This window comes from Synchiropus splendidus, chromosome 13 (genome assembly GCF_027744825.2).
Source record: "Synchiropus splendidus isolate RoL2022-P1 chromosome 13, RoL_Sspl_1.0, whole genome shotgun sequence".
Classification (NCBI taxonomy): Eukaryota; Metazoa; Chordata; class Actinopteri; order Syngnathiformes; family Callionymidae; genus Synchiropus; species Synchiropus splendidus.
In genome coordinates, this window is record NC_071346.1 from 1,414,980 (window position 1) to 1,902,566 (window position 487,587).

The following is a 487,587-nucleotide window of genomic DNA, read 5'->3' on the forward strand; positions in this document are numbered from 1 at the left end:
ATGTGGATTTTATATTTCTGTTCTGGACCTTGTGTGACTTGTGTGACGGTCTTGAAACCAAAGGAACCTGGGCTCCAGCGAGACGTGACTAAACAGCACGAGCGTCGCCTCTTGGCTTGACAGTGTCGACCTCCTTCGCCTCCTGAGACGAGTGTGTGTGATGGAAACCTTTACTGAGACAGGAATGTTTGATGAGCGTATTCTGCACTGCAGTTATATCCATTTACTTCTGCATGATTGTTTTCAGCCCAGTGAAGGCTGGACTTCCTGGTTTACTGGCGTGTTCCCAGTAAACAAGATGCTGCGAGGGGTGGACGTCTGTGCTGGGAGAGTGAGTGCGATCCGGTTGAGTGAGTGCAAGGTGTGTGTTTGGGGTGTGACCTCGCTGACTCAGGCGACAGCTATGTTCCTCTTCAGGGCAAATGAGTCACAACCTTTCCTCCGTTGGTTGCCTTTATTTATCCAACTCATTTTCCTCCTCAGCTCATTAGGTGACTCACTGCTCTCAGTTTAGACCACAGATTCATGCTGTTGGTGGAGCTGGAGGTCAGAATATGACCCTCTGCTGCTCCCTCAACAGGCTTCCGGTCCTGCAGGTCCAGATTTTGCTGCTATCAGGATTTGAGTGAGAATAATTTGAGCGAAGGATTGTGGGGTCAGTAGGTGTGTGTGGAGCACCAGGTCCTTGATAAGACTGTGCTGGTGCCTTGGTAGATGTATGTTCCATGTCTTCAGACTTTGGGCCTTCTGGACCCAGTTGTGGACCCTGATCAGGAGGACGGCTATTGGTCTCCAGAGAAGAAGATTCTTTACCATCTTTTGTATGTTTGGTAGGGAAGGCTTCCTCTAGACTCTCTGGTTTCCTCCCACTGCTGACACATACAGTGGGCCCATTGTATTGAGCCCTCCACAGTGGAGTCAAACCCAAGGCCTGCGCCCCAAATTTGGTTCATTTTACATGAAAAGGCCACCAAAACAACCCACGAATGAATGGCCTAAATGAAAGCAGGGAGAAAATCTGCCTCTGAACTGAGGCCGAGGTTTTGAGTTTAGACTCTCATTTCTTGTTATGATAGACTGAATGAATGAGAATTGTCCTCCCTGCGACTTGTGTTTTAAATTTGCTGCTCTGGATGATGGAGTTTGACACCTGGAAATGAAGGAGGAATCAAAGAGGTTATTTTGGATTATTCTCATGCAATGAACTCCTTAAACATGTCCCTAGAATGACTTGGTTTTAATTCAGCACCATTTGCTGGTCAGCCATGTTGCTCTGACAAACCATCACACCAGAAGAGAACAGAAAAGGGGACAATAATTGTTATCTAGAACGATACAGTTCCAGAAAAGTTCCCTCAAAATGCCCTGCAAACAGCCGTGTTGCTGCGTCCCCTCTGTCAGCTGAGGGGCAGTCGGATCGCAGCAGGAGAACAGTCGCGTACAGACAGTCGTGTTGTTTACAGCCGCCGCTCATTTGGAGCAGGATGTATATTTCAGCGTGCCGCGATCCGCGGCGGCAGCTGCCAAACCAGCCACTTGTTGAGCGTATCACAATGCTGCAGTGAGAAACACAGGAAGCAGCAAACAAAGAGCCGCATGGAGCGGACCTGCTGGTCTGTGGGCGGGAGGTCAGGCTGCGGGTGATCGATGGCTCCGTGGCTTCTCCTCGTCTGTAATGAGCGGCGGGAGGGAGTCGGCGCAGGGCGGGGCCGAGCCGCGGCCCGAGAGAGGAGGAGCAACCACACCTCCAGAGCACAATTAAGATCCAGTTATTGGTGAATGGCTTGTTTTGGTGAGTTTTGTATGAAGAAACATGACCTCGCTCGGACCACGGCGACCTACACCACCATGCCTCACTGTTACATCACATCTCAAAACAACACATTGTTTTGGCGGCAACTGAACGCGAGTTATTTCTTTAAAGCAGAACTGAAGGCTCAGCTCAGTAGGTCCGAGCTCTCTACTGACACCTGCAGGCGCCTCTTATCAGCCATGACTAGCACTGACGCCCACTCTCCAACAGAAGGTGAGGAGATGAGATGGCCGGAGCCACTGTGTCATCTTCATGACAGCAACAGCGGCGTGTTCCAGGAGGTAAACAGGAAGTCATCAGAGAGCAGAGCCCGGAGCGCAGGAGGGAACGCAGCCAGGGGGAGAGGCATTAAAGAGAGAGGGACGGCGCTCCGCTTGCCCTCGGGCCGACCCTTGACTGAAGCCTTTCCTCGTGGTGAGCCGCCGGCCAGACCAGGATTCGGCTCATTAAGACGCCCCCTGCCCATCGAAAGACCCCAGAGCATTGTGGGGTGTTCGTGTGCTACAGTTCTGCAGGCACCCTCTGACAAAGGACTTCATCGCTGGTCTGTCAATGAATGAGTGGGATCCTGGTTACACTTTTCCTGCCTCCACCTCACATCTCTTTCTTCTTCTGGGCCTCAGCTGCGACCTTCTTCCTCCATTGTTGAAGGTTTAACTTGGGTTGTTCTTGAAGCGCTGCTCGCTCCATGAACAGGAGGGTCAGAGTTTCACCCGCCACTTGTGCATCATGTATTGCCCCCAAATGTATGATCTATAGAGCAGGCGTTCTTAACCTTTTTGATCTTGGAGCCCACCTTTCCCAGAACAATTGTGTCTGTACTAAAGGAAAAAAACTTGATGCAAACTGTTGAGAACATTGTAAAAACTGAATAAAATCCCGAATAAAATAAATATAATAAAACCATGTCTAAATATCATAAAATAAAAATAATCCATTTTATTGAAACTCCAAAGAAGATATGAGTGAAGAGTAAATAAAAGCATCACCATTTCAAAACTGCTTCAACTGGTGCTTTCATGAACAGTGTTTCCTCTCGGGGCACCATCACTTTCTTTATCGTTGTGTCTTTCCAAGAACTTCTCCATAGTTGGTCATATTCATCATATTCATATTCATATTCATTCTTAATCACCATTCGTGTGACAGTGTCTCCCAGTGTTGTTTGTCTAGGTCACAGTTTTTCGCCAATCAGCATTCTGTTCAGTTTATTTATTGATTTATTTATTTAATAAACAAGCCAGTTTGCAGTACCAGGATCTTAGATATTCTGTACCAGCATATAGATAGAGTGACATCTGTTTGTTCAGTCACCTGCTGAAAAAAAAAAGGTTGTTATGGCATCAGTACTTGTATTGGTACTCGGTATCTGAAAGAACTCAGTTGTCAGTCCTTGGTCTGCGGAAGGTGGTCCCTAACTAAATGTATTCAAATATTGTGTTTTCATCAGAGATCATAAATGTGTTTGCAAGTCCTCATCTGTTGTCAATGTTTTCACCGCGCTGAGGCGTCTGGAGGCCGCAGTCAACAGTCCATTTTTCATTCCTGGTGAGGAGTTTGGTTACAGCGCCGCGGCACTGAACACAGTGTCGGTCGTGATCAAACGATTATCACCACAGATTGCTCAACAGTCTCACGTCAGCCCCGCCTGGTGTCGGGTCTCCGTCTGCAGCCTGACTCTGGCACAGACCCGCACTCAGCCAGCGGCTGCTCCCTCCACCCACAAGAAGATGAGAAGATAATTGTGTGTTTGAAATATGAATCTCGCCGCTGATGCGACGAGCAGACGGCAGACTTCTGCTCCGACAGGTCCGGCGTTCAGGAACCAGAGAGCCGTGCTCACACGACACTTCTGACTTCAACACTAGCTGCCTGTTGTTCACCTGTTTGATGCTGGCCTTCGCTCCCCTGGTGGACCAAGAGGTGACTTCACTGGGCTTAAACCTCTTCAGCCAGCATCAATGACTGGTCAGATGGAATCGATTGTTCTCAGATTAAGCAGAAGAAAGATCTGCTAAATGTATTTACTGTGAATAGAGAGGAATAAAAACACTGTCGGATAAAGTTAAGTAAAGTGAAAATTTGTGTTTTCAACATAATACAGCAATTGTTTTTTTTAGTTTATTTTAAATAAAAATATAAATGTTAACAGTAACCAAAGCTTTTTGTCAGTTGGACGACAGGGTGGAAAATGAATGAATGAATTTGTTGTATTAATTTCCTGTCAAATCAAGTCTCATTTCACATTTGATACGGTGTTTTACAGCAGCCAACAGAACTCACCTGGATGTGAACCTGAACCCCACCCTGAACCCTCATGACCTCTTTCAACCCCGTGAGACTTGGTACGTTACAGCCGTGACACACACACAAGTGTTAGTCTTCCTATCTTAGTGAGGACCGTCATTGACATACATTGATATAACCCTTTCCCCAGCCTCTCCCCCTGAACCTAACTATCTAAAACAAATGGCGAAACTGAACCAAACTAAAACCCAATGATCATGACCCAGATGTTTTGTAGTTTTAAAGTGAGGACCTGCCAAAATCTGCTCACTCTGTTGGTTACAAACTCATACAGGTTCTCACAAAGATACAAGTACAAGAACACACACACACACCCTGTGGGGACATTGTGAGGTTTCTCTTTGCCATTTGCCTTTACCAAAACCGTCCAAAACACATGACTCACCTGAACCAGGACGCTGAACCAAACTATAATCACCCAGCTATTTTGAAGACTTCATCCACAAATAGAGGTTTGGACCGGTGCGTCACTACAACACGACTTAACCTTTCAGCCGCCGGTCCGAGAGAGCATGCACACACACACACACACACACACACACAGCAAGCCTGTGCCCAGACAGGTACTGTGTTCTACACTCACTGTCTCTTGGCATCTTCACCAATAACACTGACTCCAGGTGCTACACACACACACACACACACACGTTTCACACACACTTGGATTTCTATCCTTGTTGGGACCTTGTGGGGACCTCTCATGACCCTTTCCCCAGCCTCACCTATGGCTCACCAGAACCAGGACTCGGAGCCAAACTCGAATCCAGTTAGAATCACCCAGTTATTTTGAAGTTTTCATCCTCAAATTGAGGCTTTGACTCATGGAGTCCATCCAAATGCCCCCCACAAAGTCGTACGGTCCTCAGAAGGATAGTGTTTTGTCAAGAATTGGCCCTCACACAGTAGGGTAAACCAGCCTACACATGCGTGCACTCACACACAATACAGATAGAGCAGGAGAAAAAACCTGGTATCACGTTACAAATGATTACACCAGAATCAGAACGCCTCAGGATGGAAGTGTGTGTGTGTGTGTGTGTGTGTGTGTGTGCATGTGTTGCCATACTTGTGAGTGCCAAGTTTTGACAAGCCACCTTCTTGTGAGGTCATTTTGGCCGGTCCTCACAAGGTTTAGAGGGTTAGAACCTCAGTAAAAGTAATTCATTACAATTGGGTTCCAACTTGGTTCAGAGTCCTGGTTGAGGTGAGCCATGTCCTTTAGATGGTTTGGTTTAAGGGGAGAGGCTGGGGAAAGGGTGATGGCCATGAGAGGTCCTCACTAAGGTAGAAATACAAACATGAGCGTGTGTGTGTGTGTGTGCCGTGTGGATGGATGGCAACTGTGACGGGATTTCCTCAGCAGACGTCTCCCTCTGCCAAACAAAACTCCCGCGCCCCCCGGTGCGAAGGTTTCGGGGCGACGTCACTGACAGCTGGGCCGCAGGGGGCAGCGAGGCCACTTCAGAACTAATCTCTGGGCTTGCAGGCGACGAAACATCTGGTTATCAGAAACCTTTGACTTTTCTCGGCTGAGTTTTTGTGACCTGGTGAGGTCACCTCCTGAGCTCAGGCCGCTGTTTTCCCCGCTGACTTGAGAGGAGAGGACAATAGCTGTTTCATCAGAGGACTCCATTAGATGATCAATTGATGGTCCACTGCAAGGCATGAGAGGAGGAGGCCAGGGCTCTGTGCAGCGGAGGCTTGATCTGGACCGACATTTTCCCTCTGTGCTTTATCCCTTTCTGATGTGCATTTACAGCCCATTTTTATCTCCAGATTTATAGGGATTTATGATTGTTTTTTCGCATAAAAATGAGTCCTAAGTCAAGTTTTTCCACAACAAAATGCTATGCTATGGAAATAAAAAGGGTAAATATAAATATACAAACAAAATATAGCTGATGTGACAAAATAGTAAATAATATAGATTTTTTTTTAACAATATAGATCATTTTTTCTAATCTTTTCGCGTCAAGAGAAACTCCTCAGATGCTTAAAAATACAGCAACAAGTCTTTTATTTTGAACCTTCCATCTGGGTGAGATGAACATCCCAAGTGGGGCACAGCATTATCCTGCACCATCGTCTTCTGGAATGACTTCTCACATTCATGAATGACGTTTTCCTTCGGCGTATTTTCTCGCCTCAAGTCTGATTTATTTCCTTGAACTTAGATCCATTAGCCTCTGGCTCAGAAGAGGCTGCAGTGTTTTGAAACGTGAGTTTGATTCCCTGTAACAAGCATGTTTATCGTGCCGTGAGCTTTCATCCCTGCGCGCCTCGTGTGTGCAGTATTTTGGGATATTGGCAGAGGGAGTGCATAAAGTGTAATTATTTTCCAGCTAAAATAAGCCGCGCGGCTGCTCTGCTGTGAAGTGTGTTGGCTCCTCGCGCTGTATTTTTAGCCCGGAGAGGCAGGATATTGTGTTTCATTAACGTCCCAGACCCTTTTCTAGTCCCTGCTTCCAGACTTTCCCCGTCTCTTTCCCCCGCTCACGCACTCCCAGGGGCACGGCGCTGGTCCTGGTGTGGTTTCCTGCATGTGTTATGACGTGAGGCGGCGAGAAAGGCTTCTTTGTGTCTCTGCCTTTTCCATCACTGACTTGTATTTTCCCTGCGCCCCTAAGCCGACACTTCGCTGTCGTCATTCCTCAGCGGTCGCAGACTGGAGGGGAGGCGGGTCTTCGCTGCGGTGGGCTGCTCATAACAGGCGATTACAGGCCCGATGTCTGACTTGACAAACACGAGCTGTCGGCCAAAGCTCACCGCCGCTTTCACAGTCTGTCTTTTAAGAAACGATAACAACTGCCTCATTACAATCCCTTGTGTCATGCTTGAAGTTTGGGTGTCTGGTCTTCGTCGCTGGTAGTATTGACCAGTTATTAACTCTTATTAATGTCACCATTAGCACAGGAATGTGATCAGCTGCCCCGGTCCATAAACCGTAGAGTCATTCTGGACCTTCAGACACAGCACCAACATCAATACACAGCAGAGACTGAGAAAAACACTGCAGGACAAGTGAAACAGTAGGAAACTGAGTTCACTTGTTGGTCGATCACTGCTCTGAGAGGTTCGGCCCCGTAGTGTCTACGATTGAGTTTAGTTTTGCAATGTAGTTTGATGATCCCACACCACTGACATATTTTAGTTTTTTTTTTTACGCACATTTTATTTGAATATTAATTTGGATTTTAGATTATCATATCATCTAATAACAAACTGGCTTTTTAAAGGATTGTTTTCGTCATGATTGAACCAGATCCAATAGCCCTGTCATGATCCGCTTTTATTTTGTTCCCTTGACTCCTGTTTCTGTCTCTCCTTCCTTCCTGTTTGTGTGGCACACGGCTGGAGCCAATCATCCCAATTACCTGCGTATAAGAACAGCTGAACTCCAGCAACGCGTCCCAGATCGTCTCCTTGATTCCAGTGGTAAAGTGGCTCTCCTCGCTCGCTCGTTCTCTCGCTGCCCTCTGGTCTGATCATTTTTCACTACTCTCTTTGAAACCCTGGTGCCCGAGTTTGTGTTTTATTCCTTCCTCTGTTTCCACGTGTTTCCTGGTTTGTTGTGGGATTCACTATTTCTGTTCATTCAGATTTAAGTTTGTTTGACTCTCCCAGTTCGGTGACGCTTTCTGTTTGCACTCTTATTCGTACCTGTGGACTTCTCCCGGTTTGACGCTCTAATTTTGGACAATTTAGACTTCACTTTGTTTCTCACGGTTCGGTGGCTCTTTCTGTTCTGGTTTTATTGTTTAATGATTAAATATTGCCTCCTGTAAGTTTTCTCATCACTGCACTTGGGTCCCACTCCGTGTCTTGAATTCATAAGAAGCACATTATTTTCCATACTTGGTGTCGTTTTCAGACGTGTTAAACTCTCCTATACAGCACGACATCACGCTGTGTTGATGCTTAGGTTGCCTTTCATCATCTGCAGGAACCAGACGGCTCGTGTGTGGATCCTCAGCAAGAAGATGTTGGGATCTTTGGACTGAAACACCATCAAAGAAAATGATCTATTATTCAGTTGAACTACAAACTGACGGGTTGGTTCTCATTGGTGGACAGGCTCATGTGTGTAGTCTCCAGCACTTTCATCTCAAAAACACCGTGATAAATCCCTAAATCCCTGTCAGTGGTTTCCTCCAGTGACGCCTACTCTCTGTCTCCCTCTGCCGGAGCCTCGCGTCACTCCACTCAGACTCCGAAGTCTCGGTTGAGCTCGTCCACAGAGAAGCCGAGTCCCTGTCTCAAGGCAGAAAAGAGTGGCACAGTCTGGAGCTGAGCTGGTCGCGTGAGTGTTTAAGGTGAAGATGGATGTGATGTCGGGGAGACCTTCGTCCACATCAGCTCTGAGGAAGAGTGACTGACAGGGTCATGGTTCGGGACCTCACAGCCGGAACCCTGCCAGCAGTAATAACTGCATAACAACACTGAGCCACAGGATATGATCCTGATCGCTGAGGCTGTCAGTCACTCGGATGGACGGAAGTCGACCCCAACTCATCACAGTTGACCCAAATTAGATTTTCCCACTAGAATTCTCCAAGTTTCCTGCCAAGAGAAATCAAAGTCTTCTGGAGCCGCGATGGCTTCCTGTTTACTTGCAGCAAAACTCTGAAGTCACAGCTCTTGAACACCAAAACCCAGGCTCAAATAATGCTAAACTGTTGGCTGTCGCGGGTCACTCACTTGACTGACTCGCTGTACCGGACCCCCTGGACTGGACTCTGAATCCTGCTGTCCTACTGCAGCCATCACAAGGTCCAGCTCCTGTGTCATGGCTGTCGTTCCGTCTGTTTAGTTTTCTGCTCTTGGCTCACTCTCTAATCCACAGCTGTTTGGTTTCTGCTGCTGGTTCAAGTTTTAAAAATCCCCCACCAAATTTACATTTGTCGTGGATGCGTTTCTTTTTATAATAATCCAAAAGAGAAAAATGAAACCCATGTCTAGTTAAAGGCGTTTGAAATGAGTCATGTGATGCTTGTGTCACATTCAGAATCATTCGGATTTCATCCATTCCCTGATGCTGCTCTGAGCCCAGGTCGCAGAGGCAGCAGCCACAGCGAAGAGGCGCAGACCTCCCTCTCTCCAAAACTTCCCCAGCTCCTCCCACTTTTTTTACTGATGTGTGTATACAGATGTGTTGTTTTGAATGAAACGCTTATGTCTTTTTCTCCATGAAAACGAACCATATTTATGAGGCACCCAGCAGGAGCGTCGTCCTCCACATGTTACGGCTCAGATAAATCCCACCTCCCACACGGAGAGCCGTGGATTCCCCGCAGCCCTTTCATCAACGCCACACTGTTCGGATGACGCACCGCCACACAATAACCAGCGGGTGAGTGTCGAGCAACTCATGGTCACTCACAGTGGTGTGGGCGGATCTGAGTCCGCTTGTGGCCGCCTTGTTATATCCGTCCATTTGTTTCAGCGCTTCTGTGCAACATTGACCCGGAGGTGACGCAGGGGAGGCCCACCAAGCCAGCTCTGACCGGACCGCCATTTCCAGGACCTTCACCCAACAGACTTCAAACACATCTTCACGTCTCGCGAGACACCGCACTCGCGGCATGGAAGCGCTGTGATTGATGGGATGTCTGTGTAGAGGAGGAAACGGAAGATAAGTTCCACAGTCCTTTACTAAACTAACTTTTGTATTCTTTAATCTTCTTTAATAGCTTTTTAAGTTTAAGCTCCTCCCCCTGCTCCGCAGCGCATCCTGTATACCAGCAAAATAGCTTAACAGGGATCAATATTCATGTGATTCTGTGGTTCTAAGATGAACCAAACTCTAGACATTTAGCTTGTGGTAAGGCACAAGGCCCATTATGAAAATATGTGGGTTTTTTTAATGAATCAGGGACAGCTGAGTAAAACAGCTGCCCAGGAGACTTCTGCATCTGAAAGTGTTACCGTGGCAACAGCGAGTTCAGCTCTGTTAACCATGATTTGACTCAGATGTTTCTTCTTATAAAGTTATTTTTGTACAATTAGATGTTCACAGCTTGTTTTTTACAGAGTAAATTCTGAATCAGTCGTTGACGTGGCGTGTCTGGAGGAGAATGGGCTGGGGGTGGGGTTATGGGTTGTGGGCGGGGCTTGGCTGGAAATTGGAAATATCATGCTGAGCTTTGTGTCTTATTCTGTTGAGATCGAGAAATGTTTCGTGTGAAACCACGTGCTCTTTAAATATGCATTTTGCTTGACTCGCATCAGAGTCTTCAGTTTGATGTGAACGACGGCTCGGAGAGGCAGGGAAGGCTTCAGGCCCAGAACCCAAAACCAAGCAGCAGGATGGAGAACGAGCTGCTCATGTTCATCTGGACCACAACACTTTGTCTCCACAAGCTCCCTGTGAAGCTCCTCTGTGACTCGTGCTGCGCCTCTGTCATCACCTTTCTCTCCACATGTTCACTCCACCACTCGCTCCCTCTTTCCTTCCCTGTGAGCCCAAAGAAAACAGTCTGATTTGGATGAAATATTCCCAACAACTTTAATGTGATCTGAGAGAACACTTGAGAGTCTGCAGAAGGCTGCGCGGTGAGCTGGTGCAGCAGGTAAAGACAAGCACAACAGTCTGAAAGCAGCAGGGACGAAACAGCAACACGTAAACAATCGCCACACCAACTGGGCGCGGTGATCTTGAGCGAGTGGCGAGTGGCGAGTGGAGGCCGGCGGCGGCGGTGGCGCAGGTGCTTCATCTGTATGAGGAGTCTGTTCCCCTGCGCGACCCATTTCATCATGGCGGCACATGAACATGAACAAACGTGTCTGGCACACAGATTCTCCGTGGAAGCTTTAATTCCCCTCTGTGTTGTTGTTGATGTTGTTGTTGTTCCCTTCCTCTGCTGCCACGAACTTGATCTCGGCGTTGGCCGTCCGCGAAGCCATGCTGCTGTCGCGGACCTTGTGCTTGAAGAGGAAAGGGAAGGTCTTCCTGAAGGACTTCTGGAAACTGGCTCCCATGAAGCCGTAAACGACGGGGTTGACGGAGGAGTTGGCGTAGGACATGCAGTTGGCCCAGGTCTTGATCTTGTAGGTGGCGTAGTTGGGCCGGAAGTCGGGGTAGAAGGACTGAAACAGGGCGAAGATCTGAATGGGACCCCAGCAGAGGGCGAAGAGCAGGACGATGACCACCACCATCCTGGAGACTTTTCTCCTGATGCTGATGGTTCGCTCGGAGAGGAGGTTCACCTGGAGGGCAGAGGGACCGGTGAAACACTGGCTCCTTCTGGATGCAGAGACCACACAGTCCAGTGAGAAGGTAAACGCTATTGAAAATATACTTGAATTTTGCACCAACTCCCGTCCCTTCTCATTAAAATCTTCAGAATCTTTCGCTCCACATTCGACCCATTAGCGCTGGGACTGGCAGAGTCTGACAGAAATGCGAGGTGAAATTCACAGCTGAAGACTGCCAAAATGATTGACAGCTTCAGGGTGCAACATGAATAAAATAATAGAGCGGAGGCTGAGATACATCTCCCCTCCCCCCACCATATTTCACAGAGCCACTCCACCAATAAGCTGTTTAAAATGCAGGATGCGGGGTCAGTAAATAGTCCCGGGAGAGGTGGAAGGTCGCGGCTCTGACCTGGTAGTTGTGGTCCACAGGCTCCACAGTGGGCTGACCCACTCGCTTGACCATGAGAGTGTAGCAGAAGGTGATGGTGAGCACCGGCAGCAGGTACGCGGCGATGAACTGGTAGAGGATGAAGGCTCGCTCCTGCGTCTTGGACGGGAACCTCTCCACGCAGTACTGCCGCGGGCCGTACCAGTAGCCCTCCTCGATGCGCTGGTACATCAGGATGGGGCTGGAGAGGATGAAGGAGCCTGAGGAGGTCCACAACGGAGAGGCTTTGATTTGGTCACAGGATGGAGGTGAAGAACACACCCACCGATCCAGATGCAGACGCTGACCATCATAGCCACTTTGGGGGTGCGATGCCGAAGCGACTTCAGAGGGTAGACCGTGACGTAGCAGCGATCCCCGCTCATGGCCGTCAGCGTGATGCACGTGGCTTGCACCGTCACCTGCAAGAAAAATATCTTCTCTATCATCCATTACCATGCATCATCCACTCACCCATCCACCCATCCATTCACTCATCCATCCATCCATCCATCCACTCATCCATCCATCCATCCATCCATCATTCACTCACCCATGCACCTGTCCATCCATCCATCCATCCATCCATCATCCACTCATCCATCCATCCATCCATCCATCCATCATTCACTCACCCATGCACCTGTCCATCCATCCATCCATCCATCATTCACTCATCCATCCATCCATCCATCCACTCATCCATCCATCCATCCATCATTCACTCACCCATCCACCTGTCCATCCATCCATCCATCCATCCATCATTCCCTCATCCATCCATCCATCCATCATTCCCTCATCCATCCATCCATCATGACATGTGGAGGCAGACCAGTAGTGGTGCTCCTCTCTCTTGTGTCAGCGATGACAGAGTACAGTGGCTGGATGGCAGAGTTCAGGTAAATCATCCTTTAATCCTCTCCGCTGCTCTTTTCCTCGCCTTTCACTCGATCCAACACATTATTATTCCCTTTCAGAATCTGGAATATATTCGGCCTCCTCTTGGCATCAATAGTCTGCTTCTACACCCTCAGAAGGACCGAAATATTTGACAGACGAAAACACACTTTCTCATCTGAAACTTTAGTTGGGCTAAACCTTGACAGATGCTGATGACTCCACCAGCTACCGCCAGCGTCTCAGACGTGCTGTGATGGTGACGCCTCTACAACTCTGAGCACTCATTAAAATTATTTTTAGTTGCTAATAATTAATAATGACGGCTGCAGTGCTGCACATACGACCGTCCCATGTCACCAGAGTCGCGTTCGTGGCACTGCCTCCTCTGAGCAAAGCTTTCATGATGAAATGACAAAAGAAGAAACTACAATAGAGAATAAATTATTGCTGAAGGTCATGTTTCATGTCAGTGTTTGGTCGAGTTGCCGCTGATTCCCTGTGGTCCGCTGTGACCCCAGTTCAGCTACGGAAAGTAAAGCAGATTTTTCATCCGGCAAATTATATTGTTCTGGTTATTAAAATAAAAAAAACACATCTGATGACCTTTTCACACCGTGAATGTTACACAGTATGACGTTTACCAACTATTGCCTCATTATCTTCTATTTACTGAATATATATATTATACTTTCTTTTTATACTCGGTAGCAATATAAACCCATCATTTCGTTAAAATATTTTTGAAAACAAAAGCAAAAATCCCAAAATATATTTTCAATGCATTCAAAGAAGCAAATACCTTGGTACAACTGTTTAGCATATAGAAAACAGAAGATCAAATGAAGTTTGAATTTCCACATGCTTGTCATTGACCTCAGTAGGACCACAACAGTATAGGCCTGCGTGTGGTGCTAGGCCTCCACTCTGCCCAGGTCTGCTCTACACTGAGTCTCAGATGGAAGAGACACAGATCTGTTCCCTCACCTGAGGGTCACACACCTGCTGTTGTATCCTACAGCCGCCTGACATGGGAAACCGAGTTGGTTTGAGATGGTCTGGTGCCCTCTAGTGGACTGGTGCTCAGTGGCTCATGGAATCCTACACATCTGGCGGAGACAATACTCTCCACACTGGAATCCTGGTTTCTATTCTGATATTCCTTTGGTGTTCCAGGTCAGCTCCTCCACCTCCACCTGTCTGGAGCGTCCTTCATCTCCTCCTCAGCACATCCCTCAGACAACAATAACTTCTGAAGCCCACTTGCTTCAGTTTTCTCTTCCTTATCATAATTTATTTCCCATTTAACGCTCCAGCAGCTTTAACTTTTTCAAATGCTAATGTGGCTCCGCGCCAAAGGTCCACCTGGAAATGAGCGATTGTGCCGCTTCACTTCGTGGTTTTGGGTCGAGCGGAATCATTAATGACCTCATCGGTTTGTCCGACAAATGGACGCAGAGAAGCTGCTGCCATTCTCTAGCATCTTTTCCAGTCCAGGTGCATCATGGAGCTTGAAAAGGAAAGCAGCTGGAGAAGAGAGATCCCGCTCCTCCAGGAGTGGATTATCGGGAGGGCTTCTCTCCGACTGACTGCTGATGGAAATGTAGCTGCTGTGTGCACGTCTCACTCCTGGAGAGATGAAAGAGACCAACGGTCTGAGTCATACCTGCTGTAGAAAGGCCACAAATTTGCACATGAAGTTGCCGAAGATCCATCCAGGCAGCGGGTAGAGGGTGGCGGTGAAGGGGACGCAGCAAACAAGGAAGATGATGTCCGTGGCGGCGAGGTTCGCTGCGAAACAGGGAATAAAATCCACCTTAATGCCACGTACTGGTGCAGCAGGCGCAAGCCTCCTGTTGCTGTTCAAGTGTTCACAGTGCTGGTCGGCCCTTCCTTTCCTCAACCACCACGTCAGTCAAACCTCGGTCAAACAATGAGTGGACGTCCAGATGTATCCCAGAAGAAAGCAGAGAATAGAAAGTCACACCGCAGGTATCTGATGAGGAGATGCTGGAAAATTGCTCAAGCTCTTACATGAGTCCAAACGTGTGAGGAGATGAAGAGACGCACGCAAGCGCGCTCATTGTTTCATCTGACCTCTTGATGAATGTGTCCCTCAGCACTTGTCTCCGCGTCTCATCCTATCACAGGACAGTCTCTGAGGAAACACTTGCAGAGGTCGGGCAGATGGCGCTGCGCTAATCTCATGTTCTCGAATATTAAACTGTCGTCACATCAGATTCTTGTCACATCCAGAGAGCAGACGCAACTGTGTTGTCTTCTCTGAACTGGCGGAGAGAGACAGCCAGTGTCCTTCCTGATGATAACATGGATCACGTCAACAAGCAGACGCTGATCGCATCTTCTCTATTAATAACAGGTCGCACCGCTGCGCCACCGAACCTCTGTGTGAGTTGCATACGGGAGGAGGAGGAACGACCGGGGCTCTCCAGGAGGGAAAAATCCAGTCGACTGAAGAGCTCTTGTTCATCGTGCACCCATTCAAATGGGCCAGTAGGCTCCTGCTGTGCCTCGTGATCACCCCATACAGCGGAGCTCGAGAGTATGGTTCAGGTTGGAGCGATGACAGGACACTGGATGGGTCGCTCAGGTGAGGCATGGCAGCCTGCTCCAGCAACGAGGAGGCACAGCAGCCTCCTGGCTGAGTGTAAGATGCAGTCAAATCTCCTGTATTATGTCATGTAAATTAATGTGATATAATATAATATAATAGAATATAATAGAATATAATATAATATATAGATATATATAGAATGAGATGTGCCAGTGTCGCAGTGTCATGACTCTACAGTAGCTGTGGCCATGGACTCCACGCACGCGAGCTACGCTGTGGGGTCCATAGATGGAGGGACATGGATCCCAGGGTGAGGAACTGGAGGCCAGCCTATGTCCTTCTAATGGCTACATATAATAAACACACTATTTTTATAAACAAACGCACGTGTCGTCCAGCCTGACTGTGGTGGCTCACATCATCTTGTTATCAATTCAAGAACGCAGACATGGAACATCCGACTTGTCCTGCTCTTCCAACTCGAACTGACCCGAGGTTTCAGGGCTGTCTTTGCTTGACAGGACCCTAAGGGGTGCCAGCCAGGGTCTGGTGCCACCAGTGTAAAATGGAGGGCCACAACTCTGAATTTGATGTGTCGAAATTGGACGTCACGAGAGACGATTCTGGATTATCGATGAACAAGTCTAGCCGAGCTACTTTTAGCTCCAAGCTTCAGTTGAGTTGTGCCATCAGAAAACAACCTTCCTCCTGCCTCTCCTGCTGTGAATGAAAGTGTGCCAAGCCTTCTAATAACCCCTCTCCCTTTGAACCATCATCCATGGAAGGCTGGGAGCTGCATCCATATTGATGAGACACACTTGGTGTTTCTCCAGCGGGACTCCATGAAGCCCTTCTTCTGGATCTCTGAGCGATAACACGGAAACGTTTGCTCACCGATGTAGAAGTTGGTGGCCGTCCTCATCTGCCTGTGTTTGGAGATGACGTAGATGACCAGAGAGTTGCCCACCAGTCCCACCAGCATGATGAGGAAGAAGAAGAGGGGCACCAGCCAGGCGTCGGTGAGGAAGGGGTGCTGCTCGCCCGGGTCCTCTTCCTCGTCCTGACTGTCCTGGGAGACGTTGAGCTCTGAGCTGTTCATCCAGAGCTGCTGCTGAGTGGAGTTCTCCAGGGAGAACATCATCGATGGAGAGGTTTCAGTCTCTGAGCACTTCAGGGAGAGAGTCCACGAGCTGTCACCAAGTCGGTGGAAAGTCTTGAGGAGGAGCAGCGCTGACGCACAACGGCGGGTAGAAAACATCCATCGGACTCCGCCGTGGCATCTACTGAGTTTAACCCCGCTGTGCTGTCCTGAAGCAGCGAGCGTGAACCCTCCGCCGCTGCTGTCCGCGCAGAGAATCAGGCGTCTTTCACGCTCCGTGCCACCGTGGAAGTTATCTCATTCCACCTGGAGTTCACCGAGGACGGAGGCTCGGGAGGTGTGAGCGGAGCCGAGGAGAAGCTGGAGCCTTAAGAGCAGGAGAGCGGACCTGCAGCGGGGAGAGGAGCTGCGCGCACACTCGCTCACACACGCGCAGAGGACGGGTGCACGTGGGGTCTGCATGATTCTCCTGGCATCAGCAGCACTTTTACCATGAGTCAAATATTCTGCAATGCATTTATATATTCACCTTTATTTCTCCTCTTTATGTTCCAACTGAAGTTCCATCATTCCGTAAAGTAATGACTAACCTTCTGATCATCTGATGTTCTCACCCTTGGTTTGATGGATTCCTCTCACTCATGAGATGCTCTTGCTCCTTCATACTGGAATTTTCTCCTGTCCCTCACGCGGCTTTGGTATCAACTTGTTGAGTTCCACTCAGCTGCTTCTCAGAGAGGCCGCTCGGAATCAGTCTCGCATGGATGGCGACATTGTCAAGGGCAGCAAAGGAGAGCGCGACCGCCGCGGCAGGAGCCGGCGTGGACGTGTTCTAGGACGACGCTGTACTCGATTCATGAGTGGAGACAAGATTTTATCAGACGCACAAAACACGTTTTGTCAGAGGCAATTCAAGGAAAAGTTAGACTGTGTTGCGTCTCTTTCACGTATTGACCAGTCGGGTGTGCAGCCTGGTCCAGCAGCAGCCCCTCCCACACCCAGTCACACGCACCAGACCCTGGATTCTGACAAGCCACCCCACCACTGACCCACTTCCTGCCTCGCCCTCTGGGCCCTGGCAACTGACCTCGTCCTCCACACTGAGGTTAGTGTGTATGACGATGAACTGAGGCTACTCTGAGAGGGAGACAAGGCAGGATGGTGTAGAAAACTGATGAACCGATCTCAGGCTTTAGAATCTTCCACTAAAGGTCTTGACCTCTAGAGTTTGAGATTCACAGCCTGAGGTCTGATCAAGCTTGGATCAAATAATACGGCACCTTTACAGCCCAACTGTGGAGTTGATTCAAATGCACAGCACCGTTGGAAACACGATCCTTTCTCCTTATGTAATTGGCCGTGATGTTTTGCTGTTGACCAAAAGAGTCCGCGCAAGTGTGCGACACGCAGCGTTACATAACAAGCCGTCCACGAGCCTCCTCACCGACTCGACAGGTGCGGCGGTGCCATGAGTGTGAACGCACAAAAGACACTCCTGTGGGGACAAACAAAGGCAGCCGTGGTGAAGCGGCGACGTTCTGAGAGGGTCAGGAGAGGAGAGCTGCGGTGCTGCAAAGCACTTGATGTGTCCACCTCAGAGTCAGTTCACAGCTGCTGCATCAACTGTGCAAAGTGTTTGGATGAGCAGATCATCACACATTTGAAAGATAATAGCTTCACTTTCTTTAGCCATTTTTATCCTTTATCCTTGAATTTTCTTTAAATTAGCTACACATTTTCTTTTTTTTGTTGATGAGATTTTTTGGAAAACGAAACTCCTCTGTATAATGATATTTCCCTTAGAATTTGAATGTGAATGTTTTAAACGTATATTTGGAAGGATTTGGCTTCTTAAATATTTGAGTTTTTCTCACATTTTGACGTTAAATGCATCATTTACTATTCTATTCGAATGATCTCATAATTCCAAACAGCATGTTATACTGCATTTCAATGTGTGGACGTCGGAGGGGCTGCTGAGTGTTTGAGGCCTGATGCTCCAGCAGCAGAACTCAGGGAGACAGCAGCTGGTGCAGAAGCACAGAGAAAGCAGACAGAAATGGACCGGTGACTTTTGGTCCACGGTGATGATCGATTTGGAAACCCTCCGGCAGACACAATAAATGATTGAAGAGCAGCACCGACCCGCTCGTGCGCTCTCAGCTTCAGCAACAGACTGCAGTGGATTCAGGAGGAATTCACTCTGGAATCTTTCAAACAAGGTAACAACTATAGTTCTGCAAGCTGGGCCACTGTGGGTCACAGCTTGCAGTTAGCTTCAGACTCAGAAGGAGCTCACAGGTCTTGGTGGTGATGTTCAGCCCCTATTGACATGAAAAATGGCTGCTAATGTTCCTGCGATTCTTCTGAAAAAAACCCAACAACAACACAAAGTCTACAGGAGCTGCCAGAGGATGCAGCGTGAGGGGAATTCAGAGATGCTCATTAGATAAACAGTCTCGCGTCGGCCCCTTTGTGTCGACCTTTGACACCAATACCATAGCGCTGCTGTGCAGATCACTGTGCTCATCTACTGTTCTTCCTGCGTGAAGGACGAAGAGCCAGTCACTGAGGCAGATGTTTTACAGCAGCCTGCTGGAGGCTTGTCGGTGGGGAATAAAGGTTGTCAGGATCTGTCTGTCCTTTCTGCTCTTTCTGTGACAAATGGTGCCCAATGTAGGATGAAAGTGTAGAAATGGATTCACAGTACAGAGAGAGAAGAGATTCACAACATATATATCTATATATTCCCTGAACACGTCAATACCATTTCACATCTGTGTTTTTGGACTGTGGGAGGAAACCAGAGTGCCCAAAGGAAACCTGTGTGAGGATATTCACAAACTCCACAAAGAAGGAAGGCGGTAGCGGTGCAGGTGCAGATGAAAACGGCGTTCATTAAAGGAAAACTTCTCCTCTCAGGGAGACGCGGATCAATACTATCAGACTGTGGCGCTGCTGTGCCACAGCACCGAGCTGCAGATGAGTGGGGTGTGAAAAGTGCTTTGACTTGGCTCTCAGCGCTTGAAAGGTTTTAAATTGCAGGCGCAAAGGTCTGCCGGTTGCGATGTCACCTCATGCTCCTCGCCAAAGGTGCAGCTCGCAGTGACAAGGATCAGCATGGACCCCAGTGCACCCTTCCTCTGACAGCAGGAAGGGAAAATAATGCAGTGGCTGCTAACAAACCCTCACTTATTGAGGTTAATCCAAAGTTATTTTGCTGCAGCGCTTGAATATGACGTCATCCTTGACATGCTGTCAACATTCCACCAAATAACACTAAGCATGCGCACGTGTTAAAAGAGCGTGATTGAACTGGAAGACCTGGAAGTTCACCACTGACAGACGTTCGACGTGCCATTACTGAGGAATGAAGTGGACCCGGCGGGTGTGGGGATGTAGGACTCTGTGGCAGGTGCCTCAACAGACACAGAAACTACGTGTGCCTTCGTCTTCCAGTGGTGCACTCCAGACAACAGGGAACCTTTGTCAGTGCAGGAGATCCTGCTCCACTGACCCCACTGATGCAGCAGACACGTGGCAGCTAGGATGAGAACAACAACAACAAACATGGAGGAATCCTCCCTGAACCAAAGCAAACAAAAGCTTCTGTTTGCTTTGGTTCAGGGATGTTTTTCACGACACAATGTCCAGGGTTTCCACCACTCTGAATGGACTTAAAATTGAAATTATTATACAAATATATTCAAGACATTAAAGGAGCTTTAGTTTAAATAAGGTGGTATAAAAACTTGAACTTATGATTTATTGTGTAGCGCAATATTGTCAGACTGAAGTCTGTTGCCCGCGGAACTCAACTTGCGGCCAGACATGAGGAGAGATGGAGCCTGTGAGGACATCTTGGATTGGAGGCAGACTTACTTCTTGTGATTAAAACTAGCATTTTTGCTGTCACCAATTCAGTGAGTGACGAAACACTCCCCTCTGTTCCTCTATCACTACTGATCAGTAGTAAATCACCAGTATGTGTTTCTTTCCCTCTTCAACCATCACTGACTGAGCAAATACTCAATTGTTTCTCTTCAAATCTACGAAGCTGAATATTTCCACCTGCACACAGACATACAAAGAAAGTTCTTTGATCACCTGAAGAAACCTTTCGTCCTGCTGGTGAAAAGCTTTTACTGCGGCATGTTTTCCTGGAATTAGCCGCTCAACATTGAGCACCAATGTACTTTTGCAAAGGCAATTTATTTGTCAGGCGGAGCGTTGTTGTTCTGCAGCGGGGAGGCATCCAGAGCAAGAATTACTGAACCTCAGACATCACCATGACACAACCCACGGTACAGAACAGCAGCATGGAGGCGAGCGCACACGTCATGGCTTCAGTCATGTGAGCGGCGCGGACATGAGACTGGTGCAACCTGGGGGAAAGGTCAGAGGGCAGAGAGGAACAAATGAATAGCTCCTTTTCTTATGACTCAGCAGATGAAAAGTGACCGCTGGAACAGCAGGAGTGGAGGTTGGCGCATGGAGCAGCAGACGTTTAGGAGTTAAGCCCTGGGAGCTGAAGGGTCCAGCTCCAGAGCGTCCAGCTGTGATGGAAGGAGGAAGCAGTCTGAGAGGCTGCAGGTGGCTCTCAGTCCTGTCCCTGGTCCTGCGTTTCCCTCACAGCTTTTCTTCTCCAGCGCTGGTTTAGGTTGGCCTCTAGCTTATCAACAGAACTGTTGCACTCCATACTGACTCAGGAGTAAAAAGAGTCCAAGTATCTGGTACCACTCACCAGAGTGATGCAGAGAGATGATGGAGGCGAAGAAGAAAGTGCAGCAAGGTGGATAAATGAGTGTATCAGAGGAAGTTGTGGGGACGGTCGGAGACAATGTTAGGGAAGCGAGATGGCTGTGACGGGTGGTGCACAGAGAGGACAAAGTGCTTTGTGTTTCCTTGTCGTGGTTCTGGTTTTGAGAAAAGCTTGAAATGTAGCCATGAGCGCTGCTCTGGTATCACCTCTACGCTGTGAGCACAGCAGTACTGACTTGAAAACCATGAAAGCTCCAGAGACCTCTGTATATGCTGGCTGATTTCGTATTCACCAAGGTCGTATGATATATTTATCAGTAAACATGCTTCATCTGCTGCATCCCCAACACATGACATTCGTAAAAAAAAAAATAAAAAAAAACCTCATGTCAGAAATGTTTCTTCCCATGAAAACATGCGGCAGAGCATGGCGGTGAATGTGGCGCCTTCCATAACACACACACACACTTGCTGTTTGACCTCTGAGCCCTGTTTTTCTGCAGTAAAGTGGCGACTGATGGAGCAGCGCGGAGGGTACACGTGTTTGTGACTGCATGGTACAATGCACAAAAACAAAGACCTTGGAGCGAAATGTGACAGGAAAGAGTCTCAGTCAATTAGATCAATAAAGAGCCACGTCAACAGATGAATGCATTAATGCTAAACTAAAGCCTCGATGGCGACTTCTTTTTTCTTCATTTTTTACCCTTTCTTCTGGCGTCATTCTTATAATTTTATAACTTTAAGAACAACTCAACTCACACACTTTGTGAGGGACTCACCTGCCTGAAGCGATTCCCTTGATCTTCCTCTCAGGCGGTGGCCTCTCAGACAAGGGGAAACTTTGAATTATTAAATCTCAATACAAGCCGCATGGATGGCAACAAGCTGAATGTTAATCCACAGCAAGATCAATTTTTCATCTCAAGTGCCTGCCAGAAACCGGAGGGTTGGAGAAGAGTTTCAGGGAAAATGAACCACTTTAATCGGTGGTTCTCGTGCGGTGAGTGTAATTACTAACATGATCCAGATGCAGAATCCTCTCTCATTTGCTTTTTGGTGTTGCTGAATATTAAATACATGGTTACGGAAAAGTGTCTTGCATTCAAACGTTTGTTAGTGCTCTGTTTGTTAACAGAATAACTCCAGAATACGTGAGTACAGTTTAATAAATAAAATGATATATATACTTTCAGCTTCAAGTAAAGAACTATTGGTGGCAAATCTCCTGCAGTAAGTATCTTCATTCGTTTGCTCCCATGACTTTGCCTTTAATCGTGTTTTGACAATATTGATCGCAGCTGCTGGATCCTTCATTTCCCTGGCAGAATCTCAGGGTGCAGCGGTGTTGTTGAGATGAAGGAGCTGATGAGCCGAAAGCGTGCTCCATCTCCTGATGCTGTGAAGTCAGTGACATTTTAGATTTATTTCCGCCTTTAACTGCAGCAGAAAGTAGAACTGATATCGTGCGCTTCTCAATTGCGTCTCTTACTGCAGTGCCAGAGAGGGATGTGCGCAGGATCCCCGAGGCAGGCGATGGCAATCTAAATAAGAACGGCTGGGGCAAAGATAAGCGAAGGGATAAGTGGAGAATGGCAGGCCGATATGGAAAATAGCAAGTGCCATGGGAAATCAGAGTAATGTCAGAGATATGACTACTGGAAATATGCGGTCAAACCTCTGTAGTTATTATGGAACTTGTTTGAGTGACATCCTTTAAGGTTATTTTTGAGGTATTTAAGGGGTTGGCTTGCAGAAAATGATTCCTGTATTCTGTTCAGTCCTCACCCCAACAAATGTGGTTCCAGAAAAGTCTAATATTTCATTGATCTGTCTCTGTTATCAAAAAAAGCAAGTGCACACAGTCACCTAAAACAAGGCCACTGTGTCTCTGAAGTTCTCCTGTGACCAGTGAGCAAAAGTTCAATCTTCCTCCGGCGCCATCAAGGGAACTGAGCTCGAGACATGGTAATGTATCACCTCAAGTGTGAGCCAGTGAGTATGGCTGGATAAGAACTGACCCAGATGTCACCAAGGAAGGTGGCGCTGGGGGCGTTTGATAGCGGTGTGCCTCTGTCCGCTCTTTCTTCAGCATGGAGTCTCGGAAGGGAAACTACAAGATGATGATGGTGAATTTATTTGTGTCCCATAATTTAAAGGTTATTGTTTATCATTATGGCTCCACAAATAGGCGGGATTTGGATAGTCCCACAATGTTTTATTAGAAATGGATACAGCTAATCAAATCCAGTTATTACCCAAAGCAAACAACGCCATGTGTTGTCGGTTTTAATGTCTGGAGGTTCGAGTACATGATGCTGGTGAGTCGTGATGTGTGCACATGGGCGACAGTGGCCTCTGGTGGCCACTCTGGACACTGGACAGCACTCACTGCAGAGGAGAGCGCAGCCGTTTAGGTCGCGTTCCATTTCTATTACTATAAAGACTACTATGTGCCTGTTTTTGTAAATCTTTCATAGAATTTTTGGCAAATGCTTTTGTAAAGTTTTCAATAGATTAATAATAATGATCTAGAAAAAAACTGATGTTTATAAATCATCCTGACATAAAAGACTTGAGCATAAACATGAAAACAGAGAGAGTTGGAACGCAGCCTCTGGACGGTCGGTCACATGCTAGTCAAAGCTGGATCAGCTGACTCTCCGCTGCTTCTCCTTTTGATGCTGTTCCGGGCTTCCGCCTCGTCCCACCGACCGTCCCTGCACCATTCATAGTATTATTGCTCTTATTCACCTCCTCTGGCCCCGAGTTAGACACCTTGGCGTCCAGTACCTGCGGTGCAGCCGGAGACCACCGAATCGATGCTGCTGGAGTGGATGATGAACGGACACGCCATCCTGTACACGGGGGTCACTTTGGCCTTCTGGAGCACCATATTAATCGTCGGTAGGACTGAATTAAATGTTGAATATTCCGCAGTCTTTACTGCGGATTTGGTTGTTTATTCTTATGACCCCCTCGAAACCGTTGTATCGAATGCCGTGGCAGCTCATGACGTTAACTTAGATGCTACATGTCGTTTGCTACAACCCTTTCTTGCTTTTAAATTGTAATGTTACACTTCCTAGTGTAAGCTCTTAACGTGCAATTTCGCTACTAACTACACCATTTTTCCAATTCTTCTAATGTATCCTTCAGACGAGTCCTCCGTTTGCTGTGCTGTTAGCATACTGCTAGCACTAATGTCGCTCAATGACTTCGTTTACATGAGAAACTGCCAATAAATCCCCGACTCACAACTCTATTCTATTTAGCAACAGGCAACTTCATTTAACGAGACTTTGTTTTTCTGTCCGTTTTTTGCCACAGCTTCTAATGATGAATTTCGTAAAGGCCAAGCTAACGCTAGCAAGTTAGCCGCTAGCGTGTTTCGTTTTGAAGCTGTCAAAATGACAAAATGCTCATTATAAACAGAAATGAAACCTCAGGTCTCCGAGCTTTTACTCGCAAGCGCTTGCCGCCTGTAAATGAATACAAAGCTGTGTATCAGTTACGGTTCGCATTTAAACCACTACAATCATCAGGCGTCTCATTGAAACGTTACTTTTCATTACGATATAAAAGTCACCGGGTTTTGTGTTTTTTTTTTCTCGCGCCACATGGTGAATACTGCATGATGAAGTGAAAGATAATATTGCTACTCGAACAGAATGAACCTAGAACAAGTCTTCTCTGCTGTCAAACAGTGAAGACTCAGGCTTGGAACAGGAACCACAGCAAGTCTCATATGACTGTGACTTATGGCACTGAAGCTGGAACCAACAAAATTAAGTGCATCTTAGTCTGACGGCTGAAATAAGGAACTAGTTATTTCCATGGGAAGCACCATTTTACACGCTGGACGAGCCCCACTTCCATCTGTCAACGTTCAAACCAGTCTGATGATTCAATTCATATTTTTGTTTTTCCAGGTATTTGCTACACCATATTTGACCTGGGCTTCCGGTTTGACGTGGGATGGTGAGCACTTTTTCTGTCCACTTCAGTGATTCTGTCCTGCAATAAAAGCAAAACAATATCTTGCTCTCGGCTATAAAATTTTAGTGTCTGGTTCAGTTGGACCTCAGAGGCAAGTATTTCTTGACCTTGTCTCTGGGTTAGACTATAGCAGAGCTGTGGATTTTGGCAGAAACATTTCATTTTGTTCGCTGATGGTTACCAAATTGAGTTGATCTGATAGCTGACAGGAAGCTGCTGAGCCATAAAAATGGATTCAGTTTAAAAAAAGTAAAGGAGGAGTACATGTAAAAACATTCCAACAGTAGCAGAAGATAAAAAAAACTGCATGACTGGATGAAGGTTCTTGGTAGAACAGGACTGGAAGCTTTTCCACTGTACTCAGTCTGTTTGTTTATGGCATTCCACTAAAGCAAATAAACTGTGTGAGCGACTCAAGCACCAATGTCCTTCTTGCTCTTGTTTTTGCCATCAGGTTCCTCACAGAAACGTCTCCCTACATGTGGGCCAACCTGGGCATCGGCCTGGCCATCTCTTTGTCTGTGGTGGGAGCCGCCTGGTGAGTTGATCCATCATGTTGTGCTTTCTTTTTAATCACTCTCATTCTAACACCGTTAAAACGTATGTCTGAAAAGAGGCAAGTAAAGCCGTCCTTACTTGGAAGGGGACTGCCGCTGCAAGGCAAACATTGGGAACAGGATGGATTAACTTTTGTTTGGCTGATCACAGAGCTTGTTGAAGCCGCTTACTCTGTGAGTGATGATGGGCCTGTAGATGGCTGCAGTCAGTTTGGGGTCATGAAGTGCTGATGGTTTCGGTTTCTGCTACAGACTCCGGCCTTTGCTCCTCTGTAAGTTGTGCGTTTCTTTCCAGGGGCATCTACATCACCGGCTCCAGCATCATTGGTGGGGGTGTGAAGGCCCCTCGAATTAAGACGAAGAATCTGGTTAGGTGAGGACACAGCTCTGGTTCTCAATGACAAGCCTGAGCCAGTTTTGGTTGGCGTGCAGCTGTGCGTTGTGTTATTTCATGAGTGAAATCACAGAAACTTGTGACTTTTCAGCATCATCTTCTGCGAAGCTGTCGCCATCTATGGAATCATCATGGCTATTGTCATCAGCAACATGGCCGAGGTGACCTAGAAACGTGCAAGTGAGCGTGTGCAGAAGAAAGCACTGTCCTTATAATGGTCTCTTTCTGTTGCTAGTCCTTCAGCGGAACGACCCCGGAGACTATTGGGGTGCGGAACTATCAAGCTGGTAAGAAAACAGTTCTGTTGAAACTTTAGTGGGTTTTGCGTTTTAACTTAAGCTTCTACTTGCGTTATTCATTTTGTAATTTTTGTTTGTATGAAGACTCGGCCTGAACTGTTCCTCTCCTCTCCTCTTCTCAGGGTACTCCATGTTTGGAGCAGGACTCACCGTCGGCTTCTCCAATCTCTTCTGCGGCATCTGCGTGGGCATCGTGGGCAGCGGTGCGGCCCTGGCCGACGCCCAGAACCCCAGCTTGTTTGTTAAGATCCTCATCGTGGAAATCTTTGCGAGCGCCATCGGCCTGTTCGGCGTGATCGTGGCCATTCTGCAGGTAATGAACACAAGCCTCTTATGCATGCATGCCTGTTGTTATCCAATGCTTGCTAACGTGTGTGTCTTTCTTCACAGACGTCGAAGGTAAAGATGGGCGATTAAAGCTGCTTCTCTAAATGAAATGACACCGCTGGAAAAACAGATGAATTATTGTGTAAATACATGGTAAATTATTTAAATGTCTGTACGCTGGGTCTGGTTCAGTCGTTCGCACAAGTGTGGCTCTGAACTGCACCTCTGTTCTCAGCACTGTGCCGACGACGAGAGTATTTCAAAACCCTGTGTGTGTGCTGGACATGTGGTCTTTTTTCTCTCTGTGAAGCATGCGTGTGATCATGTGTCACGTCTGTCCCTTTTTTGTTACTCTTCTCTGATGTGTTTGTGATTCTCGAACCCACAAGAGCCCAAATACACTACTTAGCAGATAAGTTTAAAGAGTTTAAATTGGAACTTCACTCATACATTTGTCATCATTTAACAGGTTTGTGCTCAATCTTTTGAAATTTGACTGTTTACATGACATAATCAATGTGATATTCTGTGTATAAAATATCAGTTCTACTTTGTTTTTTGTTTGTGTTCATGTTAAAATATTTTTTAATCACTTAAACATTCCCTAAAATTATTTGTATTTGGGCCTTCGAAGTTGAACTTCTGATTTAATGCAGCCGTCATTTGTCTCATTCTGTTGGAACAGAAACACATTTTCAAATCTCTAGGAATATCGTACTCGCCAGAATACTGTTTCTGTTCACCTCCATTCTGGCTATTCTGTGTGAAGTCAAGGAAACTGGTTTATGTGTGTCGGGTGGACCAGAAGTCGACCAACTATAGTGGTTAAAGTTATCACATTTTCAGTGACTGTAGTTGGTGCCGTGTGTGTTGACGTAGTGGTGGTCAGAACAAATGGATTCTCTGGCTTCATGTGTGTGATGTAAAAAGAATAAAATCATCATCAAACACATTTCAACTGCAATTGTTTTTGCTCGGTTTGCTTCTGTTTTCTATCCACTACCCCCGCCTCTAGGACTTCTCCATTATGACCACCAGATGGCGCAAAGAAACAACTCATTTTCTGGTTCTACTTTCATATCAGCGCAACATTTTTCAGATTAACAGCTTTTTTCTTAAATAAAACGAGCAAACATGTTTTCTAAAAACCGCTTAAGACACAAACCTAATGGACACACAATAAAAATGCGCATACAAAAAGGAGTGTATTCGTTATAATTCTTATTAGTCGTTGGAGCAAGTGAACGAATCATGGAAATGGACGCGTAACTCCCGCTCATCCATTCACCTTCGAGGTCGAAGGTCATAGGTTCTTTGCCGCGCCTCTCCCAGATGATCACCTGCCTGGAAACAATACACGTCAGTTACAATAAGGCTGTATATGCAGTAGGTTTGATCTAAAGCTAAAAAAAAGGCAGATTACATTCCCCACTGGACTTAAGTGAAATATTCAGAATGGTGATTTATTATTCAGTGACGTCGCTAGAAGGAAGAGAGTGAAAGCGAGAGAAAGGGAAGGAGAGGTGGGTCTCCCCGGCTTCCGTAGGCAGCAGGACTGGAGGGACCTGCTCTCTCCGCCACAGCATCCTTTCTTTCCGCTCTCCTCTTCTCCAAAACACGTCGGGATGAGGAGAAAACCTCAACATATCTCTCTTCTGCTGGCTCTCCCTCCGCTACAGCATCATGGCGAGGAGCGTTAGCCGCATATCCGGCGTTAGCTAAACAATTAGAAATACATATTCGATGCAAATGAAACAGAATAGCCTGGAACCTGGAGGATTTCCGAGCAACGCTTTCTGGACTAATATCCCGGATATGTTTGCACTTTTTTCCTGCACATTTCGACGCGAATTAAAGCCGGGACTCCAGAGAAGATGCTAGATGAAGCTTGTCAACATCAAGGTAGGGGCTTGTTTCACTCACGAAAACGCGCTTTTGTTTTGTGTAGAAATAGCCTTTAAACGTGTCTTTGTAGCGGCATTTGAAAGTACTTTGCGTTGTTACTGGCTTAGAAGTGAGGCGGACTCCTGCTGTCCATCTTTTGTTGTGATTCCTGGAGCAGCAGCAGCAGCATCTGTCCCCGCGCCATGCTAGGAGGCTGGCTGCTCCTGCACTACAACATCGCTCCACTTCTCCTCCATGACGCTGGAAGCTGGAGACGTTCCCTCCACTGTTTGACTATTGTGTGTAATGGTGCTGGAGGATGGACGTTGAGGAGAACGAGGCAGTAGAGGGGGAGGAGGAGCCGGCGTCCTCATCGTGACGCTTAACCTGAGCAGGCAGATCCATAGAAGCTCTGCCCTCAGATCGTAATCCAACCTGACATCCCGCTCGTTTGTGACACACAATCTCTTCAGTGCTGCTTCTGAGGAAGGGTCTGGAGCTGCATGACCTCCTCCAAGTTGTCCAGAATTATAGTCACACCACCTCGCTTCTTGGCTTCGATCAGTGTCCTTGCTTAGTGAGAGGTGAGCAAACACATTCTGTGCTTTAACTGATCTGTTCATCTCATACAGAAACAAATCTTCCCTCCGAGTCACGCGCCAAGCCCGAGGCTCTGGGGCCAAATCCAGCCCGCTGAGTCATTTCATTGGGCCTGACAGAAAAGAGAAAACCCAAAAAGTTCAGGGATGGACATTATAGAGGTTTACAGTGACCTAAAAACAAAGGAACAATGCAGAAGGAGGAGAATTCCATGAAAGGTGGTGGATATTTGTGCATCGAGGAGACTATTGTAGGACAGAATATACAAAAATATGTTTGCTGAAGTCTGCACCGCCCTGTAGTGTCATAGTCGAGACCAAGTTGAGACAAAGAGCCAGGAGGGCAAGGCCAAGTTTGTTAGTCACGATGGTGGTAAATAGGTTGTCGTGCTTCTGATGACTACTTCCTCGAGACGTGCTTCGTCGTGGGTCACAAGCCAGCTATTTTGCACAGAGCGCCGCCAGCTGAGGAGAAAAAGAGGACATCGCCTGAGGCGCAGAGGTGCGAGGCTGCACAGCAGGGGGCGAAACGGACTCATGCCACCCGGGACAGAACCCGCAGTGTGAAAAGCCCCATAGACTCATTTATTTCCGACTGCAAAAGACAGTAGTCATTTTTGTAAGTAAACCAAAGAAATCCTTTCAGTGGAACAAACTAAGTCGCTAAGTCGTGGGCAGGTGTTGGCGGCAATGGTCGTATAGTACTATGGTTTCTGAGTGCGTGTTAAACATGGCTGTCAAGTGGGATATATTTCAGAGAGAAAAGAAGCTCTTCCTAGTGGAAAATCCAGGGGAAAACAGAATCAATGAGCTCCGCACATTTGGGATTGATGACTCTTCTTCGAGTCAATTCAATCCTGTGCCGGTAATCCAGTTGTGTTTCAGCCTCTAATCTCAGTAGCAGGGTTCACTCATGTGCAGTGGTATCGGCGGAGCATCAGCTGTAAAAACACGTGTAATCGCTGAATGGAGCTCTCGGCTATCAGATAGTCAAAAGGTGCTTATTCCATCGAGCTTTTAAATTTCTGCGCTGACCTCTGTAGACGGTTCTGAGCCGAAAGGTCAGAGTCCTGAAAATAACTCATGAAAATCTGATTCATCTTTGTGATGGGTGATATTATCTCTTCCCCGCGGCTGTTTCCTGATGTAATGGCGACGACTCGGCCTGATGCTGAGGGCTTCTATAAACTGAATGAATTAAAATAGTTTTAATCCACTTATTTTCAAGATTCTGGTTCAGGCAGGTGGCGTCAAGCAAGTGCAGACTATCAGGTGATGGGCCGCTCGAGTTACAGCACTTCTGTAGTTAAATTAGATGCATGCTACATTTTACATTTTCAATGATATCCACTGGATTATTAAGAACCCATTCTGCTTCTGAAGCTTCCAGTGAAGGAGATGAATCCGCCCTTTGTCTACGCCTTTATGAACTGATGAGGGAAACGGATGACGCGTTCCACTCATGATGGCCTTGCCACCCACCTCTCACTTGATGTTTTCAATCCAGCGCCTCAGTCATAATTCATCTTCTTGGCTCCATGATTTTACTTAAGTTTCAAAGTAAGACTCTGAAGAGATTAGCGGGAGGAGCTCTGGCGGAGGGGGGTTGTGAGTCCTTAAATAATCCGTTTGCGTTGATACAGGTTTGCGGTATCTCACGTTAGTGAGCTGGCTCTGTAATTTTGCTGGATATTCGGGGTGAAAAAAGGTGATTTACAGCCGAGCTCAGAATGATGTCGTGTGTGTCCCAGCTTGGCAGCAACTAAACACTGTGATGACACCATAGCTGGACAAGGTGTAGCTCAGTTTGAAACATCGTGTCTCGGAGAGTCTGCCCTCTGCAGTGACTTTGGCCGTCGCGCCTCATGTTTGTCTCGTCCCCCCCAAAACAACCAGCAGTCAGCTCATTTGGTTCCAGCGTGTTTGCTCAGCTGCATGTTGACTACCAGGCTGCACTAAATGCCCCTGCTGATATGAACTTCAGCACTCTTGAGGGTGGCAAACATGTTTACATTGTCTCTCGTCGTCACGAGATGTTGTCGTCATGGGAACCGCTCGACCTGCTACCTGCGTGTCTGTTCTCCCGCTGCTGCCCACTGAGGGACTAATAAAGGATATCTGATCCCATCAGGTCATCGCTTTCATTCCGGCTTTATCAGCCAAACGATTTTCACCACCTGCCTGTTAATACAGTCCAGCTTCTCTGTAAGACTTTTTGGGCCGACCCTGTAGCACCCTGTAGTCCAACTAGCCATCGATTGCTCGGCCAGAAAAAGACGTCCGCTCTCAGAAAGTGTCTTTAAAACCTTGCACAAAGTCCTGGACCGTCTCCGTCTACCCAGAATCCTCCTCCATGGGAAGTGCTTAATTCATTTCTGTGCTCTGATGCCAAATGAGCAGCTGGATGAGAGCGGGAGGGCCACGAATCACACAAAGTCATGTCTTTCCTTTCCCTTCGCATCTGTGGGTCGGAACCGCAGACAGTGAATTTGCATAAGTGTGTCATGAGGAGGGAGGGGAGGAGGGTTTCACGGTTAGGCAAGGCACTGTTGCGCCTGCCAAGGACGGTGTTTTCGCCAGCCTTTCTCTGACTGTGCGTCTGTTGGCAAATTCAATTGAAAAGTTGCTGATAGGGGGTTCTGGAGAGTTGCATCACCAGGACAAGTTGTTGCTGCAGCTAGGGTCTGGGTCTGAATCATTTTTCGCGTGGTTGATTCCATCAATAAGAACCATTAGGTTAAAAGATGATCCTGGTGTCAAGGAGTCTCAAGCCCAACGTGCAGTCCAGTCCCTCAAACCCCCAAATGGTGTGGTTAGGTCACCATTGTTCGAGCTGCTCGAGACGATGGCTGAAGGCTTGCTGGAGCTCAAATGCTCCACTGCGTTGGTGTCCCCAGGACGCTGCAACTAGCCATCTTATTGGGGGCCAACAACCTATCAAGACTGAGCTTTGGATGTCGGCTGTAGTGTGTTGTCAATTCCAACTGTGCCTTGATCTGACTGAGGAGCAGAGAGGTAATGTGATGTCTTCTTCCTTCAACCGTCCAGACCCCTTCAGATCACAGACAGCTGAGAGGCAATTTAATATCCGCATGGGCAGATCTGAGTGGAAGCGGGTTGAGCACGGCAGAGTTTTGTTGTGACTCCACTGTTCTCCGGCTTCTCTGCCTCGCCACTCACTTCTTTTTCATCTTTGCTCTTTTCCCTGTTCAGTTCTGTTTTTAGATTTTTGCCTTTGTAGCTGCACTAAAGCACGACTTCAGATGTGCTGGCATAGATTGGAAACTGAACCCATGAACATAATGGGATTTGAATAAGAAATTCAAGTGTGAATTTATTTTTGGTTTTGGTTTTCCCACCAGCTCTGAGTCTTGTCATTAGTTATATTTAATAACAAAGCTGTGTCTGTCGGGGCTGCTGTGTGGGTGGAGGTGTGGTTGTAGATCTGAAGAGCTGCTGAAGGTAAAGAAGAGTATGTTTCAGCTGTAAAAGTATTGAAATCAAAATATTAACCGGCATCTCTAAGTGTATATGTTTGATCGTCCAAAGTGGCGCGGTATGTGGTGCTGTTTGATTCAAATATGAGTTGTCTCAACACTGTGATTCCGCTTGGCTGATGGGCTAGTAGTTTTTGTGGCAGGGTCTCTGAGGATCTGCCTCAGTTGGATTAGTAGAGATCAGATCAAAACATCATCAAAACATGCTGGGAGGAAAGTAAATAGCAATGAAAACAGAATAGTAGGGATAATCATGACAATTGTTTTGGCCATAATGTTGCATTAAATATGTAAAAAAAACACAGGGGAATCGATGACAATAGATGGAGGAGGCAGACCTGCTCCGATGAATCCCTGACTCTTTGAAAAAGTTCTTTAAATAGCTGTTAATAGTTTAACCCGGTGAAGTCAGTTCAGGGTTTCTTAATGTAGCCGTCAGTGCAGTGAAGCTATGAAAACCATGGTTTACATGTGTTTAAAATGAATAGTTGTTAAAATGTCACTGACCCAGGTTACAGATTCTGATCTAACGGACCCTTCCTGTTCAAGTGAAATGGAGGACCGGTACGGCCTGTGTACACAAAGGTCCATTCTTCATTTTATCATGCGTACTTTAGCTGAAAGCATTCTTTGAGAGGTCCACGACAGCCTTTCCAAAATAAGATTTAATTTTTGATTCGCTAGATGGTGGTATATTGGCTGCTCCAAGTCCTGGCGCAATTCCAACACTTACTGTCCCACAGAGATCAAGAGTTGCATTCAAGCATGGCTCGTAAAAGTACCTCCAAATCCACCTGAAGTTACTTCAGTCTTCGCTGTCCCACAAATCCTGCTTCCTCCCAACCAAATACACCACTGTACTGACATCCAGCCTTCCATTTTTCTGTCTTCAAAGCTCACATTTAAAATGAAAAGTGCTGATATCCAGTATGAAGAGAAAATGGAAGTTTTCGTGATGTAACTTTAGAATTTCAGCACGAACGGCCCCTCTACTGTACAAGCCTGCTGATCTATAATTCAACTGTACCACTGTGCTCTGGATCCTTTCCGGGAGTCGCCCTCAGCATGATGAGCTGAAGCCCAGAGAAAGCTCCGAGGCTCCATACGATCAAGTGTAGCATGGCTAATGTATTTTTGATAAGACTCACTGGCCTGGCTGTCGGTTATAACTCGAGGGGCCCACAGCTCAAGAGGCAAGCGGGTGGAGAGGAGATGAGGAGAGGTGTTGTGATCTCCATCCAACTTTAATCTGCAGACTTCAATTTGACTAGTCACTTCATACTAACCGTATTATAATGTGTTTTTATTTCAGTCCCATCCTTCCATTGACGTACAGTATATACTGTGTGTCAGGCCATGGGCAACATTATGTCATGTATGAAAACGAGTAGAGAGAAGAACACTTCTTAAGCTCTAGCTCTTTTTTTTCGCAGACAGCAGCGGCTTCTCCGATTCGTCCTGTTTTACTGTTCTGTCAGTGAACCTGCTGTAGTCTTTGCTTTTTTGAGCCACTTTTGTTTCATCCATTGTCCCAGTCCGTTAATTCATTAATGGGTGTTTAAATGCCCATTTCATTGGTGCGTACCGTAGCTCTGTTTTTCATGAGCCAGACTGTCAATGACGTGAGATGATGTTACAGATTATCTTTCAGTGGTGGGGGTCAAAAACTATGAACAAAACCACCAAAAATAGAATGGTAGCCTGAAGGCTAATCTGCTAACATCTGCTAGAAACCCACAAATGCTTGAAAATATGAGTGTGTTTCTAGTGTGTGGCTGATGAAGCATCGCTGCAGGGAAACGTTGACCTTCTGCTGTCTTTCCTTTCAGCCAGATTTGTAAGTCTATCAAGGCTGCTGTCTGGCTTTTGATTTGTTTGATTTGCTCATGAATTATTTACATTGATATATTGTGCAGTCCATTATTGTTTTCTCTGCAATGACTGATACTTCTTCCTCATAATGCCCCAACAGTTGAAGCATCTAATCTTTCTCTTGATTCCATCGCCCAACATTGATTCCACCAAGAAGCGTTTTGTTGTATTGTGTTGTTGTGTTGTATTGCTAGTAGCTGGTGTGACTGGGGAGGATGTGCAACCCCTGATGGGAGGTTCCCCAAAACTACAGAGAAGTGTGTGGGATGAACGGTACAAATGATATGAATGTGGACTCACTCTCAGACAAATATTGAACTGTGAATAAATACCGAAGCGCTCACTGTGTTGTGAGGCAGTTGGAATCCAAACTGCATTTGAATCAAGAGTTTCCACAATGCGCTGTGGTTCGCTGGCACCACGTGCAGGCAAGGGATGGACAAGGGGGCTCTTCCAATGTTAACAGTTCAGTCTGACGTTTTAGCTTCTCAAATTGTGTCACAAACGTCTGCAGTAGCCACCACATCTAAGCATTTCATTTTCATTTGCTTCTGTGTATTGAGTATTGTGTGATCGTTTCCTGGCACTGGAGTCGTCATTTTCATAACATGATTAGAGACTTGTCCCTTGTTTTGGAACCATTTTTTCTTGTGTGTCGTGGTGTTGACAAAGGGATTTAGTTTGTACCATGACATTAGTTTGAGGCCATACCACACTGCCAAAGGGTCAGGTGTGTGTAGGGTAGGGTATCTTCTTGCTACCGATGGTGTTGCACTACAAAACCAATGGACAAGTTCCATATAGTGAGACAGAGAAAGATCCTGAAGTAGCTACGCAAAGAAATCCTCGCCCCAAAAAAAGCTGGTTTGTCCTTAAATTGAGTGGCATAACCAACACAAAACTACAGTCAAGTAGCAATACAAGCTGTCAGTAGAGCATTTGGAAGGTTTTCACTCACACAATAGTCTGTGTTTCAGACAGACGACAGACCCCACGCCCCATTTCCAGCTGACCTTGGTGAAACTTTTGCCCACAAGCTCTTGTCAAAGCATCATTTATTCCCTTCCACAATACACGACCATTGTGTCATATTTGTCCAGCACTCAGCCTCCGCAGAATAGTCAACAATGGTCAACTTTGACACTACCTTGCTTGCTTTTTCTGAGATGCTGTCTTTAACGTCCCTAAATTAACGTATAAATTAAATCAACGTGAATAAATGAAGGAAATTGAATTAGCCAACAATCATTCCAAGCTTTGATTATAAATAATTCAGAGTTCCAAAAACACCTAAAGGTGTTGAGAGACAAAGCAATTTCTATCGGCTTTAAAATCCCTCGTGCAAAAACAAGACATTCTGTCGAGGCGGGGATTTCCACCCTCCCTCATCCTTGTTAATATGCATTCTGCTGTTTGTGTTTGTGTTGCTGCCTATGTGATGGATGTGAAGCCTGGCTGCATCCTTGAATATTGGACGAGCTGCTTGGTTAGAATAAGAGGTGTAGTGTAACCGCACCAGAAAAAGCAATTTACTGATAATAACAGTCAAATCGGAGGTAAAGAATTTTGTTCGAACGGAGGAGCCAAACATCTCTCTGTGCAGCACTTCTGATTGAAACTATTGAGGGCTTGTTTGTGCTGCTCTAGAAATGGAACCACTCATGCAATTTTGAGGAAATTAAAATGTTAATAGAAGCAGATAAGTACTTGGCTTTGTGACACTGTTTGTATTTTATGTAACAAGGCGGGTGAGTTATTATTCTCTAAGGACCACGCTGTATCTGGGTGCAGTGTGGAAGATGTGATATAAAGAGAGTTGAGCATAAACTTGTTTCAAAGAGAGACGGATTAAATTGCATGCAGTGTTATGCACTTACATTTTATGAGAATGTTCGTGCATTTAAAACACTTTTCATGAACCAAGACCAGGCCAAAATATTTTATTTCTGAAGTGTTAAAGTAAGAAGAGAAATAAGTGGAGGTAACTCTGATTCTATGAGGTTTATTGGTTTATCCCTTATGAGGCGTCGCCTCTGCCCTGAAAGATCTTTTATATACTCTCCGACCAACATTACTAAAGACTGTATCTGCAGGTAGCTAGATAGCTTGGTACGTCTTATCCAACCAAAAATATACAACTGTTTATCAGTATATTGTATAGCAGTGACACTGCAATCTGTTTTCATTGTTTTCGGGAATTCTGGGAAAGACAGAGAAACTATGGAAGGCGAAGGAAGTAAGATCATTTATCACCATAAAATATTCATCGATACAACACTTGAAACAATACATCACCCTGAACAATGTCCTCTTTAGTAGCTGTTTATTACTTAACAAAGGGTAAATACATAATTTCTCAGATTAAAAGCCTGTAATTGTATCCGAACAGATTATTTATTCATATCATGGTGTAGAGAAGGATAAATCATTCTGTGGAGGAAAGGAAGGGCCTCAGTAATGAGTCTATTGTGTTGCTGTTTTCCTGCTTTAACTTGTGGCCTTGTGAGGTGTCAGGTGATGTTTAGATGTGTTGGCAAACATGGAGCTCATGTCGGCCCCTACAGCAAATGTTTGGCCTTCACTTGGTCAATTATGTAAACTAAGAAATGACCAGGCTGCTCGGCCATCTGTCTGTCAATTAAAGTTTTAACAAACAGCTGCTTCAGGCTCCCTGCTGCACGTGGAGTTTTGTCCATTTAATTAGGAATGAAGGAAGAACATGAATGTGTCCGACTCATCGTATTCTGCTGACATGGTCTGGATAAAGCCTAAATAAACACTGAGAGAGATTGTCCCGTCCTTTCTGTTTTCCTACATGTATTTTAGCTGTTGAACTAGGTGCCTTTTTGGTCATTTAAATATCATTCACTGCAATGAGTTCAGTTGGACAGTAGGTGGCAGTAGCATTAAGGAACCCACTCGCACGCCACAGTCGGCCCCAAGAAGAGGTCGGTTCTCCAGAGTGAGCAAACCTGTGACAGATCCGAGTGGATCACTGTTTGTGTGCCTGGAATTGCCGGCAGTCGCAGTTGTTGCGGCTACTTTGTACAGTTTCCCGGTCATTGCTTCCTGAAGGGGCTGCTCTGGTTTATATTCTATGAATTCAACACTAAATTAGCCCTGAGCTGTGCATTAGCCTCGGGGCCATGAATCTGATTTCCTCTGTTTTACTCCAGCGGCTGCTGCCCTGGTGCCAGGCAGGCGGAGAGCATCCCCCGACCCCTGCGTTATAACTCCTGTCGACACATGCCATGAAACATCAGTCTCAGTTGGAAATGGATTTCACTTGTGAGTGAGTCTGACTCATAGTTTCGCTGAATCAAACTCAACCTATTCAGTCACAGTCCCAAACATCTACGTCAGACTGTGACAACAGGTTTTCCAGGCCAGCTTCACTCACAAGGTTCGTCTTCCTGGGGACAGAAATGTTTCATGCTTTTCATTTGAAGTAATGACAACGTAAAACAATGTCAATGAAGTAGCTTTGCAGTGCCACTCACTGCACAAACAGAGCAAAGTTGAAAGGTCATCCCTACATCTCACTCAACCATCAAAGTCCTTGCTTCCTTGTAGTTTTTTTTACCTTTGTAATCACACATGGTTTGTAGTGGCTGTTATTAATGGCCTTCATAGCAGGCTTCTAAACTAAGTTATATCCCCAGTGGCAGTTTGGGAGAAGTCGATACATGTAAATCCTGAGTTTGCATCCTTCCCGACGGCCATAAAACCAACTGTAGCAAGAAGCCAAAATTAAAAAGAGCTTTTTTTCTATTTTACATTTCCTTTCACTCTTGTGGGTTCTGCAATCATAGTGCTTCTCCTCCCCTGAGACACAGCTCTGAACTCTCCAGCTGACACGTCATGCCGTCTGCGGCCTGCGGCACTGCCACATGGTGCCTTCCCATCCTGCTTCTCCTTCTGAGATAGCGGACTTGTTTATGACCCAGGACGGTGTCCCTGGTCCTGTACGGACTCGCTCCGCCACATTGTGCCCGTGGAGGTGCAGAGTGAACATCTCCTGCATGAGGCTTCTACTATGAGACTCAAAGCCTCATCTGTATGTTTGCATCATTCCTTCTGTGCTGAGTGGATGGTCATGTTTGGTACTGAGGTGTGTACATTTGGGATGGGCTCTTCTCTGAAACAAGCAGGCCAGAGGAACATTTAAGTGAGGATCAGCATCTCTAAAGACTTCCACTAAGATGATTTGGCTGTGGTTTAATAGCAAAGCTTCTCTTTTAAGCCTTCATATATCACCTGAAGTGCGTTCCCGACAGCTTTACTGAGGTCAGATATTGACAGAAAACTCTGTCTGGCAGCTTGAAAGTCGAGGCAGAAAATAGCACGACTGCCTGCTTGTGTAGAGAAACCCATCCTGTACTCATGTTGTATCAAGATGTCTCGAGCGGAGGCATCAGTCACGATCCAGAGTCCAATGATGGCCTGTCATGAGATAAGGCCGGCACAACTCTGAACGTTGCTCACCGCAGAGAAGGACCGAAGCATTTCAACTATAGTCAGGAGCTGCAGCCATCAGATCAGTTACTGGGACACAAGCTCATATTTGCTCGGTGTCTCTCCTCTGTTGCTGCTCGGATGATTTGTAGGATAGCTGCAGCTCACCTAAGTAAGGCTGCAGGATGTGGACTCTGCTGTCCAGTGTTCGCTGGCCTTGTTACTGGTTTCCAACTCCATTGATTGCATAAGTCATAAAGTTACAGTACGCCAGCGGGAGCGTTCTAAGTGGCTCTTCCCTCCCTTTGTCGTGCTGCGTATTCCCACCAGCACTTTGCCCCACAATAAAATGTTTTTTTAAAACCACTTGCCTGGAAAATTGTCTCGACGTGTCAATTCAAGTCTTGTTGTTTGTTTGTGTCTGTCCGTGTTCCTGTCGTGCGCTCTGTTCTTTTCTTCTCTTCAAGACTCACTCACTCAAACACCTCCAAGCAGATAAGTGCTCGGCTCACGCTGCGGATGCAGCAGATGTTTGTGAGAATTGTCATAAAAGAAGAGGATCATGTGGAAAACATAAAACCAGACAGAGGTTTGCAAACTACACAGGGCTTAAGTTAAAAGGTCTCAAACAACGAGATGTCTCTCTGAAGTCGTGCCTGGATTTGGGTGGTTATGGCACTCTGCTTTCATACAAGCTGTGAGAAATTTGCTGTGAGCCAACACAATTCTTAAATGTTGGAAATTGTTTTATTGATTTGATTGTATGTAGTCTTGTTATTTTGGCATCCTCTGCCTCAGTACTTTTCCAGGTGCTGCTGGCTCATCTGTAGCACTAGCTCAGTCTTCTCTCATGTAACTCAACAGGAATGATGAGATTCCTTTCATTCAATCTTTGTGATATAACTGGTACTGAAAAGCAAAACTAGAAACTGTGTGTCAGTGAAACTCCGTATCTGGTGTAAAGGTTACATTTACTACAATTAATTGGTTTCATATGTGACTGACGTTTCAATTTAGCTGTTGTCGAGTGGTTAAAGGGATTGTTGAAGTGATGTTGGATCATGGAGGGAAAACTTTGCCTTTGTTCTGGAGTTGGCCTGAGTGAGTGAGCACGTCAACCTGCTGAGAGAAATGTGATTTGAGAGTCATGACTTTACACATCTTGGATGCTGAAAGAAGTTCCTAAATCATGGTTTGTTTGTTTGTTAAAGCACGTTAGCTGATGGAAAAACAGGTTCAAATGTGATAAATGTGGAAGACTGAACCAGCCTAACTTAACATCTTGTCTGTCACATGAATAAGTCAGGGTTAGAAATGCTGGCTAGGAAAGGACGCTTCGTCACGTCTTCATTATACTTCAGTCTTTATATAGACCTCAGTAACAGTGGTGGCACCTCTTATGTCGGTGTGTAGCACAATCCACACCCAGTTGTTCATGTTTTGTCTTCTGCAACACACATTCAGGGAGATGCGACGTAAAGCCAGATGACCGTGACACTATTATCAGCCTTGTAGACTGCATTGTTATTACTGTATTTCCCTGAATGATCATCATTTGATGAATTGAGATCATGTGATCTCTTGGTCTTCCACGCGGCCATTTGTTGACTGAGCCGAGTATTTTTTGTCATTAGTTTCACAAGTGTAATGTAAGAAAATGAAAGCCTGAACATCGCTGTGCAAGAGCTCGTGTTGCCTCCAAAACTCCTCCTAAAGTATTAAATTGAACAGGACGTGTTCAGCACTTGATTCAGTCTCATGTTTATGCTGCGAGTACTTTGATCTAAGGGGAACGCTGTTCTCTGAAAGCGCCCTCAATAATCAATAAGTTGATGCATTACCACGATTTATGTTCATTTAATATTTATCTGACTTTACACTTACATTTTTCTCTCTTTCCTGCAGGTGCCTGAAACTAGTTTGGATCAAGATTCTGCAGGCGGCATGATGAGGTCTGGTAGCGCGCTGCTCTGAAGAATGGTTGCCATGATTACCTGGGACGTCGTGTGTGCTCAGCCCTGGACTACTTTCTAACACGTGGATGCGGCTCGTGCAACCGGCAGCATCTGACCAGGATGATTTGACCTTTGACATGTACATAGTCTCGGAAAGGGCCAGTAAGCAACTGGCAGCTCCAGCTCCGTCGGCTTCATACGTCTCCTCATCCACGTCTGTGTGATTCCTGCAGGAGTCCTCCACAGCCGTGAAGCACATGTTGATATCAGTAGATATTACTCTCAAGGGATCCGGGATGCGTGCATGCCTGTAGCCGTGCCGCGCCAGCTTTATCGTGGCTGGCCATCGCTGGCCGGTCATCATCTTCGGCCATGACCCGGCTGATGCTGGGCCGGACTCTGGAGCGTGTCTGTAAAGGCGTCCTGCTGCTCTGCTTGCTCCACTTCCTCATCATGATGATCCTGTACTTTGACGTCTACACGCAGCGCTTCGACCTTTTCAGCCGATTCAACAACGTACGGAATGGATCGAGGAATAATGTCAGCGGTGTGGCCGGAAGCGGACATCACTTGTACTACTACAACCTGTCCAGGCCGAATGCCACGTTATCCAGCTACCTGGCTGTGGGAGGGAAGCTGGTGCTGAGCGTGCAAACCGAGAGCAACCCCACGTCTTCGCCTAAACCGCTGCCACCCTGCCCTGAGATCCCGCCTGGTCTGGGTGAGTACGCCCTGATTCACCCCATGTTTGATGCGGCATGCTGCTTTAAATACTCTATACTTCCACCCATGACCCCCCTCATCACCTGATCCGTTAGCCGTATGTTGATCTACGAGAGTGCCATGGACTGAGTTAGCTGAAGTGCTTGATCTAAGCTACAGACTGGTTCTTATTTGGGCAACAAATTCCGCTCCAGTCTTGTTCTAATTACTGTGAGAGCGAGTATAGCATTATTTTTGCTTTTCCAGATCAGCCTACAACATAAAATAGATTTACTGTCTTGGATTTACTCTCTGATATTTTACCACAGCAGACCAGCAGTGGAGCTTTTAGCAGAGACTCAGACAGATCCCAAAAACATTCTGGATAATGAGGTTAATGTGACTTTTCTGCTCAGCTCTTAGTCGGAGGCTTTTCATGTCCAACGCTGCTCCTCAGTTGTAGGTTTCCTCTGAGCACTTTGGTTTCCTTTATAAACATCCAAGTTGCGTGAGATTGTTTGTGTCTGCAGCGACGATGGCATAGCTGAATGAATAATAAATTAAAACTATGGAGGACAGCTAAGAGTATGGCGTTACACAATACTGGCCACATTGGCTTTGTGAAATGTGAATGCTATCCACCTGTTTCCTTGACTGTTAACTGGACTCTGTCTGTCACATGTCTGCTGGTAGTAGTTTCCAAATTCAGGTGTTTTCCCCGACACAAGCGACGGCTGAGAAGCCTTGAGTCGGCAACGTTAAAGCCCTCTCTGCAAAGTTGCCTTGGTAAACAATGAAGGGAAACAGAGCTCCCTCAAGGTGCCGCGTCTTAAAAGCGGGCCGTACCCAGGACACCTGGGCACCCTTCTAGCTGAGAGACTTCCAGAATCGCTGCTGAACAAGCCATTAAAAAGTGACGAGATCCTCTGACGTCATCCTCGTTGCATAGCATATGCTGCTAGTGTTTTGGAAAGTGGGTGTAGCTATTGGGCATTACTGCCCCCCACAGTCACATATTTGTGTTAAAATAACTCACAATACGACAGCACTGAGCAACGCCATTTCATCTTGCGATATTGTTGAGCTCATGACGCCCTGTTTCTATCCAGCGATTGACCTTGTCAGGAATAAATCTCAGGGCAGTTGACAAACAGTGGAATTGAATGAAGTCCTGAGAGTTAAGTTTTATGTTAACTCAAACAATGAAAAACACTTATTTGAGATTTATAAAAAGTCTTGTGTCAAACTGAACTTGATATAAGATTGTTTTAAACCCAATTCCACTCCCCTTGACTGCAAATGACACACAATTACACAATGTCAACAGCGCTTTCTCTATTTCGCGGTTATTTCCATATGAATGTGTGGAGATGATGAGCTCCGTATGGCGTCTTGAAAGAGTGGCTTGCAGATAAAGCCGTCAGGTAGATTGGTCTGAAGCTGAGGCTCGCTGATTCCTTTATTTGGCCTGGAATTGGCTGTCACTGACTTTGGATTTGGCATTCATACCAGGCACAGGTGTACTCTTGTAGCTTATCACCCCCTCCTCTCCGTGATGGAGTGGCTGCCTGGGCCTCTAATGAGCAGGAAGGCAAAGAAAAAGTCAGCCAGTCTGCTTTTCAGTCACAGGTGCAGAGACACTGAGAATCTATATGATGGCTGCAATGAAGTGACTGACAGAGAGACGGGGAGCGCAGCAGGTGGAGAGGTGAAAGTGGGGCTGGGGGGTGAAAAGAGAGTGGGGCCTTTAATCGAGGATAAGGAGAGGCAAACAAACACTTTCTTGGCGGTCCGAGAACACCAGCTGACAGGTGCTGCCTGTGTGAGAGCAGCTAGCCTCCGCAATTTACATCCTGTCCACATGAGTCTGTGCGAGCCTGAGTATGCAAATGAGCTTTTCATCATAAACGCAGCCTCGACAAGCTCTGCGGGACGAAATTAACGACTGCTTCCTTAAAGTGAAATGAATTCAGTTGAAGCTGTGGTGGAAGAATCTTTCCCCAAGTTAGTTCACGGCGTTTTGGCGTGCCTGAGCATTTAGCTTTCATTTCTGTCGGGTAAAGATCATGTGCTGTGGGTGACTGCTTGTTCCCCACGTCTCATGAACAGCGTTTTATTTCCATATTGCAGTGTCTGTTAGAAGCAGCGGGACCACCTGGGAGTGTGTTCGCCATCTTCTCGTGTGCATCATTATGGTCTCTCTTAAGAGACACTTTGGAATTCCTACTACATTTTACCAACACCATCCAAACACTGCTGTAAAATCTCTTGAAATGACTCGAAGTCACGGAGCAGTTTGTTTGCCTTAATTGTGCAACACATTGTGAGAGTCGTCACTTTCCTTGGCCGGCAACATTCTGCCAGCCAGCTCTCTGACACAGGCATGTGACTAGCACGACAACAAGCATGTTGTTTCTCCTCTGATATGTAACTGTTGGCTACCTTTGTGCTGTTATTTAAATACATTCACTTTTCACACAACATCAACAATGATTTCCATCTGTATTTTTCTCTGTCTAATGGGCTCTTATGATTGAAGTTCCTTCTAAAACCAGCGACTTACGTAAGCGCTAGCATGCAGCGCCAGTGTGCCCTGAGTGATTACCTTACTGATTATCTAAGGAAGTAACTTATCAAGGAAAAACAGTCTATTATCCTCCGTCCTTTCAATCAAGCCAATAAACAAGGTTGTTCAGGATCACATTGGTATGCACTCCGGCGCCACCGGAATGCTGACGCCGCCACATCGGGCTATGCAAAGGGCTCTTGACAATATAATAGCGGCCATAACTTTATTAAAATGCCCTGCTTTCCTTCCTCGCCAGCGTTCGCGCCCTGAATGATCTTCTACTGCACGTCTTAATTCCACATGGAGCTGATTTAATTTGATCATTCTTTTCAAGGCAACAGGCTTGGATGGTGTTTCTGTCCCTCCCTGTAGCCACAGCAGCACAGTGAAATATGAACTTATCTCCCAAAGGTGAACCAAAATGTTCTGGCTCCCCCTCCCCCCGGTGTCGCTGCACGAATGCTGTCGCATCATCCCTCATCATGTCTTTGACAGAGAGCAAAATTAGACCGCCACGAGCAAACTGTCGTAATCTGAGAAGGTTCGGACTCAACCGGAGGGAGCAGACAAGGACACGGAGGGACGACTGAGAGGTCACGCGTTCAGCTCTTTCTATCCACAGTAAACCAGAGCGCAGAGTAAAAACTGGCTCGCTTATATTGGAGTAACAAAACGCACAGCAGTTTTACAGAGTCCTGAAACACGCAGTTGGGGCGTTCAGGCCTTATTAACATTTCATAGAAGGAGAGTTTTATGTGGTCATTTTCAACAGCACTGTTTATGTTTCAGAGCTTATTGTCCTGCTGTAAAATCAAATGTGAACTCACCATCACATCTGCCTGTAAAGTGGTCTGTGAAGCAATTCATGAATTCTGGGAGAACGTTCAGGGAGTGGGAATATGGGGTGTCTGTGGTTTCAAAAATGGGAGGGGCCTAATTCCCCTGGCGTGCCGTCTTGATTCTTTTCTACCTTTACTGGGTAACCGTCCCCCTAGTTACTTCTTTCCTCTTCATCTCCTCGTCGGTCAGCTGCCTGTTCTTTATCCCTCTCAAACCATCTATCCTCCTTTTGTCTCCACATCCCTCTCAGTCACTCCCCATCTCTTACTCTTCGGTCTCCTGAGTCTCTAAACATATGTCATGGCAGTGACTCCACTGTCCTGCAAAGCTTCTCTTTCACTCTTGCTTCTGGTCTGAGGTCACGGTCTTCTCCACCCTCCATGCATTCTCCTCTTCACCTGCCTTCAGCTGTGTCCGTCACTCTGGAAGCCTGATCGTGAATCTGCTCCCTTCCTCTCGTTGACTCACACGTGTATACTGTCTCACTGAGACTGGCCTTCATTCCTCCTCTCTCCAGAGAAAGCAGTCGTTAGCAGAGCTAGTATTGGACATATTTTTCGTTGTAATTTTTGCTGCTTTCAGCCTTAGCTATGATTGAGTTTGAGCCCTTTCTTTATGGAGTTCCCTGGACACTCTCTCACTTTCCTCCCACTGTCCAAAACATGCAGGAGTGAACTGAGTGGAAATTGTCTCTAAGTGTGAGTGTGTGTCCGGTGATGGACTGGCAACGTTTCCCTGAGTGTCTGGGGTAGGATCCCACCCCTTTGACCTTGTGAAGGGAGAGAAGCTGCGGCCAAATATGAATGTATGTGGTTCAGTTCTTCCTATTACAGTGTGGCTGGCCTTAAGTGCTGGTGATGGGCAACATTCTTGACAGCGTAATTGTGTGTCCCTGTGTGTTTGACTGTCATCTCAACACAGTAATAAGATGCTTCCCCTCATCTCGGGTTTAGTGTGACTATTAGGGTGCTTGCGCTCTAACAAGCCGGCTCCCCACATGATAAATGACAAAACACGCAGTCGTCGGCCGCTGAGCCGTCTCTGCCTTTGATCTCATTGTTTTTCACTCTCGCTTGAGTGGATAAAGAAAACGCTGTGATGAGATGCAGAAGCGATTTAGACAGAAATCAGAGATGGAGCTGAAAAAGGTGAACGGCGTTTCCATGATGAATACCTGGCTCAGCTTTGACGTGTGCACAGCGGTGGAGCGGCTTCAGTCCTGGGGATCTGCCAGGCTTGTGATGTTCTTCAGCAGTCACTCACTGCTCATGTCTGAGGCCGGTCTAGACCCACAAATTGCATGAGTTTGGGTCCTGGGTCTGATATCCATCTGACCTGCAGCAGATAATGCGAGTGGTCAGAGTGAGTTCATGAAGTTTTGTAGATGCCTGAGCAGATTACTGATCAGCCAGGAGCATCCTGTCGCCTAAGAAGAAGTGAGTTTCAATAGAAAGGAATCTTATTAAGATAATCTTATTAAAAGTTCATTCTTATACCACCGCATTAGAGATAAGACGCCAACACGGTAAGTATAATTTGGTTAAAAGTCATCCTCAAAGGAAGCAGAATGGGGATTGAAATGCTTGTGTTGGGTTTTATTTGGGGTTGCTGTTAGCATTCGGCTCGTGGAGTGAATGTCTGTTTCAATTTCCTCCACGTAATTGTACACCTGAAGGCAAGAATTTAACAAAAACAAACTGCTTTGGCTCATTTGGCTCACTGTCTTCCTCCTGGAAACGAGAGATAATGTTGTTTGGGAAGACTTGTCTTTCTGGCAGCTTTGTGTGGAAGGTAACAGGGCGTCTTTTTCTGGTCGTGACCGAGAGGATTCTGTAAATATTAATACTGTAGCGAGGAACAAGCGATTGACACTTTCTGAACTTACATGAACACTTTACTTCTACTCAAATATTAAGATAAAAGCCGTGCACTTTTATTGCGGTGAGATACCACATGGACTTCAAACAGAATCTGTGGCGAATACGAGCTCAAGAAGTGGAGTCTGCTCAGGAGAAACAAGAGCAAGCTGAGGGGAAATGGTGCTCGCTAAATGCTGCTTATATTCCTTTATATGATCCTGCATAGTCATCAGATTCTGCCCAAACCACAGCACTAATGTTCCCTTGTAGCAGCCATCTTCTTTATGGACGTGGTTGGACATGGACCCGACCGTCACCTTGATGGTAATATCATTAACTCTGATGGTCGGATGTGCGGCGTGTAAATGGTGACTGAATGAACATGGAACTGGATTTGCTCATCCAGAAAATCTCTCCCGGTGGAGCCGAGGCTGACTCTGCGTCACTGAGCTCACGAAGAGGAAACATCGATATCCTCGATGCAGGTTGTTTACGTAACCATGGGAGCAAAGACACAGCTGACCGGGAGAGGAATGAGTTCAGAAAGGCAGACGTTATGTTCCAGTGTTCAAAGGTGCTGTGGAGTCAAGATCTTCTTGTGTTTCACGACATGAAACTGGATTTACTGACAGCGTGAATAGAAACTGTGAGGAAGCACCGGGCCAGGCCCAAGACTTGGCGATTGTCATGTCTTTCAGTTCACCCATGATTGTTTCCTGGGATAGCTGGAGGAACTTGCAGAAGTAAGAATGGATGAAAAAAATATACCAAAAAATGTAGACACCATAATTTCTAGACTACAAACCAGCGACACAGTTGGTTTGTACACCACGAATGCTCTGAAATATGATTGTAAAATCCAGTTCTTTTAAATATCTTTGTTCCCCTGATTCTGTTTTGTTGTAGCTCAGTCTACTACACAGAAAAGCGTCCTCATCCCAGGTCATTTGGGAACAAGATGAGGCAGGCTGTGATGTGCTATAGCCAACAACTGGTGCAAAATCTTACAAAGAAATTTGTTTCCCTTTGTCCTTATGTAACTCAAACTTGTAATGTTTCTGTGAGAAACTGTCAAACGGTTTATATTCCTGGTTCAAGTCTGATTTCGCTGTCTGCTCCATGATGATACAAGCTAGCAAGCAGACGTATCGTGTGTTAATTAGTCTTTACTGTGAGGTTCAAGCGCTTTCTGCTGCTGTTGACTTCATTTTTCATTAATTAGGATGGAAATATAATTAGGACTTATTCCTGTGAACGCGTGGGAAGGAAAAAAGCCTGCGTCTATCGAACGTCGGGCTTTAATGACGCTAGTTTGTCCACAACAAGCTCATACATAAGCTCCTTGTCAAAGATTCTCTTTAATCTCTTGAGCTCTCTGGACTGATAAACCGCATTCTTCCAAAATATCACTTCCCTTCTTTTGGTGATTTAATGTGGATGGAGGAGAGACTTGAAAGACTGTGGGGAAGAAGAAGTTTGTCAAAGAGAATTGTAAAGTTCTCTGTTGGATGAAGAAGTTTGAGATGCTTCTGTGACACATGAGGAGAGAAACAGATGGGATCAGTGAAAAGAAAAACAAACAAATGCTGAGGTGTCATTGTTTGATAGAAGAAGAAAAGATCATTTCTCCACTCTGGCTTGAGAATGTTCTTTCATTCAATCAATTCACTGTGAAAATGTTCTCCTATGTGTGTGAATGAAAGGGAGCCAAGTGGACAGGTGAACAGTACATTGCATTGGTAGGAAGATGTTGAGGTTGGAACTGTCAGGCAGAAGGTGGAGAGGAAGGCCAAAGAGGAGATGGATGGAGGTGGTGAAGGAGGACATGAGGTTTGAGAGGAGAGGAAGCAGAGGACAGGGTGAGATGGAGGAAGATGATCTGCTGTGGCCATCCCTGAAGGGAGAAGCCCAAAGAGAACGAAAAGATGTACGAGTTCATGCTTGTTAAGGCGCACTGACTGAAGGGTGATATTTTTAGCCAGAGGATCGTTTTCCCAACATCACGGCGGCAGGCTCTGATCTCCGAGATCCCCATCATAAATACCCACACAACCCTTTATTCACGGCGCACTGTTGCACCGTAACTAGTAATAATCCCTTTAACTAATCCACATCAAATCTCTGACAATGATAATCCATTCGGTACGATGGTCGACGCCAGCTATTCTTCCGTACACACCGCTAACGGCTGTGGCTTTTGTGATTAAATTGTGACGGTGTTTTGTGGGTCTCCCTGACAGATTAACCATTCACATGTTAATGGTCGTCCCTCGTACACAATGTGCTCATGTCCACATGATGTGGTGTTATTAATGGGAGGTGGGAGGGCTGAAACACGCTACACTAGTTAGCTTGAAGAACCTCTCACCCAAAATTCGGTTAATAGCGGAAAAAGTGTTTGGGTCCGTAGTAAGAATCTAACACCAAAGCAGATTGCTGAAATGCTGGTTAGTTGCTGTGTTCTGGACTTTTGACGCTTTAGATTTGCTCTTCCCGCTTTAAACGCAGCCTGTCAGCATGAAAGAGAGGAAGGAATGAGGGCGAAGGAGAAGGTGTGAGGAAGGAGGAGAGATGTGTGATCAGCCCTGGTGAGGATTCAGGTGAATTGAGTGAATATAAAGAAACTCTCTTTATCAATTAAAACAAGTGACCCCTCAGCTTATTCCTGTGCCGGATCTTTTAAAAGGATCTTTTCATTCCAAAGAGGATGTAGGTTCTTCACAGGCACCCTGCTGCATTGCCTCTGGCATATTAAACTCTTCCTCAATCATCCCTCCCCTCCTCTTTCTTCCTCTTCACACGATGCTTGGCCCGTTAAATCACCCCCCTCCTCATTTTCCTCCAGACCACTGCTATTTCTCAGCACCACCTCTTTTATATTTAATCTGTTCATCATCATCTGTGCAGTGGTTTGACACCAATCTTTGTTTCACTGCTCGATTTTGGGCTGTGTTTTTCATTCGTCCTGTCGCTGCCTCTGCCGCCACTGAGCCATGTCTCAGGGACGGGTTTTCAGAGAGATGATAATTACACACACAACTCTTACATGCCGTCAAGAAATGCTTCCGTTTTTCAAATTTTGGATTATTCTACTTTCGTTTATTTTGTTTGCCAATTGAAGCGTTTCAACAGAGACTTTCGAGTTTCCTCTTCTTGGCAACGATAGCCTCTTCCGAGACTCCTCCTCACACATTCCTTGATGAAGCTTGGCCCAGTGAAATCCTCCAACCGTCTTCAGACTCAGCTCTTTGTTCTTGGTGTATTAATGAACGTCAGTCTTGCATTTTGTCACCCAAACTGTATTGTGACAGATGCTGGACAGTGACTCAGACAGTGAGAGACCATCAATACAGAAATGTGATTTGATCTGTTGCGAGTGAAGGACTATGTCGTCCAAACCAAAATACAAACGCCGCTTCCTTGACCTTGAAAACCAGGAAGTCCTCCTCATCAAAGACCAGTCTTCACCGCGAACGAGGCTGCCAGACTTACGACATTTTTGAAGTGAACCTCAAAAACCTTTTATCTCTGCACTGAAAGTCTTGGATACCTGAAGCTGGCTGTGTTATATGAAATAATAATTTCAATGTACCAAGTAGGAAGTCGATGCAGAAGCCTTCCGCCCAAAACAATTAGAATTTTGGCAGCTGAGGAGCCATTTCCTGCCCTGATAATAAACGATTATGTGCTGATGATAAAAGTGACAAATGGTAAGATGCCTGCAGTTAATGACACGTTTTAATTCCTCATTTAAATTGATGTGGCGCCGTAAAAAGTAGTTGCTGTATGTTACCATCCGCTGTACTTGTACAGACTTTTGTTTCGCTTTATTCTGGGCCTGCCAAACATATCTAGATAGATTGTCAGTGTCAGTTGTACCTGGACTTATTTGTCAGTTTTAGTGTTGAGCTCCTCCACGTTTGATTACCATGGTGATGAATTAGATGATGAGCTCACAAAAGTGACAGTGATTCATCAAAGCTGCTTTTTTTCACGACGCTCACCTGCAGAAAACCATCTGGGACTCATAGTATCGCTCTCTTTCTGCAGCATGGTACAGCAGTGTTTGGCACTGCAGCCTTGCAGCAAGACAGATGTAGTTTTTCTACCTTCTTCTGGGCACTCTGGTTTCCTCCCATTGTCCCAAAACATACTGGGGTGAATTGATGACTTTGTCAGTCATGTGTCCAGCTGAAGACGTAGTGTTGGCACCTGAATTGCCACACAAAACTTTTTCATGAACTATTAACAGCTTTATAAAAACAGTCCCCTGTTATTCATCCTGACCATGTGGCACCGATTATCTGTTTAAATAATCTCCCCGCATTTGCATTTACATTAGATACCGCTCCTATAAGACGGCGGAGAAATGACTGGAGCTAATTAATACAGGGCGGTGCGCACTGATCCCCCACATCCCATCACATCTAATCTCCCGCTGGAGGAAATGAAAACTGCCAGACGATCCTTTACGACACGCAAATCTTGCCATCATGACATAATGTGGTTAACGCTCATTCCTCCTACACGCCACTGATACCAGTGAGTTTCGCGTTCCTGATTGGAGAACGTAGCACTGGCTTGTGTCTCCTCACAGGTTTGTTGCGGACGTGTTCGCTGCATGTTTGAGGAGCAGCTTTTGGTTTTTTGATTCTTCGTTTTGTTGCTCTTCCCAACGAAATCCCTGGTTATGTTTCCAGAGGTGCGTTCAGAGCTGCTTTCGTCTGCCCCCGTCACATCTCAGGATCATTTGGAATGTGATGACTGGGTTTTCTGGGCCTGCACAAAGGGGAGGAGACTCTTGGGAAGGCCCACGACTCATTGGGGAGAGCTCTCTGCTTGGTTGGCCTGAGTCTGCAGCCTGACCCCCTGGAGAGCTGAAGTGAGATGAGAAGAAAGAATATTTGGCCCATTTTCTTGGATTGCTGTCGACTTCTGAGAGGAGAAAGCTGATGGATGGATCAGTTTGATTCCAGTTTGGAAAGAATCTAGAAAAGATGTCCTGACTTGCTCCAACAGAGCATGACACATGTTTTGTCTGCAGTATAATGAGGGATAGGTGTGACTAGAGACTGGATGATAAGGTGGATTCAGGTGGAGGACTTGCTCCAGAAACTCCTGACGGGAAGGGCCCCAAGAAGAAGATGCAGTGTAGCATATCCTTTAAAGAAATATGATTTTTCTGAGTCAAGAACAGCTGACTAAGTGTTAATTAACTTCCCATGAGACAGCGATACGCACTCAGGAACGTCTTATGCTGCAGATCTTCAATGCCAAAGGTTAGCGTTTGCCCTTTCAAGTTGCTATGTCTTGTGGCTGTGTCACCAGCTTTCACGTCAGCTGTCAGAGGGGAAAAACACCACCCCGACTGTCTGCTAAACCTCTTAGGCCTTCTGTCCCCCTGCTGGCAAAACTCATTTTCCCTCCTGCTGCGCCTCATGTCTTGTTTTTGTTAAGTCTTCATATTCCCCACGGACCATCGTGTGTGACGAGCGCCGACATTGTTTAATCTGAAATTAGCTGCTAACGTGCTTGACAGCTGGAGGTGAATGTTGTCATTTTCAATGTTCAGCAGCAGGAGCTGGTGAGTGACGGGGGGTGGGGCGATGAGAGGTGATGAAGCCTAAAGTTCTGTGTTGAAAATAGCTTCCCTCAGCCTCGGATGGCCGAGGAAAGATGATTTGATTTGAGCTGACCCTCCAGACCTCGAGTAGATGCTGGAAGTGTTTTCACTCCCGGCATATTTCCTGTGGGCTAAATGCCAAATATCTATTGGCTTGTCCAGACGCCGTACAGTAGCCTGTACACTAACAAAACTTGTTTAAAGTACCGTCGTGAAACGACGTCAGGCAGAAGAGCACAGGTTAAAAGGTTTTCTGATTACGTTTGGGTTGGAAATGTCGTGATTCTACCATAATCAACTGGGTGATGCATCTTCATGTGTCTAAAAACATTTCGAGTCAGATCCGTTTTTGTTGGTGGTGTGTCACTCCCGAACCATCCCTGGACAGTTGAGCCTCAGTACTTCAAATCCCCAACCTTCTTTATCTCTACATCCTGTAACTTCACCTGTCCACTTGGCTCCCTCTCATTCACACACATGGATTCCATCTTATCTGCTGGATTCACAACACATTTTTTTTGGATGTGTCCAATGCTGAAGGGGGTGACGGACGATAATCAATATTGACCGGAGATTTTCCACAATAATTATTCGCCCTAGTACAGATATACTGTAAATGTGCCTAGCTGTTTGGAGTTTGTTGGGGACAGAATCCTGGTGGTGTTGAGCACCAGACTTGCTCTAAGCTGCTGATCCTCTGAGTTACTACAGCCTCTATAGATGTTTACCATCCTGGCTTGGCAACATTCGCTGGAATGGTCTTCACCTCCATCGAGGTCTCTCTCTCAGCCCGCAGTCATGGGCGGATGTTGTTCAGCTTGTGCCTGAGGTGAAGCAGCTCTCGTCGTGATTACATGTTGTATAAATGGATGCACTCTGTGTCAGTTAAAGTGAAAATACTTGTAAGGGATCTGTCAGCAGCTTCCAGGCTCGCCTCGAGCGGGATCACAAGCTGATTCTTTGAAACTCCTTCGACTTGTGGGTGAGTACGAGTTCGTAGGTCAAAGGTACAAGGGTCAGTGTGAATACACTTAATAATCTGGACGCCGCAGTGCTAGCACAGCAGCAGCGTCCGATCGTGGAAACCTAGACGTTCTGCTCCAAAAAGCAAACGTGGATGCTAGCTAAGTGACAGAAGACAGCGAGTGAATGAATTATTAAAATAGAGGAAGCTGTCAAAGTCAGACTCTTTTGTTTTTCTTTCCCTACTTTTAAGTTTGTTTTCCTGTAACATGCAGCAGAAATAAAGCCCCACAAGGGCTTGTGAATGTTTGCACTTTCATTTCTGTGGCAAACACTGTGAAACAATATTTTGGGTAAACATCGTTCCTCACCGTTATTTTCAACCGAATCCAAAGTGTGGAAGACACGAGTGGAGCTGCTGTGCTGAGCCTCTCAGCGGGGTTTTGTCAGACGCAGTTAATCTCATCTTCACTTCACCAGTCATGGGGATATTGCACCTAAAGGCTTCTACCAATCTGATGTTTATGTTTATCCTGAGTTTACCTTCAGCCTGGGCTGCTGAAGCTGCTTCAGTGTGAGGGGAATTGAGTCAGACGTTTCACACCGAGACAGGTTTTTGGCTTTAGATTCCTGTGATATTTACATTCTGAGCTCTGTATTTCTTGACAGCGTCTGAACAGATGGCCAGATCGCCAAGTATATACAGTATCCCTGAAATGTAATATGAAAATTTGCAAACCGTTTCAATACTAATTCTCTGCACTTCCGGTGACTAAGGGCTCCAGTCCAATCCCGGCTTTATGGAAACTGGTCAGTGGGCCGGTCCATATTGTGGCTAATGCTGATAAACAGCCATGAACTCAGAGAGAACGCTGCTTCCAACAACCCGGGGTGAAGCAGCAAACGTCCTGGTGAAAGTGATGAAAGTTTCCTCCAGCTGGACGGAGGTCTGTTTGCTGAGCTCGCGACTGTGCTAGCAAGCTGTTTTGGACCAACACAGCTGTCCAGATTGTGCTCTTGGGTCTGTCGTGATCCATGCTAACCTGGTGTGGGCTAGTGAGAGTGGAACAATGACACGTCCAGTCAAGCTCCTGGACTCAGAGGTCGGCGATGCACACCTCACCAGAGCCATGGATGAATTGAGCGAGAGGAAGGTGATGCCAGGTGCGAGGCTGGAGGATGAAGGAGGGTCATCCAGGAACGCGCTGGACCGACGGAAGACACTTTGGCTTTGGCATCATCTGCAGCGGGGAGGAGTGTGGAGGCCCAGCATCAGTCGCTGCAGATCAACCCTGGAGTTGTCTCAGGGATTTTATTCATTTACATATCTGATCGTTGTCAAGCAAGTTGATCTTGAGCGGAGGCTGTCTCACAAAAAGACCTTTTCCAAAGTGAATTGCTCTATGTTTCAACTCATTTTATGACTCAGTTTACTTTCACCATGGATGCGTGCTTTAGATAACGCTGTGTAGCATATGAACAATAAAATAGACCTTCAGTATCAAAAACAGTCGCCGAGGCATCTCCCACACTGAAAGGTTGAGCTTGTGTGGACGAGGCTGAAGTAATGATGCATCAGCCCACTGCGGCCCCGCAGAACACCCAGACTGCCAATAAAATATTCATAGCTTGACTCTCTGTCTCCTCAATAAGCAGTCTGTCACTTTCAAGTGTGATGTTTGTTGATCCATAACATTTCAGCTGTGCTTCTTGGCTTGCATGTAAAAAACTGTGCTGTGGAAAAGTTTGTTTTCGGGCAGCAAGCAACCCAAACGTTGCTCTGTGATTTAACACCCTGGAATGAGGGGCAATCATAAATTGAACTGGAGGAAAGACAAAGAACGTTGGTGAAGTTTACGGTTTATGAGCTGCATTGGTGAAGGCGGCCATATTTTCTTGACGCCGTTCATTGTTTTTACGGGCAGGTCTGCTTTGTTCCCAGTGTGGGCAGGAAGCAGAAGCTTAAGTGGTGATTTGTCACCTCGTCCTACGTCGTCCTGCTGCTCTATATCTCTGGTGCCGTTTTGGCAGATTTAGTTTCTCACATTGTTCCATCACCATCGCTGGCGCGCGGTCAGCTGCAGTGCTTCATTTTATTTCTTTTCGCATCCAGAGATTTTGAAAATCGGAGCCCCAACCAGGGCTGGGAGAGCTTTTTCATGTTCTTTGCCAAAGAAAGAAGAGCCAATCCAATTTTTGTGCCTGGACTCGAGCAGCCACCGGCTTTATTGATGTCACTTCTTGATCTATGATATGTTCAAGAGGGCAGTGTAAATCCATTTGTAGTTGTAGCTGTCGATTAAAGTGACCAGAAACCCATTGGTTTTATTCTTTTCATTTTTGTCATGGAGGCAGCGGCCTGGGTAAAGAGGTGCAGACTGGCCACTGCTACCTCCCACTCCTATTGGAATAACAAGTGAGATGTCTCCTGGGTCTGCCCCAGGGCCTCCTCTCATGGCGTGGACATCTCACTCAGAAGGTGTTTTTTGAAGGGACCACTCTTGACAGAGAACTCCTTCCTTGTACATGTGATGTTCCCTTGGGAACATTATATCTGTATCTGATGCACCGATAATGTCAGGCTCCACAAGCCTCCGCCTGTGGAAGGACCTCAACTCTAACCTCAGGATCTACAGGAGCTGATCCTCGTCCTAGCCTTCACATCACCTCTGAACCTTCATTTGAGAACAAGGTTGCGTCATGCAGCAACGATAGCATAGGTCACTGAACCGATGACCCTCTTCACCATTGCTGTACAGAAAGGTTACGAACACCAACAACTGTTAACGTCGAAACACAACTCCAGTCATTTCACGTTAGACATGACGTCAGCAGTTTGTGTTGTTGGCTTCCTTCCAGTTACAAAATGACAACACTTCTATTCACTGCGTCGTCATGTTTCTCCTGTATGTGAGGGGAGGAGGCGGAATTCAAAGACACCTTACAGAATCATAAGTGAAGGGCTGAAGAACGCTGCTTTTCAAATCCATCATAACTGAATTGCCTGCTATCAAATTTGGTTTTGTGAAACGCTACTTTCCATGCTGATGAAATAAGATGCAGTATATTATCATGGCACCTGAATTTAGGTCAGGGCTTTGAACTGGAGATATCTTTCCCTCCCACTGTCTTTCTCTCACACTCTCTTTTATATTCACACAAACCTGCATAAGCTTTCACATGTATCGGGTCCAAGTCACGGGGGATTCGACTCCCCCGACTCTTGGCTGAACCGCTGCCAGTGGAATCTTGAGCTAGCGTTGATCCACAGTCAGAATTAAACGCTTTCTTTCTTTTGAATACTTGCCTCGACCTCATTCATGTTGCATAAGTCACGTACATATTTCATGCCTGCGGGGGAGCGGTGGGGAAGTTTCATATTCCAGCTCTCCTGGTGTGAGAAGGCGTCTGGACATGCGAGCAGTTTTGTGCTTAACAAGCTGTTTTGGTCTTCGTTAGACAGGCACGGTGGCATGGGGAGATTTTGTGATGTTGCTGTGGTATTTATTTATATTTATATTTATTCTCCACCAATCCAGAGCCAAAATGTGCTGGCATCACTGTCTTTGCTGTCACTTTTGACAGCTGCTGCGCGAGTCAGCTGGCTGTTGAACCCGGTCACAGAGGCCTCCCAGGGACGAGGCATTCATAATGTGGACACCCTGGCTTCTAAAGGGAGTTGAGACTCAGTCTTCTAAAGCTTGCAGGTGTGACTGGTCAAACACAGGTCGGGTTATCTTTGCACCTTTATTCTGAGCAACCGTTCTGATTGGCGGTTTGGTCTCCGATGACATTGCTAGTTACAGCAAAAGTGCTGACTCATTCCAGTGGTCATAGTGTCCACCATACGGCAGTTATCGTCCAGTTCATGGCCGTTTTCTGGGTTTTAAGGAGCCTCTGATGCTCTGCTTTTGACTCTCTACACTGGGATTTCCACTCGGGGTGCACCGGCTGATTTTTTTGGCGATACCTATTGCCGTCCCAAATGGCAGATACTGATTTTAGCTGATTTTTTTATTATCCTCAACTATGCCACACACAAAAGACACTTTTTTCCGATTACTTACTAATTAACAATTAACAATAATAATACTGAACACTGCACAGAAAACGTTGCAACTTTTAAAGCAAACAATAAAAGTGCTTAATATAAAAGTTGTTGTTCCCTTTTCAATGAACAATGAACAGACCAAACCCACCAATGTGAACTTCTCTTGTCACATTATTGCCTGATAACCTGACAGACCTCTCCTCTTGTCATCCACTACATGTCCAGGGAATGAGTACCGACCTGATAGTGCTCCTCCGGTCTTCAACAACAGAACCCGGCTGCTTGTCCAAAGCCATCAACTCCATTAGCATTGGTTTTGCCTGTGCTTAGCTCCGGTTAGCATTCATCCGTTTGCCCTATGGCATATGCAAACACAGAATCATGACTGTTTTCTTCTCTCTTTTCCCGCATGGGTCCTGACAGCCATTACCCTGTCAGGCCAGTGTTGGGGGTCGGGGTCAATCCTCCGTCATGGACTGATCTGTATCAGGTGTAACATCTCCACCTGTGGCTGACGAGAGTGACAGGTGACTTGGAAAGTTCCCCAGTTCATCACAGAACACCTTTAGGCCGATGAGCTTGTCATTGTAGCAGACGGCCTCTTTGTTGGGATTTTCTCCTCTGTTTTTCGACACCCCCACCTCTACACTGCACAAGAATCCTGGGGTGAACCCAGATTATGTTTAAGCGCTGCAGTTTCAGCAGAGAAGAACGTGGTTAAAGTTCTCTTTTGGGCGTAAGGCTGCTTAAATAGGAAGGTTTGCGTGTGCACGACTCGTGTGTTTGGTAAGTGGCTCATAAATGCATGTAATTGGAAGACCTTTGATAATTACTCAGTTGTTGATGGAGTACGGTTGTTTATCTGGTCCACGACGGCTTCAAAAAAACACCAATTGTTCCAATTAAGGTCTAATTTGAACAGTGAATTGTGCTGTGTCCCATTTCTGACAGTAATCGCTGAGAGAAACAGATGCTGCTGGAAGCTGCGTCTCCCCGCAGTGCCTTATTCCGGCGGAACAAACTTCCCAATTGTTCCCAGAAATGCAGTGTTCTGCAGAACAAAGCTGGAGCACTTAGAAGATAAACTTTAACCATAGCGCCGCTCGCTCTGTTTTGGTTTTTTTGCATTGCATACGTGGAAACAAATGTGCTGGAATCTGAGCCGGTTTAGTTCGGGCTCTATTGTCAGCCGCCATCCGAGGTGCGTTCCATTCCATTGTGAGAAACAATGGTTTGCTCTCATTACATTTGCCGCCTGTGTAGTGACGCTAAAACGTTGTTGAGCTCAGAACTTGTGACACGCCATCTGTGTGGCGGTCGACCCGTCTCTCCCAAGTGAGGCGGATCCCGGATCAGCCTTGGAGCGCTTGGATTGGGTCAGAGCCATCTGTGTTCCTCAGTCAGACGCTGAACATGGTGTGGTGCTGACGGTCAGCATCACCCAGCATTCATGGTTTCATTTGATCCGAGCTGTGCGTCTGTCAGACTGGTTGTTTGGCTTCCGCTCGCTAGAACCAACATAATGGCTGCTGCAGCCACAGAGAGAACACGGAGGCGTTGTTGCTCCATTTTAAAAAGTTAAGTGACAATAACGTGTTTTCACATGTAAATAGATGCATCAAACTGCAGTTTTTAAAATAGATTTTTGGATAATAAATGGCTGTTGTGACTGTCTTCTCTACTCTACTCCTCTTTTGTGATTCCCACATCTGTCCTCATGACGGTCCAGACCCTGGTGTGGACGGGGCTCTCTCAGTTGTGTTTGGATCGCAGCTGACTACACCTGCAGGATGTTTTGACGAGTGGTGTGAACAAGTTTGGTCGCAGGTCTTCCTGGAAACTGTCTCATGGCTGGGTGATTGAAGCCTCCATCCGTGGAGACGCCGCTCTTTATGCCGCCTCTTCACTTTCTCCAGCATCATCGTTCGAAATGTCATCCTCCAACCCTCGAGCTGACTTTCCTTTTATTCTTCATTCAGTCGATAGAAGTGAATGTGGTGGGAAGTTCCGTCGTGCCAGTCAGAGAGCAAAGTCATGCTGAGCAGCACTGGGTGTGAGGAGGGAGTGGAGAGCACAGAACAGGCTCGCTCCAAAATAAGAGGTGATGTCACTCACCGATACACATGCCATACCTTTTCTACTTCTAAATCACCTCCGTCAAACACAAGGTCCGGGGGCCAAATCTGGCCCTCTAGTTGCAATGTAAAGTACAATAACTTCCCACTCAGTCATCTCTTCTGCAGGCAGAACAAATGTAATTCATAACACAAACACAAAATTGAAACATAAAGGAAACAGAAATATAATATTCACTGTGAAATTAAATGACACTATAAACCAATAAACTGAATTCTTATGCTCTTATCAAACTCTTATAAGGAATACAATTAAGCAAATATTGTAATTATTATAATGTATTGTATTATAATGACCTGTAAAAATCCTCCCCAGAAACCTATATTTAAAACAGATCACATTGTTTCTGTCACTCTTTTGAACAACTTTCATCTCCATGACATCACGAGAGCAGGAGGTGCTGTTGTCTGTCTGAACTGAATTGGCTGCAAGTTTTACTGTTGTTGTTGCACACTGATCCAGATTCTGATGGAGTCTGTTTGATCCATTTTCAAGTCCCCCCCAAACATGCCGCTCCGAGCTGGCAGCTGAACGGACAGAGGGACCCAGTAAACATAAGACAGTGACGAGACTCGACGGAACAGAACGGAACAGGCTGGCGACCAGCACCGAGATGACAAACTTCTCAGAGTCTGATGCGAACAAACTGCACAGCAAAACTTCCTGACAAGAGACAGTTTCTGGCTTCAGAGCCGTGATGCACTTTCATCGATTAGTAACTACTCACACTTATTTGTGTGTTAAATATGGAGACCTTGATCTGGTCAGTGACTGTGTTGTAACGTTGGCCCTGCCTTCCTCCACCTTCACCTACCTGCCCCCCTCATGTCCCGGTCAGCTCAACAGAGAAGCTGGTTGGTTGCTCTCCTCCCTTCATCCGCTAATGTTCTCATCCAACGTGTCCAGTGTCTTCGGGGTGAACAGTATCCATCTTGTTTTCTTCTGGGACTTTACTTTTTTTGGGAACTGAGCTCAGCTCTGAAGAGAGTGATGTTAGATCGCCTCACCCCTTCTTCTGTCTACAGAGCCGAACGACTCAAGTGTCTTATCTGTCAACCTTAATTAACTCATTAATAACTAAGTAAGGTGTTTTGTTGACGGCAGTGCTCATCAATCCTGACTGTAACGGTTCCTATATGTGAAACAGAACAGTTGATCTGGAGTGGAAGCGTCTGTGCAGAGGTGTCCGGTGTGTGCTGACACAAACACTCTCGCTTGACAGTGATGCCCGTTTTCGGCTTCCTTCTGTAGCTGACTTTCAATTACGCTCCATTGAATATGCGGATGCTTGGTTTTAAAGTTTGACTTTTCACTCTGCTTTTCTGGAGCACAGGCTCAGTCTCACCGCTCGCTTGCGCCCAACACTCACAGTGGCCCACATACACGACGAGGCGCGTTGCTGGAGAGCGCGTCTTACAGAGTCGCTTTTATAGGCCAGGAATGTCAGGTGACACATCGGTGCATCACTTTTTTATATTGTCTAAAGTTTTGCTGTGAGGTTTACAGTGAGCTAAAAGTCACATGAGGTCACGAGCGTAGCGCACAGTGATGCAATTTGTAAACAAGTTCTGGAAATCAGAGCTGAATTCCAAGACTGGTCGATCAATAATTCAAGTAACTGTTCGTAGCCGTCTTGAAGTCCCAACAGCGTAACCCAGAATTATGGGAAGTTTTAGGAACAGTATGAATTATTCAGTGTGTAGGGAGAGAGAGGGAGGAAGGACTGGCTCTCAGATAAACACAACTTCCTGCTGCTCCTCTTCACGTTGTTTTCTGGGTTGACAAAAGAGGCCAGCAGCCCCCAGGATTCTTCTCTCACGAGGAGCAGCGCTGGGAGCGACCGCTCGGCTCCACTTTTCAAGCACAATAATCCAGACTTTTTGGTGTTGAAAATGGGGAAAGTGTGTGGACGAGGTGTGTCGGTTTCCACTGGAGAACAGAGACCAGCCTGCGCGATCAGATTAGCTTGAGAAATGCTGATCATCTCTTCCTCTCAGTCTGGCTCCCTCTTTTCATGGCCAGAGATGAAAGGCCAAGTTGAGCAGCGAGGAAGAGGCCAGCCGCTGATGGAGACGATACAAAACAAGGCTTCTGTCCGTGCCTCCTCCTCCTCCTGCCCCTCGTGCAGCTCTCAGCTTCTCCCTCCGTTCGCTCTCTATCTTTAATCAGCTATCTGTTTCTTCTCCTTTCACCTTTTCCTCTGTCCTCCTCCCAACAATGCTCCTCTGTTCCTCTAGCCTTTCAGTGGAAATGGGATTCGTCGGCGTCTCTTTGGTGACAGACAGATTTGTGTTGCCGTGGTTCCAACTGAGCAGAAAAGCAAGACTGCGGTTACATCACTTCATTGCGCAGAGATGCTTGTGTGTGTGTGCTTGTATAGCTCGACCTGCGGGGACTAATTCTCAGAAACACACCTACTTGTGAGGCCATGTTCCTTGGCGGGGCCCTTTTGCTGGTGCCCACAAGGTTAAGCCTCAATTTTAGGATGAAAAATAACTGGGTCTTTATAATTGAGATTTAGTTTGGTTGAGGTCCTGGTTATGTTTAGTTAATTGTTTTGGATTGTTAGGTTTAGGAGGAGAGGCTGGAGAAAACACGGACGTCAGTGAGATTCCTCACAAAAATTCAAACGTGTCTGTATTTTTATATATTTCAAGAAAAACAACATTTAAAACTGAGAGTAAAACTAACATATTTATTGTGAAAGAAATTCACTGTTCTGTACAAAGAAAAAAAAAGTTAGATTAAAAAGGAGTTAAAACTTTCAATTTATATGACATTTCTGAAGCCAAAAATATTCTTGGCGTTTACCAGCTACTTAGCATGCTAGCTGTGAGTGTGGAACACACAGGTGAGGAGAACATCTGTGTGGAACATTGAGCCAGAAAACAGGAGAGAGTGTGTTTCACTCTCCAGAGCTGCTTCTGTGCATCATGAGCTCGACCGTTGGCAGGAGGACACGCTGACAGCGAGATGTAAACGAGACACTCGCAGGACACGCCCCACCGTAAGAGTGAAGGGAGTTCTGTCCTCTCATCACTCCAACTTGAATTAGTTTTACTTTTTGTTTCATTTCCAAACAAAAGCCAGGAGATATTTGTCTTGAGATAAAACAAACCAGTGACCCCAACAGGAAAATTAGGAAAACTTGTTGATCGACATTTTTTGAGGTTTAAATGTGACCGCTAGTGTCACCGAGGCTAAGGCTGCCATGGTGTGCGTTTGCAAGAGTGCAACTCTGAATACAACTGTCATTGAAATATGCATATATTTGAGCTCCTGCCTGTGTGTTGCATATTTTGTCTCAGAAACACGTTTTCTGTTCATGTGCCAACTAGCACATCAGCGTTAGCCAGCTGGACGCGGGCAGTGCGACCTGTTGTGGCACACATGCGCTCGTGTTGGCGCTCGCCTCTTTTCATCTGCCAGAGCCACTTTCCATATCCTATAACTCCCAAAGCTGCCAAAGAAACACACTTCTTATGGGCCCATTTGAATAATTAACTCTCCCTCCAGGGGCCGCCGTCCCCGGGCTGTTTGGCTTCGGATTACTCCACAATAATGGGATGACAATAATCTGGGATTTATGTCCCCGTGCACTGCGTTTCTGCACCGTCAATGAGCGTGTTATTTTCCAGTGTGTTACTGTGGACATGCACAGTCTTCTTTTAAAGGCAGCTAATGGTGTTTTGTGGTGACTTATCCTACTGTCCCGCAGAAGCCAACTGTGCCCTTCCTTACTACTTCACTAGAGAAGCTGGCCTTCGATCACTTTGGATAACAGCTTTCATTCTTACTACTGTAATGTCGAAATGTCTACCTCGTGAGACGAATAAAGGTTTGGCTTATCTCACTGTGCAGGATTGGAGCTTTAAAACAGTTGATTCTATCAAGCCATCTATAAAAGTGCTCAGTGGTTCAAAGAGGAACTAAAAGGGTCAGTCTTTTAACTTTAAACTAGACGACTAAATGATGGTGCTGACGTGTGCAGTGCTGCTGTGAACTCGCAACGAAACAGGACATTTTTCTGAACAAGATGGCAACCGTCATTGTTTATCTCCGACAAGGTCATGTCTTCAGTGGATTTGCTTTGTCTTTGCCTGTGTTCAAAATAACTTGAGAAGTCATGGATGGATTTGGATGCCATTTTCAGGAACTTTGTGAAATGGGACAAGGAACTCATGGTATAATTTTGGATGAATTCTGGATCCAGAATTTTTTTACTTAATGAACTGTGTGTATGTGACTCAGCAAACTGTTACGTGTTCTTTTAAGACTATAGCGGCTTCAATAATCGTGTTTGAGGTTTGGGGAAGGAATGAATGTTTTGAGCGTGACTGTTTTGGAAAATGAGAGAATCTCTTGGAAAAAACTGGAATGAAGAGTTAAGTAAAAGAAGTGTGGAAAAATGTCTCTTCTGAGTTAGGTTAAATACTGATGAACACAATATCAATTTGTTAAATATAACGCTAAATTGTGGGCGTTGTCGGCGGAATACTACACTATATGAGCGTAAAAAGACCAGGTGGTCTAAGTTTTGTTTACTTTAGTTTTGTTACAATAATATTTAAGTTCAATTTCAGGGATGGATGCAAATTGATTAAATAAAATTTTGAATACATCTGTGAAGGATAGATGCTGTTGAAGGAAGAAGTCAATTGCTTTTATTTTTTTGAAAATGTGTGAATTTTGTGTTTTAAATTCATCTAAAATATATTCAGCAAATCAGTTTTTTCAAAGAACTTGAAGATAAATTCAAAATAAAGAAGCAAGATATTTGTGCCTTTATGTACATGAATATACTGTGTTGTGTGTTGTGTTGTGTTATGCATTAATTTTACTGCGCCCATTTTAGCCACTTCTTGTTGGACAATACTCCCAATATCCAACTAGGTCTCGCTTTCTGTTTTGAGGAAAGTTGGGGTTGTTAAGTCTCTTTTGTGGCCAGGCACGATCGATGCCGCTCTTCTCTCCTCTTTGGCGCCAGTCAGTGGAAAATTTGGGAAAAAGATGATGCACCTTTCATTTAAATCGATAAAACATGGCGTATAACTCCTCTTGGCAGCTAAAGTGCGAGCGTTTTGCCCAACAGCTGTTGCCACAGTGGGAGAGAAACTTCATTTTCCTGCTCATTTTCACACTTGTTGGTGTTCAACATTGGAATTCTGCAGAGCAGGCGGAGTAGCCACGGTAAAGCAGAGAGACGGTAATCACATACAAGCACCGCCTGGAGCGCTCCTCTAAGAAACAACATATTTCAAGTTGCTGTGCTACACAATGTCTTTAAGTTGTGCGCAGACCAGAAGTGAGGGCATGAATATTAAATAAGAGCAACAGCTAAAAGCTGCTTGTCCTAGCATACCTCGTGTTTATAGGATGCCTCTTTCATTTTTAATAAAGCAACATCACACGATTCAAAGTGAAAAGGGTTCTATTGCCTTGAGGGGAGCTGTGGTAGAAGTTTCTTGGAATCATTACCACTTGAATGTGAGTATGTTCTTATTAGCACCGTGAGCTTTCATGTCTTTCATGGCAGTGATAGAAGAAGAAGACGACCCTGGTCTGCTGCGTGATGCTCTGCACTCACACTTGAACCCGGTTCCTTTGCCTCTCTCTTCTTTTCATCTCTCTAATCCCATCCTTCTTCTCCTCTGCCAGAATTGTTTGGTGCTCCCTCCCTCCATCTGTTTTACGCCCCCAAGTTCCAATAAAGCTCCGAACACTGCGGTGAACATGCTGCGCACATGGGTTTGTGCCTCGTTCTTTGGCTAATGATGCAAAACCTTCCTATTACGCTGATCAGCGTTTTCTGCACTGGGGTTGTCTGAGTCCAACGGTTCTGATTGGAGGGAAGAGTCCAGTCACTTCTTTGATGCGCCGGGATTTGATCATAACTAGGGCTTCTGGCGTTTTGGCTGCACGGGCAAGTGGTGGGGAGCTCCCGGAGGAGACCTCTCCAGGAGTGCTGACAAGGTCTGAACCTATCGCCCGCTCTCGGTTTTAAATGATTCAATGGGAGTGTTTGGAGGTCGGCTTCTTCTCTATCGCGCCGGCGGCGCGCAGTTGAGTGATGCAATTTCAGCCGGTGTTGCTCTGCCACGTAATATCCTGTCTGGAACATTCCCTTGCTTTTTGTTCTGCTCATCTTGGGCCTCCCAGCATCCTCTTGCTGTTTGGTCCTGCGTGCGACGGCATCACTGTTAACCCTTCGGAGGCTGATGGCTTGTCCTTTTCTTCTCCGTGACACACTGCTGCACTCCCCCGCGCACACACACAAACGCGCCTGTGTGGAGGTCTCGCGTGTCTGGAGCTTCTTGGAAGGTGATAATCCTCTGATCCAGTGACACACACACAGACTGAGTGCCACACTTGATCATCGGGTGTAAATCCGTTCATTCAAGACTCTCTCGCAGACGCCTCCTCTGGGTGGTGATCTCTTTTTTCAGTGCAGAGGAGCCGCTGTTCTGATCCGACTCGCTCACCTGTCAAGTTTTGGTCACGACTGAAGCCCCTCACCACAGATGAGAGTAGGAACGTAGGTCACCCAGGCGTTCCAAAGTGAGGTCCCTGCATGGCCCCAACCCCTGTGTGAGCAGCTCTGTCTCCATTCATTTTGGCCAAAATAATGCACAAAAGGACATGAAAAAGGCTCACCTTTCTGCAGAATCCCATTTTTTGTTGCCAAAGAAACTTTGTCCATATTTTTAGTATAAAACCTGGTCTTCTGTACAGTAAAGGAACCGCTCATGGCCATCACCCTTTCCCCAGCCTCTCCCCCTAAACCTGAACCATTCAAAATACATAGCTCACCTGAACCAGGACTCTGACACAAAATGTAATTGAATTGTATTGACCCAGTTATTTTGAAATTTTAATGCTCAAATTGAGGCTTAAACCAAATGTGCACCGTCAAAATGTCCCCACAAAGGAGGTGTGTTTCCAAGAAGTATAGCTATACGAGGACCACACACTCTCACATTCTCATTTTTATCCCTGGGACACGCACAAGAAGGTCAGGATGGGACCCTTGATTAAAAACTGACGGACAAGCTGCTGTCTTGTTGTTGAGGCAGGAGCTGTTCAGTCACGTCAAGTGGTGGTGTTACACGCTGACTCTGGTGTCGGAGGTTTAATTAAACCAGATAGGGAGTCCATCATTTCTGATCACCTACCAGGAGATGTTGGCGATGTCATGAGGGACTTCCATTTTCCCTGCCTCTGAGGGAGCAGACATGAGGTGAACCTCGGCCACTGTGACTCTTGCTTCCTGTGACTCATTCACTTGCAGCCATGACCTCATCCTGGCTGTTGCTAATCCCTGAATTAAGTCTTTCATACTTCTCTCTCTCACACCACGACACCAAACGGACTTTATACAGTGACACCTACAGTTCCTGATGACAGGCCTTATCAAGTGGGTTGTCACCTCGAGTTTGTCCTTGAAGCGTTGCACCGAGACCTGACTCCCTGCTGAGTCCATTTTGAATCAACCCCTGGATCTAAACCTGCCCACCCGTCAGTATCTCAGGTTTCTATGATGAAGGCAGGTTGTGTTGTTCTGGGCTTTACACAGTGTGAGTCTTGCTTCGTTCAGAGCTGAGTCAAGCGTTTTAGTCCGAACTGTGCCTCCAAAAATGTGTTCATGAGTGTCGGAACCGATGGTTCGCCCTGTGCGTCCTGGAGTTGCAGTGAGTTCAAACTGTTCTGAGCCTGATTGACCTCCCTGTTTGGTGAACCTTCCCCTCTGAAAGTTGATTTGTGAGTGCGAATTGTCGGCTCGGACGGAGCGGCCAACCTTCCTGCTTGAGTCGCCTCCAGATGAAAAATGCTCTGGGCTGACAAAAGTAGGTGTTTTGGAAAAGATTTAAACGTCCTCCCCTCATGCACGAGTCAGAGCCAAGCGGCAAAGGTGAAGCTCATTACGAGAGTCAGTGAAGTTGTGGAATCTGAGAGCAGCATTTGAATTAAACATGAGCGAGGTTGGGGATGGAAAACGCAGATCGACTTGACTAAAACGAAGCAGGCAGCAGGAAGCCAGAGTTGGAAATGAAACTGAAAACTTTTCTTCAAGTGTGAAGAGGTCTACTGTTCCAAAACACCGGGAAATATGGGCATAAAGTTGGGTGACGTTACAGGGTCTGACTGTCTACACTATCTCCTTCACACCACCGTCCTCACTGCTTCAGAGAAGATCCGTCTGACAGGGAGCAGGAAGTAGATCAGGGCCGTGACGGGTGGGAGGAGATGAGGGGTCTGGAGCCCTGACCCCACCTCCAGACCTCATCTCTCCTACAGTGCCCCCTGCCTGTAGCTCTAGATTGACTCCCTGTTTGACTGAGTCTCAGTTGTGGTTTTAAAGCCTCTGCATCATGATGAAGATTCATGGAATGTACCATTACTTTTCTTTAACCTGTCTCTTCCAAAAGTTAGTATTTAGACATGATTTGCTTCCTTCCTTCAGAAAACAGCCTCACTTTCACCCACCTGCTTGTTGGTCACCAGCCAAACTTAAATGGCTGGAACATTAAGTTAAGTGGAGCAGATGTCGACACGGTTCCTTCCCCATTGTTCCGTATCACTTGATATTATTATATGGACACATGCCTTACTTTCCACTCAGAGATGCTGATTATTAATTACCAGACCTCTAATTTTCTCGTACTTTCATCGCCGAGCCATGTGCACTCGCCATCATTCACTGGATTATTCATTCAAAGCATTTCGATTGGATGGATTTAGAGGAGATTTTGTGGCAGTTTTATAACTATCTGCTGGCTGCAGCGCAGCTTCATGGAGTGATATTGATCTGCTCATCAAACCCTCAGCAGGAAAGCCAGCAGACTTATTAAAATCTCATTTAACGTGATTGAAGTTTGGCAGCCAGTGTGTGGATGTGAGCTTCCCGCTCGAATCAATGAGCCCTTTCTTTCCCCGAGTTTTGTTCATCACAGTGCGGGGACTGGTTTTCTGAAGACTCCAGCGCGTGGAAATTCATATCTGCGACCTGAGAGAGAAGCATTTCGCTTTGTTGTGTCTCCTGGAGTGGCTCAGATGCCAAATCACACGGTGCTTAAATGGTTTTGGAGATGTTTTACGGAGCTTCGTCGCTGCTTCATTCCGGCTCTGCTATGTTTTGCTGCCTTCACAGTGGGGCTGGAAGTGGGACACTTAGGATTAGGAATGGAACAAAAAAAGACATCCCTCTCCAACCTGCAGCCGTCCTCATGTGATCCATCTCTTCATAAGCCCGGCTGGATGCGGGTCCGTTTCGCGGGGCACTGGACTTTAGTTTCTTCTAGATATTTCTATTAAAAACATGCTGAAACCACCATGATCATGTCCACCTTCATGATCTGGTTCCCACTTGTTCCCATGTTTCTATTTTATTTGAGATTTTATCTTTCAAAATGATTCTGAAGGCATGAGGGCACTCATTCAAGCCATGGAAGACGTGCAGCAGAAGCCCTGCCTCTAGCATCTAGCGGAGGAGTCTGGGTGAGTCCAGCCAGGAGGAGGCCCTGTGGGAAGTCCCGGGATTGTCCTTGTAGCGGTTTCTGGGGGGGGGGAATCTGGCTGTCTTCTCTTCAGTTGCTGCCCCCACGACCCACCGTGCGATAAGCAGCATCAATCTGCATCACTGGTTTTCACTAGTTTGTGGATTCATTTATAATACTTTAAAAAGTCAAAGCTTCTTTATGACAGCAGGCTGTAAAAGAGTGGACTTTTGGTCAAGTGGTCAGCGAAAGTGACCCCTCGGGGCCTCTGTGTTGAGCTGTGCTTGTGCGATAACTAGATGCTTTATGAGCATGTAAGCTTGTTAGCATCGATCACGCTTCCGTCCGCCTGTCGATCACGGAAGACCTTTCAGCAAGAAGCTCAATACTAACTGTGTTTTTTGAAGACTTTCCATATGGAACTGTACATTGATAAAAAAAAAAAAAAAACGTATCAGCGGTCACCAAGGAAGTTAAACTGCCAGGTGACTTCTGAAATCGGATCGAATCGACTTAGCCGCTCCTTTTGTAGCGCTTGTTCAGCAGAACGTTTTTAATGCCGTGATGGAGAACCTGAATAAAATGGCTACACTGTAATGTTAAAAAAAAAAGTCTCGCAGGAGCCTCTCATGGAACTTTCCGGTCGTCCTGCTGGAGCACCTCTTACAATCTCTGACAGACAGTCTCTTTATATATTCTTTCTGTAGCATAGCGTGTCAAAATGTTTCAATTAGCTTCAGCTCTGGGCCTCCCGAGTGGGTCTGTTTTTTTCTGAGTCAGAGTTCAGCCCGAGTCATGCTCTTCTCTTTGAATGTTTCTGGCGTGAATGATGATTTATAGATTTTAAGGGATCTTTGTGAAGCCCGTGCCACAGTGTTTAATCTATTCTCCATCAAAGGAATGATTGATGGATTCATCGTGCTCTGCTGTGTCACTGCGTCAGTCAGCGCCGTGTAATTGGCTCTGGTGTTTACACGCAGAGACTTCAAAGTCTGTCAGTTTTTGCGTAATATATGATTTTCGAAGCGTCTTAGTAAATGTATGCAGAGTATTTCCCGAGGAAGCCTCATATCTGCTCAGATTGCGCAGTTTGATACACGTGGTGGGCTGCTTTGAAGCGTAAAGCTCTCTCCCTCTCTGGTCCACACGTTCTCCTTCCTTCACTCCATCATCTCTTTTCTTCCCTCCACTCATTCATCTTCCATTGCCTCTGTTGATCGCCTCATAAATCTGCTCGCTTCTCTCCACAGTGGGACGTTTGTTGATCGAGTTCGGTTCCCAGATGACGATGGAACGAGTGCAGAAAGAGAATCCAAATGTGACGGAGGGAGGGCGCTACACGCCACCAGACTGCCGGCCCAGATGGAAGGTGTGTGTCTCCTTGATTTACATCCTGTTTAACAAGAAGGTCCCCGTTTGGAGCCCATGGTAAAGCGACCCTCGGCTGTGGGGAGGGGTCGTGATTGAAGTAGTGAGAGGGTGTAGGAGGTTGCCACTGGAAACTGGCAGCAGAAAATGGATAAAGAAACCCGATCTTTCATTTGCACTCACAACTCACCTCCTCCCCTGGCCATTCTGAGCTGTCGACGGAAATTGTTTCAGCCATGAACAAAAAGAAGAGAACAGAAGTAGAAAGCAGCTCATTTTCACCAGTATTATTTATTTTAACTTTGTTGTATAGTTGCAATATGAACAGATTAAAATTTCAATCTCAGTCACACAAAAACTGAGCTGGGAGTTGTACTGAAAAAGTGTAGAGGAAGAGGCTGTTGACACCTCCATGGTGGTGACCTTGTTCCCTCTGCAGTACAGGGCTTATGGGAGTGTGAAGAAGCATCTCCTTCTTGATGTTGTTGTCAGCTTGGAAATGTGCGAGCTCCCAGTGAGTCACCAGCGTCTCCCTTGGATGAGCATTTTCTTTCTGGGATGGGAATCAGTTCACTAGTGATCTCAGCTCAACCGTGACACGCTGGGAAACAGAACCACTTCAAACCAACTCACACAAGAGATACACAAGAGACCCGCTTCCTGCATCCGTTCCGCGTGTGGAGAGCATGCTGCTGGATGGAACAGATGGGTCTCCTGCAAATGTCGCCCTGTGGGCCCAGGTGCATGTCGATGTGATGCTGAATGACAGCAGGATCTCTGTCTGCCGTCCAGGTGGCCATCATCATTCCGTTCCGCCACCGTGAGAACCATCTAAAATACTGGCTCCACTACCTCCACCCCATCCTCAGACGTCAGAAGATCGACTACGGCATCTATATCATCAACCAGGTAGGCATGCTTGCGACGAGCGTCAGAACTAATCAGCAGTTTGAAAAAGTGTGGCTCCCCTGTGGCTCCCACCTGCCTCCTCTGTCTGCGCCCGGCGCTTGGCTCTCTCCATTACACCTAAACACCAGCAGCTGTATCTGTGTCTCTCAGCAACTCTCTTATCTCCAAGATGGAGCGTTTATGAAGAGCTTTTGTCTGGTCTCAGGGGTTCATCCAGAGGTCTGCTTATGTGATATACATTAAAGTTCTTCTCTGTTTCTCTTCTCTTTCACACCGGCTTATTTCCACTCTCCTGTAACAGTGAGGCTGCGCCGTTTTAATTTGATGCGGAGGCAATTATTCACACGGTGACCTACATTCAGTTTGTTCTTCCTTTTAAAATTCAATTTTCTCAAAGGTCTCAATGTTGATTTTCAATACGCTTTGCCATTAAAATGAGAGGATATAATCACATTTCCTCCAGCGCACCCTCCAAGGTCACATCCTGAGAACCTGACTCAAGATTTAGTTCTTATTGTTACATCCAAACTGGAGCTTGATCTGACAGAAGCAGGTCCATATTAGAGCTCAGAACAAAAACTCCTTTAGTTCACGCATGTATTAACTGATGGGCTGATCTTGGACGAGGTTTCATTTCTCTTTCTGCAGCTGTTTTCCTCGACACACACTTGCAACTTCTCTGCGTATCAAAGGCACATTTAAAGCTTAAGAATCAGTTTGTTTGGATGTAACAAAGGAGTTTACCTACTAAATCACTTCTGAAGATTCTTTTTTACTGTGCGGCCATTAGAGCTGCGATGCCGTCTATCAGAATGCTTTGTTGGCGCCTGTGTTTTTCCACATGCCCTCTCAGCTTTACGTCGCAAACAGACCTGAAGTCTGTGTCCTTGCTTTCTCAGAAAGGATTTTTCTATCTAAAATCCCCCAAAATTGATTGTCCGAGTGGTACATTCACTGTCTGCATTGTGGTTGGAGTTTCAGAGACACGTGGCTTTGATGTTTCCTTGGAGTTACAGGTTGAAATCTAGTGGGTTTTCCACACTTACAGAGGTTCCCGTGGCCGACATGCAGCTGGGGGCCACATGCAGCCCTTTACCCTTGTTAATGTGGCCCCCATGAGGTCAGAGCATAACTGAAAAGGTCATCACTGATGTAATTCTTGTGTAATAAATGTGCATAAATATAACTGGAAAAAATACTTTGTAATAAAATGTCATCACATTATTATTAGTTCTGTCACCAAGATGTTGTATTTACGATTCATATTGAGAATAAAAATAATGTATTATCCGCTCACATATTTTAAGCATACGATGTCATTTTTCCTTGTTTTTTAATGTTTTAGGAACAAAACGTAAGTTCATTTTTAGACTCTTTTTCTTTGGCCCTCACCACAACTCATGCCCAGCATGTAGATGAGCTCCAGCGCCCTCTACATGAATGAAGATAAAGGATTGTTTTCTTGCTAATTGGCTTCACTTTTTGCCTTTGGTTGTTCCCACTTTACCTGGTGCAGATCATACATCACCTTCTCTCTAGCAGACGGCAGATAAAGAGACAGAGGAGACTTATGTATCAGATTTGACAGGCAATTAAAGTGAAAGCGTTTTCTTAAGGTGACATCTTCTCTGTTAAGCCGAGCGTCTCATTTTAACAAACAGGGAAAGGTCACAGACAATAGAGGGGCTGCATCTTTCCAGCGATTGTCTCGCCACCGAAAATGTCTTTTTCCCAGCAACAGCAGCGATTTGTAATCTCTAATGATCGTCAACATGTCAGACGCAAAGAGCCGAAACAGTGAACGGCCTGTTTCTCAGCAAAAACAATAATCCAAACAGCAGAAGGAGTCAGCCAATTACAGACACATAACTCTGGAGAGTGAATGTGGCTCAGGGGGGTTGACAAGATGTCTGATCAGCAGAAGTATGGGGGCTGAGGTTAGTGGGGGTCGCAGCTCATTTGGAGGTAAAAACCCAAGTGAAGTTCACTCCACCTGACTCTCGATTCCAGCGAGCAGCCCTGAGAAACACAGCAGGTGCTGACAGGTCGGGACTGTGGAGATGTGAGGAGGAAAACAGGAAGTCAGGACGCTGAGATTGATGGAGTTGGCGAGCAAGTATCATGATGTTGAGGGTTAGTCACACATCCTGCCCGTGCGACCACTGTCCTCCCGCCGCTCTCTGGGGACTGAACCATGGGAATAATGGCTGCGTTCGTGTGTGTGTGTGCTGAGAACCCAATGTTCATGTACGTCTAGATGGTGAAAGCTGAACACCGATGATGACCCAACTTGGTTCCTTGCTAAATAACATAACGGATTTCAAGGTCATTTTAATGTTAACTTTGGTGGCGTTCTGGGTCACCATCTAGATCCACGAATCATTTCAAGATTCAGCCTTCTCTAATTTTACTCTCAAGTTCTGGCTCACTGCTGCCACCTGCTGTCCCATTGAGCTCAATGTGGGCAATGATATTTACAAAAAGATTTTTATGATATTGCTAAAGTAAATGAATAGAAATCATATTAGGTTTAATCCTACATTCATGATGCGACAATGTTTAGTAAGTTAATCAACGGACCACCCGAGATGCAACACAAAGTTGCTCATGACATCATTGTCTCATGTTGTGAACGAAGCACTGTCACTACACAGAATGGCAGGTCAATAGCGTCCAGCATGAGCCGCAGTATTGTTTTTGTTTGAGAGATTTCTGGTCTGATTTCGGTGTGGACTGGTGAAAGATGGTGCGTGGGTGTTGCAGAGGGATCATGCAGAAAGTGAAACTGCAACCTTGCGGTGCTGTGTCCTCCCGTGGACCGAGGCCAGGATCTGTTTGCCGGCCATCCGCTCTACATGTAGGCTGGAGATGAGCCCGGAGAGAAGACACGGTTTGAGAGAAAATTTGAAAAAGCAGGTGGAAGGGTGAAACAGAGGTGAGTCATGAGGCGCCTGTTCCCTTCCAGGCGAATCAGGGGATTGTTGTTGGAAGAGAAGTGGCAGTTGTGAGCTTCAGAATATCCAATTTAGGAGACAGCAATGCGTCAGATGCTGCGTTGTTTGGGTGAAGGCGAGTTAAATGTGCAGGTGCAGGGCTTAATTGAGCTTAAACAAAAGGCATCAAGACACATCTGTTTGTGGGAGATGTGAGTCATTAGAGCTCTCTGAGGAAAACTCGGAGGAGAGGAGTTTTAAAAAACAAAAGCTGAAAATGATGAGGCGAACCGGGCCCCGTCTCTAATCCCTGTGAGTCTGCAGCAACCACTTCTTTGGCTCACATCAGACTCTTCAGGAACTCTGGTGGTTCTCTGATGGTGGCTGAGGAGAGTGTTTCCCTTTATCTTCCTCCCGTGGCAGGAGAGCTACGGTTCCTGCAGTGGCGGACGCTCGCCGGACACTGGAGGATCAAGAGGATTAAACTGATGTTTGTTTCGGTGTCGCGTTGAAGGTCACGTGCAGGCTGACCGCCCAGTTCTGAAGAAAATGAATGCACTGCAGCTCCTTTGTTGTCTTCCGTTTTGGTTCGAAATGTTTTTTATCCAGTTCAGCTTTACTTTGATATGGCGGAAGGTTTTTGAGGTGCTTGGCTGTTTGGTCATCTTCATGAGAGAATGATAACATGAGGTGAGACCCAGAAGATGAGGTTTTGTTCTTTACTGAGCCTGTAGAGATGGACTGACAGAGTTGGGCTCCTGTGTTTCAGGTCATGATAGTCACATTGTTACGTCCTAGAATGCTAATATTTCATGATTTGAATTTGAGGTTTCCATTCATATAAAGTGTGTGGTTATATAGATGACCTCCAAGGGTTTTTTTTAGTCTTTGAATTTGAAAGTGCCGTTCCTCCAGTCCTCTAAACATAGATCAGCAGTTCGGTTTTGGAGCCCAACATGAGAGGTGGGTTTAACTTGGTTTAAGTGCACAGACACAATGTGTCGAACTGCAGATTGACCTTTTACTGATGCATAATTTAACTCCGCCCTGCAGCTGGTGCTACAGTCAAGCGAGCTTTAGCACAGAGTCGATGAGACAGCAAAAACACACCTGCCCGACTCGGTTCTGCTAGTTCTGCTCCCTGTTGTCCCCACTAGAGGGCGCTACAGCCTGAGAGCAAATGTGTGAGACAGGTGAGAACATAACTCCACATTCAAGATGGAGGAGGGGTTTAAACGCGATCGGATCCTGCGACTGAATAAGCTGTACTGTTTCTGAGCGCGACGCGCTTAAGTGGGGGGTTTGAATGAGACTACTGATGGCAGCTAGCTGCAACTCAAGGATGCAATGGTGACAAGCTGAGAGCTCGGCCTCAGTGTGCTTCCTTCCTTCTTTGTCAGGATGAATGTGACTTCAATTGCTGGTGGATGAGCAGATGCTAGGCTTCGTCTTGTGTCCTCCTCTGGTCTGTCAACAACATCGGACCTTCTGTTAAAGCTGGTACAACCCGACATTAATATTGTAGTTTACAAATGATGTTAATGTGGTAAGAAACGAATGAAAGCAAAGTCCCCATCAAAAAAGCTGCTTCAGCTCCAGTGATAAAAACAGTCAGTGAAAGTTGATGCCTGTGAGGTTTGTGGTGGCACTCAAGCGGTTCCATGGTGGTTCTCCTGGATTGGATTTCATTTTGAGATGGTCTGAAACGACAAAGGTTTGAGATGAGATTACTGGGTTTTTGTTTTCATACCGTAAACACCGACTGATGTGAGCTGAGTAACATTCCAACCCTCTTTTCTGTTGTTCTGTTTAAATATGGCGATCTGTGTCTCCGCATGTCGCTCCTCGCTGTGGGCCAGGGCTGCGTCACCTCGACCTGCAAACTTCTCTCCCTCCTCCGCTCTTTTCTCCCTGAAGAAATCCACTTGTGTGTCGCACATTTCGCCTGTTAACGCAGTAGAGTCGCACTCTGGCGTCTTGAATGGTGATTGACTTGTGCTGCTGTGGGCAGCTGGAAGAGCTAATGGCAATATTTTCTTCTTTCTCACTCTGTCTATTTTCCGTTTTTATATTCAAAACTCTCACAGTAGTGGTCCCACCAGGTCTGACGGTCATGTTGATGTCTGCTGCTCTTTAGAATCTTGTGATTGACGAGCTTTAATTTAGTTAATGATGATGTCATCAAGTGCTGCAGGTAGATGGAGTCATACTGGAGGACGTGTTGTTTCTGGTGCTCTGAATACAGCCTGACAGCATATATGTGGTGGCATTCAGTGTGCTAGCTCAGGAAGTCTTCGACTCAGGCTCTGGTCCCTCAACTCGTTGAGGACCCGCAACCTCAACAAGATGATTGTTGGAATCCCTGAATGTTGTTGGCTGTCAGTCTAGACATGAGACAGACAGAAGTCAGACTCATGGACTCAGTTTCAAACTACGATGGTGAACCAAAGTCCACCACACTCTCCACAACTGTTACATGCTGGTGTCAGCTGGAGAGCATGGCGCCATCACGGTCTCGTCATGTTCATGTGTGCAGGTCCAATGCAGCGAGTGAGCCACGTGTCTATCGTGAGATGCAGAATTGTCATCGTGGAGATTGTTTTTAGCGGTGTGCCGTCTACGATAAGTTATTGTCCATCCCTCATGGACAGGTGTTCGTTGCTCACAGTGTTGACCTGGTTTAGCCAGCGCTCGCACAACACAGACCCCGTTGCTTCTGTAATGAGGCAAACGTGTGAGAAGGTGGTCTGGTCTGGGCCCCAGTGGTCCATCAAATCAAGTGGAGGCAGGGAGGCTCTATAGGAAGCTTTAATATAGTGGAGAACAAGTCCGCTTCCTGAGGTCGGCCCTTTTTGAAGAATGTAAATGGTGCTGTTATTGTGGAGGCGACAGAAGCGGCGAGCAGATTCCTGTACCACCCGCAGAAAATCAATATTAATGTGCAGCCGGAGTGTAATAATGGCCGACGCAGTCCTGACACTCATGCTAATGCTGCCGGCGACCCAAACTCAACTGATGGAAATAGAAACAACCTTTCAATCAGGCCGGCGCCGCGCACCTTTAAACAGAGACGGATGAGAACTCTCCGACAGGTTTTTAATATTCTGCCCCTCTCAGCGCTCCGTTTTGTTCCCCTCGCTCTCCTCCTTTGTTTCACTGGCTTCGCTTCCAGGTGCCTATTAGCCAGCAAAGAGCCGCTGATGACGGCTGTAATAATCTCAGCTGTGTTTTGGATTTCTTCAGGGGACAAGAGCCTTCTGCAAATGACAACCAGGTCGGCCATTCAGTTGAGATGAAGAGAAGTACAGTCAGCCGTGATTGCTGTGGAGAAATTCACCTCCTTTCGTGTCATTCACTTTCATAGCAAAATAAAGTGATGAATTCTCCCTTATTTTACACAACATAGCCTCTTTATTAACATCATGAAATTTGAAGGCCTTGTTTGTACATTCATTCTTTTTTCTTTGAAATCATTGTCATTGATCTGCTTTATTTTTGCTGTTGATTTGAATCCAGTTATCAGTAGAAAGGAAGATAAATGCAATGTGATGATACAAGATTTTTTTTCTTTATCATTTTCCATGTGTTCATTCAATTTTAGCTTCAGAAAACCCTTCAAGACATGCACCTCCTGTTAAAGATCTATTTTTCTATGAAATAAATAAATTAATGTTCTTTCTCACTCTTAGTAAAATGAAACTCATTGAAATTCTTGTCATTAATCAGACTCAAAGGTTGTGAGTTAAGGCTGATAGTTTTTTTTATGCATTTTTGTCAACTGCTTGCTCCATATTTCATGACAGATAAATAAATTCCAGAAATGACACAAGCCCAGTGCTCAATAAATAAGTCATCTTTCAAAGGTTACAATGTTCCCCAACAGCAAAAAAAAAGCAATTTTCATAATTCATAACTGCAAAAATATGCCTCTGCAGCACGAGCTGAATAAAAACCTGCTGCTGTAATGTATGTATATATTCCAGAAAGCTATCTGCTGAGTCATGTGTAAGCAAGACGCGTGGAGGTTAAAAGCTCCTCCAACAGATCGTGATGTGTTCAAATCCTCAGGACCCCTTGAACTGCCCACAAGCATGAGCTCAGATTTCAGCACCAAGGACAGCGGCAGGCTCTCAGCAGTCCTGTCTCTGTCAGCCTGCAAATCCATCCTGAAGTGTGGTGTGAAATAATTTCCCAAAAGAACCACTGCTTCTTTGTCACACGGGATTCAAACGCACTTTATCGCTGATTCTCATTGTTTGGTCCAAATGGGTCTGACGCTGCTGCGCGACTGCAGAGGCGTCTCTGGTTTTCCGCACAAAAGAGCAAGTCAATGAGGGAAGAAAGGCTCGGCACTCGATATACTGGACGGGAACTTCTCTGTGAAGGACTGGTTCAATCCATTTGTACTGATGTGTGGAGTTATGCTGCGGAGAAAGGTGAACATAAAGATATACTTCTGAGGAAAATGGTTATCCGGATGGCGTCATTACATTATGACTAGCTGGCTGATGAGCCTGTACTCACTGTGCTCTTCACTCAACGTGCCACTGATCAATTGTAATCTACTCGTGTCCAAGTGAGAGATTAGAATTGGCTTTTTTCCCCACAAACCATATATTTTTTGTTTTTTTGGTGTTTGAGTTCAGCTATTTATTATTTAGTTATTATTATTTGATTCATGTGTTTCTTCTTTCTGCATCTTATTGGCACTTAGTGTGTCATTTTAAATCTGTTTTGTTCATACCACAAATCGATATTTTCAGTGATATGCATCTGGACTATGTTTGCTGAGCGTGGCTCCCTGATGGGGTGGACTTGCTAAAACCAGACCAAACAGCCATTTCAAACACAAACCTTGGAGCCGACTTCTTGTTTTGTTGCGGGGAACAAGTCCTGCAGAGGTCCCTGCTCTGTGGACTCCAGCTCTCCGAGGTGAAAAAAGTTAATTAAATCGTTGCCAGTCGGAGAAAGTGGATCATTAGTCAAACAAATGTTTCCCGTTAGTTCCATTTTGATTTCCCTAATAATGAAGGAGAGATTGCGGAGCGATTAAGGATTCGACAAGAGTCGAGGTTCTTAATGAAATTCGGTGTTTGGCACGTCGGCGCCGAGATACTGCAGCCAATTAAACAGTCGTCAGGCATGAACGCTCGCTTCCTCTGCAACAACGTATCTCTAATTGTTGTTGAAATAAATATCCTGAAAGTTATCCTCAAATAAACACAGTCAAATGTGTTCATCCTTGTCTCTGGCTTTGCTGGCACGAACATGCATTGCCGGGCTTCCGCAGGCTCGGGTCCTGGGTGGAGGGTTAGTGGTTCAATGACTCGAGGTTTGCATCAGGCCATGTGGTTCCATGAGCGCGACTGGTTCTGAGGTGGTGACACCACATATATGAATGAGGAAGTGGCAGACGAGCGCGAGGGTCTTCAGCTTACAGTCTGTTCTGTCCGACACAGACACATCGCTGCTCCTCGACAGTTCGGTATCATGGTCTCCGTTGAAGGTTCCTTCATGCTCCAGAACATCTGTAGGTGGTGATGCATGCAGTCAGGTTTAGAGGCTGGTGGGAAGACGCAGATGAAGATGAAGGTATCTTCAGGAGAAGCCAGTCTGTCAGGGGTGGAGAAGCTTGGAGACAGTGTGAGTCCAGGTGGTTTGGACACGTGGATGATGGAGATGGGGAGCAGAAAGATGACCTCCTCGGTTCATGATGAAGGTGAGACTATGGAAGATTACAGTAGATCCTGAAGGTACTGACCTCACGACTTAAGTGGATGATGGTGATGTGGTCAAAGACTTTGCCTCGTCTTTGCTCCTCTCTGTTCCTTCACTTATTAATCTTCCGCCTTCGTCGACCGACAGAACATGATTCCTGCAAGTCATATTGAATTTCACTGTGAGAATCCGATACTCAGCTCAAACAGCATGGAATGTAATACAGCAAAGAAACATAATCCAGAGCATTCTGGGGAAGGCTGAGGCGGCGATATCGACTGCAGAGTGTTTCTCCACTCTAAATGAAACGTGTGGCTCGACTAAAGAGTCTTCAGAGAAGCGCCTGGGTTTCATTTCTAGGCGCAGGTTCTTCTCATTTCTGTGGGTCAACAGAGAACGATGAGGTTGGGTTTTTGCATATCTGCTCACCTGCCGCCATCTTTCACAGATTCACTCATAAGGTGAATATTTTATTCAACTGGACTCGCATGTAGAGGAAGCGTGGAGTTCAAGGTTCGTGACCTCACCTCGCTGCTGCTTCAGCAGAAGTGTCTTTCAGCAGCTTTCATCAGGTTGTTTTTCTCATGTTTCACTGTACACAGCAAAACATGGAGGTCACCAAGGTTATCCTGCTAATGAGATCTGGGTAACACAAGCAACCAAAACAAGCTGTAGATAGAGTGATACCTACACTGCATAAGCACTCTCACTTCACCAGCTCTTCAGCTTATGGCAGCTCAGCTCTCATTTCCTCCAGCAGGGGGCGGCCTTTGGAGTTATTGCACAGAAGTGGCACCTTGAGTCTCCTCTACATGAAGCCAAAATGAGATGTGTTCGCTTGTGCGTCTTTCTGAGCTTTTGTTGTGGCTTATGTTTTGTTGGGGGAACATGGAGGACAAAGTCCAGTGTGTTGGGGTGCACGGGGGGTGGAACATGCCTGGAACACCTCACTGGAGAGGCTTCCAGGATAGATCTGATGGTGGCCCCTGCTGTTGTGGAGTGGATCTAATGCGAGTCTCTCCCAGATGGCCTAGCTTCCAGACTCTCTGTGTTCAGCCACCTGTATGAGAGGTCTTGTTTTGGTTGTGAATGAGCCAGCTCTCTGGAGAGAACTGGTCCTGGACTTGGAGGAGCTGATCCTCATCATTCACATTCCTTGGCTTTAGTTCAAAGCTCTTCTCAATGCTGCATAAAAACACAGTGTGGAACCTATAAGTAACTCTGAAGAACAAAACCATTTTGACCTTCACTGAGCCAAATAAAGAGCAATTCAACTGGAGTGTTCCAGACCAAGCGTTGCATGAAAACCCTCCTCGCTCCATATGCTCCTCACGGCAGCTTGTTCCGCTCCCTTCCCTCCATACATCACGGCGACAACGAGCCGTCGAGACCAGGACGATTGCTATGAACAACAGAGGAAGGCTTGGAACAGAAAATCACTCCACCTTCTACACAACCTGCTTCGTCCTTTTCCACAATTTCCAGGGGAAAATACTAATTAATTTCCATTCCACATAGCATGAGCATAAGTAGGAGGAGGATTAGATGAAACAGGAAGGTTGGAATTCCCTCATCCCACAGCTATTACTGCCACACTCTCATCTGAAAGCTCTTTGTGGTAAATCTGCACTGAAGGGAAGGATGTCACCGACTCTGTTAACCTGCTCAGCGGGATGTAATAACCATTCCCCGCTCTTTATTTACCCCCCGCGTTTGACCTTTCAGCGTGCTGGAATGGAGGGCAGCTTCTGTTGGGGTTTAATTATAAAATGACCTGCGGTCGCTTCCTCTCTCCGAAGGGCTTTGAATATTATTCAAGGATTTGAGGCCATTGTTGCCTCGGCAGGCAGCTCTTCTGTGGAAAGTTCTGGAACACTTCCAAACATGTCGTGGATGAACGTGAGGCTCAGCATCACACAAGGTATGTTTCAGCAGAAAAGCGTTCAAACAAAAGCACAGTTGCAGACTGGAGCGGTGAATATCATGAAAATAGTCGACTCTCTTTGGGCCAACCAATTAAAACGTGCCCTCAGCAGCTGAATCCTACCTGAACTCCAGCTGCCTTGAGACTGGATGGAAAATAGTGAGAGGCAAACTACAGGCATAAAAACAAAGCAGCTGTCATGGTGCCAATATGTTGCAACATGCTCAAATTATTTAGAACAAATTGGAGGCTTGGATAGAGATGAGTATCTCAGGGTCTTGTTCATGAGTGAGGGAAGGATCAACCATGAGATAGACGGTCAGTCATGAGGACTCTATCAGTTTGTTGAAGTTAAGAAGGAGCTGAGACAAAAGATCTGTCTGTCTGTCCTTCATCATCCATCTGTCCTTCCATTCTTCCATCCATCCATTCATTCATTCCTGCATCCTTCCTCCCATCCATTCATCATCCATCCTTCCATCCACCTATCCATGCCTCCATCATCCATCCATCCGTCCATTAATCCATCCCTCCATCTGATCTTTTTTCTTAGAAACGATTCTCTAAAGTCCGATTTGGCTAATACTTTAGCCGCTGCTCTGTAAATAAGCCTTGGCAGCGCTGTCGCTGTCGTCCTCCACTTATCTCCTGACATATTGGGAGGAACCAGCAGCAGATGGTTGCAAACTAATTTCTCATGGCGTCCTGATCACCATCCAGGATTAGAACCCTCTTGGGACCAGTGCTCCCATTTCCTCCATAGCATAATAACAAGAGCATCTTCCGCCCGTCCGCAGTGTGAAAACTCTCAACTCTACGTGTTTTTCTGGTGAATAATTCAGCGCATCTCTCTGTGAGTTAGTCGCATATCAGCCATTCCAACAAGAGATTTGATCTCTCACTCAAATGACTTTCTTGATAGAAACTTGAGCTGGTTGTCAGTGACTATTTCAGCTTTGTGATAGGCATCTTAAAATTCCTTCACTCCTCAGGAACTTTGGCGTAAGTCTGTGCCGACCTCTGGGGTGCGATGACATTTCATTTTAAACTAACCTTTAGTTAAATGGCCATCAGTAGCTCAGCGAGGGGTTTCTTTGGCGTATCATCCAAAGAGGGTATAATGAGGTGGCAGAGTCCAGACGCTCCTTTCAAAATAGCCGCGTGGCGCCACGGGCGTGGAGGAGCTCCTGACTTTTTAGGAGGTGAAGTGAAAGATGGGCCACCGAGACGATAACAAATGAGATTGTTAGCGTTAAAAGGTTGGGAACCGCTGACAGGGATTGTTATCGTTTCAGTGTGAGCTCTAGTGAGTTTCTCACTAGTAATACCTGAGACCTCTGGAGTCTGCAGGGGTTGCAGCGAGTGTCAACGTTGCTGTGGCAGCTTTGTCTATGCAGTAGCATAGTAACTGTTTTGTTACTCTGCTTTCCTCCCACAGTCCACAGACAACCCTCCCTCTGTTGCATTGAAAGAAAGTCTGTCAAAGTGCTTCTATAAGATGTTATTATCAATGTTATCATGATAATGTTATTATTTCGGGATTTTCCTTTTGAATATAACTTGCTACTGGTACAATAATCCCCTGACTGTTACATTCCTGAGGAAAATTTGGGGCTTCACCGTCTTCCTTTCCAGAAGCCCTACAACATTCCCCTGTCATCCAAACTCTCTGTAGACTGGTATAATGGGAAGAGTGAGCCACGATATCGGACTGTTGTTTGGTTATTGTTTGAAAGGATCCAGCAGGAGGCGTCACATGGCTGGGAGGCATCACATGGCTACTTCCGTGGGGCAAACTTTACTTTCCCGTCCCAGGTTTGCTCCCGAATGACTCACATGGAAGGTGCCTGTCAGCCTAACTGACCTTGAGCTAGTAACTTCTGTCCGTGTGCAGCGTGGGCAGTTGCTCTGCTAAACTGGTGCTGACAGCTCAACTTCCTCCAGCAGCCGTCCAATCAAAACATTAGGTCTTATATCCACGCGACACTCTTCAAGCAAATGGGATGTGAAGAGGTCTCAGGCTCTCAGACTCTCAGGTCTGCTGTGGTCGGACGGTGCTTTACGGTTCAGCGGACGTGTCTGAGATTTAACACTCCACTGGGTTGATTATTTTTCCATGATTGAAGGTGAAGCTCTCTCACAGACCCACTCAGCCCAGTGCTGGATGACTTCCCTCTGCTGTACATCATCTGTGGAGGTGGACTGACACTGTGCGCCAGGCTCAAAACAATAAATATTCCTCACTTCTGAGCCCAGCCTGTTAGCTCCTGCCTGTTCTCCTCACCAGTCCTGAGCAAATAAAGAGCTCAGTTATTCACACCAACAGGTTTGGTGATAGATCTGATACTGAACGTGACCTGAAGGTGTCAGTAGAGAGGACCTCCCCACACTGATTTAATCTTTTTTTTAGGTCAGCGTTTCCTGCCATGTTTATTCTGAACCTTGACTTTATGGAGCAGCTGCGCGCTTCACACTGACTGGCCACACTCGGTGGTCTCCCGGGGCCTCATCCCTGCTGAGCTCATGGCCACCACAGGCAGCCTCATCTCTCGTCGGCCGCAGGAAAGGACGCTCCTGTCCCGTCTGGGCTTGAGAAAGGAGCTCCGCCATTGTTTTCCACTTCAAACGAGGCTGGACTGGAAAACATCTCTGCCAAAGCTACAAGCCACCGGTGCCTTCACACAACCTGCAATCACAAGAGACAGTGTCAGTTATTGGAGTTTTATTTCTCACACAGCCCAAATTCTCAAAGGTTTATGGATGAAACATGTTTTTGGCGCCCTGCGGAGCTCATGGTTTAATGAGCTGCTTAAAAAGGTTTGACTCTGCTTCACAGATTCGAGCTCCCACCGAGACGCGGCACTTTTATGTGCGTCCAGAGGAAATACCTGTTGGCTCGCTTCAGAAAATGGGAGTCCACCTCTGCAGGCTCCCTCTGCTCTCACACTCTGGCTTTGCAGTCCACATTGCGCCGAGCTTTGATCAAGAAAAAACGTTTCCTAATGTTCGGTTGGGCCCTTAACTCTGTGTAAAAGTTAATCCTCCACCGTTCATGCTCCGTATCTCCGTCCACATCTGCAGCCAGGGATGTCCTCCAGCCCAGGTTACACTCCCACCGCTGATATTTATGACTCTTCTGGCCCTTTAGAAGCCGGCAGGTTGGCGTACGGCACATCACTCACTCGCTGGAGGCAGTAAAACTTATCAAGAATAATATGGTGCTTTTAAAGAGCGGCCATGTTGTTGACCTCATCTCCTGCTGGTTATCCATTACACCCGCTGGCTTTAACGTCTGAGTAGATCAAGCTGACTGTCCTCTGAGGATACGTCTTTTCCAAGTCTGATTTACGGGTCTCGCCGGCCGGAGCCGTCTGCCGTCAATGACAAGTGGGTCATGATGAAGATGATGGTCAGGATTGTGGATGGAAGAGGAAGATGGGCCATGAGTTAACAGGCTGTGTCGGTGCACCACCGTTGCTTCTTCCCAAGTCGTGCAACACAAACGCTTCGTGAAACAGTGCCCACCGGGTGGAGCTCCCTACTCTAGAATCTTTGAGTGATTTTAATAAAACCTCTCATCACTGAGCAAAATAGGTAAATAAAAGTATATATATTCAAATAATATATAAATATATTCAATAAAAGAATATCAAAATATAATTAAAAAAAAACATAAGGTAAATGAAGGGTCATTGTGAGGGCAATGCAATATATCTTATTGATTTATGAGGGAATAGAAATGCTGTTTAAATGAGCATAACTCAGATTAAAATATGTTTAAATTGAATTCAACATTTCAATATGATTATTAATAGATGATGGCCACAAAAAAAATAAAGATAGATTTAAAGAAATCAATTAGTAATAAATGATGAAAACAGTGCAATGTCATTTTGTAGTTTTGCTGTGACCTCAAGAGGGCGCTGTGAACATGTGGCCCCTGAGCTTCTGCTCATCATTGGTGGAGGTGATGAAGCCTTGGACTGAGGTGCCAGAGGGGCCACAACATGAACGCCTTCTTTCCTTCCAAGTGTGTCTCACTAACTGAGGCTGAGAGCAGCCGGTTGCCTGAGCAAGGTCCCTCGATGGAGGGTTCTGAAGTGCATGTCAGCTGGCTGTGTGCCGGTCACAAACGCGGTGCTGAGTCATCTGAAGTCCCTCACTCTCTTGTTGAGAGATTGCGCCAGATATCATCAGCGCGTCTTCATGACCTGGCTGAGTTTTACAAGCGTTTATCCCTCTAGTGAGACTGCTCTTTATTACAGCAGCGTGGACGCACTCGCACCCGGGCCGGAGCAATATCTCACCGTGGCGGGGAAATTGAAGAGGGCCTCGGCGTTATTAGGGCGAGGCAGATGGTGTCCCGCTTCGGTCCTGATGGGAAATATATGGACGCGTGAGTCATCCGACGGCAGCCAAAACAAACTCTCCCGCACAGGACTGTGGGAAGAGAATGAAGAGGTTTGTGGTGGGAAACACATTACATGAAAGATGAGGATGGTTTTGGACTGGCACACCTGCCGTGGCAGAGCAAACAAGACGGATGGAGGCTGCTTTTCTGAAGCAACAGAAGCGATAATGGCTGAGGAGGATTCATGCCATCGTTGTCCGTGGGAGGAAGCCTCAGGAGCCTGTTGGCTTCGGCACCGGTGCCTGGTGGCGGCGCTCAAACTGTGTGTCAGGTTCCTGTCTGTGAGCAGGTCTGAAGCTGCGCCATGGTTGGACCTGACCCGATCGCCATGTCCATCCACTAGCCAGCAGATCATCACTCATCACCACTCGTCCTCCTCTTCAGCTTTTGTTTCATCATTGTCATCACCTCTGAAGGTCCATATGGTGGGACGAGCTTGGCGCTCTGCCGTGTGTTTGGACGAGACGACACCGCGACCATCTGGTCTGGTGGCTTTGCTTCGCCCCCTCTGACCTTGCGGACGCTTCTCTTTGTCAATCCTGTCCTCGGTCATGTGGCGTGTCACCACATCGTGTACTTGTATCTTCAGTTTTGGCTGGGTGACACACGCCAGCCCACACCTGCGGGCTGCGCTGACCTTTGCTGTCTGCATGCTGTTATCCTCGCCATGCTTCTCCGTCCGTCTATTCCTGACCCACTTCTCTGCGAGCGTGCGCCCCCGTGTGTCCGAACTCACTCCACTGTTAGTCACTCCTCTGAGACGGCGCAGTCATGGGAGTGACACGGTCAGACTTCAGAGCAACCAAAGACGCAGTGTAGACAACGGAGTTGGAAAGGTCAGCAACTCACTCCTGACTGTCAGAACTAGCGAGAGTTCATGTAGTCTCACTCACACACATGTAGACGCCTCAAGTTAATGTGGTCATAATGTACACTTCAGTCCTCAGAAAAAAAGAATCAGTCATGATGTTGGATATCAGGCAAGACTGGACTGGCTGTTCATTGTTGGGCATTTGGGATGTTTCTGCACACTATTGTTATTATGACCCGCCATCAGTTAGGGACCATCAACAAATTCTAAAGCGTCAAAGTATGAGTGAAATCTTCAATAAGGCCATGGAAAACAAGCATTTTTGGAGAGAGAATTGTGACAAGGTTTTTCACCACACAAGACAAAGGACTGACAGTTTGGGTCATGATCTGGAGAATAGAATCTGACTCCATGATCATTTCTTCACCTGATTTCTAATGTTTCTTCAGCAGCATCTAGGAACTGTGTCCAGACTGCTCCATAGTTCAAGTCAACTGAACTATGGAGTAGCTGTATCTCAGGTCTCTGACCATTGAAGCCCTAAATAAAGCTGGCAGAGCAGCCTGTCAGACACCAGCGGCTTCTACCAGAGACCTGAAACATTGAGTTTCTCATCTCTGCACTGCAGAGTTCACTGTTCTATTGAGACATCAACAAACCATGATGTTGGAGACAAACTCCACTCCTGAGTTTCATCATGAAAGAGTTTCAAGAGAGACTGTAGTGTCCAACACATGGAAGAGAAGGAACATGGATTTATCATGAGAATTATCATGATCTCTGAAAAGGCAACCTCTATCGTGCTTTCGACCATATTGCCCATCCCTAATCTGCGCATGTCAGGCATGTGCCATGTCAGGTCATCATGGAGGTTGGGCTGCTGAAGACAGCGATGCCGGGGCCGTGTCTGAGTGCCGCTCCAGCCCCGCTGCACGATGCCGTGGTGATACGGAGGTGACCCAGCTGCGCTAGCAGTGGTCGTCATAATCTGCCATTCAGGCCGTGGGTAATGAGAATCGATTTCTGCGTCTCTCTCTCTCTCTTCCTTCGTTCTGCCTCTCAGCATGTCAAGTTCAGATCCGGGCGCTCAGACTCAAATGTCGAGCAGCTTCTGCCGTGCTCCTATTGGCCGACACAAGTGACTCACGCCGGCCCGTCGCCGCCACCGCCTGGTGTTCGGTGGCAGGCGGTAATTGAATCCCTGACCGTGGCCCTTCTCTGTGTCCAAGTCTCTCACACACAGGTCCCGCGTGACTCGGCTCACCATGGACGGCTGACACGAGTGTGTGCGGCAGGGCGCGGCGGCCATCAAGCTTTGATGAGTCTCGCTTTCCCAGGTGCTGAGGGACTGAAGGGATCATCATCTTTTATTAGCAAGGCATGGGCGAGTGAGCTTAGCGGCAACTGAGCGAGGCTGCTAGTGAAAACAATAACATCTCTCTTCCTCTCTCTCTCCTGTCGTTTTCCCGGATCCTCCGACCGTGTTCGGAGCCTTTTACTGTTAATTGTTTCTCAGCAGCCACATATGTGCGGCGTTTACTGGCGATCACTGAAACGCCGGGTAATTTAAACCCGCCTGGAAACCATTGACTTTTATGAGCCGGCGAGTGCTCGTACGCTGCCACGACGGCGTTTCATGGTGTTTATCATGAGCTACTAAAGTCCACGCTGCAGAGGAGCTGCCTCCACTGGATCCTCCTGCCAGTGAGATGAGCTCAGCAGCAGCTCCCCCGGTGGTGACCAGGTGATAGGCCGTCTGTCTGGGGTGGACTGATAAGTCCTGTCACACGCTCCTCGCCCGCCACACACTTGCTGGACGTCCATCTGTCCCCATGGCAACAGTCCAGGTACACAGTGAGAGGAATCGCTGCAGGTTTTTGGAGGAACAAGTGGTAATCTGCAAACGCTCCGTATAGATTTGTCTCCCGGAGCTGCGATACGGCTGACGGGGTTAATTAGCTGTCAGAGGGCGTGTAGAGCCGCTGATACTGGACGGATCAGAGGAGCGGCTCGGACTGGACCGGACCGGCCCAGAGGATGGAGCGGAGCGGGAAGTGAAGCGAAGAGGATAGATGTAACAAACTGAAGTAGCTCTGCAGCTAACAGGCTTATTGTTGTGGTAGTCGACTAGTCACCAACTACCTCAGCATACAGGTCGGGGGTGAGACTGAGGACCTGTCCAGGGTGTCCCCTGCCTCCCACCCTGGCAGCTGGGATGGACTCCAATGAAAGGAAGGAGCGGAATGAATTATTTCTGGCTCCTCAGTCCATACGCCTGCACACATTCTGATCCTTCATTTTGTCAAAAACAAACTCGCCTCACTTGTCAGTAAACTGCTGTGTGTGTGTGTGTGTGTGTGTGTGTGTGTGTGTGTGTGTGTGTGTGTGTGTGTGTGTGTGTGTGTGTGTGTGTGTGTGTGTCCTCGTGTGTTTGCACTCTGCATTATGTAGCGCCTGATCAAAAATTAATGGAGCAGAAATGTCCTTGAAAGTTAAAAGAGAAGTGGCGAATTCAGAGCCAAACAAAACCCTGGCTCCATGAAAGACCCCTGTTTTCAAACTCTTCCATTCCTGCTTGCGGTTTTGGGATTAATCACAAATTCACACATGAATAGTTCAGCGCTCTCGGGCCGCTGGAAGGAAACAGTGGTCAAGCACTTTCGCTCTGCAGTTTCGGCCAAGTAGCTAACGGCTGGAGTGGTGGGGGTGGGGGAGGGGGGTGGGGAGCGGGTCCTGCGTCAACAAAATAAAGGAGCAATATTGTAAAAATGAGTGGCAGAGGAGAGCAGCATCCTGACGTGGCTCCCTGCCACATGGACCTGATTTATTCATCAATAAAAACATCCATTGCTGTGCTGAGCCGTGTTGACAAGCTTCCCGCCAATAATGCATCCATTTTGTTGACTCCTTTGAATCCACTCTGGTTGCTCCAGGGGTCTGCTGACGCAGCCAGAGTTTTGCCTTTTAGCTCAGCTCACTCTTCATCATTCCAGACCCACCAGGCCTCAGTGTTATAGATATTTCTCCAGTTCATCTGTGTCCTATGATCTAGGAACGCAAGGCAGGGACGCGTTCACATGGCAGGGGTTTTTCCTGGAGAATGAGTGTCTTTGGGGTTAGAAGCACTTTGGTTTGGTAACACTTGGAGATGAACTGAGGACCATCCTGTCAGTTTTGAGGGCCTCACTTCTAACCTCAGAGGTCCAAAATGAAGCCGGAAGCCTGCGACGTGGGCCAACTGTTGAGCACATTTTCTGACGTTTGATACAAACCTATGGCTATCTAAGAGTTTCAGTAGTTGCAGTGCATCATGGGACATGAAGCCTCTACCAGGTGTTGACATGAATCAGTTTGATTGACAGACGTTGCACACAAAAAGCCAGAAATCCCCCGTTGTTGTTGTCCAGACTCTGCAGTGCTGAAGTCAGACTGTGGTGTAACTTTTGGGAGTGAGATGTCCTTGCTGCTGTTGCGGTCACGCTATGCAAATATCCATTATCTCATTTAGCGTCGATAGTTTCTCGTCTTCTAATGAAGTTGGCGAGCCGTCGTCCAGAATGATGAAAGAAGCCAAGAGTTTCTGAGTGATATCAGGATTGTGTGTGGAGAGATCACAGTGGGACCTGCTGTTAGAACACAAGCAGGCTCTGACGGAACAAAGACTCTCCGCCCGCTGTCACTCCAACAAAACTCAACAAAAATGATGTCGATGGCTGCCTTATTAACCAAAGCAAGAGGTGTGTGAGATGGTTTCTGCACCACTGCTTGGACAAAACCTTCAAAATTTAGTTCAGAGGAGTTCAAGGTGGAGGTGGGACTGCACCAAGGCTCAGCTCTGAGCCCCTTCCTGTTTGCCATGGTGATGGACAGGTTGACAGATGAGGTTAGACAGCCCCTTGGACCATGATGTTTGCAGATGACATTGTGATCTGTGGTGAGAGCAGGGAGCAAGTGGAAGATAAGCTGGAGAGGTGAAGGTTTGCCTCAGAAAGGAGAGGAATGAAGGAATGGAGGTGATCGCTGTGGCCACCCCTGACAGAAAAAGAAGTTTGATGACTGTTTATTAACAGTAAGTAAGCAAGTAATTAGTTTATTAACATTTACTATATGTTCCCAAAACCCCATGTGTTATTATATATAACAATAGTCTCTCACAGTCTGCATGAAAAAAACTTGGAAGTTTTAGGATGAGCATGGCCATTTATGGCGTCTTCTATGAAGCCTTATAATGCATGATGCCTCCCTGCTTCAGGTCAGGTATGTCACGGGGGCAGCAGCCAAAGCAAAGAGGCCCAAACTTCCCTCTTTCCTGAAACCTCATCCAGTTCTTCCTAGGGATGAGACCAACCAACCCCGACCTCTGAGGGACAAGCACCTCAGCTGTTCTCTTTTGACTCTTTGACTTTTGTTTACGCCCCAAAACTTGAGTGTGTATCTGTCTGAGCTGGATTTATCCCAGCCAAGTGACGACTTGAAAACACCTCCAGGACTTGTGGAACCTTCAGCTCTTCTGTGATGTTGAGAGGATCGCACCACGTCCAGACGGACGGACGTTCTGGTCCGGTCTGGTTGTCTCGGTGACTGGATGCTTTATTTGCTGCCTCAGCATTAAACCACTGTGTTATTGTGGCTGGTTTATCAACGCAGTGCCAAGCTGGAGCGCCTGCTGCTGGCTCTCATTATGCCGCGCGTCTTCATCATCCGAACAGGCAGGTTATTATCAAGTTCAATGGCGGATGTTGCTCCATGTCGAGACAAGAACAAGTGTGTCACTTATGGAGTTAATTGAATGTGTTATTAACATCCTGATTCAGCGAAGTGAAGATGTGTCGCTGCTGAAAATGTTTCACACCATCTCTCAAGCGGATGACAGGGGGGCCCATTATCTCCTGAAGTGATCGATCCCTCTGAGGAAAACAGGCCAGCTCACGTGTGCGTGTACTCCTCCTCCCCCCAGCTCGGCGAGGACACCTTCAACCGGGCCAAGCTGCTGAACGTGGGCTACAGGGAGACCATGAAGGACGCCGACTACGACTGCTTCATCTTCAGCGACGTGGACCTGGTGCCCATGGACGACCGGAACCTCTACCACTGCTACGACCAGCCCCGGCACTTCGCCATCGCCATGGACAAGTTTGGCTTCAGGTGAGCTTGCAGGGCGCGCAACGCTGAGTCGGGATTTCGACTGAGAACTCCACAACTATCGAACACACACAATGGTCTTTAACAACAGCTGCTAATGACTCAGCACTCAACTGCCTCATGTAACCACTGCTGAGACACACCTGAACCAGGACTCTGGTTCTCTGGAACACAGTTATTTTGAGGTTTGAACCCTCACATTGAGGCTTCAACGTGTGTGCACCGGCGGAAATGTCCACATGCTTGTGCAGAAATCATGGAAATGTTTTCAGTTTTCTGTGGAGTAGATCAATCAAAATCAGAGGAGTATTTAAAGAGAACGCGACCCTGCACAGTGACCTGGATTTCTTTGGCTACTTTCCGTTTGCAGCCTGGGATTGAGTGGATTATCCCCTTGAAAACATGGACAGTGTTGCGGTGGTGATTTCACCGGCTCAGATAAAGGTTCATTTCCAGAGCCGTGTCTGCGATGTACATGTGAATTCCTCGCCACTGCGAAGCCATGTGTGAAACACTGAACTCCCCTCTACGTCTAATGGCTTTGGTTCTCAAGGTTCAAGCAGCTTTTGAAAGGGAGGAGTAGCGCAGATGGCTGCGCTGACTGCAGCTCAGTGAGGAGCAGCATTAATCATCCTCAGTACGAGGACAGACTCAAGACTCGTAGCACTAACGTGGCAATCACTTCCTGTTTCCTCAACTGATTTGCATTTAAAGCTTCATTTAGTGACTTCAGTTTGAGTTGTTAGGTGGCGAGTGAGAAGCCATTCATCCACTTCAGCGTCCCTTCACAAACACAGTCCCAGTGGTCTCATGAGGCCCATCCTACCTGTGACACCACACGAACCAAAGCTCTTATGATGAAGGTGGCTGCCGCGGCGCTCCTTCGCTGCGAGGACGGTGGTTTGACTGTGGGGATTCTTTCTCTCTGCTGCAGGTTGCCGTACGCTGGCTACTTCGGCGGAGTCTCAGGCCTCAGTAAAAAGCAGTTCCTAAAGATCAATGGCTTTCCAAACGAGTACTGGGGCTGGGGAGGGGAGGACGACGACATCTACAACAGGTAACCATGGCGACACACAACAGACTCACACACTGACACTGTCTCCTGCTGGCCTTGACATGTGTCCGCACTGTTCAAATCTAGAGTTGGACCCCAGAATATTGGTGTCAACACTGATAAATATAGATGAAATTCTTGTTTTCTTTGTCGCTATTGCGGCTTGTTTTCCAGCCAGAGCTGATCCCTGAGTAATTTTAACAGAAGTGTATCAATATCTATCTGAAATAAGTGTTAAAATACCTGTTTTTATTTCACAAAAATATGATACATGAAACCTTTGGTTTCAACTGACCAGCACTTGAACTTCACATTCAGCAATTATAGCCAAGTGTTAGGCTTTTACATTGAAACTGAAGAGCAGAAACTTGAAGTGAAAATGTCAGTCGCCCGGTTTGATTCAGTCGCAGACACACACACTCACCTACACACGCTCCTCACCGCCTGCATCCTCTTTGTCTCTATTGTGTCTGTTGTGTTGTTGGGCGCCCCACCGTCGCTCACGCGGCGCAGCTTATCAGTACCTTTCCAGTTTAGCTGCATTATAAAGGAAAAATGGAGCTGTGGAACGTGGCTGTTTCTGTGAATGGGCTCTATCAGTCGGCACAGATTGAGCTTGTTTGTCTGCGTGTCTGGCACGCTGCGATAGAGGTGGGTGAGGATAACAGATGATGCTGAACATCTAACCTTTCACTGTGTGTTAGCATGTTAGCTGCTCTTCTTTGAGTCGCGCTGATGTTGCGGTGGCTGAATATAAAAGCACCAGGATTTATGAAGCGGCTAATAAAGGAAACACCTGTCGGCTGCTCCAGGTTCTGAATCTTGCTTCTGTTCTCTTGAAGGCTCCAGCTGTGTGGAGGAAGTCACTCTCTGTTGTTATTTTAGATCCGGTGGTTGTGAGGGAATCGCTTTTTCTGAACTCCAACAAGGTCGTTCTCAGGATGAGAAACAGCCGCAGAATAAATCGAGCTGGACTTGGAGGTCGACACCCGATCTGCTTCTCCGTCTGTAGTTGTCAGCTGGAAACGTCCTTGGGAATTTATTTGGTGGGAAACATGGCGTGAACACACAAATGGTCCCATCAAGAGCCACTCTGGGTGAAAGTTAGAGGGCCATGCTGCTGGAGTGGGGAGGGAACGTCACACTAAATCAACCGATGAGAAGCTGCTCGTGCTTTAATGGCTAATGGAGAAGACCAGGCATAGCAACTGAATGTTTGGACCTGTGTTCATGTGGTTCTGGGGAGGACAACATGATCATCTGGATCTCTGACAGCTTCATGTTCCCATCATGCTTTTCATTATTAATCTCTGGGGTTTTTTTTTATTCATCCTTAATACTCTTCCTCAGAGCGACCAACTGCTGTGTAATGTTCAGCTAGATTAGGTGCTTTTAGCATGACATGGCTTTCTCTTTCCCCTTGAATCACTTTTCCTTTCACATTTAAGAAGAAATAAAAATAATAAAGTCATGATTAATCCGATCCATGTGTTTGACCAGGCCCATTGAAGCCTCCTCCACCTTCACCTTCACCATCCTCTCGTCACGCCTTCATCACTGTATCCTCTCTCCATGAGCTCTGCCTGACCTCACTGTCTCCAAATCTCACGAGGCTTTGCAGTTTTCTTCCAGTCTTCAGTCTTCCAGCCTCTGCCTGGATGATCATGTGACCTCTCTGAGATTCCTGGCTACTGAAGTCGGAGTGTTTAATTCGAGGACAGTGGGTGTGGATACTGAAGGTTTTCTCTAGCTTAATGATGTCGCTGGGTCACTGATCCTCAGCAGAGGACGAGCATCTGCATCTTCTTAAGGGGTGGTGAGTTCAGCCGCAGCATCCGATTGTGTTCATCAGCCTGTCAGTGTCCTTGAACTCAGCGCTGATCTTTTATCTGCTCAGTCTGTGACAGTTTCACTTCTCCCTCTCTGAAATGGTCCTGCGAGCCGCCAGCCCCAGGGGCCCGGGCCAGGACCCCACAGCCGCAGTGACACATGCCATTTGAGCACAACACAGCCGTGACAGTGTGGGGAAGCGAGGGAGCCAGTGTTGGGACTTCACTGCTTCACTCGTCTGAACACGCAGCATTCGCCCGCAGCAAAGACTGTACCTGCCCCCGGGGCCCCTGTGACAAACCACACATACTCAGAGCTCCGTCCTGTCAGGCTCTCACGCTGCCCTTTCTCTCGCCCGCCCGGGTGGGTCTGAGCAGATCCTGAGCCAGCACCACTGGAAGCTCTGGGAATTGCTTCCTTACAGCGGGTGTGAATACAGGATATTTTCATCTCTCCTTGGAGGAATAGCCTGAACGTGTTGAGTGTCAGAACGCAACATGAATGTGCTCCATAGCTGGACGGAGTGTCAGTCAGCCCCTCAACTCTTAAAGGGCCCTACTCTGCTTTTCCTCCAGCAATCTCACGCTGTTGTAGAGAAGCTTCCAACGCTTCTGTGTATGTTCATTGAAAGTTAACAAAATGGCTGCCTGACTCGAAATACCTTATTAGAGAGCGCAGTAGGGACTACAAAAATGGCCGACAGTCTTTGACTGTGAATCTTGGTGTGCTCCAGTTGTCCTTGGAACTGGGTCATTCCCAGCTCCGCCCCCTGATGATGTCACCCGATGTTTGGCGTGGGGGGGTTTGGAGCAGGTTCAGTGGCGATATGAGTGGTCCAAACATAGAGAAGTCAAGTCAATCTACGCCGCTTGATTTGATATTTGAAAAATACATGCGCAAGAGACGTACGCCGGACGTGAACCAGCAACCTGGTGACACACACGGATGAGCTTTAACCACTATGCTGCCGCTAAGTCAAGTGAGCAGCTGCTCAGGTGAAGCCTCACAGCCTGACGTGTTCATAGCATGTGGCTCTTCTTTTTTCTATCGACCCTGTTTGCTGAAGAATCAGCATCCAGGAGGAAAGGTCTGGTGCTTGCCGGGCACAGAGGGTTCCCTCAGAAACATGCCTGTCTGTAGTCATGGAGATTGTTAGAAGCCGGGAGCGTCTGGACTCTCCCACAGGTGTGGGCAAGCGGTTTCCCCGATCGAAACCCTGCCTCTTGTGTGGCAGGTTTAATGGAAGCCTCCAGCAGAGAGACGGTTGGTGCACGTTTCCACTCTCCTTCCTGCCCTGTCGGGGGGCGGAGCCCAGGTGGCGTGGAGTCAGATGAGCCCCTCGCTGGCGCTGACCTGTGTTGCACATGGCCAGAGGAGTCGGTGGAAGCTCACAGCCACCCACAGACTCACACCACGACATATTTGATCGGATTAATCACCAGCTCTTGTCTCCTGCTCCCACCAGCGCGGCTAATTGCATTAGAGCAATGATGTGGAAGCGCTGCCCGGCCTCGCTCCACTCTGCCCGGCCTCGCTCCACTCTGCCCGGCCTCTGCCCGGCCTCGCTCCACACTGCCCGGCCTCGCTCCACTCTGCCCGGCCTCACTCAACACTGCCAGCCCAAATGAGAGAGGGATAAGTGGGCGGCGATGGAGCCGGGCCGTCCGCTCAAACGCAGGGAGGAACTAGGTGGGAAACACGGGCAGCGCCCCTCAACTCCAACTGTCTGTGTGGTAGTCATGGCACAAGTGGCTTAAGTCATAGATGAAGTCGTCCTGCTCCTTCAGTGCTCCTCAGCCCAGGCACCACGTTCCTCTGAGCAGGAGGAGATGGTGTCTGCAGCAGCAGGTCGCCGTGACAATGAATGAGTCTGCTTTCTGTTGGGAGTCACTCAAATGCATATTCTCACCTTCAATTCACAGTTTTTACCTATTAGGCCCAATTTATTACAAATGTAATATCAATATCAAATTTCAGAGCAGAACCAAGGGAGTGCAAATATTCATAAATCAATTGATACATGAATGATATAAATCAAAATTAAAAATCAATTATTTTTTAAAGAAAACAAAATTGTATAAAAAAATCATACAGAAGAATGAGCAAAAGAATGATTTTTTTTCAATAATTATGACCAAGATTAATGCGATTAAAAACATTTTAATTCAAATTAGAGATAATTAAATAATAAATGTATATGACACAAAACATCACAACTGTATGTGTCACTTATTTAAATGGATGACAAATATTTATTTTAAATACTATTAAAATTGCTTGCAGTAGTTACTGTAGTAACTATGTGAAATGGTATGTCTTTAAAGTCGCACCGATGAAAATATATGGACACCTGTTCTGTTCTTGTATTATTGTAAATTATGAATTATGTCTCATAGTGAATCAATGCAGTACGAGTAGCTCGATATTCAGAAGTGTGCACCAAATATGGTTCAGAACTGCACTGAAAGGGTGTGAAAAGAAAAACTGTGCGATAAAACCGGTGACTAAAATAGATGGGAGCATATCAAGAGAAATGAGTGCAAATAAAAAAAAGTCCTGACACAGAAAGCTGTGGCTCGGGGCGGCGCCGGGCCCGGGTCGGCTCCAGAGTCTTGTGTAACATCATCCTGGCGTCTCATATTCCATCTTCATGGCGAAGGTAAGATGAAGGTGTGGAGGAAACAGCCGCAGCACGACGGAGGAGGCAGCGCTGTGTTGAGAGGCAATGTCAGGCTTGGGTGCGCTCAGAGGCAGAGGCAGCACAAGTCAGGTTTCACTGCAGGTATGAGCCTCACAGATGCTCCGTCTGTGCATTTCAGCAGCTTTTGTGAAGAGCTTCTGTTCTCTAAACTCCATTGTTGTCGCATTAGATATAAATCTGTGTGCAGATTTGCTTTGAGACGCAACATTAGCTCTCATCTCCGCTTTGTTTCCGTCCAGAATGAGCGTAAATCCTGCAGCAGCTGCTGTTCTGCAGCGTCGCAGATGAGATGATGAAGGCAAGCTGTCTTTGTTGGGGTTAATGCTGCTCACTCGGTTCTTCCTCTCTTTTCTTTGGCCGAGCAGCTTTTGTAAACCTCTTTCTCCATCATCACGATACTCTGGCGGAGGAGCGTTTCCTCTCTCACTCCACAGTGGGAGCTCTCCGTCTCCTCTCCGCCTCCGTGTTTGTCCCACTAATGGAAGCTCTGCTCACCTTGCAGGATAACTCTCAACGGGATGAAGGTGTCCAGGCCTGACGTCCGAATTGGTCGCTACAGAATGATCAAGCACGAGAGGGACAAATACAACGAGCCCAACCCTCAGAGGTACTGCATCACTGTCCACGCAGCCGCTCAGCCGGGATCAATGCTGCGGCTTCTTCCCCCTGTTTGCATGGTTCTTCTGTTCTCGGAGACGGTCATTAGTGGGACCTCGGTTAGCGTCAGGAGCTAGCTCTCACAGAAGCAGCATGTCTGAGTTCACCTGCTCTAACAGAGAGACGTGTCTGGGTTCAGGTTTTCTCTGACACGCAGACAGTGACTGTTGTGAGGGGCCATCCAGCCACAGGGGCAGAAGGAAAGGCCTTCAGTCAGAGGTGGGCAGTTAAAGGGCCACATTATAAACTGCGACTGTTGTGAGGGGTCCTCATGCCAAAAGAAAGGCGGCGATGACTACGAAACGTGACGGAAAAATCTTAAGTAACAAGGACCAAATGAACCATAAAAGATCAATGGACACAAGGAAGGAAACAGAAATCATACTAAAATCGAAGATAAATTTATTATTATTAATTTATTTCAAAATATTTTTTGAATTTTCTTTTGACCAATTTTGAAGAAAATACTAAAAGAAGAAGATGAACAAAACGTTAGTCATGAATGTGTTGTATTAAGTGTAGACCCAGTACTGGCTAAAACAGAAACAGGTTATAAAAAATGACAACTTATCAGTTGTATACCATTAGTCTGACCTCAAGAGGGCCGCATATGGCCCCCGGGCCGCACTTTGACCGCGTCTGCCTTTAATCAAACTTCTAATTTTTTGGATATAAAATATGCTGATGCATTATATATTGTTTCATTTTATATAAAGATTCTCTATATAAATCATAAAAACACTTTTTAGACAGTAAGTTTGTAGACCTAATATTTCAGTATAATTATTACTAGCCATTAGGAGGAAAACTGACAGGTAAAATGGGAACATAAAAATAAATGCATAAAAAATGTAGCAGTGGCATCAGTAGCAGTGAATGATTTTGCGGTTAGTGGCAGCAGAGGGCCGCATGAGGCCCCCGGGCCCCGTGTCTGCACGAACTTGACTCCATGATTCGCCACATGAACCCAGCCGGAGTGTCTCTTCAGAGGAACCTCTGTCTGAGAAGGTGCCGTCCACCTCAGACTGGTGGGGTAGACGGAACTGCTGACTCAGCGACTTGCTACTGCTGCGGCGGTTCTGAACAATGCTCTCCTGACCTGCTTTGAGGAGGTTTTGGGCTGCAACTGTGTTGAGATGAAAGAGATCCAGTGCGGAGAGATGAGCTGGACACATTAATCACCAGGAGCGCGGCACCTCACATTAAGCAGCTTAAACCTGGATTATCACTGTTGATTCCTTTCATGCCTGGCTCGTCCAGGCCACGCCGCTCCTCCAAACACACACCCAAAGCTGCGGCGCCACAGTGATCCGGTCCAGTCTGGTCCCACCTTCACGTCACGTCCTGTAGTCAGACTGGATCCATCAGCCTCCTGCCCTCACTGACCACCACCACCTCCAGATCCAGGCTCCGGCGCCGGAGGTCATGTGTCTCTCTTAAATGAATCCAGTTCAGACATTACACCTGACTTCATCAGCCGCGGGTGAATGAATCACTGCTCTAACTGCTCAAAACAGATGTGATGTGGAACTCCAGAAACAGAGAAACGGCAAACCAACGCTCGTGGTTTTAGTGGAATCTGTCTCTGGCAAGAATGCACCGATGATTGAAATGTGGAGCCTCCAAGAACGCAGCGTCCCCGACACCTCATCTCTCACTGCGCGTTTCTACCGTGTGCGTGTGAGAGGGTGCGGCCTCAGCAGCGGCAGTTTCAGATTCGGAGCAGCTCAGACCGTGACACCTGGACGGCAAACACCTCCTGGCAAATTGGATTCTCCGCTGACTCCAGTGTGTCGCACAAGCTCAGCTGGTGCTGCAGTTGGCAATGGACAGGTGACAGCTGTATCTTGTGTGGCTGAAATGGACCTTTGACTGGTGGAGTCAGTGTTTCTATTGGAAGAGTGAGGACTCATGTGCTGATGGCTGATGATCAGAGCACATCTGCTGCCCTTCAGCCGAGAAAATCAAAGCCCAAACAGGAAACGAAAGCAACTTGTGACTGCGATGTTGGTGTTCTCCTTTCGTCATGCTGTCGTTTCCACCACATCTCCACCTCAGTCTGTCTCAGATACTCAGGTGCATTATTTATCTGCTGTGTTTTCCTCTTAACTCCATCAGGTTTTACTTGTGAAAAATACTATTATATTATTATTCTAATACTATTACTTTTACTTTTATTCTATTGGGTTACTACCTCCAGTACTACTCCAGTTGATACTGCAACTGTACAGAAACCTCCTCTGTGAGTATTGTTCCTATGACTGGCAATAGTTCTCACTAATACTGGCCACTACTTTTGCTATTGCTACAACTGTATTGGTTGTTACTATGACAACCACTGCTGCTACTACTACTCTCACTCTGATACCTTTTCTGCTGCTACTACTACAGCACTGCTACTACAGTATTTTATGAATTTGGGTTTAAATAAAAAAACAAAATCATTTTTTAATTTCTTAGACAAATACAATTTATGAAATTGTATTTTCTGTTTGAATTTTATTTTAAGTATTGTTATAGTGGTGGTAAGTAGTAGCCGAAATGTAAATGTAAAAGTAGTCCTGCAACCAGTTTTATTGATGCAGTACTTGTGAACTAAATAACAAAGGGCTATTAGTAGTGCTAGTAGTACAAGTACTACCTGCAGTGGTACTCTGAGTAATAGTAGAGTAGGTATTTGAGGTAACAGTAGTGGGAGTGGTTGTACCAGGAATGGTTGTGTTGAAGCAGTATTTCATCAGAGACCAGATGTTCTTGCTGCGACCAAGTGTGTCCCAGTTACTTCTTCATTTTGAAACAGTTTCCAGAGCACACATCAGTTTCCCTGCGTGTTTCTCAGTCCACAGCCATGTGACCGACTCGTTCACTGCTCTAATTCCCAGCTGCTTCGTTCACGACTTCTCTGCTCTCCAAATTTGTGGCTTGAAGTCCCGAGTGGGAAGGCAGCTGGAGAGTGTACTTTACTCCACGCTGCGGGCCGGATCTGTTGGTGGAGTGGACGCTCAGGTGCGCTGATAAAGCGACCTTCTGTCCCCATGTCTCGGGCGCAGACGCGGGGATGGTGATTTACGAGCGGGTCTGTGGGGAGAGTTTATCTGGAGGACCTGCATAATGTTCACGTTTACCAGAGAGACGTCTCCAGCTTTGATGAATGTCCACCATGCTCTCAGCTGGAGGAAGGTCTGCTCCACCATGCCAATGAGATGTGGTGAGAGCAACAGGCTCATTCATCACCTGCTTCAAAACAGCATTTTAAGTTCCGCTACCACCACTGCCGATACTAATACTGCTATTACTACTTCTACTACTAGCAATACTAGTGGGCATTTGTCATTTAATTCACAAGTACCACTTCAATAATGTGCCACCTTTGGTACTACTACTTTTCTTTCCTCGACATCTGCTGCTAATACTTATAATACTATGAGGGCAGAACAATCTACTACAACCACTTCTACAGCAGCTGCTTCTGAAACTGCTACTGTTACTCCCCACTACTACAAAGATGACTATCAGTACTACAGTGACTTCACCAACAGTGCGTCTGTAGCCGTACTGATACTTGACACTACATTGTGTACTTCCTCAGCTCTAACTCATAGCGTAAGTCAACCATAGCGCTGTCTCGGGGCAGGACTCTGTGAGAAAAGAGCTTCGCCCAGTTGGAGTTCTAGAACTGGAGCTAATGAGTGTGGAGTGAGTGGGCTGGAAACGATGAGCTCCTCCGACCTCCTCTCCATCGACGGGAGGATTAGTGGATGCTTTTTAATCTGCGCTCTGATTTATCCCAAGATTTCATCTCACTTTTCCATATCAGTGTGGTCTGGAAGCCGCCCCCATCTGTCGCCCTACTTCTCTGATGTCTTGGTTCCCTGGTCCTTGAGGAGGAGCTCACCTGTCTGTCTGTCTGTCTGCGCGTCCAAGGAGGCCGCGGCTGTACGCGTCTCTTTGTGTCGGAGAGGAAGGGGTGACGCAGAGGACGAGTGGGGGAACTTGACGGCTCCCATCTGACAGCCCTCTGTAGACCCGATGGTCCGTGTCGGACCCGGTTGTCAGCTCCACTTGTACGTCCCAGTGTATCATCAACAAGACATCTTTTGTTTGGAGTCGCAGCTGCACTGTTTGCACACATCAGCTCTTTCACACACCCGAGGCGTCGCGCGGCGGCCCTCTCTGATCCCGCTGCCAGCTGCTGCTGAGGAAGAGGACGGGGAGGAAGAGTTGCATCACAGGCGGCCCTTTTTTTTCTCGGCTCTGTTCCTTAAAATTGAGAGCAGATTCTGATGTAACTGCTGAATCACAGCCAGCTGGGAAGCTTGCTCCCGTCCAGGCGGATGTGGTGCTCTAGCACCACCTGTTGGTTTGAATGTGTAACATCACGTGCACACAATCGCTCGTCTTGGGTTTCTTCTTCCTTTACAAAGATCTGCAAAATTAATAGTTTCTCTCCACTATTTTCAGACTTTGGTGTATCATGTAAACACCTGTTTCTACACTCTGTAAAATACACTGTAAAATAATGTGATTTATGGTCAGTACTGTTGCAAGTGAGGCTTATTTTAGTAGACAGAAAATCTCTGCCACGCTGTAGAATAATAGTTAGCATGCTAGCCAGAGCGCAGAAATGTAAATGGAAGCAGTAATTTCATTTGAAATTGCTTGCATTATGTTTGTGTTGATGCCAGATATTGTTATGTTATTTGGAGTATCAGCTGTTCGATAGTTCGACTTTGGTTCGTTATGCTAGCAGTGATGCTAGTCGACATATTCACTGACATTTTAGTCTCAACTGTTGAATCGTTCGCACTTGTAATCTTGTTGTAGCATTTAAACGTTTCTTTTCATTTTTAGATTTTAACAGCATTTAGTTCAGCTCGCAGTGATGCTACCCGTATTTTCAATTGACAAACTTTCCGCTGATGTTGGGCAGATAAGTAAACAAAATGAGGAAAACTAGTGAACGTGTTTGATGTGTGGCAGTTACGTTTGCAATTTTAAAATAAACAAATTAATATTCTTTGTATTGATGCTAGCCTTTTTTAGCATTTTTAGCTTAATAAATAAAATTAAGTGTCTTCACATGTTTTCATTACGTTAGTGCTGGTTGGATATGCTAGCAGTGATGCTAACAGTTGGCATTTATCATTCTGTTAGAATTTTTGTTTGTATTTTTCACAAAGGACGGAACTGTCACATCAACGTATGTGTACAGTGTGAAAAAATATTGATACGCTTGAACATTGCGATACTTGAGTTCATGATATTGTAGCGATGTCCACAACATCAGTGGTTAATAAGTGAGTATTGTATATGCTTCTGCGTGCGTGAACAGTTTTGCAGGTCATGTTTATGATCACTGACACAGTCTGTGCTCACAAGTTTGGTTTTTGAATAAGCAGCCATCCATCCCCTCTGTGAGGACTCCCCTAAAATAGCAGCTGTTTAACTTTACAATGTATTGTGGTACTAACAGAATGGTATTGCCGCACCCGTATCGGATAAGTATCGTATTGGCAGATTCCCTAATCAAAATTCTTAACAAAGAAGCAAGCAACCAGCAGGTGAAGTCCACCTATGATGGTGTTTTCTTCTCTTCCTTCCTCCAGATTCAACAAAATACAGAACACAAAGAACACCATGAAGAAGGACGGCATCAGTTCCCTCACCTACAAGCTGGTGCAGGTCAAGAGGTACCCGCTCTACACTAACATCTCAGTGGAGATCGGCAAACCACCACCGCGGCCCTTCAAGGGCTGACCCCACGGTGGATGCTTGCAGAAGTGCGAGGAGGTAAGGTCGCGAAGCTTTGCCAGACTGCTTCCTCTTTTCCTCCTGAAGACTCCAAACCTCTGGAGACACTCCTGTTTCTGCAGTGGATGCTACCTTCCGTCACATATCAGGAGACTCTTGGGGACGCTAGTCTTATCGTATACTTGGGATATCACCGGAGGCTCTTGTGCTCTGGACCACAAACGTCTAGACGAATGTGTACCGTGCCTGCTCCGCCACTCTCCCGGGACCGGAACTCTCTTTTACTGCGCTCTTTTTTTATAGACATGAACACTGCGAAACCTGTGGGTTTTCTGAGGTACGTTGACAGTACAAATATCCAAGTCGCCGCGCGGAGCTTCAATCCCCGGAACAGAGTGAACACACCCGTGATTGGTGACGACAAAAGTGCTCCCCACTGGTCACACAAAAGCTTTTTTATATTTTTGACTCATGATAATCTTTTGCTCGTCCCTGGGACACAGTCGTTCACCCGCCACGTCACTGCGTCTCAGATCTTTTCCACAACAAAGACTTTCTTTCTTTCTGCTGCCAAATTCTCGAGCGCTAACCTTTCAGTGGCCGTGTCAAGCGTCGCTTCAGTTCTCGCATGTTTGTATGGATATTGGAAGGTTGCAATCGATGCTAACTTGCTAGCGACTGTGTGCAACTAGTAAAAATATCATGTCAACGTAGCGCGTATCCTCCAGTTAGCATTTGGCTTCTAAAACACAGCAAACATGTAAAGCTTTATGGTAGCATCAGCACTTTTTATGGGAAAATTTTGAGGTAGTTTGGTGTTTATGGAAGAAAGCAAGACACGTTTTAAGTTGCATTTACACATAGCATTAGCAAACTAGCCTCCATTTTTCTTTCACTGAGCCCAAGTTTGAAATCATTTCAGAAGTTATTTAAGAGTCCAGGGAACCCTTCATTGAATAAAACTTCACTTCATCTGCTTAGCTTAGCCGTTAGCATTGTCCTCAAACTACGTCACACATGTCTTACGATTAGTTCTCACGAACCAATGAAAAATTCAGAGTCGCAGCCCATCTTTCTGAGGCAAGAGGATAATAGTGAAATAGTACTTCCCATATTTTTCGGACTATAAATCGCACCGGTCAAAAAATGCAAGGAGAACGACAGCATACATAGAGTAGCATTTTTGGCGGGAAACAGGTTTGACAAAGAGACCACAGCAGTGCCACCTCTGTCGCCCAGTGTGACTCATCACCAGTACGTTGTCGACTCATTTTCTCCGACGTCCCCGTCCGAGGGAGGGTCCTTGCTTTGGAAAAGACTGAGAAGCTTCTGGAGTCTCACTCCTTATATCAGTCAGTCGTGTTTACGTTGCATCCAGCTGTGGACCGAGTAGCTTTGACGCCGGTGTTTGTGCATGCCATTTGTTTTTAGCACTTTAGCCGAAACTGTTTCACGAGTGATGCGTTGCAAATTATTGGACGTGTGGGTTCGAACATGGCGACGATGATGCGTTCTATATTTTGGGCTCACTATCTTTCCTTCATCAATACTCCTCTATATCAACGGTGTGTCTTATTGAGTGTGACGGTGACGCTGGAGCTCGATCCTGTTAGATCCGACTCCCAGCTCGACGGGAAGCTCGCGGACTCTTTTTCGCTCGACGGAATCTTCTCCGGGTTTTTCAGGCCTGTGGGCGGGTTTTTAATATTTACTGTAACTTGACTTTTCTTTTTGTACATTGAATGTTGGAGATGTATCTTACATAGAATGCATTATGTTATATCCGACCTACTTTTTCTAGATAAACAATAAACATGCTGATCAAGATGGCGTGATGTCACTTCCTGTCTGTCGTCATCACTTTGTTTGGTCCGGACCCTCGACCTGATTCTTCCTGGTGAGATTCTATTTTCATGTCAACAACTAGCTCAGTTAGCCTCAGTGTAACTATTTTTTCTTTGCTTTTTACTCCCATATTCAATGAATCTTTTTTGTATTTGTGTTTCTTTTTTAGAATAATACTAACGGTCTTCCAAAATCCTAATTTACAGAGCAAATTTTCCAATAATTTCATTCATTCATTCATAGAAATATGTATTATTTTTTTCCTTTTTTTCAACCATGAAACTATTTTTTCACAAATGTAATGGCATAAGCTAAAATCATAATGATATTTATTATGATTTTATTTTCCATATAATTGAGTAATGACAAGATTTGGCTTTTGATGATGAAGTTTTAAATAAGTCAGATCTAGTTTATCATCAATTAAAGAAAATAATAGTAAATGTTCCATTATTTTTTAAGTATATATTTTCCTAAATTAAAATGTTATTTTTATTTTGCCCAGTTCACCCTCCCATTCTTTTTCTCCACATATTTACATATTTTTAAAGTAATTTTTATCAAAATGTATGTCTGTATTTGACCTATCTTATTCTTATTTATAATTGCTTTTTTTCACTTTTTTCCTTTAAATTTTTTTATTTTCTTGTACTTCATCAAATATTCCCATTTAATGACATTTTATGAAATAAACTAGGAAGTCATATCAATTTTATTTTTTTAATCAAGATGAAAACAAGGTATGAACCGACCGGGTGTGTCAGGACGTTTGGACCAAATCAGAGTGTCAAAAGCACTTCCCTTTATCCTCAGTCGTCTGACTTGTGCCCTGAACCAACACACTGTCTTTGGTTGTCATCTGAAAGCAGCAAACGTGCCCATGGTTGTGTCCAAAACTAGACGCGTCGCGGCGAGCGAAGGCTTGAGAACAAAGCGCAGACTGAAGCCAGTCAGCCTCTCGTCGTATATAAGCAGAAAGAGCTCACTGTATTGACACCAGCTCTCTGGAGTCTGCCGGACCGGGCGTGCGGTCCGCTGACTCCCGGGCTGCAGGGGAGCCCTGCTCTTCCTCCTCAGGTCTGCTGGATGGACGGCTGCTCCGGGGAGCAGTTCTTGAGGCGCGAGCAGGTGGCCAGACGGTTCCCCTCCCAGTAACCGGCGTCCTGGCCGTCGTGGCACCGGCACCTGGTGCAGGAGTCGACCCAGACCGGCTCGCCGGCGGGAATCACCTGACCTCGGGACGCGTCCACGTAACAGTTGGGGCCTGAGCAGGAGCACAAGTCGCCAGTCACCACACCAGTAACTGTACTCTCTTGAATCCACTGCTACTGCCACGGTCTGACACTCAGTACTGCACCAAGTACTACTGCCGCAGCTGCTACTGTCAATACTAAACCTCCAGATTACCACAACAACATATAGTACTGCCACGATGACTCATTTTGCGAAATTATTCCTGGCTCTGCTGCTACTCTGGATACTTCTACTACAACGAATAACAAGACTAAGACTACTACTTCATGCTTAAAAACATTTTTTTGTATTACATCTTCTAGTATAACTACTATAACTGCTACTGCGACACTGCTCCCACTTATACTACTATCAGTACTTCCCCTACAAGTTCCACTACAAATACTTCTACTGCTACCACGACTATAGCGACTAACTTGACCTACTTTTTCCAGATCTACAGTAAATATAGCGACTACTGTGATGCCAATACAAGTCACCTCCGACAACTGATGCCGATTAGGGAACATAAAGAATACATACATATTCACATGTGTATTAGCAGCATATTAGCAAGTTATTATTCATTATAAAGTACTGAACCGCCAGTGGTCGCAGCTCATACTACCACTATGCTGCTAGTACTTTTCATAATACCACTGCAATCGTATTGCTGCTACTGCAGCCTCCAAAACTACTTCTATTCTACTGCGTCAGAGCATCAGCGAGTGCCACCTGTCAGGCAGGTACTGTTCTTTGGTGTACCACATCATCAGACCCGGGTTACGATGGCGCAGTGGTCTCACCGTCCTGGCACTCCGGGCAGCACTTCCCAGCCTGGTACACGGGGTTGACGCACGGCGGAGGAGCGCAGTCCGCCACCAGGCAGCGGGCGATGCCGTCGTCGTCACACGTGCACTGCTCACACTCCGACGGCTGCGCACACACAGATCACACACTGAGACCAGCTTCACTCCCAGGACATGCCACAGTCTCCTCATGTTATGTGGCGGGCATCCCAGCAGGTGGCGCCATTCACCCCAGCAGACTCGTCACACAGTGAGTGAGGTTTGAGAAGTGCTGAACGAGACGAGCGCGTGTTGAGCCACGCAGGGAAATATTGTCTTTTAAGATTATCATCGCGATTTTTAAAAGCAAAATAGACCACCGCTTTGAAAAAACACACAACTGAAAACACGATTGAAAGTAATCGGCTTCATATTTTAAATTTACCATTTTAAATAAATGGATTTACTAAGGTTTGATCCGACTGAATCTGCATTGTGCGTAACAAAGACGAAGGCGACTTTATTCTTGCTGTTTGGACTTCCAGGATTACTGGTCAAAAGTGGTTAAAAACTGGACCAAATCTGAAACGTAAACTTGACTTTTTGGGACCCAGACTTGCTGAGATGTTTTGGAGAGCTTTAGCATCACAAAGACCAGATTAATGACAGCGATAAAAATACGCTAGTGATGTACACCTAATTACACTGATTCATATGTTGGAGAAAAACAATTATTGTCTATTATTATTACTATTACTTGTCACAACATTTTTGTTCGATCACAATATTTGTCTATTTTTTATTTCTTCATTTCAATTATCCATTATATGTTGTTTGTTGAATCGTTAAATGACGCAGTCGTGAGGCAGTTTTTGTCCAATGTGCCATTGTAGCTTGGGTACATTTTAATGTGTGGTGTTTTGTCTTTAAACGTCTTGATCGTTTCCCCACTGTGGGACGAATCTAATCGGTGAAAACTCGGCTTGGAAGCAGGTGGAAACATGCACATGAGTCGATCGAAGATGTGCTACCTGGAAGCTGTGTCCCAGCTCGTAGACCTCCCCGCGGTACTCGCAGCCGATCTTCTCGCACCTCGGGCAGCAGTCCGTGGGGTAGTGGCTGACATGGATGCACGCCGCCGGGAGGGAGGTGCACTCGGTCCGGGCACAGGCCGAGCCCTCCGCGGTGCACTCGCACTGGGTGCAGTGGTCCGAGTCCAGAAAGTACCACTCACCCACGTAGTAGATGCTGCCGTTGGCCTCACAGGTGCTCTCCTGCTGGCCGGCCACGGAGAAGCAGAGGCCGCCCGGGGCGCAGAGAAGCAGCAGCGGCGGCAGCAGGGTCGCGAAGGCGCCCCTCAGAGCGGACATGCTCGCGGCGGTGAGGTCCCGGAAGGTAAACAAATGAGTCCCGCGCAGAAGAACAGAGACTACATCGTCAGCGAGGCTTCCTCGTCGCAGCAGTCCTGAACTGATCCAGAGAAGGGGCGGAGGCAGTGCTCGCCAGCACTCGGGTTTCCTCCCGCTGTAATGAACTTTCTGACGGACCGCTGCGACTGTGACATCTCGCGAGATTTCCCCATAGCAACTGAAAAGTTTGCCTTGGGAACCGAGGCTGCAGCCTTCCCACACAGGTGAGTTTTTTAAATTAACTAACTTTATTGGTTGTTAATAAAATATTGATGGCGATATTTTACAGTCTATTTTTAACACAAAAACATCTATTTGTTTATGTTATTGAGGCGTCTCGTACAGTACAGCGTTAGCATGCTAGCCTCTCACACTTGCTGGTGCAACTCGGTCTTTTTTAACAGGGTTGAAATGAGTGAAAATACGTGAAATGTCGTACTTTTTTGTTTCTAGAAAATGTGGTTTGCTCTAGTTCCCTAGTTTACGCAAACACAAGCGAGCTAGCTACGTTGAAAACGTCCTTCTCATGCTAACCATGTCACGTTCTTTTTATCGAAAGGATACCCGAATGTTAAAACCTGTTGGGTGTTAATTTAACGTGAGAAAAACATTCAGACATGCACCAGTTACGCCCAACGTTTGCATTTAACTTAGGAGGATAAAGAGCATCAGCTCAGACACGTCACAGCTACTGCTGAGTTGTCGAGTAAATATTCCGTTGACTGGATTCACTCTGCTTCAGACCGTCACAGTTGCGCAACTTTTGCTGACAATAAGAAATAATACAAGTATAATTTACAACAATTAAACGAATAACTGCCAATACTACATTATATAATAATTAATTTTGAACTATATGCCCCATGTATTTTAGATAATAGTAGTAGTTTTAGAATGTTTTCATGGGGCCACGTTTGTATGAGACAAGTGGTCGTGTGGACAGTTGTCATGGTAACAGAAACAAACATGAATGCATGAGCGCATGAATTCAAGCAGAAAACTGGTATTCCGTGTAACATTTCAGTTATATGACTTTGCAATTTGTTTCGCTGATATTTTGTGTGGGTGAGCGACTCAGATCTTGAGGCGTGAACAAGGTGGAACGAGCTCCACCACTGTAATCAGGTGCCTGGTCTAAGCATGGCATCAGCTCCTCAGACAAGACCTACAGTGGTGTCATGTTTCACTCGGTGCTGTCTCTCTGTCACTTCAGCCATCCAATGCAGTCCTCTGATGATAGCGAGTCCACCTGCCCGGGTCCGTCTCTCTGGAGCCTGATTGCTGAACATGCGGCGGAGTCTGAGCTGCCAAAGATCCACGCGGCGCTCGGCTGCTCCCTGGTCGATATGTACACAGAGTTGCATGCAGAGGTGGGAGCATTTGGAAACATCTCTTCCTGTACCTGTGTGTAGCTCCCAGTAATTTATAGTGGTTATTTGGTCTGCGCTTCATAATAATAAGATAGTTGCACATGAAAGAACCACTGCTGAGCTCGTTCATTAGGCATTTTGGAATCATATTAGGTTCATTAGGATTCTCAGACAGCTGGCTGAATTGGTACCGTACTGCTGTCAGAGTACTTGCTCCGCAGACATTAATATTTACTCAAGGCCTGCTAAACGTTGCAGCAGTTTCTGCCATGGAAAATATTTCATCGGTTCTCTTTCAGTCTCGATGTGATGATCTCACTTGAGAAGTATTTCAGACTCTTCTGAGAAGTACACTCTTATTTTGCAAAACAATTGAAAACAAATTAAAGTTTATTCAAGAATCATATATTTACTGAAGAAGAAATAGAAATGTGTGTTCATGACTCATTCTAGAGACATTATACCAGAGAGAAAAATATAACCATTGTTATTCTTTTACCTATAGTGGGTGCTGTGTTGTGTTCCACCACTGTAACCTACATGCTCTGGAAGCTAAGTGAAACAGCTCCTTCCATGTGTTGAGAAGTCTGTCAGCTGTTCCTGTTCTTAACTCCATTAGTCAACACCAGGACTCAGCGATGTGATGCTGATGCTTGTGCAACGTCAGAGAAGACTTTTCAACCTCAGTGTCAGGTTCTGCCTAAAGCTTCAAGACAGAAAGCAATTCCCCGAGGCCTGTGAGCTTTAAGATATTTCCTCTGAGGGAGAGAACACTGCCTGCTTTATTTCACCTCCAGTCTGGCGCTTGCATGCCACTATCATTTCTTCAGTGCGCTCTCCCCCGTGTGCATGTTCTCTTCATCTCTGAAATACCTTCATTCCTCAACATCCCTCACAAGGTGTTGGTTGTCAGCCTTGGCCACATCAGAGGAAATATTAAACCTTGCCTCCTCCGACTGCACACACGCTCTCTTTTATTCTAGATGAAAGCTCTTTGAGTTTAAAGCTCTAATAAGAAAACTGTTCCAAGAGAAACAATCCAATAAAACCCACATTAGTAGCATTGCTTGCAAATGTATGGGGAAGCCTCTACGCTTGTATTTAATAGCCCACTGCCTTGCAGTGGTTCAATATAAATTCACATCTTGTAGGCACGTAAATCATCCCTTTGTTTCCCTCTCACCTCAATGATCTGGGTTGCGAACATTCATCTTTCATGCCAGTCTATTGCCGGAAAAGGTTTAGCTTGCCCCTTAAGTGTCTGCATATGTGACAGACTCCTTCTTCCACAGCCTTCCAACTTTGTGTGGCGTTGATAGGTTGTGTTGTTCTGAAACTGCTGAGATGTGATGAGACAGTTCAGCGAGATATGGATTCCATATCATAGCAAGTAGACAATGATAGATGATAATGTGAGATGCTGGGCTTGCTGTGATCTGATCAACAGCTGGATTATAGTCGCAGTCTCACTCATGTATAAACCAATGGCCATGTGTCAAGTAAGGAGTAGTTCGCTGAAGAGAAGTAGCTGATAGACAATCAACAGGTGTCCCTGACCGACCTACCTGCCAAATATATCCCATGAAATGCATTCCAGTATCCTGAATACTAGCAGACTCCCCTCTGTCTCTCAGCACAGCAGTAAAACAATGCAAGTTTTACATTCACTGTCAATGACGTGAGCATCCGTGATGTCTGCCTGTTGTTTTAGGAGCTTTTGGGAAGTGGGTTGGAGCCAAGCATGGAACAAATGTCATGGTTCTTTGGGAGCTCAGAAGCTTTTTAGCTGCTTCTTCAAAGACGGCAATTCCCTGATTGGTATTAAAACACTCTCCTATCACAATTCATCAAATTTGTGCTGATGAAATGCAGAATTTAATCTTCCTTGGTTAAAAGAAAAGCACAAACTGCCCACCTGCACTGATAAACCCAGCAAAGTAGCAAACAAGGGGCTCCACACTGGGCTGTTGGTCTGCAGCTGAGGCCAGTTGAGTCACGTTTATTCTTGCAATTGCTGAGTTGAAGCTTCCAGGATGCCAGGCGTTTTAGTATGGAACACAAAGAAAGTACGGAACAAAGTATGTCAACGTAAGTCATTTTGATGGTCTCCTGGAGCCCGCATGTAAGTGCACCCGTGCTCATAGTCAAGGTCTGACTGCAGCCGAGACGCCGTGCTACTGGATCCTGCTTCCCTGGAGAGCAATGAGAGACATGCTTCAATTCGACTGCCTCATTGATGTCAAGTTCGTGAGGATGGGATCATCGCTCAGATTGATCCAAATGTGTAGATGGAGTTAAAGAAGGACATTGAGTTGAATATATTTCCCATGGTTGAAAGCTTTACTCATGCAGCTGTTGCTTATTAATCTCTCTTGCTGTCAAGTCTAACTTCAAATTCCAAATGGTGGGACACCATTAAAAGCGGGAGGATTGAAGGTTTAGAACAAGGTTTTGTGCTAATGTTTGCAGGCAGTGATGTGGAGCAACATGTGGAGGGAGAAGCAGAAAGGAAGCAACACGGCATGCACCCCTCTCCCTGACCCCCCTGCGATTAAAGAGCTGGTCCGAGCTGAGGTCCAGATGCTGTTGCAGAACCTTAAAACAAAAGTCAAAGGAGAAGGAAGGTACGTCAAGAAAGACATTCAGACTGACCTCGCTAGAAGAAGAGAGAAGTATTTTCAGTGCCGTCCCTGCTCAGGACACATTCCTCTCTTCTTCTTCTCTTCTCCTCTTTTCATTCCATAGATGCAGTAGTTTGATGAGTGAAGCTGCAGTTCCTAGCCAGTGCTCGGCTGTATGTAAAGACATGATCAGGGACACAGGACTAGTAGAAGTAGGAGCTGGTAAACGGCTAAACTGTGAACCGCTGCATGCACTTGAAGAGTTTTGGCAGTGAACGAGTCAGTCCTGCCCCAGAGGAGAACCATTGGTGTAGAGTACCTCATGGCTTGCTGCGGCCTGTTTAACTGTTAATGAAGTCTGAGCTCATCTACAAGTTAGCGGCTTCTGACCTACAAGACACCTCAGTACATGAAGTCTGCCTTGTGAGCAGAGTGCAGCGGTGCCATGGGAACTCTACTCGCTCTCTCTCACGCCGCAGAGCTTTAACAAAGCCCTCCACAAAACCGCTGCATTGTCCTTCCATGTCAGATACAAATGAGTCGGCAAGACCAGGAACAAAGGCTAGAATCATGGAACAAAAAGACAATTATCCTATGTTCAGAGAGCAGATCCTCGCAACGCCTGCACTAGACTGAACTATCTATACGTCACTATCTTCATTGAAGACTCTTTTTAGTAAATGGCCACTCAAAGTGAGTATTGTGAGCCATATTTTTCAGAGAATTATCTCTTTTTTATTTCCTAACAGGAAAGAAACTGCTTAAAGTACGGCCTTATGTTTTTTCAATTTTCGAATGGCATTGTGACGTTTTTCTTTTTCGGGCTGTGTGTGTCTGGGAGCGTGTTAATGTGTGTTCGGTGCAAGCTCACCCCATCAACATGGCAGTCAGGAATGTTGTTCGCTCTGTGACAGAGCTTTAATTGGCGTTGAATTAGTCCTTTGTCATGTGATTTTCTCTTTCACCATATGTCAATACAAATCTCTTAAGGCATTAAGTTGCTGACTCTACAAATCTTAATGTCAAATTCTGGTCATTTTGAATAGTAAAAAAAAAAGTAAAGAAAAAAAACAGCAATTTGACAATTTATGCCCGAGTTGATACTGAAGATGTTTCTGCATCTCATTAAGTATTTGTTGTTAATAACAAAAGGGCTGAGCCCTAACTCTCACCGAATCCTGTGTTTAAGAAGCCCAGGTCAAGAGGTTAAAAAATAGTTCTCATTCCAGGTTTTTATGTGGAATTGAGTGTGGGTGGGCGTGCACCTTGTAAAACCAAGATTTATCTTGGTCGCTCCCTTCTGTGTGGTCCGAACGCCGCCTCTCTTCTCCCTCCCTCCATGTCATTGTGATTTCTCAAAGATTTAGGGACCAATAAAGTGAATTGGGTTTCCAAAAAGCTTCATTATAAAATGTCAAATACTGCTTTAGTCAACTGGTGTTTGCATTGGATTTCTGCAGCCTCTGGTCATCAAGTGAAATGATTGGGATAATTCTGTTTGTGATCCTCAAGAAATGAATATGAGGTTTTGGCTCGATACAAAACCAGAACTTTACGCTACGTACTGGCCGGCCATGACTGTGGAAGAAGCCCTGAAGATGCTGTCACAGAGAGCAGGTGAGTAACTTAAATATCTGGTCGGACAGAATCTTTTTTTATATTCAAAATACGTGTTTGTGTTTCAAACAGAGCCAACTCTCAGTGTTCAGTCCGGTCCTCGGGTGAAGAGGAAATTGATGCCGTGAAAGAAAAACTGAACGCTACTGATATCGATGAAGTGGTGGAGCACATTCGGTAAGTCTTCACGACCATGACTTGAATATTATTTGTGAGGTGTGAAGTTTGGTAAAGCAAAATTGCATCTGGAACAGAGAGAATCGTTGTGAGCACAAGATGAGTTCAGTGGATTGAAGACATTGCTGGTCGACATATCATACACATTTAGCAGGGGGTTTATCAAAGAGGTAGCAGAAATTCTATATGCTTTTGCAGCTTCAACAACAGTTGAATCCTTTTTATTCCTCGTTGTCTTATGATTATGCAGCCTGTTTGTGTTCTGTTACCTGAAGTTCTCTTTGCCTCTGCTCTTTGTCATGTTGTCTCTGTTCCTCACATTTTTGCCAACAGATGTGTGTATTCATGGGAGAAGCCTTCATTTGGAGGCTTGCTCTTTCTCCGTCCCTGGTTTCCGCTCTCTCCCCTTCCCTCCCTGAGGAGAACAAAAGGCTTCATTGTTAGAAAATGCTCCCAGAGTGGACCAGGGGCAGCAGAGGGTCTTTTTCACTGGAGAGACGAGGCTATACGCTATGCGTTATATAACCAAAGTTGGGGATTCCTTTGTGTGAATGTTTATTCGATTCAGCTGAATTATCAGCAGCCTTCTGCTGCCAATATTCAGTATCTGATTCAGCCGTGTTTGTGGTGCAGAGGGTTTATAGTTCAGACTCTTAAATGAAGCACTTCTCGTAAAAGCCTGAGCCCTGTGCTTGTTGTGAGCGTGAAAGGCATAGTTTCCACAGTGACCCAGATTTCCCCCAAATTGCCTGTTAATGAAAGACAAATGGAGTGCTGATACGTCATGGCTGTCCCGTCCGCCTCTCCTCAGGTCAGCCCTGCGACACCAATGTGAACAATTGCAGAGACAAGTGCAACTCATTCAGGTACGGTCCGACACACACAACAAGAAGGTCTGCTCTGCTCTGCTCGGTGTATTCCCCCCAGATCTGCCTGTGCAGGACCACTTCAGCTCTGGTTTCATTCCCATCCAGTCTGTCTCGCCAAGACGTTGTGAAGTGCTGAGGAGTAAAATACCCCTATAGTCGTCCAGTCTGCTGCACTCAACTGCACACTCACTGCTCACATTCTTGCATCGACTTTGGAGATCTATCATAGCAAAAGAGGCCAGTTGGAGGCCAGATGTTGCACTTTCCCCCAGAAACGGACATGGAATGTCACGTTATCTTCTTTATGGTTTTATGGATTGCTTTTTTTACAAGTGTCTTTAATGCAGGTCTTTTATTTTAATAATCTGCACCAGCTCTAGTTGTTTTTCAGAATGTTCATGCGATGAAGTTGTGGCTTCATATCCTGGAAGCATCTTTATTGCATAGAGGTTTTGCAGACCAATTCCATTGTTGCCATGTTGTCAATACACTTTCCTGTACGAAAGTGCAGTTCTAGAATCACCTTTTCATGAAATGATTGAAACATCACAGTCCCATTTTCTAAACCTGACTGCTCTACTCTGGTGGATCTCTGAGGTCCCAAGCACTCCTTTCATGGACAGCACAGACGGCCACACGTTCCAGGTTCTGGTGTGGTTTCCTGGGCTTTCGTCTTACAGTTAGATCCTATTGCATTGAACAATGCTACCAACGGTTGTAGAAGTTTTTGTCATGAGGTTATTTTTGCCATATCATATTGCTCATGACCTTCCTTTTGTGAACTCGGTTTTTGGGCACAGATGATGGTCTTTCAATTAAATCAACAATGGAGCAGAATTCTGCCAGGCTCTACTCTTTGTTTTAGCTTTGTTTGTTTCCACTGGAAGTCTGACTGTTTGAGGGCCAGGCTCCCTGTCCTGAGGGTATGGAACTGGTTGTTGTATTTGGAAGTATCATTCAGTCTGGTTGCTATCGTGCCTTCCATCGGTGGCAGTGCTGAAGAGGGGGCCTAGAGTGGGCAGCCAGTCAGTCACGCACTTCGAATCAGGTTTTTGGTTTCACCAGCCGGCGCGTGCACAGAGGGAGGGGAGGCCATGATGGTTTTCATTTGCTGTGGATATAAATGTTTGAGGCCGTGTCATGACTGAGCACTGCTGCTCAACCATTTAGTGGTCGCAGACACAAATTCCTTCCCGCCGCTTACTTTGTTATTTATATCTTTCTCTCTCATTCCTTTTTCCAACTTCTTTTGTGAGTTTGGCTCTTGTTTTCATTAGATCCGGTGCTGCAGTGTTCCAAAACAGGATTGTCATGCCATAATATGATGATACTTCTGTGCAGGGAAGTTTCAGAAAACAGTGCAGGAGCTGCGGTGACACTGACCCAACACTGTCAGGTGAGTCTGATGTCTTACGGCAGCGAGTGCTGCCATCTACTGGCTGCACGGCCGACTTACCTGTCCCACCTCCGATTTTCATTTCAGTTTCAATTCGAAGGTCTTCTGTTGTTTGTGTTACTTGTCTTCTCTCAGAGAGCAGCTCCAACAGTGCAAATGACCTCAGTAACATTGTGTTGTGGACACTGTTCATGTTGTGGTTCCAACTGTGCTCTGAAAGGTGACCTTGAACTCCTGAATATTAGACATTGTTTGTTTTCTGTCGTCCCCTGCAGCAATTAGAAAGTAAAACAACGAAGGAAAAAAAACTGCTAAAATCTGCCATTGAGGATAATGTGGACTAGTTTCATTTTTATTTTTCTATATTTGATTCACATGTCCACATATGCGTGTGTTGGTTTGACATATTGCTGTTTCTTGTAGAGTTAAAAAAGCTCAGAGGAGCTTTACAAACAGACCTGGGGCTCCACACTTCTCCTGCACTCTCAACTGATTCCACATTACCATGCGTGATGAAAGATGGACTCGGGTCAGTACTCATGTTGCCGGGATTCACTCTTGATATGCTGGAAGATGTTTGGTGTCAAAACATAATCACTAGCATTGAAGGTGCTTCTGCCTCTTATATTGCTCGCATGGTATACACACATAGCAGAACTTAATGATTGCAACACAATGTTTTGTCTTTGACCATTTCTTCTCCTCAGCCAGCACTCAGAACAGAGGACATCAGCCTTCAGGCCGCATCCGCCTGTTGGGCTCCGTTTGAAGTCCACTCTATCACTGAGACACCGCGCCTCATTAGGTGGTGAGCAAACGGATGGACCTACGCAGCATCAGGAGGAGGTTCTGGACTACAGTAAACAGTCTCCACAGAAGACATGCACTTTCCAGGATCACCGTCCCTCATGTGCTGCCCATGACCAGCATGGACAGGGTTCTGCTCTGGGTCATGTGACAGGCAATCGTCTTCCTCCTTTACACATTTCCACCTGCCCCTGTCCTGAAAATGGATGTTGCCGGTGCATTCACAGCCAGGACTTCAGCGAGAGCCTTGGTTCCCTTGCAGACACTGCATGCCAGAGCAGTGCCAGGGAGACATGCTCACCATCAGAAACTCTGGTGATGGATGTCTGGGGAGGCAAGACTGCTCGAGATGGTGGCTTGTCTTCTGCTGTGACATTTGGAAGTGTCTCACTGCAGGGCAGTGGTGGAGTGTACAGCAGAGCTCACACTCCCCTGGTTATCCAGCAGCTGGGGTCCACTGCCAGCACACAACACCAGTCTGAGCGCAAAAATGTGCTTGTGCTGTTTACCCCAAAACCCCCACTAGGGGGAAGAAGTCAGCCCAAGAGAGTCGTGGTGTCCAACACCTTACAAGAAGGACCTTGCCTTTCTCACAGGCCCTCACTGAAGAATGAATGTTGAGTTGAAGACATCTTATTTGGTCTGACACACGTAAACATGGCTGAAGAAACTGCATTTGAGATTGAGTCTCTGTTTTGTGTTCTTCTGAACTTCTCACTGAGTTATGTAAATTATAATTATGGTCTAGATCATGACCCTGTTACTCCTACCCTAGTATGATTTATAGTTTTTGTAGTCTCAATCCATTTGAGTTTGTATCCTGTTATATAAGCGATGTTAGAATGTATTTAGTTTTGCTTTCATTTTCTGATAACTCTCCACCCATTTTTGTAAACGCATGTCATATGAGCCACATTCTGTTCTGAGACACGTCGGGGTAAGTTTGGCACTATTTCTTCTGGTGAACTTTATTGGTTTTAATCTCTGCTCTCACCGTCTAATCTTACAATATCTAAAGAAAATGTTTGTTTGTATGAATGCTTTCATTCTTAAAACGTTTAAGTCAAAAAGAAAAAGAAACCAGGAAATGGAAAAAGAAAAAAATTGCCTCCACACAAAAAGCAAGTGCTCAGTTAATGTTCCCACTATTGTGACTGTGAAATGTAAATCTATATGTATTTCATAATTTCGCATCATGAGGATGGTTGATTTACAAAGAAGCTTCTTTCATTGTGTCAAAATTTTATTTTCTGGAACAAATATGTTTTAGAGGCAAGAAAGAAAGCTGAACTCCCATTGACTGGAACCCGGAAGAAAGCTGGGTGAACCGTCCAGTAATGAGATTAACCAGTCCTGTCATCGCCATGCCACATATCATGCCACATATACAAACAACTCTTGTTTTTCCTCCAACAGAGCGTGAAGTGTGCACTTCCCAAGTCAGTCTGAGTCCATCTGTGAATCAAGCAAGGTTGAAAGTTTTTTTTTAAAGCCTTTTAATGAAAGAAGATATTTAATATGTCAATTGTGTAAAAGTTATTTTGTTGTGATGGTTTCTAGATGGGAGCGGTATACAACCTGCTGGAGCGCCACAGGCTTGAGACGTTCTACAACAGTTTTGTTCAGATGGGGGTGAAAGATGAGCGTGACTTCCTAGACATTACAGATGAAAATCTGACTACAATCGGTGAGACTGGTGAAGATGCAGGGTGTTATTTTTTTTTTTATCTGTACTTTGCTGTGCAAGAACATCGTTCTTGGTCTGGTGATGAACTATGGTTTTATAAGTTCTAAAGGTGACTGGTTTGAACACAACTTTAGTTTGCTAGATAAAGTACAGCCAGTACCCCCTTTGCGTCAACTTGAAAATGCCTCTGGTTTTGGTCTTGAGGACGTGAATGGTGAATGTTACAGCAAGGCAGGAGCAAGTTAGAAATAATATTTAATAATTAAACAAAAACAGAAAAGTGTGACCGAACCGGGAGAAACTAAGCAAAAGCCGAATGTACAAATGAACCGAGAATAAACTACAAAAGAGAACCGCAAACGCATGGAAACTGGGAGAAACAAAACACTAAACTCAGGCACCAGGGTTTAACAAAGAATAATCCAAAGTTAGCTAGCTCACAGAACAAGAGACCAAACAAGGAGAACGAGGTAAGTAAGCTAGCTAACACACCGAACGAGAAACCGAACAACAGAGAGCCAATTTACCGCAGGGAACAAAATCACAGGAACTAGAGGAGCAAATACAGAGGAACAAAAGGAGTCGAACACAGGAACTACAGGAGAACTCACAGGGAAACAATGGGAGAGGATCACAGAAACTAGGAGTTACCACGGGGAACAAGAGGAGTCCAAATCTCAGGAACTAGAGGACACATCACGGGGAAAACAATGAGAGAGGCGATCTGGCACACGTTGCTGGAGTCCAGGTGTTTTTGTACAGGTGATCAGGGGATAATTGGCTCCAGCCGTGTGCCACACAAACAGGAAGGACGAAGGGCGAAAACAAAACAGGACTCACATGACAAAATAAAAGCGGAGCCATGACACGATGAGCATTTCTAAATCTAACAACATCTATACTGAATATACAGACAGGATTCTTCTCTTTTTTTATTTTTAAGTAAATACAGTAAATACACGCTCCCTGTGGGGTTCCTGAGTATGACTGTCCATTTCGGATTTGGCCTTTGTATCTCAGCTTAAGATATAAAGAACCCATCTTCTCTTCTTATTTGTCTTTTTCCCCCAGCAGTTGGATTGTAACATGAATGAGTTCAGATTGGTGACACAAGAGAGCGTCTGGCACCAGAATTACTTCACTTTAACTACTGATTTTAAGTTAAAGTTTATATTTGCAGGCTTAAGTCAAGTGGAAAAGAACCGTTTTTTGGAAATGAAGAAGGAGATAGAACGACTGAGAGCTCCCCGACGTCCAGTTCAGAATGTCTCTCCAGTGGTGAAATCCTTGGGTTCATTCAGCCTGCGCTATACCTTCCCCAAGTGTCCTGAACCAAAGCCTATCACAGGTGACACACTCACTCAGTTTCGCCTCACTCTGACTCTGTGACCATAATATACTGGTGTTTTTTACATTTGTGTCAAAACATTGTCGCCACACAGTTATGTAATGCTGAGTGCGAAGGAACAGTCCATGAATAATAATGTCTTTTAATGTTTGACACTTTGATCTGCAGATATGGATCCCACACAAAACACACTTGAAGATTTGATGTTAAGAATCTGTCTGCTGGAGGGGGTTGAAAATACCACGGGGGTCTGTCTCTTCACCAGTGATGGGATGCCTCTGTCTGACGACCCGTTCTTTAACACTTGTAGGCAATCATGAATTCATGTTGTAATGACACGATCTATACACTTCCGTCTTCACACTTCTGTAGCTCATGAGCCAACAACAAAGTCGTCTTCAATAATGCAAACCTTGACGACTTCTCTGCAGGGTCTCTGAAAGACAGACATATTGAGAGCGGCTCTTTGATCTACGCAATATTCACACCAAAGTGTAATCTGACTCATGGCGTGCGGATACCAAAACGAAAAACTGCAAGTGGTGAGGATGTGATAAAATGCCACGTCATGCTCAGGGTGGGTTCCTCTTTCTGTCTTTGTTGAGAACTGTGAGGTCTTCGTTCTGCCGATGCAACGTTTCTCCTATTTTCAGGGCCTCTTTGAGCTGTCAGTCGACTTTAAAAGGGACACACTCAAAACTCTGAGAACTCAACTGTCGATTGAAAGTGGAATCCCAGAACATGTTCTTCACGACAAGTAACATTTTCACTGTTGTCCTTGCTCATGTCAACATTTTTCTAACCCACTGGGGCTCTTCACAGAGAAGGCCATGGCCTCGGCGAAACACTGGAAAGTTGTGGCTTTTCTGAAGAATCTACAGTCCGTTTTTATCTGTCTACCTTTCCTCTTGGAGGGTTCCATCAGATGTTCATCAATGATGTTGACCCACTGGTTAAACAGAGCCTACACGGAAAAAGCGTGTTCCTCTCCTCACTCTATGTGATTGTAAGTGATTGAAGTATGTTTTCTGATTTTTACTTTAGATTTAAGAGCTAAAATATATGTATATATTATCATCATCAAGAACAGCTGTATCCCGTCTGCATTAGTAAGTCCAGTTGCCTACCTGATAGTAGAAGCTTTCTTGTGGAGGTCTGACTGAGGTAGTAGTGTAGTTGCCTAAACTCCCCAGTGATGCAGGAGTCTCAGCTGAGAATCATTAAGCAAGTGGCACAAAAAACAGATTCGTGAAGGCAAAGTTTGTTATCATCCAGGTACAAACGGAAGATAGGCCTATGTGTTCGGTTAACCTCACTAACCCAGAATCTGAAGCAAGGCGGCTAATGAAGAAGATAATCTGGCTGTCTAATAAAACCTAATCTTGTCAAGAGAAGTGGTGTCTGTGGAACTGGAACATATTGTTGCTGTCAAATTCATAAATGTGTGTTATATTAAAGATGAAAGCTCAAACCTTCAGTTTTTCAACCAGGTCCATATGGAGAGTTCTGGGATGATGTATATATGTGTCCATTGTAGTTGTGCTGTTACGGATTTGTGTTAGTCTCCAGTCCAACAATAGCGTCAGTAAATCTGAAGGGTGTCTTGAGATAAAATCATATTTGATGCAAAGCTTTTGTTAATAATTACTATAGCTTTGGTCTGCAAGTTGTCTTCACTTGTAAGGGAGCGGTCAGAACTTCGGCCTGGGTTCGTTGGGAGACATTGTCATATGTTTCCTGTTAGTAGGCTTAACCTCATCAGTTCAGATGTCAATATTCTCATTTCAGAGCAAACGTGGGACCAAAGTGAAAAAACTGATTGCTCACATCCGGAAACTGACTGGATGCCACCCACTGGCTCAAAGCTTGCATCAATTTCTCCGCAAAAATGAAAAGATAACAAAAAACCAGAAGGTAAAGAACGAAAGCCTTTCTTGATTAAACATTCCAATTAGTTGAGGTGAACAAAATCTAAACAAAATGTGTCTTTGCCTTGTAGATTGCCATTATCGAGGGCCTGTACACTCTCTTCAGGGAGCTTTTGCCCAAACAGGGAGCTATTGGTGTCAGAGTCATTGAAGACATTGATGTCTTTGAAAACTCTTTGTACTGCTGGGCCTGGCTCTTCGCCGAGGCTGATGTACTGTATCATCATATTCTAGATTCGATCTACAGTACATTGACATTGTGAGGTCTTTATCTTTATTTTACCAACAGAACCAACCAACAGACCATGAGGACTTCGCGCCCATTGCTCTCACGACTGAAGATGGCATTCGTTTCTGTGAACCAGTGAGAGTTCCCGAAGTTCCTGGTGTATTTGAACGTGCTGAAATTGTCTATAATATTAGAGGTAAGATGAAAATAATTGTCTGATTTCCCAAGTGAGAGAGTCTTGAAACTTCTTCAAAATGTACAATTTATGTACACAGCAATATTTTCATCAGTTTAGTCAGGACCCAAGTATGAGTAGAAGATACAGTTTTTTTTCCCAGGATTTCCAAGTAGTGAAAATAAACAAGAAAGCAGAGGGGACAGTTTTGACATTTACTCAATTGGTGACAATAAAGTCGTGACTTTTGAATCATGAGAAGCAAATCTCTCTCCCATCTGCCGCCTCCCTCACTCAGCCTGTCCCTTCATAGGTCCAGCCAGATGTGCCAGAGGTTTCTTTCGGGATTTTTCCATGAATAACACACCAAAACCAATCTGGAGGCGTAGCAGTTCTTATAAAGTATAAGCGTGGCCAGGCACTACACTTGTTTATATGAAGAGGATACCCTGGAAGAATGGAACAGCAGTAATTCTTTTTAATTTTATTTTCCTGTTGACTTCATTTTTTTTATCTTTTAGATGGAAAGCAAATTCCAAACTCCACTGCAACACTCCAAGAAACATCACTGCAGAGAGCCACTGATGTGGAGAAGGTCCTCCTCAGTCTGCCTCCATGCTTCAGAGCATATGACCTGTGGATCCACCCTGATGCGACAGCTGCACACAAGTTTGTGTTTTTGTCATTCGTCTTCTTCTATTCTTATAGCTAATTGATTTCAAAAAGTAAAATAAAAAATGGAAAATATTTGTTTTTATTCCCCCATTGTTGTTGAACGCTGCTTCATCTTCAACAGTATGTCAGTTTGGAATTTTGAGCAATAGATGGTGCCGACAGTTTGACATTCTTTTGATCTTATGAATTACATCTTTTCAAACATGTCCAGCTTTGCAGTGACTCCACCGGGGAGTGTTGGAGCTATGGCAGCAAAACTTGAATTTTTCGATTATCTCAAGATCACTCCACCTTTGTGCTTGAAGAGTCTTGGAACTACTGCCCCTCGTCTGGTCCAGATCACTGCAGGTGGTTATGAGAAACATGTGGACTACTGAATATGGTGATGCTTGTTCTGTTCCTTAAGTGTTGCAGTCAATTGAATAGATTCTGAATTTATACATGGAGAAGTCGTTGCAGTACAGAAAAGTGTTGCATTTTTTTAATGACTGACAGTCAGTTGAAGATGTTGTTTAGCCTGGTCTCACTAATCCAAAGGCAAAGGGCATTGAACTTAGTGGGACTTTCAAGTTAGTTAGAACGCTTTATTCTTTCTTCTTCCCAGACAACTTCGGCGTGTACACTCAGAAAGACAAGGGTAAACCCGACATGGTATCAGTGTACGACTGTCTAGAGGGAAAAACCCACACCTTGGATGTAAACATGCTGGCTGCCAGGTGAGGAACCTAGGTTCACAACACGCTCAGTATGTATTGAACATGTGCAGAGGACAGTTTACTAATTCATGAAGCAGCAACGTTTCCTTTTAGGTGTTGCACAAGCTTCAGAATAATGATAGGCTTTGACGTTAGGCATTGTTGGTGTGCTGGTGCCCAGGTAGCACTTGAACTCCTTCTGCTCTTTTCCTAACTGATCACTGGATCATTATGTATGTAGGGAAATACACCTTCAGTGTATCTTCCACGCGTCCATTTAATCGTGAGAGTGACTTCCTAGAAACCCACATGTTAAATCAAAAAGAATTTATTCCCAGACAGAGGAGTCTAATTACCCTCACAGAGCTCTGGGTCAACAACTACGCCTGACTTAGCCTGAGCTCAAGTGGTGTAGTGAGACAAAGACTTCCCTTTTCATACACTTTCAGTCCATCTTGGCTCATCGATTACTCCTCGGTCCTCATTCCAGGTGGTTTCCACCATTCATAACTCACTCTTCCATCCCACACATTCTTCCACGCATACAGGGCCAAATTGAGGTTACCTTACCCAATATCACAGCGTCTGTTGGATTCAATCTTTCATTAGACAAAGCGTTATAAAGCAGTTCATTCAATAGCACAAGATAACTTCATTCATATATTTATAAGTAAAATATCATTATTCCCAAATGTAGAAGTCAATGTGGACCAGCCAGTGGAGTTGCATCAGTCTGTAGATGACCTGCGCCTGCAGACCCTGTGTCACCTACTGAGTCAGAGAGAGACATGTCGTCCTGCAACCATCTTCTGGTTGCTGAACAGTCAGGAAGACTCGGCCATCTTGGCCTGGTTCTTCACTTTCTGGCTTAGAGGAAACTGCAGAGGTATCGATGGTTCGGCCAAGTCCGTAGGAGGGAAGGATAGCTTTTCAGTGGTCATGGCCAAGTTTAGACTGGGGACACAAGAATATCAGTAACTGCAGTTATTTCACAGCTTAACTCTTTGCTATAATGTTTTAGTACTGGCAACAGTGGAAAGGATCACACGTTCACCATCACCAGGACACCGAAGGAAGCAATTCTGGTAAACGTCTGCTTCATGAAGGAAAACACTTCTTCTGACATTCTTTTTCCTAAAACCTCAGTTTCACGTAGGAATCGCTTGAACAATTTCTCCAATTGTTTGAACCTTTCATCTGGCTAGGTTTTGATTGACACCAGCAGCTCGATGGATCGGAAATGCTATGGAAGCACTGACATCCGAAAAATAGATGTGGTGAAGGAGCTCTTTGACAACTTTGCTTCAAGATCTATGGCTTATGACTTTAGTCACCTCATTGGACTTGTCAAGTTTGATACAGAGGTGAAGGTCATTCACACCTTCACTGAAACACTGGAGACGTTCAAGGTGAAGAAGAGTCTGAAGATGAAATGGCTGTTGACTTCATCTGACCATGTTTGGACTGACGTCTGACTAAATGTTCCTATAGGAGTTCATCCGAACCATCGAGGCGAGTGGGACCACTCATCTGTATGATGCCTTACTAGTGGGTCTGGAGGAGCTGCTCAAAGTTGAGGCGAGATTTCCTGAGTGCAGGCTTCGCATCCTGTGTCTGACGGATGGAAATGATGAAGGGTGAATTCCCATTCTATTGTTTTTGTTGTACATGTTTGAGGTCTGACTGTAGTTAGTGTTAACATTGTAAAATAAGGAAGTACAGTATATTTCTGATTTTTTTTCTTTCACAGCTCAGTGTCTAAACCTGAAGATGTTGCCTCCAGACTTGTGACGTCTGGAATTATTGTGGATTCAGTTCTTCTTGGAGACGTTCATAACAACATGCTACATGGAATCAGCAACGCCACAGGTACTATATTGGTATCTATCTATCTATTGGTATCAGTCTCTGTCTTTGTGAGGATTGGAAGTAGAGGTTGGAATCAAGGGTAAAATAGTCACACAATTTGGAGTGAAAATTAATTAACAAAAGCCAAATATAAGGTCATTTTAATGTATGTTATTTATGTTCAGTTGATGGCAGGTGTTGAATGTCACACAGCTCATAATAATTCAATAATTAAGTCCGACTGATGTCAGGGTTTGACTGTATATGACGCAGTCCTTTACATTCCCAAGGCACAAAGCCTGACAGTAAAAGTTATTCCTGGACTTGCCTTCTTTCAGGTGGATGTTGTTTCAAACCAGGAACAAGCCAAGAAGGTCTGAAGCTCTTTGAGATGGAAACGGTGCTCTCTCTGGAGCAGAGGAAACTGAAGCCAAAGCTCGACTGCGCCTCCATCACACAGGTCAGGACACACAGGTGTTGAACGAAAACGTTCTCAAACATGGTTTGACTCATGGTTATTATTTTAGGCAAAGCTGCTGGGGATGTTTCCGACTCTTGGTTATGACAAAGTTCCTGAGGTGACCTTACCTGGTGAATTAAAGAGCAAAGTGACCTCGACACAGACGTAAGTGACGACAACAATAACATCAAGTGTTTCAGGGTCATGGATTTGTTCTTTGGTTGTTTCATCTGCAGTGCCTTGAAGAAGGTTTTCATGGAGAAAAACAAACGCATTCGTGAAGAACTGAAGAACCTGCATTGTGAGCCTCATCCCTTCTTCAGAATCTTTCCGACTGAGACAGACTTTGGTAAGTTCAGAGTCTAAGGCTGATTTCATTGTTTGTATTTTTGTGAGCAAATATTTCATTTAGCGATTGGATGACCTCAAACAATCAGATTCTTCCTCCATCTGGATCTCTTAGTGCAGACCAGGTCTCTCAGCAAATGTAACTGTCAAAACAGTTTCCAAACTCTGTTGAGGACAGATGTTTCCAAATCTCACGCACCCAGACCCAGAGATGTGTTATAGTATGTCCTACACACGTTCGCAGGCCTTTTTCAATCTATCTATCTATCTGTCTGTCTGTCTGTGTGTCTGTCTGTCTGTCTGTCTGTCTGTCTGTGTCTGTCTGTCTGTCTATCTGTCTATCTATCTTTCGATCGTTCTATTGATCGTTCTATCGTTCTATCTATCGATTGTTCTGTCAACAATATCGTTCTAATCAACAACACTATCTAGCAGACCAGCAGGAGAGCTGACCTTTACCAAAACCCAAATCAAACAATTGTATGTTCTTCAAGTTGAAATAGTTCTGAACTCTTGATGTTCCAGTGGCTTACTGCTGGTACTCTAGGCCTTTTGGGTGTTTCTGAGCTACACTGGGTCAGTAGGGAGTGGAACCTACTTGGGTTGCCCGTCCACATTTGGCTGAACCATTTTTTGTGTTTCAGCTTTTTGGAAGATCCTCATGCAGGGTCCTCCTGACACACCCTATGAGCGAGGAGTCTTTGAGCTCTACTGCCAGTTTGGCGAGGAATACCCAGTGAAGCCTCCTCTTGTGCGCTTCCTCACTCCTGTATCCTGTTTGAGTTGTGCACGATGGACACTTCTGTCAGCTACACACCTGAGCTCCCCTTGTTTTGGAATGTGTGTGTGACGGATGGTGTTTGAGGCTCAGCTTTCTTAACCAGACAGATTTACCACTGCAACATCAACAGTGTGGGAAGAATCTGCCACAACATATTTGACCGCAACTACAACGCCCACATCACCATGAGAGAGATCCTCAACGCTGTCTACGGTCTCCTCATTGCCCCAGAGCCTGAGGATCCTCTGGACAGGTTTGATCTGAGGATCCCTTCTTAGACCAGAGAGATGAAGCAGCAGCCTTCTATCCCTCAGAGCTCCTGATATGGAACAGTGCTGTGGTTATCTTGTGGGTCTTAACAGCTCAGTTTGTCAGTAAATATGAAGGCAATTCCAGTTATGCATGAATTATGAAGAAAAAAAGCTATGGTTGAATTACAAATCATTTGCTTGACCAGAGATGGAGTTCTGGTGGAGGTTACCTGTAGCCTGGAACACTCCACTACAAGCTGTTCTTGAGGCTGTGCTTCTCAATTTATTTAAAGCATGCACATTTCTTTCAAAGAAAATGTGAATTTGTCATCACTGTGAATTGTCAAAAAAGTTATTCAATGATTAATAATTTTAGGTTATTTTTAATTGACTTGAATTATGTCTTTTTCACTAATGTTTGTCTTATTCTATGCTTCTTTTTTCCTCAATCGTTTAAGCATTTTGGCGGAGGAATACCTGACCAACCATGCAAAGTATTTACAAGAAGCAAAGAAACACACGGGGGAAACTGCAAATCTCTCCATGGATGAGATTGAAAAGGTAACACGAGTATAAGAGAGACAACACTGCGCTGCTGAATTACATCACTGAAGAGGAGGGATTTCAGTTACAGAACTGAGAATTCTCCTCTTCCTTGGGTCACATGATGGGCCACTTCCGTGTCACACAGAATCCACCTCTTCCATTCAGTGAATGTCAAAACACGAAAAACTTCTCTATTTATTTCCAAAAACCACCAAAGCTTCTCTCAATCATGTCCACCATTTTTAACAAGATCAAATGAGTGAAATGGCCACATAGTTGAGCTTAGTCACTAAATGCTGCTATATATATATATATATATATATATATATATATATATATATATAGTTATTGTACAGTGTGTGTGTGCGTGTGTGTGTTATAACTCGTATATATATTATAACTATTATTATTATAACTTATAACTAACTCTCAATTTGAATGTTTTTATTTTTTTCAAGAACTGGGCAGTTCCTGCTCCTGAGTTACTCCCCCCTCAGATGATCTGTTCGCTCACAAAGACCATGTTCATCGATCCAGTGAAGACCATATATGGCACCGTGTACGAACGCAAAGCCATCGAGCTGCACCTCAAACAGTGAGTTCCTCTCTACCGATCCATCACTAATGAATGACCTGATTCCAAATCTAGTTTTTTGCTTCTTTGCAGACATGACTACGACCCCTTGGGCGGTCCAAACTCCGCCCTCCAGACCAGTGACTTAACCCCTGACTGGGACATGAAGAGAATGGTGACCAATTTCCGCTCACGCCAGATTAAGTAAATCAGTCTGGAGAAGCCAACGTTCCACACATGTTCAGAAAGTGCTGAGGAGAGGAAGACTTTGATCTAAACCACTGTTCATAATCAGTTAAAATGGTGTCTATGAATGAGCTTGTGAATGCACTGTGGGTGACTGCGATGCACATGCTATCAGTGGAGGTCTGCAGCTATGTTTGAAGCTTTGAACGGTGTCGCTAGCTCAAAAGACAGCCAAGATATGCCTTGGTGTCTGTGTGTGCTGTTTGAGCAGCCCGTGACCTTTCCCCTACTCTGCAGCTCCGTTGCCACGGCTATGCTCCCCTTTCATTTCCCTTTCACGCACAGCAAAACTGCTGATTCGTTGTGCTTCAAAGCAAGTTTCCTACTCCCTGAACAAAAAGCCGTACCTTGTAAAACCATAGCAGCTAGTGAAACAACCGAGCACACTGTGAGAATTCTGGGGCTTTCGTCTCTAACTGAGCCATGTGTTTACAGTCTACGCTTTGGCCAGAATGGCGAGTTGAAAATGAGTAGCTTTGCAGCAATTTTTGCGCAGCAGCTTCTCCACTCCAATGCATTTTCAATAAGCCAAATCCGAGCTTACAGCGCTTCTGCGACTCTAACGCAAATTTTGAAATTGCAACAGTAATTCTGAGCACAAGTTTGACTACAAAACAGGTGATTTTCAATGTTTCTGCACGCCACCGTTTGGCCACAATCGCAGTTTAGAAACGCAAACTTTTTCCTCCCCTGCTCCACTCTAACCAGCTTAAGTGGTCACTCTAACTTTTTGATTTTTGCCAAATCTCTGGTTCTTTGAGGCCTGAGCTAATTATTCAGCTGCCAGGTTTTAGTAAACACTGCTATATTTCACCTTTGCTTTACTGGTAGAAGCGCTAACCCAAGATAGAAGTGCTAACCCAACACAACAGCAGGATGAAGGATGAACTTTGACCTTGAAATGGTAACTGGGTTTTGTTTAGTTTTTGTTGCAGTGATTCGTTTAGAAATCCCTCTTCAGGGCTAGGTTGGTGTTCAGGAACATGTGGATTTTATCATCACATATTGACAATGACAGTCACAATAAAGAGTGATTTGGTGTTTTTTCATCTTTCATTTTTCCTGCCTGTTAAACCTCGGCTCACATTTCAAGTGTCTTTCTTCTTTCATCCATCTTTTTCTTTCACTGTTTGTGTGGTCATTTATCGTCCAAGCACGGATCCGTCCTGGATCTGTCACATGACTCCTCTGTGTGAAAAAGCTCATCTATTTCAGGACAGGACGAGTCTCATGAAATGTAAGCTATTTACATGAAGTGCTCTCTGACCAGCAAATAACAGCATCACCGTTGTTGTGCTGTAGATGCAGGAGAGCTGGCTGAATCAAGTTCAGCTTGACTGTTGAGTGAAACAGCCAATCAGAGCACAGCAGGGAGCAGAGGCCAGAAAAGGCTGCGGATCAGAGCCAACTGCACTCTGCAGAGGGGAGAGGTGCCGAACACAGCACAGCGTCCAGTCCGCCTGTGTGTGTTGCGCCTGTCAGAACACATTTACAGGTATGCAGCTCTGGGTCGGTGTTGCCAGTGTGTGAAGGTGACTAGTCTGGACCGGAGACATGGCCTCGCTTGCTTTGCCTCCCACTGGCTCTGCTCCTGCTCCTCCCACAGTCTGTCTTCTCCACTGCCACCCAGATCCACCAAAACTGTTGAGTATTCACACTCCACTGACCTGACACACTGCAGTCGGTCCACTTACCAGACTCCTCCCCTCCATCGCGGCTTGTCAGTCCAGACCTAACTGAAGCTGTGCTTCTCATACACTGCACTGTGACTTTTTCAGAGGTGAAACTGGACTCTTAGTTTGAGAAGTGGATGAGCAGCAATGCTCTTTTGATGCAAAAGTTAATGCAAATAAGTCCTGCCATTCTCTGCTTCAAATGGATCCTCATTTTATATTTGTCCATAAGGATGGTTCAAGGTGATTATTTCATGATCGCTCGATGGCTGACTAATAACATTTCAGTCTGCATGTGGCAGAATTGACAATAAATCTATCTGACCTGACCTCACCACGACTAAAACCATCTATCTTCTCTTCCGTCCCAACAAGGATGGAACCTTATTCTGTTTGCTGTGTTGCTGCAGTCATTACTCTACTGTGTGCACAAGATAACTTCTAACTAACATGATGGTAAATAAAACATCACCATTTCCATGGTACAATTGAGCTGATTCTGTGTTGTACTTTGTACTTGGACCTGCAGCTCCACCCAATCCACCAGAGAGTCTCACCCAGTCCAGTATGAGAGGCTGGGGTGTCACTCGGCACTGGATCCCAGGCAAGTCACACGGCGGCCCCGTCACAGGTGCCTGGAATAATCCTCACTTTCACTGAGCATTTTGGGGGGAAATAAAGATGCAAAGGTGGTGTTTGTTCCCATGGTCGGTGCGTGGCCTGTCAGAGTTCATCGTGGAGGCCGGGGCACCTGGATGTGGGAGGAGTTGAAGAGATCATCCGGAGCTGGACCGTCACCCCTTCTGTGACTACCGTTTCAGAGTCATCGCTGTGGGCCAGGCTGCTCGGACTGCGGTGTAGAGGACGCCACCTGCTGGTCGGTGAGCATCACTGCTGTATGGATGATTGACAGTTCTGAGCAGCTCCGCCACAGTTCCCCATGATGACCCCAGTGGGGTCGCAGCCAGGCCACTGACCCGCACACTTTGGTCGTCACGTGGGTTTTGAGCTGCTCACTGGCTCTGACTGGCTCACCCATTTGAGATGTTGGTTTTGGTCTGTCTCCACAGGAGATGCCGCTGGAGCGCCAGCACAACGGCCTGGACTTGGAGTACCAGGTGTCATGGAGGGAACCAGTGGAGTGTCAGCCACGTCACTTCTCCACCCTTCCGTGGGTACAACACCAGATCATGCGGTCCAGGCTGTCACCTCCATGGGAGAAGGTCCTCTGCCCACAGTGGTCATCGGACGCTCAGGAAAATGAGGCGCCTTCCCTTTGAAGTCGGGATTGCAGGATTTCATTCGTGAGTTCATTTAACAGACGAACCTCATTTCATGTCGCCACAGTTCGAACGTACTTTGTCCAAATGTAGCTTCCGTAGCGGCTGTGCGTTCTGCGCCTGCGTGGTTGGCCCGTGATTTGTTTTTCTTCCCAGCGAGTTCGAGTCGGCAGGTAAGAGCTCGGTGCATGAGCTGTCGGATTATCTGATCGTATACAAGTGTTTGGATCTCACACCGCATTCGCGTGACTCCATTCGGTTGAGTGTGACCGCACGTCACGTGCGCTTGTCACTGACAGATGCAGCCGCGCTCTCATCTCAACGGTGTTTCACTTTGTCGTGGTTCAATGGACTTGGCACAAGTGTTTGGAATCTTTTGTTTCCCGAGTTTCTGTAGCTCCAGCGCTGTGATATTAGTGGCGCAGCTGCAAAAGTGGCTTTCGGTCTGACTTGTCGAACCTGTTTCCACCTGCATCAGTTCGAGTCGAAACGAAGCCGAGTCACTTTTCCATCCTGGAAATATCTTCAGCCAATGGAGTCTTTTTGATGCTTTCATGTTTACACTGGGGATGCGTCTATTTCTGATCAAAACGTGACGTGACTTTACATGACACTTTTACATTATACTTGACATTATTCATCCGGGGGAAATTGATTTTCGTTACAAAAACTCCATCTCCAGATAAAAGAGGCATAAAGAAGCAAAGTGAATACAAAATGTTACTGAAAAAAAATACAATACCAAATTTGTATTGAACCAAGATTAGTTGGTGTTGTGTTGTTCCATATCACTGAAGCCGCCTGCTGGTTGACTACTGGAATTGAAAGTCTACATTGACCCATTGCTTCTCCTGCAGGGAGAATGTGCGACTTGTCCTTCCTGATGGGGGCGCTGGTGGGCCTGCTGGCGCTCTTCTGCTCCCTGGACGTGTGGTACTTCCTGCGGGCGGCCTTTGTGGTGGCGCGAGCCTGGTTCCAGCCGGTGGTCCGGGACGTCACGGGCGAGCAGGTGCTGAGCGGCCGCGTCACGCCTCATGACATCGACATGTGCCACATGAACAACGCTCGCTACCTGCGAGAGTGCGACTTTGCCCGCTTCTCCCTCTACGTCCGCAACGGCGTCTTCAAGGCCCTGCGAGCCCTGGGAGGCTCCATGGTGGTCAGCGCCACCACCATCCGCTACCGCCGGGCACTCTGCATTGGTGAGAGCTACCAGCTGCGCAGCCGCATCCTCGCCTGGGACCAGAAGGCTTTCTTCCTGGAGCAGAGGTTCGTCTCCAGCAGAGACGGGCTGGTGTGCGCCGTCATGTACTGCAAGCAGAGCGTCATACGCTGCAGCCCGGACAAGATCATGGAGCATCTCTGCAAGAGAAAGGTGCGGCTCTTGGCCACGTGACAACGCGTCCAGTCTTTACTTCATGTTTCATCACGATGCTTCCCCTGCATCACGGAGTTAACCTCGCTTTCACATTAGATTTATTCTTCAATAACACTCTTCTTTGGACAGTTTTTCATAACTCCACTCACATGTCCAAGTTCAGGTCCCAAACATAGATAAATTATATGTTGAAATGGAGTGAAAATAAAAGGGTATTTGCCCGGTGCGTGAAGGTTTGCAGCCGGTTTGGGGATAAGACTGAAAAGGTCCTGTCAGAGAATATATAGGCGTGAAGGGACTCAAAACATCAACAAGCAGAATATATAGAGATATATTCATGCACAGAAGTTGCACTTCATTGGTGGAGGGTTTCTGAACCTTGCTGTCTGACACATAGTGAGGTGACCTTTCCTCTTGTCATGTGATGTAGGTGGAGACCCCCGAGTTCCCGGAGGACCTTCAGCACTGGGTCAACTTCATCTCCAGCAGCAGCCAGGCCCTGCGGGCAGAGAGTGGACTGACGGAGAAAGACAAGTGACGCTGGCGCTGACGGACTGTTTTCAAGGTGACGTCGAGTTAGAAAGAGAAACCTAAGGGCCTTAAACACCGGAGGAGACCTGCACCTCACACTTTTTTCAGCCAGACTCCCACCAACTCATCCCAGATATGTTTTCAGGCCAGTGAAAGCAATAAACCCGAATGAAAGATTCTCAATCATGAGCCTGAACTTCCGTCTTGGAATTGTGACGCAGAAAAACGCCGACTTAAGTCTTTGTGACGTGACTCACCAGCCTCTTTGTAGCTGGTCTGTGTCTTCATGGCCCCGAACCACACGAGACCTCGATCATCCTAGGTTCATCGGAGGGACGCAGAGAAAGACCCCTGAGAGCCAGTGGGTTCCAGTGAGTCTGTTGACTCCAGGAGCTGGAACACCTCTGTCATGGTCTCATTTACGCGACTAAAGCCAAAGTCAGGTGCTGTCACAGGCGTTTCATCGTCTTGTCACTTTGTTTACGAGTTGTTGGTGGAAATAAACATGAAACTGATGCTGTAAAACCTTTTCATTGCCTTTTGGGTGCAAAATAATCAGTAGATTTTATTTTTTTAAGTTATTTTCCACATAATGTTGTCTGAAATTGTGTATTAATCAAAATATTTATTGACGCGTTCCCATTCAAATGGGGAGTTATGTAATCCCCAAATAATTCGAAACGTCAACGCGTCTTAATAAAATTGAAAAATATAAAGATAATTGTTGCGTCACACCGGCGTCACGAACCCGGAAGTCATGTTCACTCTGCCGGTGTCTGGAGCTGCAGCGCGTCCAATGAGAGCTCTCTCTTCAGGCCGGACTGTAAGTTCCACGGGCCGGTACCGTCCGCGGTTATAGCCCTAACTGTCTCGGAATTTCTATGAACGCTTGAGTTGACCGACGGCACGCTCAGTTAACGGCCTAAATTGGCGTGTTTAATGAGGAGACCCGCAGCGGTCGCTAGCTGTAGCTAAGCTAACAGCGTCCCACTGCAGTCAAGGTTGAAGTGATGCCACGATACGACACGATCATTCTCCTGTCCACATCTGTCTCGCGCTCATCTGCCACGCTCTGCTGCACAGTCCTCTTTAATATGGCGCCGCGGATTTATTTACTCTGGCAACGGACGTCATTCAGTCTCAGTGGAAGGTGTTTTTGTATTTTATTTAATCCTGAAAGATTCCCGTGTATTTTGCGATTTTTATCATGACGTTTATGGAAATCATATTTTTTAAAATGATAAAGAAAACTGTCCTTCAACACACAGCTGTGTCATTTATTTAGCGGTTATTTAAATGTAATTGATAAGCTATGGTGACCTTTGACCTAAGACTGCGACTCCCCGCTGTTGCAGAGCGATGTGGCTGCTGGTGCTGGGGGTCCTGCTCCTGCTCTTCTGCAACCTGGACGTGTGGTACTTCCTCCGCGGAGCGCAGGTCTTCCTGGAGGCGCTGCTCCAGCCCCGTGTCCCCGACATCCTGGCGGAGCAGAGCGTGGACGGGGTGGTGCTGCCCCACGACCTGGACTACATGGGCCACATGAACAATTCCAGATACCTGAGGGAATGTGACTTTGCGCGCTTCCATCATTACATGAGGAACGGCTTGTTCCTGACCTCGCGGCGGCTGGGCGCCACGCTGGTGGTCGGGGCCTCCACCATCCGCTACAGACGCTCGCTGGCTTTCCGCGAGGCCTTCGAGATCCGCACCAGGGTGTTGGGCTGGGACGACAAGGCCTTTTACCTGGAGCAGCGCTTCGTGTCCAAGAAGGACGGCTTTGTGTCGGCGGTGATGCTGTGTCGGCAGAACGTGGTGCGCAGCAGCCCGGAGAGCGTCATCGAGGCCGTCTGCAAACAGAAGGTCAGCTCACCTCATGCACACTCGGAAGAGAATGGATTCAGTGGTTCTGACCTGATATGCTATCTTCCCAAACTATGAGTCACAAACCCATGAATCAAATCTGAAAGTCACTGTGTTTTTCAGCGATAAAGTGACATAATTCTTGATGGATGAAATATATACTCTGGTAACTGCAACCGAGAACAGGTGAAGTGGCTGGGAGTCATTGCTCTCACTGGCCGCAGCAGCGGAGGAGTCTGGTTGACTGGATGGCTGCTGTGTGCAGGTGCAGTGTCCAGAGTTCCCGGAGGACCTGAAGCACTGGATCAGCTTCATTTCGGCGAGCAGCCAGGCTCTGAGAGCAGAGAGTGGACTGGAGGAGAAGAACAAGTGAGACCGGCAGTGCAACAGGAAGCCGTGGCCCTCGTGTTCCTGACGCCTCTCTAGCATCCGTTAGCCTTCAGTCCTGCATGTCCAGCCCAGCGTCTCACTGCTGCCGTGCACGTCTCGCCACACTTTCTGCCTGTTGACTCCTTTGTTTTGCCCTTAGAGCCGTGTTTCCCAGCGGCACAGCTAGTGTCTGTGTGAGGGCCAGTTCGGACGGTTGCCGGGCGACTCACTTCAGGGTCACCTGTTGCAGCGGTGTGGAGTAAATCCAGCATGAGTGACAGGTGCTGGGGAAAGTTGCCTCACAGCTGTTGCATGTCTCTCATAACCCTCTGATATCACAGGACTCAGTGGGGAAGGGACCGTCTGCAAATCACCAAACTGTGAACATGAAGTATTTAACTTTCTGTATTATCAACTATCAAATATCAAGCACATGAACCGTGAAAGTATTTTTTTTTTTGTTGTGGTAATTGGCAGACGGTCCCTTCCCCGCAACATGACCAGTCCCCAGGAGAATCGTCCGAGGCCCTGAGCGCAACTGTAGCTTTTGCATGCTGAGATCAAACTTGAGAGGAGGAATCATCCCACGTGAGCTGGGAAACCTTTCCATACTTGATATACACCGATCAGCCGTAACATTATGACCACCCGCTCTTGTATTCCGCCGCTCCCGTTTTGTGACAAAAGTGTGTGGCCGCTGGTCTTCAGCAGTGGAAAGTGGTGCACTGCTGAGGGGTCACGAGGGGCTGGAGCATGTGTCTGTAAACGTGCCGTAACATGGCTGTTATTCAGTCCCGAAGTGGGGAATTCAAATGAGCTGCATTGTGCAAATAAGCAACCAAAACATTCAGGAACGAGAGTCGTTTGGACTCCATTTTAAGTGTGAAACTATTCAATATTACTAGAAATAGTCGAGAAATATTATTATGGTATATGGGAAGCCACTGTAGTGCAAGTTCAAATGATGCAACTTGTAAGTCTGTGTGAAGCAGAAGTTGACCATCAGAAGGCAGCGCCTCTGCCTCCACTGCAGTGCCACTGCTGACCACTAGGGGTCGCACTGTCACGCACGTCAGGCTGGTGCTGCTGTGATGACCAAAGTCATGTACTGATGTGGAGAGGAAGGGATCAGAGTTTACTTGAAGGAGAGATCATGTCCGACACTGTCTAATTTATTTCCGTTTCTTTATCGTCATTTGAATGTATTTAATCTGAGCGTTATTTAACAGCATTTTGAGTAATAAATGTCTGGATCAAACTTGTGTGCATGTGTGTGTGACACACGACTAACTGCATGAGAGAAAACTCACGTGGTTCAAGCCTTTTTTTAGGTCATGAAGTATTTGATAAAACAAACATGACCTTTTTTTTACTCCTTTATGTGACTGCTTTGTTTATAATAATATAATGATAAGGACGGTAATGATTCCATAATTATGATCACATCTTTGACAGTTTATGGTTGGATTTGAAACGTTCCTTTCATTTTCCTGCTGTGGACGAGGTGAGGTATGAAGGACGAAGTCAGGCCCTGCGGTGCCTTTGATGGTTCTTCTATGTAAAGGTGAGCTGTTGGTGTGAGAGACGGAGACGCTGCTGCCCCTGGTGGACCAGCTCCGTCCCGCCGGTTCCCACTGAACCCGCTCACCCCCCACCAGGAGACTGTCTCCGACTGAACCGAGCCCACCATGGCCCAGGGTGGCGTGGTCATCGACCCGGACCAGTTCAAGTGCGTGGTGTGTCTGGACCTGCTGAAGGAGCCGGTCACGGTGCCGTGCGGCCACAACTACTGCTCTGCCTGCATCCAGCGCTGCTGGGAGCAGGAGGCGGGTCTGGGCTTCGTGTCGTGCCCCCAGTGTCGCCAGAGCTTCAGCCCCAGGCCCGTGCTGGCCCGCAACACCCTGCTGGCCAAGGTGGTAGAGAAGCTGCGGGAGGAGGCGCCCGAGCTCCTGAGCCAGAGCCCGGCGCAGGCGGACGACGTGGAGTGCGACGTGTGCATCGGCAGGAAGAACAAAGCTGTCAGCTCGTGCCTGGTGTGTTTGGCCTCCTACTGCGAGCTGCACGTCCTGCCCCACCACCAGGGGGCGGTGTTCGCCAAGCACAAGCTGGTGTGCGCCTCCAGGAACCTGCAGCAGACGCTGTGTCCGCGGCACAGCAAGCTGCTGGAGGTGTACTGCCGCACGGACAAGCTCCTCATCTGCTCCCTCTGTCTGACGGACCAGCACAAAGGGCACGACTCGGTCCTGGTGGAGGCCGAGGTGCAGCAGCAGCAGGTGAGCGGGCGCCGGGTTCGACTGCTGCAGCACAACTTTAAAATGCTCCACTGTGTCCTGCTATGAACGGCGTTTGTTTCAATATTTAGGCGTCCAGTTGTTCACTCTTCAGGTAAGAATTCTTAAAATCTCCCATAATGAGCTCAAGCTTGGACGCAGAATCCTCATTTTCTGTCAGGTTTCTCTCTATAATCTGCCTGGAAATGCTTCAGTTAAGTCAGTCACCCTTCAGATCAGCTCAAGCTCTTCACAAATCCTTGTTGAATCGGAGTTTATACTTTCAACAGCTGATTCCAAGTGTAACTTTTTTTTCTATTTACTGGAGCTGTGGCGTCTCTCTGCAGCAGCACATCGCGGAACTGAAGCTCCAGTCTCAGCTGAAGAACCAGCTCAGAGAGAGACTGGCTCAGCAGCTCAACGACGCCATCTTCACCTTAGCAGTGAGTCCCACGTGGCCGCTGGCCTCCAGGCCGAGCCCGTCTCACCCGAGCTGCTCTTCCCAGCGCTCGGCTCAGGCGGCCGTCAACGGCAGCGACGCCATCTTCAGCGAGATGTCGCACTCGCTGGAGCTGAAGCGGCAGGAGGTGAGGGACCTGATCCGCGGGCAGGAGATGGCGGCGGTCAGCGCCGCCGAGCAGCTGATGGTGCAGATCCAGAAGGACGTCGCTGAGCAGAAGAGGAAGGAGGCCGATCTGGACAACCTGTGCCAGAGCACCGACCACGTCCTCTTCCTGCAGGTGGGACTCTGACTCGGACGTGTCCCGAGTCGCTCCACTCACGTGGCTGTGGTTTGAGCAGAGCTTCGAGTCGCTGCTGTCGCAGGCCGACCCCCCGCTGCCCTCCGTCGCCGTGGACACCGACGTGTGTTTTCGGGCGGTGGTCCGGGAGGTGTCGGGCTACAGGGGGGCGCTGCAGGAGGTGTTGGACCAAAGGTCCGCCACCATCCTGGATAAAGGTAACACAAGAGAAGCCCACGCACCGACGCAGCGGCAACTTCCCGTCTTGTTTTTACAGTGAAGAGGACCAAGATCGTGGTTTCTCCTGAGCCAGAGGTGCAGCTGAGTCGTCTCTTTCTGGGAGACGTCTTTCCTTTCCACAGACAGGAAGCCGCAGGTGAGCTTCCCTCTGGTCCGCGAGACTCTCCGAGGGCCTGAGGTGCAGTCTGAGCTGCGTGTCCTGGTGTTTTCTGGGAACCTTCCTGGTGCTGCTTCGGACCAACGTGGAGTCCAGGTTCTGTCGTTTGTTTCCAGGTTATAATTCCTGAGAGTTTTGCTTTGCAGTCCGATGCCCGGGACTGGACCAAAGACCCACGGGTCCCGTCAACTCCTTCCCGCCCTCCGGGCCTCTGCAGCACGCCTTCAACACCTGGCCCACTTGAGGCGGCTTCAAGAGGCTGTTGCTGTTCGTCTGAGCTCAACTGAGCTTGAGATGTGGAATATTGCTTTGCCAACAACAACGATCTCTGTGAGTGGAACCACCTGGTCAGACTCGCATGTGAGAAGCATCTGCCCTCGGATCTCAGCGCCACGTCTGTCGACTGCTTCCCCTCAGGTTTAGCTGCAGGTGTTGGTGACCAACTCAAGTGTGGCAGAACTGAGAAGATCCCAACACCAGCTCCAACCTGACCTTCCTCCTGTGTCCGGGTCAGCACCAACCTGTTTTAGATACATCATAAAACCACGGTCTATTTAAATGTCTCACACGTCACTCCTATCCCAGTCATGTGACCCTAACGGCACCAAACCAAAACAAAGCACGGGCGCGTGTCCAGACCTGAGAACGAAAATGGTTCTGTTTAAAGTGTAGTTACAGATGTGCGAGCGCTAGATGGCGACATTGACTTGTTGAGCTTCTTGACTCTTTTTTAACAACAGTTTGTGACTTAATATTTATTAGCGTGTGGTGAAACGACTTCCACGCATTAGATGAAATTCAGTTTAATATTTAGTGTTTCACAGCGTGGGCTTCGCTGTGGTGACGTCATCAGCATGAGACGCGTTAGTATCGCAGGCAAGGGATCATGGGATTAACGTCGCCTCTCTGCGGTCCATGTTTTATATTCACCACACGTTAGGTTTGTTTTTGTTATTTTCCAACAGTAAATACAGCTTCAAATAAACACACAGCTGAGTCTCATGTTCCGTTCCTGAAGGTTTCTTTGTTTCATGAAATGTAGCTAAATGGACGCGACTTAGACGTTCAGGCCGGGAGTTGTGGAGGATTGGAATCACTTGAAACACTCAGAAGACGTAGTTTCCTCGATGTTCTTGTCTTGAGATCACGCCACCTTTCTTGGCGTCGCTCTTCCTGTGAACGTTCATGTGGTCAACAGAGGCATCAAAGGACCGCAGTTGTTCAGAAGTTTTTGTAAACGTCACTAAAAAATAACCTGATGAATGCAGACCTTCATGATGCTGTTTTATTCCAAAGGTGCTTTTTAGCTATGTGACGTTCTGAAACAGTACAAATATGACGTAGAACGAGTCCTTTATCTGCTTTGCTGTGAGCAGTCCTCGCCTCTGACCGGTAGATGGCGGTAGCACGCAGCGACTGACGTTCTGCGATCTTTAAAGCACCAAAGAAGAAGTGCAGTCCAGTTTGTTTATTTTTCGGCGGACGGTTCGAGCGATGGCTCAGGGCGGGGTGGTCGTGGACCGGGACCAGTTTAGCTGTTCCATCTGCCTGGAGGTGCTGAAGGACCCGGTGACGATCCCGTGCGGCCACAGCTACTGCTCCGCTTGTGTCCAGAACTACTGGGACCAGGACGAGTATCTGGGCGTCTTCCTGTGCCCCCAGTGTCGCCAGAGCTTCAGCCCCAGGCCCGTGCTGGCCCGCAGCACCCTGCTGGCCAAGGTGGTGGAGAAGCTGCGGGAGAGCGGGCTGCAGGAGGCGCCCGAGCTCCTCAGCCAGAGCCCGGCGGAGGCGGACGACGTGGAGTGCGACGTGTGCATCGGCAGGAAGAACAAAGCTGTCAGCTCGTGCCTGGTGTGTTTGGCCTCCTACTGCGAGCTGCACGTCCTGCCCCACCACCAGGGGGCGGTGTTCGCCAAGCACAAGCTGGTGTGCGCCTCCAGGAACCTGCAGCAGACGCTGTGTCCGCGGCACAGCAAGCTGCTGGAGGTGTACTGCCGCACGGACAAGCTCCTCATCTGCTCCCTCTGTCTGACGGACCAGCACAAAGGGCACGACTCGGTCCTGGTGGAGGCCGAGGTGCAGCAGCAGCAGGTGAGCGGGCGAGCGTCCTGCCGCGGCTCCTGTCGCGCCGTATTGTACTGCCACAGTTTGAGTGATGAAGCAAGTGCTTCTGATTGTGGGGCTCACCGTATTGGTAACAGTATCGTGTTGTTGTCATGGCGACTACACTTTTTATGTTTTGGGGTTTTTTTGCGTCCAGCGTCAGGTGAGTGAGTTGAAGCAGCAGGCCCAGCTGTGGATCCAGCAGAGGGAGAAGGAGGCTCAGGATGTGAACCAGGCCATCTACGCTCTCACGGTGGGTGGCTGTCTGCTGGCGCTCCGCCGAGCCGCGCTGATCCTCCGTGTCACCCACAGTGCTCGTCTCGCGGCGCCTCCGAAGCCAGCGACAGCACCTTCGCCGAGCTGACGCGCACTTTGGAGGTGAAGCGCTTCGAGGTGCGAGAGCTGATCAAAGCGCAGGCCGCTGTGGCGGTCAGTCAAGCCAAGCAGCTGCTGGAGAGGATCCACAAGGAGGTGGCTGAAGTGAAGAAGAAGGAGGCGGAGCTGGACAAGCTGAGCCAGACCGACGACACCGTGCTTTTCCTGCAGGTAGGGACGCGCGGCCGTGTCTCGTCCACACGTTCACACCCTCACTCAATAGTCACACTCTTGAGTAGCACCGCCTTGAGCTCAGCTGGACCTCTGTACTTCAGTCGGATCGCTTGTGCTCCCCTGCTGCGGTTTGATTGTTTAATCTTATCAACCTTTGTGCAATAATTCTCTTGTTCTTCACCATTTCAGTTATGAAGAAACTGTTGAGCTTCTCTGATTGTGTGAACTGCATGTGGTGTGTTTGCTGCAGCGTTATCAGTCCCTGGGCTCTCTTGCTCCTGCCGCCCCCATGCCCCCGTTCACCTTTGACCCCAGCCCCAGCTTCGACCCGGTGGTCCGGGCCGTGTCGGAGTTCAAAGGGCTGCTGGAGGAGATTTCTCAGGACGGCTTCGTGAGCGTCTACGAGAGAGGTACAAGCCGCCGGCGCCACCATGCGGCCCCTCACTGACCGACTCTTGACTCTTCTGCTGCTCTGCAGTGAAAGAGGTGGCCATCGTCACTTCCCAAAATCCTGTCCAGATGAGTGCAGTGCAGCCGGGCCCAAGCGGGTCATCCCCGCAGCCACAGGAAACAGCAGGTGGGGCCCAGAACCCCTGAAGTGTCGGGCCACTCAAAAGAAAACTGGAGACTAATCTCCCTCTTGTTGGTCCCCAGCTGCTCCTCTGGGTTTGGACCAAAGACCTTTCGGCCTCTTCAGTCCATCCCTCTCTCCCGGAGCCTTCAACTTCACAAGTATTTAATCTCTTCCACAGTGTTGTGTTCACAGCATGGCGTGTGTTAGCGAACAACTCAGATGTTCCCCGGTACTTTTATTTTAATTGTCATGCGCTGAAGTGTCCGCTAGGGGGAGACAGAGCACATGAATTGTTCGTCTCGTCCGCGGCTTGTCACGCGCTTTCATTCATGTTGTTGTTTACTTTGATCCCAGCAGGCTCCAAGGTTTCCACGGGGGATCGGCGGAGACACATGCAGCGGCGAGTCCACCCCAGGAGGAAGTGAACGTTGCTTTTATTTATGTTGTATTTATTTTTTCTCTGCATCCAAACTCCAGAGCACCTGAGTTTTATACAGTATTTGGAGTGTGACACGTATTTATTTCGTTGCCTGGGACCTTTACCTCAAGACTTGCATCGCAGCAGTGTTCGACTTGGTTCATGACCTTTGATTTAGATGTTTTAACTCTGTATTTTGTGTTCAAGACACAGTGAGTCGATTGAATATTTTACTGTGAAGTGAAAAAGAGGCAGCAGTTTCGGGACTGAACGTTTTTTTAAACTCCATTTTATTATTATTAGGTTAGAAATCTGGTGTCAGAATAATAAACATGGTCGTTTGGAGTAGGAATCTGCCGTGAAGGTGTTTCTGCGTCAATCTGTCCGTTGGCTAAATAACACAAGCTCATGATGACTACTGGAAGAAAAGACGCACAACGACGACTTCACTCCAGTAACGTGTCGTCACAGCCTGACGTCACACCATCGTGTCATTAACATGAATATTTAATGAGTTTTCTCGGAAAAGCTGCTGCCGCCACAAGATCACAACATCCGGCGTTTGTGTGCGTCACTGTAATTCCTCCGTGTAGAACGCAAGAGTCACGTTAGTTCCGCTTTTGCCGCTGCTATCGAAAAACACAGTAGCTCCGTCATTTTATTTTTCTGTCGCGACTGTAACTGTAAAACAATCACAGAGAATCACGGGGAGACTCGGGGTTGGTGGCGAGCTTGCGATGGTCCGACTCGAGAGTCTGCGCACTGGTGCTGTTGACTTCCGTCACGCGTCACCGGCGACAACTGGTTTTCACATTCGAGCTCGTTGAGTTCACACGAGTCAGCTGATTGGCAGTTTCGGGATGAAACCTGAAACTTGACTGTCGCGTTCGGGAGCTCAAACAAGCTCCGTAAAAACCCCCCACCTGTTTTCGTGTTCAGATGTAGAGATAACAATTATTTTAAAAAAATCATATTTAAAATATTGCACATCTTTTCATGGGCCGCTTGTGTAATTCAGGTCCGTGTTCACCCTCAAAATAAATATTTTATTCACAAGCTGGGCGATTATACGAAATAATAATGCTACAACGCTGCTGGTATTAAAGTGCAGAAATTGGCAAAAGTCAAAATATATCTACAAACGTGGATACATTGATAAAAATGCAGGCAATAAAATTAAAATTGAATTAGAATCTTGTAAAATAAAGTGTGTTTGAAAATGAAGCGTCTGTTCTTGTGAGCGGGAACGCCTTCATCAAACGCACGCGATGACTGGAACAATTGGAGCTTTCACTTTCCCAGCTGCACCTGAAGGCAGCACCAGCACACCTGCAGAAGCCCCGCCCACTCGAGCTACTCTGTTTGGCCGCCGAAATGGCAGCGACAACCATCTCCATCGAGGAGGATCAGTTCTGCTGCTCGGTGTGTCTGGAGGTGCTGCGGGACCCGGTCACCATTCCCTGCGGACACAGCTACTGCCTCGCTTGCATCCAGGACTACTGGAGCCGCGACAGGGCCCGGGAGCAGTACAGCTGCCCGCAGTGCCGCCAGGTGTTCCGGCCCAGGCCGCTGCTGAACAGGAACACGGTGCTGGGGGAGGTGGTGGAGCGGCTGCAGCGGTCCGCACCTGCGGCCGAACCGGAACCGGAGAGCAGAGCCGCCATAGACGCGGAGGGCAGGTGCAGCGCATGCGCCCTGCCGAGAGTCCGATCCTGCGACACCTGCCGGAAGTCCTTCTGCGCGAGCCACCTGAGGGTCCACGAGGAGCGGTTCCGCGGGAAGAACCACAGGACGGCTCCGCACTCGGAGGAGACGCTGTGCCCGCAACACAAGAAGACGCTGAGAGTCTACTGTCGCACCGACCAGCAGGGGGCGTGCTCGCAGTGTGCGAGGCAGCGGCACAAGGGTCACGAGCTGGTGCCGGCGGAGGAGGAGCGGGCGGCGCAGCAGGTGAGAGCAGCCACGCACGCGCCCGCCCGCCCGCTCGATGTCTGAGGTGTGACGCCGCAACGGTTGGACTCTTCCAGAAAAGCCTCCGAGACGCGGCGCTCGAGTCCAGCCAGCGGCTGAAGGAGGCGGAGAAGGAGCTGCGCTACGTCATCAGATACGTCAAGGTGAGGCCCGTGCACGCAACCTCGTCCAATCACAGCGGCTCCCGACGGCGAACAGGAGGCGGAGATCTGACCCCGTCACAGGGTCACGTTCAGCGGTTTGTTTTCGTCACGAAGCGCTGCATTTAAAGCCAAACTAGTTTTCTATTTGGTTTCATCAAGACACTTTTCAAAGGAGCTGCAAAGCCTCTGGGCTCTAACATTGACACACTGCCAACCGCATCCAGTGGCGCCTCCGTTTTCGAACGTCCCGGACTTCGAACAAAAATCTCGAGATTTTTTTGCTTCTGATTTCGAACTAAAATCCAGCACTCGTACGCCCCCGAAAAAACCATAACGTGCTCGGACCGACCATCTGACCCACGATGCGCTTTGTTATTGTGTCTAACGCAGCCTCTGTATGCAGACGTGTCCCGTCAGCTCCATTTACTGGCTGTTTTTTCTTCATATTGAGGTGTAAAACCTTTCCTCTCTCCGCACTGGACCGTGGTCGAGTGTCACAGGGGAGGTGCTGGAGCGCTCACTCCAGGGTTTGATGTCCTGTTGTGGGCTGGAGCTGGGACAGGGAGGAGGCGAGTCTCCATTCATTGTAATGGGAAAAGTCGATTCAGGTTTCGAACAATTGGCTTCTCGAACGGCCGTCTGGAACGGACTGTGGTCGAGAACCGAGGCACCACTGTACTTGGTAGTACGCCAGTACTTGTTGGGCTCAACTGGAGAGAATCTGAAGCTACTCGGTCAACACTTGCACTTCACTTCTCTGCTTCACTGTGTACTCTGGCGTCACTGGTACAGTACTACTGAACCACCTGCGGGACGAGGCGCACCAGGCGACTCGCACTGCACTAGTACAGTGGGGTAAAAAACATCACAAGACCGAGTGTTGGGAACAAGTTTGGTTTATTTGGGTCATGATCCAAAGCACGCGCTACAGTGTATTGAACCGGACACACTGATAAGAGCAAGAAGCCTCTCTGAAGTGCCGCAGGGCTGAAGAAAATGACAGGAACCAGAGTAAAACTGCAAACAAAAGTCGACTGCTCCGCATCAGGACCTTCGTTGACACAAGTAGTGATGGAAGAGTTGTGTTTCGCTACTGTAAAACACGGCGTCTCCCACTGAGAAGCGACGCTGGACGTGTTCTAACTAGATGTCTTCTTGTTGTTGTTGATCGAGAACAGGTGCGAGGTAACCAGGTTTGAATCTGTCCTCAGCGTTGGTTCATTCTCTAACAGCAGTTTGCATGTGCTTTAGTGGGGGTCCGCCTCGCCAACACACCGGAGAAGAGGACTTCGATTTGGTTCTATAAAACAGCGAGCCGGGGAACTGAATCCAAAAGCTAACAGAGCTAACGGCTAACGTGACGTCACACCTCCAAACTTTATTGACACTCGGATACACTGTCGTACGGAGCCCGGGAAGTGACATGCATGACTTTATTACTTAAAATTTTTAATTTAATCATGAATGACATTTTTATTTATGATTTATCTCGACATGAAAAAAACAAGCTTGTCACTTCCAGGTCTTCGTCCAATCAAAGTTAGCTTCAGTGTTTAAAAGTGGGTTAAAAACTAAACGCAAAACCAAATAAATGCGCTGTGTGAGTGAGAAAGAATCATTGCAGACATGAAGCTGAGGCAAAGAATGTGACAGGTTTGTCTGGAAATTACCCAAACTAGAATGATAAAGTTCTTTAGCCTAAATTGTTGATTTAACACGTGATTTAAAATAAGTGAATAATAATATTTAAAAAAAATATATATATATATATATATTTTTATATATATATATAAAAAAAATATATATATTTTTTAAATATATATATATTTTTTTAAAAATATATTTTTAAAAAAAATATTATTATTAAAAATATTGGTTTGATGCAGGTTAAATATTTGGCCTGATACCAATATTTTTGGTATCAGGCCAAACCAAAAATATTATATATATATATATATATATATATATATATATATATATATATATATATATATATATATATATATATAATTTTTTTTTTTTTTTTTTTTAATTTAAATTTTTTTTTTTTAACGGATACATTTTTGTTTCTGCAAGTATCAGGCCAAACCAGTCGAGAAATTCAAAGGGATTTTGACGAAGACGCTGAACTAAGTCTAACACTACTATGAAACATGGAGAAAACAGGGATTTCTACTCAGGCCAAGAGGTCACATGCCTAAACAGTTATTCATCTCTTCTGTTGAAAGACACAGTGGAAAATCTAAGTGGTGAGAGTGTCGGGACTCCGGGTGGATCGTGTTGATATAAGGATGCACTGGCTGTTGATTCCCCCGCCTCTGGTTTACTGTAGACTTGACCAGCAGAGCTGTGGATTTCAAACGCAGTAATACCTCAAACCCTGTGTATACATTGTACTGTGCTGACTAGTCCCTGGACTGGGATCAAGATATAATTGACAGTACTTTGTGGTAGAAAGACGTAAACAGTATTAAAGTGCAGGTTCTAGTTCTAATGTACTTCATTTGAGACCTTTCTTCGTGGTCCTCAGACCTGAAGTATATTTTAGTGCACAGTCAAGTCCAGTGTGTAATATGTACGTGAACAAACCAGCATGAATGAAGTGCGTGTCACTGGAGGCGCTGACGGTGTCACGTGGTCCGCAGCACTCCACGGCAGCGGTGATCGAGGAGAGCGAGCGCATCTTCACCAAACTGATCCGCTCCATCGAGAAGCACAGCACGGAGATGAAGGAGCTGATCCGGGTCCAGGAGCGGGCCGCCCTGGGCCAGGCGGAGGGCCTTCTGGAGGAGGTCCAGAGGGAGCTGGCTGAGCTGAAGAGCAAGGAGGCGGAGCTGCAGAAGCTCATCGCCACCGACGACCACGCCCACTTCCTCCAGGTGCGAGCCTCCCGGACCTTTAGCTCCACAGCCGAGAGTCGCTTTCACAGCCTCCCCTGCTCAGGAAAACTGTCTTGTGAGTGGAATATTGATGTTTTTACACGGAAGGACGAGTGTAGCTAAAGTTGAACTAAAGCTGGCCACGAGTTGAACATCCCGACAGATGATGTGGAAGTGAAACAACGCTCAGCCCAGATTCATCTTTCAGCGTTTTAATGAGAAATGCTTCTTGGTGGCAGCGAGCCAAAGCTCTGAGTTTCCCCTGCAAGACGGTGGAGATGCCCAGCACTGACAAGCTGCAGTACCTGATGTACAAGAGTGTGAAGAAGTCTCTGGCGGAGCTGAGCGACAGCCTGGAGGACACGCTGACCAAGGACTTCGGCAGAATCTCCGACAAAGGTTGGTGTCTGCCGCCACCGTCACCATCTCCCAAGCTGACAGCTTTGTTTTTTTCTTTCCAGTGTTTTCACTGAAGGACAGCAACAGCAGCTCGGACCGCAGCAAAGGTGCGACAGGCTGCTTTCTGACGTCGTCTTTCCAGTAACAAAGAGACTGTTTCAGAGTTTAACATTTGACGCTTGTTGTGCAGCCAAGGACCCGGACGTCGGCAACAATTCTGAACCCAAGACCAGAGAGGATTTCCTCAAATGTGAGTACAGCACTTCATACTCAAAATGTGATATTGATAAAAATTTTATAAAGAGAAAAAAGGTGTTCCAGTTAAAAGTTTTATAGATTCCCGTTCAGTTTGCCGAAGAAGTCCTGAATAAAGGTTGACTTAATTTCCCATCAGGCCTTGCGTTTCGCTGCCTTACTGCATCGCATGCTTGTCCTCAGACGTGTGCGTTTATCAAGTAAATAAACTTCTTTAACATCTTAAATGTTGCTCAGAATCAGTTAAGGTGACTGAACATTTCAAGTCTCAGAAAGTGACGATCTATTTGAGGCTAGTTTTGACATTAGCTTGAATGCTAATGATCGCTAACAGCAAAGTGCACCTTATAATAATCTTTCATGTCTTCTCTTTCCGTTATGAAAATCAATAAGGAAATACTCAGGTCTGTGCTTGAAGCTTCAGGTTTATCCTAGAAATGTGTATGTTTTAATCCGGTCACGATGTGACGTCACAACTAACAGGATCCAATGTTGACAGTTAAGACGTGATTTGAGGCCTGTTTCAAGTCTAAAGTTGACATTCAGGATGATTTAGTTTGATCGCTGACAGAGAACGAAGACTTGAATAAGAAGGTGTCACTGACTGATGCGGATGAATTGAATGAACGGCCACTAATCTCATTGATATTCTGGTGTTTCTTGTGGTGTCAGACGGCCAGGACGTCACCCTGGACGTCAACACAGCCAACCAGTACCTGAGGCTGTCGGAGGACCAGCGGGGGGCGACCACGCGCTCCGAGCCGCAGCCGTATCCGGAGCATCCGGAGCGCTTCGCCAGCTGGGCCCAGGTTCTCTGTCGGGCCGGCATGGCAGGCCGCTGCTACTGGGAGGTGGAGTGGGCGGGGCCCGGCGGCGTCTCCGTCGGCGTGTGCTACCGCAGCATGAGCCGTAGCGGGGGCGACAGCGACAGCAAGCTGGGCCACAACTCCAAATCCTGGAGCCTGGACTGCTCGTACTCAGGCTGCTGGTTCCACCATGACAGCCAGACTCTGGCCATCCCGGCCCGCAGCTCCGCCCGGGTGGGCGTCTACCTGGACCTGAGGGCCGGAGTCCTGGCCTTCTACAACGTGACCGAGTCCATGACTCTGCTGCACCGGGTCAGGACTACCTTCTCTCAGCCCGTCTACCCGGGCTTCTGGGTGGGACTGGGCTCGTCCCTGAAAGTGTGTCCCCTCCCTGTGTGAGCGACAAAGGACAGACAAGAGTGGCGGCCACAGCTTTGGAACTTTAATTGGCAGCATGTGGAGAGCGGCGCTCAGATCTTGTTGAAGGCAGCAACATCCACGCTCTGCACCTGCAGACAGGAGGAGGCGCGTGTGAGTTGACGACGGCTCCACCTTGCGGCGGCCGGACGACCGACTCACCAGGTCCTCGAACTTGACGATCTCCTCTTCCAGGATGTCGGTGCCGACCTTGTCGTCCTCCACCACGCAGTTGATCTGCAGCTTCTTGATGCCGTAGCCGACAGGCAGCAGCTTGGAGGCTCCCCACAGGAGGCCGTCCATCTGCACCGAGCGCACCGCCGCCTCCAGCTGCACCATGTCGGTCTCGTCGTCCCACTGCGCCACAAGCATTTCACCCGCTCTCAAGTGTCCACACCAACTTCAACAACTTCTCCACAGCTCCCAGTTTGGGTGTGACTGTTTTTTGAATTGTTTTTACATTTCCAGTGCAGCTTTTAAACATTGAAATAAAGTGCTTCTGACAAAACCATTGGTGATGACTGACACATGCAGCTCATGACAATTCTACATGTTGAACTCGTGTTAGCTGGGGTGGGTGGAGTGTCTGTCAGGAAAACACAGCGAGTTCCCCACATGACACTCCAGTCAGTCAAGAGTTCTGTTAAGTCTCATGACATGAAAAACAATGATCAAACCATGAAGTTATTTTGAGAATAAATTGAACTGAAAGTGTCAATAGAAAGACTGAACAAACGGAGGTCTGGTGACCTCAGTGGTTCAGCCTGTGTGGAGCGTCAGTCTTTAGAGGCTCAGTCGACTTGAAACCTCACCAGGTTTTGTTGTGGAAGAGGATCCAAACCTTTCACTGTCATGCGTCATGTGACCCGGGGGAGTGGCACTCACCGGCTTGACGTCCAGCAGGATGGAGGACTTGGCGATCAGCGCGGGCTTCTTGGACTTCTTGGCTGCGTAGGCGGCGATTCGCTCCTCCTTCAGCCGCTCCGCCTCCTCGTCGTCTTCCTCGTCGCTGCCGAACAGGTCGAAGTCGTCGTCATCTTCGTCTCCGTTCTGGGCCGGTTTGGCTGGGGCTGGCGCGGCCTGGCGGGCGACAGCAGGTTAGCGAGTCTGTGCGACCCTCCGGACCTCCCCTGGGGCGGTACCTTGGCAGCAGGGACGGCTGCTGGCGCGGGGCTCTTCTCCAACATGGCTACTCGTGACTCCAGCTTCTGCAGCGCTGCCTTCATGTCCCCCACCACTGAGGCACAAACCCACAGGCTGGAGTCGCAGCCTCAACAACAGGCTCCCAGGAGCGGACCAACCTTTGTGCAGCGTCTGGTTCTCCAGCTCCAGGCTCTTCATGCGAGCCACCAGCTCGGCGTCGCCACCGTGTGAGGACGACTGCGGAGCAGAGGAGTCGGTCAGACACGGGGCAGCGGCAGCAGGCGGAGAAGCCAGGCCGACATCACTCAGGGACAGAAGCCATGCACGGCCAACATCAGGAGCGTCAACACCGCTGGGCGGCGATGAAACACCAGCATGCTGGGGCGGATGGCAGCGATGATGCAGACGGCTGCTCTGAGCTCTGAACTCTCCACACTCAGGGAGAGGGAAGCAGTCGAGCCAAAAAGCTGCTCTACCTTGAGTCTCAGGGCGGGAATCCCAGAGGGCTTCTCAGCAGTGAGGCTCTCAATGATACACGGGAGACTGTTGGTGTCTTCTGGCTCAGCTCCTTCCTCGTCTAACTGACCCTGTCACCAGGCTTCTAGCTAGGAGTTTGAAACAGGGCGTCCAAAACCCCACACCTGACCCTACACACCATGTCAACGACTGACAACTAACAACGTGCTTTGTAAAAAACACAGCTGTAAACATCCATTTGCACCAAAATAACTTGATAAACAACAGATAAACAAGTCAAATAACCAACGTTAACAGACATGAACTCAGTAACTGTTGCCACAGTAACACTTTGAAATGCAGGGGACCCTGGGCATCATGTTTTGCAGTTTAGACACCCTCTAGCTAGAAGCCTGCCTGTGACCCAGAGTCACCAACCCTGAGGAGGGCGGCCTCTGACCTTCACGTTTCGACCTTCAGCAGCTCTTGCACAGATCATCGCTGTCATGCGTCCAAACCATGTGAAACCGATTGGCTGACTCAGCATCCAGATCACCACCAGAATTAGGGCGCGGCCGCCGGAGCCGCCGGACGTTCAGACACACTCCAGACCAGGCGGCGGCCATGCAGCCGTCCAGGACTTACGTTTCTGTGCGAGCGCTTATGTTGGCGACCTTTGGCCTGCATGGCGGTTTTCACCTGTGCAGTTAATGTGAGGGAAGGTGGACGAGTGAAGGAGGATGGAGACAGAGAGAAGGTGAGACGCTGAAGGACATCACAGAACGCAACACCAGAGACTCAGCTCAAAAACTGGACGCAAGAATCTCAGAGATCACAGAAGCAGATCAGAGAAATAAGTCCAAACTGCAGCACACTGTTAAGGTTAGTACAAAATATGAAATAAAATTATTAAATTATTTTGTCCCCTAGAATAAGCACAATAATTAAAATAAAATAAAGGTAATGCAAAAAAGAAAATGTATAAAAATAAACATTATTCTTGGAGCAAAAGACGAGTCAAACGGCTCCTGACTCTCTGAAACCCCAGACAGAAGTGAAAACAGAGACAGGAACTTCAGCAAAGTTAATCATTCGGCAGGGAGGAAAAGTTACTTGAGAAAAAGGTGAAAAGGGAAAGTTTTAAAACACCAATTTCATCACAAGACAAATGTCATTCACTTTTCCTCGACCTCCTGGAATCAAAAGCACATATCCCGACTACCATGGACCTGGAGTGTCGGTGAGCGGTACACCAGAGTGTGACACCACACCAGAGACCGTGACAGGCAGGTGGCGCCCGGCACAGGTACTTACTCCGCTGAGCGACTGCTGAATGAGCTGTCTGGACTGGGCAATGTCCTGCATGATGGCACTAAGGTCTGTCTGTGAGAGGGGGAGGAGGGAGGGAGGAAGCAGCAGGGGTGAGAGAGCACATGCCAAACAAGCGAAGGCGACACACATCAGCTATGGAAGCGCTACAATGCTAACCAGAGCTGCACAGCGTAGCTTAGATCGGGAGGGCAAAGCACCACCTAGGTGGCCACTCGTGCCTGTATTTACGTGGCCCTCAGGAGGTCAAAGCAACACTACAAAAGAAATGTATAGATTTAATGCAATTTCAATCAATTTAATGCACATTCACACGCCTATTTTTTCCTGTTTTATATTATTAAAGCCAGAAAATCTAAGTGAAATTAAAGGCTATTTTTGCTGTTCCTCTGTTTTAGCTCAACGCCCTCTTCACAGTGTCTAATGTGGCCCCTAATCCAACTGCCGAACCCCCGGCTAAGACCCTGTCTGGGTGGAGATAAAGCCAACAGTTGAGTCAGAGACATGTAGCTTCCAATTAATTCTGGCCTTTCTCAGCTCATTTCTTTCAGATGAGATGACTTTTAAATTCAGTTTGATCAATGTAAAGCTGTGCAGCTCTAGTTTGGATGGACAGCCGAAGCATGGAGGAGCTAGTAGCAGCTGTTAACAGGCAGCGGAGCGGGGCAGAGATATGGGCTCGACTAGTCAGGTCTGGCAGTGCAGCCTCGGGAGCTTGGTGCAGGTTTGTGTTATGCAACACAGAAGGGAAAAATAAATAAAAACTAATGAGGCTTAACTGCTCTGTGTGAACAGAAGTTAGTGACAGTTAAGCCTGAGCTGATCTTCACATCGTGTTGAAGAACTTTGAAGAACGACAGGATGGAATCCTAAACACACCATGATGCCAACATCAAGTTTGGATGGACAGCAGAAGCACGGAGGAGCTGCAGTAGTAGCATCTGTTAACAGGCAGCGGGGCAGAGATCTGGGCTCGACTAGTAGGGTCTGGCAGAGCAGGGTAAGGGTCAGAGGGATTTTGGCAACAGGCAGGGAAGTGAATCAAAGCCAGCTCTGGACACGGCAGGACACGTGCAGCAAGTCGTCGGTCAGAGCAGACGCCACTGTGAAACCTGCGAGCTGCTGACAAGCGGAGACAGCTGCCATCGGCTTCTAAATCCAGTGACCCGACTGGGCGGCTCGCAGCTGCTGCGGCCGCCTGCTGACGTAACTCTCACTAAACAAACAGGTCAGCGAGCGACAAGAGAGGAGCGCTGACGAGGCAGACCTGCCAACATGGCGCCACAACAGGCTGCTAACGGAGGAGAGCGTCCTGAGAGACAGGCCACCAACCTGGAGAGACCACTTACCTGTTGCTGCTGAGCAGACGGGCCGTTGGCTCCCTCGTAGAAGCGCCTCTCGGCCTCGTCGTAGCGGTTCTTGTCGAACCAGATTCTCTCAGAAGCGAGGCACTGTAGTCCGCTCATGTTTGTGCTGTGGGGAGGAAAACAAAGTTGTAAACAAAGCTACAGATCAAAGGCGAGTGAAGCAACAAAACACTCGAGGACATCGCCACGAACACACAACTACACACAGAGCAGGACGGAGACAACACACTCCCCACCAGCTCTGACAGCAACACACAAGCGCAACACCACGGCGGTCTGAGTAAGGTCTAAGTAACGTGATGCTACAACTGATCTGAGGTTTACGATCCAAACCCACTGGTGGAACAGTCACCTCCGAACACCGTGCAGCGTCAACTCAAACCTCCACCACTTGGAACAAGTCACCTACAGTAGAGTTCATCTGGCATCACAGCTGTGACACCAACCAGACCAAAGTCATGAGTCGACAACAGCTGAAGGAGTGAAGGACCTGCATGACCCGAAATAAAAGACGGGAAAGGGGTGCACCAAACTGCCCACCTGCTGAGTCTGTTTCTTTTTTTTTAACATTTATAGTTTGTTTTCTTATTCAGCAAACAGGACGAGAACTATCTTGAAAGCAAATCTACATACTCCGCAGGTCAGTTATTAAGAAGCAACTTGCTGCAGTCCTGTATTGTCATCAGGTTTTTCATTCCGCCAGAGTGCTTGGCTGCAGAGGCTAAACCAGCGCTCACTTTCACTTTGCTCATGTGAGAGTTAGCAAAGCCTCAGTGCTTGGAGTGGAGTGGCGGAGGCAGAGCAGTCGTGGACTGTGACTGGTACTAGACAGCAGAAGATGGGTCCCACATACAAGAAACTGAGGGTCACGAAAAGCTTTTAAAAAAAAAAAAAAAAAAAAAAAAAAAAATCAGCCATGTTTGGTGGGTTAAACGCCAGTAAAACGACAGTCGTGCCCCACTCGGCATCAAAAACTTGACGCGGCAGTTGCTTCACGTGCTCTGAAGAAACAATGATAAACAATGGTTCTGCTCCAAGGTGAAGCAGTAATTTGTGGGAGCGCTAGCTTGAGCAACTCCCTGCTACGGACCCGACTTGCGGTTCAGCTAGCTTTGCTATGGCAGCGCTGGCTTCGCTCACTTTGCACTGCTCACAGACATCTGAGCCCAGGACCAAACATTCACGTCTCATTCCTCGTGTGAGGAGACATACTTGTCCCACTTGGGCCTGTATTCCGTCTCGGAGCGGCCCCTCTTCCTCGGGACCCTCTCCTTGTCCCCCTTCTCAGTTTCAGAGGAGGAGCGGTTGCGCCCTCTGCTGTACTGGCGGTGAGGGGTGCCGGAGGACTTCACGATGACGGGCTGGCCCTCCTGGTCCAGGTGCTGAGCGGGGTGGCGTTTGGAATGGAAGCCTCTGGTGTTGGGGCTCCTGGGGGACGACGACAGGAGCTTGTTGCCGCTGCCGAAGCCTCTGCGCTGGTAGCTGCCTCCCTTCAGGTTGGGGCTGTGGCCGTACGAGCCGCTGGCCTCCACCGAGGAGCCCAAACACTCCTCTCCTGAGTTCTCCGACTGAGACAGGCGAGCGTGGCGTCGCATCTTTCTGAACTGGGAGTTCTCCCCGCTGATGATGCTCCTCTCTGGAATGGGAACCTCGGCACCTCCTGGCTGAGCGCTTGGGTCCATCTCTGCTTCGGTTTCCACTCACTTCCGTCACAGTAAGAAGAGAGGTGAGCTACAGGTGGAAGCTGCAGCCATTCATCTGTAGCTAGCAGCCAAAGCAATCACTCATGAGGCTGGAGGAAAGTGATCAAGAGATGTCGCCGTGAACACCAATTACACGTGTTTGAAACGACAGGAATTACAGCCTGCTTCCACCAGCCAGTCCCTCCCTTCACCTCATTGATCAATCTCACAGCAAGCCATGGCTCAGCGAGGCAGCAAGTTAGCGGCTCACAATCGGAGTTTTAGTAAAAGACAGCAGCCAATTAAGTTCAGCGCGACGGTTGGAACGGACGAGTAAATGTGCTAAACAAAGAACGTCTCGTGAAACAAGCTGGCATCAGGCATCGCAAGACGATTGTTTGGACTTGGAACGGTGAGGTTGGCGAGCGGCCAGACATTTTAGCATGGAGCCAAATGTTGGGTTTTGACTGCGGGAGCTGTTCCCAGACCACAAACGGTATCTTGAGTTAACAAGTACACCTCTAACCTCCCCCCCAACCCACGGACAGGGTTTCCACCAGGATTTTTTAAACCGTTGCAGACCCCTACCCCCCGGTATCGGTGACAGTATAAACGCTAGTTTTTAATCCTGAGAGGTTTCTGGATTTTTCCGTTAAAAACATGCCACGATCATGTGCACCTCCATGACCCTCCATGTGTTACCCACTTGTCTCGACATTTCCACCTCGTTCTAACCCATTTGATCATGTTAGAGTTCACCTTTAAGAGAGATCATAACTCTGAGCGGAAACCCTGCCATTTCACCAAGCGTGTTGGTTGGTGACGAACAAGTCCAGACCAATCAACCTGTGACATGGTCTTCCAACGCCACTCCTCACTTTCAACAGCGGTGGATCCGATAGACCTCAAAAAACGCACTAGTTTTTCTGTAACTACTGTTTCAAATGGCTGGAATGGTTTTGGAACCAGGAGAATAAAATGTTAAGAGGAGAATAAAAGGTGTGTTTTGCTGTGCCGACTGAAAAGGGGTAGGATTTCTTTCGTTATTTGATGGTTCAGGTTTCGGACAGTCAGTTTTAACATCCTTCCAAAGTACAGTCATCCCTGACTACAGCAGTGATATAAAGAGCATAATCAAAGCAGCGAATACACAAACAAAAACACCTCACAGGTTTCAAAATGAGGCAACAATCGAGAGAAACAGCCAAAGTCCAGCTTTTGCAAGACATTTTGTTCAAGTGCAGTCTCGCTTTCATGCAGATTCTGTCGCCCAATTCACAACAACTAACGTTAAATTAGGTGAATTACAATGACAGCTGGAGTCAAACAGGACGCGGGGCCGCACTCACCTGTGGTGACGGGACCGGGAGCCTGACAGTTGACACACACACACACACGTTAGACAGCAGAGAACTGGTCACAGACTGAGCGTAGCTCGGCGCGCGCACACGCACACAGATGTGAACACAACTGTTGTGTTGACTGGAGCTACACAAGCGAGTGCAGAGAGAGCGACCGGAGCTTCACCGGAGGATCCGACGGTCGTCAACCACAGTTGAGCAACTTCGGGGAGCCGCGAACTTTCAGCTCCGGCGGCCACGTGGCGCTCACTCGCGGCTCTCTCGGTCAAACTTCTACCTTTCTAGAACAACAGCCACCTGCTCGAGCTCCTGGTGAACAAACAAACACCGCGCGCTACTTACTGTTCGGTTTACTTGGCGATACTCGACTTGGGAGCCGTCCCTGCGCGTGCGGTCTCGTCAGTAATCCGACGGGAAGAGAACTCGCGCAGGCGGAGCAGCCATTTTCTCTGCCAACAGAGGGGGAGCAGATGTCATCGCGGGTGGCTTACAAAAGCACTGTTATCTAAACCAAGGTCCATTTACACGGTACACATCAAGAATGACAGTATATAAGGAGAAAACATCCCGGTTAAATTTAGATTCCATCACTTGTGACTTCCGTCACTTGTATCTCTGCACCCCTAGGATAAATGGTACGTTCCAATTGAGGAACGACTCCATATACCATGATGCTTTGCGCGGTGAAGCGGCTGCCTCAGTGGATGTACGACATCCGACAAAATAAATACAATAATATACCGAATAAAAACTACTGGTTATTTAGACCAATTTCGTTTTGGGTTACTTCTAAATTTTAAAAAATAAAATGTAGACGTATTGCTGAAAATGAATTTGTGAGGCGTCCTGTTCTCCGGCCCAGCAGAGTGCGCGCTTGTGCAACATACGATCGCAATAAAAATAAAAATAAAAATAAAAATAAAAATAATTGTTTGTCTCTGTGTACTCTGTGATGGACTGGAGTGCTGTCCAGGGTGTCCGCGCCCCCTTCTGATGGCAAGGCATGGGAGAAAATTTATGATTAAAAATAATGACATGTCACATGTGGACTCTGAAGTGAGCATCACCTCCGATCTCGTCTGCGTATTTGGAGGTAAAACAAGATCTTCTCGTCGTTGAAGATAATGGCCCAGAATCCACTGGATTATCACAGCAACCCTCTGAAGCCGTGAGGTTTGAAGTGTTTCCCAGCTTTAATGAGCACCGGGGGTCAAACGTCAGCCCCTGTTTGCCGTCTGCACGGCTACACTTGATCTCCTCTGAGCATCTGAAGCACAGCGGCGACCGCAGTGGAACAATGTGATAATGGCTTTGCTTCCGATGGTGTCGATCGTGGAGGAGAATTCAAACACTCAGGCTGTTTTCAAAGCTCGACTTGGTTTCCAGCATCTGGGGTTTCACCGGGTTCCGAACATCTCATTAGCAACAGCCTGCTGCCTCACACGGAGATGACATGGGCCTCACTCACCAGCTCTGTTGCTCTTCACCTGGCACCAGGCCGAGGGACCACAACGAAATCCACACATTTCAGCTGCGTTCACCAGAAGTTACCTTCACAGAGGCGCTTCAGCCACGACTGACTCTCCATTCATGAATCATGGTTCACTCCAAGAACCGCGTAAACAGAACCAGATCACACTTAAGTGTGGCATTTTAGATAAGCTTCATCTGCCAGTGATAGATCACGTTGGAAAACAACAATTACCATATAAATATAGAAAAATAAATAGCAAAACATGTTCAAATATTGGAGAGAAAACATGTGAAAAAGGGAGGTTGAATGAATACCCAATACTTAAATTAACCATATATACGTCATCACATAATTGCAATTATTTGCAATTATATTCCTTTTTTATTTCATGTCATTAACATGAATAGCTACAGTCGTTTCCCCAAACAAACTAAGATCTGAACAGAGCTTCAGTGACCTTTCGTAACCTTGACCCTGACCACATGAATGCCGGCGGAGGGCCAGTCACGGGCCCCAGGCCAGGCTTGGCTCTGGTCTGGTGTGGAAACATCATCAGACCTGGGACGTCTGTCTCTGCTGGGAAAGCTAGTCGATCAACACAGTGGTGCAGTGGTTAGCGCTGCAGCCTCAGAGCTCCCGGCTTTCATTTTAAATCCACTGCTGCTCCTCTGATTTCCTCCCAGAGTCACAATTTGACTAGTTCCATGGAGCAAAGGAGAAATATGCGTCAAGACTGCAGGAAGAAGACAGGTCCGTCTCAGGACGTGAATTCTAAAACAGTGCGTCTGCTCTGTGTTTGAACAGGTTTAGTCTCTTCATGTGGATGTGGGTTTGTCCCCGCTGTGGTTGTCACAGCGATGGAGAGATTCGTTCACCTGTGTGCTCGCTCAGAAAGAAGAGAGAGAGCGAGGGGAGAGAGAAGGAGGCTGGCAGAGAGAGAGAGAGAGAGGGAGGGAGAGCAGATGCGCTTCATCTTCTGACTCGTGCAAGTTTTCATCTCACTGGAGGAGAATTGGGATTCATTTATTTGGAGCTGCCAGTGAACATCGTCACAACATCAGGAATATTTTACAAACATTACCTGGATTTGCCGTCACAACATCCAGTGATGGACTTCAAGAAAGCGGAGGCGAAGATGGGAAGGAAGGAGGCACGACGTGAGACGGTCTCCCTCCTCATCTTCTGCCTTTTCCTCTGGCAAACGCCAACGGTGAGTGCCGCTTGGGAGCGCGGGGTCATGATGTGGGAGCAGGGTTTGTCATCCACCACAGAAAGTTGCCGCTGAGGTCCATACACTCAGGAGAGAGCAGTTTCCATGATAACCTATTGTGACATTAGCATGAGGAGAGGAGCTCTGGCATCACCACAGTCACCACCTTCTACCCTTGTCTCACACACACACACACACACACACACACACACACACACGCGCGGGGAGCCAGCGTCCTCATTAAGTGGCTGGCAGTAATTACAAAGACGTGCCACTTGGATTCAGAAGCATCGACGCCTGGTATCCTTCACAGAAACGAGAGAGTCAGAGAGGAGTTCAAGTGAAGCTGAGACAGTTTTTCCAGACAAAATCTCTTGAGGAGGAAACGATCATCACGGTTCATAGTCAACAAAGACTGGACCGTTGAGCTTGGAAAACGCTGGAACAGTGGCGCTGATAAAACCCCCCCAAACCTCTTTAGTTTCGACGGTCTGCACAAGCGAAACAGACATTTGGTCTGCTCATTTGTGACTGTTTATTTATCTGGATAGTTTCTAGCACGATGTTCAGCTGAATTCCTTTGAGAAAACCTGTTCAAGGAGTCAAAAAATGGAGGAACACTGAATCATTCAAATGCTGAAAGTGATACTGCGTGATGGCGTTCCACATGTCACCTGTCGAGGAAGAAAATGAACAGCCATGCAGCAAGTACCAATGTGTGAACGCAGCAGCAGTCTCTCCTCGACACCTCTGCGACCTGATTTTCATCCCCAAAAAGCCTCCCCGTGCATTTTTAGCAACTTTTCCAGGAGAGATTAAATGAACCTCCGAGGTGCTGTTGTTTGATGTTTAATAACATCCCCATGTCTCTTCACGGCGCGTGCCGCTGCAGGCCTCCTGCTTCACCGTTGATAAGTGGCTTGTCTCACTCTTTTCAGACGGACGCCATCCATCCGGACTGTGCCATCATCTCTCAGCACCTGAGGGCCAAGCAGACGTGCAGCCAGCGGAGGAGGAGCGAGAACCAGACCAGCGTCGACGGTGAGCTCGACACGCAGATCACTGTTGCTCGTCCTCACGAGCGGCGGATCGCTGGAGCTAACATCAGGGGGTCAGGCACGTCAATGAACAGTGACATTTGCTGGAACCTCACCAAGGTGGAAATGATACTGCGGTTACACACAGCAGGCAACAGGCAAAACCATGAGCAATTCACACAAGCAACCACTTCTCAACATCAGAAACATTCAGATGCACGGAACTCACGAGAACCAAGGCTAACTAGAAATAATTGTCTCTTACACTCTTACACAGATTTACCCGCATGAAACATACATTCATACATATCAAAAGTTTTATCCCCATTTTTATCCACTAATATTTATCCATAAATCTATCAATAGTTCCACTCATTCATTAGTTTATTCACACATTTATGTATTTATTACACCCTCTTACGTACACATAAGTTCACTATGAACTCACCGATTTACTTGTATTTAATGACTCATTTAATCAAACCTTCGCCACAGTATCAACAGCATTTAGCCCTACTCTCATTTATGTACATATTTAGCCACACACTTATGAAACAATCATGCTCAAAAGTTTATTTATGCAAGTCTTGAGCATGAATATAGTAATGCATCAAAAGTAAGAATCCACATTTATACACACAACTACAAATTTCTTCATATATTTTGGTGTTCTTAAGCTCCAAATTCACTTCTATTACTTCCGGTCACGTATCCGCTACAGTTTGAAAAATGAGCTTAAGCCGGAAAGCAAGGCTTGAAAAAAATAAAACACAAATTACAACAAATCACTGGATGAAATCAACATTGAAGTGTAGATGAGGAATGAATGTGTGAGAGATTTTCTCTTTTGCTGTGGCTGGCAGCTCGTGCCAGCGCTCCATGACGTCACTACCACCTCCTGTCTGGACTTTTTTTTCTTATGAAGTCAAAATGGGCTCGAGTGAAAATGAGGGTTACGGTTTAACATGGTTCTAATTCAGTCATGAAATTCCTCACTAGTGAACAGGCGTGACCGTGTGCTTTGGCAGAATCTGTCGCTGTTTTATTCATTCATCCACCCGACTGCAGATGTTCATAAGTGATCCATGCATTTATACATTTACACACGTAAATGTCCCTTCGCTATATTTGTGACCACATGTAATCATACATATAATCATCAAAGAAAAAAAGAAGAAGAAGAAGAAGATGGAATCAAACTGTTTGCGAGTCCTTGTATAAGCTTGTGTTTATTTATGAGCCCCAATCTCTCCGACACACGATGTTTCTGGCGCGTAGTCATCATGTTCAGTCAGAGATAAAGTTTATAAATCCACCTGCGCCCGATGACAGCGAGACAAAGGCAGAAAAGAAGCTTTCGCCGACACGGCAGCTCGAGACTCCCCTGGGAGCGTGTTAAAACCTGAGCCACGGATCTGTTGGAGGTGGGAGATTCATCTCAGCTGCCGGTTAGTTTTCTGTTTGGAAGCAAGCCACATGCTTCATTTTTATCGTCGCTGTGTTTTTCTCTAATATGAAATCCATTACATGCGAGACGCGTCTTAAACTCTTGTGGCTCTGACTCATTCAGTCGCTGATGAATCTCTGACTGTGAAGTCGTGATTATTGTTCGCCGTGTTTTCTGGCAAATGTGGCGCTGTTTGACAACAGTGGAGGTGAGGAGACGCAGGAAAAGCTGTGTCCGACTCCTGCAACACAACAAAGATGGCGTCGCCCCCGACAGGCAGGTGGTGGACACCAAGCTGTTAATCACAGCTGGGTTCATTTCTGTTTTGGTCACAGGATTTCACGTGAATGCAGAATAGAAGAGCTTTGTTTTGTTTACCACTGATATTCATGGCGGTTTGGACCTGTGTTGGACCGGCCCCAGGAATGCATGCGTTTCATTTTAATGAATAAACAAACCTCACAAACGAACAAAGATGGGGCCAGAGCTAGTAAGTGCTTGTGAGGACGCGGGGAATGTGAGGGAAAAACAGTGTGACCCGAGGGTCCACGATCATCAGAGAGGAAGTGAAAATGGAAAACAGGCAGAAAGAAAATGAACGTCAGAAAGGAAGATCACAGAAAACCCTACATTTGAGAATAGAGGAATTCGAATGCAGTGTTGCCTGCCTTGTAATCACTTTACACCAGGGCCAGCAAGGCCTGCTGCCCGAACATAACCAGAAATCATGAGCATATTTATGACAAAAGTGAACTTCATCTTTGACGTATCTTCTCCAAATATATTCAACAGATATATAGCGTATATAACAATCATGTCGGCTGCACCCAGCCGGTCCTTCTGATCGTGACAGACATGTCTTTCCTTATCATCGGAAAGTCAACGGCTCCGACAGAACGAGCCGCAGGAGGAACAGACACGAGGCACAAACGCAGGCGGTCAGCAACAGAGTCTGGCTGCGCGCGGCAGGAATCGGCATCAATATATCGGGATGTGATTAGTGACCAATGTGAGTCATCGGACTCTGAAGTGGTGAGGAAAGAGTGGAGGCTCTGCAGGTGCTGATGGGGTTCCATTCAAATACACTCAGCATTAACTGGCTACCTGCGACACAGAGAAAGCAGTTGTTAGCTCGTCTGGCTGGACTTCAGGACTCCAGGGCAGGAGGTCCCACATACCTTCTTCAGCTCTTCTGGGGTCCGTGACCTGGCTATACGCCCCGTTTCCAGGGAGCAGTACGGATCCTTTACACCTCGCTGGAGGTGTAGAAACAGGTGCTCATTACTCGGGAGTGAGATGTAGGTGTTAGCTAGCGTTGTTGTTTTCAGAGCTCCTGAGTCTGTGACCAGGAACCAGGGCACATCCAAGACCAGCACAGTTGAGCTGCTCCTTGATGACTGAGCTTCGTTCCCAGCAGAGAAAGTTTCTGATTGTTCTGTCCTCTGGCTCAGCTCTTTCTTCACCATGGCTCCTGCCTCTAGTCTTTAAACTCCTCCACGCCCCTCCGCAGTGGACAACAGAGGACCCTGGTCTGTGAGAGGGGGTGGAGGGAGGGGAGGGAGGGCAAAGCGCCACCTAGGGGCTGCATGGACGTGGATTTACGTGGCCCTCAGGAGGTCAAAGCAACACTATGGTCTTCAGCTTGATGGCATCAGATCCTGACGTGACTGAACTTCAGCTCATGAAGTGATGCGGCGGTGTGGAAGCGGAGCCTTTCTTCAGTCCAGGCTGCTGACTTGTTGGCAGGTTCTGACACCGGTCTGAGCTTGGGACTCCTCACACCTTCACTCTTCACTCTTCATTAGCCTGCCGCTACCTTCCGTCTGCAAGTGCACAGCAGAAGGTCACTGCAGTCATGAGGAGCCCAGGTCCCTTCAGAGTGAGAGGAACTTTCATTTGATCTTAATTACCAGAGATAACGCTTCAGTCCTCAGACGCTGCCGAGATGAATCTGCCACTAATGAGCCGGCTGTCAGTCAGCGCAGCGTCAGAGTCGCTGCTGGCTGAGGACGGAGTGGTGTCACTCCTGGTGAACTGGGACACACAGCCAGACTAATGACTGGATGCTGAGGCTCTTCATTCCTGAGCAACAACTGGGCTGTCGTGAAGCCACAGCAGCAAGTGAAGCCAGGACTCCAGGACGCCCACAGGCGTCAAGAGAGCCAAACCTCACACTTCTCATTCGTATATATATGTACACGTAAAAACTATAGGACTGTCAACAGATAATCATTTTTAATCTCAATAATGGCAGGGATCAGAGCTTAAAGGAACCCAATGCGTCCTGTCCTTGAGGGGAGCACTTCTCCCTGCAGTCCTCAGAGGACGGCGCTCACAGTTGGTGGACACAGATGCCGTAGGTAGCTGGTGTCAAACTGGAGGCCCGGAGGCCAAGTCAGGTCAGTTTAGGATGAAAATAGATCCAGTTCACTTCTCATTGAAAGTGCACCAAAACTCCATCAGCTCCTTCGTCGTGACCTCCAGAGAAGAGTGATCAAGCTCTGCCCTTTGAGAGGCTAAATGTCAGGCATTTGTCTGGAGACTGCCGGGGAATTCAGCGAGACAAGGGGGACGGGAGGCAGCTTTGGAGCAGGTGAGGAGAGACAGTTCATTCTTTATTTCAAAACCTGAAGTGGATTTGTTCCTCGACTCTATGAGCTGGTGCGACTCCTCAGCAGAAGAGCTGGGATCAGTCACCCAGGTGCAACTTCCTCCTGTCGACCTTTGGTCCTGGGCCAGGTCGCTCCTCCGACCATCACGTGAGGAGCTTTGGATCCGAGCCGCCATTAAGCCGGGACTTTCCCTGGAACCATAGAGCAAATTGCCCTCAGACACCACATGGCAAATATTGCGCCGCAGCTCACCAGCTTCACTGAGGAGGACTACGAAGTTTCACTTGTGAAAAGTTCACGTCTGCCAGCATTCTTCTCTTTGATCCATTATTTACTTGAGAGAGGCTGTTACATGCGGAATAATGCGCCTTCACGAGCTGGAGACGAAGACGGCGAGCAGCCAAGCCATTATTGATAACAATATAATGACGCTGTTGGATGTTATCATCGCAGAATATCAATGAGGCGGCGCCCTCTCTGGAATGCATCCAGCGATTGTACATTTAATCAAGCCACATTTGTTCCCACCGCTCCAGAGTCCCCTTCGAGATCAGCCAATATCAGCATATTAATATTGCATGTCTTCATCCCGGGCTTCTCGGAACGTCACTTTTGGGCCAGAGAGACGTGACGCTTGTCGCCGTGCCCTAACTCGGCAACATGTTTTTCATTTTATCTGCTATATATATTTAAAATCAACCTTGAAAAATAAATCAGGAAATAGAAAATGGATTCACGTCATGGAGAAGATGCCGCCCAAGTCAGATCAAAGTTTGAGGAAAGGCAGCGTCACTGTCCTCCCTGAGGCTCTGTCAGTAACATGCTGCTTTTTACCAGCCGACGTCATACACAGCCATGGCCTGTATGTGGCGCTGTGAGGCTCTCGCTATTAACAGAAGAAGAATAACGTATCATGAGCCAGTGACAAGGTTATTCCAGTTACCTGAGAAGAGGGAAGTGGAATATGAGCAGAGGGGGCGCTGATGTTCCTGGAAATACTGGCGTTTTCATGTAGAAAAGCTGCTGGACAAAGTGGAAAGTGAAAGCAAACTTCCTGTTTATGTTAAAGGAAGCCATCTTGGATGTGTACTCAGCTTGGAAACCAAGAATTGACACAACTGGGAGGCACAACTGGAGACCCAGACGGGACGAGACAAACCCTTGAGCACTACAACATTAGTCTGTAGTGCGAATTTGGGAACACTACCACCACCTAGGGGTCAGTAGAGAGGATCTCAGCCAGCTGGGAGGAAGCCCTCCAGAAACATAACAAAGATGGCGCCTGCTGTGTGGAGGTTTAACTCAACAAAGATGGACTTTAATGGCCTCAGTTTTTCTTCAGAACCGGGTCATGGTCCTGGACCCCCGGCTGAGGATTCACCCTTCTCCTTCAACTGATCTTGAATAAAGCCTGGAATATCTGCGCCTTCACCGGAGCGGAGTGGCTGGTAGGAGCGGGTCCGGGTCAGGGAACCGACTTGGCTTTGACAGCCAGCACCAGCTCGGTCCTCCTGAGGCCGGAGACATCAGTCCATCAAATTATGAAGAGAACTGACAGGAAGATTAGCTCTCTGGAAAAACATTTCACTCTAAAGCGCAAGTCAATCAAACCGATGTTTGATGGTACGGTTCCAGGAGCTGGAGGCGCCGAGGAATTGGACTGGTACCGAGAGTGGAGTTCATTATTCTGGCGAGAATCGAAATCTGGGTTACACGCTGGTAGCTGGCTCCATGCCCCCGCAGCAAATGTTCTGGCGTAAAACTACTAACAGTTGCATCACTGAGCTGGTGTCTTCCGCCAGCAGGGGGAGACAGACTTGTCCACGGCTCAGAGAACAGCCACCCGACAGTGTCCTGGGATGACTTGAGCCAGTTTCTGCTGGAAGCTTGAGGCCAAATATGGCATCACATCTTTCAGTATAAGCGATGAGCTTTCAGTCTGAGAAGGAGCGTTTATATTCATGAGGAGCGACGGAGGTGGGAGTGGGAAGCCTTTGCTTCCCTGCGACGCCCGGAGACGGCGGGATGCTCACACGTGACCGGACGTGCCGACCTTTGATCAGGAGGCAGGAACAGCCTTTCATCTGAAAGCGTCGTATTCCGGAAGCAGTTTGTCAAATCCGTCCCCGGTGGACACAACTCACCTCTGCAGGCCCACTAAGGGATGGAGTCACTCCCCAGACAGGCAAAATGAATGGAAGTCTGAAATAAGAAACTGTCCAGACCAAACTGTGGCAGTTTCTCCGTCTCGGGTCGACAGCTTGGCTGACCACGTGGGTTTGGGGCAGCGGTGGGCAAAGACATTTCCTGGCTGCTGAGGCAGTTGTGAGGGGCGGGGCATGTCAGATGGACGTCTTGAACCAAAGTGTTATTTGATTTTAGATCATTTTATTATAAACAGTATTGTCAAATAAATACAGGAAGTGGTGAAAACCTTTGGAACATAACTGTGGGATAACCATGTCAATTTAAGATACAACAACACCAATACAGGTGACAGGCCCCGTGTGGCCCCCGGCAGCACTTTGTCCTGTATGATGAGGGCAACAGGGGGGGATTCATAATCCGGATTATGATGCAGTAAAAGTGACTTTACGGAACAGAATTGTTCCCAGTCAGAAATAATATGGTCTGTACAAGTAACATCTGCTCGACTTACATCCACCCGTACTTATGACCACAGCCAGCAGATGCCTATCTTTTTTATTCAATGTCTGGCAGCGCAGCACGTACCAGGCCGGCATCACGTACGACAGTTACGGCAGCACAGTATCCCAGCATCTCACTCTCTCACAGCCATCTATCACTACAGTAGCACCTATAACCCTTGTGTCTGCTATTTGGAATGGCATTCGACTTAGGTCCAATTTGACTTAGGACCGGTTGGTTGGAACCGATCCCGTTCGTAAGTCAGATGTTACTTGTAATTTCCTGCTCTGAACAGGACGTGCTAACGGAGCTAATCCCAAAGCATTGACCAAGTGTGATGAGCAATGTTGTCAGAGAATGTTGACCTCAGAAGGCCTCCCTGGACGCAGGACTGAGGTGACGGTCACAGTGACAGCAGCTTGAAGAGGTGGTCACGACTTCCTCCCGCAGCCCGTCGCTCCCTGCGCTGGATTTCCCGCGGAGCCGTCGTGGCTGTCATTCCCGGCCTGTGGGGCCTCATTCTCATGTGTTTTGGTCTCACTTCAGCTGCAGGAAATAATGAAGAGAAACCCCCTCGCTCTTCTCCGCTCCGCGAATGTTTTAAAAATGAAAAAATGTTTGCTGACGGCTGAAGGAATCTGTCCCATCATGATACGTCTCGACGGCTCTTTGTTTGGCTTCCTCTCCCGAGGCTTGGTCGTGGGCACAAAAATTCAAATTCGTTCTGACAGGAAGAGAGAAAATGACATGGTGGAGTCCCTTGCAGTGTGAAGCTGGCGTTGGCCTTCACGAGGGGAACTAGTTCTGAAGGAAATTTGGAAAAATTATAATAAAACGTCGAAAACATTAGCATGGAGTTGAGGAAAGACGAGGTTTTGGCTTCGATCTCGACCCTTTTGTGTAAGCAGTCCAGTCTTTGGACGTGTGGTTCTGTCTGATCTATTCAGATGGTGTGAGTTTCTAACATCCAAAAGATGAGGCACCCATGAACCCCCGGCTGATCCGGAGAGCAGCTCGATTGCTCTGACTCACAGGAGGCCCCACAGGTACCAGGTGTCTCCAGCTGAAGAGCCACAGTCTGTTGGCCGAGATGGAGAGTCAGGTCAGGCATGTGACACCAGGCTGGGTCAGAATGATGCAGTGGAGATGTTCAGACGGATTAGATGGGGAGAAGCAGATATCAAGTCCATTTCACCGGATCAAACAGGTGTAATGGAGAGGACTGGACCGGTCCGATTGGCCCACCCAGGCCCGGCGTGAGCGCTCAGAGAGCACCATGATGTTTTGGTCAGGTGGGTTGAGTCGATCCTCTGGATGGAACAGAGATTTTAGTGGAGATAGGTGACTGTCTCGTGGCTGCAGAAGATGCTCTGCTGACTCCAAGTCACGACTCCGTGACTCACAAATTGTCATGATTCCTGGGGGAGTCTGGACAGATGAGCATCGATCCACGAGCCTGTGCAACCGTCCGGAGAAATGAATGTGTTGTGTGGACCCATCATGTTGAACCGGGTTTTTTCATGTCGAGTGCCGAACCATGTCACGCGTGCCGGCGGTAATCCTGGAGGACACACCCCTCAATCTCACACTGCAGTTTGAGATTCGTGCTAATCCCTCTTCTCTCTCCGGCGGCAGGATGCAGGACAGAGTGGGATGAGATCCGATGCTGGACCAGAGCGGACGTGGGACAGGTGGTCAACGTGTCCTGCTCCGAGGTCTTTCAGCACTTCTCAAGCAGCCAAGGTTTGTTCTCTCTCAAACTGACTCATGGGAAGAGAAGCTTCGGCGAATTAAAACCAGAGCCCAAGTTCCAATCTGAATTTGTTCTGAAGGCAGATAAAAACGTAATAATGTAAAAGTCAGGCTGACTGACCAATTATACAATAAATTGAGTGATACAAGCATTTCCATTCCCTTAGGAGAAGAAAAACAGGAATAACATTTAAAAATCACAAAAAAACAAATACTCTGATGTGTCCTTTGGTTGATGAGAAAATAGCCCTCTGAAAATGAAGCTACATAAGTTTAAAGCAGAGGCGGCCTCAGAGCCCCACTGTTCTACTGTGTTGCTGAACACAGCCACATGTTCCAAACACGTCAGGCTGTGAGGCTTCACCTGAGCAGCTGCTCACCTGACTCAGTAGAGCGGTTAAAGCTCATCCCTGTGTGTCACCAGGTTGCTGGTTCACACCCGATGTACGTCTCTTGTGCATGTCTTTTTCAAATTCCTCCATTTTACTGTGATCCTCCTGGAAATATCAAGCGGCGTAGATCGAAATGTGGGCGCCATTGATTTGACTCCTCTATGTTTGGACGTGGCTCCTAGCACCAATAACGTGGCCCCACTCTGTGTGTGTGTGAGCCACGCTGCAGACTGGAGTGTCTCATCTTCACTCCACTGAATTCAACGGACCTCACCACCATCAACAGTGACTCACAGGTGAAACACAGGCCAGACCTTTAGTTGAGGGCAGGACAGAGTCAGACGTGGAACTGGGTCATGTCTGTCGTGTTGATGGTGGATCTGATGACGCTCCAGGTCTGAGGACCACCACTCATATCGCTATTGAGCGTGCGGTGAGGTTTATCGTTTATGTTTCAAAGTTAAATGAAGGTCAAAGTCTTTGACCAATATTTTGCCATTTCGCTGGAATAGCTCTTACTTTTTCCTCTTATTTCCTGTATAAACCATCATCTCAGCAGCAACTTGACCAAAGTCGCAGCCAGTTCGGCTGCTCTTTTGGTGAAGAGCCGCATGACACTGGGGAAGGAGCCGAGGGTTTGCCAGCCTGTCGTTTGGCTCCATGTTTGCATGAAAAAAGTGCTGTATGTGAACGTTTTAATCACGTCCATCACACTTCAGCGCTCAGATATTCCTCTTCTGATCCGCTGCTAAAGAGCGGCTTCTGCTTGAGCGCGTGCGTCAGCAGGCTCGGCTCCACTCTGGACCCTCAGTGTCAGACTGGCTTCAGTGGACCACCTCACTGACCGAAGAGCAGTGCAGTTGCCCTCAGTTATTCCCGTCCTTCTGCTGCGCGCGGCCTTTGTAGCTACAGGGTTTGAGCACCAACCTCTCCCTCATCACTGAGCTCAGAAGGGCATTTACTCTCCTGGAGAAAAACCTTCCCTCAACAACCCGGCAGCGGAGGAAGATGGGGGTCAATCACCCGACAGTTTCAGCTCAGTGGCCCTTTGATTGCACGTGCCAGCGCTTTCCTCATGTCTCGCTTCAGTGATCCAATCATCACCCGATCACCTGAGCGGCCTGGACCCAGAGTGCTGTTCCCCTCCTCCTCCCCCACTTCAGATGAAACCCACCCGCCGCGCTCCTCTCTCAGAGAATCTCCTCTGTGCTGGGATCTTAAACAACAGTGGCCCCTCTGCTGGGGCCGGTGCTGGTCTCACTAACTGGCAGGCGCCAGCAGATGAACCCACAGATGCAGGAGCTTCAGGACTGTGTGGTGACTGCTCAGTTTTGGAAACACAAGGGCGCCACCTCAAGGTCAGGACAAATGTGTTCTGACAGACGGCAGCTTCCCAAAAGGTTGGATGAAAGAGCAGAGCGTTCCAAGCTTACGGTCATGGGTTCCTCCTCTCAAACATGGAGACCCCTGTTCTGTAATAGGTGGTTTACAGAGTCAAACTCAAGGTCAAACCCGGCCCACCAACACATTTTGAATCACATGAATAAGTGTGTTGGAAAGCAAACTGAGAACCTAATACAGGAACAAAGCAGGTGGATCCAGAACAACTAGAGCTTTGCCCGTGGACACGCTCGTGAGTGGAGGCTGTGAAAGTCCCCAACACGTGAAGAAAACCCCATCAAACAGGTGAAAGGAATCTTGATGAAAGATGCCGATGAGTGTTTGACTCTGCCTTCAGACTCAGTTTCAACTGCCTTTTTTCATTATTGAAGTAATGAGGCCTGACTTTATTTTGGTGTGCGAATTGTTGAGTGAAACTTTGGCCCCTTCACGTGACGCAGTTCCGCCTATCTTTCTCCTGATTGTGTAACAAGATCAGCAGGGGCCAAAAACGGTGTTAGATTGTCCAGAGCAGCGCTGGCCGTGCTCCCTGACTCCAGGGACGAAAGACGGATTCAGAGTTGGACGACAAAGCCACACTGGTTTGTACAGAGGAGCGAAGTCTTGCTCCACATCCCAACGGCAGACCATGTGTCTGAAGCCTGCCATCTAGTGGTGAGACGTGGGCAGAGAAGATGGATCGAGTTCAGTCGAATACGATCCGAGTCAGTAGACGGGTGAAGGGTGACGACTGAATTGAATACGATTGTTGAATGGATTTCCCTGGACTCTGGTCACCATCCAGGTCCACAATCGTTTCGGATGGGATTGTTCTCTCTCGGTGGTGTGAGAGAAGTCGACTGCCACCTGTTGTCCCGCCGGGCTCATTGCTATCAATGATATTTCAGGCGATAAAATAATCCTAAATATGGGCGGGAGTGAAGAGCTCGGCGGAGGTCTGCACTCTCTGAGTGCTTCTCTAGTCCCATGACTCGTGGCTGACAGCCAGTGATCTCGGGGCCACTCTGGGGTTCACAAGCTATTCAGGCTGAGTCGTGCGGAGTGGAAACAGTTGGACGGGAAACTGAGGGCAGTTCCTCAGTAAATCAAGAACGATTGTACTGGCACATTAATGTGAAACAAAGTGGATTATGAAACTGGAATGTTTTGCTTCCTTCCTCATCAGGGTTCGTTTACAGGACCTGCACTGCGGACGGCTGGTCGGAGATGAGTCCGCCCTACGAGGAGGCCTGCGTCTTCAGCAGCGACGGGGAGCCCGAATCAGAGGTACAGAGTCAGAAGCGCTGGGGGGTTGGCCTCGGGGGCCCTTCATGTTGAGTTTGAGGAGGGAGACGAGGAGACCTCTCCTGGAGGCTGGGGATCAGAACTGCCGGGCGAGACTTGTCACATGAGGGGGGAACCATTTGGAGCCTCTCAGGGGGCAGAAGTGGAGCCTGGGGCCAGATTCTGCCGCAGAACAGAGAGCTGCTCTGTGCAAGGTGAACATCACGGGTCTGGTTCTTCAAAAGCTCCGCCAGGTGGGGAGCATCTTCCTCCACGGTGGAGGGAAACCAAAGACACTCGAGAGCAGCCACCGCAGGAAGAATAGCTGGGCTAAAAATACAACTTTCAAGAGGCGACAGATGAAGAAACGCATCCATAACGTCGCGCTGTATTCCGAGAGTCGCGGCTCCTCCGCGTCAGAGAGGAGTGAAGCTGTTGTGGTGCGGCGCCACTGATCTGGCTGGTGTTGTGTCGTGCAGACCAGCTACCTCTCCACGCTGCGGCAGGTTTACACCGTGGGCTACGCCACCTCCCTCCTCTCCCTCATCACCGCCATCGTGGTGTTTACAGCCTTCAGGTACGACCTCAGCCGCGCGCCTCTGGTTTCACGGCCTTCAGCTCCGGGTGAGTCTCAGCCTGTTTTGGGAAGGCGACATGGAGCCGAGAGGTTTGGATGAAGAGCAGAGCTGTAGCTTGAAGCCTGCGGAGTTTGAGCCATTTTCTCTGTGTTCCATCTGCGTCTCAGGAAGTTCCGCTGCACCCGAAACTACATCCACGTCAACCTCTTCTCCTCCTTCGTCCTGAGGGCCAGCGCCGTCTTCGTCAAGGACGCGGTGCTGTTTGCCGACGAGACGCTGGACCACTGCTCCATTTCCTCGGTGAGCGTCATCTGCCTGACTCCCTCATCGGCGCCGTGATCGAGTTAGCGCTGCAAATGAAGCAAGAGCCGTGGCAGCTGTCCCTCATTTCTCTGCTGCTCGGGCTAATTGCTCATGACAACACTGAGCTGCTGCAGAACAAATGAGTGGAGCGGCGGGGAAATACACGCAGAAGAGGCATTGATACGGGAAAGTGTGAGAAGCCTGTGACCCTCCGCCCTGGAAAATGAGTGACTGAATACATATGCTGGGAGAGATGAATGTTGACGTATGAATATAAGCCGCAGCTTTGCACTGAAGCTTTAAGCGTCTGACAGGAACGTAGCAGTCAAACTGGGGAAATGTTTGAGCGGCTGGTTGATATCAGAATATATGAAGAAGACGAATTGAAATGACGTGGAGGTTTTGAGGTCCAGCGGTCGGGGGCCTGACCACGGGGACCACAGCTCCGGAGCTCACGGCTCTCTCCTGTCCGCAGGCGGCCTGCAAGTCTGCCGTGGCCTTCTTCCAGTTCAGCATCCTGGCCAACTACTTCTGGCTGCTGGTGGAGGGCATGTACCTGCAGACGCTGCTGGCCCTCACCTTCGTCTCCCAGAGGAAGTACTTCTGGTGGTACATCCTGACTGGCTGGGGTGAGTCCCCACAACACCACACTCTGGCTCACTCAGATCAGCTGCCTTCCAGGCCTGACAAGGACATGCAGGTGGAACGCTCCTGCTGACTCTGTCACAGTGGGGAACCATCTAGCGCCCCCTAGCACCAGGTCTGATCACACCCAGGAATCTCAACCATCTTATGTTGCTATTGCCTTCGACAAACGTCCACCAGGTTTGTATAATAACCTTCAGCAGACGATGATGACGAGAGAAGGAGTAGCTTGGGGCTGTTCCTGTGGTGGTTGATCCTAGAGTTGAGAGAGCTGCAGCGTCTTCTCGCTCACCATGTGTGCGAAGAGCACTGCTGCCACCTGCTGGTCCACTGAGCTCACTGCAATCAAAAACATTTCAAATGATAAAAAGAGAATGGATTCTCTTTTCTGGTTCGATTTAACAGTTGGACCAGCAGGGGGGGTTCATGAGGGTGTCAGGTGAAGTGGGGATGCAGCGTCTTTTAAGGGAGCAAGTTTGAAATCGTCTGTTGCTTATTAAGTGTCCAGCTTGTACCGTACTCAGCTGGAAGTGGAGAACCTCGTGGCTGCGTTGCTTAATCTGACAAAAGTCTTCTTCAGGGACCCCTAGTTTCATCCATGTCCTCCGCAACACGACCACGTCACCTTCTGATCCCCAACTCTCGGAAGCGCCTGCTGCTAAAACCCTTTAGTGCCGTCCTGGGCAAAGTGCGGCCCGGGGGCCACATGCGGCCCCATGCCTGTATTTTCGTGGCCCGTTTGATGTCGGACTAAAACTAATATCGCCACACTTTTCTGCCTTTTATGTTCGTTCTCTTTAGTCACCATCACCACATCAATACTAAACATAGTATGTTCTTGTTTTAAGACTAAAATTTAACTTTTTTCATTTTTTGTGTTTTTCTTGTTCCTCAAAATACATTGAAGTAATACTGAAAATATATTTTGGAATAAATTGACTTTTTATCTTGAAGTCCATAGTGGATTTATATTCAAATTAAGTGGCTATAAAATGAAATATCGGTTTCATGGCATATTTACACTTCTTAATATCTTCCATTACATTTCATCTTATTAGGTTCATTTTCTCTTTGTTACATCAGTATATATTTTGGATATTTTCCATCATGTTTTGTAGTCACAACCGTTGGCCCTTTAAGAAACGCAGCTCTGCTCTAGTCCAACGTGGATCTTGTTTTTGTGGTCCTTCTCCATGAGACCGTCTCAGAGAACAGATCTCGCCGGAGCCTTGTTGTGCGAGCGCTCGGTCACGACGCCGATGCACAACAAATGTAGGTCAGACCGCGCTGTTTAAATTAGAAGCTGCAACTCACAGGAGCGGCAGACGGAACCCAGAGATCAGAGCCGACCAGACGGCTGTCAAACCCAGCGCTGACCTGTTCCTCCTTCTGCCTTCATTTATCTTGATCCCGCTCTGATGCTTGAGCCGCAGACGGGCAGCAGAGCAGAACAAGCCCTTCAGACAAGCGTTGGCTGAGCAGCCATGTTGGAAAACTCATTAGAATTTCTAATATTGTCGACCTCAGCTGCCGCTCACAAACCTTCCCAAACTTCACCAGCCTTATCTGCTTAGTTCCGGTTCCACTCCCTCACGGACGCCTCGCGCGGGGCTCGGGTCTAATTCCGGCTCGCTGATGCAAAGACCACGTGCGCAGCCTCCAGCGAGGCCGACGGCTTTTGTTGCCTGGAACGAGCAAATAAGCAGCTGGGTTCTCGCTGGTGTGGTTCCACCCCTGTGTTCCGCTCCAGTTTACGTGTGTTGACACTCCGCAGGGCTTCCATCCAGCGTGCTGATCCTCTGGGTGCTGACCAGGGTTTTCTACGACGACCGAGGGTGAGCGTCGCAACGTTCTATGGTCTAGACTTCATCCTGTGGTGTGTAGCGTGGCGCCATTCAGCCTTTTTTTGTCACAAAATTGCTCACGTAAGCAAAATAAATAAAATAAAAGTTGAAACAACGAAGGAGCTTGAAACATTGCAGCTAATCAACACCACCATAAAAGTTAAAATGATGCAGAACTTCCAAAAAAATCCCAGTAGAATGACCAGGAATACTTGATAAAACACACTCTGGTCTCAACAAGCTAGCACTCACGCGAGCACAGCACCCTGGAACTGCGGTGCTAACCCGAGCTAACAAAGCGCTTCAGTGGTGAGTTAGCTCCGACTGCTACAAAGGTTCAAGCTAACCCGAGCTAACAGCCATGTTAGCGCTCCACTAGCATGGCGCTACATTAGCGCAGTCACAAGAACATCGCTGATGTGAAACGGCTTTTCACGTGTGTGTGTGTGTTGTGGCAGCTGCTGGGACGACACCGACTCCGTGGGCATCTGGTGGATCATTAAAGGGCCGATCACGGCGTCGCTGCTGGTGAGTGTGGCAGCGCAGGAGCCGCGTGTTTGGGCGGGGCCCATGTTTCCGCGGCTCATGTTCTCCACTCGCGTCCTTCACTGCAGATCAACATCGTGATTTTCGTCAACGTCATCAGGATTCTGGTTCAGAAGCTGAAATCCTCGGCCATAAACGGGAACAACGACAGCGGGCACTTCATGTGAGTCTGACCCTCACGTTGAGAGGACTGAAGTGAGGCTCCACTGGAGCGAACCACTCTGAAGGGAACGTTCATTCTTTCACTGTGTCTGTTTGAAATGAAGGTTATACATTTGTTGTCCATCATGGTCCGTAAATACTGCACATTCGAGAGTTGTTAGGGCCTCACTTTACTATTCCTCTCACTCTCTTCATTTCTAAATAACATTCACCTGTTGTTTTATTTATGCAGTTTCTTTAATAGTTCATTTAAAAAAAACGTTAGATGAAAAAAAGAAATTTTTTTGCCTCTACTCAAACTGTTTTTTAAAATTCAATTCATTTGTAATTTTTTTTCCTCTCTCGTGCTAATTGGGTTATTTTTTATCTTTATTTTTGCTTCTTTTTCATTCATTCATGTATTTTTATTTTTCTCTCCAACTGGGTAGCATTTGTTTATGGATCACACTGGACCTTGGTATTTAATTTTAAATGGCCAGGTTAACCTCTCTGAGACGGAGAACAGAGTCAGACAGGAAAACAAAGACCTTCCCTGTTCATCTCTGTCCAGGGTCATAAAACTTCTGTCCACAGTTGGGAATAGATTTATGAGGCAGAAATGATCTCACCTGAAAATCAGAGGGGATCATCTGGATTAGCATGTGGAGCGCTAATGTGGACGTGGTTCCTCTCCTGCAGCACAACAAACATGGTGGCTGATGCCAACTTTACCACGTCACTGTTGGTGTTGTTGTTGCTGCGCGTCTTCCTTCCTTCTTCCTCCTCCTCCTCATGCACGGCCTTTCCTTCGCTCACATCACCTGTTCCTCTGTGACGGGAAGAGTTTCTGAGGACAGCGCGGCAGAACTTGCTCTCATGCTGCGTGCTGCTAAATGGGAAGTCGGGTGTGTGACTCGGAATGAAAGCTCCGGATCTGAGAGTGAGAGGAGAGGAAGAGTCCCGGGACGCGCTCAGGAGAGAGGAAGAAGCCCGAATGAATCTTGACTTTCTTCTTCTGCTCTCAAACGTAAATGTCGCGAGCGGGTAAAAATAGAGCCGCGCACCAGGAATAGCTGGCGTCAGTCGCACCGCTCCTTGGCTTCAGATGGAATTAGCTGCCAGACGTGGAGCGACGGATGAAAACCGCCGTCGAGATTCAAGTGAAAATACTTATAGACTTTGTTTAGACGTCGCACCTGCAGCTAGCAGTGCGCGACATGCTAACCAGCTACAACTGACTGCTTCAGTTGACGGCTGCATCTGAGTTAGCAGTGTTATTCAGTAACAAACAAACATGGCAACATGTGTTAGCGCATGGGCTACATGAATTCACCACATCCTGCCAGAGCTTCTTGACTTGCTTTGACGAGTCACAGTCATGTGGGGCAGCGGGGAGAGAGCGAGCGGCGGCGGCGAGGCGGGGCTGCAACCTGCGTCCGTCCTTCACCGCGGCTGATAAACTAAATGGCAGCGTGATACGGGGTTCTAATCTGCGAGCGATCGGCGCTGGGTGATCAGGTGACATTTCAGTGCGGGGCTGAAAACAGAGGACTCCTCACCAGCGCTTCTCTTCCCTCAGACGCCTGGCCAAGTCCACGCTCTTCCTCATCCCCTTGTTTGGGATGCACTACACCGTCTTCGCCTTCCTGCCGGAGAACACGGGGGTGGCTGCCCGCCTCTACATCGAGCTGGGCCTGGGCTCCTTCCAGGTGAGTTCACACGCGCCGCACAGGTCACATGACCACAGGCGCCGCCCCCCGCACACTGACGCCACGAAACGGACGCACTTTTCTGAAGTGATTTTGCTTGTTGGTGAGTTTCCGTCCACTTTCCTTCATCACCTGAGCCACAGGGCCTCTGTGGGTCTGCCCCGGGGCCTCCTCCTGAGAAGCGTCCGGACAGGACCTCCGCAGCAGACCTTTGCTCTGCTCCGAGTCTCCCCCAGATGACTGAGCGCCTGACCCGTCTCTAAGTGCTCAGCCAGGACCAAAGCTCTGCACAGTGGGACGCAGATCCACAGGAGACTCCGGAGCTTTGTCTCGTGGCTCTGCTCTGTCTTCTCCACGAGATGCTGCCCAACCCATCCCTCACTCTGGAACAAGACCGAGACACCTGACGGCTGTTCCAGGCTGAGCTGTGGGTCCAGGCAGTGGCAGCCTCGTGTTCACCGGCTGGAAGCCCCAGCTCCTGGAGCTTCTCCCGGGGAGCCCCACCTGCCGTCCTCCCTGTAGACCCTCTGGTTTCCTCCCACACTCAGTCAACACACTGGTGAATTGATGATTCTAGAGTATGGGAGTCCTTCTCCAGTGATGGGCGGGTAACCAGTCCAGCGTGACTCCGCCTCTCACCCCGAAGAGCTGTGACTGACTCAAAATGAATGAACAAAAAAAAGCCAACAAGTTCATCTTTGTGGTGTTGGACTTTGGAAGCAGATAAAAGGTGGACTTCCTGTGTGGAGTCAGCATCAACTGGCTCAGAAGACGAAGCTAAATGCTCCAGTTTCCTCCCACTCGTCACCTCCGCGCCACATGTGCTGCTGTGCGTTGCCTGAGACTCACTGTGACACAAGTATTCACTGCGACTGACACCATCTCACGTGACGGTGGAACGCTTGGACACGCGCCGCTCTAGAGCGCTGTCAGTGGCGGGGTGTAACCGGGCGGCGGGTTTGTGTGTTGCAGGGCTTCGTGGTGGCGCTGCTCTACTGCTTCATGAACGGAGAGGTGAGGCCCGCGTGCACAGGGATAAAGCGGGAGGCGGATGGCGCCGGGGTCCCAGCTGCTTGCTCTGCCCTGCAGGTCCAGGCCGAGCTGCGGCGCTGGTTCTGGAGGTGCCACAGTCAGAACCAGCTCAGCCCCACCAAGAGAAGCATCACGCAGACCACCACGGTCAGAGGCCGGGGGGGTCTCCGCCGGCCCCCCTCCACCGGGCAGCTCTCCTCCGTATGAGCAGCGCCGCTCCTGCAGGGGGCGCCAGAGGTGAACCACCAGGCGACCCTGCCCTCTGTTCAGAAGTGAATGTCCTTGAATGTTTGAATCGTCTGTGAGGCGACGGACGCTCAGGTGCGAGAGGAGCGGAACAAACCAGGCAGCGACTCGCCCTCCAGGGGGCAGGACGTGTCTCCAGCTTCAGAGGGGAGAGAACGGCACGGGAATCATGGGGAGACTTCCAGGCTGCTGTCGCCCGCCTCGCCGAGTCAGCGACACCCGACGCCACACAATAAAGAGTCTCCAGCACAGGGCTCTGCATTTGGGCTCCGAGTCGCACCTTCTTCACAGCAGACCGTAGACGACTGATGTCATGAGAGGATCATGTGACGGTGGGAACCACTCAGGTCCAGAAAAGCTTAACAGTGTCAATGGTGACCGAATTCAGAGGGTGAAAACAAAACAAAAAAACATTACAAGAAATAAACAATGACATACTGCCAGCCAAACGAAGTAAAAAAAAAAACGAGTAAAAATAAATAATAAAAAACCAATACATCTAAAACAAAAAAAGAAAAAAATAGCGCTGTCAATTGATTTAATTTTTTTATTGTGATAAATCGAACTAAAACCTGAGTGAACTCGTGATTACGCGCAAAAATAATCGCACCTTTTGCATCTGACTGAATGTTAATATTAATCCTCCGATGCGCTACAACCACGTGACAAACATATATGACATTAAATTTTCACGTCTAAACTCACAGCAGAGTGGCCGATCACGTCTCCTCGTGCAAACGCGTGTTGAGTCCACACCATTCTGTAGCGGAACCTCCGCAGTTACTGAGCCACGCAGACGCCCGCTAACAGGACGGGTGTATCGCTCATCGTTGGAGCATCAATCCGGATGAGACCCGCGGCCGTGCGCAGCTCCGCCCCCCGGCGGTCAACAAGACCGACGGCGTTTCACGCGTCAAACGCAGCGATCGCGACCGACGGACCCCTCAGCGGCGACAGCGGATTTAAAACCACCGCTGACGATCGCGACACCGTCTCGCTCACCTCTCTGCCGGAGTCTCAACGGCTCGGCTTCCGGGGTTCCAAACTACGGAACGGTCGGAGGGTCATCCGGGGAAGGGGACGGTTATCGCACATCATAAACATGAGCGGACTGATTATAGTTAACACGTTTTTCACTTTGACCGCCCTGAAAAATACATGTTTTGGGAAAAACTTCAGTATTGTTTAAAAAAAAGGTAAAATAAAAAACACACTTAAAGAGCAAATTATTTTATTATTATCTATTATTTTATTTTTATTTATTATTTTTTTATTTATTTTAGTCTTTATCTGATATTTATCTATTTTGATCAAACCAGAAGCCTCAGACCAAAATTTCATTGCCATAATACAGTGATATGTTTTTGTGCAATGTCAATAAAGAAAGTCTAAGTCTAAGTCTAAAGTGAAACAAACAACTCAATTAAATAACTAAATAAGATATAAGATATAAAGTACAATGTGTGTGAAATGTGTTTGACCTATTTGGTTTGCATTTTCCGCACGTTAACTGAACACAGCTGATGACATATACACACTCATATGTAGCCCATGAGGAGAGAACTCTCTCTATGTATAAAGCATAGCTGAACTCAAGCTTCAGGATTTTAATGGTTAGAATGACTAAAGAGGTCAAAGGAAAGACGCTGAATTATGAATGAGAGAACAAATGACTGGTGCAGAAGCCGTTCTGCGACGCAGGAGAGACACTGCACCAGAGTTCGACCCTGAATCGTGACGTGAGGACGGACGGGCGAGAAATGACCGTCCTAACCTTCAGCAGTTACTCTGCTGTGTCTGACCAGGTGTTGGCAGCCGAGGAGGGACACGTGGTGTCTCTGATTTCCTCCCACAAGCTTTCCATACAGCTCTGATTGTTATTATATATTATTGTTATTAAAGAGTGGAAAATTAGAAAATGTGTAACTAAATAATTTGGTTAGTTAAAAATGTCAGGAATGAAATCAGTCATTTCATAAATAAATAGATAATAACTACATAAATAATGGGATAAAAAATGATTCAAACTAATTTATTTAAATACAAAATATATTAAAAATCTATTTAATAAATAGTGTGGATAATAAATAAAAAAGAAAAAAAAAGAACACAAGGAATGTTCAAAATGTGAATTTAAAAAAATCTGAATAGATGATTAAAACATCAGTGATAAAAATGGAAACAATCACGTTAGAAACAAAATCAAAATTGTTTAAAGTAAAAAGAAGAATAACAAAAAGTAATAAAAAGAAGAAGAGCTCCATGGCGTCAGAAGTACAACATTTATTTTGCAGTAGAAGTTACACAATCAGGGACATGAATGTTGGACACCACAACGTCACATGACAAACACGGTCACAGGTAGAACGGCGGCGCAGGAGCTTGGTAGATAATCTGTTTCACACCGACTATATTTCCATGAACAGACACACAAACATGACCACGGAGAGGTCGCGCCCAAAACACTCTTGAGACGGTTTGACATAGCTAGTACGGGAACGTTAGCAGGCAGCGACGGACGAGCAGCCGAGCGACAACAGTACATTCAGAAGACCCATTCACCTCACCAGGCACCAGAGATGGCGGCCAACACGCGACGGCACAGTTCACTTCCAGCGCAGGTAGAGTTAGCGTCAGCCCACAGCTCAGGAAGCCGCTAGTTAGCTTAGCACTCGCTAAAAACAAATATCAGCGTCAGTGAAGTTGGTTTCCTTCCTTTCAATCGTCCTTCATCTGTGTTTTGAAGCTTGTGCTAAACTAAGCTAGCTAGCTCATGTTAGCCGCTAGCTCACACCACATGACATCATGAAGAAAACAACTTTTACACAGCTGAACACTTAAAAATGGCACTGAACTATGCACTTTCAAACAAAGTGTGAGGTTCAAACAAAATAAAATGGTGGATTGCACTTTAATGTCATGAAAAACACGTCACAAAGAGAATGGCTGAAATTGTCCAAAAATATACAAGAATACTGTTTTCAATATGGAGCGACTATAAAACTCTGTTTCCACTTAAAGACAGGATATTCCATCATCCACACAACAGGTCACGTGATGATCCCAGAACAAAAACACAGAGGTAAAGACGTGATTTCAAAGGCATGAAATCCCGATTCTATGTAAACGCCCGCTCTACTCCAGGAGTACATTCCCCCGACTGACCGAAGAAGGGTCTCTGAACACAAACCTAATCCGATACTGAAGGTCACACGACACAGCCGCGTCAGACAATCCAGCAAAGCGTCGCGATATTGATGGAAAACGGATCCCTTTTTACACCGAAAACACCGCTTTTACATTCGTTAAATCCATCCAGATGGCGAGACAGTAGAAAAATAAACATCTGCTGAGCTCATGACCGACTCCTTCCACCTGACTGGTCACGAGGGGAACAGAAAGCAGGCGTCGCGATTGTCGAGAGCTGTCAGGTTAAAGCCAAAAGCAACTTTCACAGCGTAAACTCGGACCATCTGTGACCACTCAGGCACTTCAGGACGCCACAGAAAGCATGGCTCCGTCATCATTTCACCACTGGACAATGAATTTGGCACGTTTTTTTAGGGGGAAGGTGGAGGTCTGAGTCCCAATATGGCAGAAATATGGCACCAAGCTGTATCAAAATGGCACGTGGCAGCGGCGACCTGAGGGCGGCGCCACGCGGCGTCCGCTCAGGTGACCGCGGCACGAGCCTGCTGGCGCCGTCCACACACACACACACGTATGAAAGTCTACAGATGTGGGCTCCAGTTTCAAGAAGTTCTTCACCACGAGTTAAAAACGACGACAAACAGTTTGACATCAAAAGTTAGCTATGTACACGGAGTGTAATACTTGACATACTCTGTACTCACGGCTGGTCGTAGAAAAGACAAACAGGAGTGATGGCGTTTGTACAAGCTGAGGGGTGACGTCATCCCTCTGAGCGCCGCCGCCTGTGACCTCACCACCAGAGAGAAGCGTTGGAATTTCAGGCTCAAGTCGATGCGCGTCTTGGACGGCGAAACACTTTGGTTGTGACTGGTCTGGAGGAGGCGGGCGTGAGGAAGGTGGGCGGGGCCGGCGCTCAGGTGGGCAGGCTGATGTTGGCGTTCTCCGCCAGGGGGCTGGACACGCGGATCTGAGAGCTGCTCTTGCTGAGGATGGACAGCTGCGTCCCTCCGTTCACGCCGCTGCTGGCCAGCGACGGATGCCGCTGCTGCTTCAGGTCCACGGCAAAGTAGCGGTTCACCGTCCAGCTGCGCCACTTCCTCTTGATCTCCGACTGGACCTGCAGGAGGAGCGTGGCTCTGTGAACACCTGCTGCACCTCCAGCGGCCGCGTCCTGCTCACATGTCCAGTTCAGTCTCAAAGAACATTCTTCCTCACACTTTTCCATGACATAAGAGTCGCTATCAGCGGGAAACAGCGACACCAAGTGGTGAACCTCGTGACTGCACATCTTTCTCTTCCGGCTTCTCCCTCCTCCATCTCACCCTGTCCCCTGCTTCCCCTTCTACACACCTCATGTCCTCCTTCACCACCTCCATCAATCTCCTCTTTGAGCCTTCCTCTCCACCTTCTGCCTGGCAGTTCCAACATCTTCATCTACCAATGTACTGGCTCTCTCTCTCTCCTCTGTACACGTCCAAACCATCTCCATCTAGCCTCTCTGACTTGGTCTCCTCAACACCTGAGCACATGTGCTGTCCCTCTGATCCTATCATCATCCTGCTTTCACTCCCAGAGAGAAGCTCAGCATCTTCATCTCTGCTACCTCCAGCTCTGCCTCATAACTGCACATATAACAGTATATTCAGTCCGACTCAATATTCAGTCATAAACACAACACAAACAACCAGAGCAAATATTTGTTTTGAGATTTCACATTCACTTCATCATCTTCATCCTCTCCGTCCTCAGCCTCCTCACCCGCCTCATCATCTTCCCCATAACCTTCCCCCCTCCTCCTCTCATCAGTAATGTTACTTCTCTGATATATTTGGGAGGGAAAAACCAAACAGATTGGATGGAAAATGGCGACATCTTCTGGCACTGAGCGGTACTGCAAGGCCAGCTAATTCATTCAGGAGTCCATCCTGCATCTGTGTCCTCCTTCCCTTCTGTAAATGCTGCAGATGAAGCGAGTGCATCCTGTCAGAAACGTCTTACCTCTCCGTTGAGGAAACAGTACAGCACCGCGACCACAAAGCCCTGAGGAGAGAGCACAGCCTGAGGTTACAGAGAGGTTGGGTTCCTCTCAGGAGCGTCGTGAGTGAGGGTCAGTAAGGCTCAGGACCTCAAAAGACTTTACTAAACATGGCTGACGCGGCAGCTTTCCTGCAACACTTGCCGGCTCAGCATGTATCACAGAAGTCAGGGGTCGGACACGTACCTGGAAGGAGCCGAGGCCCAGCTCGAACACCAGCCGCTCCCTCTTGCTGACTTCCTCTGGGGAGAAGGCAAACACCGTGTAGTGGATTCCAAAGAGAGGGATGAGCAGGAGCGTGGAGCGAGCCAGACGCCTGCGCGCGCACACACACACACACACACACGAGTGAATGCAGGAGCCACTTCACGCTGCCTTGAATCAAACCACTCTGGATGACGAGGAGGACACTGAACACAGGACAGTCTGCGAAAACGTCCGCACTGGACTGTGGTCACCAGTGAAGGACGGACACTGACTGAGGATGAACCAAGACACGGGATGGAAAACACAAAGAGCACGAAAACAAACACAAAAACACACACAGGCACAATGTCAACAGGAGCTAAAGAGTCAGTGTGTGACTCATGGTCCAGTATATGGAATTATTTGTGCACAGATTGGAAAAAACATTGCGACCAGCTCTCACTGGTGTGTGACTAACAATCCTGGACCGCGTGCTGTGTGTGTGTACATGGGTGTGTGTGTGGGTCAGCCTGTGGACGTGTCTCCTCTGAGCGAACGGTGCAACACACAGGTGTATGAGGGACACACACACACATAGACACACTTACAGTGTGATGGTGGATAACTCTGACATCCTGCACGAATGCTGAACAGCCTGTGTGGGCTCACTGAAGCATTTCTGAGCACAGCTGCTACACGGCACAGAGACAACACAGTCACACAACAGAAGACTTCAGGGACAGGGACACACAGGCGCACACCGCTTCACACGCACAGGTCTGAGCGACAGACGGAGCCACTGGAGCCGCGCCTTGTTTTCACACAGCTGACCGCCGTGATTTTCATTTACATCTTTATCATTGAATATTCCTTTGCTGCTGCTGCTGTATTTCAACGTACGCTTCAAGGTCACCGAATAAGATGCAAACTAATCTAAAAAAAATTATTTTATATTTTTTTAACCAGTGTGTTTTTAATCATGTTTGTGCTGTGCGCCATTTTTTCAGAGGCCTCACTGGTGACACCTGATGTTCAAAACTTTGTAGCCAATGAGAAACTTCCGCTTCATGAGTTTCGATTCCACATCTACATCCTGTTGCCTCTAAACTCATTATGAGTGACATGATTACAAATCACTATTCAGACTGGAACTGTTATGCATCCATAACAGTGAGCTGCCTTCAGTTCTCAGGTTGCCAGCGCAGGATACTGGAACCGTCGATATGTGAGCATCGAACAGGATTCCTGAGGCAGTGGCAGCGTTCACACCAAGGGGTCATGTGACTGAGACTCACACTGGGAGCTGAAGACTCACACTTCCGTCCACAGACTCCTCCCCACCACACACCAAGCAGCTCAGCTGGGAAACGAGGACAGACTCACAGGTAAATGCTGGACTCATTCCCGCCAATATCCGGAGACTGGAGCTTCTGGACCAGGATGATGATGATTCCGATGAAGAGGACAAAGTTGACCTAGGGAGACACGCAAAAACACCATAACTCGGCTGAATCCAAGAGTCACACATGAGTCCCAGATTTCTTTTATACCATAATGGAGGCCACGACTGGTCCCTTGATCACCCACCAGAGGGCGGTGTTCTCATTCGTATCCCAGCACCTGAGAGAACAAGAACCAACCAGTGAGGTCATCTCAGAGGTGATGGCTGATAGGAGCTACAGCTTCCACAGTCTGAGTTTCAATTCATCATTTAATGCGATACAAAACATGTAAATCCAAGTCCAGTCAGATGCAGATGTGTTGGGACCTACCCGGTGTCGTAGAAGTGGAGTCTCAGAACGGCCCAGACCGTCACACAAATGGTGGGGGTTCCTGTTCGGACGGCAACACCAGTCCCGTGAAACACTGCAGCCGCCAGGCTCTGACCTCTGACCCCGACACTCACCCCATCCTACGACGGTGTACCAGTAGAAGTAGCGTCTCTCAGGGAAGAAGGTTTCCACCAGCAGGGTGAAGAGGTAGAGGCCTTCGATGAAGAGCCAGAAGTAGTTGGACATGACGCAGTAATGGAAGAAAACCATCACCGCCTTGCACGCCACCTGCAGAGGGGACACTCCGCGTCCATGATGCTGTGGTGGCTGAGCACACGCGGGACCTCAGAGGAGGACGGGTCACACACGGTGGACCGAAAACACAGATGACAAACAAACTAAAGCAAGTGGCGCCGAAGACATGAGTGTTTCTGATGAGGCTTATTTATCCACTGAGCCTCCGAGCTTGTTCTGAATGAGTAATCAGCAGCATTTCTCTTCTCATACCAGGCTTTTCTGGAGTCAATTTACATGCGATTGAAGTTCCTTCAGAGGTGGATATCAAACAGGAACGTGCTGCTGCCAGCCGTCTGCTACCAGGCTCCGTCAGATCCCACCATCCTGGGCGGGAGCAGACACGTTTCTCCACCTAACTGACCCCAGAACATGGTTCTCACAGAGGACCCTCAAACATGGGCGGTGAACCCTCATCTGTACCTCACCAGGTGAAGCCACTGACCGTTTGCACGAAGCAGTGGTCGCTGTCCTCCTGCGCGTACAGCACGCCGTCCTTGATGAAGACGGAGATGGCTCGTAGCATGAACGACACAAACAGGTTCATGTGGATGAAGTTCCTGGTGCAGTGGAGCTTCCTGGAGAAGGAAAGGACCACATGACTCCATGTTACACTGCAGCACTGAACCCTGTCAGAGGATCGACCCCTGACCCCAGGGCTGATCCAGACTCCATGATCATGATCTTCTCCACCTTTATTGAGATCCTCCACTCTAGTGTTTTCCAACCTTTTTTCTCGCCACGCCACCCTTGGTTCATTGAAGAAACCCCAGGCTCACCACCAGAGGAACCTGGGCCAAAGCACTTGTGCTTAAAGTCTTATAGAAAATCCCTATTCATTTGTGAAAAACTGTAGCTACTGACACGCATGTTATTTTGCCAGGCTGTCTGCAGAAACAAATTGCAGAAAATGTATTTCAAATGATGATTTATTTATTTATTAACATAATTTAAATAACTGGATTTTATCACTTCTCTTCTGCATGATGTTATTGTAGTTTGGAGTTTCCAGACAAATCCTTAGCTTCTTTGCCTGAACTTGCTTCATAAAAACAATGATTCTTCCTCTCTTCACATTTTGGAGCACATTTATTTTGTGTTGTGCATTTAGTTTCTCGCCAACCTCTAAACCACACAGCAAACGTTGACAGTCCATGAGCATCAGTAAAGTGTGGAAGTGAGACAGGTCATGTTAGCCGTTAGCTCTGTTAGCTCTGCACTGCAGACAGTCTTTGGCCTGGTCGCGGCTCCCACAAGGATCCCTCCCTGCCTCCCTCCATGGTTCTGTGGTGAAAGTGTGTGGTCCAGTTAGAGGCGCATCAGCTTTAAAAACAGCTGGAAGTTGCGCATGTGAGCAACAGTAGAGTGGAGAGAAAGAATGGCAGCCAATCCATGTGATCATCTCCTCACCTTGGTTGCTCTAACTGTCATGTCACACCTTCTAACTGTCATGATTTCATGGCATCATATCGCCCGCCTCTGTCTCCGGACACATGAGGTGAAACTGGATCATTTTCCCGCACCACACCTGACACTCTCTCACGGCACACCTGACAGTAAGGTTGAAAAACGCTGCTCCACTCCAATGATCGTCGCCCATCTCCCAAAAGCGTCATAGATTTCTGCGTCTGTAAATCTAAACATGCGTTTAAGACTGTCAGAGTTGATCCACACCTTTTAACTGAGTGCAGACCCCAAACTCCAACCTGTGACATCAAATGTCATGCGAAATCTTGCCTAATATATTTAAGATATTTCAATCCAAAAACATCCCGTTTTCCATCCACACTGATTTGTTTCTCCCAGTATAATAAACCCTCAACATTTGTAATCTGCTCATGACGATCCGCGTGCAATGACGTCAAACGGGCAGCAGGTGGCAGCAGCGTTACAGAGCTCCGATAAGAAGTAAGGAAAAGCTCTGCTCACAAAATCACCTTCAAAACATCCGCCAACTGGAGTAGTTATGTTGCGTGTTGTGTTAAATAAAGACGAAATGTCTGGTCACATGACTGGAGGTGCAAGACTGGAAATAGGCTCATGTGAGTGAAACACACCCGAATGGTAACCACTTTGATAAGAACACACAATTCAAGTCCAGTCTTTAAATGGCTGATATGCAAATCAAATTTTTCAAAACGACACAACATGCTCATCCATTGATTCTAGAACACAGATCAGGCAGAGTGAGGCGTGGGACCGTCTCAGATCGAAGCTAATTCTCCCATACTAGCCTTTCACACACAGGTTCAGAAATCCATTTGAGATTTGCATATCAGACTTTAAATAAACAAACACAAACAGACAGTGTTCGACATTTGAGGTTAAATAGGCGTGTTCATCACCACTAGACCAGTCCTTCAACAGTGATGAAGCTAAAGACCTCCTGACTCACCTGAACCTGCAGAGAATGCCCATGGCCGTGGTGAGAGAGACCAGTGAGGTGCTGTAGCCCACCGTGTACAGAGCCTTGACAGAAGCGTAGTAGGTGTCCTGGAGTCAGAGACAGAGCGTTAGTGTCAGAGACCAGCAGGACTTGGGCTGGCGGACGGGTCGTACCGGATTGGTGGCGTTGTCGTAGAACAGGCAGACGTCCACGTAATGAGGGAAGGGCTCCGACCAGCCGTCTTCCGTGCAGTTGCGACTCACTTTCCCCATCTCTGAAAGCAGAATGAGCAGTGATCCAATAGAGCTTGGGTCAGAGCAGTGAGTGAGCGAGTCTCACCGTCCTCAGGGCCCATGAAGTCATGGAAGAGCTCGGGGCAGTTCACCACCACCACTTCGCCCAGGCTGGCCGCCTGCCAGCAGGTGAGGTTGTCCCACATCCACGGACAGGCTGCAGACGGAGGGGTCTTCAGTCAGGACATGTCTCCTTCTAAAGTCTCGCTCTCAACTGACTCGCAGTGACGTGCTTTCAGAAGCAAAAACTAATGAACTCCCACATCAGGCTGACATCACATCCACGATAGGGACGCCCCGCATGATATCAGCGTGATCGGTGGATGCCGATCACAACAACAGATCACGTGTGACACCCGGCGCTCTGATGAAGCCCCGCTGGTTGTGACGTGTCTGCTCCTCCAACCCTTCAGCAGAATGTCTGCTGTGGAGCTTCTTTCAGTCTGTCATGTAAAGTTTGCATCCTGCAGCACATGCACAGGAAAATGCTGTGCAGGGAAGCGAGCACTTGATGGAGAGTTTTCCAGGCTCAGGCTGTTAGCGCAGCTAGCATTTAGCTACACCCGACTGTCAGTCAGTCAGGTGCAGCGTTAGTTAGCCACCGGAGTCTGAAACTTCTGAAAACGTCCGGAGTGGAAACTTTGTTGTCAATGCAGTGCTCTCTGTCTCTGAGTCCCGCTACAAACAGCCAGTATGTAAATATATCACATACACAGCAAAAAGTCCCTAGAGATTCACCAAACTGTGACGTCTCACATGCAAGGTTTTTCTAATTATGTTCCTCCTTGAAGACGAATATAAAAACGTGTCTGAATTAAAGTGATTTAATGGTTCACTTCGTCACGTCATGTTCACAGAAGGTCGCATCATTTTGATGACAAACTCATAGTCAATCCATGTGGTCGGCAGCCAGAATCCCCATCGGAGCTTCCCTAATTCACTGCCACATAGATGAGGCTCCACGTGTGAGTGGCTGCAGTGTCCGGCGCCGCCGCCGTTTCATGGACGGGCGGTTATATCATGTTGCGTCTGCACCCGCGTGCTCCATGTGTGTTTGTTCGCAGACCTTTCTCCATTCTGCAAGGCTCTTTAATCTGTTTTGGTTCTGTCTGGTGAGCCGGACACAAAGCCAATTACCTCTTAAAGGGCAAATCTGAGCCAAATGAGCCGCACTGAGCGACCGGGGTATCCGCCTTAATAAAGCACTCGTCTGCATCACCGGCTGCATCTCACACTGGACACACACTGAACCTCCAGTGGACGTCTGAGCACTCACTACATCCAGTCTGTCCATACTCAGCCAAGACCTTCCACTTTTCCAGAGGGAAAACTACGAATCTTTTCTATGAAACATGAGGCTGTGTATTTTAATGTCAATATATCTGTTGTTCATCCATCGATGATCCGACTTGTCTCATCTGTAGGACGACGGTGAAGGCGTCACTAGCAGCTTATATTCTATTTTCTGTTCCTGCACATCAGAAAATGCTGATGTGCTGTCAGCAGAAACCCAGCACTGGTGTGCTCTCGCAGCAGACAGGGCTCGGTGGATCTGCAGCCTCACGGTGAGGTCGCCGTCCGCCGTCTCCAGGCCTTCAAACCAGCCTCAGATGCAAACGGCGTGTTGAGCGGGACATTTCTCCCCAGCGTGGGATGATCAAATGTTCTGGCACCACAGAAGTCACAGGAGCCTCACTCACTCAGTTCGTCTTCACTGGGGTTGTGCGACGCGATTCTCTCCATGCACTTCTCGTGCTCACGCTTGATGATGCAGTGCTCCGATTCTGACGCCACCTGACAACAGAAAGCAGACTTGTCTCCACCACACTCCAACTAGAGGAACTGCTCTTGTTGATATTTCATCTCCGACTGCCTTAAAAATCAAACATTATTTCATTACTGAGAGGTAAAAAACAGAATGCTGATTCACAATATGAAGGCAGGGTAGAAGCTCGGCTGTTGCCGTGGCAACCTGCACGTCAGCTGAGATGAGTCAAGGCAAGTTCAGTGAATGAAGATAGACCAGAGAACACATTACCACAAGGTTAATCTCACGCTTGACCTTGGACATTAGGTGTCTCCTATAGGTGCGCTGGAACAGCAAAAGAAAAAAAATAATACATATAGAGCCATGCATTTAACGTTAGCAGATACTGTTGACTCATTTCAACTACAAGGAGTAACAAATGTACGACCTGTCAGTCAACTTTAACACACTGGTTTTGCATGACACTCAGGAACTACACCACGATGAAATATCTCATTATTACATCAACAATATTTGATTAAGATGTAATTCAGTGAAGTATCTCACTAATAGTACATTACAGATCAGAATTACCGTATTTTCCGGACTACAGAGCGCACCGGAATATTAGCCGCACCCACCAAATCTAAGAAGGAAAATGGATTTTGTTCATACATAAGCCGCACCGCTCTATAAGCCGCGGGTGCACCGTTGCTGTCTGCGCCACAGAAAATGCATGAGGATCACTTCTGGCGATCCTCTAGTACTAGTTTTGAAAACGGGGTCCAGTGTCGAGACTGACTCATGAAACAATCTTGCCAATGTTCTGAACTCCAGTCATGAACTCCTCACATCTTATTTACATTTAAAGTGTTCAGAAAGCGCTGTTTTCACCCTCCAGTAGATCGTCTCTGTCAGCAGAGCTGCGGACACGCGGGCGAAAACAGCGCAATTTGAGCGCTTTAAAGGTAAATAAAACGCCCGTGATGTCATCGGTTTGATGTGACGAAGCTCAATATTTTTGCCAGCAAAGAGCATGCTCATTAGACTCTAAAAACTCGGGATGCTCCGAGAGACAGGGAGAGCACTCAACTGAAGCAGCGCGGTGTCTTCAACCTCCTGAAAGTTCTCACTCTGGACGGTTGCAAAAGTTTCAGATTCACCGCGAACGCTGCATCTGACACACACAAGACTGCAGCGGATTCGGTCCCGGTTGATTCCGTCTTAAAACGACACCTGAGAAAGGCTGCTCATCTGGCGCGGTGAAATTAATGATTATTTCTCGGGCAATATGCTTCGCGTTCTGAACGTCACGTTCAGACCGGCGAGTGTCGCGAGTGACCGCTGGTTCCTGCAGTTTCACTTTCATGAGCACCAGAAAACTCTCTGTGCTCCGTCAAGTGCTGGTGTTTTAAATATCGTATTGAATTCGTGGCGTTGACGCCCTTTAACGTGCATGTGCTGCAGGATGCAAACTTGACATTCATCAGAACGGCTGCTGTCACATGTGATCGGATTTTGTGACCAGCAATGACAGGCAGTGGTCGGCATTCACAGATCACAACGAGTTCAGCCTTTCATAATCAGTGGCCGATTGATTGGAATATCCCTGTAAAAATCAATATATTAGCCGCATCGTTTTATAAGCCGCAGGGTTCAGACCGCGAGAAAAAAGTAGCGGCTTATAGTCCGGAAATTACGGTAATGCACTAAATAAACACTCAAACTGTATTCCAATCATACGTTCTGGTTTAATAGTAATGTCACTCCATAGCAACTTTTTCTGGGGGCGTTCTTCAGGTTCCGTTGGCTTTACGAAGATTCAGAAGTCCCACATTACTGCCGGTCATGTGACCAGCTGTGTTTGAAACCGGACATTTTAACTTAAAAAAAAACCACGGCCTACATCACGTATCACAGAAATAAATCGTCTGCCGAGTAACTACAGAGAGAAACTGTGGATCTCCCAGCGTTTTAAAGGTTTCCAGCACTTTAAAGGGTTCTTCTTCACGTCTCCTGTGTGTGACAGGCGCTACTGACACCTGCTGTCCGATTGAGCTCATTGCAGTCAGGAGACGAATTATATAAACATAAATATAGGGCAATAACTGTCACAATGTAGGGACGACTGTATTTGGAATAAAAAAATGTCCTGCGAAGTTGGAGTTGGACTTGAGCCACGTCCTGTAGCAACACAGCACGACGGTGGAGACGCCACATACAGCAGCAGACACTCCTTTATTAAACCCCATCGTCACAATGAAAGGACACTTAATACCCACTCTACGGCACAATTCCTGGGCTAAGTCAGGCATCTTATGTGCTTAAATGGCTCACACGAGAGCTTCTCCTCGCCGATCTGAGCTTCCCTGCTCCTTTCATTCTCACAGTGAGATGTTCGGAGTAACACGTCGCAGCCCTCTGAGCCGCGGCTGACTCATCACTCTCTGCCCTCCAATATGAATTCAATTTAGCTCCTGCTGCTACGATAAGATCCACGGGCTGAGGACCTGCCTCGCCGGCCCGAACGCACAAGACTGCAGGAATGACTGGAAACATCATGTGCTTCTCTGGTGAGTCCAGTCCAGATGGACACTTGAGTGGGGCTGAACGAGTGGCAGCATGCAGGTCTCACCTCCTGCATGTCGGCCTGACGGGGCTTTGATAACAAGCTGGCATTGTTAGACAGAGCCGTCTTTAATAGTGGCGGCCAGCAACCATGTTGCTTAGCAGCAGGTCGCCATTCGGGAGGCAGCGACGCTGAAGACAAAGCGTCTCCGAAGCAAGAGATAATTGGAGTCTCCTCAGCAGAACAGAGAAAACGTCCCAGATACGTTTTTTCAGATGTGAAAATGAAACATGAGATCACGTGACAAGGTCAGCTGGGAGTGAACTGAACATACGAGTGATGATGCCAGCGCTCCTGACAACAGGGAACTAAGCTGCTACATCAGGGGTCAAACTGCAGGCCCGGGGGCCAAATTTGAGCCGCTGAGTGCACAGAAAAGGCCGCCCCAGATCCGAAGAGCTATGGACGGGGCTGCAGGCGGAGAGTGAACCACTGAAGGGGCAACACTGAGGGCAAAACTGCGCAACCAGATGAGATGAGGCAAATATACACAGCACTAATCGCAGGGTGGCTCGAGCCTTCGAGTGGGTCGGTCCGGACAAGACACAAACATGGGCCACTCTGAAGACTTCCCACCTTCATTGTGGCCCCACAGCCAGTAAATGATCCACCATCTAAACAAAGTCACGGGGAACTTTGGGCTTCATGGGGCTGAAGCTGAGGAGTGAAGCTGAGGAGTGAAGCTGTCAATAAGTAGGGGTGACCTTTGGCCTTTTCACCCTGCCAGGACCATCCAAACTGTCCCCCACTTCATTCTTCCTATCAACTACACCTGTCGTCCCATGAACCAAGTGACCGTAACCCCATCGATTGGTGGCGGAGTCTGTTCTTCTTGCTGAGCAAAGCCCTCGCAGCGATGACATCACGCCGCTGTAAACCAGAGCAGATCTAATAGATTAAGTCTCAGTGATGTAGAGGAGATTCTGCGGCTCAGTGAGAGCAGATTTAGAAGACTGCAACCACACTGCCACCCGCCCCCCTAAGAATACGGAATCGTACGGGATCGTTTTGGAAGTGGAACCCTGCGCTCGTCCTCCGCTCCACCGTCGCACCCCTCCAGTGGCGTTTAAGCGACTCCTCTCCCGCTCCAAAAACAGATGTCTATCAAGATAAAGCTTCCATTTCCCAGCCGCAGCAGCCGGCTCTTCCCCAGGGCTGTGTTTTTTTTCAGGGCCAGATATGGCAGCCGGTTCTGCAGACGCACCCAGCTCAGATAATAAAACTTCATTTGACGGCGCAAACCTATCTGACACACAATGAGCACATCACAGCAGACGCCTGAGCCACATCGGATCCAGAAGGTCAGCGTGAAGCCTGCACTGTGTTGTCGGACCGACATCCATTTATATATATCTGGGGCCGCATGAAGTGACTTCAGTGGCCTCTGCTGCACTGATGGAGGGAAGATGTTTTCAACTCTTGATTACTGAAATTCTCCAGGTCACATGTCGAACTGCTGCTTCAGGGGCCAAATCCAGCTTTGCTTTATTATAAGAATGAATTTTAAACCATCATTGAGCAAAGGAAGGCACGGGTAGTTTGCTTATTTATTTGATTCCAAGTTTTTTTAAATGCATTTTTCAAGTAAACATATATCTACTAAATGAAAGAAAAATCTTCATGAAAAAAGATGAATAAATATATTTTTTTAAGTATATTGTGTAAACATACACACATTTTATATTTAATTTGCCACATTTTTTTTTTCTCTAAAATTCCTGAAGAAAAAAAAGGTCATTTAGGGCTGATTTATTGGTCTCATAAATTGACTTTAAATACATTTAAAAAACTACACATATTATTGCAGCATTTTTCCGACATTTAAATAATTATTTAATGATATACATAATATTATATATAATATACATAATATACATAATATAATGATATTTTTATTTATATAATTTTAATATATTATTTATTAATATTTATTTTTGCACACATTTTAGGAAAGGGGGAAAACCTCTTTGAAGAACACTAAAATTCTGATCATGTGTATTTTTTTAAACCCTTTTCCTCATCTCCTATTCAACAGAAGCCGTAATGATCCTCTGAGGACATCACGTCCCTCCACCACTGGACTGCAGCAACAGGAGCAGAAGAAAAGCACAATGCTGCCATGGAAAACAGCCGCTGAGCTTCAGAGTGGAACTATAATTCCACCCACACATCCTTCATTCGGCTTTTATTTCAATGAGGCTGCTAATAAAGTGAGTCAGAGCAGATGGAAGTGGAGCCAGCCTGTGCGCTGGTCCAGCATCTGCAGGACGGATGAGCTCATTTCTGAGGACCAGCAGTGTGTCGGAGACTCACCAGGGGCAGCAGAAGCAGCGCAGACAGCAGGAAGCCTCTCATGGTGTCCGGCTCTCCCACCCTGAACCTGCGGTGCGTTTCTTCAGGCTGCTGCTGGGAAGGTTCTGCTCTCTGGCTCAGCAGCTCTGGAACACAAGACAGGGCCTCAAGTCAACACCCGGATGGGACCAAATATGAGGTTCAGAATTAATTTAGTCAAAGAAAGTAGTGTCTGAACTAAGGCTGGGACTTTTGGAGATTCACTTTCACTGGTTATAACAAATGGATCCAGATTAATCACCTAGTCACCAGCTCCAGCTGCACCACATTATACAGCGTGATGTCATCAGCAAAACATCCACAAGGAAGGAGACTGAATGAGATGGAAAGATGAGGATTAAAAATGGCTGGTCACTCCTGATGTTGAGGTCAACAGATTCAACTGAAAGTTCACTTGAAATTCGAGTGAATATATAAACACACGTTTCTATCATGGAAAAACTAAAAAATGAACCGTTAAAAGAAACAGCGAACTGAATCTCTAGCAGGTGAAACACGCAGGAAAGGATGGATGTCAGGAGAAGCGAGGCAGAAGAGCGAGGCAGGAGGAAGAGTGAGGATGAGGAGTGGAGGTGCTGAGATGAAGGGAGGTGATGAGGAGAGTGCAGGCAGGGTGGGAGGGCGAGTGACTGAGCTGATTACATGACCAAACTGTATCGACAGACAAAGTGAGCGAAGAAATCACTCTCTTCTGCTTGTTCCTTCCCTTCTTTTATGTAAAAAAGTAGAGTAAATATACACTGAAAAGTTCATGATCACACCCTCACTGGACCTGCAATTGGAGTATTGTGATTTAGAGTTTTAAGACTTGAAAATCAACTGAATAAAAATGGATTTAAAACAGGATATTTTAAAAAATAATAAAAATACTGCGCTGAATTTTGTGTACCTCTGTTAGGGTTAGGGCAGCTGAGCGCTGTGATCTGTGATCAGATCCTAATGGAAACTGCTGTTTACTCACAATTCACTGGAAACGTTCAAATTGAAATGAATGAATTCAAGTTAATATCTATTGGAGAACAGTTGTTCAGTTGCATCAACAGCCTCATGAGGTCGTACGATAACAAAGAACCGGTGAGTCACCGCAGGACAAATGCAACTTCAGCAGCATTTAGAAGAAAAGTTTGAAGGGAAACTGCAGAATTGCTTCCCGGCGGCGCGACAGTCGAAGAGCGCTAGAGTGTTCCAAAGCTTGTGCCTGTGGTCAGACATTAAAACAATTCCCCCTCCCGACGTCTTACTCATCGACATGGCTTCCTCAAAGCACAAGTGAATCACAGCAACTCAACAGCAGTTTGGTCTGCACACACACGCCTTCATCACCAATTACATCTGAAGCCTCTCTTTGCCAGCCAGAGGCGATACGTGTGGGAGGAAATCAGAGGACGCAGATACAGGATCAATTAGCAGCGTAATCAGCGGCCATGTTTTGGGCCAGTAAATGAGGTTAGACTCCACCAGTCCTGGGTGTTCAGGGTCACATGGCTGCAGTGTTAGGAGCTGCTGCAGGAAACAGCACAAGCACCCAGATGCACAAGCCTCCGACACAAGTCCGCTAACTAGGCGCTAACCGCCAAACTACAAGGGAACAGGTGGTGCTGCCACTTTTCTGACAAAGTCGTAACGCTTGTAATGAAACATCATAAAGACTTTACATCTGTCAAACACACAAAACACCTCTGGCCGTCATGTTTTAAGGTATGCTAATGGTGAGTTAGCCCGAAGTGAAGCTAGCGCTGACGCTAAGCGAAGTCAGCTTGGGGCTGTGTGGCGCTGCTCGCGAAAACTTGAGCGATCATTAGCATGCTTAATGTAAAGTTCTGAGAGTCAACAAGTTAAAGACAGGTGTCAGAAGTCTCACATCCTTGTTAGACAGTACTTTTGTTTCTTGCATCATTCAGTCCTCTGCTACGGCGAGTCAGCGTCAACACAGAAAAAGTGAAAGCCTCCATCAGACTTTACAAACATCTTTGTTGGTGTATTTGATTCTAACTATTCTGGCATCTGAGTGTTGAGACACATCAGTTCCCACCAGCTATTATTAAATCATTGCTCTGAAAGGACCACCGTGTTTCTGAGCTCCATTTTTGCCTTCAAAAATAAATGGTAATTGCAGTTGTCATTAATAATATAGCTATTTCTTCAGGGAGGAACTGAGGAACTTCTCTTCTGTTCAAGCAACTGTGCAACATTATTGGCTATAAAATCACCATTTTTTCTGTTTTTAAAAATGCTCTACACACCAGAGAGCATGAACTTGCTATGCTTTTCCATGTGCTTTTCCATGTGCTACGGGTTAGCGACGTTAAAGAACCATGTTCATGTTGGAGTCACTTACTGTAGATTTCAAAACAAGCCGACACATTTGTTGGTGAGAAAAGCTCTAGTCAGCTGTGAAAACATTTCTAACCCTCTGATGTCAGAGTTCTAGGATTTTAGAAAATTCTGAACACTTGCTGTGGCGACAGGCTCACAGGCTCCTCAGAAAAGAGGGAGAGGAGTGAAACACAAAAGGGGAGGAGAGGAGATGAGACGTGAGGACGATGGAGGAACAAGTGTGAAAGCAGAGAGTGGAGCATAAACTTAAGGGCAGGAATGGGCGACTGAAAGGGAGAGGTAAAGGGACAGAAGACACAAAGTCACCAGTTCAAGGAGAACAACGCTGCTCTGGCCTGGGTTCTCCTGAGCTGAGTTTGGGTTGCTAGCTAGTTTCCTGTCTCCAGAGCAGTGGGCTTCACTGGACCCGTCATGGGGGCAGACCAGGTCTGAAGTCTCTGTTGCAGAAACCTGCACTCTGGCCCAGGAACACCTCGGCATCCTGAGCCTCAGGAGACAGTGATGTCTGGAGTGGCACGCGCTCTCCCGGGAACTACGATTAGCATATGTGTCTCGGCGGGAGCTGCCAATCACTGTCAGGGGCTGAGCACCAGTCGGAGATCGGGCGCCACCCTGGATGATTCATCTCGCAAAGCCGTGTAAAGTTGACCGCAGATCAACAGCGACTCACTCGCACCCAGCTCCGCTCCGCGCGTTGAGAGTCTCGCAGGCCACGGAGCTTCTCCCTCAGCCTCCGTGAAAGTGGAGACCTGGTCGGGAGCGATGAGAGCGGAGTGGAAACAGGCTCTGCTCTCCTCGCGCATGCAGAGAAGGCGCCGCCGTGCACAGGCTCCACTCAGGAGCGCGGTGGGTGACCTTGCTCGGCAGCGGAGGAATCCATCAGCAGCGCTCCTCAGGACGGAGCGAAGCGCCGAATCAAGCCCGTCTTCATGCAGTGACCGCGGAGGAAGAACATGTGGAGGCAACTTACCGACGCGTAATGTGCACGACTGTCCGCACTGGAAGCCATCGCTCGTCACGGTCCCGAAGGTCGCGGTTGATCTTGGTTCATGTCCGGAGATTCCTTCCAAGCAGCGCGGGATTCTGGAGATCTCGCTCCGGGTAGAGACGACAGGTGCCGTGTGTTTTCTGCTGCTGCGGCACGACGCGTCTGCTGCAGCGGCACCGCGCTGTGGGAGGGGAGGGAGGGGGGAGGAGTGTGAGGTGGTGAGAGTGAGGGGGCGCCTTTGGGATTTGAACATCATTTAAGTGGTACAACAATTTAGCCTGGCTAAGACGGTGGGCGAGCGGAGAGACGCCGAGAGAAGATTTAGTGTTTATCCCGCCATGCGTCCGTCCGTCCGTCCATCCATCCGTCCGTCATTGAAGCTATTTTTGAACACATCGATATGAACGTAAATGAAAATGGAAGAACAAGAGTCCAAACCAAGATCTGTTCCCAAACTGGGGTTTGGGACCTCCCAGGGGTCGTGAGACAACAGAAAGAGGACCCGCCAGGTGACTAGGTCAGATGAGCGAAGATGAACAACAGCACCACTTTGCTCGACTTCCCAGGCTAATCAAGCCGCGTGTTTGGTAAGACCCAAGTTTCAGTCTTGACCCATAAAAGACCTGCTGAAATACCAAACCAGCATCAGCGAAATGTGCTCAGTGAAATGTGGATCAGGGACCCAAATGAACTGCTGCACTACAGTTGCACCAACAACACAGTAAAAATAGAGCAGTGGAACTAGACTTCCCTGGGAGGAAGATCCCGCTCTCGCTAACGTCCCTGGAGATGAGTCATCACTCAAACATCTCACATCAGCAGCTAAGGGTTGGAGAACACCACTCCAGTCATTTAAATTCAAGTTATTTACCTCAGAGATGGAGGATAAAGTCGTGGCTCAGGAGACAGAAGGTCCAGATCTTGACCCTCCAGTGAGTCCAACTCTCTCAGGCGAGTTATGATCCCTGAAAGTCTGAGTCACCATCTGCAGCTGACACCAGCATGGGAAGGTAACAGCTCACAGACTCTCCAGGAGGCACCAGGTCCGGTGGGCCGGCGGCGACTGTGACTCACATCACACACAGAATTGTAATGACGGTGTGATGCATGAGACGAGCGATGCATCCATCCAGATGTGCCTCTTCTTTCACTCAGGTTGTGGGGGCAGAAGTGGGCGTAAAGAGGCCCAGAAACCTCCTTCAAGTCAAACGTCCAGAGAGCATCGTTCTACTTAGAGTCTCTAAACGTTGGGTGACGAGTGAGGAGGGCACATCTGGGGCGCTTCGTTCGGCCACAGCTAAGTCCAAGTTCAGTGAGCGAGGCAACTCTGTGGTGTCACAGGGTAGCGACACCAAGACGCCACTTTGAAACAGGGTAACACACCTCCAAAGGTTTGTGGAGGTGTAAGAAGCCAGAGAAGAAGAGACGCCTGAGAACAGCCCAAACATGGGAGTTCAAGAGTGTCAGTTTGTTTTCACTTCCAGGAGAAACCACCCTGCTGCTGCACACTGGGTCAGAGGAGCAGTGAAGCCTTTTGCTATTCATCACTCTTCATCTCAATTGTGCTTCGAGAAGACGCAGCTCTCTTTCCGCTGCAACTGATTTCAGGTTGATCTGGACTGGACCAGTTTCAGCACCACAGACAGCTGCCCGGGGCCAGGAGGCCAGAGCAAACGGACATGACACTAGTTCATAAGCTCAGCGGCTGATCTTGAGACTCGCTGACACCAGAGGCCAAGTGTCACTTATTTAAAGTGCTTAAAAAGAGAGCAGGTACATTGTTTGTCTTCACACGCTCGACTGTCTTCGCCTTTGAGCAGAGCTGGAAGGTTTAGGAGCCAGAATTTCCAGTTTCATCTTTGAGTTTATGCTGCTGCAGAGCCTGAGGTCCCGGACCCGAGGACGACGTCCTTCAGTCGACCTTGAACCAGGAACTCCATTTTATCTGATTTGTACCATCCATCCATCCACCCATTCTTATCTCAGCTTATCTGTTGCCGGGTCGCGGGGCAGCAGCTTCAGAAGGCCACACCAAATGCCCTTCTCCCGGGCAACATCCACCAGCTCAGAGATGGAACCCCTCCACCTGGGTCGACTCCTCGCCCTCCTCCCAGCTGACCGTGCCTGAAACAAGACTTTCATTGTGTTGATTGAAACAACGTTTGTTGACTTTGTGAAACGAAGAAGAGCTGCAGGTGCCTTTGGCTCCAGAGCAACAAGGATGTGGATCAGCACCTTCTCTTCTTGAGATCAAAAAGACGGGGAAGAGGTGGAGAAGAACCACGACGGAGAGCTGAGCCACATGTGCCTGACTCACTTCTCTCACTCTGGCAAAGGAACGTCACATATCCCTCAGTTCCTTTAGAGTTTTTCCATGCCATTCAGTTCTCGGATGCTTGTAATGTGACCAATATATTCCGCGTTTCCATCTCGGCTCCACACCACAGCGAGTCTCTGATTAAGGCTCTTGAACATCACCCGTCACCACCGACAGACCGAATCCCATCAGAGCGACTGTAATTCCTGGGAGACAGTTGGGAGCACAGAGACACGCAGGCGAGTGTGTGGAGTGCAGCACGACACGGACGTGATTGATCACCCTGCCGGGCCCTTCTGATGGGTTAGCAATAAATCAATGAGGCATAAAAAGTATTAAACCATGAACGTCTTGGATGTTCTGGGAGATCAGAGGAAGGAGGGGGAGGGGCCTTCAGATGGCACATGAGTGGCAGCGATTGGAGGACGGCGGGTGACGCGCGTCTCGTTCCTGGAACAGGACTGGCCTGAAGGGAATCGATCAACGGCGACATCGGAGTGATCCTCTGCTCCACCTTTGTTTACGACTTGGAGGGGCGGGTACAGCAACACACGCACGTGAAAAAAAGTGGAGCCATAAACAACTCTGCAACATGAGGTGAGGTTATGCGATGACATCATCACGCATGAGGTCACTAAAACGTTGAGGTTCAGTGGACCATGCGATCACAGGCACAGCATCGATGAGCGTATCTGAAGAAAGAGCACTCCAGTCGTCCCCCGCTCTCGGCTCCGCAGCCCCTGGTTTACTCACCCGCCTCACCCTCAGAGGACGCTGTGGGGGGTCAGGTCCAAGTCCTCGCTCCTCCTTTATTCACTGCCCACAGATCTGACTCCCACTGAGAGATCGAAGAGCCAAGAAACAACTTCTCTGCTTCACAACCAGCTTGGATCTTCAACGCTTCAGATCCTTCACATTTCAGCCAGCGAGTATCCCAAATTTATGAGATGCCTGAAAGTAGATGAGTAATTTAAATTAACAACAACAATAATCATTTTAAAATCAAGTAAAAGAGGTAAAGCAAAAAAAAAAAAAAACATCCAAAAGAACTAAAAACGTGAAAGCATAAAACAATAACTGGTGCTATATAAAATTATATAAAAAAAAACGAATATGTAACAAAAACATAATATAATTAAAAAATTCACAAATGTAATTTAGAGCAAAAGAGATGAAATTGAAATAATAGTAATAATAATAATAATAATAATAATAATGCAAAAGACACCGGGAAACCTTAAGAAGGTCTCAGAATTTTCCGAGACCAAGATAGAAAAAAGGTGACAATACCGAACAGCAACTTTGAACAGATGACAAGACAATAAAAGCTGGAAATTGATGAAAAAACCCACAAAAATTATAGTAATATCAAGTCTAAAAAAAACTTCAAAACTCAAAAGAAGAGGCCGAGGTGTAAGCGGAACAAACGTCTGCTCTTGTGCTACGCTCTGACCAGTGCCGGTGCCGAGCCGTAGTTAATGGCGGGTTGTCAGACGTGGAGAAAAGCAGCTCGACAAAATGTTCTTTAATGGGTGACACACGTCGCGAGAGTGGGAGAGAATGACAAACACTGAAGAGGAAATCTCAGCAGGGGAGAGACTGCAGAAGCTACTGAAGTCAAGCACATCTGCCAAGAACTGAAGTGGAGACACCCACACTCAACAGACATTAGCTCCTGGCTAACATGGAGCGTTCTGAGGAGAGCAGATTCCACTGGACTGGTTGACAGTATTTTAAAGGAAAGTGAAGCCACTTCAATGTGGTTTATTACGCCGACAGTTGCGAAGCTTGCTAGCATTAGCCTGAAGACAGTGGTGCTACCATACCAAACAAATATCAATATAAAAATCAAGCTAGTTTAAATAACTCACATGATTCAGAGCTAATTTTAGCCCCTTGTTTTTGAGTTCAACTCACTTTTTCTTTTTTTCTTAAAGCTAGTTTAGCTCGTCATGCTAGCGGGTACCTGCGCTGATACCACGACAACATTAGTCGAGAGCTTGGGAATTGGGTTACAGATGGTCATAATGTTTCCATCCTCCCTCTGCACCATGATGTCATGGCTCACTGGTCATAATCAGCCCTCCAACTTTGATCAGCAGCCTGGGACATCCATCTTGCAGCAGGAATGCTCTCCAACTCCAAAACACACACGGAACCACGGCGGTTCTGGAAGTACTCAAAAGCTTGTGAAGTGGAACCTGCTCACTTCTTCTCGCAGGAATCGCCGTGCAGCTGACTCACGCTCCGACACACAAGTTATTGTCATTGAGCCGCTAATTGAGAGGTGCGTGAACCCCAGCTGCAGGACCGGGGGGGAGGGACGCAGCTGCAGGGTCCTGGGACTCAGACCTCACAGAGCAGAACTCTTCACACAACACTCGAGGCCAAAGATCACGTCGTCGCTCCCTCATCCTGAACCAGGTCCTGCTGCCAGTGTGACCGACACTCTTTACTTAGGGAGCACATGAATTCAAGGGGACTCTTGAACTTAATGGGGGGAAACATGGGACCACATCACCTATGACCCTCGGTATGCCATGGGTGGTGGGAAGAAATCAGAGTCAGAGAAACCTCAGAATCCTCGGCAGGAATCCTCAAACCTGAAGCATCATACGAGGTTCGTGTAGCGATGAGCCAGAGTTTGTCCTAGATTAAGAGTGAGGCTGAATGTATCTGAGTACAAGTCCAAAACTTTCAGGGGGATACACTCAAGTAAAAGTACAAAGACTTTTCAGGAAAAAAAAAGTAGTAACGTGTCTAGACACCTCTGAATATCAAGAGTCTGAGATGAAAACAGACAAATAAAAAATAAAATAAAAATAAAAAACTAAAAATAATAATAATAAATAAATAAAATATACATACATATAAATAAAACAAGTTGAAAAAAAAATGGAAAAAATAGAACGAAAAATATGTCCAACTGTGTCCTTGCAAGTAAATAAAAAGTAAAAAAAAAAAAACATTTTCAGATGAATAAAAATGGCCTGAGCGAAGGTTAAACACAGAGTAATGACTTTCCTATTTCTGATATCATCTCTCATCACAGGAAGCCTGTGACAGGACCGTAAGCACTGGCACCTTGCAGAGGCGCTTCCACTAGCGATGAACGCAGGTCAACACGTGTTCGGTGGAGAGTGCCACTACTGCTGCGACACCTCTCTCACCCGCAGCCCCATTAAAGTTTAACATCAGGCGAAGGAACCCATGTTGGGCGCACGCTGGGATGTTTCTATTTCAGATGCACACCACACAGGAGAGGAACTCGGCTGCTCACTGGAGGTCACAAGACCAGGAGTGGGTTCCAGCTGGAGCACTCCTTCAGTGCCAGACATGTACTCATCTGACTTCCTTCTCCAGGGCCACTGACCTTTTCCCCCCAAATTTGGTCGAATTTTTTCATCTGACAAGTCAGTTTTTGGGGTGGAGGCAGCAGCCGACGTGACCTCAGGGCTGCACTGTGCCCTCACAGCACATCACACCCAGAGACACTGACCTGAGAGCAGCGAGCGCAGGTACAGGAGTCTCTGAGTTCTTCTTCATCATCATCATCATCATCATCATTCCTGCAGGACTGCTGACGCGGCACTTGAAGGTTTTGTTGTGAAGACACGCTGCTTGTTTCTCTTGGCAGCCACTTCAATGGTGTCGTCTTTTCTGCTTTCATCTGGAAACACGAGGCCAGCGGGATCCGGCAGCTGAAGCCAGGACAGCAGTTGCCGCCTGGTTCTCCAGCCATGGAGCTGGAGGAGTTAAAAATAGTTGCTGATGACAAAGTCAAAATTATGTAGCAGACTGTGGCAATCAAAGAACCGACTGGCCCTCAATCACATCGCCATGGCAACTCGGACAGAAATATCTGCGGCAGCCATGATTGCTGTGACAGGCAGGTGACGCTGGGAGGAAGTTGGAGGCTCAAGTGGAGAAATGTGGAGTTCGGGCCTGAGCTGCGTCGACCTGCTTCAGCAGCCTCGGCCTGCCCTCCAGGTTCGGTCACATGACCTCAGCCTGCGAGACGACGGATGTTGAGATGATCTGAAGTAGCTCTACTGCAACCACTCCACCGTGATCCGGCCAGTCGGGGTCTGTTGTATGGATTACACAAGCCAAATATAGCATGAAGAAACTGTGAAATCATGCACAGACTGGATATTGGAATATGAAACATATTGATGTGGAAATGAAACGAAAAAATACCAAATGATTTCAATATTACAAAAAAATCTGGAAAAAAATCTTACATTTTTATGTAAAAAGATGCAAAAAAACCCAAAATAAAATACACAATGTTAAGTTGTAGAAAAAAATATGAAAATATTGTAAAAAAAAATACAATAACAATAATAAATATAATAATAATTAAAAAATGATGTTAAAAGTGATAAAAGTCATAAAACACATATATTGCACAAATAGTGCTAGAAATATGGAATGTTAAAAGCATCATATGGAGAAAACATATTCTGAAATATTTTTAACAGCAATATAATATAATATAATACTGGAATATAGTGGCATGTGGGGGACATGATGGAGGGGGGTTACAACCATTCACACACCCGGATACTGTGGGAGGAAAGCAAAGTGTCCGGAGGTAACAGCACGATGAGTTGTGGAACAGAGTGGGTCAGTCACACGTGTGAGAGAGAAGGAGGACGAAGCAAAAGGACGACGCGAAATCCTGTCGGCGGCCGAGCTCCTGATCCGTCTTGTCCGAACCATCTGCCGAGGTCCGAAGGCTGCACTGCCGTCAGCACCATGTGACAGCCCTCGAACACACACACACACACGCACGTGCACGCGCGCACGCACACGCACGCACACACACACCTTCGGCTCCTCGTGTTGTCACTCCAGCTGGTGGTTTTGGGAAAAGCCTGTCAGATGCCTTGCTCCCCGGCGCGGAGGCGAGAAGCGAGAAGCGGAGGACGAAGAGATGAATAAAAGATCACACCCTTGCCGTCACACTTCTCTGTTCCCCGAGAAGAAAAAAGAGCCTCAGGCGTACTTAAATACTTAGGAACATACAGTACATAGGAAAATCGGTGCGGCGACCACAGAATGGTCTTTAGTATCGATGGTCCGACACTCGTCACGACTGTGGGTTTACAGCATCATTATGACTTCAGTGTGATTCAGCAGGACCTGGGTCAGGTGTCGAGTACCAAGGTACAACTACACAACTAACCAAGATTTAGTCCAGTTAAACTCACGTTTCTTCACTTCAGCAGTTCTGGGCCTGCCCCGGGGACTCCCCCCAGCCTCAGGCAACTCACTCTGAACCATAGCCTCCATCATCATCCCGTGGTTCTCTGCCACAACAGAGCGCTCAGTTTTGTTTAAGAGGATGGATCTGGCTGTATTTGTGTCCTCACGTCACAGTACTCCTAGACAAAACAGCGGGCATAATGGCAGACATACATTTGACTTCTATTCGGTCTGCTCTGGTGTGGTTCCGTCGCTAAAGTCATTTGGACTTCTGCTGCCTTCCAGTCGATTGAGTCCGGGGGGGAAAAAAGGGACCAAAACAAACATTATTCCTGCCGATGACACACCATTTCCTCACAAGAGCTCAATTTGGAGGCCTGTGCTCCCCTCTGTATAAAAGTCAAAGTCATTGTGAGTTTTCGCTCGCCCCGCGGTCCACGCTCGTCGCCGTAATTAGCCGGGTTAATATCCCGGGCCGCATCTCTAAATTAAATCTCAAACTGCATGACGACGCGGCTGAGTGATGCACCTGGTCCCGGTAATTACGGATGCAGCCGGGGAGCCGCTTTGTAATGAGAGCGGAGAGTCAAGGTCACATTATAGGGCCAGCTCCGCACTCCGTCAGCCGGGTTTTCGGGGAGTCTGGGAGAAGTTGGTGTGATTAGGAAGAGAGCAGCGGTGAGAAACTGCCCTTTAAAGATTTCCAAGTAAGAACAGACGCTGGAGCAGTGGAGAAGGCTTTCATAGAGACTGCACAGGAAACTTGTGTTCTCTGGCTTGGGAATCTCAGAAGAAGATGTGAGGAAGACAGAGCTGAGCCAAAAGACAAGGCTCCCACTCTCACCTGGGGTCATGACCTGTGGATAGTCACCTAAAAGAGTTTTTGATGGGACAGGGGAGGTGACTCTGAGAGGAGACCCCAGGACAGACCCAGGAAACGCTGGAGAAACGGCTTTCATCTGACCACCCCTAGACGGGTGGAACGACATCTCTGTTCGAACCACCTCCAACAGTGCCGTGACATCACGACCCCTCTGCCGTGCTCCCGGATCTCTGCCGACAAGACTCTCTGTGCCAGTATGTGCTTAGAAAGACTGCCGCGTGTGCTAATTGAAGTCAATGACACATGCTGCAGGGGCGGCCGAACAAACCGCATCTCCATGGAAACACATGCTGGAAACAGAGTGCATGGAGGAGAGGTCCACGGGAATAGCTGCATATTCATGGGGGGCAAAAATGCCACCATTCATAGAAGGGAACCTCCTACTGAGCCGAACCCAAGACTCAAACCGGGTTTAAAGCCACGTCTGAGAGTCAAGTCTCACCTGCTCTACGATGGACAGGTCTGTCCAGGACCTCCTACCCTGCATAGCTGGGACAGCAAGGCAACCATGAGCTGGTGGCAACTCCTCCATCTTCATGTTCTAATAGTGAAGGGTGATGCACGAGACCTGAATAAGAATTTCAGACTGATTAAATGTGTGGGGCGAGAAACTCCTGATTGGCCGGGGCTGTGTTAGCCCATAAAACACACCTGGCTGCTGTGAAGAGGATCTGCCGACCCAGGATGGACTCCAGGGGAACCTTCTGGATCGAGCAACTGGAAGAATGAGTCACTGCCTGTAAATCACGGCTGTAACACTAGACACAACTCCAGCCTTCACTCATCCTCAACTCTGCGTCTGAACCTTCAGCTTTGCTCCCCAACTGCGTCAAGGTCACCTTCAGTTTGCCGTCTTTGCACATTCAAACGAGGAAATCTTCCCGCCAGGTCTGGAAACCTGATTTCAAACATCCTCCCTGATCTTCTCAGATGTTGTGGGCAGAGGTTGCAATCGCTGAGTTGCCATGGAAACAGTGGCCAGTGTTTTACCATCCGCCTCATGATGGAAGAAAAGCAGTAACAAACTGGGCCTCCCTCCCTCCTCTATATGTGATTTAAGATGGGGGACATGCGGCGGGGGAGGCACGTGAACAAATACCTGGACGTGAAGACTCCATAAGCCTCTCCAGGTCGACTCTATAGCTTGATAAAGCAGCACGACATCCATCCTCCTCCTTGTCGCCGCCGCCGCCGCTGGCGCCAGCTGAGAGGCTGCAGGGAGTCGCAAAACCCCAGACATGGACAATCGTAAAGAACCAGAGGGGATGAGAGCAGCAAGTACTCTGCAAACACGCATCAGGATTCAGAGGAAAAGAGCTGCAAATGAGAGGTGCGCGAGAGGCCAATGCAGAATAAAACCCTCATCAGGAGTCCATCCGAGATTCAGACCAGAAGAGGAATGATGAGAAAATGCTGTTGTTTTTCTAACAGTGAGACTTGGTGAGGACGAAACTCAGATTCACAAGGTCCCTGAACACACCATGGTAAAGGGGTTTGGGGCCCTGGGGTGAGAGGAGAGCGGAGGGAAGCAGTGACCCGGGAGCCAGGAGCCGAACATCCACCTGCTCTTCATGGTTGACCTCTAGTTTCGCTCCATCTTCCTTCAGTTACTCTCCCCGATTTTCTTCCTGATGACAGAGTCATTGGCACAGGCGGTCATAATGTTATGGCTGATTACATGTCTATATATATCCCCAGTGAACTGAAGGCGTCTTCACTTATTATTCCCCGAAATAACAGCTCAAATTCAAATCACACGTCAGCTTCTCAGCGCGGCTTCTGTGTGATCATAATTCCTTTTTCAAGTCGACTTGAATGCACAGCGGACCGACTCGAGTCATTGAGGATATTTTTAGAAACTATTAAACTGTCATGCTGAGAAAATAAAGCTTGGACTCCGTGACGTATCCGATTTGGTGGTCGTGGCTGCAGAGGAAAGGAGGTTTGGATATTTCAGTATCATCCACAATGACGCGGGACTCCGAGTCTTCTGAAGGCACGAGTGTGTGACTGGTCCAGGGTGTCACCTGCTGGTCACCCTGTGTAGCTGGGGCAGACTCCACCCCTTGCAGCAGGTGTGAGCAGGTGAAGATGGTTCTGGAGATGGATGAGAAGAAGGCGGCTGCAGTAGCACAGGCTCTCTGCTGCTTCTCCTCAGAGCTTCACAGTGCTCCAGGAGGAAGAAGTCCTTCACTAACACGCCCTTCTTCAGCAGCTGCCTCGCACAAGCCCTGACTCTATTTTAGCTGTAAGTGAATCGGCTCTCGTCGGTTCCAGTCACATGACCGTGTGTCAAGCCTGGAGCACAGATCCTTCATCATCTTGAGCTAGATATGTGAACCTAGCAACTGCCTCAACGTGGCGTCCTAGTCCAGCCACGGGCAACATTCAAGAAGCTCATTATACTGGTTTCCTTTCTCCTTACAACAGTGGAATCTGTGGAGGAATATTGTGTCCAATACCTCGGAGAGTGGCAGTACAACACAGCCAGTAGGAGTGTCTCTCACCTGACACCCGCCTCTGCCTAGCATCTCCTACTGCCTCATTTCTATCTTCCCATCACCTTCAGTCAGTTCTGGCCTCCTGCACGTAAAGCAGATGTAAGTGACAGGACACAGGATTGAGACGACACTTGAGCGCGTAGGTGTGACTCGCTGCTTCCTCCCGGAGAATTTAAACACGCATTTCATGTAAATTTATGTCTACACACTCGTCCTGGATAAGGTTCTTGAGCATGAAAGAGAGGCATTTCCATTCAGCACACACACACAACTGTAGCGTCGACACAACACGTTACAGGATAGTAGAGGTGTGTGTGTGTGTGACATGATTCACAATGAGATCATTAACCTTGAGAAACACAAGCGACTGCTGACACACACTCTCGGGGTGGGAGCCGCTACACACATGCTGTCAGAGGAGTCGGAGCTGGAGACGACTATCAACAGCAACATTATGACCACCTGCCCAATGGCTTCCAGCTGAGCTGCCAAATCAGTCATGACTAGGTAAAACAGGGAGACCACCGCTACAACACTAGATAAATGGTTCCAGATTTTACTCACATGCAGTAACTATTTCATTGTAAAGTTTTTGATGTAATATATTTTCAAATGTCTCCTATCCTCAATACAAACCAATAACCCTGAAACAATTTCACAATATATTAGTACAAAAAAGGATATTGTCCTATTAAATCAGCGACCAGGGTCGGTAATTTCAAAATGATTTTACAACTCATTGACTAAAAAGAGGGAAATATGTGATGCCAACACACTGTTGACTGATGGAGCATGTTTATTTCTTTATGATATTAAATCCATTGTAACAGAATATAACTCTTTAACACAAGTAAAGAAGACTGACAGCTAAAGTCACACAACCAAAGCTAGGCAACAGTCGCGGAGTATAAACCTTAAATGCATCACAACGAGTTAGAACATTTGGCCTCTTGAGATGTAATAAAAATATTTTTCTCAAGGTCAAAATATAGAACACATTCTCTGACAATAGCAATATGTTGCTCAGGTAAGGGTTGATAAATGATTTAAGAGCTCAGGTACAAAAGTGATTCCTCCTGGAGGTGAAATGTTCTGCATATTTAAGGTTTTTACCTTTTTAGAACAAACAAAAAACTGTTGCATAAATATATAAATATGTGAAACACAGCTTCAAACTAAAGATGGAGTCGCCTCCGTTTGTCAAAACATGACTGACACTTCGAGTTGAAATGTTTAAAGCACTCAATGTTTCGATACGTGCGCCCCTTTTTTAAAACCCTGTCGGGTAAAATTTGGATTTTTTTTCATGCATAGTAGTGATGAAAGAATTCTGCTGCTCGATTCTGCAAAATAAATAATGTTTCCAGCAGCAGAGAAGGCAACGATGCAGGTGAGTGTCATGTTTTGACCACAAATATGTCGAAGGCTTTTCTCTTCTACAGCAGCACACATCAGTTGGAGGACACGTGAATGCGGGCTACAACGGATGCTCGCAGACGACGCATGTTTTGGTCACTGTGGATACACTAGCTTCACAGTCGCCGAGTCAGCGCCCCCTTGAAATCAACACAATATTTGGGGAACCAACTCAAGAGCTCGTCTGGTGTTCAAAAGTGAAGGCAAACACGAATTCCAGCGCATAGAAAATGAGTTAGATCTTCAGTAAGACATCGTAACTACGACAGCCAGACACAACCAACCTTTAGATGCGTTTAGAACAAACTCATCTCCTGGTGTAACTAGCCACGCTCCTACAGAGCATGAACAAAGACCGGTCCTCCTCAGATTGCCTGCTCACACTCGTTCTGCTGTGATTCAGACGCAGACAGCGAATCTCTGCTCGACTTGCTAAACAAACACCAGGAAAGGACTCACGCTCAAACGGCCCTCCTGCGGTGCGGCGTGACTAATTGTAAATTAAAAGCACATGAAGCGCAGGTTCATAATCAGGGCCGCGGCACCGTTTCACAGTTTAATGACCGGGAGATCTGTGAGCAAGGTGTGAGTCCGGTGAAAACACCCGGGAGGAGAAGACCAACCCCCCCCCTCCATCAGGTTCACCTCACTGATCGGTTCCATCGTAGACCACCGGACAGTCCACCGTCAGGTGGTACTGGACCTTCTTTGAGATGAACCTGTTGGAGCAGAGAAAGAGGTGAAAGTATTGCTTTAACTGAGATCTTCTTTCAGCCTCTCATCCATTTTATTCATGTTCATTTTTCCCCACACAATCTCACTCACACTCTAAATGGACTCACTAAACAGGTGATGACTGAGTGGGCACAGGAGAACGTCACTTGTTGCTATACTGACCTGGAGAAGGAGTTGTCAAAGACGAGCGTGTACTCTCCAGGGTTTCGCACCTTCAACTCCCCCTGGATGGTCTCCTTGTGGGAGTCACAGCGCGTGAGTGGGATCAGCACCTGCAGAGACAGAGAGCCGTCCCAAATCCAATCTCCCGCTGCGCCTGAGAAGGTTCCTACCTTGGCCTGCTCCAGGGGAGTGTCGCTGCTCTCTCTGTAGATCACACTGAAGGAGATGCTCTTGGGCTCAGAGGTGAAGGTCCAGCCCACTGTAGGTCCGGGGTGGCTCACCGTGATGGGGATGGTGCTGTAGCAGCTGGACTTGATGAAAAGTTCTCGAGAGCCGTCGCCAAACTTGGAGATGCCGTCCACGGTGAAGGGAGTCGAGAGCCTGCAGCAGAAGAGGCACAGTCAGAGTCCAGGAACACACAACTGAAAAATGCCACAGAGTATCACTATAAAAAAAACTAAATCAAATAATAATAATAAACTACACAATTACAACAACTTGACTGTACACAAACAATGTGTCCATTGATAGAGTTATTATGGACATGAAAGTTTATTTGCTGGGATCATGTGAGATGGGGGCTGTAGACACTCACGTGAGCTCGCCAGACTTCAGCAGACGGATCTCAGCATCCTGCGTCGGACTGTTGGTGTCCTCTGCGTCTGATGTCAAGTCTCCTGCACTGTTGCTGTTGCTCCTGCGCAACAAAGAAAGCAGAGACTTCGAACCAGTCCAGTCCAGTTGTTATTGTAACCAACGGTGTTTGGCACCACAATATTTTACACAGTGAGGGTAAGGGCCACTACTGTCAAATACTGAAATTGCAATTTTTATGATTGAGTTTCACGCAAGTAAAACATGTTAACTAAGCACACGATTATATTGTGACTTGTCCACAAGGGTTGGGCCCAATTGTGTTCTAAAGTTTTGATTAGAAAAATCACATTATGTAAAAAGAATTATCCATGATTTTCTACCTTGAAGAAAAAGACAAGACGTTTTAAAAAATAATTATTATGATGACTAATATTTTGTATTTTCTTTAGAATTAGGTCAAAACCCTCAATACAAATACTTAAAATAACGTAACTGTTGAGCCCCTGAATCTATTATGGTTAATGTACACTTGCACTTGGGTTCGGGTGTGCGATACTCACAGCGGTGCTGCCCCCTGCTGTCCATGTCCGGGAGTACTCGCAGTGGTAAAAAGCGTGGAGTCGCTGTCATAGACTCCGCTCACCTCCTCCTCCGTGATGATGTCGAAGACTCCGTCCTCCTGCTTTACACCTTCGTCAGCCCCTGAGAGATACAAAGGAATCACAATCCTGTTGCAGGCTGGTCTCTGGGACACTAACTTGGCGGCAGAAACCTAAAAATAACAACACAAAAATTCCAAAAACCATGGTGACAACGCTTGGGTATCCTGGCACACGCGCATCATCGCTGACTAAGAAATGTAAAACAAATCACAAACTCAAAAGTGTCAAAACACAGCTGCAGGAAAAGAGAAATGTAAACACTGAAACATTACTAGTGACTCTAAAGCAGATCTGTCCAATCCACATAAAAACACTGCTAAAAACAACAATAGCACAACAAAACCCTAAGCAAAAAAAAGCCTAAATTGAAACACACGGACACACTCACCTGGAAAACCTGCAGCTGCTCTTCCGAAGTGCAACAAATGGCTGAGGCCCGCTCCCGGCGTGCTGGAGAGAACCTCCTCCTGCGGGTGGCGCTCCACCACCGCGCTGTGCTGGTTGTAGCAGTTGGTGCAGCAGCGCTCCTTGCTGCCTCCCTGCTGCGTGCTGACTGTGTTGCTGCAGCAGTAGTAGCAGAAGGGACGCCCACACAGTCTGAGAACACACACGCGCGCACAGTTCAACGGAGGCTCGTTATTTAGAAAAGTATCCTGAGGAAAGGACTCCTCTCAAACATGGTGTTTACCTGGATCACAGTGGGAACAGAGTGAGGAGTATCTTATACACATACGGAGAGGAACTGATACGCTCAAAGCTTCATCACCATCTTGTCTACTATGGTGAAGGTCAATGATCCTCGACTTGCTGGTAGCTTGTTTAACAAAAAAAAAACAAATTCCATAGTGTGCTGCAACAGCTGAAGCTCTAATAAGATTTGAGTATTCCCTTAGTGGGCTGGAGCCAGTCCCAGCTCCACAGGGTGAGAGACAGAGGGTTACCCTCAAAGTTCTTAGTTGAAGGTTCGGGTCCATCTTGAATTCCTATACAGAGGCAATCAATGTAACAATGTAATCAATGTCCTGCCTGACAAAGAACAGAACTCTGATTTGGCCCCCCAAGACAGCTGGAAACACTTGCTTCACTGAGGAAGCGAGTTAACCTGGATGATGACTTCACATGACAGGGAGGCAGGGGTTGCTCTGGCTGCTGTCAACAACTGAAGAACTGACACTGAAGTGCAACACAAGAGATTTGAAGTGAGTTCAGCTGGTGTTACAGCGCTAAGATGACAAGCACAAGCTTGTGTCAGTCGAATCAAAGATTGTCAACTGATTCACCAGTTTCTGGTGGGGAAACTGCAGTGGATTACGACGCCTGTGTCACAGCTTTGAGCAGAAAACCATTTGATTTCAGGGAATCCAAGTCTAGACTTTTCTCAGTTTAGTTTCACACATTTGATTTCAATCTACATGAAGTGCGTTTAATTCATTGTGTTTGCTTATGGAGGAAAACAGTGCAATAACTCAGGAGGAGTTGGCGCCATTACGACCAGGAGGCGGGCACAGCGGATGAGCCGGTCTCACCTGCAGGTGTACTTGCGCAGCCACCAGCTGAACTGGCTGTGGCAGCCGAGACAGTAGTTGACATCCCGCTCGTTCTCCTCGTCGCGCAGCTTCTGCTGGAACTCCAGAGCGTCAGACTTCTGCCACAGAGCGTCTTTTTCCCTGCAGACGACACAGACTCGACATCAGCCCCAGGACTCCACACCAGCTTGGTCACCATTTTTAAACTGACCTGATCAGTTCCAAAAGTCGTTCCTCCAGGTGGATCTTAATGCGATGAAGGTCCTCAAGCTCCGCAGCCGCCTTCAGGTCCAGATTCTGCTTCTCCTGTGTGAGCCGCTGCAGATTCTCGCTCAGCTCCCGACAGGCCCGCTGCGATGCCTTCAGGGCCTCTTCTGACCTGTGAGGACCAGACGTTGATCACCACACACCACTGTGCCCACAAATCGGCTGGTTATCATCGCCAGGGCCAGGGAAACGGTTGCCTCATGATAGAAAACCCTCATGAAGTGAAACATTAACAAACAGACTCAACTAAACACACAGCATTACAAATGTGTTCCTGAGCAGCTTTAAATCGTTCTGCAAATGTTGTGACTGTGCATACAGTAGCTCACCTTGATGAATTTCTCCTCAGATGGATTATCTCCTCTTCTTTCTGCTGGATGAGACTTTCAGACTGAGCCATCTGGGTGTTTTTCTCCGCAATCTGTTGGCAATATCTCTGCATCTCAGCCTGCGATCAGTACGGCGGAGAAAGACATGATTTCTGACTGTGACCGTGGAATTATGATTACAGAGCGACACAGTGAGCGAAAGCACGCAGAGCCGCTCCAGATGAAAGCGTTTGGCAGTGAAGGCCTCGTCTCTTTACCATGCAGGACTCGACTACCAAACCTATTTATAATGTTTCAGTGATTAACGTCAGCGTCTGCAAACAAACTCTGTGCTCAAGAGGAATGTAACATCATGCATTCATCAGTGACATGAGAGAAAACAACAGAAATCTACACACGAGGAACAACTTCTGAAGTGAAAATCTGGACTGTGAATGCATCAAAAATGATCCCGGCGCAACTTTACAGATGCTAAAAGAGAGAAGCCCGTCTCACACTCGACGTGTGCCGGATCTGTCTCACCTCCAGCTGCTTCAGTTTGCTCTCCTGCTCGGTCACTTTCTGCTGCTCAGTCGACAGCTGTGATCGCACTTTCTCCAACTCCTTGTTCACACACTGAGTTAGAAACAAAATATCACACGCATGACTTGGCGCACACACAAAGATATTCCAGGAGCCATAAACTCAATAGAATGTGGACCAAGATCATTTTAAGTAAGGCCTCAGGCAGCATAAATTCTTGTTCTGTTATAGTATATTAACTGAAAGAATGTACTGTCTGTTTGGGACTTCCTCCAGGAAATGTTGACACCTTTGATACGTTCTGACCTGGAGGTGGCGCTCATGGCTGCTGAGCTGGAGACGCAGCTCCCGGGTCTCCTCGCTGCTCCTCTTCTGCAGCACTTCGGTCTCCTGCTGGGCCTTGTTCAGCTCCAGCTGCAGCTGATCCGCTCTGCTCACAAGCATCTCCTCAAGTTGTGTCTTCTCCTCCTCTAGCTCTTCCATCTGACGTCTCATTGCCTCCACCTCTTGGGGTCCATGATCCTCCAGCTGCTGAAGCTTGGTGGACAGGTCCTCCCATCGCAGACGAGCCTCCTCGTTCTCGGCGGTCAGCATGCACACGTGCACTCCAAGCTCGGCCGTTTCTGTGTTCGCCCGATGCAGAGCCTCCCTGCACTCACTGCTCTCCAAACACAAAGACTCATAACGGAGCTTGAGCTTGTCCAGCTCTTCTCTGGTGGCCGTCACTTCGGCAGCCAGACCCACACGGGCCTGAGCTTCACCGTCTCGCTCCCGAATGAGAGCTTCCTCTCGCTCCCGGGAACGCAGGATCTCATCAACATGCCGCCGGTTCAGCTCCTCCACCTGCGACTTGAGCTGCTCTGACAGAACACGCAGGTCCTCCCGCGAGGACTCGGTCACCTCCTGAAGAGCCTGAACTTTCATCTTCTCTTCAGAACCAGCCAGGAGCTTGGCCCTCAGCTCCACCACCTCATCTCTGAGCCGGTTCACTTCCCTCAAGTTCAGTTCCAGCTGAGCTTCGGCGATCACCAGTCGCATCGGCTCCTCTTCGCTGTGGAGCTTCAGCATCTTCTCGTTGCTCTCTGCGGCTCCCTTCTCGTCGTGCGACTCCCCCGTCCTGCTCTCCAGCTCCTCCACTTGAGCTTGCAGAAGACCACACTTGACTGTCTGGTCGCCGAGCCTTGCTTCTGTTTCCTGGAGCTTGGCCAGCAGCTCGGCTTGGCTTCTCTGGGACACAGCCAGGTTTTTGTCCAACATGGAGGACTTGGCAGTAATTAAGTCCAGCTCTTCCTGAGTTTCTGCCAAGCGTTTCTTCAAGGCCGACTGAACCTCCAGAAGCTGCTGGTTCTCCTGCTCTGTTGCCTTGAACTGAGCCTCTAACGCCTCCTTGAGAACCAGTACCTTCTGACACTTCTCCTCCAGCTGCAGGTTCTCATCCAGAAGTCTCTTCTCGCGGTCTCCAACAGAGAGGTCTGCTGACTCTAGTGTCATCTTCAAATGCTTTTCTGAAGCCTTCACGGCAGCCAGCTGAGCTAACAACACTGTCTTGTTCTCAGTGAGCTCTGAAATACTCCCCTCACATTTCTTCACTGTCAGCAGAAGCTTCATATTTGTCTCACGAAGATCATCTGCCTGGTCGCAGGAGTTGGTCTCATTATCGTTGCGTTTCGATGTTGAACTTTCGCTCTCAACACTCAGCTTCTCCAACTGCTCCTCTAAATGCTTGATCCTCTCCGAACTGGCAGAGAGTTCCCTCTCTCTGTTTTTCAGACTCTTCCTCAACTCAGACACGTGAATCTCCAGCACTTCATTAGGGCTTTCACACGCCAGCTCCATCTCCTCCCGCTCTTCTAGCAGTCGCTTCTTCAGTTCTTCTGCTTGTCTCTCTCGACATTCCAGTGACCCTTGTAGACCTTGAAGCTGAGCCCTCAGGTTTCCCGTCTCCTTCTCCTTTAGAGTCAGTGCTCCCTGAATGCGACCGACGGCGTTCTGGACCTCCTCTAAGCGCTTGAAGGCCTCGTCTCGCTCGTCCTGAGCCGCTGCTCTCACCGATGCCAGCTCTTCAGAGCAGCTCGACAGCTCTTCGTCCTTGAGCTTCAGCTCCTGCGACAGACGCTCAGCTTGTCTGGTCCTGTCATCTGCCTCTCTCTTGGCCTCCAACCTCTCCTCCTCTGCTGTCTTCAGCTTATCCAAAAGCTCCTGGATCTTCCAGGCTGAGTCACAATAGCTCGCCGTTTGCTGACCTTTCTCGTTCAGCGCTTCGTCCAACTTGGACAGAAGCTCCATGTTTCTGCTCTCAGCAGCAGAGAGTCGGTCTCTCAGCTCGTGGCTGTGCGTTTCTCCGCCGCCGCTGGAGGTCGTCTTCTGGGCGGCCAGCAGTTTCTCCTGGAGATCTTTCACCACATCTCTGAGCTCTGACGCCTCTCTTCCTAACTCATCCACCTGGGTCAGGAGCTGCTGCTGCCTGAGTTCTGATTGGTCGAGCTCGATGCGGAGGTTCTCTGCGATGCTGCAGGAGGACGGCTCTGACAGTTCGCCCAACTCGCCCAGCAGACTGGGACAGAAGTCTGAGACTGGGACACACTCCTGGGGCTGCAGACAAGATGGAGACGGCCTTGGTCAGCAGCAGGAATCAGACTCACGCTGTCCAAAACCTCTAAATATTTCATATTAATATTCATGTTTTTTCCTAAATAATTCATACAGCCCTCACAGTCAGAGTGATGTTGTCAGATAACGTCCTCAGGGTTGTTGGCCCGGACAACAATGTCTGCTATTGAGCTTTCTTTCGTTAAATCTTACAGAACTGACTCGACGCCATGTAGCCGAGCTACTGGCAACAGACCAGCTATTTAATGAGTCCTGTGGGGGGTTTCTTTTCCCACAGTGGGCTCACGAATGATGAATCCCTTCGTTATGAACGAGAGTCAACATTTCCGTTTTTAGTATTTTATTTTTAGTTTATTTAAGACACTCATCTCTTGATCAACTCAAGCTATTTATAATCCTCTGTGGGACACAACGTAGCTTAAACCTGGTGTCTCTAACCCGACTTAAGAGGCTGCTGGATGTGGAGCCCAAGAAGGCGCCATCAGCGGCAAAGTTTTGACTCATGCTACTGGACCTTTTGTTGCATCAGTTTCATCCACAGTATATAATTAAACGCACGTAAATAATCAGCATCAGTGCTGTTATTTGTTCGTATTAGAAAGTGTAAACCCACAACACGTGAGGACCCTGAGGACGTTTAAAAAGACCACCAGCTCGCAGGACTGTTAGGTCTGTTTTCTCTTCCAATCTGTAAAAATCACGTGACAATTTCTGCATTGTTTTGATGGTGATTTGCTCCGTTAATACAGGCACTGGCTCTCGGTTGATGAAATTCGAACTGCACTGCACAAAGTGATGAAAAACACACCTGCGTGTGCGAATAATTGCTGACCAGACTGTTGATGCTGGAGCAGCGGCTCGGAGGTTTCCACAGAGAAGCAGAAGAGCCAGCTCCTAAAGTTCGTCTGGAACAGAAACAAAAGCAGATCCACCAGAGAAATGAATGTGCTGAGTTCAAAACGCAAATCACCAACTCCTCAGAGACGCACTTAAAATTGACAAGATGAAAGTGGGAGATTTCGACGAAGGTGCTGACATGTGGAACAGCAATCAGAGCTCACACGCTGTCGGCACCCACATGCTAGCGCCGACGCGGCCAAGGTGCAGGGTGATCAGATAATGAAGTGTTACTTCACTTGTCATGTCCCTGAAGCGGCTTCACATTAGCTGCAGCTAATTCATGCTTCGGTCCAAATGAGATCAGGCGCCTCGCGGAACGCTTGACAAATGATCTGTATTTGTTGAATTACAATACCTCGCAAAAGACGGCCAGTCAGCGTCCAGATCGTAACCTCTGGCAGCGACGTCAAATTGGATCTGGTTGAGCTCGTAAAGATTGTTGATGATGTCGGCGGTGAGGTGCAACTTCAGGAGGGGACTTCGCACGTAGTACCAGTCCCTGGTTTCACAAAGACAGCAACAACAGCATCTCTTCAATTGAATCCACTTAGGCCTGTAAAGGCATCGTGTCGCATGTTTATGTAAGTAAAAATAGTGGGGTGTGGAGCGATGCCAGGGGGCCGCATGAGACCTTGGTACTTTTTTGCTGCACTAAAATAAAGTCACATCATTCCACATCCACTCATGATTTTTTCATTTATTCATTTTTTTTTCAGGCAATTGATGCACTTTAAGTCTTCTCTGTTACAGACAAAAACAATAATAAAGTTATTCTTTGTTGTTAGTTGATCGATATTTCTTTTTTCTTTTCTTTTGTTTAATGTTAACACGGATACAATGTTATGCAGAGGTGTACATATAATAATTTTATAGACAATGATACTATTTACAGAGGCGGTGAAGAGTTGGGGGGGCAACAGAAAACAATTGAGAAGCACTGGTTAATGTAAACACAGGATGAGAACACTATAAACAAAAAGGCCTTTCACTGAATAGCAACCATATACATTAAAAATCAATACGCAAAGATGGTGAATCCATGAGAACATTACACATGCTTAAAGACTTTTTGTTTCTCTTCTCTTTTAGAGGTGAAAAACCATGTGACTGCACGTTCTTATGTTTTCATGTGATCATGATGGATTTATTGATGGAACTTACAACACACAGAATTCAATTTTCATGAGAAGAAAACATTTGTTTGAATGAAATAGAGATAACCAGCATAAATGGTGCATAATAATGTAACTGTGTAACAAATGTACTGCTATATTAATCGAGCATCAACGTAATTAAGAAACTGAAAAGTGAAAAATCCTCGCTCACAGCTGTGCCCTTATTTTTCAAGATGAACTCTGGTAGATAAACAGAAATATCTTGTGACGGAAACCAAACATTGTGAGCACATTGTGTCACACTGCATCGATCAGGTGTGGAGCCACTGTTTCATCACCAAGACTCAAAAACAAATGACCTGATTTTCTCAACTGAAAATGGAACGAGGTCAACATCTGTGTGTGTGATGGTGTTTGAAAGTGGATCTGACCTTGTGACCTTCTCATTGATGAGACACTGCTGCAGCGTGTCGGCCAGACGCTGATGAACCAGCGAGTATCGGATGAAGGCTCGTCCCTTCCCCAGAGAAGTCTTCAACTGCAGGGACAAACAACAAGCATCACTCGACCGCTGTTCTTCAGGGGACAGTGGGCTGCGCTGCTCATTCTACAGTTGTGTTTTCATTTCATCAGAAACTAGAAATATCTCAATCCTGTTGATCACTCATATTTGATCAGCAACTCACACCTGTTGCTCAACTTGCAGCTGAGCAGTCACTGGTTTCTAGCCACCAAAGCCACTTCCCCCCGCCTCTGAGGTCGGGTTAAAAAGGCCATGCCAACCGGCAGGTCTAAAGTGAGGGGTCAGTCAAACTAGTGGTCTACTATCTGGTCAATGTGCCAGAGTTCTGTTTGAAGTGAGATGTGAGAGAAATTGCCACAAATTGTTGCACATACTGCAATTGCGACGTCCTGTATATTAAAAAAAAACAAAACACTTTTTTTGGGAAGTGAAAAGTTTCCAACTTTCACTTCCTGTTGAGGGAATGCGGTGTAACCACAATCCTGTGTAGTCACATCTAAAACACAACTCAGATCAGGGAACCCGTAATAGCCAATAATAAAGCGGTTACCTGCTTGTTTACTATTCACTAGAAGTATTTCAGACATTCCCCCGTCTAAAGTGTGGCCAAACACTGATGGAATATTCAAAACGATCAGGAATCTTTTCTTCTATCCTCTCAGACTGGGAACAAAAAAACCTGATTTGCAACGTTGTTCCCCCGCAGCAAGGTCAGCACTGAGCGCACTCGTCTGTAAGCCCAAACTCTCAATACATTAGCTGAGCAGATGGAGGGATTTAAATAAGACGGCCGTCACACAGATCCACCACGAGGACACCAGCTGGGTTCTCCCTGTGTGTCCAAGACCGACCCAGGAAGTGGGTTACCTCAGATGAATCTCCATTTATTCCGATGAAATTAGTGAAGAAATGCTTCCAGGAGAGGAGTTACAGCATGTAGTTCATTGGAGGAGCTGCCCTCAGACTTTAGCCCAAAGCCACTAGCAACTATCCATAGCGTAGATGCCGGGAAGTTGAACCAAAACCACAACAAACATTGTTACTTCTGCGTCAAAGAGGCAACATTAGCAATCAGGACTAGTAAAGCAAAGCAGAAAACTCTTCTCCTCACCTGCCTTGCTGGGTACTTTGATGGTCCAGGTGTAAACGCGGGGAGTGAATTAGCAGTTCAGAGTCTTACCTGACTGACGGGAGGATTAGTCACATGTTCATACAGACGCAGTGGATTTGTGTCTGTGCTTGTCGCACGCCACGATGTTCAAGGAACAGGGTGTGTCGTGTGTGTGTGTGTGTGTGTGTGTGTGACGGAGGGCAGATTACCTCAGGAATGGACTTTACGAAACGGATGCCATCATTAGCTCCTTTGATCTTAATCAGGCAGTCACAGAAGTAATCCCAGTAGTCTTTCCTCTGGCCGAGGAAAGTCGTCTTCTCCTTCTGGTCGAACTGAAGAAGAGACGGTGAAACGATCTTTCTCTGACCATGAGGACAACGTGAAGACAAAACATGTTCTGTAATGTACTGGAGCCTGATGTGCAGGAGCCAAGTCAGGTAGATGGAAGTTTCCAGGACACAAGCTCAAGCACCCGGCCACAGGGAAACATGGTGCTCTTGTTGGGCACCGACACATGGCGCCAACATTATTACGGTGTAATTATGAGTGAAACATCAGAAGCAAAACCATGATGAAACAATGCTCTGAAAAAAAGAGAGGATTTTGGGGAGAATTTGTAGGGAATTGTGCTTCAAAACAAATGAAGAGGACAAAGACACACATGTATAGTTGCAGGCTGAATCAAGTGATGACGCACTGACAGATTCCAATATATCAGATAAAACAGGCACTGAAACAAAGTTCAGTTCCTTCATTTCATAACTTCAAAAGTAGCTATAAAAACAGCCAGTGCTGAGATTGCCATACGCCCTTTCTCAGGTGGCTTCATCCTCGGCATCAGCTCAGCATGTGAATGTCTGGTAGAGAAAGCAGTGATTCTTAGGTTCACAACCAATCATCAGTGTACAGTACAGGTCGTGGTGAAGAATGTTGGTGGAAGGGATTATCTCGCTCTCATTTGGGAATCTAACACAGCTGAGAAGAAACACTTGATCTGGGTGCAAGGCCACAGTACCTGGAGCAGGTATTCCAGTTTATAGAAGAACTTGTGAAGGCTGGGGCAGTCGTCAGTGATGGGCTCGCCAGACTCGCTGTGTTCTTTGCTCAGCTCCAGCACAGCGTCTACAGGAGTCAGACACTTATTTTGAAAGATGGAGTCTTGTGTTGCAGAGCAGCTTGACCTTTGCTCATTTTTACAATCAAGCCACATGAGGCACCACTCAGCAGAAACATTACAGCTACTCTAGTGATCTACATTCTCCATCTCTACGTTGACTTCTGTGGGGACCTTTCCTTCTTCCACCTGCAGGGTCCAATACTTGCTTCTCTCGCGTCTTACAGGTGCTGACCACTGCAGATCAGGGGAACATCTATGAAGTAGGTCCTCATCTCGGGAACGCCGAGTTTTGCTTTTTATGTTTGGGTTTCAAACACTTCTCAAACGCGATGTGAGTTAGAGTTTGTTATGTAAGCGGCGAGATTACCATGCAGATCTCTTATGATCCTCTGTAGCTGATTATCTCCGACTGATGAAGCCATCCTGGAGCAGACGGAGAAGACAGGGCCAGATCTGAGAAGAACACAACATATATGTTCATCATTAAATAATCCAATTACATCGGTACCGACCGAAATGACGTCATGCCCATTTCGTGTCCGCGTGCATTGACGATGACATCACTGTGGGGGAAAACAGATAACGATGACGCCAAGTTGTCACCTCACGTCATAACTTCAACACAAAAGGCAGAGCAGCACACTTGTTTATTGAGAGTTACCGGGCAGCTATTGACGGATTAACCGGAGAAATTCACCTTCTGAGGATGGTTTTTTTCATGTAAGGCGAAAGCAGGGACAGTTTCGAAGATGTGCTCTACAAACCTCGACGCCACAGCGCATGAACGTTAAATTAAATGACAGTAAGTGGTTATAAATGCGACAGACTGAGTCGGACACGATTTAACAGCTAATTATCAGACATGCACCTGCTCGGACTTGGCCACTTGTCCGCGCAAATAACGCCACAAACCATGTGAGAGCGACAGGAAGCAAGACCACAACATTCACAACGGGATAAAACCATAAAACAAACACGTACTTGATGTTAAAGTCTCCACTCTGCCCGGTTTTAAACGCTATTTGGCAGTAACTTGCTAGCGTCAGAGGTGGGGCCTCTTAGTGATTGACGGCGGATTCAACCAATTGACAACACGACTGCGATGTAGTTTGGTTGAGAAGCAAAGGCAAAATAAACAGAGAAAGTATGCACAAAAATAACACACAGATTTACTGCTAAAACGACCAGAATAGCTGTTTAAAAAAACTGTTAAAAAATATATTATAAATAAAATTATATATATTATAATTATATAATTATATATATAAATCATAAAATAAAATGCCCACATAAATAAATAATAAAAATAATAATTAAAGATATTGTCAAATTATACACATAATGAACATGTACCTGTAATAAACGTATGTAATGTAATTGTTTTATTTGCAATATAGATAACATGATGCAAATTCATCATCATGACATTTAATAATTTATATGATCATTTATTTATTGGTCTGTCAGTCTCCCTCAGTTTATCCCTTTTAAACTCCTCCACTGTAGAATGAGCAAACTCACTGGTCAACAATCGCTCGATCGTGCTCAAACACATGTTGCAAGTTGTTCAACACTCACACTTCCACAAAGATCTGAAACTAAATTTCAGTTCACCTGTGTGGTTGGCTCTGAAAGAACTGGTCTTGTATTCTCCAACATTCTGCACAGGACTCTGGACTGATAACATCGTATCTCAGGTACCTGAACCGATCTTTCTATGGCTTATGTAACCCTATCATCTTCTGCATTTTTAAGTGAATCTAGACATGCATTGTTATGTGCTGTATTAGCGTGTACCACGACCCACGTATCATGGTGTGTACTGCAAACAAGGCAAGTTTTAATGGTCTCACCGTTCAAGTGTTAGGCAGTAATGATTCATGTATTAAGGTATGTAGTGACCCCACCCACAGAATCCTCTCAGCGTTGGATCAAATCTAAGTTGGGGGCCACCTTTGCATATTAGATTAGAGGACCTTTATGAGACATTACTGCAGCAACAGTACAGACATTACACATTAAAGATACGTTGAAAGCACAAACCTCGTAAGTTAAGTTCTGTACACTGGAGACGCGTCACGCGTCATGACCAAAACATAGCGTCACATGAGCTAAGGTGTCACAACATTACCTGTGCATGAAGATGGCTTTGCCTCAGTCATCTTGACTTTCATTTCTTAAGGTGGCATGGCTGATGAAATGGATGTCGGGGCTTCCTTGACCACCACGTATTATGATTACGATTATGATAACACCACTGGAGACATGGGACTGTGCAACAACACGGACGGCCGCCAGGTGTGGGCCAGGTTCACCCCTGTATTCTTCTCCATCGTCATCATCCTGAGTCTGCTCGGCAACAACCTGATCATCTTCATTTTGGCCAAGTATGAGAACCTGCGGTCGCTCACCAACGCTCTCATCCTGAACCTGGCCATGTCAGACCTCCTCTTCACCGCTGGGCTGCCGCTCTGGATCTACTACCACATGTTCACGTGGACTCTCGGCGAAGCCGCCTGCAAATCCGTCCTCTTCCTCTTCAACGTGGGCTACTACAGCGGCGGTCTACTCCTCATCCTCATGACCGTTCACCGCTACTTGAGTGTGATGAAACCTCTGTCTCCTGTGGTGTCGGCCTCCGGAGCTCACAGCCTCCTCGTCTCTCTGGCCATTTGGGTGGTGAGCATGGCAGTTGCATCTCCGTCCCTCATCTCCGCCAAAGTCCTGGAGGAAAACCAATGTGAAAACAAGGACGGCTACTGGAAGCGTTGGGGAATCTACCAGCAGAACCTCCTCTTTGTGCTGAGTGCCCTGGTGTTTGTCTTCTGCTACCCTCAGATCATGTGCCGGCTGCTGAGACCATCCCGCCAGAGGCGCAGCAACAAAACTGTCAAGCTCATTTTCACTCTCTTGCTGGTCTTCTTCGTGGGCTGGGGTCCTTTTAACGTCGTCATATTTCTCATGTCATTTCCCTTCCCACCGAAACTGCGGGAAGGAGAAACTGTGGAGAGCAGGTGTGTGTACAGAGAGGCGCTGGCACATGCCTTTTCCATCAGCAGGATTCTGGCCTACTCACACTGCTGCCTCAACCCCGTCTTTTATGTTCTGGTCGGGGTTAAATTCAGGAACCACTTGAGGAGGGTGGTGAAGAGCTTCGGTGGGAGGGGAAGCTCCGTGCGCAGTCGGCACACCAGACTCACCATCACCTCCCTGTCCAGTGGCGAGGACTTCCCTCTGTAGTCTGGGACTCCAGCAAAGATCTTGTAACTCTGTATAATCTCTCTTCTATTCAGGCTCACAAATCTCGCTTAATAAAATGCAGCCTTATGAATAAACTTGATTCACGACACAACTGGCTGGTGTTCCTGCACAGAGGCAGCTCCAAGAGCTCCACGGCCTCCAGATCTATACAGCCGAGAAAAGCCGCAGCCGAGTCAAACCAGGGCCACGTTGGACCACACGCTCAGACTTCAGGATCCAAACTCATTTGCAAGTCAATCGGAGGTAAAAGATCTCTGCTCCGCCCCTGCGCCAGCGTGACAGAAAACCATCGGCTACATGTGAAATCGCATTTTTACGGTGTTTCCTCTCGCTTCTTAATGACTCCTATTTTTTTAAACCGCAATTAACTGCATTTATGGATCTTCGGGGACGCAGAGTGTAACGCTGTAGCGGCGCCTTATTCCCCCCGGCTCACCATCTGTGTGATAGTTGCTGTGTGACATGACATAAGATGGTTATGTTACTGGCTGTTCGCGCCTGTCAAGCGGCCTCGCTGGCATTATGTTTCCTGACGGATGTGAAGGAGGCCCATTAAACAGCCGCGTTCATTAACTGGTTTGAGTTTCGATCTGCTTCATACAGAGGAACGAACACGTTTGTTGCAGTGCCACCAGGGAGCAGGGCTCCTGGATGACACGGGTCCATCCATGTTCTATGGTTGGTCCATTCCTCTGACCTCTGACCTTCTTTCTCTTCTGGCTTCTCCCTTCAGGGGTGGCCACAGCAGATCATCCTCCTCCATCTCACCCTGTCCTCTGCTTCCTCTTCTCTCAAACCTACAAACCTCATGTCCTCCTTCACCACCTCCATCAATCTCCTCTTTGGCCTTCCTCTCCACCTTCTGCCTGGCAGTTCCAACCTCAACATCTTCATCTACCAATGTACTGGCCCTCTCTCCCCTGTACATGTCCAAACCATCTCCATCGAGCCTCTCTGACTTGGTCTCCTAAACACCTGACTCTCAGCGAGAAGCTCAGCATCTTCATCTCTGATACCTCCAGCTCTGCCTCCTGTCTTTTCCTCAGTGCCACTGTTTCCAAACCATACAACATTGCTGGCCTCACCAGCCTTCTGGACACTTTCCCTCTCATCCTTGCCGACACCTTTTTGTCACACATCACACCTGACACTTTTCTCCATCTATCAACCTGTCCATCACCATGGCAAACAAGAAGGGGCTCAGAGCTAATGGCTAATGCTGTGACAATGACTCGTCAAACGTGTGCCAGCTGTCGAGGGTGAGGCGACATTGATGTCAGGAAGCTGGGAAACTGTTATCTAATTGATCAAACATGAACACTTACTCTCCAAACATCCATGAGTCAAAGCTCCCCAGGTAAGATGGAAAGGACTTCCTGTTGTCTTCTCCAGAGCCAAGTCAGTCCACAGCAGCCTGGGAGGTCCAGCTCGGGAGGAGGTGGGGGGGCGCTGTAACGACACTGAGATCAGTCTCGGGGGGTAGATTAAGCTTAATTAGCTAAACCATACAGCACGCTCCGATGGATGGATACAAGTCAAGGACGGCGCTGGTGCGCTGGCACTCTCTCTGGCAGGAGAGGCTGCGCTCTACACTGGAATAAAGCGGGCCGTCACTATGCCGGCGTTCAAGCTCAGATTCAAGCGTTCTCAAACTTGTTTATTCTCCACCAGCCATCACAACGAAACAGCCTTCAAGTGCTGTAAATCTACTTTATCTCTATTAGTGTGTGAAAACAAAAGGCATTTATACCTCCGATTATGGAGGAAAACAGAGCGTCCCGCCTGAAGAGCTGCAACAAAAGCCACCATCAAAGCCCCCTCGTCTCTTCCCTTCAGTGTAATCTCTTTCCCCAGATCATTTTCCCAGCAAATGATGTTGTTGTTCAGTCCTGTTTTTAGCCAGGAGCTAAGCAGCTGTTGTTGTTTTCTTGCCTAGCCTGTGCCACTGGCCCTCCCTGGCCCTCCCTGCTCCCTCTCCTCTCCAGGGCAACGCATCCTCCCTTCTCACATCCTTTCAATTCAACTTATCTAAAAGGATAATTACTGGGACCATATGTGAAGCGATGCCTCGCAAACGTGTCACCGCACATAGGTTCGGTGCGTGTGAGTAATAAAGTCTTGCGGCGTGTTAAACAGGACTGTCAGGGTTTGATGAAGTGTGTCAGCCGTTATCATCCCTTTCGATGGAGACGACTGATTTATCCAGCAAATATCGAGGTTTTCCTTCCAGGAGTCGCCATCGCCGGCGTGAACGCCTAATGCTGTTAATCTCATTACCGAGGCCTTTCACACATCCCTCTGAAGCTCCAGCCAGCCTCCATCAGTGCACTGCAGCTCATGTCCACTAGAGGGTAGGTGTCTGCTTTCTCAGGAGGAACCTCGCTCTCTCAGCTAAAAACACAGACGGTCCCGACAAAGAATTTAAATCAGGGCTACTTTACCTTTCTGATCTCGGGACCCACCTTTCCCCAAACCCCCTGAAGCCCATTCAAGTAACAGAAGTGATTCATGACTCTTGATTTCATTTGTGATCAACGGCCATACTTCATCTACTCACACGTAAACAAACCAAAACCTTGTGAAATGACATGAAACCATGCGATCATCACCACACACCGTTCATAACAATAAAATTGCATGAATGCGCATGAAATAATGCCTCTTGTGATCAACGTATTACATAGTGTTTGATTATTATATCACCACTTGTGCAACACTGCAATATATTGTGAAACACTGTATGGTCATTCCTGTATCGGGACATGTGTCGTATCGCCAGATTCCGGCCAATGCAAAGCAGGACATTCCATCCATAGCTTCACCAATGGAAAAGTGAAGCGGCGTCTTGTCGCCTCTTTTGCCGAATGCAGTTTCCAGTCCACATTCTGATTTGACAGATGGTGGTTTGACTGAGACCAGGATTTACTTGAAGCACAGACGTCTGTTTCCTCCTCTCCACTTTACAACAGCGCCCCAAGTGGTATTAAACTAAGATGCATGTTACTGCCACGTTCTTGTTTGATGGAACCAGAAGTGGTTCCAAGCCAGAAAGCCGCTAAAATACTCTTCAGAACAAAAGGCATCCCGTCAGTTTTGAAAAGCAAAGGTCTAAAGTTTCAAACTCACTTGTGTCAACAGCATCAGTCGTGCCACCAATAAAAGTGCTCTTCCATGCCGTGTTGACCAATCAAATGCGAGTGGCGAAAACAAATGATCCACAGGGGCAAGAGAGTTTTGACCCAATTCAGCGAAATGACCAGGCAGAACCAGCCTATTCAAACAAATAGGATTGAACTGGGATTTGGGTATTTTTGATCGGACATTCAGGGCGTCTAGATGGAAAAACAGGGCGTCCCCAGGGGGCCCTTCCAGCTAAAGGCCTGCTCTGTGAGAGGGAACCAGAGTGCTCGGGGGAAGCGCGGAGCGAACACACCAAAGCCAGCTTGTTACTGACCACTGCCCTTGCAGAAGACCTGCTTGTGTCACGTCACAAAGCGTCTGGATGCGCGTCCTGTTAGCCGACCTCAACACGCGGCGTTCTCCTCACCTAGCTAGCGCTACACAGTTATTTTTGGCTGGAAGACTGCAGCACCAGCTGGCACCGACCTGGTACAACACCCCACTTCCCCGAAACGCTGTCGCCTACCTGCCTCCCGCCCCGCCGCCCCCCCCCTCATACACGGTCCCTTCCCCTTTCTGGCTTCCACTTCCCCCGAAAGGTGAGCAGGAGTGGCTTTGAACGGCGGCGAGCATGACTAATAGTGGAAACATGTTAAAATCATTGCAGAAATGTCCTTGGGAAGACAAATGAATTTTCAGCAGAATAATTAAGTTAATTAACAAATTTGCATGCATATTCATCAGGGCCATTGAAGTCTTTCCAGCTCAGCTTGATGAACGTTGCTGTGTAATAACCAGCTCATTTACATTCTGCCATCCAATGCCATTTGTGTGGATTACCGGGGAAAGGCCTGCGTGTGTGTGTGTGCGTTCATGACTCTCGGAGTGCATCTTATATGCGCACACACACACACACACTTCCTTTTTTGTACATACCAGAAGAACGCTTGATGAAGTGACATAGGCCAGCGCACACACACTCACACACACACACCAGCGACTTGACTCCGTGTGTGTTTATGTGTACGTGAGTGATCTCCCTGCCTCCTCCTCTCACCCTCCATCTCTCCAGTGGGCAGTTCTTGGCACCGATCCTGAATCGTAAACTCTCCCGGGCTGCCAGACTGCGTGTTGTTAAAATGGCGAGGCCCTTCGTCCCCCCCTCTCCCCATCTCTGCAGGGCAATCTTTAAAGGCAGCAAGGTGTGACGGCACAGACTGGCAGCTTGGCAGGCCTGCCTGAGGATACCACGGCGCCGTCAGCCGTGAACGGGCGCCATCACATGGACGAGCTCGTCCGCTCGCCGTACATGTGCCTTTCTCATGGCTCATCTGTGCCAGTCAGAGACAAAGGAATTCATTAAGAAATTCAGCGCGGCTTTGTCGAGCGATTTTCGCCGGGATCTGGATGACACACTGGCGAAGGTAACCGAGGGAGAGATTATCCAAAGCAGAAAAGTTAATTACACTGGCTTGCTTGTGCGTCCTCCGTCTCATTAAAGCAGCGACAACTTTTTTTTTTTTTGTTGGAACGTTTGTTTAAAAATGTGTTTCTCTTTCTGTCGCCTGACTGCTTCCACAGTTTATCCAAACACTGCAGGCTGTAGTGATTAAAGAATTTCAAAGACCCAACTGTTGTCTTCCACCACTCCGAAGCCTGTTTCGCTGAACGTAAGCCCAGTCTTTAGACACTATTACTGCATCAAAACAAACTCCAGAAGGCTGGGGTTTTTCTCACCACGATAGGCTGTGATTCTAGAAACAAGCTAAACTGCGCGTCGTCTGACTTCCTGTTGTACCTGGCAGAGACTCTCAACTGAGGAGCACCAGGAGCTCAAGCCAACACACCTTCATCAGAGGAGGCGTCGAGCTAAGAAGCTGCTCTGCAGTAGACACCAGGACGAGGATGCACAACAGTAGGGTCGAGTCATAATATGACTGACAAAGGTTTTTTCTTCCGCGTGCTGTAGCTTGAACCAGGATATAAACATCAGTATTTTTAATAATCTGCTACATTAGGATCCTTCCACTAGTCACAGAATCGAGTCTAGAATTAGTCTGAACAGACTGAAATATCCAGAGGCCAATCTAAACTGGCACAGTCAAGGAATCAAACTAACTCATCACTGCAATTACTGTTTTCTGATTTCAGAATTACTGACTTCATTTGTCTTCAATAACCACATACATGTAAACAAGCCAAAACCTTATGATATATAGAAGAAGATATTCATCGAGCAGCAGAACCAGGTGCAAGTCATGTTCATCCAGTTTACTAAAGAAAAAAAAACACTTGGTGCAAACTGTTGAGAAAATTGGAAAAACTTAATAAAATCCTGAATAAAATAAATAGAATAAAACATCTAAATATAATAAAATGTTTTCTTTTTCATAAATAAACTCTAAAGAAGATCAGAAGATCAAAGTGTAAATTAAAGTATCACCATAAAATGTTCTAATGCATTTTCAAAACTGCTTCAACAGTTGGGGGCATCATCACTTTCTTTATCATTGTTTCTTTCCAAGAACTTCTCGATAGTTGGTCACTATCACAGATCTGCAGCTGTCAGGTCAATTCAGTGACTCACTCCTGCCACCATACGTGGCTCATGGATTAAGACTGAGCGTCTCACGGCCCAGAGGTGTCAAACAAAAAAACTTTCAGCTGCCCTCTAGGAGGCGCTCGCGGCCCAACCATGGACCCCGGCGCTGTGGTTCAGAATCACTGACTTGTATCATTTAAAATCATTTCACCCTGCTCTCAGGAAACAGGAAATACTAGGAGGTGTCACTTCAATACTGAATACTCTTCTTAAACGGCTGATAAAAAATGCCTGGCGTATAAGCAACAAAGGTCATCCAAAACTGGAAAACATCACAAGTGTGGCGGAATAATGAAGACAAAATACAAACTAAAGTGGGAAACAGTGACAGCAGTGAGACCGGCACCTTCCTCGTCAGCAATATTGTTTTGTGGCCTGCGATTTTCGCAAAAGCAATTATCACATTTTCCACATAAAACCAACAACCTGAAACATCACCTGACACGTGGGGACTTGTGATATTCTGCCTACTTTCTCGTGCGCGGCCCGCCATACTTTCTCCTACGCTTCCCATGCAGACATATGTGTGACACTGGAAGCTGTTATCCTAGCTGCAAGTGTGAAGGAGAGTCGTGGCAGTAATATGCCACTCTTGACTGTTGTGACAGCAAAACGCTTCTCAGATTCAGAACTGGCGTTTTCAAGTCTGGCCTGACACGCCAGCGTTTGTCTCCCTCAGAGGCCAAGTTTGCAAATCAGCTCCTGCAAGAAACGGATACTTCACAAGACGAGATGTGAGTTCTATTGCTAATGGAGTGTTTTATGGATTCAAAAAAAAGCTCATTATTATTGTGTTGTTGGCTTTGTTTTGAAGCTGCCACTGAAGCACGACGAGCACAAATGGACCATTAAACTGACCTTCAGTGCAGCTCTGTGAAATCAAATGGCTGTCAGCGCGCTGGTGAGGGCCATTTGTGGGCGGAGTTATGGACGACGCTTGTTTTTCCGTGAAGGCGTTTGCGGGGTTTTGTGTGAAAGTTGATCACAGAGCATGAAAGAAGGTTCCCCCCTGCTGTCTGGCTTTGTTGGCCTCCCGATGCGATGGAAGACGAGCACCAAGCTCCAAAGCGCCGCTCTGCAGAGAACGAATGAAGAAACACGACACCTGGAGAAAGAAGTGGCAACTGTTGTCCAAAAATTGACGACAACTCGCTGAGGCCTTTTTAAAAAGTGTGTCTGACGACGGCGGCGTTTGATGGTGCAATTGATGAGAAAGTTCTGAAGAAAGTCCCAAAGCCTCAGAGGAATTTGATTACCTCCATCCATTATCTGCACAGTGAGCAATCGCGAGGCTCGCCATCTGTCATCCGTTTCATTTGCATCGTCAACACCTGCCCTGCCTGTTTATGCCTTCACATTTTTTATAAGCTGCCTTTCATGGCGGGGAAAATGTTGACTTTTCCCTCTAAATACATTAATTCCACAAGTTCAAAGAACATATTGAACGCGAACAACCCGGTTTATGTCTAATAGACTTTGGAAACTCGCCATTTTAGTGCAGCGGATTAAAAAAAATACATTCATGGGGCTTTTACGGCTCAGTGAACAATAAAGTGTTTAATTTCACGGGGAGAGGAAGTCAGCCAGCGATATAGATCGACTTGATAGATCGACAGATGGAGAACATGTCGAGGTCCATATATACAGGCGTGTGAGGGTGTGAACGAGTGAGCGGCAGGCCACGTGAGTTGTGTGCGTGTGAGAGCCAGCTTTTTATCTTTGTCTGAGTCTCCTAATGTATTGAAGAAAGTGACTCAAGTCGGTGTTTCTGCTGTGTATTTCCGAGAGACGATAGATGAACAAGGTAGGCGGGGACACGGACAGGCACCGAGACAGTCGTAGACAGCTGTGAATCAAAAGTCAGAACTATGGATAGAGGGATGGGTCCAAGAGAGAACGGATCGAGGGATGGGTCAAAAAAAGGATGGATAGAGGAATGAGTCAAAGAAAGGATGGATAGAGGGATGAGTCAAAGAAAGGATGGACAGAGGGATGGGTCAAAGAAAGGATGGAAAGAGAAATGGTCGAAGAAAGGATGGATAGAGGGATGGGATGAAGAGAGGATGGATAGAGTGATGGGTCGAAGAGAGGATGGATAGAGGGATGGGTTGAAGAGAGGATGAAAGAGGGATGGTCGAAGAGAGGATGAAAGAGGGATGGGTCAAAGAGAGGATGGATAGAGGGATGGGTTGAAGAGAGGATGAAAGAGGGATGGTCGAAGAGAGGATGAAAGAGGGATGGGTCAAAGAGAGGATGGATAGAGGGATGGGTCAAAGAGAGGATGGATAGAGGGATGGGATGAAGAGAGGATGAAAGAGGGATGGGTCAAAGAGAGGATGGATAGAGGGATGGGTCTAAGAGAGGATGGATAGAGGGATGGGTCGAAGAGAGGATGATAGAGGGATGGGCCGAAGAGAGGATGGATGAGAGGACAGACAAAGGAACAATAGACAGATATGTCCTCCTACAGAGGGATAGACAGAGGTGTGGAGGACAGACAGACAGGTAAGAGACAGGGTGGGATGGAAGGCAGATGGAGGGAAACCAAAATATGTACTTTGAAGGAGGGACTGATGGACAGATCAGTGGTAGATGGATAGACAGTAAGACGTGCACCTCAAGTGAGGCAAAGGCAGATGGGTGGACAGAGGGGAAGATAAAGCTTGGGCAAGTGGAGCCAAAGACAGGTGACTGAAGAAGTGTGGCAGCAGACACATGAAGAAGAAGAGGGGAAGACACGTGGGGACAATGATGCACAGATGGAAAGATAGAAAGACTAAGCAGACGGGTGATTGGAGAGACAGATTGGTAGGTACAGAGAGAGACAGACAGGTAGTGAGGGGTAGATGGACAGACAGACAGTGAGATACTCAGTAAGGCAGATGGCAGTTCACAGACAGACAGAGAAGAAGAGCAGATCAACTGACTGAAAGTTTGATAGAGAGACAGGCAGATGAGTCGATGGGTAGAAGCAGGAGTGGACAGACAGCTAGACGGATAGATGGATGGATCATGTCTCACCCTCCTTCTGTTTGTTACCAACACACTGTGCCTCCCTCCCTCCCTCCCCCTTCCATCCATCCCCTCTCTCATATCCCCAGGTGGTGCCGACGGCTGCGGGGCCCATTAGCGGCAGAATTCCTGCCTCCAGCAGGCCATGCGTGTCCCGAGTGACACATTGTTGGACCGGCACCAAGAATCCCACCCTCGGCAGACAGCTCACTTCCCTCTGCAGTGGCTGCGGCGCGCGCGGGCGGCGTCGTCCCTGGCGTGTCTGTGTGGAGCACGACGGCGAGGCCCAGCTCACACTCAGCAGGGCTCCCTCAGGAGATGCTTGAAAGGCAGCGTGGGACAGCTCGGCTGGACCGGAATACTGAAAAGAGAGGTCTCCTCCAGATCGCACGTGGATCAGCCCGCTCTTCAGCAGCGCCACTCCCGCCGGCCTGACAGTCCTCCACAGTCAACGCCGCGAGATTCTGGACCAAGTGCTTCTCCTCTATCATCTGGGCTCTCACCTGCCAATCTCAGGTCTCCACCAGGGCCAGGCCATGGATCAGGATCTCTATTTAACCAGCAGAGAACAGTGCGTCCTCTGAGCAGCCGAATTATGAATGGAGTCCTTCTCCCTACTAATAGATAGTTAATTATGGACCTAATGACTCCTCACAAAGCGCCATATAATTAGCCTGGATGAGCCGAGAGAGTTCCTTCATGTTCTTACATGTTTAATGGCGGCAATTTCTCATTCACCAATGGGAACGTGCACAGAGCGCCTACGACCCGTTCCCCTCTAAAGCTTTGACATATTTGGTCAGAGAATGATGTTGGACATGGGAGCCGCAGCTACTGGGTTTTGGAGGCGAGGCATCAGAGCGGCAGGTCCTCCCTCGAGCATGGACCAATGCAGGACGCGTCTGTGACTCTCTGGTCAGGACCAGCTGACCCACCCAAGAGTCACGACTCGGGTCTGCATGTTGGTCCTTCTGTTTTCAGGGACAGACCAGCCATGACTGAGGCTCCGGCAGCAAAAGAAAGACTACTCAGCTGCTGCTGGGGCTGGGCTTCACTCACTGAGACAAGAGTTGAATACTTCCACGATCACATCTGAAGGTACATACCAGAGTCGCAGTACTGTACAGAAGTAGATCAAAACCTCTTTCCACCCAGTATGATAAGGCTCTAGGTCTTGACAAGCCTCATCCTCCATGGACTGGGCCTTGCTGTAACAGTACAAGTCAGGAGAAGTAGTGAGCCTTTGCCGACCTTCTTCTTTCTCTTTGGGCTTCTCCCTTCAGGGGTGGCCACAGCGGATCATCCTCCTCCATCTCACCCTGTCCTCTGCTTCATGTCCTCCTTCAAAATTCCACATGCACTGCAGTACAGTCAGAAGAGAGTGCAGAGCTTGTACCATCATTTCTGCATTGAACATTTTTTACGATATAATGTGCTTTTGAAACATCACTGACTGACTGATGGCCAGAAGAAACTGAAGAACGCCACCAAAATCTTTCGAGCAACGGAGCTACTGCTGGACAGTTTAAATGAAATATGTACATTACTTCTTCAGTTATTCTCGTTACAAACAAACCCCTCAAACACTCAAGGGATGAAAGGGAGGCGTGTTTTTGACTTCAAACTTCACCCCTCTGACATCACAGAGTTGATCACAACTTCAGTTGGACGCTGTACAGTATGAGCAGTGTTTGTTCTCCGGCCTGTTGCTGTCGTGACGTAACACAACATGTCGCCGTCTCGGAACAAACACGCGTTCTATTTTAACCTCCGTCCATCTGTGTGAGCGGCTGACCGTCCCTCACTCCAGTCTGTCTGTTGCGTGTTCCTGCTCAGCGGCAGATTACTCAAAATGGCTGCTGTCAAGGTTCACAGTTGGCTGTTTAGCATTGACAAAGTGTTCACTTTACTGCGGTTGGACGTTGCCAGGAAGACGTTTTCTAAAAACTAAAGTGTTGGTTCGCAGGCTTGTCGTGTCGCGTCTTCTGTGTTCCACTGACAAAAGACAAGTTGCGGCTCTTTAAATATCTTCACACTCTGGTTATTCACACAGCCGCGACCTGTGCGCCGCACTTCGCCTCGGAAAGTGAGCAACCGGGGACAATGGTGTCAAACAGATGCTCACATTCACAGGGACTTCTTCAGCCGGTGTAGTCTCCACGCCTGCCCTGAAATAGGGTGTTGCTGGGGTGTCGGAGGATCACACCCCAGCTGCTCCGGGCCCACGGTTCAGGATCCTCTCCCACACCGGAGCCGCTCACGCTCGGAGATTCCTCCCACTCAGAGAGCCGGTAGACAAAGAGCACAAAGCACAGCAGCGACGTAGTGACAGATGCTCCTGTCGCATATTTAGCAAGGCTCCACCTTGCGCAGTGGAACTGCTCTCTCGCCTGCTCCGGTTCAAATCAACCCACAGCCGCTCCGCTGACTTTCACCCGAGCGAAGGTTCGATTCCTGCGCGCCTCACTGCCCTCACGTGTCTGGAGGATGGACGCAGGGCAGAGCTCTGGTGCTCTTCACCTGAAGAACTTCTGCTAAAAGTGAGGAATGGTTCGAGACCATCATGTTGATATATATATATATATATATATACATACATACACACGCCAGCCATCCTCACACACTGCCGGGTTCTCAGCACACACACGTGTTCAGCACTGAGCATCACCAGAACCTCATCTCTTTCACGCTCTGAACCACTTCCTGCACCACAAAAACGATCGGATGATCACACCACATTGAGCGCCATCACTGGGCGCACAGACCCGTCACACTCAAGGTCACTGCCTGACCAAGGGAACAGAACTGACCTCTGGTTTGGGGTTCGATTCTGGCTCATGTCATGAAAGTGAAAATGCAAAAACTAATATTTCGATCTCGGGTCCGCATGGTGGTGCAGTGGCAAGCACTGCAGCCACTGTTTGATTCCAGCTTGAGTCAACTCATGGCCTTTCTATGGGACTCCTTTGGGCGCTCCGCTTTCCTCCCACAATCAGGGAATAAATATAGACCGGCGGAGAATTTAAATTCAGGTCCTATTTGAAACAACCCAGTTGAAGATCGCCTGCTCAAAATATGAAGCTATTTTTGAAATATCACACGTGACACTGTGAAGTAGATGGAGCTGTTGTTTGAGGCCGGAGTTTTCCTTCACACACACACACACACACAGAGGAGATCGGAGTGGAAGCATCTCACGCACAAGCCTCTTCAACGGCCGCTTCATTCGGTGACTGGTTCTCACATCGAACTCAGTGGTTTTGAGACTTGGAGTAGAGCAGAGATGAGATCCGATCGGATCTCATCTGGTCTGATCCAGGTGAGGAGTGTCTCGGACCGACTTGACCTTCAAGACCCAGCCAAATAAGTGGCAGGATTTGCTGGGCTTCATGGCCGTGGGAGAGTTGGGGCCGACTGCCAGAGTCACTGATCCACCAACCTGACACCCCGATGAGATCCTGGCCCGCAGACCGCCAGTGTCAGGCCTCCTCCACGGCTGCAGCAGCCGCCGCGACCTGCACACACACACACACACACACACACACACACACTGGTGCTCATATGTTTAATTTTTTCACACATGCACCCACACACTGCTTCAGCTCCTTAAATCTGTCTAATTAAAACACCAAATCCCACCACTCCCCCCACCCACCAACCCAACCCTCACTTCACAGCACCCCCCCTCCTTTTCTCTCTCCGCACACACACTGGCGCCCCACACACTCCCTCCTCCAGACCCACTGCCACAACCCCCGATTCCACAGGAGAAATGATTATTAGGAGTTTAATGGGGGAAGGTTTGCCATCCCACGCCATCTGGGGCTTTAGAATGGGACCAAACTGGAGGATGCTGCGCGGCGTGGCAGGGAACATTATTTTTCTTGACTGGTGCTCAGATATGAGACGTGGTGGGAGAGGGATGTGTGTTAACGGATGGTCTGAATCTACGGCAGCGGAAACTTTCCCCAACTTCTCCGCGCGTGTTTGTTCCCGCACTAATTGAGGCTGGCGACGCGAGCGCGCCTCCTGGTGAGCCGCAGTGAATCTCCAGCCTGTCTGTCCTTCACCTCCCACTCACGGTGGGCCATATGCTGCGGCTGTCGTTCTCACCGCGCTGCCCTCGGCGTAATGAGCTACATGACTGTGGGGCTACGTGTTCGCGTTTGACCCCGCGCTAAACTGCGCCACGCCGATGGCCGACCCCCGTGGGCGCCAGGTGCAGCCACGTTACGGGACCAAAATAGAGCTCTAACTCCGTGACTTTCATTTTGTAACCACGTGCCAAGAACATGGATACGGGGAGATGTTATGGAGATGTTATGTTACAATGCTGCTAATGACGCTAACTGCTAGCAACCACAAGATTGTTCAAGGATAGAAGCTTATGGAAACTATTGCTAGTACTATTGCTAGGTCTGTTGTCGAGCCACAGAGGACACACACAGATAATAGTTCATGTTAGCATCTAACCTCCTTCGACAGACCTGGGAAAGGTCTGGCCAGGGGGCCATATGCGGCCCGATGCCTGTATTTTCGTGGCCCTTTTGGCGTCACACTAACGCTATAACTGATATGTTGTAATTTTTCTTTTGTTCTTTCTCATTTAGTCACCACCGCCACCACTTCAGCAGTAAATATATAAATGTAAATATATTGGCCATTTTTGAGGGTTTTTCTTGTTCCTCAAAATACATTGAAGGAATATTAAAAATATATTTTGAAATAAATTGCCTTTTTATCTTGAACATCTGGTCAATAGTTATGTTGATTTATATTAAAATTAAATGCATCTAAAATGATATATTTCAATGTGTCATGGCATATTTACACTTCTTAATATCCTTACTTACAGTCAATCTTTTTAGGTTCATTTTGTCCTCCTTACTTATGTATATATTTTGGATATTTTGCCGTCGTGTTTTGCAGTCATCGATGACCTTCTTTTGACGAAGGCCCTTCACAACAGTTACAGTTTCTAAAGTGGCCCTTGAGGATAACGTCAAGCAGCTGTTTAGCTGTTGGAGTTGGTTACTAACAGGTAAATCAGGTAACAGATTGACGCAAAGATTTTGTCTGATGGTCCGATAGTGTTCATCTTGCTAACTCTTAGCAACTGATATTGATGAGTTTGTTCATAGTTTTCATCTGTAAACGTCACTGAGAATTTCAGTCTGCAGCATGTAAAACTTAAGGCAGCATCTGAGGAAAAACGCTACGGCGTCTCTGAATTCCTGTAGCAATCGTTTGATGTGCCATTACAACCCTGAATAAATCGCTCTTCTTATCATTGGAGTGAAAAACCTGGTCTGGAGCTCTTTGAGAACTTACAGAGGTTTTGATCGAAACATGACAGCAGGATGTCGACGTGAACACGTCGAATTAAAGTTGGTCATTCAGAATTGTTTTGAAGATGAAGGGAATAAATGAGCAACAAAGTTGTGTGCTCCATAGTTGTTGCGGGTACCTTGTTTATCCTACTTTGTGGGCAGCAGTTCTTGATCCTTGTGAGGACCGTATGGCATTGTGGGGACATTTGCTGGCCGCCACGAGGTTAAGCCTCAATTTGAGGATGAAGACTTCAAAATAACTGGGTCATGGTTCAGGTGAGTCATGTGTTTTGGATGGTTAGGTTCAGGGTGAGAGGCTGGGGAAAGGGAGATGGCCTCATAATGTCCCCACAAGGATAGAAAAACAGACGTGTGAGAGAGGGTGTGTGTGAGCCGACATATATTTATGCTAAAAAAAGTGAAGCCGTCTGTAAGTCATGTAAAAAATACATAGTGTGTTGTGTGTAAATAATATAATTCACAATTCGATTATTTAAAAAAAAAGCGAAGTAAAAGTCGTCTTAAATGCTTCACCAGCAGCAAGAAAAATATTGAAATATACTAAGGTTAATCATAAACAGGAATTTCGATGAAGAAAATAAAGAAATGAATAGAGCACACGTCGTTCTGGAAAGAGTGCGACCGCGAGGAGGAGAGGAGCAGATTGAATCAGAGACGCGAGTCCGCTGGGAGAGGCGCGAAGTCTGGCTGCCCTCCAACACTCCGAGGGCATTTTCATCTGACATCAAATCAACTTCAATTAAATTAAAGTTCATTCTCACTCCCACGTGCGACCAAGACTTTCAAAGTAAGAGCTCCCCCACCGCTCAACATAACTGGATTCAGGTCATTATATCTGGCCGAAAATGAATTTCAAAAATAAAACGACGCTGAATTTGGCGTTATTTTTTTTTAATATTTATTTTTATAATAAGTGATCAAGTTTCCAAACATCGTCACACACATAAGGAGAAACATAATGTCACGAGTGTGTCGATCCAAAACGAGGGAGTGCGCGCGTGAAGTTCCAAAACTCCACGAGAGAATCACGATCACAACATTTCTGGGCAGGAACACGTCACAAGTGCGTCACAGTCGCAGCAGCAACGGGAGGGAAATGAAATGAAGAAGATGAACCGTCCCGAAATTTGCATAACGACATTCGTCTCTGATTTAAGGCAGTTTTTTTAACGATTCCCCCAAAAATCAGGTCAATTTCAAATATGCACAAATAAATAAACACTGAAAGAATTGCACCGTAATTCTTATAATACAGTATCCACATTCAAATAAATACAATTTACATTCACTTCACTATTTACTGCAAATACAGATGATCGTCTTCGTTGCGATCCTCAATTCAGGAGAGAAAAAGATGGAGGACAGGGAACTTTTGTTTTTGTCTGCGATGATTGCATGGCTGCCTTGCATAGCTCAATTATTGCTCTACAATGATTTGTTTTTGCTCCGCTTGTTGGTAAAATCACCGGGAAAAAATATATAAATATGAATATTTGAGGGTACAGAGCAACGCAGTGGAGCCATGGAGACTTCATGAAGTGAATGTGTAGAGTTTCAGGAAATAAAAACCGCGTGGTTTTCAACATTTCAACATTTCATTCGTTAAAATTGTTCATTTTCATAATATTTCGCGTCGAACATCTTGTCAAACTTAAGCCCACGAGGGAGCAAATTCACACGTTATAACGTCATGAATTAAAGGGTGCTCTTCAACAGATATTTGTCTCTATGAAAGCTGAGAGAAACAATAACTGTTCAAACGTGTGAGGATGACTGCGCCTATTTTCATACTGTGACATTTCTCAAAAATAAGGGACGGAAAGCGGATGGGTTTGTGGTTATTTTCGCCATCAAAATATGATCATGTAAACCAGTAGATAAATAAGATTTCATATAAAATAGTTAATCAGCAATTCGTCACATAAATATAGAAATATGGCTGAAACAAATGCATGAATGAATCGTAATCATAAATAAATATATGTAGTGATACATTTTAAAGTTAGCATTATTTAAAAAACAAATGTGATCAAATCGTGCTGCAACCAAAGAAACAAAACACAAACACGGTGAAATAAATAAGAATCATTAACAGGCTGCAACTCGAAATGATACAGATTAAACTCAGAGTTTAGATATGAACTTTTTATGTTGAAATAGTAATGTCAACGCAACGGACGCAGTGTTTTCATTGTGGTTCTGTTCTATTCTGTATCTCTGTGGCTGATTTATTCAGAACAAAGCTGAAAAACAAATAATAAGACAAAAGAAATTCGTCAGTAGAATCCGACACAACATGCGAACACTCAAAAGAGGAACACACGAGTGGTTTTTAATTGTGCAGTTTCGGCGCGTTTCTCGTCCATTCTTGACACAAAATGGCGTCGAGCGTAACTTTCTCATGGTCAGTTGTGGAAGGAGCCGTTCACTTCCCCTTGTGCCGGGAAGTTCTGGCTCCGGACGTGCAGGTCGTAGGGGAAGCGGGCCTCCGGCGAGACTCGGTACATGGAGTTGTGCGTCAGCGCCGTGCGTCCAGGAGCGTAGCGCATGCCATAGTGGCCGCTCTTGGAGAACTCGGGCGTCTCCTCGTGTTTGAGGGAGAAAATCCCGTTGAAGTTCATGGGCGGACTCAGCTGGCTGTCAAAGTGCGGGCTTCCGGCCTCCGGGGACGCGTTCTCGTAGTAGTGCTCGTACGCGCCGCCGTAAGGGAAGTGGCGGAAAGGTTTGGCGCCGCTGTCGCTGCTGCTGCTGTGAGCCGCGGGGGGGTTCAGATCCGACCCCGGGTACGGGTACATGGCGTCGTAGGGGGCGCGGCCGGCGAACATCACGTCCCCGTTGTGGTCGGTCAGGAAGTTCCGCGCGTTGAGCTGCAAACATCCGGCCACCAGGTTGGTGGTGGGCTGCGATAATCCCTTGCACAGAGTCTGGACGAAGGCCAGCAGGTCCGGTCTCTTGCCGGCGCTCAGGGTCTCCGACAGAGCCCAGATGTAGTTCTTCGCCAGCCGCAAGGTCTCGATCTTGGACAGCTTCTGCGTTTTGGAGTAGCAGGGAACCACCTTGCGCAGACTCTCCAGCGCCGCGTTCAGGCCGTGCATCCTGCTGCGCTCCCGGGCGTTCGCCTCCTGGCGCCGCAGCCGGGCCCGGTCCATCTGCTCCTTCCCGGGCTTCTTTTTCCGCGGGCCCCGCTTCTTCGTCAGGCCGTTCTCGTCCGGCTCGTCCTCGCGCTCGTCCTCCTCGCGCTCGGAGAGGTCGTCCACCTCGGCCTGCCGCATGTCGGCGCGCTCCTCCAGGCGCTCCGCTAAACTCTCACGGGCATAATTGGCACCGAACCGGCCTTCGCACATCATATGAGCTTCGTCGAACGGCAGCGTCAACATGTTTTCTGCAAAAACAACATTCAAAACGGAACATTTTAATGAGAGCCGGCAGCAGATTGGCTGGAAACACAGGCGCAGACGCAGGCTTCGTTCGGGGCCCGAGCGCAGACGGAGAAAGCCGAACGCCCGCCCAGGTTAACTGGCACCGACGCGTCTATCCGAACTAACTGGCTACGATATAATCAGCAGTTAACTGTTTTCATCTTAAAATAAATAAAAAAAATAATCATTCCCTCACTGTCATTTACAGAGCAAACCAACTTTCCAAATAGAGGGTTTATCAGAACCACACTTCAGTCATTGACCCGCGTCTATAAATGTAAAAAAAAAAGATGGATATTGTGCCACATTTGACACCGATTCAACTTACTACCAGACAGACCTTGAACCTTGCACCGCTGGTTACCTACTATAATGCTGTTCATCTGCCGGAAATAGTGGAGAGAGAAGGTTTGAATGAAACAAAGTTTAGTGGCCTTTCGTTTGCTTTTAAAACAGATGCAGAGTCACATATGTGGCAGAGCGCTCTGTTAGAAGATCTCTCAGACTTGAACCACATGCTAATACGAAGAGCTGTGGAGAAAAGTTGATGTCGGTGTGGTCATAATTGTCACGACTGGACTAGACCAGCCGCTCCTCTCTGGAGACATGAGTGAGGAGTTTGAGTGACAGCCCCACTTGCAAGGCCCTGCTCAGACGTTCTGTTCCGTAACATCACAGTCTGACTAGTCAGGCTGTTTTGAGCATCTGAGCTGTCCACCACTCCATCCAACCACTTGGAACCTTCTGAACACCTAATGCTCCTGAACCCTTCAAAGTTGTGTCTTAAGGAATCGACGTGATGTCTTTCTTCCTGTAGCATCATCTCCTCACTGAGTTTCTGTTACTGACCTCACTTGTACTGATGGTGCTTCTAGTTATGACCTGAGCTGAGATGATGCGAGCAGCTGGATGGACTGATCCAAATCAGTGACCTGTCACTCTTGAGCTGAAGGTTTGTTTTCTCCACCCATTACAGTGGAGTAGAAGCTCAACATTTCAACGTGAAACCAAGCATCTGCAGAGTAGTGAAGGTTGACCTCCCATCAGGCGAGGAAACACCGACCTTCTCTTGCTCTCCTTTCTCTCCCAAACAAGCCGACTGGACGTGAGAACTCAACATACACTTCATCAGTATTTCCATCTGTGTGATTCTGGAACCCCAACTCACTTTCAAAACACTTGTTGATGTCCCTCCAAATAGCTATATAACACAAATTTGATTCATCCACGTTGTGCAGCCGTGAATCACCAACATGAAAAACATTTCAGCTTAAACAAGCCTTTTGATCAATAATGAACGGACTTTGTTTTCAATATTATAGATTTTACACGACTGTATACTCTGAAACAAGTTGTTTCATGTGGGGTGTCGTGCAGGGCTCTGTTAGCGGCCGACGGGACGGGACGCTCCCGGAGGCCGTGACCTCCACCTCTCGGTGTCTCCCTCGCACCATCGCCGTGAAGCTTTAGAAAGGTGGACTCCGACTGGAGTGTGACTCTCTCATGCCGCGGTTGTTAGCGTCAAGCTAATTAGCGGCATTAAATTCAAGAAGGTAATTTAAATGATACTTACCAGCGATTAGCAAGTTTGGAGCATGTTCCCAATTATCTCCCGTGAATTCCCGCAGCAGCTCCTTCTCTCGCGCACACCAAGTGAATGACGGCTGCGAACCCGCGCTCCCGCTTCTTCCCTCCTCCCTGGCTCCCTCTCTCCCTCTCTCTCTCCTCCGCTCTCTCTTTGAGGAGTGACACCCATGCCAGCAGCGGGTACCCGTGCCATCTGCCGCTGACGTCTTGTGGCAGCCCGGACCACGTGATCCGGCTCCCGTGGGAGCCCCGTGCACAGTGATCATCTGGCAGCTCCTGTAATGGGCACCGGGAGGCCCACGTTTACCGTCAGAAACACAGAGCGGAGCGGGATAACAACTAATAACCACGTCTCCGCTTGTAGGGAGAGGTGAACCCCTGCTTTTCTCGGGGAGCGGAGGGGAGTTTGCAAACATTCTCGCCAGGTGACTCAAGGTGTGGGTTCCTTCTCATTGCTAACATATGATTAAGGTAAATGGGGGGGAGGGAGGGAGGGTGCCTCCATCATGAGCGCCATAAATGGTGTCAGGGGTGGTATTTTAAAATCCTGCTTTTCTCTCCTGAGAACGACAAGACTAGTAAATGCCTTCGTAACTCCACTGACAGTTCGACAGGCCCATCGAAAATGGCCATGTCTTGCATGACCAGTCATTCAAGTCTTGTGATAGATAGAAGGATGATGGACGGATCATAGATAGATGTTAGAAGCTCAATTGACTTGACAGTTAATACAGGCGTCCAACACGTCGTAATGTTTTGGCCCACCGATACAGGTGGGCCAAAACATTACGACCACCAACAACAATATCGATCATCCATCTGTTAATGTGTTGCTTGTGGAGTCACCTTCTACACCAGGAAACTACAGATGGACGCAAAGACACTGCAGCAGGAGTGGGGTCTAAAAAAATGTTTCACCACAATGGTGCGATATCGAAACCCATTAAGCTTACTGAACACAGTTTGATGAACCACTGCTTGTTTTCTGCGAGGCTGTTGCATGAAGGATGGAACCATGACTGATGATAGTGATGGATAGATGGATGATAGATAGGAAGCTAGATAGAAAGAAAGATAGATGGAGGATAGATAGACAGGTAGATGGACAGACAGAACAGGTAGAGAGACAGAAAGAGATGGATGATGGATAGATAGACAGACAGACAGACAGACAGACAGACAGACAGATAGATAGACAGATGGACAGATGGAACAGGTAGAGAGATAGAAAGAGATGGATGATGGACAGATAGATGATAGATAGACAGACAGACAGATAGATAGAAGGACAGATAGACAGATAGATAGATGGATAGATAGATAGAAAGAAAGATAGATGAATAGATGGAGGATAGATAGACAGGTAGATGGACAGACAGAACAGGTAGAGAGATAGAAAGAGATGGATGATGGATAGATAGACAGACAGACAGACAGGCAGACAGACAGACAGACAGACAGACAGACGATAGATAGATAGATAGAAGGACAGATAGATAGACAGATAGATAGATGGATAGATAGGTAGAAAGATAGATGATGGATGGAAGGATGGCTGAATAGATGGATGGACAGATGGACAATGATAGATGATAGATAGATGGGTGGATTTTAGATGATGGAAAGACAGGTAGATGATAGATAGATGGATGATGGATGGATAAATGGCTGTATAGATAGATAGATAGATAGATCGATTGATGGATAAATGGATGGATGGAAGGGTAGATGATAGATAGATGGATAATAGATGGATGGTGGAAGGGTAGACGATAGATAGATGGATAATAGATGGATGGATGGAAGGACAGATGATGATAGACAGATGGATGATTGGAAGGACAGATGGATGGATAGACGGATGGATGGATGGATAGACAGATGGATGGAAGGATAGATGGATGGATAGACAGATGGATGGAAGGATAGATGGATGGATAGACAGATGGATGATGGAAGGATAGATGATGGATAGACAGATGGATGGATGGAAGGACAGATGGATGGATAGACGGATGGATGGAAGGATAGATGGATGGATAGACAGATGGATTGATGGAAGGACAGATGGATGGATGGAAGGATAGATGATGGATAGACAGATGGATGGATGGAAGGACAGATGGATGGATATGCTACAGCACTAAAATGCACACTGGCACAAGACAACTGCTGGAAGCCTCTGAGTCGGGGTGAATGTAGACGTTACTCTGACACAGCTCCTGGTGCAGTGTGCACCCACAGGCCAATAAATCAAATCATTACAGGCAGAAAAGCGTCTCTTGAAGACACTGGAATGGGACGTTGGTGGTAAATAACACAAGATCTTTGTGCCGTCACCGAAGAAGAGAAGCACAAATCACTAGAATGGCCAGTGCCTTCCCCCTGTTGAGTACATAAAATAAATCCACACCTTCACGCGCCTCTTGTTGTGAACATGCCAGCGGAGGCGCGGCGCGGCGCGGCGGCTCCTCAGGAGCGCAGACATGAAGTGCCCCCCGCGGAAAAGGCCCGGTGGCACGCTGCCAGATCCACACCGGGGCACAGCTGGCACTCGACATGGGTATGTGCTCTCCTCAGTTATGCGGAACACACACACACACACACACACACACACACACAGACATTAGCATGCATGCGAATGACCTTGTTGTGAGGAGAATCAATTACAGCGACTTATCAATCTCCCTGTATTGGACGTCAGAAGACCATCGATCAGCGGGAAGAGGTCGCGCTCCGAGGCTCCAGCGGGAGTCAGAGCGCAGCCCTCACAGGCAGCGCGAGGACGCGGGCCGCAGGAAGCGCCACTGCAGCGTTCTGGTCCGGCGAGCAGCAACACACACTCAGATGAGTCAAAGTCCCGCCTCAGACTAATCAGTTGACTGCACTAATTGCAAATGCAAATATGCAAATTTATATTAATTAATGACTCCACTAATTAGTTCTCTTGTCTTTTCAGGTAATAAATCATGGTGTGGTTGAGAGGGAGAGACGGAGAGCGAGCGCTCTTTTGTCTGACTGGGGATCTGGGTCGGGACGCCGCGCCGAGGCCACTGGAAAAAAAGCCCGCTTTCTCACCTGCTGAATTATTTCACTTTGTCTTGCACGTGTCAAACTCGCAGGTCTCACAAACGGCAGAGGTTGGTGGATCTGGCTGACAGTTCCTGGCTGTCAGCTCTTTTAATTATCACATTATCAGCTTTTATGGGCGCGGTGGATGGTGCAGCGCCGCAAATGAAGGCGCCGGCGGTCGCACGCTGAGTCGCAGGCCTTTCTTCATCCACGTCAGCACTTCCAGCCACTTTGTGTCTGCATGAGTGCGGGCGGAAGTGGAGCCGGAGACGGTGGTGGTGGGATAATAAAGCCTTGTTCCGTCCAAAAAAAACTCCCCTCGCAGCAGGTTTTTAGACTCGTGTGTCCCGCGAAGCTGACGAACATGAATAAATTACAAAGTCGTCTTTTTTTTTTTTTTACTTTTTAATGAGGCTTTCATTAGGAATGCGCAAGTTTTCTCCAAGTAACTTTCAAATGTCTGGCAAACAACAGATTGGTGAAGTGAGCTGATCACAGCTTCATCTTTGTTTTTATCAGCGCGCTCGCTACCCGAGGCCCAGGTGGAGAAGAAGAGACAAGCGCTCCTCGCTCCTCTGAGACCCTCGCCCGGAGGATTGCTCACCAGTGGCCTCCAACCTCAGGGCTTCCAGCCAGGTGAGAAGCTATCGCTCCAGCAACTCCTGTCGACACTGCTCTGAACGTGTGAAGCGCCCTCACAACTCAAGCAAGTGATCACACCACTGCTCAGCTGTCAGTCACTATACCGAAGGCCTCCAACATGAACCGAACCACTTTTCATTCAATATACTGGATGCAAGTCCCACGTTTTAAAGAAGATGCAATTCCACACTGGTGAGAACCAGGGACGGGCGACATGAACAAAATAAGCTATCACGATAAATGGTGTCATTTCCGTGATAACAATGATTCTCAGTATAAATCCATGTTCCTTCTCCTCCATGTGTTGGACACTACAGTCTCTCTTCAAACCGTTATATGATGAAACTTACTGCTCTGCCAGCTTTATTTAGGGCTTCAATGGAGCCGTCTGTCTGCTGTGTCTTATGTTTCTGAACAGTTGACTTGAACTATGGAGCAGTCTGGACACATTTCCTAGATGCTGCTGAAGAAACATTAGAAATCAGGTGAAGAAATGATCATGGAGTCAGATTCTATTCTCCAGATAATTATTGTGTTGTATGATGAAAAACCTTCTCACAATTCTCTCTCCTAAAATGCTTGTTTTCCATGGCGTTATTGAAGATTTCACTCATACTTTAGCGCTTTGGTTGATGGTCCCTAAGTGATGGCGGCTCGTAGCATTAGCGCTGCCTGTGAGAGTGTGTCCGCGATCAGTGGACCCAATGGGGATGCGGAAGAGGACGCCGCCTATTCTCACCAGCGCAGCGGGAGACCTGCATGTGTTGATGTGAACCAAGGCAGAGGAGCGCATCAGAGAACCTATGAGCACCACTCCATCTCATCAAAGAAACAGGGATCCAGAGACTCAGAGTCGACTAGTGTCATGATCAAAGGTTCCCTGGATTCAAAATCACTTTCAAACTACCATGGTGAAACAAAGTCCACCACACTTTCCACAGCGTCACACGCCGGTGAGCTGGAGAGCGCGGCGCCGTCACCGTCTCCTCATGTTCACGTGTGCAGGTCCAATGCAGCGAGTGAGCCGCGGGTTTATCACATTTATCATGAGATGCAGAATTGTCATGTTGGAGATTTGGCGGTATATCGTGGAGGATAAGTCATTGCCCATCCCTAGTGTGGACTAAACACGACGCGATGTTCAAAGCAGGAAGTCGGAGGAAACTAGCACACGGGGGTCGACAGAAAGAAAGATAATCCTTTCTGACCTGGTGACTTAAGGCCTCCGACAACGCCGATTCTGTTTGGTTTTGGAGTTTGATGTTGTCATGAACATTTAACTCTGTGCTGCTCCCCCCGGTGGATATAATGGTGAGCAGCAACATAAAAAGAAAGTATGGTGGCATATGATCAGTGAGGGTAACATGTGAAAGGACAGTAAGGCAGCATGAGTGGAGCTTTCAACTGACTTTCCTGATACAGGACTGCACTCCATTTCACACTGACTTCAGACAGGGACACCAGTGTGACAGCCCCCGCCCTCCGTCTTGAGATGACACAGAAAAAACAATGACCTTTCATCACCTATTTGTAGAGGAGCGTGTATGTGGGGTTAAAGACATTTGAATGGCATTGAAGTTTTGTGTGAGTGTCACACCTGATTGGTGCGACAGAGAATTGAGGATGTGACGGTGAGCGCTGACTCACATGAGGCTCCATCAGATGGAAACAGAAACTACTACCACAATGATTTGGTGGTGTTGTGTGCTACCATGAGACTTCAGCGAGAGGTTTTCCATCCACAACACACTCACAGAGACAAACCTCAGGCCTCCACCGACGTGCGGGTTGGATTTACTCTGAAAAACACTCAGTGATGAGTGTAAAGACTCGGTCTCTCCTGCAGGCGCAGCGACTCCTTCTACCACCACGCTCTCTAGTGACATCTACAGGAGCGTGGCAGCGATGACATCAGTCCGACAATGGCATCTATCTTCACGATTAATACCTGCGCTTGGAGGCAGTGGATCTGAGCGTTGCTGCAGAGTGTGGGACTGATAACCAGAGGCCAGGTCCTGGACTGGAGTCCTCCAGCTGTGCTGTTCTACCCAATTAGAAACTCCATATGTTGCTGCACTCAGCTGGAGAGTGGCCACACCTCCCACACAAACACACACAAGCTGCGTCTGTCTGCGCGTCTATAGCCTTGTTTTCCAATATTCCAGCACAAACACGGAGGCAGAAGGGACATTCCTGCATTTGCATCCCAGATTTCACCACCTGAATATTTGTTTATATTTCAATACCCACACGCATAAACAATTGACTCCGACAGTGGCTTTGATAGGACACACTCAGGTATTTAGGTGGGCGGCATAGATGTGCTAATAGCATTAAAATATGGGAATATGAATAATGGATATGTTTTTGAAAATGTATAATGTAAAGATGTCGCTGGTGTTTTTCAGTCGACGATGGGAAGCCGGCGTGAAACGTTGCTGGAGGCACCCGTTTCTTTTTCAAAGCACAATCTGTTCACACACGTTCAAAGTGCCGGCGACAATCTGTTGTGGTGGAATACGACACTTCCACCGCCCGAAAGTGATATGATAAATAAAAATGTGTCAGATTTCAGATTCAAATAAGAGTGACATCTTTAGTTTTAGGAGGGAATGGAGCCGCTCACCTTCTGTAGCCCAAACATTAGGACGATGAAGGTAAAGTTGGACTTCATCCACAGGACTTTTTCATGGCAGACACGATGCGGAGATGATTGACAGCGCTACAAGATGGTTTTCTCACCTAATCGACACGTCGGGTGTTGATATCTTCCTCGCGTCACTCCGTCATCTGTCCTCGTGGTGCCGTCACCTCGCTGTGCTGGAAGCCCGGCACGCTCCTGAAATAAACACGGAGGGGAGACGGATTCCATTGTTGAAGCATCTGTTGTCTTCTGTTGGAATACTTTCCCTCTCCAACACGTCAAGCTCGGAGACACTTCCACCGCACCCTTTCAGCTTGAAACTCATGTATTAATAACTGGAGTTCATTCATTAAAGTTGCAAGTGGTAATTACAGAGTAATTACAGTACTTTTTCAGGTTGTTTTCACTTTCCTAAATGATTTCCCAAAAGAATTCAGTGTTTGTTTCCACCCAAAAAACAGTGAAGAGAGAGCATTTTGACATCACAGGAAAAGAAGTCTAATGTCACCAACAACTCAGCAGCGACAACAAAAACAAGCTGAGGATGGACCAAGACGAGCAGTTTGCTTTCTTTGGTTGGAAACACAGCCGTTATTTCGAGTTTATCTGTGGCTAAGACTAGAATTTGACTACGTGAGTGCAACACCAGGATAAGGGGGTTGGGGGGAGACCAACATACATCGTAAATAAGCCACTGTAAACAAATAAACAGACAAAGATGGCGCCGCCCTCTCCAGAATCAACGCTAGGTTTCCGAGATTTCTGCGCCATGTTTTGAATTCAACTGACCCTAAACCACACGTAAACTATTTGTCCACAGCATCAGACACTATTTCAATGTGAAGCATATTCTCCATCCCTGAAGCCAAATAAAGAGGACTTTCTGCTGCCAAGACCTCATGCAGTGGTCTGAAGAAAACAAAGCAGTACTGATGTACCTTGATAAACCACAAGGGTTTGACACCGAACCTCCTTCAATTCAGCTTATTTTGACGCCAAAACATGAGCTCCAGATCAAATGGGAGAATTTTAAAGCAACAGAGGGTCGACAAATTCCCCCAGTTTTCAGGAATGAAGAAATCGGCCACATGCACTGATCGACCATCAGCTTGAAGCCACACGAATGTAACATAGCTTTTGAACACTCCTTGATGTTTCATTTGAATGGAAGGAGGGCACGTGTGGAGGCAGGCTCTCACCCCTGCACCAGCTCTCCCCCTTGTTAAACGCCGTCGTAACGTCGCCAGGAATATCTCAACACAACACCGTGCCATCTGCGTTCAACTGGTTTGGAGAGGATGCACGGCACAAGGTGGCAGTGCTACGGTGGTTTGAGCTTGAAGGGTTTCTGAATCCAAAGATGGTGAAGGTGATGTTTGCCATCCTGACTTGTCCAGTTCCATATGTAATGGCAGCAGTGACCTTGTTTCAAGCCATGAATCGACATGCAGACGTGCTCCAATCCGGAGGAAGGTGCCAACCATCGCAGAGACGATGGAACTCCACCACACTCTCTGAGCCCAGATTTTCTTCAGACCATTGTTCCACATTGCCCCCAGTGGGAGGAGGTGTGGGGGAGCTGTGGATGGCTGGCGGGGGGTACAGTTGGCAGACGGGACAAGATCACCTGACAGTCATCCAGAGAGGAAGCACTTGGCTGCCAAGCAGAACTGGCACCTTCCTCTTCGGGGGTCGGCCCCCAGTCAAGATGAGGGAAGCTTGGCTCTTTAAGAGTTGGGCCAATTCCCAGACACACTTGCAGTCTTTGATTCTGGGATGGTGATCAGTCGGACTAAACAGACCTCTGAGCTCGCTCCAGTACGGTCTCTTATCAGACGGCTTGATCCTCCTCGCAGAGGTCACGCGTAGCCGGGGCGCAGCAACATTTGGGCTTTGGTGTCTGCATCCCGAGAGGTGAGGGACATGCGACATCCCTGTCGCTGATCATCTGAGCTGGAAACTGGAAATCCCGAGCGCCGGTTCTCAGCGCCGGCAGGGTTCCAGCCCGCAGAACAGCTACTTCTGCGGCTAACAAGTCAATATTTGTAAGTCAGATTATATTTCCGGATGGAGCTCCAGCAACAGTTGGTCACCAAAGTGCTCCAGCGCAGCTTCTAATGAAGAAACTGGAAGAATCCCTTTTTTCTTTCCCCATTTATGGCTGACAATAGCAGCCACACCTCCCGCCGACTCTGCCGTAGCCCTGGATGCTCTTCAGTTCAAGCACACGTAGATGTTCACACAGACATCTCCTTCCAGTCCAAGTGTGCTTCTAGTTCTTGGTCAGGTCTCCACAAAACCTTAGCATGTTTGAGGGGAAACTGTTTGGGCTCACACTTGAAGCCGAGACTACAGTGTCTTGCTAATGGCTACAACTGAAAATCTATATTTGGAGAATGGAAGTATGTGGTTTAACTGACCATTATTCCGAATAACATCAGGTGACCATGTGTTGCCACGTTGACTGTGACGGGTATTTCAAACTTTGCAGAGTCAAGTAAGGCATAACAAGTCGCACACGAATTTAAGAAGAATTCAAAGCTAAATTCGCCTACCTTTACCTGTAGTTTCAAAACAGAAGAACAGACTCAGGACATAATGATCACATGTTTTCTTTCAAAGTTCCCTCTAAATCAGCAAACATTTGAAGGTTTTGAAGGAGCTGAGCACTTTCCGCCAGAAGTCCCATCGAGGTCATTGCGATGAGCAATGTTTCCAAAGCTAAAAAGGTGAGCTAAAAGAATCATATTGGCGGGTCTGCGTTCTTCTTGCAGACCTGCGTTAGGGTCAAGTTTGTGGGGTGATGGATGAGGGGGCCGGGGAAAGGCATCACGCCTGCATTTGCGCTGTGTTACATGTTTTGTTTTGCTATTGTGTCTGGTACCGGGCCCCCGCTGTAGCCAGATGGCTCGTCTCAAGGGGCTCATCTCCATTAAGAAATTATTTATCGCTGTGGTAAAGCAATGCGACTATAACAAATGCCCAGCATGGATGATGCATGTTCTGCCTGGAGGTGCGTCAGGTCGTGAGGAACCTGGACCTGTATCAGGAGCATCTCACAATCCTTCAGTCACATGTGAACCTGAGAGCGCACAGAGGTCCGGGTGCGACCGCGGAGGGGGCAGATCAGTGAGAGCGGCTCGGTGGAGGCAGCGGATGAAGGGACAGATTCACTACACAGTCGGCCTGAGGTCTGAGCAGGAGGTGGGGAGGAGCACAAGCAATCTCCGGGGCACAAACTGCATCCACCAATGCAAAGAAGCAGTCGGGCCCCTGTCATACAGTACATGTCCCCCCCCCCCAGCCCCCCGACTCAATCTGGACTGGAAGCACGCGGCCCGTGTAAATGAGCTGTTTGAGACAAGACGGATTCTCTCCAAACACCACCGACTGGAATCAACTGGAAAAAGTCAATTCGCTCGCGAGCAGATTGACTGTTCGGCAGACTGAGGTCCAAAAACAAAAGCTGTGTAAATCATCGGCGACGCCAAATGTTGAGGGGGAAAAAAAAAACACAACAATTTTTAGCCGCCTCATCAGATCACTCATCGGCGCCAGAGAAGCATTAAAAGCTCTTTAAAATACTGTGGATGGCGTTTGGTAACCCACCGAACCCCCCCCACCCCCCGCCCTGGCAGTGCTCTTTTATGGCGAGGAACCTAATACAAGATTTCTGTTCTAGTGCAAACACAGTGGCCATGGGCACCAAGGAACAGCTGCCGTGTAATTGAATTAACATTCGCCTTCTGCTTCTGCACTGCTGAGGACTCGCACACGTCCCTCCACCAGCTCCATCAACCTGCCCATGAATATGCAACGCTGCCGCTGATAAATAGGTGGTGTGATGTTGGAGGAGCCGCCCTGACGGCCGATCAAGGGCTGCATCCCCTCGATCTGCAGGAATGACACCGAATACATCAAGTGAGTCGATCGGTCCTCGGAGGCCTCCGCAGCCTGGCCGCGGCTGCAAGGCGGACAGGGACACCTGCTGGCCGATGGAGCACACTGCACCTCCCGCTCCGTCCTCAGCAGAACATCCGTTAACAAATCTCACAAATGAAGGTGAATATGTCTCTTTAAATCCGCACATTTATCGGTTTAGACGTATTCAAAGAGTGTAGCTTCGTGATCCGGTTTAACAGGACCAGGACCAGGGCCAAAATGACCACATAATTTAGTTTGAAACAAATAAAACTTCACTAGACTTGAGTCTCTGCATCCTGAGTTCAGTTCAGTTTGGTCCCGGTCTTGTTCAACTCTTTCTTGGGCCCTCGAAGTCTCGGCCATGGTCCTGCTCCCTTCCAATGGCTGCAGAAATCCTCTGACTATTCCCTCTGCAGATGGATTACGGACTTCCTGACCAGCCGGAGTCAGCGTGTGTCCGACACTCGGACCCTTAACATCGGGTCTCCTCAGGGCTGTGTTCTCTCTCCATGGCTCTTCTCTCTGTACACCAACTGCTGCACCTCCAACCAGTCCGTGAAGCTGATCAAGTTTGCGGATGACACCACCGTCGTCTGGCTCATCTCAGATGGAGATGAGTCGGCTTACAGGAGGGAGGTGGACCGGCTGGTGTCCTGGTGCAGCCACAGCAACCTGGCGCTCAACGCCCAGAAGACAGTGGAGATGATCATGGACTTCAGGAGAGTCACAGCTCCTCCGTCCCCTCTCATGTTGGCTGGTTCGCCCATTCCCACTGTGGACTCCTCCTGCTTCCTGGGAACCACCATCACTGAGGACCTCAAATGGGAGCTGACCATTAGGTCCCTCATCAGGAAGGTCCAGCAGAGAATGTTCTTCCTGAGGCAGCTACGGAAACTACGACTGCCAACGAAGTTGCTGGTGGACTTCTACACAGCCATCATCCATTCCATCCTCACCTCCACCATCACCGTGTGGTACAGACGGCAGCGCATCATGTGTTCTGCTGAGAAGGTGATGGGTTGCAGCCTGCCACCTCTTCAGGACCTGTATGTCTCCAGGACCCAGAGACGTGCAGGTGGGATCAGAGCCTTCGACCCTTCTCACCCTGGACATGGACTGTTTCTCCCTCTTCCCTCTGGCAGGAGGCTACGGTCCATCCAGACCAGAACCTCCCGTCACAGCTTCTTCCGCCAGACTGTTGACTTTGTGAACAGCCTTTGTTGTTTATTTATTATTTTTCTGTCAGCACTTTATTCCAAAACACCTTCCTAGTTGGTGGGCTCCCCGCTGACCATGGCAATAAATCTGATTCTGATTCTGAAGGTTGTGGTTCAGCCAGTCAGTGGACACGAACCCCTTCTACTTGCACTACTTTACAGATGACTACTATTGTTACTGATGTTGAAGTAAGGGGTGACACGAAGCGAACCACCATAAAAACCCACCGCATCATGGCACTTGTCCAAGGTCGCTTGGAGGTTCTTCAGCCACGTCTGAAATAAACAAAAGGTCAATCAGACGGGACATTTAGAGACCTGACTGTATTGTAGTAATAATAAAAGTTACAGATGTGCGCTAGCGTTTCATTTCCAAGTAAAAAAAGCTAACGGAAGGTGATGTATCGAGTGGAGCAGTTAGCTTAGCAACCAGGCTACATTCACCCGGGAGGTCATGGTGCTCACCTGGAAGACAGGTTTATGTTCATACTCGTGGTTCTTTCTCCCCCAATTCAGCTCCTTACACCGTTGTGTTTGGTGACTGTTCGCTTTTTAGCAACTGCTTTGGAGTCAGAGATCGTCTATTGGACAGATGCGCACACTGTCAGCTTCTTTTGACAAATGGCCTGCAATGATAGCGTTTGATCGCGTTCTCTAAACCAGGAGTCATTGAACTTTCTGATCTCAGGGGCCACCTTTCCCAGAACAACTGGACCCGGGGCCCATTCAGTAGAATTGATTCATGACTCTTGATTTCATTTGTGATCAATGTCCACATTTAATCTACCGGTACTCACACGAAAACAATGGCAAACTTTGTGAAATGACATGAAACCGTGCGATCACTGCCAAGATATTTATTTGTCATGGACAAGTCCAACCAGCAGCAGAACCAGGTGCAAGTCATATTCATCAAATTTATATATACAAAAAAATACACCTGATGCAAACTGTTGAGAAATTCAGAAAAACTGAATAACATTCCGAATAAAATACATATAATAAAACCATGTCTGAATATCATATAATAAAAATATTTTATTTAAACTGCAAAGAAGATACTGTTTTAGTCAATAAAAGTATTGCCATAAAATTTTCAAAACTGCTCCAACAGGGACTTACATGAACAGTGTTTCCTCTTGAGGGCGTCATCACTTTCTTCATCATTGTTTCCTTTCAAGAACTTCTCCATAGTTGGTCACAGATTTGCAGCTGTCAAGTCAATTCAGTGACTCACTACTGCCACCATACGTGAGCATCTCACGGCTGAAACGTGTAAAACAAAAAACCTTTTAGCGGCCCTCGAGGAGGCGTTCGTAGCCCAACTATCACTTCCGGGGACACGGTTTAATGACCAGCAAGTGAAGACGAAAACATGTCATTTTATCGTTTTCAAATGAATCGGTCAGTAAATAAATCCTCCGATGCATGAACCCAAAACCCAGCTGACCTATTGACCCACAGAGGAGCCTGAGAACCTACTTGGGAAGAAAGAAGACAGAAACGTGATCTGAGCCCTTTAAGTTCAAATTTATTGATTCGCCTGTGCAGTCACATAGCATGGTGGCACACACGGCCGCTCGGCCGGCATGGAGTCGTGACACGCACAAACACACATGCACGATCATGCACTCGCACGCACACACTTCCCTCATCATCCATTCAGTCCGGATGCAGTCGAATGTCAGGATCCTGACGGCGGAATGAAAATTTGATCTCAATGTTTTGTTAGCTTGTCAGTGAAAATGAGAACTTTGTTGGCGAGACCATCGTGACATTCTACTGCATCGCTTCCTGCCTCACATGCACGCACGCACACTCCACACGTCCACACTCAACGGAGCAGGTCACAGTGAAGAGATCAGAAGTATTTTCCAGCGCACCAACACTCACACATCCATCTGACAGCACGTTACAGTTCGGCGTACACAGACTAAACAGGGAAGTAAAAGCAACATACAAACAACAAATGAGCAGTTTCATAGTTGCACCATGTCAAGAAGTGATCGCTAGTGTGTGGTTCAACTGCAGCGTGTGAAGACTGAGCAGACTATACAAGTGTTTTGGTCCCTAACACGTTCATCTGTAGCGAGAACCAGGCGTCAGGGTTGTGGCTGCTCTACCTGTCAAGCTAACCTGCAAAGAAAACCTTAAAAAAAAAGACAATCACCGAGTAGAAAATGATAGAAACGGGGAGAAAAGAATCACTAAGCAGCACGGAATTACAGTTTAAAGTACGACAACATCACAAAGAGACGAAGGTTTCTGTCACGAAAGTCAAGTGTGTTGGTGGAGGAAGATGCTGGGTGAGTCTTTTGACATCACAAAGGTTCCTACAGGTGAGAGACGTGGAGAGAGGCACACTGAAGCCAGCAGACTCGCAACCGCCGGCCAGATCAGGTAGAAAGTCGCACGGACCCATCTCTGCGCGACGCCTTTGTTTGTCATAGAAAAGTGGCTTTGTAAGAAAAAGAAAGGCTGAGAAAATCATACTTCTATTCATTTAGTAAAATATCATCTCACATTTTCTCCTCTAGTCCGCAGCATTTGCAGTCGCTGTGATGGTTTTAAAGAGGCCATAGAAGTGACTCAACGGCGTGTTTAAAAACTCTGAAGGGATTTTTTTTATTTTAGTAGGAAGGCCAGATTCCAGTCACACAGACACACACACACACACACACACACACACAGGTCTGTTCCCCAGCCTCTCCCCCTGAACCTCACCATCCTAAACACATGACGTCTCAGGACTCTGAACCAGACTGGAACCCAGTTGGAATGAACTACTTTTACTGCGGTTTTAACCCTCTAAACCTTGTGAGGACCGGCCAAAATGTCAAGACTTGCTACTCACAAGTCTGGCAAAACACACGCACACTTTGGTTGAACTAACTAGTGGGGACCTCTCCTGGCCATCACCCTTTCCCCAGCCTCTCCCTCTAAACCTAACCCTCCAAAACACACGGCTCACCTGAGCCAGGACTCGGAACCAAAGTGAAAGCCAGTTACCTTGTGGGGCCCGACTAACACACACAGAGACAAAGGCACAATAAAACACAACCCACATTCCTAATTCCCCCTCTCTCTTCAGACACGTTTACAGGTGTGTTGTTCTATGACCCCTTTAAAACGCCCGTCATCACGAGCCTGGCGTTGGCACCACGAGTCCCGGACAAACGTCTAACTGGTCCGGAGAGGGAGCAAGAAGCGCGGGGGGTCACGGTAATACTGTCGAACGCTCCTCCCCTGGCACACCCAGACCCAAAGCAGAAGCCGCGCGTCCTATTTACATATGCACAGAGTCAATATTCACAAAGGTGCGACGGACGTTCAGAACCAAGAAGCAGAGACAGACTCGGCCGCCGGGGAAGCTAACAGGCTAACACGAGCACGCGGCCGCCGAGAAGCCCGACCACACATGAGCGCGGTCTTCTGGGACGACGACATCTTTGCTACGGCTGAAACAGAAGAAGGCATCCAGAGCAAAGACATGTGACCACTGCAGGACCAACGGGGACCTTACAAAAAGATATAGCACGAGACCTCCACGCGGGAGCCTTGTGATTGGTGGACATTCTCCGCCGTCAGTATCTTACATATGTCCAAACCTGCAGTAGAAATCTTCACTATGTACAACAACATCAGGCAGTGAGGAACACACGACGCTTCGGGTCGCGGCCAAAGATGGAGGACTCGCCCCCGGAGAAGATCCATGTTGAGCTCTCTGGAGGCCGACCCCCGGCCACAAGTCTCTGAGGTCAGACCTGGAAAAACAGTAGCCTGGGATCAGGTCTCTGGATGTGCTGCTACAAGTTGGTCCGAATTGACCCAGACTCCGGACGAGGCTAAGAGGAGCAGAGGAGCCGCCCAACATGGACCTCAGGGGCGTCCGACACCTTGAGCCACGACCGAGGTAAAACTGCGAAGAAAGCACGAGGAATCATAGAAGATTATCTTAGTAAAGTGAAGACTGTTTAAGGAGAATTGCTGCTAAACAAAAGCTCGACTGGAGCTCTCCTCGTGCCGGTCCATCTTCTCCTCCCAGACTGGATAAATAAAAGCAGAGCAGCCGACGAAGGCACCTCTTCATCCTCACCTGTGCTGAGGTAAATTTAGATAATCTTCTATGTCGCGAAAAAGTGTTAATGCACATGGGTAGAGTTCTGCACACACAAGGAAAAGTCGAGCGAAGGAGGAGGGAGTGGTGTGTCTTGGTTGTCCGGCAGAGGGCGACAGAGTCCAACTGAAGGCGCTTCCCTCCGCGTGCGCCCAAGTGGACGAGCGGCGTCCTTATTCCATCCTCACCTCTGGTTTTCAGGGAGAAAAGATGGAATATGTCAGAGCACTCATCACTGTTATAACCATATGTTTTATGTTTCTTTTTTATTTTCCAACAGAGATTATCGCTCACTGTTGTCCTTTATTCTGGCTGCATTATTTTTTTCTGCCCTGTTTTTCACTGGAGGTGGATCTGCCTTCCAACCTCGCCTCTGTTTGGCTCTCAGTAGCTGAACTTCACATCCATCAGAGACTCCCTCCCAACTTCTCCAAACTCCCCTTCCTTCTCATGGCTCTTCAGAGTCACCAGGTCGCGCTGATTCCCAGTGTAGATGCACCAAATAAATGTGACCTTTCCGACGTTCCTTCTCCAGAATTCGCCGTCTCCTGTCTGTACAATGTCACGACGGTTTGAATAAAGCCAGCGCTGGATGCATAGCAGTTGGTCAACAGAAGCTCAGACATAATGCTCACGTGAGACTTCAGACGTTCATGTGAAACAAATTCATTAGTTCTATTCAACTGTCACATCGGAACCTCGTTTTGCTGGATCAACGTAAGCCTGACTGAGTCGTATTAATGAGGACCGAGCTGCGGACAGGTCGGACGACACGGGCCGAGGGCCGACCCCTGTGGCACACCACTTCTGACGCGTTTATATCTGTTCGGAGGACCACTCCCGTCAGACCTTCATTTGGATGACTGCTGTATATGGAGAGCAAATCCAAACATGTCACGAGCCTGTCAAGCATCTCATGAATCCATTTGCTTTGACGTCCTTGTTTCTCCGCGGCAGGTGGATCCGGAAATAGAACTTGGATGACAACTTCATTATCATCTGCTCGTCTCAACTTAATTACGAGCGGAGGAGAAACTTCCACTCACCGTCAGGCGCCGTCTTCGGGTTCTCTGCACAGTCCGGAGACTCGGTTTCTTCAGACAACTCTCCTGGAAAGAGGTCATGAGAGCGGAGTTATGATCCGGAGCCAGACGATTTACAGCAGCGGGAGGCCGCAGCCGCCACATTTCACACAGTAATGTGCCTGAGATGGGAGCCACATTCATTCTGAAACTGCTGCGCCGCTGCAACTTGGACCTCAAACGTGCCAGACTACCTGGAAGCACAATTCATGACTCGCTCCGCCAAAGAAAAGCTTCATCACCGACTCAGTCGAGCAGGCCACTGTGACACGGCATTCACAGCTCTGCTCTGAGATCAGACCTCGGACCTGAGCTGTAGCTTGACCCCGGAGTGAGACACTGGGACCTGAACTGGGTCCAGTCCTGTGTCACTCCCAAGACAAGACTGGCTCTCCGTCTCCAGACTAGACTCAGGAGCATGTTTTCTGGGACCATTTCATTAGCTTTAACCCTTTCCCCAGCCTCTCCCACTCAACCTAACCATTGTGAACCTGGGCTCTGAACCAAACTGGAACCCAGTTACAATGAACCACTTTTACTGAGGTTTTCACCCTTTCAACCTTGTGAGGACAGGCCCAAATGTCCTGGTACTCACAAGTACCTGGAGACTGGAAGCCAGTCTTCATCTTAAAACTGAGGCTGGGAGAAAGTTTCCAAGGTCTGGTTCACTGGTTCCTTCAGACTGGACCAACTGACATCGGACCAAGCCTCACTCCTCACTCGCTGTTGCGGCTCTCCCACTCAGTCACCAAACACAGACATGAAGTCCTGTGGGGCTACGAACCGTTCTGCAGCGGCGCGCTGCTGAGCGCGCTGGTTCCAGGCGGCACTTCCTGCTCTGTTTCTTCTGTGTTTCTGTCAGCTGACCCGCTGACGTCCTCGGAGTCAGCCACTTGCTCCTCCTGCTTCTCCTCCTCTTCTGGCTCTTTCGACTCCTCACGGACCTCCTTGGACTCCATGGAGTCCTCCTGCTGGGCTCGTTCCTCCGCCTCCCTTTTGGCTCTCTCCTCAGCTTCTGAGGTGAGCGAACAAATCAGCTCATGCGCGGACGCAGTATTCACCAGTGAAACACACCTTTAGACGCCTGAGACTTCCACCGCTCCTTGTTCTGGTAAACTTCTTCGTTCCACAAGGCCTTGAAGTTCTTCATGTCCACCGTGAGAAGAGAGCTGTGCCCGGAGGAGCAGCTGTCGGAGGCCGTGCTCTTCACACTGTGTCTCTTGGTTTCGTCCGAGCTAATGCTGTTCAGGCTGCACACAGACAGGACAAGCAGTGAGCAACCATCTCTGTTCAGGGACCAGGAGCAGGAACTAGGACGTCAGTCCTGCAGCGGCGAGAACGAGAGCGTTTCATGGTTTTAAACTGCCTCTCTCATCAAAGGTTCTGGCTGCTGCTGAGAGTCTGATTCAGCGTTTGAGTCTTCAGACTGGGCGGAGCTTCTGACCAGATGGGAGGTTTTCTGGGTGATGTTGGATCAGCGAATGATGAACTGACTGTGAAGCAGTTCAGACTCCACCTCCTGTGAGAGGGGCTCTAAGAACTAAACTAGGTTCCAGGAGCTGAAAGGTTCCTGCTGAGCAGAAGCGGCTGGTGATTCTGCAGCAGGTGGAGAAGAGCAACGCCACCCAACGTCAGGTGAACAGAACCGACCACCTGCAGGTGCCTGTCTCCGCCGTGTCTTCCTGCGATGGCTAAATGAGCGCGACACAAAAGGGCACCGGAGGCTTGAGTGACTGTCGATTGCTTTGTGAGTCAAAAAACAGTCAATTTCATATTTGGACCTGAGGTGACAGCGGATTAGAAAAAAGCAATTAAAACCCTCCTCTGGGTGACGACGATGCGACATTAATGGTGAGAACTCCTCCCCAACTCCTCAGCTATTTAGCTTGCCAGTCATTAAAACTATGTTTCACTCTGGATCCACAGCATTTTGCTGAAGAGGAAATGTTTGCTTCATGTAAACAATAATGTTGTGTCTTCAGGGTAGAGAAACGACGCTCAACAAAAATTCCTGAAATATATCCATCACGGAAGTCGCTCCAATCTGTTGCGCATAAACTCCACCCAAATAGGACCAATTTTCGCCCTCAATGCAAGGCATGAGCTAATGCTAACAGAATGTAGCTTGGCCTTCTCATGGTAAACCATGAGCTCATGCTCTTGCTAGCTGGTTACTGAGTTTAATGCTGCGTTCCAGCTGTCCTCGTAACTGGCAAATGCCCAGCTCCTACCCCCAAATGACGTCCCCAGAATTCTCTCCGAGTTGGCAATGCAAGATGGCTTCCCTGATCGTAAACCGCACATAGAAGTTTCGTATAAATGAAATACACCGACGGAAACACATTCCAAAAATCCTGCAAGTTAAACGCATTTATCAAGTTGCTGATATTCGGTAAGTGCACACTCAAATCTCCTTAGAAATTGTCAAGAAAAAAAGGTGGTCATAATGTTACGGCTGACTGAGTGTGTGATGATGACGTCAACATCTCTCCTCAGTTGTGCACGTTGTGTTGCACAGGCAGTTGAGGAGCATTTCTGAAATATAAAATGCCAATGTCAAGGCGCTTGGCGCCGCGGGATGAAAGGCGGAGACGTTTGACGTGGCGGACACATGTCAAACGTCAGATCTCACACCTGATGTTTGGAATAAATCATCAGCGAGGGCGCGGAAAGGCTCCAGGATTAACTGCTGCTCAACGGAAGTTTACCTCGAGCGACGGAAGCCGGCGAAGCCGGAATTGGAGGCTTCCTCGATGAGCGGTGTGACGATGCGTTCCATCATGTCCGTCAGCACCGTGAAGGTAGGCACCACGATGAAGTCGATGAAGCCTGGAGGGAAACCAGATGGTCACACCAGCACCTCCATCATCTCTGACCAGCTGGGCCAGTCGTCCAGCAAGAGTGCTGTGTTAACCTTGTTTTCCAACCTTCCTCTAGCCACGGCAGCCGGGGTCTCACCACCACAGGAACCTGGGCCAAAGCACTTGTGCTTGAAGTCCGATACAAAAGCCCTATTCATTGGTGAAAAACTGTAGCTACTATTTCAACCTTCTGGTGATGGGCACCTGACACTGTCCCGGCTGATGGTCACCACCTGTATGCATAACCCCCGCGCTCCCAACAAGTCACATGACCATTTTCCTCTCAGGCTTTCTCAGGGTCAGACGGAGCCATCGGTGGTGAGGAGTCATGACCAGGAGAGGCGACAGCACAAGCCGCAGGCTCGCTCTCTTTCAACATCCCAACAACACTCCTGATGTGTGGACAAACACGGCCGCTCCCACTCACCGATCTGAGATTGCGCCACCATTGTGGATTTCCTGTCACACAGCGGCGAGAACGGCAGCCCGAGCTCTGCTTCTTTGTCCCCCTGGAAAGGAATCGGCTCTCAGTCAACATTGCACTTGCAGAAAATATAGAGCGGCGCCGCGGGCCACTCATAAACAGGAGCGGCGTGCGCGCGGCCTTCGATCAACGTTTGGCCGTGGCCCCGAGTGCTTTGCTCCCGCAAATGTGTTCCATTCTCTCCTCATGTTTGACACAAACACAGCAGATATGCAGTCAGGAGGCGAGCGCCGTTCTGAGGAGCTATTTATCGAGGGCCGGCGTCCCCGGAGAGCCGGCTCCCTGATAGCAGCTGCAACAACAACCCACCTGACAATGAGAACAATGTGGCTTAATTATGGCAGGGACGACAGCAGCGGGGCGTCGGTTAATGGAGCGCCGCTATTGTTGACATTTAGACGTGAGACAGTGGCGAGCAGTTGGGTGAGCGGAGCATGAACGCACCGTCAGTCAATAATCTCATTATAGTCGGGAGGTTGGACCGGTCCAAGTGACGGTAAGTGTGGCCCGTCAAGGTCAAGAGGAGCGGCACACGGAGACGCCAGGCCTCAGCAGGAGATGCCACTCTCAGAACTGTCACCTCAGTTGTGGTAAGATGAATGGGTGGGTCTGATACAGTAGATGTACAATATTTCTCACGCCACAAATAAATAAATTACCCTGGAAGTAAAAAATATATTTATCTATTACTTTCAGCGGCATGGTCACATATATATGTTTTATTTTTATTTTATTATTACAGTTAATTGAAATATTTATTACTTTCAGGGTTCGGGTGACATGCAAAATGAAAAAAATAGATGTTATTTTTTATTTATGTACAACACATTTCATATAAATAATATGATCATACATTTATATGTAATATATATATGTGTATTTTATTTTATTTTATTTTTTAACTTTTGGTGTATTTTAAGTGCAAAAATGCTGACATAAAAAGAAAGAAAAATATTGGAGAATGATTTGCTGGAACTTCACAGGAATAATAATATATTTTTGAATGTAAATACATTTATAAACTATGATGGGGAGAGGAATGCAGCTAACAAAGAAGTAAAGTGAGAGCGAAAAATCTGAATTTGTCCAGAAGAACATTAAAATGATTCAAACAAATTAAAGATTGTCTCTCCACAGTTCTTTTAAAAAGGTGTGAAAACGGGGTGGTGCTTGATTTGGGGCCTGAGGTGAGCGTCCCTGAGACCCTGATCAGGACTCTCCTGTTGGCTGCAGATGTGAGGCTCATCCCTCCCAGGCTCTTTGACTCTCAGAAATGATGGGCCTCACCGTGGCTGACTCACCTGTCTGAAGAACTCCTCCAGCAGCGAGGTGGTCCAGCGGTGGTGCAGGTCCCAGCTCTTGGCCGGGTGGCTGATGTCGGCAGTGTGCAGCAGCAGAGACAGAGCTTTGGGCTTGTCGATGCTACTGGGGACAGGAGGACAGATGCTGGTGTTAAACACGAGCTGAGCATCTCCAGAACTGATGTGACCTAACCAGAGATGAGGCACAACGTGAAAGGACCTTACAGCCCAAACACAAAACCGAGGAGGGACATGGACAAAGAGGAACTTGAAAGAGACACTCGGGGCAGGAAAAGTCATTCAGCAGAGCAACAAAAGTGTCTGAGGCAATTTCTCTGCAGAAAAGAGCTGCCAGAGGAATAAAGGCGGCGAGAAGGTGCAGCATGGGATTCAGCAGGAGTGTGTCGCCAAAGCTGCCCGGCTGTGCGAGGAATAGAAATCAAGTGTTCCGCACTTCCAGCTGAAATCAATGGAAACACACCGAGGAAGGAAATGATTGGAAAAATGAGCACACGTCTGAGTGGAGCCAGCCACGGGAAACCTCCATCAGTCGCTGCTCTCAGATCACACCAGGTTACAGTGGGAGGGAGCTGAAGTAAACAACATATTCTGAAGGTTTGAGGCTGCACAGACGGGACTGGCTCTTATTCAAGCAGCAGCAATGCAGCCACTTCTGATGGTGAGGAGCCGCTCCAGCCATCGTGTTCAGGCGGATCAATTTTGTGGACGAGACCGCCACGTCCACTGATGATGTCATGGAGTGAGTGAGCTCTTCTCTCATCTGAACTTGTCAGATCTGCATGAGGAACCAGAGCTGGGCCTGTGACAGGCCTCACTCTGAGGTGTCAGCAGGTGGAGATGCTTCAGAGCCCTAGCCCCTCCCCTCCAGAGCCAGCTCCCTGATGCATCCACCTCAGTTTCTGAGCTTCTCCTGGACGACCCTCACAGCAAAGGTCATCGAACTTTCCGCAGGTCTGCAGAGAGTGAGCACTGAGCTCTGCCACAGAAGGTCAAGCAGAGGTGAGAAGGCCCGGCTCCTGTTCCCCTCCACTCTGCCGGCAGTAGAAGTGCTCTCCACTTCAAATCTCCAGTTATTAAGCCTCCTGCAGACGGAGTTCTCAAGTCGACTCGCAGCGAGTCGTCAGCACTCGAGCCCGGGCCAGGCAGGTGTCTGAGATTACAGGAAGCCATTCATCTCCGCAGCCCTGCGTTTTCCAATTACGGCGAGAGCGGCACATTATCACGACGGGCGCAACACCCAGAAGGTCAACAAGCCCCCGGCCCAGCCTCTCCTGACGCCCAGAGGAGCCATGAATCATCGCGCCAGATGACCCAGGACAAAGAGAGAGAGGTGATGATTCGCTGCCACGGCAACAGCAGCCGCTGACGTGGCGCACGTTCAAATGTGATGACAGATCCTTCTCATGAGGAGTGGACAGCAGCTGCCGCTCACAGAGTTTCAGTGATAAAAACAAAGACTCCCCAAGTCAGTATCATCTGCTGTTGGATTCACAGTTGGAGAGTTTACACCAGTGAGTGTGAACCACAGGGTCGGGGCCCATGGTTGGGCTGCGAGCGCCTCCTAGAGGGCCACTAGAAGTTTTCTGGCTTCACACCTTTGAGCTGTGAGTACGGCTGGTAGCAGCAGTGGTGTAGTGAAGGTACTGTAGAAGTGAAGTGAAGTGAACCTGCGGCGCAGCTTTGAACACCACTGTCTGAGCAACTTACAAACATCATGAACTTTATCTGTCAGGACCTTTGTTTGTGTGGAGACGGGCTGAGGAGCGTTGGTCCTCGGAGTTTTCTCCTCACAAGCTGCTGAATAATTGACAGGTTTCACGCCGCTGTTCCAGGACTGTGAGCGTGAGGCAGCGCGGCGTGATGGGAGCATGCATTATTAGTGGCGTGACCGGGAGCCGCGGCGGCCTGGACCTGCCCTCTGCTCGCTCCAGATTTGGTCATTCACCGCGAATCAATGCTGCCTAGCCATCATAGCTGTGAAAGCTTGAAACATCGGCACGAGTGTCGGAGGTTTAGAGGGAAATACTGGGAGTTTTTGAGAGGCCAGTGGATCTCTTCAACCAGTGGGTCTGAGCGCTGAAGTGCTGAGGACCTGGGGGAGGACTGTGATTTTCCATGCAGAGTTAAGAGCAGGAGGACTGACCCCTCGGGCTGTTGCAGGAAGTTCTTCATGGCCTTGACTTGCTGGAAGTGGCAGGACATGTCGGTCGCCAGCACCATCTCCACCACCAGCGCCCGAAGCTCCCTGGGGGAAGGAGAGAGGGTCAACTGCCGAGAGTAATGTCAGGGCTTCCAGAGCAAACGTGGATTCAGAGCGCAAGAGTCGCAGCGTCCTGCAGGGGGCGGCGACCAACACCAGTCATTCTGGAACCAGAAGCACGTTTCTTCATGAGGAGGTTGATGGTACACACACACACACACACACACACACACAGAGAATCGGCCACTGACAAAACTCCATTTCCACCACAGAATAATGGACGGAGAGAGCAGGAATTTCAGGGCCGTGATTGTACTGACTGTTTTAGAGGACTGATTGAAGGGCGGCAACACTAAAACCAGTTCTCTTCTCCTGCTCTTCTTTGAGTCCTGGGTGTTTTTCTTTTCTTTTTCCACTGGCTTTATGAGTGTATCACAGAGACTGAACTAAATTTCAATCCATTGGTTTCTTCTGAAGGCGTGACAAATTCAACACTTCCATGATGTAGCCATGGACCAGGAGCCTTGGATAATGTTGCCTTCAGCCTCCGCTCCTCCGCTGAGCGTCGGTGACTGGCGCCTCCTCTCTGCGTATTTGTCCACGACACCTCAGTGTTTTATTGCCCTCGTCCTTCTCTCGGTGTGTCCGACTGACCTCCAGTCGTCCTTGGACAGGTTGTAGAGGATGTTCATCTCGTCGTCGTCCTGCAGGAGGCGGTAGGCGGCGCTCACGTGGTGGCTCTCCAGCACCGAGCGGTCGTTGTAGAGGATGGCTGTGTCTGACCTGCAGGGGGAGACAATTCAAAGTCAGACCAGGCTTCAGTTGCTTGATAAACCAGTCAGTTGAGGGTCTGAATCAACCCTAAGTGACTTTGTTGTGCAGTGGAGCGTGATGTTTACAGGCTCTCCCCCTCCTCTCCCCCAAGTCACCAGCATTGGCTCCACCCTCCACTTCACAGACTGAATGAGTTGAGATGAAGGACTTCATGGACTCAGCCCAGCCACCCGGGTCTTCCGGGGGCCTGCTGGAATTCTGGGCATGTCCCACTGGGAGGAGGTCCTTGGGCAGACCCAGGACCTGGTGCACAGACTGCCTCTCAGTCAGAATCCCCTTTATTCCCACAGTCTTGGAGGAAGACTGGGCCTCTTTGCTCCAGCTGCTGCCCCCACAACAAAGCCTCCCATAAACAGATGTATGTTTCCTTCCTGTTACAAGGCTGTTTTCCAAACATTATTTACAGGCCAAAGTTCGTGACGGCAACTTTTTTACCCAACTGTGTTGTCTGTGTGGTGATTTAACCTGTATCAAATTCGCTTTGTTTGTTGGACAATTTTCAGTGAGGAGATCATTTCTTACGGTCATGTTTTTGTGATGGTCCTGCACATAAATAGTGGACCATCTGTAGGCCACAAAAACAAAGAATCAGCACGTTAGACTGAGGTTTTTACTGATTCTATTTCATTTCTTTCTTCAGATATTTGGGACTTGATGGGTTGAAAGTGGCAGCAGGAGACTATGAAGCTTCAAGGTATGAAACCCAGGGGTGCAGAGGTGTCAGGAGTGAGAAGGTTTGGGCTGTGAGAAAGCTCCAGCAGCGAACAAGTCCTGGAGTGGACCAGGTTTTCACCAAGCCTGTTTTTACTCCACCATCTTCCTGCAGATGAAAACATGGATTGCCACGTCGGCCACACGCGCCTTTCATGACGCGATCCATTACCTCGTCTGAATGTGGAAGTTGTTTGTCGTCCCCGTGTGCTCGTAGTCGTGCACGGCCGCCGCGAAGATCATGGCAAAGATCTCCAGCTCAGTCAGCCAGTGCTGCGGGAGAACCAGAGGCGAGTGAAGGCACCGGCACCACGACAGGCGAGTGGAAGTAATGAACAGATGATGAGAGAATTAAAGCGCAGGAATGAGGAGCCGGAGTACGGGACACGAGGGGGGGGTTGGGGGGGATATGGCGAAGTCATATTCAGGGATGCGAGAGAGAATAATGTGGCACCAGGAATACATTACTGTCAAGCACACACGAGAATAAATGGAAGGGAGGAAAGCGGAGCTGAGACCGTCCGCACTTGAGGTTTGTCTGAAGGGTTTGGTGAAAGTTCAGCTTCTTAAAACCAAACATGAGCAGCACTTATCGCAACACGGCCCATCACTACGTGTGGCAGGCGAGAGAAACAGGAGGTTGTTTCTTCTCTCTGTGGTGAGGCCTCAGTGTGACCGCAGAGTCGGGCAGGTGAACGTGTGGAGTTGGTCAACACTGATGGGGAAAACCATCCACTTCTGCAGCCCAAACAATGGATGGCTCCCTGCATCAGTCAGGTGCTCTGCCTGTTGCTAGGCAGACTCAGCAGGGCGGCTCCTCCCTGGCAGATATGCAGATGACTCAGGTCGATATTGGTAAGTAATCAACACACGGGGAGGGGGCCGGACAAGATGGCCGACACACAGCCTCTCCTGGAGGGTCTTCTTTATTAATGACCTGTTGCCAGTTGATTTTAGAGTCTGGGGGGTTCGTGGATGATGGATGCCGCTCGGCTGGTCTCCCAGGAGCCGCCGTTATGTGGTTCACTCCGCCGAGAAACGCGCCGCGTCAACAGCTGTCGTGGCCACATGATTACGCTGATCAGAGGGCGGGGGGCGGACGCCAGGCTCCATTAGCCCGAGGAGAGTCCTGGTCTCTCACTGGTGGGGTTTTGATCAGTGGCTCCACCTGAGCTGCAGGTGTGACGGACGACATGACGTAGGGTTGCAGTCAAGACCGCAGCAACCGGCACCAAGACATTATCCAGACTGGAGAGGAGCCAGACCGAGACCAGACCAGGACATTTGGAGGTCGAGACTGAGACCACACAGAGACATTTGGAGGTCGAGACAGAGACCACACAGAGACATTTGGAGGTCGAGACCAAGACATTTGGAGGTCGAGACTGAGACCACACAGAGACATTTGGAGGTCGAGACCAAGACATTTGGAGGTCGAGACAGAGACCACACAGAGACATTTGGAGGTCGAGACCAAGACATTTGGAGGTCGAGACAGAGACCATGGAGGTTGAGACCGAGACCAGACCGAGACATTTGGAGGTCGAGACCGAGACCACACAGAGACATTTGGAGGTCGAGACAGAGACCATGGGGGTCGAGACCGAGACCAGACCGAGACATTTGGAGCTTGAGACCGAGACCATGGGGGTCGAGACCAAGACATTTGGAGGTCGAGACAGAGACCATGGAGGTTGAGACCGAGACCAGACCGAGACATTTGGAGGTCGAGACCGAGACCACACAGAGACATTTGGAGGTCGAGACAGAGACATTTGGAGGTCGAGACCAAGACCATGGAGGTCGAGACCGAGACCAGACAGAGACATTTGGAGGTCGAGACCAGACTAAGACATTTGGAGGTCGAGACCAAGACCATGGAGGTCGAGACCGAGACCAGACCGAGACATTTGGAGGTCGGGACCGAGACCAGACTGAGACATTGGGAGGTCTAGACCAAACCATGGGGGTCGAGACCAAGACCAGACAGAAACATTTGGAAATCGAGACCAAGACCATGGAGGTCAAGATCAGACAGAGACATTCGGAGGACAAGACCGAGACCAGACCAGGACTTTTGGAGATCGAGATCGAGACCGAGACCAGACCGAGACATTTGGAGGTCGAGACCAGACCGAGACATTAGGAGGTCGAGACTGAGTCAAACTGGAGTTTGACGTGTGTTAATGGAGTAGAAAGGCTTTTTTTAACAGTTATGTTTAACAACACCATTATGCTAGAAAATGATATTTGAAATGAAGCCGCACCATATTTGAACCGTGATAATTGTAAAGAAACTCTTTTTGTTAGTGAAGTCAGAACGTCAAACTTAGGGCTGAAGTGGAGTTGGTGGGGGAGGCGAGAGCGTGGCGACTGGTGACTCACCACCATGCCGGTCTTGAGCAGCAGGTAGTGCACGGTCTGGGTGACGTCAGCGGCGTGTATGAGGTTGTGGTAGGGATTCTTGTGTTTGCTGTAGCCCACTTCCAGAGCCTCCACGAAGGACACCACAGCAGAGATGGGGATCTGGTGACGGAGACGAAGGTGACGTCAGCTTCGCCCCGGAGAAGGTCCAGGGCTTCCCTGTGAATGAGCCGCTGCTGCTGCGGCTGCGGAGTGACTCACCTTGAAGCGGCTGATGAGGTCGTATCTGGTGAGCAGCTCGTAGAAGATGAACTTGAGCGCGTGCTCCCCGCTGGCCTCGTTCAGGGCGAACACGTCGAACGACCACTTGTCCACGTTCTGCAGGAAGAGAAGGACGCAGCAACAGCCGTGATCACCAGCTTCACAGCGAGGCTCACTCAGAAAACGACACACCTCGCTCTCTGAACCTTTCCCCGGAAATACTGTCAACATACTTGTAAACAACCGAGACTTAGTGAATATATGGGACACTAGGAGAGACTCCTCATATCTTCACACATTTTTATTTGCATGTGAAAGTAAAATGTAATTTTCCTTTTGTCGTCTTGTCTCCTCTAATGCATGAATATGATCCACTATGAGGTTTTCTAATAAACAAAAGGTGATTTTAGGTCAATTGTCTCAATGAAGTTTTCAAGACCCCAAACAACGGTCAGCAGTTGTGGTACTGTGACTCCCTCTGACTCAGAGTCAGGCCACTGTTCCCCACTCCATTCACCATGTGAATGAAGGACGTCACGTGACTGAGGCGAGGAGGCGGACTCACAGCGTCCCTGAGGGAAACGCTGCTGTTAGGACCTGCTTTCATTCAGGCTGCTTCATATTTCTCCGACGCCGGTGAATGTTGTGGCCTCCAGAATCACGGCGGTGACATGACAAACACACATTTCCAGCCGGCTTTTGTGAGGCGCGTGTGCGAGTGAATGCTAATACCTTCAGCACAGATATGACGGAGGGGGGGTAGCTGAGCCCCACCATGTTGGAGGTCCGTCTGTACATCCTGTTTGGAGGAGATAAAGAACATCAAATGAAGCAGGCTGCGGAGTGTAAACACCAGAGGTTAGAGAGCGGCGCCAGAGGCCGCGGCGCCAGCAGACGGCCGTCACCTTCAAATCCACACAGAGAGAGAGAGAGGGAGGGAGAGAACCCCACTCAAGAATCAGAAGCGCACTCACCTCTCCACGAAGATCCCCGCCTGAACGGCGTGCACGATGCTGCGGAAGCGAGGCTTCTCCTCGTTGCGTCGCAGCATGAGGCCCATCTGGCGAGTGAAGGTGGACGCCAGCCAGTCCCGGACCTCCGACGGTACCGACTCCGACTGGATGTCGCTGAGCTCATCCTCGGTGTCGACCAGGCGCCTGCGAGAAACCAGAGTTCCACGTCTGGATCAGGACCAGATGTCCAAGGCTGGGTCTAGTCCCGAGTCGAGCTGGGCTCGAAAGGTCTCGGACTGGACCCCCTTGTCTTGGTTGGGTGGTCTTGATCCAGCTCTTCAGATTACTCTTCACGTGGTTTTGTTGACATGCTGCAGCCGGGCCGTGGGTCTGCGCCCTCTGAACCCGAAACACGCTGCGATGGCAACAAAACCCCCCGGCGATAATCACGCCGCGGCAGTGGTCAGACCGCGGCCGGCCTTAATCCAGAGCTGCGCAGCTGCTTACATCATTCCATAATCATATGTGAGCGCTGCCAGGCACCAGCCTGACCTCAGCTCACCTCAGTTTCACATGCAACGTCTCACCTCAGTCTGTTGCTTCTTTGCACTGATGCAGGACAGAAATCGTCCACTCTTCAAATGGACTGAACCACGGCGTGATGTCATCAACAAGCGACCTTTGTACAGGTCAGACCCAATCACTCCGAAATAATAAAAGCTGCTTTTAAAACATTCATTTTGAAGAGTCATTTATGATGACTTGAAAAACTCAACTCCCACTATCATCACAGGGTGACAGCCCGGACACACCTCTTGGATCCTGACTAGCAAAGGTCAAAGGTCATTCCCGCCCCTTCGCACCCGGCTTTAAACAAGCCAGACCTGTGTTGGTCTCCATCATCCTGCTCTGTCGGTGGCTACAGTGGCATCAGCTCTCACCTGGTCTCCTCGATGTAAACTGATTCCAGCACAGATGCTGCATACTCCAGGTTCTTCTTGAGGTCAGCGAGGGAAGCTTCTCCTCTCTCCAGCTGCTTCACCAGACATCGTAATCTGAAACAGAAACAGTCGCTGAGCAAACACGATTACTCCTCTGACTTGGTTAATGCGGCCTGGCCTCGCCGCTGTTCCTGTTCACAAGCTTCACATCAGTGTGTAGGCGTTGCCGTGTCTTTGTTTAGGAGCCCAGGGACCTGTGCTCGGAGCCCCCTGCCTCTGGCCCCAGGTAGATGGGACAAGCTCCAGCACCCCCCGACAAATAAATTCACTTAAAAACACTTCTCTTTCATTCCTATATATTTTAGTTTGCAAATAAAATGCATTTTTGTGTTCAGATAATTCCTTCAAAACAGTTTGCAAGTACGAAAAAAACACATTATTTTTGAAAATGATAAATAATCAGAAAACATAAAATGAATAAAAATATACAGAACTGATTCTTTTCCCATTAAAATAACTGTCTTTAATTTTAAAAAATCATTTCTGAGATGCTTTAGAAAATATTAAATAAATAAAAAAGACTGAACAAATATCATAATAACCAATAATATAGTTCATCATAAAGACCAGAGAGCAGTGTTTGTTTATTTAGTCATGCTACTTGGGGAATAACTAATAGAATGAAAAAGCTTTTCCATGAATAACAACAAAAGGATGAAGAATAATCTGTCTGTCTGACGTAGTCTTTTTCACCCAAAATTTAAATCAGAAAGGAACCTCCTCCGAGACCCGGGTTAAATCCGTCTGGCGTGTCATGTGCAGGCCTTCCTGGACATGAGGTCCACGTCACTGTTCCGGCTGCACGTGTCAGTCTCAAGGAGCCTCCTGCGACTCTGCCACACTTGTCCAGATAATGAGCAGGACCACTTCTACGAGGAGCAGATCAGACTGAGAGCTCCTCAGACCTCCTTCCTCTTCAGTCTGTTCTCTAGAGCCTCTACAGCTCCAGTTGTCCATCTGCTACCAAGAGAAGAAGGTTCCACAACGTCACGGTAGACTCCAGTTGTAAATGCCAGCGTTTCATACATGCAGTGCTCACGTTTCCTCCCACAGGACTGGAGAAACCAGCTGATGTGGTCCAACTCAGAGGAGATGTGTGACCTTTGCTGAGCCACTCTGACACCACACCAAGACCAGTGCTCTACAGTCTCATGGACGAATGGCGTCAGAAGTGGGATGGTCATGAGAGCGAAGAGAAACGAGACACAGGGAATCACTGACACTCTGAAGGTGAGCTCCAGGTGTTCGAGGTGTGCAGTCAGGAGTCTGCTCCTCAGTGTCAGCTACATGGTGTCACCAACCTGAGGCAGGAGGAAGTCCATCCAGTTGGTCTGGTACCGTAGACCAAAGGATGACAGACAAACACAGCTGATGACACGGGAGGACGTGACAACGGAGATACTTTCTAGTTTGTTCTCCTTTGTTTGCATCTCTCGTTCCATTTAAGCTCACACTGGGTGTAAATATACTGTGATACAATAAATCATCCGTGAATCCTGAAGCGCCGCCTAAATACGTTTGTGCCACATGACGTTAGAGCAGCAGAACAAACCATGAATATTGTTAGTATTTCTGTTTTTGTTTTGTTTTTAGCATAAATGTGGTGCTAGCTAAGATGCTAACTGGCTAACGTGAGCGATAAATTGATCAACATTTCTGGTTAATCTCATTTAAACCTGGACTCCTCTGATACTTAGGATGGCCCTTTAGCAACTGACCACCAGGGGTCACTATGAATCTGACCGATGACGGCAAAGAGTGCGTTCTGTTCTGACAGATACTAAATTTAATTGACTAAACTAACATACGGGTCATTTGTTTTCAGCAACTTTTGCTGAGGATTTGGGCGACTGTTTGTAGCATTATCCACCAAGCTAAATGGTGTGACGTCACCCATGACTTGATCATTGTGCTGAGTGGGGATTGTTCTTGTGTTCATGATCAATTTTTTGCGCCCAGCTCTCGGAAGACTACAGTCCGACAAAAAGAACGATTCGTGACGTCTGTGTTTCAGATGAAGATGAACTGATTCTGTCATTGCCTCCTGTCGACTTGCTACAGCCAGTCGAAGAGGGTTGGATTTGTAGCTGCGATGAAACTCTTGTGCCGCTGCTTCACCTCCGGTTCGCCAGGTTCAGCGTTTGCCTTGGAGTGTGGCCAAAACAATCACAGATCAGCAGAGATTAAAAAAACAAGTCAAAATGAAATTCCACAGAGCGTGACCTCCAGTGGTGGACCACCAGCTGCGGAGCTGGAGGTCACACGCGCTACGTCTGGCGCTGAATTATTAAGCACAGGCTGCCGAGTGCTCGGTCTCCAATGCTTTCATTGATCACATTCCCTGGCAACTAAAGTCAAGGCTGCTCAATGCTTCTGTGCGGAGAAGACGCATGTTCTCACGTGAATAGTTGTCGATGCCATCAGAGCTTGGTGGAGCTGCAGGTGCTTCACTCCACATTTCAGCCTGTCAGGGAGCCATCGCTCACTTTCACAGACCCAAGTTCTTTCTGTCCCTTTTCAAAGAAAACCAGCCGCTTCCCGTTGAAGAGCCGTGATTGGAAGAGGCTCTACATGTGACTTTGCACTAATGATAGTTATTAGGAGCAGCTGTGTGTCGCGGCTCTAAATATAAAACTTCCACCATTTTCTTGAATTCACATGAAAAACAGAGGCTTCTCTGTTGCTGTTGCTGCGGGAACCTGGGCCAGTTCCACGTCCAGGAGGCTGTTAATGCCAGTCCACCGTGGCAGTATGAAACACAAAACCATTCCTGAAAACTCTTTGCACCAATGCAAACCAAATCTGGTGCGACGCGAGAGGAGAGCGGGACAAATCGATTCCAAACAAGACAACGCTATTTCTTTGTCCTGCTCGTCATTAACGGCGAGAAAGAGAAAGCTGTTTGCAGAGAGACTTTCAAGTCGATTAATAGACGGGAATTCTCTCTGACCATCCTCGACAAAGCCTGCAATGTCATTATGACCGGGGTAATTACATTCTGCCAGAGCAGAACCGTATTTCTGTAATGCAATTGTGTCTCTCAGATTTCACCTTTGATTTGTCACAAATAATGGAGAGTCGTCCCACGAATCGTATTAGAAACGACAGTCAATTTCTCAGTCTCTGCAGGTTTCATGAGGCCGAATTCAAAAATATCAGCTTCATGATCCTCAACAGCGGTGGTGGAACACAGGACTGGTGTGGGAGGCGAAGAAGAGAGTGCAGGCAGGGAGGAAACGGCTGTGAGGTCAGGGCAAAGGTTTCAGAAGTGAAGACGGGTCAGAGAGAGTAAGTGAGGAGGAGATCAGAAATGAGTCTTTCAGAGGGACCAGTGGAGAAGCAGGAGGAAGAGAGGACGCTTGCATCGTGCTGGTGAGTCAAACCCTCAGGTGACTACCATTGAACACCGCGACTCGGTTTGTTTCATGCGTGTTTTGGAAAAGGCTCTTCAGAAGGCTGTTCCATTCCGTCGCATGGCAAAGACAAACTCCTGTGAGACATGAAGGATATTCAATGTAGACAAACTGTTGACAGAGTTTTCATGCTTTAACATTCAAAAAACTTCCACCCAGCGCCTCAGCTTTCCTCCCACAACAGTCGACACACAAACATTCCAGCAGCAAAGTCACTTCTTCATCAACTCACGAGCCACATCTTCAGTCCACCTGGAGAGTCACGTTCATCTTCAGACTCTGCTGACGACGGAATCGGGGCCTTGTTTGTTTGCTCGGTGGAGGAGCCACTGATGGAGCCACTCGGGAGGAGAAAATGAAAAATCCAGCTGCGGGATAATTGCATGACTAATGACCCTGCGTGCAGCAGTGAAATGAGCCCAGGACCGGCTGAAGTCGAGTCACTAATATGGAGTGTTCACGCCGCTTTCATTCGCAGATCAATATCACATAATAAGCAGGTGTAACAAGAGTCCGTCTCAAGCCTGGAGCGTCTTGTTCACAGCCTTTCTGTGTCGCCACGGCGACAGGTCAATATCTCACGGCCAGAGTGTCAGGACCAGGCAGATGGAGCGTCTTCACCTGCAGTTTTATTGACGTGGAGCTGTGACAGGTCAGGCCCAGGGGCGTGTGTGGAGGGGCCACTGAAAACAGCAGGTGCGATGTTCCAGCCACCGACACAGGAAAAGCCACGGTCCACGTGATTTTGATCCATTTTCGGTTTCAGACTTACAGGTGGAGACGTAGGACTGAGCCTCGGAGGTGGACGTCAGAACCACGGTTCTAGTGTGATAACTGATGGTGTTTGGAGGTTTCAGGTGACTGGATTTGCTAGGAAGTATTTCAAGAGTGAAAGGTGTGAGCAGGAAATGTGTGTGGAGGCTTTCATCTTGGTGGGTGAAAGAACACAAATAGCCTGAGGAGGAACCAAGAGCTTCCCTGCTCCCGGAGAAAAACACCTGCTGCTTCTGGAAACGCTCGGCTTTACACTGCTGGAATCCTTGGAAGATCTGCTCTAGCCTTCAACACGCTCTGGCACTTTTGTTTTGGACAGACGTGGTTACGGAAGCCGGGATGAGGGGTCCTGACTGGTGAGCCGGTCCAGTCAGGGTCCGGTCAGAATGGATGGGATGAAAAGACTTAGTGGATCAGGGTGAAGATTAGAATTCTGGGCCTTTTAAACCAATAAGACCAGGTCTTATCTTGGTCCCAATCTATTGAACGCCTCATGTTTGTTCTGGTCTGCTACAAATCGTCTTAACACCTTCAGATCCTCATCTGCTCGTCACAGATTGGGTTTTGTTTCGCTCTTGATCCATCCTCATCAAAGTGGACCACGGTGACGGAGCGGTGTTCGGTAATGGACGAGAGACGGATCATGGTAAGGACGAGACGTGTTGTTCAGAAGACAAGCTGCTGAGAGCAGAAACTTCTCCTCAAGCTCCTCCAGAAACAGAAACATTTGTGTGCGACAACACATCCTTTTGGACACAATAACTGTTGATCAAACGCCAAGACGGACTTAAGTCCTGAATGGCTGTCAGAGGTTCGTGTCTGCTGCGCACACCAATCACGGTCCGGGCTCTAAAATAGGTGGCGCTGCGGCTTAACTGAGTCATCATGTTTTTACAGGCAGGGTTTCTCTTATCTGCCCACAACCTGTGTGTGTTCCCTGAAAGCATGCTAATCTCCGCGGGTGGCGACGCTGACCCCAGGCCATTGATGACACACCGTCCGGGCTCCAGTGTCATCGCGACGCTGGCACGTACCGATGTCTGCGTCCTGGCAGCAGCGCTCTGGTCTCGCTCCGCTCGCTGGGCGGAAAACAAGCTCTGACTGTGGCTCGAAAGTCTCAAGGCTAAAATCCAGCGCTACATTCGGGATATCGACCAGAGAAAAGAATTCACTCTGCCCTTTTATCTCCCCGGACAAAAGAAGTGCATTATGAGGCGGCAGAGCTGTCGATGCTTGAACGCTTCATGGTCACGTCTGGCAGCCCAGAGGTTTTGTTCGGCTCACGGTCCTCTGTGGTACCGAGGAGCCTTTCTGAACCAAGTGAAATATCACTCTTCCATTTCACACTGTGAAATACAGGCTTTGTTGGTGTTCCACCTCTCACACTCCAGCCTTTCTTACGCTCCTCAGCATTTGGACCTTTAACTCCTGGTTTGCTCTCAGTCTAGATCCCTGGAGCACGCAGTACTGCTGCGGTCATGAGCATTTCAGTGTCCGAGGCCCTCTATATCGCAGGCTTGCAGGTTACGCGCCGCTCACAAAAACAAGCCTTATCTTTAGTGCTCAAACCCATTGTAACTCATATTTGAGTTTCTCCATTCATTTGTGTTTTCGTTGGCAGGTGATTTTAAAAATGACAATAGATTTCTTGTTTACGGCGCGGCAGTTGCCCCTTGTCGCTGCCTGACATGGTGCGCCTGCCCAGAGTTAGTGATGCACATGCTCTGCTCAACTCAGGCCGACTAGAAGAGCTCACTCCAGCTCTGTTTAGATCCATGTGAACACCACCAAAGACCAGGCACTAAAGCAGACCTGTGCGCCCTGGGGGCCAAATGCGGCCCTTTGACTGTATTAACGTGGCCCTCCTGGAGTCAGAGTAAAACCATACAACTGAGATTGTTGTTGTTACTGACATATTTGTGTGGTACTTTCTTCCTACTGAAAGTAGATTTTGAAATGTATGAGACACGTCCAGAATCTTTAAATGGGCTGTGGTTTAAATTAAACAAAACAAAAAAACATTTTCTGTCCATTTTAAAAGTGTGATTTTTATAATCACACATGATGTCATGATTTGATTTTTATTTTCAATTTCCTCTTTCCCTCCTTTCTTTGGGTTTGACAGCCCCTCTCAGCGGTCACAACACGTAACCTGGCCCCCTCAGTTGCCCACCTCTGCATTGGATCCTCCAGTCTGTAGGTTTGAGTCATCGTGGAGCCTCTGCCTTCCACTTCTCAGCTGAAGCTGGGATCTAGCCATTCACCTGGTTTCCCCATCAGTCCCGGCCCAAACCCATTCAGTGGCTGGCACACAGAACCATTCAGTTGTTACGGGGGGGGCGTTCCTCAGCGCGTCATCCCACCGTTCAATGACTCAAATAAAAATTCCAGGCGCTTTTTGACGCGTGACCAAGCTCCATTTTCTGGCAGCGATACAGGCAACGCCCTGAAAAGTCGCAGGATCCGTTCTAAACAAAGCTCCTCCCGTGGGAGGCTGCCAACGACAGATGTGACAAGAATGGCGGGGGACAGAGGGGAACCTTAAAAAAGATCAGTCGTCAACTGGAAGCGGCCCACAACTGTCAAAGTCTCAATCAAATGCACGAGTGGAACCATGACGAGCATTTCACCATTTACAGAAGAGCGACGTGTGGCTTGCACCACAGAGGGGGGATCTCTCCCCGAAACACATGGTTTGGTTGGTGACTCAAAACAAGCTATGGTTATCAACTCCATCCAAACCTTCTCATTCCACCGAGATGAGTTTGTGTTGCAGCTACAAGTAAAGATCGAACGTCATAGGGAACAGCTCACATGCTACACATGCTCATGAGTGCATTTAAAATGTTTTCGGATCCTGCAGGATTTGACTTTTTATTGACTGTTGCAGCCAAAAATGCCTGATTTTGTGGCAGATTTTACAAATGTTTGGTGAAAGTTCCAAGAATTTCTTGTTCTGGACCAACATGATGGGAAATAAGGAGCTTTGCAAATTAACTTGTAAAAAACTAGTGTCAGTTTTTAGCCTAAAAATAGCTTCAAGCGCAAAGAACACACACACAGAATAAATATACTAACACAAAAACTGATGCTAAAATATGTCCATCTTTTTCATGATGCTATTCCGTGAGTAGTTTCCAGGCCGAGAGGGTTGTTTTGTTCCGGATTTCCTCACGAGGAAGATGTGGAGGGTCAGAAACAGCCTGGACAGAGATGGATCTGGAGGTCGGCCATGTTTGTTTACGTCCGCCCCATATAGTGTTCGGGTGACGCTGCACTAGTCAGTTCCACTTTTTGCTTCCGTCTATTCTACATTTCAGTCATGGGAATGTGGACACTTTGTTGTGTCAAAGTGTGGGCAAATGTACAACGTACATGACATCATCTCAACAAGGAGGGAGGGAATATGAGACTATGATTTTATGTCTTTATGAGACTCCGGTGATTGGCGGGAAAGTGGCGGTGATTGGACAAAAGCTGCAGCGCCTCTCAGAGCTGGCAGGGATTGGTTGCCATCGTAACACTTCCCTCTCTGGGTCGACCTTATGAACTCACATCAGAGGCAACATATAACCACGTGGCCCGCAGACCATCCATTTGTGGAATTAGTGGGAGGATCGCAGCGCCTCGCAGGGATTGGTTGGACTTGGGTTCATAGTTGCAATGATCTCGGAACATCGCCATCTCCTGGGGAGACTGATTTTCACTCTCATTCATTCAAAACAACACAAATATTTGGATGGTCTTTAGTTTGTGTGATAGAGAGTTGACAGTTGTCAAGATTAGATAACAGTGAGGAAAAATGTCTGTCCACTTTTTGCCCATCTCACTCTTGTAGTCAAGGCTGCATTTAGCAAAACACAGTGTGATGAAAAGGGGAACTGCAACGGTGTCGGAAGAACTTTAGATTTGTGGTTTCAAAGCAGTTCATTCCAAAGAATCATTTCGAGAAATAGCTTTCCATCGCGTCTTTGCTGGGCGTCGGCATAAGGGGCGCCCCGTTTCAATCTCCAGGGACATTAGCCCGCCTCTGTTTCGGAAAACGGTTCCCTGGAAGAGCGAAATACAAAAGCAACATGGTGCTCTGAGAGGCAGGAATCGACTGTACGTCAGGTCAGGATGAGTGGAGCGGATGGATAGAGATTTCCCAGCCGTCTCCAGGGAGCGGCGCCGGACCCAGATGCAAATCTGACAATCTTATCTCAAACACGCTGTGAGGTCGCACAAGGTGACATCCATTTTCCCTGGCAAAATCAATCCAGCCGTGAGCGAGGCAGAAATGACAGCAGAAAATAAACTTCTCTGCAGCCATTTGCGGGATACTCGGCCAGAATATTCCCGAATACCAACACAGGAGGACGGGAACATGAACAGAAATGAACTTGGGACAGCGAAGCCGGAGAGACGGAGGAGCGCTTGGCAGAAGGCTGGGCGCTTGATTTAGCGGCGGCCAAGTCATCAGTTTAAAAGGTTGAAGCGTTCATCTGCAGCCGGCGCCCGTACCGCGCTGCTGGAGCCGCCGCAGTATTGCACCGCTCGCCGTGACATGCAGCCATAAATTCACAGTCTCTCGCAAGAATGTTCAGTACAGAGAGGATTTCAGAGCCAAGTCCGGGACACGGACGAGGCTTTCGTCCCTCACAAGTTCAGCTGAGGTCACATGATGTTCGTCGATCGACCAAGGGGACCATGGGGCCCCTTCTCCCTCCCTCCATCCAGGAAAACAGCATCCATCTAATCAGCCGTCCATCTTAATCCACGCTGTAACGTAGTCGATTTCGGGGGAAGCTTTGGTGCAGGCTGAATGGAGCGGCAGCACGACAACAGCCTGCTCTGCATCACAACAACGGCAACACAAGGTTGTGTTGGAGTGTGGGCGACTGACAGTCCTCACTGGCTGAACAAAAGTGAACCGTCTCCATCATCTGAGTCCACTGACATCACACTTCATGAATCTGAAACAGCGGCGGTTTAACCAACTCGCACTGATGGGCGGAGGAAAACGAAGCAATCCAGGAGCCTCCCTCCTGAATTTGCCCGCTCCGTGGTCAGTTATTTCAAAGAATTTTCCAGGAACTAAGTTTTATTTCTTTTGTAAAAACATCAGACCATCATCGCAATTATTTCAAGGTCTCATCTAAAATGAATTATTCCTGCATTCAGAAGACATTTTTATGCATTCAAAGTGCTTTATAGAAGATGTTATGAAGGTTCCTGGTCATGTATGACAAGGTTTCTTGGTTGGAACTTGAGAGAATTGTTTTTTTTTATATTATTACAGTTAGATTAGGCAGTCCTTCTCAAGTAGAGGGACGCGCCCCCCCCCTACTGTTTTCCCGTATTAGATTTAAGTGTCATTACACATCCACTTGTGATTTTTTTTTTTTTTATTTCAGGCAAATTGATGTAAGTAAGTAAGTCTTCTCTGTTGCAGAGCAAAACAATGTTAATAAAGTTATTCTTTATTGGAAGTTGACAAAACAAACTACAGCAGAAATATTCTGTTCTTAGAACAAAAAGGAAAAAGGAAATAAATATATAATAAATAAAGAAATATCAAAAACTAAAGTGAAAAAAGAGAAGCCCACGTACACCAAAATGATGTTGAATTAAAGAAAGAAAGAAAACAAATCCAAAACAACTAACCTTAACCAGGACTCTGAACCAAACTTAAACCCAATTATGAGCCAGTTATTTTGAACTTTTAATCCTCCCATTAAGGCTTTACCTCGTGGCGACTCGAGTGTCCCCACAAGTACAGCTAAACCAGAGTTACACACACCCGTCCAGGAGAGCAGGTCAAACACACACACACAGATGTTGAAACCAAGTTCGCTGGAATGCAGAGTGGCATAATGAAGGGTTTAATGGACTCCAGAGAGCTTGTTCTCGCCACTGCTTTGTGTCACTTCAGACCGAAGATAGCGGCACATTACGGAGGGAGGGAGTGTTTTCAAGCTTCTGTTCGAGCTTTTACTCAACATATGATGGACTGAGTCACCGAGCGTGGCGTTCACACACAGCGATCCGGTAAGTAGGACATGAATACAACAGGGAGGTGCAGCAGGTCACTCACATCAGATGCCTCTGCCATAAATAACACTCGCACCTCGCTGTATGTCTTGATTTGTAGCTTTGGTGACGCCAGCAGCGCCTCGTAACGCGTCCGGCTTTTCACTGTCACGCCTGTCGTATTGCTGCCATACTGCCAACTGAACTCAGGGTTGCACTGAGGAACATTAAGATCCATTTCCATCAGTCAGAAATCTGAAATGCTGCACAGTATTGGGCAGCCAAAAAGCCTGTCACCTTTTCTCTAATGGCTACAGTTGGTAATAAGGATACACCATGAAAGACAGGAATGTGAGGAAAACATTCCCACTTTTGTTTGCTTCACAGTGTTGACTTCATGTTCAGCCTGCGGGTTATTGATTTGATTTGATTTTGAATATTACTATTATGATGTTTTGGACTGCAGTGGGATCCGAGCCCCAGCTCAGGCTTCACCTGCCGAGGGTGCGTCTCACTCCAGCCACGTTTTCATCACAGCGTCAGTGGAACCTGGAGCCCGCTAAGATATAGTCGACGTCAAACCCGTGATCAAAGTTCAGTGGCCTGAACTGACACACATCCACTCAGCTGGACTAATCGGCCCGGGCGAGTCTGCTCCCGTCACTGCTGCCGCTCACGTGGGGAAGGACGGACCTGCGTCCGCCATCCGAGCGTGTCACGCGCCGCCTCGCCATGTACCATAAACGTCCACCGTCAACATCACAATCTCATCTTCTATCTCTCCAACATCAAATCACAACAGACTCATCAACCCGTTCCTCGTCCATGGCATGTGTCGGACGATAATCCCAAACACGCGCTGCGTTATGTAATCCCACAGATTAAAACATGCAGGTCTAGCATTGGCAAAGATAATCTGGATCAACATTTGGCCGAACCGACAAATAACGGCAAGACCAGTTCACAGCGACGGCGCTCCAGAGTCCGCAGACAAATGAACAGAATCTGACCCGCACTCGTGCCTCCAGGCCATTTAGGAGCTGCAGACAGAAAAGGGCCTCAGAGAGAAGGAAGTGAAGTTAGCCACATAGCGCAGATGTGCTCATATAAATAACAGCCTTGAGGCTTGACAACAAAAACGTAGACCCTTCTGCAGGTGCGTATCGTCTTTGTCCTGTGTTTGGTTGGGTTGCCATGGCGATGTGTCTAGCCTGGGTCAGGTGGGCTGAGTGGTGAGGCATGTAGTGGCTGGGCTATGGCGACGAGAGGCTACCGCGCCAAGGTGCTGTAGCAGCCGCCGGAACATGTCGGGACACGCCGTGCTTTTTGGATCCACTTTTATTGCAGCAACAACTAAGAGATGACACTGTTGCACAATGGTTAGAACTGCTGTCTCAGCAAGAGGATTCAGGGTTTGAATCCAGCTCAGGATCAGAAGCTGTTTGTATAATCTGATAAAATGAAATAAATCTAAACAAAGTGTTAGCTATCTTAGCACAGGACAAGCTTGTTCGCCACCACTCTGTTGCCATATCGCTTTCTTAATCTCAACAAAACAATGAACATTACTTTGTTATTGACCCAAATGTAAATCTAGAAAGCGTGCGTCACCAAAAAAAGAAAACTAGAGGACTGTGTTCCAGTCTCCTCCGCTGTCAACACCAGAGGTTCACATAGGGGCCTCGTGGTCAGAAAACTCTGTGTATCTTCCCGTTGAATTTTCTTTTTCATGTTTAAGGCTTGTTTAAATTCCTGTCTCTGCGAAAACATCATCCTACAGTTCGGCGATTGTTGGAACGAGTCAAATAAACTGAAGGAGCATCACTGATCTAGAGTGAGCGGACTGATGAACTCTGGGTAAACAAAGGTAATACACACACCCAGTGGCTCGGCAGAGCATCGTAGCCGGTACATTTGAAGGAGACAGTTTGCCAGGCCTTAATTCCAGCGATGAGCAGTGAGTCAGAGCTAAATTAAGATCAGTGAGGGGATCTGGACTTCCTGGAAAGAGGTCTGGCCTCTCCCATCTCACACCAGCAGCGCTCCAGTGAGCCCGTGACGTGGCAGCTAACCTGGTGCGCCGCGGCTGCTTCCGAGGAAGGGATCAGTCAGTAATCCAGCGGCTGCCTCCAGTTAATGAAAGGTCATTCATCAACTTATTCATTTGACAAAAAGTGATTCCCAACAGACCCAAGAGGAGTCCCAGGAAAACTCATGCCCAGTGTGTGCAAACGGCCGTCTTTCTCTCGGCCTTGGGCAGCAGCCAAGTTTGGAAAAGCAATTTTGAGAGCGGCTCCCTTTCGCAGCACTGAATCAGGACTTTGCTTTGACGTGTCACGGAGAAAAACGCTTTCTCATCACCAAACTGCCAGCAGGGTCCCCTGGAGCAGAAGAGTTCAACTCCATCGCTCCTTCATTAACGGCGACTGAGGCTGGAAACATTGTGGACGGAGACAATGGCTCATGAGCAGAAATCAAAGCCACTCCAACAGCAGTCGAACTCCGCGTGGCGCTTCAAACATCTTACTGAGCTAAGAATATCACTGAGGTGCACCGGGGACTGGCCACAGGCTGTTACCTTCGGCGGCCATGCCAACGCAGATTAGCAGCTAGCATAATTGGTTTAGCTCCACTGGGGGGAAATAACTCCAGTACGACGCTCACAGGAAACGTGCCGAACTGATCCTGGTCACTGGTGGTTGGTCGTCGGCCGGACTTCGGGAAAACATCTGACTGAACGCTCCGGGAAACGCCGGCACCACCCCTGGAACTGGCTCATGCTGCAACTGCAGTGAAACCGTGAGTCACAAGATTTCATTCCGCAGTTCCTCAGGATTTCTCAGGAACGGAGGGTGGATCCTGGAGGTTGTTGGCTGAAGGTGGTACCAGGTTAAGATAAGGCTCAGTGGACAAGCTTTGACATGATGGATTTAACTCGCTCAGTCAAGGGAAACGGGAAGAACCTCAGTGAGACTTGATCCATAGAATAAGGGCTGAGTCAGGGATGGATGGCTTGACCAACGTGTTGGGGGCTGACAATTCACTTGGCAGGTGTCAGAGGAGCCTTTGCCTCATTCACAGAGGCAGTACGAGATTCCAGTGTTAACGCTCTCTACAACTGCTGAAAAAAGAGCCTTGGTCTGGAACCAGTCCAGGATCAGAAGTGCATTGTGACGTCAATTGAAAACCTTCCTTGGTGAACCATGAAGAGATCAAGACCTTCACAGTAGAAAACATTTATGAATAAACGGGAAGTTTTCATAAACAGATCTGACTTGGGACATTCATGGCTCTTCTGAGGACCAATAACCTGCAGCTCCTGAGTTCATGTGTTGGACATGTTCTCCTGTTTCTGCTGGTCGTTTTCAGCCACCACAACTGGTTCATGACTTAGAGGCGGACGGCATGAGAATACAGTAGAAAGATTGTCCGGCTGTAATGAGCCAAGGTTTGGACATGAGCAGAGAAGAAGAACACATTTTTTGAATTGGTAAGTGGAATGAGCCTCACAGCAAGTGAGGGTGATAATTGGGCCGAGGATAGATTTGTTAGCGGCGCTGAGGGACGGGAGCTCGAAGAACGGACCGGCTCTAGTTTTCATCAACATCACTGGGCGGCATGAAGCTCGTGGCTGAACAACAGCGAGGTGGCCAGCGCTAACAACAGCAACACAAGAGCAAGTCAGCGGGTCGCAGCCGCTCCTGGAACACGCCAGGAATATGGCGCTGTAACAGCGCTGTACCGAGGACAGACGGGTGAGAATAGCACTGACTTCCAGAACCTCCTGCAGCCTGGTTCTAGATATGGGCCGGGACGTCGCTGTAAGATGGTTGGCCAACAGGGCGGGTGTGTTTGTGAGCGGTGAGCTCAAAGGAAACACAACTCATCTGTTTATTATCCAACACGAGACGGATGGGCCGACCCGAAACTAACCCCGGTGTCCCGTTTCCTACTGACTGAAACGGAAGAGGAGCATGAACTCAGCCAGCTTTAGAGGAGTCGACGTCTTGCTCCGGAGGAACTAGCTAGCATGCTAGCTTTGTTGAGAGGTCAACAACAGAGCTAGAACACAAACAAAGAACCACATTACAGCGTTGGAAAGACAGTCAAGAGTCTGAGTCTCTGTTTAGTGGCGAACATGATAGTGGCGAACGTGATTTCCCCCTCGCCGGAACACAGCGGTTCTGGAGCGGAGAAGTGGATCCAGAAGTGGATCTTGTGAGTGAAGTTTCCGACCGTTTCTTTGAGAGAGGAGCCACTGGGAGGCGAGCAAGTGGACAGCGACGGTAATCACATCTCCCCAGCAAATGAAGCGAGAGCGGGACATGCACGTGCGCACTGCACGCACTCACAGGTCATCGAGCTAACACGATGATACTGGAGAGGTCGAGATAACAGCGCCAGTAATTAGATTATCTGCTGGACCTTAAGCCTGAGCACAACAACGCGTATCGCACTCGGATTATTATAATCCAGGCATTGTGGTTACAAACCACGAGTGGAGCCATGTCATTAACACAATGAGTGCTCAGCGTAGGTTAATGAAGTGGAGAGAGGACCAGAAAACATGTACCTGGAAAGTCCAGAAATGACTAACTAGGAAGTCAAAATGAAACTGGGTCAATACACCTGGGTTCTCAAAAGACTGGGGAGACTAGAGAAGTGGAAGTTGGAAACCTACAATAAACGATTTAGTACAAAGTAAAAACTCAAATGTCCAAAATAAACTTAGCAAGTCAATCAGCGAGTCAGAAATAGACCTGGTTCCTTCGATAAGCTGGGAAATCCAAAACAGACTTGGGATACTTGGACATCCCCAGTGCACTTGGTAAACCAATTATTCCAATACAGACTTGGTGAACTAGAAACTAAACCTGGACGTCCAAACAGGTTTGGTGAACTCAGGGAATGACCCAGGAGTGACATGGACTTGGGTAGAATAGCGACCAGACTTGGGGAACACTACTCAAACTCCTACTGTACATCCAGAACAGACTTGGGAAAGTGAAGAATGATAAATAAACACTAGAAGGTCTGTAATAGACCTGTCAGTCCAAAATAGTCTTGTTTAATTGAAATTCAAAAATAGGCCTGGACAAAATAGTAAACCTGAAATAGACTAGGCTAAACTCCAGAGTCTGGAATAGACTTGGTAATCCAACACAGGAAGAGCTCCACGGCCGAGACTTGCCCCTCTGCTCACCATGACATGCATGATGTCACTTGATCTACAGAGCATCTCCACACCAAACCACCACCACTCTCCCCCTGACCCTCAAAGGTCACCCAAAGGTCACCTGCACACAAAAATCCAACTTGTTTAGAAGCTGCTGTTGATATGTGCTGGGACCAGAGGAAGGAGGACATTGATCTGTGGCGCAGCTCAACCACCCACGCGGCAGGAAGCGCAGCCGAGGGGTGGAGATACTGAGGTGACATGTCACCGTCCTTGTCCTCATCACACTTCTGCACTCACTAATCAATAACAGCTGAGAAGTGGTGCGCCGTGTGAGTGAGGTCATCGCTGCTCCGTCCTTCAACCTGGGGACAGGCGGGGACAAGTGTGAGCAGAGGCCCCTCCTCGTGGTTGGTGACACCCCTGGTAAACTGCGGCTCTGCGGGAGCCACGCGTGTTTGCTGGAGGGATGGTTGTGGAACCATGAAGGTTCAGTCAGGAGACTTTCAGCAACCCGTGACTCGGCTTTGCCTGGTCATGGTGGCTCAACACGAGCTGGTGCTGAGGAGCAAACGGAGCAGTACCACTGGAAACAGAGAGAGGGCAGTGTTGCTGCAGCTACGTAGCTCTCATGAGACAGGAAGAAGACGTAGCTCCTCCAGTGGCGATATATTTAACAGCCTCAAACATCATCAATACTTCTTGACTCTGGGCTGCGCCCCATGATGGATACGGAAACACGGTTTGAAAAGGACGGCTACATTTCTGCATGACTGGGATTAGTTTCTGTTGGGTCATCTCCCTAAGATTGACCCCTGAAATAGGAAGAACTGATGCACAAGGGCAACATCCAAAATGAGAGGAAAACGGTGGCAAGAGGCAGGCGTTCGTTGATGAAACAGAGTCTTATTTCAGGCGTCGGTGAATGAAAACAACCCCAAATGAGGCCCTCCAGAGTCATCGCCAGTGCTTTTCCATTCACGGTGACACGTGTCGCCTCTGGACTTCCTGCCAACACATCTTGCCCTCCATAATGTAAAAACCTTTAACAGGAAAAAAAATCTATCTGCTCGCGTCGCGGCCCAAGCGCCGCTCTCCTCACTGACAAATGAAAGCATTAATAATTAACGCTGCCTTATTAAATTGATCATTCATTTCCTACCGTTGGTCTTTATCCATCCCACAGCCCGTTGTTAATTATTTGACCGAGGCGCATGATCAATCTTTCATCAGTCACACATTTGTCAGGCATCCATCCGTCCTCCCGCAGCAGTTCAGTCCAAACAGAGAGACGTTTACCAAGACTTTTCTCTGCATTTATTCACTATGTTCTCTTAAACACCTCTGCTGCCATGTGCTCAAACCTCTGCTGAACATCTGACGTGATCTGCTCCTGCCTGCTTCTCTCCATTATTTCTACTATTGTTTCGGCTCTTTATTAAACACCACGACAAGCATCCGCTTCCCTTTTCATCCTTCCTCTTTTCAATGTAACTTTGTGGTTGCCATGGCGACTTTTGAATGAGCGGGATTGTAAACAGGCGGGAACATACAGAAGGCTGAAAGAGAGTTTGAGGACTTGGAAACGTCCTTGACTCGTACAGTCTGAGCTGAAGACACGGCGTGTTGAGCTGTAGCTGATGGTTTCAGCACTTCAGACTCAGAGCTCAGTCACTGCTCATTAGGTTTTGTTATTTGATGAGGACAGAGTTTTCATTTGACCAGGCACAGTGTGATCATGTGACCAGGAGTGAGCCCGAGGGCTGTCAAACATCTTCAGGGAGTTCCACCAGCAGGGGGTGTCCAAACGTTTCTCACTGAGGGCCACATGTGTAAACATACAGCACGGGCCACGAACGGGACATGAGGTACTTAGCCTGGACTTTAGAGTATTAAAGCAAGAAAAATCTATTAAAAGTGGACAAATATGTCATATTGTTGAACATAATTATTCAGAAAAAGCTTTGGTAGCTCAGTCTCAGAACGGCAGCCTCAGATTAATAACTGCTATAGTTTCAGTGCAGATCAAACAGACACACTTCTCCTTGAATTCTCTGAGGAAATACTCACTCTCCCGCCGTCTCTGAAATCTTCTGCACTCACTCTCTACCTTGCGCTTCTTTGGTTCTGCCAACTGTGGTATTAGACATGATTGTCAAAGTCATCATAGTTGTAGTGGTAGTAGTAGTCAGGACGAACCAGGATTTGGTCATGAATTCCAAATCAACTTTGTTTTCTCCCTTAGAAGCACTACTGCGTACACTTTTGAGATACTTGTACTACCAGCAGACTACAGATACAATCACTAGTACATTTTTAGGCTTTACTAGGAATACTACTGACACAAAACTAGTCTCATACTAGTGTGCAAAAAAACTTCACTGGTAGAAGTATGTCATGTTTACTAGAAGTTCTAGTACAACAAAACACTTTTTTTTATTTAGAAATGCATGTCCACTGGTGCTACTAGTGTATTGTCGAGTTCTGCTGGTGGTACATGTCAAGCTTGTGATCAAACGCCTTTCCATACCAAGACACCCTCAGGGGGTGATGTCTCTGAGAGGACCTGGGGCCACTGGTGTTCCCAGAGCTGGAGAAGCCTCTTTACCACTAGAACCTGAGCTCGCGAGCAACATCCAACCAAGCACTGTCACTAGACACTCACCAAAGCACTTACAGCGAACGACAAAGACGAAATTACTGGCTTGCTGTAAAAACTAAGAAGTGCAATACACTCCATATTCTATTCTCTTTTCAAAAATTCTTGCGGGCCGCAGTTGGCCCACGGGCCGTAGTTTGGACACCCCTGATACGAAGGCTTAAAGGTGATTGGAGATGGGATTACAGGGTCAAGGAAACAAATCCAACCTGTGTGCTGTAAAGGCCGCGCACTCATGAACGCTCGTCACCACGACTTAAATGTCAACGCTCCAAATAGACTTCTGAATGAAGCCTGTGCTGCTCGCCTGATGATCTCACTCACACCTGCCAATTAGCCACTCTGACTCACTCACATTATCAGTGAGTCTCAGGTAAAAATCATCTCCATGTCTCCATAAACAAACAGGAACATGAGGAGGAGAAACATGCTGTTGTCAGACAGCACAACACAACAGCCTCCTCTCCTCTCACTCAGGACCAAGTCCATCCTCGAGAATGTCTCCAGCAGGGTCTGACTGGATGAGGACACCAGAACAAGCCATGAAGAACAGCACCGACAGCCAACACGGCTCAGTCTAAGACAACCAGTCAGAGGCTAAGAGCCCCATTTTTCTGCTGTGTTGCTGAATGGAGCCACATGCTACAAACATGTCAGGTTGTAAGGCTTCACCTGAACAGCTGCTCACGTGACTTAGCGGCATTGTAGCGGTTAAAGCTCATCCCTGTGTGTACCAAGGTTGTTGGTTCACGTCCGGCGTACGTCTCTTGTGCATGTCTTTTTTTCACATCCCTCCATTTTACTGTGATCCCCTTGGAAATATCAAGCGGCGTAGATCGAAATGTGCCACACGCCAGACCTTTAGTTTAGCGATGGACAAAGTCAAATGTGGAGCTGAGTCATGTCAGTCGTGTTGATGGTGGACCACGACTCACATCGCCATTGAACCTGCTGCAAGCCCCGCCGCCCCGCCTTGGAGCACGTGCGGTGAAGTTTATTGTGTATGTTTCAAAGTTAAATGAAGGTCAAAGTCTTTGACCAATATTTTGCCATTTCGCTGGAATAGTTCTTACTTTTTCCTCTTATTTCCTGTATAAACCGTCATCTCAGCAGCAACTTGACCAAAGCTATAGCCAGTTTGGCGGCTCATTTGGTGAAAAGCCACATGAAACTGGAGAAACTGGTTATCACTTATGACTCCCACAACAACACGGTGGACTCGTAGGTTCGAGTTCAGCTCTAGTCCGGAGCTTCCTCTGCAGCACTCGACCAGATCTGAGTGAGGCTCCGCCTCCTGAACAGAGGGAACCCCAGTTCCAGTTTCCCTCTCTCGCGGACCCTGCAGGACCGGGGTCAGCCGAGGAGCACGACTCGCTCACACTTTGCGCCGGTTGTGTTGCACCTCAGGGCCACTGTACATCACATGCCAGGCTGAGAACATTGACAGGGTGTTTTGGCTCGGCCCAGCTGGGATTTAACATCATGTTTCATTTTTGACTGAAGCTTTTAGCCTCCGCTGGATGGTTGCCCGGGAGATAATGGCTTGATTAGTGATGTGGAGTTCTGCATTCGCTTGCTGCTTAACAGTTATGTAAACTCAGCACACTGACGGATTTGGCATTGTCAAGCGAAACATGTTATTTGTCGCTCAGCAGCAAGCGTTTTCTGTCAGACTGCAACCCCTTTTAGCGGCAGGCTTTCCTTTATCTGTGTTGACATTTAAGCTGCTTCTTCTGCTGCAGCTTTGTTTTCTCAGACAGTTTCGCCTGGTTCTATGCAAGTCGGCCCTGGAGAGGAGCCTGGCAGGAAGAACCAAAGACCCTTTTCTGGAAATGAACTCGCAGTGCAGCGTGATACGAGGCGGCGAGGAAGTGAGAAGGACGCTATTAGCTTTATTAACGACCGCAGTCCCACACAGTGTACACACCCTCGCTCACATTTATGTGCAGCTGCGTCACCACGGACACACACACGAGGAGACCTGGAGAACTTCTGAAGTGATGTCACAGCAGAAGCTTGTCCTGTTATGGATTGCATCTGAAATTGTATCTGAAGAGGTTTGTGTCCGTCAGCCCTGATTTCCTGTGGAGGCAGTGTGATGCGAACATATGGCCAAGGTCGCCGCCGTGTGCTGGAATGACCTTTGTCAACTCCATTTTCCCCCAAAGAAGATCTGTTAAGTCTGGTGAATATATGTTAAGCTCAAGCATCCATGAGAGGCTCGCGGCAGAACTGTTGGTCAAAGCAGTAGCTATCATAGTCATCATAGTAGTCGGCATAGTTGTAGTAGTCGTAGTGGTAGAAGTATTCAACGTGGTACTCAAAGTCGTCATAGTCGTAGTAGTCAGGATGTGGAAAGACGTTTTGGTCATGAATTCCATATCAACCTTGTCTTCTCCCTACAAGCACTACATTTTTGTGTACAGTTTTGAGATACTTGTACGTGTCGCAGACGACAGAAACAAGCACATTTTTAAGCTTTTAAGCTCTGACACAAAACTCCACTACTAGTTGATAATGTTGCCTCGCTTGTATCACCTAGTCTCACACTAGTGTGCTCACTAGTAAAACCATTTCATGTTTACTGGTAGTTCGAGTACAATAAGAAATTGTTATTGGTGGCAGGAGCCACGTCCAAAAATAGAGAAGTCAAATCAATGGTGCACACATTTCTATCTACGCCGCTTTATGTTTCCAGGAGGATCAGGGTTTCAAATGGAGGAAACACATGCACAAGAGACATACGCCGGACGTGAACCAGCAAATGGCCTTCCATAACAAGACACCCTCAAGGGGTGATGTCTCTGAGAACCACTAGAACCTGAGCTCGCGAGCAACATCCAACCAAGCACTGACACCAGACACTCGCCAAAGCACACACACAGTGAACCACAAAGACGAAATCTTCCGACATGACACCAGAGAAGACGCCTGACCTGCATCCCGAGGTTTGCTGGAGTGCAGTGACGGCACCTGCTGCTCTCAGACAGGGATGACACGCTTAGCTTACCGCCAGAAGCCGCTGCAGAGGTTCCACTTAACTGGGTTCATCACGGTCGGTCGCCGCTCTCATTAATGTTTCCTTCCCTCTGACATCAGTAGCCACGGCTAATATGACATCATTAACACGAGTCAGCATCACTTCCCTCAGGGTCGACCATCAGTAAGCGCCACCAGCCTCTGAACAAACAGGAACAAGCGCTGCAACACTTGAACTCAACGGCGTAGCACAGGTGTTAACCGACACACGGAGCATGTCGTTGAAGGCAGGAGCCAAAACTTCCAACATCAAAAGTCAGACGGACTGAAGTGACGGAGTCAAGTCGACCTTCAGCTGGAAGGCCACGGAAACACAAAGCATTCCTCAATTTAAAGTGTCTAGGGAGGGTAAATAAAGGACAAGATGACTGGCTCAACAGATAACAGGAAGAGGACTGGAGTCTGGCGACTGGCACCGGGGAATAAGCCCAGCATGGAGACGGTTTTCTGCCACGGTGGAATATAGAAGGTGGACTCTAATCAACCTTGGAGGGGTCACTGAAGATCACTGTCTATCTACCAGGAGACCTGCAGCACTTATCCTGCTGGACCTGTGCAACCAGGGGACCAGGACGGAGACGTATCTGTCGCACTGACCGCAGCAGGACAAGGTGAAGTGCGTCTGCCTCACATTCCTGTCGTCACTTTGCGCTTCCTGTCTCCACGTCCCCCGGATATGTTCCCTCCCAACAATGACGGGCAAGATTTCGCCGACTCAGCGCGCCATGACATGTGCAACCTGTGATAACATGGTGTTCTGCTGGACATCTATTTGTGCCTCACCTCACCTTTGCGAGCGGGCGAGGCGGCATGAATCATGCTCAATGAGGCGGTCACTTCAGACAGCGGCCGATGTGAAGGGAAGACGGAGGTAAATGGGGGGAGAGGGATCCATTGAAGACAATATAATTACCTCCAGCTCGAGGCTTCATTTGAGCCGGGCAATTACCCCTCTAATCACCAGGTACCAGCAGAAGAGGGGAAGGAGGGGCAGAAGGATGTGGGGGGGCTCCAGCAACACCACTCTCAGAGAGGTTCTTCACTGTTCTGGACTGACCTTTAGTCTGCTGTACACCCGGAGCACAAGAGAGGACCGACAGATCAGAACTGGGGTCTCCAACTGACCCGGAAAGGGGCCACACTGGGTGCAGGTCTTTGCTCGGACCACAGCAGCACCAGACTCACAATCAACTGAATACAGTCTGCAGACACCTGATTGGTTGGAACAACCTGGGTCAGTATGAGACCGCTGGGTTAGAAGCATCCGGAACCAAGAGAACACATCCCTTCAGTGTTGTGCCAAAATGTCAACAAAGTTTTACGCAAAAAAGCTATGAAACAGAGCAAACCACTGAGGCGCACACTGCTGAGCACGTGTTGCTCCTCGCTCTCCAAAATCCATCCCATAATGTTGTGAGGCCTGTCGAGACTTTGGACCGAAAACCAGGAGACAGAGCAAGATCGCAGTCCAGACAAAAAAAAATGGTGGCAATACTAGAGGAGGACAAAACTTGAGAAGACATAAACTGACTAGACACTGAGAAACTCGAGGATTGCTTGATGAGACAAGACTGGGCTTGATGAGACAGTGACTTGAGGATGACTAGAGGAGACCTGATGAGACAGTGACTTGAGGATGACTCGAGGAGACCTGATAAGACAAGACTTGGTTTGATGAGACAGTGACTTGATGATGACTAGAGGAGACCTGATGAGACAAGACTTGGCTTAACTTGACAACACAAGACAATAACTTGACTTGACAATGACTCGACAAGACGGGCCTCGACTTGATGCTCACTTGACTTGACGAGGAGACTTGACTTCACTTGACACAACGAAAATAAACAACCAAACTAAACTTAATGGGCGAGAGATTTCTGGCTTCAGCTACCAACCTTCTCTGCTGAGCCTCGCTTTTAACTACAGCCAAAGTTTTACTTTAAAAAGCTTATTTTCTGTGTTTATTTAAATACATGCGATAATCTCTGCAGCAGCTGTCGAGAGTTAAACATGCACCATTGATTTCAGACCAGAACTGGACTTTGAAGAAGAGAAAATGAGGATAAAGGTCACCGATTTACGTCCAAAACCAATGACAATAAAGATGGCGTCAGCTAACAGCGAAACTTCTCGTGACATTAGCTTCTTATTTATGAGCTGCGTTGGTTTATATTTGCGTCCAAGCAAAGCTAGCCACTATGCTATCACGCTAAAAGCGGTGTCACTGTTGCAACGAGGGGGCCATTTAAGAAGCGTTTCTTCGTCTCGGCGGAAACAGAAGGAGAGATCGGCTCGATGCTAGCTGAGCCTCTGATGATGATACCACATGGACATGTCTTCATCCAGCAGCACTGACGGAGGAGCTGAGGAGAGCCAGCCAGTCCTTCTGCCTCCTCGCCGCCCAGTGCCTCTCCTCTCTCTCGGAGCTGCACCAACAGGGTTTTGGCTCCGTTGCAGCAAATGAATCATGGCTGATAAATAGTTCAATGACTGCGCTGACAAATGGTCCTGAACCGAGGGAAAAAAAAGAGAGTCGGTGGCTCGATTAATGGCGTATAATGGGTCGCTCTTGAAAAGCAGCCAACGCCTGCAAGATTTCCTCCCTGATTACTGACATTAACCGAAGAGGTTCAATTTGCCATTGTGACTCTTTTCTCCTTTAAACGCCAGTGTTTTTTTCCCACTGTTCAATCCATACACCCCCAGACACCCTGTCCGTCGCAACACATTCACAACACGCTGCCAAAAGTTTACTTTCTCACTCTGCCCATTTACATTCTAGAATTAGCGGGAGATATTCCTGGGAGAGTCACGTGGCCGCGCAGCCAGTTTATATGAGGAGGACGTGTTCACCGCAACACCGCAGCCAAAAGCATCAACATATTCACGCCATCGTCGCAGCATATGCTTGTGATCTGTCACGACCAAGTGTCACGTCCTTGTTGTGTGTCACAGAAGCGGTTCTGTAAACCAGGGCTTCTTAACCCATTAGATCTTGGGGCCCACCTTCCCCAGAACCGATGGACCCTGATTCATTTCTCTTGATTTCATTTGTGATCGACAACCATATACTTACGCAAACAAACCAAAAGTTTGTGACTTGACATGAAACCACGTGACCATCGCAAAGATATTTGCCAGCAGCAGAAGCAGGTGCAAATCATGTTCATCAAATTCAAAATACACTTGATGCAAACTGTTGAGAAAATTGGAAAAACGGAATAAAATTCTGAGTAAAATAAATATAATAAAACCATGTCCAAATATCATAAAATAATAAAAAATAATATATTTAAACTCCAAAGAAGATGCAAGTAAATGAGTAAGAAACGACACAAAAAGTTCTAATTAATTTTCAAAACTTGAACTGTTGGGGGCGCCACGACTTTCTTCATAATTCTTTCTTTTCAAGAACTTCTCATAGTTGGTCACTATCACAGATCTGCAGCTGACAAGTCAAGTCAGTGACTCACTACTGCCACTATACGTGGCTCATGTATTAAAACTGAGCATCTCACGGCCCAGAGGTGCAAAACAAAAAAACATTTAGCGCCCTCTAGGGGGCGCTCGTAGCCCAATGGTTAAGAACCACTGCTGTAAACCACTCATCGTGGGATAGTGAACCCCAAAACGCCCAGAAACTGCATGACATTCCAGTGTGCCAGTGGCACCTGGCATCGTGTTGAGAGGACTGATGCAGGTTTTTGCCACAGCGTTGTATTGTCAAGGCTGTAGCTAAACTAGGGCTGATATTTTTACGTATCCCAATATAGGAGTGGCGATACGATACATGTAAGTATTGTATTGTAATAAGAAACAGGCAGAGATTCAGTAATACAGTACAATATTGTGTACAAGAAAATGTGATGTCAGTCCAGTTAGACAAGCTCCAGTGAGCTACACGTCACAAAGGCAGCAGCATATCCAAGCATCCATGTGTCAAATATCGATACAGACAACTTTAAATATCATGAGAATATCAGACAACCCAGTATTACAATACTTCAGCAAAAATAATCCTGTTTTGTGATATTTGAGCGTGTCGATATTTTCTTACACGCCTGAGCTATGCTGTGTTATTGTTTAAGGTGAACCCAGAAAATCCTTCATGAGTCGAACCACTTCTGAATGAGCCCGTTTCAAACCGCCCTGAAAGGTTTCGCTCAGTTTTCTGCACCAGTGTAGTTCCTGGATCCACTTGGGACTGTTCTCACTCTTGTATGTTCAACATTTCACAGGTTATTCTTTCAATGTCAAGCAGATACTGCGGCCTCTTCACTGCAAAGCAAAGCCAGATTCTGGGCTTGACTCCTTCAGTGAAAAGTCCAGAACAGTCTTGGACTTCTGGTTTCCCTGATGCCAACTGAGACCTCTGCGTGTGTTCAGCCACCAGCTCTCTGACGTTGGTCGACCGTGTCTTTTAGTACCTACTCTCTCTCCGTACCGCAACACATTCCTAAACAGGATCTGGCAACCTCGCAGCGAGAAAAACACAAACAAGCAACGACAGAGCCTGAGGAGCCAAGTCAACCCACACACCTTCATCATGCGCAAAATAATGAGGTGACCAGGCCTTTAGCGCCTCAGAGGAGTCCAGACTGCCAGCAACTGCGAGCTGCATCCAGGACTGGAACAAACACGGCGGTCTCTGGAGAAACCACACACACCCAGGCTGCACAAGGCTGAGGAGCAGTGTGAACCTTCCAGGTTCTGACAACCTTGAGCACCAGTAGTGACCACTGGAGCGAGGCCTGTTTCATCCAAGGCTGCCTCCACCTGACAGGCATCCATAACTCACTCCGGCTGTGAGGATGGCTGGGCCGTAAAAGCTGTGAGTTACGGATACTAGAGAAGATCACACCATCAAACACAAGAGTAGCTTAAGCAAACACTGCTGGTAATTATAGACAAGTCACCCATGAAAAAGCAGTAATAACAGTCCAGATCTGGCTACAGCAGCCAACGTTTCGCACACACTCCTCACTTGTGTTACATCCACATGGAGAGGAGACGAATATGAATAACTGTAGTAGTTCAAATGTACATGAAACAGAGCAAACCATTGAGGCTCACACTGCTGAGCACGTGTTGCTCCTCGCACTCCAAAATCCATCCCATAATGTTGTGAGGTCTGTCGAGACTCTGGACCGAAAACCAGGAGACAGAGCAGGATCAGAGTCCAGACATGGTTTAGTCCATGTCTGGACTAAACACACGCTAAAGGAGGACAAAACCTGACAAGACGTGACCTGACTAGACACTGAAAAACTTGAGGATTACTTGACAAGACAAGATAAGACTTGGTTTAATGAGACAGTGACTTGAGGATGACTAGAGGAGACCTGACCAGATAAGACTGGGCTTGATGAGACAGTGACTTGAGGATGACTAGAGGAGACCTGACCAGATAAGACTGGGCTTGATGAGACAGTGACTTGAGGATGACTAGAGGAGACCTGACCAGATAAGACTGGGCTTGATGAGACAGTGACTTGAGGATGACTAGAGGAGACCTGACCAGATAAGACTGGGCTTGATGAGACAGTGACTTGAGGATGACTAGAGGAGACCTGACCAGATAAGACTGGGCTTGATGAGACAGTGACTTGAGGATGACTCGAGGAGACCTGACGAGACAAGACTTGGCTTAACTTGACAAGACAAGGCAACAACTTGGCTTGACTATGACTTGACAAGACGGGCCTCGACTTGATGCTCACTTGACTTGACGAGGAGACTTGACTTCACTTGACAAAACGGAAATAAACAACAAAACTAAACTTAATGGACGAGAGATTTCTTGTGTCAGCTACCAACCTTCTCTGCTGAGCCTCGCTTTGACCTACAGCCATAAGTCACTGTTTGTGTATGGCCCAGTTTGGTGGTGGAGTCAAGACTGCAGACCATCAAACTTGAAAAATCCAGTTCCACACATGGACCAACGCCCTGATTTGGTACAAAGAGTTGTACATAAATACAGTTTATATTCAAAACACAGTAGAGGATGGGCCAGGAAACACTCCAAAATATTCACAATATAATTTGCTTTTTGCAGCATTTTAATTTTCCCAGCATTTTTACTCTTCTTCCACTTGGTCATTGTGTTTTGTGGCAACCTGCCTGACACCTTAGTGACCACTGCACCCATGAATAACCATAACCATAATAAGTGAGAAAGGTCCCCGTCACATTAGTGAGCAGGTGCACTGACAAAAAGCAGCCACATACATTATTAACAAGTGATTACATTTCAGCAAATCCAGCTCACTTCAGGATTCCAGACAAACACAGGCTCAGGGAAAGTTACAGGTGGACGATGACTCAGCTGGCTCCAGAGACGCCGGTTCACCTGCAGGTCACTGCACTTTGCAAAGTCGTGTCGGAACTGAGCATCGTGGTGGTGATGTGTCGCCGCCAGCCGCATGACTGGCCCGACTGTGGGAGCATCTCCGCCTGCAGCCAAACTGAGAGTGCAGCGGTTTGTCACCTAAGAAGGTCTGCGACACGCACAGAAGAGTGGACACACGCTCACATCCCATCTGTTGGAGAGGAGCTCTGTGAGATCCAGACAGAAACCATAATTTCTCAGATTATCAGGATGATAGAGGGGAAGACAAGCCAGGAGCCTGATAACACTGCGCCTGGATTTCCTTCGGCCAAACAAGGACGTGATGTCAGCGCGCTCTGATCTTCAGTCCCGCCGTTTCCTTCACTGTGTCATTGTCAAACAGCCACCAAGACACTGGCAGGTCTCTTTTGTCTGGCGCTTCATTATCCCTGTTTGCTAAACGAACTTCCTCCTTTCAAGCTCCCCGGCAGCTTCGGCTGGTGAATATGCAGCGACTGCGTCGGCACAAACACGACGTTTCGCTAAATATAAAGCCAGATTATACCCAGGCTTGAAATAGATCTGTATTGAAGTTTTAAAATAAGTTATATCTATCTAGTCTCTGTGAAAGCTGTCGCCATGTCGACTGTCTGTGTTGTCTTTAAATATCCCGCATGGCTGCAGAAGCTTCACGCCGCTCTGAAGCGCAGAGGATGATTCCACCGGCAGGAGGTGGCAGGGTGTGAAGCACAAGGGCCACAACAAACCGCTGAGACGCAAATACTCTTGTCCTGATGACTTAAGGAGGAGAGGTGGGGGGCGCGGGGACGTGGTGAGAGTGTAGAGCTACAACTGTTGCCGCGCATTATGGGACTTGTCGTGTGAGTTTTCCTCTCTTTCTAATTCTTGTAACAAAAGCTCCTTTACATGCTTCGGTGACTCAGCAGAGCGTTTTGGCGCAAGGCAGCCGTTTTGCACACTTTAAAGCAACAATGCGTAACATTTAGACATAAATAGATTCTTTTCCTGAGATGACAGGTTTGCGGTACAGCTGCTGTAACTTGTTGTAACATTGAAATTACAAACACATTTATATTCATTTTGATTCCATTCGTATGCAAGATTTGATTTTTGAAGAGGAACTACCGGATGCGAGGGGTCACATTGCACTGAGGTCTCTTGAAGCGTGACAAGCATGAAGGGACACCCTGGAAAGGCTGTGACACGTCACCACAACTCACAAACTCTCTGGCACCTCCTGAGAATTAAGTGACCATTTTGGAGGGCCAAGGTCAGCCTCAAGCTCCAATGGAACCCAGGACCTCCGCAGCACGCGCCACTTCACCACCGTGCCACTCATTATAGCTCACATGGCTCGCTGGGTGTCAGAACAGTCCATTTTTAGCGACGATGAATGTGTTTGCGGCTGACTCCAGTCTGATAAATGAAATGACTATCATAGCAGACACCCATTTTCTCCCTCAGCCCCCCATCTCCCACTCCAACCTCCCACCACCAAGAAGGCGAGCTCTGCCTCTGCAAGTGTAAGGGGTCGTCCTGGTGTGTCAGTAATGACAATGTCCCAGTGTTTCCCTCTGCCAATTAGCCCGGCCGTAATTACACAGACACATATGGAGATGCCAATCATCCGGCTCCTCCACACAGGAACTCACCCACCCGGCGGAGAGAGAGCGAGAGACACCCAGAGACGGTGACAGTGAGAGAGAATCAGCTTCCAGCAGCTCGCACGACACCACAGCCAGCGACCACACACTGCGTCGGTAAGTAGCGCGAGCAGCGCTGCCTTCAATTACAATCTCACGCTTCAACCGCCAAATGCCGCGACACTCCGTCAGAAAAACGGCTTTGGAGACGTTACACTTGCGCTTTTTGTTGACTTTCACAACACCTCACCAGAGAAAACTCATCTTTGCTGTGTGGAGATCAGTGCACGACCACTGCACCTTCCAGTCAATGTTCACGCTCAGTGACCCATTACTCATCTGGCAACAGTGTGAGGATCAGCAAGATCCTGTCAGTACACTGTGGACCCTCAGATCCCAAGGACTCGTGTGGGCTACAGTGATAATATTACAGCGATATCAGGAAACCAAGCAGCCAACCAGAGCCTGGTGTCGCTCTGTGTCAGCAGAAACGCTCCCGTACATCTCTTCATCAGAACAAAACACCACACCCCTCTTCTTCTCTCTCTTACGGCTTCTCCCTTCTCCATCCTCCTCCATCTCACCCTGTCCTCTGCTTCCTCTTCTCTCAAGCCTACAAACCTCATGTCCTCCTTCAACACCTCCATCAATCTCCTCTTTTGTCCTCTTTTCCTCTCCACCTTCTGCCTGGCAGTTCCAACCTCAACATCTTCATCTACCAATGTACTGGCTCTCTCTCTCGCCTCTGTACATGTCTAAACCATCTCCATCCTCCTCCATCTCACCCTGTCCTCTGCTTCCCCTTCTCTCAAGCCTACAAACCTCATGTCCTCCTTCAACACCTCCATCAATCTCCTCTTTGGCCTTCCTCTCCACCTTCTCCTTCCATCTCCATCGAGCCTCTCTGACTTGGTCTCCTCAACACCTGAGCACATATGCTGACCCTCTGATCCTATCATCATCCTGCTCACTCCCAGAGAGATTCTCAGCATCTTCCTCTACCAATGTACTGGCTCTCTCTCTCTCCTCTGTACATGTCCAAACCATCTCCATCCAGCCTCTCTGACTTGGTCTCCTAAACACCTGAGCACATGTACTGTCCCTCTGATCCTATCCATCCTGCTCACTCTCAGCGAGAAGCTCAGCATCTTCATCTCTGCTACCTCCAGCTCTGCCTCCTGTCTGTTCCTCAGTGCCACCGTTTCCAAACCATACAACATTGCTGGCCTCACCAGCCTTTTGGACACTTTACCTTTCATCCTTGTCGACACCCTTTTGTCACACATCACACCTGACACTTTTCTCCAATGATTCCATCCTGCCTGCACCCGCTTCTTCACCTCTCCCTCACGCTCTCCATGGCCCTGGACAGTTGAGCCTCAGTACTTCAAACCCTCCACCTTCTTTATCTCTACATCCTGTAGCTTCACCTGTCCACTTCGGTCCCTCCCATTCACACACATGGATTCCATCTTACTGCGGCTAACCTTCATTCCTCTCCTTTCTGAGCCAAATCTTTACCTCTCCAGCTTATCTTCCACTTGCTTCCTGCTCTCACCACAGATCACAATGTCATCTGCAAACATCATGGTCCAGGGGGCTTCTTGTCTAACCTCATCTGTCAACCCGTCAGGAAGGGCCTTGGTGCAGTCCCACCTCCACCTTGAACTCCTCTGTTCCACCTGCAGCACACCTCACCACTGTCTCACACCTGCCATACATGTCCCGCGCCACTCCAACATACTTCTCTGATGGTCAGAAACCTGTGGAAGAGCTTCAGCAGAAGCGGCTCGCACAAGTTTGTGGCGATCGATTGAGCTGAGGGGCGAACACAAAACAATCTGTCTGGCCGGTAGCTTCGTTTAACCCCAGATCGTGGCATGAGATGACAGAGGCGCGGCCCGGTTATCAGAACTTTTTAATAACGTTGTATTGATTCATCCCGCCGGGGATGGTTGGGGAGGTCGTCCACTTTCCCGGCGGCTTACCTTTGCGACGTCTTCTTGTACTTCCGCCTGTGGAATAAAACAAAATGTGTTTTGAAATTCGTTCGCTCAACATACAGCAGACAGAAACACGACACAGTATTGTATTATTATTCTTATAGCATGTTATCAAGGGACCTCAGAGCCCTGAGGAATCATGAGGTGTTTACATGCACAGAATAGTTTGGCTAAGGCAGTATCTTGACTTGAACTCTTCTGTCCAGTTGGATGCAGCAGTGTTGAAACACTACACACGAGTGACGGCTTGAGACTCGGACTTGTTAAACTAAATTGACCCTGGGCTGAAAAAACATTTCATGAAAATGGACTGCATGGCATGTTGAAGCCCAACTCAAATGCAGATCCTCACCATCATTGGACTGAGCTGAGCTAAAAGGCAAACCTGCCCTCATCAAAACCGTTCTTTCACCACCAGTGGCTTCTCCGAAACGTCGTCCCTTTTCGCTGGCTCAGACTCCAAGACGCCGCCGCGCCCACCTGGACGGCTAATGTCTTGCGTAATCTCGGTAATCGCGATTAGTCGACTAATGGAAAAAATAACTATAAATAAATAGATTAGTCAACAAGGAAAATAATCATTAATTGTGGCCCTAGTCCCAAGAATGTCAGCCACAAAAATGCTGTTTCTCATTCTGAATGTGGTTTGCTTTCTGCAGCGGAAGAGTTTTAAGAATGAAACAGCTGTGAAGGAGAGGAAGTGTTGGTTATGTAAATGGGGCACCCACTCGTGTGGGGTGGGGGGTGGGGGGTGGAGGGTGCGGGGGGATTCTTTTGTGTTTAAGGCAGCAGAAATTCATGACAGGGTGAGCGAAGTCTGGAATTAGCATGAAGTGACATCTCAGCCTGAATATGAAAACATTCACATTTGACAAACCAGTTGTTGACGGCGCTATCAAGTGACACGCTGCTGTAAGCTAAGATAATGGGAGAGGACGGAAGCGCCACGCAGAGACGCGCTGAGTGACGCTGACAAACACCTACTATCATCACTTAGCCTAACATTTGGCCTGAAACACACCCACGCCAGCAGGAGGAGATAACAACGGGCCTGTGAAAGCAGCATTAACATACTCCGAGCCCTCGCAGCTCTGGAGTGGGCCGGAGGACGGAGCCCAGCAGCGGCAGGCTGGAATTGAAATTCCAGTCAGGCTGAATCCACGGCACTTAGCTTGATTTGATTCTCCAGCAGCGCTGTGAAAGAAAGTGCAAGCTCAGGACGGGCGCTCTGCGCAGAGGCAAGCTTCCTGACCCAGTCAGCGCCGGGACCTGGCACACGGGTCGGCACAGGTCAGGCCGCGGAGCTGGTGAAGGCCGGGAGGTAAATAACTGGCCAGTTAGGAGTGTGCTGATAAACACACACGCGCGCACGTGTTGGGTGGGTTGGACATGGAGCCCTGTCTTAATGAGCGTGTGGGATGACAGGGGTCATGGAAACTCTGGGAATTATGGTAATTACGAAGGTCACATGGTGTAATTAAGCACAACCATGTAAGGACAACGTTTTGAAGGAGCAACCGGATGTGTTTAGGCCGAGATGAGTCATGGGGGAGTCAAATCCTGCAGCACTTTCTCAAATATTTAGGACTGAGTAACCGCCATCACACTCTCAGAGTAGCCTCAGAGTAACACCTGCGGCCGCTGCGCTGCACGGCAACCACCTGCTTTATGAAGCGCACGTTTGCAGGAAGAAAAGTATTTGTTGTTATTGTAATACTTTTTGTTTTTGCAACTTAAATATTTATTGGAATGGCACTATTATTATTATTGTTGTTGTCAGTATGTCTTTAGAAGCACATTTCTTAAATATTAAAATGCAAACATTTGGATGAAAAAACAGAATGCTAAATGAATAAAGAGTTAATACAGTATTCATTATTTTTGAAAATATTAAAGAAAAAAAGTCAATTCAGTCAATGCTCGCTCAACATTGGAAAACTGAGGATTAAAAGGCTTGATGAATATATTCATTTCACTGAAAATACAACTTAAAATATTCATAGCTTGGCAAGAAAGAAATCATATTCCTAAAACAAAGACCAGAATAAAAATCAATGCGTCAAGACAACGAGTTGTAATAATCAGGAAAAATACATTTAAAGGGAAATGATCAGAAGAATATCCAGTGTGAAACTCTTTCATTAACGGAAGAAAAATCTGTGTTTTTTGTTGTTTTTAATCTTCACACTTCCGCTAATATCGTCTGCTTCAAGAGGTTTGACTGGAAACAGCCTTGCCAGAGGCATTTTGGGTTTAAATGTCAGATTATTAAATAAAAGGTAAACAGGTGAAATAGCGAGAGGAAATACTGTCAAGCCATTTCAAGGTCCAGTGTGTAACCGCTGCAGGGTCAACGTGGGGTTAACGTCTGTGTTTGTATTTATTTTGAACCCATGAATCAAACTTTCATGGGCCATTTGATCTTTCTGGGGCAAACAAGGGGGCGCTCACGATGATGAGACGATCAACAGATTAAATAATTCATTGATCCGCAGCAACTGCTGGGTGCGTCGAGGTCGATCGGTTGCAGCGCCGTAATTTATTTATGGAAATCCATTGGAGGCCATTCAACTCCGGTCAACATAAAGCAGTAGTTATTTTTGAGGGGAGTAATGAGGCGCAACACGGCATCGACGCCGGACGTCGCGCGGTATGAAGTGAGCGATGGCCAATCAGCACTGAATCTTTGAGGACGAGCTGACGGCACATGCGACAAATGTCACCAAGCCGGCGCAACATTTAAGCCCATCTACGGCACAAGTCCCAACAACAAGATCCAGCAGCACATGCCGGCGAGTAAACACAGATCTCCATCATCTGTGGAGGCGGCCTGTCGCGTCAGGCGCAGGCTCTCTGCCAGATTAAAAGCTAATGTTATATCTGGCACGCTGCAGGAGCCCGCAAAGTGCCCTGCAGATTTGATGTAAAAAAAAAAAAAATAGCACGAGGTTACTACCGTTCAGCTGATTTCAAAACAGAGGTCTCGTGACAGAAGGGTGCGGGAGGACTAGCAGTCTAACTGCATAGATCTGCAGACATGCCGCGACGTTTAAGGTGGACGGATGATGAGCGGCGGCGCTTAGGAACACTTCATGCTAATGCTTAAACTGAATTGAGGGCGTGGAATTCTGTCCCCCGGGAGAGACTCGGAGTAGAGCCGCTGCTTCTACACGTTGAGAGGAGTCAGTTGTGGTGGTGCTCATGCAGAACCAGGTGGAGGGATTATATCTCTTCACTGGCCAGGGAGCGTCTAGGGATCCGCCAGGAGGACCTGGCAGATGTTGCCTGGGAGAAGGCCATTTGGCGCGACCTGTTGAAACTGCTGCCCCAGCGACCCGACGACGGAAAAGCGGGCAAGGAAGAAGGGTGCATGGATAACATGATTCAAAAGTGAGCGCCGGTTTTGGGTCGTCCAGATGAGGCTTTATCAGTTGTGTTTAACGTCGCTGGAGAGTCGCACTAATGGCTACGTTTAAGAAACACAGCTCATTTGTATCTGTGGTTGAACTGAAATTACCGTTACAATTTTTGACGAGTGAATAAACGTGTTTGCTGGGGTGTTCCCACCCCCGGGTTGAGAGGAAATCAGAGCGCTTAGAATCGACCCCACAACCTTCTTTCCGCGACCCAAGACTGTCATAACTGGGGACAGTCTGACCACTAGGTTTCATGGCATATTTACACTTCCTAATATCCTTCATTAAATTTCATCTTCTTAGGTTCATTTTGTCCTTGTTACGCAAGTATACATTTTGAATATTTCCCATCATGTTTTGCAGTCGTCGCTGTCTTTCTTGTGAAGATGGGCCCTCACAACCGTTACAGTTTCTCATGTGGCCATTTAGGACATTTAACTGACCACCGCTTCACTTTCCCACCTCCCAGGTGGTTCTGCTTCCAGGTGCTCTTGTCATTTATTCGACCTGACTGTTGAATCAATGAGAATGAGTGTGAAGGAAGGCAGGTCTGAAGGTACTTCATCATGGGAGAGAGTCAAAGACGATGGCTGGGAGCTGGGAAACTGAGGACAGCACTCAGGAGCCAGCCGTGACTCAAAATCGATCTCAAACATCGGCTATCAAACTTCTTCCTGGAGTTATGGTACCAAGAAGAGAGCTGTCACATCAGCGGAGCCACTTCCCCTCTGTTATTGGCTCTAAAGGAAATACATGTTTTAACTCCAGGGGCATCATGCAGTTTTCTCTTTATCTATCAGAATTTGAAAAAGCTATTTCCTGAGCTCGCCAACGTACCAAACCCTGCTTTTGACCATTTATTAATTTTTAAATACATTTCTGTCATAGTGGGTAAAAAACACAATTAATAGTAATATATTTGATAATGATTTTTATATACATAACATATATATTTATATGTATATATTGTTTTATATATATATATAATAAGAACTAAATGAAGATAAACAATCAAAACATAGCAAAATTCAATAAATGAAAAGAAATGAAGATCAAAATCTTTGCTTAAAAATATTTTTCACTTTAAATCAAACTTATTCAGGTGTTTTGGTGTGAGTCACATTATTTTGAAATAAAGTTTACTTCAGAAACACACTGCAGGCGTTGTGGAAAACCACATCAGCCCAACATCTGCAACAGGTGATTCTGCCTGGTCATCACTCATAGACGCTCCTCTCCGCGGTGAGGGGGAAAAAAAACACCTCTGTCATTGATCTGTTAATTATGACCTGACCTTTCACCTCTCGGAACACACTGTGTCACACAGCCACTCGGTGCCACTCACACACGCCAGCACGCACTGGTCGGAGCAGTAAGAAAGTGAATCTACTCACAGTCCTCGGAGCCTGAGCCAGATCTTCTCTATCTGCTCCGGCTGGAGATACTTCAGAGCTGTGCTTTCAAACTCCTCGATCTCTTTGGTCGGAGACTCCATGGCAGAGATTCTCAGACGTGCCAGAAGGAGATCACAAAAAAGTTTAATCCCTCTTGAGAGTAGCGGCGGCAGCAGCAGCGGGCAGAGCGTCGTGGAGGATCCCAGAAGGTGATTAAGGTTTCTTCACTCATTGGCATCCACAGCTGCGACACATCCTCCCGTCTCTCCCTTCTTCTTCTGCCAGCGGGATTGAAAGTCAGTGAAGAGCCGCTCAACAGTGCTGAAGCGAGTGTGGCTCTCCTCTCTCGTGCTCTCTGGTTGGTTCACTGCTCTCCTGGGTGAGCGCAGGGGTCCTGGAGCCGTGCCATGCTTTCCCAGCAACAACGGGATGCAGACGGCAGGGCAGCACAATCCTGGATTAACGTTCACTGCTGAGCTCTCCACGCAAAGAGGGAGGGAGCCGAGGCAGTGAAAGAGAGGGAGGAGCCAGGGCTGAGCATGAGGGACAGCGCTGGGCTCCACTGGAAACCAGAGGAGGTGAGGAGGCAGGGAGACAAGCGGGGTGAGACCTTGAGGTGGGCGCGGGATTACATTTTTATGCTCTGATTAAATCCAGCGTTTCTGCCGGGCCCCGGCACGAGGGGTTAACGTCTCCCCTCCGGCTGGGATCAGTGATGTGTTCATCTGAAAATGAGGATAATACACTTGCAGCACAACATATTAGAAGCCACGTCAGCGCAGATTAAGAGCCAGCAGACAGCGCATTGACACTGACTTAACCGCAGATTACACTCATCCATTGAGAGCATTGAGGATGTTTCATATTCAATCAGAGTCGAAGCATTGTGGAACACACAAATGGATCTCAAGTTCCCTGCAGCAAAAGCTGCCCAGGAGATTCCACAAAACCCACAGATGGACCATGAAAAGTCTCACATATGTGGTGACTCAATGATCGGACAACGATGGGAGCTGCTGCTGGACGTCCTCGCCACTTCATCTCCCTGACTGGGCACCAGCCCACATCAGAACAATGACCAGGTCAGAAGCAACCGTCAGGACCATGACCTCTTCCTGGGGAAAACCATGGGGGTGCTCTCTCCAAAAGAACTTTGCTGATCTTCTTCTTCTGAACACCACAGTACTGACACCTTCAAGTCACAAAATAAGAACAGAACATCCTCACCCTTCACCCCTCTGGAGGCCTCATATGCCTTCTTCCGCCTCATGTTCAACGGGCCACAACACATTGCCAAACACTCTTGTTCACCAGATAGTAAGACAAATTTTAACTTCATGTATGAACTCATCACATGCTCACAACACATGGTCATCGAGAAGCAAGCTGAACAAGCGGTTCAGTGTTACTGCTGCGGCTCAAGTATCATGTGACAGCGCGTTGATGTTGCTAATATTGGTGACATAAATGGATCAGGTCCCTCGACACACGTGAGCAATGAAACATCAAGGCTGGAATGAACACCTTTACACCCTGGCTTTCACAGAATGGACTATAGTGTCGAACAGGACGCATAGTTCCTCCTTCAAATCCAACTTTCTCAAGTGCCACTTCTATTGACACCAAGGGTCATTCAATCTTGGAAGGCCGGGGCGACACAAAGGTCTTCTCATTTCTGTCGAGTCTGAACCCCACCAGGGTGACTCAGGCCCCCCTGCCATTCTCTCACTTCTTTCAATTACTTGATGCAGGATGCAGAGATAATACCAGGGCGCCACCTCAAAGAGGCTCCGGCTTTCATCTGCTGAGACGCGGTCTGTGAGGAGGGCGGCGAGAGGTTGTCCTGAGTGCCATGGAGCCCGCGTGTGCTCTCTTCAAAGGTTTCTCCCTCCCTCTCTCTGGGCATTCACTTTCACTGCCTCTCGCCCTGTTTTTCTCTTGACTACAGAGACATGACCCGTGAGGAGAGCCGAGGCAAGGGGAAAGGCTTGCGGGTCATCTTGAGGCGAAAACCGCAGTGGCACTTCTCCGCTTGCTGTTCGCGGGTTTACACCGCAGAGACCCGATGTAGCATGAACGTGTGACACCGGAGGCGACGATTTGCCATCAAAAAACTTCAGGAAAAGGTCAGAAGGACGTTGGCTTGATGGTTAAAAACTCACAGAGCTGTTTAAAGAAAGTGTCCTCACACGACCAGCTGTAATATTTGGAAGAGAATGTTTCATTTCACTAGGAGCAGGTGAATGGAAACGGGAGCTCAGCCTTCGTCCTCAAGAGGCTCCCGCCTTGGCTTCTCTGATGAACAGCAGACATGCATCTTATCTCCAAGGAGCGTGAAGGTCACCTTGCTCGGCCACTGACATCAATAACCTAGACTCCCTGGTCATGAACCAAATCTTCTCCAAGGGTGACTGAAGGATTGGAAATTGATTTTCAGCATGGATTAGAGATTTTTGTCACATTGGTCAAGTCAGAGGAGGAGCTCTCGATTGATGGTGCGCCGCAGCGGCGCGTGTCGGCGTCAAATTACAATTGTTGCTTTTAAAAACAGCTTCACTTGAACCGAATAAGACGATTTCATTTTGTGCTAGCAAAGATCACATGACTACACCCTCCGTCGGTCTCTGTCATCCAACATCTTACAGAGCCAGATCCTCTTCACCTCCTCCAAGGTGTGATGGGGTCACTGTTCGGGCGATGTCACTGAACTACGGTTAAAATTAGTTACACAGCAAAACAAAATGAAGCCATGCTTCCCACCGCTCAAATGCAGGAGCCACCACTGGCGGAACATCATGATCCATCAGGGTATTGAGGTGAACCAAACCAGTGACCAAAACTACTCCCCCTCATCCCTCAAGTCGCGTGAAAAAGGAGGTCAGTGGAGAGTCAAAATGGCGGGTCAGCTTTTCAGCCCTCAGCACCTGCTGTGATCATCTTCTCTTCTATTTCGCTTCTTCCTCTCGATGATGAATTTTCTCGAGCTGCATACTTCACCATCACATCTGGGCTCTGAACACTCTCTGAGTTTCCGCTTCTTCAGCATTTAACGGGACAAATGTCGCCTGAAACACGCTGAAGTTGCAGCACTGCCGACTCAACCGTGGTGCATCCCCTACTCCCATACTGTTCGTACGTTTGGAGTGAAGATAGGAGTTGGACGAGCCGACGTCAACATACTGTACGACTCCTTTAGAAATGGTTCACCAACTTGTTCAGCGTTTTTGGAGTGAAAATGTTTGCTGACGCCAAGTGATGCAGGGAAAAATGGACCCATGACTAAAGAGGCTTCAGTCTGTCCCTCAGTAACACAACCTGCCGCACACCGTCCTGTAACACCGTCCCCAATATTCATCACACGTCAAGACGGTGCATGAAGAAGCAGGTCCAGAATGCCGCCGTGGTGAGAGAGAGAGTCATGGCCCGGAGCTCTCAGACTCAAGGAATCACACAATACTCTAATTACATTGGCAACTGATGAATGAAACAGCTTGAGGGGGAAAGAAACAGCCATGTGGCTATTTTGGTTGTGAGCAAAAACAATGTTGCATGTGATGAAATGCAGTGGCCTTTTGCTCGTGGCAACTGCCGTTGTCACGGAGACCAGCGGCACAATGGAGAATAATCATATAGAAATAAGAAGTCGCAACCACAATGACTCACATTTTCACTTTCTCGATATTACGGGACCAAGACAGCTCTCCAGAGAGGCTCCGCCCTCGGGGGGGGACTTTTGTATTGCTGCCAGGGCGAAGGATCAGGTGCATTATAGTAAAGGTGATTGATGATGGGGGTGAGAGGTGAGGGGCAGGGTGCAGCTGGCTCACACCTGAGTGAGAATTTTCAAATGTAGCGAGCAAAATCTGGAACAAAGATTGAATGAAAAGAGATTAAATGAAATGAAAATACAATGGTGACTCACTTAAAGAAGGACAACCCTGGGGTGAAGAGGCACAAAGTTGGTGAGTCCATAGACAAGACAAGACAAGAGACTCTGGCTCCAGCAGTGACCCTGGGTCTAGGCAGGGCACTCTGGTTTCCTCCCACTGTCCAAACCATGTCCCGACGAGTGCTTGTTGTGATGGACTGGTGAGCCGTCCAGGGTGTCCCCGCCTCTCACTCCAAGTTGCTGGGATATTTGGGACGCAGAGAGTCAAACTCAAGGCTGGGGGAACGTGCTCAAGCAAGTCGGCAATTTCTAGCTAATATAAATGTCAAGAATGAATCGGGAAACTTCCCGAATCTTAATATTCCATCAATGAAGGAAGAGATGTATATTTGTGCTTCACCAGATGAGGCCTGCATAACTCTCATTATGGGATGTTCAGACTTCTTTTCAACCAAGGAGCATTTCATAACAGATTCTAAGAATAAACCGGAATCAAAATGTGCATCAAGAATAACAATCACTGCCAGCGGTCACAACAATGACCCAATTATTTCAAGTGTCTTAATGGAACAACATTTCTGAGAGAGTTGATAAAAGTCGGTGCCGCCGCAGACATTCGAGGGCCTGGCGTAGATGTACATGAAAAATTTAGAGCTCATTCAAATTTCCAGGCGAGCGGATATGAATCAAAATAGCCCTCGCCTTGGCGGTAATGATCCCACTTTGGTAAAGACCATTCATTACAAAATATAACTCTGCATTAGCAGCTGCCCTCCTCCATCAGCCGAGGTGGCGGCGGGAGAAGGTGAGAGAGACTCCACTGGCTGCATCATGAAGATGTATTCATTTACTAGATGATGGAGGAGGACCCATCCCAGAGGAATAAGCCTGCTATTACTTAAGGCAGATTTGAAAAGGTCAAAGGTGGCACCAGGAGAAGAGAAAACCCATCAGGATGGAGAGGTTGAGGAGCACTGGAGCAGATGTGAAAACAGGCTGCAGCCAAGACCGAGCGATGGTTTGGTTTGAAGCGGCGATAATGACACGACTTTCGATTCATCAACGTATAACTGAGCAAGGTGCTTCAATCTGACCTCCGTCTCCAGCAGCTCCGCTCCGCTACACGTCACTGATGGATCCAATACAATCAATACCGTTTCATTAGCGCAGAATTAAAGTCAACCCAGAAGACCCTGGTTTCAAACGTTGAACACTGTTCTCTTGTGGTGCTACAAAACCATTACGTGCTGGAAGCAGATGATTCATTCCATTAATCCTGCAGCCTAGAAGACAGCACTTCCTGTTTCACCTGCGGCTGCTGAGACGTGTCCATGAAGGAGCCGAGCTCCAGCGTGACAGCCTGTTCTGAACGGAGTTTACCACCTCATGAAATGGGAAAGATGAATTGGTTTCCCCTGAAGGTGTTATGTTTGTTTCTGTGCTTTCATTTTGTCTTTTCTTCGCCTGTTGTGTTTCAGTTTTTTTTGTGTGTGCTTGTCCGTTTCCTGTGTTGCCGGATGGTTACTTCGCGTTCCTACGGTAAATTCTCTCTCGTCCCTCCACTCTCTTGATGTTCCTCAAGAAGGACAGTTGGTATGGTGGGATTTCTTCCAAAAACCTGGTTGGTCACCATCACCTCCACACCTGTCCTAGACCCTGTCCGTCCTGACAATCCTGGTCTCACCATTAAGCTGCATGTAGCTTGTTGCTTGAGCGTTACTCACCAAGAGAAAGGTCTCTGTCTTGGCTCTTTAGCTTGTAACCGCACTCCTAATCTGCCTGTTTCCAGGTTCTCAAGCCTGCTGGAGGTCCAGAAGCCTCACCATCTTCAAACCCCCTTCCCACAATCTGGAAACAATGTAACTATCCCAATCTTCTTCTTTGTCTTTAAGTCTGTATCTATCTTGACTGACCCTCCTCCCTTGCTCTCATCTACCTCTTCTTCATCCCTCCACTCCTCACATTCCAACAACATGTTCCCGTCTCCCCTCTCCACCTGTGCTTGAGTCTGGCCTCCCTCACTCCAAGTCATCACCACATATCTTGCGTGTTGAAAGTCTCACGCTGCCCAAACAGCCGATCTCAAACGACGAGTCAAGTGTGGGATCACTGGGATGAGCCGGTGGGAGACGCAGCTCATGGAGAACAGCAGGAGCCCCAAAACCTCCCGCAACCAAAGGAGGGGTCCACGCTCCAAATCAGTCTGCCAGGAAAAGATAGTCGCTTTAATCTCCTGATAAACTTCACAGCGGCGCAGGGCTTCCAATTAGCTCGGTGGTGGATCACAATTCCTGCCACGGGGCAGCTTGTGTGTGTCTTGAATTTTAGGTGAGCGAGACACAAATAAGGCGACAAACTTCCCGCTTAAAGCACAGAGGAGCATTTACTTGAGAAAACCAGCAACTCCTCTCCTTTGGGAAATCTAATCATAGCTAATGAGGAATAACTTATCTCCAGTGGAAAAGTCCTTCCTTTCATCTCCTCTGACAAATGAAATTACTATGATGGATTTTTTTCCCAAGTCTTAAAAAGGATTTTGGCTCACGCAGCAGATCTGTCATCTCAAATGGCTGCCAAAATCAATCAAGCTACTCAGTCGGATGAGAGGCTGGATGGATGTAGATGTTACAGCCTGGATGTGACATGGACCAGGAATCTGGAGCATCTCAATGGTCTCCTCAAAGAACTGGATTTATAGATCGCCTTTCATGACAGAAGAGCAGTGAAGAAAACAAAATACTCCGGGTATTTATTGTCATGATACCTTGATCTAGTAGTAGTTTCCGGGCTGACAGCGTTGTTCTTTTCCGGAGCTCCTCACGAGGGCAGAGCCTGACATAGCTTTGGATGGGGGTCTGAGAGGTAAAGGTGTGTGTGAGCGGTTCATTCAAACAGTAGCTGCTGATGTGGTCCACAGGGTCGGGAAGCAAAGGGTCAGAGATGGATCTGGCGGTCGGCCATGTTTGTTTACGTCCGCCCCGTATAGTGTTCTGGTGATGCCGCACTAGTGAGTTCCACTCTTTAGTTCCGTCTATTCTACATTTCAGTCATGGGAATTTGGACATTTAGGATTCTGGATCCTTCACGTCTGAATCGCGACCCGTGCAGGCCATATTTGTGGGCAACTGTGAGCGTTTGGCGTCGCACTTCGTCTCAACAAGAATGGAGGAAAGATGATGCCACACTTCCCGGTGAGAGAGTGGGGTGATAGGAGGCTAGTGCCTCACATATACATAGATCATGTATCATACATAAGTTTTTTTGTTGCTTTTTTGAGGGAGCTAATGATGGATTCCTGTGCTGTAGGCTGTGGTCTGGCACGAGACAGAAGGGAAGGATCCATCATTAATCTACAGTCCTGCGTCTTCTCTGAAGACCATGTTGTTACCATCAGTTATTCTGATGTGTGCGCCCGGGGCCGTCTTCTCACAAGGGTTTATTGAGGTTTATTGGACAAAAGTGACAGTTTGAAGTAGAAGGGGGAGTCAACAGAGTGGACACTGGGGGCAGTGATAGAAGTGTAGCAGAGATGTGGTGGAAGGTGAGACGAAGGTTCCCGCAGTAACTCCTCAGACCTTGTAGTGTCACAGCATGACATAACTCAGACGTAACGTGAAGCCGCCTGTCAGGGTTTTATTGCGTTACCATGTCTTCATAAATTTACTTGAGGTATCACAAGATGTCAGGAGTCCAGCAGCGAATGTGAAAAGCTGTTTAAATGACTTCCTCACCCCCGCCCCAGCTCCTCCTCCGACTCAGTGTCCAAACATGACTCTTACTAACTCCGCCTCGCTGAGACAGTAATGTTTCTGAGGGACAATGAAACAAAAAAAAGTTGTACCTATTAGCCAGACACAAAACACAATCAACTCAACAACGTTAAACCGAGTCTCTGTGGTGCAGATGAATCAATAAAACACCTTTAAGAACAACGTACTTCACTCCAGTCCCCACTTCAGAACGCAATATACTCAGGTAATGGCCCGAAACAACCGAGTCAGCAAGACTGCGTACAGTAATGGCTTGGTATTCTGTGTAATGTCACTCACTCCACGGCTGAATGCTCTTTACTGTGTTGTTTCACGAGCCCCAAAAACCATTTCAGAAGAATCAAACGGCCATTCTCCCGATGTGAACAAATGTGAAAAAGAGCAAACCAAATTCCTTTGTCTTTGAATTGCGAGAGTCACATGTTTCTGCTGTGAGGAAGCAGTTCTGTAACCTGAACATGACACGACAGAGTTACTAAGAATCCTGAGTCCTGACTGACATTTTCATTTTCAGTACACATGGTGATGGATCTGAACATGGAACGCTCATATTCAACTGTTTAGAAAGAAACCTGACACCAACAAAGCATGTTGATATTACGATCAAAAAGCTATTTAGAGTCAAAGCTTTAGCCTTCGACTGATTCAGGTAGAGTAAAAGCAAATTCAATGAATCACTCTGAAAATGAGGACGCTGTTTCAACAACGCTGCAAAACTGTTCCATGATACCTCACCTACCTATCACTACCAAACACACATCTTAAAGTTGAGTTCTCAAACCCCAACCCTTCCAAACCTCACCCTTTGTCTTGAGACCGTGACTTGTTTTGTCATCTTGTTTGGCCTCGTTTGATCTGACCCAGACAGGACAGCAGGTCCTCGGCTTTATACGACACACGTTGACAGGTGAGAGTAAGATGCATGTAATGTCAAAGCAGGCTCAGTTTTGGTTTTTGGTGATTCAGGATTCTCCATAAAAGAACAACAATAAAAGACTCCCTCACTTCCAGTCCAGCTCAGGCTGTCGATCGCCGCCGTCCTTTAACTCACTCTCCTGTCATTCCTCCTACACATCAGGTGACCTCCCTCCATTCTTCAGTAAAATTTCATTATCATCCTCCGGAGGATAACGTGCAGCTCTGGCCTCGCAGGTGCCGCTGGGTTACATCACTTTATGGATTACTGTGAATTCTGTCCCTTTTAATCACCCTGAACCATAATCTCAGCGTGTGTGCGGCGGTTGCAGACCCCCACTCTCCCCGAGGATTTACCCTCTATTAACCGACGTCGCCAGGACCGAGACATCCGCTGACCTCTGTGGGATTTCCCAGACAAAAGATGAGAATGGCAGTCCACTCAGAAGCTAAGCCTCCGGTCCGTGAAGAGCTGCATAACCAGGGGCATCAATAGTCAAAACTAGAACTGGTGCTTGTGTTTTAGGGGACAAATTAGAAACACACACCGATGAGCCACTTAAAACACTGAATCCCCACCTGCAGTCTTTCCTTTCATCCATTTGTTTCCTCTCCACAGACCATCCATGTTTGGCGACGCTTTAACGCGACAGCAGAAAGACAAATAACGCTTTTGTTTATTTCAATCAGGTGGTTGTTTATATCAGACTGTGTCAGCTCATGTGGAAAATCACTTTCTTCTCCTCGGCGCCAGAGAAGGCCTGAGACATCGAGTGGTGTAATGGGAGAGCGCACAGAAGGGGGGCGACACTTTCTGTGGACCAAGATTTGAGAGCGGAGGTGCAGAGTTTTAAGTGCTGAACTCACAAGGGCTTTACGTGACAGCCACTTCTAGCTAGCATCACTGGCTGTATAGAAGGTCATACGGGAAAATAGTGAGGTGCTGGGGAGTCACCAGACCTGGAGGGTCTGGAAGAGTGGGACACGCAGGGAGAGTGGCGTAGTCATCTGGGAAAAGTATTATTTAGCCCTTCATGCCTCCAAGAGTAATTCACCATGTGACGCTACCTGCCAGCGGTCCATCTTCACAAGGACACAGGACGTGATTCACTCCCGTGTGAGCGTCTGACAGGGTGTGACAATGGATCCATGTTCTCAATAAACCCTTCTGAGAAGACGGTCCCGGGCGCACACATCAGAATAACTGATGGTAACAACATGGTCTTCAGAGGACTGTAGATTAATGATGGATCCTTCCCTTCTGTCTCGTGCCAGACCACAGCCTACAGCACAGGAATCCATCATTAGCTATTGCATTAACATATGCATGATACATGATCTATGTATCTGCGAGACACTAGTCTCCTTTTGCCCCGCCCCGCTACGTGGCATGTGCAGCATCATATTCCCTCCCTCCTTGTTGAGATGAAGCGTGACACCAAACGCTCACATTTATCGACAAGTTTTGCCGCCAAGGGTCACGATACGGACGTGAAGGATCCGGAATCCTAAATGTCCAAATTCCCATGACTGAAACGTAGAATAGACGGAAGTGAAGAGGGAACTTAGTGCAGCTTCACCCGAACACTATACGGGGCGGATGTAACGAAACATGGCCGACCGCCAGATCCATTTCTGACCCTCTAAATCCTGACCCTGTAGAACAGTTCAGCCGCTACTGTTTGAAAGAGCTGCTCACACACACACCTTTACCTCTCAGACTCCGCCCACCCAAAGTCCGTCAGGCTCCGCCCTGGTGAGGAGCTCCGGAACAAAACAGCCCGGAAACTAGTCACGGAACATTGTCATGAGAAGGACTTATTTTAGCATCCTTTGCACTAGAAATATTTTGTTTGCGTTTTACAAATGAAGGATATTTGATTAAAATAGTTGCAGCCTGTAGCTTTTTTTTTTTAGGATAAAACAGACACTAGTTTTTTACAAGTTCATTTGCAAAAGTCCTTGTTTCCCATCATGTTGTTCCAGAACCATGAATGATTGCAACTTTCACTGCAGTTCTTAAAGAAATCTGCTGCAAAACTGGGCATTTTTGGCTGCAACAGTCAATAAAATCCGGGGAAATCCAGTGGGGACTGATTACAGGGGAGTCGAGTGTTCATTTACATTCACTCCCTCTTACATGTGAGCGATCGCTCCTTGTCTATTTTGCATGCAATTAAAGCCATGTAATTGTCTTTTTAGGCAGGATTCCTGGTGTCCGCCGTGCAGCGCTCACCGCCGGCCACCTGCAGCATTTGAAGCAGTCTCCGGAGCCATCAAGGTTAATTGGAATCAGCCGTTAAAAGACGGTCAATATTCTAAAAGTGACAACAAATTATGTTAATGGCCGTTTGAAGTCCTTGTTATCAAGGTGGAATCAATCATGGCCGCGTCCCCTGAGGTCAGCAGCCATACATGGCAATTAGCACGGTGTGTGTGTGCGCACGTGGCTCGGCGAGTGTGTGTGGGTGTCAAGGAAATGTGAGGGTGGTTTCACACTGAGCGCTCTGTCTCGGGACAAAGTGCGTTCGGCTCAGATGTCCGAGATGTGAACACAAGCGAGAGGGGTTTTGGACTTGATCCTCAGACGACTCAGTGCTAAATGCTGGAAACGATGCTGGGTCTGATCGCTGTCTGGGCGCACAACATGGTTCAAAAACAACTTCTCAAACTCCCAGAACACAGAGGTATGTAGATGGGAGCTGCTGGAAAATTGTGCTGCAGCGGTCCGGGACTCACAATGTGTGCAGATGTTTGATAACTCAGGTGTTTTCCCCTTTATGAGGCTGATAAACACCAGATTTTATTGACAGACAGATTTGCTCAAATGAATAAGGCTGCGCTCTGCAATAACTGTTTTCACTGCTGTGATCTCACAGCAGTCTGCATGAGGACAGCGAGGAGGAAAGGCTGTGAAACTCTCTGTCATCATTTCATATTTGAGGTGACGACGACTCGTAGAGTTAAGAACTGACATCGAAATAAGGTGGTCAAGCCCATGGTGGTAAATAGGTTGTCGCGCGGCTGATGATGACTTCCTAGAGACGTGCTTCGTCATGGGTCACAAACCAGCTATTTTGCGCGGAGAGCCGCCAGCTGAGGAGGAAAAAAAGGGACATGGCCTAAAGCGCAGAGGTGCAAGGCTGCACAGCAGGGGGTGCATCGTACTCAGGCCACCCGAGACAGTACCCGCAGTGTGAAACCACCCTAAGACACTGGAAGAGCCTGCCTCAACCACGCGCCAGAAAACAAACATGCATGAGCCATCTCACTGGCAGCATCACCTCTGGGTCGCCAAGATTCTTGGTGTTTTTGGATTCAACCCTAAAGAATGTGGCTCAAGTTTGTCCCCTGAAGTCCTCTTCTCGGCCATGACCCCTAAAACACTAAGCTCTCCTTGGCTTTAGATCGTTCTGTCCCCAGCATTTGGGTGCAGAGCCTCATGGGATGTATATAACAGATCAGTGTTTGTGAACAAAAACGAATCCTGAGCAGTGATGGGGGACCAAACTCTGACTATGTGGCATAAAACATAGCATTTTCCCGCAGTTGGCAGCCAACAATAACAGCTCAATATAGCGTCACCAAACCTGATGGCAGTTTTCTCTGTGGCATCTGGCTCATCTGCAGCAGGAAGTTCATCAGCCAGAATCTCCTCAGGACTTCGAGGGTCATTCGCAGGGGCCTTCTGCTCTTTCCCTTTGATCCCCATCCCTGCAGTGATGGCGTTCCATAAGGCGCTCTGGGACTTTGAGCCTATGACCAAACACAAAACGCCTGTAAATCACGGCATCATCTCCATTTTCACGTGACGTCACCATTTGACAATTCAAGAAAAACAAAGGACCAAGTTTGATTTAAAACCGCGACAAACACATGCAATAGTTGTCGACTGCTGCCATCTAATGGTTAGATCTGTGCACTGATCCAGTTCACAACATAGGATTACGATTTAAGGAATAGTCTTAAAATGTATTTAAATGAAGATTGCCTGCATAAAAGAATCGAATATTTGAGTGTGGTTATCTTGTAATGGATGTCTGATCTCAAAGTCAAGTGTAGTTTAACTTGATCTTACGTACAAGCTGGTGGACAATTTTCAAAAACAAGGCTGAAATGTATCTGATCTTTGGTGTGTTTATAATGACTCATCCACAAATCCATGTTACTCACGTGAAAAACTGGCCTGTGGTCTGCTGGAGCTTTCTGCATCCTCATTTGCCACTGAAACAAACAGATGAAAAGTTATGTTTACAAGTCTCCTGAAGGCTTATTGGAGAACCATATTGCTTTAGCAGAAATGAACGATGATGTATATATATATATATATATATATATATATATATATATACATATATATATATATATATATATATATATATATATATATATATATATATATATATATATATATATATATATACATATATATATATATATATATATATATATATATATATATATATATATATATATGGTTGGATTTCATTGCTGATTATCTATAATTCTTTACTTCTTAACGTCACACCAACTGGGTGACGTCATCAGTCGAGGGCCAAAACTGAATTTGCGTCATTCAGCCCGTTGGCTTGTTACATGTGATCACCATTAAATAAAAACTCCTATTGAAATTCAAACTTCTCTATAGCCTGCGTCCGTCCCGTATCCTAGACATCAGGGAGTCGAGCGGTTGTGACTTGAGAAAACAGACGCAGAGTGTGCAGTGATCACGATAGTCCTCTAGAGGGAGACAACCGACAGTTGTACTCGCCATCACCATAAGCAAAACTCTTTTCCTTCTGAACTCTGACGCGCCAGATCATGTAAATAAGAACACGAAGCGGAACGGATTCTATGTGAATAAAACTGGCAACCCCCTGAACAAATCCAGCAAATGAAAGAAGACACGCACGTCCCACTTCAGGCTCCACACTTTTGTAGCACTCAGACCTGCATATATTCACACATTCAATTCGCCTGCAATGTAACACTGTACATGGCAGGTGTCCTCTCATAACTCGGTCTAATTCTTCCAGCTCAGTGTTGCTTTCTTGTGAGCTCGTATTTTACTTGACACCTTCCGTCTGAATCCCTCCTGTCAGCAGGCGGTATTGCGGTATGGTTTCCAAACTTGCGGCGCATCTTGTGGCAGTAATGAGCTGTTGGTGCGCTCGAGTGAGAGCAGCCACCCTGCACTAAAATTACCTCTGATAGAGGAGGGAATTGTTTCGCGTCCATGCCAATTAACTTTTCCTCTTAACTAACACGGCGCAGGAAATCACGCTGCATATATTAGAGCCGCGTCCAGCCGGTAGAAAAGGTCATCAGTCGGCAGCAGGGAGGTGTCCTATCTGGCGTGTCCATGTTGGGACAACCTTCATGGCTCCATCATTTGTTCAGCAAATTCAGATTCTCAAGACCTTCCCACCACTGCAGCCAATTGGCCCTGATGGTTAGTGAGCCGGTCGCCAGTTTGTCGGCTCACATCAGCACTTTTGCCGGCGATGACTCATGCCACTGAAGAGAGGACTTGTCCCTTCATCTGGGCTTTAATTGGGAAAGCTGGTCAAAAAGGCCGAATCCCTGGTGGGAGGGAAGCACGACTGCACCAAACTGGACTCATCATTTCACCCGGCATCAGGATCCAACGCTTGTAAAGAGTTTTAAGACTCTCTAATGGTGGGAGACGTCTTTGACAACAGATGTAATGACACAAGAGAAATGTGTCTTCCCGCCCATGGACAAGCATTTCACCTGAATCTCTATGAAGAGGAATTCCGGGAAACAAACGCTGTATCCTGCAGCAACACCAGGGCTTCATATCTATAGATTTTTAGGAGACATTAACTTTTGTTTTGCACCAAAAATGGGGGTCTGTCTTCATGTGAGTCCAATTGATTTCCAAGAAAACCAGTCAACACAACTGCGATGAACCTCGACTGTCTACTGGCAACAAAGGGGCCCTTTCGAGGGCACTAACCTGTGCAGCCAACACGTAACACACGCTCCATGTTGCAGGGCGAACACTGTACAGCCATGTACATCATTGAGGGTTACAAACACAAAGAAGGAGCTGCCAGTTTCTGAGGACCAGATGGTCCCACTGGTGCAGAGAGTCAGCGACCTGCGACGGCAACCTCTTGACTTTAACCTTTGCAGGATTAATAGCGGGGTCTCGGCGACCATCTGCATCATTAGGGGGTGAGAATCCTTTCATCAGGGATTATTTCTTAATCCTGCATCTTTAATAGATGGTCATATCACAACGACAAACACAACTAATCCTTCGTATTTAGCAGCATAAACAGAAAGCTAACCAGCATTGGAGGCAATTGGCCTGAAGAAGATTGAGATGTAATTCAACGCATCGTTGGGCTAATCTGAACTGTCGGATGGGATCAGCCATCTTTGTTACTTAAAGGAGAGGCAGGTTTTAAGCTCTGCCACCGAAGTTGTGCCTCTGACTCGAGGTGCAGCCACGAAGTCACCGCAAGTGATGTACAGCAGCAATAATGTTCCGTTTAGCCTCATCACAGTAACAACAATCCAGCAGAATTACACCTCAATCCAGCGTGAAATGAAGGAGACAAGTTGTGTGGAACGCAGTCAGGGACACCGAGGAGCCATCTGGGATCGCTCGGATTAAATAGAAAGAGAGTTTGGCTAATGATCTGACACCAGCCGCCTCTAAATTGGAACCTTGAAAAAGCATGAATCTATGTCCTTTGTGTTAAGCAACTGCTGAGCAACAACAGGAATTCGTTTAACTCATCGCCAGAGCCAGGTTTGAACCATGATATACAGTGTGGACTAGGGATGGGAGATATGGATAAAAAAAAAAGTTATCGAGATAACAATAATTATCAGGATAAATGTTCCTTCTCCTCCATGTGTTGGACACTACAGTCTCTCTTGAAACTCTTTCATGATGAAACTCAGGAGTGGAGTTTGTCTCCAACATCATGATTTGTTGATATTTCAATATAATGGTGAACTCAATGTTTCCGGTCTCTGGTAGAAGCCGCTGTGTCTGACAGGCTGCTCTGCCAGCTTTATTTAGGGGTTAAATGGAGCCGTCTGTCTGCTGTATCTCATGTCTCTGAACAGTTGACTTGAACTATGGAGCAGTCTGGACACAGTTCCTAGATGCTGCTGAAGAAACATTAGAAACCAGGTGAAGAAATGATCATTTAGTGAGGGACCTGAGAAGTTAGGAGACAGGGAGGCTACAGTGAGGAGGCGAGAGACAGTGATGGAGCAAGAGGTTGACGAATGAGGCCAACGGGGACATGATGGTGAGGGAGACGGCTCAAATTCAAGATGTCAACATATGTCATGTTTTCTGACCATGTTCTTTGTGTGACTAGTCTGAAGTCCCTGCTAAGACGCTGCCCTGAAGCTGCGACGACCGCTCTCTGACAAAGATCGTCCAGACATGGACTACTTCCTCTAAAATCCTAATGAGCTCCACAGTCATGGTGTGCATACCGTCCAGACAAAAGGAGTCTCACTCACTTGTCGGGCGGCGAGCTAATGAACGCAGCGGCAGCCAGATGCTAAACAGCGAGCTGAGGAGTCCAGTCGGGCAATGAGGCTCCAGCGCCAGGAGTCACGCTTCAGAGGCGCTGATGGGCAAAACACTGCGCTGACTGAGCCCCGGCAAGTAATTGATGGTGACACTCGGGGGTTACCATGGCAACGCCCATAGCTGTTGGTGCATATGACTGTGATGCCGTAATCACAAGGTGACAGGAGGCTTCACTCGGAGCCCAGGTTTATGAGCACTCATGAACAGCATGGCGTCTTTATCTTTCTGACAGGCCTCGAAAGCCACCGTGCGCTTCAGTGACGCCCAACATAGAAAAATGAAACAGTTCAAGTCAGCGCTGTTCAAGAGTCGGCAACATCCGTGATGAAGTGACACCATCTTTGAGTGATGCTGGCAAGTTTCCTCATCGTGAACAAGAAAGTTGTTTGCATATTTAAGAGAATTGTTTAGAGGAGTTTCAGCCGCTGCGTGTCTTCTCGAACATTTCCCCTGGAGCTCAGCTCACAACACGCTCCCTCTGTAATTGAACTGAAAGTTAAACAGATGATGGTGAAGCTTCCCTCTCACTGGTTCAACTTCTCCACGTTGGTTGGCGTCAACAAACACGGCGGAAGGCCAGCTGAGTTTAGACAAGCGAGGTGGCACCAGGGGGAGCCATTTACGAGCCGAACGAGGGACAAATGCAGATTAGACCAAAAGAAAGACAAGTTTGAAAGGGATTTGAAGAGAGGAGAAGAATGTGCCGCTGTGTTTCCATCTGGGGACTGAAACTCTCAGTCCAGGGGACTCACAGCAGGGGGTCTCTGTCTGCGTTTGGGGCTCCCTCAGGGTTGTGTTCAAGCTGAAATACTTATATCTAACGAAAAACCTAATTTTTTACCATAAAGACACTTGGAGCAGCAGGTTTTGCACCAGTTTTCAGAGACAAAACAAAGCAGACCTTTGCCCAAAATGGCAAAAATGTGTGCATTACTTCCCTATTTTTAATTATCTGCATGGTTAGAAGCACTAGAGTTCTCTCTTCACTAGAGAGGGATGGATCCTTGAAAGGATTCCTGGATCCAGATGGTAATTCAGAACAGCAGTGAAGGGTTGGTGAGGCTTCATGAAACGGTGTCCTTTCTTTATTCAATGAAACCTCACATCATTTCCAAACCAAGACCGCCATCTAGTGGCCTCTGAAAATTAGGACACTGCTCCATCAGCTCTGCAATACTGTTTCATGATACTTCAGCTACCAATACATGCCATGTGATCCCTGACCCAAGGGCAACATCCCCCACCCCCAAAATCTGTTGTCAAAAGCTCTGTTATATTCATTTACTCCCCCTCTTTATCTCCACGTCCATGTTAGCGCTGAGATTTCATTATTTTGACTTGCTCAAGAGCTCCTCAGAGGCGACTGCTGTGATCTGGCGCTTCTTCTCGTATGGAAACAAAAAAGCCATTCTCCTCTTTGAAGGAACTATTTTGAGTGAAAAGTCAATAACTTCGACCTCACAGCCTGAATGCGGATCAATAGAAGCTGCATCGTGTAAGTCAAGCGCTGATGAACGGCTCACGCTCAGGCTTGCCCTCCCAGCAGGGCCATGGCTACATGTCTCACACTAAAGAAAGAAGAGCTACAGTCGGCTGGTTGTGTTCAACGCTAAAGTCCGTTGATCTGACCAGGTGGGCAATTTGGAGTGTGGGAGGAAATCGGAGTGGAAACCCGTGCCAGTATGAGGAGTACATCCAAACTCCAAATAAGGAGGTTGCAGCATGGAACACCTCTCCATAGCGTCAAACTGAAAACCATTTTCTCACGTTATATGATGACATTGGGATGCAAGTCGAGGTGGCAGACCAGTATAGATACATGTACGCAGGTCAGTGAAAAGACAGTCAGCGAGCTCTTTCATAGTCTAAAAGTATGAGATGAGATGAGAACAAACATGGATGTCTGTCACTGGCTGGTCACAGGGCACAAGTTCTGCCGCCTCACTTCAACTTTCTCACCGTGATCATCACACTGCTCAGCTTCCTCGCCACATGCTCCCGCGAGACGCCGATGATGCAACGGGAAACAAAAACAAGTCAAGTGGCAGCTAAGTTCATCAACACTGGGGTCGTCAAGACAATAGGACGAATTCCGGGTGACGTCAGCATCACACAGCTTCAGACCGAAGCCCCTTGTTTCCATGGAGTGCAGTGGCAAGCCTTAACTTGGGCAGAATGGCTGGAGTTGTGCAGCCTGAATGTGCCGCGTGCCGCCGCCTCACGCTGCGCTCTCTCACACACACCTCCTCGCCCTCAAAGTCTTACCGATGGTGATGTTGAAGCCGTCAATGCTGAAGGTGGCACTGCGACCCTTCCTGAAGCGGTGCTTCTTGGAGTTGGCTTCCATGGCTCGCCGACCCTCCGCTCGCCCCTTTGATTCGCTCTTAATCTGCCAGCCGCAGGTTCTTGCTGTGCCAGAGCAACTCTTGAGAACAGAACGGCTCCCCCTCTCCTCTGTCCGCCGGTGAGGAACTGTCAAACAATCACTACTTCTCCTTGTTAAAGAGCAGCTCCACCCCCCTCCCCACAGCTTGTCAACGCCGGACAAATCTTGCCTCTTCCTCTCGCGGCTTGTCACACCTCAACAAGCTCATTTCCAGGAGCTTAGGGCTCTTGATTTGTGTTTCTTCTATGGATCTCCCTCCTCCCTCCTTCCCCGCTGCCTCTCTCTCTCGCTCGCTCCCTGTTCGCCTCTCTTCCCAAGAGGTACAGTAGGTGTGTGTAGTGGCTGGTGTTGGTGGTTGGGAGGAGGACATCTCTGGAGGACTCCAGATGAACATGACTCCTCCTACTATGTTGAATTATAGCAGCAATATCAGAGCTGCTCAGCGCTCTAGCGTGGGGTGAGATGGAATGATGCGTGTGTGTGTGTGAGACGGTGCTGGGAGACAACGATTATGTCTATTGAGCTCCAACCAGTCATTAAATCAATACCTCTGCATTTAATTCTACAAGAGCTATTTGCTCAGCTGACAACAGACCTGAGGCTCAAAATGGAAAGCAGCATGCTGCCACCACATCGGACTGTTTTGATCACCTCCATACAAGTGAATAAATCCTTCAGGTATTTGGAATCGCTGAAGCGACTTCATTTAAAAGGCTGCCTGAGCCGCGGAGTGAATGTTTTCCTTGTAGATAAGAATGTTTTTCAGGTTATTGGGTTTGTGTTGTGGAGCTTAACCTCGGCACCGTGAATGTGACCAGTAGCAGCCACAAGAGTTGCAGCTTCGCTCGACACTGCGATCTTTTCCTGAGCCACGTTTCCTGCACTTTTTATTTCAGTGGAGCCAGCGGAGATAAGGAAGAGCTGCTTCACACAAACACGTTCTCCTCTGAGGTCTTCAGGAGAACATGCTTTTTTCTGGCCACTGAAACTTTCATCACTTCACCCTTAACACCACAGATCAACAGAGGATCTGAGTTCCCCTTATTAGCACTGAATGACATTTAGCTTAGTTCTGTGTGCGTGGATTTCCCTCTCCCTGTGATTAGTGTCGGGGAGTGCACTTTATGAAGGCTGTTGCCACGTTCTCACAGCTCTCTCGCCCTCTCTGCCATGATAGCAACAGTCAGAAGACCGAAGAGTGTTTTTAAATGTCACTTATAGCAGGGATTTCAATAAAAACGCCTGTCAGATTTGACGTAAGGTTTCCCACATCTCATCTCTGCACTGCAAAGAGGCGTTTAGAAAGACCTCACTTCGGAAACAAAGGGCTTCTCTGCAGCCTTTCTCATGAAGGGTTCCTTCCTGACCTTTCCTTCAACACACCTGGGCCTGTCTCGTACCCACAGCCAGGGGTGTCTAGGCTGAACCAGCTGAGGCACCGCCTTTCTTTGAAAACAAGATGCTCCACTCTAAGTCCGGGACAGATGACAGAGCTCACTACTATTCTCGGTCTTCTTACAAGTCACACTTGACTAGCTCTGGACTAAAACGGTGGGAGCATAGGGAGTCAAGACCCAGCAAAGAACCCGCTGGGACACAGCCACATCTTATGAGAGGAATCTGGTGCAAACTAGCACGTGACAGTGAATTTACACACATAACTGAGAGTGAAAAACACAAGTCACGATCACTGTTCTCGCTCCTGTCTTCTCCACCTTGAAACCTTCACCTCATACCATAGTTGATCACTTCTCTCGAGCCTTGTCCAAACATCAATGGAATCGAACACAAGGAGCTGCTGTTTAGTTCAGAGCCTCGCAGAACTGTGGGAGAGCAAAAGGTTGCAAGCAAAACTCTTGGGTTGGAGGGAGACGGGGTTCTATCTTAAGAGTGGGTTTCACTCTGGTTTCCTCCCACAGTCCCTCAAAGTACAGTTAAGCAGCCACCCATTCTCTGTCGATGTGAGGAGGTCCAGGGTGCCCCCTGTCGCCGGGATAGACTCCAGCGAAACCCCAAAATGGAATTGAAGCAGGGAATGAAAGACAGAAACGCCTTTCATCATTCAAAGCCTTTTTAATAGCTGAAACCATACTGATTTGCACTTAACTTTCCTCCAATTCTGAGGAAGCGCGTTTGTAAACTGAGGAACAACTAGGCGACGAGAAGCAAAGCCAACTCGCTCGGGGAGTTTCTGCCACTTTATTTACCAGATAAATAACGTCTTTATGTTGTTTGTGTCCATCACTTCTTACATGGGGAGAAAGAAAGACAACACTGTTCATCGGTCACCAAATGTTTGCTTTGCTCCTCCATTAATTAATCTCAATTTTAATAGCTCACGTAGCCATAATCAATGATGTAATCTCTGCGCGTTGTCAACAGCACGACGAGGGATTCAGAGTAATTATCACTGAATCATTTGCTCTATAGCTAAGTGGCAACAATTACTGAGGCTGATTCACACACCGAGGGCTGATTCAACATGGACGTGCCGAGGCCACTGAAGCAGACTCAACTGTACCGCAGATACATCACACACACACAAGTCTGTGATGTTTGTTGAAGCTGATCAAGTTTGCGGATGACACCACCGTCGTCGGGCTCATCTCAGATGGAGATGAGTCGGCTTACAGGAGGGAGGTGGAGCGGCTGGTGTCCTGGTGCAGCCACAGCAACCTGGTGCTCAACGCCCAGAAGACAGTGGAGGTGATCATGGACCTCAAGAGAGTCACAGCTCCTCCGTCCCCTCTCATGTTGGCTGGTTCGCCCATTCCCACTGTGGACTCCTCCTGCTTCCTGGGAACCACCATCACTGAGGACCTCAAATGGGAGCTGACCATCAGGTCCCTCATCAGGAAGGTCCAGCAGAGAATGTTCTTCCTGAGGCAGCTACGAAAACTACGACTGCCGACGAAGTTGCTGGTGGACTTCTACGCGGCCATCATCCAGTCCATCCTCATGCGTCAATAGCGCCACCTCCAGGGACAAGAGCAGACTGCAGCGCATCGTACGTTCTGCTGAGAAGGTGATGGGTTGCAGCCTGCCACCTCTTCAGGACCTGTATGTCTCCAGGACCCAGAGACGTGCAGGTGGGATCAGAGCCTTCGACCCTTCTCACCCTGGACATGGACTGTTTCTCCCTCTTCCCTCTGGCAGGAGAACCTCCCATCACTGGAACAGCTTCTTCCCCTCGGCCATCAGACTGTTGAATTCGTGATCAGCCTTTGTAGTTTGTGGGTTATTTATTTATCAGTTACTTTGATTTGATTTTATTTTTTGTTCATGACCGCACGCTATTCCAAAGCACTATGGTGGGATCTCCACTGACCACGGCAGTAAAGCTGACTCTGATTCTGAACCTAGAGACTGCAACAGTGTCGGAGAGAGAGAGATGCTGCGGACGATTTTCAGCCTCCACTTGTTAGATAATTACCCTTCTTCTCATCATTGTGAGTCCCTTCAAGGTCTCCGTCAGCAGTCCTTCCATTTCATACTCCACGTGGCAATTTGTGAGCCACCTAATTCAGCAGCATGGAGTGGCGCCTGCTCCTGTGCAGCTTTATCATTTTTGGAGTGTATGGTAATGCTGCCTTACCCCGTTCAGCCTAAGGCCCTCACAGGCAGACATGGAGAGCACCTTCTAAATTAGCTCAGCGCAGACAGCGGCTGCCGATAAATATATTTTGGAGTCATCGTAAACGCTCTTATTTGCTTTGATTCAAATAGTTTCATACGGAGTGAAGATCTTCAAGATCACTGCTCCACATGGTGAAAAGAAGCGGAAAACAGAGGATGAATTTTGAAGTCGAGTCGTCACATCCCAACCATCAACACACAGGCATATAGCTAGCAGGGCGTCTGCAAACATGAAGCAATGGCCGCCCTCCTGTCACCATAGCAGGACGCCCTAAATGTCCGATCATCACTGGCTGTATCACGCCCCACTCCTGGTGTCCTCGCACTGGTTTCCAAGAAAAGGGTGTTTCGCCCAGTCTTTTCTCCAAATATCAAATGTAAAAATTTGGCTTTTTTCAACACTTTCACAACCATAGCTTAGCCGCCACATTTGTTTACCGGCCTAATCTGGCGGTGATGATGACTATGATGACTACCTGTTTGCACCGTTTTACTTGTTTGCACCATTTACTTATTTCTGTTTTTGCACGAACAATTTAAGGGCTCCTGTAACAGCGAATTTCTCCTTTGTGAGACCAATAAAGTTTGTCTTATCTTACCCATATCTCACGAGACACCGCACTCGCGGCATGGAAGCGCTTGATGGGATGTGTGGCGCTGGTGACAGGAGGAAACCGCAGATATGTTCCACGCTTTAAACAATCCCTTTCTAAACTAACTCATAGCTTTTTAATGGGAGGAGTATTTTGGTGTTTCTTTGGCACAAAGTTGCCTCAGGCTGGACTGGAACCCACCAACTTGCTGCAAGGTTTTAACCAGCAGTCATGAGTGTGTGTGTGTGTGTGTGTGAGGGAGCGCAAGCATCCATCCAGGTCACAATTTGATGCAGCGGTGTGAAAGTAAAGCGGAGTGTTTTGGGGTCAGATTCGAGGAGGCGATTACATAAAACACTTTGCTGAATGAGCATGCGCCTGCTTCTATTTCTATAATGTTCCACAAGGTAAAAAGCTTTTTGTGGACGACTGAATCATTTAACAGCAGCATGGCTAGTTTGCTGAGACCGGAGTTTTGGATGTTTATTAAAGCCAATACATCATCAGAGACGTTTCAGTCGGGGAGTAAATGAAAAACACTGCAGGGCACTGAGGTCAATCCAGCGATGGCAGTAGCAAAATAATTGAAGCCATAGCAGTAGATTTCATTTACTAGTGCGAGGTGCAGAGGCAGGAATAGTATTTCACAAGTGAACAATGTACAACTGTCAACAGTGTCTGGATAACAGTAGTAGTGATGACATCACTCAGACTGAGCCTGACACTGTTACGCTTGATTCAGATTCCTTTTCCTGTCCTGTTACACACTTCTTCATCTCAACGCAGCACATTTACGACTAGTATTCTAAATTTGAAATTAATCGTGATTAACCACAACATTAATAAACTCGATTTTCTTTTTTCATCGATTCACAGGCCTGTTTTAAGCATCAGAAGTAGACACAGTAGAATCATTACTAGCAGCAGGGAAAAATGCTCATGGCTGCAGTAAACCTATTTGTTATAATAGCTATCTTAGTACAGTAGTAGTACTAATCTGAAAAGTATACATGGAGTATAAGTAGCTCATAAGAGAAGTATCATGAGTGGTAGTTCTAGTGGTCTGCAAAAGCAGCAGTGTCATGGTTCTGCATCGTCATCCTCACACTGTTATTCTCACCAGCTCCTGATGTTAGCCAGAGGCAACTTACAAGCTGAAGTTCCTCGACTGCGACTCCTCTCCCGACAACAACAGCAGGATTTTTTAAAATCCTTTTCTCCCTGTAATGAGAAATTTCTTCTCTATTATCTGTCTACTGTTGCTCCAACCTCCAAATATCTCCAAAAGCAAACACCTGAAAATGAATTCTTCTGTGGGCAGTAGGAGGCGGTGATCGCTGACCCACTCCTACACAGCACGGAGCCAAGATAAAACACTGAGGTAAACACTGAGGTAACGTTGGTTAAATCACCTGCCAGGGCCATTAACACTCCCCTGTTTTTAATGATCTCAGGCGACTGGGCTCACACTGGCCTTCAGGCTGGCTCCAGGTAGGACTGAGGTCCGTGTGCAAGGAAAGCGAACCAGCGGTGGAGGGACGTCAGCGTTTGATTTGAGTGGAAGAGAGACTCAGCTGTGCGGCTCTTCACCAAATGAGCCGCCAAACTGACTGCTGTTTTGGTCAAGTTACTGTTGAGATGATGGTTTACACAGGAAATAAGAGGAAAAAGTAAGAGCTATTCCGGCAATGGCACAATATCGTTCAAAGACTTCGACTAGTGTTTAACTTTGAAACATAAACAATAAAACTCGGTCCTCAGACTTTGAGCCTGATCAGATCCACCATCAACACGACAGACATGACCCAGTTCCACGTCTGACTCTGTCCTTCCCTCAACTAAAGGTCTGGCATGTGTTTCACCTGTGAGTCACTGTTGATGGTGGTGAGGTCCGTTGAATTCAGTGGAGTGAAGATAAGACGCTCCAGTCTGCAGCGTGGCTCACACACACACACAGACCGGGGCCACGTTATTGGTGACAGGAGCCACGTCACAAAATAGAGCAGTCAAATCAATGGCGCCCACATTTCTATCTACGCCGCTTGATATTTCCAGGAGGATCACGGTAAAATGGAGGAATTTAAAAAATGCATGCACAAGAGACATACGCAAACCAGCAACCTGGTGACATACAGGGATGTGCTTTAACCGCTATACTGAGTCACATGACCAGCTGCATTAGGTGAAGCCTCACAGCATGACGTGTGTAGCATGTGGCTCTGTTCAGCAGCACACTAAAATAGTGGGGCTCTGAGCCTCTGACTGGTTGGCCAGCCCTGTGCCAGGACATGAAAATGTCACACACCTGACATGCTGATGTAGATTACCTCGCAAACGTCCTATCAGAGGTCTTTACCTATTCATCACAGGTGCTGGAAGGCATCATCTCCTGACAGCACTGTGGTGCTCGACAGCAGAAGGAACTGCAGAGGCATTGAAACACTGAGAAAGGATTTGATTAGTAAACAGAGCTCTATTGTTGTGCGGTAACATGATTTTGCCCAGTGATTCGTCTCAACACAGCCACAGGTCAAACCTCTTTGTGACAGAGCAGCGGTTAAATAACAGTCTCTTTGTTTGCTTCTGCTTTTATATGAAAAATGATTTACACCAGAGCAAACACCCCTGTTCTCTGGGACGCTGCGTTTCTTATATCGATCCAGCTGCATGGTTCACGCATTTGTTTGTCACCATGCAGTGGTAGGTCTTCAGTTGACGGTAAGGTTCGAGTATTTTTGTTATGTGGCTTAAATGTCTGTTGGCTAATTATCTAAGAATGTGACAGAAAAATGTGGTTGGTTCTCCCCTGGGGTTAATGCCACAGTGCTGTGAAAACACTATCAAACCGCTCTTGGTTCCACCGCTCTCTTCACTGGCGGCAATGAGAAAAGGTTTCATCGATATGCAGCATTGAGGGGGCATGGCTTCAGGGACAATTTTTTAAAGGTGGTTTTTGAAGTTAAATTCAAACTTGTCAACGTTGTAGTAGCTGCCACAGTAATGATCAAGAGACTTGGGAACTAGTAACGTCGCAGCAGTGCCAGTAACGTTAATAACTGAGGAATACTATTGGCAGTAACACAAGAGAGTAGTAGCACTGCGAAACCAGCAAGATAGAAGTTGTTGAAACAGCAGTGAATTATTTGTAACTACTTAAGTTCATTCAAGGACGAGTAGTAGACTGACATGCAGGAGGAGTACTTCAAGTATCAGTGGGCAATGTAGCAGTAATAGAAATATTAGCAGTTTGTGAGGCAAGTAGTATTGGTGTAAGTACTGAGAAGATTCAGTACCAGACAGACATAGACCATTAGTAGTAATGAGAGTAGATGATGTGGTAGGACCAGTGGTAGTAGTGGTAGTAACAGTGATGGAACTAGTAAAGCAGTCGGCTTATAGTGGCAGTAGAATCTGAATTAGCACTGTCCCAGTCTTAGCTGTGATATGTTCAGAAGGTGTCAGACCAGCCCAAGCAGTAGAAGTGCTGCAGTAGCGTCAGAACCAGCAGTCATTGCAGAAGTGATGAGTGAGTGGTGCTATCATTTGAGATTGTATTTCCCTGATGCACTGAAGACAAAGATGAGTTCAGTTCAACGCTAGTACTGGATCTTTTGAAGCACCATGCTAATGCACAACCAGACTCAGGCTTCAGGTCAGGTCTGTTGATGTTGGGAAGAAAACTCTAGGATGTATTTACACAGGTAACAGAGAGAGTTGACCTTTGAACTGTGAAGCAATTAACCTTGCTGTGTGAAAGAAACACTGCCATCAAATGGTGAATCCCGCTCTAATGTACAAACCCTTTTTCAAAACCCCTCCGGATCTGAAGTAAAAAAAAAAGGTCTCAAACTGCAACGATCAACTCTGTTACGACCCTTATCTGAGATGTCATATACTCTTCATTCGAGTATTTTATCCACCCTGTTTGCACTGTGTTTTCACTGCGGAGCCACTGTAAGACACAGTCCTTGATGCTGATGCAGCGTAAAAGCACACCTGATTCCTCACACCTTCTAAGGTCACCGCTCTCCAGAGCTTTTCAGATCAACAAAAGACCCTGGCACCTCTTGTTATGATTCCAGGGTTCATTTCAAAAGCGGCGTGTTGTTCAACATCTGGTGTCATTACCGGGGAAACCTAGGCGTCACTAGGCAACGGCGAGACCTTCAGACATGCATTGAGCAGATCAAGGTTTAGAATGTCTAGGTGCATGTGTTCTTTTGTGACGAGAAGTCATCTGGCTCTTCCCAGCATCTGTTCCCTCACCCCACTGTGGATTAACAGAATCCACTCAGCTATGAAAAAATAATTTCCCCAGGAATTTGCACTCCTGAATCTCAAGCTTTTACTTTGGTGTATTATAAATCGGTTCTACTATTTATTTTTCCACAGATGACTGAATAAAGATGCTTATGCTTGCACACATGCTAATGCTATCGATGCTAAAGTACGTCACGCGCTTCTCAGGGGCAGGATGGATGAAAATCTCCCTCACCCAGCCATTAAAAGCTGCTGGCGCAACCCTCATAACCGTATCATAGCCTCGTAACTATGGTTCTAGGGATGATTTTATTGTTGCGATCATCGCTGGTAGCACAGCAGCCTTCAAAACAATGAGAGGGAAAAACAAGCTTGTTAAAGGTCTCTCCGTGACTGAGGGAGGACACGCACCTTAGCTTTCCCCGCGCCGCCGTCACCGCAGTGATACGGAGGTGTAATTAAGACCTGCCCTGGGTGCCTGGCTGTTCCCCTGCTAAATACTCATTAGAGGCACCTTTAAGGGTAATGCGGGTGTTGTTGCAAACCTAAAGGGAAATGAGATGACAGCTACACGGCTGGATCTGTCCACCATGCTAATGACTGGGGTGCCAGCGTGGTTCCCGATGAAAGAGCCACGTGCAGTCGGGGTCAGGAGGTCGAGCAAATGAGAACAACTCTCTTTGATGAATTCTACCAAATCCTCCAGTTCACACTGCACTTAATGATCTTAGGTAAAGGAGAGTCAGGTGTGGGCTGTTGTTTAGCAGCGGCGACTTCAGCCGGCACAGCTGGAGCGGCTTATTTACCACAACACAATGCATTTACAAGGCCCATTATGAGGAAAGTGCAATGATGTGCCTGTCGAGCCACTCAAGTGGCCAACTGTTTCCTAAATCCAGCACGCATTTCATACGTCAAGGGAGTGGAGGGGCATCTTAACCTTCCATTTCAGCACCAGCAGCCCTTCAGTTAGTCCGGTCCTTGTCAAATAGTGGGGTGTGTGGGGACATACTTTTTGCTGTACTAAAAAAAGCGTAACTGCACATCCACTAGTGATTTTTGTTTTGTTTATTTCAGGCAAATTGATGTCTGTTACAGACAAAACAATGTTAATAAAGTTACTCTTCATTGGAAATGGATCTATATTACTTTCTTTATTATTCTCTTTAATGTTAACAAGGATACAATGTTATGCAGAGGCGTACTTATAATTAAATTATAGACAAAAGATACTATTTAATGAGGAGGCGGAGAGTTGGGGGGGTGCAAAACGTTTACTAGTTCCGGGTGGGGGGGGGATTGAAACACACAGCATGACATATCATGTAGAGAAACAAGACTTACTTAACCTCCGTGTCTCATCTAGGTGACGAGCTGCCTACAGCGTCACGATATGCCATAGATTGCTGCAATAACAGACGCTGAAGTCCACTTTCGATGTCAGCATCTTATGGGTGTGAGCTTGCCTTGCACTGACAGTGGTGTTTGGTGTTTTGTTCCCTGCCCTCAGCAACGTGGAGTGGAGTCACAAAGCTTCTCGCACAGGCAACATACACTGATCAATGAACCTCTGAATGTATTGTGAGCAGAAATGACCTTTGCAGGACACAAACGATGCCGTGAGGCTTCTACGCCACTTTGGCCCCAAAACCAACATCTCCTCAGCCATTCACAGAAACGTCCAGGGTTACGGAGACCTGCAAGGGTAATCTTGAATTACACATCCAAAGTCAACCCCAGTTTCCACCGTCAACCCTTTACCACCAGATTATGTGGTCTTTTCTCCAGATCATGTGGACGATGATGGATGACCAGCAGGATTAACGAAGCCACACTGGACGACAGCTTGCTAATGAGTGAACTCTCTGCAAGAGAAAGGTGTATTTGCACCGCAGTAGAGGATGGATTAGCCAGGTGGCCTTTTCTCCCAGTAATAAAGTGGACTGGGGAGGATAAAGCTTGGCTGTCTCACACCTATTGTCTTATTACTCTGCCTTGAAAATCATAACCGAGTAGCTCATTATGACAACAAATGGATTCAGACCTCTCTGTTAGACGCTGTGAAGTCAATTTTGTTCAACAGATTTGGGCTGTTCTCCACTGTGAGAGCAATTCTTCCCATGTGACATGCAGCAGCACGACAGTGATGAGGAGAGGATGAGCTGGGGTGGAGGTGGGTTGTCATTTGTGAGTCCTTGAAGACAGTCTGGACACTAGCTGCTCCTCAGCACTTCAAAGACAACTGCGTCTATTTCTGACAGACTTGTGCAGCAGAGTTAGCGCTCAGCTGGCAGCGGAACAGGAACAAGCGTGCAACTGTGATGCATTTCCTGGTGCCTGTCCTCCACACACTCTCCCTTGCTGTCTGCTCCACTGCTCCACAGAAAAGAGTGCTGGACAAAAGCGAGAACGGCTGCATAATGAATGACATTATCTCACTTTTCACCGAAAAATTGAGGACTTGCTTGAGCAGTCCGCTCACGAGAGACACCACAGCCGACTCTGACAGCCCAGTGGTGCTGCAGGTAATTATGCTTCTTCTAAGACTGACTGCTTCAGCACCAAAAACACTTGAGTGGAAAAGAGTTCTTCATCAGACAACACAGCAAACAACACGTAGGTTTGCACCCAGCCGAGCATAACATTTCATTCAAGTGAATTTATCAGTGCGTGAGTCAGTTTCGCTTTACTCCCCCTCAAGTCAGCGTTTGTCAAGCGTTTCACAAGTCAGTGAGGTTTATATTGTTTTGTGCATCGTGCCGTAGCTTCATTCTCGGCCTATATGGAGGTCCCGTCCCACCTTTGCTCCACCAGCTCCATGAGAGGACCGTCCTTGCACCATCCTGGTCCATCAAGCCTAAATAGCTAACAAACTTTGCCCCCCTCCAAACGGTCAGAAAACGGTTTCCCTCCTCAATTGAGGAGAACAATTCCAACGCTGTGCACATCTGGAATAAACAACCCCATCATCACATCTACGCTGTGACTCAGTGCCTCTGCACTCATTCTCTAACTGCCTTGAGATTTTTTGGAATTTCATGTCTCAACTAATGGACAAGCTGTCAGTGCAGCTCATGCTGTCCCAGAGAGGAGCTGGAAGCTCAGACGTCAAACCATTTATGTGGCCTAGGGATGGGCACCATATCCCGCCATACGCAAGCTCTATGACAATTCTGCATCTCACGATAAATTTGATAAACACTCGGCTCACTCGCTGCGGTATTGGCGGCGGCGTTCTCTTCCGTGTCCCCATTAGGCTTCACTGATAGCAGACACACTCTCACAGGCAGCGCTAATGCTAGGAGCCGCCATCAGTTCGGGACCATCAACAAATTCTAAAGCGCTCAAAGTATGAGTGAAATCTTCAATAAGGCCATGGAAAACAAGCATTTTAGGAGAGAGAATTGTGTCAAGGTTTTACATCACACAAGAGAAAGGACTGACAGTTTCTGTCATGATTTGGAGAATAGAATCTGACTAAATGATCATTTCTTCACCTGATTTCTAATGTTTCTTCAATAGCATCTAGGGAATGAGTCCAGACTGCTCCATAGTTCAAGTCAACTGTTCAGAGACATGAGATACAGCAGACAGACGGCTCCATTTAACCCCTAAATAAAGCTGGCAGAGCAGCCTGTCAGACACCAGCGGCTTCTACCAGAGACCTGAAACATTGAGTTTCTCATCTCTGCACTGAGTTCACTGTTTTATTGAGACATCAACAAACCATGATGTTGAGACAAACTCCACTCATGAGTTTCACCATCAAACAGTTTCAAGAGAGACTGTAGTGTCCAACACATGGAGGAGAAGGAACATGGATTAATGAATTATTGTTATTGCCAGAATTACAACATTTATCGCGATCTCTCTTTTTATCAACCATCCCTAAAGAGCCTTGAGTCCATCCCAAACTTCCCAAATAAAAAGCAGATCAAAGGTGAAGACAGAGGCATCACATGCTCTTCTGGGTTTGCGTTCAACATTTTGGTCCCTGGCTTGACTGAGTTTGACACTCACGGAAGAGATAACAGCCACCTCAGAGTCAAGCACCAGGGATGGCAGAGGAAATACATGGGGAGCCTCCACAGGAGCCAGTCATGGCAACACAAGCAGCAGTACACAGATGTATTTAAAGAAAGCTCCCCAGAAACCAACTTTCCTCCGGGAGCGAACACAGGGACTTTGAAAGAAGAGTGGGTGGTAAACAGGATGATGTAAAGCAACCTGAGGTGACGAGGGCAAACAAGGTCAGAACTGGTGTCGTCACTTTTTAACTATGTCACAGTTCCATTTGTTTACTTTTATTTACTACTTTCTGAAAGTCTTCATCAAAAGGCTAAGGTAAAGCTCACGGTGGAGTCTCTCAAAACACAAAATGTCTATCTACTCCATGGAAGCAATTCAACTTGAATATTGTTCAGATAAAGCACAGCATGAACTGTTGAGAACTTCCTCTACTCACTGAAGAGGGAGTTAAGTGCTCAAAATGAATGAAATAAAAAAAATCCAAATGCACAAAGAGCCCGCAGATGTGAACTCAGATTCACCTGAAAGCAGCAAGTAAATTACAAGTTGCCAGGCTTACACAGTGGCACAGCGACAAGGTCTTATTTCAGTCTGAATCACAACTCAGTCAAGCTTCCTCTCTTCGCAGGAAGATGCTGCCGGCACGTTTCCTTTCATCGCCATCCCCTTCTACTTGATATACACAAGCTATTTTAAACCAAAGGGACCAAATGTGGTGATAAAAGAGAAAGGTCGAGAGGTGAGAGAATCCTGGGCCAGGCATCTGCTGGCGTGGAACCGGGAGCCTGTCCTGGATGGCTCAGCTCCTCGCCTCCTCTGTCTATCTCGTGACCACAGGTGAGAGTAGAAGCCACCCAGCAGATCGACAGCTGTGCCTTCTGCACCCAGCGTCACAACTCCAGTTTGCCTGTGTGTCCCTGTATTCTGCTTCTTTACACTGCCTCGGCGGCGAAGAAAAAAAGGCGGCGAAGCATTAGCTCCCCTTTGCCACACCACACGTGTTTTGTGCCGCGAGATAATGGCGCTGATGGTTTTTCACAGATCAAAGAGATGCCATGCAAGTGGAGATATGTTACACTCGGTGTGCTCTTCAAAGAGCAGCACATTCATCCACTGAAAAGCTATTTTCAGACACATTCATCGCCACCCTCTGAACTGGCCAGTTGCACAGATGCAAAAGAACAGCTGTATTGTGTGAGGAGCACGAGTGTTCCACAGCACACTGACAATTTATACATGATGCGAAATAATAGAATTTATTTGCCTTTTCTGAAAGACAATTAATGGTTGCATAAAAAATTATATTTAATGTGAATTTTGGGTTGATTATACATTGATATAAGGAGTAGGAAAATGTTGGGGTTTTTTTTAGCACAGTTAGTTTAGCTAACAAGATTTAACTTTGGCTCTAATAATTTTAGAATTCTAAAATATAATTTATCTAATTATCAAAAATTATATTTCCTCAATATTATCAAAAAAATATCGGTCAATATGAATAATCATTCAGGAACTATAGCATTCTTTCTCCTAAGGAGGTTATGGATAGCTTTTCTTGTTTGATGTGACTTAAAAAAAACAAGATTTGGGGACCAAAGATGAGCATCTCGATCAGGGGTGTCCACACATTCGTGAATGTGACGCACTTTTGAAGCACTCAATGTGCACTTTTATACCTTGTTGAAAACAGACACAAGGGTGAAGCCCTTTTCTAAGTTTTGGGGAAGTTTGGGTTCAATAAATATCAGAACGGAAGAGCTACTTTTTCTGTATGTATCATATATATATATGACACATCCATGTGTCATATATATGTTGCTAATATATATTGCATTTGTGAGTCATTTCTTAATTAAGTGAAGAAAAAAAAAACATTTTTCAGACCGGATTTATATTTGAATTATTATTATTTGTTTCTTTGGACCAGTACAGGGACTGTAACTGGATTGACATAAGAATGATTTGATGGTTTTAAAGTGACTTAGAGTGGGATTCCACAGCCTGTTTTGTACCACAAGCATACAACTGAAGGAGTGTTACGTTCAAGGTCAAATGGGAAGTTGAACACAAATCGTTATACGTGTTTCTGAACTTTCCCAAAGTGTACATTCAACGCGGTTTTTCCTTGAAAGGAAGTTTCTCCAAGTGCAGCAGTGAGTGCGACCGTGCAGGGGATAGGACTCACCGCTCGGCGAGCCTTCTCCGGTCCTCTTCCTGGAGCTCTGCCTCCCTCCCTCCGGGTCCTGGCGGTTCAGAACCTCAGACAGCGACTGGCGGGAACTCTGCCGGCCCGCCTGGGTGGAGACGTTGAACCGCCCGCTCCTTCTCCTGCTCCGCTCGGTGTGTGGCGCCGACTGGCTCCTCTCCGGGTCATGACTCTCCGGTTCCGAGCCCACTTTCACCAAGGCGTTTCTCGTTCTCGTTAAGGCAGAAGTAACCGAACCCATGGCTTCACGGCAGAAACACGAACTCAGGGGAGAGCGGCTGGTTCCGGCTTCATTTTGTCAAAGCAGCCCACTCCAGCTCGCCTGAAACTAAAAACCACTTTGACCAACAAAGTTCGGTGGAGCCGCCAGAAAGATTCCAAAAGCACACCGCGTCATGGTGTCCGCGTCCACCTCCGCTTCCGTCTCTTCCGGTGAAAGTTGCTCAGTCAACAGCCGGGCTCCTCCCGGGGGAAAGTGCCTCGGAAATACACTGGAAATCACTCCCAACACGCGCACTTCGATCATAGTCAATCCGAATTTCACGCGAGCAGCAGAGAAACGTGAAGACTCGAGATCTCGTTCGCCGCGTTCCACTGTCATCGCGAGACTTGACCGGCGGCGAAACACCTGAATAAAGTTGTGTTGTGAAAAAGTCACGTGAGAAAGTCAAGTTGTTTCATCCGCCGTCCGAACTGGGAAGCAGAAAGTGGAAAGATAGAATACATTTTGAACAATACATTGCGTCATCACGTCATTATTTCTGTACTCATGTTGGCGACTATAGAAAAAGCTTTGTCACTTTCCATATTTTAACGACTATTTAATTTTAACCACTACATACTTATAAACACTTCTATACTGATAAAACAAATAAATTAATAAAGCTAAGTTTGCGTATTAATATATATATTGTTTGTGCGTGAAGAATAAACCTGACTTCTGTTTTTATTTTTTAATTTTATTTTACAATGTTTTTGTTCATTATTGCACTTTATTCCAAAGTACTTTCCTAGTTGGTGGGATCATCGCTGACCATAAAGCTGAATCTGATTTTGAAGTTACTTAATGTTCTCTTTAATAACCTCTAGCAAAGATAAATTTGTACACAGATATTCATTTATTAAGTCGCACCAAGCGTAAAAGCTAAAGGAGAGGTGTTGGTGACAAACCATGTATTGTATTCCCTCTCTCTCTCTGTGTTGTGCTACCTCAGAAGAACAGGAGTCGCTTCCTGGAGACGCTGAAGTCTGGGCCTCTTTACTTGAGCCGCTGCCCCTGCGACCCCACCTCAGATTGGATTGTTTATTTAGCTCAATCCGCACCTTGGACACTTGATAAATCCGTCTTTGAAGCATTAGAGCAGCACGCTATTGACGCAGCCAGCAATTTATTCATTGCACCTGCGCCGTCTCTTTGTCAGTTACACGAATGCGGACAAAAACAGAAGGAAAATCAAGGAATAAGCACAGGCCTTGGGTTTTGAATGTTTTTATTCTCTGGCAAATGCTGGTGTTTTCATGCACCTGAAACTACTGCCGTCATGATAAACCCTCCCCACCTTGTCCTGGGTGCTAGTTTATTGCTCGGTTCAGGCAACGGTGGCGAGCCTGAGCAGAAACCCTGCGAGTGCACGTGCTTGTGAAAAATACTACCCTGGCTATGGAGGATTTGTGTGCCAGCTCTTGCACTGTGCTGCTTTCATTCCTGTTTCTAAGAGTCAGAGGAGAAGAAGGAAGTGAGAGACAATCAAACACGCTGGCCACGTACAGCGGAAAGGCACTTGAGAAGCTACGCGAGTGAGGGCTGATTTGCTTGGTGTAGATCTTCATGTTGCTTTGTTGTGCAGTACAGTCAGGCAGTTTTCACTCAAAGTCCTCGTGGTTTTGGGTTGACTCGTTGACCACCTGAGCAAGGAGAGCGGTGCAAAGACGGTGAGGAAATACCGGTGCGGAGAGAAGTGAAGCGAGCTTCCTACCTGACCGTCTCTGGTCTCGATGGTCTTGATGACCACCTTCTTGGTGGTGCTGGTGGACTCGATCTGAGGCTTGCTTTCAGTGAGGGCATCTGAGGCGAGAACGTACAGAACTCCACTGGTCACCTGACACCACACTGCTTTCATATTTGATCTTCTTCAGGTGCAATTTCTGATCCAACTAGACCTGCAGCCACTTTACTAGTTAATTTGGGGTTCATGAATGTCTGCAGTGAAGATTCAAAAATGTGTTTAAATTAGAGGTGGGATTCCATAAAAAAATATGAAGCTAATTAATTAGAGAATCTGTGATTCATTAATCTCAATTATTTATTATGCTACAAGAAGCCACATTTTTCAATTTGAAATAATTTGGTGTATTACTGAATCAAATGATGGAGCCATACATACATTTAAACAACAAAATATGGTTTATTTTGCATCAGTTTGACAATAGCACAATAAATCACAAAGGTGGTTTTTATACAACCTTATTTAAACAAAAGCTCTTTTAATGTCTCGAAAATATTTTTATAAGAATTTCAATTTTAGAATATTAAATTAAATTAAATGACATTTTTGTTGTAATTAATTAATCGGAATAATATTGGAATTAATTAATGGTAATTAACTCACTAGTTTAAATATATACATAAACGCTTTTTAATCTCCGTCCTGCAAAGTGAAGAAGAAAATTGGTCGTCACAGTAACAGGCTAGTCACAAATAAAGAAATTTGGTGTGTAAATTTAGGTCTAAAGATGCAAAACAATATGAATAATGGAGCAAAATAACTAGGTTTTTATACCTCTCAGATTAAGAGATGAGAAGTTTGGCATCGGGGTGGAGATTCTGAAAGAAGGAAACAGTAATATGAGGGGATAAAAATTTTGGCAGTAAAGCGAGGCTTTGTTTCTTCACCTGCTCTCCTCTCCTTCCAGCAGCTTCCTGTAGGTGGCGATCTCAATGTCCAGAGCCATTTTCACATTCAGGAGGTCCTGGTACTCGCGCAGGTGACGGGCCATCTCGTCTTTCATGTTGTGGATGTCCCCCTCCAGGCGGCCAATGGTGTCTTGGTAACCGTTGCTCTCCAGGGAGAAGTTCTCCTCCATCTCTCTCAGCTGCCTCTCCATGGACTCATTCTGGAGAGGTGAGTCACAGTGGCCGTCATGGTTTTCGCGTCAACACCCCGGATCCTTCACCTGGTCTGCACACTCACCGTCCCTTTCAGAGCGTCCACCTCACAGGTCAGGGCCTGGACCTGGCGTCGGTAGTCGTTGGCCTCCTGCTTGGCCACCCTCAGGGCGTCATTGTTGCGAGCAGCCGCTTCAGTCAGGTCAGCAAACTGAAACAACAGTGTTACCACAAAAAATAGATAATTATAGAACGCTTCAAGTTGCCCTTCCCTAAAGCACCTCAGAGTGGTGCTGTCTCCACTCCCTGCTTCCAAGGTTTATCAACATTCTTACTGTACCATCGGCGTGCAATTCCTAAACATGCCACTAGAGGCTGCAAGAAATACTAGGCAAGAAGGTTGCCAGTTCTCCCTGGTGCGCTTCTTCTGAGCACTCTGGTTTCCTCCCACACTCCAACTTTTTTTGTGTCAGGAAAGATTGATCACAAACGTCTAATTCAGTTTACACAAATCGTCTGAGTGAAGCCACACATGGACCTGAAACCTTGCCGAAATGAAACATCAACTTCCTTGTGTGGTGAAGCTTGGAACCCCCTGGAGAGCTGGTGTGCACATTGTGAAGCGCACACCTTGGATTTGTACCACTCCTCGGACTCCTGAATGTTTTTGGAGGCCAGGTTTTCGTACTGCAGACGAACGTCCCTCAGAGCCGCGGTCAGGTCCGGCTTCGCCACCTCCATGTCCACCTGCAAGTGCTGCTGCTGGGCCTGGTTCTGCATCTCCAGCAGTTCCTGCGAGACAATCCATACCACTGCTGACCACCGACGCAGCAACTGCACAGTCAACTGAAAACACAGACTCTCTACGAAGAGATTTGCTTTTCTATTTTGGCTCTGACTCAACACACTGGCGAACCACTGTGCTATATCATTCCAACTGTGAATTTTATTTGCTTAAAAAATACCTGTTTAATTCCAGCTGCACACAAAAAACAGAGTTACACTGCTCCATAAATGGGTAGCAAAAAAAAGCTTACCTCATCATGCAGCTTCTTGAGGAAGATGATTTCCTCCTGGAGAGACTCCACCTTCCGTTCCAGGTCCAGTCGGGCCAGGGCGGCGTTGTCCACATCCTGCACCAGGAGAGTGACTTTGAAGGTGACATGAATAATTCACAGAGGGCTCACTGATGCGCTGCTGCTGAGGCTTCAAGAGAGTGAGCTACTGTGGAGGTCGGAGTCACGCGGAGTGAATAGGGACTCATGAAGTGCTACCGCAGATTAGCAAGAGGTGTTTCCTTGTGACTTTGATTTGGACACTTTAACCTTCAGATACTCGTGGAGTCAGACTCGCAATCTCCCAAAAAAGACTTGGTTTTACCAACAAATTATCCCTTTTTGATTCAGATGTTCAAGTATGTTTAATGCATGAAACATTCCATGCAAATGTCTAATATTGTAAACTTAAACGAAAGGAAAAAAACCCGACAGTCACTGCGACTCAGGCAGGCTTTTAGCTTTGAGACAGGGTGTCAGACATCCCATCAATGACAGCGGCACCCAGGCCACATCGACCAATCAAATGATTGTGACTCACTAGACGTGGATAACCGCGAGATTTTGCCTGAAACAAATAAACCACACGTCCACGGAGACACGAGAATCTGTGAATTTCCATCTAGTTCAGCAACACTACAGAGGAACAACATCCTTTTCACAAACAGGCACGAATGATCAGAAGTTTAGAGCCTCAGTTTAGTCTTATAATTTTGGTACAGTCTGCTCTAGAACCTTTGACCCTATCTGCCGTGGGACAAGAGAAACCCTTGAGATACTGTAGATATCCCATGTGTTTCCACATCAAAGGAATCTAAGCATATTTGACCACTTCACACACCAACAGCAGCAGTTCAGACTTTACATGGGGCCATCACTTGCACTGCGTAACACATCGCTGTGGTTAGGGCCAACATACTTCCAGTCATCACTAACTCTGCCATGTAACAGGATTTGAGCTAGCTATTCCTATATAAAGCTCTAGCGGGCCACATCAGATTTGGCCCCCAGGCCTTAGGTTTGACACTCATTCATTCTTTTTCTCCCCCTTGCTCCCCCTATGGGTTCATGGAGAGCCTATCCCAGGATAGGTGGGGGACACCCTGGATGGGTCGCCTGTCCAAAATGAAAGGACAAACTTCAGGAAAGCCATGAACACTGAAACCATTGTTTCAGTCTTGGTCTGCAACTAGAGCTCATTTGAATGGCCTATGCTCCAATTCGTGGTCACCAACGACGCTGCCTCTCCTCCTTGCATCACCTTCTGCTAGGTACTGACCACTGCTGCTACACTGAGACAGGCAGAGACTTTCCACCAACTTTGCTGGGTTAAACAAGAGTTACGACCCTCTTTCCTTCACAAACGTTTGTGTGTGACACTCTGTCGCGGCTGAGCCCCGTCCATCAAACACACTGCTCTGCTTTGTCAGGATTGGCATGGGGGTAAACGCGGTATCAGCGAGTGAATCGGCTTTGCCCGCCTGTAATGCCACAAACAAAGTGACCCATTCAGAAGGCTTTCCCAAACAGGCCCGCGGCCGGGAGAGTGACTGTCTGCCTGACTGAGCGTTCGCCGGCTGCGCACTGTTGTTGGGATGCTGGAATGTGAGCAGGACTTTCATGCGAGCTCATGACTGCGCTCGGCGCGGCTGCTGACGCCGGCTGTATTTCCGACAGTATCTGCTTGTTGTAGGAAGCGACGGTCTGCTCAGCCACAGAGGGTTTTGCCCTGGCCGAGCGAGACGGCAGCATCACATGCCATGTCTTGTCTTTTCGCTCTGATAAGCGCGTCACATTGTGCCAGCTCATTCAGCGTGACCAGGCAGACTTAAAAAGATCCCACTGCAGGCCCCAGTGAACTCATCAGTGGCAACTTGGCCCTTTGTCCCAGACCTGGGTCAGTTCTGTCGTGCCACTTTGGTTGGTGAACTCAATCTGTTGTTGTGCCATCAGGAAGAGAGCATTCCTGCCTCCTGAGCTCATGAAGACGCTCTTCAAAAGACGGAGGCGTCAGATCGCCCTCGGATGACTCCGTACACAAACCCGACCGCTGTCTCACCGTCACGTAGAGGAGGCGCACAAACCGAAGTGTCCTTTCAAGAAAGAAACTCGCAGGTGACTCAGACAAACTGGAGACAGGGCGCAGGTACAAGGTCAACGTCATGGCTAGTCCAACCTGTCTCATGGTGTTGCAGACAAACGTTTGTTTAAAACTATGACACAGAATCAATTCAGGTCCATAACATCTTTTTTTATTGCCAAGTTCTACCTGTTAGTCTTATTATTAGTAGCAACAATTAAAGCACATCTACTAAATTATCAATGGTCTTTTTTGTGTTTTCTCTTTTAATGCTTTGAACTCTCTCTTTTTATCCAAACTTTCGTACCTGTCTGAAGCTCTGCATGTTAGCCTCAGCCTCCTCCCTCTGGGTGATCTCATCCTGCAGCCTGTGAAAGCATCAGATTAAACTGCTTAGAACAGAGAGTTCTAGTGTGGCAAATACCAAACCAGTGGCAGCAGAACCTTCACCCTGGATAATGTGTCGCCTGGAAAGTAAGACATGAACAAAGATGACATCTGAAAAAATGCCAAAAGTGACCAACAGGAAGTTCTGATCCTGGTTTAGGATTAGTTCTACAGTTTCGTATTCACTTCCTCACACCAGTTAAACACATTTTAAGGTGTTGTTAAACAAACAAAAAAAATCCATTGTGTCTCACCAATTTGAGGGGCCACACATTGACTCTATAGCTCGCAGGGCTCCGTGAGAAATAAACTCAAAATGTGTCAACTGGATTTAAATTTTTTGTCATCACTGTTACCAGCTCACTTTTTTTTTTGCAGAAATAACATGAGGACTTTTTTTAACATTATCAGAAGACACCATCCATCCATCCATCCATTACTTATCCGTTGCCGGGTCGCGGGGGCAGCAGCTTCAGGAGGTCAGGCCAAACGCCCTTCTCCCGAGCGACATCCACCAGCTCCGACTGGGGGATCCCGAGACGCTCCCAGGCCCGTGTAGAGATATAATCTCTCCACCTGGTCCTGGGTCGACCCCTCGGTCTCCTCCCAGCTGGACGTGTCTGGAACACCTCCAAAGGGAGGCGTCCAGCGGGCGTCCAGATGAGATGCCCCAACCACCTCAGCTGACTCCTCTCAATGTGGAGAAGCAGCGGCTCTACTCCGAGCCTCTCCCGAGTGACAGAACTTCTCACCCTCTCTCTAAGGGAGACGCCTGCCACCCTTCGGAGAAAACCCATTTCAGCCGCTCAGAAGACACCATTTATTCCATTCCGCTTTATAGTGTCATCTGACACCAACACCATGCAGAGAAACTCATGATAAATATGAATAGATAAAATAACGGTGGAGGATGTTGAATTATAGAGGGAAGGTGAATATTTGACATTCAGTTAGAGTTGAGTGAATTTTCCATCTACTGCTGAAACGAATGGAGAGGTGCCACGCCCCCTTACTTCTCTCGCAGCCGCTCGATGTCGTCGGCCAGGTTGTCTCTGTGCACCTCCACTCGGGCCTTCTCGTTGGTCAGCTGGTCCACCTGCCTCCGCAGCTCGCGCATCTCGTCCTCGTACAGGTCCCCGACCCGGCTGGTGCCCTTCCCGCGCAGCTGCTCCAGCTCGGCCAGCAGGATCTTGTTCTGCTGCTCCAGGAACCGAACCTTCTCGATGTAGCTGGCGAAGCGGTCGTTGAGCGACTGCATCTGCGCCTTCTCGTTGGTGCGGTTGGAGATGAACTCGCTGTTGATGGCCTCGGACAGGGAGAAGTCCAGGCTCTCGGAGGCCAGCCGAGGCATGGGGGCGCTGCTGCGGAGCCGCTGGCTCTTCGCCGCGTACACGCTGCCGGGCGCGGAGGAGAGCCCGTAGGAGAGCCGGGCGGAGGCGCGCACCGGAGCGGAGGACTGGCGGCTGGAGTAGCTGCTCCTCAGCGTGACGCGCTCCCCGCCGAACATCTTCCTGTAGGAGGACTGGCTGCTTCTGTAGGACATCTTTCCTTCTTCTCGCGTCAGTGTCACTGGGGCATCGGCAGAGTGAGTTGAGAGGACGCTCGCGCGCACATCGCCTCTTTATACCCCGGTCCTCACGAGGTGTGAGTGTCACCCCGGCCGGCCAATCACGGGCCAGGTCTGCTGGCCGTCTGAGGTTAGTGCTGGGTGAGACGCTTCCCACAAACATCCAGGTGGTGCCTCATTTTTACGCGTGTGTGAGAGAGCGGGTGAGCCAGATGATGGAGTGGCCACCTGTCCAGGGTGACTCTCGAGCAGCTCAGCCACGGCCTCTTGACCTGGAGTTCGTTCTAAAACAACATTTTATCTCAGAATTTTTAATGAAATTTAAACCATATTCTTCTAAAATTTAATTTAAAAAAATGTGTTTCAGTCAAAGGCTGGTTTCTTCTCGAAGGTCCTCCTGAGCTGAATCTTCACCATCTCCAAGACCCAAGATCGACCTTCATAACACTTCGCTGGAAGCGAGGAATTATTGACTGACATCAGAGCAGACACACAGGTGAGAGAGGTCAGTCAATAAAGGCAGGGCTCACGCGCTCATCAAGGGACACCGTTCAGTTGATCATGGCAAGCGTCCACATCTGATCCTCCTTCAGGATCCAGCATCAGCCAGACCCGCTCAGACCACACTCTTTGGTCTCCTGCCTGTCACAAATCCAAGCTTCAGAACCGACACATTCCAGTTCGGGATTCAAGCGATCCTTCGATCCTTCGACTGAGTTTCTTTCACGGCTCGTCCAGCAATGAGTCACTCCGTCACAATCGATTTGATGCTGCAGTGCATCATGGGATCATGCGCTGGCACTTCCTGTATCTGATCCTGTTTGAGAATAAATTGGGACGTGAAGATGGCCACTGATAAGCCGCTGTCTAGAAGCATGTGATGGTCTCTGTCAGCCGTTTAGTGGCCGTGACGTCGCTCAACTCCTGCGCTCAATTTTCACACGACATTCATGAAGCGCCTCTGAATCTAAATAGATTATGATACGTTTGTCGTCCTGGACAAACCCATGACTGTGGTCCACTGAGGTGGCAGGTCACTGATCCTGTCCATCCTGATGTCCTGCATTTTCCACTCAGGTTTCCTCCCACAGTCCCACAGCAAAAGGCTGTGATTTTTTTGTCTGTCTTTATGTGCGATGTGGTGGACTGTCCAGGGTGTCCCCCGCCTCTCACCCCATCAGTGGGGTAAACAGAATAAAACGACTCTTAGAACTGGAGACTTGAATTCCACGTTGACTGTTCCTCCTCTTCAAACTTCAAAGTCATCAGACTAACCATGTTTGACGATGGCGTTACAGTCGTACACATGACTGTTTTGTTTTTCTCCCAGTGGTGAGAATATTTGTCGTGATGCAGTTTAGAACAGTCACAGTGAGTCTTTCTTTTCTGAGATAAAGAAGTTATTCTGCTCTAGTTTTATAGCCAAAAACATGGACTGCAGAACAAAAATCAACAAAGGATGAAAAACTATTTTAGATAACCTGAAGAGTTTTTTTTGTTTTGTGCTAAAGACAGTGGACAGCTTCTTGGTGTCTGAGCGTGAGTGATACGATGCGCTAGAATTGGTTGGTAAAAGCAGACGGTTTTCATCAAACCTGACGTCCTGGTCACCTTCTGTGCTCGCTTTACCGTGTCCTACCCTGAAGGTGAGGATGTGGGTCATGTACGATCGATGGTCCAGGTCAGTCGTTACTCAGTCCCTCCAGGAGATGCCAATGTTGCGATCGCTACTATGAACGCAGTACCAACCAATCCCTGCGAGCTCTGTGAGGCGCTACAATTTTGTCCAACCACTGCAACTTTCCTGCCAATTCCACCCATCACTTGAGTCTCTTTCGTCCTCCCTCTCCGCGGCATGTGCGCCATCATATCCCCTTGTTGAGATAAAGTGCGATGCCGAACGCTCACATTTGCCCACAAATATGGCCGCCACGGGTCACATTTCGGACATGAAGGATTCTGAATCCATTACTAAATCTCCAAATTTCAATGATGGAAATGTATAATAGAGGGAAGTAAAAAGCGGAAATGACTTGTGCAGCGTCACCCGAACACTATACGGGGAAGACGTAAACAAACATGGCCGACTTCCAGATCCATCTCTCTCCAGGCTGTTTCTGACCCTGTGGAACAGATCAGCAGCGACTGCTTTCATGAGTCAGTGAACAACTCCACTCACAAACCTCCATCAGGCTCCACCCTTGTGAGGAGCTCTGGAACAAAACGACACTGTCAGCCTGGAAACTACTCACAGAACATCAGCGTAAAAAGATGGACTTGTTTTATCGTCACTTTTTATTTATCATGGGCATGTATTTATTTATTCTCTGCACCAGAAACACTCATTGCCATTTGCAAATAAAGCACATATTTGCAAAAATCACTGCAGTCTGGAGCTTTTTTAAGGCTGAAAACTGGCACTATTTTTTTACAAGCTAATTTACAAAGGTCCTTGGTTCCCATCATGTTGTCCCAGAACCATAAATGATCACAAATTTCACTGCAACTTTTGAAAAAATCTGCCATAAAATCAGGCATTTTTGACCGCAGCCGTCAATGAAAGAGCCTGTGAATCCACGCGGGGATTAGTGGCCCACTGGTTAACACCACAAACACCATGCCTCCCATAATGCACTGCAACTGTTGACACACAAAAACATTTTTGTAAATCCGCGACGCTTGCTGGGTGAGCGAGCCAGGTGATTCCCCGACCCTGAACTTGGAGTGGAAATTCACATGACCCCCATTGACTGCGGGCGGGTGAACATTCCTGCTCCCAGGGGCCATTATGAGCCACGTTGGCCCGGGATTGTGACAAACAGAGCAGGGATTGTGTATTGCTGATCTGTCACCTCACTGCAGCAGCAAAGCGCAGACAGTAGGCTGTAATGATTGTCCGCCTGAGCCGCCAAATAACTCACATTCCTTACAGAAGTCTAGCGCTGTCTTCAGCGCCGCCCTGCAGGGTGCCAGTTGAAAGTAAACAGACTGGATTTATGGTGGTGTCTGTCAGGCGGTAATGAGGCAGCGATGGAGATAAGGTAACGCTTATTTCAAGGGTGTCGTCGCTTAAACTCCGCGGGCGCTCAGGCTGCAAAAAGGCGGCCATTGTTGCATCTCCCATGATGGTGAATCACCAGCCCGCGTGCCTCGTAACCACGGCGACCGTCCCCAACATTGCACGGCCGAGCACGACGCGTGCGCTCACGAGATCTCGAGAAAGTACTTTGGTTTTCTTCCATGAAGAGTATTTCTGTTGATGCAAGGCCTCTTCCAGAATTGTACCGAGTCATTAGTGCACAAGTGAAGTCGTATCCAGCCACGAAGACAAGGTTCCCAAAGTCCAGAAGTCCAGGTCCCTTAACGACTCACCAAGCACAGCAAACAATCATAAATCCTATTAATCTTGAGTCACAAAAGACGCCATCAAATAACTCACTAAACACATCAAGTCACTAAGCCAAGAATCATAGACACCGGAGAATCGTGGAAACCGCTCAATACTCAACGACTCAGTGAGCCTGAAGAACCAAAGAGTCGGCAGAGAAACAAACCACATGACGCTGTGGAAACACACAAATATCAAGCTAAAACAACAAATGAATTAAAACCAACAAAGAGTTGCAAACGATGAAGAGCAATGCAACATGAGTCAGACAAAAGAGTCAGTACATGAACACGCTGATAACTCACTAAATGCTGATGAGTCGCTTGATACACTCTTGAGTCACTTAACAAATACCTCAACAAACACAGAGTGCCTGGCTGGATCAGGTCCGTGAGCCAGGCGTGAGGAACCAGACCTGGTCTTAATCTGGACGCCACACTGCTCAAGTTCTACTACTGTCGAGTCACTCGAGTCTCGTACGTTCCTGCTGTGGATCTGTCGTGGGGATCTTGGACTGAAACCTTTTATTATTTCCTCCAGTCGAAGCCATTCTCCTCGGAGATGAATCGGTGTGGCAGATTCATTAGAAGGGGCTGTGTGCGCGCCAGCGAGCACACAGAGATCTGAAAGAAGTAAATCACCAAGTGAGAAAACAGAGCGCGGGGCCCGCTGCTGTGGTGCCGGTGGTCCGGGACGTGACTCGCCACGGTCTTTCTAAAAAGCAGGAAAGAGTCTGTCGAGTTGCAGAACCGTGCGTGAAGTTTGAGGAGATGAACTTTACTGGAAACAGAAACTTGCCTAATCTTTGGGTGGAATTTAGGCAGCCGGGCTATTTCTGCTCGTCTCCATGGCGACGGACTAAACCTTTGGAGAGCATCCAGAGCGGGCACTTTTGAGAAACCTGCCTCTTTCACGCTCTTTGTGGCCCCTTCCTTTGTCTCCGGCGGGTGTGTGGGAAGAAAGTGGAGGGAGATGAGCGCCCCCACCGGGCTGTTAACCCCTCACCTCCTGAGCTAATGAAGGAAGCTGCGGCCAGTGTGACAGCCGCCGTCACGCGGGTGTCAGCAGCATATGTCTGATGGCAGCCATGACAGAGTGACAGCTGCGGATGACGGCCCCCGGCGCTCACCGGCCCGAGGGGCAGACAAGTGTGAAGTCCTTCAGTCAGGAGACAGAGCTGCTCTGAGTACAAGTCAGCAGCAGCCTGATCGCGAGTCATTTCTCACTGCTCTGAACCACTCGGCTCCAGGCCTCACGGGAAAAAACAACGTCAACATTTGGTCTTTTCAAATGGGTTACCATCCATACACGGCTATCCAGACAGAGCAGTCACTAAACACCTTTGCCCGAATGAACACTAACTCATGAAGAAAACACCTCACAATGTAGAGTCACGAACTCCACAATCCAAAACCACAAATAAATAACCGAACCGGTGGTTCATTGAACTCTAGTTACCAACCACACAGAAGGGTCTCTCAACACAACAATGAACTCATGAACAACAAGGAATCATTCAGGCTAACATGAGTCGAGCAGGGGACGTGACGGATCCAGGGGTCAGATCATTTTCTTCATCTTCAGCATGTAATTACATCATTAACAGGAAGGCGCTTATTTAACGGCATCACAAGTAGTTGTTTTCCATTTAAGTGTTGAAACACAAACCAGTTGAAGACAATAAAAGGCCAGAGCGGCTTCAAACTCATGGTGCCAGTGGTGAATGCTGCGTTGGTCATCTGGCCTTGATCCCAGCATGCACTGCAGGCTTGAAGGACTGCGCTGCCCTGCAGTTTGAATGTTCTGGTTGGTTGCTTAGACCCCTAGTGGCGGCCTGCGAAACAGCATCCAGTGGGCTACAAATGGCCTGCGGGCCGTGGGTTTGAGACCCCTGCCCTACATACTTTCAAAACAGTCTCACCAAACACACTTACAAAGATCCAAACCACACACTGAACTCTCACCACTAGGAAGTAATAACCACTTAACAAGTCACTTAACACCGGAACAAATGACAAGATGCTCATGAAATAGTCAACTCAAATGACTCACGTAGCACGAGTCAGTGATACAAGCCCATACCAAGTCACAAAAAAGACTCACAAAACAAGGATTCAATGAACACGAAAACGTCTGAGCCATGAAAGACAACCTCCAGAGGACTCGCTAAACCGAGTCACCTGACAACTGTCTCTAAAACACTCGCAAATGAGCCAATAAAAGGGTGTGTGCGCCTGACAGGACACCAAAATCACGTTTTTAAAACTTTATTGATGAAAACAGTTTCCATTCCATTTACACTCACATGTCAGTCACACTGTGAAGCAGTTCAATAAAGCGTCTCACACAAATATGTCTTTGGTTTTTCATAATCCATTTGTTCAATATTAGCTCAGCATTTCCCTGAGACAGATCACACATGCTGATTAAAAGTAAAGTTCACAAAATATTTTGCCACAAAAATGCATAGGAGAAAAAAGAGTGCTAGTAGCAAAACCACCACAAGCAGGACTTGAACCTGGAGATCCTTGCAGTGCGCACCAACTACTACACACGACACCAATAGACTTGGAGTCGCTGAAAGAGAAGAGGCACGCTGGTCTTCAGTGGTAAACTTGCTCTACAGAATCGGACAATACTGGTTACACCTCAGACGCAGGTTTTCCATGGAGTCCTGCTCTTGCAGTAGACCTTCTCGCACTCTAGAGGTCCCTCTCGCCTGCGTCACCACGATGGTCTCCTCCTGCGGATGAATTTTTCTGTCATGCATTTTGAATTCCACTGAGGTGAAGGAGGACAGGCTGCCATTTTTATTGGCCCATGTTTTGGAGGTGTCGACAGTGGGGGACACTCGCGCCCCCCGTCCCGCCCCTCTTTTGGAGCTGTAGTCGTCGGAGAATGGGTCTGAATCGCTCCCGTGTGGCATGTTGTAGTAGGTGCACTTGGGAGAGGGAGGTTTAGCCAGATCCTCCAGCTCGGAGGAGGATATGGCACCGAGGGGGCTTTGCATGGTTTTGGACTGGGTCGGGGAATCCAAGGTGTCCAAGGAGCTGCTGTCTAACTGGCCGTACATTCCCTGGGCGAGCGGAGGGGATTTTCTAATGAGGTGGTTCTCCTTGAGCAGCCATCGACCTCGATCAATCAGGACTCCATCAGCCGCGTCATGCTCGGAGGCCACCTCAGGAGCGGCCTCTGGATGGGCTCTTAATGAGCTGCCATCCTCCGTTGATGCCTCTGGATTAGCGGGAGGACTCTTGCTGCTTCCTGACTGGGAGTTCCCTTCGGCCGCTGAGTCACCTGTGTGACGCACTGACTGAGCCTCACTAACGGACGTTCTCTCGCCGTCTTCTGAAGCGATCTCGAGCGACGCCACGGTTTTAGGCGCCCCACTTTCGTCGCTCTCCGGCCGGTAGTCGGATAACTCGGAAGTGTTGGGACTGGGCAGACGTTTGGAGGAGTACATGCTCTTCTTCCGTCGCTTGGTTCTGGTCGGCACGGCTCGGTGCTTGTCCTGCGTGACCCTGATCTGACCCTGGCTGTCGTACGTGAACACCAATGAGGCCGACTGCAGAGCAGAGTTGATGAAGTCCAGTAACTCTTGGGAAATCTCAGCTGGGTGAGGCTGAAAACTGCGGCTCTGCTTCGGCTCCTCAGATTCAGCTTCGGTGACGACTTCAGTCTGGTCTTTGTCGTCCTCATGGCTGTTCTGGAGTTCATCCGGTGAGGACTTCTCTCCCTGCTGTGTCAAGTAAGAGGCCTCCTCAAGGACCTGTTCATGAGCAGCTACCGTTCTCTCACCTCCCTCACCATCTTCACTGCCTCCCTGCTCATTCTCACCATCCGTCTGCTCTTCCTGCAGCCCATCCTGAGCCTCCACCTCCTCCTCATCTGGCTTGTTCTTCTCATCCAAATCTTCTGCACGCTCAGAAACCGTCTGTCCATCTTCCTCGCTCTCTTCATCACTGAGCACCACTGTCTTCTCCTCTTCCTGATGTGTCTGATCTTCATCAGAAACGCCTCCTTGCTCTTCATGGCTACCTCCACTATCTTCCTCCTCCGTGTCCACCTCTTCTTCTATTGTGGCAATGATATTCCTGTCTTCTGTCTCAGACTGCTCCTCTCCTCCTTCCGTTTCCTCTGCGTCCCGCTCATCAGTATCAACAACGCTGTCGTCCATGTCGGCTAACCTCTTACCTGCTTCTTCTTTCAACTCCTCTCTCATTCCACTCGCTGTCCCTTCCTCTTCTTTCACCACGGACTCCTCCTCAGTACACTCGTCCTCACTCTCCATCCGTCCCGTTACACTGGTAATCCCTCCACCCACCGCCAGCTCTTCACCTAATTTTTCATCATCATGTGTTTCAGAAACGTCTGACTCTTTGACATCCGGGTCCTTGACTAGATCAACGGAAGCCCCTTCAGTGGCCTCTTCGCTTGAGTTGGCTTCCTCTTCCACCACTTCCCTTGACTCGCCAGCACCCTCCAGCGCTGGGTACAAGCATTTGGAATGGTGTATGGTGAGTGAGATCTCCTCCCTGAGGTCTTGCGGCATGTTCAGCTCCTCCATCAGCTCTTCAATACCCTTCTGCTCCTCTAAAAAGTCGCCCTCTTCCGAGACCACGTCCAGGGCAAATTCTGTTTCAGAGACCTTGGGCGACGGCGGCTCACTATGGAGCCTGTCCCTCATGATCTGGAAAGCCGTCCAGCGGTTCCTGAGCTGAGAAGATGTTCTACTCTGCAGCTCCGTCAGGCTTGCCCTCTGCTCTTCCTGGTCCTCGATGGTAGAAATCTTCTGCAGCGACTCCAACATCAGCATGGCCTCGGGGGCCATGTTGGTTTTGCTTGGGCTGGAGATGGCCAGGGTATCCCTGAGCGTCATCACCGACAGGAAAGACAGTAGGGCTTTGCATGAAGCGCCAAACACTGACGCCACTTGGCTTGAGAAGCTTGCAATGCTGGTCGATTTGTCTGCGTCGGTTGACTCTGATTTGTCTTCCTGATCCGAGGCGTACATTTGCTGCAGTAAAGGCAGGGCCTTTATTTTAGGACTGGCTGTGGAAGGTTCCCACTGAAGAGGCGCCAGTGCCTCAGCAGATCTGTGTGACCGCTGCATGCCCTCCTGATCGACAGCATCAACTCTGACATTTGGCGCCGAGGTACTTAAACCTCTTAGTGGGCACACATCGGGCTGCAAAGCTCCGCTGGAGGGAGGTGCAGTCAGGGAGGATGCTGATTCCCCGGAGGTGTCTGAGGTCAAACCCTCTTGTTTAGCATTAGTCCCATTCTTCTCATCCGACTCAGAGTCTGCACCGAGCTTAAATAACACTTTGGTGGAGGCGGTCGACTCTCTGGCGTCATCGGTGTACGGCACCTGGTCCGGACTGACTTCTTCCAACCAGCTCTCAACATACTGCTGGATCTCCTTTTGGGATGCATTCAAGGACTTGATCGAGACGTTCTCTCGCGGCTCTGAAGGGTTGGTGGGAGGGGTCTTGGCCCTGCGCTTTTTACCCGAAGACTTCTTCGGTGTTAAAATGTCTGAGATGTTCTTCTTCATTTGGGGGCGCTCCGTTGGGGTGTTGACATTGTGCCCGTTCGTCTTTGCAGCTGTCCTGGTCTGTTTCTTGGAGGTAGCTCCATTTACAGCCGACCTTGTTGATGCTTTTTGTTTTTCCCTCTTCGAGTCACGCTTGGTGGCCCCTGATGCCAAACTCTTCCGCTCTACGCTGGTGTTGCTGCTCACCTTGTCTGGCGACGAGTGCTTGCTGTTCTTGGACAGCGTCGCTGCGCTACCCTTTTTGTCCGAGCCGCTTGTTGATGTAGAACTCTTCTGGCTTCGTGAGGCCTTACTGTCCTTCTTCTTCAGATCTTTCCCAACAACCTTTGGGGCCTCTGTCTCAGCCACAGACGGCAGATTAGATGGAGGCTGGTGTACTGGATACAAAGGCTCGGACGACAATGACAGCATCTCGTCCCGCTGCCTTGGTAGGGAGTCCGTGGCGCTGAAGTCGATGTCATTGCTCGATGATGGGACTTCTGACCCGCCTGATGCTCTGTTTCTCGGTGATTGAGTAGCACCTGCAGTGTATTCCTCGTTTGCCAGATAGTTGTCGAAGCCACCATGGCTTTCATAGATATGCATCACCGTCTCTCGCACGTCCATTCCATGGTTCTGTATCTGGAGAACCTCAGCGATCCCAGAGGTGCCAACACCCGAACGCATGTTCCCAGCAGAGGAATTCCGAGGCTTTGGGACGGGATAGCTGCTGCTACTGCTGGTGTGTCTGACCACGCAGTACTCCTCCGTCATCTCTCCGTCATCTGTCTTCTCCATGTAGGAGTACTGGCTCACCGTCTTCTCCTGATGTCCCGACTCCATCCTCACACTTTCCACAGATGCTTTCTTCTTGACTGGACCAGGAGTCGGACGCCGTTTGAAACTCTTCGCTTCGTAGAATTCTTCGCTGTTGAAACACACCGCCTTCCCGTTAAAGGAGGAATGGCTGACTTCTTTGGTGTCATCCTCGCTGGTCGGAGAGGAAGACCCTTCTGAGGCGTTGTTCGAGTCAGGTGAGCTGCGGCGGGACTCGCACACCGGAGCACAGCTCGTCCTCTTGCAGATGGTGCTGCGGCTGAGCGTCGTGGTCCAGTGAAGGGTCTCCTCCTCTTTAATTGTGAGGTGCACTTTCATCTCCACTGTCATGCTGCCATCTTGGTTTACACGGAATGATTTCTCGATGTCGTCGTCACGGGGCATGATGCAAGTGTAGTGGCGGCCATCTGTGGGAGAGTCTTCCTGCAGCGGCACCGACTGCCGCTCGACCTCCGTTTCCGCAGACTCGTGATGGCGCAGCTTACGGTGCAAAGACTGGTTTATCTGGTTCACAATATGTTTCTCTGACGACAAGGAAAAGTTCCTGGAGCCTCTTCCACTCGAGGACTTGTTGGTATCTGAGGAATGGAAACAGAAGTGGTGTGTTCTGCACTTGTCTTTTGACACCAGAATCAAGCAGAGAACTGTTTAACCATCACTAAACAGATGCGCATCAATGTTTCAGAGGACAAGCAGGGAGCCGACTGGAGCAGACACTGACTGGACGCGTTATTTTGGGTTACAAATCAGGCTTAAGAGGTCATGACATGGGGACTTATTCTCACCTACCTCAGGCCAAGAAACTCCTGACGTTTTACAATGTCACGTGACGTTATATCAGTTGTGTACAAACACAGGTCAACACTTACGAGTGTGTGTCTGCGGCACCAGTGGTTCGGCAGCATCCAGCGGCTGTCCCGTCTGAGACCCTCTGAAAACGCTGTTTGCTAACCGGAAAGGTTCAGAACCGGCCGCAACGATGACTCCGGAGCACAGGATGAGAGCGGCGAGACCACCGACCTGAAGGAGACAGCTACATCAGTGGTGACGCTTCCTCTGGGGGATTCAAACCTCTGGGGTCAGGTGGTCCACACCCTCCACACGCTCTGAACCTTCTGAAAGTGTTTTTGAAGCAAGTCGCCTCAAGCGGGAATCGAACGTGTTTGAGGGAGTACACCACCATTCTGCAGGTTTAAATTCAACATTGTGCTGCAGCTTTTGAGGAACCTACCCGTCTTCCATCGGTGGAGTAAAGCTTCAAGACTGGGAACTGGAGAATCTGCGAGAGGTAATCCAACAAGGCGTCAAACGTTGGCGCTGTTCGCTTCTGCAACACGATTGTCCGTTTGACGGTGGGATCTCTGTTTTTAATGACTACAAGTCTCTTTGGCGTCCTCACAGCCACTCTCTCCGTGGTCTTCTCTGGCCGCTTCACCTCATTCCTCCTGCCGTACAGAAGTCCCTGCCGTCTTTGCCGGCCTGTGCTGAAGGGTCTGGTGGTGTTCCATGGAACCTGACGCCGGTTCACTTCAGCAAGGTCGAGCGGCTTGACCCTCTTCTGGTCAGAGCACACGTAGGAGCCTCCGTCGTGCAAGTCCTCCAAACCCTTGACCACGTGGGTTCCCCTGGGTGTGGTGATGGTCCTCACCCCGAACGGAAGAGGCACTTTGTTGGACAGGGTGTCCAGAAGCGCGTCAAACGTCTTAAACGTCCGCCCATTGATGACCATGCGATGGCCGCTGAACTTCAAATCGCCGCTTTTGTAGAAGCAGACCCTCTTGGAGGCGGAGGGATCAGAGACGGGCTGCAGCAGTCGAGAGGGTAAAGTCTGTCCACTGCCGGAGGAACCGGCCTGAGCAGGCTGGTCCTGGGTTGCTGCTTCGCTCATGATGAGTCAGAGACTTCTGCGCAGAAGAAGTCAAACTCAGGTGAAAGATGAAAGCAACTCAATGGTGCGTGAGGCAGTACACACACACACTGGGAGTAACAAGGAAGGAAATCAGAGTGCAAGAGGCAACCCACACAGAGCATACAACACAGAGCAGACCCAGTGAGGGGACGCTGGAATTGAACCAGAGACCTTCTGCACAGCAGCAAGTATATGAATGTGAAAACACTGTAACCATAGGAGTCAAACAGAAGGGGAAGCAGAAGCCACCACCATCACTGACCAGAGACAACAATGAACCATTAAATCTGATTCAACGCTTTGTCAGGGACAGTGTTAAGGGCTTCAGCTGTTGCAGTGCATTACGGGGCATGTAGTATCAGTGGATGAGGAGCTTCTACAACATACATTAATAGCAAACTGTGAACTATAATGATGGCCTGGTGTGTCACCTGTGCTTGCCAACTATGGCATGACATGAACCATGTCCTTCAGTAGTCCGATGGTTCAGCAGAGTTGACCTAAGCTCAAACCATATATTAAGAAGAACCACAACCAAGTTTTCCTCATGGCACAAGTGTCAAACTGACATACACCGACCAAGGCATGGGCCAAAATAAAAATCATTTACAAATCGAATTCTTTAAACAGAATACGTTTGTAAATAGAGACGCTCAGACATGCATGGACTTCCCATCCATCTGCATCGTTTCCGGTAGATTTTAGCTTAAATGGCTTTTATAGGTCTATAGGTCAAATATTTTTTTGTCCAACTGACATTAGTAGGGAATTGTAATTGTGAGCCAACTACATGCATGTGAAGTGTCTATGAGCCACATCACCTAACTAGAAGGCCTTGAGTTCGACACCTGAGATTTGTGGACACTTGCTATCATGAACATCATCAGACGACCTCAACTGCACCTGAGGGGATTCATTGGTGTTTCCTTTTACAGCGGTTAAATACAGTTCTAAGATTATGTTTTCATGCTGACTCAAATAAACAGCCAAAACACAACAAAAAGAAACAGCTATCAGGATGAAGACGCAAGTGATGGAGCTGCACTAACGGCTGGGTGAGGCACTGACACAGATGGCAACACACTGAGCGGGAAGCAAGGACTAAAATGAGCAGTTTAAATCAGATTACGTGCTCATAAAGTAAAGAGGTGACTCCTCAAAAATCACGCCCGGACTGGACTCCAGGACGGTCTGACCGAGTTTACACCACTGAACAAAAACATAGAACAACAAATTAGCACACACAAACAAAAGAACGTACCTGTCCTCTCACATGTCTCCTGAGTTTAGGCCGCTAGAAAGCACAGAAAAGTGCCGCCCGGTGTCCGTCCCAGCACAGGCCAAAGCCTCTCAGCGGCGTCCTGGCTATTTTCAGACGCTGACATCACGGCCAATTTGCCTAATCTTTGCCTGCACTTAATCAGCACATGGAGGTAAAAGAACAAAGACTGTGAAGTTAATGCATTGCAAATGTGTTTGTGCTGGATTCCGTCTATACAGTAGATGCATAATAAGTCACTTAAAGTATGCAAATAAAGAAGAAAGAATTCAAACATATTTCCGCAGATCTTTTAATATATTTCAATAATTTTAGATCAAATGAATTTAACAGAGGATTTTGGGTGTTTTGGTGTTGATATTTATCCTGCTACTTTGGAACTGAAAGAGTGTCAACAACATGAATGTGGTGAGAGACGGCCTCTGAGGTGAGATATCAAGTCTGGCGGGGATATGTACAGAAGTTCATGACCCCACTTTTAGAGAAAGTAGCAGAACTGTTCCAGATCCTGGGAGATACTGAAGGTGGAATATCTCCAAATCGCAGTCTGCATAATCAGATTAAAGTAGTCTTGTCCTAATAGGGATTAGAGCGAGAATGCTCTTGCTCAGTAGAATGAGGGGGAATATATATATAATAAACACATTCCGACTGAGGTTTGTTGACTGAAGTAAGCAACATCCAGATCACATCATTTGTGTTGTTATTGGATGAATAAAAATAAAATCATTTAGTTGCTTTGATTCTTCACAGTTTATCATGACTGATCACTGCAGGACAGACAAGTCCAACGAACGTGTTCATGCTCGCATCACGTCCGCTCTGACAACAGCAACAGTTTCCATCATGATCAAACCATTTCAGCAGCGACTTGGTCAGGCGATTATTTACCGCCTTTGCTGGCACACAATGGCGCCATCTTATGTTAAAGTAGAGTAAAACGTTTTCTTCCTTCCACGACATCACACAAACATCACAAAATAAGCAAAACAATGCCATTACTACCTGATTTTTTTCCCTACATGTTTGATCCACAGGTTTACTGTAACGGGGATGACGTTATCTGTCTCGATTGGTTTGTCCTGATCCCCAGCGGATCGACTAGTCGGGTCTGCTACACAGCGGAGCACCCGTTGCTCGCAGCCGCTCGCTTGCGTGGTCTTTGTATAGACCTCTGTCTCTTTCCCCCTCGATCTGGGCTTGGAGCCTGTCAGCCACCATGGGCAAAAAGGAGGAAGAAGAGATCATCCGCATCGCCAAGAAAATGGATAAGATGGCGCAGAAGAAAAACGGGGTGAGACGTTTGTCCGGGATGAGTGTTGTGTTGTTAGCCACAGCAGCTAGCTTAGCTGCTCACGGCTGCCTCCACCATGAATACAACTAACCCGATGGCAAACACGCGCGAATTGCTCCAGCTACACCGACCACCGTGCTAACGTGGCGTAAAAGTGCACGGGAACGTGCAGTTTAGCGGTTGATCACGCGTGCAGGGTTATTAGCCGCTAACTGGCTAAAGTAGCCGCTAACCTCTGACAAACCACCAGCAAACATTTGGAATTCTCCTGCATCCCATTCAATCGATGGTATTCCAGTGTAGCGTGCCACGTCCTTGTTTTCCACTGTTTGCTTGGTTCACTTTCGTTTCCGCGCCTGAGCGCGTGTTTACATACCAGCACGTCGCGTCTTTGCCTTCCACGCTGCTGAATGAACTTCACAGGAACAGCGGTGCCCCAAACTGGAATTCAGAATTGAATGTGTTGCCACGGTCAGTGGGGAGCCCACCAGCTAGGAAAGTGTTTTGGAATAACGCGCTGAGAGAAAATAAAATAAGATATAATAATAATAAACAATAAAATAAATAAGCAACAAAGGCTGTTCACAAAGTCAACAGTCTGGCGGAAGAAGCTGTGACGGGAGGTTCTGGTCTGGATGGACCGTCGCCTCCTGCCAGAGGGAAGAGGGACAAACAGTCCATGTCCAGGGTGAGAAGGGTCGAAGGCTCTGATCCCACCTGCACGTCTCTGGGTCCTGGAGACATACAGGTCCTGAAGAGGTGGCAGGCTGCAACCCATCACCTTCTCAGCCGAACGTACGATGCACTGCAGTCTGCTCTTGTCTTGTTGGAAGACTCTGGAAATAGCGCTGATCAAGGATTTACATTGCTTTAGTTGTAATTATCGTTTCATTGTCAATTTGTTTTGTTGGGTCTTGAGATGATGTCGCCACTGTACTGGGAAACAACTCGGTCATCCCCAGTTCTCAGTACGATCCCGGCTGCTGATGGTTCCCACCAGCCAGTCGAACCTTTTGAAGTCGTGAGTTTTCATCCCAGTTTCAGAGCACATTCCAGGAGGAAAGCATCCCTCCTTTTATGATCTTGTTTTCACTGTCTAGTTTGGGCTGCAGCAGTGTTGCCATGTCCAAAATTTCCTCTAACGTCTTCCACACCAGCTGCATGGAGTTTGTGGTTTGAGAAGTAGGAGATGGAAAGTTTTAAACTGCGTGCTGGTGTCGTCCTCGCTAAACATGCACTTTTGTCTTGGTGCTGCGCTTGGAAATGTATTCAGCTTTATTTCTCCTTCTCCTCAGTCGGGGGCGCTGGACCTACTCAAGGAGCTTCGCAGTATCCCCATGACCCTTCAGTTGCTTCAGGTAGTCCTTTTCTCTCACGGCTTCAGACGTAACAGAGAGGTGGCCGAATCCAACCGACATGCTTCCTTTCAGTCTACCAGAATCGGAATGTCCGTGAATGCCATCCGCAAGCAGAGCACGGACGATGAGGTGACCTCCCTGGCCAAGTCCCTGATCAAATCATGGAAGAAACTTTTGGGTAATGAACCCTTTAAATGTGATGGCTAAATCTGAGTTGTTGAGGGATGTGGGTTAAACACGATCTGCTCCCTGTCTGGTGGTTGGTGAGGTTCCGGTGCTGCTTAGTAACCAGGCTGTGCTCTCTGAAGCTGTGACTGAATCAATCATGTAAATGTGACATTTCCCCCGTGTGACATGGGTGCGCAGACGAGCCAGGAGGTGGAGACAAACCGTCAGATGAGAAGAGAAAAGAGCAGACGACTTCCGTTTCGCCCTCCCAGGGAAGCCCCGAGGCTAAAGAGGAGAGGTAATGGCCTCACAGCCACACTTGTTCTCTTCCTTCAGTGGTTGAGTCTGTGATTTCAAATCTCCGCAGCAGCTCCAGCAGTAACTCCAGCAGCAAGAGCGAGTCGGCTGACGTTGCTGCCAACACGTTAATAAACACCTTTCCTCGAGCGCCGAGCACCTCTGACTCCGTACGGATCAAGTGCAGAGAGATGCTGTCCAACGCTCTGCAGGCCGGAGGTACGCGTATCGTCATTACTGATGCTTTTTCATAATCGTAATAATCCATAGGTTCGGTGCATCAGAACAGAGGTGAAAACCATCAGAGCAAGTTTAACGTGTCGTTTGGTTTCAGATGATTATATCGCCATCGGTGCCGACTGCGATGAACTTGGTGCTCAAATTGAGGAATATATCTTCCAAGAGTTCAAGAACACCGACATGAAATACAAGAACCGCGTGCGGAGCCGCATTTCAAATCTGAAAGACATGAAGAATCCCAACCTGAGGCGGACGGTGCTGTGTGGGAGCGTGACCCCCGAGCGCATGGCCAAGATGACTGCCGAGGTGTGTGACTCTCCAGAACCTTCCGCTGCTCTGGCGTCTGTGCTATATGGCGCTGTGGTGTTACAGGAAATGGCGAGCGACGAACTGAAAGAAATGAGGAAGAACCTGACCAAAGAAGCTGTCCGGGACCATCAGATGGCCACCACCGGCGGCACGCAGACAGACCTGTTCACTTGTGGCAAGTGCAAGGGCAAATGCTGCACCTACACACAGGTGCGTGGAGGTCGCCGTCAAACAGGCCTTTAAAGTAGCTGGGACTTTGAAACGGGCCGTCCAAAGCCCCGCCCCCAGCCCCTTCCCCTCCTGACACGCCATGTCAGCGACTGACTTGACAACTTGCTTTGTGAAAAACAAGCTGTTAACTAGTGATTTGTACAAAAATAACTTTTTATAAAAACAAACATCTGAGTCAAATCAGAAACGCTAACAGAGTCGCTGTTGCCACGGTAACACTTTCAGATGCAGGAGTCTCCTGGGCAGCTGTTTTACTCAGCTGTCCCTGAGTCATTCAAAAAAAAACAACAACAACATTTTGATAATGATTCTTTCCCTTTCTACAAGCTAAATGTCTACAGTTTTTACATTTGTATCTGTGTCTGTTTTCTGAACTTCAACACATTTAAACATTCATTCATTTAAAACAAAATATATATGAAGGCACTGCCTCTTAGTTAAATAATAGAATGTTCAGATATTTTGATTTGAATTGTGAAAAGGTTCTTCATCACAAAAGACAAAGGACCGACAGTTTGATTTGGAGAATAGAATCTGACTAAATGATCATTTCTTCACCTGATTTCTAATGTTTCTTCAGTAGCATCTAGGAAATGAGTCCAGACTGCTCCATAGTTCAAGTCAACTGTTCAGAGACATGAGATACAGCAGACAGACGGCTCCATTTAACCCCTAAATAAAGCTGGCAGAGCAGCCTGTCAGACACCAGCGGCTTCTACCAGAGACCTGAAACATTGAGTTTCTCATCTCTGCACTGAGTTCACTGTTCTATTGAGACATCAACAGACCATGATGCTGGAGACAAACTCCACTAATAAGTTTCAAGAGAGACTGTAGTGTCCAACACATGGAGGAGAAGGAACATGATTTCTCCTGAGAATTATCACCGAAATGACAACATTTATTGTGATATTGTTTTGTCCATATCGTCCATCCCTACTCATTGTTGTCGTTTGAAACCCACCCAGGTTCAAACCCGCAGCGCTGATGAACCTATGACCACGTTCGTCTTTTGCAACCAGTGCGGCAACAGGTGGAAGGTGAGCTTATATCACGCGCTGTCCCGTCGTGCACTGCAGCAGTCGACACGCTGTTTTGTGTTTCCAGTTCTGCTGAGTCGGCAGTCCTCCTCTCCAGAAAGTAGCAGAACTCCTGGACCAGATCATTGCGACGGCATCGGATTGGAGCTTGTTCGCGGCGTGGCAGCCCACGCGCCGTACGGCGGTGCCGCAGCGGTTACCGTCTGAGTACATATTTTGTGGATAGATGAGCTAAATGTCCCCTCTCATGAAAATGTTTGACCATTGTTATTAGTTGTTTCCTACTGTCATTTACATGCGAGTGATTTTACCGTTCTTTTATCTGCAATTTTTATATGTAGTTTTAACTATTGTTGGCTTCACCCACCACAGCGATGTATCCGTTTATTTAATTTCCCGAATAAAGTGTAATCCATTTGATTAAACCCGAGTCCCGTCGTGCATATGTTAAACCAATACAATTAGGGGTCTGAGAGGCGGGGGAGGGGGAGCAGTGGGGGGGCGGTGTGATGATGTGTCCACGGCGGTTATCGGCCGGATATTCATGGGATCAAAGGAAGCGCTGCATGTGAATGAGTGGTGCTGTTGTTGCATTGACGGAGCTCGGTGTTTGTGAAGCGCAGCTGCATCCACTTTGCGATGGTGCAGTCGACGGACCACGGGGGCCACAGGTGACGTGCGTCTGTCTGCGTGTCACCTCAGAGCAGTGTGAGGTTTTACAGCAGAGGGACGTTCGCTCCTTCCTGGTGGACTCTGCTGAAACTGTTGGGCAGTTTCTTCAGGCGCCACGTTGTGTACTGGGACTGTTGTGAGGACCGTCGAACCAGAAGACACGGGGAATTAATGTGCAAAATACAGGAGAACAAAATGAAAAGCAACCAAATTCTGCATTTCCAAAGGTTATGAAATGGGCTTTATGATAATCTTTTCTTTAGTTTGGATATATGACACTAAGGTTTTCATAGAGCAATGGATCTGTAAAGGTTAGTTTAGTCGCAGATACCAGTCCAAGTGCCAGTTCTGTGGAAAAGCCACCGTCATTTCTAGGTCATCAGTTTGAGGCCCACATAAGTACAGCCCAAGGGCCACAGTTGGCCCCTGAAAATAATAAGTAAAAATAGATGTGATCTTTTTTTTTTTGTTCTATTAACTTCCCCATTATTAATTAATACTTTTCCCCATAAAATAATTTATCAAAATTCATCCATTGTCTTTGTTTTTCTTATTATATATTGCAGCTCAATCCATATAGGAGTCTGAAGTAGTAGTAGTATTTTATTTTCTTGAATAAAAATCAGATTCCTTCTTAATCTGAAGGTAAACGGAGCAACACTGTGTCCAACTCACGACCCGAGGGCCAATTCAGGCAGCCCAACACATTTAATTCGGCCTGCAGTAGCTTCAAAAGCTCAATGTGAAAAATTCCATTCGAAGTCCACCAAAGACCAGTCGTGTGTTCATGACAGGCTGGTTTCTATCTCATCGAGACTTTAAATCATCAATCTTGAGACTTAGCTAATCCGAAGAACGTTGAGAAATGGAGCTATGAGGCATCCACGTCACGTTCTGTTGAGATGAATATTTCCTGTCACAGACACTTAATAAAACTCTGCTTGACATTAGTTATTGTCAGATTAATATTTCAAAACATATATATTTGCAAGGAAAAGTTAGCAGGAGAAACATATACTAAGAAGTGATGTTGTAGGATAAAGTTTTATATGACTTATTGGAACACTATCCTGACATGTAATATTCATATATATTAAGGTCATTTTGGAAGTAGAATGAAGAAATATTCCCTGTGATCTAAAAAACAGAATGCGTACGTGTCCACTCCACTTCTGTGAGCTTTAGGTTTCACACAGTAGGAACACCAATGGTAAAATTATTGTGCTTTATTTTTCTCTTGATCAAAATGCCCACAAGTCGTAATTTTCTCAGGTAATAGCAGAAAACCTAAACTGTAAACATTCACATTATTTGTTTTCAAAAATGTATTTCTCAGCGCAAAGGAACACGTTTTGAAGAGTAAACAGAAAAGAAATCCAGTATTTATAGGCATCGCTCCAAACCACTGGCTTCGACTGTGAGTGAGGTCGATCCGTGCGCCGCTCGGGGTCCGGAACGCTCGGGCGAGCGCCATCGTTCCACGAGAAGCCAAGATCGACCCCAGCCCTGTCCGTCCACTTCCGTTCCTCCCGGGACTCGTGCGGCCGACCGACGCCTTCCGCCGCCGCCAGTCACCACGACCGTCCTCCATTAGAGAGATGAATGTCAAGGCACTTCCTCGGGTGAGGATCTTGTCTTTGAGTGACATGTTGGTGAGGCAACAACGTAATTGAAAGAAAACTATCAGCAACAGTATTTGAACACTTGGCAACTCCAATTTTGTCAATATATATACACTCGACAAAAGTGTGAACACAGTTTACATGGTAGCTTTGGTGTTGATGCTAAGCCAACTTCACCAGTCGAATCGCGTCCAGGGAACCTCTGGCTCAGAGATGGAATAAGTCAGCGTTTTGACAAGAACGGAGAAGCTCCACTCGGAATTCTGGCCCCAAAATGGCCGACTTAAAGACCACGCGAGTTTAAGAGTCAGGTTGGAAAGGTTGGAGCCAGCAGAGCAGCAGGTAAATGACTGAAGACGTGTGAGGTATGTCTGAATAATATACGTTTTTTATATCATCTATTTCCTTACATCCCTTCTGCATCAGTCCCCATCTGTTTTTAAAATATCTCTACCTTGATTTAAGCTAAAAAGAAAAAAGTAGATGAGCTTCAACCCGCAGCGAATAAGCTAAGCTAAGTTAGCGCCTTCCACTGTGCCGCTCCCATCGATTTAAGTCGAATTCACAACCATATTTATAATGACCGAGGCCATTCTGATACATTTAGTTGGTTCACAAAATAATGGCTTCAGAAATATGCTAGCATTGTCATTAGCTGATCACAAGTTCAAACAAATGATCAATCTGAATATAAGTCTTTGCATTTCGAAACTTCATGAAATAAGTTTTGTAATCTGCCTCAAGTGTGCGACAAAATAAACTCTTCCACTGAGCTAGGACCTGCTAATAAGCTGCGTTAGCGCCATGTAGTGAATGTGCGTTTGCTATTCTCTGTTTCAAGTGTGGCAGCATGACAAGCTCTGACTCTGCTGGTATTTCGTTTTCTCACTTGATATTTATACTTCATTTAAATGGCAAAAATGCTCGTGTTTGTGTAGTCATCTTGTAAATAGCACCAAAATACGTCACAAAAAACGCTTGTAACGGTTAACTTCCATGATATTCACTGTACAAAATACTGTATAGCTGGAGTTAGAACAGATAATCATGCTGGTCATTTGGGTTGTAGTCGGAGCCGACGCATTCATTTGAGAGAGAAAGATATATGTATTTACTGGAAAAAATAGCTTCAAATAGTTTACTTTGAATATCCAATGACAGTTTTGAAGAGGAATGAAAATTCTTTTCTGGACTCAAATGAATGCAACTGCTTAGGTAGTTTTGTGTATCGTACTAGGAGACGGACACATGAATCTGTAAGGGGAAAAATGTGACTTCAGCCTCCGATTGCACACTGCGACAAAGCTATTGCTTCTTCCTGTTTGCTCTTCCAGAAGTGAGACAAAGAAAATGGAACTGGAGTTGCCAAGTCGCCATCACAGGTAGCCACCCAGGAGTGAGGTGAAGTCAAAGAACCCAAAACCAAACAGAGCCCCGATAAAGCTGCCCGCAAAGCGGCTAACGCGTAGCCTTTGACTGGAGCTTTGATTTTCATACGCAGTAAATAGAACCTGCCATTTTCACACAAAATACCCACGACTCCTTTTGACTATTTACAAACTCATAAATATATATAATCTACATGGGGAGTCATTCCCCTCCCCCCAGACGATCATACAAAAACAACCGAGCATAAAAAAGTCTCAACAGAAATAAAATAGATTATTTCTATCAAAGCAAGAGGAAAATAAAACACAAGTGTTGTCTTATTCCTTTGGAGTGTTTTGCTTCGTTGATCTGTCGCAGTACTTGTGATGTCGAGCCCTCGGGAGATTTTAGACCTGAGTGTCTTCGGTCAGATCACAATAGCTCTGAGATCCCTGGGAGGGGCCGGGCCCGGGGCCCGGGTTTACGTAATCCTACACTGAACACACAAAGAAAAAGGTTTTCCAAACGGGACGGGGACGAGGGGGGGGGGGGATCACAGGCGAACTAAGACTCGGGAGACTGCTCGGACAGAGTGTTGAGCAGGTTCTTGTAGGCTGAGGAGTTCATGTAGCGAGGATACGAGTCTCTTTGCATGAGTGTGTAGATCTGCAGCTGGGCGTCGTCGAACGTGTGCGAGGTGGGTTCCAGCATGTTCCTGTTGATGGACTCCCGCACGCGCGAGTCAAGGCTCACCTGGGGAGGGGACACGGAGCAGGTCAGCCACCAGGACAGAAACTGAAACGGAGCAAACATCCAGGTCGCGAGCAGAAGACCTCCCTACTTTGCCTTTCCAGTCCCATGAAGTCCTCCATCTTCACCTCTCTTTATCTCACAACACCGCCAACATTCCTGCTCCAACACTGTCTCTCCTCAACACAGGTACTTGTCGCCCTACTTGAACAGGACAGCGACTTCCAACACCTCCTCCACCCTTCCTACGTGTTAAAAATAGAGCTCAGTCCATACTGTATCCATATTTTATGCTCGCAATATCGATATTATTATCAATGTTTTTGACATCTATCGAGGCTTGTGGCAAACACTCAATAAGACTAGGCTTCAACATCTCCTAAGCTTAGCGCTATCATGGTTGCAACCGCAACTTCAACTGAGGTTTTCTACATATTTTTGTCTGTAGAATAATAGAGCCTTCATTTTTATAATCATCCATAGCTATGTTGAACGGCCCCGTACGCAGGGATTTCCCAGCAGTCTTTGTGGTTTTAGTACCGTCAGTGCCACCTCACCATCGGTCGAGCAGGACGGTACGATTCACTCTGCAGTTTGTGCCTCCCACCTGCCCCCAACTCTTAAATTCCGACATTTCTTCTCACCCCCTACGCTGTGTTGGTTTTTACATCACATACAAGTTAGCGCAATATATCGTATCGCCATTCCTGTATCGGGGCACGTATTGTATCCGTATTGATTCCTGCCAATACGCAGCGCCTCCTAGCATTAGCTGAAAACCAACATGGCAAATCAGAGCGGCAGAACTGTAGCCCTTCATCTCCCGCGGAAGCGTGTTCTTCAGATCAGTGGTGAGTGCTAGCAACTGCTACGATCGGCTTCATTTCACTTCTTCCTTGATGAATTGTCCCTCTCTGCGTACGTCAGTCTCCTCAAAATGTGTTTGCTTTTGTAGCGGCACAGTTTGGTGCGTAACCATGCCGCGACCCTGCGTTAACATGTACGTGCCCATCTCTGGACTCCGCCCTGCCTGCACTCTCTTCTTCACCTCCCTCTGCCAGGGAGGTGGTGTGTTTTTCCAGTACCTCTTTGGGCGAGAGGATGGAGATGTAGTCCTCATAGATGACCCGAGCCTTCTCCTCGATCAGGCTCTTGTTGGTCTCCTTGCAGAACTCCTCGCAGGCCAGCCAGAAGAGCATGTTTTCCTCGCTGAACTCGGTGCGGAGGAACTGCCGGAAGGCGTTCCTCCCCGCTGGGCAGCACATCAGCTTGTCAAAAGACTGGGCCCAGGCGCGCACCTCCTCCAGCGTGGGCTTGGGACTGCAGGGAGAACAAACACGCCCAGAGTCAGCCTCTGGTCGTCCCAGCGCAACGCGGAGATGCACGCACCAGTCCTCACAGTCTGCGGTCCCTTCCTTGATGTCGTACGATGACTTCCTGTTTCTGTCTTCCCGGTCCTCATTCCTGACACAGACAGGATTATTCAGCGTGATTAAGCTTCACACTAGCAAGTCCCTGCCCAGTCTCTCGCTCACACCCCAGTCGTTTCTGCTCAATGATCTTCGAAACACACTCACGGTCTTCACAGGGTTTTCTTCACATTTATTTTTATTGAAAACATCGACTGACCTATACGTGCGACCGTGTCACCACCATCATCATCCTCACTGCGTACTTTCATCACAGCCGCTTCTTCTGTTTCCTGCGCTCACTCCCATCACTTGTCTATCTCCCGCCTTAAAAATCACTACAGTCTGTCTCCTTGCAAACAAATGGAGCCACTTTTGGATGATTACTTTTCCATTTTCAGTGAGATGTCATCCCAAGTTTGCTCAATTTTAGAGGTTCATTTACGACACTGTTGCTGCCTTTGGTCATGTTTTCTTCCTCTTGTTGTTTTTTTGTGTCGTCATAACATATCAATGTTTTTGCCGTCATTTTCACTTTGGCACAATACTTATCTGATACTGCATTCTCAAATTTTGTACTGCTTTTTCACACCTCTTATATTCCAGTGCTAGCTCATGCTAACAATCTTAATGCTAATATTGTTGTTGTTACTATAATTTTTATAGTAATAACAGCATCTCTTCTGCATCATTCTGACCTCAGTTTTTTCATCTCCATTCTCCCTGTTCGTCTAATAACTGGACGACTCCGATATCAACGTCAAGCTTCGCCGCATGGATGCTATGTTTCGACCCAAAACGCTACCAGGCAGGGTGACCACCAAAAGCGCGTGCGGCTCTGCATGCGGAGGACGTACCAGGAACAGCTACAGCAGCAGCACCAGCAGAAGCAACACGCATTGGAGGCCCGTGGGTTGGCTTGGCCCGGCTGGCCCTGCTGGGTCGGTGCGGTCCCCCCTGCTGCAGACTCCTGCTGCACCGACATCTGCCTCTTTCGCATCTCCATCGGCTCTGATCCCATGGGCTGCCGAGAGAGCAGGAGTCAAGTTGAGGGAACTGAGGTTTTTGGATGTTCCTCTGGAAACAACCAGAGATCATGGCACGGAGGAGACAGGACGGCAGGTTTGGATGAAGACTGTATCTTTGCTGTTGTGGCATTTCTGTCATGTTGCTCATATTGAATCTTATCATTGTCTTCATGAAAATATTGCCTTGTTTATCTCTCCATCTTTGGTCTCAGACCCTCAGGGAATTGGAGCGTTGTGTGAAGTGTTGCCTGCACGACCTCTATATTCAGTTCAGTCTCGGTCTCCACTTCAGCACGAGTCCCTTCATCTCTGACTCCTCTGTCTCAGGTTCTCCACGCATACACCTCAGCAGTGACCACTCCTTCACTCGTGCTCACCTCCACCATACCTGCACTCTCTTCTTCACCCACTCACATGATCCAGTCGCTTCAAACATTCTCTGTATTCCAATGTTAGAACCCGAGTTTAACACCACTGACGCTGATATGAATGAAAAAATATTCTGGCATGAATATGTCAGAACAGAATTTAACTAAAAGTAAACAGTCTTGATCAAAGGACAAGATTTAATTTGAGCTTTTGTGTGATCTCTTGAAGCGGCTTTGACCAAAACACAGCCCGGATTTGCGCTGCAGTGTGGCTTTCAAGTGTAAATATGTATCAGTTGTGGTATATGAATCATCTCCATGGGCAATTACCGACCAGAGAGAGAGCCAGCGAACGTTCGCAGGCCTGTTCACATCGCAGGATTTCAACAATCGTGTCATCCGCGGGTCAAATCCCGTCATTTATGTAACAAAGCTGAGAGTCCGGCATCATACCTGACACGAGCGACGAGCCTTTAAACATGTCAGAATTCGGATGAGGGGAGGAGGAGGAGGATGAGGAGGAGGTGGCGGAGGGAGGGGTGGGGGGTGCAAATCTATAACCGCAGCATCTCTCAATCACACAGCCCGCAAAACCCGTCCAAAATGGACCGCGCAGACGTCTCGTCAAACGGCAGATTTCACGCCCCCAGTTGGGTTTTCGCACCGTCGCTCCACGGCGGATGGGATGGCGGTGGGGGCGGTCGCGTCCATTCAATGAGAAATCATGGCACCGCCGAACAAACCAGCTCGGATCTCACATGAAAACGACTGTTCGGTTTCAATGGAAAGTGTCTGCAGGGAGAATCGCGCCGCCAAAGCCGCTCCATCACGCACAAGACACACTCGCGCCACTCACGACGCCAGGCGCCACACGCTCGCGAACACGATCGGCCCCTCGATACTCACAATTTCACCATGTATGCACAGCGAGAAGAGGCAGTTCTTCGCCGAGATTACATCCGATGGCACATACGGCTCGTTCTCCTCCGACCGGCTGCTTCAAGTCACTGCGCATGCGTGTTCTCAAGAGCGTAAATCCAGAAGGTGGAACTGATCCGCGCGCTCTGGACCGCGATCGTTTCGTCTCAACTCGAGCTCCAGCGACCGAAGAGAGTGACAGTTTATTTCATGAGCCACCTTGGTTTATCGCTATTTTTAACATGGCTGCCACCAGTTTGAAATTGTTGCAGCCTTTTTTTCAGTGTTTTGAACGCATTTTTTCGTATCTTTATTTTGATTTATTGACCTTGTCAGCCATATTTGTCTCGATTTTTTTTAACAGGATTTGCCTGTCATCAACATGTATAAACCCCTAAATCATGGGTCTCAAACTCCAGTTTAAACCAGTTTAAATTGAAAATTAAATCATTTGATTAAAAGACTATGTTACAAATACTAGAGCAAATAAAAGCGATATTTGGGTGAGAAAAAAGTCATATTTACTGAGGACAAGACCCTTTTTGGGGGGTGTTTACCGCCACCGTCCTGAGCTCTGCAGGGTGCAAGCGGACCTACTCAGGACCCTCTTTCTCCGGCAGCCCTCAAGCAATTCCAGTAAACTGTTGTTGTTAATGTCCAGTTTCAGGTAGCTCTGTGCATGAGGAAAAACTACCCATGTTAGAAATGTGTTGCATTATTTTGTCAACACTGACATCTCAAGGCAAATGACGGTATTGCACCCAAAACTCCAAAGTGAGAAGATATTTTTTCCCTCCAAAATGTTAGATATCTGGATCAAATCGATGGCATGAGTATACACACACATTTAGTAAAAACGAATGGAATAAACGGGACCTTCAGCATGCACTGGGGCGCTTTGCAGATGAGTGTGAAGCGGCCAGGATGAAGATCAGCACCTCCAAGTCTGAGGCCATGGTTCTCGACCGGAATAAGGTGGTTTGCTCTCTCCGGGTCGGTGGAGAGTTCTCCCCAAGTGGTGTAGTTTAAGTATCTCGGGGTCTTGTTCTCGAGTGAGGGAAAAGGGGCGCGTGAGATTGATAGACGGGTTGATGCAGCGGCAGCAGTGATGCGGTCGCTGTATCGGACCGTCGTGGTGAAGAGGGAGCTGAGTCACAAGACGAAGCTCTGGATTTACCGATCGATCTACGTTCCCTCCCTCACCTATGGTCACAAGCTCACGAGCTTTGGGTTATGACCGAAAGGATGAGATCGCGGATACAAGCGGCTGAGATGAGTTTCCTCCGCAGGGTGGCTGGGCGCACCCTTAGAGATAGGGTGAGGAGTTGGGTCATCCGGGAGGAGCTCCGGGTGGAGCCGCTGCTCCTCCACATGGAGAGGAACCAGCTGAGGTGGCTCGGGCATCTGATTCGGATGCCCCCTGGACGCCTCCCTGGGGAGGTGTTCCGGGCTTGTCCTACCGGGAGGAGACCCCGGAGATGATGTCTCCGCTATGGCCTGGGAACGTCTCGGGATCCCCCGAGAGGAGCTGGAGGAGGTCTGTGCGGATCTGGAAGTTTGGGCTTCCCTGCTTCGAATGCTGCCTCCGCGACCCGACCCCGGATAAGCGGAAGAAGAAGGTGAAGGAAGCTGAGGAATGGCTTAAACATTTATGACACTAGATGGCGCGCCATATAGAATCAGTGTCCCGGGACGATGAAGTGGACACACCCACTATGTAGAATCCAAAAGCTGGGGACACGGTGATATTCCTCAAACACAAATGAACAGATCATCGCACAAATCATAAATTCACTGCTTTGTAGATTAGATTACATTAGATTAGATGGCCTTTACCAAGGGCTTCACAAAATGCCATGTAGTAGCTAGTATTAAATATGTTGGCAGTAAAGGGCCCTGAGGAGGAAAACAGCGATGCCTCTCATGGAGAAAATGACGCTTTGATAGAAATGGAGTTGAAGTTTGATCGGTGCAGAGACCGACTTTTTTATTGAGAATGTTCCCCCTTCTCTCGCCTTCACATTAGATGTGGCTTTTCTTCCAACAAAGATCTCAAAAAAAAACATTGAGGTATTAGCAAGCTGATGTTGTGATTGACAGATTTTCTCCTCAAATTCTGTGATTGTATTGTTACATATTTCACACAGTTCACTCGTAGAACTGAGACTTTTTCAGCGTGAGTTTTCACCTACAGCTGTTCTACAGAATTCACACTTGTGAAGCTGATATAAAATCTTGATAGATAGAATGTCATTTTAGGCACTCTCTAAACACAAGGTGCGAAGATTTTGAATGTCTTGTACAGGACCAAGTTGATGCTCCATATTTTGCCGCACCTCTATGTTTAGACAGCGAGTGCTAGTTAGCCCCACTATTTTTGGACTCTTGGTTAAATCTTCTTAAAGGCCATTGAGACAGGAAAAACACGTCTAACTTAAGACCTAAGACGCAGGAGCGATGCTCCGCAGACGACCGTGGAGAGCAGCAGGTCTAAGATGATGATTTCTGATGGCCATCCGTGACCCTCACTGACATGAGGACGGACGGCTGAATCGCACGATGAACCTGCACCAACCTCCAGGCACACCATCTCCTCCTCTTCTTCTCGGACCGGGTCATTGTACTCCACCGGGTAGCCAGCGCTGTTTCTGCGGCAGGTCTGGACCAGGTTCCTGATGCGCCTCCACATTAGGACCCTGGTGCGGGCGGCCACCCTCAGAGAGGACCTGGGCCTGATCCCCCACTGCTTCAGCCCTCTAGCACATGGCATGCTCCAAACAGACGGCCTCTGCCCGGAGTCTGTTCCAGACCATCGCAAAGCCAAACTGCTTCCTTCCGTCTTCTACGTTGCGAGCAGCATTGTGATCCACAGAGCGGGGACGAGGCGAGTGTTTACAAAAGACAGGGCAGAAGGAGATTATGGCAATGTTCCCACTGGAAGCAATCCTCATGCCTCTCTGCTCTGCTGCGTCTCACCAGCTTAGGCCAGATTAAGCCTGGAGGTCTTAGAGACGGTGTGAGAAGACCGGAAAGATGCGGGTTCATCTGTGATTCTGCATACTTCCTCATGAATTCCTGGCTCTAACTATGGTTTAAAAACACGCTAGATCGAGGGAACATATGGCTGAAGGGAGACACCCTGCTTCCACATCCTTCTCTCTGGAAACCTCCTGTCGTGATTCATCTTTCATGTCGCAGCGTGGCAGGTGGTCAGACGGTCATGCAGTTGCACATATGCCTCAGGTGAAGTCTTCAGTGTCCCTGCTGCTCTGCCCATCACCTCTGGACCTGAGGAAATGTGACCGCCTCCCAATCCAGGCTGTTGACTGCGGTCATGACACAATTCAAGACAATATTTCACAAAATGAAATGATAAAAATACAAACGCAGAGAGATCAGAAGGCTTCAGACAAATAAATATGATGGATGGAAGAGGAAAATGTATACAAACGCATCTGCATCATTATAATAAAGGTCAATTAATGAACAAATGGTCATAAATTAATACAAAATAATACATAATGAATCAGGGAATTATAAAGTAATAATAAAAACACTCAATAATACTGGAAAAATGCAACAAAATAATTATTTGAAAAACAAGTTTGACCTAGTTGATCTCATATATTTAACGTAACGGGACACTGAAAGAGTGGAGACTTTCGACACTGCAGTACACTGAACCTTTGACCATCCAAACAATGCCCCGTCATCTCGTCTTTGATGTTCAAGAGATAAATTGGTGATCGATCCTGTATCTCAGCCTCATTCATCAAGTCTTGATCAGTCGCTGTTTGCAAGTTTTTAGTTTAGTTTGGTTCTCCTTTGTTGTAAGGACAGCGATCGCGCCTGTGCCGGTAGTTGGTTTCTATTTGAAGCGTCATCAGAGCTCGAGTTTGGAACTCCTGCCGCCGTCAGAGGACGCTCATGTGACTGTGGGTCACATGATTCAGAGTGACGCTGTGGTGGACGGTCAGCTGGATACACCGAGCAGCGTCTAGGTGAGTGAATTAGGCGGCTACCGACCTTCATTTTGGATTGTTGACGGTATAATGCGCTTCCTTGTTAAGTTCTTATTTAACGGAATATCTTGAGCCTGACTATTTTGAGCGAGTGACCGAACTATCGAGCTAATGCTAGCCACATGCTAACGGCTAGCACCAGCCTTATAGCTACAGTTAACGCTGCAAACGTCTCCAAAGCTGCTCTGGTTGATGAATAAAAATCGAAAACCTGCTACGTTGCAGATACTACGTTTCGGTATTTGAACGAGCTCGGGAATACGGGCGTCATCTGTGTCGTGACATTGACTGAAGCTAGTTCTGCTAGTTCTCTACTATAAGCGGATCCTGCTGTTTGTTAGCATCTCTGGTAAATATAGAAAACAGGTTTGTAATAGGTGACTTGTACTTGTACAACATGGCAGTAGTATTTCTGCGAGCATTGCATGATGCAACGTCGTAGTTATGTCCGTCCAAAGCCTAGTACATGGTGGCTATTTTGGTTGTTCTCTTCCAGATATTTGGGATTGAAGCTCCTGAACAACTCAGCAGGATGGACATCCGCGGGGCCGTGGACGCCGCTGTCCCCACCAACATCATCGCTGCCAAGGCAGCTGAGGTCCGAACCAACCCGGTCAACTGGCAGTCCTACCTGCAGTGAGTTCCTCTTGTTCTACACCGCAAACCCATCAGATTAATGCCATCTTCCTGGCCAAACATGTCATTGTCTCCAGTCATACTTCCTTCTTCTGTCTGCAGAGACTAGATGTTTCATGTTGACGCGAGGCCACACTGAACATGTGATGTTCCCACTGTCAATGATTAGATTTCTACCTCTTTGACTCTATTAGAATTGCTGATCATTTCCTCAACATATATGTTTTGAATGGCATCAAGTTTTATTCAGCACACCCTTGTTATGGTTCAAACAGACTCAAGGTCTCAGATGAATTATTTTGAAATGTTATTGTCTACTTATATCACTTACCTTTGAATTTAAGAAACGCAAACACGTCCACTAAATTGCAGTCTATTTTAACTGTCTCCGTGACAACGTTCAACCCTATTAGACCAGGGTGTCATGGATGTCCTCTTCTAACTGAACAACAATGTACATTTTATATCCCAAAGACGTCCACGAATCATAGGCAGTAGCGTGTGCCATATCAAGAAATGAAGTTGAACCAAATTGTGTTTATTGTAGGAGTCAGATGATCTCAGCTGAGGACTGTGAGTTCATCAAGAAGTTTGAGTTTGCCAACTCTGATGACAAGCAGCTCATTCTGTCCAAGGAAGGACACCAGGTTAGTTGTGTATTGATTTTACTGGCTGAGATAATCTGCATACATGGCTGCTGTGTTGCCTGTTACATGTCTCATCTCATGTTGAAACGAATCATGTTTCATGTGCAAGTTTTAATTATATTAAGCTTGTTCATGTGGGTTCAGGGTCTCGCATCATGTTGGTTCCAACATTCATGTTTCTGGTTAACTGGGCAGCATTTGTTGTATACTGTGGTCAGTGAAACTATCCAGCTTCATGTGGGTGCAGCAGTTGTGGTGCAATATGATTGCAGCTTTTTTCCAGTCCACCTTACACGAGAACAGCTGGGTCGTCTTCATCCTCCTGTGTCTGAGATATATATATATATTTTTCTTGTTACTTTCATTTCCTCCCAGTGTGCAAAGACGTTTCTGAACCTGATGGCCCACATTTCCAAGGAGCAGACGGTCCAATACATCCTGACTCTCATCGATGATACACTGCAGGTAAGTCAAGATTGAAAACTGTGCTTTCACAAGCGAATGCAAAATGAAACCTCCCCGGCACACACTTGAATCGGAGGTGTATCATCAGACGTGGCTGTGGCTGCGTCCCAGACATGTGTTTAGACAATCGTAGAGTGGTTTTCTGTGGGATGCCTCCTGGAGATGCCTCATCAAGGTAGCGGTGCTTCAATCTGTTTTCCAAATTGCTGGACTATGTGTAGGGAGATGTTTGCGAGGATGAGTGTTGTTTCAAGAGTCGGCGGTCGTCCTCACTTCAGTGCAGACTCTTCGAACCGCTGCCACTCGGCCATCTGATTCTGAGTCATATGTCTGTGAACAAAGGAAGTGGCTACACTGGTCTTTCTTATAAAATGTCAGGTTTTATCAACGCAAAATGAGCATCTTCATTGAGTAATACTCACATCCATGAGGTCAGTTCTGCTTTATTAGCTGCAGGAAGAAGCCCTGACAATTCCTGTCATGAGATGGATCTGAGGGTGGAGTTGGGTGGGTTAGATGAAGGGGCTTGCCATCTGTTGCCTGAGGGGTCAATATGTTAATAACATCTCACTAGAGTTCTGCTCAGAATGATCAGTGTCGGCACCTGTGGTTGCTGCAGGTCAGCAGAAAACAAGACGTTTCCATCATCATCGCGTGCTGAGCTTTAATGAAGACGGTGACTATTGAAATCTGATAACCATGTTGGCGATGATTCCTCAGGAGAACCATCAAAGGGTGATCATCTTCTTTGACTACGCCAAGAAGACGAGGAACACGGCCTGGTCCTACTTCCTGCCCATGCTGAATCGCCAGGACCTCTTCACTGTCCACATGGTGAGCGTGACGTCGAGCTGACCATGACTCCTGTATCATCGGTGCAGGTCCCCGGCTGTGGTTCCAAGATGCTTACACTTTCATTTGTTGGTGGTTCTTCACCTGTGCAATAGCAGCTTAAAAGGAAGAGCGGCAGAAAACACTGGGAATTTTCCACTTTACAACCTGAATAATCAAACTCAGATGATGAATTTAAACTGAAAACATTTTAAACTTTCACTGCTTTTCTGCCAGTCTGTAGGAGCAGGTGTTGATGTGGTGCTGAGCTGATTTTTGCATTGTTTATTGGCGAGTTTGCAGTAAAAAGGTAGATATCCAGGTGGAGGCAGACAGTGTAGCACATGTCCCTCAAACTGTGGAGCCGTCATTCTCTTATTTAAACACCTTAAACACAGTCTTTTTGTCTTAGAAAGAGCTCATAATTTGGTTCAATTCAGCAGGTAGATGAATTGGAACACATCTAAAAAAATATATTACCCAGTAAAATGAGTTTTCAGAGTAGCCTGGTTCCTAACTATCTATAAATATACATTAAAGTGAAAATGTTCTACGCGTAGAATGTTCTACGCATCGGGTCCTGTTTTGAATGCGTACACTTTATTGTTGTAAGAAGTAAATGGCAAATAGTTGGAAGTGAATAGCTGTTATTCTTTTACACTCCATGAAGGGCGTTAAACAACGAATGAACAGAATTGAGAAGTATAGAAAAGTGAAGGCAGTGAAGCAGATGAGTGGGTCACCTGTCCGTGATGTCAGTGGGAGCTGGCAAATCTTCCGTTCGCCTGTGAGCATCATTGTTAAACTGCCGGTGCTTCGCTTGAGTTATTTTGGGGGGAGGAGTTAATCATGTGTCATTTTGACAGTGAGTAATAAAGCGCTGCTCTCAGTAGAGTGAGCTTAAAAACACGGTGTGCTGGGCAGGTGTGAAGTGGTTTCTGATCATAGCAGGGCATTAATAATTCCTCACAAAGCATTTTCCTCAAAGATGGGTCATTACTGAACGACATCCCGCTTCCACCCTCTTCTAATGACGAATGAGTGAGCAGCGCTGCATTGAGCCCCGTGATAAGACACCTGCAGCTTCATCACCAGCCAGCTGGTATTTAGCAGGAGGGCTCGTGTGACCCTCAGTCCGTGGCCCAGCGCTGAAGCTCCTGCAATATTCCCCCAACGTCTGCTCTCCTGGCACCCAGAAATGAAAGATGGAGATGAGTTTTCTGCGCTGAAATGCTTCATGTTTCCGTGCTCCACTGCCGCTGTGGTTAACCACAAACTCGAGTGCGGGGCTGTTTGTTGTGGTGTAAATTGCTCTTCCTCTGTGTAATAGGCTGCGAGGATCATTGCCAAGTTGGCCGCCTGGGGCCGCGATCTGATGGAGGGAAGTGATCTCAACTACTACTTCAACTGGATAAAAAGCCAGCTCAGCTCGCAGGTACCTCACTGTGTTATGTTGCTTTGAAAAGTTTGAGCAGCGCTTGATGTTTTGCACTGTGCATGACTTAACAGTGATTCATTCCACAGTCGATGAAACAGCTCTGGAGGTCCTGTGGCGTGTCGTCCTGTATTGACCAGTTAGCAGTCGTCACACACAAATAACTTTATGAACAAACAAGCCACAGCTTCACGAAATCTTATCTTGTTTCTCCTTTAAGCGCTTTGAAGCAAAAGGGCTGATGTGGTATGAAAACAAAAAAAATAGGTAGAAATAAAATCAAATATAATTCCAACTTCTGAATTCAACTTGAGTGCAAATATTCCTGTTTGAAGTCTTCATCAAGACGCCACACTTCAGAACTCATCGACAACCACTCTGTGGATTGTGGGTTAAATTTGAGGTCATGGGCTGCACTGATAGATTTTTAAATACCTTTCCTATTGTCTGGTTGAAGACTTGGTCAGCAGAGGCTTTGTCTTTCACAGTCGCAGTAGATGTAACAAATGAACAAGTATCATATTTACGCAGTGATGAGTTGTGGAAGGTCACGACCCACTGTGGCTCTTCAGCGTCGGCTCTTACAGTGCGTCAATGAGTAGATTAAACTGTCAAAGTGTGAGAATCAATTTAATGTGTTACTGTAACTGGAAAGGTGTGAGGTAACGTACAGTAAATGTGGTCTAAAGCTGTATGTGGCTTGTTATGGCAGCTGATGACAACCATTTGAAACTATATTGTAGATTGTTAAAGTTATGTTTTATTTGTGTCTTTCGTCAGTTTCAACTACTTTAAGTGGCCAAAGTGACCACCAGTTGTGTGTTTCGCATGGCCATCAATGGTTAATGTCCAGTGGCAAAGACAGAATTTTTTTTTCCGGCTCATTCAAAGGCAACACAAAAGGATAAGAAGTGAAGTTGTACATTTAAGTGGAATGTGCTGGAATAAAAGGCCCGTGTTGTCTGCACACCGTGGATGGGTTAATGCTACTCAGAGGTGATGCGAGTTTCCGTGTTCACATCATGACAAATGGCCTTTGGTGGGTGTTGGGTATAAATAGAAGAGGAGCAAATGTGGAATATGAAGTGACCTGGTTTGGAGATGTTTTCCTGTAGACGTGTCCGGCTCCGAAGAATCTCAGTCATCAATCGTCGCTGCAGGTTTTTAATTCCCAGTTTAATGCACCTTTTCCCCGCAGAGCCCGGTCACAGCTGCTGACCTGGTTGAGTGTCTAAGACCAGTCCAAACCCATGTGATGCTGCAATGTTTCTTTTGTGTATCTCCTGTTAGAACCTTCATGGTACAGGTCACGAAACGGTCACAGGAGCTGGAACTATTTCTCCCAGTGAAGTGAGTATAAGTGAAGTTCCCCATGGAGTGACATGAGCGGGCACCAGCGGCTGTCACCTCCCCCCCTTTCTCTTCTCACCCATCCTGCTCTTGCACTCCAGTTTTCATTAACTCCTCCAGACTGGTGCTGATGAGTGTCTGTAGAAACAAAGGGTTTCCTATTTAGCCAGCATGGAGTTTGCTGCCACTGGTTGTTTGGAACTCTTGAATACTGCATGCTGTAACGCCAGTCTTCTTAATGCTGGAAGTGCATGACCAACAGCTTTCCCGTGTGTCGGTGTGACAAGGTAGAGTTGGAGCAGCATTTCCACAGCAGCCGCAGCAGCAGCAGCATCCGACCATTCGATTTACTGTCGCACTTTAACATGTTGTGATCTGTTGACACAAGCACTGTGTGAAATGAAACAGGCTCATGTTTCTCTCTGCATTATTCAGCCAGGTAGCCTCACACATCCACCTCCTTCACTGCTGCCTGTTCTTCTCTCTGGACCTCTGGCCTCCAGTGCTTCTAATCGATTAACATGATCTAATACTCTCTCCTCTCTAATGTCACTTTCCATGATCTTGCTCAGGTGTGATGGGGCACCTCTCCCTGCAACTGTGGTGTGATTTAGCATGGGTCGTTGTTTACTGACCGTAGGCTGCATGTGCAACGCCAGGCTTGAAAGGTGGTGGTTTGTGGACTGGTTTTCTCCCACCTGCTCTTTCTGCTTTTGGACTTCTGAACTGCTCTGATCGACTGTCTAACCTTTGTCTTCCCAACGCCTCGGAGCAGCAGCTTCCCCCCAGAGTAAACGCTGGTTCTGTTCCCTGCAGAGCTCCCAGTACGTCCAGTGTGTGGCCGGCTGCCTTCAGTTGATGCTGAGGGTCAACGAGTATCGCTTTGCCTGGGTGGAGGCGGACGGCGTGAACTGGTGAGTTCCACTGCTCCCAAGTTTCTGCTCTCTCTAAATGTCACTTGAAAGGCGTGTAACCACTCGAGCCGTTTCTCCACTGTGAGAGAAATGAGGTGGTTGGTGAGAACAGGCCGCTGCTGATGAGACATTCCTGTTCAAGTGGGGACAGGTGCCTCTTCTTCATTAGTCCAGCTGCAGCCCACTGATTCTTCTGTGGCTCACCTGTCTCTCACTCACTCCACATCACACTATTCCAAACCCTAGGTCTCGTCCTTGCCCGCTTGGATTACAGTTCAAATTTCATTTGTCGTGTTCATGGAAATTGAATCAGATCAAAGAGAATTTGAAAGATGTGGTGGCGGATGCGTGTCCTAAATTTGAATTGCATCCTGAGGTTTGCTTAGACGGCACTTGAACTTGCAACAGCTTGTTCCAGAAGAAGGAAGATGTTGAAAAGAGGTGTGTGTGTTCCACCTTCTCCTTTTTAATGAACATTAACAGTAACCAATGCAAGTCTATATTTGTGTGTTGATGTCTGAGTGGTGGGGTTCCAGTCTGACAGAGGTCCTTGCTGTTATGACTCCTGGTGTGAGAATGGGCTCTGTGGATGTTGTTTCGAGTCCCAGCTCTGTCAGTCCCCTCCACCTGGTCTGTCTGAAGACCTGGTCCCTCTTCATGCCTGTTCTCATCGTCCGTGTAATTTGAGCGAGATCTGTACAAACCTGCACCTCAGCTGACTCTCTCCAGCTAAAAACAGATTTTAATCATTTGAAATATGGGGTTTGAGTTGTTTCTGTGCTGCAACAGCTTCATTAAAGCGCTTGTGTTTGAACAGTGAAGTCAAGTTAGGAGAGTTTGGAACTCATAGAACGCTGTTGTTCCCCCGCGTCTTTTGAAAGTCTGGTGTTGTTACTCCGAAGTGAGGAGTAGCCTGAGGGCTTCCTGGAACTGACGTGCATCTGTGTGCCGGCTATCTGCCGTCCGGCTTCAACATTAGTCATTACAGCGTCTCCCTTTTCCATGAAAAACCCAGCAAACGCCGCTATGCAAACGCGCCCGCACTGTCATTACTGATAATGGATTTGCACGAACCGCCATGGCAGCGTTTTCATTAGGCAGCCGGCGTTTCTATCACGAGTCATCTGTGCCTCCCTGATTTATTTCCCTTTTCATTTCCAGTATCACTGCCGTGCTGAGCAACAAGTGCGGCTTCCAGCTGCAGTACCAGATGATCTTCTGCGTTTGGCTCCTGGCCTTCAGCCCTCAGCTCTGTGAGCAGCTACGGCGCTACAATGTGGTGCCCGCCCTCTCTGACATTCTCCAGGAGTCGGTGAAGGAGAAGGTCACGCGGATCATTCTGGCCGCGTTCAGGGTGGGTGCATCCTCTCGCCGTCTTCTGACTGCTGGTTGACAAACCACTGTTCCAATCATTTTATTGTATTATTTATCTTTTCATGAATGTTTTTGCTTCATTCTGATTCATGGGATTTTCCATTTCCACTTCCTGCTGGTCTCCGGCAGCCGTGCCCGCACGTTTCTCATCCAGGCGGCGGTAACTCCTCGACCTGCCGAGGCGGCCCGTCAGATCACCAAACCCAGCAAGATGAATAATTTTAATGAAGTTTATCATTACGCTGCCCTTTCAGCCCCCAGCTGCGATCACTCACAACCGCCTCTGAATTTTTAATGCCAACCTGAGCGCCGAGTTCTGCACCTGGTTTGGTATTAATGCCAGATAATCACGCCCTCAGACCCAGAGATGCTCTCTTTTCTTTCTGCTTGTATTGAGTTTTCATTAGTTCTCTTCAACGCGTGAGCACAAGCAGGTCCTCTGCATCGATCCTCAGCCGTCTGAGCTTCTTCACTTGCTTCTGTTCATGCAGATGCTGAGTTAGAATGAATTGTTGTTCCCAAACTGGGGTCATGAGAAGTGGGGTCACCCATTCAGAAACTCTCCTGACATGTAAAAGGAGTGGGAAGGGAGTATTTTTGAATCATTAAAATGATTTTAGGCGTGTATTTTATTTGAGAATCATTCCTCTTTGACGGAGCGGAGCTGATGGAGACTGATTCATGAGTTCACACTCACTGAAGACGGTTAAGTCAGTCATTCATTGACTGTCCTCGCTCTTCCCTCGGCTCACAGCAGTGTTTTTGTGGTTGTCGTGGTAACCCGAGAGAGAGAGCGGCCGTGTTTGGACTCTGATTCTTGAATGATAAACCATTAGCTTCGTTCCTTCCAACATTTCCAACAGACGTTAACTGTTCAGTCACATGTTCTAATACGGTCAATAAGTCTGTAGATCGAAGGTCGTCTCATTCGAGCTGTGAGCAGCGAAGCAACGCTGAAACATTTTGAGATTGAATCCCTGGAGTTGAACCTCCAAACTAGTTTGGTTCTTGTGTAGTTTCGTCTGGATTCTCATCTGTCAGTGCATGATGAGTTCAGTGGTTAGAGTGCAGAACATGTGGTGAAGGACTCGGTTTATAGTTAGCAGTGCAGAGCGTTCGCAGCTTTGTTTGCCTGAACGCCGTTCTCTGATCCTCCAGAATCTCCTGGAGAAGTCAGCGGAGAGGGAGACTCGGCAGGAGTACGCTCTGGCCATGATCCAGTGCAAGGTGCTGAAGCAGCTGGAGAACCTGGAGCAGCAGAAGTACGACGACGAGGACATCACCGAGGACATCAAGTTCCTGCTGGAGAGACTCGGCGAGAGCGTGCAGGATCTCAGGTACACACGGAGCCAGGGATTGACGTGATAGAACCAGACGTCAGAAGATGTTGGAGATGAACTCCTGCCCTGTTCCCTCTCTCGTCTGCCACAACAGCTCCTTTGACGAGTACAGCTCGGAGCTGAAGTCCGGACGCCTGGAGTGGAGTCCGGTGCACAAGTCAGAGAAGTTCTGGCGGGAGAACGCCGTCCGACTGAACGAGAAGAACTACGAGCTCCTCAAGTGAGATGCTTCGCTCAATCATTCAACTGGCTTGTTGTCTGTTCTTGAATAAGACTGCGTATTTGTGGGGCACATTTGACCCTTCGCCTTAGTGTGCAGTCGTGTCTGGCTTATGTTCTGGTCACGTGTGCATTTGACCCCTCGACCTGATGGCAGCACTTTTCCTGCAGGATTTTAACTCGCCTCCTAGAAGTTTCGGATGATCCTCAAGTCATCGCAGTGGCGGCGCACGATGTTGGAGAGTATGTGCGCCACTATCCACGAGGAAAACGGTACGACTGCTGAACTTGAAGCCTGACTGACCCAGAATGACGTTCTCCTGAGGTGGCTCTCATGTCTCACGGCTTGAGCCTTTGCTCACGCCGCCTCCGCTGCTGTGGCTTCTTTCAGGGTGATCGAGCAGCTCGGTGGGAAACAGTTGGTGATGAACCACATGCACCACGAGGACCAGCTGGTCCGTTACAACGCGCTGCTGGCCGTGCAGAAGCTCATGGTCCACAACTGGTAGGTCGACCTCTCCCGCTTCACTCCTGACACCGTAGAATACAAATGCTGCTGACGTGGGATGTGTTGCGCCGCAAAGGTCAGCGCCTTGCTAAAGGGCTCCGAGGAAGTCATGTCATTGCTGCAGGTGGATTGGTTTGTGGCCCTGCAAACTATGGGAACTACACGTCCCTCCTCGGCTGCATTGACTTGACTGGGCTTCTGACCTCTGCGGCACGCCACACCCCGTCGCACCGGCAGCGCGACTCTGAATATATGATGTTGAGTAGAGTTTCTCAGAGGCTTGGGAAACCATGTCTGAATGAGGTTCTGTGTTGAAGCTACTTTTAAGGGAGTGAGGAAGCTGTGACTGAAGACTGCAGGTTAGGAGAAGCAGAGGGAGGAAGTGATGACTCATGAAGCTGGAAGGTATCAGAGCCATGCTGTTTATGTGTAGCCGACTGGATGTCTAGAGGGACGTGGTCCACATCAGAAACATGCTCCAGGTACCACTCAGTGAAAGGCCTCAGTGTTTGTCCAGTGGTTCCCCGACACTCGCCTGGCCATCTAACTGTGTCTCCAGCTGCTTCATTGCCTGGAAACGCCCAACATCCGCCAGTGGAAATGTGTTTGTTTTCCTGCAGCAAACAGAGGTGGAAGCTGCCGTGTGTGTGTTCTGAGTGGTCATAATGTGGAGTGTGCACCATCTGCTCCCCGCCCGCGCTCGTGGGGCGGCTGGAGGCTGTGACCCAGGGCTCTTGGTCACATGTTTCAACATGGTCGCGAGGTTTCACCACACGCCGTCGGTGGCCACTAGATGGCACTCTTTGGTTCTGAGCAGCCATTTCACTGAGAGCGCCACCTACTGGCTACCCTGCGTAATGAACCCATATCAGCACCAGTCCACAGGAGCAGGAAATGAGTTTGGCTAGTAGCAGCGCTAATTGTAGCGTCAGAGTGGCAGCTTCCTGTCGATGTAATTCGAGTGTCACTGATCTAATGGGAGAGTCGCAACTGAGCAGACTCTCAGAGATGAAGATGCGGAGGTGGTTAGTGGGAGTGGTGGGAAGAGCAAGGTCAGATTACCAGTCTACGAGAGCAGAGCTGGGGAGGACAGACGTTTGTGGAGAGAAGAGAGCCAGTGATGGTCCTGGTGAACCGAGCGTGCCACTGGAGTCCAGCAGCTGCCGTGGGAAGGCTCACCTGACTGGTCCTACGCCATCAAGTGCAGTCTCTAGCTACTAGCTGTCTCCAAATAAAAGCCATTTTTGACAGTTTGGAGTCTGAGTTCAGTTTGGGAGGAAACGTGTGTGGCGTCGGTGGAAGTGGCACGGAGGCTCGCGAGGCTGCGACGTTGACTGTGATGGGAGAAGTAGTGAGTTCAGCCTGTGAGGGGAAGTAGAAACTCATCTGAGTTTGAAACGTGAAGGAGGTGGAGGAGGCAGCTGATACTTGAACCCAACTCTTGAGCTGTTGAAGTGGCAGCTGAGGACGTTCTAAAGAAGAGCTGTATGTCTGGAGTCATGACTAGGGTCCGACCCAACCGAGAACAAGACCTTGATGCGCCTCGTTCTTGTGACTTTTGAGCAGCTGGATGTGCGGCTCCCCTCTCGTCACCCGAGGACTGGCTCTCTGATGAGCCGCGCCCGCGGGTGGCGCTCTCATCGATTTTGTTTTGGTGCTGCCGGCAAATGAAGCTGCACACGGATGAGTCCGCCCTGATGGGGGTTCTTTGTTTGCCGCTGCGGGGGATCCGCTCCAGTGAAACACACCTGAGCTTTAGTGGCTCCTGCGTCTGGAGGCTGCTGCCCACGTCCTCTCATTCATGATGGAGGATTTCTTTTGACCAGCCTGGCGACTCCACTGCGTCTTTGTCACGGCGCCGCTGTCATGACAACCGCCCAGTCGAACCCTCTGGCCTGACAGAAGGATGAGAAGTGTTCACTTCAAAATGCTGAGCTGTGCCTGAGGAGACTGGAGTGAGACAGACGCGACCTTGAAAGTGGAGACGTGAGACAGAGGGCTTCCTGAGGCAGGTCGGCGTGCGTTTTAACCCCTTCAGGACTCACCTGGAGAGATGTTGGAGTCTGTGTAGCTCAGTGGAGCCGACAGGCGGTGATGGTGATGCCAGAGTTTCCTCCTCTGCAGGGAGTACCTGGGGCGACAGCTGCAGTCCACTGACCAGCAGCAGGCCCCGGCCGTGGCCGCCCGGAGCTGAGCCCCTCCCCCTCCCTCCGGCGTCACCCGCTGTCGAATTCCTGAGCGGAAAGTGAAACCTCCTGCCCTTCTGCCCTGTCGACTGATTCCAGCTCTGTGTTGTTGGTGTTGTGTGGTGTCTGTGAGATATGTACAAAAAAAAACCCTGGTTATTTATGTCTGGTCTGTGAAACGCACATGTGACCTAATAAAGATGCTTCTCTATGGTGTCGGGACTCGATCTGCTGATGTGTGGGTGAGAGCCGCGCTGCGTCCCAGATGGGTGTTTTGGGCTTTAAATTGATCCCTGAAGAGAGAAGTGATCAGCCACATCAGAGGGAAACAAACGTCCACTCATCTGCACCGAGGACTCGCTGGACAAGCACTGGACATGGAGGAAAGTACTCGGCACCAGACGCCTCAGCCAGGCCCCACCGTGGAGAACAAGCATAAACTGCAGTTGAGCTGGAGGCAAGGACACGTCCTGTTTCACAGAAGAATGAAAGGAAATGACTTCGCTTCTCTGTGAGAAAACACAAAAGCAATGGTCAATAGGAAACATGACAGAGAGTGATGGATGCAGCTGAGCTCAACCATTCTGCTTCAGTGAAGACAGTGAATCAATGTATTTAACACAGCGAATGAGAAAACATCAGATCCGTCTCTACACTGAAAAAGAGCCAAGACTCAGTGCAGTAGACAAACAGTACTGTTACTCGACTCAGCAACGGCAACACAACAAAAGAATGAGTGAATATAAGCTCGAAACATGAATCACAGAAATGAAGCGACACAACTTGTGACATCCACCACTCGCTGACACCTGAGTGACACATCCGACTGAAGAAATTGTTAGCAATGAAACACTTCCATTTTCCCGCTGACCTGGCAACAGGGAATATCACGCACGTGATGGTTGTTTTTCCTCTGGTGTCCGACGTCACCGACGCGGCCGTGAAGCGGCAGCACTGCGCGTGCGGGATGAGCAGCGTGTGACAAAAGTCTCCACAAAGGAGCAGAGCCGTGAGTCACACTGGCAGCGAGCAGCGCCGCCGTCTCTGTGCTCGGAATCCACAACACCGTGTTTGTCCTCACGAGTCCCATGTTCGACCCACAAAACCCGCCGAGGCCGTCCATCAGCCCAGTAAACAAGATGGAACCTAGGCCTCTGCCGAGCTGCTCGCTGCCTCCGCCGTGTCCCACGTTCGCTGCACCCGACAGACCGGTCCCTCCAGAGACTCCTGCATCCAGGTGCTTCTCTGAAACACCACCAGCGTGGAACCTCTGCTTCCTCGCCCCGCCTCCGCCACTTCCTGAACATCTCACTGAAATATGCCCAGAATGTTTGGGTTTATTTGAGCCACAGTCTGATAAACTTCCTTGGTGGAGTAAGGATGCCGACTTCCGTAGCAACAGCAGCACCTAGCAACCACAGGAAACAGCGGTTGCCCTGGCAACAGCCTCAGTTGGAAACATGTCTGTTCTTGAAGCAGCTGCTGATGTCCCTCCGCACTTAAGTTCCTTTCTAAAACACAACTAATACAGAGCACGTGCACTCTGATCAAGTGTGTTCAAACTACAGTTTGGGCTGCGAGTGCTGCTTAAATCCACCTGCAGGTGGATGATTGGCTTTGTTCCCGTCTGAATGTGCGAGTCAATATTTGTGGAGAGGCTTCCTCTCACCTGTCCTGGTGTTTCCCACCGTCACATGACTCGCCGCTACTGTCTGGCCACATGATGGGCTCCCACACATCAGGCAAACACCATGAGCTGTTTTCATTGCTTTGACTGAAATGAAATGTTTTGTTTGGGTGAGATTAAATAAATAAAAAGGTAAAAGAATAAAACTATGATGATGATGTTAAATTATTTTCTCCAAGAACAAGACGAGACCTTAAAGTTGCTCAGGAACATTTTCTGCAACATATTCTGCGACTTGGAAAAAAATGAATTCAATCTAAAAAAAATGAAATAACTTAAAGAAGTGTCTAAAAAATGTGTTTTATATATATATATATATATATATATATATATATATTTATTTTAATTATTGTCAGAAACACAAGAGTTGGAAGTTGGAAAATCTTGTGAATAAAGCCCCACAAACTGCTGACTCATCGATGCCATGAGGCTCAGAAACACCCCCCCGAGTGCTGCTCATGCTGATGCAGAGCAGCTGTGCGTTTAGTTGAAGCTTTGGTTCCAAACCTTTCAATCCAAACTGTCGCCACACGACGCGAGTCCCTCCAGACCCGTCACTGAGCGAGTGAAACAGTCGATCACAGACTCCGCTGTGATTGCAGCTTATAGATGAGAAGCACACGGACACGTCAAACAATCCCATCTTAGAATGACTCAGCAGCAAAGTCCACACCAAAAGAGTTTTACAACTTAGAGCTTCTACTTTGAGTGAAGAAGAAAGTTGTTTTGACAAACGGTTCAAAGGTCTGGACTTGGTATCTTCACTTGGGAAGTCGGAGCTGGGAATGGCGTCTCACATTCCTGTTACCAAAGTGGGAAGACTGGATGCCGACAACTTGCACCTTGCCGATCGTCTTCACCAGATGAAGATGGAGCACAGAAAGGCGAGCATTTCATTGTTCCATTCTACTTCCTGGTTACGCTGGGGGAGGCCATCTTGGATTGTTGAGTATCACACTTTAAACACTGTTTCACTACGATCAAAAACAATACAAGCAGATGAGGAAAGGACCCGGCCAGGTTCTCTCTCATGGGTCCGAATACTCCACTTGGTTTTGAACCTCCTTGTCAGTCCGTGGGAGGAAACTGGAGTTCCCACTCCACAGTGTCCCCCTCAGAACAGACTTGGAACCAGTGTCCGAGCTTTTCGCTCCGTGCTCGATGTCTCTCTCGCTCCAGCTGCCAGATGTGAACTCAACCAGAGGAATCCGGGTCGGCGCCGGTGACCGGACCATCTGGAGGTGTGGACGAAAAGGTGCTGATCTCTGTGATGCTGATCAGCACCTGCATACAAATCTGCTGTCACTCATGGAGGGGCCAGTGGAGGTTGAACGCCGGAGCTTCCTCTCTGCCGAGGAGAGCCCAGAACCGGGGAAGGGACTGCTCCATCACTGAGCTGAACCACTGCTTATAATGTGATTGAAGAAGAAGAGCTAAATCTCACAAAAATACATTTGTAAGGACCAAAAAAATTATAGAAATTAGTTTCAGTATTTCACTGAGCATTTAAAATGTTGTTCACAGCAATGAGATCCGGTGCACAGCAGGGGGCAGCAGCGATCCTGGCCTGTCTGGCACAGCACACCTGGATCCAGGTGATAATGTCCTGACAATGTTGTCGAAGATTATTTATCTGTTTTCTGAGTTGACAGTCACATGACCTCCCCTAAAATCCCAACTGTGATTTCATCATAAGAATGGTGACGTGATGTTTTTGCCATGTTGTCCAGCGCTGACTGGTTTCAAGGTGCCTCGGGTGGTTCTGGGCTCTTGATCCTGGGACATAACGGTGCATTCCAAACGCCCGTCCCTGCCCTGGATCCTGGGTCCGCCCCTTGTTCTCCTCAGCAGAGCAGCTGAGGTTAGTCCCTCCCCAATATTCAGGCCCAAAAAGTTCCATCATGCAGGGGGCGACAACAAGGACAGTGAATCACACAGTGTCAATATTAAAACGCCTCTCATGAGACCATAAAGGTCCAGGTGTAGTTACCTGACACTAGTTTGTGCTCTACTCCACTCGCCTCTTCATCTCCTCAGTCTGGTTCTCCTGAGGTTTCTGTGCAGTTGGTGAGCAGACGCCAAGTCTCTCTGGTGGTCACGGTGCCACCGCTGGATGAACAAACCAAACCAAACCCAACTCACAGACACACAGCTGCACACCACCACTGCTAAACAAACAGGGAAAGGTTTGAAGAAATGCCTCTGAATGTTCTTCACGCTCCTCCTTTCAACCCCGGTGTCATGTGTAAACTGTATTAACTGAACAAAACATTCATTATAATTGTGGTAAAATGTTTAGTTTAAAGTCAGTAAGTCATTTATTTGAAATCATTTTCTTCTTAATGTGAAGCAAAAATGTGTTTCATCTTTTTTTTTTATTCATACAATTTAACTGCTATTTTATATTTTTACTGCTGTTTCATTGTTTTATTTTAAACTGCTATAAGCAGAGCTACTGGCTTAAACGAACGTGTTGGTTATGAAATAGCTTTAGTTTTGCCGATGGCAGCGTTTCATCTTTCATTTCACTCTCTTAACATCTTAGCTTTTTCATCATTGCTCCGTCATGATCACCTCGTCTACTTCTCGGGGGGAAGAAAAAGCGAAATCCAAATGAGGTGTTTGGGTCAGGTATAGTGTGCCGCGCGTGTGTCTTTCCGCGCGTCTGTGGTGGAGAGCTGAGTCCAGCTCAGAGCGCACCCGGGATGCTCCTGCACTCTCTCCAGAGCGCACGGACGCGCAGCACCTTCTCACTCTCTGACCCGTCTCTCCGCGCTGCCGCACCCGCCATCAGCACGTCTCGCTCCCCTGCCTGACCAACTTTAACGCGGGAGTCGCAGCCGCCGGACCGGAGCGAAGCATGGAGAGCGGCGTGGTCACCATCTACAAGGAGGAGCGCTGCGCGCCGGAGGAGTGCGGCGCCAACTTGACCTGGCCACCCGGGCTGCCGGACCTGTTCAACTCCAGCGCCAACGGAACCTGGGAGGCGGAAGCGGAGCCCATGTCGCCGATCATCCCCATCATCGTGGCGGTCTACTCGCTGGTGTTCGTGGTGGGCTTGGTGGGAAACTGCCTGGTCATGTTCGTCATCATCAGGTCAGTGCGCCTCACGCCTTCACGCCTGCTGGAGCCCCGCATATATCGGACCCACCCGGGGCTCCATTTGCCCTCACAGTCCATTCCCAACGTGAGTGTGGCAATGTCCAAAGCAAGGGGCGGGGGCCTCCGGGGGTCCTTGAATCTACCTCGCTGTGGACTAATCCAGATGTTTTGCCATTTTATGATGCTCCGCTGCGGTATGAGGGCGCCGCATCTCCATACGCAGCCCTACCTTAGTTTATCGCCCAGTAAACACTGCCATATACAACTGCATTAACAGTGCAGTAACATGTTTTTACCGAGCCGCGGTTCGGCAGCGGTCAGCGTCTTGGAATGACCAGGAATATCAGGTTTACAGGCTTCGTTCCGGCGGCGTGGCCAGTGTTTGCCTGGCGAGCCGTCAAGAGTGTCTCTACTCCCTCACCCCGAGTAGCCGGGACAGTCCCCGGTGAGCCTCCCACAGGGAGCCTGAACAATCACTGCATTCTTCTGATCCACAATGAAGCAATCAGGAGATGTGATGATGATCATGGTGTCAGGACCAGTCAGTTCTCTTTAATCAACGTACAGCGGGGCTGTAATGACCCATGATGGGACGACACAAAAGGCCGGTGATTTCGGGCGGGCCACCTCACCTCGCTGCTCCAACCTCTTCCACAGATACACCAAAATGAAAACGGCCACCAACATCTACATCTTCAACCTGGCGGTGGCCGACGCCCTGGTCACCACCACCATGCCCTTCCAGAGCACCGACTACCTGCTGAGCTCCTGGCCGTTCGGCAAAGTGGCCTGCAAGGTCTTCATCTCCATCGACTACTACAACATGTTCACCAGCATCTTCACCCTGACCATGATGAGCGTGGACCGCTACATCGCCGTGTGTCACCCCGTCCGGGCGCTGGACTTCCGGACCCCAGTGAAGGCCAAAATCATCAACGTCATCATCTGGCTTCTGTCGTCCGCCGCCGGCATCCCTGCCATGATCCTGGGCAGCACCAAGAGCAACAACGGTGCGGAAACTCTCTCTCCTGCTGACCTTTCTGCTGTATACTGTGTCGAGCCGCTGTCAACAGCAAATAAAATAATATAATATAATATAATATAATATAATATAATATAATATAATATAATATAATATAATATAATATAATATAATCTTTATTTTTATTCTATTCTATTTGAATTAAATATAACAACAATTAAATGTGTAGTAAAACAAACAAATGAAGAAAGAAAGAAAGAAAGAGGTTCATGTGACGTGGTGGGATACAGAGTCTGGTCCTCAGGGTCACAGGTGAGTGGAGGCTGCAGTGGCAGTCACTCACCTGTGGGGACGCTCTGTTTTGCAGGAGCCTGTGGAATGAAGGCTGAATAGAAACAGGAATGTTCTTTCGAGCTGAATCTAGTGAATAACTGTGAGCCGTAAACCTTCATTCTTGCTTTGACTCGGCCCTGATCTGAACAAAGGGAACCAATCAGAAGAGCTGATTTTCAGGGAGGGGAGTGGAGATGTTCGGAGGGAGGGAGGGAGGACAGGTGGAGAGGAGATGCAGGGTTGGAGATGAAGAGGAGGAGGAGGACCATGAGGTTCATGGTGAAGGAGAGCGACGAGGTGATCAGAGGAGAAGAATGATGCGGTTGATATTGAGAGAGCGGAAACAAACCTTTGTTTAAAACCATCAGATGAAGCCGGTGAAGGCAGAGGGCCATTCAGAACCAGTGCTGGAGCAGGGGAGGAGATGATGTGACGGTGGAGGACAGGAAATGGCAGATTTCTGTTCATGTGACCACGTCATGTGACCCCAGGCTCAGGCTTATAGCGAGGATATATAATTACAGCCATGGAGCCGTTTTGAAGAGGCGACGACAAGTATGTTCTCGAGCGCTTGATCTGCTGTCCTTCACAGAGGACGAGGGCTGATGAGACTCCTGATGAAAGGAGGAGCAGGAAGCATGGAGACAGCTGTGTCTTCATGAGCCAGACAGGCCCGAGGCTCCTGGGCTCCTGGGCTCCTGGGTTCCCGGGCTCCTGGGCTCCTGGGCTCCTGGGCTCCTGGGTTCCCGGGCTCCTCGGCTCCTGGTCTCCTGGGCTCCTGGGCTCCTGGGCTCCTGGGCTCCTGGGTTCCTGGGCTCCTGGGCTCCTGGGCTCCTGGGTTCCTCGGCTCCTGGGCTCCTGGGCTCCTGGGCTCCCGGGCTCCTGGGCTCCTGGGCTCCCGGGCTCCTGGGCTCCTGGGCTCCTGGGCTCCTGGGCTCCTGGGTTCCTCGGCTCCTGGTCTCCTGGTCTCCTGGGTTCCTGGGCTCCTGGGCTCCTGGGTTCCTGGGCTCCTGGGCTCCTGGGCTCCTGGGCTCCTGGGCTCCTGGGTTCCTCGGCTCCTGGTCTCCTGGTCTCCTGGGTTCCTGGGCTCCTGGGCTCCTGGGTTCCTGGGCTCCTGGGCTCCTGGGCTCCTGGGCTCCTGGACCTCGGGCCCTCTTGACTCTCTCTACTCTGAGCACCAGCTCTCCGTCATCATCCAACACCCGAGTGAGTGAGGAGCATGTCGTGGTCACATGGTTGACCAAAGGTTACTACATACTGTACAGCAACTGTCTCAGACTTGGCCATTTGTGGAACCAAAGTAGAGGATTTCCTTCATTAGTTTGAAGCTTAACACTTGTTTTTTCTTACAGTCAAACTATCAGCTCAAGTCAAACTGATGAATTTGTGAACAGCCCTTATTGTTCTCTGTTGATTTATTTATTAGTTACTTATATTGTTATTGTTTCTTTGTAATCATTTATTTGTATTTATATTATTTTATTTATTATTAAGATTGATGTTAATAATAAAAATAAGACATTAGCCATGAAGCTGATCCTGATGTCAGGTGAAGAATCATCTGAGAAAATGAAACTTCCCACTTGATCTGACTCAGTCAACAGTCAAGCCTGTGGCTCTTCATGGAGCCAGCTGTGACTCGCCGTGAGTCCAGCCTTCACTTGACTCACGCCGCCGTTAAAAAAGCGGCAACATCCGCGCGTGTTAATTACCGCGGATATTTCTGGAGGCGCCACTTCCAGCGCTCTCACCTGCTCCGCTGGCTGCGCGCAGGAAGGCTGCCAGCGCCAAAGGTCAGACTGAATGGGTCTAATTGGAGGGCAAGACAGGACTACTTGACACGTCGTGGGCTTCAGATCCCCTCGTCCCCCACTTCATTATCCGTCTATTAGAGGCCTCCTCTTCCTGAGGGGCGGAGCCTGGCTCCCGGACGCTCAACTGAATTTTAAACTTTTATATTACTCCCTGAATGGCAGTGGTCTTCACTGAGACCCCGTAACTCGGGAGGTTCTTCCCGTCTGATGTTCCCTGCAGGGACGACGGAATGTGCCCTGCAGTTCCCCGAGCCCTACACCTACTGGGACACCCTGATGAAGATCTGCGTCTTCATCTTCGGCTTCGTGGCGCCCGTGGTCATCATCACCGTGTGCTACACCCTGATGGTCCTCCGGCTCAAGAGCGTGCGCCTGCTGTCCGGCTCTCGCGAGAAGGACCGCAACCTGCGGCGCATCACGCGGCTGGTGCTGGTGGTGGTGGCCGTCTTCGTGGTGTGCTGGACGCCCATCCACATCTTCATCCTGGTCAAGGCCCTGTCGGCCGGCGTGCCCGAGACCACCTGGGTGATGGCGGCCTACTTCTTCTGCGTGGCGCTGGGCTACACCAACAGCAGCCTCAACCCCATCCTCTACGCCTTCCTGGACGAGAACTTCAAGCGCTGCTTCAGGGACTTCTGCTGCCCGGGTGCAAAGGGCCGCCGGGACTGCCAGGGGGTGAGTCGGGTGAGGACCACCCTCCGGGACCACTCGTGTCCGACGGAGGCCCGGGGCGACCTCAGGCAAGGCAGAGCTGTATGACTAGCTGTGGAGCTGTCCTCCAGCCCCAACCTCGGCCGGGAGGACTCGCACGAGCTCTGCCTCACTCAGGTCACCACGGCCGTCTGACGAAGGAACACGCCGTCCTCCTAGCTCCAGTTGCTCCCGTTTATTTCAGAACCTGAAGGCCTCTCCACACTGACGTCATGTCAGGCGCCTCTGAACTAGCCCGAGTGAGCGGCCTCTAGTGGCTTCATCTGCTAACGTCCTGGGGAAACCTGGAGAAGAGACTCTTTCAGGGGTCTTGGATCATCATTTTCCACCTCAGTTAAGCCCACAGGTGACTGGTGAAGCGAGTGAAGCAGCAGAATGGTGTTGAACTTCAAAGGTAGCACCTGGCTCCGCTAGTGCACCTCTTAGATGTTTAAAGTCGCCAGACAGCCTGCAGCAGGCGCATCACCTCTGATCAAATGCCTCGTTGAAGAAAAACTAGAAGCACTTTCCGTTGTTTAAACCAGCAGCAGGATGAAGAACAATGTTGCTGTTTACTCGCTGGTTAAGGGGCGCTGTTGGACCCAAACACGTTTCACAACTCCAGGGGGCAGTAGAGGAACTCTCAGTCCTGGCATGGGGCGAACAAACAGCGCCCCCCTGAGGCCACTGCTGGACTTGAACCTGCGCATCCCTGCTCCGACGCCTGTAGCTCCTCACAGGTCTCTCTGACAAAAGAGTCGGAGCTTCAGTTCAGTCTGGTCTGGTGTATGCTGAGCCACGTGCTCGGGCGTCTGCCTACATACAGATGTGACGTACATGCTTGTGTATATACTGCATGCTGTTGTGGTTTTCCTTGTATCAAATGACCATTATTTCCAGATGAGAATTGACAGACACATGAGTGTAGATATTACCAACCAGCCACGTCACGTGCGAGTGCAGTGTTTCATGTGCAGCTTCTGTGTTTGGAGCCTTGGAGTCGGTCCTGACACCTCACTCGCTCTGACACACCACTGCAGCCGCTGCTTCTTCACGCGGAGGGTCAGTCATTGTTGATACTTTGCTGTATTGAAAGCTGCGTAGACAATAAAGCTGCGATGCAGGATGTGACAACCATGATGTCCCACTTGAATTTGAAGCAGTGTTTCCATGGTGAGTCGGCGCCGAAGCCTGATTCCTATTGTGCCGCTGGCCTTGTTCTGAACCCTGAAGTGAATAATCCGTGGCCTCTGAACAGAAGGGCCCCCTCCCTGCTTCTCCTGAGACTGGAAGGAGTGAAGGACTTCTTCAAGGAGGAGCTTGGGATTTGACTTCTTCCCATCTCAGTTAAGGTAGTCGGAGTCCCAGAGGTCGTCCATCACCGTCTGGTAACCCACTGCAACTGCCTCCCTGGAGAGCAGAGAAAATATTTTATGGTCAGTCTGACCTCCAACGTTATTTCACGCAGGTCAGAGCCACAGTTGGCGGCAGAAGCAGGCATGAGATGGAGAGGAGTGATGGCTCGTCGGCGGTCATCCTTCACTCCAACACCGCTGCTCCTGCTTCACACCGTCTCCACTGAGAACGCAGGTTTGCCTTCACCACGCTTGTGCATCTCACCATCCTCCTCTGTCCAGCTGACAGAGTCTCAGAATCTTGATATCAGCGCCCAAGGAAGCGCAGCTTCGGCGGCGAGAGGGAGATGGTCTCTGGGGAGTCTCCGTCCCACGGCCTGACAAGGAGGACAGATAAAGACAAAACACTGAGAGCAAACTGTCGTTCACCAGTGACTGTCACGCACTGACCTCCCGCCGCCGCCGCTCGCCAGCGTCACGTGCTGGTTGCACATGTCTTCGTCTTCATTGCTGACCCACATTTCTGTGCCACTGTTAGGCACCTGAGATCTTGTTGTTGGTCGCCTGGTCCATTATTTGTGAACGCACTTGTGGATGAAGCCCCTCACTCTCGTCTATATTTGGAAGAAACACGTGTCTTTAGAAACAGGTGAGTTTGCAGGTGGCAGATTTTCTGCCAGGGTTTTGTGTCCTGACCAGCATCACTTATCTATGTGAGGTTTTTCCATGTTTATGGTCAGTTTATTTGGTACAGTTACAACCTGCAGTAATCTTCAGCAATGATCATTTTAGGAGTCACAGAGGAAGACTGAAGGTTGGGACTGAGATCTTGCCTCAAGTGGAGAAGTTGAAGTATCTCGGGGTGTTGTTCTCATGTGAGGGCATTAGGGATTTGGAGATTGGTCGGTGAATTGGGGCAGCAGGGGCGGTATTGCAATCCCTTTTCTGCCATAAGAGAGAGCTGAGCCAGAAGGCAAAGCTCTCTATATACTGATCAATCTTCGTCCCGACCCTCACCTACGGTCTATGAGCTTTGGGTCATGGGGATATTGGGTCCCGGATACAAGCGGCTGAAATGGGTTTCCTCTGAAGGGTGGCAGGCGTCTCCCTTAGAGAGAGGGTGAGAAGTTCTGTCACTCGGGAGAGGCTCGGAGTAGAGCCGCTGCTTCTCCACATTGAGAGGAGTCAGCTGAGGTGGTTGGGGCATCTCATCAGGACGCCCTCTGGACACGTCCAGCAGGGAGGAGACCGAGGGGTCGACCCAGGACCAGGTGGAGAGATTATATCTCTACACGGGCCTGGGAGCGTCTCGGGATCCCCCAGTCAGAGCTGGTGGATGTTGCTCGGGAGAAGGGCGTTTGGCCTGACCTCCTGAAGCTGCTGCCCCCGCAACCCGGCAACGGATAAGTGATGGATGGATGGATGGACAGAGGAAGACTGTAGTATCACAATAATAAACTACAAATAAACATTTTGTATGAGGACATTATGAAAAAAAGTATTGAACGAAAATCTACACCCAAAGATCATGGGAAATTTTTCAAGTTTTCCAAAGAAAATCCTTCAATATATGAAACTTAAAAACAGTTGTACTTAAATAATAAATATAAAAATAAGACGCACTATATATCAAACAGTTGAATGAGCGGTTCACACATTTTCCGACCGTTTAAAAGACTGCTTTAAAGCCAGGTGATAGTTGAGTCGCATTTGTGCACCTTTTATGGCTCTGTGTTGAGCCGGACAGCGAACATTGACATCGCGATGTAACAAAGGCGTCAGGGTCGAACACAATAGGCTCAGATATAAAGCTGCAGTTCCAGTTCCCGTCACACGGGCGCAGCAGAGCAACTCGTTTATAATTGGCTAAATCCGCAGCAGTCGACCAATGAACGGCCTCTGCGTCTTTCGTCGCTTCCGGGTGATTTTTAATGAACAGATCCTTCTGGATGTGTATGTTTTTATTGTGCGGTGCTGAGAAGACGGGCGCCTCCTGAGGAAGTTGGCACGATGAACAGAATATTTGGCCGTGGGAAACCGAGGACGCCTCCGCCGAACCTGTCGGACTGCATCGGAAATGTAACCAGCCTCTTGTTGTTCTTGTTGTTGTTGTGGTGGACATAACGGTGGCATGAGCGCGTGCGCTCACAATGGATGCTCGACGCTCAGTTCGAGCCTGGTCCTGCTGTGTGACTCGACACGATGTCGGTGACGGGACAGGTGCACCGGCCGGGTGGTTAACAGCCTCCTCCTCCTCCTCCTCCAGGTGGACGCCCGGGCGGACTCCATCGAGAAGAAGATCGGCCGACTGGACGCGGAACTCATGAAGTACAAGGATCAAATGAAGAAGATGAGAGACGGGCCCTCCAAGGTCTGACCGGAGGCACCAGCACGCTGGCTGTTGTGTTAACCTGCTCTTCCCTTTCACGCAGAACATCGTGAAACAGAAGGCCCTGAGAGTCCTGAAGCAGAAAAGAATGTAAGTCAATGGTTGCTCACGTGACGAAGGAGAAAGTTTGTCCTGGTCAAAATATGCTCCATATGTTTCCAGCAACTCCAGCTTCGGTGTGAAACAGTCACTTCTGAGCAGACATACTCCTTTTTACTCCACGAGTATTGTTGTGACAGCGGGGTCTACACTTGTTTTTCTTGTTATATAATAATATTTACAATTTTTGAAACACAAACGTGATTTTTCATGATAATATTTGAGGTTGTGTCTCATCTGAAAACGTTTTCTGGCACTGTGTGTCACATATTTAAGCCAGTTTATTATTTTCCTGCCTCTATCTGTTTAGAATGATACAGTTTCATGATTGTTGTTGTCCCATCTGCACTTGCTTGGCAAATCCTCTACTTCAACATTCAGTGATCATCCTCCAGGGTTCTGAATGATATGCACTTGTCTGTGCACCTGTTTCAGGGGGATTTTAACCACAGACGTTTGTTGTGAGCTGTTTGTCTTTGCGCTCGGATCGTGAGACGCTTGCTTTCCTCTTGTGTCTGTAGAGCCCAATGTTGCTGCTATGTTCTGATAGGTCAGACGTGGGGTAAGCTTTGATGTCTTCTCCAGGTACGAGGGTCAGCGTGAGCAGCTGGCTCAGCAGTCCTTCAACATGGAGCAGGCCAACTACACCATCCAAACACTCAAAGACACCAAAACCACCGTAGGTGTCCTTTCACCGCGCGCGGGGCTTGAAGGGTTCCTGTGGTCGTCTTTTCTCTCAGCCCTTTATCCCTGTTGAAATTGGCGCTCAAGTCTTTGAGTCCCAACTGCTTCAAATATTGAGAGACGCTGCCAGTTCTCGTGTTGCCATGACAGTGAAAGACTGTTTAACTTTATCAAGCTGCATGATAACGCTTGTCATGAAGTGAATCCACTAAACATATCATGTATTCAGGTCCTTGCTTCCACTGTTTTGTGAGGCCATCTTGTTTCCTTTTTCTCTCAACCGCTTCAACATGCTCCTCCTCTCCAGGTGGAGGCCATGAAGATCGGAGCCAAGGAGATGAAAAGAGCATACAAGGATGTCAAAATTGACCAGATAGACGTAAGTGGAAATCACTGTTGCAGCTTTCCTTCGGTGGCGTCTCACTTGTGTGTGCTCCTCCAGGATCTGCAGGACCAGCTGGAGGACATGATGGAGGACGCCAATGAGGTTCAAGAAGCCCTCAGCCGGAGCTACGCCACCCCAGATGATATCGACGAGGACGACCTTGAAGCGGGTGCGAGTGGAGGGCCATGTCTTGTTGGAAAAGGTGGCGCCGTCCTGACGTTCCTAACGCCTGTGTTTTATCGCCTGCGGCCTCAGAGCTGGACGCCCTGGGCGATGAGCTGCTCCTGGACGACGACAGCTCGTACCTGGACGAGGCCTCGGCGGCTCCGTCCATCCCTGAGGGAGCTCCCAGTGACAGCAAGACCAACAAGGTACCGCTGGACTCGCCTGCTGCTGGCTCAACACCAGTGACCTGACAGGCTCAGCGTGACCTGTTGCAGTGTGGAGGTCGGCTTGAAAGCAAAGGGAGAGTTTGTCTCACAGCAAAACTGCAGTTCAGTCTGAGGCCAACCAATGTTCCTCATATTGGCACTCAAAACTCTGCAGGTAGAAGGCAACGAGTGGAGCTTCGACTGCTTTCTTTTGCTTAAAAATGAACAATTTCACTGGTATTGCAGAGAAAGGAGCTGAAGTTATTGAGTTTAACAACACGCTCACTTAACACAAGCACCTTGTTGCCTAGCAACCGCACACTCCTCACTTTCAGTTGAAGTTCATCAGCCTGGTGAAGCATCTTTTCAAGGTCATCAACAGCTTGTCAGTCACCTGATGGCCTTGAAGCCGAGCGGCTGCTGAGGTTCAACGGAAAAATGCAGTGTTTCAGGTCTGAGCCGCCTGTGTAACACTGAAACACAAACACCAACTTAGTGGTGGGATGGTCATGGATCAGGATGGGAGCCAGGCTGGAGGCTCCCAAATAAGCATGTTAGGATGATACACCCTGATCATGCCGCCTGTCATGCACTGACCACGCTGGAGTCATCCTCCAGGTCATTTGAGCTTTGACTCGCAGGGCTGTTTCATGTAGCTGTGCAGCAATAGACTTTCTGTTCCAAGAACTCCTTCATTCAGGAGTCCATCGAACTGAAGAGGCTTTGAGCCACCACCGCTGCAATGACGAGTCAGTCAGAAGATGAGAGGCAGAGTTGAAGATACGGAAGATGAAGGGAGAAGTTGGAGATGTTTGGAGACCGGGTTCAGGAGGACAGATGGTTGGTGGAGAGGAGAGGTACGGAGGGACCAAGAGTGTTGGGGGTGACGGAGAGGTGCATGAATGATGGAGTGAGTTGAGGAAGTGGAGCATCACTGTTGGGCTGGTGAGAAATGCTGCAAGACAAAGAACCACCAGGAAGTTTCTCTTCTTCATCCATTTTGGAGACGAGCCCTCACCATCTGTTGAATTGTAGCTGGATGATGAGTGATGTATCAGTGCTGTGCATCTTTTCCTCCCCCTGCAGGACGGAGTTTTGGTGGACGAGTTCGGCCTCCCGCAGATCCCTGCCTCGTAAAGAAGCCACTGGAGTCTTTTTTAAATGAAGAGTGACGTTTGTACATGCAACACCGTTGGACCCCCGAGCACATTCTGTGTGTGAAGTCGTGCAAGCATGTGGCCTTGTAATACTCTGAACCTTTTTTTTAAACGAACAAAAAGTTTCCTTCTGTTTCTTCATCGCTTTCTATTTATTTAATGTTTTAGGAATGTGTGTCGCTAGTTGTTGCCGTTTTGTCTGGGTCTTTATGTCTGCAGATTATTTGAAAGATGAAAATTAAAACAATTTAAGTTCACCTCCTTGTGATTTGCCTTTCTCTCTCTTTTAAATTTTTGTCCTTATTTTCAAGAGAGTCCGCCGTCGTTTCCGATATTAAGTGTACTTCTGGTCTTTGGTCGGCAGGTGGCGGTAAGGCCGCTGCAATCGTTATTCCACAGCACGTAGTTGGACGAAGAAGAAGAAGCTGTTGCTCCTGAATTAGCACTCAACAACAGTTAGCTTTGTGATTGACGGACAAGATGTCAGAGCAAGCGTTAACAGTGACAGTTGCATACGGTAATGCATTTTTGCTTTTTATAAGAACGAAAGAAAAGCAGTCCTTTGGACGTTAGCTGTTCCTGTGATGTGATATATGTATTCTTGCTCGAGCCTTCATTCGTTCAACTTAGCTCTGTGAATTGTATTGGTTTGGGATTTTAGGGGCGCCTGTAAAATGCTTATTTAACTTTTAACTTAAGTCCGCGAGTCAACCCAGTGTTGTTATGAAGATGAAATGACGTTTTGATCGTCAGATATTTTACTGTGATTACTTTAAATATCATCAATCAGAAACAAGAAGGGTGGTCACGTGTCCGTTGAAGTGACGTGCAAAACATTGTGAAAACTATTGAGTTGCTAGTACATGAGTCGCTAGTACATAGAGATATGTGAGACGTGTTTGTGTAGTGCTGCAACATGAGCTGTAGTTAGTTTCCGATGGATGGTGGAGTCGACAAATGAGTCTGCACACTGTAATAGAGAAGGTGGAAGAGTCTTGGTGTCATGACGAGTCAAGGGTTCCGGTGCGGCCCCTGCGACCTGACCCGTGTGGAGGAACTGCAGAGGAACTAGCTTCAACAATAAGGAAGGCTTGTGTGAGCTGTTCGACCATCTGACTGACAATATTGACTTCTATCCTGACAAGGTTCCACGAAACACAGCATCACAGTCACCAGCCAAGATGGCGCTAGCGGACCACGAGTGCGAGACCTCTGTGATGTTCTCGCACAGGTCACTGGAGTTCCACAGGGCTCACAGAAGATCATCTTCAAAGGTGAGCTGAGGAGTCTCTCACTGATGGGTCCAGCGACGCCGCCTGCGCTGTCGTCACCTCCATGTCATTTCAGGAAAATCGCTGAAGGAGCCAGAGGAGAGTCTGTGCAGCCATGGAATCAAAGACGGGTCCAAGCTGATGATGATCGGGAAGCGGGTACGAGCTGGACTTTCCTGAGTGGTGGACAAGGTCCTCTGATGCTTCCGTTCAACAGAATAGTCCGGAAGAAGAAGTGGAACTGAAGAGGTTGAAAGACATCGAGAAAACTGTGGAGCAGACGGCGAAGAAGCTGGAGAAGATGGACGACGAGCTGACGGGACTCAGGAATGTAAGCCTCCAGGCTCGTGTCCTGTTGAGCCATGAAAAATACTTTGAAACTGGAACACGAACTGTTTTGAACAGCTCTTTTTTCATTGGGATTCAGGTCCATTTTAAGGGAGTTTGCTGAAGTCAGGTCTTGTCTCATGCGGTCCATGTTTCTCTCCGTCCAGGGTTTCCTGGCCAAAGACCTGCAGGCGGAGGCTCTGGGGAAACTGGACCACCGAGTCAAAGTGACGGCGGAGCAGTTCATGAAGCTCCTGGAGCAGATCGATGCCATGGTAAGCGCCTGAGCTCCTGAATGAAACAGGCATTAGGATTGGTGAGACCTTCTCTGTCTGCAGAGCATCCCTGAAGTCTTCAGCGACTGCAGGCTGAAGAAGAAGAGGCTAGTGCAGTCGGTGCAGGTGAGTCCGGGGCGAGCCGCCGATGACGTCACCAGCGCTGAGTCTGCGTGTCTGCAGGCTTTCCTGGCGCAGTGTGACAGGATAGAGGCCAGTATCTCAGACCATCTCACCAAGATCCAGACCAAGAATCTGGCCCTGGCAGAGTGAAGCCACACGGACTCTCTGAGCGGAGGAGAGTGTGTCCACGTCCTCAGCTTCCACAAAGGGAGCCTCATCCAACAGCTTCATTGAAACAGAACAGACTGATGTATTTATGGTGAAGCTGCTGCAGGAAGTCACGCGGCTCCTCTTTCTAAAGTACTGCTGTGTGACGAGTGAAGGAGTCGGATGGAGCGGATTAATGTGATTATTTGATTTCAAACCGCCGTTCTTAAACAAAGAAATGACAAGCGAACTGCACTCAGGATGAATTTGACTCGAAGGCGGAGCTGGAAGCCCTAGAACAAGTCATATCGGTTACAGCTAGCCGCCACTTTGGGAGGCAGAAACGAGTCACAGCCAGGGAGTCTCTGTTGAGTTGTAACATTTTATTGTAATGAATAAATACCTCGGCAACACAACCATGATCAGAGTGATTCCAGATTCAGCCTTCAAACCGTCTTCCACAGACCCGTAGTGACGTGACTACAAAAGTGCAAATGAGCAGGCGGAGGGGAGTCCAGGGCACCGCCGTCGCCGTCTAGTCGTCCTTGTCTTTGGCGCCGTGCTTCAGGATGCGAGTGAACGCCACGTAGTTGAAGTTGCCCTTCTTGTCGATGGGAGCCTCCCGGAAGAGCTCGTCCACATCCTCGTCGGTGAAGCGGTCGCCCATGGTGGTGAGGAGCTCCCGCAGGTACTCTTCCTGGATCACACCTGCAGGGCCGAGAGGCAGCCGTCAAGAGTCACCTGCGAAAGCCCACTTTCTCTTTCCAGCTTTCCTCTCGCTCTCTCACCGGTTCCTTCTTCGTCAAAGCAGGCGAAGGCGTTGCGGATCACGTCTTCCGGGTCAGTGCCGTTGAGCTTCTCCCCGAACATGGTCAGGAACATGGTGAAGTTGATGGGTCCCGGGGCCTCGTTCATCATGGCCTCCAGGTACTCGTCCGTGGGGTTTTTACCTGTGAGCGGGAGGCGATTACGCGCGCGTGGTCATGCTAACGCAGGGGCTGACTCGCTTACCCAGGGACGCCAGCATGTCGTGAAGATCCTCTTTGTCAATGAAGCCGTCGCGGTTTTGGTCGATCATGTTGAAGGCCTCCTTGAACTCCTGGATCTGGGACTGATCGAACATGGCAAAGACGTTGGAGGTGGCGCGCTGCGGGCGCTTCTTGGTGTTCTTGCCCTTGGCCCTTTTGCTCGACATGTTGGCTCCTGACGGGACAAAATGTGTGTCCACAACAGAGGAGCCATCAGTGCGATCATGCACCTAAACTCCATTTCAAACAGTCAAGCACTGATAGGGTTCAGCGCTTCAGCAACCCACGTGATTCAGAACGAGACGGAGACTCATTACAGCGTTCAAACAAAACCCAACTCTGGTATTTGGTCTGGTCTGCAAGGCTGTTTACCGACCCGCATGACGGGACGTTAGTACAGAGCCTACTCCTAAGCAAACAGTACCTTTAGAACTCGTTTCTCCGATCTATTTCACGTGACAACAGGATGAATGGCATTCAGTCGATACACGTGGTAATGAATCAAAGCAGATATGTAGTTGTTCTCGTATTTTTTTAATCTGAAATACCTATTTTTAATGTAATATGAAACAAAACAATGCGCTTACGGAAAACTACTCGTTTGTTGGTGCATCTTAGCACAGAAATAAGCGACTCAAGCTGGAAATTAAACAGCGGTCTCTCTACAGACCGTAAAAATGATCATGAAAACACTTAAAATTGCGTTTTCAACACGCGACGGGGCGATACCGTCGATTTTAGCTAAAGCTAGCTCGTTGTCTCTCGCAGCTAGCGCGGAGTTGACCTACTTTGCAGTCGGCTCAGGATGAATGCGAACCTTATAGCGAACTCTGGGTGCCAGGTTTCCTGAGTGAAAGGACAGAGTGATGAAAAACGTACCCACCGACCTTATAAAAACTAGTATCGTTGACGTGAAGCAGCGACAGCATCCGCCTCCTGCAGACGAGAGCTAACGTTCCGCGTCCTCTTTTCACTGGCCAGCCAATCAGATGCGAGACCCGTCCAACGCTTTTAACTAGGTCTTTAAATTCTACACATCGCTATTTACAAAATCAAATCGAAATTCTATTTTTTAAAAATAAATTATTTGTATTAATTTACAAATTTGCTCTCACAGAGGAGGCTGTAGTTGGCAATCCTGACCGCTAGGTGGTAGCAGTGACTCAGAAACGACTTGGCAGCGCACACTTTTGGAACCAACGAGTTCGGTTGTCAACGGATTCATTTGAGTAAAGTTGCTTGTTTCAGTCGAGTTAAAACATGGCGTATTATGATGTTTTAAAGTAAAAAAAAAAAAAAAAAAAAAGAGCGGTGCGGCTCTGGGCAGCGGAGTCTCCAGTGTCGCGGCTCCTCATGGTCTAAATTTAAAGCCCCCCGACCTTAAAAGGTGCTGACGGCGTCTTGAGCATTCTGCAGAGTGGCAGCATTATTTTTGTTCCGTGGACCGCCGTCCCGTCCACTGGCCCGCACCCCGCCGCTCTCCCTCGAACTGGACTTGCTTTTGCTACCTCGGGATTAAAACGTCGACTCATTTCTCTGCTGGGGGATTTCTAACGTCTTGGAAGAAGGTGAGTCCGACCGAGCTCGATGACTTACACGACCTTCTGGGATCCTTAACATCCTTCTAATGGGCCTTTTTTGGGTCAATTAACAAGAATCATACTTGACATTTGCCGCATAACACTAATATAGTTTTAGTCTGCAGCTGTCTACTGTGTATTGTAGATGAAACTGCATGTGCAAATGCAGGTTTAAATGAAGAAGAGCTGTCTTCAGCAAGCGTGAAAACGGCACCACTTAAATTCACAGAGGAAGTTCAGTGAGACCTGAGAGGCGGAGAGGAATTGCATTCATGCGTTTAAAAGGCCCAGTTTTCCAGTAAAAAAAGTTCATTACAAAAAAGGAATATTCATAGAATGTATCTATAGGACCACACCTGCTCTGAAAGACTTTGACAAAGAAAACATCTAGTTTTATATTGGCTTTCTAGGACTCTGATGTTACTGGATGACATTGTGATCCAGAGTCAGACATAGATGTGATGTAGACATAGATATTAGATGTGCAAGGATTTTTTTTTTTAATAGTGGAAAATTGTGACAACAAACTAGACTTTATGAATATTCAAGTACAAATTACATGGATATAACAAGGAAATGAGTGTGAAGTGTCCTACTTGTGTTACAGTGGTTCAAAAAGAGGTGGTTTGTGTACGACTGCTTGTCTGAGGTTGGGGTGCAGGACGTAAAGAAGGTCAGACGTCTCTCTCCGCACAACCTTCCTGATGTTCAACTGTCAGACACACTCTGTCTAGTGTCTTAGGGACCCCATCTTGCTTAGGTGGAGACATGAGGAGAAAATGCTCAAACACCTCATGAGCTGTGGCACTAGCGCGAGTCTCTCCCGAGTGACGGAGCTTGACACAAAGCAAGTTGTATCCATAGCTCACTGTGGGAGAATCAATGTGTCTCCATGACCTTGAAGGTCTCTGATGAGAACGTGAATCCTACAAACCAAAGTATAATCCTACTGTGTTTGAAGATGGAGGATCAGATGACACCTGAAGAATGATTTACTAGTTGATCACAGTGAGTGGAATTGATTGAGTGGAAATAGATTCAATCTTAATCTGACGGATAAATTGAAAGCTAGAACGACCTGAAAACCTGACTCAGTAAAGCTGCTGTTTCTGTAGATACATCTGTAAAATATGAGACTGAAGTCACATGGAAGTGCTCACACTTCCTGTGGTCATCCTGAACCCTTGGCCAAGACTGTCCAACATCTTTTGATGCAAATGGTCCTGAAACATGGTGAAGATTGTCACCTGAAGATGACTGGATGTTTACATTCGACTCACTGGGTCTTCGAGGGGTCAAAGGTCACCTGCTGCTTCTTCATTTAACACAGTCGATGATAACCCCGCTGCTTTCCTAGAAAACACTCTCTAAATCCTAATCGCTGCTGCCCTGGCTGGACTAACCAGAGCAACCCCTGGTGGTAACGGTGAGATTGATTTCCAGAGCTGGTAAAGTAGAGGTGTAAGTTGGCGGGCGTGGCCTTCAGGATGTCAGGATCAATCAAGGTGTCGCAGAAGCATCATCATCAGCAGCAGCAGCAGCAGCAGCAGCATCACTATGAGAGCAGCTGTCACCTGAGCAGCAAGTCGTCGGTTAGCCGCCAGTCGTTCACCACCTACCAGACCACCACCAGCACCCAGCGGTAAGAGGGGTCAAACAGGTCAACGCTCAGTTGTGCGTTTGTTTGTGTCACACTCTTCGTGATTTCAGTGTTTACTGTGGTGAGCAGACAGTTGAGAGACTGTCTGCAAACTGTCACTTGACATGTCAAATCTAACTTGAGGCCAAAGTGTCCTTGCAGCCATTTCAACTCCAACTGGCTTCAGAAGTGAAATCTAGAATTTAACACTCTGATCTGATGGCCACCGATCACAAAGGTGGCACAAGACACAACTCATAGATTTGTAATTTGAATAATTCTGAGCAAAGATGCCTCAAATGAGACCAGAAAACAAGTTTTTCTGAACTAAATTGTGGATGTTTACTATGTTGAAGGATCAATCTGTGCAGTAAGTCCAAGTACATTTAGTTTCTGCTGAATGCAAGTGTGGAATCTTCTTCACGTCAAGCCATCCGTGAGGAGCAGTGGTGGAATATTGAAGTACAGATGCTATTTTACCAGGAGGAATGTTTCGCCAAGGTTCAGAGAAACTGAAGACTTATGTGCTCAATGCCAAACATCAGTGGACCTGGTTATTTTGAGGTTCTCATCCTCACAAAGAGGACTGAAGAAGTGAAGATTATGGGAGGATATTGAGGTTGTCCATTGGTTTGGGAAAAGAAAATCCACTGGCTGGTTTATGGAAAAGTTTGGAGACAAAATCTGGGGACCAAGAAAGTTGGAGATGAAGAAGAGGAGGTTCATGGAGGAGGGCATGGTGAAAGTGAAGGTGGAGGACTTGTTGCGGTGACCCCTGATGAGAAACATGTTTCAAATTATTTCCATCTGAAGACAACAGTCGACACTGAGAGGTTGATCTTAGCTGATATGACAGGACCAGAAGTGAGACGGAGCTGTGTGAGAGGGGTCTGCGATGTGTCTATCTCAATTTCAAGTTCTTTGAGCTTGATAGAATGAACGATCGGTTCAACTTAGGGAAGGATGGGCTTGTCGTCCAGACAGTTGCTGAGTGGTGTGATCTTCTCAGATCTTCTCTGGACCTGCTGCCTTCGGTCCACGGGCGGTTTGTGAGGTCCACTTCAGGCCATCGTCCCTCAGCAACAGACTGCTGTTGTGTGCTGTATCAACTTGTCCTTCACCCAGTTGTTCAGCAGTGCACTGGAAACTTGTCAACTCTTTAAAGAGGTCATGAGGGGAAGTTCAGCTGCCTGATGTATTCATAGCGGGGTATTTCTGTCGGCAGAAACACGAGCACAACTGTAAAGCTCTCCTCGCGTGTTCTCTGTCAGAAGTTTACTTCTCCATCCTTCCAGGATTTTTTTTTCCAGCCTCAACTTTACATCCTCGACTTCTCTTAACACCCAAAACAGGAAGTAATCTCATGAGTCAGCAGCAGAGAAAGTTCTCGACGCTGCCGAAGTCTCGTTATGCTCCATCCGCCTGTCTCAGATCTTAGTTCAGCTCCTGCAGGAGCCTCCTCTGCGAGGTGAGGTGTATCAAAGCCAAGCTTCGCTGCATCTCCAAGTGGATGTTCCAGGTCAGACTTGGCAGCGAGCGAGAGCTTGAAAACAGAGCCTTTTGCTCCACTGCACTTCTTCCTCTTCTATTTTCAACCCGTCTTTTCATGAAAGCTTCCAATAATAGAAGGAGCTGACAGGTGGATGAGTCACACTTCAAGGTCCAGGAGGATGCAGATACATGCCGTGGACCTGAGCCGGTTTGGGTCCGATGCGGTGTGTCATCTGAACATTTATAGTTCTGATCACAGAAATCCTGGTTGGCTTGGCTATTTTCATGATTTAGGTGATTCATAGCTGCAGTAGAAGATGTTCCGATGACTCATGACTGGAGAGTCTTCGGCCGCATGTGACCAACACCATTGTCCTTCCTCCACATTTTGCTTGTTCCTCAGATGTGAGTGTAGGTGAAGATCCTAGTTCCATTCCATAATGACTTGTGAGCATTTGAGGTCCGGTCTGAGTGTAGAGGCCTGGACTTCCCTCTTCGTAGAAAACAAGGCGTTGCCAGGTCAAGCAAGGAGCACAGACTCTCTATCAAGGGCTGGGTCTGCCCGGCAGGTCTTCTGGGCCCGTATGTGTATGGAGCCACAAGAAGACACATTTTTGGAGGCATCATCATCTGGTACTCTGCTGCAGTTGACAGCAGTGGGGTGGAGCTCTTGAGGATGACACTGCCCACTTCCAGTCACCCATGTCGAGTAAGGACTCGTGTCAAAGTTCACTTGAGAGGTGAACACAGGCTAACCAGGCCTAAGCCCTGGACTTGAGTCTGAATTTCGTAGCAGCTGAGCTCAAGATACAGGAAACGGCCGAGTGGTGGAAACAATCCACAGCCACTAAATAGCTGTGTAATAGGTGACAACTGGACACAAGAGGTTGACACTTGACCAGAGTGACAGCTGAGACTGCGTGGATGAACAATTCTGTCCCTACACCGCCATCAGCTGGCCAAAGTGAGTACTGAGAAATGTGACATCAGGCAGGAGCTTGCTGTTGGACTTGGGCCCACTGTGTGAAAGCCCCCAAGGCTCCTGGGCAGGGTTTGAGGGACCCGAATTTGACTTCTTAACCTCTGCCTTGTGTCACATTTCATAGATTCCACTCTGCGCTCAGTTAGTTCCATCAGTGACCAATCTTGTTGCCATCTCGACTCCCAGAACATAAGGTTTTAAACCCTGTGAAATGCAGACTGCTGATTTAGATGTTGTTTGTGAAGAGTGAAGAAGGCCTTCGTGAAGACAGCGAAGGGGCAGGAGGTGGTCAGACTGAGCCCGCTACCCAAGAGAGCCAAACGCACCTACCTGGCGATGGACCTGGACAAGGAAGTCATCGGCTACGTCATCCCCGTGTTTCGAGCCAAGTGAGTCACGCGGCTGAAGACGGCTCTGGTGGTCTGTGGGTCACAGCTGAAGTTTGTTCCACAGTCATGAGGAGGTCCGGGGGCTGATGGAGGCCCGGCAGGATGACATGACGGAAGAGGGCATCAACTATGTGGCCATGAGGAACCTGTTTGTCAGGGAGGCCCAGGAGGCCATGGAGGTCAAGGTGGAGAAGAAAACCAGGACGATGCAGGTCCGCGAGTCTGCTCACCGCCTGGAAGTCAACAAGACGGTAAAGCGGAAAGGCGCTCTGGAGCGCGGCCGCCTCAGAAGCTAACTGCTCTTCCGCGGACTCCAGATTGATGAGTGGACGGAGTTCCGTAAGAAGATGAACCCGGACAGCCTGACTCACGCCCCGGAGTTCATCGTCAAGCCGCGAGGACAGACCGTGTGGGAGGGACAGACCGTGAAGCTGCACTGCACGGCCGCCGGCTGGCCCAAACCCAGAGTGGCCTGGTAGGTCCGCCCCGAGCCCAAACTGAGGGCCGAGCTAACAGACGTCCGCGTCGCTCTCAGGTACAAAAACAACGTGCTGATCGATGCCAAGGCTCGACCCGAGAAGTACACCATCGAGTGCAACTACAACATGCACTCGCTGGAGATCAGGAAGTAGGTCTCCTGCTTCGGTTTGGGATTGAAATGCATGTGGCTTTTGACCGTGGTTTCCTTCCCAGCTGTGATTTCTTGGACACCGCCGAGTACCGAGTCTCGGCTCTCAACGTGAAAGGAGAGATGTCGTCCGTGGCCACCATCGTCATCAAAAGTAGGCGGCACATTCTCGTGCTCACGTCCTGGTGCTCATGTCACTGTGGCTGTCTGCAGGGTTCCAGGAGGGCGAGGAATCTGGGCCGCTCCAACTCAAACCTCGTGAGTCAATGTTGTTGCTTGATATTATCACAGTCCTCTCATCATAGTGTATCACATCTGTAAACAAGTTGCATAAGGTTATTTATTATTGACAAATATATCAACCTCATAGTATTTAGAATGCCTTGTAGAAATACATGTGTGTTATTTCTGGCATAAGTAAGTGCATGTTAAATTTATATACATTACCGTGGTGGGTAAATGTGGAAATAATTTTGTTATTTATTTGGGTTTTTTTTGCATTTTTTTGTAATTTTTTTGTTAATATGTATTAATATTTGAAGTGAAGTTTTGATTTAATTAGAAAATAATGGAATGGAATTTAATGTTGCTGCTACTACAGGCGTAGAGGCATGTACAGTGTTGGAGGTGGCGCAGTTAGTGTCTGAGATCAAGACACTGTGAGTTGAGATGTGGAGGCCCAGTGCCGTGTCTCCAGCTCCAACCTGTGCGTCCTCTGCTGCAGACGGGTTCTCGGCGGAGCACGGCGTGACCTTCGAGACTGCCATCCTGGACAGATTTGAAGTGGCCTTCGGTCGCGAGGGCGAGACCATGAGCATCGGCTGCACCGTCATCGTTTACCCCACCGTGAAGAAGTACCAGCCTGAGATCGTGTGGTACAGAAACTGTAAGGAACCAAGACTGGAGCTTGCAATGTTTCCTCCCCGTGACTGACCCGTGTGTGCCTCAGCTGTTCCCCTGAAGCCCTCCAGATGGGTTCACACTCACTGGTCCGGACAGAGAGCCACTCTCACGCTGGTCCACCTCAACAAGGAGGATGAAGGGATGTACACCATGCGCATCAACACCAAGTCTGGCTTTGACACCTACTCGGCCTACGTGTTCGTCAGAGGTCAGAAGAACGTTTGTGTCTCTTATCACCGTCTGATCCATGTGGAAGCACGTGAAATGGTGTGGTCAGTCAGACCTCCCTCTTTTCATCTTGGAAAAGCAGAGTATTCCCTTCATCTTTAAATAACTGGCTCAGACGCGAGCAGTAACAAGGACCTGCTGAGACGCGTCATGACCAGTGTGTTTCTGGGCAGATGCTGACGTGGAGGTGGAGGGGGTCCCCGTGGCCCCGCTGGACGTCCGCTGTCACGACGCCAACAAGGACTACGTGGTGGTCACCTGGAAGCAGCCTGCTGTGGAGGGCGACAGCGCCATCCTGGGGTACTACATCGACAGGTCGGTTTTGTTCCCTCATACTCTTATAATCATTAGAATATTTATTCATGAATCATTTTCTGTAGCGGTTTGACGGTTGCTGATGGTTTGAACTGAGAGTAAGGAGTGGGTGGAGGTGTGAGAGAGATGGACCACAGACATCAAACTCATTATTTTTCATGAGGAGTTACAGTAAAACTGAGAGAATAATTATGGCCCCAGTACGACTCCACTGTCACACAAGTCAAGCCTCACCGTGATGGATGTCTCCTCCCTCATGAGTTGCTTTGTGTTGTGTGGAGTGGCCTCGGGTCTGAACACCGACGCCCACACACCTTGGTTCCTTCTTCTCGTCTCTGTCTGTGATCTGCTGTGATCTCGGCGTGGCTGCGTGGGCGCCCATAATGAGCTGCTTAATTCTGCACTACATCTATTTTAAAGTCACGCGCTGCAGTCAGGCAGTGAGAACGTGCTGCGTTCAAGTCCCGCTTGAAACGTGTGGTGTGCTGCTGACAGGTGTGAGGTGGGAACTCACCACTGGGCTCAGTGCAACGACTCCCCCGTCAAGTACGCGCGCTTCCCCGTCACCGGCCTGGTGGAGGGCCGCTCCTACGTCTTCAGGGTGAGGGCCTTGAACAAGCAGGGGGTCAGTCGCCCGTCTCGCGTCTCTGACCCAGTGGTTGCCATGGATCCCTCCGACAGAGCTCGCCTCCGTGGTAAGAAGCTTCTACCTCCTGCTACGGCTGGAAGAAACTCACTTTTCTGTTGCCCCCCAACAGCTGGACCCTCGGCCCCCTGGACCGGCGTGATTAAGTTCACAGAGGAGGATCACACTGGTATGATGAAGAAGCTCCTGCTAGCTTGGCCTCCTCAGTGACCGGTCGTCTGCTCCCTCACCAGCCGGAGTGATTCCTGGAGAACCCACTGACGTCGTGGTGACTGAAGCAACCAAGAGCTACGTGGTGCTGGCCTGGAAGCCCCCGGTCCAGAGGGGTCACGAAGGGGTCATGTATTACATCGAGAAGGTAAAAGTGGGTGGAACTTCTCAGTGAGGCTTTCTGAATTTGGACTATGGGTGTTACATCATGCCATCTGCTTAAATTTTATTCAGAATTTAGCCCTGAATAGCTACAACCGTACATTGTTATTAACTCACATTTATATTTAACACATTTTTTCATGATGCATTACTCACTGCATATTATTTCCTTTTATTGTACTTATAATTTCTTTTCATGGAATTTTAAACAATATTTATTTTTAATAAAAAATAGTACAAAATACAGTAGTGAAGAAATTACACATATTTTCATTTATTTTTCTCAGTTTTGAAATACTGATTTTAATTGAATACATTTTATTCCTGAATTATATACATTGTTATTAACTCATTTTACTCAGATTTTTTTCACTCCGATTTTTAGCGTCAGTTTCATGTCTGTTGGTGCTGTTCATCTCTTTCATTGCTGTGTCTGTGGTTTCTCCAGCGTATGGAAGGCACAGACACCTGGCAGAGAGTCAACACCGGCATGCCTGTCAAGTCTCCTCGGTACGCCCTGTTCGACCTGGCTGAGGGTCGGTCGTACAGCTTCCGCGTGCGCTGCTGCAACTCGGCCGGTGTCGGCGAGTCTTCCGTGGCCACCGAGGAGCTCACCGTGGGCGACGTGCTCGGTGAGCAGGCAGCACCCCGTGCGCTTGAGCGCGACTCCCTAACAAGCTTGTCCTTGCTGCGCAGACTTGCCTTCAACTCCAGGAACTCCTGTCGCCACCAGGAACACCGACACCTCCGTTGTGGTCCACTGGGCGGCCTCCAAGGATGTGAAGCAGCTGGTGGGCTACTACATCGAGTATCAGGAAGTGGGGACGGGTGTGTGGGTCCCCTGCAACAACAAGCCCGTGAAAGACACCAGGTTGATCGCTCACTTCTTCGGTCCCGCAGCAGAATTCTTGACACCTTTCTCCTCAGGTTTGTGTGTCACGGGCTGGTGACCGAGTCCAACTGCGTGTTCCGGGTGAAGGCGGTCAACGCTGCCGGATACAGCCAGAGCTCCTCCGACTCTGAGGCCGTTGTGGTGAAGGCTGCTGTCGGTCAGTTCGTCCCCGTCCTTCATCTAACTCAAGATGCATCCATTTCTAACGCATCCGTCTTCAAACACGTGTCCACAAGGTGGCGTCCTGTCTGTCGTGTGGGTTATAAACTCACGTCTGTCTGTCATGCTCACTACCAACTCATCTCCAGTCCTTCACAAATGTAAAGATGCTCAAGGATGTTTTATATTAGCCTGTTTTGCCGTTTGCTAACTCTTCAGGGCGGCGCGCTGCTGCATGGCCAGCGTTGTGTTCTTAAAGAGCATGAAGCGTCTGACCGCTCAGTGTGCTTGTGTAAGTATGTCTTTGTTAGCAGTTGGTTTGCTCCGAAGCCCCTCACATGCAGCTGTTGTGGTGAGCCATGTGAGAGGAGTCATCACCCTCGCTCTTCTCACCTCAACGCAGCCGTGCCTGGAAAGCCGACGGGCGTCACGCTGCTGGAGGCCGCCCGGGACTACATGGTGCTGGGCTGGAGCGCTCCGGCCTTCGACGGAGGCGCCGATATCAGAGGCTACTTTGTGGACTACAGGACGGTGAAGGGAGGCGTGGCCGGCCAGTGGCACGAGATGAACCATCAGGCGCTGACCACCACCTCCTACAAGGTGATGCTTCAGCTTCAGCTTCCACCATATATATATAAAACCTGGTGCCATTTTGTTTATTTATTTCCACGTGGTTCGTAACGCCACCCCTGTCCAGATGCCACTGGACGCAGTAGACAATCCTTCCTGCTTCCTATCATCAGTCAGGTTGTCGCCTACTGCAGCTCGTCCTGACTCACTTCCCTTTGCTGCTCTTCAGGCGGAGAACCTGAAGGAGAACGTTTTCTACCAGTTCCAAGTCCGTGCCATGAACTTGGCTGGAGTCAGCAAAGCGTCGGTGGCGAGTGCAGCGCTGGAGTGCAAGGAGTGGACCATCACAGTCCCAGGTAGGCCACAGGACTCAGCCTCAGGTGCGTGTGGAGCGCTTGACCTGTTTCCTCCCCAGGCGCTCCTGTTGGCCTCCATGTGCTGGAGGTGCGTGACTCCTCTGTGGTGGTCCTCTGGGAGCCGCCCACGTTTAATGGCCGCACTCCGGTCAACGGCTACTACCTGGACGTCAAGGAGGCGTCTGCTGGCGAGAAGAGCTGGAGAGCCGTCCACGAGAAGGCCAACAAGGGCCAATACATGAAGGTGAGGGAGAAATCACTGTAGATGGTTTCTGGAGCTTAAAAAAACGGATCTGCTTCGGCAGGTGACCGGACTGAGGGCCGGCGAGTCCTACGTCTTCCGTGTCCGAGCTCAGAATCTCGCTGGAGTTGGTAAAGCTTCCGCCGCCTTGGGACCGGTTCTGGCCGAAACCCGCCCCGGTGAGTGTGACGGTGGTTCCCGCTCGGATGTTTACGAGCTTCCGAGACACAGGCGACCTCTCACCCGCAGGCACCAAGGAGATTTACGTGGACGTGGACGACGACGGCGTGATCTCCATGGTCTTTGAGTGCTCTGAGATGAGCGAAGAATCGCAGTTCATCTGGTCCAAGAACTACCAGGAGATCACCGACACCTCTCGCCTCACCATCGTCACAGAGAAAGGCAGGTCGGTGCCTTTCACACAAGGAGCAGCTGATTCTGCAAAAGGGGAGGAGTTACTAACCTGTCACTCACCTCTTCTCATAGATCCAGGGCCATCTTCAACAACCCGTCTCTGGATGATTTGGGCACGTTCTCCTGTGTGGTCACCAACACTGAGGGTGTCTCCTCCAGCTACACACTCACCGAGGAGGGTCAGTACCGTCTTCACGTTTTACCTCAGTAATACAGCAGAGTTCCTTCTGTCTCAACCAGAAGCTACCAAGAAAGATCAGAAATATTGACTCGTCCACCAGGAGAGCGATATATTTTACAAGCGTCTAAATTGTTAGTTAAGCTGTTTAAATTATTTGTAGTAAAATGAAGCTGAGCTTTTCGATAGGTTCGTGTGGGAATATACAACTTTGGTAGAACAGTGCCACCTGCTGTTTTGGAGGGGTATTGCCCGAATTGTTTTAACCGCGTTGTTGAACAAGTCGTCTCATCTGAGCCGATAAGGTCATTACAAGCAATCGAAAATCTCAGTGCTCAAACTAGTGAACAAGATCATGCTATTATTTATCTCAATGAGATGAGTCATTTCACAGTCCTTTGATTAATTTGATCAAAACTTTGTGTTTTTCCCATGCAAATTATGCTGTATATATAAAAAAAACACTGTAAACTATAGGAAAAAAACTTCTCTTTACAGGGTACAGAAACCTTTTGTTGCTGCCAACCAATCATATAAGTGATGTTATATGATGTTTGTATCTTTGTATTGCCTTGGATACAGTTGAGGAATGATGCTGTCTCAACTACGGCGCTCGAACTCTGTTATCTAGACAGCAAAGCAGCTACCTTTCAAAACCGCTTCCCTGTTTAATCTATTTTTAACATTGCTTTTAGAGCTGGCTGAGGCTCCAGGTCACATTAATAATTGATCCTCTGTGTTGTTTTATAGGTCTCATGCGTCTGCTGGACATCAGCCACGAGCACAAATTCCCTGGTGGGTCAGAACCTCTGCTTCACCACTGTGTTTCGAATATTGCTCCAGTAGTGTTTTGTCATTTTGGAACCATTACAGCGACGTGTCGTTTGTGTTTCTAGTTATTCCCTTCAAGAACGAAATGGCCATGGAGCTGCTGGAGAAGGGCCGCGTCCGGTTCTGGACTCAGGTGGAGAAGTGCACGTCGGCCTGTGAGGTGGAGTACGTCTTCAACGACGTCATCGTGACCCAGGGAAAGGTAGACTTCCTCCTCACACTCTCCGTCTTTAAGCCCTGATCGCCTTCAACACTGGCATGCTCTGCTTCAAGAAATACACAATGAATTTCGACAAGTCGTCCGGAATCATTGAGATGTTCATGGACTCTCTTGAAGTCACTGACGAGGGGACGTTCACCTTTAACCTGGTGGACGGCAAAGCCAAGGGCACGACGAGTCTGGTGCTGATCGGTGATGGTAAGGAATTCAGTTCACTCGGCTTGCTGTAGTTCAACATTTGTCCATGTGGGGGCAGCAGATGAACACCTATGAATGATGTCTGCACTGAACCTGATGGGTTCAGGTCTGATGCGGAGAGGAAGTGACCTGCAGTCACGAGGGCTTTTTAACGGAGGCCATGGTGAGGCCATGCGTTATTTAACCAGCGAGATGTGACGCAACTGAACATTTAATTACGTGGATCACTTTTGTGTCTTAAAAATGAAAATAATAGAGAACTATTCAAGAAATCAGACCTTACTTTCTTCTCTGGAGGGTCTAGAACATCAGGGAAACCGAGAAAATAAATGAACTTTTCAGTTTATAACAAAAACTGGAAGGAAATCCTTTGCATTCTGCAGTCGAAAGCATGATGTTCCGGACGCCTAAACTGGTTATGACCAAAACAAAATGAGAAACTTGTTTCTTGACGGACAGGTAGCAGAAGGTTTCAGTCTTAAGTAGCTCATATTTAGTCAGAAAGATTAGATATTTCCATTAGTTTCTGAATCTTTAGTTTACCGAGACAGTGATACCTCTCATGACACACCGTGTCACCATAAGTTAACTACTTATTAGCAGCATAATAACAGACACACTAACTGTTCATCATTAAAAGTAAATTAGAAAGTATCAGTTTTCGTTTCTTGTGTCTGAAGTGCAACTCAGTTGGGATATCTGAGGTCTGCCGGAGTTTCAACTAAGGCTCAGTCAGTTCAATTTAATCACCACAAATGAGCCAACGGAGGTCAGAGATCATTTATTTCATCTGGCCGCCGAAATTGAGGGTATGACCTGTAACAGTGACCTGAGGTCTGTGGTGTCCCAAAGACTTACAATATAGATGATGCTAGTTTGGTGGTTGAAGGTTAGTGCTCCACACGAAGGCCAGGACGGTAGACTAAAACCTCAGCGTGGAAATGTTCCTGGGGGAGACAAGATGAGTTCTTTTTATTTTCCTGTTTTCTTCCTATTTTGTTTAGAGTTCAGGGAGCTGCAGAAGAAGTCTGAATTTGAACGTGCAGAGTGGGTCAGGAAACAAGGTAACCTTCCTCAGGACATCCAGTCCAGCTGGCCGAGAGGTTAAAGTAATTCTCCCCCCGCAGGTCCTCACTTCGTGGAGTACCTGGGCTTCACCGTCACTCCTGAATGTGACGTGTTGTTGAGATGCACTGTAAGAATCCTTCAGCTCCACCTGTGGTCATCGGTTCCTGCCCTTCACTCTAACCCAACATCTCCTGACAGATTGGAAACATCAAGCCAGAGACGGAGATCATCTGGTCTAAAGACTGCATCGAGATCGCCGAGGATGACGAGGACGCGCAGAAGATCGAGAGCAAGGACGGCGTCTTGTCCTTCAACATCGGAAAGGTCAGGCCATCCAGGTGGCGGCCGCACAGCTGATTTCAGGGCGCGGTCTTCGTAGCTTAGCACCTGAGCTAAATGCATGAGTCACAAGCAGCTTTGCTTTCATCGTAGATTTAGCTTGGAACCGCCCCTCTCTGACACACGGTCACAGATGATGCTGCTGCTGCTGCTCAGCAGCTCCCTATAGGATCCTGCATCATGGAAATACTGCTGCTGTCTGTGGGAGAACCGCGTTCCTCTTGAGGACGCCAAACATGGTCTCGAAGTAGTGTGAAGATCAAAATACGAGCAATTTTGTTTTCTCCATTCAGATGAAACAAAATAATATTTACATGACCATCCACAGGGTAAATATCACCCATGCTTTATCACAATTGCAAAGTCTTTGGAGGAAACTTAAGTGATGACAGTTTTCACCACAATCCTTCTGTTCTGTTTTTCAGGCACTGAATTCACGTTCAGTCTTGGAGAGATACAGACTGGGACATTGACAGTTGCATGTTGTTGTCAGACGCATAAAAATCTAAAAAGTCATTTAAACTCTTGCGTCCGTTTCTCAAATTATTATTATACTATTATTTTCTACTGACAAATAAATAGATGTTACTGTACAGTCCATGGCTGATTTCCAGGATAAAAAACATATTTTCTCTGTAATAGAAAGCCTTCTGTACTAGAATACTCTCAGTTGCACGTGGAGCTCCAAGCTTCTACTGAAAGTTTAGACAGTAAACAGGCTGATGATAGAACCGTCATCCTGTGTGTGGTCCCCCTGACAGCACTGGTGTTTCCCCTTCATCATCTGTGACCTGTGTGCTTCATTCCTTCATCCATTCTTAACATCCTGTGCTCTGTTGAACGCCTCCGGCCGTCCTGGTCGCCACTCTCAGCCGCTGGGGTTCCGCTGCTGCACCTCCATGCCACTCACTCAGTCATCACTCACACAGAGAGGGGCGGTGTCACTGCACGTCGGAGGGGCGGCCTGTTCATCGTCACTCCTGTCCACTGCTCTCATAATAACTGGCTTGTCTGTCTAATTTACAGTGGGTTAATAAGCAAGACAAACAGAAAGAGAAAGAGAAAGAGAGAAAAAAGCCGCCAGCCGAGGACGTTACCCCGCCACCACGAGCCAAAGTCTGGACATAAACTTTGCTGCCCTAAGTTCTCGCCTATGATTTATCCTCCCTGTCCCCTCTGTGTTTTATGTTTCACGCCTGCAGCATCCTGGGCGGGAGAAAAGCTTGCCTTTTCTGCTGTGTAGTTCTCTGTCAACATCGTGTCCCGTGATTGATGCCCCTCTGTCTGCAGCTCCGAGAGCTCACCGTCCGCCGCTAACATTGTTTTGACTTGGAACCTTTCAGATCTCCAAGTCGGATGCGGGCATTTACGAGGTGTTCCTGCGGGACGAGAGAGGCAAAGACAAGAGCCGCTTCGATCTGACAGACGCAGGTGAAGACTCATTCACCTGCCTCCAGACGACATGATTCTGAGTCCTGTTTCCTCAGGTTACCAGGCGGTCATGAATGAGCTGTTCAGGGTCATCGGTGAGTCGGCGTGTTTGTCTACCAGCGACAACTGTTACACGGCGTTTGAGTGAGCTGATCCGAGAGGAAGTGACTGAAACGCTGTCTCCTCAAAAGCCAACTCCTCCACGGAAATCAAAGTGGTCAGCACCGAGCACGGCATCATCCTGTACTCCAACGTCACGTACTACACCGAGGAGCAGCGCGTCGGTTGGCTGCACAAGTAGGTTTTCATCTACCTGCTCTTATCTATTGACCTTTACTCCTCAGCGAGATCCAGCACCACAGAAGGTGCCGTTATTGTTTCTGCCACTAGGGGCACCACAAGAAGCCAGTCGCAGGCTGCGCTAAATGGTTAACAATAGGCAACAAGGGTCCAAACAGAAGGTTATTTTAGTCCAACTTTTTCATTATTTTGGACTACATTTTCACCCCCATCTTGACCTCTGATTACACCTCACAACACGAGACGCACAGTCCTTCCTCTTGAAGCACAAACATCCGCTACACACCCTTTTGAATTGAATCCCCTTCTGTCAACAGTAATCCTTCAGTTTTGGGGAGTTTCCAGGTTCAGTGAGAACAGACAGGAGCAGCAGTGGCACGGTTCTGCCACAGTTAAACTCACATGAATGGGACTGAGGGGGCCACAGTCGGCCCCAGAGCCTTGACTTGGATAAGTACAAAGAAAAAAAAATCACTTAAATCTTAAGTGGGATTTCAAGTCAAATGAATATTTGTCTCTTCTCTTTATTTCTGTGAGGAGCTTTAACTGTCATCCCAAACCAACAGATGCTGAAATGAATAATGCTAAACAACACTGTTACGTATACGTTTATTTAGACGCACAGTGTGATGGACTCACAAGGCCTTCTTTCTAACACCAGAGCTTCATGAACTCATCGAAAATTCTTCTTTAAAACCTCCATTTAAAGCCCCTTGTTAACTCTGAATGGAGCAAACATTTTAGATAATGTCCAACGTGTGAGTGTATGACAGGCAAGGTCACCTGAGTTCAAGTGCTGTATTCAACGCAGCCTGCCTGTCTCTGGAGAAAAGCCGTGAGTGCTACTGTCCTTGCAGGTCGACAGGTTAGGATTGCCGCAGCAGGTCAGAGGTCAAACCTCAAAGCATGACATCACACTCATGCTCCTCTGAGTCAGCTGGCCCACTGACCACTGCCCGAACAAACGCTGACGTCAGATCTGACAATAATGAAACTCAAGACGGTTTGTAAGAAGAGAGGCAAGTATGTGAGTCAGAACTCAGCGGCTCAGAATAACCGTGGCTTTCAGCTTTTAATGCTTCAGACACCAGGCCTTCATTTCGATGTGACGTCTGGCTGTAAGGCATGAAATCTGTCCATGATTAGCATCTGACTGAAGAACCTCCATGGGGCCGTCTAACACCCAGACTGACGTCAGTGAGAAACCGGACTTGGATATTGACTTTCTTCCATGGCTGCTGTCAGTGCTGCGGTGCTTCTACTGTAGAAAACTGCCACTCTCCCACCAGCCAATACACAAAAGTCCTTCTGTTAGAGTGACATTTTGTTTCGCTCCGATGATGCGGGGCGAGGTCCCCGATTCCTGGTGACCCCAGTCAAAACTCTGCTTCCCGAGCCGTAAATGTTCCGTCCTGGTCTTCATTAGAGACGCCAAGATCGCTGCTTCAGAGAGAGTCAAGTCCGGAGTCACAGGAGAGCAGCTCTGGCTCCAGATCAATGAGCCCACCGAGAAGGACAAGGGCAAATACACCATGGATGTGTTTGACGGCAAGGACGGCGTGAAGAGGGTCTTTGATCTGGCTGGACAGGGTGAGAGCCTCTCCACATCAAACCAGACGCCAATTCGCGCGGCGGTGTTTCCTCTTAAGCTAATTGATGAATTATCCCCACGCAGCATGGGAGGAGGCGTTTGAAGAATTCCAAAGGCTCAAGTAAGTGGCCCACCTCGTGTGCACTCGCCTTGTGTAACTGGCTATATTTGTCTGAAAAGGAAGTCACTGTCATCTCACATTGGAAATGGAGTGCGTGTGCTTTGTGGGCGCTTGAGAAGCTCTCTGAAGACAGTTCCTGGCTTTGTGAACCTTTCCCATATGTCTGACGATATCCATCTCCCCTTCCTTCCGCAGGGCGGCCGCCATCGCCGAGAGAAGTAAGTGCTTACTCACGCTGCCGTCTCCTGGGAGCGCAGTGGAATTACACAACTGCCTCTGCTCACCAGAGGAGTTGATGCCCACGAGGGTCTTTGTGGAGGGTTTTTTTAGCTCTGCTCTTTTGGGCACAATGAGAAACGGGTGTCTCTGACCGTGGCTCCTCTGCTGAGGGTTCTCAGCACACACACACACACACCATCACAAGACGCTACTTTTGTTGCAGACTTATTTGTGAGGTGTGTGCTCCCCTGGGATGCTAAAGGGAGTAAACCGAGGGGAATATCGTCACGACATCCAGGGAGAGATGCTCTTGAGCCCTGAGAGCAACTTGAGTGTGACCCCACTTATGTGCAGGTCCCCTGAGTCACAGTGCGAAACCCTTTCGAAGAAGAAAATGTAATATGGTTTTACATATTTGGCATCTCTGCAGGTTGCTAGCAACGTCTATAACCGTCACTTTAAACAACCCGTGTGTCAATATTGGCACTTTCAAAGGACGACTTGGCTCACAGGTTTCGCCCATTAGTAAAAACTTCACCGCCTTCCTTCATGTTATATCACTTTTCAAGGATTTATGGTCATATACATTATAGTTCCTGATGAGGAACAGAAGAGAATTGCAACAAAAGAGGGGAAAAAAGGAGTCACAAACACTCAGGAGTCACTCTCTTTACTGAGAAGCCAATCTAAAGATTGGACAGTTGAAGAGGGTGTAGTTAGATGAAGCGTCCTGAACTGAAGACAGTGCCGTGTTCATCATGTGACCGAGATAAGATTAAGAGCAGCGTTTCTCAGGAAGACGCTGCTGCTGAACTGATGGATGGGTGACATTTTCCTCTCACTTCCTGTGTAGACCGCGCGCGTGTTGTTGGAGGCTTGCCAGACGTGGTTGCCATCCAAGAGGGCAAGGTAGGTGATGAGTCACCGTGCGTGTTTCATCGCTCTCTGGGAAGCGTGTGCTTCATCCGCGTGCCTCTTTCCCTTCAGTCTCTGAACCTGACTGGCAACGTGTGGGGAGAACCGGCTCCTGAGGTCTGGTGGATGAAGAACGAGAAGGAGATCGTGTCCGACCGTCATTACGTGCTCAAGTTCGAGCACTCCAAATTCGCCAGCATCACCATCGACGCTGTCACTACGGCAGATTCTGGTAAATACGCGCTCATGGTCAAGAACAAGTACGGCACAGAGGCGGGCGAGTTCACCGTCAGCGTCTACAACCCCGAAGAAGAGGAGGCCAAGGACGAGAAGAAAGACTAGAGGACGGCCAGCAACACGGGTGAACTGTGGAAGCCTTGAACCCCGGTACCCGCCAGTGCATCTCAGTGGTCATAATAAATCATAAATACAGCTGCTGCCCCTCGTGTCTTCAATGTGTGCACCTCAGAACACGACCTAATGTAGCCGCTGCCAAAGGTCGTGTAGAGTCAGGTGCCGATTCTATCAACTGAAACTGGTATTCGTCTTTGTTGACTTTCCACCTTCAGTGTGTGGATTTTACAAATCAGCCCTTCACCCAAAAGGTATTTTAGAGCTCCGTTCTCCAGGCCTACGTGTTGCTCTGAGTGTAAATATGGCTGTGGGCTTTCTGTTTGCTTGTCTGTCAATACTTGAGGGAGTTGCAGCCGGTAAATCAAGATCAGGTGTAGGCCAGTCCAAAAATGGTTGGGTTAACGTGTCAAGGCGTTTTTCAAGTTTGTGTGAAGATGTGTCTCTTCCTGAGTCTGATGTTTGAGAGATAGATGGGTGGAGGAATGTGATATTTCTGGTTTAAAAAGTGAAATGTTGTGGTAAAACTCCTGGCTTCATGGCTGTTGCTTTTCAAGACGCCTGGAATAAAAAGTTCCTCTGAGAACGTGCTTTTGTTTTGTACCTAACGCGTGTGGGGGACAAAGTCAACACTGTAATTTTATCACAAAAACAAGTGTCGGACTGAGACTGGTGAAGTGTTCTGTTCATTCTGGCCGGAAATTGACCACATCCTTCCTGGTTCTCTGACTGGAGATAAATCAGGGGCTTCTTGAAATCATATATGTAAAAAACAAACCAGAAAACAGTCCAGATCAATGACTGACCAGATGAGTTCAGGAGGGTAAAGTCTACTGGTGGAAAGTTTGATTCAACTGAGCGGTCGCCTCGGTCCAACTGCGAACTCTATTTTGCCTCGAATTATTTTTGACAGAACAGTAAACTGGGTGATTTTTAAAAGCTAAGATATCGTCTTGACTATGAAGTGTTCGCTCGGTAAACTTAATAAATCGACGAGACATTAACGTTATCACCATGAGCTTTTTGTTTTAACCCAGTTGCATTTATGTTTTATTCACTGAAAATCCCAAAGTAAGTTCAATGCCATATTATACACTATATATTTATGATCTACCAAAATATTGCTGGAAATAAACTATGATTTTTAAAACTATGCATTTTTATTACGTCAGAAAGTGCTTCCGACAGAAATGCTCCGGGGCAAACTGTGCTCGCGCACCATCACAGCAGTCGGCTACGACGGTCCAGTCGCGGACACGTCAGGAGGCTTTTTAGGACTTTCCCAGGCAACAAAATGGGAAAAGACTGACGACATTCAACGTCCCGCCTCGCTGAAGCAAACGAAAGGTAAATACGAACGGTTTCCGTCGTGTTATTTTGTGCGTGTTTTCTGCCTGTGACTCCATCCCATCGCTAGCCTCAGCGGTTGCTAACCAGTTAGCCCCGAATGAGTCTCAATTCTGATCGATAACGGCGTCATGCCACATGACTCTGTCTTTTCACCAGTGACATAACGAGTGTTCTTTTGTGACTCGGTCATGTATCGCGGGTCGTAACAGTCGTTCGCCTCTCGGTGACTGGTCGGTGTTGTTTTACGGCTGTTTTTATTCAACGGTAGCAGCGATGCTAACCCTCTAGCGGCTAGCTGTGGCCATTCATTAATGTATCATGAGTTACACCTCTTATTAGAAACCGCCTTTACGCGAATGCGATCCGAGGTTACATTAAAAACATCCGCGCTTTTCTAACGACTCACACCTTGTGTGCTGTTCACTCCGTTTGCTCGAATGTAAATAAACAAAACACCGAGTGATGTGTTTGTTTATATATAGCTCTGACGTCAAAGACCATAGAAGCAAAACACTAAATTTTACTGTATAATGCTCACTGGGATCGCTGAAATATCTTAATCGTCATATGATGGCAATGGTTTCAAATATGTCCTGTTTCCCCCCTAAATGTGAGGTCGTCTGTAGAGTTGCAATGCATTTTCTGAAGACACTTCACTGAACTTGTCTCGGTGCTTCATCCAGTTTCATTTTCCTTTCACCTGTCTCAGCACATTTCTTGTTATCTAACGGTGACTTGGCATGTATATGGCCTCACTGAATTGACTGGTTCCATACGCGGATTGAAACGATAACTGTTTGCCGTGTGTGGTGTAAACACAGGCACTTTTTGTCTTGTCCTCCAGTTGGGCTCCTCACTTTAGATAGTCACACGTCATTGTGGTTTGGTGTAACATTATTCCTGAATGAGTGTAACACGAACCCACCGTGGTCTGGTTGGCTGCCTCTCTCAGCTGGGAAAGATTGCTTTGTGTCTCAGTGGAAAAACACAAAACAAACCTGGATGGATGTTCAGGAACACGTCCTGTACTTACACTGTTTGTGATAAAGTTCACATGCTGAGCCTCGTCCTGTTCACATCACGATTATGTGATTATCAGCTTCTTTATTCGACAGTGTTTATGATTTCTTATCTGAAGAAGACTCAACTACCCTCTAAACTATGTCCTGAAACACAACGGAACAACTTCAGAAACAGTCATGGGCTGGTTTGCCTTTGTACAGGTATATGTGGATACAAAAAGTAGGTCAACCCAAACCTGAATGATAACATCCTTGTTGCTTCACATGGGGTTGTATGAAACAGTCTCATGTGACTGAGGGTTTTAGGATTCTTTAAATATTCAAACACTTGCTGTGTTTAGATATATTTTATTATATTTTTTGACGGTGACCTGTTACACAGGAATTGATTTAATCATCAGATTCCTGAAGGTGGGCACACTCACCTAAGCACTTAAAACAAGACACATTGAATTTTACGGTTTAGGTTTTCGCTAAATCTGTTCACATATGAAGAGTAGTGTCTACTTTTAGGATAACCTTTCAAACATTATTTTCCTTCACCACAATGGTTGTTTTTTTTTTTTAGTCCGTATTACAGGACGAGGAGAAATATAGGTGAAATATTTGACTGGTATTTGTTCCACACGTCAAGACTTGCTTGATTCGTCCCTTGTAAGTTATTTTATTATCAAATATGTAATATAATTAGAAGTTCAACTGATAGAATGTTGTTGTATGGATTCAATGTAAGCAGTTCACAGGGGCCAAAAGGATAGAAAAATAAGCTTTTGAGTTAAATAAAACCTTGCTTCCATTTTGTTTTTGTGTTTATGGATAAATAAAATACAATGCAGGAAAAATAATTCATCAGCAATGAAATTGTTTTCTTTCACCTTTACAGGTTGTGTTTCAAGTGATTTCAACACTCCGCATGACAATAGTGTAAACCCCCTGTGTAGGTTATTATCATGACTATCGTTTCCTGTTGAAAGGTGAAGGGAGACACCTCTGTCATTACCATAATAGAGCATGGGACCTTTGGTTGGCTTCAAATGGGGCAAAGACGGTGACAATAGGTGATTACAATCTGAAAGGAAGCCATCACCATTTTTACCTTCTTTCCTCCAGTCGCTCAGTAGGCACTCCAAACGGGCTCAGCAGATGGATCAGATCATTCTTTCTTCCATGTTTCTCCAGAGCCTTCACAGAGGAAGCAGAGTGGGAGCAAGACCACACAGAAAGTCTCAGAGCGTTTGTGTGTTTACATCTGTGTTGACTATAGATGGAGCTAAAATTAGCCCTCAGTCAAAACAAGGTTCCTCATCGCCTCCAAGTTCAGGACTGGGGTGTAAACATTTCTCTGTACTCCTCGCCTCGACCTGCTCCGGATGTGAGAGGGTCAAGTGCAGTGAGCGACAGAAGTTCATTGTGTCGATCGAGTATTGGCTGAGTGCTGAAGCCAATGAGTGACACAGACCCCGTTTGTTTGTTTGGTCACGCACAATAACACGCACACGCTGCAATGATTGGGCCGTACATGTGACTGCCTGCTCAGCATGCAGCACACTTGTGTTGTTTTCCGCTCTCAGGCCGCTGCCTTATCAATGAGAAAACATTCCGTTGCAGGAATTGGCTCTCCCTTATCAGCCCTGGGTTTCCACTCCAAGACGCTGCCACCGCATTGGTTGCTGTTGTATCAGCTGACTGGCTGCGTGAATGTGCGTGAGCTGCTGAGAAGAGTCCAAATCAAGAATGACTGATTTTATGACAGTGTTGCAAAAGCTGTAGTCGCTACAGATAATACTGGTCACTGCCCGTCATGTGGGAGGGTCAGCTTGAGGTGGCGTGTTTGAAGCACTTATAAAGATGGTGGCTATTAGTTATTATCATTGTCTGAGGCAGAGGGATATTAGTGGAGAGTCTCATAGTGGGAAAAGCAAGAATGAAGAGACAAAGATCTTTAAGACATTCAGAGTCTCAGGGAACCAGTACTGAAGAAAACACTGACAGCAGTGAGCTAGATGAGTCCTGGTCACTCAAATCCTCCTGGTCTCTGGTGAGTTGATGTCAGTCGCACGTTTCCATGTGTTGATCGGGTTGACTGGATGCCTCACATTAACAAACTGCTATTAGAAGTCAAATATAAGTCGGTTTAAATATCATTTTGTTCCGAACTCCCTGCATTGTGTTCTTCTGCTTTAACTAGGGTTTGTTCTTCATGTAGCAAAATGGTGCTTGAACTTTGGAGGTACACCATGAAAGTCCTGCTGCCGTGACACAAACACACGTGCCCAGATGTACACATACACCACTTGTCTGTAACAGGACACGACTCCACCTCTCACTGTCCATCAAGCTCCAAATGGTCCATCTGGGACTGAATTTCAAGTGTACTTGAGCTTAACTTTCTTAGATGAACCCCATCAACAAGTGTTCATCAAGCGTCATTTTCCACTTTTGTTTTGTCAGCCGAGTATTGACGGGAGGATTGTGCAACAGGAACTGTGTGTCATTTGCCTTCACTGTTGACATACACGCGTCGCCAGATAAACAGGACGTCGGCTTCTTTTGTCATGCAGTCATTGGAGCGCTTTCCCTCTTTCAGGTGCACACCATGAACTACGTGGGCCAACTGGCAGGTCAGGTGCTGGTCACCGTCAAAGAGCTGTACAAGGGCATCAATCAGGCCACGTTGTCCGGCTGCATCGACGTGGTGGTGGTCCGCCAGAGGGATGGCTCCTATCAGTGCTCGCCCTTCCACGTTCGCTTCGGCAAGCTGGGCGTGCTGCGTTCCAAAGAGAAAGTGGTGAGCCCCTGTTTTAACCTTGAATTACAGCTTTTATTCTGCCATACTTTAACGCTCATCTGTAGCTCATGCTTTCGTACAGCCGGGACATTTAGAGCTCCCACTCGGATGCAATGCCCTTTCACTTTCACTTAAATTCCTTAGTTGATGAATCATAAGAAATTGTTGTCCCTTCCACAACCCCGTCCTGTCCACACTCTTAAAAATGACTCTTGTTTGCTTTGGCTTGAAGCAAAGTGCCTTTGCTTCAAGCCAAAGAGTTGGTGATGATTTGTGGGGGAGTGACACCCTCTCAGCACCTTCCCTGAATGCTGATGGGCTCCAAAAGAGGAATGAATGAGTGGTTTCCGTGGCAACTGCTCTACAACTTGAATGCGTGGGAGGAGGAGGAGGTGAACAACAACCCATAGCACAAGTGGTGTTGTGTAACCGCATCTGCGTGTAACCCAGAGATCCGTCGTCTGATCCTCCGTGGCTGCTCATAAATAAATATATATATATATATATATATATATATACGCTTTGGTAAATTGCTTAACGGAAAACATGCTGTGCGTTTAGAGTCCAAAGAGAAATGTACAGAGTGTGCATTGAACTTCCAGCCAATTGCTAATTGAAATTCGTCATCCTCCCATGGCTTTGGTGTCGAGCAGAGATGTTTATTGAGCACACTGATTTCACTTGGAGCCGCGTTGTTTGCCATGCCTGGGTGAGACTTGCCAAATTAAACAGAACACTAATGAAAGCGTGGCAAGGATGAAACTGAAACTCAAACAAGATTCTTGCGCTGTGTGAGTTGCATGTAATAACAGTCCCACTGGAATGTTTGTGAACTTTGCTTTCCATATGCATAATTAATCATAATTGATTTTCCTACAAATATATTAGTTCACTTTAAAACCATGTTTCTCTTGATGGTATCTCAAAGAACAGATTGTTTTCTTCCTCATTTTGCTGAAAAAAAAACAACCCTAACCCCAAATCTTCCTCAACTTAATAGCCTCTAATTACAGTATGTTAATGTTCTGCTTCATCTTCTTCTCAATTGAATTGAATCCACATTTGTAAATTATTTTGCATAAAAAAACATGATGATTTTCATAATTTCACTGAGGTTGTTGAATACAGTGACTGATTTTAATAAAACATTTTTTTTCTCTTGACACTTCCTGCACCATGCAGCAGCTTGTTCTGCTGTATATTTATGTTAGTATTGAGATGGATTGTCACGTGTTTATCCAGGTTTGATGAATGTAGCCATGCCTTGGGCTCATTTGCTGGTGACACTAATGAACCTTTCTGGCCTCAGGTTCTATCTTAAAATAGAGTTTCCAACGTGCATTAATCTGGCATTAAACTCCCATCACTGGTGACTTGAGTGGAGCGAGAACATGCTTCAGGCAGCAGAAGTCTCAGTGAAGGCCACTTTACTTAAGACTTTGTCTTTGGGTGAGACTTAGAATTGATTGACAAGCTGCAGATTTACAGGCTTCTTTCCTGCTGCTGCAGCCAGCCGTGTTTGCATTTTACTTTAGTGCTGTCAAGTTCTGAGGTGTCTGTGGGCCTCTGAGGCTTTTGGCCTGGAAACATGGCCCAGTTCCATTTGGAGGGACTGTTGGATACAGCCTCAGAGGATTCAAGCCTGGGGTTTTGTAAACCTCCAGGAAGAGTGACACTGACACCACTGAAGTTTGAGATTTGATGTGCCTCTCAGTGGTGATTAAAAGATGTTAAAATGAAAGGGCTTTTCGTTCTTTTGTCTCAGTTTCTGGCTGTTTTTGGTCCTCAGATTGATATTGAAGTGAATGGAGAACCGGTGGAGCTGCACATGAAACTCGGGGACAACGGAGAGGCGTTTTTTGTTCAAGAAGCTGAGCTACAGAATGTAAGTTGTCCTGAGAGCTCACTTGTGTGGATGATTTTCTTCTTATTGTAGTGCATGCATTACTGCGCATTCGCCCCTCTGGAACAACCATATCAGTGTAATTGTTTCTTGAACTGCCATATTTCATTATTCTAAATCAATTTTGGTGTCGTCATTGACTCCTACCTGCTTGTGTGTTCTCCCTGGTGGTGGCAAGTGGGTAGATAGTAGGATGATATTGTCTGAACACTTGGGACTTTCAGTTTTTCATATTCGATGACGACAGCGCAGTGAGTCACACAACATTTTTTCCTTTTTTTTTTCTCCCCACAAAGAAGTTTGAATAGAGTGAAGGCCAACGTGTGTGTGTGTTAACCATTCAGCGGTTGAGTTGACGATTTTGTTTTGTGTTTCCAACTGGCATGTTGCCGCTCACACTTGGTGGTAGTTGATGACTCTCGCTATTATATTAGCTGTATTCAAGGATACGCTTTCACTAGACAATGTTCTTGCCATGTGGGTCATTGTCAAGGCCTCCACGTGCACTGTTGCAGAGTAATTACCTTTTCTGCCCATCTTATGCCTTATTGTTGGAAAAGTGATGCCTCTTTTGTGCTTGTCGATCTGCAGTAATCGAAACGTTATTGGCACAAGATGAACAGCTTTTTTTCTGGAACAGACCGGATTTAACACTCCAGAGGTGTCCAAAATCTGGATTCAATTGAATTGAATCCACATTAGTAAATTATTTTGGATAAAAGACATGATGATTTTCATAATTTCACTGAGGTTGTTGAATACAGTGACTGATTTTAATAAAACATTTTTTTCTCTGACACTTCCTGCACCATGCAGCAGCTTGTCCCGGCCCATTTGGCCACCTCTCCAATCCCGACAGACAGTCATCTCTTCTGGATCTCAGAAGTCGACCGGAGGTCACCCAGCGTTTTAGAGGATGACGCTGCTGACCCAGAAGATCCGCCCGAACCCCCGGCGCCGACTCCTGGCGCCACAAAAAAGAAAAAGCGACGGAGAAAGAAGCACAAAGGAGACCCGCGGCGGGAGGAACTGACCCCACCCATGTCAGTCACCACCGGTGCTGCTAATGCTGCTGCTATGTCCAACTCTGGACAGAACGAAGAGATATTTGAGATGGACCTGAGCTCTGATGAAGAAACTGCAGCTCATGTCTCAAGGTAAGCACCTCTTGGAAATCCCATCGACATCTTTGAAGCATGAACTCATGTTTTGACTATGTTTCAGGTCGCCTTCCGTTTCTACAATCCGAGATATCGACCCCAAATTACCCTCATCCCGACACAACCTCGACGGTTACGCAATGTCTGATGGAGACTGGTCAGAAAATGCCAGGTGTGTGGACGACGACAGTCTCATAGTTGCACTGCTGAATCACCGAACATCAACTCTCTGTTGAGTTAGAAGAGAAAAGCGACTTCATGAAGTATTCACTATGGAGATGGACAAGGCTATGGTGACCTTGAAACTATCTCTCACAATCCTCTACAGTTCTTCTTAAGGCTAGAAAATGAAAACTAACTTCACTCTACAGTACATCTCTCTGAACAGTTCCCAAGGCAAGCAGAGAGAAGTGAACAAACAAATGTGAAAAACTGCTTGTGCTTCAACACTGCTGTTGGATAGAACTGAATCAATTGTTCTGATTTTGCTTCATGTCCTTCCCCAGTCACGGCCTGTCTCAGGCGTATTCCCCAAAGAGCGACTCTGAGCTGTTGGTGAGGCCGTCGGAGAGTCTGCTCAGAGCCGAGTCTCACATGCAGTGGACCTGGGGAGAGTTCCCAGAGACCACAAGGGTAAGAGCCCCCCCAGCACCCAGCCACCTTCAGCTTCTTTTAGAGCCTGAATTCCATCCACAGGTGACCAAAAAGGAGAAACCGGAGCTACTCAAAACTGTGACCATCACACCGTCCGAGAGCACCCACTTCCGGGTCATCCTCAGCACTGAAGCTATGGAGGAGGACAGCGAGGTGGAGAAAGTGTCCAGCTCCTCCTCCGTGTGCGCCATCGTGAAGCCCGAGCCCCGCACCCCGACTAGCCAGGCCGCAGCAATGGGTCCGTCGGTGAGCAGCACCACGTCTCTGAGCCCCGTCGGTGGCACAGAGCCTGCGGACGCCCTGCCTAACAGCGTGGTGACATCCACACCCTCCAGCGGCCAACCTACTGATTCCCCATCCAAGAAGAAAGGTATGTTTCTTTCATGGAGTGTCTTGGACTTGAGTCTCGGCAGTTTTGACTCGTTGTGTTGCTGCCAACAGGCGTCCCAAAACGAAGCCAGCATCAGGGTCCTGAAGACATCTACCTAGACGACCTGAATGTACTTGAGCCTGATGTTGCAGCCAGATATTTCCCCAAGAGGTCAGATTACAAACGAGTCTTTGACCTGCTTAATTAATTTTGCTGCACCTTCTATTCAAAGGCTGCTCATCAGGAGATTAAAAATAGTTTCATGACGTCCCCCTGTGGCTCTTTCTGGTTGCAGTGAGGCGGAGGCGGCCGCAAAGCACTGGATGGACTCAGAGATCCACTCCGGTTCCCAGTCTCCGCAGTCAGTCGGCAGCGCTGCAGCCGACAGCGGGACCGAGTGTCTCTCTGACTCGGCGAGTGACCTCCCTGACGTCACGCTCTCCCTCTGCGGTGGCCTCACCGAGAATGCTGAAATATCCAAAGGTAGATCTGAGGAGTCCTCAAAGAATCCAGGCTTCTCACTGCCATTGTTCAATGACAACCCCTTTCTTCTGTCCTTCAAGAAAAATTCATGGAGCACATCATCACTTATAGTGAATTTGCTGAGAACCCAGCAATCATTGATAACCCCAACCTGGTCGTGAGGATAGGAAATAGGTAAGTAGGTTGCTGAACGCTGAGTCAAGTGAGTGTCTCACTCCTGGCTCTCTCCGCTAACAGATACTACAACTGGACACTGGCTGCGCCACTGATCTTGAGTCTTCAAGCTTTTCAGAAGAACTTACCAAAGGTACTAAAGGCTTCTATGAATGTGTGTTATGGTGACGCTTGTCGCGCTGACCTCCCCTCTGCTTGTACAAGGCCACGGAGGAGGCTTGGGTGAAAGAGAAAATGCCAAAGAAATCTGCACGGTGGTGGTTCTGGCGGAAAAGAGCCGACAGCACAATCAAACAGGTGAGAAAGCGCACACGTTGGTTGTGTCCGTTAGTGTGTTTGCTAAATGTGATCCTGTCCTCTTCCTTGTAGTCTGAGACGAAGCTTGAAACTAAAGAGGAAACTCATTTGGAGGAGGAAGGACAGTCCATTCCTCAGGAGAAGCTGGCCTTGCTGTAAGTTGTTGACTGCGTCATGTTATGATTCTAATCAGAGTAGTAATGACTTGTGTATCTGTCTTGTTGTAGCCCGAAAACAGGAGACTCGTCCAGCGACGAAGAGTCCAAGGAGTTGAGCGCTGCCTCTTGTCAAGACCGTCTGCAGGCGGGCGATGGTCAGCAGCATTCCAGTGCACACACCTACAGGAAGTCTCTTCGCCTCTCCTCTGATCAGATTGTAAGCTTTGGCTTTTTACTGTTTGAGCTCTTCAATGTTGACTTCAAACTGATGCGCTTGAAACCTGACGATAGTCTGATGCCTATTCATCAGATGACAGCTCCCTCTAGTGGTGACATTTGAATTGCTGGGTGACTCCAACCTCACTCAACCTGCTGTCTTTGATTGTCCAGGCAAGTCTTAAACTAAAAGAGGGGCCCAACGACGTGACCTTCAGCATCACCACACAGTACCAGGGCACGTGCCGCTGTGAAGGAACCATCTACCTGTGGAACTGGGACGACAAGGTCATCATCTCCGACATCGACGGCACCATCACCAAGTACGTCACTGAGGACTGAAAGCAAATATTACTACACATGAAACGCCTGTGTCTCCTGTTTTATGAGCAGCAACTAAAATATGCGTTGAAGAGAATACGCTTCCTATAATAAAGGCCAGCTGATCTAACTTATAGCATCATTTTTCATCACCCATGTTGGCATTGAAATGAACTACATTTAACGTTCTATCATGCTTCTAAATGTTAGTTACATTTAATCAAAGCCAATTTGTCTTTGGGACTCAGTGGGCCAACGAGCTTAACCACAGTGACGCTGGCCGGCGTCACTCCAGCGGCCGCCTGTGATCATAATAAAGTGAGTCTCTCATGCGCTCGCAGTTCTGATTCGGCCACCCAGCAGATGAACTTCCTTTTGCCTACAAATTGTCCATTTACTTTGAGATGAAGCCACTTATGGGACGAGCTGTGTAATTGCAGACTTGCACCACAGCACTCGGTTATCAAGTTACATTTTATATGTTGGACAAATTAGTATGGATAAGTGGTGTTCTTCGGAGTCTGTCTCTCTGTCAGTTTTGTGACTGACGTCACTCCTTAAATTCTTTTACTTGAAGGTCTCGAAATATTCTCCTTCCCGTAAGGTTGTTTGCGTCATTCCAGATTTGGTGATGCATACACACACACACACACACACACACACGTATATATATATATATATTTAAATCCTCATTAACGCAGGGCTGTTATCCGTCTGACCTTTAAATCTGAACTCTAACTTGTGGCTTTTGTTCGAGGAGCAGACAGGGCCTAATGAGCCCATTTACATTTGACTATTAAAGTACTTGACACTGTGGTTGAGCTCTCCTTTTGGCCCGTAGTCCTCATTAGTGGTGGAAGGTCCACCATGTTCTCCCTTCATGATGACTCTCCAGTGTGTTGGGGGTGATATATTTGACCTTCTTTGAACGTCCTGCTCCATCAGTCTGCTTAACACTTCTTTTTTTCTTTCAAAGACACGGCTCTTGTCTTTTCATGTTTTTCATGTCTCGTCTCTTCATGATCGTTCCAGGTCTGATGTGTTCGGACAGATCCTCCCACAGTTGGGGAAGGACTGGACCCACCAAGGCATCGCCAAGCTCTACCACTCTGTTGCCGAGTAAGTACTTCGTTGGACATACTTTTTGCTTTTCTGCCTCCAAGGATTCATGTTTAATCCAGTGGAATTGATGCTCACACGTTTGTTGAAGCTGACTTCCACACCTCGCTATTTAAAGCCAAGACGTCATTAAGTTTGACAACATTCCACGAGCTGTCTAAAAAGGGAGCTGAGCTTTTTTTTTTAATGTGTTTCTGCTGATGTTTTCTTATTCACGTTATCCTCGCTGGTGGTCATGTTACTCAGAGCATTTCTGTCCTTCAGCTCTGCTCCCCCCCTTCCTCCTCCGTTTGGAACTGTTCACGAAGCATGTGTTGTTTGTCCTCAGAAACGGCTACAAGTTCCTGTACTGCTCGGCTCGAGCCATCGGCATGGCGGACATGACCAGGGGTTACCTGCAGTGGGTCAACGACGGGGGGACCATCCTCCCCCGGGGTCCTCTCATGCTGTCTCCCAGCAGCCTCTTCTCTGCCTTTCACAGGTACAGAACTTGTATGTTGTCAATGTGCAGGAGCTCAGTCCAGGAGCAGGCGAATGATGTCAGAAGACAAGTGCAAATGATCCTGACTAGGTCAAAGGTCCTCCCTTCATCTACTAAACAGCACGTTGTGGTGTATTAATAATCCATCTGTCGAAATTACGACTGCTTCTTGTTGTGAAGGGTTAGTCTGAAAAGTGCTGAGTCGGGATGACCTTCCGCCGCCGCTAGCCAGGATCATCCGGATCATGCTAAATCGCTCATGTACTTCTACTGCAATCTTCAAAACGTTTTTATACTTGTTTTACTTGCAGGATATCACATTAAAATGACCAACTTTATCATTGAGCTTTCAAAACGATTCCCACTTTATGCTTTATACTCTGTTTGAGAAGGGTATTTTTTAAGGCTGGTCTACATTATATTTCAATCCTGAAATTCAGCTGTTGTAGGAACATGTCGCCTGAGTTGCTGGGGGTCTGCAGCTGCGCTAGTGTCATGACTCACTGGCTGCAGCTCAAAGCAAACTCTCTTATTAGTCATCCAACATTTACTTTACATTGTTTGCATGTGCTTCCATATTTTATCTCTCGTGATTCTTGTTGATAAAGATGAGGAGGAATTAATGGCCTTCCTGACCCCACAAGGACATACATGCAATCCTCTAATCAACGTGTTTGTTTCAGGGAGGTCATTGAGAAGAAGCCCGAGATCTTCAAGATTGAATGCCTTACAGACATCAAGAACCTGTTCCAGCATAACAAGCAGCCATTCTACGCGGCCTTTGGGAATCGAGCTAATGTGAGTTAATGGACGCTTGAAGATGTCAGACAGACAGACATTAAAGCGCTCGCTATTACGCGGCGGGTTTTTATCTTCCATCCCGGAGCTGTCATGTAACATCAACACGACTCTCGGCCTATACGCCAGCAGACACAAACGTATGAAACTGAGCTGAACCTGAGCTGAGGTCAGTGGCGGAGCGTCCCGTGTGGCTTTCTCTGAGGATGAGCGCTCCAGCTGGGCTCAGCGGCCGTCCTCAGCTGCACAAACACCAACAGACCAAGGTCGGAAACGGCCATTAATGTTTGTGTATCGTTGCCGTCGCCAAAGAACACGGCAACAAAAAACAGCGCTCATGCACGCGCTCATGCACGCACGCACGCACACACAGTGTTTGACTTAGTTACAACCTTGGACTTTTACCATCTTTGTGCACGTGATGGAACACAAACTAGTAATTAGGTCCTGGCATTGGTTTCATGGACAAGATGCAGTAGCGGACGGTTTGCAGTTCGGCGACCTCCGAGCAGTTCTTTGCATAAGACGACAGACGTGTTCTGCCTTCTGTGTGGTAATCGTGGGGTAATGACTGCGTTTTGAAAACTAGAAGACAACAAGCTGGTGTTTGTAGCGCAGGATCAAAGCAGCAGGAGTCGTGCTTGAGTAGAAAAGAGCTGAGCCAGGACACAAGTGGCAGTTTGGCAGTTAGATGCTCAGACATCTGCCTGAGACTTGGAGTGGTATTCGTCCGATGGATGTGAGGTTTATAGGTGAAACATTAGGCCATAGTTCCTCTGTAATAAAAGTCTCTCCCTCCACAGGACGTGTTTGCCTACAAGGAGGTGGGAGTCCCAGTGTGCAGGATCTTCACTGTCAACCCCAAAGGAGAGCTGATCCAGGAGCAGACAAAAGGCAACAAATCCTCGTGAGTGTTTAATCTATCATAGAAAGCCTGTCCAAGAGCTGAGCTTCATTTAGGTTTGTGTAAAAACCCACGGATCCAGTTAGTCTTTTACTCTTAGTTCACCAGCTCTTCAGCAGTTGTGTCTGCTTGCCCTCCATTAATGTGAGCATGTGTCTGGCAGTCGTGTTTAAGATGGTGACACCAAAAAAATGGTCCTCGACCTAATTAACATTATTTATTTAATTGGAAGTGAACACTGAAAACCTTAAATCTTGGTTGCTTGGTCTTGAACCCACTTTGGTGCCCCAGATTTGGCCCGCAGACCTTGACTTTCACTCCTGAGCTGGAAACCTTTTTGTCGGTCCATAAAAGCCTCAGAAACTGATTACACCACGGCATATTGTTGACGCTGAAAGAGGTTCGCTTTCACTTTCCACCGCTACTTTCCTCGCGACACCAAGGATTCTTGGAATGAGTGAATGTCTTGAGTGCAAACTGAGGCATGAAACCAGTATTTACTTTAGTCAGCAGTGATTTTCTTGACCCTTTTCTTCGGGTTTCTGGCGCAGGTACGGGCGACTGAGCGAGCTGGTGGAGCACGTGTTCCCTCTGCTGAGCAAAGAGCAAAACGAGGCCTTCGAAATGCCAGAGTTCAGCTCCTTCTGCTACTGGAGGCAACCTATACCGGACATCAACCCGGATGACCTGCTGTGAGTCAGCCGACTGGACTCTCAGGTAGACACGTACCTGCACTCGCGGGAGGACCGGGGACTCGCACAGAAACACAAACGCCACTCACGTTACTCAGTCGTGTGGACGAGGGTCGGGGTTTGTACATGTCGTATTCCAGCCGTGGGATTACTCTGCCAAATACCGGAGAAACGCCGCGCTCACTTTTGTTCACGACTTCTGCTCTCAGCAGCAGGAGGTGTGAACAAAGCTGCCCCTCCCCTGCGGTTCCTGCCACTCGGAGGAAGTAACCGCAGGTCGTGATCCCGGCGCAATAATCCCGCGCACGCCAGACTCTCACCGGCAAATATGTGAAGATGCACTCATACGTTCGGAGAGGAAATGAAGCAGATTTAATTTTCCATTTCAGATTTGTGTTTTGTGTATTTGATGATAAGTTATTTGGGTCCGTTTGTCAGTCTGGAAGTAATTTATCAGTCAGGAACGGTGTACTTGATACCCTGTCAGCCAGGTGTGTGGAAGGGAAGCGATCACCATACACCATGGGACTGAAGCTCAAAGGAAGTATTTCTGCTCCGAGTGTGAATCTTGTCGGAATGCTGCTGCTGTCGAATGACAGACCCGTCGCCGCATGGCTTTACCAGATTTATCCAAGGCACTTTGTCTGAGCTGCAGCCGGAGAGGCGGACTAATATGCAACCAGTTTTAGCTGAAGGAGCGACGCAGACACGTGGGCTGTCCTTGAATAAAGAGGAAGAGATTTGCTTGTTTGGAGAGCTCCACGTGATTCCATCAACAGGACACCGACCTTTAGCACCCGTGCGTGTGTGCGCGTGTGTGAGGGGACCGAAGACTGATCGCCTCTCTCCAGCAGAAGAAGTAGCCATTCCATCTTGTTTAGAGGAAAACAGGAAATACTTGACAGCGTCCCGGAAGCGCCGACGATGGTGCTGTTGAAGAGGATGACAAGAGCCCAAGCACAATTTCAGACGACGGACCGGAACGTCAGTATTTCACAGGAACATTTCTCTCTCTGTAGCGCAACAGTGCTCGGTATGACTTGATTTAGATGCTGTGCTGCTCATCACTCGCTTATATATCTGAAGAATTCCATTCTTTCTATGAAAGTGAAGCATCTTGTGTGGAGCGTTCACACCTCATCCGCGGATCTCCAGTCATCCAGTGTGTCCATGCTGATCGTCACTCGTCTGTGATGCCTTTTATCATTTCTTACGCGAATGCTGTTTGTTGGTTTGGAAGTTAATGCTTGCCTTGTGATTGTGTAGAACAACCAAATCACCCTGTGTGTGCGCTGTGTTGTGTTGGAAAATAATATGTTTAAGAACAAAGTACAATGTAAGAAGAGAAGTATCGGCCTGATGAAGCTAACCGACTGTGGCTTATGGTCATATTTGTATCAAATAAAGTTTCTAACTGAATCTGTGTGTCATTATTTCATTGATATTATTTGATGATAGTAATGTGTTATGTGCTTCTTACTCACTTATTTATGATTGTTTTTACCTTATTATATGCCCATTTACATTTTTCCCTTTTTGGCAGTTCCAAATGGTCTATTTTGTCCTTTATTTTCTTGTTAAAATATTTGAAAATGAATATTCGTGTCATGTCAGTTTGCCATATTTAAAAGAATTACAGGTGACTTGAGTCATGTTTCGTCAAGCAGCCATGTTGAAATGAGTCTTGTGTTGTGTATTTTCCATGGAAGTAGTGATGACGTGGAGGTGTGAATTCACTGCCATTTGGTAGAAGAGCAGAAGCAGGACTGGTGGTGAGTGGTTTCATCTGGCTTGAGAATGTCTCAGGAGTCGAGAGACGGAGGCGTGACTGCCACTGAACAACCCAGTGAGGGAGGACACGACCCCTGACAGAGGTACCGTCCCGTTCACCCACATGTTGTGTATTAGAGGTGATCAAAAATCACTTCTAAATTTATAGACACTTTAATGCATTTACAATAGATACAAAAGGTGATTATCAAATATATTATCAACAAAAAGGGACTTCTGAATCCACTTCAACGATTCGGCGTAACCGAGCGGCATCAGCTCGGCGTCACATTTTTTGGTGAAAACTCAAGTCTCCTCCACATTCTTGTGAGTCTTTGTCGGGTGGAAACGCACTAGTCTCTGTGGCGGCGGCGGCTAGCTCCTGGCCTGCGGGGCGTACAGGAAGAGGGCGCTGAAGGTGGAGACGATCTCCAGGGCGTCGCTGGTGGCCAGCTGCCCGCCCGTCCTCAGCAAGCCCACCCGCTCGCCCTTCCTCAGCGGCAGGATGAGACTGAAGGATACAGAACCTCCGCAGCCGCAGCCGGGCCGACCAGCAGGGGACCTCGCTGAGCTCTGTAGCCGCTGGACGCTGCGGTTGGACACTGACAGAACGGCTTCCACGCGGTCACCTGGTTTCGCCGTGAGCACACCTGAGATCAGGTACCGTCCGTCCAGAGGTACAGTGAAGAGACCTGTTGAGGGAAATCATTATGACCACCTATGTTGAACTGTTAGCAACATTAGCATCTGAGGCATTTCATAACAGCTTTGACTCACTCCTCTTTCAAACCTGGAGTCAAAGAGGCCTGATCTAGTTCTGGTGCTCAACAGGGCTCCCCCCCCCGCTGGGTTTTTGTCACACCTACCAGTGTGGGGGCTGTAGTGTCCGCCGTCGTTGACCAGAACCCTGTTGAAGCGAATCACGCCCAAGTCTCCGTAGATGCGGTGTAGCGTGTGTCCGGCCGAGAAGGAGAACGGGTCTGCAAAGGCGCTGTCGTCCACTGAAACTGGAGCGGAAGGCGTCATGTGCGTGAGTAAAGCGGAGTTTTACAGCTGACATTTTACCTGGGGTCACCATCGGCGCCTGAAGGTTCCAAGGCACTTTAGCTGCAACTGCTTCTGCAAATGTAACAAAGGTTTATTACTGACAATAGTGGGCTGTTTGTTGCAATGCAGTATGGGATTTGGAAGGAGGAGGGCTCCTGTGCATGGTGAGGCGATTGGGTGGACCATGTGTTGTGATATTGCTGGCCTGATGTGGCCCCATGGCCTTGGGTTTGGCACCTTTGCCAGTGAAATGTTCCTCCCTCTTCCTCCTAAAACGAGTGATCCGTACGAACCTTGGTGGCGTGTTGGTCGAGGCCTGTAGGCGACCGGCTGCGCTGGAGGATAACCTGCCAAACACACCAAAGACAAATCTCATTGTCTCGCTGGGCTTTTCATCACAGTCCAGCAGATGGCGGATTTTCCCTGGGAAGGCTTCGCACTAAACCAAACATTGACTCCCTGGGTTTCAGCAGCTCTTTCCCAAACCTGCCAAGCTTGGGTGGACCACTTAGGAAAACTCCTCCATAAACACGGTCATGTGCCGTCACTCTTTCTCCATCGGCCTTAAATGGAAATCCACCTGCAGGTATTTCGTCTCATAAAAGGGAAATGAACCAATTATCAACTTTCACTGCGGCTATAAAACACATCTGTGTTCGGAGCTACGATGAAACCTTGGACTCGCAGAAGCACAAACAAAAGCATGCCAGTATTCAGCGCTGAAATTCCTGGGCAGAATTCACTTCGCCTTGTCTTTGTTTAAATCGTATAAAGACTGATGTGACACACTTTAAATAATGAATTCATCATAGTTTTTTCTTCATGAATGGAAATTGACGACTAATATTCACATCTATATGAAGGACTTTACTTCACGTATATTATCTTTTTTAAAATAAAAAAACATGTATATATATATATATAGTTTTAAATTCATACCTTTGTACAACAATGTCAAATGTAGTGAAATAAGAATGCTATAGCTGTAGAAATTATTTTCATTGATAGAGTAAGTTATGTAATTGAAAACTATATTTTCCCCTTTTTTAATTGACATTTATCTATTGAAACGGATGGAAGCCGAGCACCACACTGCTCACCTGGCGCTCCGGCGAAGCCTTGCACCGGCATGCTGGACGAGTCCTCGGACCCTCGCCTCACCGTTACCCTGCGTATGAAGCCGGGTGGTCCCGCCTCCCCGGTCTCCACCACCGGCCTCAGCGGGACCAGAGGCGGGCCGTTCTGGGGCGGCTGCTGGGAGCTTTCGCCCAGTTTGGGCGGGGTGATCTTGATGGTGTGGGTGATGGGCGGCGCTGGCTGACTGCCACTAGGGGGCTGTCTGGGTTGGGACGCTGGAGGGGGAATGATCACGGGGATGTGGATTGGTCTCGCCCAGTTTGGCGTTGAAGCGGGACGGTCCGGTCTCTGGGTCAGTCCTGGGGTGGGAGACACAACTTTTCTGAGATGGACTCTCTTGAACCATTACTTTTTGATGTAAAATCCCACAATTCTACTGACATCCTGAAGGGGGCGTTGGAGAAGCAAGCAAACATTAGCGTCACTGATTACAGGGCAGCTATTTCAGGCTCCACTTGTGTTGTGCTTCCTGTCAACTGATCTGAGGAGGAAGAGAAGCTCCTCCAGACGCCCTGAGGGTTCAGACTTCACCTGCGTCCCTCAGGTGACAGTCAGTCACTTGTTAAAAGTCACGTCGCTTCCTGCCGCGCCTGACACAACAGCGTTTAGTTTCCTGAAGGAAGGTGTTTTTAAAGTCGCTGCTCGCTTGTTAGAGAGGTGTTTGACGCCCGCTGAGTCAAGTAATTACCCCGGGCTGGATGCTACCGTTGTGCTCATGGCTACACGTTTGGTTGGAACAGACGCATCAGCACGTAGCATGTGAATCAGGAGGAAAAGAATACAGTTCGCTGGTGAACTTTTTCTTCTTTGTGGAGTGGAATATCTGCAGCTAGAGCAACAAGGTGTCAGCCTCCAACGCCCTCCAGCACTGCTGATATTCTCCGTCTCCGTAGGGAATGGGCAACGTTCCCAGGCCAGAGTGAGGAGCGAGTTAGCTTGAAAACGCTCTCCATGTGAGTGATGAATAAAGTCATCCTTCAGTTCAGCAGGTGAGGGCAAACATTAGCATCCATCCTCCGAAACCTCACGTCCCGCGACAACCCCGCCGCCATCTGGCGAGCCATTCCCGAGACGCGACCCGCGGACTACTGAGCAGCTCCATTTCCTGCTGCTCGGAGACTTCCCAATCCTCCTGATCCCTCCAAAACATCCACCCAAATATGCTTTATTTATCCACCCAGCTGTTTTGTTTGTGTTCCATAACCACAAACCGTTTGATGCGCTGGACGTTCCCTCGACCCGAGGAGACACGCACTTGGTTTTCAAGTAGCCAGAAGCCTGGAGAGCTCATTAGAGGAGGGTTACTGCAGATACTGGACTTCTTTATGTATTCATTTTACATTCCATAGGTTTCATATCTATCTGTGCTACTTTTCTTTGACATACTTTTAGGGATTTATTTGTTGCACTAGCACAATATGAACGTAAAAAAAAATAAAATAAATAAAATAAATAAATATATATATATATATATATATATATATATATATATATATATATATTGTCTATTAGGTGTATTGTACATTTCATCTATTATTATTAAAATCATAGCAGTTAATTTTTGTATTTATTCCATTACACATGCTCATATTCTTGTTTTTCTTTTTGCATTTTTCTTTGAAAATATTATTTTGTCACCACCAAATTTCTTTATTTTGAAAACTTAATTTCCGTCTTGACTTATAACACTTATATTCACTTATTAATTACTATAGAATTATATAGTAATTATTAATTACTATAGAATTATATTCTCAATCTGAATTAATACATTCATAGTCATCTTCCTGTCATTTTATTTATAATATATAATATAATTTTCACTGTCCATAAATACTTATTTATTGAATATTTCAGTAAATTGGAGTTGTCACTGAATAATCTCAAACATATTTTGTCAAATCTGTTTTATTTATGAATTGTTTTTGTGTGTATCGTCACCTGTTTAATCTCTAACGTTTAGTTTCATTTCTATTCGTGTGTCCAAGTGTGTTCAGTCGTGTATCTGTGGCTGCTTAGTAGCTCTGGCACAACAGAAACAATGAAATAAAAACGGTTATTAAACAGCGAATAAAACCACATGGCCTTGGCTGAGAATGAAAAGCAGATTTTGAATGAAGAGTGACGTCGTGAGGAGGGGATTTGGAGGGAGGGGCCGCTCGAGTTCCGTTGGTCACGTCGTCATTTTCAAGTAGAAAGGAACGCGATTGGAAACACGAGCTCGACGGAGACGGTCGCCTGTAAAGCGTCCAAACACGGAGGCCGACACCCCAGAAACGATGACGACAGGCTGGACTCATGTTTCCCATGCTGCCTCACACATGACTGGCAACAACAAGCAGATGGGAGAGAGAAACAGCTTGAGTCACTTCCACTGGTGACGGTGACGGTGCGGGATATTTCAGCGGGTCTGGCGTGACCACTCCCTCTGCACCCGCCCGCCGGACCTCAGGGACGCCAGTCTCCTCTGAAGACTTCCAGATGGGGTCAGAGGTGGCAACACCTGACCATGCAGCACCTCACGGGCCCCTCAAGCGCCCGAGTGGGGAACAAGAGGACACGTCTTGTGCAATGAATCTCTCAAGTCACAACGGCTGCTGATGGAAAACGGATTCTGACGTGCAGAAGGCAATTGAATTCATTCTGCTTCGCTGTGACTGTTTGGATTAGTGAAGGAAAAATACACAACAGGGCCCTTTTAAGTTGTGGAGTTAACCATTTGAAAATGTGTTTATGAAATTGAATTATTTTTGTTTTCCCCCTTCCAATGTGAAAGTCTTGGATTTTGTCATGAGACTAACCGTCTGTGTTTGTCTCCTCTGTTGTCGCCCTCCCGCGTCTCCGCTCTGATACAATGTCTCTGCTGATCAACTGCAGAGCACCGATCCATGAAATCAAAGCCGGGGATTGCAGTCTTCTTGGAAGGACAACTACAATTGCACGGAAGGAGGGAGCACCAGGGGAGTCAGAGCAGGCTGGGAACCCCCCCAGAAGTAAACAGTTCAGAGAAAACTCGCAGTCCTCCTGATGTGCCTTTCCCATAAAGCTGTTATCACGGCTGATGCCGGAGTCTCTCGCCGTTCAGCCTCCGAGTCAGACAGACTGGGAGTCATGTCGGAGCAACCGCTGCCAAGACATTGCATTCCCGCTCACGTTGAGTCAGGACACAGCTATTCCGCTGGTGTTATTGCAACACCTCTGTCCGCCGCCTCCTCGGGGTCTTGGTATGACCGTCCAGAGAAAATGACCTCAAACACACTGGGAGGAAACTTTTCTCTCTGTCCGCAACCACACCCTCAGAACTGGGATTTTTGGAGGAAATATTATATCTATTTCGACTATTTCTTTCCTCAAAGCACTAAATCCTGCTGCTACCACAGCGGCCGCGGGCATTCCACCGAGAATTTGGGTTTGGAACCACAGTCATGTAGTAAAGGGCGCACAGGCTATGTTTATGTAAGAAGTGGTTCTGTGATCTGCTCTGCACTGGGATTGGGACTTTGTCCCGGGCCAGAAAAGCCCAGCTGCAGAGTTAGATGTCCATTTATAACTTGTGATCGGATCTCTGCTGCCTCCGTAATGGTCTGGAGGGCCTTGTCTTTGCTGCTGTCACAGGTAGTTGTGTTCAGCTGATAAAGGACCTGCAGGGAAGGAAGGAACCCAGGGAGGCCAGGGTCTTTCCTGGGTGTGAGGGGATTTAGAAGATTTACAGAGCTGCGTAACACCAGGGGCTGGCATCGTGGCGAGCGTGCAGCGGTGGAACCAGGACCAAGACCAGTCCGAGTCTTCTCCACCGACTGCATGTGCCAGCAGTAGGATGGAAGCCACAAAGTTGAAGAACATGTGGACCACGTGAAGGAACCTGATGATGTTGAACTGAGGGTCCACCATAATAAGAGACAGCGACTGCAACAGAGCTGCTTGTCTGAGACCTGGGACTTAAAACCAGGTCTGTTCTTTACATGGTGGCAGAGGTAGGATGACGCAAAACTCATGTGTGTTTTGGCCTCCTGAAGGACTTCAGTGAGCCAGTTCTCGGCTGAGTGCTACAGTCATGCTCCGAGGACATGCAATATATGGTGGCAACAGTAGGATAGCTGGAGTATTGGAAGTGCTCCCCCTGTTAAGGCCTGAAGACAGAGACTGTAGTTTCTGAAGTCTGACGGGAGGGAGGTCCTGGGACCCGTGGGGGGCTCGGTACAGCTGCCAGACTTGGACTCCTACTGGAGGACAGCTGGAGGAGGAGAACTGTGACGGATCACCGTCATAACTTTGAAGACCCCCGCCCCCCACGACTCCCAAACGAGTGAACACACATCTCTGCACTAACTGTAACTGTTCTTCTTTCTTAAAGACGAAAACACAGCAACATTTTTCCAGTGTTGGTGAACTGCTCCCTCTGAGTCACTGACACCATCAGGAAGATAAGAAACACACACACACTCTCGACGCTCTTAAAACTGCTCTGAGCTCCACAGCGCTTGTGTGCTTTAGTGTCACACACAACAACGCACTGCTCTTCTCCTCTCCGGTTTTGTGGTCGCACAGACACACACACTGTACACACCACGCTCTGCTCTTTGTACCATTTAAAGACATACTTTCCCAGCTGACATCTCCATACTGCACTGCCACGAGGGTTCAGCAAGTTCAGGCATCAACATGCCAGATGAATTATGAGGTCATGAAATCGGCTTCTGATGCGACGCGGGTTTCATGCCGCTGAAGTCTTCCTTCGGGGTGGGAACAGCCCAGACATAGTGTTGTGTAGAAGCAGCAACAACTGGACCGTCATGGACCAGCGGCTGGTTCATGAGTCGCACTTGCTAAACTAATGGCTGAAAACGCACACAAGTTATCTAGAGCGCAGGGTGGGTACTGCGGCAAGTACTTTTACTGCAAAGCAAATGAAACTTGCTGTGTTCCAAGCTCAGAAACTGCACTCGGCTATTTAGGATGTTCTGACCGTTGCACGTCTGCGCAACACGTGAACAAAAGACGACGATTAGGGTGAGCCATGGGATGGCGCTCCATTCATTCTGCGTCGTTCTAATGTGTCAGATTGCTATTTAAAGGCCATCAAACCTTCTAGTCGTGGTGACTAAGGAGGAGAGCCACGTAATAGCAACTGACATCCAGGCTCCTTCAGTGAAGAGAGCTTCAGCCCGAGCTGGCACATTCCCGCACCCTGCACGTGGCGCTACATGTGGCCATGCACGATCCACCCGGAACGCTACGGAATTCAACCCTTCTTTTAGTCCACTGAAACACCTATATTGAAGGCCGCCTTTTTTGTCAGTATAGGACGCAAAAGTCCGCTTTCCCTGTGTCGATATATGACGCCATGTGAGTGAGGCGGGGTTGTTCTGTCCCCAACTCAATTTTAAAACAATATAACCTTTTTTTATATTAGCGTTGTTGTTAAATCCGCAGGGTCCAGGCTGCTGGAAAAAAAGTTGCGGAATGTACGGCAGTCAATTCACTTCAAAGATTTTAGGTCAATAAAGTTTTACACAAAACCTTTTTCCAAATTCTTTCATTTTCTGAACTATTTCTGAGGAAAAGTGGTTGTTTTGTAGGTGCTGTTTCACTTCTGGCTCAGAGCAGGTTTATTGTATGAGCTCACTCTTTCCATCACACTGCTAACACTTGGAAACCGTTTTTGGACGCACAAAGGTCCAAAAACGGCTCTGCGTCGCACAAGTGTTGGACTGGAGTCTGATCAGGGAGGCACCAGCGATGGGGCCCCGGTCATGACATCACAGCCCAGGGTAGTCGACCCATCTGGTTCTGGGTGTGGAGCTCCGTCAGGACGGGGCTCCAGCAGTGAGTCAGGGGCTTAATGAGGAGCAGACGGCGCTCATCAGGCTGAGGTCACGCTACGGGAATCTCTGGAGTTTGATATGTGTAAGAATGAGGGGGGCGGTGTGTGTGAGCATGAACTGACGTGCAGAGAGAAAACAGCGACATCATGCTGCTCAGAACTCACCGGAGCGAGCGGAAGAAAAAAGGCCATTTTAAATGTTATGAAATGTAACTGAACGTCTCTCAGCAGAATTGATTTAAACCATATCTCCGGCGCCGCGCGACTGTGAGTCACCCAGCTCTGTTTGATTGAATGCTTTGCTGTGTTTCAGTCAGCCTTTGCTGCAGCTTCTCCTGGAGACTGTCATCCTCAGCACGGCTTGTGGAGCAGCTCTGAGGATTTGGGTTCAGACCACAAACATCTCAAGATGATGTGCAGACAAGAGTCTTCCTGTGATCTGCTTCGAGGCGTTTGTTCTCGGGCTGAAGAGCTTGGCTGCGGTGGGACATCAGCAGGTTCAAACTCTGATTTGGTCTGCTGCCTTCCGATTCATTCACTCAGGCTCGTTCTCTTTCACTCTGTCAACGAGCACATAATCACTCGCTCACACGTATTACCCCTCACTGAATCACCTCCTTCACTCTGTCACCACGGCTGTGATTCACTACCTCACGTGCTCACGCTTTCACCTACACAGTAACTCACCAAGCAACATAACTCACTCATGCTTTCCTTCACCCTCTCACTTCTTAACTTACTGCTTTACCCACTCGCTCTTCTCCATTCAACTACTGTCACTCATTCAGTCACTCACTCAATCTTTCCTTCACTTGCTCACATAGTCTTTTACTCACTCACTCGCGACACAATATTTCCTTCATTCACTCACTCCTTCACAGACTCACTCCTTCATCCACTCACTCTTTCCTTCACTCACTCCCTCACAGACCAATCCTTCTCTCACTAACTCACTCCTGTCATGAACTCACTCCACTGACTCACACCTTCACCCACTCACTCCTTCACAGACTCACTCCTTCATCCACTCACTCTTTCCTTCACTCACTCCCTCACAGACCCAATACTTCTCTCACTAACTCAGTCCTATCACAAACTCACTCCTTCAGACTCACTCCTCTCATTCACTCACTCCTTCACTGACTCACACCTTCACCCACTCACTCCTATCACTCATTCACTCCTTCACAGACTTACTCCGTCTTTCACTCACTCCCTCACAGACTCAATCCTTCTCTCACTAACTCACTCCTTCAGACTCACTCCTCTCATTCACTCACTCCTTCACTGACTCACATCTGCACTCACTCCTTCACAGACTCACTCCTTCACAGACTCACTCCTTCACCAACTCACTCCTTACCCATTCACTCCTATCACTCACTGACTCACTCCTCCACAGACTCACTCACTCACTCACTCAGTAGAAGCTCCAGTCACTGGCCCTTATGTGTGTGCAGTGGGATAAACAGATCTGTGGCTGGACTTCAGCCACCAGTGCTCACAAGTCAAGGAGGGAGTCGGAATAACAAAACAGTCTGTTTGGTACTGGACCTGGACTTGAGGGAGACGTGGGAGCTGCTAAAGCATCACAGCGATATAAACAGACCCTCGGCTGCTACCTGACACATTCCTTCCTCCATATCTGGGAATTCTAAGGACAACACGCGTCTAAGTCTCAGGAAGCGTCCACCTCTGCCCCTCGCTGCCGGGACAGATTGAATGACACGGTGGAGAGGCCCAGTCAACTCCCACTCAGGGAAATGCCCTGCAGCCATTCTGGGGATCCGATCCTTCCCGGCGAGCAGGAGGCCTTCCACGCAGGATTATCCTGCGCTTGTTTACACAGATGTTGATCTCAGATGAGAGACGAGAGGAAGGAGAGGACGACCGCTGCTGCTCCACAGTGTCAACGGGCCGGTGACGCAGATCGGCCCGAACATTACGACCGCTGAAGTGCTTATCTTGTGTTTTAAGTGGTCCAAACCAGAAAAGCGGTGAACCAGAGGAGAGGTCACGCTACAGTCTGCTGACCTAGGTCAGGGTATGTTGTCGCGACCTCTGACAGTTGGGAGGAGGCCTGGGGCAGACCCAGAGAGCGGACGTCTCTCTCACCCGGCAACACCTCAGTGCTCCACAGTAGAGCTGGAGGAGGTCTCTGAGGAGAGGGGAGTCTGGGCTGCATAACTTCGGGTGCTGCCTCCATGACCCGACCGTAACTAGCTGCTCTGCTTTTCCAGAAACCTCCAAACCCACGTCATCTCAAAGAGATCCACAGCACAATCCTTCATCTGCCATTGTGGAGGACCTCGCCCCCGGACCAGTCACGGTTGCGTCAGCCTCCAATCACCACAACAACTCAGCAGTTCCAACCATCCCTGCTATTTGTCTCCATTAACACCAGTGAGTTTGGCCACCGCCGCCGCCGCTTCCTCCCTCTGTTTGAAATAAACTTCCTCTTCCTGGCCACATTAGCGGCTGACAGTTCCCCAGAGATTCCCGGGTCAGCGTGGATGTTTAATAGTGCCAGCTGGTCCTCACAGTTCCCTCTGACCTCCTCCCAGCTGGACGCGCCTGGAAAACCTCTCACGGAGCCGTGACACTCGCAAAACTCTGCCCTCCTGTTACTGGCACTTCCACTGTCTTCGCTGTGAGATGCTAATGGATGATAGTTAGCATTCAAGCTAGCAACTCGACTGTCAACATCTCAAAGCCTGCAGTGTCAACAAAGTTAGCCAAAATGTTGTTGCTCTAAGTGTCTCACTCTCTTTCGAGGACGACGTTTAGCTTCTTCTGTACCGATAAACCTCTACCGAAAGCGAGTCACATGTTGCCAGATTATTGGCAAACATGATGAAACAAGATGAGCATATTGTTGATTTAAACACCAGCGTCTGCTGAATGATATGAAGTCATGTAAATACGCTGTCACACTTGAGGAAGTGTGTTTTGGAAGCTGCTGAAATATGGAAAGTGTTTCACACATTTGTATTCCTGACGTTCAACTGAGTGAGCATCATCTGTCAGGAGCGTGATTTATGCTGCTGAGATACCAGGCTCACGAACCCCCCCCTGTCATTTAACTTTCAAGACGCTCCCACAGACATCCTCTGACCTCATGAATCTGTCACCGACTCACCTGGCTCTGCGGACGATCCGTCTTTTGACGCCTGTTTGGCGAGCGCAGACACCACAGCCTGCAGCTGCTGCACGTAGTTCTGCAGGGCCATGATGTCAGCGCTGTGGTTCCCGCAGGTGACGTTCATCTTGTCCACGCAGACCTGGAGCCCGCCCACGTTCTTCTCCAGGTTGTCTTTCAGCTTCTGAACGTTAGCGGAGACCTCATCCAACCTCCCGCACACCTTTTCAAGTCTGGCGACGCGTCCGTCGAGCGCCGCGACGCTGTCAGAGGCGCCGCGACTCTTTTGCTCGCACTGATGCAGTTCTGACAACATCCGTGCGCTGAGAGCGTCGACTTGCTTCTTCAACTCCTCCACTTGAGGGCTGGTGATGCCGCCTGACACTGTGAGGACCGGCGCAGGATTCCTTGGTTGTTCTCCGGGAACACTAGCCCGGAGGTCAGCGAGGCCGTTCTGGAAGTCGTCCATCTTCCCAGAGAGTCGCACACCAACAGCTGCCTGCTGCTCCACTCGGTCCTCAAGTTTCTTCAGCTTGTCTGAGTTGGCGCTGACGTCCTTGTGCAGATCCACCAGCTCATTCCTGTGCTGACTCAAATCCCTCCAGATGTTTTCCAGACCCCTCGATCCCAGCGCAGAGCCTCCTTCGCCCGCTGAGGTGGAACATCCCGCCGAGCACAACTCGCCAACGGTGTTGACTTTATCGTCCAAACCTTGCAGGAGGAGCTTGTTGTTGTTGACATCCGCTTGAATGGCATCCACTGTGCCCCCTAGCGCTCCTGGTAGGGAGTTGTTGCTTATTTCCACCAGCATGTTGGTGAACTGGTCCTCCACGGCGTCCAGACGTTCGCCCAGGAGCATCCGAAGTTTAGCCACTTCGTCGTCAATGCTGCGGCTCAGTTTCTCCTCCACATAGAAGCAGTGCGTCTCGGCGTTCTGCTCGGTGACGTTCATCCGCGCGTCCAACTCTTCGATCAGCAGAGTGAAGTCTCTGTCCACCTGGGGGGATGACAGATGCGCCAACTCGTTGTCGATGCGCACGTTGAGGATGCGGTGGGCCTCGGCGATGCGGTCGATCTCGCGCCACAGGTCGGTGTGGTCGCCGTCCTCCTTCGTCTGTGTGGGGTCGGTCTGCCTCTGAGTGCGGACGGGCCCGTCTGAAGCAGCCATGTCCAGACGCAGCGCCTGGATCTCCTGCCTGAGGTCCGCCTCCTTGTTGTCCACCAGTTTGGTGAGGCTGACCAAACCTTGATCGCGACTGTCCTCGCACTTCTTCTGCAGGCTCTGGAGCTTGTCGGTGCAGGAGCCCTGTATTTTGGCCATCTGCTCGTTCACGTTCTGGTCCAACTCCTTCTTGAGCTTCTCGAACTTCCCATCGATGTAACTGTTGATCACGTCGATGTCGAGGATGGCCGGGTTCTGAGACTGCGACGCCTCCATCAGGACACGGATCTGTCCCTCGTGACTGCTCATCGTTCCTCTCAGGTCCTCCATGGCTTCCTCCTTGTCTTTCAGCACGTTGTTGATCTCATCCAGCCGTGCGACGATCTTTTCCACCGTCTTGTCTCCAGCGATCCCGCTTCTGGCTGCCTGGTGCCCGTCCAGAACCGCAGGACTGTCCCCAGTGCCCCCCCCCACAGCGTTGTCCGGAGGTTGCATGTTGTTGAAAAGGGTGACTAACATCTTCCTCGTGTCTTCCTGCAGGTCCGTCCGGAGGGCGGATGTTAGTCTGGTCAAATCGGACTGTAGATCCAACACCGTCTGAGATAAACGCCGGACTTCCCCTTCCAGGAGACGGACTTTATCAGCCCCCTCATGCCTGCTCTCGTGGTGGCCCGTCTCTCTTCGCTCCGGTCCTGCGAGCAGAGAATTGCAACGTTACCGTGAGGACCTTTTGCTGTTGGCGTCGGAGGATCGGTTCTCACTCTGGGTGTGTCTGGGCGTGTATCCCGGGATGTATGGCTGCGATCCGTGGACCACCGGTCGGTCTGGAACAGGCTTTGAGTCTTTACAGTCTGGACCTCCGTAGCCTGGGCAGCATCTCCACTCCAGCTCTGTCACTTTCTTGAAAGCGATTTTGTACGTTGGCCGGAATCGGGTTGTATATCTGCAACGACAAACACATTGGAGGTGGGACAAGATTGGACCACCTATAATCCGGTACTAAGCCTGCTGCCTTACATCCTGAAGCTCCTTTGCGCCACCTAGTTTGAAAGATTCACGATGCAGCCCACAAACGTTTGGCTTGCTCTGCCATAAGAACCTACTTTCCATGTTATCTTTTGGATTTCAAAATGGCCCCGACACCACAGCACGCTCTCCACTGGTGACACACGGCGATTTCATGATACGATCTGATCTCTGTCAGTGTTGCCGTGTACCGCTCCCTCAGATATTACAGCATCCGCTCGCCAGCCAAGATGCTGCAATGACATCATCTCCCGGAAGACCTGAGCCGTCATTCACAACATCTGGAAGATGAGAAAACTGTTTCCCAAATGTAACATTTCATCACACTTTCAGCTCAGGGAAACCAGAAACGTTGTTGGGTGAGATTCATTTATCATTTTTGGGGGAGTGAGGCAGCGTGAGGAGCAGCTCGCAGTCTCAGCTCACGAGCAGCAAAGTACGTCATGGTAACTTTAACCATATGGATGCTGTTAGCCTGCAGGGAGCTTAGTACAGGGTGAGGTTTCGAGTGGTGTCTCCTGAACAGTTGGCTGGATAACTCTTCAATGCTAGATGGCAAACTGACTATGGCACCATGAGGGCGGTGGAGTTCAGCTGGAGTATGTGTTTGGAATGTGACTAGCAACGGCTCATGTTTTCATCGACACATGAAGACTTCATTCTCCTCAAGTCAGTCATCGTAGTTGTAGTGTATCTGGACTCAGTTACAACATATTCACGTCAGATATTTTCTGAAAGGTGAAAGAAGTCGCGAAGCTGGTTTTAGCGCCCGACTGTGGACTCGTTTGGTCTGACTCTGTCACGTGCAGGAGACTCTAACGCGAGTCCCACAACAGCTCGACTGCGAGTCACTCCAGTTCACCGAGTGCCTTGGATGTGGGAGGAAACTTCACCACCCGTTTACTGACACCTGAGCCTTCAGTCTGCCGACTCATGGGTTAGTGAGGAGTCGAGTCGGACCCGAGTTTACTGACAAGGTTTTCCAGCAAACCACGGCTCTGGCTGTCTCTATAGCTCCGTCAAAACATGGCGTGACCATGTGATGAACATGAGGATGTCACTGACCAAGCTCGAAATCCACTTCATTTAAACATGAAAAAAGGTGTTTCCCACCGAGTCACTTGCGACCTGTTCGTCTCGTCATCTGAGGTGTGACTCACGTGACTTGTTGCTGGCAGCTGGACTGGTATGGAGGGCAGGGGGCCACCACCGGCTCCTGGAAACTCTCGATGCTGCCCTGCACGGCGCAACTCACGTTCCTGTGCACGACATACGCGCACCAGTTCCTGTCCACGCACACACAGTGAGAGAGAGAGAGATGGACCGTCAGTGTCACGTATGAGCGGCTCGTCAGAGTCCTGGGGTCGTGGGACCGGAGCGGCCTCAGCAGTCCAGCGCTTATCTTATCTCGCACCCAGGCCGCGGAGTCATGTTGTTTAAATCCTCCATACAGAGCACGATGTAACGCTACAACTGACGCCCAGTTTTGCTGCGCGTCAGACGCAACACGATAAAACGCGCCGCAGAACTTGGTCTTATTTAAAAAAGAAGAAGCGAGGCCGTTTGTCGAGTGGCGACTCGGACCTGTTTCTGTGTCTGTGCAGCGCTCCAGTGTGCGCCGCTCCGTGGAACAAGTCGTAGGAAGAAGGGGACGCGTCCGAGAGCAGCACGTTCAGCAGGAGCGTGAAAAGTGCGCAGCGCCGCTCCATGGCTCCCGGTCCGGGCTTCACAGTCCAGTAACAGTGCAGGAAAAAGTTGGAGGCGCAGAGCTGACGCCGTCTTCTCCTCCCTCGCTCAGGTCACTGCGACTGCCTCAGTTTGGGGAAGTCCACGATCCCAGCCCTGGAATGACGCTGGAGCCCACACCCTTCTCCTCCAGACAGAAAAAACCAGAGGGGAAACAGAGGCTTGGTCCCAGGTGAGAGACGGTCCTGATCAGATCTGGGCCTTGATGACCTGTGAGTGAGGCGATAATCAGGGTTCACACCTCAGTGACGACACCCGTCTGACACCGAGGCACTCACCCCAGAACCAGCAACACGCGTCACGTCAGCGGCTCGCTGGACACACATTAATAATAATGTCAACCGATCAGACATAAATACACGAAATACTAGACTCAACAAGTGTGTAAACTAGTGCTGTCAATCGATTAAAAAAAAAATCGAATTAATTTCAGGATTTTGTAATAATCGAATTAATCGCATTTTTTATGTCATATCTGCTGATAAAGAATTGGAGTTCTGGGATATTAAAACATTGTAGTGCATGACTCACCAGTTGAATACAGAAGGGAAGATTTGGAATCCAATGTTTGTGCTTCACGAATGAAATCCAAAAGTAAAGGTCATGGTGCATTATTCAAAAATGTAAAAGACAGTGATTCAGTTAAATAATTATAAAATCCTGAAATTAAATAAGGCTGTCTTCAGCTCGATATAGCAATTAAAAACTGAATAATAGAAGTAAAACACACCACTAAATGAGGCAGAATGAAGAACCGTTGATACTCATAATTAATTGCGTTACATTTTTTAACGTGTTAAATTGCGGCATAATTAATTCATCAAATTAACGCGTTAAAATGACAGCACTAGTATAAACACAAAGAGTTGCACAACTCACTAAACACAACAACAGAGCACTGAATCAGAAGACGAAATAACAACGTGACGCTCCTCAAAACACAATAGCAAAGTACAACAACACTGAAATTCATGTCGCATGATTTAAATATGAATGATTTTAAAGAAAACGCACAAAAATGCAATTACGAAATTGGCAAACACAACAACAACAACGAATAAACACAAGTTCACCTTTTTAAACACAACAACAACAAAGTACTAGACGGTGTCTAGACTCACTTCTCATGATTAAAAACAAACGACAGGTTAACTGAAGAGCTTTGCAAACACAACTACACATTAAGACACGTCTGGCTTATCTGAAATCAATGTTAATTTACTCAAAAAAGTGTTAAACCCAATAATAAATCGCAACTCCACACCAATAAAAGTCAGAGATAAAACACTTCTCAAGCATAAACCCAGAAAACTGGGCCCAGTGTTGATAAACTTCAGCGATAAAACTATTTTTAGATCTAGTGGTGAAACACACTTTGATCCCCAAATCCACCTTCATGTGTTGCTAAGTCGGAACCACACACACACACACAGGCTGCTGTGGAGACACAAGAGTGTGGAAGCTCGGCTCGACTCGAGCAGAAATCCAGAGAGGGCGACCGTCTTGGCGCTGGTGCTGACGCCCAGATGATTTCCGCTCTTCTTCTTGCTCCTGTGGGTCGCACAGATGCCGTCAGTTTACACGGGCGTGGTTTGCGAGAGGTCAGGAGGGACAGATGTGCAGCGAGGATGCTGTGACACGCTCGTGATCTTTGACCCCTAACTCGCTGCTTTCACCTGTTGGAGTCGCCCAGGTCCGAACCATGGGCCAGTTTTTGCCTCGTCGTGAGGGGGCGCGCTGGAGAGGTCCTGTCTCTCAGGTGTCCTCCGACCACAGCATGCCTTCATGTCAATGGTCGTCGTTTTATCAATAACAATCCACCATCATCAGACGTGCCTCCCCCTCGGCCTCCAGTAGAGGGCAGCACAGCAGCGGTAAAGCCTCGAACCCCCCCTGAGACGTCTGTGTAGTCATAGTGATCCCCTGCCAAAAGTGTTGGAGTGAGAAGGGAACATTTCATTACTGGGGCAGGATCCGCAGCAGACTCGCCGGCCGCGTCCTGTCCCTGTCAGTTATCTCTTATCAAACCTTCTCATCTCACTGTCTGGACTCAAACTACCATCTCGTGGGCTCAACTGCAAAATCTTCATTGACCTACACAGCCAAACACAGCGGTCCTGACGCAGTGTACGATGAGTCACGGCGGTGAGGGAAAACACCGGGCGCTCGCTTGATGTCGGGCATAAATCCCGGGGATGTTTTTCCTCCTCACACACCTCGGCTCAACTCTCTGCTTCAGCGTGGCAGAACTGGTCTGCGCTTTATCTCCAGATCAGCGATGCACTCTGAGAATCACGATATCCGTTCACGATATCCGCCATCTTCCAGGGTAAAGCGATGCCAACTTGAGCGTGACATTGTGAGCATTTCTTGCTGACTGGCAGGTTGTGGAACTTATTGGCAAAAGACTCTTTTTAGAGAAGGATGGCGAGGATGGCCACCTGTAACGCTCGCATCCTGGAGGTCGTGGCATGCGGACTCCAGGACCTCCTGATTTTTATTTAACTGATAAAATACAAGAAGAAATGTGGATAGTTGTTCAAGAAAAGACTTCCAAAATAGAAGCAGATCATTGAACTACTGGACTTCAGTTTAGCTTCAGAGTCCTAGTGTTGCATTGGAGACCATCTAACCTGAGGTCGAGTCAAGACCAGGGCGTGCCGCACCGGCTATTGCGGCACTGCTGAGTTTGGTGGGGAAAGTGGAGAGGAGATGGGGCGGGTCACAAAGCTGGCAGAACAAAACCTGTCTCTATTTGAAGACGATATTGAAATTTCATAATGCCGCGATTATCACCGCTGCCCTGGTGAGCGCCTCCGACAGAGCTCACCTGCCAGAGTGTGCCACGTTGCTCATGAGATTTTTCTCCAGTGGAGCTTCTGACTACAGAGTGGAATCATGAGCCAAGTTAACAGCAGAACAAGCAGAATCCTGGGCAGAACCAAACTCAGAAGGAAGTGAGCAATGCTGAGAGCAGAAGAGCAGGTGGAGACATGGGATGTGGAAAGGTGCATGACCTGAACACGGGGGTTACATTTGATATGTAACTGTCATTTAAAGTGAGTCTAAGTAAACGCTGGAGGCCTGACGGGTTGTTTAATTTTGGCGCTGTCACAGGTGCTGACCTGAAGAGAAGGCTTGTTTGAAGAGGGTCAGCCAGGTGCAACACGACTGCTTGAGTTCAGCACGAGATCTAAAGGAGCAGCGTGACGGTCAGTACGTCGTAAACTCAAGATCTTGAAGGTGTAGATGTAGGCGGAGTTTATAAGCACAGTGAGAGGTGACCCGGGGACGACCTTCCTGTGTTGAGAGCTTTCCAATAAAAGAGGACCTCAGTTGTAACGTGTGGCTGGGAAATGTAGCTCAAGATCTTAGCGTGAGACCCGGGCACTGGAGGCGTAACGCACCTGCGGTGGCGTCAGGGGCGGAAGACGTGAGGGCCTACGATGGGACACGAGAGCTTGGGTCTGGATGTGAAATCATTGATTCACATTGGAGTTGTTTGGCTGCCAGAAGGTTTGTGGGATAATATGGTGCTGTAAAATATTGCCCTGCACAGCAGGGAAATAACCTTCTCTTGGCCAGCAGCTGCCATGCAAGCATGTGATGGATCTAGATATATATAGAGCCAGTAAGGGCTCACCCACACAGGTGCGACTGATAGTGGGGTCAAGAGGAGCTCTTCTTCTCTGCTCTGGTCTCCCTCCGCCGTGATGGAGAAGCCTCCTGCCTTATTGATCCAGCCGGTGTTTAGGAGGAACCCTGCCTCCCGTTCTGTTTCATTATCGGCACATTATAGAAACATCAACTTCCCAATGAACACGGGCTGAGACTCCGCTGCTGCTGCTGTAGATTCACGGCTCCTCCCACTCGCTGAGGAAGCCGTGATGTTTCCTCAGGGGTCCGCTCTCCATCAGACTTGTTTTTCTCTCAGCACTGTAGAAAAGTGAAGCCTGGGAAACAGCAGAGCACAGTGTGGTAGCGAGGGTCTTCGCCCTTGAGCTTGTCTGAAACCGTCTGTGTCGGTGAGGGAGGCTGTGAGCGTGCGATCATGGAGACGTAGCCCGGTTCTCCCTGAACCAGCACGGAACAAGTGGCTCGACTGGACCGTCGCTTTCTCTCTTCTGTCTTCAGAGAACATCCGTCCTTCTCTGTGGTCGATGAGTCAGGATTAATGGCACTGAGTTAACTGGCGATCTGTCGTCATCTGTTCTAAATGGAACTCGAAGGAAGCTGTTCTCCACACCTGAGTGGCGAATCATGCTTCCTCATGCAAACCCAACAGAACTGGTAGTGTCCAGAACCTTCTGCAGAAGAGCCTGAGGAGGCTCAACAACATGCTCACCGCACAGCGCTAGCAAGATTACTGGCCACTCTGGTGTTGTCTGGTGTCTTAAGGAAGTAAGATGAGCGATTCATTGATGCCATTAATCTCCAGTTAACTGAGATGAAATATTTTAATCTGTTGACAGTCTGAATTATACTTTTGATTTAACAAAAAGCTCCTTAAAGTGCAACACAAATTGTGCTTCAGTAGGTTTTTGATTTTTATTTAACTGATAAGACACAAGAAGAAATGTGGAGAGTTGTTCAAGAAAATACTTCCAAAATAGAAGCAGATCATTGAACTACTGGACTTCACTTTAGCTTCAGAGTCCTAGTGTTGCATTGGAGACCATCTAACCTGAGGTTAGTGTGACGGGGCTGAGACCAAGACCAAGTAATCTTCTACTTGCGATGTCATTGTTCTCTTAGCACGATCCACTGTTCCTGAGGCTACGGGACCAACGTGACCCAAAACGTTTACGGGGCCATTTCTTGAACACATCAAAGGACACATTAAAGGACACATAACTCTCACACAACATTTTGAGCAATACAATCATGTTGTCGTGTTTTGTTTAACTAGTCGACTAGTCGTCCAGGTGCTCGGTGACTTGTGCAGCCCCCGTGGACACACATGTATTTCTTAAAGTAAAAGTAAATCAAGAACTGAAACGGCGTCATTGGCAGTGTTCAGTTAGGTCTCTTGCGCTCGCCCCCCTCACTGGTCTCACTGGTCTCTGTTTGCTCAGGTCTCAGTCTCAGCTTGGTCTGGACTACAGTGCGACTGGATACAGAGCTTCTCTAAAGAGAAGTGTGAGGGAGTGGGAGCCAAAGCACCCCAGCGTTAGCTCCTCGCTGAAGACCCCCTGATGTTTACATGGCACGTATTGATCACTGCTGCCCAAAAGAAAGCGACGCCACTCCAAACAAAGGTACTGTGGGGGTTACAGCCTCAGTCTGGCACTGTCGTTCTGAGAAACGCTTCAGACGAACGTCACGGTCCGAGACAGGCCGCGGCTCAAACCAAGATGCATGAGGTGGAGCTGCTCCGCAAATAACTCAGCCACACGTCCTCGCTGGCCGCCGCCACGCGCACGCACACACACATCGCAGCGCTGATTTATTGCCTGTAAAATGTTAATCTAGCTATCAGCCATGTGCATGAATTGTTCATTAAGCCTCTGACAGACTCGTCCCCTGAAATGTTAATGAGGTGGAATGGTGTCGGGGCGGGAGGTGTGTGGGACCGGTCCACCTCACGGGTGAGATGTCATGACAAGCGCAGCTTCTTTCTCAGGAGCTTCCCATGAAAACGTCTGACGCTCGATTTCACCCATTTGCAGAGGAGTCCTCACGCCGAGGCTGAATATGTACGGCAGGGACCTGACTTCTGACTTGACTCCTGGTTCCCATGGCAACCATCGAAGTCAGCGCCCACCTGATCTCATCTTCTTCTGCGGCGCCGGGTTACGCTATGACTGGCCTGAAACTGGAAGCACACGCGCGGCTGCCCGCAACACGGGCTGGGATCACGGTGAGAAACCCAGTGTGTTTGGTGGGAAAACACCGACAGGCGTGTGGACTGCACTTGTTTGCTCCACACACATCACTGTGGATGGTTTCTGTCAACAATTATGTGTCACATAACACATCATCTTCCTTCCACAGATAGAACGGGATCCTCATGGAGAAAATAGAGCACGAAAAAAGAAAAAAAAGTGAATTTGAAACTTCCCAGAGGACATGAAGATCATGCTTCAGTCCCTCATTATTGACGAGGTTTGTCCACTAGATGTTTTTTTAAATTTTTTTTATCAACCCCAGAATAATCCAAAGAAAAATTTCAGATTCACTCTGGTAAATGAATTCTATTAGTTTCTTCTTCTTTCTCTTCTGGCTTCTCCGTTCAGTGGTGGCCACAGCAGATCATCCCCCTCCATCTCACCCTGTCCTCTGCTTCCTCTTCTCTCAAACCTCATGTCCTCCTTCACCACCTCCATCAATCTCCTCTGTGGCCTTCCTCTCCACCTTCTGCCTGACAGTTCCAACCTCAACATCTTCATCTACCAATGTACTGGCTCTCTCTCTCGCCTCTGTACATGTCTAAACCATCTCCATCCTCCTCCATCTCACCCTGTCCTATACTTCCTCTGCTCTCAAACCTACAGACCTCATGTCCTCCTTCACCACCTCCATCCATCTCCTCTTTGACCTTCCTCTCCACCTTCTGCCTGACAGTTCCAACCTCAACATCTTCATCTACCAATGTACTGACCCCAGAGTGTCATTGTTAAAATGAAACATGTCAATGTTTCAGTCACGCTTTCATGCGCTTCCATGCTTTAATAACAAATATATGAAGGCACATTGATGCGACTCAAACAGTCCAGTTGGTGTTTTTTTTAGGAGCAAAGAAGCTCAAGTTTTAGTCCGAAAGTTGATTCATTTCTTGTTGAACTTGGAGACATAGTTGTAGAAGAACCCGTCAGCGCTGATGTCACTGCTGCCTTTGTTCCATTCAGTCACCTCCCTCAGCTTCTCCACGGCTCTGATGCCAGAAACCTTTAAGAGAAAACATACTTTCAACATTCCTTTTGAAGCGGCGTCTATTCATCAGCTCTAATTTAGTCAAGGTCTCCTGTGAGTCAGATGTAAGTGATGTAACTCTCCTTCAGCTTTATGGCCTTTAGTTTTGCAGAGAAAACAAACACTCCATCTGGGCCTCGTGCGGCAGTGTGAAGAAAGAACTAACCCTGAGCTTGGACTCGAACGCTTCCAAACCAGTGACGCACACCAGAGTCTGGCCTCAAACTATCGGATGGAGTTATGGAGCTTCAGAAGTTTGTGGCTCAGGCTTCTTAACTGATGGAGATCAGCGACATTAGCGGGGAATCGATGCCGAGTCAGAGCAGCAGCGTGACTCAGGGACTGATGGGTGACCAGCGCTGGGAGAAGACTGGCGTGTGACGTCATTCCTGATCTGATTTACCGCCTTCAACCTGCGGGACAGAGTCATCATCATCAACAGAGACGGACAAATGCCTCGTCATCACTTTCCAAAACAAGAAAGTCTTTGACTTTTAGAGGCGCGGCCTCGAGCAGCAGCGAGAGAGGTGCGGAGCACCAGGCGTCTCAGGGATGCGACTGGCTTCCTGCAGTCACAGAACAAATGGAGACGGAAGGGTTGAAGGGACTAAAGCATCTGGGCTTGGACTGAGTCTCTTTGCCAAAAGTCCCAGCATGTGTATGTTTACACCCCTACAAAATACCTGGCTATAAACATATGGCTGTGCTTTTGAGCTGCCTTGCTAATGTCACCCGCTGCTTACCGACTTAGGTTTGAGTCCTTTCAAGAGTCGTGGCTGTTGTTCCATGGATTTGATCGTCTGCTGTGTTCATGCTTGACGGAGGTCTGCGCTGTCTCTGTGCTTTCCTCTATCGCTGTGGCATCCCGCCGCTCTGCAAGACCTCGTATGAACTCTTCTGGACCAAGTTTCCATCTGTTGAACCACAGTAGCGTTGACACCAGCCTCCCAGCAAAAGAGTCCGAGTCTGAAGAGTCAGAGAAGATGATCCTGAACTCTACAGTGGGACTGACTCGGAGGAAGTTTGGGGACAGAGATGTGGAGGACGGGTGGTCTGGACCCGAGGACAGGAGGCCCAGAATCCATGAGACGAAGAAGCGGAAGAGAAGCAGCGAGCTTCACGATGAAGCTCTGAGGGATTCAAACAGAATAAGCATCAGGCGTGACACTCTCATGCGATATGCTCTAAAGGTCAGGTCATATTTGCTGACGTCTTCAGGGTGTTATGCGAGACTGAACCCACACATCTGACCCAGCACCTGGACTCTCATGAGCGTCCAATACTTCACTGCCCAAACACAGCAGCAGCTTTCTGCTTTCCTTTGTCTTGAAAGTCGCTGAATCTCAAACTACTCCGAAGGCGTTTTGTTCCTGAGCCACGACTTTGTTAAGCCTAGACCAGCGCAGAAGGTCCTGGTGGGAGCCCAGGTTCTTCTGTAACACTGGAGACAGTGATTAGAGGCAGCCAATCAATAATACATGTGGAGGGACGGCTAATGCACCACGGGGACCGACAGACCGACAGTGACGTCCGTGATACTCAGCCTGGCGTCTCCTGTCCGCCGGTTCCCAACACACAAAGCCCAAGTGAGACCGGCAGGTATGAAGACATCAGGGGAAATAAAGGAGAGTGGAAGGTAAACGGAGCTGAGAAACCTATGGCAAGGACGAGCAGGAACGCGGAGCGGAGCTGGAAGTGGATTGGGCCTGGCTGATCTGGTGCTCTTTGCTTCTTTAAAGCTAACGCTCCTCACAAATGCTCATGTATTTTGGACGTGTACTGAAATACAAACACTCTGGAGGAATGTCACAGGCACAATATCCACTTGAGAGGATATTTGAGGATATTGGTTTGGTCGTTTTTGTTTTATCGGTTTCTCTTACCTCCCTGTTTCCCAAGAAGTGATGAATACTTATTTAAAATGTTGATACTTTCTGCTGAAAAAGCCATTATGAGGGACTGGACAGAGATAGAGAGGAAACACATCAGATGGAACGTTTGTGTTATGTTCGGTGTCTGTGTGATTTTATTTTGTTACTTCCGGGTTTCTTGTGTGCTGTTCCTGTTTCCTGTTTTCTGTCCACCTTCACAGCTGCGCAGCTGGAACCCTTCTGCAGATTTCTACACCTTGGTTCCAGTCGGCGTTGCCAGATGGTTGCTCCACGTCTACCAGTAAAGATCCCCTCGAGACCTTGTTCTATGGCGTTCTTTGATCCCTTTCGATTGTGCGTGCCTTTTCCGTCACTTCCTTGGTTTCGTCCATGTTTGTTTTCTGTCCTTTTCTATCAGCCTTTGTGCTTCGCCTGAGAGTTTTTTTGTCGATCATGTTTTCTTTTCTCTTGTTGGCTTTTCTTCCTCACGTGTGTTTGAGTATTCCACCACCATGCGTTTTTCGTTGTTTGGACCTCGTGAGTTTATCCGAGTGCGTTTTGGTTGTGCCCGTTAGTTGGGCTTGACTGTAATTCGCCTCTTCTCTGTTTCAGGTTTTTCCTCATCCTCGTGTGTTTCCCTCACTCCGCTTTTTGGTGGTGACGTCTTTAGTTTCTCGTTTCCTGTTTGTGTCCTACTATTTCCATGTTAACTGTGTTTTAAACTTTGTTCATTTAACCTTGTTGCTTCAAGATCTTAGCGTTTGGGTCTCTTCTCCTGAGCCACCATGAGAATTTGACCTCTCCCCTGAGGATCAAAGCTGGGTTTTACAAAAAACGATGGAGAAAATACAACCAAACAAAGACAAACAATATGATCCAAACTCATAGAGACTGTATACTATTGTTATATCCCCCCTATGTTTGTTTTCTGTGTATACATTTTTTTGTGCTTTGTTTTCCTGCTATTTTCCTTCTTTGTGCGTCCTCATAAATATGTAAAAATTGACAAACAGTTACAAAAAAAGCGACCGTTCCTAACGGAAATGCGGTTATTGACTCCTGAGGAGGAAGGTCAAACAGTGGCGGACAAACACCAGCTTTATTGCAGTGCTGTTTACAAAAGCGCTTCCTTTATCCTGGCGGATCAATGCGGCGCTGCCAAACGGGCCAAAATGAAATAAGTGTGCAAAGCTCTGCAGGAAAGCAGACAGGAGCATGCCACCGCTCCCGGGGGACGGCGCTCGCCAAGCCATCGCTCATCATCAGACCGGGGTTAATGTGCGTCCGCTGCATTAGCACGCTATCATCCCGCTGGTCAGCTGACCTCCAGGAATAGTCCGTGATCCTGAACACACACCGTCTCTTCCGGCTCCAACACTTCATTACAACTCCACCTCGGAGTCTCATTTCCAGGACAGGTCATCATTAGGCTCCCGACATGAGGCCACAGATATAGACCCAGATTTCTGCGTCTGGGCGGAACCTCATTAGCCCATGGCTGCGCCCGACGTGCCGCTCCACGCGGAGAATCGGCCGCCGCTCAGCTTCAGAGGAAGGAATTTCAGCGTGAAGTTCAGGACACAAAAGCGAGAGGCTGGCAGCCACGATGAAAGACGAAGGTGATGCTATTCACATGCCGCGCTCACAAGGTCGCTTCAGAGCTGTTGCCACGGAAACATGCACGAAACCGCTGAAATGCTTGGACTGGAGTTTGAAAGTTGAGACACATAACAAGCAGATGAATGCGTTAGATTGAGTCTGTCAAGCACGTCGTCGTTCAACAGGTCCTTTCATCGCTCAGTTCCGCGCCGCACGCGGCCGGCGCTCGACTTTTCACAAAAATGCCAAGACACAAAGTCATCGACTATGCAAGAGTCGCAGGTGAAGCCAGTTTACCGGGCAATAAACCAACGTTTATTGTTTGATACATACATAAAAGTGAGGCACGAAATGACTTTATATCACAGCTTGGCGTCTCGACTTACAGGAATGTGGTGAGACGTATATGGCCAAAATTGAGGGGAAATGCGTGAACATTTGGAATAAAAATGATCCGCTCTGACCTGAGAGCGGCCAGCAGGTTTCACTTCGGTGAGCAAGGCGTGGGCTGTTTTCCAGTGTTGTAGTCGAGGGGAAGAGAGGGAGCCAGCCCTTGACTGCAACAACAAGGTCACGTGACAGTGAGCGGCCATCTTGGCTCCAGTCTCGTCCTTCTACCATCACGTCGTCTTGCCTCTTAAGTTTGGGTCCAATCTGGACAGAAATATCTTTGACTTCGAACCCAAACAGACATTTATCCCCTCACAATACATCAGCTCGAGTGACTGCTTCACTGGAACTGACAACCATCACAGTAACCATCAGTGGTTCATGTTTCTGACTTGTTTTTCCACACCATTCTTTGACTAGGAGCAGAGTTAAGTTGAGCAGAGTTTCCAAACTCACCTCCGTGAGCCACTCAAGATCAAAGTGGGGTCCCCCGCTGAGGAGAATATAAACACTTGTCTGTTTTTGGGTCCAGGATGCTGCTGATCTGCTGCAGCTCGACTCCATGGAGTGGAGAAAACAAACCCGACTGCTGGGATGTCTCCAAGCTTCAGGGACCTGTGGCCGCGGTGCCGCTCCAACCCAGCGGCGCTGGTGAGTCGCAGCGTTTGACACATGGAGTCGGTGGCAGATTGAAGCGTCAGACTGGCGCGTGTCACACACTGATTCATCCAGGCATTTGCTGCCTGCTCTCTATCTCTGCTGGCCTCAGTGATTCCTCACGCATCAGGCCAACTGTGAGCGCCCCCTGCTGGTCTGTGTGGCGGACCCCCCCCCACCACTCTGCTGCCCTTTGACCCACGTCCTGGCAGCCATCAGGCGGTGAGTCCCTGAGGTGAGAAGCGAATCATATTTTCCAGACTCATAAACACACGCATGTATTTCAAAGGGATTTCACTCCATCACAGTGAGAGAGTTTGAATTGGAATCATGCTAATGCCGACTCTGGGAGGAGACAGTGAAAGTGTTCATCAAGTGTTGAAGGTCCCTGTAGTGGCTTCGAACTCTGAGCTTTCTTCCGTAACTGGACCATCGCAGCTGTGTTTCTCAGAGCCCAACCCTTCCTCTTTCCTTCTTCTTTGGTTCCCCTACAAAAGACTGAGATGACAAACACGCGAGCTGGCGCCAGGTTTTGACAGTGCTTTTTTAGCTTTGTTTTCCTCCATCTGAGGTGGTTCCTGGCTGGGTAGACGAGCGTGAGAGGAGGGAGGCGCCTGCATCTAAGGAACGAAGGCACGATGCCTCGGGGTGTCACCAACATGGGCTCTGGTTCGGTACAGTTCTCAGATCTAAAGCTTCGGCTCGGTGCATTTTCAGTTTAATGAACGTGTGTTTTCTGCTTTAAAAATAGTAAAGCTTCATGTTCAAGCAATGTGAGGCGATAAGTACTGCTGCCGCCTCAGTCACTAAGTTGTGAGGTCGTCTCAGAGTCTCAGCGCTGCTGCAGTGACGTCGCCCTTCAGTCCTCAGATGTGAGGATGGTTCCAAACTGACTGAGGAGATTCCCATGCTGCCAGAGCGGCCCAAACAGGCACCTCAGCTGTGTGTCGTTGCTGTTTATATCTGTGTCTGCGTGGCCGACTGGACCGGATGCTACGCTGGGCAGCATTTCCTGTTTCCTGTTTCGGTCCATGCAGAGCGTAGCTCGACTGAGACTGCGTTGCTGAGTCGTCATCGTAGTGTCGTGTTCTCTGGCTTTTCATGGTCTTTATCGGAAGAAAATAGATCTCGGAATAAGACAGACCTGAAAGATTCCTCTCAGATCAGATCCGCTGTGAGTTCCTCTGCTGGTTGAGCTGATATTGGGACGTAAACCTGAGCGCGTCTGACCTCACGCCCAACTGAGCCATAATGAACTGAAGACAAACAAACCAATAAGATGTTCATCACCGACGCCGCGGTCTGAAGCCCACCAGCGCCACATGTTTTCGCCGGATATTGATTCAATTCCAGGTCGGAACGATCAGCATTCATAAGGTGCTGCGCGGGGTTTGGAATTAATCAGGCAGGAATATGACTTGTTGTCGCTCTGATTAAAGACGTGCTCCCCACTCATAACAAGTGGGGAACAGACATGAAGATGAGACTGGGATGAAAAAATGGGCCGCAGGTTTTCATCCGCTGCGATGACACTCGTGCCTCGCTGAGAAGGACCAGCCTGCGTCTGCAGCGCGTGGCGGACGTCAGCTGTGCTTCAGACTCCAGGAGAAACAAAGTTCAAGTCTTTACGTGAAAGCGCAGCATTTCAGCCGGTGATGTCAGCTGCTCTTCATGCAGCTGGATCTTCACTCTCCGAGTGCAAAACAAGCGTGTGATGAGCGAAGGGTTGATCCCAAGTCACTGTGGTTCTGGGTTAATTCTCCCTCAAACATGAGTTGAATTCATGTACTTCTTCCTTGCGGCACACGTAGAGACGACGGAAGCGTCACACTGGCTGCCGCGGCGAGTGTTGGAGACGTTCTGGAGATGCCCGCGTTCGTTTGGAGGAGAAGGGGTCGGAGCCGAAGCCGGTGTTACGTCTGTTCGAGGTATGTCGCCGGTAACGTTAGAGTGGATGCTAGCAGACTGTTGTTAGTTGTGTAGTTAGTTTTGCCGGCCACGGTCGACCCTTCAGGTCACTGACCTGTGGTTCGAGGAGAAAGTAGATAAACATCAAAAGTCGTCCTCCTTTTGGTTTGTGTAATTTTATTCACTTCACACTTTAGCCACCACTAGTTCAACTGCAATGTTTTTGTTTTAAGACTAAGGTTGCATTGTACTTGAGAGTGAAGTAGAAAGAAAATAAAATAAAAAAACATGTTTCAGTCATATTGATCGTTCTTAAACCTGGTCCATAGTTTTATTTAGATTTATATTCAAATAGAAACCATATAAAAAGAAACATATTTCAGTTTACGCTTCTTAAACATCCTTAGTTGCGTGTCATCTTATAGGTCCACCTTGTCCTTGCTACTGAAGTATATATTTGGGATTTTTTTCTATCATGTGTCTCAGTCCTGGCTGTCTTTAGTTCGGCATGAGGGCCCCTCACAGCCGTCACAGTTTGTAATGGGGCCCTCTAGGAAACTGAAGTTCCCACCGCTGAGGTCTGGTTGGGAGGGTCGCGTGTTGCCGCCACCCGCGTAAGACACGGGTTGCTCTCAGGGATCACCATGAGCTCAACAAGCAAAGTACCATGAGCATGTCACGGAAGTGATTCACTTAGAATCTGCTCTTATTCCACACTGTCCCTCAGCAGAACCACCTTGGTGGAACGCCACATGATGTGGACGTGGACCATGATAATTCAAACATGAGGGAGCGAGATGCTCGTGTGTGTTCAGGATGATCATCATAATGCATCCTCATTGAGAACGCAGTGGTTTAAAGCTGTTGCTCAGCTTCACCGTCCCCCCCCCGCTGGACTACTGCAGCCTGTCGCAATAGGAAATGGGCGAAGACAAAGGCGTGCCGCGGTAATTTAGGTTGAATTTTCCTGGGTGGCAGGAACCCGATGAAAACAGGCTCCACTGACATCGGAAGGTTTCATTTTCTCCAGAGCCTGGGTTCAATTGGGCTTTATTGCCGCGCTCTCCTCCCCCACACGTATGAGAGAGACGATTTCCCCCGAGTGTGGAAGCAGATCCCAGTGATACTTTTAGAAACTTTATTAAACCATCCTCACCAATTATTTGACCGTTTGTCTTCCTCCTGATGAGCCACGCTCCGGTCAATACGGCTGAGGAACGCTCACGTGAAATCCATCTGGCAGGATGGATTATAAGAACACATGCACCTGAGTGGCCGGATGAAACCCGCCGCTCCGTTCATCTGGTCGGAAGAGAGGAGAGAAAATGCCAGCTTTGGAAGCGATGCTTCGGCTTGACGCAGGCTGATAGACGTCCCCTCACGTGTCCAACACATTTGATCACAAGCAAGAGGCTCGAGCTGCTGCTCCGCCATCAAACCAAAGCATCAGAAAACACCAGCTGATGGCACGGAAACTCTTCACCTTCAGAGCGCCACATTTCCGTCTCAGAAACTGTAGCTCCTGGACATGAATCAACACCAGGAGCCTCATTTGGACGAGATGGTGTCGACGCTGACAAAATCCGCTGCAGAGAGAATTCATGCACATGTTTGTACGATCTGAGGAACGAGGAGCTAAATGTTGGTTCCATTTACGTACGAAAATCTGCCCGTCCTTTTCAAACCATGTTACCGTCACTGTACTTTACGTTGCTGTTCACCAATATATCCACCAGGGGGAGCAGCCCAGAGTCAAAGGTTTATGACAACAACAAAGCCCAAATCCGACATGGCGACTGTGGAGTCAGTGCTGATCATGTAGAAGAGGAAACAGAGGCAGCGTTGTAGGAGGCGGTGGTCGGTGAGGCTGTTAAATGTATCGCCACTGGAGGACGGAGAGTTTTCCCCATTGTTATGTCTTCTTTGGGTCTCATTAGAGCTATGTATCGGCTAGTAACAGCAACACTGCCCCCCATGGTTTACAGTGGAACTGCTCTGTTTGGTCTGTATCTGTAAGCTTTGTGTACAAATACAGAGGAAATGACGGCAGATCTGGATCACTGTTGAACTTAAATGGGTCTTAAGATGGAGCTTAGCGACGCAGCGCTGAGGTGTGTTGGTAGTGGAGACGACCTGAAGTGAGACCAGAGCAAACAGAGACCAAGACTTTTCAGGCTCGTGAATGTTTCAGTTTACCAGTCTCTCATTGCACAAATTGTGATCCGACTCTTGAAAGAAAAACCTAAGGCAAATGAAATGGAAAAAAATGAAGACCAAATCTGAGCTACAAAACATGGCACCTCCCCTGGACCACGAGCGGCAACTTTCAGACTCATTGTGCAAACCAAGAGTGGAGCGTCAGACAGAGCATCAGCGTCCTCAGCTTCCACTCTGGAACGTCGGTGAGCGGCTCAGAGCGCCGGAGTGAGCTGGTGCTGAACACCTGCTCGGAGAAGATGAGCCCTCCGCCACGTGCGTGTTGGATGCCAACGTTCCTCCTCAGTCACCTGTACCTGTCTGTTTTCCAGCCTCTACCTTCCATAATGATCACAGAAACCCGTCTCTCCACACCGGGATGGATTTGATGTCAGTGGGACGATGAGGACGAGCAGGTCTTCTTGCTGATGATGCCGCCTTTGTTCTCTCTTAATGAGGAGATCAAACCTTCAGCGCTGCGTGTTTGTCTCGACCCTCATTTGTAACTCTGAGCCGTTTCTGTCGCTGAGGTGTAACTGGATAATTGCGCTTCATGATCCAGCCAAACATGGCCGCCGCTCCCGCCCGGGCCCCGACCCTGTGGTTCAGAGTCCCTGCTTTAAATGACCACGGTGGTTGGTCCCTGAAATCGCCGCACCGCATGGCGAATAATGCTGAATAAGGTTTTAATATTAATTTGGGTCTCAAACAGATGAGTTTTCCAGATGAGCTGAGACGGAAATGTCGCTTGAATATTTCAGCGTGTTCAGGAATATAAAATGTGGCTTTTAATTGTGTTAATGTTTAATGCTCAATCTCTTCTTAAGGCATTGCTGCGTGATTCCATCAGTAGTTTTGTTTTGATGTGAGTGTCGGCTGCACCGTGTGAGACCAAGCTGACACGGCACTGACGTGACACTTCACATGCACTGACATCACGGCACTGACATGACACGTCACATGTGACCGCTACCAATGTGAATAGAAGCAACTAATAAATACAATGTGATGTCAGTTTCTTCTCACTGTAAAAGCAGTGAAGTCTGTTTCAGTCATGTTTTTACTTGGACTTTAAGTGAATTCATGATTCATGAATGACGGACTTATGAGTCAATAATGAGTCAAAAAGAACTGAAGCACCAGCGTGTTCCTCAGCGCCTGCACCTGAGGGTCCAGGTCATGTGATCAGATTCCACTCCTGCTGTCAGAACGTGACTCACTCCAGCCACAAATGTCATTTCAACAGAGTCTCAAAAGTTTCTGCAGATCTTCTGGCGACGTCAGGAGTCGGATGAAGCTCTGAGAGCTGGCAGACGTCTCTGCTTCACACACGTCTTTTGAAGCCAGTGGAGGATTGGTCTCGCCCGACTGAGAGAGGAGACTTGGCTGGACAGTGACTTGGCGTTGGACGGTCCTTCGCTTGGGACTAATGAACGTGGACGCAGCTTCTCACCGCCCACCGCGCGAGCCGCTCGGCCATTCACCCTGAAGGAAGCATCAATCTCTGAAGGCGAAATTCTGCGCCTGGTCATGTGACCGACGCTTAACAAAGCGCTCCGACCCGTGACGCCACCATGATGGAGACTCGATGAACAGGTTGAGATGTGATGCACGGCGTGTTCGCGCGGCTCCTCTGGACCCCAGAGAGCAGAAGCCATCCACATCCTCATTAACAACTGTTGCATCAACAAACTCAATTGGCACCTTCTCTGCACTGCCGGCAGCCCGCCCCACAGTTACCACGGCAACGCCGAGCGTCATCCCAGTGTCTGACTGTGGCTGCAAGACCTTGAAATCAGTCGCACAAAAATCACTTTCTCGTAAAGAAGAGCGTTTGAAAAGGAGTGAAGAGGTGCGGTGGAATGAGGGGGGGGCACGGTGCATCAGTGGAGGCCTCTCTGAGAGGGTTGAGGAGCCTCATCTGCCTGACCTCTGCTCCCGGGAGGACGCGGCGTGTGGGCTGGTGGCTCGGGGTCTCAGCGTCCCAGACGCTTCTCTCTCCACCTGCCAAGGATTCTACTCCGTTCTGCGGCCGGTGCCATTTGAATGTGCGGAGAATGACGGGCCTCACATGACAAGGCTGCTCCGTGAATATTTTCTCCCGCCGCAGGTGGACGGGTCATCCATCTTGGCGGGGAGACAGTCAGACAAATAAGCTGCCACTCCTCTGCCACTGGCTGTCACGCCGCGTCTCATCTTCACTGAGCAGCTGGGGAGCGGCGCCCGTCACACACGGAGGACGGCAGCCTCCCACCCCAGTCAGACCCACCCGGTGAGTCAGTCACCGGCCAGGTTCTGAAGGTCCCCGCCAGAGGTGGAGATGTTCTCTAGCGCAGTGTTTTCCAACCTTTCTCTAGCCACCGCAGCCTTGGTTCATTGAAGAAATCCCACCTCACCACCAAGGGAACCTGGGCCAAAGTGCACTTGTGCTTAAACTCCTATAGAAAATCCCTATTCATTGGTGAAAAAGCTACAGCTACTGACACTGGCTTGTTATGTTGCCAGGCTGTTTGCTGAAACACATGGCAGAAAATGTCTTTGTTTCACGTGTGTCAGGAAAGAGGCGGCAATATGGCAAAATATATCATGGTTTATTGATTTATTTTGACTCTAAATAACTCCCTCCCGCCATGGTTCTGTGGTGAAAGTGTGTGGCCAGACACCCTGACATGCCTCAGGCCTCATGATGGATACATGTAGGAGCCGGTGGTCCGTTTGTGATTCCCACACTAAGAGACAGTACAAAGAGCCCGGTGCAGAATGTCCTGGTTCGGCCCAGCCTTCACACTCACCAAAGCTCAGGCGAGTGTGAGAGGACAGCCTCTGAACTTTGAGGAAACTCTGGCGGAACAGGTGGGAGTGCCGCGGCTAAGAATAGAAGAGAAGGGGTCAGTGGTGGAGGCCGATATCCTGTCTGTTTCTGGATGGCTGCCCAGTGTAATCACCTGCTGATGGTCTGGGCTGGAGTCCACCTGGGTTTTATGAAGTCTGTGAAGCTAGCGTTAATTCAGCGTGACTGCTTCGGTGCCAGTCAGCGAGCAGCGAGGAGGACGCTGGTCTCTAAAAGTCGGAGACGCCACACGTCCTCCTCTTGCTCGATGACCCACTTGGAGAACTTGGGTCTTCAGCGCGTCCATGCCGTGTCAGATGCCTGCAGATCAAGGGGGTCACCGACAAGGCTGTGGAACCATGCGTAAACATGGAGCATGAAATGATCCTGTGGGGCACGAAATAAGAAGGAAACTGAAGTCAAAGTCAGCGCAGTGTTGCGCGAAACCTGCCCTGATGATGTCACAAGAGGGCGCTCCTGTCAACGCATCCAGGAGAAACCAGCTCCCCAGCTTCAGCATCAGAGATGTGGAACCGTGACGGCCATCATTTACGGAACAAATAAAGGATGTGTGTCTGTCTGTCCGTCATCCATCCATCCATGTCCGTCTGTCCATCCAGCTACACAAGCCACAAAAACTTGGATTCACAAAGATGCGTCACCGCAGTGCAGGAACCTTTGGGCCTGGAAGTTTGCCTCACACTGATTCTGAAACCAACATAAACAGGAACCTTTCATCAAAGCGGCGGAGAGAAGCAGTGGGGTCAAAACTGGCCCGGAAACACGTCCCTTTGTTGACCTGCAGGCATTATATGCTTGGAGCTGTGGACCCCCAGTTCATCTACATCATGCCTGGACATGATCACTAGAATGGAGTCGACCGACTCTAACTCTGCAGCGTCAGACCCTTCATCCTTCCAGAAGGACTTCAAACTAAAGCAAGTCCTTTGTTTAAGTGAAGCTTCTCTCCTCTTTCTCACGGACAGCTGGCTTCGGCTCCGCCCATTTCTCCTCCGTTGGTTCACCAAACCAAGTGAGATGATCAGTGCCGATGCCAGAGGTTGAAAAAACGTTGGAGCTGTCATTTCCAAAACGTTGTCTCCAACACTGGATATGCAGGAAACAAAACACAGCACGGCAGCCAGTGACGCGCTGACATCATCAAGTGTTGTCCCGATTCTGAGGGACGTCAGTCTCTTGGTCGTGGGAGGGCGCTTCATAGTGGAGGGCACTCAGAACCAAGTGCTAGAGTTGGGGGGAGACATGGGACACGGCCATTGTCTTGGTGGATATTGCCGCGACTTCCTCCGCTTCCAGCTTTGACCACGCTCCTGCATCTTGGTGTAAATGATGGTGGAATATGGAAACCAAATTCCATCCAATATTTTTGTATCCACAGAATGAAAAGAGTATTTCTGCTTTCTAAGTCTGTTCTGTCTGATGTTGGTGAACATGTGAATGTTTGTTTTTCCCTTCCCTCGAGGCTGCATCTGCTCCGCTGTGAACGTTCAATAGAACTCATTCCTGGACCGGAATATTGAAAAAGGCAGACGTCCGTGCAGCTCACTGACGGCGTCACGTGGTGCCGCTCCTCCGCACAGCAAAGCCTGAAGAGCAGACATGGCCACCCCCGGAGATTAGAGCGCAATAAAGGAGGATGGACGTGGCCGGAAAGCTCCAGAGTGCGCTGCAGACACCGCCTTACTGGAAATCAATCCCCTCGGTCAAGCCCCCTGCGTCCAGGGTTTAAGTGGGAGTGATGGCGGCGGAGAAGGTGCCAAGCCAAGAAGCAGCAGAGACAAACTGCACATGAGGAAAAGGAGGCGTGGCGGGGGGCCCGAGGCCACAGAGGTCGCATCGGGCCGTAGCGGCCGGTTTTTAATACTGGTGGGCTGACGTCGATATGTGCTCCACTCGGGCGAGGCAGCGCTCAATCGAAGCCCGGCAAAAAGTGGGGATGAATTGAATGGGAGTCGTCCTCCTGTGAAACTTTCTTTCTCTTGCTATTACCTGCGCCTCGCGCTCCTCCAGAGGAGTGAAAGGTTAGCGCTGCTATCTGCCGCCCGGACATCTAACCTGCGGCGCGTGTGTTTTCAGGAATAGAGGCGCCGGCCGAACGGTGCTGCGAGCATGTCTGAGGTGCAGCGCCGGTCAGAGCTCTGTGATGAATCCTTCAGGAGCGGACTCTGGAGGTCAGCTGTTCATTCATTACGCTGGCACCAGCTGAAATTCAAGGCATTTCAAACTCTACTTTCTTCTATTTCAGCACATCCTGGTCATTGTCAGCGATTGAGCCATGACTCGAGAGTCACCGTGTTCATGTTTTCTGGCATATTAAATGTTATTTTCCTGTTGTTCAGGACCAAATAAAGGTGACAGGCCCCGGGCGAGTCGGTCATCATCGTCCCGAGCTCCAGGCAATGTTCCCTCTCATCTTTCATGTGTCTGAGCAAATACACCTAGAAATAGATATTAAACAAATATTGACAATTTGCACACATTGAGGAATGGAGCATGTGTGAAATGTAAAGAAAAAAAGGTGGAAATAAAAGCCAGTCAATTGTCTTTGAATTGTATAGACTCTTTACATGTTTGTTCAACTGAATCATAATGTCATATATTCACTATATATATATATCAAGAACCTTCCAAAACTAACTCTAGTCATTGAAGTCACATGACACCATGGAGGGCGCTGGATATCAAAGAACTTCAAGCAACTTTTCCAAATATTTATCCTTTCTCGAACTGATCAATAAGGCTC

The 487,587-nt window shown here is 47.9% G+C and overlaps 29 protein-coding genes and 2 long non-coding RNA genes across 71 annotated transcripts; 18 read left to right on the forward strand and 13 right to left on the reverse strand.

Annotated features, from left to right (window-relative positions):
- Window positions 1–10,653: 10,653 nt before the first annotated feature.
- kiss1ra (KISS1 receptor a) lies at window positions 10,654–16,647 on the reverse strand. The gene is made up of 5 exons (XM_053882847.1): window positions 16,114–16,647; window positions 14,311–14,435; window positions 12,031–12,166; window positions 11,727–11,965; window positions 10,654–11,326 (listed from the first exon to the last, which is right to left on the reverse strand). The coding sequence occupies exons 1-5, from the start codon at window positions 16,475–16,477 to the stop codon at window positions 10,931–10,933; spliced, it is 1,260 nt and encodes a 419-aa protein (XP_053738822.1). The 5' UTR covers window positions 16,478–16,647; the 3' UTR covers window positions 10,654–10,930.
- A 7,084-nt stretch (window positions 16,648–23,731) lies between these two features.
- atp6v0b (ATPase H+ transporting V0 subunit b) lies at window positions 23,732–27,607 on the forward strand. Its single transcript, XM_053883239.1, has 8 exons — window positions 23,732–23,986; window positions 25,012–25,060; window positions 25,533–25,616; window positions 25,931–26,008; window positions 26,121–26,190; window positions 26,265–26,316; window positions 26,451–26,641; window positions 26,719–27,607. The coding sequence occupies exons 1-8, from the start codon at window positions 23,902–23,904 to the stop codon at window positions 26,743–26,745; spliced, it is 636 nt and encodes a 211-aa protein (XP_053739214.1). The 5' UTR covers window positions 23,732–23,901; the 3' UTR covers window positions 26,746–27,607.
- Window positions 27,608–28,159: 552 nt separating this feature from the next.
- b4galt2 (UDP-Gal:betaGlcNAc beta 1,4- galactosyltransferase, polypeptide 2) lies at window positions 28,160–106,386 on the forward strand. Its single transcript, XM_053884362.1, has 8 exons — window positions 28,160–28,557; window positions 40,868–41,638; window positions 70,405–70,523; window positions 71,315–71,431; window positions 92,186–92,373; window positions 93,305–93,427; window positions 98,458–98,562; window positions 104,219–106,386. Exons 2-8 carry the CDS (start codon window positions 41,290–41,292, stop codon window positions 104,367–104,369), a joined length of 1,152 nt encoding a protein of 383 aa, XP_053740337.1. The 5' UTR covers window positions 28,160–28,557; window positions 40,868–41,289; the 3' UTR covers window positions 104,370–106,386.
- zgc:113531 (uncharacterized protein LOC541359 homolog) lies at window positions 104,755–109,764 on the reverse strand. Its single transcript, XM_053884363.1, has 3 exons — window positions 109,261–109,764; window positions 108,248–108,377; window positions 104,755–107,472 (listed from the first exon to the last, which is right to left on the reverse strand). The coding sequence occupies exons 1-3, from the start codon at window positions 109,597–109,599 to the stop codon at window positions 107,282–107,284; spliced, it is 660 nt and encodes a 219-aa protein (XP_053740338.1). The 5' UTR covers window positions 109,600–109,764; the 3' UTR covers window positions 104,755–107,281.
- Window positions 109,662–119,131, forward strand: ccdc24 (coiled-coil domain containing 24). The gene is made up of 9 exons (XM_053884361.1): window positions 109,662–109,862; window positions 110,852–111,008; window positions 113,478–113,632; window positions 115,142–115,246; window positions 115,319–115,423; window positions 116,235–116,289; window positions 117,634–117,688; window positions 118,112–118,217; window positions 118,396–119,131. Exons 1-9 carry the CDS (start codon window positions 109,759–109,761, stop codon window positions 119,114–119,116), a joined length of 1,563 nt encoding a protein of 520 aa, XP_053740336.1. The 5' UTR covers window positions 109,662–109,758; the 3' UTR covers window positions 119,117–119,131.
- A 132-nt stretch (window positions 119,132–119,263) lies between these two features.
- On the forward strand, window positions 119,264–133,151 carry LOC128770101 (uncharacterized). 9 transcript variants are annotated; one of them, XR_008416469.1, is made up of 28 exons: window positions 119,264–119,966; window positions 120,056–120,182; window positions 121,363–121,530; window positions 121,699–121,836; window positions 121,962–122,107; window positions 122,184–122,287; window positions 122,353–122,536; window positions 123,319–123,444; window positions 123,530–123,670; window positions 123,748–123,883; window positions 124,384–124,531; window positions 124,749–124,885; window positions 125,142–125,253; window positions 126,254–126,317; window positions 126,438–126,641; window positions 126,724–126,869; window positions 126,983–127,101; window positions 127,419–127,540; window positions 127,608–127,705; window positions 127,777–127,889; window positions 128,533–128,657; window positions 128,777–128,922; window positions 129,379–129,481; window positions 129,925–130,061; window positions 130,134–132,415; window positions 132,489–132,590; window positions 132,781–132,840; window positions 133,030–133,151. XR_008416469.1 is itself a non-coding variant. In XM_053884360.1 (25 exons), the coding sequence occupies exons 2-25, from the start codon at window positions 120,056–120,058 to the stop codon at window positions 130,246–130,248; spliced, it is 3,159 nt and encodes a 1,052-aa protein (XP_053740335.1). In that variant the 5' UTR covers window positions 119,264–119,966; the 3' UTR covers window positions 130,249–132,451. The 9 variants fall into 9 exon arrangements, 1 of the variants encoding a protein (XP_053740335.1); XR_008416471.1 differs by having other exon boundaries at window positions 130,134–131,781; XR_008416467.1 differs by having other exon boundaries at window positions 132,687–132,840; window positions 133,030–133,146.
- Window positions 133,119–135,193, forward strand: them6 (thioesterase superfamily member 6). 2 transcript variants are annotated; one of them, XM_053884366.1, is made up of 3 exons: window positions 133,119–133,263; window positions 134,097–134,614; window positions 135,048–135,193. In XM_053884366.1, exons 2-3 carry the CDS (start codon window positions 134,102–134,104, stop codon window positions 135,153–135,155), a joined length of 621 nt encoding a protein of 206 aa, XP_053740341.1. In that variant the 5' UTR covers window positions 133,119–133,263; window positions 134,097–134,101; the 3' UTR covers window positions 135,156–135,193. The 2 variants fall into 2 exon arrangements, with proteins under 2 accessions (XP_053740341.1, XP_053740340.1); XM_053884365.1 differs by lacking the exon at window positions 133,119–133,263 and adding an exon at window positions 133,351–133,412.
- A 249-nt stretch (window positions 135,194–135,442) lies between these two features.
- si:ch73-52e5.2 (protein THEM6) lies at window positions 135,443–138,624 on the forward strand. 2 transcript variants are annotated; one of them, XM_053884368.1, is made up of 3 exons: window positions 135,443–135,591; window positions 136,504–137,008; window positions 137,274–138,624. In XM_053884368.1, exons 2-3 carry the CDS (start codon window positions 136,508–136,510, stop codon window positions 137,379–137,381), a joined length of 609 nt encoding a protein of 202 aa, XP_053740343.1. In that variant the 5' UTR covers window positions 135,443–135,591; window positions 136,504–136,507; the 3' UTR covers window positions 137,382–138,624. The 2 variants fall into 2 exon arrangements, with proteins under 2 accessions (XP_053740343.1, XP_053740342.1); XM_053884367.1 differs by lacking the exon at window positions 135,443–135,591 and adding an exon at window positions 135,874–135,971.
- Window positions 138,625–138,988: 364 nt separating this feature from the next.
- On the forward strand, window positions 138,989–151,772 carry LOC128769709 (uncharacterized). Its single transcript, XM_053883653.1, has 20 exons — window positions 138,989–139,650; window positions 139,995–140,090; window positions 140,154–140,387; window positions 140,449–140,605; window positions 140,665–140,763; window positions 140,931–141,018; window positions 142,224–142,875; window positions 143,045–143,140; window positions 143,200–143,433; window positions 143,687–143,846; window positions 143,915–144,013; window positions 144,091–144,168; window positions 144,636–144,640; window positions 145,731–146,378; window positions 146,456–146,542; window positions 149,188–149,421; window positions 149,661–149,820; window positions 149,883–149,927; window positions 150,011–150,070; window positions 150,748–151,772. Exons 1-20 carry the CDS (start codon window positions 139,066–139,068, stop codon window positions 151,278–151,280), a joined length of 4,350 nt encoding a protein of 1,449 aa, XP_053739628.1. The 5' UTR covers window positions 138,989–139,065; the 3' UTR covers window positions 151,281–151,772.
- LOC128769224 (tripartite motif-containing protein 29-like) lies at window positions 141,202–144,773 on the forward strand. Of its 2 annotated transcripts, none has more exons than XM_053882689.1 (7): window positions 141,202–142,875; window positions 143,045–143,140; window positions 143,200–143,433; window positions 143,687–143,846; window positions 143,915–144,013; window positions 144,091–144,168; window positions 144,365–144,773. In XM_053882689.1, exons 1-7 carry the CDS (start codon window positions 142,279–142,281, stop codon window positions 144,433–144,435), a joined length of 1,335 nt encoding a protein of 444 aa, XP_053738664.1. In that variant the 5' UTR covers window positions 141,202–142,278; the 3' UTR covers window positions 144,436–144,773. The 2 variants fall into 2 exon arrangements, with proteins under 2 accessions (XP_053738664.1, XP_053738665.1); XM_053882690.1 differs by having other exon boundaries at window positions 144,368–144,773.
- Window positions 151,246–159,086, reverse strand: LOC128769225 (elongation factor 1-delta-like). Of its 6 annotated transcripts, XM_053882692.1 has the most exons (11): window positions 158,979–159,063; window positions 158,625–158,646; window positions 156,806–157,296; window positions 155,576–155,699; window positions 154,212–154,280; window positions 153,543–153,596; window positions 152,600–152,678; window positions 152,441–152,535; window positions 152,184–152,378; window positions 151,461–151,655; window positions 151,246–151,390 (listed from the first exon to the last, which is right to left on the reverse strand). In XM_053882692.1, the coding sequence occupies exons 3-11, from the start codon at window positions 157,273–157,275 to the stop codon at window positions 151,352–151,354; spliced, it is 1,320 nt and encodes a 439-aa protein (XP_053738667.1). In that variant the 5' UTR covers window positions 157,276–157,296; window positions 158,625–158,646; window positions 158,979–159,063; the 3' UTR covers window positions 151,246–151,351. The 6 variants fall into 6 exon arrangements, with proteins under 6 accessions (XP_053738667.1, XP_053738669.1, XP_053738668.1 ...); XM_053882694.1 differs by lacking the exon at window positions 154,212–154,280; XM_053882693.1 differs by lacking the exon at window positions 153,543–153,596.
- Window positions 159,087–161,054: 1,968 nt separating this feature from the next.
- Window positions 161,055–181,834, forward strand: LOC128769402 (vasoactive intestinal polypeptide receptor 1-like). Of its 2 annotated transcripts, XM_053883089.1 has the most exons (13): window positions 161,055–161,320; window positions 162,259–162,361; window positions 170,701–170,808; window positions 173,776–173,876; window positions 174,353–174,450; window positions 174,619–174,751; window positions 175,230–175,383; window positions 177,174–177,234; window positions 177,702–177,771; window positions 177,858–177,952; window positions 179,510–179,639; window positions 180,612–180,653; window positions 180,729–181,834. In XM_053883089.1, the coding sequence occupies exons 1-13, from the start codon at window positions 161,219–161,221 to the stop codon at window positions 180,876–180,878; spliced, it is 1,347 nt and encodes a 448-aa protein (XP_053739064.1). In that variant the 5' UTR covers window positions 161,055–161,218; the 3' UTR covers window positions 180,879–181,834. The 2 variants fall into 2 exon arrangements, with proteins under 2 accessions (XP_053739064.1, XP_053739063.1); XM_053883088.1 differs by having other exon boundaries at window positions 180,612–181,834.
- A 1,351-nt stretch (window positions 181,835–183,185) lies between these two features.
- Window positions 183,186–210,268, reverse strand: LOC128769011 (pituitary adenylate cyclase-activating polypeptide type I receptor-like). Its single transcript, XM_053882229.1, has 16 exons — window positions 210,152–210,268; window positions 206,906–210,068; window positions 201,072–204,357; window positions 197,726–197,850; window positions 192,737–192,830; window positions 191,083–191,193; window positions 190,917–191,017; window positions 190,753–190,850; window positions 188,803–188,935; window positions 188,198–188,351; window positions 188,064–188,124; window positions 187,842–187,911; window positions 187,675–187,766; window positions 186,292–186,421; window positions 186,069–186,110; window positions 183,186–185,187 (listed from the first exon to the last, which is right to left on the reverse strand). The coding sequence occupies exons 3-16, from the start codon at window positions 201,343–201,345 to the stop codon at window positions 184,984–184,986; spliced, it is 1,689 nt and encodes a 562-aa protein (XP_053738204.1). The 5' UTR covers window positions 201,346–204,357; window positions 206,906–210,068; window positions 210,152–210,268; the 3' UTR covers window positions 183,186–184,983.
- Window positions 210,269–210,682: 414 nt separating this feature from the next.
- On the reverse strand, window positions 210,683–226,376 carry LOC128769010 (FYVE and coiled-coil domain-containing protein 1-like). Of its 2 annotated transcripts, XR_008416329.1 has the most exons (20): window positions 226,294–226,376; window positions 225,964–226,049; window positions 225,495–225,601; window positions 224,686–224,811; window positions 223,274–223,380; window positions 222,083–222,226; window positions 221,636–221,732; window positions 218,524–220,809; window positions 218,218–218,310; window positions 217,696–217,814; window positions 217,311–217,478; window positions 217,100–217,240; window positions 215,962–216,170; window positions 215,472–215,613; window positions 214,910–215,011; window positions 214,485–214,695; window positions 214,315–214,424; window positions 214,063–214,136; window positions 212,008–212,083; window positions 210,683–210,712 (listed from the first exon to the last, which is right to left on the reverse strand). XR_008416329.1 is itself a non-coding variant. In XM_053882228.1 (19 exons), the coding sequence occupies exons 1-18, from the start codon at window positions 226,314–226,316 to the stop codon at window positions 214,064–214,066; spliced, it is 4,344 nt and encodes a 1,447-aa protein (XP_053738203.1). In that variant the 5' UTR covers window positions 226,317–226,376; the 3' UTR covers window positions 211,960–212,083; window position 214,063. The 2 variants fall into 2 exon arrangements, 1 of the variants encoding a protein (XP_053738203.1); XM_053882228.1 differs by lacking the exon at window positions 210,683–210,712 and having other exon boundaries at window positions 211,960–212,083.
- xcr1b.1 (chemokine (C motif) receptor 1b, duplicate 1) lies at window positions 226,359–228,836 on the forward strand. Of its 2 annotated transcripts, none has more exons than XM_053882230.1 (2): window positions 226,359–226,398; window positions 227,779–228,836. In XM_053882230.1, exons 1-2 carry the CDS (start codon window positions 226,377–226,379, stop codon window positions 228,834–228,836), a joined length of 1,080 nt encoding a protein of 359 aa, XP_053738205.1. In that variant the 5' UTR covers window positions 226,359–226,376. The 2 variants fall into 2 exon arrangements, with proteins under 2 accessions (XP_053738205.1, XP_053738206.1); XM_053882231.1 differs by lacking the exon at window positions 226,359–226,398 and adding an exon at window positions 227,205–227,293.
- Window positions 228,837–243,882: 15,046 nt separating this feature from the next.
- Window positions 243,883–248,021, reverse strand: neurod6b (neuronal differentiation 6b). Its single transcript, XM_053882232.1, has 2 exons — window positions 247,935–248,021; window positions 243,883–246,324 (listed from the first exon to the last, which is right to left on the reverse strand). Exon 2 carries the CDS (start codon window positions 246,317–246,319, stop codon window positions 245,348–245,350), a length of 972 nt encoding a protein of 323 aa, XP_053738207.1. The 5' UTR covers window positions 246,320–246,324; window positions 247,935–248,021; the 3' UTR covers window positions 243,883–245,347.
- Window positions 248,022–260,606: 12,585 nt separating this feature from the next.
- pde1cb (phosphodiesterase 1C, calmodulin-dependent b) lies at window positions 260,607–347,312 on the reverse strand. Of its 8 annotated transcripts, none has more exons than XM_053882257.1 (18): window positions 347,180–347,290; window positions 346,770–347,118; window positions 326,266–326,316; window positions 325,683–325,848; window positions 277,578–277,691; window positions 276,658–276,840; window positions 276,416–276,482; window positions 275,684–275,800; window positions 275,444–275,584; window positions 273,231–273,331; window positions 272,168–272,296; window positions 271,457–271,558; window positions 269,293–269,416; window positions 267,935–268,016; window positions 267,355–267,475; window positions 265,721–265,896; window positions 265,431–265,661; window positions 260,608–264,673 (listed from the first exon to the last, which is right to left on the reverse strand). In XM_053882257.1, exons 2-18 carry the CDS (start codon window positions 347,029–347,031, stop codon window positions 264,582–264,584), a joined length of 2,259 nt encoding a protein of 752 aa, XP_053738232.1. In that variant the 5' UTR covers window positions 347,032–347,118; window positions 347,180–347,290; the 3' UTR covers window positions 260,608–264,581. The 8 variants fall into 8 exon arrangements, with proteins under 8 accessions (XP_053738233.1, XP_053738237.1, XP_053738232.1 ...); XM_053882260.1 differs by having other exon boundaries at window positions 260,612–263,754; window positions 264,611–264,673; window positions 346,770–347,312; XM_053882258.1 differs by having other exon boundaries at window positions 260,607–264,673; window positions 269,293–269,413; window positions 346,770–347,312.
- A 959-nt stretch (window positions 347,313–348,271) lies between these two features.
- On the reverse strand, window positions 348,272–355,026 carry LOC128769806 (vimentin-like). The gene is made up of 9 exons (XM_053883789.1): window positions 354,432–355,026; window positions 353,339–353,399; window positions 350,934–351,029; window positions 350,527–350,688; window positions 349,982–350,107; window positions 349,684–349,904; window positions 349,571–349,614; window positions 348,767–348,855; window positions 348,272–348,695 (listed from the first exon to the last, which is right to left on the reverse strand). The coding sequence occupies exons 1-9, from the start codon at window positions 354,959–354,961 to the stop codon at window positions 348,654–348,656; spliced, it is 1,371 nt and encodes a 456-aa protein (XP_053739764.1). The 5' UTR covers window positions 354,962–355,026; the 3' UTR covers window positions 348,272–348,653.
- A 5,203-nt stretch (window positions 355,027–360,229) lies between these two features.
- Window positions 360,230–369,302, reverse strand: LOC128769962 (oxygen-regulated protein 1). 3 transcript variants are annotated; one of them, XM_053884125.1, is made up of 5 exons: window positions 368,957–369,302; window positions 367,917–368,070; window positions 365,978–366,650; window positions 365,616–365,766; window positions 360,230–365,324 (listed from the first exon to the last, which is right to left on the reverse strand). In XM_053884125.1, the coding sequence occupies exons 3-5, from the start codon at window positions 366,632–366,634 to the stop codon at window positions 360,994–360,996; spliced, it is 5,139 nt and encodes a 1,712-aa protein (XP_053740100.1). In that variant the 5' UTR covers window positions 366,635–366,650; window positions 367,917–368,070; window positions 368,957–369,302; the 3' UTR covers window positions 360,230–360,993. The 3 variants fall into 3 exon arrangements, with proteins under 3 accessions (XP_053740100.1, XP_053740099.1, XP_053740101.1); XM_053884124.1 differs by having other exon boundaries at window positions 368,940–369,302; XM_053884126.1 differs by lacking the exon at window positions 368,957–369,302 and having other exon boundaries at window positions 367,917–368,073.
- On the forward strand, window positions 369,029–373,277 carry tcea1 (transcription elongation factor A (SII), 1). 2 transcript variants are annotated; one of them, XM_053884128.1, is made up of 9 exons: window positions 369,029–369,228; window positions 370,524–370,586; window positions 370,659–370,764; window positions 370,953–371,052; window positions 371,125–371,270; window positions 371,386–371,597; window positions 371,664–371,810; window positions 372,800–372,871; window positions 372,939–373,277. In XM_053884128.1, exons 1-9 carry the CDS (start codon window positions 369,154–369,156, stop codon window positions 372,945–372,947), a joined length of 930 nt encoding a protein of 309 aa, XP_053740103.1. In that variant the 5' UTR covers window positions 369,029–369,153; the 3' UTR covers window positions 372,948–373,277. The 2 variants fall into 2 exon arrangements, with proteins under 2 accessions (XP_053740103.1, XP_053740102.1); XM_053884127.1 differs by having other exon boundaries at window positions 369,032–369,228; window positions 371,122–371,270.
- A 1,412-nt stretch (window positions 373,278–374,689) lies between these two features.
- rgs20 (regulator of G protein signaling 20) lies at window positions 374,690–383,948 on the reverse strand. 2 transcript variants are annotated; one of them, XM_053884289.1, is made up of 5 exons: window positions 383,582–383,948; window positions 379,550–379,716; window positions 378,673–378,747; window positions 378,369–378,603; window positions 374,690–377,286 (listed from the first exon to the last, which is right to left on the reverse strand). In XM_053884289.1, the coding sequence occupies exons 1-5, from the start codon at window positions 383,774–383,776 to the stop codon at window positions 377,098–377,100; spliced, it is 861 nt and encodes a 286-aa protein (XP_053740264.1). In that variant the 5' UTR covers window positions 383,777–383,948; the 3' UTR covers window positions 374,690–377,097. The 2 variants fall into 2 exon arrangements, with proteins under 2 accessions (XP_053740264.1, XP_053740265.1); XM_053884290.1 differs by lacking the exon at window positions 383,582–383,948 and adding an exon at window positions 380,995–382,436 and having other exon boundaries at window positions 374,691–377,286.
- An 846-nt stretch (window positions 383,949–384,794) lies between these two features.
- Window positions 384,795–398,787, forward strand: atp6v1h (ATPase H+ transporting V1 subunit H). 3 transcript variants are annotated; one of them, XM_053884103.1, is made up of 14 exons: window positions 384,795–385,007; window positions 385,525–385,664; window positions 386,212–386,311; window positions 386,687–386,776; window positions 387,497–387,610; window positions 388,938–389,042; window positions 390,333–390,392; window positions 391,209–391,306; window positions 392,468–392,660; window positions 393,839–394,017; window positions 394,115–394,240; window positions 394,411–394,512; window positions 394,631–394,744; window positions 396,872–398,787. In XM_053884103.1, the coding sequence occupies exons 2-14, from the start codon at window positions 385,561–385,563 to the stop codon at window positions 396,939–396,941; spliced, it is 1,455 nt and encodes a 484-aa protein (XP_053740078.1). In that variant the 5' UTR covers window positions 384,795–385,007; window positions 385,525–385,560; the 3' UTR covers window positions 396,942–398,787. The 3 variants fall into 3 exon arrangements, with proteins under 3 accessions (XP_053740078.1, XP_053740080.1, XP_053740079.1); XM_053884105.1 differs by lacking the exon at window positions 396,872–398,787 and adding an exon at window positions 395,065–396,864; XM_053884104.1 differs by lacking the exon at window positions 390,333–390,392 and having other exon boundaries at window positions 384,796–385,007; window positions 396,872–398,784.
- Window positions 398,788–401,480: 2,693 nt separating this feature from the next.
- Window positions 401,481–405,610, forward strand: oprk1 (opioid receptor, kappa 1). Its single transcript, XM_053883028.1, has 3 exons — window positions 401,481–401,716; window positions 402,380–402,732; window positions 405,072–405,610. The coding sequence occupies exons 1-3, from the start codon at window positions 401,481–401,483 to the stop codon at window positions 405,608–405,610; spliced, it is 1,128 nt and encodes a 375-aa protein (XP_053739003.1).
- An 848-nt stretch (window positions 405,611–406,458) lies between these two features.
- On the reverse strand, window positions 406,459–407,830 carry LOC128769366 (uncharacterized). Its single transcript, XR_008416387.1, has 3 exons — window positions 407,347–407,830; window positions 407,162–407,273; window positions 406,459–406,951 (listed from the first exon to the last, which is right to left on the reverse strand). It is a non-coding gene; the product is annotated as an uncharacterized LOC128769366 (long non-coding RNA).
- Window positions 407,831–408,745: 915 nt separating this feature from the next.
- On the forward strand, window positions 408,746–412,234 carry chmp5a (charged multivesicular body protein 5a). The gene is made up of 8 exons (XM_053883242.1): window positions 408,746–408,975; window positions 409,163–409,267; window positions 409,329–409,375; window positions 409,970–410,063; window positions 410,376–410,447; window positions 410,511–410,622; window positions 410,709–410,824; window positions 411,911–412,234. Exons 1-8 carry the CDS (start codon window positions 408,907–408,909, stop codon window positions 411,959–411,961), a joined length of 666 nt encoding a protein of 221 aa, XP_053739217.1. The 5' UTR covers window positions 408,746–408,906; the 3' UTR covers window positions 411,962–412,234.
- A 146-nt stretch (window positions 412,235–412,380) lies between these two features.
- On the forward strand, window positions 412,381–414,557 carry bag1 (BCL2 associated athanogene 1). The gene is made up of 7 exons (XM_053884054.1): window positions 412,381–412,498; window positions 413,127–413,255; window positions 413,329–413,411; window positions 413,470–413,583; window positions 413,747–413,854; window positions 413,918–413,980; window positions 414,038–414,557. Exons 1-7 carry the CDS (start codon window positions 412,462–412,464, stop codon window positions 414,125–414,127), a joined length of 624 nt encoding a protein of 207 aa, XP_053740029.1. The 5' UTR covers window positions 412,381–412,461; the 3' UTR covers window positions 414,128–414,557.
- myl12.2 (myosin, light chain 12, genome duplicate 2) lies at window positions 414,487–416,190 on the reverse strand. 5 transcript variants are annotated; one of them, XM_053884056.1, is made up of 4 exons: window positions 416,040–416,190; window positions 415,136–415,327; window positions 414,913–415,074; window positions 414,487–414,832 (listed from the first exon to the last, which is right to left on the reverse strand). In XM_053884056.1, exons 2-4 carry the CDS (start codon window positions 415,317–415,319, stop codon window positions 414,660–414,662), a joined length of 519 nt encoding a protein of 172 aa, XP_053740031.1. In that variant the 5' UTR covers window positions 415,320–415,327; window positions 416,040–416,190; the 3' UTR covers window positions 414,487–414,659. The 5 variants fall into 5 exon arrangements, with proteins under 5 accessions (XP_053740031.1, XP_053740035.1, XP_053740032.1 ...); XM_053884060.1 differs by having other exon boundaries at window positions 416,032–416,094; XM_053884057.1 differs by having other exon boundaries at window positions 415,941–416,084.
- Window positions 416,191–416,361: 171 nt separating this feature from the next.
- myom1a (myomesin 1a (skelemin)) lies at window positions 416,362–435,276 on the forward strand. Of its 4 annotated transcripts, XM_053884108.1 has the most exons (38): window positions 416,362–416,720; window positions 417,340–418,374; window positions 421,090–421,233; window positions 421,298–421,484; window positions 421,551–421,708; window positions 421,769–421,861; window positions 421,927–422,015; window positions 422,075–422,119; window positions 422,586–422,747; window positions 422,811–422,972; window positions 423,166–423,307; window positions 423,803–424,002; window positions 424,066–424,122; window positions 424,187–424,311; window positions 424,774–424,957; window positions 425,022–425,196; window positions 425,253–425,374; window positions 425,780–425,976; window positions 426,176–426,302; window positions 426,362–426,546; window positions 426,608–426,722; window positions 426,793–426,949; window positions 427,030–427,136; window positions 427,886–427,930; window positions 428,032–428,168; window positions 428,240–428,384; window positions 429,389–429,448; window positions 429,512–429,579; window positions 429,651–429,776; window positions 430,818–430,907; window positions 431,135–431,222; window positions 431,279–431,317; window positions 431,414–431,519; window positions 432,949–433,112; window positions 433,198–433,234; window positions 433,430–433,452; window positions 434,307–434,362; window positions 434,441–435,276. In XM_053884108.1, exons 2-38 carry the CDS (start codon window positions 418,220–418,222, stop codon window positions 434,708–434,710), a joined length of 4,542 nt encoding a protein of 1,513 aa, XP_053740083.1. In that variant the 5' UTR covers window positions 416,362–416,720; window positions 417,340–418,219; the 3' UTR covers window positions 434,711–435,276. The 4 variants fall into 4 exon arrangements, with proteins under 4 accessions (XP_053740083.1, XP_053740084.1, XP_053740085.1 ...); XM_053884109.1 differs by lacking the exon at window positions 430,818–430,907 and having other exon boundaries at window positions 418,176–418,374; XM_053884110.1 differs by lacking the exon at window positions 417,340–418,374.
- A 646-nt stretch (window positions 435,277–435,922) lies between these two features.
- On the forward strand, window positions 435,923–452,063 carry lpin2 (lipin 2). 2 transcript variants are annotated; one of them, XM_053882371.1, is made up of 20 exons: window positions 435,923–436,066; window positions 439,679–439,879; window positions 441,669–441,764; window positions 442,599–442,939; window positions 443,007–443,114; window positions 443,449–443,575; window positions 443,639–443,966; window positions 444,038–444,137; window positions 444,262–444,449; window positions 444,530–444,623; window positions 444,687–444,756; window positions 444,828–444,920; window positions 444,993–445,075; window positions 445,148–445,295; window positions 445,469–445,617; window positions 446,648–446,734; window positions 447,063–447,215; window positions 447,899–448,013; window positions 448,817–448,920; window positions 449,469–452,062. In XM_053882371.1, exons 2-20 carry the CDS (start codon window positions 439,688–439,690, stop codon window positions 449,611–449,613), a joined length of 2,721 nt encoding a protein of 906 aa, XP_053738346.1. In that variant the 5' UTR covers window positions 435,923–436,066; window positions 439,679–439,687; the 3' UTR covers window positions 449,614–452,062. The 2 variants fall into 2 exon arrangements, with proteins under 2 accessions (XP_053738346.1, XP_053738347.1); XM_053882372.1 differs by lacking the exon at window positions 435,923–436,066 and adding an exon at window positions 437,694–437,745 and having other exon boundaries at window positions 449,469–452,063.
- On the reverse strand, window positions 451,513–466,674 carry emilin2a (elastin microfibril interfacer 2a). The gene is made up of 9 exons (XM_053882370.1): window positions 466,299–466,674; window positions 465,875–466,000; window positions 464,450–464,631; window positions 462,527–464,380; window positions 453,527–453,862; window positions 452,720–452,773; window positions 452,445–452,498; window positions 452,246–452,386; window positions 451,513–452,071 (listed from the first exon to the last, which is right to left on the reverse strand). Exons 1-9 carry the CDS (start codon window positions 466,421–466,423, stop codon window positions 451,755–451,757), a joined length of 3,189 nt encoding a protein of 1,062 aa, XP_053738345.1. The 5' UTR covers window positions 466,424–466,674; the 3' UTR covers window positions 451,513–451,754.
- LOC128769079 (uncharacterized) lies at window positions 459,671–487,356 on the forward strand. The gene is made up of 11 exons (XR_008416340.1): window positions 459,671–461,790; window positions 464,229–464,407; window positions 466,319–466,632; window positions 469,578–469,672; window positions 472,130–472,320; window positions 472,455–472,565; window positions 477,765–477,883; window positions 478,002–478,124; window positions 479,701–479,817; window positions 486,921–487,015; window positions 487,090–487,356. It is a non-coding gene; the product is annotated as an uncharacterized LOC128769079 (long non-coding RNA).
- Window positions 487,357–487,587: the final 231 nt, after the last annotated feature.

Excerpts from the sequence above, each read along its gene's own strand:
- LOC128769962 (XM_053884125.1), bottom strand. The coding sequence starts at position 366,634 with ATGAGCGAAGCAGCAACCCAGGACCAGCCTGCTCAGGCCGGTTCCTCC. Across the intron at positions 365,767-365,977 it reads ACTCCACCGATGGAAGACGG|GTCGGTGGTCTCGCCGCTCT; the intron begins GTAGGTTCCTCA and ends TGTCTCCTTCAG. Across the intron at positions 365,325-365,615 it reads GGTGCCGCAGACACACACTC|ATACCAACAAGTCCTCGAGT; the intron begins GTAAGTGTTGAC and ends TCCATTCCTCAG.
- atp6v0b (XM_053883239.1), top strand. The coding sequence starts at position 23,902 with ATGCTGCTGGAGTGGATGATGAACGGACACGCCATCCTGTACACGGGG. Across the intron at positions 23,987-25,011 it reads GAGCACCATATTAATCGTCG|GTATTTGCTACACCATATTT; the intron begins GTAGGACTGAAT and ends TTGTTTTTCCAG. Across the intron at positions 26,642-26,718 it reads TGATCGTGGCCATTCTGCAG|ACGTCGAAGGTAAAGATGGG; the intron begins GTAATGAACACA and ends CTTTCTTCACAG.
- rgs20 (XM_053884289.1), bottom strand. The coding sequence starts at position 383,776 with ATGCCATGTGCTAGAGGGCTGAAGCAGTGGGGGATCAGGCCCAGGTCC. Across the intron at positions 379,717-383,581 it reads AGGAGATGGTGTGCCTGGAG|CCCATGGGATCAGAGCCGAT; the intron begins GTTGGTGCAGGT and ends CTCTCTCGGCAG. Across the intron at positions 378,748-379,549 it reads TGCTGCTGTAGCTGTTCCTG|GAATGAGGACCGGGAAGACA; the intron begins GTACGTCCTCCG and ends TGTCTGTGTCAG.
- LOC128769225 (XM_053882692.1), bottom strand. The coding sequence starts at position 157,275 with ATGGACCCAAGCGCTCAGCCAGGAGGTGCCGAGGTTCCCATTCCAGAG. Across the intron at positions 155,700-156,805 it reads TACAGGCCCAAGTGGGACAA|CACAAACATGAGCGGACTAC; the intron begins GTATGTCTCCTC and ends TCCTCCCCACAG. Across the intron at positions 153,597-154,211 it reads TTCAGCAGTCGCTCAGCGGA|GTGAAAACCGCCATGCAGGC; the intron begins GTAAGTACCTGT and ends TTAACTGCACAG.
- atp6v1h (XM_053884103.1), top strand. The coding sequence starts at position 385,561 with ATGGACATCCGCGGGGCCGTGGACGCCGCTGTCCCCACCAACATCATC. Across the intron at positions 386,312-386,686 it reads TGTCCAAGGAAGGACACCAG|TGTGCAAAGACGTTTCTGAA; the intron begins GTTAGTTGTGTA and ends ATTTCCTCCCAG. Across the intron at positions 387,611-388,937 it reads ACCTCTTCACTGTCCACATG|GCTGCGAGGATCATTGCCAA; the intron begins GTGAGCGTGACG and ends TCTGTGTAATAG.
- them6 (XM_053884366.1), top strand. The coding sequence starts at position 134,102 with ATGTGCGACTTGTCCTTCCTGATGGGGGCGCTGGTGGGCCTGCTGGCG. Across the intron at positions 134,615-135,047 it reads AGCATCTCTGCAAGAGAAAG|GTGGAGACCCCCGAGTTCCC; the intron begins GTGCGGCTCTTG and ends CATGTGATGTAG.
- LOC128769010 (XM_053882228.1), bottom strand. The coding sequence starts at position 226,316 with ATGAAAAAAACCATCCTCAGAAG. Across the intron at positions 215,614-215,961 it reads AGCAGCTGCAGGTTTTCCAG|GGGCTGACGAAGGTGTAAAG; the intron begins GTGAGTGTGTCC and ends TGTATCTCTCAG. Across the intron at positions 215,012-215,471 it reads CAGCAGGGGGCAGCACCGCT|GAGCAACAGCAACAGTGCAG; the intron begins GTGAGTATCGCA and ends TTTGTTGCGCAG.
- si:ch73-52e5.2 (XM_053884368.1), top strand. The coding sequence starts at position 136,508 with ATGTGGCTGCTGGTGCTGGGGGTCCTGCTCCTGCTCTTCTGCAACCTG. Across the intron at positions 137,009-137,273 it reads AGGCCGTCTGCAAACAGAAG|GTGCAGTGTCCAGAGTTCCC; the intron begins GTCAGCTCACCT and ends TGCTGTGTGCAG.
- kiss1ra (XM_053882847.1), bottom strand. The coding sequence starts at position 16,477 with ATGTTTTCTACCCGCCGTTGTGCGTCAGCGCTGCTCCTCCTCAAGACT. Across the intron at positions 14,436-16,113 it reads GGCCACCAACTTCTACATCG|CGAACCTCGCCGCCACGGAC; the intron begins GTGAGCAAACGT and ends CCTGTTTCGCAG. Across the intron at positions 11,966-12,030 it reads CAGCGTCTGCATCTGGATCG|GCTCCTTCATCCTCTCCAGC; the intron begins GTGGGTGTGTTC and ends GGACCTCCTCAG.
- bag1 (XM_053884054.1), top strand. The coding sequence starts at position 412,462 with ATGTCAGAGCAAGCGTTAACAGTGACAGTTGCATACG. Across the intron at positions 412,499-413,126 it reads AACAGTGACAGTTGCATACG|GTTCCACGAAACACAGCATC; the intron begins GTAATGCATTTT and ends TATCCTGACAAG. Across the intron at positions 413,584-413,746 it reads AGCTGACGGGACTCAGGAAT|GGTTTCCTGGCCAAAGACCT; the intron begins GTAAGCCTCCAG and ends CTCTCCGTCCAG.
- neurod6b (XM_053882232.1), bottom strand. The coding sequence starts at position 246,319 with ATGTTGACGCTGCCGTTCGACGAAGCTCATATGATGTGCGAAGGCCGG.
- lpin2 (XM_053882371.1), top strand. The coding sequence starts at position 439,688 with ATGAACTACGTGGGCCAACTGGCAGGTCAGGTGCTGGTCACCGTCAAA. Across the intron at positions 443,115-443,448 it reads GACTGGTCAGAAAATGCCAG|TCACGGCCTGTCTCAGGCGT; the intron begins GTGTGTGGACGA and ends GTCCTTCCCCAG. Across the intron at positions 445,076-445,147 it reads CAGGAGAAGCTGGCCTTGCT|CCCGAAAACAGGAGACTCGT; the intron begins GTAAGTTGTTGA and ends GTCTTGTTGTAG.
- myl12.2 (XM_053884056.1), bottom strand. The coding sequence starts at position 415,319 with ATGTCGAGCAAAAGGGCCAAGGGCAAGAACACCAAGAAGCGCCCGCAG. Across the intron at positions 415,075-415,135 it reads CGACATGCTGGCGTCCCTGG|GTAAAAACCCCACGGACGAG; the intron begins GTAAGCGAGTCA and ends TCCCGCTCACAG. Across the intron at positions 414,833-414,912 it reads CTTTGACGAAGAAGGAACCG|GTGTGATCCAGGAAGAGTAC; the intron begins GTGAGAGAGCGA and ends TCGGCCCTGCAG.
- LOC128769224 (XM_053882689.1), top strand. The coding sequence starts at position 142,279 with ATGGCTCAGGGCGGGGTGGTCGTGGACCGGGACCAGTTTAGCTGTTCC. Across the intron at positions 143,141-143,199 it reads AGGCCATCTACGCTCTCACG|TGCTCGTCTCGCGGCGCCTC; the intron begins GTGGGTGGCTGT and ends TGTCACCCACAG. Across the intron at positions 144,014-144,090 it reads GCAGCCACAGGAAACAGCAG|CTGCTCCTCTGGGTTTGGAC; the intron begins GTGGGGCCCAGA and ends GTTGGTCCCCAG.
- xcr1b.1 (XM_053882230.1), top strand. The coding sequence starts at position 226,377 with ATGAACGTTAAATTAAATGACA. Across the intron at positions 226,399-227,778 it reads GAACGTTAAATTAAATGACA|GTGGCATGGCTGATGAAATG; the intron begins GTAAGTGGTTAT and ends TCATTTCTTAAG.
- LOC128769402 (XM_053883088.1), top strand. The coding sequence starts at position 161,219 with ATGGACTTCAAGAAAGCGGAGGCGAAGATGGGAAGGAAGGAGGCACGA. Across the intron at positions 175,384-177,173 it reads GTACATCCTGACTGGCTGGG|GGCTTCCATCCAGCGTGCTG; the intron begins GTGAGTCCCCAC and ends GACACTCCGCAG. Across the intron at positions 177,953-179,509 it reads AACGACAGCGGGCACTTCAT|ACGCCTGGCCAAGTCCACGC; the intron begins GTGAGTCTGACC and ends CTCTTCCCTCAG.
- pde1cb (XM_053882257.1), bottom strand. The coding sequence starts at position 347,031 with ATGGGTTCGGTTACTTCTGCCTTAACGAGAACGAGAAACGCCTTGGTG. Across the intron at positions 276,483-276,657 it reads GCGGGGATCTTCGTGGAGAG|GATGTACAGACGGACCTCCA; the intron begins GTGAGTGCGCTT and ends TCCTCCAAACAG. Across the intron at positions 275,585-275,683 it reads ACCTCATCAGCCGCTTCAAG|ATCCCCATCTCTGCTGTGGT; the intron begins GTGAGTCACTCC and ends CTCCGTCACCAG.
- myom1a (XM_053884108.1), top strand. The coding sequence starts at position 418,220 with ATGTCAGGATCAATCAAGGTGTCGCAGAAGCATCATCATCAGCAGCAG. Across the intron at positions 423,308-423,802 it reads CTGGGGTACTACATCGACAG|GTGTGAGGTGGGAACTCACC; the intron begins GTCGGTTTTGTT and ends TGCTGCTGACAG. Across the intron at positions 429,580-429,650 it reads ACGTGTTGTTGAGATGCACT|ATTGGAAACATCAAGCCAGA; the intron begins GTAAGAATCCTT and ends ATCTCCTGACAG.
- b4galt2 (XM_053884362.1), top strand. The coding sequence starts at position 41,290 with ATGACCCGGCTGATGCTGGGCCGGACTCTGGAGCGTGTCTGTAAAGGC. Across the intron at positions 41,639-70,404 it reads TGAGATCCCGCCTGGTCTGG|TGGGACGTTTGTTGATCGAG; the intron begins GTGAGTACGCCC and ends TTCTCTCCACAG. Across the intron at positions 70,524-71,314 it reads ACTGCCGGCCCAGATGGAAG|GTGGCCATCATCATTCCGTT; the intron begins GTGTGTGTCTCC and ends TCTGCCGTCCAG.
- LOC128769011 (XM_053882229.1), bottom strand. The coding sequence starts at position 201,345 with ATGATGTTCAAATCCCAAAGGCGCCCCCTCACTCTCACCACCTCACAC. Across the intron at positions 188,936-190,752 it reads GGCATTCTCTGCAGGTTCAG|GAAGCTCCACTGCACCAGGA; the intron begins GTGAGTCAGGAG and ends TTCCTTCTCCAG. Across the intron at positions 188,352-188,802 it reads ACCACTGCTTCGTGCAAACG|GTGGCGTGCAAGGCGGTGAT; the intron begins GTCAGTGGCTTC and ends TCCCCTCTGCAG.
- LOC128769709 (XM_053883653.1), top strand. The coding sequence starts at position 139,066 with ATGGCCCAGGGTGGCGTGGTCATCGACCCGGACCAGTTCAAGTGCGTG. Across the intron at positions 143,141-143,199 it reads AGGCCATCTACGCTCTCACG|TGCTCGTCTCGCGGCGCCTC; the intron begins GTGGGTGGCTGT and ends TGTCACCCACAG. Across the intron at positions 149,422-149,660 it reads ACCACGCCCACTTCCTCCAG|CGAGCCAAAGCTCTGAGTTT; the intron begins GTGCGAGCCTCC and ends TCTTGGTGGCAG.
- LOC128770101 (XM_053884360.1), top strand. The coding sequence starts at position 120,056 with ATGGGAGCGGTATACAACCTGCTGGAGCGCCACAGGCTTGAGACGTTC. Across the intron at positions 123,671-123,747 it reads GGCTCTTCGCCGAGGCTGAT|AACCAACCAACAGACCATGA; the intron begins GTACTGTATCAT and ends TTTTACCAACAG. Across the intron at positions 123,884-124,383 it reads AATTGTCTATAATATTAGAG|ATGGAAAGCAAATTCCAAAC; the intron begins GTAAGATGAAAA and ends TTTATCTTTTAG.
- tcea1 (XM_053884127.1), top strand. The coding sequence starts at position 369,154 with ATGGGCAAAAAGGAGGAAGAAGAGATCATCCGCATCGCCAAGAAAATG. Across the intron at positions 370,587-370,658 it reads TGACCCTTCAGTTGCTTCAG|TCTACCAGAATCGGAATGTC; the intron begins GTAGTCCTTTTC and ends GCTTCCTTTCAG. Across the intron at positions 371,811-372,799 it reads AATGCTGCACCTACACACAG|GTTCAAACCCGCAGCGCTGA; the intron begins GTGCGTGGAGGT and ends AAACCCACCCAG.
- zgc:113531 (XM_053884363.1), bottom strand. The coding sequence starts at position 109,599 with ATGTCCGCTCTGAGGGGCGCCTTCGCGACCCTGCTGCCGCCGCTGCTG. Across the intron at positions 108,378-109,260 it reads AGCTGGGACACAGCTTCCAG|CCGTCGGAGTGTGAGCAGTG; the intron begins GTAGCACATCTT and ends GTGTGTGCGCAG. Across the intron at positions 107,473-108,247 it reads CTGCCCGGAGTGCCAGGACG|GCCCCAACTGTTACGTGGAC; the intron begins GTGAGACCACTG and ends GCTCCTGCTCAG.
- emilin2a (XM_053882370.1), bottom strand. The coding sequence starts at position 466,423 with ATGGAGCGGCGCTGCGCACTTTTCACGCTCCTGCTGAACGTGCTGCTC. Across the intron at positions 464,632-465,874 it reads AGCTGCCAGCAACAAGTCAC|ATATACAACCCGATTCCGGC; the intron begins GTGAGTCACACC and ends TTGTCGTTGCAG. Across the intron at positions 452,499-452,719 it reads TCGACCAACACGCCACCAAG|AAGCAGTTGCAGCTAAAGTG; the intron begins GTTCGTACGGAT and ends TTACATTTGCAG.
- chmp5a (XM_053883242.1), top strand. The coding sequence starts at position 408,907 with ATGAACAGAATATTTGGCCGTGGGAAACCGAGGACGCCTCCGCCGAAC. Across the intron at positions 409,268-409,328 it reads TGAGAGACGGGCCCTCCAAG|AACATCGTGAAACAGAAGGC; the intron begins GTCTGACCGGAG and ends CCTTTCACGCAG. Across the intron at positions 410,825-411,910 it reads GTGACAGCAAGACCAACAAG|GACGGAGTTTTGGTGGACGA; the intron begins GTACCGCTGGAC and ends CTCCCCCTGCAG.
- oprk1 (XM_053883028.1), top strand. The coding sequence starts at position 401,481 with ATGGAGAGCGGCGTGGTCACCATCTACAAGGAGGAGCGCTGCGCGCCG. Across the intron at positions 401,717-402,379 it reads GTCATGTTCGTCATCATCAG|ATACACCAAAATGAAAACGG; the intron begins GTCAGTGCGCCT and ends CCTCTTCCACAG. Across the intron at positions 402,733-405,071 it reads CAGCACCAAGAGCAACAACG|GGACGACGGAATGTGCCCTG; the intron begins GTGCGGAAACTC and ends TGTTCCCTGCAG.
- LOC128769806 (XM_053883789.1), bottom strand. The coding sequence starts at position 354,961 with ATGTCCTACAGAAGCAGCCAGTCCTCCTACAGGAAGATGTTCGGCGGG. Across the intron at positions 353,400-354,431 it reads ATCGAGCGGCTGCGAGAGAA|GCTGCAGGATGAGATCACCC; the intron begins GTAAGGGGGCGT and ends ATGCTTTCACAG. Across the intron at positions 351,030-353,338 it reads ACATGCAGAGCTTCAGACAG|GATGTGGACAACGCCGCCCT; the intron begins GTACGAAAGTTT and ends CTCCTGGTGCAG.
- ccdc24 (XM_053884361.1), top strand. The coding sequence starts at position 109,759 with ATGAACTTTCTGACGGACCGCTGCGACTGTGACATCTCGCGAGATTTC. Across the intron at positions 109,863-110,851 it reads GCTGCAGCCTTCCCACACAG|CCATCCAATGCAGTCCTCTG; the intron begins GTGAGTTTTTTA and ends CTGTCACTTCAG. Across the intron at positions 116,290-117,633 it reads GACAAGTGCAACTCATTCAG|GGAAGTTTCAGAAAACAGTG; the intron begins GTACGGTCCGAC and ends ACTTCTGTGCAG.